Source organism: Colossoma macropomum, unplaced genomic scaffold, assembly GCF_904425465.1.
Source record: "Colossoma macropomum unplaced genomic scaffold, Colossoma_macropomum, whole genome shotgun sequence".
Classification (NCBI taxonomy): domain Eukaryota; kingdom Metazoa; phylum Chordata; class Actinopteri; order Characiformes; family Serrasalmidae; genus Colossoma; species Colossoma macropomum.
The window spans coordinates 22,756,522-23,333,237 of NW_023494793.1; the positions used below are offsets into that span (position 1 = coordinate 22,756,522).

Below are 576,716 nucleotides of genomic sequence, written 5' to 3' on the forward strand. Positions count from 1 at the left end.
AAGAAAGGAAGCTGTAACAAAGGCAAAGGGTGGACTTACTAAATAAAAAAAAAAAAAAAACTTTATTCCAAAAACACTGTCCCACATTTTCAAATCATTACCGAAACATAAAGAGTTTTAGTCCATAGGCGGAGTCTTATGTTAGCCACACCCCTCCATTTTAGAGCAGGAAGTGAGACTGCATCCCTGTTCTTCATGGCCACATGGTGAGCAGTTAGATCCCATTGTTTTGAAGTAAATGTGTCTCAAAGCCTCAACATTGATGAGTAACAGCAAGAATTATCACTACTGAAACATTTTCTGCAATTAATTAAACTTTTTTATGTTTTAATTAAAAGTAGTATGATTTCATGTGTGTACAGCTGTTCAATGCAATGTTTGCTCATCATGTCCTGGCTAGTGTTTTTGAGTTACGCTCACAATTAGCTCAAATTGTCACAACCGAAACCATCACTAACGAAACATTTGGTAAAGTTTCAGTAGTGTTCAGCCATTTGGTTCAATAAAATAAACAGAGTTCATTCAAAGCAAAAGGATTTCAGTCAAAGCATGAAATGTGTTTTGCAACTCTGACTTTGTACCAGTTCGGTAGAATGATCCATATTTGTACTAAAGGCTGAGTGTGTGCATGAAGACAGAGGTTGTAGAGATGTGTGTGTGAGACAGAGGAGGAAAGAGACACATGTGCAAATCTGTGTGTCAGTTTCTCTGTTGTCCCCAGCCGCTGAGTGATGTGCTCAGACTGAGTGCAGCCACCTGTGTGTCTGTGTAGGATGTGTGTTTGGCGGAAGAGCACTGAAGTGCTGTGAATACTGTGATATAGCGAGGGTCAGATATCCCCACAGGGACCGCACGGCTTTGGCAGTGAAGACTGACACATACTGGCTTACGTTTCTTCAGGGCCATCCATCCATTCTGCACAGCAGCTCCCGCTCTGTCTTCACAAAGAGGCAGGTTAGCACATTCTTTTGATGTGGAGTCACCTTAATGTCTGCCTTTCCTTACATTAAGAATAAATCACTGGTGATGCACTTATCAGCAGTGATAACCAAAACATAGTGCCATTTGATTATCTCAGGATGATTTCTCACCCCAATCTATTTGAAACAAGTAGAGAAGTTCTGCCAAAAATATAGCTTCTAAACGTTAATTCATACACATACCACATTTGTGAGTAGAAGAGGGGGCATTTTATTATGATTTGAATTTGATGAAACGTCATTTTTGTGCACGCAACAGTTCTTTGTTTCTTTGATGGTGGCAGGGAAAAATCTTTACATTTTGGCCATATTTTGGTTAAGGTGTGATACTGAAACAAAGTTGAGGGGCGGAACCTATTATTACAGAATATGAGTGAAATGTAAATTTACTTTATTCCAACAATAACTATGTAAAGATGTAACAGGAAAGTGTTTCTTTCTGTTATTGTATTGCTGAATTTGTACCAATATAACTATGTAATTTTGTCATTACTTTTAAACATTAAAGAAATTGATGGTTAAAAACTCCAAACTTCAGTTAAATATATATTTTTGAAATAGATACTAATAATTATACCACTACAATGTCCACAACACTGTTTTTTGAGTAAACACTTGCTTATTTTTGTTAAAAGAAAACTGTCATTCATCTCTTTTTTAGCAGCTTGCCAAGAATCTGTTTTCTCTTTAACTAATTCTTACAGCAATGGGTGAGGTTGGGGGGAAAAAGCAATTCCTCTGTGCGGCTCATTTGCAAAAGTCCGTCCATATCTTGATAAAGGAACGTCTTTTTTTTAATCCCTCGTTGGAGAGGGTGGCCCCCTGAGATACGCCGGCAGGATGAAAGTGCAAACAGGATTAGAATGTAATCCCTGCAGATTGTTTGTGTCTCTCTCTCACTCTCTCACTCTCTCTCCGTGCTCTCCTCTGCCGGCTTGTTGTGGTCTCGTCACGCTCTTTAGGGTTGGAAGGAGATGGAGAGAGGTAGGCAATGAGAGAGAGAGAAAGAGAGAGAGAGAGAGCGAAAGAGAGAGAGAGGGGAGAGAGAGAAAGAGAGAGAGAGAGTTAGAGAGAGAGAGAGATAGTGTGCACATACACTGAGAGAAAGATAAAGAGAGTGAGGAGTAAGAAAAGAGAAAGATAAAGTAAGTGCCAGTGTGTGTGTGTGTGTATGTGTGTGTGTGTGTGTGTGTGCACATGCTTTGCTTCCACATACTGTGTGTATGTTGGCCTCTGTCGGTTAATGAGAGCCTGCAATGAAGCGGATACATTCATGGACAACTGAAGCCTGCAATTAAGGAGAGAGGTAGCTGCAGTCAGCCACTTTGAATCTTTTAAATGTAAATATCTCCGTCCTGCTCAAAGAGCTTTCTGAGTTGCTTTAAATGAAGACTCTTCTCTTCTTAATGAGAGCACTGTGATCCACTGAAACCAATACCCAGCTTTTTCTCTTCTCCATATTCTTTTACAGCCTAGTGCCAGATTCCAATTGCGTCTGTATTTGACTTTGTTTTCCAGCACTGTGAACCACACTGACTGTCCCAGAATATCCTGTCTTTGTGGAATCACTTTCCTGATCTTCCTTTTCCTTGAATTTATGAGAATTTCCAGTATTACTGACTTATATAGGTATGTGATTTTGTGCAATTCAAATCATAGTGACAGGTAGAAAGCTTCCACAGCCATAGTTATAACCGGTAGAACCACTCAAAGCACCACTTGAAAGCACAGTTAAATGGTTCTTCTCTATGATTGAAAAGCTGTTGTTGGTCCTTTAAGGACCTTTTTAAAAATGTGAGAGTTGTCAAATTAAGTGCATTAGTAGCATGTCAACATGATAAATGATTAATGCCCCTGATTTTTTTCACTGAACACATTTTCCTAGTTTTACCCCTCAAACCATCCATATAAGTTCCAGTATCAACTGTCTCCTTCTAGCAGATTCACTTTTTGATTTGTTTCTTGGTGACATTTTTGATGGTTTCAGAGACAGAATGAGGTGGAGTGGGCCTAATGGGCCTAAAAAGCCTCAAATCAAACTGCAAACGGAGCACTCTTACCCTTAGAAGCTGCACTTCTCACCACATTTGTGTTTTGCGGTAAGAAAAACCATCCTTCATATTTTTGCCACGTTTTGTCATTTCTTGAAATCAAAACAAACAGAATAAGTACACACTCAAACCTGCACTTATAAAGAATGTACCTTGAAATTTCCAAGAATTCCCAGTGTCACTGATTTATAAAGGTATGAGCTCTTGTGTAATTTGTGCAATTCAATTGTTCTTACAGGTAAAATACACACCATCCACATCCACAGTGATACACATAACTGTAACCCCTCAAAGAACCATTTGAATGCATAAATGGTTATTTGCATGGTTTAATAGTTCTTTTCTACAAAGGAAAACATTTTTTATATGTAAGGATTGTCAAAGCTAATGTGTCAGTAGCATTTAATGCATTTTTTCCCAGTTTAACCCTTCTAATAATCCATAGTTCCAGGCTGAAGCCCAGCTGCTAGTTCACTGTATGTTGTATCTTCACTATCCCTTTTTAATGGCAGTGTAGGCTCAGCCTTTACCTAGTTTGAAGTTTGCACTGTGCAGCGCCGCTGACGAACCAGTTCGAGCGTTGCTCCGCACTCATATTAAGGATCTGATTAACCACTCTGTTCATGTCACTATGTAATAAACAACTTGCCTCCGAGCGTTGTTGCTTTTGTTTGTTTATGGAAAGCAGACGCTTGCTCTGCATTATCCTGCCGCATTGTTCTAAACAAACATGGAAAGTGTAAGAGCACAGACTAATGAATAAACATGAGCTCTCTCTTGTGTCAGGACTCAAGGTTGGATATTTTCTGTTCGGAACAGCCAATTTCCCCCCTCCACTCACAAAGGTTTGGTTAATGAGTGTCAACTGTCTCTTTCAAGCACTTAATTTCTTGTTGTTTGCTTCTTGCTTTGTTCTTTGTTGCCACTTTTGCCCCGATGGCTTCAATAACATTAGGTGAGTAGGAAAGTCCAGGTGACCTCTGAGAAGCGGGCCTAAACAAATTCCAAATCAAAACGCAATGGGAACAGTGTCACTTAACTGCTTTCAGTTATCTCCAGTGGAAACAAAAGCTAAGGAGTAATTTGATGTTATTACTGATAGATCACTGAAGCAAGCGGAGGAAAATCCAGTCAAAAATGTGAAAATTTAAATCAAACAAATTCCACAGTCTTGTTTATTCTTTATATTTTTCCATATTTTGTCATTTGATGCAGGGACACAGGAAGGTGTTTTAAGGCGGGGGTGCACAAATTTTAAGCAGTATATACATGATGTGACTGATGGAATTATGCTAAATGATTTGCCTTTTTCATTTGATAATTTTTGATAATTTACATCAAACAGAACATGTCATTACATTCTATATTTAGGCGAGTGACAACTATATATACATATACACTTTGCTCTCTTCTTCTGGATGAACTTTATGCACCAACCAACTAGATTGTTCATATGTGGGGCAGTAACTCAATGTGTCAAGCCCAGAGTCACACATTGAGAGTTAACATTATAAGGCAAACTGAGACGCTATACTTTACTTACTACACTAATGAGTGTACATCTAATGGAATCACACTGCTTTTTACATACTATTTAGTGTGCTAGTCTGTGGTTTGGGACGCAGCAGCAAATATATTGGTTAATATGATTTAAAATGTACTTTTACAATTGAAAGCTAATAAAAGTTGATCACAAAAACAATGTACTTTTACAACAAGTACTCTCCCTGAAAAACATGTTTTACTGCCTGGATCGATTTTGGCTTTATTATCTCATAAGAAAGAATTGGAATATTGTGAATAACTCTGCATACTCTTTCCCTCTTTGCACCTCAACCTGCTTGTTTTTAGTGACATGCCTCCAAAGAGCCCAACAGTTGTTGATAGAAGTGACTCAACTTGCTGTAATCAAAATATAGTATTAACTTGCACAGTCTTCTGCAGGTTTTGTACATATATAAATAAAATAGAAAAATACAAACTCCACTTTTAAACTAGTACAGTCTTTACTGCATTTAAATTATAATAAAGTTTAGAACTTGACATCAAAACAAACTGAAAAAGTGAAAAAGAAACAAGGAAAAAGGGTGGACTCAGACCTATACTAATACAGAATATAAAAGTAATCTAAATGTAATTCTTTGTAACTTACCATGTAATTAAATATGTAATTGCGTAATTAGATTTAAACACTATCAGAATAAAAGGTATCATGCAGGTACATCATTTTAGCTCATCAAGATACAATGAAAATGTACCCTCAAACATACAATAATTTTAAGGTCCAGCTTTGTCCTTTACATACGTTTTTCCCAGGAGAAAGGTACATATTTGTTTCTTGTCATTTTTCAAGACGAAAAAATTAAAACACTGGAGACAAGGCAGGACGTGTGGAGTCAATACAACTTCAATACAATGTATATCATTTCAATGGAACGTGGTACAATTACCCTTAAGGGGACCACCCCAGTGACAGGAGGGGTACCGCCCCGAGTGATACTTTCATACCTTTTTTTCTGAGAGTGTGTAGCAATATATGAATGCTATGACAAAAGGACAGTCATAACTCTTGACTTCTAAGAGTTAATTTCCTTGAACTGCAAGCTAATCATTGAAATTCAAATTAAAACGAATTCTTATCATTGAAATTCACATAGAAATCTTATATTTTACAAACTACTATAATCATTCAGTGACTACTGTGAAACTAATATACAATTTGTGTAGTTATGAGAAGGAGGAGAGTGTGGGCATCACCTACACACAGTCTAAAAGGTTAAGTTGGCCTCACATTCCATGAGTTACTTTCTACAGTCACAAACTGTTCTTCTTCTCTAACACAGGATGTGAGAAATGTGCATCGAGTGTATGTGATCGAACATCCAGAAGAGGGTTAATCTGCTAGTCCATGCCGTAATCCTGCCGAGGCCGCTCTGTCTCCCTCGCATGGTTCAAACCTTTAATCCCAGCACCTCCATGGCTTTCTGACTGATGCAAGCGCAGCATGGCTCTGTGTAACGCTGCTCTCCAGAGTCTGAGAGAAGAACAGAGCATGGTACTGTGTGTGTGTGTGTGTGTGTGTGTGTGTGTGTGTGTGTATGCTGCAATTTAAACAGCAACAGCAGAAGAAGGTGTAAGCAGGCATCTTTGGTTTGTTTGTCTGTAGCATTTTGTTCGACACAATGGCTGCAATGGCTGTGTGGTCTTGTCAGTGTAGGACAGCCTGCTTCACTAATTATTACATACTGAATTGAAAGATTATATTAAAATTAGAGCTGGCAAAGTCAACAAGTTTTTGATGGCATTAGTGCATTTTCCTAGTTTGACCCTCTGAACCAACTACAGTAGTGCAAGTTCAAGCCCAGCTGCTTGCACGCTGTATGCTGCCATGATATAAGCTGTGTCCCAATTCAGGGGCTTCAGAGGCTGCATTTGAAGGCTGATTGCGTCACAGTGGTGTGACTAGGCTGTCCCATTTTGAAGGCTCCTTCATATGTGGCTGAGAAATGTGTCCTTCTTTTCCATGGCAACAAAGGATCCAACAGGTGTATCCTTTGCCAGCCAACATATAATGAGGTTCATTGAATTCAAGATTCAAGAACATGGCGGCGCCAGCAGAGGAGCGAACAGAGGCTGAGGAGTACACTTTTAAATTAAAGTAGTGGGTTTAAACTGAGGCGAATAGCTACCAATACAAATGTTAATAAAAAGCCAATGTGGTCTGAAGCAAAATGTATGCTAATGTTTCGTTTCGTTTAGGGAGCAAGGGAGAGAGATCTCCAGCTCTAATAAATGAAAAAATAAAAAACAAAAAGTTTCCTTGACAATAGCAGCGATTTGTGATGCAACGGTAGGGGCGGGAACAGCGGTGCTGTGACGCAAACAGGAAATCCGCTGTAGGGCAGATCGTCCCATTTCGGTTCAGCCTTTGTGGGTCTACGCAGCCTTCGAAGGACATGCTTTTGTTGACCACATCCTTCGAAGGATGCAGCTCCTGAATTGGGACACATCTATAATTTGTGATTGCAGCCCTCTCGTTCAGTTACAAGTTTTAAATGTCCTTCAATGCAATATCTCCAGCAGGATACACTGGTCAGTGCTTGAGGAGAATTATGGATCATTTAAATTTGTCAGAAAACTAATAAAAGCAACAGCAAAGTGGAAAGTTTCCCTCAACAGCCTTCACTGTAACAAATGACAAGTTTTGTAGATTTTTTACATGAAAGTTAACCCATCCTCTACATAGAACACACAGTTACTGTTTATTCGCTGAATTTAACATATCAGATGAAAAAATGAAGCATAAAATGTGGCCTGTGCAAAAGCTACAGCACATTTTCTATTTTATTAAGCTCACACAGGGGAAAACGTCATATTTAAGTTTGTTCAATGTATTGACTTGTTTTCAGATAGAAAATTAACAAAACATGTCATTTGACTAGGGGTGTTCAAACAATTTGCATATGTTTCATGATGTAAATAAGGTTAATGAATTATTGAAAGTCAAAAATACACTCTGATGAAGCTTATTGTGTCACTCATAAAGTCATAACAGCATGCATAGCTTTTAAATGGAAAAAAAAGTATTGGAGCAAATGAAACAAATGCAAAAATTCACAGTTAACTAGATACAATAATGTGATTAATCATGAATAACTACACAGAATAATGCACTTAATTGTGATTAGCTATTATATCTTTTGCTAGTAAAATCATGTCACACTTGATGGCACTGTTTTATAATAAAAAAATGAGACAAAGTGATCTTTTGAATAGAAACAAGAAGAAAATTCTACATATGTATAAATTGAGCACATATTCATCAAGTTCCTCAGTGAAGTAGTGACTCATTTCTGATTTAGCTTACTGATTTAAAAGGGAAAAAAAGATTCTGTCTTCTATCCAGCATCCATTATGGCTTAAACACTTGTTCTTTCTTGAACATTCTGGTCCACAGGTGGTTGTTCCACCATCTGCAGGGCAGGTCACAAAATCCTGGGCCCCAACAGGGCAAGCAGCTTAGCCTCAGCCACCGCCGCCCTAATGCTAACCGACATGCAGCAGTTGTTGGCTCCCACCAGGTCAGCCTGTGGACTCTACCGGTGACCTTCTGCTGTCGGCCCTTGTGTGGTGTGCAGTGAAGGGGGTGTATATATACGCGCGGGAGTGTGTGCGGGTGAGCTGGCAAACGGCGTGCACTTGTCTGACCCCTAAAGGGCAGGGTGTCTGCCCGGCGTTTTTGTGGCATGATGGGCTATTTGTGTGCGCCCGATTCTCGCGGCTGCTTTGAAGGAATGCTGCCGGCCTGCCCGCTCCCATCTGATGGGCAGTGGAGCGAGGAGGGGTATCAAAGTGCAGCCGGAGAAGGAGGGAGGGGGGGGTGCTCTCAGCCCCACGGGGGGTGCAGGGTCCTGGCCACATCACATGGTCTATTTAGTGCCCCACTAGGGGAGGGGAGTGTTTAGCTCGCCGCCCCTCCAGAGTCCAGCCAGGCCTACGAGTCTGGCAGAACCACCTCTGTATTGTATTCTGTTCACTTTAAACTCTATGTCAAGAGTACTTACAACGAGATATACTATTCACATCAAATAATAACGTATCAGTTACATATACCTATACAAGCTTAAATCTATATTTGTTTTAAATGTCAAGAAATCACAAAAGCATGGCAAAATGTCACACTCTGGACAGAATTTCTCCACTTCTTTAAATGAGTGAGAAATAATTAAGATTGAATTACACCTTTCTTTTTTTATCGGCAGCGATAGCATCTTCTAAGTACAGATTACTCTTGTCTGTTTATAATGTGATATCTGAATGCTGCTATTGCAATGATTTGATATGAAAAGTACATAAATTCTGTATTTTTTATTACCATTTTGAACAAGAAAGCATATGAATGGGAATATACACTGATCAACCAACATTAAAACCGCCTCCTTGCTTTTACACTTTTTGTCCATTTTATCAGCTCCACTTACCATACAGGTGTACACAGTAGTTCTACAATTACGCACAGTAGTCCATCTATTTTATAATAAATAATATAATAAAACATGGTCAGGCCTACTTCTCTGGTGCATAAACATTAAGACAGGGACACAAGTGTGCATGTACTAGTAGGACGATGGACAGTAGGCATACATAAAATGAGTATGTTGGAAATAACATAAAGTTGTGTGATGCCATCATTTGCAATTGGCTGCTGTCGAAATACAAAACCTTCTATCTCCATTTTTGTTGTTTGTTATTTTTTGGAATAATTTGAACATGCTAGCTGTCATTTATATTGTTCCAAACATTTCAGGATAAACAGACCAATAGAAATGGTTCAAATTGACTTGGCAATAAAAATTTGTCATATCGACTTACATTGAAAGCAATGAATTACTAAAGTGCTAGTTAGGATAGCTGAGGAAGAGGAAAACTGCTGCTAAAGTGTCTCATTTTGGAGATTGACCTCACCCCCCCCACCCAAACAACCACACCTCTATCTCACCACCCACACAAAAAAACTTTTATTTTGATTTTTTTGGTAAGTGACAAGAAGTAGAATATTTTGTTCCTGCTAGTAAAGTTCCGGGTGGCTAACAGGCCATGCTAAGTACGAATGATTTGCACTCATGTGTTTAAACGCAGTTTCAAGAAAAACACTCATTTTGAAATAAAAGGGTGGTTTGATGCTGCAGAGTTTCAGACAGAGCTTATCAACAGTGCTCTGCGGTTTGTTATGCTAGTCCCCAAAGGGGAGTTTTGCTGAAGTTTGGAAAGTCTGTCTCCAATGTAAGTATGTTTTCAACTGTGGAAATTCTAAGAAAATAATACGCTGTTCCCTCACCATCTGTTTAATGGGTTGGAGCATTATTGTGTGTTTGGGTTTGGAAAGAATACTTCACAGAGCACGTCACCATCTTTAGAAAAGAGCCATTTTGTCATGCACTTACCCGCACATGTCTTATTACATAATGCACAGCACTGATTCATTTAGAGGTAAAAAAAAAAACAAAACAAAATTTCTGCTCCATCCTCTCTTAGAAATAAACATCTCTTCTCTTCAAGCATGTTGCTCTCGTCCATCTCCTGCCTTTCCTCCTTTATGCTGCACTCGTCTGAGCAATATCTTCGTGCGTCCCTTTTTTTTCCTTTTATTCTTTTCCATTGCTGTCCAGTGCTCTTCCTCTCCGACTCTTACTAGTGTCTCAGCATCGTTACAATGGAAAAAAAGGAAAAAAATACAGGGCCTGCTCTTTTCAGAAGCATGGTCTGATGTATGCTCCCCAAGTCCCTTCAGACATGCTTTAGATTAAAGTGAGGGCTAGAAAGTGCTTCCTTCCTGGCAAAGAGCAAGCTCGTCAATACAATGAGGCAGGCCTCTCAAGGTCTTTCACCGCCTCTTACAAATATAACAACAGCAGATTCCTGTCGATATCATTGAGATGTGGTGCATAAACGTAGCCTCCTTTCCCATTTCTTTTAACCTGTTAATGTGTATTGATTCGGGCCCTCTGTGTAAGTCCAAATGCGCTACATGCTTTAGGGCTCTTCTGTTCGACTGGCCAAGTCGACTCCCGAGCTTTCAAGATACACTGTTTCTGTCTGTCTTTTTTTTTTTAACCAAAGCTTAGGGGCTTAGTATGTGGGGGGGTGTTTAGTGAAAAGGTTGTTTTTGATTTTTTCCTTTTTTTGTGCTACCCTGTGCAGCTACAAAGGAATTGGTTTTCTTAGTATGTAGCTTATGACAAGAAGGAGTTCTTAGTATACAGCAAAAGACAGAGATCACCCTTTCATTTCTTTTACCCCTTAAAATCCCAGGCTTATTTACATACTAAGACTTATTATACAGTAACTACAGGGACTTCAGTGCAAATTGGTTGAACTCTTTTCAGGTTATAGAAGTGTGTAATAAAACTTTGGGCCTTTGGGTTTATGTATAGTCAAAATGACCATTATGTACCAGCTATTCATTTGTCAGTGTCAGGAGAAAAACAGAAAACATATATTAAGACATCTCTCTGCTTTTGGAACAAAACCTTGTAGCCATTTTTGTCATTTTTACGTTTTTGACATAAATTAAAGTTGCCTTTTACATTCAAGGTAAATTTTATGATGAATTAACCAAGAGAAATGACCCAAAATTACTTGGAAAAAGTCCAAGTCACAATCCAAGTAATCCCAATTAGAAATTAAGACTTATCAGTCCATAAACCCTTACTCCACATCTCAGATGTCCAATTTAGGTGTTGCTGCATATTCTTCTTTTTTGTCTACATCATTTTCTCAGTAGCATTGTATTGACATCTACGCATCCTTTCAGACCCACAGAGTTTTGTTGATGAATAGAAACACCTGTGGATTTTTCCAGATCTGAAGCAAGACTTCCTCTCAGTTTTTCTCTGAGGGAGATTCTCCCAAACATCTAAAGTTCAATCTTAGAAGTTGGTTGAATTTTCTACTCCTCTCAATTCAAGTAATCCTAAACACCTGTGGATTTTTCAAAATCTGAAGCAAGAGTGGAGCTTGATGCTCTCCTACCTCTCAAGGATGAAGTTGTATGTAAGGGAGTGCAAGTAACAACCTAACACAGGGCTCAATTTAACATGGACTTTTTATGTTGTTATACAAGGTTAAGCAGCACCTTACAACATGTAATTATACTGAGCTGAGCTTCTGGCAACATTGCCACATTTCCTAGCCATGGTCTTTTGTGACAATTTGGGGTGACAGCATTATAAAGAGATCTTTGCCAAAGAGCGGTTTCAGGGCATGTAAGTGATTTTTTTCCAACATGTTTTTTTTTCCGGTTACTGAGCTGTTTGTGTAAATCACAAAATCCAACCCTATATTATTTTAATCACCATCTTATTGCCTACAACATAGCACCATTTAATAGCATGTGACAAGCTTACAGCACAAAATAAGTACAACCTCCATACTGTGGAGTTGTACACATCGTTATAACTAAGCCACCTTTAGTAAACAAAGACAAAATAAATGCTGTCTTTTTGTTCCAAATGTGTTCACAGATTTTAAAATGACAGAGACAACACTTGAAAATAGGGTGCTCCATATTTGACTGATGTGTGATGTTTATTATTTGCTGACTGTACAAAAAAGAAATTTGTCATTGTTTGAAACACAGTCTTATGTCAGTTTTTATATATAACTTGATGTCTATCAATTGATTTGTCTGTCTTATACATAGATAATATATAATGCAATATTACAACATGCATTAAAATAACTTTATTTACACTAATTTTTCTGACTTTTCTGGCAAGTGGTACAACTAACTCTCTGTCTGTGACAATTAACCCCACCCATGAGGTAAACTGTAACATTGCACTTCATTTACAGTGGAATTGTAGATGAATGGTAGGTGCTAGAAACAAAGTTTAAATGTTTGTTTGTAGCAGAGATGTACATGTCGCTTGCAAAAATACTTGATTATCCCAGCTTAAATATTGTAAACATTATTTCGCAAAACCAAAATGTGTTAGGTTGTGCCCCCTCTCTCCTACTGTTTTCTGATGGTGACAGTTGTGGTGGTATACCAGGTATTGCACCATTTGTTAGGAGTCAAATTTTCTGTAGATCTTTTAATCATATTAATCAATGAACAGTTTGGAAATTCCTGTTTTTTCAGTCTTTCAACTTCCCCCTTCTTTATGCAAGTGGATTTTATATCAATGAATAACTTGTACTTAATGGCCAGTTTGACTTGAAATTTTAAAAATGAAGGGTGGTCTCTGATTTTCGCACAGAGCTTTATGTTCTACAAGGGTTGGCAAACTGACTTTGCATCTAAATAAATTTTACTAAAACGTCTAATCTCAGTTCTCAGGAGTGATAGGTGTCCTGTAGCAATGACAAAACAGTAGGAATGTACAGCGTTTTTGGTTTTCACCAGTGTTACATGAAGAACATAAAGCCTAAAAAAACCCAAAATCTGAAAAGGTTTTAAAAACAGTTGAGTGTTAACTGTGTAGACATGATCTCAGTGGGGAGTCTTGTACTGAGCCATTATCTAAATCTCTACAATAAAAGTGCATTACATTACCCAGCATAAGAAGTAAACCACCTCTCCCCTGACAGCGCAAACCCCTCTCTTCCCCCCACAACAAAATACCTGTCCATCCTAACAGCATATGCTTCACGTTTGCTGCCTGTTCTGGTGCTGATGGAAGAAAACATTCTCTTTTCCTCTGTTTCCTGTCAGCATGCGGACCTCTCATCCACACCGCTACTATCTGAGATTCCTGTCTCGTATCCTGTTGGACATGAAAGTAAGCTGGGATGGAAAGAGAAAGAGAGAGAGAGAGAGGGAAGAATTCCCGCGAGTCCCGCGGCAGATGGAACGGGAGCGCCTGGAAGGATGGGAAAGTCGCCAGAGCGGTGCTAAAAAAGCGATCACTCTCTCCAGATGAAACAAAAGCACTGTTCCCCGTGAGGTGCGAGTCTGATAGAAGGGGGAAGAGTGATCTTTCACAAGGAACAGTCACATCACATCACATGCGACAGGATGGATGTCATATGTCTAAGCTCAAAGCATTTGCAAAAGAAGTCCACTGCATTGACTTGGAGAATTGTCTATTCAAGGTGCGTTTGAAGAAGCAGATAAATTATATATTATTGGTTTGGAATGGTAAAGCGCAGCACTGAGGCAACATTTATTTTAGACAAATCCTAATCCCCCTCATACCTGCACCCCAGGGTGCTTTATGGACAGAACTTCCAGCGAAGCGTAAACACACAACACAATAACAACCTAACATGACAGAAATGGGGAGTGAATAAAAATATACATAATCATTTTTTGTTTGAATGCTTGTGTGTCAGTGTTTGTAATCAAAATGTGAACAGAAACCTGGGCTTGTATTCTTGAAACTTCTCAGGTTAGGAGTGTTGATCTGTGTTCCTATCAGTAAGACAAATGTAAAAAAGACAGCACTCCTACCTGCATAAGGGTAATGCTTTAGTCCAGTGATTCTATTTATAGCCTACACAAAACACTGAGAGACAATTACAGGCACAACACCATAAAACAATGTCACTGCATATTAGTGTCTAGAAATATGTGTAGAAATCAATAATGGTTTTGTATGTTCACTGCTGTATGTTAGCGGCAAGTTAGCAGAGTTAGCTTGGTGCTATCTCAGATTTTGATGTCACCTATATTTTAAATACAGATATTTTAAGTTCGTAAGAATCTGTCTCAGTTTTTAAGTAACTGCTTCTTTCAAGGCTTAAACTTCAAGTCTGTCTTTTAGTATTGCAGCTTTAGCCTGTTAGCTAGTTAGCTTTCTGTTTACCTGCTTAGCCTTCTCTACTGAGGGCAGAATACAGGCAGTTATAAAGAGAATTTAAAGTATAAACCAGTTAAAGAGAGTCTGTTGGCAGCAACCAGTGATGTTAAACTGGCAGTTGATCATCTGGCTGCATTTTGTGGGCACAAATTTCAATGCTAAAAACTTTTTCAAGCAGTCACTATGAAGCCACATTCACATGTTGGCTAAAACTCTGAGTTTCTTATGCTCGCAATATTGCTGTTTTTGCCATACTTTCATCTTCACTCGGCTGAAGTGGCAGCCACAAACTGCATGTTGTCCCTGAACATCTTAGAGACATTTAATGGGATAAAACAATGACTTTGACTTCACTAAAAACAGTGATGAACAACACCTTCCGCTCCCTAACCAGATATTTTAGCCATAATCTTGGAACAAAGTGATCATGTGAAAAACAATAACAATAATAATAAGCCTTTCGCATCATCTGTCTGCAATTCTTCCACAATACAGTGTTCACAGGAAAAATTCCACATCCCAAGGGCTAAAGATGCTAGAAAACATGGATGACCATGTGCCATTAGCTGGCCCTTAAGCCATGTCCTTCCAGTGATAAGCTCGGTGACTTATTGTCCCTTCTCCACTTTCCCTCACCTGTCACTCAAGTTGTGTTTCTGGCAGTGACCACCCCCTCCCCACCATCCCTCCTCCCTCCCTTGACATCCGCCCCCCTCCGCTGTTACCTTTCCCACCTTCCCTGTCACCCTGTACATGTCGAGCGGTCTCATTTTCAAGTGTAAGGGCCACCCGCGGGCCCGACATCTCTCTGTCTGCATGTCTCATTAGAAGCAGCTTGGCTGTAGGGATGACAGTGCTAATCGAGCTAGCTCGACAGGAACTGGCCAGTCGCTGGCCCCTGCTCATAGACTGGCCATTAGCTGCATGACTGGCCGGAAGGGCCAGTGGTACACCATTTAGTTGCAGTAGACTGTAGAAACTCTAAATGTATCAGCATATTAACAAATTAATGCACTGCTAATTTTTTTTAAATGCATAAACATTTTAAATTGCATAATTCAGTTGTAAAGATGTAAACAAAGTCATTCAGAGGTGTTTGATGCAAAATGGTTAATTGCAGAGAAACTTACCTACTCAGAATTCTTTGCAGTGATGCAGGGGTCATAATATCTCTAACACAAATATGACCATTTTACTTACTATCCAAAACAAAAGTGAACATACATTCTCTGAGTTTTTACCTCCAAAATAGTGGTAAATCTGAAAAAAAGATTTCTTTAGATACTATTTTGCCTTAAAATGCCCCTCCGCCATGAAACATATTTTTTAGGCCAGAATCTCTAAACTATTGTAAAACAATATCTCAGGCTTCAGGCAACATATTTGTAAGCATTTCATGTAATAATTTTCTGAGGGAGCTTTTAGAGGCATTAAACAATTCAGACGTCTGGTTCCTATCACTACCATTGACTCAGTAAGCTTCTTCACAACATAGCATTTCACATCAAACCATTCTGACTGATGGTGTTTACATCTTAACAATTTAATTAGGCAGAAATATGGAAAAATCTGTAGAATTCCTCTATAAAACCCTCCGAGTTGGCCTTGAAACAGTTGGACCTTGAATGAAGAACCTTAGTTCTAGCTCACGATTCATTAAAGAGGAAGTGAAGCGCTATTGTTGGCACCAGCGCACGACTGCATCAAGCCTCGCCAGCTAATCCCGAATGGAAAAGTACTTTTAGGAGCCTTAAAAAGGGATGGAACACGCTCCATTTTCTGCAGTTAAACAGAAAAGGAGGCCAAAGTGAGAAGCCTGTAGCTGCATGGATTAGCTGACATTAGCGTGCTAAGCTCTAGAGAATAGGAAAGCACCCATTGTTCTCGGCGAAACATCAGATGGCCTTGTACTGCTTAGAAACAAAGAAACAGAGCTAAAACATCACACCCTTGCGCACGCTTTGTTTGTCCTTGAATGTTCATCATTAAGCCAGTGAGCGAGATCTCTTCTGCGAGGCGATGTTTGATGTCTGTAATAAATGACCTGAATTTGGGAGGCTATTCATTATTTTATTTTTCTTCTTTCCACACAATCGTTGTTGTTGTTCTTTCATAATTCGCATGCAGTGCAGCTCTACTCACAGGACAAGAAAGAGCCCCGCGACTGCCGCGGATACGGCGCAAGCTGCGAAAAATTCCATCATGACTATTCATGAGGACGCGTGACCCGGGGCAGGATGTAGACCGAGTGCTACCCCAGAGTTCCCTGCTGGGAGGAAGTCGATCAGCTCATCTTCCTCCATCTTGTTGACTCCATTCGGTGTCCTTGGGTGATATGGTGAATCATCTCTAATGGAGCTTTTCTTTCTTTTTCTCTCCCCGCCAGCCAAGCGGATATGAAGCAGGAAAGGTTCAGAGCTCCTCTCTTTTGGCCCAGCATTCATCTTTGTTGCTCCTTCTGTTGGAAGCGCACCATACAGCAGCACTTGCTTCAGGTTAAAACCCCTCCACAAGTGCTGCATTCATTTTGGGGGTCAATATCAGCGCCACCATTTTAATTAATGTGACCTTGTGTCGGAGATTTTCAATCGCCACTCACCTTCCCTCACGTTCAGATGACAACCCATTCTACCAACTTTAGTCTCTCGAAGCTTTGAACGAAGCTGCTGCTCAGGTAGTTATACAGCCATACTCCATGTAGATCATTTCAGTGATAACTATATCTCCCCCCTTTACCTCCTTCCTGAGTGACTGACTGGGGTATGTGCAAATGCAGTGGGGAAACTATTATCTTTAGCCATTGTGTGAGCCCGGCTCGCTCTTGAGAGTCGCTCCAGTGTGCTGGCTTCATTTTCCCAGTCAGCAGGTGTCCTTGCAGGGTTATAATAGGCTTTACATGTGTAATTAACACATGGCAAGGCTGCCAGGACCTGTCGCACAGGCTGAAATTGGGCATACGGACACCAGGAGCGAGCACCCTTTCTTTCTCTCGCTCTCTCTCTTTCTTTCTCACACACGCCGGATCTCTCTCTCCTTACCTTGCTCTCCGTCGTTCGTTCTCCTCCAACACAAACACACTTACAAATGTCTCCCTCTCACTTCCTCTCTCCCTCTCTTTCTCCGTCTCTCACTCGCTCACATTCTCCTTCACCCGCTTTCTTTTCTTCCCCCCTCTCGCTCCCTACATCACTTTCACTCCCTTTTCTCCCACCTTTCAGTCTGGCGTTAGCGCTCTCACTTTTCGCCAGGCTTTTTCTCTCTCCGCTCCCCTCATTCTCTCCCTGGCCCTCTCTCTCTCGTATTGATGTGTTTCTCTTGTCATCTCACTCTTGATCTCTTGTTCGCAGCCTCTCTTTCCCCCTCTTTCCATCAAAGTGCTGTAAAATGGTATCTGGCCACTCTTCTTAAGAGCCGCAGAAGACAATGAAGACACTCTTAAGAGAGGGAAGGAGGACCGGGAGGAGAGAGAGAGAGCGCGCCCGCGCTGCGGCGGGGAATCAAAATATAGATGGCGGAAACAGGAAACGTCTGCTCGCAGTATGTAAATAATGTAAACAAGTCGTTGGGCCCCCCGCTGAGTAAACTGGCTAATGCCTGGCAAAGCCCCTCTCGAGGAACCTGTAATTAACCAGCGATTCGTTAATTAAGAGTTAACGTGGAGAGAAAAGCCGTGGACTAATTGAGGCTGACATGGGTTGTAATTAGAGCTATAGTCACACATTGTGATTTTATGAATGAGTGACTTTGCCAGGTTTTGACGCCTCCTCGTTCTCGTCCACCAGCCACTAGCTGTGTGCATGTGAAGGAGACAATATGTTGCCGGTCATTTTTTTTTCAATCCAAACAGCAGATTTTTACTCCAGGCCTTTTCTGACTCTCCCTGTTGTTAATTGGGGTGTCCGATGCATGGGGGAGGGGGGGTGGGGAGGTGGAGGGTTGGAATCCAATTATTTCTCCTTTTTTTTTTTTTTGCCCCAAACCTTTTTTCACCCGAGTGGTGCTGACTGGAGGACAGAGAGGTGGATATGGTTGTGGAAGAATATTTGCGAGTTTGGTTCAGTGAAACAGCTGGGAGGTGATCAAGGACAGCGCTGGCTCCAATTGAATATTTTAGGTTTTTCGGCAAAGATGCTACCAATATAGAGAGAATTAGGAACCTTGGATTTATATCTTATCATGGTCCTCATGCTAGCATCTCCACAGCACATGTGTGCACTAGAGGTTTCATAGACTAGTTAACTATGTGTCATACGCGTGTTCCAGTGAAAGTACGCTGCCACAATATGGCTCCTGCTTTACATTGGTTTAGTTTGTTTTGTTTGTGTAATGTTTTGTATTGGTAGTGTGTATGTTTTCATGCTTCCCTACTTGCCAAGGATGCAGGTAGCTATGCTATGCTGCAGCTATGCTACACCGCAGCTATGAGGCCTCCCAGGCCTTCCACTCTCACTTCCTAGGTCAGCCACTTGGGTGATGCTTCACCACAGTAACAAAGGCCTAGGCTGACCTCTAGGCTGATGCTACACCACAGCTACAAGGCCCACTGGAGGGACTAGTCCCCATTACCAAATACTCTTTCTGGGCTATGAGGTTTCCCTGGCCACTTGAGCTATGCTACACTGCAGTACAAAGCTGTCTTGGCTGGCTGCTGGACCTACAATACGCTGCAGCTACAAAGCTGCTCTGACTGGCTGCAGGACCTGTGCTGAACCACAGCTACAAGGCCTCCTAGGCTGAGACGGACGTCTTCCCATGGCTAAAGAATCTTTCTGGGCTACAAGGCTTCCTGAAATGGCCACTTCAGCTCAGATACCAAGCTGCCTAGACTGGCCACTTGTATGATGCTTACACCACAGCTATGAGTCCTCCTGGGCTGAGAGAGTTGTTTCCCCATGGCTAAGGGATCTACCTGGACTACAAGACTTCCTGGTCCAGCCACTTGATCTGTGCTACACTGCAGCTATGAAGCCTCCTGGGCTCAGAGGGACCTCCTCCTGTGACTAAAGACTCTCTCTGGGCTATAAGGCTTCTCAGGCCAGTCACTTGGGCCACACTACACCACATCTATGAAGCTGCCTGAATTAAACATATTATTATTATTATTATTATTATTATTATTATTATAGCAGTTGACTAATCAAGAACAGTGTGTAAAACATGGCCATGATAAATGAACAAGCAGGGGGAGAGTGCAGAGACATTATTGTCTGCTGAACACAAAGCCAAAAGTACTCTATTTTTTCTTAAATTACTTCACAAGCTGAAACCACTGCAAGCTGCGTAAAGCTTATAATACCAGTGATTTTAGCATGCAATTTACTTCTAATCAATGTACTACTGAAAGCAAAGTGCCTGAGACAGAAACTTACTGAAAAACAACACCGACAAAACACTCTTCTACAATGCACATCACACCTGCACAATGCAAGTCTGCCCTTGCTGCCTTTGCCGCTATTAGCAAGCTATTAACAAAATACTTTTAAATGATATCTGAAATCCTTTTGGTAACACTTTCTATGAATGTCACCTTTGTAAGCATCTATAAACACATTCATAACATGTTATAATGCATTCATAAGGCATTATAAACATGGCTATAAATATTTATAAAAATGCATTACACGTTATAGCCATGCTTATTATGCATTATGAATTGTTAACATAATACATTATAAGTACTGATCATAACAAATTATAAGAGCTCATAAGTTGTATTTGTCCGCTCTAAGTAAAGTGAAGCGTACAGTACTAAAGCCTCCTCCAGTGTTAAGAGTGAGGCTTCAAGTTGAAGTATTTACTGAAGAATTTACTGAAACACTAAAACATACATAATAAAGCACATTACAGGCTTCAAATGTCAGAGTTTAAACTAGTGCTGCCATCAGTGTTTTACCCAATGTGGGAAAGATAATGTACACCAGCGTTAGCTTGGTATTTGTTTTTATTTTGCAGTCTCCAAGCTGGGACTAACTTCTTTGGCACTGACATTATAACATGTTATCAACACTACTTATAATGCATTATATTAACAATTCATAATGTATAATAAACATGGCTACAAAGAGTAATTCATTTTTATAAATATTCATAACCATGTTTATAATGCCGTATGAAGGCATTATAACATGTTATAAATGTGTTTATAGATGCTTATAAACGTGACATTCATAGAAAGTGTTACCATACTTTTTTTAGATATAGTAATCACGACTAATCGATTAGTCACCTGCTTTTTTGAATGACTTGTTAACTAGTAAAAATTAGCAGTTGTGCAACCCCTATTGTACACACAGCTAATTTTGAAACAATGTCCCTAATGGATAGAAACCCCTCCTGTGCATACAAAAACACACACACTATGTGTAAAGAACACTTTAACCCCTAAAATTCCACGCTTACTACATGACGTCTTATTATTTAGTATCTACAGGGGCTTCAATGCAAACTGATTGAGCTATTCTTTGGTTATAATAATTTGTTTCCAGCACCCATCGTTTTTTGTGAAAACTGCAGCCGACGATTGCAACAGAAGGTTGTAGCAGTCACTAGAAAGTCTGGTAAATCAGTGCAAACACAATTAATTCTATACGGTTCAATGTTGTTTGAACCAGACAAGCTTTTCAACCCAAAAGCATAAGAATATAGCATCAAAATAAATATGAATAGTGAAAAGACAGGGAGTGTATGCAAACATGGTAATTTTAAGACAAAATTATTTTGACCATAAAGTAGAAGCACAAATATCGGCATGATAAAATTCAAACATCAATACTATGTTTTTGATGAATCTGTGTCAAAAAAGCTTTCACAAAATAAAGCTTGAATGCAAATGTGGAGATACAGACTTCTCTCATTATTCTATCTTAGCTGTAACAATGAGTGCATTTATATGCACTGAATAACCTGATAATAAACTGCCAAAAATCAGATCAGTAATCTGTAATTTGTTCAACGCATTTACGTGCACTTGTGTAATTATGAAGTTTCACTTTAAACATGTTTTGTTTCTTTTTTGTGGGTGCTGCTTACTGCTTACTGTTTCCAGGACAGTGCTCAGTTTTCGCATATGTGCAGATTGAGAAAAATGAGACAAATCAGAGTATGGGTATACATGCACCGAAAAGGACAATTCCTGGCCTAAAATCCAGGTCTCTCTTTCAACTGGATAATGATTGTATTATTGGTGTGCATGTACATACACTCACTGTGTTAAAACTAACTCCAACATGTGGAGTCTACTTTAGCTTGGATAGCTGTCACTGTGAGTTCTTTAGATGATTCAAAATGCCACTATATTACGAGAAGTAATCTAGGAGTGACTTCTGTGATTGACAGGTAGCAATCAAAAAAACACGTTTTACAATTTTAAATTACAAAAACTTCAGGGTGAAACTTCAGCAATATCTGCCTGACTGCTGTCAAAATTTGCATTTGCATTGCTATGTGGATAAGAGAAGATGAACAAAAGCATATTTTCCTTGGACAAGTTTAACTACAGCAAATATCTATGTTACATATTACCTTTCAACCCTTTAATTCAATTTCATTTTGTATAATGCTTTTTACAACAGATATTATAACAAAGCAGCTTTGCTCTGAATGAGTGAGCTGAGGGTATCTCTAGCAAGAAAAAACATTTATTACTAATCATGAGGAGCACAGAGACAAACCAAAACTCAAAAAGAAAAATCCATCCTTCCTAGGCTGCACTGGATAGTGGAATTACACTGCAAGTGGTCCAAGTATAAAAGTGAGATTAAGCACACACATTCATGGCAATTAAGATGGTTTGGAAAGACACAGATGTAATTAGCTAAATACAGATGTATAGCTAACGTATAGCTACATACAGATGTGCATAGACAACTATGAGGAGCTTGTTAGTGCTGGCACTATGATCCATACTGCTGGAGCCTTTGGACTCGCAAATTTAACAAAACGCAGAAATCTAACAAATTGAAAGCATGAGGAGAGCTCCCATGTGAGTGAACAAGTTCTTAGATCCATTTCAGGCAGTGAAAGAGAAGATGAGTGTGTCTTTCGCACCTCTCCCACGTCTGGGAGGTCAGCGGTCCCTGCATTGTGATTTATGAGGGCCTTCTTCTGTCCGGAAGTCCAGTAGCTGTTGCTGACGCTCCTCTACCCTCTCTTGGCCTCCTCTGCCTCTCATCACCTCGTTTATCACTCCCCCTGCCTCATTCTTCCATCCTTGTCTTAAAGGCCCACTTCAAAGGCGTTGGGACAGATCATGTTTAGCCTGTATCCCTCTACCTGTCCGCAGCAGGAGTAATGGTCTCCAGTAAAGACTATAATCAGAAGCACCTTGCTCCATTGATCTCCAGGGGCTTGGCAGTAGCCTCAGTGGCCAGGCCGTGCGTTGTGCTCATAAACCTGTACACCCATCCCGGAGGCTCCAGAGAGCTGACTCAGGCATTACACTTCCCCTTACTGTGGCCTCTCTCCATGCTAGGAGAAAAGCTCAGCTGGAGGTCCCTGGTGGAGTGATGCCCCCCTAGGTCTTCTGGATCTGTTGATTTTCTCTGTGCTGTGTTTTTTCCGTTTCTAGCAACAATTTACAGAATTTGTGTCTTTCATGTGGTTTTGGCTTTGGTACCTCTAACTTAAAAGTTGAGCTATTACTTATGGTTTTCTATGCTAATCAAATGTTCTTACAGGATTTCAGTGTTTAATTACATTGTAATAGGCCTGCAAAAAACATTTAATTCTTTAATTGATGGATCGAGATAATTGATGGACCATAATTTGATTAATCAAGAACAGAAAAAGCACAGCTATTAGTCTATTAATAACTAAACATTTAATGTTATTCACAGTGTCATTCGACATGTTAAAACACAAGGATTATTGTTCATTTTGTGCAATGTGCAAATATAAAACATACCTTCTTTGAAGTGACATTTAGTGAAACAAAAGGATTTTCTGCATTGCTCATGAAAATGTGAAGCTGCAGAAATAATAAAGAAACACCACATTAAAAAATCTGACTTTGCAGTACTATTATCAAGATATGTATTGTGGTTATTTCTATTCTAATGATCAAGGAAAGAACATGTAAATAGTTTGTGTGGTTATTAACATCATGTAAACAAATCTGATATTACTGAGCACACAGAGACAACCTGGTCATCAGCTGCATTAGACACGCAGTGTCCTAAAGCATAATTATCACCTGTGAAACAGCAATAATCATGCATGTGATGTCAGTGTTTTCAAAAACATACGTCCACATGATAAGCACAGAAAATGTGTTAAGAGATTTAAAAAATCCCCTGAAGAGTGTTTTCCAAAAGCTCTGTTTTCAGTGATCTCTTTTAGCCAAGTGATGTAAACGGGGGCACAAATGTCAAGAATTATTGCCAAAATTTTTTTGTTGTTGACAAAGAATTATTACTCTTTTCCGACCTACATTACAAGTTACATAGTGAATTACACTTATATTCCATTTGAGTCTGTACTTTCTATTTGTTTCAGTATGAAGAAAACCATGACAAAAACAACCGTGATGTTATTTGCAGTAACACACAACCTCCAGTGTTCCATTACTTTTGTATAAGTTCTGCAAAATAAGGAAAAAAGTTGAGCAAAGAGGCCCTGAACATTGTATCTGAGCCCATTCAACAAAAACACATATACTAACTTTCCACCCTTTTATGGATTTTCACTTATTTTGTTTTCTATTTTATTTTGCACAACCTTTAACATTAAAAAGCCAAAATATGCTTTCTTTATGTTTTAGTGACTCCCTTTATTTTAAATATAGGGCATCAAACAATACTATACCATGTTTATATCATTTTTACACATAATGTCACTTATACTGTTTTTCATTGCAAGAGCTCAAATGTGCTTTAACATCAACAATTCCACGAAATGTATTAGCTATTTGGGTTATGGATAGAGCCAAAAATCATAGCAGTATCAGGTTCAGTGCAGCTTTTCAGTGCTCGCCAGATTAACCTGATGTCATTTTATTTCCAGACAGTCTATAAAGCCCATCTTGTTTGCTGAATTCTATTCTGTTGTCCAATGTATTTAATGTACCCAATGGTTACCTGCCACATAAAGCAAGGAGTTACATAGCAGCCAGTGCTCAGTGGGATGATACAGTTATTGTGAAAAAATTAACGGGTAAAACACTCCTCAGCCAATCAGATTGTGTTGTCGGACCTGATTGTTACATAATTGATATTGAATTGCAGCATGCAGTGATAGCTGTGATTTCTATGAGTTAATTCACTGTTGTATAGTAGTCTTTGTTGCAGCATCTCAAACTAAATCTTATCATCAGTTTGAAATGTTTGGGTTGCCACCACTCAGGTTTAGAGACCGAGGTCTAGGTCGAGGTTGTCTTTATGTCACAGTGGGTCTTTCTGAATTTCCATAAGCAGAGTTACAGTAAGATATGCTGACAGCACACATTCACCTGTAGTAAAGGTTTCAGGTCAGAGAGAAAGTTGAGTTGTGCTGAGTTCACGTATTAAGGGAGCAAGAGTCCAATCAAGCCCTGAGGGAGGAGATTCACAGGGTCAAAGGTCACCGTCCTCTGCCTCTCACTGCCTAGTCATCAAGCTGAGAGTTCCACTGAGACGCTGTCTCTCTCTTTATTTTTCTCGCTCACTCACTCAACCTCACTCTCTCTCTCACACTCACACACATGAACACATATAGCATATAAGCGCACACACACTTACTGAATACTGGTTTAACTCTTAGAAATTGTACTTATCACAATCACAGTGTAGTTCAAGATTAATCATTTGAAACATGTTGAAATCAGCTGAAATGTGCAGAAAGTCATTCGTAAGTGCAGACTGTAAACATTCAGTCCTTATCACATTTGCATTTGTAAGTAGAAGAGATCATTTGAATTTGATGAGAAGTTATGGTGTGCACACAGTATTGTTTTGTCATTTTTCGTCATTTCTTGACATTGAAAAAAAGGAAAATAATCCAAAGTGCAGAGCTGAAACTGAACTTCAGAAATAAGTGTAATTCATTGTGTAACGTATTAGATCATTAACTATGCAATGGCACAATTACTAGGACAGTCAAATGATTTTTGAAAATGTCATTATGGTATTGTTATAATTTGCTCAAATTTGACTCTAAAGAGTTTTTTCTATTTCAAAAACAGTGCATTTTGTTATAGCTGTATGTGCAGATGAAATAAGCTTCATCAGAATGTAAATATTCCTTTAAATAACTCAATGTGAAACTGAAATCAAATTAAATCATGTGAAATCAGGTTGAAAGCAGAGTGAAAGCAGGTTCAAATTTTCATCACCAACATCCAGTGAGAGCAACAGCGGCTTCACGTTCCAACTTACCTGCCACTGTAGCCCCTCTCTCTCATTTTGCTACGTTACATCCCCTTGACCCAGGGGGAACTGCTTTACACTTTACTATTGTTGTTTGTTGGTTTATCCACAGTTCTCCAGTGAGCACTGTTGAGTGTAGTCTGCTGTAGGCATCCTCCAGTGCTAACATTACTGATATTACTGATGCTGCTGCATTAGCACGTTTGGCTTGTAAAGGACTTGATGTACTACTGAGATAAACAAATTCATAGCATTGCAAAAGCTGGCAATACCCTTGTTTTATCAGTTGGAAACCTGGTTTTATCAAGAGAGCTATTAATGCAACTTGCCGTTTTAAAGCTGTAAATGAAGGAAAGTCAAAGCAACAGAGCGCAAGCTGTGAGGCTTTAGGGTGAAACTATGGATGGTTTGAAGGAAAAGTGTTAACAGCAGTTAAAAAATGGCATTAATAACATATTATTAACGTGTTATTAAAATGTTAACTTTACATACATTTGTAAAATATACACTTTCAAAAAAAAAGTTCCTAAAATACCACTGGGGATGGTATCCCTCATATCACTCAGGAGGTACCCTCAAGTCACATTATTTAGGGAACATAATTGTACCATATTCTCTTGCAATTATATATTTATGGTGCTTTGACTCCATATTCCTTGTCCTTGTCTTGTATGAAAATGCACAAATATATACATTTAACCTGGGAAAGTGAATGAACTTTAAAATCTCATTTAAGGTACACATCTGGACCTTAAGACCGTGTTGTACCTTTGAGGGTACGTTTACATTGTTTGATGAACAAAAATGTACATATATGGTTTTTCTTACAGTGCAGAAACACAAAACCCTGGTAACCCTAGTAACCCTGGACATCTAAGGCCACTATAGCAACACAAAGCCATGCACTAAGAAAACAGCATTCATAATCCTTAATGCCCTGATCTCTGTCTTTTAGACCTTCACTCCAAGATCAGTGTTTAAGGCCCTGAACTCGCACCAGCCACAGCAAACACACAAGCGCAGGACCACTCCAAAAGGACTCGCTGCCTCTCAGCCTGTGGCATTCAACACAAAATGGACCTCAGTACTTCCCAATTTCCCCCCCACCATTTTGTTTGTCCATCCCAAGGCCACCTCTGCCTCTAATAGCTCTGCTTATTTTCCCATGACCACTTTCACACGGTCAACACCCCCCATCAGCCCTCTTTTAAGATTCCATTAGGACTTTCATCTTCAGACACAATTTGTTGGAGATACACACCTTATTTAGACTCACTGTGTGGCTTTCCCTTTTGCCTGGGCTTGTGTACTCAATGTGTGTGTGTGTGTGTATATGTATGTGTGTCCCATAAAGGCATTGTACCCTGTAGCCTTCAGAAAGACCTGGACGCTGGCTGCAGAAGGACCTTCAGGTTTAGGTGCACATTTTTGCCTTTCGCCTCAGAGGTAGCCTCTTAATTATCAGATCAAAGCTCCAGAGAGGGCGCTAAGTGTTGGGCAGCCAGTCTAGCCAGCCTTGCCCTTTGATCAATCAGATGCAATGTTACAGAGCTGGTATATGAAGCATTCCCTAAATTGAAATGGACGGTGGGCTTTTTTTTTTGAATGTCTTTGAGTTTGTTTTGGCCCGTATACAATGCATTGTGCATTTCATCCATTCACATTGTGCTTGAGTAAGTGCAAGAGAAAGGAACTGTTTGAAGTTACTAGAGATGTGTATAATATCTGTTGACTTTCCACTGCAATACCCTCTAGCGTACTCACTCATAAAAAGGCCCCCTTACCACCCAAGGACAGCAGAAAGAGGATCCTAATCTCGTCTGAAAGAAAACACATTTGAGTTGATTATTTGAAGTGGACCAGGGTCAGGCTCTGTCAGATATGGTTTATGCCTGGGATTTTTCAAGTGAGCTCATTTTTTGTGTGTGGGTGTGTGTGTGTGCGTGGGTGTGTGTGTGTGTGTATGCGTGTGTATTATTCTGTGCTATTACAGTGAAAGCCTTTACCAAGCACCTTGAAACAGGGCATGACAGTTTTTGTGTGTCTGATTATCTCAAATGTACTCTCAGTGTAGCTCACGACTGCAAGAGAAGCTGCAATGCTTTTTTCCTTTCCACACTAACCCACATGCACCACACGTTTGTGTGCTTTTGTTGGTATGTGCGCGTAAGGCGTGCAGCCATCAGCACAGGCCTGGCCATAGACTTTAATGGTGGAAGCCAGAGAGCTGCAGACATACAGTCCTGTGCAAAAGTCAGAGACCACGCTTCATTTATTAAATTTGTGGTCAAAAGGACCATAATGTAAGTTATTCAAGTTTCAGAAAACAAATATATAATAATTCAATAGCCTCAATAGCTAAATATGTCTGCCCTAAGCATCCACCCTTTCCCTTTATTACAGCTTTTCCAGAGACTTGCTTTCACTTCTTCAAAGAAATCCACACCTTCAAAGTTCAGTCTTAGAAGTTGGTTTAATTTGGAAATGTTCTTCTTTTTTGGTCTGTTTCCTTTTCTCAATAACAGCTTGTTGACAGTTACACATCCTTTCAGACCCAAAGTGCTGAGTTGTCCTCTCACATTGGAAGGATTGACAGGACCTCTTCTCAAAGATGAAAGCTTGAAGTACTGTTTATTTGATGATGACAGTTTTGGCTGTCTACCAGGTCTTGCACAGTTGTTAGTCCCATTTTCTCTGTTTCATTCAATAATTTTTTTGGAACTTTTTTCAATTATTTTCCTTTGATATGAATTCCTTTATATGAATGATCTAATCTGCCCGAATCACCCAAAAAATGAACAACGTATTGTTTTGACTGAATATTAAACAAAAGATCAAAAGTGGTCTCTGACGTTTGCACAAAACTATAGACACGGGCACATGTGTTACTAAAGCATTTCAGTGCAGGAGAAAGGGATGTAGTAAAATCCTAATTTTAGGCAACAATAGGTAAATGCACAGTATTTGTCATAAACACTGGCATTGGCCTAAGGCAGCACCAGTGTCATTGCATGCCTGTGCCTCATGGCTGCCTGCTGGCACTAAGACTGATAACAATGCCTATTCTTCTAGTTTTCTGGCTGTTGGTGCCAAAGGCACAACTGAGGATGATGCTGGGGCTGATATCAGCACTTATGTCAGTGCCTATAGCAACGGTTGCCTAGCTATGCCTATGGCTTTCTACCCACTGGCACCAAGGCCAATAATGGCAATCCCAGTACCAATGTCTATGATTCACCTATGACTAACATGTATTCAGAATTCAAAGTATGGAATAGTAATGTTTCCTAATGTCAGAATACTGTGGGTAAGCTATAATGACATAAATATGTGCCAGATAAACAGTATATATTTATGTCAATGTAGCTACCAACCCAACATTTTGTCTGTTGTATTTTCTGACGTTGCCTGAAAGCTAGTCATTGCAGGTCATACCAAAACCGCAGAACATGATATTTACCATCATGACTGGGTCATCAAGGTCGCATGAAGGGACTATAACCAACTCACAGTTAGTATTCTGGCAGCAAGTCTGTCTGCACTGTCCACATATGGGATGGATAAAGAGTGTGCTTATTGCATTGCGCTGTGATGTTGACACCTCCAATGTCCACCGGTGCAAAGTTGCCACTGAAGGTTGATCTTCGCACGCTTTCATCCCTCTGGGTTTTCTCCTTCTCCTTCTCCTCCTCTACAGGTCTGCTTTTCCTTCTGTTCACTGAGGCCCCCTGTGGAGGAGCTGCATAACTGAGCTTCCATACAGCTCTGACCCAACCAGCCTGCACATGGGCTCGTTTCTGCTCTCAACCACAGCTTTATTATGCATGCATCTCAGGAAGGAGACTTTCGGTGAATGCTGATCAGCATTGCGGGACTTCTGAGAGTACAGTCGGAGTAACTTCTACTGTTACCAAAATATAACATTGCCCAGTTGAACTCTGAAACAACAAAAATATCAAGATGTCTTTCTAATCTTTATGAAAGATTAGGATCCTTTTACTGAAAGCAGTGCTAACCAGAGTCAATACAATAAAAAATGTGAACAGTTTAGTTCCTAATTTTCTAAATAGAGTTGGTTAATGTATTTGTAGTTTTTTTCTAATATAAAGCTTGTATGTGATCTATTGTGAACCCAAAGCTATCTAAGAACCCTCAGTTTTGCTACATTTTGTAGTACAACATGTAAATGTAGGTATAGGTCCCAAACTACCTAGTGCTTGAACCTTCATGCATACTACTAAACAGTTAAATAGCTAAGGAAACAATCAAGCTATTTTTCACAGTCTCGTCATGAACTGCACAGCCCATTACAACAGTTACAGGCTCTTACGCCAGCTATTAAGACTACAAAGATGACAGGAATCAAATATCTATTAATTATATCATTACAGAATGAGGTTTGTTACACACTTGTATAACCTAAAAATAGCTCAATCAGTTTGTGTTGAAGTCCCATGTAGTTACTGAATAATTAGCCTTAGTATGTAATAAGCAGGGATTTCAAGGGGTTCACTGAAATACCATCATGATTTGAATACCAAAACATGTACATACATTGAAACATATCTTTGGGGTAGAAATATGCTGATACAAAAATACCTGTGGACTGAATAACTGTAGATGAATAACTAGATGCAAATTAACCAAAAATGCACAAAATGCTGGACAGCTCCGCCCCCTGCAGTACAATATTCAGAGACAGCCTGCTTAAGACTGCAAGAAATACCAGTCACTTTCCCATCATGCCTTGCAAATAACAGCTAATAACTGTAAAATTCTAAATTTTAGAATCTTTGATGAGAGCCTTGACCTGTTTCTCCCAGAATGCACCATTTTTTACAGCAAGCTTCTGTATCTAAGGAATACAGTACATTACTGCAAGATTTCTGCTGTCATCAGAAATGGCAATCTAGCCTGAAATGAATTAGTATAACAACAAGCAAGAACAATTTAATTGAAGTCATAAAGTGAGTTTTATTTTATCAATTAGAACATTTAAACTATATCACATCAGCTCAAGCGTAAAGACTTCTCAGCTGTACTCATTAACTACAAAAGATACAAAGTCAGTTGTTACAAAAAGAGGAAAGGGGCCAAAGTAAAGGTCAAGACAGGACGGTGTTCTGGAAAATCTGGGTAACTATAGCAAAATCACACATTATTCCTTTACTCTGTTCTAAAGTGTGTGCATGAAGTGAAGTGTCTGTTTACCACACCTTAAGTTCAATGTAGAAACTGTTCAGCCAATAGAAAGTCATGCTGCATCAGAGTCTGCCCACCCAGTCTCCATGGTAATGGTTGTCAGGATGCTTTATGTTTGGAACATGAAAGCAGTCAAGAATCTTGTGTTTTGCTTACTAATTTTCTTCATACCTTGTTGGCATCTGTTTAGATATGTAGTCTACTCAACTGCATTATTATTTGAATTATCATTTATTGCCATAGTATCTAAATATAAACATATCTAATGTAAAAGTAATTGGACACATTAACAGTCTAGATCAAATAATGAAAGTGTTAGTTTAGGATTTCTGATGCAAAAGTGGTTGCTTTGACAAGTGTTTGATGATTTTCTTTGTAGTCTCTGCCTTGTTGGAAAGGTTTTTTTTAGATTCCTGTGTGTTATGTTGCTAGTTAATGGTAGTTTCAAAGAAAAAACAGTCAAGCATTCATGTCTTGAAATGTCATATTATTTTCAATGCAGGAAATGCATGAGATTTAAACATTTACTGTTTGACTATAAAAATCCAATGTGATAGACTGACAACCTGTCCAGGGTGTTTCCTGCCTTCCGCCCAATGACCATGAAATAAATGAATAGAAAGGCTATTTTTAAGGTGTATTCCAATGTGAAAATGCACCAGAAACAGGCATTTTTGGACACCTGTATGCAAAAAAAAACAAAGCAAAAATAAACGTAGGGATCCTCCTGACCATTTCCAACCATGGTTATAATATGCTACGTTATTTCACCCTAAAAGTGTCATCAGCGTACCTGACAGAGATGTTTTATTTATTTGACATCAAAGCTGACAAAAGCAGCTTTAATGCCAGGCAACGCCTACTGGAATAAGCCCTTATACATGTTTATGTAGGGTTATATCAGTTGCCATGACAAGCTAATGCAGGTGTCAGCCTTATGACTTGGCCATACAGTGAAGTTCCAAGCAAACCAATATGGTTTCATGACTGTATATTGAGTATAGGGGCTGGTTTAGCGGTTGTAGTTTTTCTTATGAATACATTTGTACTTCAATTAAATTGTTCTTGCTTGTTGTTATACTAATTCATTTCAGGCTAGTGACTGGGATTTTCCTATAGTTACCCAGATTTTCCAGAACACCGTCCTGTCTGGACTTTGGCCTCTTTCCTCTTTTTATAACAACTGACTTTGTACCTTTTGTAGCCGATGAGTACAGCTGAGAAGTCTTTACGCTTGAGCTGATGATGTGATATAGTTTAAATGTTCTAAATGACAGGGCCACAGAAATGTTAAACCAGCCTGACTTGGCAAGCTATGTTATATGGTTAGTTTGGGCTACAGTCTGCATAATTTCTCCCCAGGAAGTGTCATGACACAATCTAATGTCAGAAAAGAACAGTGTCACCTGAGATATATGTTATATCAACCAGACATAAAAGCTAGTGGTAACACTTCCTATGAATCCTGTGTCCATAATGCATTATAAATGCATTTATAAGGTGTTTTATGGCACACAAAACACCTTATAACACCAGGCATAAGCTTTTATAATACCTTTTAAGAACTTATATTATAATCACATGCACAGCCTGTGACCAGGCATAACATTATGACCACCTCCTTGTTTCTATGCTCATTGTCCATTTTATCAGGTCCACTTACTGTATAGGTGCACTTTGTAGTTCTACAATTACAGACTGTAGTCCATCTGTTTCTCTGCATACTTTGTTAGCCCCCTTTTACCCTGTTCTTCAGTGGGCAGGACCCCCATGGACCTCACAGAGCAGGTACTATGTCCACTCACTGTCCACTCTATTAGACACTCCTACCTTGTCAGTCCACCTTGTAGATGTAAAGTCAGAGACAATAGCTCATCTCTGCTGTACAGTATGTGTTGGTCATCCTCTAGTCTTTCATCAGTGGTCACAGGACGCTGCCCACAGGACGCTGTTGGCTGGATATTTTTGGTTGGTGGACTATTCTCAGTCCAGCGGTGACACTGAGGTGTTTAAAAAGTCCAGCAGCACTGCTGTGTCTGATCTACTCAGACCAGCACAACACACACTAACACACCACCACCACGTCAGTGTTACTGCAGTGCTGAGAATGATCCACCACCCAAATAGTACCTGCTCTGTGAGGGTCCATGGGGGTCCTGACCACTGAAGAACAGGGTAAACGGGGCTAACAAAGTATGCAGAGAAACAGATTGTAGAACTACAAAGTGCGCGTATATAAAGTGGAGCTGATAAAATGGACAATGAGTGTAGAAACAAGGACATAATGTTATGCCTGATCGGTGTATATTGTAAGACACTATAATGCTTTATAGCAGGCCAGAGCTTTACCAGGCCATTACAGGTTTTAAATGGAGGTTTTTTGAATGTATTTTAAATATTAAAGAATTTTCCCTTCACTTCACTTTATAGAGCATTATAAGTGCTTTTTACATGTCAAAAGTCAGATAATTAATTATAAATCTAACTGGTAATAAATAACATACAACTGTATGTTGTAAAACAAAAAAACAAGCGGTGTCTCACATTTTTAGGGGTATATCTTACAAACTGAGCATCAGAGGTGGATATTTTGCTCTGCTTCATCTGCCAATGCAGGAACTGTGTAAAGCTTAAATTAGCAAAAGCAAGCTTAAAGTCTTTTCTAATGTGAGTTACATTCCCATCTAAAAGGTTGGTTATTTTTTAAAATCTTTTTTAAAATAATTTGAAGCAGGTCCACCAAAAATCCACCATTATTCTCTCACTCCATACAGAATCTTGTCCCATGTCTCCTATAGTTGTTTGGGGCTGAAGTGATCATACCCAATACATGTTTACCTGGATGTATGCCTGGGTCTGCAGAACATATACTAGAAACTTTTTGCAATACAACATTTGTGTTTACAATTTTCTTATAAACAAATATTGTAATGTGTTATGAAAGATGACATAAACTTGTCTACTCTTGTTTAACAAAGTGTTATTCAAGTAACTATAACTTTATTAAAGCAATAAGTCATGAGAGGCCTTATGTTACTGCGATTTTATCACAGGAAGGGTGTTCTTTAATTTTAGTGATAAAATCGCAGTAACACACAGCCTTAAGTGGCTTATTGTTTTTATGAAATGGCAGCCAACATAAAATATTATAAAATACACAACTTTTCAGAAAATAATTTATTATTAATAATAAACAACATAAACAAATATTCCGCCAAGAAATGTAGCTCCTTTAAAGCATCTTGCCAAGCAATCATGGACCACTGAATGAGGAGAATGTTCCATTGCCCATTGCTGTATACTGCATTTCATTTCATGATTTTAAAAGTTTTTGTCATATAAGAATGAACGTATGATTTTGTAGCACTGTTTAATGCAAAAACCTTCGCTTTATAAGTTTTTTTGGTCACCAAATTACCACCGCGAGTCTTATTTAGCATCAATCCAGTGCTGGGGTTGAATCTCAAATGGCTCCCTGCTCCCTACATAGTGCACTATGTAGGAATTTAAATACTGGATCCTGTAATGGTGCAAAATATAGCTAAGAACTAGTCATTTGGGACTCAGCCACATCCATACTCAATAAATGATGCACTACTTGGCTGTAGATGCTAGAATGTTTAAACATCCATAGCTAGCACACTATTTAGGGAGTATGGAGCCGTTTGGGATTCAGCCTGCGTTTGAGGGTACTTCTGACTGAAACATGAACTTTTTAAGCACATAATCCATTCAAATGACATTTTTTAGACTTTTATACTGCCATTTTACAAATAATCATATTGCATCTTTTAGCTTGTTAGCTAGCTGACCACCCTAGTTCTAGTTAAGAATGTAAGTCTACAGCCTCAGTTTAAACAAAAAAACAGGTTCTTACTTAATCAGTACCCTTGGTGGTCCATGTGAACAGCATTAGATTACTCCATTAACAGCGTAAGGTTTTTTTTTTTCACCCTGTGGCGCAGTAATACACAGTTCAGTTTTTGTGAGGCAGTCCTAGGTGTGGTATATTGTGGATTTTAAAATGGCTTCAAACGCGGCTCAGCCAATCAAATTTTAGGACCCAAACTATACGTTTTATAAACAAACTTATGTCATGCATATGTCACCAAGTTGGCAAATGACAAAAAATGGCTATTGGAATAGGTATTTATAAACTTGTATGTGGATCTATGTCAACTGTCATGATGAGCTTAGATGTCATGTTGATTTATGAACAATGCCCTACAATAAAGCGTTTTGCCTTCTCAGCCAAAGTAATTAAGGATTGATTAGCTGTAATCATTGCTATGAGGTGTCCACACTTGGTTTAGGTTGTGTATAGAAAACAGGAATGTTTAAAACAGAAATAGCAGATATCAGTAAGAAAAGACACTCTCAGTTTGGAAAATAATGGAAAGGAGGGCAGTGCAAAAGGGTAACGTAACAGATGCTCAAAAAAGACACCAGATATCATTGTCACGTCTTTCTAAGCCGTACCCCAAAGAAAAATTATGATAAGCTTTCTCTTTCCTTAGGAACAACTTCATTCTTTCTGTAAGCTAAATCAAAAAGTGGCATTATTTGTTATTCAGATATGCATCCATATGCTATCTGAAGCACAGCCACCTTCCCTCAGATTTACATATTTCTGGGGAGGCCATTGGAACTGGCTGCCAGAGGGTCAATGGAGGGCCCCTTAAGCTTAGCACCCTAACCCACAGGGGAAGGCTCGGTAAGACATATACTCTTTAGGGGGTTTTGCAAGGAGACAATGGACAACATTTATGATAACAATGGTCAGTCTGTCACTGCTGTCACCCTTTTCAACCCGAGCCAGGTTTCAGATCAGGACTCACCCACATAAGCTTTATTAGGTCAGCTCAGTAGTCATACAATATATCAGGCATGTAGACCTAAAAGTCTTTCAGAGTTCTTGTGCAGTTTTCCAGCTTTTTCCTCTCGTTTCCCTCTCCATATGTCATCTGTTCATTTTCTCTTTTTCTTTTTCTTCTTTTTTTCAATGTCTCTTGGCCTTTGCTCTGTGGTCTCTCTCCCTCTCTTTTCTCTCTTTCCTTCTCTCTCTGGTCCATGTGACGGAGCAGTGGAGTGGGTCGGTGGTGCTGGCCTATTCACGCGTGAGTGCCCAGAGCGCTCGTGGTCATTATCTGACCCCAGCCTCTCCTGCTGCTGCACCAATTAGTTTTGACCCAGAAGGAATTTCAGGAGACGGGGAGATAGGCATGCTTCCATCCAGTGCTATACAGGGATGATCAGCGTGCAGCCACACAAACAGGGAAAGGAACGACACTCGCGCACACGCATATGCATGCACAAGCATGACTGCCTTTAAATCCCATCAAAATATCCCCAAGAGAATCCAACCTTAGTCAACAGAGAACGATGCAACTGTTTCACCCATCGGATTTACTGCGGAAGTCACTTTTGGCAAAACATTCCAGAAGCACAGAACACAGGCCAACTCCGATACGATCCAATATTTATATCGACTTTATAGATATGCTAATACGCAATGTATAGCTGTATGCTAGTCACTTAAAGCTGTACTTTTTCATTGACCTATTATAGTGTTACAACACTCCAATAAATGTGTAATAACTGGGCTAGTATTACGGCTGGAGCCCAGCACTCTGGAGCATTTAAGGGCTCTTGGCTTACTCCCAGTCCAGGTAATGAGGTTGAGTCCCAGGCCAAGAGCCTGGCGTCTGACTGCTGCACTGGTAATGCTCTAATCTGCAGCCATTAGGGAGCAGCGGGATAAGGCAGTTTCATATGTGGCCAGGTGGACAGGCAGACCGTGTCCTCAATTAAGCAGCTACGACAAGGCATTAATGAGGCAGCTTTGAAAACAGGTACTCCCGCACGGCGCTGGTGGCAGTGCGTGTGTGTGTGGAGGAAAACAGGCAAAAGTTGTTTGCTTTGATCTTTTTTTTCCGCAAGTCGCTTCGTTTTTTTCATTTGTTGTTGTTCTTTGTCGTTGTTATTGTTTCTAGGCACATTGAAGGTGATGCAATAGATTACACTTATTTAAGTGTAGTTAAGACACTTGAACACAGATTTGTGCACATAAGTGTTCCACTTCCACGGGTCTGAAACATACACTTCAGGTTAAAAGTATGAAAACAAGTTATGATATTTTCAGGACTTCAAAGAATATTGTGCAATTAAATCAATTTGCCAGCCATCAACACAGCGGATTTATTGATAGGCCTGTCATAATTATTAGCAGTATTCCATATTACATATAGGCTGAGTGCTGTGAGTTCCACAGTTAGCTTTCACAGACATATTGTCATCGTACAGCAAAATCTTGTATGTAACATTACTGGTATAAAAAAAAAACACATTATTAACTTTAAATGGTAGTTAATTAAGCAAGACATTTTCAAGTAATTTTGGTGCAATTCTATTGATCCATTCATCATGAAATTTTAACATAATGTAAAGATCAGCCTGCATTCAGCAAAAAGAATAACAAACAGGAATAAGATGTTTACAATGTAATGAACAGGCACAAAATGTGAATTAGGTGCATTTTCATCAGGCAAATTGAGGCAAATACATGTAAATAAAATAGCAAAAAACATTTATTAAAACACGTCATGGGTCTTATGTAGACAACAAAAGCTCTAACTTCAGCAATGTTTGTTTATTTGAGTTTGAACGGTTTGTCTACTATGCACGGACAGCTAGGAAACGAGAAACCTAATCAGCAAATTAGACCACTTTGGTCTTGTACTTCAATAGTTGAAACTAATTAATAAAAAATGTTCATTTTGACTATTTGTCTGTCAGCTAAAATTTCATGTTCATGACAGTCCTATTCATCAATATCTATTTTAACCAAAGGTGCTTTTTTCCCAAATTTTCCACTGTTCTAGCTTATATATAGGAAAAGCCTTCATCTTTGATGATAACAGTGCTTTACATTGACCAGATTTTAATTACTTACCTACTCAGAATATAGCACATCGGGTTCAAATAATCAAGCCTTCAAGATCTTCTGAATGTGAGAATCACATTATCAGTTATCAGTTATCAGTTATAATTAGAATGATTAGGATATCAGTTAAACTGTAGGTTAATCACAAATTAAGAATCTGTTGTCTTGTAGTTGATATGCAAAGAGTTTTATTAATAATATGCAAAGTTAAATATGGCATTTTTCTGCAAATTTTGGTGCCCAATTTCAATTTCTTTAACTTAAAAAACTATAAAATGCATTATAACTTTTGAACAGACCACATTTTGTTTTGTTTTTACCAATATGTGAAATTCAGCAAATAAACAGTAAATGTTCATTAAAATGTAGAAAGTCTTAACTCATCACATTAGTCAAACCATTTGGTTCTATTCGTGTTATATCTTAAAAAACAAACATTTCAAGTCTATTTTTTTTTATAAACTTTGGGTCTACAATGACATGTAAGCAAGCAAATGGTGAAAAACAGTTCATTCGTATGTTAATGTGCTCATGCACACACAGAGGCCGTTTTTGAAGAGGCCTTGCAATGTTCTTTGACAGTGATGCTTGAGAGAGCGTAATGAAGAAATGATGCGTTGCCATGTCCCATCATGCTCTCCATCCGTACTGGCCGTCTAAAGCACACTCCCACATCAGTATCAAACGTCTCAGCGTTTCACAAGAGATCTTAGCCTGGGACTGAACGCATAGAGCAGCCTGAGCCAGCAGTTGTCTGAGGCTGACCCAGTCAAGTCCTAAATTCCATTTGGTGTGAGCGTGTCACCTCGTGTTTGCGGCTCTGCGTTTAAGTTGAAACACTAGTGCCGTTTTTCCAGCTTGGAAGAATTTTTCAACAATTCTCCACATGCCAGCGCTTTCAGAACTCACTTAATGTTTGGCGAAATCTGTGAAAATGGTGTCAGAACCTCATTGTGCGTCATGTGGGAAGGAAAAGGACACATGTAGTGACAAATTATCGAAACATATACATAATATCTGTGGGTGTGTGCGAGGAGGAATCAGTAGTGGTGGAAATTCTGGCATATGAGACATATCATCTATTACCATAACAGATGTGACATGAATATTCAGATGACTGTTTTAAATATGTCAAATTAATGTGTCCTTGCTGTCATTCCCATTTACTTACTGTATGTTTCTATATCTGCTGTGATACCAACGAATAATAAGAGATCCTCATTTAAATTTCATGGATCCGTGGCATAGATGGCCGTGTCATTCATTATCTGATCTGATCTGAATATTCAGATAAATGTGGTAATTGAAGGAAAACCTCAGCCAAAACTGACTTGCATTACTGCTGCATCATAGAGTGTCTACAGAATGAGCATATGCATCTCCTAGATAGTAACTGTACAAGATAGTACAGAACACAGCAAAAACATTCTTAGCTTTTAATGTAAGTTAATGTAAAAATATTGTATTCCAAGTCATTTTGGAGCATTTCTCTTGGTCCATTCAAAATGAAATTTTCACACAATGTAAAAGACTGCTGCTGTGTGTAGGTAATGTAGATACATGTAAATCTAAAAAAAACGGACCTACATGTGCTACAGTTGCAACAGTGGTGCATGTTGGAGTGTGTGTCTGGATATAAATCTGTGTGTGTGTGTGCATGCATGTGTGTGTGCGCGAGTGTGCGTTTTGTGCCCGCAGGCTCTGTCCTGCAGCTGACCGGCCCATCTGATCACGCCTGAGTGCCCCGCTCTGCCCTAGCCCAGAATGACTTGGCCCTCTTGCTGCCGGTTGTTTTTGATGCCCTCAGGGGGTGCTATGGCGCTGGGGCAAATGCCTCATCAGAGGTGCCGCAAGAGGAGAAGAGAGACGATTGGTGCAAAATCTACAATTCCCAAGTGATCCAATGACTGCTCAAAACCATAACAAGATTTGCAATCACTGTTCAAATGTTCAGAATCCACACTTTCACTAAAGCTAAATTATATAAAGGTAATTTTGTTGCAGAAGTACATGCATGAGATGTATAGTACTGTGTAAGTCAGAAACGACCCTCAGCGACCAATTTCCAGTCAAAACATACATTGCTTTTCCTTTTCAGAAAAGCTATATTAAACAGAAAGTGATAAAACCTTTAATTTTTCAGTATTTAGTGTTTCCACCATTTGCCTTTATTACAGCTTCCATTCTTTTCAGGAGACTTGCTTTCAGTTTTTCAGAGAAATCTGCTTATTGACAGCTACAGATCCTTGAGCACTGAGTTGTCTTCTTGCTCTGAATTTTTCAGATCTGAAGCAAGAGGGGACCTTCCTTAAAATCTCTCAAAGATGAAAGCTTTAAGCACTATTTATCTGATGGAGACAGTGTTGGTGATCTACCAGGTTTTGTCTGGTTCTTAGGAGTCCCATTTTCTCTACAGCTTTTGATCATTTTTGTTAACTCCAGTTTTCTCAGAAATATCTCCCCAAAAATTAAAATCAAAATAAAAACTGAAAATTAAACACGGTGGTGACCTTATGGTGTCTGACCTTTGCACAGCACTATATAAATTATGTATAAAGTATAAATTAATTCTGATGTGACGTTAGCATGATTCACCTTCACAGGTTTCAAACATTAGAAGGAAGCTGTAAAAAGTGAAAGAAAATTAGATTGACACAAATTCTGTATCCCATTGCAGTTATAGCCAATAAATATCAATAAAGCATGTGCAGTATAAAAAGTATGTTGCTTCGTATTTGTAAGGCCCCATGATTTCTGCGATACAGAGAACATGGACAGACGCACAGAATTTTAAAAAGTTGCACAAAATGCAGGAAAATGCATGGAATTCCGAAATGTAGAGGAGATTAACACATATCTGCATTTTGCATATCCAACAGCTATGGTCACATTTATTGTTTATAGAAAATCCTATTTTTGTGTACCTCACAGCCTGCATGCCACTAAAGACATGTCGGTTGACTGTGGAAATTACCCGGTAATATTAAAACAAGCCCATGTAGAAACACCACTGCTCCTTTTTTGCCTTTCTTCAGCAAAGCTATCATACTTTAGATCAAGCAAACACTTCTCGTATCAATAAATAATTGCTGTTATATTGTAACAACAGCAGCATCAAGTGTACTGTACTACTATTTTGCTTACTAGCGTAGGACGTGTTTAATGTTTTTTTCTTCACACACTTCCAAAATTAAACTGACTAAGAACAGGTGCAGTCATGAGATCCTGCTGTGTGGACAATGATGTAAACAAAAAATGTTTGATTGCAAATAGCACTCCCTTGTGGAGAATCTTCAGCCTGCTAAACCTGAGTGTGTGAGTTATAAATGAATGCCTTGCATAGAGGCCCATGCTTTGGGGGGGTCTGTGAATCACCTCAGCTTCTACTGTGATCAATGCGTAATCATCTTTGCTTCTTCAATGTAATTTCTTTGAGCGAAATGGAACATCATGTTTTTCATTTCAGAGTCCATGTTATTGGGTTAAAGAATTTACGCAGGCTGCAAGAACAGCAACGGGATATAGAATTGGTGTCAATCTAATTTTTTCCCAAAATTTAGTGAAGTAAACTTTGAAAAAAGATGAAAACAAAACAAAAACCTGAATGTCAAAACATGACTTCCATAATTCATGCCTGTTATTACACAAAAAATACTAGTACATTTCATGCAACAGGCTTGAAACAGTTGCCCAATCACAAGTCACAAAACTGCCAAAGGTAAACAAATGCAGCACGCTTGGTTACAGAACTTGGTTACCAGCAGTGATGAAACACTTGCTTACAGTAAAAATTAATCACAATCGAAAAATTTTAACTAAAAACAGAAATGTAAAAAATAAAGCAGAATTTAAAAAAAAAAAAAGATTTTATAAAGCCGTTTTTTAAATGTGCTGATTAAATCTGATGCAGGTATCATCATAAAAACTGTGGTAAGTAATTACAGTATATTATTTATCATTTAATAACTTTGGTATTACCAAAATACTTGAAGTAGAAAATATGAAAACATGTAAAAATGCATTAATTTTTTTAATTATTTCAAATCTATGTAAAAAATTGTGGCAAGTGATTCTAAGCTTTGACCCTGTGGTGTACATCTACAGCCATATGCTGTGATTTCACCTAAACAATAGAGTTCCAACACCACCATTCCTAAATATTCAGTCCTTCCAATTAAACACATCTTTATTCACCTTGTCAGTCCGGCTGTGTGGTGGGTGTGTAAACCTCCACCGCTGCGACTGGAGTGTTTGGGGTTTGAGAGGAACAGGAGAGTGCGCATAGAAAGCCAGACACCAGGATGCCCTCTGCTCTCACCCAACACTCCTCACCCACCTCACGGATCACCCGCTCTCCATCCCTATTAATTGGCTGTCAAAATGTGCCGAATTAACGGATTAAAAACCCCCAGATTTTGAATCCTGAAGTTTGGATGGAGGTTTTTCCTTCTGCACCACCTCCTGCCCCCCCCATTCTCTCTCTGTCACACACACACACACACACACACACACACACACACACACGGATATACACACCCCTCCCTTGCCTCTTCGTGCAGTGTTGCCACAGATCTGTATCCAGGACATTTGAGGAGATTGCGTTTCATTAGTTTGATTTGAGCGGACAGCACTAAGCTGCTGAGGGGCTCTGCGCTGACAGCTAATTACAGGAATCTGCCTCGTCCACTGATAGAGAACAATGGGCCGAGATGAGCCCTCCTCGCCAGGGGGGACCGGCTGCATGGCTCTATACGTTTATACCAAATCTGAATATGTAAAATACAGTCAAATGCATCAGACTGATATGGTAACAGATACATTTATGAAGAAAAAAAAATCGGCAGTGACGGAAACTTTTGTAGTAATTTTTAAGGTTTTTGACGTATCAATCTCTGCGCATCCACTAAATAAGCAACGGAGCACAAACAAAAACAACATAAAAGCATAACGAAGGCTTGCAGTGTCACACAAGGAGTCTCTCAGTTTCTGTTGACGGTTGCTTCGCTATGACAAGCGCATAGGGACTGGCCTAGCCATTTAACCAGCCGAAACGCTCCTTCAGTAAAAATTTTAGTAATGCCTGATTTGATGCTGCCAAATGCACATTTAGAGGAGCAGCCTTGGTGGGAGGCAGCGAGGCTTGAGGAAGTCATGTGGAGCATGCAGAGCATCCCTCCAGACTGAAACCTGAAGATACGGCCCTTAAGGAGCTACAGCAGAGTGGACAGGGCCTCGCTCTGTCCGTCTGCGCGTCTCTGCCCGTCTTTAGCTAATCAACATTAAACCGTCCCGCTCCGCTCATGTGGACGCTTTCCCCCTTAAAAGAAAATTAAATGGATTAGCGTAAACGTCAGTAAATCAGGCGATGCATTACGCTCGCTACATTTGAAATGGCTAGCGCTAGCACGTCAGAACAGTCTGATTTGCTGAGTTTCGGGACTCGGCAAACACTTTTTGCTGTGTTTTCTCTAAGTTTGCTGTTCCGTGCTGTATTTTCTTTTTTTTTCCCCCACTCCATCCCTGATGGCACCAACTAAAACCTTTTCGTGGTGACATGTTTGCTTATGGGTTTCACCATTGTAGCGCCGCTGTCATCCGCTATGCAATCATGCTAATTTTACAAGCTGTCCCTGACTCCCACACTCTCGCCCATACTTTTACCCGCCGCTTTGTCTTCGGTGCCCAGGTGGCACAGCAGGCCTCATTTCTCAAATGCCACCTCATCTCCTGCATGCCCTGACACTCTGTCACTGAAATGAAAACCACCTCTCCAAGATGGAAACATTTCAGCGTTTTCCGGACGCCGTTCATGCCAGCCCTTGCGTTCTGCTGCCACCTCCTCTTCGCCTCTCCATTTTTCTAAGGTTTCATCACTGACTCCGCCTGATTGAAAGGCCCTTTTCCTTTCTCTCCCCTACACCCCCCCACGCCAGTGCCGTCGTTAATGCCATTCTCTGTCAGGATAACCCGGCACGGTCCGAGCGCAGGCTCTGCCAGCCCCTCGTCCAGGGGGTCAGCGGTGCCGCAGCGATGGCTTTGAGTGACAGGCGGCATGGAGGGGTTGTTAGTGAGATTTCTCGGCATGGGGACGCCCTGTCAGGGCCAGAGCGGTGCTGCCCGTGTCAGCCGGCCCTGCGGCGGCCTCGTTGGGACATTGGCTGACAGGTGAGCTGCGCTGTGGCTCCCTGGCCTCTTAATTGCAGCCCCTGGTCCTATATCCTGTGGGGGACCGGTGATAGGGAGGCCTGGCCTGCTCCTGCCCTCTTCTGCCCGGCTCCTGTGGCTTGAGCCAGGGATTGGAGTGGTGGGCGCCCGCCTCCCCTGGAGCTAAGTCTGGACATGGGACGATAATCAGACATGAGGACCCGTCTGAAACACGGCAGGTGGATGTGATGGACAAGCAGGCTCTGTGGCACACACATGCGGACACACAAATTTGTGTGTATGTCAAATTTACTGCTCTGCGCTGTTTACATTCTGCTCCATGCAATATGAATGTCAAAGCAGCACATACCTATTAGCCATTATAAAAATAGCCAGAAACATGCACTTCTGCAAAAGTTCAGCTCCACACCAGAAAAGGAACAGTGGAAGAACCAGGCAGCAAAAACACCCCGCAATGTTAACATGCTTAAAGAAGAAATATAAAGCTGTACACACAAAAAAATTATGTCTATGCATTTTACCTTTTTTTTCCAAAAATTAGGACCCACATGACATTGTTTCTTATAGTTGATCTATTATCAAAGTACAAGCTGTAGTATATCTGCCTGTTTCAGAAGCAAAATGTCTCTCTAAGACTAGGTCAGGTGGATATATATTCTACAGTGAATACAAAAAACTCCCATTGAAAAGATCTGAGTAATTGTCAGTAGAATTCATTAATGAATTCCCTGATGCATTTGTGCATTTACATTAAAATTTATGAATATGTATGTTTCGGAGGGACCAAAGATATGAGGAAAATGACAGTATAATATCTGTCACTGGAACAGCTTAATGGCTTAGTTCATCTTAGGAACACCATACTTGTGATACTGAATAACTCTATTTTGCTAATGTTTAGCACTTGAACTTTTTGTGCTGGCTCCACCACGTCTTCTTATTCTTTTGTTTTTTATTATCCAGGCATGACTGCACTTGGATATTGTGATGTGTTCACCAATCTAAATTACTGAAGCTTTTACAAAGTGGGTGTAACTAGGGTCCACAATTGGGGTCCTACTGATATTAGATTTACAAATATCTGTATAAGTAAAGGTAAAAGACATTTAAACATAGCTTAAGTGTCCTTCATGACAATCTATGTGCATATTTCAGATAAATAACTCTATACCATAAAATATAATCACCACAACACGTCAACAATCTTATTATGTTTGCATTAATGTGTGAATCCATTTAATATCTCATGCTTTAAACATCTTTATTTGTGAGTTATCCTTTACAAGTTATACAAAATGTACATTTTATTTGTATCCAACAACGGTCACTGTTTCCTGAACACATTTACCCCTATGAAATATCTGGAATACTGTAATTAGAAGAAGAATTTGCATCATCCAGATTTCTGGGTGATGTCTGAGGGCCCTGAGGATCAGCTCGGGTCTTTAAGATCTCATTCTTTTTTCTTCATTTTCAAAGATATTATAATATTGACTGATGAGGGCACTTTCAAACTTACCCAAATTATAGAATGAAAGTAAAATATTCATTTAGAATTTACACAAATATGTACTTTTCACCTGGGAAAAATTTATTTAAGGTTCACGATTGGACCTTAAAACCACTGAGGGAACATTTATATTGTTTGTACCTTGATGAACGAAAAATGTACGTGCACAGAATGTTTATCCATCCAATCCATTCTGTGCTAAAAAATATACAGTATACAAGTGTGTACTCATTTAAGCTACTGCCAGCAAAAAACCTGAAAAAACATAAAATCATAAAATGGATTGACACTTTATGACCGGCTAAATGCATACTGTCTTAGATTAAATGCTGATGAGTGATTTTTAAATGTCCATTTACAAATGGCACCCCAACTGTGGACATACTTATTTCACATTTCTCAAGTAACGCTATCCCACTATCCAGAGCGCCTAACCATTCAAAGACATACATCCTGCGTGTGTGTGTGTGTTACACAGGGTGTTATTTCCTGGCACTTCTCAGTGGCAGCTGTGTTGGGATGGTGCTGGTTCCTGGGGGCAGAAGCCTGCAGTGATCTCAGCTCTGTTCCAGCATCAGCCTCAGTTACACATCCCTGAGAGATATCGCGCACGCACACACACACACGCACACACACACACACACACACACACGTTTGTCCAAGTTTGTATTCCTATCTGCATGGGGTCCTATGATTCTCATCATCATCCTTCCATTCTATTTCCTATCTTTGTTGACTTCTGTATTCCTGTAAATAATGCTAACTAAAGCAAAATGAAATCCATTGACTTATTTTTACAAATAAAAGCTGCATTTTTGTTAATAAGAATTTTCCAGCCAAATGTCTCAGCATCAAAATGATATTTTCCATCATTCAGGAGACATGGGTACTTGGGCACATAGAGACTGTTTAAACCAGTGGTGAACCATGACTATTACAGCTAAGCAATCAAAAAAGAGGAAGAAAAACACAATAACAAGAACAGATAACACTGATTAGTATATTAGCGCTAAGAAAACGGCAAATAATATTAATCTTCTGGTCCTCAGGTCTGGATTCTATTTACATTTTTCACTAAAATGTGTCCACGCTGCGGCAAATGTACTTTTACTTTTGTTTACTCTTGTCCCTTTATGATACAGCTAGACAAGCTCACCTGGACACTTTCATCAGCCTGGAGTGCTTGAAGGCCCTTGGTTTGGAGCTAATTTCAGTCTCACGTATCCTCTATTTTTTGTTTAGCTGTTTGTTCCCACACCTGGTAGTCATAGCTCGGCAGACACATAATTCTCCAAAACATTTTCCATTTACACTTGTGTTAAATGCTTTCAAGATATGTTTCCGACCACCTCTGAATGTGGTTTGAGTGATCAAATTGTAATCCGATCACAAGGTGCCCTGGGTTTGTTTTCACCTGGCTTTATATGTTGTCAAGCAAAATCCAAACATGATTCGAATGATCACCAAAAACGCATGTTGAGGCAAGATTTAAATAGGCCCAATCTGTCCTGTTAAAACTGAATGCAATCCAATCAATAAAAAACGCATGTTGATGCAAGGTGTAAACAGCCTCATAAACACATAGGGCCTGTTTACTCCTTGCATAAACATGCATTTTTGTTGATCGGATGAAGTTCGGATTTCACTTGACCACATGAAAATCCAGGTGTAAACACCCCCAAGACGCACTGTGAGCAGATGACGACCAGATCACTCAAACCACATTTGGAGGTGGCCCACATTTAACACAAGTGTAAACGGGATGTGTTTTTGTTATCCGTATACAGTTGCATGAGTGGAAATGCGTCTGCTGAGCGCTGACTAGCAGGTGAGAAGAAGAGACAATGAAACCAAAGATGAGACTTAAGTTAGCCAAGGCCCTTCATGCACACCAGCCCGATGAAAGGGTCCAGACCAAGCTTATCTGCTTTATAAGCTGGAAAAGTTAAATCAGATCTTATTTGGTCACACTGGGGATGCATTTTAGTGAAAAGCGAAAATATAGTCTGGCCAAAATTTATCCAGATATGATCCAGACTCAAAACACATAGTAATGAAAGGTGTAAACAGGTTCATAGAGAGAGCAGTACACAAAAACTTAGGCCACATAAATAAATTTTAGCCTACTGCAAGTGTAATTCACTGAATTCACTGCCACACACTTTCAAGAGTGCTTAAGCACACACAAACACTTCACACTCACTCACTCACACACACACACTCACGCACACACACGCTGTGCTTCAGGAGTTTTAATTAGGGAGCCTGGAAACACACAGCGTCACCACAGCGCTTCCTCCTCCCAGCTCAGCTCATCCAGCGACCAGCCACTTGCTAACTCTCTCTGAGGGAAAATGGCGAAGCCAACTCAGAAGAAAAAAAAAAACTAAAATAATAATAACCAGTACCTGGAGGAAGGATATAGAGATCCTTAGCTGGCGGGAAGGTGGCCAAAGGTACAAAGAGTGGAGAAAGAAACGATTTTCTCTCTTTTACTGCTTTTTAAAGCTCCTGTGGTTTTTTTTTTTCAACAAGCGTTGCTGACACCACACTGCCATCCAGCGGCTGTTAACGGCAGTGCAACTAATTTGCCGTCATGAAATCCAGGCCCAATGAAGAGTCAAGGATGCTATGAATTAATCATGTGTGTTCTCTCAGCATTAGCATACGTTTTACATAATATAGCAAGAGAGAGCCCAATCAAAAGATTTGCTTTGTCACCTGCTTCTCCATACCTCATTCAAATGAAGTGATCCCTCGCTGGTGACAGACTGAGGCGCTGTCAGAGTCACGAGCTGCTGTCTTTTTGCGTTCTGTTCCTCCTCTTTGCTTCGCCTGTGAGTGTAAATACACTGGAACATTTAACAGGCTAATTAAAGATTACATTACTTGTTGTTCTGTTAGTGTTTGCAAAAATGACCTCGACAAAGTGTCCAAGAGCAGCAGATGCTGCTGAAGAGAAATACTTGGCCGCGACTCATTAAAAGGAGTAAATAAAAAAAATCGCCACCAAGAACAAAACAAAAGGACTGAAAATAGAGGAACTCACTTTTGTCACTAAAGTAAAACTCCACCAATATTTTTTAAAAATTCTGAATAATTCAGCCCCTGAGATGTAAACTGAGACATTCACAGTGGTCTGATGTGAGGTGATTCATTATAGAGAAACAGACTTATTTATTAGATTTATTTACAGTGATGGTGATAGGAACCAGGGGTCACAATGTCTACTATAACGCAGATGTCACCATTTTATTTAAAATCCAAAACTACCAGTGAACCTACACGTGTCTTCTGAGCTTTCATATGTAATGATGATGGTAAAAAAGTCGAAAATCTGAAAAAAGAAGTTTTCTTTTTGCCTTACAGCACCCTGCATGCACCCCTCTGCCATGAATTCATTAAAATAAATAGATAAAAATACATCTTAAGGCCAAAACTTTATCACAAAACTATCATAAAACAAATTCGACTCAGCAAGTGTCTCAAGAAGGAAGCATTTACGAAGGAAGCATTATGTTTACATCTTACATCTTTAACTTTTTGTGAAAGTTAAAGTTTTTGTGAGTCTTCAAAGAACCACACACACACACACACACACACACACACACACATATATAAATAAATAGCATATATAATATATATATACACATATTTATACATATATATATATATATATATATATATATATATATATATATATATATATATATATACATATATATATATATGTGTGTGTGTGTGTGTGTGTGTGTGTGTATGCAAAAGTTTGGGCACCACTGGTCAAATGACAGATAAGAAAACATTAAAAATGTGGTCTGTGCAAAAGTAATGGCAAGTTTTTTATTTTATGTTTTATTTTTCCCAACATGATAAACTCAGCAAATAAATAGAAATTGTGAATTGTGCACTAAAATGTGCAGAAAACTGCCATAATTAAGATTGTTCCCTTTAAGCAAAACCTGTAATTTGACTTGGGGAATTCAAGCTTTTGCATAGTATAAAAATATATTGTCAAATCACCACTTAGGAACCTTATTTGTGAAGAGTGCAGATTGATGTATGTGCTGTAGCTCTGCTCAGACATCAGAGTAGTTGAGGATGGGAAGATTGACAGAGCACTCCCATGGCAGCTATTCGGCCACGTGTGTGATGCTGAGAGGAGTGAGGGCTGAGAGGAGAGAGGAGATGAAGAGAGAGAAGGAGAGATAGTGATTTTCGATAGGTCTTACCCACAGCTTCGCATGGCCCGTGGCCTCTCCCCTCCCAAAACCGATCAATCAGCCAAACCTGCTGCCAGCAAGCTCCCACAACACACTCATACTGAAGAGTCCTGCTTCTGTGTGTATGTGGGTGTGTTTGGTGTGTGTGTGTGTGTGAGAGAGAGAGAGAGAGAAAGAGAGAGACAGAAGGAGAGAGCAAGAGAGAGAGGGTGTCTGTGACTGCTTGAGTGTGTGTGTGTGTGTGTGTGTGTGTGTGTGTGAGCATATGCTTGTGCATTCAATTGTCTGTTCTCTATCAAACTGCCAGCAAAGTTGTATTATGTTGTTTCCCAGTTTTATCCTTGTAATTGAATTCGGTTTATCTGTAACAGCTTATTAACATCTTCATCACTATAGAAGTTACAGTTACAGCATGTTAGAATTGAAGGATTTAATTCCAAAATACATTATAAACTACTTTAAAGATTTAGTTTTTTTAATGATCTACATTGTTGGAGCAGGTTTCACACGTGCAAGAAATATCAGTGCTATATTATGATTAACTCCACGTTTATGAGAGTAATAAAAATGTGCTCTCTATTATACACCTGCTGTTATTCTTTTGCTGTTAAGTCTTTCAATTTGATATGAATTGTTTCTCTCTCATAGCTCATTGAAACAAATGGAAAGATTGGTGAAAGTGTGGATTCTGAACTTTCACAGTTGAAACTACATCTGTGTAAGTAGGAGATCTTTATTAGGATTTAAATCTGAAGAAAGTTATTTTTTATTTTTGTCATTTCTTGAGATCAAAACAAAGTCAGAAGTGCGGACCGAAAGCAGATGGTACAGAATGTCAATTGAATGTAAAAATAATTCTTTACATTATTAAAACTTGAATTTATTATCATTGCATAATTACATTTGAATATTACAGCAAAATCACAGTAATAACTTGGTTCTAACGGTTACAGACTTGGCTTATTACTCAGTTATTAACCTTGAAAGCCTGTTATCGATTATGTATTATTCAATTAGTATTGTAAAACTAATGATTAAGGTACATAGAAGCTTAGAGCTTAAGGCATTGGTGAGTTGTTCTGCTTTGAGATTAGACTGGAAACCATTGCTGTAATGTAACTAGTACACTTCAAAAGTTTGTCATTAGTGTTTAAAAGTTTGGAATTAATGTTTTCAACAGAATAAATCTAACTTGTTCACAGACAAATGCGTAAAGTGATACCAAAATCTAATATTCTGTACAACTATCATATAATTTATAGGCAACCAATAATGTGGAAAAATTTTAAAAACTAAACTTTAGATAATAACAGAATAAGTTAATTGCATTATATTGTTTATCATTTGTTGTTTCTCCACAAATTCTTAAAAAATTGAGAACAAATCTAAAAATGCTTTTTTTAGAATATTTACATTTAAATTTTGTATGTTGTTATTGAATGTAAAATAACTGGGATTATTTGGATTCTGAGAAGCAGAAGATTCAACCAACTTCAACAACTGAACTTTGGAGGTTGGATCTACTGCAGAAGAAGGTATCTAGTACAGGAGAATTATACTTGGGTATATTAACTTGTACACAGTTGTATGCGTAAGTTTGGGTGCCCCTGGTCAAATTACATGTCTTGGTGATTTTCTTGAAAATAAAAGTTAACATATCCTCTACAGAGAATTATATCTGTAGAATTTAATGTTTGATTACGGTGTATTTGCTAAATTTAACATATTTGAAAAAATATAAAATATAAAATGTGGCCTGTTCAAAAGTTATGTCGTATGTATGTTCTATTTTTTCCAATGTGTTAAACTCAACAAATAAATTGAAACTCTGCACCAAAATCCACAAAGGGCCAGAATGGCTGCAGGTTTCATTCCAGCAAAGCAGGAGTTCACATGATCAGCAGTTTGAAGACAGAAGCTAGATTAAACAAGTAGAATCAGGTGGGCCCCAGCTTGTTTTGAGTGAAAACCTGCAGCCACACCAGCTCTCTGAGGATAAGATTGGACACCGCTGCTGTAATGTATGTTACTTATTTTAACCTAGAAAATCAACATCAACAAAACATATAACTTGACTGGGGTGTTCAAACTTTTGCGCACAAATGTATCTTGCTACATTAATACCTTAATCTACATTCTGTAAATTGTTACTGAATATAACAAAAGGGATTAACATGACAAGTGATTCCAAACTTTTGAACAGCACTGTACATGCATGCAGTATCTTAGATGATCACATCGGCCTCATCGTGTGAACTAAACGACGTGTCCCTCCCTGCACAGCGTATGTTCTCAGGCACAGCGAGGAGGCCTCGTGGGATTGGACCCGGTGGCCCCCGTGGCTCCAGCAGGAGCTCAGATGTACAGCGGCCTGTGCCGGGGGTCCGTGCGGCCGGTGGCTGTGATTATGCAGCTTCATCATTAGTGCACATGCAAGAACAGCTGATCCCTGCACCACTCCCCCTCCCCCCTTTACACCTAATTAGCCTCATTAACAGGCTCACCTGAACTCAGCACGCAGAACGGCCACCTGGGAGTGCAGACAGGTAAAAAATACCTCACACAGGTACCGCCCACGCCTATTATTACACCAGCTGCCCACTGACGCCGTCACGCACACACGGCCACACACAATAGACACACACACTCGCGCACTCTCGAGCTCTGTCTGTCTCTACACACACACACAAAGATGATTCTGTCCCACTCTACAAAGAGATAAAAAGAGCACACTGTCACTGTCCTATCAGAACCTTGTAACTTTGTGTTTGAAAACATCACATTGTGCAAACACTTCATGACAAATGTATGTACAGAAATGATCCGAATTTGCACAGTACTGCAATTTTTGGCCATTTCTGTATGTACATTTTTCATGAAATGTTCACACAATGTGGATATCAGGAGATATTTAGGAGATTAGATATAAGAAAATCCACTTGCATAAGAATAAAGCCAAAGGGAACAACTGGAACTCCTCACAACTGTGAGAGATCTGGCAGACCACCAAAACTGTCACCATCAGATAAACAGCTCTTCATCTTTGAGAGAGAGGAGAAAATAAAGCTCCACTCTTACTTCAGATCTGAAAATATCCACAGGTGTTTCTGTCCATCCTTCCACTGTGAGAAGACAACTCAGTGCTATGGGTCTGAAAGGATGTGTTGCTGTCAAGAAGCCATTACTGAGAAAAGAAAATAACCAAAAAAGTTTATAATTAAATTTGCACTAGAACACCGAAACTGGGCTTCTGAGCTGTAGACTAATGTTTTAATGGACTAATGAGTCTGAATGTATAATCTGAATTAGGTGGATTATGAGAAGCAGATAATACATCCAACTTCTAGGACTGAACTTTGGAGGTATCCCTGCAGGCTTCCTCTTTTGTCTAAAAATAATGCTGTAATGAAGGCAAATGGTGGACATATTAACCAAAGAATAATAATATTATATTTAGTTATAATAGTTTACATATATCTCTATATATTAACTCACATAAAAGCTTAAAGATTTTATTACAACAGTGACAATACACATGCACTTCTTTTACTGATGATGCACAGATGTGGTGAAGTTGTCATGTAGAGTTAGTAAAGTGTGCATGGACAGTGATGTGGAAGTACGGACATGCTGAAGAAATATATGAACGCATGTATACATTAACCTGTATATGCTACCATGGATACACTGACATGGATACGTAGAATCCCTTGGCTGCTGGAGAGACAGGGACTAACAGTGTGTGTGTGTGTGTGTGTGTGTGTGTGTGTATACAGTAGGCCCAGCTGCTTGGTGTCTCACACTGTTAGTGTGCTGATATCCCCTGTGGGCCTGCAACACCAAGCGCTCCTCGCCGTTCTGTCACCACGACAACCAGCGCCAGATGAGCCTGCGGTGTGTGTGTGTGTCGGTGGCTGAGCAAGCATGTCAGTCGTGCTGGCTGACTCTTGTCAGCTCCGCGTTGGGTGCTTAACGGTAATATGTCAATCTCCCTAAATATTATTAAGTCCATAAGAAGCAGAAAGAGCACTGAAAAACCTCCACTCATACAGAAGTGCTGCCACTTTAGCACACAGCACTGTGCAGCTGAGAAAATGATAATAAATACCAATAAACAATGCAGTGAATTTATATGTGTGTTAACCATATTCTTCTAAACAAAACATTTTACTGGCAAATTTTTAGGCACATTTGCTACAAGATACACAGTTTTAAACAATTTTCTTGCTCACAGTACTATATCTGTATAGGCCAAACACATATATATTACTGAAAATATCCTTTCTTTCAGTACAAGCATCCATTTCTATTCAAGTTCTATTCAACTTGCTTTCAGTTTTTAAAGAAATCTGCAGGGATATTTTTCCACACCTCTTAGAAGTTGGTTGCATTTTCTGCTTCTCACAATTTAAATAATCCCAAACACATTCTGTAATGTTGAGGTCTGGACTCTGGTGCAGTCAGTCCATTGTTGCGAGTGAGATCATCAGCATTAGCTTTATTTGATGTGCAAATGTTCTTCTTTTCTGTCTGTTTCCTTTTTTCAGTAAAGACTTTCTGACAGCTACACATCCTTTCACACCCATAGTGTTGAATTGTCTCATGTACAGAAAAACCTGTGGATTTTTTCAGATCTAAAGCAAGAGTGGAGCTTGATTTTCTACTATCTCTCAAAGATGAAAGTACTGTTTATCGATGGTGGTCTACCAGGTCTTGCACCAGGTCTTGTGAAGGAGTCCCATTTTCTTTATATATTTTAATAAACTCCAGTTTTGGAAACTCACTTATTTTTTCTTTGACTTCACCTTCCTTATACAAGTGGATTATCTTATATCTAATCTGTAACATGATTAACTTGTACTTAATGGCCATTTAAACTGGAAATTTTAAAGTAAATTGGTCTAAATTGGCCTAAAAATATAAGCTCATTCTGAATGTAGACATAAAGTGTTTACAAAGTTAAAAGTGTAATTAAGTAATTTCACATGAAAACCTTATATATATATTTTTTTTTTTTATTTTTCTTTTTACTTTTTTGCATAATTTGAAAGCTCTAGCTACAATTTACAGTGTTTAACATTTCATGATGAAAGTGCCAAAGATACTGCTCTAAAATAACTTAGGAAAAAAAAATCTCGCCTTAATTGTAAATTAAAAAGATTTTTTTCCTTCTTCTGCAAAATTATCATTTTGGAATTACAAGGTTTTGTTTCAACAGTGACTATACTTATATATACATGTATTATAGAATACCTTTATTTATATTTAACTTACATAGTTACAAATTAGATCTTAGATATCTAATTCAATATCATAAGGGAAGGGGAAGTCAAAGGAAAATAAGTGAAAAAACAGGAGTTTCCAAAACTGTGGTTTAAAAAAGTAGAGAAAATGGGATTCCTAGTATGTGTTCGTGTGTGTATGTGTGTGTGTGTGTGTGTGTGTGTGTGTGTGTGTGAGAGAGAGAGAGAGAGAGAGAGAGATATTACTTAAGTACACTCTCACCATGCTAAGCAATTGCAGCTTTGTAAAAAACTCACTGTCTACATTTAGAATGAGCGTACTTGAATAATTATTAGGATCATTCCTTTTAACTCTACTGTACTACTTCACAGCACAGCAAAGTCAACACAGATATAAAGAGCAGAACGTTTTTGTCAAACTTATCCAGACGTGAAAGTGTTCTTTCAAACATTTAAATAATGAGGATTAAAAGAGTAAATAACGTAAATACTTGCAGTCTGTTCATGTACACCACTGATTAATAGATGGACAAAGATAGAAGTGGAGAATAAACACACACGACTTTCTCTCCCACCTAATGCTAAGAACAAAGGTGCTAAAACCGCATGATTGTTGTCATGACAATCTCTCTCTCTCTCATTCTTTTCTCTCTAACCACACACATACACACACACACGCATGCATGCACACACACAGCATCTCTCCCTTCCTCCTTTCCTCTCTCCAGTCCCATCTCCCTTGATGACGTCTGGAGTTTAATTAAACAGAGTCTCAGTCATCTCACCTGTCAGCTCTGTCTCTTTCTGCCAGCGCTTGCAGGCTGCTGGGTGTCTGGCCCCCTGGGTGAGCGCCTCACTGAGCCTCTCTCTCCCTCTCCCACCGCAGGAGAAGAAGCCCCCTCAGCCTCTCTTGCCTCTCCTCAACCCACACACCCAGCGGGGGTGTACAGCTACGCTTTGGTTTTATGTTTTTTTTATTTTTTTGGTTTGGGTTTTTTTTTTTTTTTGCTTCTCCCATTGTGGTAATCATCACTAGCCACACTAGCATGGTAGCGTACAGCGGCGCAGTGACGGCCGCTATCATTATCACACTCTGTCTTTACTGTAGCAACAGGGCCTGTCAGCTTCATCTCTCTTACTCTACCGCTCTCTTTCCCCTGTCTCTCTCTCTCTCTGCTACTCTCATATCTATCACTCTATAATCCACCCCCTTTCTTCCTCTATCTCTTTCTATTCCCTTTCTTTCTTTCTCTGTCCTCTCTGTCTCTTCTCACTCTCTTGCCCTTCACTTTCTCTCTCCGTTCTCTTTCTCTCCCTCCTTCACTTTCTATTTTCTCTTTATTTCTCTGTTCTCTATCACTCTCTCATTCCCTTCTCTCTCATCTCTATCTCTTTCCTTCTCCCTCACCATTTCTTTTATCTCTCTCACCCCTCTCTCTCATCTCTTCTTTTCTGTTGCATCTCTCTCGATCCTTCCTCTTACCTCAGTCTCTTTCCTTCTCTTTCTCTATCTGTTTTCTTTCTCTTCTTCTATCCTTTCTTTCATTGCCTTCTTCTAACTTTCTTCTCTTTTTCTCTGTTCTCTGTACTTTCTGTCTCTTTTTCTCTTTCTCTATTTGTTCTCTCTCTCTCTCTCTCTCTCTCTTTCTCTCTCTCTCTCTCTCTCTCACTTCCTCTGCTGTCATGGAAAGTGTTGTCTCCTCCACTCATCTACGTGCAGTCGTCTCTCTCAGTCCTTTGTTCTTTGCGTTCCTGCTTTTCAGGAGGCCTGTGTGTGTGCTTTGTGTGTGTGTGTGGTGGGGGGTCAGTCAGGCAGCAGTGGAGGAGACAGGAGTCCCCGGCGAGGAGAAGCTTCTCTTTCCGCCTTAATTGAGACATACTGTCACAGTGACAAACACATTTGCATGGCGAGTGTGTTGTGGGCTTTTTCTTTCTTTTTTTTTCTCTTTGGGTTTTGGCGGGGGCGGCGGAGGACTACGCACTGTTAATCAGCCGCTCCGTCTCAGCGTACAACTGAGAGGCTGTCCCGTACTGCCTCATCTCCCCAAGCCATGACAGTTAGAATGCTGGGGGGGGTTGGGTGGCTGGGGAGGTGGTGAATATGCCTCTGGGTCCTTCTCTTCTCTTTTCTCTCCATCTTTTCCACGTCCAAGACTGTGCTCAACTCTCAGACATGGCCATCAACTTCTCTTTCCCCTGTCTTCTCCTTCTCTTCTTCAGCTCAGGAAGCGTGTGATGTTTTTTCCCCCGTCCTCCTCCTTCAAACGCTCACTCAAAGGCTCTGTTGTAAATATCTGTCCACTGTATGTGAAGCCTCTCAGATGTCCTTCTGCCTTTTGTCATCATGCGATGCAATGTGCACCTGTCAAACAGTTTGTTTTAAAGCATGCAACGATTTTAATAGTCCACCATTACAGAAAAAGGTAAACAAATTGATTTATCGTTTATTATAGTGTGCTAAAATAAAGGCAGTCTATAATGCTGAGTCATGTTTATATGATACAAGAGGTCATTCAGACAGATTGCAATACACTACAGGAAGTGATGGGGCGATATGGCATTTTGTCTCTACCCAATCTGTGCCCCTGCCCGATTTGCACCATGCATGTGCACTGGGTCACTCGTGTATACTGCTTTACTTTTTAAGACACTGACAAATCTGAACCCCACATACACGCATCTATATACAACATCATCTTAGTAGAGTAGCTTAAGGTGTTTATAAGCAGTCTCATTTTCTTTGCTAGTTTAATGCTACTTAGAATTAAGTTTCTTTCTATGGGTAAAAACATTCAGGTTCAAGCACAGGAAAGAGTATTATCACTTTGGTTTAGCATGAGAGGATGCCTGTGACTGAATCTCAAATGGCTCCCTACTTCCTATATCAGGGGTCAGCAACCCAAATGTAAAGAAGAGCCATTTTGTCCTTTCAATAAAATTCGAGCCACAACATTTTATGTCCATTTTACCATCTTGGCTGTGAGTATGTCTCAGTATGTGCTAATGCTAGTATAGGCTAAAAAAAATAATATAAACAAAAATACAGACTTACTTGCTCTCAGCTATAGCACAGCAATAGCTGCTTTTCTCACATCTCCAGCAGGAAAATTTTCCTCAAAAGTAGAATAGATTCTTGTAAAATGTCTCTCAACGTTTGAGTTTTTACGAGGCTGAAATCAGCTTTGCATTCGCCGGTTTCTTGTTCTAATTTTCCTGTTCCACCTTAAATGGTGCCTGAGGTGTCGGAATTTAACTCCTGCACCATTTAAGGTGGAACGGAAAATTTGAACGAGAAGCTGACCTCAGCTTTGTGACTTTATAGTGTTTAACTGTTTTTCGTCGCAGATTAAATGTATCAGGAAACCAGCTGGAGTGCTTATATATGCAAATAAGTCCAACCTTCAGGATTAAAGGGTGAATTAGCAGTTATACATTATACAACTCCAGCGTTTAAAACTGTTTATTGTTAAAACTGTGTTAGAACAAGCCACAGACCTTTATTTTACTGCCAAGGAGGATTATTTTATTTTTACTTAAATATCTAATTCTGCTGAGGAGCCGCAACAGGGGGGCTTTGGAGACACACACTGCACCCCTGCCCTATATGGTGCGCAGCAAACGTGCGGGTCTGAACTTCTAATAATTTGATACAATGATCTGAAGCGCTTCTATCAACAACTGTTGGGCTCTTTAGGAGCATCTCACTAGAAGCCAGTACAGAGTAGAGATAGAGGCAAGTTCTGAACCCCAAAGCAGCCTAATGCTGTTTTTAAACTTTAAAGAATGAGAGAGCGGAGCGAGGATGTGCCTCAGTGGTCTGATGTGTAATTTATATATTGTCATGTCTCGCCTCATTATAGTGCAGTATGACACATTCTGTTGTAAATTATTTAGAAATTCTAATGGAAAAAAAGCAAGTAATTTTGCATGATGTCATCGTACACATCATGTATATGCTCCTTAAAATTTCAGCATCCCCAACTTAAAATACCATGTGCAGTATGCAGTACAGATCTGGTAATGCCAGTAAAAGTGATGTTCTCTACGCATGTGCGAAAGTGGTGTGCATGCGTGGTGCAAATTGGGCAGAGGACACATGAAATTTTTCTTACAGTCTTATTAATGACCATATTCTGCGGTATCACAATAAAAGAAAATGGTGGCCAATTAAAAGAACTGAATTGTTAAGAAAACTTAAAGTTCTGAAAATAGAGTAAATAAAAATAGCTGATTTTGATATATATGCAGATATATAATACCCTCCACAAATATTGGCATCCCTGGTAAACATGAGCAAAATAGGCTGTAAAAACATTTTTTTCGGTTATTCTTTTGGTTTATGCGAAATATTAACACAAATCTAACCTTTATTGAAAGACAATGATTGAAGAAAAAACAAAATCTCATCATGAAAAAATATTTTCCCAAATTTATGCATGCCACAACTGTTGGCACCCCTAGAACTTCATAAGAGTGAAATCTAAATGAAGTATATTCCCATCCATATTTTATGTTTTAAAGCTCAAGTGAACTTACGCAAAATATGGGTGGGAATATATTAGATATTAGATTTCACTCTTAAGAAGTTTACTTTGCAATAAGGAACACTTACAAAGTCACCACATTTTTATACCCCAGTGAAACAGGAACTCATGGCTTCCTAAGTGTTTCTAATCAAGTGAACTTCTTCCTGTTTCACTGGGGTATAAATATGAGATGACACACAGACCAACTTGTGTCTATGAGAAAGACCAGAGAATACAGAAATGATGTGCAACAAAAGGTTGTTGAGCTAAACAAAACAATAATGGCTTCAAGAAACTAACTCAACAGTTGAAAATACCTATTTCCACTCCCAGGGAAATAATTAAGAAGTTTAAAGCTGCTGGAGATGTCTGTATTGACCCCATACACAGAGGATGGTTCGAGTAGACAAAGAATCTCCAAGGATCACAGACGGACAATTGGAGACATTAGCTGTGGCTTAGAGTCAGAACATCTCCCAAACTACAATCAGACTCCACCTACACAACCAAAAGTTGTTTGGAAGGATTGTCAGAAGGAGGCCTCTGTGAGGATCTATGATATTGTGTGTGAAGCAATGTTTCTACCAAAGGCCTTGAACATGTTGTTCAGATACATAGTGCCATGGACTCCATTAAGTACCAGCAGACATTAAATCAAAATCTGACTGCCTGGGCCATTGTTGACTCTTCCAGCAAGACAATGATCCAAAGCACACCTCAAAATCAACACGAAAATGGTTCACTGACCACAAAATCAAGGTTTTGCCATTACCACCCAGTCCCCTGACCTAAACCCTATACAAAACCTGTGAGATGAGCTAAGGAGGAGAATCTTCAGAATCTAAAGGATTTAAAGAGATTATGTACGGAGGAATGGTCTCAGATCCTTTGCCGTGTGACTCTTTGAATCTTGGCAAAGGGAAACTGCACAAAGTATTAAATGCCATCAACTAGTGCACACAGATTTGAGAAAAAATATTAATTGTATGATATGATTTTGGGTATTTTTTCCTTTGATTTATTGTACTTCAAATAAAAGCTAGATTTTTGTTATAATAGTATTATAATATGTTGAATGAAAGATCAAAAGGATAAGCAGTAAACAGTGTTTTTCACATCATATTTTTTGCTCATGTTTACCAGGATGCCAATATTTGTGGAGGACACTACATAATTTTATGCGAAAATAAGTTAACACATCCATTATGGGGAACAAAGTTAAATATGGTATTTTTCTGCAAATTTTAATTTCCATTTTTGTGGGGTTTTTTTTCTGAGTTTAACATATTAGAAAAAATAAAACATACATTTTAAAATATGCCATAATGTATGCATACACCATATTTATTTATTGAAATATGTTAAATTCAGCAAATAAGAGTAATTGTGCATTGAAGCATGCAGAAGTGTGTTCTCTGTACAGGATGCACACTTATTTTCATTAAGAAAACCAACAAAATTGTCATTTAACAAGGGGCACCCAGACTTTTGCATACTGTGATCTGCTATAGAAATAATCATTTTTCTAGTTTGCTAGCAGGCCTGAGGTGATTCTACATCAACCACAAGCAACACTAACCTTTGACAGAGGCGAGAGGTTCTATCTTAGGAATTAATCACGTCCAACTTTGTAACTTTTAGTTCAAGATCTCAGAGTTAGATTGTCGTCAGGCCCAACAGTCACAAAGGCCGGGTCATAGCACAGTGCTTGATCACACACTGGCAGAAATAAGAAGGCCTAATTGCACCAATGCAAAGATTCAAAGCGGGAGGGGGGGACACCCTGCCGTTTAAATGCATTAGCTTTAGCCCACACTTTCAATAAAAAAATAAGGGAGAAAAAAAATGGATCCAAGACAGATCTGTACCTATTCCCATTGGCAGAGGGTCTGAGGGAGAGCGGTCCCCAAGGGGGCCTCGACTCCTCTGCCATAAGCAGCCTGAATATGCATTAATGAATTCCATTGAAATGCAAAGTCTAGTAGCAGCCATTTGTTCCAAAAAGCTCTTAGGGAAATATGGATTAGAAAGGGGAGCGATACATTATGTGTTTTAAATAGCTTTGAGACATATTTTTTTCACCCCTTCTCTTGCTCTCACTCACTGCTCTCTCTCTTGACTGAGAAAACCTGCTGTGGTTTCAATATGCATGAACCCCTTTTCATGTTGGGCACTCGCTCCTCTTTGTCTGGCCCTGCAGGTGGCACGGAGAGGTCAGTCCACTGGCTGGCACAGAGCGCAGCGCAGCTTCCACATGTTTAAGGAGCCCCTAACAAAGCCTGGCGCTGAGTGAAGCCCACTGCAGACATGTCACGCATATTTACCACGCCAGGGAAGGCCTGGATTAGTTAACGGCAATCCAGGGTGACGTTCTGAACAAGCACAAGCGCATCCAGGAGCGTGGCTCAAAAAAATACTGCAAATGGACCTGATTAAGAGTTCAGAGCAGTTCACTCTTAGTAGTTTAAAAAACATGATGCTAGGCTATAATGATAGAGCAGGACTAGGACATTTCAAAAAGCCCCAAAATTGCCAGGGCCTGTTACTTCTCATTCTTACAACTACAAGCCTTACATATTAATTCCATAGTGGTTACTGAATAATTTCTTGGAGAACTGCATAGTAAGTCTTACGATTAATAACAGAATAATAATGTCTGCAGTTTAACAAGCTGGCAATAATGAAAGTATGGTGTAATTAAGCAATAGAACATGTGCATGTACATGGGAGTGCGTTATTGCAAATAACATCGGTGTGGTTTGGTCGCAGGCATCAGCTGAAGGCAGGAACCGTACATCATCACAGCTATTAAGTTATTTGCAATCATTTTTTTGTAAAATTAAGTAAAAATGAAAGCAAAGAAGCCCTAAATGTATCTAATGTGCTTTAATATTGGCAGGTAGAAGCATATACAGATAGAGTCATAAAACCATCACAATTTCAAAACAAATTTTTAAATATTTGACAGTTTAACCTAAATGTTTGTTTTAAACAGTAAAGTGTTTCGTAGCCTATTGTGTTTGCCGAATTTTTGGCTAACTCTAGTTTGTTTATTTGTTTTGTCAACTGAAAAGCTCACATAGTAACAATGACACGTTCAGAATTTTTTATACTTTTATATTTCTCGGTTTTCTCCCCCCAATTTAGTCATGTTTAGTTCTACTCACTAACTAGGTCTCCTCAATCACATGAAATCAAAATTCAAGCTTCCTCCAAGTCACATGAAGCCAGCCAGCACATCTTTCTGAACTGCCACTAACACAACGGCATTGGACAGCTCATCAGGTTTGGGGGAGAACGCTAACTGCCAATTCTGTTACATCAGCTAGCATAAGCTTTTGTTAGGTAGCATCAGGCTGAGCACTCGGGGGAGAGGGAGGATGATCCTCCCCACCCACAGAGAGCAAAGCCAATTATACTCTTTTGGACCCCCTTCCATGTATGGCTGTGGCAGCACTGGGAATCAAATTTGTGATCTCATGATGATCCGTTGCTATATTTGGCCTTGTAAAGCTGTAGCATAAAGTCAAACGTTATTTAGCAGCCAAAGCTTAGCGGGATGATACTGTTATTGTGAACAAAATATTGAATACTTCTCAACCAATTAGGCTGCATTGTTGATATTAATTTGATATTGTGATATTAATTATTTTTCACTTGCAGCTAATTGAAATAAGCAGAGAACTGCTATCCATCTACTATACTTTAACAATTCTCTGCATATCTAACTATTGTTACTGACCACAGTCAGTAAACGCTCTGTAGCCAAAAAGTTTTGGACACTGCTTTTATCATGACCGTACACCATACACAACAGTCAGTAAACACTATGTGGCCAAAAGTGTTTGGACACTGCTCCACAGCCTTGCAACACCTTAGGGACCACCTGGGATACCATAGCAACCACCTACTATACCATAGCAACCACCCAACAACACCTTAGTAACCACCTGGAACACCATAGCACCCACCTAGCAACACTTTAGCAACCATCCCATCTATCCATCTATCTGTCTACAACTCTCTGTTTTTCTATCTTAAATATTTTTCTAATCTTTAACTTTTTTTTATTTCACATTTTTTATTTTTTGCTTTGTAATCAGAAAAATCAGGAAATGCATAACTAGTTACACATGAATATCAGAGCAACATGAAAGTAATGACTGACTGGTAAAGATTAAGAGGTTAAAAGCTTTGCACTGTTAATAAAACTGTTTAGACAATAATATTTGTTGTGCAATCCCCCTAAACCAGTGCACTTGGATTCACACTGACCTGCCTCCACAGTCATGTGAGCAGAATTCCCTGTCACAAGCGTTTATGCGTTCTCTGTTGTGATTAATGATGGTGTTGCTCTTACAGCTGTGTACAAAGACACACTCACTCAGGTGAACACATACTCCATACATACATGTTAAGCAGCTAAGTCTCTTTAAGGAGGGAGTGGCCAGGATAGTCATTCACACTGGAGAAGGCCGGTTGTGTGACAGGAGATGCTGTGTTAAAGCCTGCAGCACAAGCTTAATTAAACAGCATTCTCTCTCTCTCTCTCTCTCTCTCTCTCTCTCTCTCACTACCCCCTCTGTTATGGGGGGTCCTTAATGAAGCAGTCTCCTCCATCGATCCCGCTGATGGTGGGGTCTCTCTCCTCTGCTGGGCTGGCTGGCAGCCATTTGGCTTCGCTCCGTCAGCTCCGCGCGCCTAATTAGCTCTGTTGTTCTTTTGCCTCCCTGAGATTTCCTCCCTGTTTCAAGTTCAGGAGGGAAAAAAAAGAGACCAAGGCTGCTTTAAGTCAAGCTCCACCAGATGACGCACCCCATTGCTGCCACTCTTGAAGTGAGGGACGTGTTTGACCCAAGGTTGACCCCAGATTTGCCCTCTCAGTTAACCTCTTGGTTGAAGTAGTGACCTACAGGTTTCGCTGAACTGCTCTCGGAGTGTTTCACCTCAATCTACAGTTATGCTTGAGTTTAGATGCCTCTGTATGTATCATTTGGGCCAATGCAGGAAAACATCATCAGTTTACAAACAGTTCATATGATGCCTCTTACATACGTTAACGTAATTGGTTTCATCATAGATGTGCTTGTGTGCATACATTTGTTATTTCAGAGGTTAGAAGTTTGGTCGGTATACTTTTTTTGTAGGGGTGGCAAAAACAATCTATTCTAAGATGCATCATGATTCTGAATCATCATATTTGGATTTTTATATAGGTTCTGCATTGCTACTGTAAAACAAACTCCCGCACACAGAGACATGATAAGGTAGGATACTTTGGCAAAGGCTGGTTTGGAGGGAGAACAATCTCACTAGTGCACACATGAGTCAGAGATTGGGCACAGTTTTGTGTGCATGAAATAAAAACCACAGTAAATACACAAGGGTTCCTTGCATGATGCCATTTCTGGTTCCCTAAATAATGTTTCAGTGGTAAAGAACCTTTACATTATGTTTACATTATCTTTAAAATGTTGTTTACATGCGCAAATCACTTTGTCAAATGTGATTCTTTAGGAAAACAAAAGGGTCTTCTATAGCATCCCTAAAGAACCTGTTGTGGCACCTTTTTTTTTAAAGAGTATACACAGTTTGGCCTTGCTGAACAGCTACCTCTACAAATTGCTAGCAAGCTATCAGGCTAATCTAGTAATATTCAGAGTTTGGTTTTAAGTTCAAACATTTACTGAAACTGTAAAACTGCAGCATACAAAGTGAAAAAGTCTCACAATCTTCAAATGTTAACATTTAGGGTAGATCTGCTATTGCTACTATTAAAACTAAACAGGTAAGTCAAAGAACAACAGTGTTAGCTTGATGCTAACATACCATTGAAAACCATGTTAAAACATTAATGCTAGTTAGCAATAGCATAGCAGTGCTTCTTATAAAGCAAGAGTTTCTGTCACACTTTATCTGGACAGTCCCCTATAGATGCTCTATAGATACTTAAATCATTAACAAATCTGGTGATGTTCGGTTAATTATTAACAACATTATGGTTAGGGTTAGGAATAGATGTTGGTTTTACGTTGAGGTTAAGGTTAGGGTTAGAGTTAGGATTAGGGTTAGGGATAGATTTAATAAACATTTTCACACTGAACTAGAAGTTCATTGCATTTAATGGATATTTAGTTGAATGTCACTTATAGACAGACTGGGCATTTACAAAGCATCTACAGTGGACCATCCAAATAAAGTGTTACCGGAGTTAAACACTGCTATTTATGCATATTTCTAAAATGTCTAATATCCTATAGTTCGCTTAAAGTTTAGACATCTTTTAGTGTGTTTGCAGTGTTCTACACAGCAGGGGTTTTCAACTCTTTCTTATGAAATATTTTATCTACACTTCACATTTCTGATAAAAAAAATAAACTCTTAGTAGTATAAAATATATGGCACAAAGTTTTTTTTAAGATTTTAGTTTAAATATATGGTGTAACAGACCTATAGACTAAATAAGTGCGCAAAGTGCAGACAACATTCAAATTCACCTAAGGTCACAAAATATGGGGGGATAATCTTAATGTAGGTTAAAGAAAACAAAAATGGAGATGCAACAAGCATAGTTTTTGGTATAGTCATCATAGTCCAAGCATAGTCATCTTGTGCCTGTGAGTCAAAACGGAAGGTGCCTATAGAGATTCACATCTGTAGTATTTAGTCATATAAAGTTTGAACACCTCCAGTCAAATTATCATTTTTGATGATTACATGTATGTTGATTAACACATCGTCTACAGGAAATGGACTTAAATTTTTTAAACATTTTTCAGCAAAATTTAGTGCACAATTTCAATTTATTTGCCGACTTTAACATATTTAAAATCTAAAATGTTCCGTAAGTTTTGCACAGGCCACAGTTAATTCCATTTTATTTTTTTTCCCCAATATGTTAAATTCAGCAAATTAATTGTAATTATACATTTAAAATTTGCATAAGTGAGTTATCTGTAGAGGATGTACATTTAGTTTACTTAGACAATCAACAAACCTTTGCATATGACTGTTTTGTGCATCCATGTGTGTTGGCAAGCATGTGTATCTAGACCAAAAGCCTAAGCCTTCTACTTCTTTGAGCTTCATTTAATTACTTGTGTGTGTGTGTGTGTGTGTGTGTGTGTGTGTGTGTGTGTGTGTGTGTGTGTGTGTGAAGATTCTTGATTACACCTCTTCCAATGAATCCAGCACTGCCTCAGGCTGGGGAGGACCCTGCTCAAATAACCCCACTGAGAATCCCACCTTAAATCATCACTCAAAATTAAAACAATGACAGATTAATTAAGAGAGTAATTGCAGAAGCCTCTCGAAACAGATTTGTATTTCTAAACTCCAGCTTAAGCGAACACTTGAAGCCCTGAAGCTAAACGACTGAGTTAAGCAGACAGTCTTCCACTGTGGATGTTTCAGCAGTTATTTTTTCCCTCCCAATAACCAGTCTGAGACAGAAACGGTGACGAGAAAATATGCAGGGTTACCTCAGATCAGACAAATTGCAGCCGAGCTGTCCTCGGAGCTTCGTTCACACCCACCGAGCCAATTTAGCATCTGGAGAGCAGCCTAATAGCCAGATATACAATTATACGCTGGACTGAGTGCAAACCAATAGAGTCGAATGGTGTGCTATGTATGTATTCAAATTCGTAGCGAGATATCTCCATATGTGGGCAAAATGAGAGGCGGACTGGCTGTGGAAGGATAAACAGGCGGCCAGGAGTCTGGCGCTCCAGGATACATAGCGAGCTACGCTAAGGCCGTGGCTTTATTCAACTTAATTTTAGCAAGATGTAACTCTGAATATTTTACTTTCATTGGCGGAGCTATTCTTTTTTTTAACCTTGTCAGTGTCACAGACCGCTCTGGAAAAAAAGCGCGACTCAGAGAAATCTTCGTTAAATAAGCGTGAGGCTGTAAGACGAGAAGCATCGAGATTCCAGTCAAGGCCGCGTAACAAACGAAGCAGAGGCTTCACTTTTTTGGCCAGCAGGCTTAATAATTCTGACAGAAATGCCATGTGTCCTACAAAAGAAAGCTATCTTAATTCTAAAGTTGGCCACTGGAGGTGAGTGACTCATTTTTGAGAGTTGTTTTTTGAAATGGTCTCTCAACTCATTAATTAGCCTTCAAGGCATGCTAAAAATATTAGCCCAAAGCAGATCTCTGGTCTGTGTGTGTGTGTGTGTGTGTGTGGTGACTTTTGCCTCAGAATTTCATCTGTCGCTACAGTTAAAGACGTTACATTCAGATAAAATAATCATCTTTTGTTCTGTCTATAAATAATTTAACCTTCACTGGTTCGTTTTTTTTTTCCTTTTTTCACTTGCGCCTGTGAGAATAGATGATTTTGTCTTCAGCGAGGCTGTAGACTGCACTGATGAGCTATCGCTGCCCTCTCCCGGTGGAGGCCGTGTACTGCACTAATGACCTGTCCTTGCAGGCCTCGGCCTCGTCTGGCTCACTGTAGCCTGCTGGCTAGAAATGACATAGTAGTTTGAATACGGAATACATTACACTAAAATATGATTTAAAATGATATTCGCCCTGTTTCTAAACCCAGTTTCTTCAGAAGAACGGGTCTATGCCTTCTTAATGAACCCACCCAGTGATCTTTCACGTCCGTCAACAGAAAAACAGGCCTCTGTTTTACCTCAAACAACATCCTTATATGGATGGGTCATGTCTATACGTTTACAAAATCACTCAATCATCTTCATGTCCGCCTCAGTGTGAGCGCGGAGTGCCGTTTCAGTGCGCCTGTCAGCGCTGACAGTCCGATAGAAAGCCGCCTCTAATCATAGCAGGGTGTCTCAACACAGCGCCACGCTAACACTCAGAGAATGACAACCTGTGCCAACATTTCACATTCTCCCGCCTTATCCCGACATCTCTCTCTCTCTCTCTCCTTCTCTCGCTCTCTCTCTCCAGCGCTTTCCAACCCTAAAATCCTCCTCTCGCTCTCTTGCTCTCCCTTGCATTGTTTTTTCTTCTTTCTTTCCTTCTCTCCACGCTTGTCTCCTGGCAGCAGGAGCGTTTCTGTCTCTTAGTGTCAATTAAAAGAGTGAACTATCTGCATTTGTCAACATATCATCTCCGGGCCCGCGTGACGCGCCGCTGATTTGTCGGCGATTCCTGACACGGCGGTCTCCCTCATTAGAGAGAGAGCGCGAGCCATCATGGCTGACATGATACTTACCAGCCGAAAGCCCCCCCAACACACACACATACACACATACCCCTCCCACCCCCAGGCTGTCAAGCATGTCACACGCCACAGTGTAACTCCGCATCGGCAGACACACACACACACACACACACACACACACACACACACACACAGTTCAGGGTAACAATAAGGCACCGCAGACACTGCAGAGGCAGCCCTCAGATTAACCTGAGCGCATACACACTGAAACAAGTCTGATTATTTCCAGTACAGAATTACATTCAGAATAATCACCTCAGTTTTTGGCAGCCCTGCTGCAAAAAATCATACAAACCATTAAAACTTGCTGTTTGTTTCTGGTGGTGTCCAGTAGTCAGTAATGGTAGTTGTGTTTTCCTGATGGGCTGACATCACAGTATAAATGATTATGATGATGTAACAGGTGTTCTGGGACTGATTCCAGATGCATTTGATGGTTTCCTAATGGGATCTAAAGGTGTCCTACAGGAAAGTAGTGGCCTCTAATGGTAATCAATAAGCCAATTTCCATTAGAAAGCAAAACCATCAGGTTTTAATCCTAGTGGTTCTTATGGTCTTTTTTCAGCAGGAAGTTTGGCCAGTAGAGTGTATATTAGCAGGTTTGCTTGGTGATGTGATTTAAAGGGGCATTCTGTACCAGTGTTTCTGCAGTTTTTTCTCTATGGACCAGTCACACCAGCATTTTTCTGCAAATTTTCGTAAGTGAAATTTTTGACATAGCTTAGATCTAGAGTTGCTAAAATGGGCATAACACCAACTACAGAATGATGAACGACTTCAGAGGTCTATAGCACGTGTTGTGTGGTCCTTCATATAGCAGCACCAGACCTCCAAAATAAAGGAAATGCTGATTGAAGCAGTTTTAAGCCGAAACTTCAAACATTTTTTCTCCTCATGAAAGCCAGACAGCATGATTCGCAGTTCGTTCAGGGGACTGTATTATCTTTATTTTTGTGGTTTTACTGTTTATTGTATACTGCAGTGCTAGCTCCCTGACTAACCATCACTGTACAAAACTCTCGTCAACCCCACCTGTTATAAACATGCATTTTCTGATAAGCTTTAAAAAAACAGTTTTGTTTGGGCTCTGTTCAGCTGGCTACTGGCACTTGCTGCACAGTCAGCTGATGTTGGGATGCAGGGTAAATGGATGATGCAAGACTTACACAGACAGAGACTATGTCACCTTTTGTCCTATTGACTTGAATAGGCATGCCTGCATGTCTTGGTTTACCTCGCGTTCCTGTATCCTTTCCCACAATAATTTTATATTTTTAAACAAAGGGTTAACCAAATCAATAAATGTTTTAGCGACTCGACAGTAACGTGGCAGGTTTTCACCTCTAATAAGGAGCTTGAAAGCTGTCTCTTCAGATGACACTAAAGCTGACACTAAAGCTAACAACTGAACAAATGCAGATAGATGCATATAGTTTAATCCAAAACTTTTTCACCTTTGGTAATGAAGTAAAAACAACACCTCCCTCCAGATGGTCAGGATAGCTTGTGTTTTAATTAAATTTTCCTCACCAACTCCTCTTCACCATGTGGGTTTTTTACTTGTTTTTGTTTTTGTTTTGTTTGTTTCTGACTAATTTACTGCCACTGCTATTCTCAGTGCAGGTTTCTTCTGAGGAGTTTTAGCAAAGTTTTTCCATTGTTTGACAGAGGAAGCATTGTGTGTATATTCTGATTGGCTGAAAGGTGTGTCAATCACTATTTTGCAAAAGGTAAATTTTTTTTACAATGGTGGTGATAGAAACCAGACATCTGAAGAGCTTAATGCATCTAAATGCTGCCTCACAGAAAGTGATTACATTAAGTGGTTCTGAATAAGTTGCCTGATGTCTGAGACAATGTTTAATGATAGTATTGCAAAAAGCCTTTGGTCTAAACCATCATTCCACCATTCATGGTGGAGAGGTACATGCAGGGCATTGTAAGGTAAAATAGTACCCAAGGAAAATGTATTTTTTCAGATTTGATCAGTATTTTATCATTATTTATTTTATCAACATTACATATAAAAACTCAGATGACATGTATATTCGCTGGACATTCTAGACAGTAAATGAAATGGCTATATTTAAGTAGACATTGTGACCCCTGGTTCCTATCACCACCACCGTGAAGAAATCTGAGTTGGTATGTTTCTCTACAATGTATGATTTCAAATAGAACCATCAAACCACTCGGAATGAGTCGAAATGCTGCATCTCAGTGATTGAATTATGCAGAAAATGTAAAAAATCAGTGGAATTCCTCTTTAAGAATTAAGTGAGTGCATATGCATGCATGTGTCCATCTGTCTGTTATGCGTGTTATGTGTGCCCATGCGTGGGCCGGAACGTCACCCTAAAGCCCTGGAATTCCTGCCCTCAGAGGGAGAAAGACAGAGCTGTCAGAGGGAAAAATTCCAAAATTTTCACTCAGTTCCGACCACAAATCCCATTCATTAAGGAAAAGGTGGCTGTCCAGTCCTGAAGGGCACACAGACAAAGGAATGCAAAAATCCATCAGAACGTCCAGAGAGAGAGAGAGAGAGAGAGAGGTTGGGGGGAGGCAGGGTCTAAATGGATTAAGATTTTCTGCCCACAATGGCAAAATTCTGGCTGCGTCATCACTTATTCTAATGTTTGTTCTCATAATCTGTGTCAGCATCACCTTTTTAATGTGAGCATGATTTATTGTTATGCCTAAATTAAGTGCCTACATCAGTAGTCAATGTGGAGCAGCCTTCATTTTTTATTGCTGAGGCTTTAAAAAGTATACAGGTCTGCCTGTCACTATTCTCTGTTGACATTGTTAAAAAAAATCTGAAGACCTACAAAAAACTTAAGTGCTTACCTGCTTACATCTGATCATAATCAGCACTTTCAGTAAAAATAAAAAAGAAAATACAAATGAAAGAACAATAGCAGGTGTAAAGCAGCATGAGGGTCAAGAGCTCTTTAAGGATGACTGTTGAAATGAGCTTTGGCTTCACTTCATCATCAAAGGCCATGAAAATTGCAGTGGTGTAGAGGAGAACCAGAACCGGTGGAATGTTTTTCCAAAGAAACATTTTATTTTCATTTTTTTATTATTTTATTTTTATTTCTTTTTAAATATCTCACATAGGCTTCCATAGGGCGTAGACCAAGACAATTTGTCTTAGAAATTTGAATATGCTGCTCAATTAGTGATGTAAAAAGCTTCAACACTTGAGCTATTAAGAACAGAGAGTGTGTAATTTTATAATTACATGATTTAAAATCCATATTTAAAATAATTACTGGGACTATTTTATTGCTCTATACTTGTTTCAGTGTTGTGGGCAGTAATGCGTGTGCTCCCTCTCAGGTGTAGGTATACATGTAACTGTACACTAGCTGTCAAGCTAAAAGGTAAAGTGTGGTTGGTTGAAATTTTTTTGTTGGTGATTTTATTAATACACTATTTCATAACTCACAATATCCCAAGGATGACATAATTGAAATACAGCCCCATTGCACAACTTTTAAATGATTTGCACATCAATGCATTTTGTTTTTATTTACCTCACAAAATGTAAATAAAAACAAAATGCAATGATGTGCAAATCATTTAAACCCTATATTTCATTGACAATAGTACAGAGAAAACAAATGAAATGTTGAAACTGAGAAATTTTATTATTTTTTGAAAAATATATGTCCATTTTGAATTTGATGCCAACAACACGTTCCAAAAAAGTTGGGACGAGGGCATGTTTACCACTGTGTTTCATCACCTCTTCTTTTAACAACACTCTGTAAGTGTTTGGGAACTGAGGAGTCCAGTTGCTGTGGTTTTGAAAGTCATATGTTTTCCCGTTCTTGCTTAACATAGGACTTCAGCTGCTCAACAGTTCAGGGTCTCCTTTGTTGTATTTTTCAATTCATAATGCACCAAATTTTTTCAGTGGTGACAGGTCTGGACTGCAGGCAGGCCAGTTTAGAACCTGGACTCTTTTAATATGGAGCAAAGCTGTTGTAATACATGCAGAATGTGGTTTTACATTGTCTTGCAGAAATAAGCAAAGCCTTCCCTGAAAAAGACGTTGTCTGGATGGCAGCATATGTTGCCAGAACATGTATATATCGTTCAGCATTAGTGGTGCCTTCACAGATGTGCATGTCACCCATGCCATGTGCACTAATGTGCCCCTATACCATCATGAATATTGGCTTTTGAATTGTGCACTGATAACAAGCCAGGTGGTCTTTAGCCTGGAGGACGCAGTGTCCATGATTTCCAAAAAGAATTTCAAATGTTGATTTGTCTGACCACAGGATACTTCTTTACTTCACCTCAGTCAATTTTAAATGAGCTTTGGCCCAGAGAAGGTGGCAGCATTCCTGGATCCTGTTTATATATGGTTTCTTCTTTGCATTTTAGAGTTTTAACTTGCATTTCTGTGGATGCAGGCACTGACTGTTTTTACAGACAGTGGTTTCAGAAGTGTTTCTGAGCCCATGCAGTGATTTCCACTACAGAATCATGTCTGTTTTTAATGCAGTGCCCAAAGAGGGCTCAAAGATCATGGCCAGCAAATACTGGTTTTTGGCCTTGTCGCTTGCAGACAGAGATTTCTCCAGATTCTCTGAATCTTTTAATGTTATCATGTAACATAGATGATGAAAAGCAAAAGTTATTTGCTATTTTACGTTGAGAAACGTTATTCTTGAATGGTTGCAGTATTTGCTCAGGCAGTCTATCACAGAGTGGTGAACCCCTCCCCATCTTTACTTCTGAAAGACTCAGCATTTCCGGGATGCTCTTTTTATACCCAATCATGTTACTGGCCTGTTGCCAATTAATGTTCAGGTGTTTTGTTTTTAGCATTTCACAACTTTACCAGCCTTTTGTTGCTCCCGTCCCAGCTTTTTCGGAATGTGTTCTTTAATGTTTCAAAAAACATTTTTAAAATAAAACAAAATAAAATTTCTGAGTTTCAACATTTGATATGTTGTCCTTGTATTATTTTCAATTAAATATAGGGTTTAAATGATTTGCACGTCATTGCACTTATATATAAAACATATATATATATATATATATATATATATAGACAAAGAGTCCAGAACAAGCTGCAGGTGAGTGTGATAATTAGTGGGCAGAAGTAGAGGTGCAGCTGAAGCTGTGAGCCAATACAGAGCAGGAAAAGCATTGAACTATTCCTTTTAAGTAGCCCTAATTTTACCCTCTTAATCCACATCCTGAAATGAACATATTGACTGATTGTCTCTGTTGATTTCACAACATCATTTAGAATTTTCCATCCGTTCCATGACATATGTCTGTGTATCAGGAGGGTCTGTGAGCTAGCTGAGGGTTCTAAGGTGGGGATGGTGGGAGGTAAAAGTGAATCATGATATTATTGGTTAATGCTATTTTTTCCTACCTGCTGGTCTAGACTGATGTAATCAAAAGTCAAAGATCCTCCAGTAAAGATTACTGGAAAACAAGAATTTTAGGTGACACTTTATTTTAGGGGGTCCTTTTTAAATGAAACAAACACACAATGGAGTCTCAGTAACATGTCAGAACATATGAGGGTTAGAATGAGGTTTTGGGTTGAGGTTAAGGTTAGGGTTAGGATTAGGGCCAGGCTGAGGGTTAGGTTTTGGGTAAAGTTGGGTAAGGTCAGGTTTTACGTAATGGAAGTAACTTATTAACAATACATCTACTTAATGTAAGAAATGTATCAATTGTACATCCTGAAGATATTTACTTCAGTGTATTCAGATGCTTCATTACTGCTGCTTCACTGATGTTGTTGATGTGTTACTGATAATCTTTTACGAGTTTATTAATAATCTACAAAGGATCACTCCAAATAAAGTGTTACCAAATTGTGTGTTTTAAATGATATGATGAATAATGCTTAATATGAAAATGGACATGAACAAAGAAAGTAGAATAAGTCCATTCTGATTTCAGGTTGACTTTAAAAGCTGTAACACTACCATCTGCCTTTTAAGATTCCTTCTTTAAGAGCGTATAAAGTAAAAGCCCCTCTTATGTTCTGATGGGGCGAGTTCCAGTGTGTCAGGTTTCTCTGTTCCTGCAGCTAATCTCTTCCCAGAGGTTTTTCCACCAATCTGAGGTGTCCTGCACTATTTTAAGTGTAGTGTTCTGACATGGGAGGCTCTCTCTGAACTGTGTGGAATGTGCTGTATCACACTCCCTTTTAAAGTCAGGTCACTGCGGCTCTATAGTTAGCGAGGTGTGAAGACTGGAGGATGTAAGAAAAAGGTTTTGTTTTGTGAGGGAAAAATAGATGTTCTCACAATGCGGGGTTGACTAATAATGACAAGATACAATAATAAGATACATTATTTGCCTTTTTGGTTGTACTTGAAAGGTAAATATTATGTTACATTACTAATTCTTGTTGTTGTTTTTAATGACTATCTCAACATCCATCAAACATATTCAGTTTAATTAAAGCTGACAGTAAATAAAAGACGACAATCATGTTGTTTACATGTGAGTAGCTTAAGGGTTTCAGATGAGGGCTAATTGCAGCTCGTCTTGAGTCTTTAATCAACTCCAATCAAAGGAGATTTTCTCTAAAGTAAACTGTGCTTAAGCTTTTGGACGTACCAGTGTTGATGGCCAAGCTGGTCACCTGGCTTGTCAGGGAAGACGCAAGCCACGTCTACATTTAGATCTAATGTCATGAGCAATAAGGATTGGAGCTCCATAGGAACATCTAATCTGCAGATCTCGTAGAAAGAGGAGTGAAAATTCACATTCAAGGATTTTTCAGGGACATGAGATGAAGCAAAAACAATCTCATCGATGAAACACTAAAATGAAGAGAATTTCATACCGCTTTTGATTTTTTTATTAATATTTTGATTTTCTGTTCAACTGACAAGAATAATAGTGCAGATTATGTGTAACATTTACAATAATAACATTTTAAAGATATAAATCTATAACCCATTCTAACCAAAATCAAATTTTAAAAATGTACACCAGGTAGGAAAATATGGTAAAAACATACAAAAAATATACAGCTATCATCATATGTCACATTATAAATCATGATAGGTAAAGAATCATATACAGAATGTTTCAGTGTATCAACCTGTCCAGCAAATATCACATATCACATTATATAACATAAAAAAGTCCAGTGTTAATCAGGTAATATTTACAGTGTCTACAGACCAAACCAGTAAGAAAAATAACCACTTCATTATGTAAGCGGCTTTATCCAGTGACCGTCACTATATGGATGATACATGAGCTTGAATATGTAGCCATAAACAAATGTTAATCTGTTATGATACTCTGTTAAATTTCATACCATAAGCAGACTTTATGAACAATCTTGCTGAAGGAAAACAAAAGCAGGAACGTAAAATTACACTGTAAAAGCACGAAAGATGAATTCCACTGATTCCTCAAAACCTCTGCATAATTACACTATCAAGGTAAACAAAGTCAATCAGAGAGATTAATGTGAGAAGCTTACTGGTGTTGATAGGAACCAGATGTCTGAAGTGTTAAATTCCTCTAAAAACTCCCTCACAAAAAATTATTACATTAAATGCTTTAGAAATACTCTGCCTGATGCCTGAGAAGAAATATTTTTTAAAAACATTTATAGCAAGAGGTTCATGCATGGTGTTCTAAGGCAAAGTAGTCCCCAAAGAAAACTTCAGTTTTCAGTTACCATTACATGTAAATAAATTACCATTAAACCACTTTGAATGACTTTGTTTACATATCAACCAATAAGTTAGGCAGAAAGTATGAAAAAAACGCTTTAAAAGTATTTAAGTAAAAGTCATGTGAAAATTTCCAAAAAACCCAGAAGCCAATTGAAATACAGTAAATAAATACAGTTACTTTGTTGTTGATATTCACTTAATATTAATTAATATTATTTTTCTTTACAAATCATCACAATTTAATTAAACCCTCTCATCAAATAACATGCCTTGATCACATAATGTATCAACATTCAGCAAAGATGCATAACATTCTTAATAGGAGCTTACAGACCAGGTTCTTAATTCAAAATACTCTGCTATAGTATTATTTAAACCAGCTGGACCCAAACATTTTGGCACAAAGCGTTGACATCCAGAAAGTGGCAGGTCAAGGGCCACAAAATACCAAGAATGAAAAAAAGACTGTGACTCACTTGTCAATGATACACTGATGAATGACTAACAGACTTTGTCAGTTTTGGTATTTAGTAATGACTTGCCCCGTGCCACAGCTGACACAGGTGTCATCTGGTGGGCCAAACAAGATCACAGTAAGGTGACAGTGCTGTTTGGGCCAGTCATGTCTGAGGTTGATAATGTATTCAGCATTTCAGACTACTGTACATAGTCCAAATAGTGGTTATAGGCAGGTAGGATTGCAAGATACAGTACTGTCCAAAAGTCAGAGGCCGCCTTTCATTTATTTATTTTACAGCCAAAATGGTCATTGAGTACAAGCTGCTTTCAGACTGCAAGGATTTTTTTCCACACCTCCAAAGTTCAGTCTTAGAAGTTGGTTGCATTTCTGCCTCTCATGGTTCAGGTAAACCCAAACACATTCAGTGATGTTGAGGTCTGGGCTCTGGAGCAGTCAGTCCATTCTTCTGAGAACAGCAGCAGCTTCTTTGTTTAATTTGCAATTTTTTTTTTCTTGGTAACAACTTCTTGACAGCTACACATCCTTTCAGACCCACAGTGTTAAGTCTTTTATCACAGCGGAAGGATGGACAGAAACACCTGTAGATTTTTTCCGAGTGAGAGTGGAGCATGATTTTCTCCTATATTTCAAAGATGAAAGTTGTACTGTTTATGTGAGGCCGACAGTATACCAGGTCTTGCATGGTTGTTAGGAGTTCCACTTTCTCTCTATCTTTTAAGAATATTTTGAACTCCAGTATTGGAAACTCCTGTTTTTTTTTCCCTTACTTTCCTTCTCCCTTCCTTATACAAATATATTACCTTATATCTAGTATCCTCAAAAATATCTCCTGAAAAATTAATAATGTGTCTTTAATGGTCTTTTGATTGGACATTAAACAAAAGGATGCTCTCTGACTTTTGCACAGTACAGTGTGCACACAGTGTAAACTACTATTCACAGATTAAACTACAGCACCATGGACTGAACCATAATAAGGCCAAAGAAATGACCTGGTTCTTTAAATGAATGGCACTGGAAAAGAGGTAAAGAACAACAGTGTGTTTGTAAGTTTTGCCAACTGACTCATTAAGACATTATTAGCTGATTTAGTTAAATATCCAAAACTACATTTTAAACCCACAAAATACTATAAAACACAATGAGTATACAAAACAAGTAAGCCTGGAAGAGGAAGGGAAGTAAAAATCAGTATTTTACACAGCATATGTACATCCAGCTTCAGTGGGTATTCCATAGTTCTTTGTTATGTAAATATACATAAAAGGAAATGTAAACCATTGTTTTTTCAACCATGCCAGTTGAAGTCTTATGATTTCAGTCAATTATATCCTATGATTTCTGTCACTTAAACATACATCTTATTCTATTTAGGACCGAGACTGCTTGTTCCATTACACCTCACCAACCATATTTGGTGGCTTTGTCACAAGTCTAGTCACTTGCACTAACAGTCCAGAATACTGTTTGGTGTCAAGGAAACCACACACAGGGTATCTACATTCATAACTTTTTTGAGTCCTTCAAAAGTCAGATGTTAAAGGTCTTACATCAAATCAGTCTCTCCTCAGGAGGCACTTTGAGCACACTGCCCATCTCCAGACGAGCTCCTGCCACCTCCTGCTGGCTGGGGCTGTACGTACCCTCAGACTGCCGTTTTTTTCGGGCTGTTAGCACCATGCAAACCAGCCCCACAATTGCCAGAAGTGCACCTAGACACATCAGTGGGATCGCCACCACCAACCAGGGAATGCGCTCCCTATGAGGCTGCCTCTGTAAGATAAGAAAGGATAGATAAGTTGAGAGAAGGGAAGTGAAATTTGCTTTTTTTTCCACATGAACATTACATTTACATTGTTCATACACCCAAGGCAATGCTCACATCACTGGGTTTAAGTGGTAGAAATTTATGGCTTAATGTGACACAGATCTGATTTTGTTAGAGGTGTGTGAAAACAGAAATGTGTTTTTTTTTTTTTTCAAATCAGATTTGAGACGCTTTATGTAAATAAAGAATATGTGCGATATAAGTAAACATCCAGTATGTGGCTTTGCGACTGCAGATCGGAATTCATTTTCGTTTACATCGTACTTCACTGCACATGTGCATATCTCTATCCTTATCATCCAGTGTCAACAGTATGTCAACAGCAGCTTACTTAATAAAAAATGTGGGCATATGGGTTCTCTCAGGGCATCTGTTCTGTCAAGTACTGTCTGACCGATATGAATATTTTGTGCCCGATATCAAAAATGATTTTAAGGGGCAAATAATATTGGCTCCAAGTATTAAGGGCTGATAGAAGTTCATATTCATTTTATATTTATAATTTAGATTTTAATATTACATTCCAATAGTTTTACTTAGACAGTGATTCACTGACTGATATGATTGTCAGTTCTCAATTAGGATACTTCTTCACTCAGTTAAACAACAGAAGCTGTCCAAATAACAAAACTCTAAAAGTATATATTGTAGCTCTGAGGGTGGAGCTACCCTCTTATTTTTCTTATTTTTAATAGGTTTCTTCAAACAATTCATTTTCAGGTTTGGATGCATTTTTTAAGTCTTTGTAACACATCCCATGATCCCAAGTATTTTGTGTTCGGATTCACTAGTTCAACCTATATTGATGTCATATAGTTAAACAGAGTGTATTTCATACTGTGCTGACCAGTGGCATAACTGCCTAAGGTTTTGCCCTTGGGAGCAGTGTGTGAAATACTCCCTGCTATTCGGGAATTCCATGTTCACTGGCTGCTAACTCACTCACTATAGTGGTACTGATGCTGCAATGGCAACAAAATGTTTGGTTAAGAATTCCGCTTCTGGAAATGCTCTATTCCAGTTTGGTAATGTGCTCTTCCACATATTAACTGAGATCCTACACATCTCTGTGGGTAATCTGCTACAGCACCACCAATGCTGCATCTCTAGTTAGTTAATACTATTAAAGACAGAAGCTCACTGATTGTGGGTGAAGCAGCTTAACAATGACCTTTGCCTGAGTTTGTATTCGCGCATCTATTTTTCCCAAATGAACAGCATAAACCCAGAAATTTGATTTTGAGACATTCAGATGGTTCAAAAGGTTAAATAGTGGGGTCCCGCCCCCCAGGACCCACTGTAGTTCGCACACTGATTGTGAGATCTTTGAATTTGAATCCCAGCAATGCCTTTTCAGTCAATCAATACATTAAGGCAGAAAGATCAGATGTGAGAAAAGGATCAGAATTAAGCAAAAAGCCTTGTAATGTGAATATAAACAAAGAGTCCATCATTGCAATGATTCTCAATCCAAAGGGTATCATGAAAGAAAGCTGACTGGACTAAATGAAGCAAAGAAGGGCTGGTACTCACAGTAGCCTCGCAGTTGTCTCCACTAAAGCCTGGCAAGCAGTCACACAGGTAATGATTCTGTCTGTCCATGCAGGTGGCTCCATTGAGACAGGGGTTAGACTCACACTCGTCAATATCCACCTCACATCTAAAAAAAAGAGTGAGTAAAAAAAAGGAAAGTGAGCAAGGTGCCTATCATTTTAAAATATCACTCTAGAGTTAAATGATCTGTCCAAGTGTTTGGAGACTGGTAGGTCTGCAGAAAAGTTTTGGTGACAGACATCATATTTAAATAATGTTATACTAACTTTTCTCCAATGTACCCAGGTTTGCAGGTGCAGTTGGCCCCCCAGAGTCCATCCATACAGACCCCTCCATTCGTACACTGCACATCCACTTCACACTGCAGAGGAGGATAACTCCACCTGTTGGCCACACAGACACAGACAAGGTTATAAAAGCTTCCAGTACACTGACCAATGTCATGCTTTATTACAAAGACAGCACAGTTAGTCTGGTTAATTGGATTGCAGTGCAGTGCACGTTAAACGTTAAATGAAACTGATTTGTACAAAAATTTGACAGTATTTTACCACTACCACATCTTTACATCCATCACCTCACTTAATATGTTTACCGGTTGCTTCTCTACCGTATCAGTGCAAATAGCAGCAAAAACAACAGCAGCAGCAAGGTGTTCACGTGAGTTTGGGTCAGCTCAGCAACAATTTAAGTTATGTAGTGTGGGATAATATTTCAGTCACCCAATACAATCTACAGAAACCAAACCATCAATATTGTGAGAAATTAGTCTTTTTATAATCTGTCAAGACCTTAAAAGTCATGTAGTGTATTCAAGGCTTTACTCACTGACAGCGTGGGCCCCTGTAGTCTGGCGGACAGGTGCAGTTGTATCCACCCACTGTGTTCATGCAAGAGCCTCCATGCTCACACGGCTGCTCCTGGCATTCATCTACGTCCTCGTCACAGTGTGGGCCTTGATAGCCCCGGGCACACTCGCAATGGAATTTCCCCAGCAGGTCCCTGCAGGTCCCGTGAATACAAGGCCCTGAGACGCATTCGTCGATGTCATCTTGGCAGTGTTCACCTCCCCAGCCTGGAGCACAGTCACAGCTGTAATGGTTGAAGAGGTCCAGACACACACCATCGTTCAAACATGGCTGTGAAAGACACAAGGGGGTGCCACTGCAGCCCAGCGTGGGCTCTGTCACGCCACCATAGCGGGTAAATTGCGGGCCCTGAGGCCCTTCCACCTGAAGGCCTTCCACCAGTGGCAGATACACTCCCCCAACCCTCACCTCACCAAGACATCCAGTGAAGTTCTCTGCCAACCACACAGTGGAGTAGTTGAAGAAGTCAAGATTGCCAGCAACCACTCTGCTAAAGCCAGCCGCACGGCCGTCCACGATGAGATGCCAACGTGATGCCAAGTGGCGCGCGCTCTTTCTGATTTCCACCCGGTGCCACGCTCCATCAGAAACCTCAACATCACTAGTGAAGGCCTGCACATCCAGGCTATTGCCGCTGCGGATCTTGACCAACAAGGAGGAGTTCAGGAGTCCCATGCAGAAGAAGTCCAGGCCATTGGAGGCACGTAGAAGGGTCCCGCTCTCCTCACGAGTCCTCAGGTCCACAGAAACCGTTGTCACAGAGACAGATAAAGAGCCATTAGCTGCGTACTTCAAAGCGTTGTTCTCAAATGTGGCATTGGCCAAGCCTATGGCAAAAGGGCAGAGAGCAGATTGAAGAAAGTGATTAGGTTTAGAGCTTAACAAATGGGGATTTGTAAAAACCAATAAGGTTAAGAACTTCACTCTTCCAAGGTTACAAAAATTCTCTTGGTAAAATTTATGTTACAACACCTGCGCACTACAGTTATATGATATAGGATACAGCCCAGTACACTGTGGACAAAACAGTCTGTTGTGAAAAAGATTCACTCAGCATACTTTTCAAATAAGATGTGCATCTTTTCAAATAAGCAGCAGTCTTCAACTGTTTTCAGACATTGATGTGCTTTTTATAACATTTTAAGCCTTTTATATACACACAAACTGGCTCAGTGTATCTAAGCTATAAAACTATTAGCAATGTACTCACATTCATATCCATCAGGCAGATCCACACATTGACTTCCCATGACACATGGGTCGCTAACACACCACACCCGAGTATCGCATGTCTTCCCAGTGTAGTTCAGGGGACAGGAACACATAAAGTCATTCCATTTGACCAGGCATTCTCCTCCATTCATGCAAGGGTTCATCTACAGAGTGAGCAGAGCAGAACACAAGGGTAAAAGGCATAGTTCTCAAAGTCAAAACATCATGTGACACTTTAGTGTTTATCCTACTCCAACAATACTGATTCAGCTTGACATTTAGCAGAGTAGATTTAGATGCACTAGAACATGGTAACCACTAAACTACATGGTGAACACGTCCTCCACGTTCGATAATCCTAGCAGAGGGTAAGTTTAATACTACACATGTAGGAACTGCAGATTACCTTGGAGATTCACAACTAAGCCAAGTACTCTGCAAAAGTCAAAGACCACCCTTTATTTACTTACGTTCCAGTCAAAACAGCTATTAATGACTGTTTGTTTGTCATTTTTCAGGAGTTATTTCTGAGGAGATTAGATATAAGATAATTCACTTGCACAAGGAAAAGAAAAGTCAAATGAAAATACGTGAAAAAAACAGGGGTTTCATAACTTAAAAAAAATTACTAAAGGTTGTAGAGACAATGTGGCTTCTTATAACCGTCCAAGACCTGGTAAACCACCAAAACTGTTCACCATCAGATAAACACGACTTCAAGCTTTCACCTTTGAAAGATGAAAATCAAGCTTCACACCAAAATGCTGAAATAGGACGTCTGATGTGTGAAGTAAGGTTTTATGGACTAATGAGTTTAAATTTGTAATTGGGATTATTTTGATCGGAAGAAATACAACCAACTTTGAAAGTGTGGAAAAATGTAGATTTCTTTGAAAAACTGAAAGCAAGTCTCCTGAAAAGAATGGAAGCTGGAATAAAAGGAAAGCTTTTGTGAAATTTTCTTTCAAAAGCTGAAAAATCTAAGATCTTGACCTTTTATGATTGGAAATTAAATAAATGTAACAAAATGAACTTGATGTATAGCTATCTGACATTCTTGTTAACTGCCAGTCACTTAGATTTACACCGATCAGGCGTAACATTATGACCACCTCCTTGTTTCTACGCTCATTGTCCATTTTATCAGCTCCACTTACCATATAGGTACACTTTGTAGTTCTACAGTTACAGACTGTGGTCCATCTGTTTCTCTGCATACTTTGTTAGCCCCCTTCTACCATGTTCTTCAGTGGTCAGGACCCCCATGGACCCTCACAGAGCAGGTACTATTTGGGTGGTGGATCATTCTCAGCACTGCAGTAACACTGAAGTGGTGGTGGTGTGTTAGTGTGTGTTGCGCTGGTCTGAGCAGATCAGACACAGCAGTGCTGCTGGACTTTTTAAACACCTCAGTGTCACCGCTGGACTGAGAATAGTCCACCAACCAAAAATATCCAGCCAACAGCGTCTTGTGGGCAGCATCCTGTGACCACTGATGAAGGATTAGAGGATGACCAACACAAACTGTGCCGCAGCAGATGAGCTATCGACTCTGACTTTACATCTACAAGGTGGACTGACAAGGTAGGAATGTCTAATAGAGTGGACACTGTGTTTAAAAAACTCCAGCAGCACTGCTGTGTCTGATCCACTCATACCAGCGCAACACACTAACACACCACCACCACGTAAGTACTGTAGTACTGCAGTGCTGAGAATGATCCACCACCAAAATAATACCTGCTCTGTGAGGGTCCATGGGGGTCCTGACCACTGAAGAACATGGTAGAAGGGGGCTAACAAAGTATGCAGAGAAACAGATGAACTACAGTCTGTAGAACTGTTGTAGAACTGTAAAGTGCACCTATACAGTAAGTGGAGCTTATAAAATGGACAATGAGCATAGAAACAAGGAGGTGGTCATAATGATATGCCTGATCGGTGTATTTCTGAACAAAATATAATACTTACCCTACATGCTTGGTCACTGATGCAGTTCTCCAGTAAATTATGTGAAATACTTTGTAAGTAGCTGGAATGTTCCGTTTTTTGGACGATTTTGTTCATGTACATGTAGAGCTGTGTGTCATCCAACCGCACATCCTGTAGGCACCCTTTGAAGTGGCCACCCCACGGCGTAGTATCGTCTACTTCAGGAAGTCCTCCAAGATATGCCACATCTCCTGCCTCCACTTCAAATCCCGTAAAATTGCCAGGACTAAAGAGTAATTCTGTGTTGTTGAAGTACAAATACCTTTCCTGTATGGCAATAGTAACCATGACCTTCTCCCCATCTGTGATGAATGTGGAACTCCCTCTAATGGAGGAATATACAGCAACATGTACTGTGCCTCTTTTCAGGAACACAGTGAAGTATGCCCGATTCCCTCGTTTTAGTTGCAAAACTAGCCCATCGTATTTCAGCGACCGCAAGAAAAACGATATAGTGATGTTGTTGCCATGGCTCTTAATAATTGGAAATGCAGCAAAGCTTCTGTTACGCTCATGGTTGAATGTCCATGAAGAGTACTCTGATAAGGAAAGAGTTTTTATAAATTCAGTTAAAAGTCTGTTAATTCAACAATGTATATCAATTAAAATTTTTAATCAACTGTAGTTTAAAGACTTACCATGGGCACAGATGTTTCCATAAAAGGGCCTGTAACAGTCACACCTGTACTCTGTCCAAAGGTCTACACAGTGGCCTTGCTGGGAGCAAGAATCTGGATGGCACCATTCAGTCTTTTCACAGCCCAGCTGGATGTCCATGGCCTGCTCTGGGGGGATGTCCTGAGGCAAAATTGGCTGGGCATCAATTAGCAGGTCCTCCAAGCAACCAATGAATCCCTTTCTAGTCTTTGTTATGTCCAGATATTCTTGTGGAACCCCACCAATATACACTTTCTCCAGACCATGTGGGGGGAATAAGAGGAGCTGATTGTGACCTCCATCCTCAACGATGTCCTCTTTATCCTCTAAAATTAGAACCAGCTTCTCGTCCACAAAAACAGAAACGCTGTGCCAGAGGCCATTGTTAAAATATCCAGGGACCTGAACCATCAATTTTGAGTCCTTAAATTCTGCCATGGCTAAAAGACTTCCACCATTCATCTCCAGTGAGAAGAAATGCTCTGCGTTTCCCCTAAAGAACAGAACTACATCTGGTAAAGTTGTCCTGAACCTCAACTTCACACTAGGCACCTGAGGTCGTACTTCCCTGCGTGTCCTGTTATGAGGACCCTCCACAAGCACATAGCCTTCTTTGGAGAAGGAGAACGTGGTGGGGATGCTGCAGTGTTCACCATAGAAACCAGGAGGGCACATGCAGCTGAACTTATGTTGGTCTCCATGAAGTGAAGGCAAACAGGTGGCTCCATTTTGGCAAGGATGATCCACACAGCCAGTCAGAGCAATGTCACAGTCATGGCCACCCCAAGGCAGCTGATCAGGTACAGGGGCCGGGCAGTGACAGCTGTACTCATTAATGCCATCCTTACATGTGGCACCATTGTGACATGGCTCATTTTCGCATTCGTCAATGTTCATCTCACATAGTACACCTGGAATAGAAATCGAGAGGACAAAAGTCATCAGCGAATACAGTAAATACAGTTTCATGCCATGTAATCCAGAGAAATGATAATTCCCTGTACTTTCCAGTCATTAATATTTTACTGAACACATTTAAATGTGCATTATTTGTAGATTTTGTGCTGCAAAGATATAGTTGTAATTTTAATCTGGAATGCAAACTTTAATTTTATTCTTTACATTTTTATTTAACATTTGGTCTTGAATCTGACTGATTTTTGTTTTTTAATGTAGTTTTGTTAATCTAACAATGCAATGATTCTGTGCAAAATTTTAAAATATTTACAATATTTACAGTCACATCATTTACCACACTCAGTATTAGTGACCTCAAGAGTTTCTTAGATAGAGTCTTAGATCTGTTTAGGGTTTTAAGGATTTTCTTTTTTAAATCCTGAGAAAAGCACAAGAAATGTCGGCAGTGCCTTTCTGACAGAACCCTCGCTCTGCAACTCCTACTCTTAAACACTGCGCTTAGCTACGAGATTGGTCTCTAAGCCATAGCTATAAGTGGAACTGAAAAGTTGCATAATGTATGGAACACACTGTTATCCCCATGACAAAAGTAGCAATCAGTGCTATAATTTGAAGTCTTGCCTTATCTAGTAACACTGTTTTTACATAAGAGATCACTTTGCTCTACCCAACATTTGGGAATTCTTCTGTTTCAGCAGTTCAGTAAATTTGCATAAAAAGCAGAACATACATGTGCTGTATACTTTAAGCATCATTTTCAGTATAGAGACAACAAATTGTACAAATGTTGAGTTTTACAAGTTTAAAAGTAAGTGATCAACTTCTATAACTATTAATAAAGTAGTCTTTAGAGTTAATTGCATAGTACTGTAATAATAGCAACCTGTACCAGTGCAAAGAAGAGCAATCTAAATGTAACTTTTAGCACTGATTAAAAGAACACTGACCTATACAGAATATATTCCTTGTCAAATTTCAACAATGCACCATACATCTGTTGAACATACTGTATCGGTATTTAAAGCCTGAATCTCTGCAGGATCTTTTCCAGACATGAGGAGAAGGAGCACTCTGTGCCCTGCTAAGTCCTCCGCCCTTTGCTAATGCAGGCAGGCTGTGCCAGGAGCGCCGCAGAAAGCACAGAGCTGCTTTACCTGTCAGCAAAATCAGCCCACACCAAATCAGTGCCACTGTTAGTCCTCTCATCCTGCCAAACGTCCGAGCGACAGTGATGTTCCTCAACACGGCGAGCTGCAGCGGACACTGACAGAAAAGTGACAGGTCCTGAGGCAGCTGTCCACCAACTCTCCCTCTCTCGCTCTCTCTCTCTCTCTCTCCTTCTCACTCTCTATATCACCCTCTTCCCTCTCTCCCTCTCTTTCTCTCTCACATGTCTTAACACAATTACACAAACATACCCCCACACACACATACACACACCCACAGGGGGATGAGTCCGTTACCACTCCCCCATCGCCGAGCTGCCCTGCCTGGGCTAATAATCCACCATGCCTCCCTCTCTCTCTCTCTCTACCTCACTCGCCCTCCCTCCCTCCCTCCTTCCCTCTCTCCCATCCCAGCTGGTTCCTGTCAATGCTGACAACAGGAATGCCTGTCTGCCCAGGCCAGCAGCAGTGATGGCTAGCAATATCAGCCTGTGGCAGACTCATTACCAAGAATGTGATTTTAGCCAGGAGATGAGGCAGAGAGAGAATGCCATAAGCGTTGAGTGAGAGAGAGGAACTGACTCTGCTCATGTAATTGATTAAGCCTGTTTTAGTGCTGCAAGACGGTGTAGGAAGAAGCTCGGTTGTATCCTGTTACAGTGCATGACTTGGACTTCCTTGCACTCTACACAATGCTAGTCTCATCAAACTATAGTGCAATTGCAAAATTATAAATGACACGCCTCTCAGCCAATCACAATCATTTCTAAACGTTCTTTCCTCCATCAAGTGAAAAACTTTCCCTAACCAAATCTGCAGTAATAACAGCCGTAAATTAGTCTGAATTTTCAGACCACGAAATAGTGGAAAGGTGTTACTGAGGAACGTGTCATGCACAACACATGCTATCCTGATCATCTGGAGGGTGCTGTTGCTTTTATTTTATTCCTAGAGCTGAATAGGTTTTGGATTAAATTCTGTGGAAGCCCATAGCTGCATCTATCAACAGGAAGTCTCAGTTGGCTCTAAGGTAAGCTAAACATTATCTGATTTATGGTATTGGCTAAAAATGATTTTAATCTGATTAACATTTAAAAATGTTAGTTATCTTTTCTTAACATAGCTGCTAGTTTGATAAAACAGTCAGATTACACAGGATTGTACAGTACTCACACATGTGATAAAAACATTGTGTAAAGGTCTGACTAAATTTCACTGCTTTGATTCATGTAAACACAGTTTTCAGAATCCATTTTGTTCAATTTAAATTAGCCTACATTCATATTTTGTCGGTTTATAAACCTTTGCACTGAAAACCTTATATATTTGGGTGAAAATGTTTGTTATACTCCTCTGGGTGCTTCTAAATTTTCCTTCGCACTACTGAAGATTTTAGTCTGTTAGCACAAGTGTTGTGGATGCTACCAGGCAGCCTGTACTAAAAGCTTGATGGATGTACTATGGGAGGGAGGCAAGATTTTCTTAGAATTTTGCAAGTGGTCAATTAAGATACATGCCCAAAAACCCGGAAACCTCTGAGCACCCTTTGTACAATATAAAGCTAGCCAACAGTTTGCATATGCGACAATACACACTATAATCCAGTGCATTCCCAAGGTGTTTGATGGGGTTCAGCTTAGGTCTCTGTGCAGGCCACTGCAGTTTCTCCACACCAAACTTGTCAAACCATGTCTGTGTGGACCTCACTTTGTGCACAGGGGCACAGTCATGCTGGAACAGGAAAGAGCCTTTCCCAAACGGTTGCCACAAAGTTGGAAGCATATAAATATCTAAGATGTCTTTATATGCTGTAGGATTAACATTACTTTTCACTGGAATTCAGGGGCCAAGCCCAAACCCTGAAAAACAGCCCCAGACCATTATCCCTCCTCCACTAAACTTTACTGTTGGCATTATGCATTCTGGTTAGAAGCCTTCTCCTAGCATGGACCAAACCCAGATTCGTCCATCAGACTGCTAAATAGTGAAGTGTGATTCATCACTCCAGAGAACACATTTCCACTGCTCCAGAGTCCATAAGATAACAACAGTTTGGAAGGTCTTCTCAAACGACACAGCAACTGAGAAATATGCCTACAAAACAAGAACCCTCTGAAACCTCTTTGTGCAAAGGAGGGCTAGGCAGTTTTGCTAACAGTTAGCATTTCCTCCAGTCTGCATACACATTTGTTTTGCTTTAGTGCTGATCAGGCCTAAGGAGCTTTCTTTCTAATCTCCTCCACTGCTAAACTTCAAATACACATGCAGTCTAGGGCAAACACTGAAGAAGCCAGCATATGGCACCTGCAGCTGCTTTATCTTCCCTCTGCTTTGTCCTGCTACTGTTTGTCTTTATGTTCGACATCCTTGAGACTGTTTTTCCATCCACGTTACAAGTGCACTAGCTGTAGTTATTTCTTCAAGCATGTTTCTAATGTCATTGTAAAAGAGTTATTTCACATTTGCTCGCGTGTAGACAGAGGGAAAACCACAGCTAATTCTACGGCCCCTGACCAAGACGGCAGGAAGAATGAGAGGTAAGATTAGGATTAGAGGGCTCAGTGTGAATCAGGAGATAAGGGTTACGCTAGCAGACATGCTGGGATCATGGATAGAGCTGTCCTAAAGTATGTCTTTCAGCTCCACTATTCAGCCATTCAGTCACAGTGTCTGCATGAAAGAAAGTTCATGGCAACGTGACTTCCAGAAACCCAAAGGTTCATTGTCATCTTGTGCAAAACTAATCATTGAAGTGAGAACTGCTGAAGCCCTGTTGAGAGCATAAACACAGACACATTTCACTGACAGATCTCACCTGTAAACCCTGGTGGGCAAATGCACTGATACGCATTGATCAGGTCCTCACAGCTTCCACCATTTTCACATGGCATGGATTCACACTCGTCTATGTTCACTGAGCAGTTTTCTCCTACAGGATACAATGAAGAGCATTACTGTCAGTGGCCACTTCAAAGACCTGTCTCAACAGGTTATAACAACTTACAAAGTAAGCTGTGGCAGGTAAATGAGATCTTGGAGCTGTAGTAAAGCTTTAGTAAAGCTCACCTGTAAAGCCAGACTGGCAGTGGCACAAGAAGCCTGCAGCGTGTTCGTAGCTAAAGTCCACATCCAGCTGGGGCAGGACGCCGTAGTGGCTCTGGTCTGATCGCTGGAAACATTCTCCGCCGTTCTCACAAGGCTGAACTACACACTCGTCCACGTCCACCTCACAGTTCTCCCCCTCATATCCTAAAGTAAAAGAGAACCATCAGGACGATTTCAGACAACGTGGCACAAGATCAGTGCATTAAGAAAACCTCAGTAAAACTATATACCCATATCTTCTGTGGGGATTTTGTTGTTGTTGTCACAGGTCTGCTAAAGTTTAAGCTTAGGTTTTTTAAAACTGTACTGAATATAGTTTTTACTTGGATATTAAAGACGCTGGAACCCATTTAGGCACCTTTTTTTTTTTTTACATTTTTTGTGGAATAGTGCTTTTAAACTATAGTGTACAGACAGCACAGTAAAATTACAATAAAGCCTGGGCTCTAGATGCTGTCCCAAGTTCTGCTTTGAATGAGTGCCCCTGCTCGCCTGCCCTTTAGACAGGTTCAACCACCATGGAGACTCCTGCAAGGCCATTCACCCTCCTAATGATGCGGATGCCTCCACAGACTCGAATTACAACTATTCTACATTACACATTGTTCACCTGCCTCTCACTATACTTCTTATATTTATGCAAACGTATTGCCATGACAGGATTCCAACAAGGGTCGTTGGTGTTCATAGATTTAACCCCTTAACATTCCAGGCTTATTACATGCAAAGGTTTATTATTCAGTAACTACAGGGACTTCAGTTCAAACTAATGGAGCTTTTCTAATGGAGCAGTGTGTAATAAAACTTGGGCCTGCTGCCAGAGGAGGACGGGTTCTCCTTTCAAGTCTTGGTTCTTCTCAAGCTTTCTTTTTTTTGCTCTTGGGGAGTTTTTCCTCAAAACTCATCCCAAAACTTCTCTCAACACACTCAAACCTCATCCAGCTATTAACCCCTTACCCTTACCAATAAAACCGTGGCCATATTTTATTACACACTTCTATAACTTAAGAATAGCTCAACCAGTTTGCTCGAAGTCCCTGTAGTTACTGAATAATAAATCTTAGCATGTAATAAGCCTGAGGTTTTAAGGAGTTAAAGAAGTTTGCAGACTTCTCAGTGAGGTTTAGAACACAGTACGACTTACTGTGAGCTAAAAAAATTAACTTCACTGTGTAACTGAACGCTGCAGGACAACAGATGTTGTACAGAATTCTCCCAAGAATCCAGCTCCCTGATGTGTTTTTATTTGTAAACATATATTCTCAGTCTGAAAATTCAAGATTAACAGTCATTTATAAAAAAAATACAAATAGTCAGAGTAATCTGCATCCACACGTCTGTGTGATGTGTGTGCATGTGAAGGGGAGCCAGGAGTCAGCACAACACTTGTTGTCTAAAGTAGCGTTCAGCCACACTGTAAAGTTCTTCTGTAAATGTTCTTTTTTATAGTTTACAGTAAGCCATACTGTGTCCTAAACCACATCAACAAGTCTGTGCAATCTTAACCTTTTGAGCGAGTTAAGAGACATTTTTTACAGAAAAGATTTGGGTGACTATTGAATTCTAGTGTTTATTAACAAAGTTAGCCACGTAGCTTCAGCATTGAACTAAAAAAAGCAAAATATGGACACCAGACACGGCTGACTGAATACATCTGTAATAATAGGAAAACTGTGTTAATTCAATTTGCCAAATCATTCCTTTAATGTAATATAAAAATAACATATCTGCATGCAAAAATGTGCTTGTATCACATAGGGATGCACAATACATTGTTCCTTAATCATTACTGCAGCATCATCTGTGCAATACTGTATTCACAGATGTGTGCAGTATGTACATATGATATCAAAAAATTAATTGTTATTTTAACTTAAATTTTAAGAATCTGCATATAAAGTTCTGTCAACTCATTATTTAAAGTTCAATTAACTCAAAATTTTGAGGCAGTTTGGTAATTTTTTTATAAGAACTGTTTCTTTACAGTGTATTATAATATTTTAAAACATAAGATATCGAAAAGTGACTTTCCCCAGCACAGTTCAGCCCTTGTGTTAAGCTATTTGTAAAGCATATACAGTCGTATAAAAGTTTGAACACCCCACCAGGTCGTATTATATGTTTTGTTGATTTTCTAAATTAAAATATGTTAACACATCCTCTACAAAAAACACACTTAAATGTGCTGTTTTTCTACAAATTTAAATGCACAATTGATATTTATTAGCAAAATTCAATATATTCAAAATTAAAAACATAAAATTTTAATTTTAAATTTTAACTTTCGCAAAGGCCACATTTTATGTTTTATGTTTTCAATATGCCAAATTCATATGATGAACACTAATTGTGCATTAAAATGTGCAGAATTTATCTTAATTTAGAAAATCAACAAAGCATGTCATTTGACCAGGGGCGTGCAAACCTTTGCATACAACTGTACATGTGATCTGATACATGTACTGAGTCTTATACTGTAGTTTCAGTATCTGTCTCAGACCACAAGCACTACACTTCACTCATTTCCATGCTTGTGAATTAAAGCTTTTTGTGTAATGAAAATGTGTACTCTATGTGAAAACTTTAATAAATGGAGCATAATTAAATCAAATTAAATTGAACTTATCAAGATGACCTTTTTAATTTCCATCTAGCCAGAAGGCTCTAATGAGCAAAGTATACTTTAATTGGTTTAATTAATTCTTCATTCCAAATGGAAACAGGTTCAGTAATTGAGTAGAGGTAAAAGCACAGGGGAATCAGTCTGTATGGAGCAGGATTACAGCTTTAACAGATGGACCTCTGGAGAGGACAATACTGCACCAGCTCAGACGTGGCTTGATATGATCTATATCCACAGCTGCGTTGTTTACTGTCATAAAAAACTTTAAATCCATGCCACATCATGTTGTATATCACACAGTAATGTGTTGATTTTCCAACAAACTGTTAATAATGTTTTACTTAAAGTTACAGTCTGCTATGAAAGTAGAAAATACTAATTTCAAATATTCAACTTGCCTTATTTTTTATGTTTTACTGATGTTTGTACATACAGACTTATGAAGGTCAAATGACATGTTTTGATGATTTTGTGAAATGGCACATCCTCTACAGAGAACACACTTTAATGCATGATTACTTTTTATTGGCTGAATTTAACATATTAGAAAAATAAAGCATAAAATGTGGCCTGTGCAAAAGTTATGCACATTATATATCTTTATGTTAAACTCACCAAACAAACATATAGATAGATAGATAGCTAGATAGCTAGATAGATAGATGTTCCTTACTATTATTTTATTCAGGCGAATTATGTCACCAGTCTAGACACAGATTTTGATGTTCTTGTTGTAAAGGTAAAGTAGGCAGGTATACTTTTATGTATATGACAGTAAGTTTGTGGAACCAGGGCCACAAAGGAAACAAGCCATACCATCTCGCACTGTTTCTCTTTTTATATTAATATGAAATGGTCTAATTAACTCAATCAAACACAGAAATAATTAATCAACCAAATCAGGTGTGAGGAAAAGGTCAAAGCACTAAACTGTGCATGTGTGTCCCAGGACAGAGGTTATGAACTACTGGTTAAATATGCAACTGCATGTCCCGGCCTCTAGAGGACAGTGTTTGGTCAAATTTGGTCAAATAAGAGGCACAGGAGTCTGGTACCTCACCAATCAGTGGCTTCATAAATAGAGAATCTCAAACAAAACCAAAACCCAGCAATGTGAACATTTACCATTCTGTCATGAAATAAGCCATGCTGTCATGTCATGATGGTTTTGGTCATTAGATTACCTGGCCAACAGAGACAGGTGTACTGGTTAACTCCTTCCTGACAGGTAGCACCATGCTGGCAGGGGTTAGACGCACACTCAGGAATGTCCTCCTCACAGAAGTCCCCAGTAAACCCAGTTCCGCTGCACTCACACTCATAGCTGAAATTTACACAGAAAAGTCAGGTTACATATTGTTACAATATAAAAAAAATGGCCCATGACAGCAAACCTGATAATTATGGGAATAATGGTCGTATCTGTCACCAACCAAGACATTACAACTATTATGTTTTTGGACTTTACAGCTTTCTTGGTTGAGAAATTCTGCATAGAATTCATACCGATTCAGACAAAAGTTCAGGTGCTCCTTGTCAAATTACAAAATTGCTAATTGCTAATTTTAAATGAAATGAATAGAAGCAAACACAACATCTGCATGGAGCAAATGTGACAAATTGTAATGCATAATTGCCATTTATTTGCTGAATATTTTATATATTGAAAAAAATAAACTAAAATAAAATGAGGTGTGTGCAAACGTTTGGGCTCCCATTCAGTAGACCCACTTTTGTTTTGTTTTGTTTTTTATTTTTGCTAAGGACTCAGAGCTCCTTTGACTTACAATGCCTTAATCCAAGTGAGGTGCAGGGAATTACAAAGCATAGTAAACTATCATAGGGGACAGCAGAAGTGAAAATCATTTGCTCAGGTGAGCTAGCTGAGGTTCAACCATGGGTATTTCTGTCAGTGAACAACCATATTTGATATTGTCTTCATTGGCTTTTACATGTAAACACTTCCTTACGGTGGGAAAGGTGGTATAGTCCAGTTGCACAGTGAGTTAAATCTAATTAAATCTAGTTAAAAGCCAATTTCATTGTTTGTTTGTAACAAAAGGCATTAAAGAATCAAAAAGTAGGTGATGCAGGATGTTCGACAAAACTTTTATTATACTATAATAAACATTTCATTTTTAAGAATCATTTAAAGAGATTTGTGTATGTGAGCTTTTTCATATGCAAAAAATGTTTTAAAAGCAAAAATTTGCCCCAGATAAACTCTGTTGTGATCAGTAGACTCAAGTCCACTCAACTGCACTCAACAGCCATGGGCTCATACAAGCAGCTGACTGAGGACCTAAAACTGAAGATAAGTGCTTCTTATGAAGCAAGAGAAGACTATAAAACATATATAAACACGTTCTGCTTGTAAGTCAGTGAAGAAAGTAAAGAAAAAAAGGTTGGATATTACCTAAGACCTAAAACATATATCAAAATCAACCTTGAACAACTTAAAGAAACAAAATATTAAGGTTTTGAAATGGCCTTCACTGTCACCAGATTTGAATACTGTTGAAAATCTGTGATTAGATATCAAACAGGATGTCATTGCAAAGCCAACCTAAGAATATTTCTAAATTAGATTTCTTCTGCATAGAAAAGTGGGGGGGGGGATCTAAATCAAGAATGCAAAGCTGGCTACAACATATGGAGGCTATAATCTTAGCCAAACGGGGTCTGAAGGGACTGAAGGGAGTGCCTAAATTTATGCACATGCCACATTTTATGTTTTATTGTTTTCCAATATGTTTCCAATAATTCAGACTGGAAGGAAAGACCTGCTTTCCTTCTTATAAGAAGGAAAGCAGGTCTTTCCTTCCAGTCTGAATTATTTTGAGTGGTTCTAGACATACGGAGAGTAGAAAGTAGAGGTGGGCCACTTAAAGATGAATGAAGATCTAACAAACTAAAACATGACTTCCCACAGCCTAAAACAGCCATTTATATAATAATTGTATAATATAATTAAAGGTTCAGTTATCAGTTAGATGTGTGTTCAGTGGCGTGCTAATGAATGAAGCTGATCTCCTGGTAGACAGATTAGTGAAAGTGAGTCATGTTCATAAACAATGGGCTAAGGGTGACAAATGAGTCACTCTCAAAGACATCCTGCATAATCTCATGAATCATAACTAATGCAGAATCAACAGCCCCATAAAGCACAGAGCTAAAGATGTTAAGCTTTTGCTCTAATTATACATAACAAAGGGAGAACAAATCACATACTTGATTATTTGCCTGATTCCAAAGGCACAATATACCTTTTAGTAAAAGAATATTTTACAGTACTGTAAGAACAATGAAAAATGGGGAATGGTTGATGCTAAAGGATGATGTAAAGCTCAAAACTGCCAATGTTTAGGATGTGTAAGGGCATCATTAAAACCCCAATATGTTGCTGGTTATTTTGCGTGTCAGTCAAACATGCATTTCCTGCCAAAATAGACGGGTCTTGCCCTTGTTAAGGTAGAACTCTTGCTTGCGAGTGTGAAGCTGTGGATAACGGGTCAAAGTTGTCCACATATATATAACAACAAACATTTCAGTTAAAGATTGGGCTAAGAGGTATACTTCAAACAAATCAAATAAATATCAGATTCACAATCTTCACAATTTTTTACATTGCAACTACCTCAAGACAACTTATGATCACTTTTAAGCACGGTATGAAATGAGTTCTGTTCTAATTGGCTGACCAGTTTTGTTCCTCATTCAGACAACAATCTAAGCTGAAACACTCCTTATAACTTCCGTGTGAATGGGCGGAGCTAAACTGTTATAGGCTCAATAGGTGAATATATGCAAATATGTTTCCATAACATCACAGAAAGAGAAGATTAAAAACAGACTGTTTTACTGGTTTAATTTCTATATATGGACTTTATGGACTGGGGTGTGAACAGTACATTTTAAAGCTTTAGCATTTACATTTTTACATACTACATAACTCCTTTATGTCAAGAACGTGAGGAAAATTCAATGGATTATCCATAATAACAATGATAATGACATGGTCCCTTTATCAAATATTTCATGTTTACGTTTAACACATCAATTCAGCTTTTCATATTTTTCAAAGGATACTGGGGATTTTTAAAAGGAAGTTGTTTACCATATATAGCTATTGTTGGGCATTTCTTTATGTAAACAAGCCTAACCATATACAAGCAGGGCAGTGTAGGATTCACCATCATTCATTGCATTCAGCTGTACATACACATTTGATAAAGACTAACATTCTAGTCTGTACTGGCAGTTTTTACACACAGATATAGAACATGTTCCACACATGCTTTGATAAAGGAAACTGTAAAACTGCAATCACTCTGTTTTGTTTTGTATGGTAGTACATGTCATCACTAGAACTTGGCCTTACATGCCAGGACATCTTGCCAGGACAGTTTGTAAATAAAAAATACATTTACTGTTAAATCTTTTGAGTACCATGAAGGAATTCCAACCTTTGATCTTGTAATTTTGGATGTGAGGCAATCTATCACTGAGCCTCAGGCACAGCTCATTCCAGGGCTTCCAAAATTCTTTAAAATATTATTTTCATCAATGTTAAGAATGCTAAGAACCCTGAGAAGCAATTTAAGAAACCCTACCAAGCAGAACACTACCAAGAACAATCTGAGATTGTGTAAGCTTGTATCAATTTAAATTAGAAAACTTTATTTAAAGAATACACCCACTGGCCACTTCATTAAGTACATCTCCTTGTATCAACACTCATTGTAGTTCTACAATTGTAGACTGTGGTCCATCTGTTTCTCTGCATACTTTGCCACCCTGTTCTTCAATGGTCAGGACCACCACAGAGCACTGACAATGACATGATGGTGGTGTGTTAGTGTGTGTTGTGCTGGTATAAATGGATCAGACACAGCAGTACTGCTGTAGATACAAAGAGGTGAACTTACCCCTTAAAATCCCAGGCTTATCACATACTAAGGTTTATTATTCAGCAACTACAGGGACTTCAACGCAAACTGGTTAAGCTGTTCTCAGGTTATTCTCAGAAGTGTGTAATAAAACTTTGTGCCTGTCACAGTCCCTGGCCACATAAGAGTTTAATGAAGTGGCCCGTCAGTGTATAATGCATTGTGCATCTTCTGTAGAAAACAAATCTGAGCTATGCTCACTTGTTGTACATGACCCGTTTTTCTTCATGGCTAAAACAGATAGATGTCTGTTTAATGACTCTTACCTGTTCACCATATCGATACATGTGCCGTTGTTGAGGCAAGGCACAGTTGCACATTCATCAATGTCCACCTCACAGTTGATGCCCTCAAACCCAGACAAACACTCACAGATGTACAGCCCCACGTAGTCATGACAGGTAGCACCATTCTGACATGGAGCCATCTCACATTCATCTATCTCCACCTCACAGTTCACTCCTGCAAGCATAATATCAGCAAGTATCTATTACTTTCCTCTATGAGTTAAACTGTTATCATGAAGTTCAATGTTAGAGTATATGTAGTGGTGTGTGATGTCTGGATAGGTGGGTAAACTGTGCCATCTAAGGAACCTACCCCCTGAAGAAGATTTGCCCAGAAAATCAGTCTAAAAAACTGTTCTAAAAGTCTTATTTAAAAACACATCAATATAAACTTAATATAATATGGTTCCCGTACACTGGATGTTACAGTGCCTTACTCCATAACTTGCATTTTCTCTGTATTATATATAACACAAAACCAGTTCCAAAAAAGTTGGGATAGTATGTGAACAGAAAGCTGTGATTGGTATATTCTGTCTAACCTATATTAAAACATTTTGACATTAAGAACATTGTTTTTTCTAATTTACTCTTATTTCAAATATTTAAAATTTGATGCCTGCAACACTTTCCAAAAAAGTTGGGACAGAGGCATGTTTATCCCAGTGTTACATCACCTTTAATTTTAACCACAGTGAATAAATGTTTGAGGAATGACACAAACTGATCCAGTTTAGAAATTTTTTTGCCATCCTTCTGTTATACATGATCTTACATGACCTTCATTATCATGTTTTGAATTTGATACTGCGACACATTTGCAATGGGAGACAGTTCTGGACTGCAGGCAGGCCAGTGTAGCACCCGCACTCTCTAAATATGTAGTCATGTTATTATAACATGGGCAGAATGTGGCTTGGTGCTGTCATGTGGAAATAAGCAAGGATGTGTTTTTTAAAGTGAATAAAAGGCAGCATATGTTGCTCCAAAATGTTTTCAGCATTAACGGTGCCTTTGCAGAAGTGTAAGTTACCCACTAATGCCCCTCATGTCATGACAGACCCCTGCTTTTAAACTTAACACTGACCTTGAGAACACAAAGTCCATTATTTCCATAAGCAAACTGAATGGTCGACTCAGTCCATTTCAGATAGGCTTGAGCCCAGAGAAGTCGGCAGCATTTCTGGATGTTGTTGACATATGACTTCCACTCGGCATAGTGCAGTCTTAACTTGCAATTGTTAATTTGAAACTCTTGTACTTTTTGCTGATGGATTTTTGGTAATAAAGGATTAAGCCTTTCCTGGATGCTCCTTTTATATCCAAGCATGCTTACATCATGATTTCATCACCTGTTTAAGATTTTAAACATTTCACAATGATTCTAGTCTTAAACTGTCCCATCACAATTTTTTTTTAAAGTGTTGCAGACATCAGTTTCAGACTGAATGTATATTTACATTTACATTGAAAAGGTAAAACACATACCTTGTCTTTGTACTGTTTTAATTCAAATACAGGTCAAAGTAGATTTATAAATGACTGTTTCTGTTTTTCTTTGTATTTTACCTACTGTCTCACATTTTTTGGAATTGGGTTTGTATTTTATAGGTGGATATATAGCAAATCATTCTTTTCAGAGATGAGCATATACTTGCGGATATGCACCACTACATTATTAGGTATATAAAAGGAAGAAAAATGGCTGTGTGGTGAAATCAAATGTACACAATTACCCCAGATGTAGTTAGTCAGTCAAGACTTGTTTGGTGTCTGAAATTTGCTTGTTTTTGTTTTACACTGGAGGTTTGAAGCTGCACAGCTAACAACACATGGAATCTTATATATATATCTACTCGCAGTGTACAAAATGAACACCTAAATCATCAAAGAATTCTCTTTACTGAGTAATCTTAAACAGACTTGACTATGTGGTTTCTGACACTGTATTATATGCTGTTATCTATAAACATGGACAAAAGTGCAGTGTACAGCTAACAACAACAGTAGCAGCCACCTTGAATCCTGATTTTTTCTGTATTTTTATCCATTAGCATGTAGCATGTACAATGGTAGTAGAAGTAGTAGCACTGGAGCCGTAAAAAGGGCCATGGATTTGCATGTTTTTTTCACTCAAAATTTCTGTCATAGGTTATTTTTATCTATTTTTTTTTTTAAGATCTTGAGTTATGAGCATCATCACAGCACAACGAATGTAGTTTTCTCTAGGCCTCAAGATATTTTTTTCATTATCACAACATAATGAATGTTATCTCAACAAAAACAATGTCCATTAAGTCGTGATAATGTTATAAATAGCTTGAGATAATGAGAAAATAGTATTTATTTTAAGGGATATATGTTTTTTTATTAGTTTATAGTTACCTTAGCCTTAGCTCCAGATTAAAAATAAAGAAGTAAGCTTCGGTCACCAATTCCTAAGGAGAGTAATGATAGTTTCAGCCAATGATTGGATTTGATTCATGATCCTGGGTTCATGACTGGGTATTCTCACATTAGTTTCAACAAAATGAAGAAAATGATTACTATAATCATGTTATTGCACAGCTTAGTAATGACACTAGAGTGAGTGAGTTGCTGATTGCTGCTGGTCATTTACAAACATTGGTGCCTAAACAATGCAGTTGTATTAGATGGCATAATTAACAGATTGTCCATTACCACAATGCATTGTCACTCCTCCACAATGCCCACTGTCACAGTTTTTCATCACAATTTCACAGCTCATTGCTACATCCTTACCAAACATGTCTTTGCTAATCGACTACATTTGGGGTGTAATGGCAAAATTGTGTAAATTAATTTGGGAGTCAAAATATTCCAACAAATCCAACAGCATTCTTACCTGTGAACCCTATCAGACACTTGCAGGTGTAGCGGTCCTTTCCATTTATACATGTCCCGTTGTTCTCGCAGGGCTGTGACGCGCACTCATTAATGTCTATCTCACAGTGATAACCTTGAAACCCAGGCACGCAGAAGCACTGGTAGACGTCAATGCCATCTTGGCAGATGGCACCATTCTGACAAGGCTGGGACAGGCACTCATCAATATCCTGTTCACAGTGGCTCCCCTGGAAGCCCCGGGCACAGTGGCATTCATAGCCGCTCAGTGCCCATATGCAGGTGGCGTTGTTAAAGCATGGATCGTCCGAACAGTCCCTCACACGCGTCTGGCAGTTATCGCCGCTGTAGCCGCTGGGACAGTAACAGGAATATCCATTTACTCCATCCACACAGTGGCTCTTAATGCCCATACAGGGGTTACTCTCACACTCATTAATGTTCTGCATACAGTCAGGGCCTCCAAAGCCCTCAGTGCAGGAGCAGGTGTAGTTTGCTGTACCCGGGATACTAATGCAGTTTGGGCAGCTGACATGGACACAGGCATCATATAGCTCACAGTCTTTACCCACATAGATAAGTGGATCATCTGGGCAGTTGCACACATAGTCTGTCCCTGTGTCTATACATGTGCCTCCGTTTTGACACGGTGAGGACAGACATCTGTCCGCCGTCGCTGTGCAGAATATTCCTATGGAGAAAAAAAAAGATTTTTAAAATCATTTTAGATGACTGCTGTCAAACTAACCCACTTTATTAACAGCACCTACTTGTTTTTTAACCCTGACAAGTCACAGCTATTAATTAAATAACAAAAGCATGGTGTAATTCTACACTTACAGTCAATGGCACATTTCCATAGGTAGGAGATCTTTTATTGTGACTTAAATTGGATGAAAGAATATTGTGCGCTCAACAGTTTTGCATAAATTAAAAAAAAATCCTTTGCACAAGGGTGGATCATGTCACTATCATGTCACTACAGCATGTAAATTGAATGTAAACGTAAGTTATTAAGTAACTTAGTAATTAGTGTATAAATTAGTTATATAATTACATTTACAACCCATTTCCAAGAAGTTGGGACGTTGTGCAAAATGTAAATAAAAACAAAATGCAATGATGTGCAAATCATTTAAACCCTATATTTCATTGAAAATAGTATAAAAGACAACATATCAAATGTTGAAACTGAGAAATTGAGATTGTTTTTTGAAAAATATATGCCCATTTTGAATTTGATGCCAACAACACATTCCAAAAAAGTTGGGACAGGGCAACAAAAGGCTGGTAAAGTTGTGTTATGCAACCCTGCTAAAACCGGTTAATTGGCAACTAGTCCGTAACATGATTGGGTATAAAAGAGCATCCCAGAAATGCTGAGTCTTTCAGAAGTAAAGATGAGGAGGGGTTCACCACTCTGTGATAGACTGCACAAGCAAATAGTGCAACAATTCAAGAATAACATTTCTCATCATAAAATAGCAAAGAACTTTTGTTTTTCATCATCTACAGTACATATTCATCATTAAAAGATTCAGAGAATCTGGAGACATCTCTGTATGCAAGGGACAAGGCCAAAAAACAGCATTTGCTGGCCATGATCTTTGGGCCCTCAGGCGGCACTGCATTAAGACAGACATAATTCTGTAGTGGAAATCACTGCATGGACTCAGCCACACTTCTGAAAATCACTGTCTGTGAACACAGTTCATCGTTGCATCCACAAATGCAAGTTAAAACTCTAAAACGCAAAGAAGAAACTATATATACTTGATTATTATTAGCTCACATTTTGAGAGGTGAAAACAACCTCTTCTAGTGTTAAAGTTGAATTCCACAGATTCTTCTATCATTAAGATGTAAATAAAGTCATTCAGGGTGGTTTGATGTGAAATAGTTCATTGTGGAGAAATTTAACAACCTGGATTTCTTTACAGTGGTTGTGATAGAAACCAGGGAGTTGCGATGTCTACAGCTTAACTCCGAACAAAAAAACACATGCAATAACACATCAAATAAGAACACGTGTAGCATGTAAAACTCAAACACTGTCCTACGACCTCTGCTACAGTTTACACTGAAACTTGTCTATAAACAAAACTCTTGAAAAACTTTTTATTCAGACACTCTTCATTCATGCAGTGACCTTGCCCGCCTCTAAGACACAAACACAGTTTACTATCTCAATGGGTTAACGGGCTTTGCCCCCCCCGCTGCTACCTTAAACAAGCAGGTGGCTATGCCGTATTATCCTCAGTGACTTAATCACTTCTACTACATGTCCCATCACTGGAAAGCGCTCTGAGCACCTTCTTCATTAACACAGATCCTCAACACGTGCCTCCTGTCAGCGACCCTATCATTCACAAGGCTAAGCAGCATTAAGTAACATTATTTAATGGGTCAACTTTTCTAAGGACAGCAGTAAAAGTAGATCAGTGGAACATCATGGACCGGTTTGCTGAACATGCAATGTTCAGTTTGGGCTTAGACTTAATCTGCATCTGGGAAACTGTACCTATCTGATTCTTTCAGACAGCTTCTTTACTACAGTCATTTATAAGAAAGACATTTAAAAACAGAAAAGACTGTAAAATAAGATACTGTTAAATGCACGCTCAATATAGCATTTTTTCAGACTGTTCTATGCTCTTTCACTATTATAGTCATTGCCTCCCTTTCTTTAGTTTTGGGGGGCCAACGACCCCATGACTCTACCATGCCAACACAGAATACTTTTTAGTTTAGCATTGGGTTTAAACTGGTACTGGGAAACTCAACCCAACTGATTCTTTCAGTTTCTTTACTATAGTCATTTACAAGAGAGGCATTCAAAAACAGAAAATACTATGAAATACTGCAGCTGAAACTGGTCAGTAAACAGCTGCCAGTCTGTCACTTTCCAAAGTTAGAAGGACCAACCGTGTCAACTGTGACATGAGGTCAGTTAATAACTAGGGTGGCACATCCGTTAATCTAGACTTATCTGCTTTACTGGTTGTTTGTGTTGTGTGTCTGTTAGAGGTGGCACTGATCTGATAATCAGTGTCTGCCAATGGCAACAGAAAATAAAAACAAACAAAACAAAATAAAAAAGGCATCATCAGATATCAGAGAGATTATGAAACAAATCTAGCTTGAAATACTAGACAGTTGTTTGTAGGGTGATGGTCACATTGTAACAGCCACGTTACTTGATGTTAACAACGGGTAGTTATTATATAACGAGTCACTAAGTATTCTACTAGAATTACAATTCCTTTATCTTTTTAAATTAAAGAATGAGCAGTTTGAGCATGATAATGTCTACTTCCACTAATCAAGTCATCACAGGTAAGATATAAATTCTATAAACATTTTTTATGCCCACAATGGCAATATGCTTCTGCTTAGGATGCTTGATGATTTAGGTTTTTAAATTGCTGGTGATGTTTTCCTCAACTTTTCTGTGTAACTTACATCTCAGCTGTCTGAGTTGAACTTATTAATGTGGTCTTCACTGGTCTTTGGCCAGTTCCATACTGATTTTAACAAGCCCTCATTCACTTGGCCTTGTCATTTCTCCTTGAGGGAATCCCTGGCGCCATCTTAAGGGCAGTTCCATTACTTTACTAGCTCAAGTGAAGGGTGTTAGATGAGCCCTCGGAGGGACAAGGGATTGAGTGTTAAATTTAGCAGGAGAATGTGGCCAGAAATCATTGCGGTGTTATGCATTTCCCTTTTCAAATCTGAATAGAATGGCAGAAAAATCTGTTTATTAGCTATTTATAGTACTACTTTAACCCCTAAAATCCTAGGTTTATTACATTCTAAGGCTTTTTATTTAGTAACTACAGGGACTTCAATACAAACTGGTTGAGTAATTCTTAGGTTATAGAAGCATTTAATAAAACTTTGGCCCCTGGCAGGCCCTGGCATTTAAGGGCTTAAAAACCTTAAAAATAATTTAAAATACTTAACGTTTCAATACTATAGCGTTTAATTTGCTGGGATTTAGGTTGCGAAGTAGTCAGTCTTTTATACATGATTGCTGAATAGCATTCTGCAGGCTACATGGCTAACAAGAGCAACAACAAAGGCACTGCACCATGGCCCTACGCCAAGTTTCTAGACAGACAAAACAATTATTCCCAACTTTTATGTACGTTATGCATAAATGTCTCGTAAAAAATGTTTTGTATTGCAAAGTTAGCATGGCTAGCCGTTTAGCTCACTGAAGCTAACCTGCTGAGGACACTTAATCTGTGGCTTGATTTTTTACAAAATTCAGCAGACAGGTAGCTGTGTTCACAATGCAGTCTAAGGTAGATAGATCTCAGTTCAACTACAGAACCTAATCTCCTCAGTTATCATGTCAAAGTGCCTAAAAACACAGCAAACTGGGGTTCGACTTTCTGCTCAGGCAAGTATCAATCAATAAGATTGATGCTTGCCTTGATGCTTGCCTTGGGTAAGACTCCTAATGCTACTTTCACCTACATGTGTAACATGAGTAAACTGTAAGTCTCTCTGGATAAGAGCCTCTGCCAAAATCTTGAACAGGTGGTAACCCTAGTTTATGTGAAGCCTGCTTTCTCGTTGATGTGTACAGAGTCGTTACTGTATTGTCTAAAATGTATTCCCTTTTTTTTTGTTTTGTTTTTTTTTGTTTTTGTCTTCTGGTACATGCCAGTTTTCATTACCTCCATTTTCCCTTAAAGTAAGATGATACTGAAAAGCCTTAGTGTGCAGCATCATAACAGATTGATCTCAGCCCCCCAAAGAGTGGAGTGGTATGCTGAAGCCTCCAGGACAGGAGCTGTACCCCATCCTGAGAGTGCTCCTCCACTGAGAGTGAGTCTGACTTCTGAGAAACGCACCACAGACCTGTTAGTGTGAGCGGAGAGAATATAAACATTGCAAAGTAAGCCATGTTTCTTAATGAATTAGTGGCATGTATAGTAATGAATGGTTGGTATGATATTGGATCAATCAAGTAATGTATTGAGATCAGTTACAATAACAGTCAAAATCAGTTTATATTCAGCTCCATCTTGACCTTCTCTGAACTCCGCTCACTTCTCTGAAAGTGACTGCTTTTGTTTTCTCATTTTCTGCCCATTTTCTACAAAATAGTGATTTTCACCATGGCAACCAAATTCCAACAGAGAACCTCATAGAGTATTAATGAGGGGGTTTCCTTAGGGACCCCTGAGTATTAATCTTGGTATGACCTGCCCTGCCACAAATCAAAAGGTCCAATGGCAATGTACTACTGTGAGAATTTACTTAGCCATACATTGAAAACAACAAAAACAACCAAGACCTCAGGTTACCACAAAATCCTGTTTTGATTAAAAGTCTAAAGCTGTCCTTGATGAACTGAAAGGTACAGTGAGGCATCTTGCTTAAAGGCATTTAATATACAGCTTTTTTTTTGCTCAGTAGGAAATCTATTGCACATTCCGCCACTGCTCCTGCACTGATGAGCCACACTTGGGCCACTGCTCACTGGCTGCATCTCTATTCTTATTAAAACCTTTTATTTCTGCCTTAATCCTGGTCAAGAGTGAGAACTAAACATCATTAGATCAGTTATGATATTAAAGGGGAACTTCTAGAGAAACTTACTGAGTCAAAATCATTTATAGTGGTGGTGATGTGAACCAGATGTCTGAAGATTTTAATGCCTCTAAAAGCTACATCACATAAAGCTATTACATGAAATGGTTATAAAAAGCTAGCCGATGCCAGCTAAAGCTTTACAATAGTTCTTAGATTAGGTTCTGGCCTAAAATGTTTTTGGTTGGCAGATATTGTTAGGAAAAATAGTGCCCAAACAAAACTTATTTTTTCAGATTTTCTACTATTTTGCCATTATCAACATTACATATAAAACACAGACATGGTCATTTTGGATACTAAATAAAATGACTGTTTTTGTGTTGTAGGCATCGCAACTGCTGGTTCCCATCACTACCAATGTAAAGTCCAAGTTATAAAATTTCTCAACAACAAATTTCTCAGCAATGCACCATTTTACATCCTACCCTGAATGACTTTGTTTACATCTCAGTCACTGAATAATGAATGAATTCTAATTTTCTCTTTACCTTCATCTTTGAAGTGCAACATAGTCATATAACTCGGTACAGCTGTTTACTCACAGTAGATCAGACTGACTGAGCTGTGCGCTTTTCGAAAACAGCCAGTGTAGACATAATATTTTATTATACATCCCATTATGACTGAAACCTGAAATTCACTTTTTAGTTTTTCCTGATTCTTCTGTGCTTCCGATCCATAACAAGAACCTTTTAACACATTTACATTTAAAAGAACCAATTACATCTACTTTCAGCACTTTGCTTTTGAGCTACTTTCTATTCCTCCACTGTCAGTTGCTGTATTGTCTTCAGTGTGATTCGTTAACAAAGCGCTAACACCTCTGCTCAAACCCCAAGACAGTCTGGAGTCTTCACACTCTTCCCAAGAATACAATGCATACTGGAGCTTTTGAGTTCATAACATCATTCTTCAAACCACATCTCTGTATACAATTTCACATGTGATTAGTAATTGTTATTGTAATCTTAGTCTTAACAATACTGATGTAACAGTATGCAATAGTAGACACTATGCAAATGAGGCTCTAATCAATCAGTGAATTTACTGTATTGCTGTGGCCAATATAGAAATTCTGGGCCAATGCCAATATTTTTTCATGCACTTATCTGTCGATGCTGATGCTAATGTCAATTAATAAACATTTATTGCATGTATAATTGGGACTAGATCTACCTGGATTAGATTGATTAGCATTACAAAGTAATATAATACCTACAGTCATATGGAAAAGGTTGGGGTCCCCACAAATCATGATTTTGGGAGCATCAAATCTTGTTTTTGTTGAGTTTTTCTTGAGTTGAAGTGAAAATAAGTTAATACATCCTCTACAGAGAACACATTTCTGCACATTATAATACACAATTACTGATTATTTGCTGAATTTAATATATTGAGAAAAAATACAACATAAAATGTGGCCTGTGCACATTTGATATGTTATATTTTTTCATTTTTTCCAATATGTTAAATTCAGCAAATAAATAGGCATTATGCTCTAACATTAGAATAAAAAAATGTCAGTTTTAAGTTTGTTTGCTGTAGAGAATTTCCACTTAGAAAATCAACAAAACATGTAATTTTACTGGGGTATCCAAACTTTTGCACACATGTATATTTATGGAGGGTTACAAATGCAGTAAAATGAATAAAAACCAAACATTTTATCACAGTAGCCAAACGTCAAGTAAACATTCTGCTCTTCCAGTACACAGTAAATATGTCAACAAATATCCCTCAGAAATACTGCTCACATCTAATTAACTGTCCAATGGAGAACATTTCTAATAATTATCTGCTGATACTGATATGATTCCAATACCATTGTGCATTCCTAGCTTTGGTGTCATCCAACCTCCCACATAAACATGCAGTCCATGATAGACTCTTAAAAATAAAGGTGCTAAAAAAGGATGTTTGGAGCGAAATCAAGAGGCTGGTAGTTTCTCTAAAGCACATCTTAAGTTTAAACCCTTTACATTTCAAGTAGTGCAATGGTAACATGAACCAGTCACAGTTTTTTCCTAGAGCCATGCGTGCAAACCAAGTATCATTTATTTTAAGTAACCACCTTTATTTTTAAGAGGGTAGCAAAACAGACCCAATACCCACCTTTTTGTGGCAGTGATCCTGCCTCCACCTCCTATTGTTTTAATTCAAGCAAAGGGTCAGAGTGGTCTTTAACTCACAAATGCTTTCCCTGCTTTAATCTGCACAACTTGGATAAAACTCAGATGGCCTTTGGCCCCCTGTGATCCCTCAGACAGAGTGCAGAGTGCAGCATCTGAGCCATTGTGTGAGAATGAGCATGCAGCATGATCATTGTGGAACCCTCGGTGCCTTCAATGCCCTCAGAGAAGGTCTAATATATTGCTGGGAACTAAGAGTTACACGTCTGTCTCTACATTAACATTTTGCATTATTTTGACATGATTGTGAAAGCTAACAACTGTGAAAAAATTATTAGTCTACTTAAATAACTACGATCATCTGAAATAACTGCAATCATGCCAAATCAATGAGGTTAGGTGATTATGTAGTAATTGCAACAGTCCTGCTCCAGGCCTTCTGGAAGTTCTAGATACATCACTGACTGAAAAAAAGATAAAAAATAAATCCTGCAGCTGCTAGCGAAAAGTGGCATCATCATAGCAGTGTTTTTCTTCTCTCACTTTTTGACCAAGTTTTGACATTTATGGCCCAAACAGAAGGTCGAGCTCTAATAGTCATGGTTCACCACTGAGCATGATATATGAATGATTCAGAACTGAAAACGTCACTAGCTGGTACAGAGAGGCTCTAACATAAGAGAGGCACTTCCAGAGAGAATCAGAGTAAAGAGGAGGAAGCACACCACAGAAGACATCTGATGTTACATGCGTACTTATATAACATCATTATTTGCACACTTTCCAATAAAAATCAAATTTCTACACTGTTGCAAATGGGTACCAACTCTGTAATTAACATAATGTGTGGGTGGAATGCAGCTATGGTAATATTATAACTACACAGGCAGCTGCGTTCATACTCACAACTCTTAACTGGACCTGTCAGTGATACTGAAAGCATTCCTGTGGTGATGGCCCAGCCTCCATTGCTGTAGCACTTCATATATCAGCAACATCCACTGATCTCTGTCCGGCTATGCTATCACAAGAGCCATAAATTGAGGCCAAGAGAAGAAGCTAGATATCTAAACCACTCCTGTTGTACTGTTTTACTCATAAAAGCCCCGCTGTGAGTTTACTATGGGAGCCTAAATGAAATCATTATAAAAATAACATTAAATTTCGTAGTTTCAACCTCATCTCTATCTGCTGCATCTGGAGCATACAGTTGTCAGTTAACACAGATGCTAATTTGGATGCCTTTCCTTGAACAGGAAAAAAAAAATCTTTAATTTCAAATTCACTTATAATAGAAGCCAGTGGGCAGGTGCTTCAGAATTGTTATATAAGTTTGAGTCAGGTTTTCTGCACAAAAGTCACTGTTCCTAGTATCATCAACAGTAGGCTACAGATGCAGCAGGTGAAGCAGGACTGTACATAAATATTTTGAGCATGTAGCACTGGTTGCTGTAGTGTCGTAGCACAAATTAATTGAAATTATTGATATCAAGGTTAAAATCATATAATATGTTTCTCAGTGAGTGGAACAATTTTTCATTTTAACTGTGAAAAAATAAACAGATTTTTTTTTGTTATAACATTTTATCTGCATCAGCCAATTAGTATTGCTGATGAATGTGGGATACCCAGTCAAAATGTATGTTTTACCCATGTTCCCAAGCTCAACAATAAGTGGTTTACAGGCTTTAGTAGCTTGGCTATGAAGCCTAGTTAGACAAACCTTTAGACTTTTTAAACGATTTAGTTAGCAAAGGCTAAGTTGAAAGGGTAGTAACACTGCCAAGTGAACAACTCATTTAAAATATAACTGTTTCTCAAGTTAGAAGCAGTTATGTACTTTGCAATTACCAACGTTTGGTAGCCAGCTTGGTAGCCAACTAGCTAAATTTCCATCTCCACAAAACAGGGAACTATCTAACTAAAAGTTCACAGATCAATCATTGCTATCATAAGCCGCTAATATGAACATATTTAGAGGTATCAGTCGCTAGGATATTAAGTATTAGTTAGCTAACTTCTAGCCGGTGTTAGTTAGCCAGCTAGCTAACTAGTAAACAGCTTAATTAGCTAATTGTCCTAACCTGCAAAGCAGCAAGTTACCTACTAGAACAGCCAGATACATTATAGATAGTAAAAATAATGTCAAAACAGTACATTTTAAACATTTAACTTTAGATATACTGAGGAGAACTGCAGTGAGGGCAGTGAAGCAGTGGCAGCAGAGAGCACACAGCTACACAGAGAAAATATTTGTAATGTTAATGTACTATAATAAATACATATTAAGATTTAACATGTCGGAGCCTCTTTTTTTCATGCTGCTTTTTTCCCCTTAAATTAAGCACAATGTATTCATCCTATCGACATACTGCCTTTTCTCATATACATGTAGTGTACATTGTACAATACTCATCCCCAAAGTGTGAAATTCTCAAACTGATGTTGCACAAAAGATTTATACTAAGACATTCACCTGTTCTGATGCTCACTTCCTGATGTATCGTCATGATTCTCACCCGAATTTATATTAATCGACTTGAACTTTTTGTGACTTTTAAGCCACAGTACATAGTTGTTATTTACTGTTAATGTGGTGTATTAAATTACAGTGAAAGTAATACACCTAGTAGCCAGTAATTCACTGTAATTTTACAGTAAAATCAGCCTTACTGAATGAATTCTGTTCAGCTGGTCAAACTGGACTTAAATGAACACTGTGTAGTAGTTAATTCAGCTCTGGGGACTTGCATGTTTCTTCAAACAGCCGCCACAGATAAAGAAAACACAGAGTGATTCCACCTTATCAGAATAGTGCAACAACAGTGCCGAAGGATACAATGCAGTGCGCTCTGGCACAGAACCCCTTGAAAAAGCTCTCCAGTCACCATTCAACCTAAAGACAAAAGAACGGCGTGGCAAGAGTCTTGCTGGTTACCATGGAGAAGCTCAACTATGGCCCCCTCGTGGAGCGAGCGCTGCCTGCCTGCCTGGAACTCCCCACACTTCAGCCTTCCCACAAATGCAGCAATGAGCAAAGAAATAGGTCACTGCCTCATTAAGGAGGAGCCCACCAAATGACTGTTCCCCCAAACACTTATCCCCCACCAGAGACACTGAGAATTATTCCCTCAGCACGGCCTCAGATGGAAAAAACCTGCTGACATACAAGAGTTTTTCAGAAAGTAATGATGAACTCAAACAACTAGTTGTCATACTGAAAGTAGGGGTGGGCCATTTGTAGGGGTGGGCTATTTGTATGGGTGGGCAACATGTTGATATCATGTGCTTTTCTGAGCATATCGTCAGTACTTAAAGAACATTTTCATTACAAAGAGAGCATAATCAGTCCTGGTTAAGTGGATTTAGTGCAGCACATTATGTGAAACATTGAATAAAAATAACTGTATTCATAGTTTTTATAGTATTTTTAAATGGAGTACTACTGTTCCTTTTTTGTCTGTTCCACATTATCAAAGCTCAGAATACATATTCCATACCATGGTGCATATTGTGTACCATGAAAATGTCTTGAAGCATTGTGATGGTGCAGTCGTAGGCAAACGTTTTGGCACCCCGGTCAGATTACTTTGACTTCTGTTGATTTTCTTTGCGAAAATAAGTTAATACATCTTCACAGACAACACATTTTTAATGCACAATTACTCTTTATTTGCTGAATTTAGCATACTGGGAAAAAAACTAAAACATAAATTATATGGCCTGTGCCATATAATTAGTTATGACACATTTTATACTGTATGTTGTATTTTTTTCCAAAACGTTCATCTATTAAATTTGTAGAAAGATACCTTATTAAAGTTCTCAGTAGAGGATGTGTTAACTTATCTTCTCTTAGAAAATCAACAAAACATGTCATCTGACCAAACTTTTTCATATGACTGTTGATTTTTGTCATATAAGCCACCCCTAGCGATATGGGAAAAAATTATAACATCCTAAACTTTTCTGTATTTTCACGATACACAATGTGTCACGATATTTAGTTTTGATAGGTTTGCGAACAAGTTGTAACACATAAAATGCCCCAGCAAAACAGTAGTCACATTTTGTTTTTTGTTCTTTTGTTTTTTAAAAGTTAATATAAAGTATTAAAAAAAATAAAAAGTAAAACATCAAGGTAAACATCAAAGAAAAATCATGGGTAAATGGTTATTTAAAAATAGTTAAAAACAAATTGATAAAATAAGATAATGCCATCTAATCTCAGCTACTTGTTACATGAACCTGTCACTAAAGACTGGTTGTTGTTGTTTATTGGCTCTTTAACTGGTCTAAATCTGTCTTTTTTATGATAGGTGAAGTTGTGTAACTAAAATTACTGACGCTGTCCATGACATACCCATGAAAAAAGTCCATATGTATAAATTAAATAAAAAAATACAGAGTGGAGAGTGGTTTCCATCCGTATGAAAAAAGTAAACTATTTTCAGTGAACATTCACTGACTGAGTGGCCCACATTTCAAACAGTTAAATGCTATTAGATTTGGGTTTGATAAAGCTAGTTTAAGATTTACGCAGCTCTCTGTGTAATAAAACTGGCAGCTCTGTCTGTCCAGTAAGTGAAGCTGAGGAGCTGATGCTCATTGACTGAGTGCGGTGTGCAGGATGTGCTGTATGGGCAGAGTGTGTATCTCTCACAGCGGGGGAGCTTTTCAGATTATCGCCCATTCTAAACAACCTGACTGCCAGCTGGCTCCACTTGTGCTCCATCATGTGGCTAATTCCCAATTACTGCACCACACCTCTCCTCTACTTTAACATACAGTGCTGCCTAATTCTGCCTACAAATAAACTACAACCCCCCCCCCTCAACATTCATTCATTCATTATTATGTCTCTCTTCAACATCTTCCTTTTCTCACTTCATCGCTACAGCCCATTCACTCTGCATCTCTGCATTATGTCTCAAAACATACACACACACACACACACACACATACCTGACAAACACAGCTGGCCATTCACAAAAATAAATATGTATGAAGAGAAAACTGTCAGTCACTAAAGCGCTATTCAAACAGTCATATTACGCTTATATCAGACATGCAATCAAACAAACAATCTACATTCAGCTAAAATATGAATGAAAATATATTATCAAACTCAAAACATTGATTTCTCACTCTTAAAGGGCCTATATCATAGGACACTGAATCTCCCTTCATTTTTGAAATAAGAGCTGGATGTAAACACTGTAAACATTTCAAAAAGCAGCATTTACTCCCCAGTCCGTACAGCCCCTATATGGAAACTAACCCTGTTAAATGTATTGTTTTTGTGATGTCACACATGCTGCAGTTTAGCGTTGCCTGTAGTTTTGGTACAAAAAAAAACAACCAAACATCACAAATAGGGGGGAAATAAAAGAAATGCAGGGTATGTAAATTAATTAACTCAATAATGATTTAAAAACTGAATAATATACAAGAGTTGGACATGGGCCCTTTGAAACACTTCAGTGTCTAATGACAGAAAAACAACCATAAAGATCTGTAGAAACTCGTCTGTCACATCTCTTCATGCTAACTATAAGAACACGTTTATCCAGATGCTAACGGCTCTACAGCTCTATCAGTCAGTCAGTCGGTCCGTTCTTCACTCAGACAGTGGCGCTTAACTTTACCCCATCTGAACATCATCATCACGGTCAGCAGCGCGGTGGTCCTGTGGGGTCTTAAACGCTCTCTGCAGAACTCCATATCCTCAGACGGCTCTTCACCTCCAGTCCTAAAAGTGAGAACTCTCACAGTGTTTCCTCAGCATCCTTCATTGAGGAGAAGTTGTGGGTGTGTAAGTGTGTGAGTGAGTGTGTGTGAGTGTGTGTGGTGAGGCGATGGTATTTACTCCGCGAGGGCTCGACACAAAACACGGACTGGAATATTCTGGAACTGCCGTTGAAGGGAGCTGGAGTGGTTTTTGGCTCTCTAAGCGCCCCATCCGTCAGCAGCAGCTATCATTTCTCTTTTTTTCTCTTTGTCTTCAAAACATATTCCGCCTTTTTCACTCGCTGTCTGATTCATACTATAGTTTTCTTTATATACTCTGCTTTCAGAGACCTTCTCTGTGTAAATTAGCCTCTCTGTCACTCCACCCCCCACTCACACTTTTTCTCTTTGTCACTGCTAGGACCACCAGATTCTCTCTCTCTCTCTCTCTCTCTCTCTCTTCTCTCTCTCTCTCTCTCTCTCTCTCTCTCTCTCTCTCCTTCTCTCTCTCTCACCACTAGGACAACCAGATTCTCTGTGTCTTCTCTCTCTCTCCCTCTGTCTCTCTCTTACTCTATTTCTCTCTCCACTAGGACAACTAGATTTTCTCTCTCTCTTTCTCTCTCACCACTAGGACAACCAGATTCTCTCTCTTTCTCTGTTCTTCCTCCCTCCCTCCCTCTCTCTCTCTCTCTCTCTCTCTCTCTCTCTCTCATTTTTTTCTCTGACTACTACTATAACCAGATGGGTACATTCTGACCCCTTTTAAATGATCATCTCTACAAACCAGAGTCAGCTGTACTGTCACAGGAATCTGATAGGAGTAAAACCACAAGTCTTAATCATTATCCATGTGCTGAAGTGTTTATTTAGCTTGGTTTACGTAGAAAAGTCTCTCTTTCATATTACTATTATTAGTAGACAGCACACCAGGCTCCTACAGGCACTAAACAGCATTCCTTTAGTTGTAACATTTGTGTTTTTATTTGTTATTTTGTAAAAGAGACTGTGAGGCCACTCCACCTCCCCCACATTAGGCCTCAGAGCAGTCCAGGCCAGATTTGGCGTTTGTGTGGTGAGTCACAGTCTGACTGGCTGAGTCTATTGTAAACTCGGGGCTTATCCCCCATTGCCCTGTCGCCTTGTCACTCGTCCTGCCACTGGGCCTCTGCTGGACCGTGCCAGGCCAAAGCCGCAGCATGCTAGGACAGGAGTGACCACAGTTTAATTAAGCCACCAGGCACGGGCCAGCTGCATAAAGATAGATATCCTCCATTCAGTCAGCAGCCCTTGTGGGCTCACAGGCCTAAAGGGGCCAGGCTTCACTCTGCATTCCTGAGTGGCAGTTTGTTAAAGACTCCAGTGGGGTGGTTCTCTTTTCAGAGGGTTCTTAATGGACATGAGGAGCGCCAGACATTTTATTCAAATTAGAGAAGTATGAGAGGTTGAAAACATGTTCATGAATGTGCACCAGATGTTTTAGATGAAAAGACCATTATGGCATACATTATGATGTGACTGTACATATTTTTAGACCCGCATAACAGCTACAACTATGATTGTTAGTGATTTTATCCATTGGTAGGTTTCTCATAGTCAGTCGTTTTGTTTAGTACAAAATATACTGTAGCTTAAAATATGCAGTTACATCTTCTGTAGGTTCAGTCTGTGCTGTCGCAGAGAGAAGCAGGATAACACTCACCAGGCCAGCACTCACTGCTTATCCTGAAGGCCAACCTTGTCAGCTGTGAACCCCTGTGGTGTGTAATAACGATGTTAGGAGATGACAGACAGAGTTGTGGAGGCACCCCCACATCAACCACCCAAAAAACACTGACCCAGACTAACCCTATTCATGATTAGGGTTACCAGGATTTTGACTTTGATACTGTTACCATGTATAATACACTCACAATGATACCCGAACTCTGGCAAAAAAAGCCAATATCTACTGGATTGAACAAAAAGAAAAAAATATTCAAGTTGTTGTCACAGCTGTCACATAGCTGTTGCTGATACTCAATTTCAGTACAAAAAATCAAATATTACTAAATGACTCAAGCATGGCCTCATTCAGTGTGTTCTGAAAGCAAGATCAACAGTGAGGACATACAGTTTAATTGTTTTATGAGCATAGGGTCACACATGTTAGTGTATAAAATAAAATGCTTCACCAGTATGGTTTAGATATTGACACTGTTTCCCAAATGGTAACTTTTCAGGAGAAGACAAAAAACATTCTTAACTTCTAATGTAAGTTAATGTAAAGAGATTTTATTCCAAGTCATGTTGGTGCACTTCTGGTGGTCCATTTATCATCAAATTTTCATACAATGAGAAAGGCAGACTCTGTGTTCAAATGATGTAGAAAAATTAAAATAAAAACAGGAGTTGTCTAAAATAAAAAGATGAGTGTCTTAGCATGTGCAGTTTGATCTGCCTATAGGCAGAAAATAACATCATCAGAGCAGTAATCTATTTAAATATTGAATAAAAGTATTAAAGGTTATGGTATTGAATTGTTTGCCACATTTATTGAAAAAGCATTATACTTTCATTACATTATGCAACACACCTCCCAATACAGGGTAGCAAACACAAAACTCAACAGAAACAATAAAGTCACAGCTTATTTTAAGCTTAGATCACTGTGGCCAAGCAAACTTTTATGTGCAGTTGTTGATAGCGCTGTGATGAAAGAGCTCAGTGACATGTGGCACTGTGGCACTGTCATAGGATGGCACCTTTGTGTTGGTTCATGAAATTTCTGCCCTGCTAGATCTGACACAATACGAGGAGAACGCTACTTACCAGAATGTATAGTGTCAACAGTAAAGTTTGGTGGTGGAGGGATAATGGTCTGGGGCTATTTTCCAGGGTTTAGGCTCAGCTGCTTATTTCCAGTGAAGGGCAAGGTTAATGCTACAGCATTCAAAGACACTTTAGACAATTATATGCTTCCAACTTTGTGGCAGCAGTTTGGTGAAGGTCCTTTCCTGTTCTAGCATGACTGTGCCCCTGTGCACAAAGTGAGATTGATAAACACATGATTTGACAAGTTTGGTGTGAAGGATCTCCAGTGGCCTGCACAGAGCCCTGACCTCAACCCCACTGAACACTTTTGGGATAAACTGGGAATTAGATTGTGCACCAGACCTTCTCATGCAACATCAGTGCCTGACCTCACAAATGTTCTTTTGACTGAATGGGCACAAAATTCCCAAAGACACATCAAATCTTGTGGAACGTCTTCCCAGAAGAGTGGAGGCTCTTATAGATACAAGGTGGGGGGGGGGTCAACTCCAAATGAATGTCTAACAAACCTATGTACATAACAAACTTATGTAGGTGTGATGGTCAGGTTTCCACATACTTTTGACTATATAGTGCCCATGTGTCACACACAGTCAGGCAACACAGTCCTATTCGACCCGTAACACAGTCCTATTCGTCCTGCAAAATTATTTTAATTTTCTATTCTTATTAGCCCGTTTTGCCCTGAGATGCACTACAGTCCCCAGCATGCACTGCAATATTGTGTGCGTTCCGGCCCCCTTCCCCCAGCAAACAATCTCTGGGCCAGCAGCTACACAAAAAGAGAAGATGCCTGTTGTCTAGTTCAAGCAAACAGGCAGTTTTAAAAAATCTACAACAATTTATTTTTATTTAGAATTATTTTTGAATAAGTATTTAATACTTATTTTGCTGCTGCAGTTTTGGCATATTTTGAATCAGGTTAAAGCAAAATGTTAAGTAAAAATTAAATAAAAACACAGCTGACCCACAGATTTGCTGAGATTTTTTAATATGGCACTTCAAGTGATTGAGTTCTCCACCTCTAACTTTCGGGCATGCTTCATGGATTGCTCTTGGCTGATGTAAATCCTACTGTGCAAAATGAAACAAAAGCCTGTTGAATAATGCTGGAGTAGCATCCAGGAAATAATGAAAGCCTGATCATTAATCCACTAGATAAAAGTATACTGGAAGTTCACTGCAATTTGGCTGTGACTTCAGAGAACTCAGTGATGCGGCTGCATGACTTGACCAGGTCACCAAAAACTGATTACATTGTGGCTATTCATGGGCATGCTAGTGAGTAATTTCTGTCTTTTTGAGCTTTCAGTGTGTTAATGCTTCATGCCTCAGCCCACTTTCCTCAACTCCTAAACATCTGACTGATTTATGGGGTTCTGCACGGAAGGGTCAATGGCTAGTGCTTCATCTCTGGGTCTGCAGAGGTAGAGGCATTCGTTATGTGTGGGCTAAAGGTGAGCAGAACAGTTCTCAGTGTCACACGCAGACACACACTCATGCACACAGGTTTTTCATTATACAGTGCTAGGATGTGGACTGCACATGTTGCATATATTTTTATACATATTTTGTTGGTCCTCACATTGTATACAATAAACAGCATACAATAAACACACAGTATTGAGCAAAGTCAGAAACTGCTCTTTCTACACAGAAGCCTCAACAACAAAATATAAATAAAACACATTTTTTTTATTTTCCATCCTTTGCATTTATTATATCTTTTCAATAGACCCGTTATCAGTTGTTCCACACCTCCAAAGTTCAGTCTTAGACGTTGGTTGCATTTTCTGCTGCTCAAGTAACCCAGACACATTCAGTGATGTTGAGGTCTGGGCTCTGATGTGGACAGTCCAGTTTTCTGAGAACACCAGCATCTATGTTTGATAGATCTTCTCAACAGTGATTGGGTTTTAATTAATGTCTTCCCCATTTAATTACATAATTACATGATGTAAAAAAATATGTTTGTTTGCTTTTCAGCATTAATGGTGTCAATCAAAAACAAATCACCAGCTCCAGATGTTGTTACACATCTACAAACTTGCTTGACTGATGGTTGTAGATATGGTCTGAAGAATCTTTCATTGCATCGATAGTGTATATTCTGCCTTCTGTTACTTCCAAAGATCTTTGATTTAGACTCATCAGTCCCTGAAACCTCAACATCTCATGTTTATCTGGTGGCGACAGTTTTTGTGCTCTACCAGGTCTCGCACAGTTGTCCCATTTTTTCTATAGCTTTCAATAATATTTTCAACTTTAGTTTGGGAAGTTCCCGTTTTGTTTTTTTTTTTTACATATTTTCATTTGACTTTCCCCTTCTTTATGCAAGTGGATTACCCAGTCTATTGAATCTTCTCAGAAATATCTCATCACATGGGGACTCTTTTAGATGCATATGAGAAAGAAATCTGCAAGCCAGCTGAGGTGTGTCTGGGTAGCCGCTTGTATGAATGGTAGTGTCTCTTTGGAGGGGAACAGGAAGTCAGTGACACCTTTGGAAACAACTTTTCTTGCAAGGACACAACTGTAACTTGTTAGTTTTACTGTTGGTAAGATGGAACAGTTAAAAGTGGCAGTAGGGTGCACAAAAGTAAACAGTTAAAATCTAAAGACAAATTAAATGCTGATAGATTTGGTATTATACTTATATGTATTACATACTTAAATATATACTGAAATATAACTTTGCTGTCTGAACAAAACCTTGTATCTCTATTTTTGTCATTTTTGTTTTGTTTTTACACAATTTGAATTTGCCAGCTGATGTTTATACTGTGTCAAAATGTAATGGTGAATAGATCAAAAGAAATGGTCTAAACTGTCATAGAATGAAATCTTGTTCCACTGACTTACATTGAAAATTAGGAAAGTTAAGAAAATATGTAACTTGTACATAATGGCTGTTTTAACTGGAATTAAATTGTGAATCCAATTATTTGTATTCAAAATGTCACATATTGTGCTGTTCTAAATACAATTAAATATGATATTATGCTCTTTTTGTATTTGAGTATGCAGTTCAGATGCATGTTGCATGCAATTTAACAAAATAACCATAAATACTGTCATATTGCCCAGTCCTATATATTATCCTGTTTTTCTGTGGCTTTGCTACAAAGTTAAGACATACATGTCCCAAAAATGTATGAAAACAAACTCATTCACACATGTATGCAATCATGTTCCTTAGTCATCTTACCAGACAAAGCAGAAAAAAGAAAACATTACAGAAGGCCCCCAAGTCCAAACTCAACCTTATCTATATGGCCCCTCCCTATTTCTGTCAGCTTTATAGTGCCCCTTAAGCCCTGCCAACTCAACTAAAACCAATAATTTCATCCCACACATATACCTCATTCAGCAAGAATGCCACTATATTGGCTTAGAATGATTCATGGGCAGATTTTGGGGGGGAGTTTGACTCAACTGATAGCGCTCTAGCTGACTTCAATTCGTTTTAGATAGATTCCTTCCAAAGACACAAGACCTGGTGATAATATGGAGCAGGGAGTAAAAGATGAAATCATTTAGATCAGATCTTACCAAAATGTTTACAATACTGTATTACAAATAGGTCACCTCCATTTGCAGAACTCGGTGAAAACCATAAATCTGCACGATTGCCCAACAAGGCTCGCATCATTGTTATCTCAAACAGGTCAGAAGAACGGGAAAAACGTGGGAAGACAAAATTGTGCCAAGCAGAGTGATTTGTAATGAGGCTGCTGACTGAAGCTGTCCTGGGTGCAGTTGTTGTGGTGAAGTCACCAAAGAGAGATATAACGAGCTTAATCTGATTAGCCAAAACACAGACAAGATTTAGGACAGAACCCCCTTTCCTTTAAACAAAGAGTCCTGTAGCTCCCCCCTTTCAGCTCTAGTGATGAACAAGGGCTCCATACATGAGAGACAGCATGAATGTAAATGTTAGTGCAAAGTGAACATCAGCTGTTATTAAATACAAACCACCCTGTTTCATCAAGTGAAATCACAAATGGAAATATGGAAATCTAATATATATATATATATATATATATATATATATATATATATATATATATATATATATATATATATACACACACAACAATATGCTGTTTTTAAATCATGATTTCATTTATTGAAGGAAAAATGCTGTTCAGTCCTACCTGGTCCTATGTGAAAAAGTAACTGTCCCCTTGGCTGCTAAATCAATCAGTTAACCAAATTCAATTGACTCTTGGGCTCAGTTTCACTAGCCACACCCAGGTATGATTACTGCCAGACCTGCTTAACATCATTTAAACAGAACCAGTCTGGCAATGTGAAGCAGGCTGCATGATGTCACTTTCTGAAGAGGTTTAAATACAGATGTGAAGTTTACCAGTCTGGAAAGGGTTACAAACCCATTGCTAAGGCTCTGGGATTTCAGCAAACCACAGTGAGAGCCATTATCCATCATATTCTGTAGTACTGATGAGTCAAAAATGGAACCTTTTGGAAGACATGGGTCCCTTTACATCTGCTGTAAAGCCAATACCGCATTCCACCATAAGAACATCATACCAACAGTCACCAACATGGTGGTGGTAGTGTGATGGTCTGGGGCTGCTTTGCTTCTGCAGGACCCGGAACATTTGTCATAATTGATGGAACCATGAATTCTGCTCTCTATCAGAAAATCCTGAAAGAGAGTGTCCGCCCCTCAGTTTGTAGCTTAAGCGCAGTTGGGACATGCAGCAGGACAATGATCCAAATACACAAACAAATCCACCCCTGAATGGCTCAAAAGAAACAAAAATAAGTTTTTGTAGTGGCCAAGTCAAAGTCCTGACTTGAATCCCTTTAAGATGCTGTGGCAAGACCTTAAACAGGCAGTTTATGCTCAAAAACCTTCCAATGTAGCTAAATTAAAAGAATTCTGCAAAGAAAAGTGGGCCAAAGTGGGTTTAGGGGGCAATCACTTTTTCAGATGGGTGATCTAAGTTTTGAATAAATCTTTTTCTTCAGTAAATGGAATGATCATTTAAATGAAAAATAAGTTGCATGATCTGAAACATTTAAATGTGACAAATTAGCAAAAATAGAAGAAAACAGGAAGGGGCAAATTTTTTTTTCACAGCACTGTACATATATTTTAAAAAACATGCCTCACCCTTCATGATGTCTATATATGACCATATGGGTGTCCTGCTTTCTAAATGAAACTTAGTCATAAGTACATTTTTAAAGCTACTGATGCTAATGAGTCATAACGTGATAGTGTCAAAAGTTTGCTCCTTACGTTTTGTAATGGAGCTATGAGGCTATTGTAGCTTACAAATAATGGAAGCTTATAACTGCTAGAACTGCACAAACTGCATGCCTAAATCATCTCATACTCACCTCAAAACATGTTGTTAAAAAATCTCTTATATACTAGATTTTGTGATTTTCCTAAACTTTATGACTTTCTGCTATCTATAAAAATAGATGCCAAATGGTAAGAAGTCAGCTTTCATTACTTGTTAGCTACATTAGCCTCTTAGCTGCAGTGCAAAACTAATTAAGCAAAATTCAGGCACCTGGCTTTGTGGTAAGGGGGGCATTGTGTAAATTTGATCACTTGAACTTTGTCAGCTTTGAATAATTTGCAGTAGCCAGGAAATTTTATGAAATCATTCAATGTTTTTGAGGTGCTTCAAGACACCCAGCACCTCATTGTCTCCTGAAAGACATATGGCACGATAGAAGACACTGACTTTGCCCACAGTGCAAAAACACTGCAAAGCAGATTAAAGGGGCATTTCTAGAAGATTTGCACAGAGACCTGATAGATTCAGTAATCGCCTTCTGAAGCAGCTCAGTCTCTTGAGCCAGACAGACTCATGTATCACTGAATCTTAATTCTAAATCACTGAGCAGCCCTTATTGTTTGTTGTTGTGTTTCATTGTTTGAAATAAAATTATAGAGCTTTTATTAAACAAGAGAGTAGAGTACCTGTCACATAAAGTCAAGTTCAGTTTTCCCTTAACCTTTGAAACACTCCAGTTAAAGCAATTGGTATATCATTGCTATCCAAAGAAAAAAATCTCTAAAATAAATTTACCAGAGTATCAGATAACTTTACCAGAGAGGGCAAAAACTTTCTTAATTTTTAATGTAACTTAATGCAACATCATTTTATTCCTAGCAATTTTTAAGCATTTCTGTTGGTCTAATTATCATGAAATTTGCATACAATGTAAAGAGCAGCTGCTGAGTTCAAAGTATATAACTAAAAATCCCAAAAAATGAAGATACATTTTTTGACATCAAAGATATATTATTTTAATCTTTACATGATTAAATCAGAGGCATAGCCAGAGGGGTGGCAAATAACGCAAAAGTGAGTTTTGCAAAACTGCAACATGGTTGTAATGTTTTCTGTAAAAGAGAGCAGGTATTCTGTGTTTCTCCCAGTAACATTCTCAATTACTTGGCTATTCAACTAAAACACTGTCTTTACCAACATGTCCAATGGCTTCATGTTTAGATCTCAAATGCAAAATCAACATTATACTGATGAAGATATGACAATAGTATATAATTCACTTACATCCTCGGATAAGATATTCTTCACCAAGTAAGTTATGACAAAGTTCTCTTTGAATGCCCTTTCAACATACTCACAATCAATAGATTCATCCCCTCAGGGGAGGGGACCAAATCGCAACCAACCAATTACACATTTCTACCAGAGAGTTTTTCCAAATCCCCAAAACTCACATAGTTGAGCTTTAAGTGCTGTCAAATTTGTTTTGAATCCTGGCAACCAAATGGATAGCATTTCTCCAGAATGTCCTGTCTTTTGTTTGGGTCTTTAGACTTTTTAATGGCTTGTTTGTAATATCTCCGATTGTGTCCATCCATCTTGTTGATGATCGTCCTATTCCTCTTTTAGCTTCAACTCTGGGAATGGTCCACTACCCAAAAAAATATCTGATTAGTGGTGGTCCTAGGGTGGTCCCTTTCCATTGATGGAAAGGAGTAGAGGGGGCTGATTTTGTGATAATTTTTCTCTGATAATTGTGCATCAACAGAAGGGCCACAGTCAGTAACTGTAAACCTACATTGTCAACATACCTAAGAAAATGACCAATGAGTATGAATATTTCATGTGGTGTTTCTATTATTTTGTACACTTTCATATTAAAACATTATAATTTCATTTGTTTTGGGGGTGAAGTGGGAAATACAGCAACTGCCCTTTACATTGTGTCAACATTTTGGGATTAATGGACCACAGAAAATGGTAAAAAAAAAATAAATAAATAAATAAAGTTACATGGAACAGAATCTTATTACATTACTTTACATACACTAAATGGCCAAAAGTATGTGGACACCTGACCATCACACTTATTTGAGCTTGTTGGACATCCCTCTCCAAAACTATACGCATTAATATGGAGTTAGCAAGCTGTTAGCAATCAGTGTGGCTGAAACACCTAAACTCTAATTAAGACAGGTTTCCACATACTTTTGGCCATATAATGTAAATGTATACTTTTCTTTTCTAATATCCAAATTACTTACTTTGTCAAAAATTTAGCATCAAGTATGTGACAAACTGTAATTGTTTGGAGAGATACAACAAGATACATATAACCAACACAGCAACCACTGCTAGTATTCACCCTGCTCTCTCTGGCTGGACAAACATTTAGCAAATAAGCTCAGCGTCAACCAATCTGATTGTTGATCTGGAGCTAGAAATACTTGCGTCATGCCTATAGTCAAGAAACACGCACACATTTAATTAGGGCACGGAACTAGCCTACAACTCCTACTTGTGTTTTACCAAGTAGTCAAAGCGACAAGTTACATGGCCAAAGCTCTATAAAGCAGTGTTAACTTTAATAGTATGTGGCTACTGCAGATTTTAAACATGAATAAATAAAACAAAATAAAAATGCATACTCCACCCTACAAAAAGTACACATGGGTCTTTACTATGCTCTAAACATTTTTAAGTTCTCATGCATCCCTGTGCTTCACTACTACAAAATGTGAAGAATGTGTCTCACACTCTATTTTAGCACATTTAGCATAATGTATCCACATGCAGGTTCAGTTCTACCCAGTGTCACCCCTCTCTCTCTGAGTTGTAAGCAGACTGAGCAGTTCTGATTGAGCAGACCTCCCAGTCTGCAGTAATCTGAGTGAGAAGGCTAATTGAGGTCGTTAGTAAACCTCAGCTCTTTCCCAGACCCCCAACGCCATTAAATAGCTCAAAGTGAAAGTGTTTTTCAGAGGGTATCTTTGAGTCACTCCTTGGGGACCAATATACAGTCAACACTTTTGTTCTGCTGCAGGTGATTGAGGGCTATAAAGTCTTGATTGCTCAGCTCTAGTGGGGAACTGGGTTGAAGACCTAGGCCTCAGAATAGAAACTAGTTTTGAGAGAAGATTAGAATGAAAATGGGTTTTGATTAAAGCCTATACTATAAATTTTAACCCTTTAAACAGCCATTTGCATTGTTGGCCATGTAGTTACTGAACAATAAGCCTTCCCATGTAATAAATCTGGGATTTAGGGGGTAAAAACAGTCACACCAACTCTAGCTCTGAGATTCCTCAAGGAATAGTAAACAGCAAAATTAGAATTATATTCAGTGTGGTCTGAAAGCCTCTATTACTAAAGGGCAACGTCGTTGATTTTTCAATATTTCTGCATAATTCAATCCATGAGCTGTAACCAAAAAGTCACCAGAGTGTTTTGATGTAAAATGGCTCGATATCACAAAAACACAAACACAGCCTTTTTATTTACTATTCAAAATAATGAGTGAACGTACTTGCATTTAAATCTGAAAAAAAAGGTTTTCTTTGGACATTATTTGGTATTAGAATGTCCTACATAAAACTCTCCACCAAGAAGAGGGTTTAAAAAATAAGTTTTAGGACAAAATTATGTCTCAAAACAATAATAAAATAATCTCTCATGCATCAGGCAGCATATATTTGTTTGCATTTCATGTGATAGTTTTCTGTGAAGGAGCTTTTACAGGCATTAAGCGCTTCAGACATCTGGTTCCTTTCACTACCACTGAGAACAATCTTGCTTGTTTCTCTAGAACAGAGCATTTCACATCAAATCACTCTGAGTCACTTATTTAATTACAAAGAAATTTGGAAAAATCTGTGGAATTCACCTTGAAAGCATCAGCAAATGTCCTGCTTGGCCAGTCTTGACTGAGGCTTTATGGTAGTTGTTCCTGTTTTTCGACTAACCTCAAAAACATCAGTCACTCCTTAAAAAAGCTACTTACCCTCTTTTTACCCTTTCCTTACTCGTGCATAGCTAGAGCGTGACCTATTCCAGCTCAGCAATAACAAAAGTATCTGGCCAGGCAGTGGGGGATCAGTCAGAGTCAGCAGTGTAATACTTTGAAGGGCTGACTAATGGGGGAATATTGCATTCTTAGCTTTTAAGATCTTTGTCTGCCTGTTAGCTTATGCTTGAGACATCACAGAACCCTCACTGAGGTAAACCTTGAGACATACTGCAATTTCTCTATCAGGCTCAGCAGATGGAAGAGTGCTGTAGAAGTGTAGGAGGAAAATAGACAGAAAATGGTGATGTGAGAGTTTAAAGACACATAAAGGCAGCATATATTTTCTGCATGATTATAAGGTTATTTTTTAATAATCCCTTATATCCAACTGTAGAAGAAGAATGTATTAAATTAAGTAAAGTGAACTTTTAAGACAAGTGAACCGTGTCTCCCCCTGTTGGTCGCTGTTGTGAACTGTAACATCAAAATATACACTGTCAACTATTTCATCAATCTGCAATTATCCATCCATCCATCCATCAACTAAACCGCTTATCCTTCTGGGTCACGGTGGGGTGCTGGAGCCTATCCCAGCTGTCAGGATACACCCTGGACAGGTCGCCAGTCCATCACAGGGCAGACATACACATTAACACACTCACTCACACCTAGGGGCAATTTTAGCATGTCCAATTGGCCTGACTGCATGTTTTTGGACTGTGGGAGGAAACCGGAGTACCCGGAGGAAACCCACGCAGACACGGGGAGAACAGGCAAACTCCACACAGAAATGACCCTGGCCGGGAATCGAACCCAGGCCATTCTTGCTGTGAGACGACAGCGCTACCTACTGTGCCACCGTGCCGCCCTTAATATAATATAATTAGTGCAATGTATGAAATCTGACATAACACTAAATAATGTCATTCCAAAAAGAAGATTAGTGTAAAAAACTATTTTAAACCTTCAAAGGTCATTTTATGTACTTTAAAGTGCACAGCATTCAAAAGTTTGGAATCATCAGTCATATGAATTATTGTTAAACAATAATAACTCATACTGTGTAGATTGAAAGGTTATAAACTAGACAAAAAAATGCAAACAAACGGTTTGTTCACAATAGTAACAGTAAATGCTGTTAACAAACTGCAATTATATAATTATAAGAATTTATTGGTAACTTTTTTAAATGAAAGTCACAAACAAAAAATAAATGAAAAGCTTGATGCAATTTTGTAACATTCTGAGAGTTGAGGTACTAAGCACTAACCTGTGAGTGCTGTGAGTTATCTGAGCAATGACGCTGGACCCAACCACAGAATAAAAGAACTTAAGTAAAAGACAAGAGAAAGGTTTACTTGGAAAAAGGAAAAACAAAGCAAGGGTTACAAACAGGATTTATAATAAGTAGTAATAAGTTCTAGAGTAGGTGTGTACAACTCCAGTCATGAAGGGCCGGTGTCTAGCACAATTTGGTAACTTTTTTGTTCAAACACACCTATTTCAACAAATCCTTTCATTGTCAGGTTTAGCTGGTGTGTTTGAGTAGAGAAACTGCCAAAATATGCTGGACACCAGCCCTCCAGGACTGGAGTTTTGCACTCTTGTTGTAGAGCAGTGTTTCTCAACCCTGATCCTGGAGGCCCACTGCTCTGCACATTTTTGTGATTTTTCTGCTCCCAACACACCTGATCCAACTAATCAGGTCATTAACAAGCCCTTACTAAGTTGAGGTGGCAGTACTGAAGCATGGAAAACACTAACGTGCAGGGCAGTGGGCTTCCAGGACCAAGGTTGAGAAATACTGTTCTAGAAGAAGTGGACAAACAGCGTCGCCCTCTAGTGGCAACCAAGCAGTACAGCACTCCTTACAGTAGTTGAGTATTAAAGGGACATTGTAGTCTAAAACAAGAGTTTAAAATGTTATTTGTCACATTATATGACATTCTATATTCCTTGTATCTCTTAGCTTCAACTGTCTGACATAATTCATGAATTTGTATTGTTTTTGTGTTCTCGCTTATCAATGTTTTCTGACTACGGTACCCAGCATGCATTATGCAAATACTTCATACTTCATACACTGCTAAAACTTGATAAGAAGTCTTGCTTGCTAGCATAGCCACTGATATAGAGGCTGATGAATACAGACATGATTTTCAGCTTCCTAGCAGTTCTGCATTCACCAGCTAGTGAAAATTCACCCCCAACATCCACCCCAAAGCAGCAGCTTCAAACGTTCCTCCCACCTTCAAGATACATCATCAGGAAGAGGTTTTCCTCATCTTTATACCAGAGACTCTCACTCAAGAGGCAAGTAATCATGTTTATAATAGCAATAGTCAGTTTTTTTATTTAACAAGGGCTACTGTAACATACATCAACTCAAGTAAAGAGGGGTGTATGCACATGAATGATTCTATAGAAGAGTGAGACGATAGAACAAAATATCATTCAATGTTTATTTTTGACATACAGCTACAGGCATTTTGTCCAAATTCAATGGACACTCAAATGGAAGATTTCAAATCCATCCATTATGGAGATTAAGTGAATGTTGGTTTAAGGGAATCTGCTGTGACTAAATGATGTTTCTCCTTCATCCTCTTCATGTACCAAACTAATATAGACTGAAATAATGTTTGTCTTAACAACTTACTGTCCAGACCTTCCTTTCTTCTGTCACAGGTGAGCATGTTTCTACGCACACCCATAGATTAGATTCATAACTGATAAACTGTGCTTGTTTCCTCAAGCCCACAAAAAATTGAACGATGCTCTCACTCTGACGCACATGCACATGTGAAACCCATGCTCACATATTCTACAGATTCAAAACAGCTTTTAACTGTATTTAATTACTCAGCATAAAACATTAACTGACCAACACGTGAAAGGTAGGCTCATAAACTCACACACATGGACAGGCACATGCACACGTTCTCTCTCACACACATACAAACACACACACACACACACACACACACACACACACACACACACACACACACACACACACACAGCCCAGCACACAAACACACACACACACAGTCCAGCACACAAACACAGAGCCCTAGTTTGTCAATTATTAATTGAACATGATACTGTGTGGAGAGAGGCCACACTAACTGTGGCCATTTTACAGAGAGACGTGAGAGTTCCTCATGATTCCTGATCGGATATTCACCTTCTGCATGTCACTCTTTTCCTGATGTCCAGTTAACCTCTGACCTGCACTGGACCCTTCCTAATGGACCCAGGTAAAGCTACAGGGCTCTATAAGCTGTCTAGGTCTGATGTTACGATGTGGAATCTATTGTTTACCTCTCAATGCCATGACAGGGGATACCTTGGTTTGAAAGTTGAAAGGAATCTGATCTCAGACCAGTTGTTCCTTTCATGGTAACAGTCAGGTTCGCCTGAAGAGTTCTGCCTTTTTTTTTAGCTAACCTGGATGTCGACAGCTTAAAGAAAAACAGAAATAGCAAAAACATGGAAAAATTCAACAAGCAAACCTAGAAAGAATATATCAAAATGCAAATGGTCTGTGATCCACTCCACTCCACTGTAACTTTCAGTGTTGATATCAGTCAGGACAACTTTGGAACCATAAGTATGTAAGTGTAATGACTTTATAGAAGAATGTCATTTTGATGTCATAATAGGCCATAAGAAATACCAACTCAAAACTTTTTAAACCAAACCGGCCATCACTTGGATTACTACACCGTAGAGATTGTGTTTACTTAAAGAAAGTACAAATTCCGATTTCTTCACAATGGTGGTCATGGGAACCAGGGGTCACTATGGCTACAGAACAAAAACATTTTATTTACATTCCAAAATGACCAGTGAACCTATACATGTCTTCTGTGTTTTATATGTAATGTTGATCATGGTAAAATAGAGGTAAAAAAATAGTTTTTCTTTGGGGATTATTTTGCCTTAGAATGCCCTGTATGTCCCTCTGCACTATGAGTTTATTTAAAAAATACATTTTAGGCCAAAAGTTTATCTCAAAACTATTGTGAAACAACAGCATTAGGCAGCATATTCATACTATTTCAACGACTTTCTGTGCGGGAGCTTTTAGAGGCATTAAATGCTTTGATGTCTGGTTCCTATCACCACCACTGTGAACAATTCTGGCTGAATAAGTTTTTCTAGAAGAGAGCATTTCACATCAAAACACATCTTGTTGACTTTGTTTATGTCTTATGCCATCAGTTTAATTATGTAGAAAATTGGTGGAATTCCCTTTTAAGTCTACAAAGTGATTTTATTTAAAGTAAACATAAAGTCTAAAGTTGAAGAAGTTAATATTCCCAAGTAGCATTTGTGAGAAACTTGCTATTTAATAAACATGCTTAAAACTTGGTAGTAAAGTATACTATTATTTACACTGTACAGCCAATGCTATACAGTACTATACAGTACTGAAAAATATACATACATATGTATACATATACATATTTTTCCTTCACAGGAGCTGTATGCTTGTGTGGGTTGTGTATGTGTGTGTTCACTTTTGATATGCGTCACAGTGGAGGGTAGGAAACTCAATGAGCCGTGCAGGCTAAAGGAGAGCGCCTCAGACTTGCCACCTGAATTAATTAGTCCTGGGTCTCTCCTTCTCTACAGAATGGAAAAAGTGGGTCAGTCACCTGCTAAATAAAGGATGAAGGATAGCTGCTTTAATATTGACCACTAAGGCCACTTTCACTGGCCACAGCAGGCTTATTTTCATATTTCTGGAGTTTCTGGGCTGTGCTTAAGTCAGCCATAGTGCTAAACAGGAATAAAAAAAAACATTCGCAGTGGAAACCATTTAAGCTTTACGTTAACCTGAAGGCTTATTATTGAGTAACTACTAGGAATTATTCAGTAACCACTATGTAAAGTATGTGTAGAGAAGCAGGAAGGGAAGTTTAGACCTGCCAAAGTGGTTACAGTGAGGTTAAGGTTAAAAATTAAAAAAATCAAAATTTCCCCTTACTTTACATAGGCGATGAGCAAAGACATATTGGTGTCTATTTTAAACAGAATTACATACAGAATTTGGCACTGGATTGGCTGCTACTGCTGTTTTTAGCAACACAACATATCTTTGCGCAGTTTTGTTGATTTTCTAAGCGAAAATAAGTTAACACTTCCGGGCAGAGAAAACACTTATCCACATTTTAATGCACAATTACTGTTCATTTACTGAATTTAACCTCTTGGGAAAAACAAATTAAACATAAAATGTGGCAGGTACAAAGGTTATGTATGGACGCCCTGGATGGGCCATGGATTCACATGGTTTATTTCTAAGTTTTTCTATGATAGTGAGTCATTTTTGTTTTCTCAAGATCTTGTTATATTTATGTCATTATCATTGCAAAAATAATGTTGTTTTCTTGAGATCTAGAGTTATTTATACCATTATCACAAGATGATGGACATTGTTTTGTCAAGATAACTTTTGTTATGTTGCGATAATGACATAGTATCTTGAGATCTTGAGACAACAACATTCACTGTCATGATATTGATATAAATATCTTGAGATCTTGAGAAAATAACTCATCATGGAAAAACATGCAAATTTATGGCCTTTTAGGGCTTCCATAGTTGTGACGCCTTTAATATGTTTTATGTTTTATGTTTTTGGGGGTTTTTAGATTACTTAACAACTCCATGCACTTTGAAGCAAGTGTTACACATGAAGTTTGCACAGTACTAATTCGTAGAGTATACGCTTCCATCACTTGTTAGATACATTAGCCTGTAGTTCCAGTGCAAAACTAAAGAAGCAAACCTCAGACACCAAACGTCTCTTGGTGAGCATCTTCATTTAGGGTAAAACTAAACCGAGTAATTGTGTAAAATTGATTTTTTTGCCAAACCATGGCTTTAAATGTCAAATTTTTCCAATTCTAGCCCAATTTTCATCAAATTACCGACTGCACTCATTACCTTGCTTCTGTTTTTCTCCAGTCAGTCCACCAAACATCCCAGATGATTCAGAAATGCATGCAGCAGGACCCCCAGGAGTTCAGGAACCTCCTCAGCAGCCAGCACACAGAGCCCCTCCAGCCCGTCCTGGTCCGCCAGCATACGACTCAATCAGCATCCTGACCACAGGGCCCGCCAATGACACAGACAGCATTCACACTGGCCATCCAGCGACTGATGGCGACAGCATTCAGACCGCTCATCCAGCGTATGACACAGACAGCACACAAACAGCTCACCTCACTTACGATACAGACAGCAACAGGACCCTAAACCCAGCCTATGACACGGACAGTACCCGTGCCCTGCACCCCGCCTACGTCCTGGACCAGATGACAGCAGAGGGTGCAGCAGGGCCAACTGGGGCAGAAGCTACTGGCAGTGGTAATATGGTCAACCCCTCTGAAGACCCTCCGCCCTACAGCCCTCCAGATCCCAAACTGGCCTACCTAATCTACCCCCCACCATTGCCCCACTACCCCAACCAGCCGGTCATAGCCTGCCAGCCTGGAGCCAATACACCCGCCTTCTACCAGCCTTCTTTTCTGCCACCCTCCACCTACCCGTCATACGCTATAGTAAGAGCCATCACTGCTATGACACCGTTTCACCAACAAACATTAAAACAGTCATGATGAAGACCGTCTCACTGTGGGCACATGCACTGCCAGTTTATTAGTTACATCTAGCTTCTACCTACATACACTGGCCATTTTATCTGAAACATCTAATATGTGGGTGCACTTTGTAGCTTTACAATTAAAACTTTAGCCAATTTCTTGCTGCATAATCTCTTTCCCACCCTCTACTTATCCGTCTGTGGAGACCACCAAAGGACCACCACTGGCCGGATATTATTTGATGGGGTGGACCATTCTAAATCCAGCATTGTTGTGGTGTCAATAACCAGTGAGTGCAGATCCATGTACCTTATAAACCAGCACTGAGTACATACCTCAGCTTTGCTGCAATGTACATTTCTGATCATTGAAGTGATGTCTTACTCAGGTCCGCCTGTCTACCCCACGTAACCTTGTTGCCACATTTTGAGTTCATGGAACTTCTAATATGAGATTAACAGTACAATAAATTGTGTTTTGCATTCTGTTAACTTATTATTCTGTTTACTTTCTATTTAAAGTTAAATAAACTGAAATTTTTAAGGCAACTAGGTTACAAACTTTTTTAAGTTAAAACATAAGTATATATCCGACATTTCTTTAAAATGCAATCACGTTCTTATGCATACAAAGAAAAACAGTGAATACATAATACATTTTGATCTGGAAAAAAATAAACTCTCTGGGACTCACTGGGCTTTTTCTACAAACAATATTGAATCGGACAAATAAATAGAAACCGTGCACTAAAATTAGAAGAATAATGCCATTTTTAAGTGTGTTCTTTTTAGAGCACGTGTTAATTTATTTTCACTTAGAAAGTCAACATGTCGTTTGACTAGGGGTGTGCAAACTTATATATAACTGTATTACTGGATTTATTGTGTGTGTGTGTGTGTGTGTTTCAGTACATGAATGGTCCACCACTTGGTGAGGAACAGACACCTTTACCTAAAGACTACCTAGTGGAGTCTCTACTAGTGACCATCTTCTGTTGTCTAATGAGCGGCCTGGTTGCACTCATGTACTCTTATGAAGTAAGTCATCCAGCATATTGTCTGTACTGTTACATGCTGTGTATTACATTACAAACATCATCACCTGCAGACTCTGTTGTTGCAGACTCGTGCAGCTCTGGCCCGGGGTGACATTCGTGAGGGCGAGAAGGCATCGCAGAAAGCCCGTCTTCTGGTGATGTTCAGTCTAATGTTTGGCGTCTTTGTGTTTGTGGGATGGATCATATATGTGGTTATAGCTGTCTGTGCTTAGTCAAACAAACACAAGAGATGCAGTTCCTCTGATTTTAAGGGCTTTCATAAATTTCAAAACAGTCAACAATCACATTTGCACAGAAAACAAGCAAAGAGATTTAAAAACCCATTGCCTGTATAGCTTGATTGTAAAGACTTTGAGCATGTAGAATAATGCTCTTATGCCACCTCCTTAGGATCTCCACTGAATTTACAAAATATCTGCTTAATTTAGACACTGAGATGTAAAAAGTCATTCAGAGTGGTTTGATATGAAATGGTTTACTGTAGAGAGACTTATCAACTGAGGTTCTTTGCAGTGGTGGTAACAGGAAGCAGATGTTGCGATGTACAGTCATGTGGAAAAGTTGGGAACATTCATTTATACTGTTAAAGTTCAGATTCTGATGCTTACTGATCTTAATCCATCAGTCAGCATTAAACTGCCGGCTTCATCACGCATTCATGTTCATCAGATGTATGAGCTCACCTTTTTATAAAAGTTATAACTGCTTATAAATGATTTATAGAGTGTTTCTGATCTAAGTAATAACCATTAATAAACACATTTTAAACCATTCATGAACCCTTTATAAGGGTAGTCTTATTAAAGTGGTACCCATTCATTTTCAACACTCTGCATGTACTTCTCCACTATAAACAGTTTTTATAATATATATTTTAGGCCAAAAACTTATCTTAAAACTACCGTAAAACACCATAAAACAATGTCTCAGGCATGAGGAAACATATTCATTTCATATAATAGCTGTCTGTGAGTTAGCTTTTAGGGGCACTGATAGCTTCCGATGTCTGGTTCCTATTACCACCATTGTGAACAATTCTGACTTGGAAAGCTTCTCTAAAATGGAGCATTTCACATCAAGCCACTCTGAATGACTTTGTTTACATCTTAACCATTTCATTATGCAGAAATTTTGAGAAATAAGTGGAATTCCCCTTCAGGTATGGTGGCACTTTCTTACTGTTGTATGATATAATAAGAGGAGAAGAGGTCTAACGTGATCTAAACAAGCAGCACTGTGTCTGAACTGTGAATACATATTGTATCTATTGGCGTTTGCTGCCTTGAAAATGTGTCTGTAATTTATAATTGTTCTAAAGCACTGTAGATACAGAGATTACAGTTAGATTTTTTTCACTAAAATGGAGCAAATATTTCTGGATGATTTCATTTCATGAAGTAAAAATGCCAGTATTTTTCTATGGATATTCTTTCAACTACTTTATCAATGCTAAGTACGTAACTATGTATACTGTTGCTATCAGTCAAATACAGATGTCTGCTGGAGATGCACCTTTATTTCAGCAATGTGTTAGAGCAAAATGTGTACAGTGTCTGTGTATGAATAAATATTAAAGCATATTAACCAAATTAGGTTTTCAATACAGATTATTTTTATTACATTCCTTTAAGCTTTTTTCCTCTCCACATGGCATAAGGAGCAGGCAATAAATACAAGTGGAGAGAAAGGCAATAGGGTAAAGATAAAGAAAAAGAAAAGAAACAACAGTTGACCAATAGAGGGAGTGAGTTAGCAGCACAGCAGACAGGCACCATTGGCTCTCTTAGTAACCTAACATGGTCTTCTTCCATCCAATATTTCTTACACACTATACAAACATATCTGAGTTACACAAAAGCAGCTGCAAAGGCATTATTACATAAGAATAAAGGCAATGAAGAGTTTCTTGTTCATTTGAATCTTTGGCCACAAAACAAAAGCATTAAAAGTGGCAACAAATACAATAAAACACAATAATGCAAACTAAATGACAATAATGCTAATTATAAATAGCATGATACTGTACTTATTAAAAGAAATCTCCTAAAATGTACAGTACTGTGCAAAAATCAGAGACCGCTCTTTATTTATTTCATTTGTAGTCATAATGGCCTATTAAGTACGAATTATTTATTTTTCAGTGCCAAGAAAAAAAGCAGAGAATATATTTTTTAACAGAAGCCTCAACAACTAAATATAATTTAAACTTCTTCAGTATTTAGTGTGTCCACTCTTTGCCTTTATTACAACTCCCACTCTTTTCAGAAGGCTTTCCTTTTTTAAGAAATCTGCAAGAATATTTTTCCATTAAGTTCAGTTCAGTCTTATTAAGTTCAGTCTTAGAAGTTGGATGCATTTCCTGCTTCTCATGATCCACGTAATCCTAAACATATTCAGTGATGTTGAGGTCTGGACTCCGGAGTGGTCAGTCCATTGTTCGGAGCACATAAACAGTTTATTTGCCAGATTTGCATTTTTTTTGTCTGTTTTCTTAGTAATGGCATCTTGACAGTTATAGATCCTTCCAAACCCATAGCGTTGAGTTGTCTTCTCACAGTAGAAGGATGAACAGAAAAACCTGTAGATTTTTCAGATTTGAAGAAAGAATGGAGCTTGATTTTCTCCTATAACTCAAAGATGAAAGCTTTAAGTGATGTTTGACCTAATGGTCAAACGTTTTGGTGGTCTACTAAGAATTGTGTGGCTAGTAGAAGTCTTATTTACTCTATAGCTTTTAATCATTTTTTTGAGCTCTTTTGGAAACTCCTGTTTTTCCACTTCTTTTGATTTTCCCCATCATTATGATTATCTTTAACTGGAAACTAAGAAAAATAGTCTCTGACTGTAACACAGTACTGCATGTCTTTTCCTTAACATACCCAATACACGTCATCTGACAATACATAACTTCATGCTAAAGCCATCCAGCCTTAACAGTAACAGCTTAAAAATAACTTTAAAGCAGAGTCTTTGTCCATCAGGGAGTGAATTTTCGCAACAAACATCATGACCAGCAAGAACTTATATATCCATCAGCCAGAAAATGGCCACCTGTCTCAAGAAATACACTGTATAATGTAAAATGTACAATTTTCTAGTTCATAGCTACAGAAGCATCTGCTGGACAAAAACTCCTGTGAGGTGCTTCAAATAAAAATAACATGGAGAGACACTGATATCGGCGCTAACTGATATCAGACTACTACAACTGACACTGCTTTCAAATTAGTCTACTTCAATCGCAGACAAGAGAGAATCATCTGCAATAGCTGCCTGTTGCTGCTATAGGGACATTTTTTTGCACAAAAACAAACACGATGTAAAATGGAATGTGGCAACATACAAAACAATGCAAAACAATCTGAACCACAACACATTAATATTCTGTGAGTACGTAAAAATGATTCATAAGGATTCCTTAACAGTAAGTTAGTTACAGGCAGCATGCTGACACTGAGCATAACATTTGACATCTTTACTGATGGTTACTTGGCATCTTTGCTGAAGGCTATTTCTATGCTTGATTTTGTACCTTGTTTGAAAATTCATCATTATGTCAAAAATGTCTCACTTCAAACCTTTAACAAGTTTTCAAAATCCTTCTCTAGGTATGGACCACCAAAGCACTTCAATGGAAAATCTCTAGAAACAAGTTTAGTCCATAACTAGACCTCGTCACAAAGCAGTCTAATAACAACCAAGCAAATTTCAACAACCACACGTTTCAAAAATTTCAAACTACACACACTCTGACACTCTGTATTCTGCTTTCTAACAGTAGTTTTAAAAGGCATTTGAAATCAACAGAATGTCATCTGGTTTTCATTACATAGTTAAAAGGTTATTAAATGTGTATTTACCCTGCTGATAAAATTTGTTTGCTTGGTTATGCCTTAGCCAGTTAGCCATGCTAACAATTGTAAGCTTGTTATTATTACAAGCTTGTAGCTAGTCAAGTGTGGAGATGTAATCTGGTTGTTTTGCGTTCAACTTTAGCACGTCTTTTTGTTTGATTTTAATGCAACGTTGTTTTAAAAGAATATTACATTTACACCATCTGTGTGTTAGCAGCAGTTCGAAAAGATGGCTGGCTTCACACCTTTACCTCCGTCTTGGAGGCAGCATGTATTAGCTTTCACACTCTCAGCTTGGTAGCATTGTGTTATTGGGGAAGGCCTAGCTAGCAACCTCACTTTGGAAATGGGGAGAAAACTTGCTAAAAAATCAGGACGAGAAGCCGAAAAAAACAGAATCTTTCCGCTAACTTAATTGATCAGCCAAGACATACTTGCCAAGACAAAAAACAGATGTACGGGCAAATTTCAGACTTCAAGATGGGGCAATGAATGCTTTTAGCTTTGGAACATACCTGTGTCCATTTGTAAAGACACAGTGTCAGATACCACATAATGCTTGTCTTGGCTGACTGATTACATTTGGGTTAAGGGAGAAACTGAGCAAATTTGAGTTTTCCCCAGACTATTCCTTTAAGCCTTGTTAAGTCTTCCACCAAAATGCTCTCTGTAACAGGTACTGATGTATTTATGAACATCTAAAGCATGTTTTACAGCAATGGTTTAAAGCTACTTTAGAAATTTCCTTCTTGTTTGTTGCTTACTTCTGATTGTGTCTACATATACTCTTCTGCCGCTACCTGATCTGCGTCCCCAGCCAGATTTGCACCACATATGTGCACCACTGTCACTTGTGTAAACTGCACTATGTTTTGCGATGCTGCCTGATCTGTTTCCTGTATGCAGATTAGCTTGTAGTGTTTAATGCTGAAACCACTACTTAGCAGTCTCATTCTCTTTCCTAGGTTAACACTATGTAGTATTATGTTTTTTTCTATGACTGAAAACATTTAGTTTAGAGCAAAGGAAGAGGTGAGGGATGTGGACAAAAACCTGCTCAATGTTACTATCATTTTAGTTTAGCATGAGAGCATGTCTGACTGAATCTCAAATGGCTCCTTATTCCCTATATAGTGCGCTGCAGAGGTCATGAAGCTTCAACACCCAAATGTTGCACTAAATGTTGGACTGGATGTTTTGCAGCTGCAACTGAACATAAATGGCTTTTTGTTAAGACACATAATGCACTTTTTGTGTGCAGAAGCAGTTATATAATAACCTATGTAATGTGTACTACATATGGAATATGAAGCCTTGCTACGATGTTGAGCCTATATTTTGCCCAGCTTTGTTCATGCTATTGTTATTGTAGCACCTATACAGGCTAAGAATGCTGCAATACACAAAGCAAGACCACTCAGGTTGATAAACACATCTTATAGCTCTGTGTTTTCACTAATAAACATGTAGAATAGCTTGCCAACTGAGCAAGTGCAAAATGCATAGGTAATTACTACTGAAGAATAAGGTCATTTTGTTACGGCTCAACTACAATTCTAAACTGCCATGCTTACACATTTGCAGTACAGATCAGGTACTGTCAGCTGGGGCTAAAAAAAGTAATGCTCCCTGTGGGTCCGTGACAATGGTGCACATGCGTGGTGCAAATTAGGCAAGGGACGCAGATTGTGTAGCAATACCTTACTAATAGCTTCCAGCACAACATCTCTCTCTCACAGCAATCCTGCTCATTATGAGTGGAAGCATTAATGGCCATCTTAGTCTAAAGCTGGATTATTTTTACCAGAGAAGGTCCAGTAATGTAATTTGTGTGTGATTGGATTCATACAGCATAAAGGATCTGTGAAATTTCTGCAAATTACCACAAATAGGCCAGATTGATATATCAATGCTGAATGTTTACATCAGTATTATGCAACAGGCTCCACACTTCTGAACAATGACAACACATTCTGTGGCTAAATGGCATATAGACTAGCATTAGGCTAGTAAATAGGACTACCATTACTGAGCTCTGCGTTAAGCAAATTACTATTATTATTATTACTATTATTATTATTATTATTATTATTATTCACACTGAATTTAAAAAATCACAGATCTTGTTAGTAATACAGCACCTCCCCAGGTAAAACAAATCCAGCTTAAATAGGACTTACTTGAATGCTTAAAAGAATATGGCCCCAACTTCATTTCCAAGTAAGGAGACAAAATTCATAAGAGAAATCATGAATATCATAAGGGATAGCACTCAACATCTGAAGAAAACTTATCAAATTTCAGAAAATTATCTGGGATTGCCAATGTAAACAATGTTTGCATTTAGACTTGACCTATAACCACTTGAGTGTCTGTTTAGTTGAAGAAGTTCAGAGTGGATTAAACTGTGAAGGAAGAAGTGAAGGTATGGACTGGACTGGATGGACTAATAGGTCCAGTATTTTCTAGTACAGAAATTCACTGGCAGGCATATATCTACATAAAGGTCTGGAGATTTCAAATTCAAGCACTTGGCGTGAGATAATTGTTGGCTTCCATATTTTGGCTGTGATGATCCTGACTGAAATGGTCTTGTTGGAATGTTAGTTGCAATGCTGAAATCTATCAGAGATAACCCATTAGTGCACAAGTCAGCTTTTTTGGTCTGAATGGTTTAGCAAAAGTGTGTTTGGTAGGAAAAGCCCTGAATGGCTTGTGATGTCACTGTATCATGATCATGGGATAAAATGTTTTAACCTAGTTCCAGAACTGTGTAATCATTGCTGCTGAGAGCCAGTAAACTAAGCTTAACATCAAAACAGATCAAACCCTCAACAAAAAAGTTCTTAGTCAGAAGTATGAAATTGAGTCCATGTCTGGATCTATTTCTAACTATGTTAGTGCATGTAATTATGTATAGATGTATTTGCATCCTTTTTAGCTTCTTTAGCTCAAAAGCTCCAGGTATGTGACAGGCACCTTCCCTTTCTGATTTCCTCGTTCTCCAATCAGCCAATCAGAGTCCATGCCTGGCACTGTGTACACTGTAATGAGCTGGAAACATCAAAACAGAGAAAAAAAGACAAATTATAGGAAGTTAAACTTTTGCAGAATCTTGATATGTAGATTTATTGAATGCTCATCATTTCCACATGGATAAAATGAGGAACCTTCGGGGGCCTCTAGGCCTTCTCTGATTTCTGAGAACAATCAATTATGCTTTGATTTGCAATTGGCGGGACCAATTTTGCGAGGGAAAAGAAGGTCACTCTGGAAATCCTAGATACAGCACTGACAGTAGTCTAACCAGGTTTCTGTAAGGTTTTAGAAATGAAAAACAGCAACATAGGAGGCAAAACATATGCTAATGTCTGTTACAAGCTTTAAATATCTGTGTGTAATTTAAAATGGCCAAAAACTGTTAGTGCCCAAGCATTAGCTTAGTTATTTAGTCAATTACTGTTTGCATAATAAAGCATGCTTTCAAATGTACTCCTATGTGTGCTACATCATTTCTTTTTGTTCAACTGAACTTTTTAGCCTTATAGCAGCAGTGCTAGCAAGTAATACACTCTCAGAAATAAGGGTACGAAACGGGGGCAGTACCCCTCTTGTCACTGGGGTGGTACCTTTAGTCAGGGAACATAACTGTACCATAATCTACTGAAATGATATTTTCTAAGTTTTATTGACTCCACACACTCTGTCTCGTCTCCAAGCTTTTTATTTTATTGTTCTGTTTCAAAACATAAGGTTATGAAAAGGTACAAATGCTTACTTTTCACCTGAAAAACTTACTTAAGGTACACAACTGGACCTGAAAAGCACTGTTGTACCTATGAGGGTACATTGTTTGTAGAGGTAGCTTTTCTGCTTGTTTTTCACTGAGTTTTGATATTTATGGCCCTAATTAAAGACCTAGCTTTAGTGGACATGGCTTGTCACTGATGAAATATATGACATCAGCACAATTATTGCCAATAGTAAGTACACTGAAAGACAAACCTGTACTGATGTAATATATTTTATTCATGTGGAACTTAAGTACACATTTTAATCAAGTAAATTTTTTCAGTGTAGCAAATTAGATGTAAAAAAAAATATGTATGCTTTATTTTATTCAGTATTTACTTACACTTTTGATTATTGCTTCTTAGTAACTCAATTTGAAAAACTACCCTTACCTCATCTGCCAAGAGCGAGAGTTCACTGGTGTCGGCAGCGTCATAGTCGTACAGGACTTTAGCTTTGCGTGTACCGCTGGCAGGCGGCTGCACCTCCTCAATCTGAAGGGGCTCCGTGTCTGGGCTTAAAGAGTTTATGGGCAAAGCAGAGGAGGGGTCAGCAGAGGGGCTTCTGACAGATCTAGGGTTCACCACGAATGAATTTGGATACCTTCTGAAAGACAGAAAGACAAAACAAAGTTATAAATCAGATATCATTCCCACTGAGCACACTTACAAGATTAAACTGTTAGTTTGGGAAAGTAACTCCATTTTCAAGGTGTACTCACACATCTCCGTTAGCACTGTGAGCGCAAGGGAAAAGTAAGAAAGCCATAAATTACACACCAAGAGGTCTTTACAAACAGCACATCCATCTCTAGTTCTCTGTCTGTTCAATGTCTTGGTTTGAGAGTAAAACCTGTAGAATTCCCACCTGGACAGTTCTTTCTGTAGTTCCTGCATAAAGTGGTGACACTGGCTGTAATAAGTGGCCTGGGCTTCAACAAACTCATGTAGACATCGCAAGTGATTCACCTAAGTAGACAAACGGTGGAAAGTTACCACTGTGTTTACTGTGCAATGTGGAAAATACTTTTAGAGAGATGGTCACACCACTTTAATAATAATAAAAAGCCTAAAGAAATTTTTCACCAAAGTTAATTAACTGAAAATAAATATTTGACTTGGCCTGAGCTTCTGTTTTATGTTTTATATTTACTATGCCTACAACTAACCAACAGACCAGCCAATTTCTTAGAATAACAGAAAAAAGGAATATACATCCGTAATGGATTAAGCAGGAGCATTTTTGGATCATTCTAGCTAATTGGTTCAAAGTTAAAATTGAAAAGAAATACTGAAAACAGTATACCGTGATGAAGACATATAACAATACTGCTTTTCAGTTTTATATTTTCATTTTTTTACACATTTTTTTTTTACAATATTTTTATTTGGTAAATAATGGACATTATCTTCATGATAAGTGGTCCCTTTTGCCAAGCAAAGCCATTCTAATCTATTCTATAGTATTCTATTTTGTGTATTTTACAGATATCTAGGGCCTACCAGTTAACTGCAATGTATGTAATCTACTTGGTGCTTCAGATAGTTTTGAAAGAACAGTTTAAAATCCATACAAATTAAATAAAACAGTAGTTTGCCTTTCTGAACATGTGATTTCTGTCTGGTTAGCAATATTGTGTAAGATTCTTTTAGAAAGAAAAAAAATAAAACAGGCCAATAAAAACAAGCTATGTCAGGTTTGTAAGGCATTCTGGCAGAAGCACTGCGAAGTTAATGCTAACTTATTAATTTTGTTGATGTTAACTTAAATATCATCTGATACCAGGAGATATTTGCACAATATCACGATATTGAATTTTATCAATACTGCCAAGCCCTAGTAAAAATTCCAACAACTTGCACGAAAGCAGTGGCAGCTGACATTTTGAAAAAACAGGTTCTACGACCTCAGTATTCCATGCACAAATCCACTTTTTTTGGTGAATTCATTAATGATCACAGAATCATGGAAACCCAAACATTCTAACTGTTGACTGTGTGGCCAAAAGGGAAAGAGGTTTACAGGTTCACTATTTGGCCCAGCCGTGGCTTTAGCTACACCTGTTATGGGTGTATCATGAGGGTGGAAAAATGCAGGATGTAAACATGACTCACATGTGTGCTACTAATGCCCTCCAGCAGCAGCCTTGTGACCTCAGCTTGTCGGTCAAATTCTGTCTGAGCCACCCTCAACTCCTGCTCTGCCTGCCGAGAAACACACAAACAAAAACAGAAAAATAAACACATCTGTAATTAAAACATACACAGAGGTGCAGAATAGGAGGGAAATCAAGAGATACTTGATCAAGATAAAATTAACATTATGGTTAAAAAAGTGGTCATACAGAACAATGTAACTACACATTACCTACGGCTGTATGAAGAGCAGTTACACTGTTATAAATATGGAAATGATGCCTTAAAATGATGTGTGAAAGTACATGTCTAAATCAGTCAACTTATTTTTATTTATTTATTTATTTATTTATTTGTTTATATTTACAAAGTAAAAGGAATGCAGTCTGTCTGCTGTAACTTTCAGATTGACTCTGCAGATCTCAAGGGCAATTTTCTAGGGATCACATCTTTTGAAATTTACCAGGGGTTAGATTCAGAAAGGCAACAACTTTTGAAAATTATTGCAATTAGCTCAAATAATTGTTAATGGTGATTAATAATTGTGACAGTCAGGATTTGCAGCCATATTTTTTTAACATTTAGCACCTGTAGTCAAATGTTTGGACACCTCTGGTCAAATGACATGTTTTCTTGGTTTAAAGTAAAAATATCTTAACACATAATTGCTGTGTATTTGCTGAATGTAACACATTGGGGGAAAAACATAAAATTTGCAAAAGTGAAACTGTGAAACAAAAATTAGCAGAAAAATGTCATAATTAAGTGAGTTCTCTTTTTTCACCTAAAATACCAACAAATTGTGTTTTGACACTATAATTAAAACTGTTATTATATGTAATTATTAATCACCTTATAACAATTATTTGAGCTGATTGCAATTATTTTCAACAGCTGTTACCTTTCACAATCATGTGTTTACATCACAACAAACAGAATGTGAAATAAATGCGTTTCAACAGTTGGACTAATGCAATGCACACATGTAAATAAAAGAAAGTAGACAATGTATTTATTGGGATAAAACAACGAAAACAACCAAAGTTCTATCTTATGGCTGGTGCTCCACCTTTAGAGAGTAATGTGATGTTTGTTTATCTGAGCTTAAGCTGTTTTTGTCATCAGTAAGGATCTACTAAGTATCAACAGTAATACAGCTAACAAGCTTATTCTTTAATAACTACTCACAATTAACAAGAAAAGACAACGAATCTGCGAATTGCTATATTTTTATGGTAATTCCCTGTCAGCTAAAATGTCATGATTGCGACAGTCCTACTGTATTAAGAGCACTGTGAAATAAAATGTTCTGATACTTACTTTCTCCACCTCCTCGCTCCAGAGCTGATCAGCAAACATGGAAAAGAAAAACACAAAGATCAATGTTATCAAACAGGAGCTGACATTTAAACACAGAGGCGTTGACAACAGCTCTGTTTAAGCACACACTGCCTCACCCCGATTAAGAAAGTGAAGCCACTGGTTAGTGGGGTAGATGTCACAGTGCAAAGGACGACACAATCTCTGATGCCACAAATGTCAGAGGAAGACTATGACCGACACCAGACCCACAAGAACCACCCACAAGCCTACAAACCTATTTGTACATTAACATTTGTACAATTTCCATTTATTTGCTCAGTTGAATGTATTGGAAAAAAATAAAACATGAAATATAAAAGGTGCCACATTTGCACAGGCCACATTTTACACTTCAATTTGTTTCCAAAATGTAAAACTGAGCAAATATGGGCTGGAGGTTAGGGAACCAGCCCTGTGACAGGAAGGTCGCTGGTTCAATCCCTGAGCTGACAGTACGTGACTGAAGTGCCCTTGAGCAAGGCACCTAACCCCAACTGCTCCCCAGGTGCAGCAGATAGGGCTGCCCACTGCTCCGGGCAAGTGTGCTCCCTGCCCCCTAGTGTGTGTGCATTCACTGGAGTGTATGTGGTGTTTCACTGCACGGATGGGTTAAATGCGGAGGTGAAATTTCCCCATTGTGGGACTGATAAGGGCCCCTTAATCTTAATTAATTGTGTGTTGAAATGTGTAGAAGTGTGCTCTCTGTAAAGGATGTGTAACTTGTTTTCACTTAGAAAATTAACAAAACATGTAATGTGATCAGGGGTGCCTAAACTTGTGCATACGCTTGCAATATCTGAGTCACACACGAGTCATATTAAGAGACTGACTGACACTTGACTTCTGTTCTCAGCAGACCATATTAAAAACAGAATTTAAACAGATTAAAAACAGAATCACATCTAGAACCAAATCAATTCTGTCCTGTGGGGCAGTGGTGTTGGAGTAGTTTGAACATGGCAGACTACTTTTAGATGAACTACTGAGTTATTGAACTATATGAACTAAGTAGATATTTTTAAAGTTTAGTAGTTTTTGAAGAAGAAATATTGGACCTTTTTCGGTATCAGTCGATCCACAAAATTTCAGTACTGGTATCAGTATCAAAAAGGAAAATGTGGTATCCTAACTTTGCAAATCTACATCTAGGGTATGCTGAAAAGTAAAAAATTCAAAGCCATTGATCAATTTTTTAAACACTTGTTAATTCACAAAAGGTACAGATGATATTTTATACTGTACCAAGGGGATTTGACATTATTACAGGGGTTTCATGAGTTTTTGAATTCTAGCACTGGACATTTAGAATTTACTTAGTATAAAGAGTAAATTGTTTTTACTGAAACTTTAGCCTCTGTGTGTGCTTGGACCACTAGATGTGGCAGATGAGTAAATGAGATTGCTCCTCTAATCAGTGCCACTTGTTTTTGATTTGACAGCTTTTAAAAATAGTCTGCTTTAGTGTTGTCTTCTACATCTGACGAAGGCCTCACATGTGGGCTGAAACATTATGTTATTCTTTAACTAAATAAAGTTACCCTTTCACTGTGTGTAGAGTGAAGGCTGAATCTTTTTACTGATTAGGATAGAAAAACTCAAATATCTCAATTCTTTTACGTACATCATTTGACTCCATTTCTTGCCCCCTAAATAGCACACAGGCCTAAAACTAATGTCAAATTAGTACATGGTATATTCCTGTAGTCACCAAATAAGTGTGCTGCTCCCTCTGCCTAACCCAGACCTGTCATGGGACCAAGCATGAAGAACTGATACAAGTACTAAATACTGTGCAGCAGCGCCTGAATGAATCAGCAACTCCCATCTGTTCAGTGCTTTCATCAGCTATGGAAGAAAATCCAGCTATGGAAGAAAATCTAATTTGGCTGTGAAATCTCCCCATTTACTGTAAACACTTCTAAATTATGACCTTAAGTTTCAAAAACCACAGCTTGACAGATGCAAAGCTATTCACGTACTACAGTACAGTCTGCAGTGGATGCAGTGTGAAAAAAATAAAAGCTGTACTGGCATTGAAAAACGCATGCTAGTTGGCAAACCCTGTTATCAATGACTGTTTTATTGTAGGTGGTTCAGATTTTAAAAAGCACTGTGTGGTTTTAAAATAACACACCATCAGGTTCAAGGCCAAAACATACATAAAACACTGGACTACCTTTCTGACCTCTTTTTTTGAAACCGATCTCTGTAATATGTATTATTGTGCAGAGCATGTGTAAGAGGGCAGTGTGAGTTAGAGTCACTCACGGCTGAGGCGCTGGCAGACAGCACATAATTACGTGGTCTGGTCTCCTGGAAGTCTGGCACCGCCTAGAACAAGAGAGGAACACAGCTTTGTAAAAAAAAGGCAAAAGGCAACAAGGCAAGACAATCAAGCAAGTTATCTGAAACACATGCCCAGTATCAAAAATTATCCTTGTGATCACCCAAGGAATGCTTTGCCATTTAGAGAATCTACAATTTAAACACACGAGCTGTTGAATATTAACCCTTAGAAGTTGAGTTATTACTTTCGTTTTGCTATAGACTACTATTCAAATCAGCTGTAGGCACAGTCTATAGTAAAATAAGCTCCATTTAAGGCAGTTCCATTATGATTGGCTATCCGTACGCTCATGTGAATGAACATCTGTGCAGCAGGCTTCATTAGTCTGACAGAAAACACTACAACTACATTTACATGCACACCAAAGGACTGATATTAGTCTAAGACTTACAGTCTTAGACTTACAAGACTTACAGTCTTAACTAGGTTACAATACGTGGCCAAAACTGTCTTTATATACTGTAGCATGAACATTACCCTTCACTGGAACTAAATGGCCAAGCCCAAACCCTGAAAAGCAGCCCCAGACCATTATCTCTCCTCCACCAAACTTTACTATTGGCACTATGCATTCCAGTAGGTAGCATTCTCCTGGCATCTGCCAAACCCAGATTTATTGATCATTGTGCTGGATAGTGAAGCACAATTCATCACTCCAGAGAACATGTGGCAACATGCTCCAGCTGATGCTTGCCATTGCACATAATGATCTGATTGATTTTTTCATGCTACACGCTTCAGCAATCAGAGGCCCCACTCTGTAAGTTTGCATGGCCTGGACTTTACGTGGTCTGCTCTGTTTGAGTTGTTGCTCCTAAACACTTCCATTTTGCAATAATAGCACATACAGTTGACCAGGGCAAACTTAGTAAGGCACAAATTTCACAAACTGACTTGTGGCACAGTAAACAATTACACAGTAAATTACATTTACATTCAATTTACATTCTCTGTCAACAGACAGACAGGCTAACAACTGTTTTCACCTGAATATCAAGAAATGACAAATGACAGTGTCGAGAAACAACAGTGCCTTTTCATCAACTTCAAATCATAATAAAATATCTCCTTATAAACACCTATTTAGAATATTTTAAAAGTTTAGAATTTCAGCTTGTTTCAGGGAGCTACGAGTGAGAAATAATTAATAGCAAAATACACCATGCTTTTGTCAGTGGGGGATAACTGCAATTTCTAAGGATTAATACAGATGTTCATTAATATTTCAGTGAATATTCAGGTATGAAGATAAGTATGCATGCCTTTAAGATTGAGTGTAAGAATATTTGGATGATAATCTTGACTGTAAAGTATGCATTCACATAAGAACATGTGAATGTGAAATGCCATGCATCTGTGAACCATGCCTCAAAAAGCTCAAAGATCAGAGTGTCATTTAAGATGTATGTTCCCTTATCGGAAAGTAATTAATGGTTTAATTGAACCGAAATTTACAATTACGACAAGCTCCCTTTTCTCACATCTGACCTTTAAACTTTATGAGCCAAAAAAAATAAATAAAAATTAACCCATGTAAACATGCTCCCTGCAGTCTCTCTTCAATATTTCATGTAATTCACATTAACCTGTAGTGGAACCCTCATGTCTTTTTAGGCCTCCAGAGAAAAAAAAAAATGTATAATTTTTAGAATTTTTTCTTTAATCTGATCATAATGCTTGCTGTTTTACAACTCTGCAAGTATTTTAGTCACACTCTCATTTCTTTTATTTCCATTATACTCCATATATCCTCCATATACACTCTATGTAACCAAACATGAATTTTTTCCCAGTGGTTTATAAGTAGATACAGCCAATAAGATCCTCCATAGGTTGGGCCTACAGGACATGTTAGATTAGTCATAAACATTATTACATACTGAGAAGGTAATAAACCAGTCACGTTTTGATGTACAGGTGGGACCAATTTTGGGACAAAAATGCCACTACACACCTCTTGAAAAACCTAAATACGTCAATGACTGTGAATACAAGCTGTATTTTAACCAGGTTTTAGTCCCAATAGGAAATGAAAATCAGCAGTAGCTCTATGCCAGAGTCACTGTAAAACTGCAACATACAAACCAAAATGTATGGTAATGTTACAAGCTTCAAATAACAATGCAGTCTTTTACAGGCTTTAAATGGAAATTTACTCTACAAAGGCTAAAAAGTTCATGTGCATTAGCTTAGAGCTAACGTAATATTACACATCCTATTCTGTGCTAGCAGAAATTATTGTAGAGTTGTGGAGTCTCATTTTTTTAACCTAGTTTAGACATTTACGGCACTAACTAAAGGCCTAGCTCTAATAGTCACACTGTGGCAATGATATATACAGTACACTGCATAGTCTACAATTTCACATACGTATGAGTAAATATTCATTGGTTATCGCGTGATTGAATTAGTGTCATCAATCTTCAGCTTTAGTTGTGTAGTCACTCAGACTGCTCTGCTGATTTAATTGATGTGCAGCTCCTGGCCACTGGAGACATACAAGTGGAATAATTAGACTGAGTTTGTCTTAGCAACCATTTACCTGGCATCTGTGTTAAGACAACCTTGTGGCTGAAGCACAAACACTGCAGCCTGAGATTACTGTTAAATGCCTACAAAACTGAAAGCAATCATTCTGTGTATTTCACTAAAATTGAATCGACTGCATCAATTATTCTCACATAGAAAATGGAAAATCCATCTACGTATTGAATTCCCATCAAAAAAAAAAGCAAGTAGGATGCAGGAAAAATCAATATAACAGAATAGGATTAGGTATTAAAATGAATAAAGAAAGAGAGAGATGCTGACTCAAAAGGAAAATTCACCCCAATACTCACTTCTCCCTCACACTGCAAGAGTTGGAACAAAGACAGAAGGTTAGAGCAGAATTAATAGCGGTCAGTGGAACAGAGAGAGAAAAGAGCAGACTGAAGAACTGAGGGAAGAAGCAAAATACAGGAAAACAAAGGAGCTTACAGCTGCTTTAGCTTCTGCTGCTTTGGCCTTCTTTAGCCTGGCTTTACAGGCATCTAAATCTAGTCGCCGGTTCTCCAGGAGCCGCCTCTCTTTCTGTAAGGAGGAGACGAGAGAGAGCAAGAGAGAGAGAGACAGAGAGAGAGAGAGCACACACAACGATAACATTGTTCACTTGCTCTTTACCCAAGGCTCACACTTTGCAGGCTAAACAAAGTCACTGATATGAAACAAAGCCTCCTGACATTTTTGGTAAGACAGAGCCACAGTAGAGGTGGGCCATATTCCAAATATATCCATTATATTCATATCACAGTGCCAGACAATAGTTCGCTACATTTTATGGGCATTATATCAGTATCATATCATGATAATTTATATATAGTTTCTATTTATTTCCTGAATTTAACATATTGAAAAAAAATACAAGAAAAAATGTGGCATGTGCAAAAGTTATTGCACCTATTATTATTTAAATATGTTGAATTCAGCAAAAAAGTAGAAACTGTGTACAAAAAAATCTGTGCAAAAATAACACTGTTCAAAAGTCAGAGATCACACTTTATTTATTAAATATTCCAGTCAAGAAATGACCATTAAAGGATTAGATACAACTCAATGCTATGGGTCTAATAGGACATGTAGCTGACAGGAATGTTTTCTGCTTTTTCCTGATGCTGAAAGATAAATGAAGGATGGTCTCTGACTTTTGTCCAGTACTGTACAAATATGTAATAAAAAAATCACAATGCATCACTTGACATAATCAAATATGTCACTAAAACATTGCTAAAACTATATCAAGGTATTTCAATATCACAGCATTAAGCAACAATATTTAAATACAGCATGTGTACTTGGCTGACACACTATTTCCATCATCACAAAATCGGTTACAACAGAAAAAAATAAGACAACTGCTCGTGCGTTAGGAGTGAATAACGACTGATTATGATCGTGCACCCCTAATTATAACCAATAAAACTGAAATATACAAAACCATTACTTCACTCATCTAAGGTAAGAAGACCCCCAGACTTACTGTTATGGTCCTCCAGTCCCCCTCCAGAAAGTTCCGCAGTGGTGTGAGGAAGCTAATGGACGACGTCTGCAGAAACTCTCGTTCTGCTCCTCCCAGTCTCCTCTGGCAATCGCCCACCTGAATCAAGGTACTTCCTACAGAGATAAGACAAGGAATTAACAACAACCAACGTGTCTTTCTTAATTGGTAAATGCTCAGCCTTTACACTGTGAACTGATGTTTTCTACCAGATCTTTGTATTGAACTGTGATGGTACTTCTGTAAAAAGACCTAGACATGCACTAGGCATTTCCTCTTTCGTTCACACTGACTCATTGGATTATGAATAATTTTGAGACTAAATTCTCATTCTCCAGACCCATTTTAAGAAGGAAAGTGTATTCAGCTTCAAAGCTCAAATATTGTTTTTAAAAGTAGGATTATGGTCATATATATATACACACACACATATACTTTGCATAGCACATAATACCCCACTAATAATCTGAGATAAAGTATTGTCGTTTGAGTTACAGTTGATGCTAATTACAGTTATAGTCTGTGCCAATTGTGCAATGTGCAAGCCTTCACCTTCCAGCTTGCTAGATAGCATTGTGTGATGGAGACAATGACTAAAGTGTGGAGAAAACTCGTCTTAACAGTACACATTAAACAATGGTCAGTGTGTTGTGAGTATAAACTATAAAACGAAAGCAGCCAGTGGCCATAGAAGTAATAAAAGCCCTGTCATGCATACAGTGCAAGCAAAATGCAAAATGCTCCTTCTTTTTTAAAAAACGTGACCAGAATTTTGATTTAGGATCACCTGAATAGCCTACCATTTGATAATGCGTGATCCATGCCACTGGTCTCGAATTGCTACTATATTTGCATTATGAGAAAATTAGCCTACTGGCTCATTGTGCATATCACAAGAAGCCTAACAAACTTTCTAAATAACTAAACTGCACAGATGTCAAGTCTAACGGTTTAGAACTAGTAAGGTAAGAACAGTTGCAACATCTATAATCTTTTTTGTCTTTGCGTAGGTTGACCTGGTCAACACACTACTAACAAGGTGTGGGCTGTGAAGCAATATTCAGTGACAGGCTTTAAGTTTAAAAAGGCTTTAAGTTTAAAGCAGTTACTTTAAACTATAACACCTAGTTTACACCTAGGTTACCTGTTACAAGCCTCTACTCTCCATGTTTAAACAGTAATATATGAATATGCACCGACTTTCTTGTCACACATTCATGAACCCCCACGTCCTGAATGATGAAAAAAAAAAACATGAAATGCAATTTGACCAGTCACATAGCCATAAACGCGATCTGAATCCAATTCAAAATCACCTACAAAGTGGGCTTAAATCTATTTGGTAAAAGTCAGTTATTTATCTATTTCCTTGCAAGACTGCCAATAGTTTACAGTATAAGTGCATCTTTTCCTGGACAGTGCCTTTCAATTTAATTGGCTTTCAGCACACTGAGTTTACATAAGCACAGCACTATGCATGACTATCTAACAACACAATACCCACATTTTCAAGAAAAAAGCTTGATCACTTACACTACCTTAGCCATGGAAACAACTACAAGCTGAGACTAGGTTGGAGTCTCATATCCACATCTTCACATTCTAAAGAGTTATCTGTGAGGCACACCAAAGGATGGACTACATTTCCATTGACAGACACCAGAGACCAAAATAAAACAACCACTCAGCCACAAATCATTAATGAGCCATTTACTACTGCTAAGTGCACTTCAGCTTGAGAGAACAGGCAAACTAAATCAGCACTGTAGACTATTTTGTCTTTGTCTGTCATCATTTAGGTCATTTTGAATATGATAATACAATTATCTGTAAGTGTAACATGTTTCCAGTTGATATGATGAAGAAAAGCAATATATTGGTTTTTTCCTGACAATTCTCATTAGTGCAACGAATGGCAATGTTGTCCCTTTAAGCATGCAGGATTATGTATACAGTGTAACAGAAACCTCTGTCCTATTTTGTTTTCTACTACATGTCAAGCAGATACGTTCTAGAATTTTATGCATAAACCAGGATAATAAGGACATTTCAAATTCCTTATATGATTCCATATATGATAACAGCACTTTTTTACCGTGCATGTAATATGCTCCCAAGTAACAACTAAGTAATAACAAGGTAAAAACCAAGTAAGGTCGGTCTACTCTAAGCAGCTGGAATTACTTTTTTGGCATAAGTGATACCAATATTAAAAACATTTAAAAGAAACGAGAGATGTGTCATTGTGAATAACATCACGATATGATTTGGTCACAAGCATAAGCTGAAGAGTAAATACCAACACAGCCTATAACAAGCAAAAATATACTGATGACTTTTGACTTTCTAAAAAGTGACTGGTCACTGTCTAATCAGTGCTGCCAGAGGCCTGGCTGGATAATGCTGGCAAGTGCAAGGCAGCAGAATTGAATTGGCATGTGACCTCTGAATAAAGCACTATTGATCCATCAGGCAGCGGAGAGAAAGAGCAGGCAATGAGAGCTACTGCTCCGACTGCATTCTGACTGCCTGGAGGAAAGAACAGAGCAACAAAGACACACAAATCAATCTGATCACATTCACAAAATCCCACACGCTCTGCTTTCACTATGTGTAGAAACACTGGACCTTACAGAAGCGCACAGCTGTATCAGTGACAGCCAGTGTGGTCCTATCTTACCATTTTTGTCCTCATTTAATTTCTAATCTCTAGGTACTTAAGTACTGTATTCATTTTTCATGCTTCCATGTACATATTAATCACACTGGAAACAGTAAATGAGCCGCTCCAGGCTAACAGAAAGCACTGATTATCTTTGTTCAATCACCAAACATCATATCCGCATTCTAAAGATCACTGTCATTGCAACATTTCTTTTGCAAAATACTCATATTGCAAAGGTGGGCAATATGCTAATGAGTTGCTGACCAGGGGTGTAACTATATTTTCGGTAAAGATTCTATTTGATTTTCAATATTTTATGCATTAAACTAAACAGACTTGTTTGGCTCTTACAGGCCTGCATATCTGCGAAATTGTTTTAAATTTTCAGTTGTGCAATACTTTATTGAAATTGGTACCCGTACAATCATATCTGATCGTAAAATGAGACATTTTTTATTCCGTTATTCATCAATTTTTGCCACATCTGTACGATCAAATTCACATGTGGTGGTAGTGTGCGTAAATTTGAGCAAACAGCATCCAAATATCTTATCAATATCATCTATGTAATACTAATAATAAGATGCACTCATTTATCATGCACACTGGTACAAACAAATGCTGCAACTATTCCATGTTCCACTTAAAAACATTTTACACTGTGATTTTGTTTTATACTACTGACACCACCCAAAAAATAAACAGTACAAAACACAGCTACCGCAGACGCATCTCGTCGCTGCAATAAAACAGCGTTTAATATGCTATTATAGGAAAATAATGACACTACACAATCATATCATTCTACTGTTCGTCAAAAAAAGAAATTTTGTTAATTTCACACTTTAATCTATCCAGTTATTGTAATTTTGACACTATAAAGTTTAGTCAGCAGGTGCAGCAGTACACTAACAGTACAATCTCAAACTGTGCCAACAAGCACAGCCATTGGCTCATGAATAACTGAGCTAATGAATGCTGTTGTTTTATTGGTTCCCTACCAAAACATCTGCAAGAATTAGGGCTTTGTTTAAATTACATGTAAATAAGTGGGCTGATGCCTGAACCTAGGCTCATTCACTCAAATGTCTGCCTGTTTTCACATCGTACGAAAGTTGTTATGTCATTAAAGGTGATTTTTTCACACAACTTTCATGAATAAAGGCCGGTATGTAGCACTATAAGTGTATTTAATGTTTTCCACATCATGTCGCTAACCAAAAAACTTATTTAAGTAAAATCCACATGCTGACGCAAGGTGCAAACAGGCCCTCAGATTAAGATAGCCTGATCTCCCCCTAAGTGGTTATAAAATTATCCATACAGTCTGATTTTTGCACTTTGAATAAATAAAAACATCCAATACTTTGTAATGTGAGGGAATATTGCTTACTAAATTTGCAAAAGCTAAAAAAAATTGCAAAAAGTAAAACAAATTGGTAGAGAAACAAAGCAAAAAAAAGCATTGAAAACAATAAAAAAAAATCACTCAAGTGACGACTGCATTCTGTATACCACAATGTGATCAAATGATTCAGAAAAACAGTTCTAGTGTCCGCATCTGACTCTCATTAGCCTATTTTTAGCTCAGTTTGTCGACTCTTACCATAGGGTGTTCCTGGTCCAAACTCTTTGGCTGCCTCAAGCATATACTGCCCCAGTATTTCTCCATTGGTGGCTCGATATGGGACTTTCCGATCAAGTTTTTCATAAAGGAATTCCTCAATTCTGGCACCTAGTAGAAAAACATAAAGTTAAAACCCATTAGGGAAAAGAAAGGAGCCATAATTTAAAATATACAGGCATACCTTGTAATTCAACTAAAGACATTTAAAAAAAATCCTCTTCTCTCAAGACACAGAGCTGCTTCAAGTACTTCATGTGCTCTTAAATGAACTCAAAAGGTACCACATACATACATTTGTGATACTACAGTTTGTTCAGACATGACTGTAGTAACTGTAACTATAGTACTTGCTATAGTAGCAAAAGTCATTTACGTTCAGTCAAAACGACCAGGAAAAAAAGAAAAAACATATATGTAACAGGAAATTAAACAAAATCCCCAACAACTACACAGTCAGATAAAAGATTCTGTTCATGTACATTTTTGTTTCAGAGACTTGCTTTCAGTTTTCCAAGAAATCTGCAGGGATATTTTTCTATACCTCCAAAGTTCAGTCTTAGAAGTTGAATTTTCTATTTCTCATGATTCAGTTAATCCCAAACACATTCAAAGGTGTTGAGCTGTGAACTCTGGGTGGTCAGTCCATTGATCTGAGAACATCAGTAGCTTCTTTGTTTGATTTTCTTCTTTTTATGTATTTTCTTTTCTCAGTAATGGCTTCTTGACAGCTACACATCCTTTCAGATCCACACAGTAGATGGATGGACAGAAATACCTGTAGGTTGTTTCAGATCTGAAGCGAGAGTGGAGCTTGACTTTCTCCTCTCTCTCAGCAATCAAAGCTTTAAGTGGTATCCAATGGTGACAGTTTTAGTGGTCTACCAGGTCTTGCGTGGTTGTTAGGAGTCCCATATTCTCTATATCTTTTATTAATTTTTTGAACTCCAGTTTTGGAAACGCTTTCCTTCACTGTGCACATGGTTTATCTTATATCTAATCTCTTCAAAAATATCTCCTGAAATAAAAGAAGGGTGGTCCTTGACTTTTGCACAGCACTGTATAAAAATAATAAAACAGAACCATACTTCTTGCTTCTTATGTATAAAATCACTTAATGCCAGACAGATAATTATCTGAAATCATCTGCTTGAGATTAATAAGATAACAAGTTCCCTCAATATAACCGCAGTAACCGATCTCTCATTTAAAACTTACCTCTTACTCATTTTTTTCTCAAACCACGTAAGTACAGAACTACAGTTCTATGAAAAAGTATTTCGTTAACTCCATTTTTGAATGTTCATCACACTTAACACTTACTTTCAGGTCTTCAAACAAAATTTTATATAAGATAAAGACAAACTGTGTAAGCACAAAATACAGTTTTTAAACAATCATTTCATTTACTGAAGGAGCAAAAGTTATCCAACACCCACTGGCCCTGTGTGAAAAAGTAATTGTCTTTGGTTACGCAATCAACCAATTAACCAGATGTAGCCGATGATCAATTCAATTGGGGTCAATTACACTAGACACACGGCTTGATTACTGCCAGCCCTGTTGAATGTGAAGTAGGCTAAAGGGCCTCAACAAGCAGCACACTAAGCCGTGACTAAAAGAAAATCTGTAAGAGAAAAAAACCTAATGAAAAATATTAGTCTAGAAAGGACTACAAGCCATTTCTAATGTTCTGGGACTCACAGTGAACCACAGTGAGGGCCATTATCTCCAATGAAGAAAAGCTGGCACAGTGGTGAATCTTCCCAGTACTGTCCAGCCTACTAAAATTCCTCTGAAAACACAGCAATGACTCATCCAGGAAGTTACAAAACAAGCCAAATGAAACATCTAAGAAACGGCAAGCCTCACTCGCCTCAGATAAAGTCAGCATTCATTATTCCACCCTTAGAAAGAGACTGGGCAAAACTGGTATCCATGGTAGAGCTGCAAGGAAAAAATAACAAACGACTAACAAAAAGGAACATAAAGGCTGGCCTCACATTTGCCAAAAAGTTATTTGATGACCCCCAAGCCTTTTGGATTAATGTTCTGTGGACTGTTGAGTTGAAAGTTTTTGGAAGACTGGGATCCTGTTACATCTGGCATAAAGCTAACACAGCATTCAACAACAAGAACATGATACCAACAGTGCAGCATGGTGGTGGAAGTATGATGACGAGGAGAAGTGACCTGCCATAATTGACGCAAACCATGAATTCTGTTCTCCATCATAAAATCCTGCAGAAAAATGTCCAGTCATAAATCTGTGATCTAAAGATCAAGAGTAATTGCAGCAAGACAATGATCTGAAGCATGAGCAAGACAAAGTGATAGAAACTTAAACGTGCAGTTCACGTCCAAAAGCCCTCCAATGTGGCTGAATAAAAGCAATTCTGCAAAGGAGAGTGGGCTAAAATTCCTCCCCAGCAATGTGAAAGACTGATCTCCAGTTATAATCAGGAACCTGGTGGCAGTTTGGTTGGAGCTATTGCTGCTAAAGGTGGCACAACTAGTAATTAAGTTAAGGGAGAATTTTTTTTCATACAGGTGATATAGGTGTTGCAAACTTTTTCACTTCAGTAAATGAAAAGATCATTCAAAACATTTTGTGTTTTCTCATTTTCTCATTGTCATATTTTATATTTTGTATGAAGATCTGAAACCATTAAGTAAGTATAACAAATATTCAAAAATAGAGGAAATCAGGAAGGGGAACTACTTTTTCACAGAACTGTATGTGAACCTCTTCTGGCATCATGATGTTGCTAACTCTAAGGCGCAGCTTGATTCAATCACAACACAAAAAGCCCTCAACTAATTAACTAAATAACTACAAACACAAAAATATTCATCCAAAAGGATAAATCAAATCTAGATGTCAAGATACAAACATTTGGACTCGGATCAAGCAATGACAGTCTGAGTGATGATATCATGCTAAAACATGTCATACACATATATAGGGCCTGATTCACTACAGCTTTAGCATATCCAAAAGTATTCAGAAACAAGACTAGATCAGCCCAATCAGGTCCAGTGAACCACTCTAACATCGCCGTCCAAAACATGTATCTCCAAAATGGTAACTTTACATATGTTGCACTTTTAATGTAAGTTAATGTAAAGAAGTTGTATTCAGAACGATTTTGGATCATTTCTGTTGGTCTATTCATCATATAATTTTCACACAATGCAAGGACAGGCACCATGTTTAAATGTTGTAAAAAAAATAATAAAATTTGAAGAAAAATTAAGACTTTTTTTGGACAACGACAATATACTTGTGCTTTGATTAACTATGTGCTTTTCATATCTAACAGCACCAGTAAATCCGGCCCAAAGATGGAACAATGTGTCCCAACAAAGTGAATGTGAATCAGAAGATCGGAGAGTCTGATGCTGAGCTTTCATTTTGAAAAAGCATCAATTCAATTTCAATAATATGGACTAGAGCTGTCACTATTGATTGTATCAGTAATCAAGTAATCTACTCACTACTTTGACGAGTTTTCAGAGTAGATCAGTTCAATCGACAATAAAAAACCATGCAAAGTCTTTTTAAAGGCTCCAGAATACCTTACTGGTAAACATACATTAGGAAATACCAGATTTTTATAAATGCAATATAAATATATACTGCATATAAATGGCTACAAATATACAATGCATGTACATGGCTGTGTTTACCATGTTCTGTTTTTACTGTAAAAGAGAGCAGTAGGAGAATTTAAGATATGCCTTTTCATCATGCAAACTGAGAAGGTACATTTTAACCAATAATTGTTTAAACTAAGTTTAACTGATTAATTGTGACAGTCCTAATATGGACTTATGACATGACCAGACAGACATTGCTGAGAGGAATGCTGTAGATGTCTGGACAACACAATGCGACGACTGAGTGCTCACTAGCCCTCAGACAAACACATGGTGCAGGGTTCTAATTCACTCCAATAAAGTTTTTGATGAAAATCCTCCAGGACCTCATAACAAAGTACTAATGGGCCACTGATCTTCAATAAAAATGTAGTATGTCATCCTCAGGACAGCATGGATGAAGAGACAGCCCACAGTTTAGTTGGGGCTCTGTTAAAAAGCGGGTATACTTACCGGTGTGGTCAACTGTGGCATGGGAAGGGTTAGAAAGTAAGAAGTTACAAAAATGTCACTGCCCCTCTCATACATCCTATTACAGACATGAAATAGAGGACAGCAGGGTGCAACTTAACACATTTTGTTTTGTGTTAAATAATTTTCAAAAAAATATAAACAAGATATAATAGTTTTTTTTTTATTCAGCTAAATTGACCCCATAGCGTTCACTGTAAAAGGCTGAAGGACTAGACATAAAATTGACTAGAATTAACACAAAATGTATAAATATGCATCAAAATGAATCTGATTAGTGAAAGGTTAAACATAAATAATGAAAACAGCAAATAATGATAAAACTTAAATGTATTTACATGACATCTATAGAAAGTTTTTGATGAATCTGTGAATAAAAGGTTTTTATCACTTAAAAGGCCAGGGCCCACCAGCAGGCCCAAAGTTTTATTACACTCTTCTGTAACCTAAGAACAGCTCAACTGGTTTACACTGAACTCCCTGTAGTTACCGGACAACAAGCCTTAGTATGTAATAAGCTAGTGATAGCTTAGTTGTAACACTATGTTAAAACTAACCCCACCATGTGGAGGTTATATGTTAGCATGGCTAGCTCTCACTGTGAGTTAGTTACATGCCTTAAAATGTCCCTATATTACAACCAAATAGAAAGTAATTAAAATAGTTACAGTGTATATCTGATGACTTCTACATCAGATACACAACCCAGTAATTAAAAAGACTTGAAATGGTCTTTATTGTGAATACAATATAAAATAAATATTAAATATAAATATTTGTCCAATTGCAGTGCACCTTTTCAGATGATGTTGCTATGAGAATACAATAAGATGATCAACAGAACAGATTGACTCCTTAAAATCTCAGGCTTATCACATACTAAGGCTTATTATTCAGTAACTTCAATGCAAACTGGTTGAGCTATTTTTAGGTTACATTACTGTGTAATAAAGCTCAGGCCTTTTAAGGGGTTAACTACATTAAAAATCTGTGTTACATTTTACTCTGCATTAGGTTGCGCCCCACGTCCCTCTACTCTTATGAAAGGGAAAAATCACTTTATATTGAAAACTATAAACCTGGCATCCAAACCACTACAAGTTAGTGGGACTGCCTGCAGTGTGAGGAAGATAGGAGAAGGCACATAAAAATGACTTGGGCAGCCTCCTCTGCTATATAGAAGTTTACTTCTGGATTCCAAATGTAAACTCCCAAAGACAAAACTAATCCTAATCCACACTTTTGATTGCACACATTGATCAAAACTAAATGCACAGTAAGAGCAAATTTAGTTACTTACTTGGGTTTGGCTGTAGCAGAACTTCTGTCTGTCTGTAGATTTTCTCAGTCCAGTTTTTGGTGCAATCAGCTCGGGCAAGTAAACTCTCAAAATGAGCATCCAACTCAGTCTTCTCTGCCTGACCCAGTTTCTCTTCGGTATACTAGAGAGAAGACATACAGGGTCAGATTATGGAACAACAGTTTCACTTTCACCGCAAACATGATAAACAACATTAGCATGTCAGCTCTAAAATCCCTGCTAAAGAAGTTATGGGTAAATCGATACAAAAGTATTAATACTTCAAATCCTCATGTTTTTGAGAATCAATCCTAACACAAAAATACAGATACTAAACAGTAAATATCTACATTTTTTAAACATATTGTGTATATTACACTGCAAAAGTAAAAATGCAATGGTATCAAATAAATATGCACAATAGAAGCTACTTTTTCTTTCAGCCTTTGCTTCTCCTAGGGTTGACCCGAGTACCTTTGTAACAGCAGGACAGTTGTAAAACATTATATTATCTTCTCTCTGAGTGCAGGAAGCTTCAACTACATGCACATCTCCACAACAAAGACACTAGCAAAAACCTACTTTGGGAAGGGAGGCATGTTTTTAACCGCCTTACATTGCTTTTGGTTTCGACCGATCCCTGTGCACACTTAACTATGAAAAGATATACTGCTGTGATCGTTGATCTGTCTACTAAAAAGTGATATATTCTGATATATGCCAGGATGCATATTTCAGAATATATCATTCTGCCAACCACCCTATACTGCAGGGCAATCGGCGGGGACAGTTGTATTTCCGAAATGAATTAACTCCAAAGTAGTTTTACTAAGTTTAGGTGAATACAAAACATTCAGCATCATTCAATTTCCAATGACTTATATTTGTTGTTATTACTGTTTTATTATTTAATCATATGTTGGTTGTTACTGCTTTATTGTGTTTAATGTTTATACTATTCATCTTATGAATTAACAATGCAATTATTAAAAAAATGAAACAAAACGACAGAAATCTAGACTATTTCCCATAATGTGTAGAGTAATAAATGAAGCTTAAAGATTCAGTAACTCATAAAAACTTACGGAGCATCAGTTTTGTTTGAAACTCACAGAAATCTTACTTCAAAAGGAATATGTGGCTTTAGATAGGAAGAAGATCAAATTTCAAAAATACCGGTATTTTACTTGTTATTATTCTACTCCTGGTTTACAGTATAATAGTATATGAACTACATACATACGTTTTTTAATCTGAATTTGATAGTACACAGATAAACGAAACACAGATGATTTCGAAGACATTTTCACTGTTTTTCACTGCAGAAACACATGACCAAGGTGGCTTTCACAAGTGTCGTTATCAGTACTGCTATGTGGGTATTAGCTTTGGTATTACTTGGCCCAAAATCGAGAATAAAATCAACAGAATCGCCCATCCCATAAATGAAACTGCTCCGATTCTGCGTCCATCACTACGAAGTTATTATAACCTCTGGCACAGTTGCTCTCGTGATGCAGCAAATGTTGACATCCGCTAACATCGAGGTTACGTTTTCATAATCTCTTCATAACCGTAGGCAGATATTGCCACAATTACAAAGCACTAATTTGATGCACAACATAGTGTAGAAAGCTAATTGACAATTTAACGACATAATAACATCGTTATCACGTCGAGCTAATACAGCAGTCTTCATAAGAACAAACCCAGAAGAGAAGGGTCCGTTTTTAAGAGATAAAAGCGGTGAGAGTGGTGTTGTGGAGAGCTAGCGAGCTAACGTTACAGCAGCGCTCCAACTGCTGCATTCAGCCCGTAACGGACGGAAGACTGAGGAGCAGCAGAATCAACAGAGCGACGTTACCTGCACGGCCCGAGAGAAGAACACTCCGGCATCAGAGGCCAGCTTCTTCACACTAAAATCCATCGTGTCTGCGAACAAACATCAATAAACGAAGCTTCAGAAGATCCTCAGAGGCCAGCATGAAATAACAGGCAGAGTCCTCAGTCCCTCTGTATCTGTGTACAGAGTGAATCTAACTGTGTCATCGGTGCTCTCGAGAATCTACTAGTCTGCCTGATTTAAAGGGGAACGGCACTATTTTGAGCTCAACAGTCAGTAGGCCACAAACACGTCATAATCTGAGGGGAATATATTTAAAAACCCAAACAATACATTTATAGACATGTAAACATCTGCCTGCTTCGTTGAGCAGCTGAATGGTATAAATAATTATATATGATTATTCAGCCTGGACTGCTTTTAGAATGAGGCAGCCTATCAGAACAGAGGCTATTTACATGCTGCTCTGATTTAGATTGTCATAGTTGGAGTAATTTCTCTGCAGATTTTCATCCAAAGTGCCCCGATACACTTCTGAGCGCATGATCCCGTCAATGAACACAAACTCACCAACGACACTGTAACAAAAATAACCACAGACTTTGACCTTTCACCTCTGTGCTACACAGTACACAGGTTCGAATTCTTCTCAGGCTTTTTCCACATCTTCTCAGTCTATCATCTGTTTGATGTTGTGCTAAAAGTGCTCTACTCTGAAGCAAATGTCATTTTTTTAAACATTTACTGTATGTCTTGCCATAATATAAAGAAAACAGCACGTGGCTCAGTCCTCATCATTCTAACCATATGTAGTCATTACACACGCTGATTCAATCACTACAGTATTTAAAGATTGGTCCAGCACCACCAGGCAGAAGGAGATGGCCATGCTCCTGTAGTTTCTGTATGCAGTGGAAGCATAACTAGAGTGCTTTGATTTTCTTTAAAGCAATGCAAAATACAGATTTTGAGTTTACTTTGCAAGTTTACTTCCGTTCCTGTAACACTTCCTATCTTGGAGCAGTGCCACACTGGAAACTGTGCTTGCCCTTTGAACATGGTGAACTGTGCAGTTAAGGAAGTATGTCTCATATTACTGACATGAAATCCCATTAAAACTTTGAGGGCTGCACTTTTCCTTCACAAAAGTGTCTGACTTACTCAGCTGTGTGATCTTTGCTGAGCTTTGTGTAATCAAGCAGTGTAGCACATAAATACATCCAAATGGGATGCCATGTAAAATGTAAATAAAAGAGAATACAATGATGTGCAAATCATTTAGACCTTGTATTTAATTGAAAATTGTACAAAGACAACATATCAAATGTTGAAACTTAGAAAGTTTATTGTTTTTTGAAAAATATTTGCCCATTTTAAATTTCATCCTAGCAACATGTTTTTAAAAAGTTGTGACAGGGGCGACAAAGGCAAATTCATGTAATGCTAAAAAAACACCTGGTGGAACATCTCACAAATAATTAAGTTAATTGGCAACAGGTCAGTATCATGACTGGGTATAAAAAGAGTGTCTCAGAGAGTCTGATTTTTTCAGAAAAAAAGATGTGGAGGGGTTCACCACTCTATGAAAGACTGCACAGGCAAATAGTGCAACAATTCAAACATTTCAACAATTCAAATCTTTCTCAATGTAAAACAACAAAGAACTTGGGGATTTCATCATCTACAGTACATGACATCATTAAAACATTCAGAGAATCTGGAGAAATCTCTGTATGCAAGAGACAAGGCCAAAAACCAATACTGGCTGGCCATGATCTTCAGGCCTCGCTTAAAACAGACACAGTTCTGTAGTGGAAATCACTGCAGGGGCTTAGGAACATGTCAGGAAAACTACTGTGAACACAGTTCGTCACTGCATCCACAAATGCAAGTTAAAACTCTACCATGCAAAGAAGAAACTACATTTAAACAGGATCCAGAAATGCCGTCGCCTTCTCTGGGCCCGAGCTCATTTAAGATGGACTGAGACGAAGTGAAAAAGTGTCCTGTGGTCTGACAAATGAAAATTTGAAATTCTTTTTGGAAATCATGGACACTGCATCCTGCATAAAAAGAAGAGGAACCATCTGGCTTGTTATCAGCTCACAGTTCAAAAGCCAACATCCGTGATGGTGTAAGGTGCATTAGTGGACATGGGCATGGGTAACTTGCACATCTGTGAAGGCACCATTAATGCTGAACGATATATACAGGTTTTTTCTAGCAGCTCCTGCTGCCATCCAGATGACATCTTTTTCAGGGAAGGCCTTGTTTATTTCAGCAAGACAATGCCAAACCACATTCTGCTCATATACAGCATGGCACATTAGTGAAAGAGTCCAGGTGCTAAACTGGCCTGTCTGCACTCCAGACCTGTCACTCATTGAGAACCTTTGGCAAATTATGAAACAAAAAATACGACAAAGGAGAGCCTGAACTCTGAGCTGATGAAATCCTATATCAAGCAAGAATGGTAAAACATTAAACTTTAAAACACTACAGCAGTTGAGGCGGTGATGCCACACGGTGGTAAACATGCCCCTGTCCTAAAAAACAATAAAATCTCCCAATTTCAACATTTGATATGCTGTCTTTGTACTATTTCCAATCTAATATAGGGTTTACATTATTTGCACATCATTGCATTCTTTTCTTATTCACGTTTTCGGTCCCAACTTTTTTGGAAATGTGTTTGTGAATTGTATGTATCCCCTGGTTCTGGTTTATATTCAGATCAGATATGAGTGGTATGGGGGTTCAGAACATTGGGTTTACTTTAAAGGGCCCATATCTTCCATTTGTCTTGTATTTTATGTTTTCTTTTCCCTATGAGGTCCATGTGATACATTCTACATGACCATTTTCCAACCTCTCTTTATTCCTTACAAGTAAACAGATTGTTTTTGTTACTGTGCCTTTGAGACTCATACTCATATTTCAGACTCATACATTCCACTGAATTAGATCAAATTGCAGTCCCAGCACCAATAAATAAATAAATGAATGAATAAATAAACAATTAAGTACCCAGACCATAGACATTTGCAAGGATCTATTTAAACCGAAGGCATTAATTGAGTTAGTAATAAGCTAAATTTTATAAAATCATCATTTATAGGGTACTTTCTACTGGGAGGTGACCCACCCCTGCATATTAGAGCAGAAAGTGAGACTGCATTTCTGTCCCTCATGGCCACACGGTGAGCAGTTAGATCTCATTGCTTTGAAGTAAATCTGAAAATCAGTGTTTAACATTAAGAATCGTCACTACCAAAACACATATTTTCTGCAGTTTGGTAAATTTTTATGTGTGTTAATGAAAAAAAAAATGATAGTAATTTGATATGTCTTCAAAGCGGGTTTGCTAGTCTTGTACTGGCTTGTGTTTTTGAGTTATACTCAAAATTAGCTAAAATTGTCACTACAGAAACAGTCACCACCAAAACATTTAGTAAAGATTCACTGGCATTTTTATTGTTTGGTTAGAGACAAATTGGAATGTGTAAATTGTTATTTTATTAACATAAACGTAATTAGGGTATAAGATCATTCAAAGCAAAATTATTTTAGTGTAAAGTCTGTTAAGATAAAATCAGTTGAAAGTCCAAGATGTATTTTCAAATCTGACTTTAAGCCAATTCAGTAGAATAATCCATGTGTATAAATGATACTTGTCCCAAATGACTGCCTTTTATTGTATTTCATTAAGCTATACTGTGTAGACTGAAGAGTTAATGGCATGATATGAATTGTGTTCACATTGCGTCAGACTCTTCTATATTAGCAAATGGCTGTTTATAAATAATAATAAATAATAAAAATGTAAGGATCAAGTCTATGTCAAGTCTACACTGTAACTCCAAACAGTGAACCTAGAGAGGGCTCCCCAGTGAAAATACTATTCCACATTGCAATATCTAATACCAGTCTATAAGTTAGGTCCCCTAACTATGACCTGTATGCCCTCACCTCAGAATAACACAGTCATAACTTGTGTCACTCATGACTACGTTCCTCTCTTCATGCTTTCTCCTTCTCCGCTGCTGCTGAAGGACTCTACTGACCAATTTAAGCTGGGGTCTGTGCGGCCCCAAGAGATTCCGTCACCATGCTCTCAGCCAACTGAACAAACAAGAACGCAAAGGTTTATTTTCCATTTCTCCCTGAGGAGAGCTGGCTGTGGATTGGTCAGCTTGGCCAGCCAGCACTTTCCCCTCATAAAAAGAGGTATGGCAACAGACACGCAAAAAAAAAAAAAGAAAGAAAAATGAAACTTGTAAACTTAAAAAAGTAAGTAACTGGGTTAACTTTAAATGTTGAGTACATTTAAATTTCACTTATTTGAATTTCAACTAAGTTAACAAATGTAAAACACACATTATTCTTCTGTTAACGTAATACTGCAAGTGCAATGAACTCAAAATTTCAAGTTAATATGGTTACTTACTTTTTTAAGATCAAAAGCTGCTTAATTTGTTACAGTCTGGCTCACTATACTGCTGACCATGACGATTAAGAATGTCCTGCAGCTACCGGCCAAGAGAGGGCAGCTTAGAGAACACAGGTGCTGCTGTTTGTGTTTCAAGCTAGAAACTTTGACTAAAGTTAATAGGGCCCACATCCTGCTGTATAAAATGGCACGTCAGATCTGCCTAAAAAATTACTTCATGTGGTAACAAACAATTGAGCTAGTTTTATTAAACTCAAAAAATTGCATTGATTGAAAGAATCGTTCATTTAAAGTATTTATTTAGGCCGAACAAAACTAGTTAATTTACTTGTTACAACATGAAGTCATTTTTTAGGGTGATCTGATAAGCCATTTTTTACAGTGTACACTATTCTTGTATGTAATTTTTTTCCAGTGGACCATTTCCATTCAATCCTTTAGAAATTAAGCAAGCTGTTTTTGTTAAACTGGTCTGTTCTGATTAGTTGCCCTATATTGTGGCTCATTCAAAAACCAGTCCAGGCTGAAACACTCTCCCTACCCTTGTGAATGGGTAGGGCTGAACTGCTGTAGACTGAATAGACTAATTAATGTAAATGTGATGTATTTTGTGACATCAGAAAAACAAAAAATTCCTAACATATTTTTTATGCAGCTGACTTTCCATTTATGGACTGTACAGACTGGGGAATGAATAGCATGTTTTCAAACTTTTACAAAGCTTACATACTACGTCAAACGCTTTTATTTTTAAAAAGTGAAGAAAATTGAGCTTTCCATGATATGGGTCATGTAAGTATTTTGATTCTTGTTCATATTACAAAGTAAAGTTTTGCAAGTTCAGAAACACTATCGTCTATTAGTGTGAGTTGCTAATAACTTTAAGGGCATTTGTTATCTTTGGCATTAATCTACCCAAAATGTACTTGATATTATATTCAGTCATCACCATTTAGTCCAAAAGTATGTATGATTACTTAAGTAACCTCATCAGGAAAGAGCATCAATAGCAAAAATTTGGAATAATGATGTACAAATGTATCCAGGCACGCCTCCTAACTAGTACATACAGCTTCTATAATGTGCGCTTAATGCTGACACAGTAGCATGCACAGAGGTTCTCCATAGAAAAGCATTGCCAATAGAATGGGACACTCTGGAGCAGTGCAGTGCTGTGAGGCAGTAGAACTTAGTGATGGAGCTCCATGCAATACCTTTGGGATGAGTTGGAGTGACGTTTGTGGTCTAGAACTGATCATCCAACATCTGTACCTGACTCACCAATGTTCTTGTGGCTGAAGACAATCAAATCCTCACAGCAATGTTCCAACATCTAGTGTAAAGCCAAAAGAGTGGAGGCTGTTACTGCAGCAAATGGGGGCAAATTTCTTATTAATACCTCTGATTTCAGAATAAACGTTGGATGAACAGGTGTCTACAAACTTACACATGTACAATACACATAGTGCAACATAAAACAACATACAACTATATGTACCTGTAACTATATGTACTATAGTTGTACTACACTAGACGATTTCATTGACAAGCTTGCTGATGTTAGAACAGTAAAATACATATCTTTATAATATGACTTTTAGGTGTTGAGATAGGCCTAACAATTGGTGCAGTGTGGACTGGTTAACGGCCAGATTACCGGAGGTTGATTGATCTTAGTCTTGGACTAAGATTAACTCTAATTTAGGTTTAGAGTTAATCTGGGTCTGAGAAACTGGGCCTAAGTGTAATAAATACAAACCTGTTTTTTGCTGAATATGGGACTGCACACAATCGTATGTATAATTTCTGCACATTTTAATGCACAATTGATGTTTATTTGCTGAATTAAAAAAAAGAATAAAATAAAACATAAAAAGTAGCCTGTGCAAAAGTTATGACACCTTATATATTGTGTGTCTTTTTCCAATACGTTAATTAAGCAGTAGAACACGAGAGGGAGTGTGTTATCATGAAATAACATCACGGCTGTGATTTGGTCGCAGGTGCGTGATGTTATTCGCAAAAAGGAGATCACTAGCTCCGGTTCCATTTACTCAAGTACAATGTTCATGGATTTGTACTTTTCTGATTATTTTAAAGTAATTTAACTTAACTTTAGTTATTAACTTTTACTTCTTGATTCCTTTTTTGGTGTTTAATTTCATTATGTTTCATTTGTGACTGTACACATACTGCTCACACCTCTGACTTTTGATGTTCATCATTTTATTTTAGACCAAAAGGGATCCCAAAAAAGAGAAGAACGCAGCATGACAAACTTGAGTTGGCATGTGTTAAGATGTTCAATTGCAGTTCAGTAAGTTAGTCAGTGGTTAAGTAGTTTTTGCTTGATACTTGCACTTTGACCTGATACTTAGTACTTCTACTCAAGGTGGTTTTAGGAAAGGTCTTTTTACTTGAGTCACAGAAGTAGCAGTTCTGTTACTTGAGTATGAGATTAGGCCACTCTGCCCATCTATGAGAAGATGTATTAATTTATCAATAAAACATCATTCAAACAGGAGTATTCAAACTTTTGCATACGTTTCTACATTCATCGACAAAAGTATGCCAACATATCTATTGATTTATTCCTGTGTAACCTCATGACTTCAGTTAATTTGATCTGACCTAGTTGGAGTGGACTATAGGAATGTGACAGCTGGACCGCTCCGGCATTCTCGAGGTTGGTTTGCAGCTCTCACTGCACTGCAAATTCAATTCCATCTCATCTATGGCAAGCCGACTCTTCTAGGCAGCAGTCCGCCATGGGACATCCTATAACTCTGCTCACTTTTACCATGTTTTTGGGACAAGGCATGGTGGCAGTTCTGGCTCAGTCATCTTCTGTGTCACTGGTGTCTGTGAGGAAGAAGAGTGGCTGTATTAAAGTAAGCCACTGTAAGTGCATTCTGGGGGACGGCAGCGGACTTATCGATCTTGAGTCACTGGCAGATGTGCAGGGCTTCCTGGTGCACTCCAAGCACGTCCCGTTTGAGGACACACCGCAGGACACCGAAGTGCTTCTCTCCTTCAGCCCATGCCTTCCTTTCTCCCAGCCGGAGTTCACTGTCACAGACTGCACTGATGTGGCTGCCTGCTTGATTTTAAGGTGGGTTTGAGGTTTAAGGTGGACTCATAGACTTTAACAGTATACAGTTGTATGCCAAGGTTTGTGCGACTAAGTTAACATATCCTCTACAGAGAGCACACTTTGGCAAATTTTAATTTTAATACTGTTTATTTGCTGAATTGAACGCATTGGAAAAAATAAAACCTAAAATATGGCCTGTGCAAAAGTTACAGCACCTTTCATATTTTATGTTTATTTCTTTCCAAAATGTTCAATTCAGCAAATAAATAGAAATTGTGCACTAAAATGTCATTTGACCATGGGGTTCAAACTTGCGCACATGACTGTACTACTGTAAATGCAGTTACAGTGAAAACTCTTTTTCTTTTTTTACAGTCCTTGATTTGCATTGTTAAAGCACAATACTATTTAACTTTGTCATAAATAATGTAAACAATTTCTCAGACTTTAGATCTGATGAAATTTCTCAGATGAAATACCACATAATACACCACATGATAATCATTTTCACATTTATACTTAATTACTGTTGATTTTTTAAAATACTGGATTATTGCTAAATAATTACAAAAATATCGAAGCAAGATTAAGAATTGTTTGTTTGTTTGCCTGTTTGTTTGTTTTACAAATAGCACATACATCACTGTAACATAAAAAAGTGTAAACCTTTTTATAGTGCCTACCATATGTGAACAATTTAGGGAAATTCAACAGGTGGGGATAACTGTAATAGACTAAGGGGCTAGTTGTAACAACTTATGTGCTAAGCTTTCTTAACACATAAATATGTGCATCAAAATAAATATAGTCAGTAAAAAGAAGCTGTATCAAACACTGAGAAAATGTTTTTTGAATATAGAAGTATAGAATATCAGCATGACAAAATGAAAATATATTTTTTTATCATCTGATATTTAGTATGTCTTTAATGAATCTGTAAATAACAAAAGAAGAAAGACATTAACTGTAAAACGTACATCGGGAGGTATTGGCTTCTGTCATTGTTAATTTAGGGAGACTCAGTTGTAACATAATGTAAAACTAACCCCACCATGTGGAGGCTGCACTTTAGCCTGGCTAGCTCTCACTGTGAGTTTATATGCTTCAAAACGGTGATTTCACAGCCACTATGAGAGTTATACAAATCATATAAGTGTGAATTCTGTGACTTATACACATGGCTCAGCAATCAAAAAAAGCACAAAATCAAAAATCAGTAAAAAATTAAATAGGTGGTTTCATGTACAAAAACAGTGTTCATGGTCAATCATGAGAAGTATCTGCTCAACTGGTGTGAAAATTCACAGATGACTTTGCTGTGGGGTCTGAGCCTCAGTGAGTAGGTCAAGGGTGATAGTGGCAAAGAAAAAAAACTCCTTAAGAACAAGAGGAAAAAACTTAAAGAGGAACCAAGACTCAAAAAGGGAACCCATCCTCCACTGGTCGAGACCACATATCAGAAAAATAACATAAGAAGAGCAAAATGAATAGAGAATAAGGACAGTTACACTTAATAGACTATATACATTACATTGTGCCTTGTATGCCTTTACATTTTGCTATTTTAATATGTGTCATTTTATTAAAACATATTCAGACATTAAGAAGTTATATCCTTTTTTTAGACTGGGTTAACTAGTGAGAAGTGATGTTTGTTTTTGTAGGAATAGAAGGTACACTGATCGCTATGTGAACTATGGAAGACATGAGGATAATAAATTCCATTACAATGAAACAACAAAGACTCTCTCAGTCTCCTATTCAGGTAGGTGAACTGTGCACTGTGGGCCTGTAATGGAATGGCATAATGACTTTATATATTGTCATATTATGTGTTGATGCATACATGATCAAACTTAGACATAGATATCATTGTTGCACAGCACAGAAGTTATTACACACATTTACAGTCATTAACAGTGTTCCAAAGTTTGGGCGCCCCCCGGTCAAATTACATGTTTTGTTGACTGAAGTGAAAAGAAGCTAATACATCCTCTACAGAGAACACAATCTTAATTTTACATAGTTAGGAAAAAGTAAAACATAAAATGTGGCCTGTGCAAAAGTTACAGCACATTTTTTATTTGATGTTATATTGTTTTCCACTATGGTAAATGCAAATACATAGAAATTGAGCACCAAAATTAGCATATTTAAGTCTGTTCTCTGTAAAGGACGTGTGAACTTAATGGAAATAAAACCGGTAATTTGACCGGGGGTATTTTCATTTAGAAAATCCACAAAACATGTAATTTGACCAGAGGTGCCCAAACTTTTTGTAAGTTGTATAAATGAATAGTGTGCACTGCCCAGCCACTTCATTAAATACACCTCCTTGCATGTACATGATTTGACAAGTTTATCACTCCACTTACCAATTATAGACTGTAGTCCATCTGTTTCTCTGCATACTTTGTTAGCCTCCTTTGACCCTGTTTCTCAATGGTCAGGACCCCCACATGACCACCACAGAATATGTATTATTTGGGTGGTGTATCATTCTTAGCACTGCAATAACACTGATGTGATGGTGGCGTGTTAGTGCGTGTTGCGCTGATATGAAAGGATCAGACACAGCAGTGCCGCTGGAATTTTTAAAACACCTCAGTGTCACTGCTGGACTGAGAATAATCCACCAACCGAAAATATCCAGCAAACAGCATCCTGTGGGCAGCGCCCTGTGACCACTGATGAAGGACTAGAGGATGACCAGCACGAAACTGTACACCAACAGATAAGCTACTGTCTCTGACTTTACATCTATAAGGTGAACCACAAGGTAGGTGTGTCTAATAGAGTGTACAGTGAATGGACATGGTGTTTAAAAACTCCAGCAGCACTCCTGTGTCTGATCCACTCATACCAGTGCAACATGCTGACACACTCCTTAGATATATACTTAGTGAAGTAGCCAGTTGGTGTATTATGACAAAATGATGAAAGATATAATGAATGATGATGTGTTTAGCCTCTGTGCCTCTACCTCTTCTAGCGTCCTCTTACTCTGAGGCCCAGACTGTGGTGCACTATCGCTGTAGCCCAAACCGGTCCATCTCCTACAACTTGAGGCTCCGTCACAGTGAGGCACCCCTGCAGATTTGGGTGGAAAGTCCCTGCGCTTGCCCCAATGCCTGTGCTGTGGTGGACGTGGGGCCTGGCACCATCTTCCTCATCATCCTCTGCCTCAGCATCACAGCTTACTTCATCTTAGGTGAATCTACAGCCTGTTTGAACACCTGTTAGAACTTCCAAAGTCTTGGAAAAATTCACTGTACAAACCTCATCTGTCCTGCAGGTTCTTGTGCATTAAGGCCCTTCAGGAGCAGCAGCGGAGTCCAGATTGCCCCAGAGGACAGCGTATGGTGTATGCTCTGCTACAAGTTCACTGACCAGCCCAGCAGCAAACGCAAGAGACACTGTTCACTGAGGGAGGACACGCTGTAATCTGTCCCAGACCAGATATTAGACTGTGGCATAGTGGAGGGTGATGTTTTAGACACTTTTCCTAAGTATCTCCTATGTAGATGATCTGCTTTTAGTATTTTTAGCTTGTTCTATTAGACTTAATATCAGTAATACAATTTATTTATTACAAGTGTAGACTTATTGTTGCTAAGCTATACAATCAATTCACTATATACACATGACATACACATGACAATGACATTTACATTCAATTTTGATTTATATTATTATAAATGGGCTTTTTTAATTTTAATTTTAAGAGAACACTAATTGCCCATTCTGTGACATTAGCTAACAAAAGCCCACACTAATTAGCACTGTGCTGAGTTATAGGGGAGAGAGAGGACCATTCTACCCACCCAGAGAGAGCGAGGCCAATTATGCTCTATTAGACTCCAGGCCATGGATGGATGTGGCATAGCTGGGTATTGAATCATTTGCTTCAATATCAAGAACTTACAAACAAATGGCAAACATGCAAAAATGCAATGGATGTTTTTCCTTCCACATCAAATTAAAATCAAATCATAATAACATATCCCCTCCTCCTATACACATAAATATGGTATTGTTTGAAAGTTTAGAACCATGGGCCTCATTCACCAACCATTGTTACAAAGAAGTTTCTTTGTAAAACCCACTGGTTCTGACATTCACCAAGGTTTTCTTACTTGGGATTTATTCTTAAGAACAAAATCTACACCCTTAGGAGCACAAAGGTGCGAACAGGTGGTTTAAGAAGACGTCATGAAATTGACATAGATTTTTCTTAGGACCTTTCTCAAGAACAAATTTAATAATAAACTTAGGAAGATATCGGTGAATGAGGCCCCATGTTTGCAGCATTTCTCCACTTGCGACAATAAACTACAATTACACCAAATGTATACGGTGTATACTGCATGGGCAACCAAAGATGGCTATAAACACATACAGTATATCCCAGTCTATGCAAACATTTGAACAACCCCAGTCAAATGACATATTTAGTTGATTTTGTAAGAGAAAAGAAATAAATACCTCCTCTACATCCTCTTAAATTCACCAGATAAACAGTAATAATGCATTAAAATGTGCACAAGTGTGTTCTCTGTAGGGGATGCGTTAATTTTCTTTCAGTTAGAAAATCAACAAAGCGTAATTTAATGAGGGGTGCCCAAAGTTTTGCATATTACTGTATATAGCTTGAGAATAAAGCTATAATTTAACACACACTTTTCTCTACAAAAATGGAAATCCAAAAACATAAAGCATGCTTTGAAATTGATTTCACTTTATTGATTAAAAATATTTGAGAGATTCACAAAAATAGCTATACAGAAATACAAGTGAATTCCATTAAAACCGTAGAAATCTTTTCTTTAAGTTATGCATCTATCATTAGCACAGCTTGAGAAAATGTTAGCTTATGTGTTTGAGGCATGGCTTGTGCATGGCTCTAAACCCTTTAAGGAGTTAAATTAAAGCAAAGTCTAAAGAGCTCAGTGCATGGTGCCACATAAACGAATGTCATTACACCTGAAGAGTTCAGAGAATAACCAATCACGGTTAAGGAGTTTACCAGAAACACTAAGCCTTGTGTAGGACTAAATAATGCTGTAAATGGAGCTCTAGTACTAGGCTTAACGTCTAGAAAAAAAGTTTTCTAAGATAGAAAGTGGCTACTGCGAAAGACATGCATCATCCATGCATTTTAAATGCGGAACTCCAACATTTCTCAATAATTCAATGGTTAAGATGTAAACAAAGTCATTCAGAGTGGTTTAATGAGCAATGTGCCATTCTAAAGAAAATTCTAAATTTAGATTTACAGTGGTGATAGGAACCTGATATCTAAAGAGTCTAAAACGGAGTTATTACATGAAATTGTTATCAATACACTGCCCGATGGCTGATTACATGCAGGACACTGTAAGGCAAAATAAAACTAATTTCTTCAGATTTTCAACTATTTTATCATTATCAACATTACACATACATACTCAGAAGACACATGGATCCCAAATGAAATGGCTATATTTGAGTTGTAGACATGGTGACCCCTGGTTCCTATCATCGCCACTATAAAGATTCTTCATGATGCACTATTTCAATCTGCTCTGAAAGACTGCTTACATCTTAATGATTAAATTAAGAAGAACTTTTATAATTCCCCTTTAACTGATGACAAGATGGACAAAATAAGATCAGTAATTGTGACTGAGTGACTGAATTATATGGAAGATGCATGCCTAAAAAGAAACCGTAGTATGAACAAAGCGGTCAAGACTCCACAAGCACTCAATCCGTACCAAAAGCACCATACACTAAGAGAAGCAAGTCACAGTATCAAAAAACAAACTTCTTGAGCAAATGCACTAGACCTTAAATCGCCTACATAAATTTGACAAACTATTGTTAAAATTGAGGTCGAACGCAAAAATGTCTTTTTAGTGTCTGTTTTATAGGGAAACTGACCAGCCAGCTGGTTTAAAAGGATAAAAGAAAGAAAAATAAATTTAAGTCTTAAAAAGTCAGATGTTAAAATTATGCAATTTCACATAAAACACTAGGATTTTTTATCCAAAGTGCTGCACCACGTGTCGATCTGAGTAAATTATACTCCTCTGTAGAAATTAAAAGTAAAATTTGAATACTTTCAAATAATAGTGCTGTAACAACAGTCAGACTAGACCAGCCACTGACTTCAATGTTTAAAGTAACTTTGAAGAAATACTGCAGTGTTTTTTTAAACCTATTTTGTATTGAAAATGCAAGACCTTTGTGGAGAATAAGTTGGATCTAAAGTGCGGTTTATGTGGGGAGAGAGAGTAGTGTTACACAACAAGACCCTGACAATTTGGGAGATAAAATGAGTATGGCACACTTTAGTTAAAATGATGACCAAAAACAGCTGATGTGCTATAGATACTATGGCATACCCAGACATCGCTGATGTCAAGACATAACACTGGTGTTTCTCTATATATGCAAATCTAGAACCCACAACAGAAGATGCATGGGTGCTGATCTGAGATCAGACAGAACCTTTACTGATTCTTGATATTAATCCTCTCACAGTACTCAGGCCAGCTGGTACTCCAGGAATACTGTACAAAACATACTTATTCATTATTATTTAGTGTTGACCAGGCAGGCATTGGCAAATAGTGTACAGCATGGTCATCACTTCTGGTCCTGGGTGCAGCACAGTTTTGTAATTTCCCTGTTTTAGGCCAGATTTAGTTGGTAAATCTAAACAGGGAAATCACCAAACTGTGCTAGATTCTGACCCTCCAGGACCGGGTTATTTACCATTGGTGTCGGGGGGATTTACTGAGTGGAGGGGATGTTACCCTATGGCGACTCGGGGAAAAAAAAAACAAATGTTTACAATACAATTTCAAAATACACTGCTGGACATTTACAACAAGGAACATACTCAGAAACCCTACACTCTTATAAATAAAGGTGCTAAAATGTTCTTTGGAGCGACACAGAACACAGAAGAACCACTTTTGATACCCTACAGAAACTTTCAATGGGTGGGTTCTTTAGAAACCATTTGAAACCACACAATTGAACTTAAGGGAACCAAAAGTGGTTCTGCCATGGCATTGCTCCAAGGAACCCTTTTTGGCACCTTTTATTTTTATGAGTGTACCACAATTACAGACCCTGCAACCACATACAGTACAAAAACAAGACACACATACACATACACAAAATGACAGCGCCACAGGCAGTGAACGTCATTGGCGATAGTGGTTCATGTGTTTAAAGCACAATTTGGTTTAAACAGTACAGTGACAGGGTCGATTTCACAGCCCTAATCAAAATATTCCTTCGAAAATGGAGGTGGAGACCTTAACCAAGTAGGTGGCATACAAACTAAAGCAGTGGTTGGGTGTGTCTGGGCTCTGTAAAGGTCTCGTAAAGGCACATATCCTCCAATGGTGTAGACAAACAACCAAAAAAATGAGTGAGGCGTCCAAATCCTCCGCAGTAGTGACGAAGAATGGCCTCTTTTAATGGCTTTCAATCACCACGGGTTCATACACTCCAGCAGTGACCCTAGTATAAAATACAATATAATTAATCTATATGTAATTGTAACTTAATTATAACTACAGTACTGGGCAAAACTCAGACATCACCCTTCAGTTATTTGATTTCCAGTCAAAACAGCCATCAAGTAGAAGTTATTTATTAAAAGCAAAAATGGGCTGGGGGTTAGGGAACAAGCCTTGTGATCGGAAGGTTGCCGGTTCGATGGCCTTAGCCAACAGTTTGTGACTGAAGCGCCCTTAAGCAAAGCACCTAACCCCCAACTGCTCCCTAGTGTGTGTGCATTCACTAGTGTATGTGGTGTTTCACTGCATGGATGGGGTAAAATGCAGAGGTGAAATTTCCCTGTTGTGGGACTAATAAGGGTCACTTAACTTAAAAGATATACTTAACATAAAATTACACAGAAGCCTCCACAACTAAATTTTTTGTATTTAGTGTGTCCACCCATTGCATTCAATACAGCTTCCATTCTTGCTTCCAGTTTTTCAAAGAAAGCTGCAGGGATATTCTTCCAAAGTTCAGTCTTAGAAGTTGGTTGCATTTTCAATGATGTTGGCGCCTGGGCTCTGGGGTGGTCACTCCATTGTTCTGAGACCAACAGCTTGCTGCTTCTTTGTTTGATTTAGAAATTTGCTTCTTTTTGTCTGTTTCCTTTTCTCAGTAAGGACTTCTTGACAGCTATACATCCTTTCAGACCCATAGCACTGAGTTATCTTCTCATAGTAGAAGGATAACAGAAAACATCTGTGGATTTTTTCAGATCTCAAGCAAGAGTGGAGCTTGATAATCTCCTTTCTCTCAAAGATGAAAGCTATAAGTGCTGTTTATTTGATTATTTGACAATTTTAGTGGTCTTCCAGGTTTTGCATGGTTGTTAGGAGTCCCATCTGTCAAAATTTTTTTAAACTCTACTTATTTTTCTTTTACCCTCCTTATGCAGTTATCTTAAGTGGATTATCTTATATCTAGCCTCCTCAGAATAACCAGTAATGCCCCTGTTGACTGGGAATTAAATTAAGGGTGATATCTGACTTCTGCACATTACTGTATATTAATACAGTGTGGAATAACTGGCTTACCGGTTTCCCAGCTGAATTCCACTTAAGGCAGTAGTCCCATCTCTACTGACAAACAGTCTCAGGTTGCTGTCTAAAAGCAGAAGAGGTGAAAAAGAAGATGAAAAATGCAATAAAGAGTGATCATCAGAGAAAGAAGAGTAATGATGGCTGATACAGTGCAAAGAAAGATAAGGTCTGGATCATCAGGATACTCTTAAAATGGTCATATTTAAAACCACACTACTGCTTTTTTGTTGCCTACCTTCATTGTTACTGTTGTCAGCAAAGTCCTGACTCTGAACTATCTTCTCTACGATGTCGTCTGCATCAATACGGGTGTCATTAACCCAGGTGGGGTGATTCTCCACAGAATCCTGCTTCCTCCTGGAAAGAGAAGTAAAAAAAAGTGTCACTGAAATCTGTAAATTTATAGTGAGGATCTGTAGTATATTTGTAACAGTGACCTGCATGATATTTTTACAGTGGGGACAGTTTTGTCCTTATTTTAGTTTTGTCCTTATTTTGCAAACATGACTTCATCATGATCGTTAACTGATATTGTCTTTTATAGACTTTAATCTTTTAGCTTAGACTATTTTCACATTTTAAAGTGTTTGTCAGATGTTTTCAGGTTTTCAGACATTATCATTGCATATATCAATTGTTTAAAGCCTACATTACCTACTCGGGGTGCGGGAAAAAATCGATTCTTAGATGCATCGCGATGCGGACGTGAACGATTCTGAATCGATTCACAAATTTCAAAAATCGATTCTCTAAATATTTAATTTATAACGTAATGTTGACAGAACACAAAAGGCGGAACTTGGAAGTGCGGAAGTGCAGCGCCCGGACAATCTGTGGCGGCACATAACAAAAACACAAGTGGAAATCCGACCGGCTCCCTCTGCATTAAAGCCAGGTTAGGTCAGGAGGCACAACCCAAATGTTAACATTTTGTCCTTTCAACAAAAATCAAACCACCTTGGGAGCCGCAAAATTTAATGTCCAGTATGTCTCAGTATGTGCTGATGTCCTAGTATAGGCTAAACAATATAAACGAAAACGCAGATTTACTTCGCTGTGCTTTAAGCTGTAGCTCAGCTACAGCTGCTTTCCTCCCATCTCCGCCAGAAAACTTTTCCTCAGAAGTAGATCAGTTTCTTGTAAAATGTCTCTCAACGACTGTTTTACGAGGCTGAAGTCGCTTCTTATTCTCCAGCTTCTTGTTCGAATTTACCTGTTCCACCTTCAAATTCTAACTGAGGCGCTGAATGTAAATGTGGCACCATTTAAGATGGAACGGGAGAATTCGAAAGAGAAGCTGACTTCAGCTTCGCCACTTTTTAGTGTTTGACAGTCTCTCGTTGCAGATTTAATGTACCAGGAAACCAACTGCGCTGCTTATAAATGCGAATAACGCAGCACTGCTATGTGACCTGCAGTCTGTACGCCGGTTCTCAGTCCTTGCGAAACAACGCTTTTGCGCAATGTTGCACACGTCCCGTCTCAGGGATACTTTACTGGCACAGCAATCCCCCCCGTCTCTACAACGAGACCAAAACTGAAGTTATAAAATCACTAAAGAAAACAGGTAGAATAGCTGTAACATGTGCTGCGCGGACGTCCATCACCACTGGATCTTATTTCACCGTAACTGCGCATTTTATCGCAGATGAGTAGCAGCAGCTTCTCGTGCTCCAAACAAGAGCACTGAATGAGAGCCCTCTAGTTCACTTGCAACATCACTTCCATTTGTTTTATTAATAAAAGATATTGGAAGTAAATTCATTATGGATTACAAATACTTTGCTTTAAAAGTAACAAGTCACTTTAAATAACAACACTGAGTCACTTAGTCACTTTAAAATGTATATTGTCTCTATATTCTGTGTATATTTTGTGTATATTTAATATATTTCAGTTGGTTTTTCTTGTATTTTTATTTTCACTTTATTTACTTTCTGTAGAGTGATTAGCTGAGCCTCACCACAAGCATTTCAATGCATAAATGTCCTGACATGTTGTGCAAATGAAAAATAAACTTGAAACTTGAACGCGAAACTTGAGCTCACACAGTGAGAAAATATAAATGCTATATAGAAAAAAAAAGATGCATCGAGATGCAGCGATAATCGTTTCATAATCGCATCGCAGCCCTCTGAATTGTAATCGAATTGAATCGTGAGGTGCCTAGAGATTCCCACCCCTATTACCTACAGTAATGTAAATTATCTACAGTACCAAGAAAAATAATATTATGGTGCAAAATAAACCTTCTCCTTTCATGCATGTAATGTTGCTTTTACTTACCACTAACCAAGATAACTAGGCTTACATAGGATGTTTTCTAGCTAAAGTTTCAGTACAAAAGCTCTTAAGTAGAGAGAATACTAAGTGGAATGGGATACCTCAGGGGTCTGTTAGAGGGCAGTACAGGCCGAGGGGGGCGCTGGGGTCTCTCATGGCGACTGTCACTTTCTGAGGGGGGGTCGGCACTCACACTGCTGCCTGTGGATGTGTTCCTGCGGTGGGTCAGATCCGAAAGGCTGGATGAGCATGAGTGCTCCGTGCTGTAGCCTGCATCCACAAACACACACATACATACTGTAAATAGCCGTTGTGACCAACCCCCCTCCTGCAGACTGCATGCTGCCCCCCCAACACAAAAGCTATGTTAACACTACATACGATGCTCCATCCTAGTTTATTGCTGAAATCTGATTTTTTGTATTTGTATTTTCTGTATTCAACTATGCTCCACCACAAAAACAAACACACACACACATTACTTCGAACACAGGCAGTTATGATATATAACATATATATGATATATAAGTTGATAAGTTGAATAGAAGCATCACTCTGTCTTACTGCTTGCAAGGTCACATCTTACTGTCCACTCAAATTAAAAAATTGAAAATGTCAGATTAAGGGTACATTTACATTGGTAGTACTGTTGCACTGTTGCAGACTGACATATTTGACATCAAACCAACACGTAAAGAAAGGTCATAGGTAAAACCTGACAACCGATAACACAGATTTTATCCATTTGGTAATAAAAACAATAATATCCAACAAACTTCTTTAACCACATTAAACTCTAACTAATTTTGGTCTAAATGAGTTTGATGATTTTATGTACATTTTGTTTTATCTATGTACAGTTATATGCAAAAGTTTGAACAACACAGTCAGATGACAAGTTTGGTTGATTTTCTTAGTGAAAACAGTTAACACATCCTCCACAGAGAAACATTTATTGTGTTATGTATTTTTCTGCAAATTGTAGCACTCCATTTCTGTTTGTTTGTTGAGTTTAACATATCAGAAAAAATAAAACATTTTTACTTCAACAAAACATGTAATTTGTCTGAGGCATCCAAACTACTGCATACATTTCTACACCTTGTGATATTCTAAAGCAAGGTGCCACGAGAGGCTATAAAGTGCAGTAAAATCACTACAAAAACTTCTGGCCTCAAGTGACTGACTGCTTTCATGAAACGCTGTTCACTTGGCACATTAATACTAATGTGTGTAGTGATATGCATGTATATCGAGATTTTAAAATTGTGTCAAACATGGCTTAGCCTCATTTTAAAACAAACTATTCATTCTAGAATTATTAGGAGCAGGTCATATGCAGGTCACTATGCATGTCAAAGTAATGTCAGAAATTAATCTTTTGCATGCACCATAGAAGGTCTGTAGAAAGAAGATGAATGTTTGTTCTGTGTTTGGTTCGTAGTGCGTTCATATTTCAAACGAACCGCACCAGAGTGAGTTCGGAAGCAGACTGAGACTAGCCTGCTCAGGTGTCTCGCTCCACTTATTTTGGTATGAACCAGAGTTCACAAAGCAGCGTTCTCATTTGTTCTAACAATTTGCACTAACAGGGAGACCGCATCAGGGTATGTTTTTTCCTGTTCACACTTTGACTAAAAAACCTGTTTCACATATGAAAAAAAATAAGATTTGGGCCACTTTTATCTGCAGTCCAAACACAGTGTAATCGCCTGATCCAACCAAACACAAACTTAATCCATTATACTGGAACAGGTGTGTAGACTAACAAATAGATACAAACAAACTGAAGTTCACAGCACTATCCACCCAAAAACAAACACAGCGACTGCTACTGAAGTGTCAGTGTGCCATGTTAAACAAACTTTCCCACAGTCACATACAATAGCAGCACCTCAGAGAGAGGGAGACTTTAAAGGGCAGACAAAAAGAGGAAGCTATAGCACTTCTTCCTGAATCTGAAACCAGGGTAACACGGCATGGGCACATGAGGAATTCATTCTAGCTCCACTCCATATATAACAACACGAGATGTAAACAGACTCACTCTGGGAATGTTTGTGCAACAAACTATGAAAAACACATGATGATATAATACACACCTGACAGCTTGCTTTGTTGGCTAGCGTAGCTGGAGTTACGGGAGTGACCGGTGTGGAAGGTCTCATCTGTGCTGGAGCGACTCAGATCACCCTCCTCAGGCAGACCTAAACAATACAGATGAAGTAAAGCGCATTAAAAAAAAAGATAGCAACTGAAATTCCTAAGATTGGCTGCATTAAGTCCATTTAAACAAGACTAATTAGGCTTTATTTCTAATGAAACATGCAGTTTATCATTGTTCTTAAAGTACTAACGATATCCACAACATGCTTAGGAAAGCATATTGTGATGTGATTTAATATAGTTTATCATGATGACGATGAATACTGTCATACTGTTCACCCCTACTGTGCACTGGACACACCTGAGCTGAGGATAGAGGGTCTGGGTTTGGTCAGCCGAGGCACTGGCCCCACAGCCGTGCCCTCTCCTTTACGGTCCAGCTGTAGAGAGGGCTCTCGGCCTGGCACGGAGATAGACTTGGCAGTACTAGGAGGACTGAGGGTAGAGGAAAGAAAAAAATAGAAAATGAATGGACCACAAATAATTCAAATAATGCAAGCAGCAGTTCAACTAGAAAGAAAGAAAGAAAGAAATAATATTAAATAAAATAAACAAAACACAAAATAGTAAAGAAAGAAGTATAGAAAAATTACACACAGTGCACTTTAACTATTCACCAAAAGAGGGCATCACTCACGTTTTAAAACATGGGTCTGCAGATAAAAGGGTCATCCCAATGGTCACCTTAAGAAGAAAAATATCAGTCAGATTGAAGTGAAAACAGTTCAATGTAAACTGATGTTTAAGCCAGAAAAAAAAACTGTTTATATATTCTATTGATTTCTTTACCACTTATCACACACTGTCACGCTGTAAAAAATTGTTGAGAGAACTCAAAATATCAAAATATGAGTTTTTTGAGCTTTTGCAGTCATCCTTACTAAGGTTGTCATTTAACCAGCATAGATTTGTTTGTTCATCCATCGACAGGTTGTCAATAAAATATGACATTTTTTTAAAGGGGGAAATTCAGCACAGATTACATTTGCAGGATTTGGCGGACACACTTATCTAGAACGATTTTAAGTTAAATCATGTTACAGGGGAGTCTTTCGCATGAGCATGGTGTGCTTGCCTGAGTGGGAATTCAAACCCCAGTCTGTGTTTACCACTACACCACACAAACCATGACCTGAAGTCCAGAAGATTAATGTTATCATTGATAATCAATTAAACACTTACATTTATTAAATAGTGACATTTTTTAATTATTTGCAATGCTGGGAGGTCTAATGAAAAGCACACACACAAACAAGTTTCTAGAAGTTATCTAAATTCTCCAATGATTTTTTAATACCTGTTGAGACATGGCGTGTGTTTTTAATATAAAAGAATGTATAATATATCATATGTCAAGAATCACCTTATTTCTTCCAAAGTAACTGTGAAGCTGGGCCTACACCACACAACTACACAATCACGATGTTGCTCCAGTGGGATCGGTGCCCTTCTGATATTTTCAAGCATTTTCAAGGCACAGAGTCACTCTCTTTACAATTTCAAGTTAAAACTAAGCTAAAACATCTCTCCAGCTCTCACTCTATCTGCGTTTCTCAACCACATGTTCATTCCCAGTTCATGTTTTCACTACGTTTCTTGTGTGTGCATAAAAGCACAAGAAGATCTGGTCCATTTAAGCTTTGTTTATTTTGGAGATTCAGGGTTTTGAGTACTTTTTCATAGCCTGATTTATCTAAATAGTCTTATACCCTCTTTTTGCCTTGTCGTAAGAAATTCTGTAAAACACTGACAGGAAGTTTGTGTTACTATCCATTTTAGAAATCTGTTAGGACTTTAAGAGTAGCGAACTGTACACCCAGCTTAACTCAAACCTAAGGGGAGTTACTTTCATGTGTATTTTTTGGTGCTGGATATGTGTAGATTGGTAACTTCACCTTTCATGTCTTAAGATTACAGTTGGTGTAGTGGGTTACACTGCTGCCCTCTACCCAACAGACTGGGATTTGAGTCCCTGCTTAGGCAAGAACCAAGAGTCCTTGGGCAAGACTCCTAATGCTGCTTTAATTACCTCTGTAAGTTGATAAGACTGTAAGTAATTCTGCATAAGAATGTCTGTCAAATACCATAAATGTAATGTAGGCTGTTTTTTTTTAATATTTTATTTGCAGCTTAACAATGGATGAATAAGCACCTCTAAGTTGGTTGAACAAATTAACCTTAGCAAGGATGACTACAAAAGCAGGTGTTGAGAAAACTTTAAAAATCTCAATGCATCATGTTGTCTTGATATTTTCAGTTACTTTTACAATATACACCAAGCAAAGTGTGGGTAGTGTGTAGAGTGAGGTAGTGTGAACTAAAGTGATTTCTAACCTTTAAGATGGAGTTGTCCTGTCGGGTGTTCTTAGTGTTGTAGCCTTCGAGCAGACAGCAGCGCACAGTGGAGCCTGAGCCAGCAAACTCCGCCATGTTCAGATCAGCAAAGCCCAGCTGAGAGGAGCTCACAGTCAGTAATGAGTTTAATACACGGCTTCTTTTAAAACCCATCATTTTCAACAATCCACAGCAAATGCCAGAAGTGTATCGAGTACACAACCATACTGCCCATTACAAGAATATCATGATTTTTTTTTCTCATGTTTTTAGTCCCTTCCCTGTGCTTTGGCTTTATTCCTCTTTCTCACTGTTTATCCACCTCTCATTCTCTCAGCCTGAGCAGGCAGATCAGCAGCAGATACACCAAACTGACTTAGAGGAGATTTAGCATGTTCTGTATTCAGTCTGCTGAGGACTATGCTGACTAAACGGAACCCATTCTTCTTCCCGGATACTATGACTGATAACTGGGTTTCCAAAAACTACATCCGCTCATTTTCACTGCCAGGATGTTCGCACTGTCAGTTTCCTGTTTTACTGCACGTTATGAACTCTGCTATGGTGTGAAGCGTTAGGGGTTGGGAAACTGTTTGCAAACATTAGATTAGTCTTTGTTAATGTTATTTATTTAATAACATAAAAATAAAATCATGGCAGGTCAAAACAATGCATTTTGTTTTTGTATAAATATGTTTATTTAACATGATTACATTTGTCATTTATAACATACTGAGTTACACAGGATAATAATCTAATTTTATTTAATGATCTTATGTGTAATTATGAATGGCCTTATATAGCTGTGTTACCATTTAGTGAGAGCCTTCTTACCAGGGTTAATGCTTTGTTCTCTTTTGTTTACATTTTCTTCTGTATTCATAAGAGCTTGCTGCTTGGAAAAAGTCCTCAAGTCTGAGGCATTTCCCTCTTCAGATTGAATTTACAAAGTATTTACACATTTAATGAGTGAACAATAAATGAAGAGTTCCATTCCAAAATGCTTCATATCCATTTCTACAACATTGAATACACTTGTTTTTTTGAAAGAATAACAGCTAACCTTTCTAATGTCTAATTAAGGTGGTATTAATCATAATTTAGCATTAATATCTCCTGTGTGCATAAATCTCACTCTCAACAACATATATTATGAAATAAAAGAAAATTCTCATAAGTGGTCTATAATGTGTTTTGGAACAAAGCCTTTCATATCATTAACAACCCTTTCACACATAATCCTCCCATTTCCCAGCACAGACACTTGGCCATCAGGTTAAGACATAACAGACTCCAGATGTAAATGTCTAGAACCATGAAACTAACCATGCAATGACACTGAAACGTCTGATTACTTATGGCCCCTGACACAGGGGACTATGTATAAAAAGATCTGGACCATTCTACTGAATTAGTCCAAACTGCAGCCCCACCGTAAAATTACTACTGAAAAAACAATTACATATTCAGACATGAGATATTTACAAGGACTTTGTTATAATCTATTTAAACCCAAAGCTAACCAAGATAGTAAGAAGCTAAATATACCCAAAATCATTTCTAAAGTACTTGCTGTTTGGAGGTGGCTGCTTCAAACTCCAACCCCTAAATTTCAACTTGTGAAAATAATACTTTTTTTGGTTTATTTTAAAGTGAAGTTGAAAGAAGTATGAATATTTTACAAGCTAAGTGCCCAAGTCAGCACCTTTGTCAGTAATGGATGCACCTGAAAGTAGCTGGATTCACAAATTAGAAGAGGAAGGTGGATAATTTTAGACATATAGTCTGTATCTTTACCTTGTTTTGCAGTACAATTTTTTCTTTCGCAATACGACTGAACAAGGGAATTTATGAACCAATGTACAAACAAGAAAGGGAGTGTACGACTATGATTCTAGTCTGTTGAGAAGCGTAATGTTTTCCAGACGGTCATCCACTGCCAAAGCTCTTTGGCGGCTCTCCTAAAGCAGGAGACCTTTCTTCAATAAGCCTCCAAAACTTTCTTCATTTCCCGTTTCTCTAACAGGCTCCTTCACAGCGCTGCTTTAAGTCACTTTAAGTGAAAGCTAATTGAAAACTTGCTATTTCATTAAGACAAGGACAAATACAGTGTGATAGCATGCTTTCTATCCTACGCTCAAATTTTCAGGTCATTAGAATTTAATGGGAGTATTTTCTGGTATAACGTTTGGCCATATATCCTGTTGACTTATAGAAAGTTCTTGAAACTGGCAGCCCCCCAGGGCACTTTCTGCCTTCAGACGCACTTATTTAAAGAGGCCTTCTCCTGAGGAGCTGGGGTATATTTAGCTCAGGAAAATCCAAACTTAGCCTGAGAGTTGGGAAACAAAAGGAAGGCTCCATTCACTACTTACGAACGCAAATTTCCCCACCTTTGTGTCCTTCAGGGAACATCTGTGACTAACATTAGGTCTAGACTAGATTGGAATGCTACTTTTTTCCAAGGAAACCACTGATGTACACTTATACAAAGGGACCATCAGCTGTTTTAGGACTCTGATCAGGTGACCACAGCTTTGCAATGCTGGTGGAAATCTTGTGACACATCCACACCCTGACCCAAACATGTTTACAAGGTAGAATATTTACACCTACAGACAACAACTACTCTCAAGTTTACTTTCACAGTTGCAACTTCAGTGTCAATTAGGTAGCAGCACACAACTGCGTAAGACCAACACTCTACATGTGTTAAGTACAATTTTATCTCCTATTACATGTTAAATGTGCAGAGGAGGATGTCAATGTTAGCTGTTACGTATAGCATATGGGTAGCAGGGTGTGGAAGATTTCTCTCACCTTTGAATATGCTTTTCCTCCTTTGAGTTCCTGTAATGAAAACAGGATAAGTCTTGAATTTAGTGACTGGGAAGTACAGGCAGAGTAGCATAAATGTTTACTTCACCCCACTTCCATTTAAACATGCCTCCAAATTCCCTTCAAATCAGATAACCTTGGTTTATTTAAAACTAACTGCAAGCAGCTTTTCTTGAACTTAGATTAAGTCTAGTCTTAGTCTAAATTGTAATGTTGATGCTAATTCACCACTGATAAATCTGTTTAGTCCTGGCACATTAGTGTTTTTCAACCTAATCAGATTAACCCAATTAACCCAATCTCTATCCCAGTCCTGATCCTGCATCTGTAACATATGACAGATTACCACAGGCGATTTCAGAAAACTGAAAACCCATTGACACAAAAGACACTCACAATAGAAGCCAATGGCGAAGTGTTTCATCAGGTTCTATTTGCTTGTCTTCTATTTTTAGTGCTTCTAGTCAAAAGATTTTTATTTTTTTTTACTAAGGACAGGGAAATGAGTAGAGCCACGCCGAATAACTGGAATACTCAAGCATTTGTTTGTTATGTTGGTATTCAATTCTCTAATTAGTATTCCGAGGCTGTGTCTTTTTTAAGCCTGAAACAGTTAGCCTTTAGAAAGTACAGTTATTGTTAATATATGCAAAATGTCATCATAATGATATAAGAATAAAAAATAATAATAATAATAATATGCAAATTGACATCATAATTCCATGCCAAGCATCCACGCTCATTCACCTTACAGTGCAAAAAGCTGCAGTGCTTCAAACATGGCAACTGAAGCTAAAAGAGCAGAGATTACTCACAGAAATCACATGTGTGTGAGCACTTTTAATTTTTGGATGATGAGGTGCGACAAGTTTGAGAAATCCTCTCAAATACATATGTATAGCAATCCTCATCTGAGTAGCGCCAAACATCCAATCCACAGTGTGTCCGACTCTGCTCCGTCACAAAACAACTTCAGATAGGAATATTAGCTCTTCCACAGAAAGTGGTAACGTGACTGGATTGTGATGGAGTTTACATTTCATTTGTACAAGTGGATAAAAAAAAGACCCTGAAATTATAATTTTTACAGGACTTATTTGGAAATACAAACAAGTATTCCAAACCTGTAAAATGCTGTCAAAGCCAGGCCTAGAATTTGTCAAAATCATCCTCTGTGGTAATTAACCACATGCTACAGATGCAACAGATACAAATTAGGTTGAAAAAGTTTGAGTACTCTTTTAAGTTCTTAATCTCGGTCTAGGAGACCAGGGGTAAATTAAAATACAGAGCTAAGCTCTAATACTTTGTTAAGATCTAATCTGAATGCACATGTGAAGTTCAAATCCAAGTATGGCCATTTAGCTGGGGTGTGGTGGGCCTTACCTTTCTCACAGAGACTCTGCAAATGCAGGGGTCCAACACACCAGTGTTGGGGTTGGCACTCATTTTACACACAAAGGAGAACCTCTTCTTCCAACGGACAGAGTTCTCCCGAACCTCCTCTCTACGGGAGAATGGTGGAAAATGTTGTTTTAAAGAGATGTGTCATTTAGTTACAAAGAAAAAAACACAGTATGTTAGGGCCAGTGTGCTGCTTTTGGCTACTAACCATGTGCATTTCTAATGTTTCAAGCTGTGCTGATATTTATTATGGCTAGCAACTTAATAGAAGCCAACTGTATTTTTTTAAATTGGCTATAGAGATTAGAAGTTTGCAGGAAGGAGGGATCTATGGTCGAGCAGTTTCTGAGACATTTAATAACCTTTTCAGTACAGGGCATTTTGCTCAGCACGTCACATTATGCAATGCTGCACACGATGCACATTTGTCAACTGTTCTTTGGTACAATACCACCCCCACCTCATCTCAGACTGCTGAAGAAGCCAAACAAAGAGGTGACATCCCAAAAAATGGCTTATCTTTTCAATGTGATTCAGTCACAGTTTTCCATTAAGACATACGTATACTTACTATACAAATACAGCATAGACAGAGGAGGCTTAACATATCCACACAAGTCTAACCACAAAACACACACAAACTTGGCAACCATGAAAAATAAAGAGAGAACTATGAGGGAGCTTTCAATAAAGATGCCAAAATACTGAATATGCATGAGGCTCTGGCCATCTGCTATGCAAATAAACAGCTATTAATACTACAGAACAGACTGCTCTGTGGAAGCATTCTACCAGGACAAACCTACAAAGCAGCCAAACTTCAAAAATCTAAGGCAGAAATACAAAAAAGTAAAATAAAATTTCCACTCCATGTAGTTCCCACAGTATAGCCTGCAATAAACAGTGTTCTCAGTGATTACAAGCCATAGCTTCATTGTTAGAAACAAGGAAAGTCACTGTGGATTTAATTCATGGTATGCTATACCAGGCTTGGGAAAACCATTCTAAGCTATAGAGAACAGCTTGGCCAGGTGTTTGCTATAAAACCACAAAATTTGAACAAGCGGCTGGGGCTATATAAAAGTGGCTTACAGATGTGAACTGTGTCATCAGTGTGACAGAGTATGTATGGTCACAGTGGTGCTCTATAACTAGCCCTCTAGAGAGAACCTGTAGGGACGCATAATATAGGCTCGGTCTATGAGGGGGTTTAATAATACTTTGAGATGGCTTTTTGCCAAAGAGGGCATCTGTTCCTGATTCCTCTCCACATTTGGAGACACACACTGAGAACTGTGGCACAAGACCATTCAGCTGCATATCCCTGAGGGCCAAATGGAAGAGATGAGGCACTTTTCTGCTGAAACAGCATTTCAAATTTTTACTCCACTCAAACGCATGCTAGAGAGAGATGGCGCCAATCTGATATTCTATATTCTATATTTTATACTTTGCTACTCTGAAATGTGAATGCCTGAATGTGAGCACATTGCCAGGGACGTTAAGAATGTGACTGAGAGGGCAGAGACAGTGTGGCTGTATCACTAAGTAGGCTGTATCTACTCTGAAGTTAGCTAGATCCAGAAACAGTGAAAACATCTTTCTTTGACAAAATGTTGGCACATAATCTACTAAGGACAAAATACCTTGTTTAGATAATGAAGAGTACTCACAAGCATCCTACATGACACTTGTTAGCTCTGCTGGCTCATTAGCTCATCTGAAGAGGCAACATTAAAAATAAAGTAGGCTTTTTCCTTCTTTTGTAAAGTCACCATTTTGGACATACATACATACATACATACATACACATATATATATAGGATAAGTATTGGTATCAGACTAAGGATTCATTTTCAGTATTGGTACCAGAAAAGTTGCACTATGCCATTTCTAGTGGATATACCCAGAAGACCACACCATCAAATTCTGATTTGGCTGTACGGTTCACCTGCATGTCTGCAGCTGCAGTCAGGCAGGTGTTGGCATTTCTTTCACAGATGATAGCTAATGCCTGGCACCACTCTCACAGCCTCTGCTATCAGAGCCAGAAAGATCTAATCATTCACCTCCTTCAGCCTGTCACCCCCTCCACGCACACTCACATTCCTCACTCACATTCCAGGGGCCAAACACACTTTGTTGTATCGCCCTAGTAACTACAAACGCCTAGTGTCCGCGGCAACCCTGACCAGGGAGAGTGAGGAGTGGGAGAGAGTGTAAGAGAGAGGGAGGGGAAGGACACAGAGAGCTAATTATTCTGTCAGACAACAATAACACTTTTAAAGTTCACATGTTTAAACTGTCTATACAGTACCACACTCTTAAAAGTAAAGATTACTAAATTATTCTTGGCTTGAATGTAAGGTTCTGGAGAATAAACCTTAATTGTTATTTACCCTTTAAACTTTAAAAAAATCCTTCTACACAGTTGTACATCACATTTGCAAAATAGTTCTTCCACTGAAAGGTTCTTTAGGGAACCAAAATAGTTATATTGCATTGCTCCTTTTAACTCTTTTCAGAACATCCTTTTAGTGACTGAATTTAAAACCTGACCCAAAGAAGCTTTAGGGAAAGGAGAGCTTAAAAAAAACAAGTTGCCAAACTGCCCTACAAAAAGAAATGTCTGCCCTAAATATCAACACAGAGCTTTTTTCATCCTCCAGCTTCTCGCTCTCCCATGGCGGCCAAAAGCAAACCTGATCATGCACTCTTGAATGGGCTGATTGTCGGGAGCCTTGGGACAATTTACTTGTATACAAAAGATCCCTAAGCAAGCTTGACACACTATCTTGACACACTACTAAATATGCTTTGAGAGTGCATGCAGCTTGATAATTAGAGTGCATCCAGCTTGAAGCTTATTCTGCAGTCCAAAGCCAGGAGAAGACATTTCAGTGCAACATGAACAAAACAGACATCTAGGTCTTCCAAGCCCTAACTCAGAGGGCATGCAATGTGCACAAGATTATTGTTTCAAGTTTGCTTAATAATCTAAATTCTGCACAAAAACATATAAAAGTACTACAGTCCCAAAGACACTGAATGCAGCCATGGACTTAAGGGTGGGCAATATGTCAATATGTTTTCATGATAAATTACTCACAATATGCTTTTTTTGAGCATATTGAGGATATCTTCAGATATCTTCATCTTTACATAAAAAAAAAAAATACTAAAAATCATCTTACCCAGTTTTCCTTTTTTTAATGTGGTATTATTTTGCTGGTGCATTCTGTCCATTCCAACTTGTTCATAAACCTAAAAAAACTAAATGTCATGATATAATTAATTTTGCTCTTTCTGCTCCTGCAGAGTACTATAAAAATATCACTGCTGAATGTTACCATCATCACTTTCATTTTTTTTCCACATCATTTGCACACAGCAGCCGTCCTTTACATAGAGTGAACATTTCATGATAAACGGATCAACAGAAATGGTCCAAAATCACTTGGAACAAAACCTTACATTTACATTTACATACAACCCCAAGTCATTAAAAAGGCCTGAGGACATCATGTACTGAAGCACTTCAGGTGTAATTTTGTCCCATTTCTCCTGTGTGCAACCGTATGTGGTTCTCATTGTCGCGTTTTGCGTTTTAAAATGTAACACACATTCTCTGTTGGGGACAGGTTAGGACTTCAGGATGATAAAGGATCTTGATGCAGTGCCATCTGAGGGATTAGAGAACACAGTTATTCAGCATAGGTTTGTGCTCTTAGCCTTCATGTACTGAAAGATTCTCTGAATCTTTAAATCATGGTATGCACCATAGAGAGTGAAATATCCAAATTCCTTCCTATCTTCTTTTGAGGACCATTGTTTTAAAACATTTCAATAATTTTTGTCACACATTTGTTGGTAAACTGCTGATCCTCGGCCCAACTTTGCATGCTGCTTCTGTACCAAATCATGATTACAATCACATGTTGGTATCACCTGTTTCAAAGCACATCATTATTTAATTTTTGCCCCACTACTAGCCCTCAAATTGCCACCGTTTCAACTTTTTTTGGACTGTGTTGCAGGCCTGAATGGCAGGAATGAATGTATATTTACAATTGAAATGAATTTGACCAGACAAAACACAAAATATCTTGTGTTCATACTTTCTGCAAATAAATACAAGTCAAAGTAAATTTAAGAAATCACCACTTTCTTTTTTATTTGCATTTTCCATACTGTCCTATTAGAGGTTGTACATTTAACTTTCTCATTCTAAAATCAGAATTGGGGGCCACATGGTTTTGTTATTTGTAAATGTCCATTTTTGCATTGTTAGAGCATTAGAAGTACCACCTGGTCCATTCAGACTGTGCTGTATAATGCCCTTGCACTGTATAATGCTAGTCATGATAGCATTATATATATATATATATATATATATATATATATATATATATATATATATATATACATATATATATATATATATATATATATATTATTGTTTTTATTTACACTCTATTGGAAATGTCATTGTTGCAGTTTTGTATTATCACCCCAAGCTTTAATTGTGCTGTACAGCATGATAAATTCTTTTTTTACAAAGAGATCCTCTTAAAAATGGTCCTAAGCAATTGGGCCTTCATTTTTTGGAAAAAGACCTAGGGAGTTAGAAGTGAGTGACCCAGTACTTCAGTTTGTGTCAAGAATAAGAACACTGTGACCACAAAAGTCAGATAATACAAACAGAGAGCAGTTTTACATGAATCAGTACCAGCTACTACGATAAAGCCACAGTAAAGTCAACTCTAAGCTATCAGACCCAGTGAGTTTATTTGTAGTTTTGAGACCATACCGAAGAAAAGGCTTCGAAAAGATCAATGGTTTTATACACATAGCTATGCAAAAACTATCCCCACATGCACCAGCAAACAAAGGTCAGCTGAAACAGCTTGTGACATTTGGCTAGTGAAAAAATATCCAGCTCTGTGTGTCTAATCAGGTTGCGTAAGGCCTACAGCTCTGGGACCACTCTTGTGTACCCTGTTTTGCAGATGACTCAATCTGACGGTAATGAACTAAACTGAAATTGGATGCTCTTCAGCTAGCCTTTAGCACAGTGCTGTGTTGGAGCCATGCTCCCCAGCAGGCCTGTGTCACACTCTGACAGTGCATAGATAAACATCCCCTAAGAGGTGGCCTCCAAACAGGCCACATGACGTCAGCCCAGACCTTCCTATCCAACCTCCTCCCCGACCCAGGGGTGAATAACTTTCCGCTTGTGTTGTAGTGTCTAGCTGCAAGAGAGAACAGCGAAAGGCTTTGTTCTTAAAATTCAGTTCTGTAACAACTATTATGGTCATGCTGTCATATACACCAAACAGCAGAAGATATTTACAGATACGCAAGCATTACGAAATTGCCCAAACTTTTAACAATTGACGCCCTGCTTGAATGAGATACTGACATTAAAATGTGGCAAGTTTGCTTCTTTTTTTTTGTTTTTATGTGATAGGTGCTAAATATTTGTCCAGTTAACATCACTCTGTTTTCAAATGTAGAGATGAACTAATTTCAAATCCCAAGTGGAACACTGATCCAACCATTTGTATAGCAGTGCATGGTGGAGGTGAGCTGGTTTGTGCTGGAGGAGCAGCATCTAGCTCTAGCATCTGTCACAGCAGGCTTTACAATCACAATTTCTGTGTCCTTAGAAATGTTCTGTAAATATTATGCAACCTTAAATATTAGTTTGGGGTAGCTTTACAGAAACATGATGTTGTACCTCTAGATAAAGGATGATAAAAGATGTGAAACTCAAGTGTGTTGATTTCTGCGACATCTAGCTGGAGCCCCTTGCTTCTGGATGGCTGCATATCAACTTCCTATAGCTTTCTTCAAGTCCAAATAATTAAAGACAGATCTTTTTGGGATTTCCTATAGACTTGGCAATCAAAATAGTGATTAGTGATAATGAAAGGAACACTATTTTAATACATTTCTATAGAAATACAAGCAAATCATTCTTTGGCCCATGATGAAATGTAGAGCATTCAGTCACACATCTTCTAATCTTAAAAAAAAAACTCCTAATACATCATATATGCACTTCTAGAATACAAATGTGCAGAAAACATATGTGATGTGTTAAAATGTAAAGTGTACTTTTTAAAAGTAATTCTGCATGATGCTATTACTCTGCATGCGTTTGATGACACTATGCATGCACAACACTGGTTGTAACGTAACAACTTGTCTCAAACCACATCAAGTTGCTACCTAATGTCAAATAGTCTTGCTTACATGGTTTCTGACACTGTGTGGTATATGCTATCTATAGTAAAAGACAAAGGTGAATTACATGCCTAAAAACAGTTACAACAACTCGGGCTGTTGTGATGGCAAACTTTCACCACCATGCTTTTTTGGTAACTCACAACTGCAATATTAGAAACCCTGAAGGAGATATTTGTTTTAATACTTACTTTAATGTTGTGAATACAGCAATATTAGTAAAAGAGTGTGCTTATCTTTCCCTTAGGCTTACATTTGTTTTTATGTGGCAATCACAAGCAAAGAACTTTGCTGTGCGCTATTCACAACAAGCAGTAAAAATAGCACACTCTGCTATACTATGCCTGACCTACTATACTAATGAATGCACTACTAATGGTGGTGAACTATTTTGACAAACTATTTAGTATAGTGTAGCATGTGGTTTCAGACACAGCCATAGGCTCCAGCCAATAACAGCATTAGTAGCTTGTCTTTTGTCACTTTTCATAGAAAACTGTGTGGAATACAGTGACAGGAAACACAGGACATAATAGGCAAGTTTAACATCATGAACTTTACACATTGCTAAACTGGTGGATATAAGCTTCCCTTTCTTGTTAGCTACATTAGTTTCATACCTCAAGTGAAAAAATAATGAAGAAAACTTCAGACAACAAACATGTCTTTTCTGATCAAGGACAGAACAAATCTTCAAAGCTTCAAACTATAAATATGCATTTCACTTGATTATAAGAGGGCCCTTTTCACACTTTCCAAAAGGCAATTAGAGAAAGCAATTGAGGCCAATCTTCAACACTTAGTACTGTGCTGAACTCTCACTTTCTGCTCTTCTTTCTGCCAGCCAGAATCCTCTTGCCTCCAAGGAGCATGGAAAAGGCCAGCTGTATGCAGGCGTCCAAGCAGAATGCCGGAACATTCTGCACTGTGCCTGAGTCACAGGGCTCACAGCCCACAGCAGCGCCAGGGCCAAATCTGATCGTGGACAGGAAGTAGGCCTAATCAGACCCCACGGTCTACATCAAACACACAGTGTGCCAAATCATCCCAGCTTTTCGCTCCAGCAGTTAAGCAAACACATGGGAGTGTCTGAACACTGAAGCATGCTGGGAGCTTGCTCACATGCCTTTAATGTATGACTGTATGTTAATGCGGTGAAATAAATCATAGTTATATTTATGAAAATGAGCAAAACAGATAAATATACTCAAAGTGAAAGCGTAAGATAGAGAGCATTAACAAGCTTAACCAGTTTCTCAATATGATTGCTAGGAATACACAATCAGAAGATTTTTGCTCTAACCCCGTTTTGGATCTGCGTTGTAACTTTAATGACATATATGGCATCAGGCAGGTGCACTTGCACTGTATCTGGTTGCTGCTGCTACAGATACAACAAAACGTTGTAGTAGAGGTGGACAATATGATGATATCTTTTCATAACTGTGATAAACGTTACGTAACAAACAATATACTTCTCTTTGCATATCATGGATATTGCCAGTGTAAAAGTGTGAAGGTGTAATTTTTTGTTTTATTAATAAGGATATGCTGCACAAAAAAACAAAAGTTTTATTCAAGAAATGTATATAAATTAATACAATTTAAGAGTAGATAATTGTTCCAAAAATTCCAAGCTGCTGTCTGTTCAAAACTGTGTGGGCATGTCAGAAATGATTGACAGCTGCATTTTCTAGACAATGTAAGCAGCCTAGCTCCAGTGGCAGTAGTGAGTGACAACACCAATCGGTGTGGTTCAGCCCTACACGTTTGAGCCGGCCCTGCAGGAAAATAGACCACTTAAATCTTTTTGGCCTGTCTGTGAAAGGCCAGTAAAGACTGTAAAATAGGGAACAAGCTGTCTAATGGTCATTTTAGACATCTAATTACATCTTGCTGCTGATGTTGCTGAACTCAGGCTTTTATCTTATGACAGGTTTTTCACTGATATTTGAACGCTCAGCAGCACTAATGTTGTATCTGTAACCTAGCTAGGTAGCTAGCTAACTGCTAGGCCATGCACCCGAAACTGAGGTCACACAAGAGGGTTAGCATGGTCATTTTTGCTGACAGGGAGGAGAAAATTGTGCACCACACCTGTGAAGTACAATTGCAGGGAAACTGTAGCTGCGTTTTAAAGCCTAGGCTACAGCCGACGTAGGCTGCATTTCTGGGCCGCTACATCATAGAAGGTCTTTCCAAAGTAAAAGATTCTTTGTACACAGCCTAGAAATGCAGCGTATGTTCTGATTAATTTCGAGGACGCATCAGATGTATCCTTCCAGGCCTCCGGTTACCCACAGTTCTCTGCACACGAACGACGTGAAGAGCACCACAAAAATGATGGAAAACAAAGCCGATGGAGCAGAGCTTGTTTTAAAAACAAAGCATTCGTCCATACATCATATTTTATTTAGAAGTATTCGTATATATGTAGTTTATCGAACTACATAAGAACATCTCCATTTCCGTGAAGAAATGAAAAAGCAACAAACACAATGCAATGGTCTCTCACCAGTTTCACGCCGTAATGGCAATAATCTACTTGCTGGGAATTTTGGCTGGGACTCAGTGCAGTGGGAGAGCAGTCACTTCATGCGATGGAGAGGAATGCGAGTAGCTGATGTAGAAATATTGCTAATTCTGATTGGTACTTTGGCAGATCTGACATCACCTGTGCCAAATTTAATTCTACCCAACTGAAATCGAACAGAAGAAAACAGCAGAAAAAGTCATTTAAAAAGACCAACATCATTCTTCTGCCAGTTCATTGCAAAAACATCACAAAAAAAAACTATAGATAAAAGTTAAAAGAAAATCATTAAAGTAAGCAAGCACTTTAAAGAACACTGGCCAACTGTATGTTTCATTAAAAATAGAACAATTATTCCTGTTTAATTGGATTTAGTTTGATTGTATATAAAATTTTTATAGTTTTTGATGGCTGTTTTTAAATTTGTTATTTTTTTTTGTTTTTGTTTTTTTGTTACAATTATGCATAACCAATGGTGCTAAACAGCCAATTGCCTTTTATTTTGACTGTATTTTAATAGGCAACTGATTTTTTGTTTCAAAATTTTAAATGTCAGTTTGGTTCATTAAACAGGTTTTTCATATTACAACCTTTACTGCAATACAGTATGTGAAATGTTTAGTAAAAATAATTGTACCCAGAGATCTTTCCACAAGGTTTTAAATGTGGCACCGTTGTGCAATGTGTCTGTGTCAAAATATGTGAATGATCATGAAAATGCCTTTAAATATCAGGATATTACATTTTGACATATCGTACACCCCGAACTACAACTACTACAGTTATTTGTTTAGTCTTTGCACAATTATTTTTCTGTTTTCTCTGTTTTTTTTTTCAGAAAACAAATTTGGACAGCTCTTTTGCTGACAAAAAAAAATGGATTTCCGACACAACATAGAACAATCTTGGCAAAAACTGTGGCAAATTAGCCATAACTAGTTTTGCTGTGGAATAATGATAAAATATCTAATAAGCAGAGTGGCAAGCATTTTACTTGAATTTAAAAACACAAGTTATAGATTTCAAGGTGTGCAAAACTTTCAAGATGCACTGATATGGGAAGTTTAGGTTAATGTCCATGTCAGATATTTTTGATTTATACAACATTTAGTTCCGGCCACACAAGCTGATTGGTTGAGAGGTGTTCTAACCATGCTGATATTTCGCCATAACATCACAGGTTTTTCACAAACACTGTATCACTCCGCTGACAGCCCGTTGCTAAGCAACGAGTTTGACAGCTGTAGAAGACGCTCAAGCCATTTGAACGTTTTTACTTCTTACTTTGCGCACAAACAGAAAATGGATATTTTAAGATTACATTTGACCTACAGCCGATTTGGTCAGACTCTGAAGATGAGACTACACTAAATTCCCAAACTGTCATCACCACTGAGCAAGCTTTTCAGTCGGCAGCTGTGACAGAAGAAAACCTAAACAACCTGGAATTAGGCAGACATGAACCGAATACCATTTGCCAAACCTGTAGTCTCATCTTCAGAGTCTGACGAAATCGGCTCGTGCCTGCGACCAAATCACAGCCGTGAAGTTATTTTGCGATAACACCCTCCCTCTCGTGTTCTATTGCTTAAGTACATAACGATAACAATGCGGTTACAACTTTTTCAAGCATCCTTACATTTTAAAGACTTTAAAATGTGTAATGTATACAGAGCTTACAGGTCAAGACACTGTTCTACTTGGAGAGATTTTTGTCAGATTGGACTGTGCATATGAACCCAGTTACGCAACTGCAAAATCTGTCCCCAAAACAGGGATTCCAGCAGGACGCTTTACTGTACCCTTGTTCTCAGCAATCTGAACTGATATCTACTGGACAGTGACGTCCATAGTGCAAGCCATTGGTCCTTAAGGAATGTGTTGCATAAGTCATCAAAGCTCTCCAAGAGTGCACAAAGGCATCCCGATGGCCAAACCAGGGAAAAGGGCAATAGCTGACCCTTTGAACTGTCCATGCTCTTTCCCCATAAAAGATGGCATCTCTTCGATTATGAAAGCAAGCAAAACACGAGCCTTGAAAAACTAAAGATAAGGCTATCATGACTGGTTGGTTGGCTTGAACTGTTGAAAAAGGACATACACAAGCTGGACCACTGCGTGACATGCAGATCACACAGCGGGGAGGTTTAATCAAGCTTGATTACATCAAGGGAGTGCCGAGTGTGAAGAAGAGCCAAACCCTCTTCCAACTTTTACTCTTCTTAGGTTGATTTTAAGCCTTGGTTTGATCTTACTGGTAAAGAGCATAAGCAATCAGATGAGAGGCACTGGAGGAACATGCTGTGGACAGTGTGCCTGAGGGACACAAGAGTTTGTCAGAAAACTGGCTCGAAAGAGAAGAATGTTCCCACGGTTAGAGTTTCCACAAAATCCTCACACAAAACCCCCAGCATGGAACATACAGTATATGTGGATTACTGCACAGGGCACAGGGTACAGAGAGAAAACCATATGAATGAGCTGACACATACAGCACCACCATGAAAAGATCATCATGATCCTTCATGTAACGATATGCCACTTGGGAGGCAGAATGCACAGCACTGTATGGAAGAAAAAGTGCACGGCACATGTCAATTATGGTCTAAAAGGCCCAGTTCCAGATGTATGATAGTTCAGTCTAAACTCAGCTGTGTTTTGTGTGAATGAAAAAAAAGCTGTTCATATGGTCATTCTGTACACACTGACCATTTAACCCTTGGTAAACTTCCATGAAGTTCTTTACAGTTGCATTATTTAAGTTTTTTGAAAGAAGTAGCGTTACTAAGTCAGTAAAGAAAAACATATAAAATGGTGCACATGCACACTCATGCGAGTCAGACTGCAAAGGCTGAAATGATAATTTAAAAGTTAGAGATGACAGGTTGTATTTCACAGGAGTATGACACATATGCATGTACTAACATCACACTCAAAAAGAAGGCCCTTTTTCACGTTCAGGTCAAAATCAACGTTATACTGATTGAGGAAATGACGACAATAGTACAACGCCGTTTTCCAAAGAAGTTGGGGCGCTGTGCAAAATGTAAATAAAAACAGATTGCAATGAAGTGCAAATCGTACAAAGACAATATATCAAATGTTGAAACTGAAAAATGTTATTGTTTTTCTAAATATATACAGCCATTTTAATTCTATGTCCTGTCCATGCACCTGGTGGAAAATCTCACAACTAATAAGGTTAATTGGCAACAGGTCAGTAACATGATTGAGTATAAAAAGAGCATCTCAGAGAGGTTGAGTCATTCAGAAGTAAAGATGGGGAGGGGTTCATGTGGGCAAATAAGACAACAATTTAACAATTATGTTTCTCTTGGGATTTCATCATGTACCATGCATAATATCATTAAAAGATTCAAAGAATCCAGAAAAATCTTCGCACGCAAAGGGCAGGGCCGAAAACCAATACTGGCTGGCCATGATGTTTGGGCTCTCATATAGCACTGCATTAAAAACATAATACATAATTCTGTAGTGGAAATCACTGCAAGGGCTCAGGAACACTCCTGAAAACCACTGCCTATGAACACAGTTTGGTGCTGCATCCACAAATGCAAGTTAAAACTCTAACATGCAAAGAAGAAACTATATATAAACAGGTTCCAGAAATGCCACCACCTTCTCTGGGCCCAAGCTCATTTAGGATGGACAGAGGCAAAGTGGAAAAGTGGCTATAGTCTGATGAATCAAACTTTGAATTTCTTTTTGTAAATCATGGATGCCGCATCCTCCGGACTACAGAGGAGAGCGACCATCTGGCTTGTTATCAGAACAGAGTTCAAAAGCCAGCATCCATGATGGTATGGAGGTGCATTAGCGCACATGGCATGAGTGACTTGCAGTGAAGTGAAGGCACATATACTACATATACAAATTTTGGAGCAACATGCTGCCATTCAGACGGAGGGCCTAGCTTATTTCAGCAAGACCACATTCTGCACATATTGCAACGGCATGGCTCCGTAGTAAAAGAGTCTGGGTGCTAAACTGGCCTGTCTGCAGTCCAGACCTGCCACTCATTATGAACATTATGAAACAAAATATATGACAAAGGAGACCCCAAAACTGTTGAGCAGCTGAAATCCTATATTGAGCAAGAATGGGAAAACATTTCACTTTCAAAGCTACAGCAATTGGTCTCCTCAGTTTCCAAATGCTTACAGAGTGTTGTTACAAGTAGAGATGATGCAGCACAGTGGTAAACATGCCCCTGTTCCAACTTTTTTGAAACGTGTTGCTGGCATCAAATTCAAAATGGACATATATTTTTCAAAAAATGGTAAAGTTTCTCAGTTTCAACATTCAATATGTTGTCTTTATATTATTTTCAATAGATAATAGGGTTTAAATGATTTGCACATCATTGCATTTTGGTTTTATTTACATTTCGCACAGGGTGCAAACTTGTTTGGAAACGGGTCTGTGGATAGTTCACTTACATCCTCAGAAGACATGTCATTCACAAAATTTTGACTGAGTTGTCTTTGGGTACTTTTTCAACGCACTTGCACATGTTAGATTCAAGGGGTCAGAAGAACAACCGACATTACAAACTGATGTTCCACAGTGTTTGAGATAAAAAAAAAAAACCAACATCAAATTGATGGCACAACATCAAATTGATGGAGGACTCTTTGTGTCTAGTCTACATACACAGCTAACATCTAAACACATTAGAGGTTTTGCCTCAATGCACCCAATTCATATTCTTTGTTGCAGAAATATTACAACTGTGGAGAATTATTGTAGTCAGTCTAAATAACCATGGTCAACAATTATAATTAGGTGATTGTATAATAAATGTGACAGCCCTAACTGTGATTTGATATTTTTGCTATATTGTCCACCCCTAGTACAAAGTCTACATTTTGGACACAAACCTGCAGAATTCTGCAAAGATAATGTAGATAAAATGAATGCCATTTGGTTTGACATTTTCTTTCCTAGCACAAAGAACTTAATACATTTTTGATGAGTATGGCAAAAATGTCCAAATATTTTCTGGGGCCACTGTAAAATAAACCTGCATTCTCTCATGTTTTCATTTTTTGATGTGAAGGTTGTAGTTTAAAGAAAGAAAATGCAGTTTTCAGAATGCTATGTGGCCAAGGATCAAAGTCCTTCAAATCTTTCATCTCTGAGACATGCTTTAATCAAAAGCACACTGAGCTCCTAGCAAGGAAAAAAACAAGATTTTGGCTGGGGCCTCACGTGCCAGCTCTGTAAAGTGGTTACAGATTAAACGGCACTATTTCTGGCCTGACCCCGAAGGCCCTCAAAACCTACGATTACCAGAACATACTAGTTAGAAACCTGTGCACATGACCAAGTCTGGTACTGAAGAAGTATGTGCCTATTTTATCGCTGTGGAAGTTTGGGTGTGGAAAAAAAATTCACTGCACATTCATTTTTGGATTTTATGTGTGCTTAAGAATTCAATGTTCCTTTCTTATATCAGCGTGATGTTTAAATACAAAGATGGACAAAGAGCCTGGTAAAAGTTTATACAGTCTACAAGTTAAGGCAGCCTAGGAAACACCTCTCATTCCAGGAACATATTCATTCATTCTGATAATCCTGTATTTGTAATGAGATAATTGGGACAAGCCATATTTTCCTTCCTGGCAATCTCTAGTCCTGTAAAGCAAAATTCCCCTGATTTTCCCCTGATGTAAAAGTCATTCAGAGAGGATATGAATGACTGATATGAAATGGTGCACTGTGCACTTACTGACTCAGATTTTCTTAACAGTGGTGGAGATAGGAACAAGGAGTCACGATATCTATGACACAAATATAGCCATTTTATTTGCTATCAAAAACAACCACTGAGGAGTCAACATGTCTTTTGAGGTTTTATAAATAATGTTGATAATAGTAAAATAGTGGTAAATAGGGAAAAAAAGGTTTGCCTTTGCACATCTGGTTCCTATCACCATTGCTAAACAATTCTGATTAGGACAGTTTCTCTAGAATGGAGCATTTTAAATAAAAACACTCTAAATGATGTTGTTTATATCTTAATGATTGAATTATGGAGAAATTTTGGAAAGAAAAATAAAAATTCCCTGTTAAGCCTCTCAAAGCTGGCAGATTAAATTCTTAAAAGCCCCACAAACGATTAGAATCAACACTTTCATCAATTCCATAAGCATCTTCAGAACAGCAGCTCAGCCTCTTTATCTGCAGTCCTTACACATGCAAGAATGATCAGAACTCTGAGTAACTCCATAAATTCTTGAATGACTGGAATACATTAATGTACAACTTAGTGATGATAAATTATGCAAGTACAAACAGGGAATAACACTCCATATAGGACTCTTTTAGCTTGTTACAAGCAATAAATACTTAGGTTAAAGCCTCTAAGCCCACACCCTCCTACCACACACAAGGGAGAATGTAGGGTTAGCTTGTTTGCGCTGGTTCTGAGGCTTCTATTTTCAGCTCTGCATACCAAAACTTCCAGACTTTGGGTTAACAAGGGTTTATGCATACTGTTTATTTCAACTACTAGCTTCTACTTCTGAACATCTCAAAGGTAATTCGATGAATAAGAACCAAAACGTACTAAATTACAGCAAATAAGATATTTAAGGGCTGCAAAACTATAACATCACAATAGTTTTCACAGTGAATGATACGTTTCACAATATTTCACTTTTCCGAGGTTTGTGAAGAATTTGAAATGGACAACAAACAAAAAAAAGATAATGACATAACTGGCCAACATCCAATCCGCTACTTGTTACTATGTATTTTATGCAGTTACTAGGCACTGGTGGTTGTTTACAAGCTCTCTATAATCACTCAAAGTCTTGTTATGGTATTTGCACTTGTTGACTGTTCTTGAAGCACTGATGATACTTGATATACTCAGAAAAGCATATTATGACATAATTTATCATAATAACAATAACATATTGTTATATAACCCAGCCTTGAGGACATTCTAGCCTGAAGATGTTCCCACAGATGTTCTAGTCAAACTCATAAGATGTTCTTTAGGAAACCCTGAAAACAAATGAGGCTTCATTCTCCTTCCTGCAGTACGGTAATGGTGTGATGTGGAGAAAGCAACATAAGGGCTGCCTCTCCAATCTCGTGAGCTAGTAATGACACCTTGCTCTTCTCACCTACTCCAGCAGCGCCAAGTCAGACACCCTGCACAAGTCTTCCTCTACTCCAAAACTGCTACCCAGCGTCACATTTCATACCGCCCCCTACTCTTTCATCTCACTTATTCTAATTAAAATGTTGTCCTGCATCTTACAATGGCCAAAAGCAGGAAGTAAGAACATATTACTGTGTCATACAATGTAAAAAAAAAAGAGAAATTTAACATTTTAAGCTGAGCTGTCTTTCATTTTTAACAGTGTAAAAGTTGTATCTTCCTAGCTATCTTCCTCATTGCTTTCATGCCAGAAAATCAAAGGCCTAAACTATGTTGGCTAGATTTTATTAGCTTGTGCAGCAATTATATCAATGCAAATATAGTCCAGTCGAGCAAAATTTTCATAACCATTGTGTTTAATAACTTTCTGTGAGGTAGTATTTAACTACATTAAAGGCTTCAAATGTCTGGTTCCCATCACTACCGCTAGGAACAAATCTGACTCTGCAAGTTTCTCTGGAATCATACATCTCACAACAAACCACTCTGAACAACTATGTTAATAAGTTAACAACTGAATTATGTAGAAGTTTTGAAAAATCTGAGAAATTTCCCTTTAATGCCGGAGTCATACATGCAGGGCATTGTAAGGCAAAATAGCACCCAGTGAAAACTTTCTTCCCCAGATTTACCACTATTTTACCATTATCAATATTACATATAAAACTCAGAAGACACATGTAGGTTCACTGGTCATTTTAGATAGTAAATACAATGTCTACATTTGCATAGTAAACATTGCAATCCCTGGTTCCTGTCACCACCACTGTAAAGAAATCAGTCAGTAAGTTTCTCCATAATGCACAGGGTAACATCAAAGCACTCTGAGTGAGTTTCTTTACGTCTCAACCACTGAATTTAGACAAACTAACAAAAGACTAACAAAAATAATAACATATATTCTCTAGCCTCCAAAATTCATGCAAATTTTAACTAGTTGACTTTTCAATTATTCCTCCACTCTATTCATCCACACTGCAAGCTCTATTTCCCATTCTTTCAGCACAAAGTGGATGTGCATTTGTGCTCTTGTGTGTGGGAAAGCAGGGGTGAAGACAGGAGAGCATGTGGTGTGTGTGACTTGCATGAGAACGTCAGATGGAAGAGGGAAAATGAGACCTAAACAATTGACTGTGTTCCAAGTCCCAAACCTCTCTCCTTGCCAGGCCTAGTTCACATACTGACTCTGTATAACTTTGCTGGCTGTGGTATTATGGAGCCCATATGACTCAGTGCCCTATTAAATGGGAATTCCACCAATGTTTCGAAATTTCTGCATAAATAAATCATTAAGAGTGGTCAGAGTGGTTTGATGTGAAAACCGTTCTAAAGAAACCTACCTTGTCAGTCTAAATTCTTCACAGTGGCAGTAATAGGAGCCAGACGTCTGATGTATTTAATGCCTCTAAAACCTTCCTCACACAACAGTATAACACAAAATGGCTATGAATATGCTGCATAATGTACAAGACATTGTTTTCTGATAGTTCTGAGAGCAGATCTTGGCCTAAAACAGTTTTTTATCCATTCATGGTGGAAAGGTACATGCAGGGTGTTTTAAGGCAAAATAGTACCCAAAGAAAATTTATTTTTTCAGATTTACCACTATTTTGTCATTATTAACATAATATATAAAAGCTCGAAAGACATGTAGCATCAACTGTTGTGTGGGATAGTAAATAAAATTATATTTGCGTCATAGACATTATGACCTCTGAGTCAGTAAGTTTCTCTACAATTAAAAACTTCATATCAAAGTATTCCTGAATGACTTTGTTTACATTTCAGCCATGTACACAGAAATTGGAATTCCCCTTTAACATGCTCGCTTATTATCATTGTGATGAATTCAGTTACAATATGCTTTTTTGAGTATATTATGGGTTTCATCTAAGGGTGCAATTTGTCCACACAAGTGGGGGGGGGGCACACCTCACAAGGGTACAGCCTACATAGAGCAATGTAAACAGAATACTAGATGTTAGACTACGTGCCTTAAAAGCGGATTCACATTAACTGTTTTTAGCCAAAACTTAGTGTGAGTGTGGCAGGTGTCTTTAGATTGTTTTAACTTGTTCGGGAAACTCTCTGACGATTCTCGCCAGCGGTATCGTCAGTACTCCTAGAGCCATGAACAGCTACATGTATCATAAAAAATCTGATTTAGACCAACTACAGAGAGTCTGTAAACAACAACCAGTGAATATTAACTACATAAACTACAAGTGGCTGAGTGGGTGTGCTTATCTTTTAAAATGTTTATTTTTGATTATTCATTCCTTAACAGTAGGATAGTTTCTCCTGTTTCTTCTTAAAAAGAAATTTCTAATTTCAATATGTTTGATTAAATAAAAAACATTGTATTCATAGCCTTTTTTTAAACAAATGTGGCATTACTGTTACAACTTCGAAAATACTATCAAACTTACTGTATATCATAAAAATGCCTTCAAATATTGTGATGCTGTACTTTTGCCATACCACCTTTAGTCCTAGTTAGTAAATGCTTTTTTTCCATTGTGTGAGAATATGTACGGGTAAAGGGCTCATGAGCTCAGTGGGCTCGGCTGAGAGAGATGATGGATGGGGGAAAGGTGAAAGCTATGTAGAATCACTGATGATGTGGACAGTGTACCCTCTCCTTCCTGTTATTCACTGTGTGTGTGTGGGTATGTGCAGAGGGCTGGGAAACGAGACAGAGACGGGACAATCTGCCAAAACAACTGCCTACCTCTGAACCAGCCAAAGTGTCTGCTTTACAAACAGACGAGAGGGCTGACTGTAATTTGATCCCAATGTTGCTGTGTGCTTTGATTCAATCTGGAGGGTGTCTAAACGTTTCCTATGATATACAGCTCATACTACATAGCATATCCACAAGACAGTATTTATCTTGAACCCAGAATCTATCCTGCGGTTTCTGTCCTTTAATTAAACAAGCAGAAGAAAACATTCCAAGCTTAAGAGTGCAGTCAGGAAAACTACCTATACTATAGATCACAGGGGCATACATCCAAAAGTGGACTGTTCTTTTCATAGTCCAGTTTGGAGACTTCTAATTGCCATCATATCAATAATGACCACAAATCTCTCTCATTTTACTGCTGCTAGGCAAGCAGGGCATGGCAAGCAATTACTAACAAGAGCCTAAAACTATCAGACTCTATTCAGAGTGAATGTAAAAGCACTTTCAATAAGCTATATTTAAGCATATGCACAATCACTTGCGGATTCCCATCTCACATGCTATTTCCTCGCTCCCTTAACAGGTATTCTACTAGATTGCTGATAGATCATTCAGACAAATAATTTGTGGTAATTTTATTATCATTTGTGGTAATTTAAAGCAAATGTATGTTCACATTACTGTATTAGGTCACTATGTTGCAGAATTGATGAAGAGAATGATGCAGAATGATGACAGGAATATACATACAGTGGCTCCAAAAAGACATTTCATACATTTAACACGTGGCTTTAAAGAAGTTCTTGAGGTTACCTCATAAAATGCTTAACAAAGTGATATTTTTTCAGAAACAAACATGTTTGGCATAATATCAAACTGATAGCAGACTCTTCTGTGTGGAAAACACCTGAAAAAGATTTACAACCTGACTGCACTAAAGGTAGTGTAAAGAACAGAGGTGTGAACGTTAAAGTCTGGGCTTCTTACAGTGCTTTTGGTGAGCTTGTGTACATTGATGAGCTCATGAACTCAAAAGTGTACAAAGTGTACATTTTGGATGGAAACCTGCAAAAACCTGCAAAGAAACTGCTCAAATGATAATAATCTGGAACTCGCCTTTAGAAAGAACACTTTCCAAAAAATAAAAAGCAGTCCTAGAATGGTCTATTATGAATAAAAGCCACTTCATTTGACAGTTTGTTTTTGAACACAATGACATTAACGCATCTGTGAGTATGGCATAAATGTCCAAATACTTTTGGAGGCCATTGTACATTGCAGCCTGTGAAAAAAGCACTCTAAAAGAGTGGAAACTATAAGCCTACATTACTCATAAAATTGATCATGAGTTAATCGTCAGCGACAAAAGTGTGTAAATGCTTATAACAGCCTAACTATGTGCACAGCTGCAATAAACAGTCTCTAGTCAGTCCAGTTTATATTAAAAAAAGAAGTGTTACCTGGAGGATGATGTGGCAAAGTCTCCTCCATCCAGCAATCTGATCTTGCAGAAGAGCACTCCATTCACAAAAGGCACAGCTGTCAGTTCCTCCAGTGTAAAGTGCGTCTGAAATTTGAACTTCTTTTTCTTGACTAAAAACGCCATCGACCAACAAGCCTGCACAAAAAATACTAATCTCCTGAGTCTGAGGACGAAGTGCTTGACAAAATCTAACCGTTAATAAAAACTAAATGTCAGGGTAAACCCATTATTTATTGTGATAAAGAAACCATTTGTTTCATTTGGAGGTTATAAGCTCTTCTTTTTCGTTTTCAAAAAGCATCTAACGTTAGCTAGTCAGGGAAGTTCAGCGGTTTATTTACCTGTGGAGAAAGAAAGAAAGAGCACATTCAGAGTAAACACTAGCATCGCTCTTCGCTAGCAAAGAAACCTCCACAGCAAAACTCTACACATTTAAATGTTATACAAATATTAAAGAACATTTTTTCGAAACTCCTCCGTACTTACTCTGGGTTTGTCCAGCAGTTCGCCCCGTCAGAGAAAACAGACAAAAAAGGGACAGAAATTCAGTTGCTGTGCTCTTTCTTTCTTTTTCGCCGCACCTCATAAAACCGTTAAACCGTGCTTCTAGCAGATCCTACCGAGCCTCACTGGTTTAGACTACCGGACACAGCACGTACTGACAGACTGTTCGCCTAAACTACATCGTTTACAGTGTCTGAGGGGTGATATTGTACAGAAATCACACAAATCTCTGAGTGTCCAGCTTTAGAGTCTCCACTTCTCCTCGTCCACAATGACGAGGCTAAGCGCCGCCCTCGGGGAGGACTTTCCCGGCCACACAGGACACTGTCCTGAGAGCCGGAACAACACATAACCTACGTTGGTGGCTTAGAGGAATAATACTCAGTTTAACAAACTTTATAAACTGCCCATGCGGACATCTGATATATTGCCATATATACACAGATATATTTATATATATATGTATATATATATATATATATACATATATATATATATATATATATATATATATATATACACATACATATGTATATATATATATACATACATATGTGTGTGTGTGTGTGTGTGTGTGTGTGTGAATGAAACCAGCATATAGGAACATTGTTTTTTAATCATACATTCAATGACTATATGTCATATATTTGAAGTCCATTTATTGCTATATATATGATTTCCAAATGGGTGGATTTCACTGATTTAGTTCATGTTTCCCCTTGAACGTTGTTTGGGTTACCAGTCAATCTAAAAACATAGTCTGACTGTGGAGGAACAGACGCGCAAAGCAAAATGTCCTGATCATGAAATTGACATTCGTATTAAAACCTGGTCATAACGGAGCAAGACCGCTATGTCTCCCTCTGGCGGTTCAGAGAGAACCGTTAAAATGACCAAAAAAAAATTTTGGCGTCTATTACAATATCTAATATTTTCCGAATGTGAACGTTCAGCTAATGTCTTACGAAATTTGTCATGTTTGTACTCTAAAATCTTATGTAATTATGTTAATTTCTCCTGTAAAGCTCCAAGTTCTAAAGAAAACTGCTTTCTGTTAACACAAAAACAGTCCAAATCCACACTCAAGAAAAGCTATTATTACTTCAGTGAAATAATGACTTGAGTAAAAATAACCTACAAACTATTTAGAGGGGGATCCACCAATTTTTTTTTTATGTTCTGCGTAACTCAATTGTTGACATGTAAAGTCAGAATGTTTTCTTTTGAAATGGTTCGTCAAAGAGACACTGACCAACTCAGATATCTGTACAGTGGTAGTAATAGGAACCAGGGGTCACAATGTCTTCAAATTAATTATAGCCAATGTATTTGCTATCCAAAAATGACACTGAATCTACACAAGTCATTATATGTAATGTTGGTTATTGTGAAATAGTGGTAAATCTGAAAAAAAAGTTTTTGTCATATAACGCTCTATATGTACATCTCTGTAAATGTATTAAAAAATACTTTTAGGCCAAAATTATTTCTCAAAACTATCATAAAACAACGGTTCAGGCATCAGGCAGCACATTCATAAGCATGTTATGTAATTTCCTGCAGTTTCACACATCTGGCTCCTTTTGCTATCATTGTGAAAAATTCTGGCTTGTGACTTCATATCAAACCACACTGAATGACTTACATCTTACCTTAATGATTTAATTATGTAGTGGCATTTAAAAAAAAAAAAATCAGTGGAATTCCCTTTAAGTACTTAATGCAGTGGAACCAACATCCAGCCTCAACCAACATAAGAATTTAAGTCTGTTGGGCACTAACCTCCTCTTTTTGGTGTCCTTTCAATGTGTAATCAAACAATAAACCTTAACGGTCAAAAGTGTGACCAACTGCAAAGTGGTACAGATGCCATCACCAACATTACAATGAAATTAAACCTAAAAAGGAACTTTAACAGTTCTTTTCCTCACACATTACCATTCAAAAATACTCAGTAATTACTTAAGTATGAATTAACTTAAGAATTCATTAAAATTGTACCTACTGTATTTGCCACAAAGGCTAGGCTAGCACCGGACAGGGGTTGAGTAGTTTCAACCAGACTCAAGTAAACATGTTGTTACATCTGTTTATACCAACTTAAGTAAAAGTAAAACAAGCTACAAAAAAAAAAAAAACTTGAGGTGGCATAAAAACAGCAAAATTCTTATTATATCCAGGCAACAGAGCAGAATTAAACACAGCAAATGAATTTCTCAATCCGAATGGCTAAAAGGAAAGTCAGCTGATTAATTTCTTCATAAATATATGAGTAAAAGTAATATAATTTGAAAATATTTAAGATTTATGATGATATTTGTATGAGGGTACATGTAATTATACAACCTTATGTCCTAATTATACTAAACTATAGCACCCACTTCTGGCAACCAGGCATACAATACTTAGGATGTTAGGTTTTTAAAGCCTTAAAAAAAGAACAATTTACGTCACCAATTTATTTCTTAGCTTATTTTTCAACATGTGAACATGTGCCTTGTAGTATCAGAGGGCATTTTGAACTAGATGTAACATATTCTGTCCAACAAAAGAAACTGAGTTTTTAACCACAATGTAGACTAAAGTAAACTATCATGCTTCAAATAAAAAATAATAATGCAATACAGAATGCTTACCTGTACAGAATTTCAAGTAAAAGTATGTTGGCCACTTGTGTAAAATTATAATAAAAGCCACAAATGACTAAAGTCATTACATTTCAACACTCACATCTCCACACATAAGCACAGACAAACACAAAGGGTTTGAGGCACTATGTACTTGCATATCATACAGCATCCTCTTAGGACCAGTATAACTTACAACATCAAGCATACTTCAACACAAGCGCACTCCATTCACTGTTCTTTGAGCTGATAACATGTCCCATTATTGCCCATCTTCAGTTTGCTGTGACATGTTCCCCACTCCCTCCCCAGTCTCAATGCCAGCCCCTGAGCCTGCACTGTTAGCGTTTTGCAGGAACTTCCTCAAGTCCTTCAGTGCAGGCCTGAACATTTGGATGAGTGCTAGCAGGGCTGCCTGTGTGCCCTCTAGGGCTTGGGCTTGTCTCTCTTGGGCGCAGGCCTGAGCCTCCTGTGAACGGCGGATCATCTGGAGCAGGTCGTTCTGGTTCTCCAGGTGCTGGGCGATCTCACGGACGTGCAGGTTGGTGACGCGCTGCTCCTGCAGCAGCTTGGCTGAGTTGAGGGCGATACGGCTCTTCAGCTCCTGGGGCTTCACTGAGCTTTCTGCCTGCGCAGCCAACATCTCCACAGGAGCTTCTGTGGTGACTGTGACGGGGGTCTCTGTGGTGCAGTATTCCACCATGCCCTCCTCAAGCGTGTGGAACGTGGTCTCAGCTGCTGTACTCCACACAAAATCAACCACATTAACCATTTAAGTGGAACAGTTCAATGAGAATTCCACAGATTTTTCAAAATTCCTAAATAATCAAATTGTTCAGATGTAAACAGTCAAAAAAGTAATTCAGAGTGTATATGTAGACATTGCGATCCCTGGTTCCCATCACCACCACTGTAAAGAAATCTAAATTGTTAATCTCCTCTACAATAGACTTTTTCACATTGAACCACTCTGAATGATTTTGTTTACATCTCAACCACTGAATTATGGAGAAATTTTGAAAAATTGGTGGCATTGCCCTTTAATCTATATTAGGTTTCAGAAATCTAGTCAAGTTTGTCAGCTAACTTACAGCTATGATTTGTTGTGTCCAGAAAACAGTGCATAAAAAGGTTTACCTTCAAGTGTTTTTATTTCACAAGCTGCACCAGGTGCTGGTTGAATACCTGTTTGGAACAAATAAAAAAGCATTGGACTACTGCAGCTACTGCATGATCTTTATTTCTGCCAGTAAGGTATGTTGCACCCTTACTGGATCAGTAAAATGACATTTTTTGTAGTTTTTGTAGGTTTACAAGCAGCCTTATTTGTTCAAGTGTCCATTTAATCAGGCAAATTTTCTTTGCTGTTTTTTTTTTTTTAATAAAGAGTTTGATTTAATATGAAAACATTGACTTCTCAACTCATGCAGCCTATTTTATGGAAATTAAGCTGCAAACAGCCCATTTTAAATTCGCTGTCTGCGTGATTTATATATACAGTCATACAGTCAAACTACATGTTCTGTTGATTTTCTGAGAACACACTTCTGCACATTTTAATGTTTACTACTGTTTATTTGCTGAATTTAACATCCTGAAAAAAAAATCATAAAATGTGGCCTGTGCAAAAGATACATATTTTTTTTATATATTTTTGGTTTGCTGTTTGCCAACATGAATAAATAGAAACGGTGCATGAAAATTGCAGAAATCAGGAAAAACAGAGTTGACAGCGTGACTTTTTTTTTTCATAAACCCACACAAACAACACAGGTGGACATCTGACGGGAAAAATACACTAAAAATAGGATATTGCCCCTTTAAGAATGCACGTTTTATTAGTAGTTTTTTTTATGTTTTGGTGGTAAATAAAGACCACATCGCGCTACGGTAACACTGGCACAAGGCTAGTTAAGCTGAAGGCTGGAGCTCAATGCGTTTTTTTCCGCACTGGGCTAAATCGCGCTACGGTAACGCCATTGACTTACTTTGCGTTAGTGTAACCGTGGTAGCCGAGCTAATAGGCACAGGCACCGTAATCTCTGCGGTAGCCTCTCCAGCCTCCCCAGCAGGCAGGCTGATGATGGTGGCTTCTCCCAGCAGATTACAGATCCGCTGCTGCATGGCAGTGAGAATGACTGGGACTGTGGTGCAGTCGCCGGTGCCTTCCATCGCTGCCCGAGCCTGGGCCACTTTCCGGCGGACCTCCGTCTTTAAATCGGACCATTTCTTTTTCACCTCCGCCAGTTCGCGCTGGCAGTTGGTGACCGCGTTAACGCGCTTCAGTATCTCCATCCAGGCGTTATTTTTAGTGATGTGAGTAACGCCAGCGTTGAAGTGGTTAACCAAAATGTGCTTTTGCTTTTCCATCTCCTCCACGATTATTTCAACCTCTCTTTCCGAAAAATTCATTTTTCTCTTCTTTGCCTGCGATGCCATAATGTTTTAAATAAGACTTGGGAAAAGTAAAAAAGTGCGTAGAATACGTAAAAATAGTAAGTTTTTCTTGATTGAACTGCGCAACGTAATGGCTTCTTGAATCGACTTCTTCTTCCAACAACAACGCTTGCGTCCGTAATGGCTGAAACCCCGCCCACTTTTGTAAGCTGGATTCTTATTCGCTGTAACGTTTGGCAAACGTGACCATCTTCTCTCTTATTGGCTGAACCAGCAGTCACTCTAAACAGACTTTGGCGGTTAAAGGGTCTGGGGAAAGCACTTGCTACTCTCTTATTGCGCCACAAGAGGGCGCACCATAATAATAAACAAACTATCTAGCTCTGATGCAGCGTGCATGAGGTCTCACACATGGACGCTATTGTTTTATTTTTTTTTAACATTCATGCCTAAATATTAAAATGTAATGTTTTGTTTGTTTGGTGGAACATAATTTTTAGTGCAGATTTAACGCTTTATAGTTCTGTATGTTTTCAGTTGGTTCTGACATGAACTGATATGAAACTGATATTGGCAGAAAATAGAATGTTTTTGGTCAATTCTGGCTTTCCTATGTGAGTGTTGGTTGACTACCAGGTAGATGTTAGGCATATCCTGGACAGCTTTATTCTGTTTTGCCTTGTGTATACATTTGTGGGACAATTCTGGCATGAATATTGTGGACCATCAATGTAGTTGGGCCAGATTGGGACCAGATTTGGGCCATATCCTTTAGTTCTACTCACTTTACAGTGTGTGGGCCAGATCTGGGCCAAGGACCCAGCAGTATGCTGGGCCAGAACATACCAAGGATGTGGCCCACAAGTGAGCCAGGCAAATTTTGTCAACTGGGTACTTATGAAATAAAAAATACAGTTAGGTCGCTTTTAACATACAGTGACTATTTTATTCGTTTCAGATGTAAAGACAAGTGCGTTGAAATTCAGGTACCTTAAATTTAACTGTCAGTGAAAAACTATTAGTATTTGACAATAAAGTGGATGAGATTTTTGCTTGGCAACTATTATGGGGATAATTTGGCAAAAATCTAATTTACACAGTTTTTCACTTACCCTCAGATGTAGTAGAGAAGTCAAGACATTTCGGATGTCCAAATTTTGCTTTTTTAATTTAGTGCTGGAGGTACAAAGCTAACATTGCTAAGAAACACTAGAAGTCAATGGTCACCCAAATCTTTTTTAAAACATAACCCCCCCCCCCTTTAATACATTAAATACATGGTTTCGTCAGTGAAACCATATACAGGTCTTTATCAAGGCAGCACGGACTTGCCAGTGTGATTTTAAATGCAGTTTGATTTTCTGTGAGCTATAAAAATGAACAAAACTTCACTGTATAGTTGAACGCTGCAGGCAGACATTCTAAACAACAGGTGTTGTGTCAAATTCTGACTCATCTTGACATCACACAGGCATATGAATATAGGTAACATTCTCAATTTCTTTTGTTTCTATTTATAAATAACTGTTAATCCTAAATTTCCAAGATGAAGATACATGTTTGTAAAAACAAACAACAGAAATAACAAACATAATCTGTCCATATATGTCTATATACTTGCATGCCAGATTCAGCACAACAACTGTGGTCTGAAATGGCTGCCTGCTGCATTCAGCAATATTGTGAAGTTTTGCTCATTTCTGTAGCTCACAGTAAGTGACACTATTTGCTAAACCACATGAACAAGTCTGCGTGACCTCAGTGAAGACCTGGGTGGGGTTTGAACACGTTAAGAGAACTTTTTAGTACTTGGAAAATATTTGAAATCAATCAAAACTATTGACTGCTAGTGTTAGCAACCTTAGCCTTGTAGCTCCAGTGCTAAACTAAAGAAGCAAACTTTGGACACCAGACATGTCCAGCACATCAACTACATCTGGGTAAGTGGAAGATCTTACATGAGCTTCTCTCTGTACATTTGGGCAAGAAACCTTCTAACAAGAGAGATCAAAGCAGCCAAAAAGAGCTACTCCAGCAAACTGAGTAGTATGCTGTCAGCCAAAGACCCAACGACTGTGTGGAAAAGCCCGCAAAACAGGGGGTTGTTGGATGGCTAATGAGTTAAATATTTACTACTGCAGGTTTGAATAGCCCAGCATTGCACACTCCTCCAGCACCAATTCACACCTCATATAAATCACAGCACAAACATCAGCACCCCTTCCCCCAAGTTTGACAGCTATTCAGCTCAGCCTGCACTGAAGAGCTGTGAAGAGGATGTCCGCCAACTTTTCTAGAGGTCACTGAGGCACTAGGTCCACAGTGCCTTGGTGTTTAACCATCTGCTTTGACCAACCTGCACTGGTCTTCATGCAGATCCTCAGCAGATCATTGGAGCTGTGTGAAATGCCTGCATGCTTCAAACACTCTATGATAATACCCATCCCCCAAAAAGCTACTGAACAAGTCTGAATGACTGCAGACCCATCACCCTGACTTCTGTAGTCATGGCCAGTGTTGGCACACATGAAGCATATCACGACCCTTGCTGTTGGACCCTTGGCAGATTGTATATTGGAACAATAGGTCAGTGCATAGGGTCAGTTTCATTCAATGAAACTCTAAAACTAACCCTAGTTAACATTAGCGAATAATTGTTCATTTTGACATTCTCTCTAATCGTAATTACAACTAAAACAGTTGTATACTCTGTGTTCTACATAAAGGCTCTATATGTGTTTTGAGTAACATTACTCTAAATTTAAATCTAATCATGAACACAACTCCTAGCACTTAAGTTCACATGTCTTAAGGTTTAGACTGGGCAGTTAGGTTTCATAAAATTCTTCAGAGCTGAACTTTTATAGATGAAATGCTGTGAATATCACACTTTTTTCAATCCAGAGACTATATCTTGCTCCGAAAGGCTTGCTGCTTGCAAAAAGTTTCCCATTGGACTGATAAAAACATTTGCATGGAAGTGCAAACTCATGGACAAGCTGAGCCATCATGAATGTAATTGACAAATTTGTGATAGCTGTAGCCATCTTAGTGTACAATAAATATCACACAGTCAGTATACCACTGAAGCTGAGACTACAATCTCACAGCCAATGGCCTGAATTTATCTAGCGTCTCAAAGTAAGAAGACTGATCTAAGACTCTATGTAATCTTATTAATCCTATGGAAAATGCATTACCTGATTCCAGATCAGCTAGTCACATGTTCTGTGAACTTGTCAAAAGCTCAAAGACTGGATGTCACAAACAGTATAACACCAAAGGCAAATCGTACAGTGTTCTTGCATGTCTCCTTAAGGAAGTCACTGCTAAAATTATGTGTACCCTGTGATAGCCCTCCCACATGCATGTGATAAGCAGGAATAGCAACCACGTAATATTTAAGTGAGTAACCTCAATACACCAGGATCTGTTGGAGGCACAGGAACTGAGCACTGCAGAGGACTGTACTGTTTTAGAAAACAAATCTACCAAAGCTTCCACATGCCTGAGCGAAATCATTTAAAACCACTTCTGACTGTGACTACTGCTCCCTAGGGGGAGCCAGTGACTCAACAGTGAGTCCTCTCCATTATTGTTCAGGTCCGATGAGGGCTTCAGACAAAGTGATGAGGTGCTTAACTCAGCAGGTGGTGTGTAATGTGAAAGGATTGTGATCACTATGTTCAGTAAATGTGAGAATGTGAAGCACATTAACTAACGTGAAAGGAGAATCTCTCAGATCATTGAGGGATGTGTTGAGGCCATCATGGAACATTCCTGTGCACCCCAGGTGGGCTGCAATTTCATAGCTTCTGATCAGGTTCTGCATTCAGTGCTCAGGCTGCTTAGGTTAGAGCAATGTTTCCACCAGTTTAATGGTGCCCAGAAAGAACTGAGGATAAGTTGGACGTAGTATCTGCTGAATGCAAGAGCTATGTGGAGAAGTGTGAGGCAGAGGAAGCTAACTTCTGCAGGACTGTTTCAGAAGAAAGCCGTAAAAAGAATCTGTTGCATCTGTTAATAGAAAGTCATGGGGAAGTGGTTTTTCATAGTGACACAGTAGTCATGAAACAGTTACTACCTGATTGTATTATGACAATTGAGGACCTTATTTGGTTCTTATTTCTGTTTATAAATTGGGTATTGAAAACTGCTAATAGTCAATAATAAATTAAAGGTTAGGGTTACTAAAACCAAGAGCTTTGCCCTTTGTAATTGATTTCATCATAAACAGTGTTTGCCAGAACACTTTGAAAAAGTAGTGATGGCTGAATACTGGAGATTGTCCTAAATGTATTCAGTAATGTATTCAGATTTCATTTAGAATACATTTAGAATATGTATTGATAAAACACATGAGCAAAATTGCAATTGCTGTACTTATTTAATTCACACCGTTCTTCACTGTTACTGTTGGCAATTTTCTTCATGTAATTCTTCTAACATTAGAAATGAACTTATTTAAATGAAATTCTCAACATTATTTTGGCTTTCGTTACCTGCTTCAGTCCACTGCTGCTCCCAGAATCCCACTGCCGTCTAAGTGAACAATTCACCATATCCCAAAATGAAACGCAAATTTGACTTTAAAGTGAGTAGTTATGCGATTTTTATTTAATGACATGTATTTAACTTGCCACAAAACACATGCACGTGTACAATACTAAGGCTAAGTTTATCACTTGTGAACATGTCCACCACTGAGGAGACTACTCAGTTCAATCATCCCAAAAGAGAGCTTAGTAAAACTGAGATTAATAACTGGTCATCATATTGATCTATCAATCTACTCAGACTTTAGTAGGAATTTTTGGGCCATCTCTCTGTTATGCTAATTCCAGCATACAGGTCACTGCTAACCAGAGGCAAGCCATCTGTGAAGCAGATAAGGACCTGGCCAGAGGGAGCAGTTTCAGTACTTCGAGACTGTTTTAAATGCACTGACTGGAATGTGTTCCGAGAGGCTGCCACTGTCAAACAGCACATCAGTCTGGGGGAGTATACTGAGTCTGTGACAGGATTCATATTCAAGTGTGTGGAAGACGTGACCGTAATCAAGAATATCACCATGCATGCCAACCAGAAACCCTGGCTCACCAGAGAGGCACATGCTGAGCACGTAATGCTGCCTTCAAGTCTGGGAACAAAGACGCTCTTTGATCTGCTAGAGTCAACTTGAACCAGAGCATGAGAACAGCAAAGCGTGCTCATGGTCAGAAAATCCAGAGTCACTTTACTGACTCAATAGACCCCAGGCGATTGTGGCAAGGTATCCAGTCCATCACAGACTACAGGTCCCCCTGACCACCCAAACCCTGCGATGACAACACTGACCTCCACATTTGAGGAAAAGAACATTACCACAGTAACGAAAGCCTCTCTCAGTCTGGACGATGAAGTACTCTGTCTCAACCCAGCTGAGCCCTCTGTAGTTCACCCTGATGACTTATGACTGTTGTGCCAAGTACAACTTAAACCACATTATTTCGCAGTTCGCAGACGATCACCTCCCTTGTCAAGATGGCACAGCAGCGTCTTTACTTCCTATGATGGATGAGAAGAGCAAACAGCAGTCTCCCAGTCTGGTACAGTCTGAGCACATATATTCAGAACACATATCTTCCTCCACAGATCATCAGACTACTCAACCCCCTTTAACAATACACAACATGCTGGCCTATCAGGACTGCTGAACTCCTGAACATACACACAGACTGTCTGAACACATTTGTTGGAACTTATATCTCCTATTTTCTGTGCAATATTTTCAATGTTCTCATCACTTGAGCATTTTATCACTATTCACCTGAGGTGTGGCCTCGAGTCATATGACTTGGACTCAAGTCACAAATTTGATGACTTGAGACTTGACTTGACAAAATCAAAAAAGGAGGGCCATGTAGCCCTAACACTTCACCCCTACCCCTCTTTCTCAACAAAAATCAGGACACCCTAACCCTAGACGTGAATGCGCAAAACAGAGGGCTAGGGGCTAAGTGGTAGGGGCAAGGGGTGAAATGGGATTGGGCCTTAGACTTGAGCATCATTACTCAGGAAGACTTGAGACCCAAAGTGGAAGAAACATAGAGAGTCTGACTGCAGACGGGACTCTACACAATCAATTGCTTTTCATGTGAATGGATTCGTTTTCTGTTGTAAATCTGATATACAGCAATGTTGTAAGATGTCTCTCATGGTGCTTATGCTCTTTTTATTTTATTTTGGAAGACCAGTGAAGCTCTTAGAGCACTTAGAGATCTAGTTCACCAGCCAAAAACACGCAAAGCATTAATAGTATCAGTAAACTCTCGCTCAGCACTTAACCTTTTACTTGAGAAACTCACCACTTGGGACTTGAATCGAGACTTGACTGTCTTGACTCGGGACTTGAGTGTCAAGACTTGAGACTTACTTGTTACTTGCAACTTAGTTACTTAAGGAGGAGGTCATTTTTTTCTTAATTTGTCACATTTAAATAAGATAAATAAGACAAAGACAACAAGAGTAAGCACAAAATGCAGCTTTTAAATGATCATTCCATTTATTGAAGATAAAGATTTATTCTAAACCTATATCACCCATGTGAAAAGTAATTGCCCAAGACTTGACTGTCTTGACTCGGGACTTGAGTGTCAAGACTTGAGACTTACTTGTCACTTGCAACTTAGTTACTTGTTCCCACCTCTGCTATTTACAAGTTTCAGTATGACAATAAAGTTCACTTTGACTTTGAAACTTCAGTGTGCGTGCAGTAGCTGTTTTTGAATTCTTTTTTAGAGTCTGTCTTTACATACCATGCACTGAATTTAAAATATTCAATAAATAAGAATTGATGGTCTTTTAAAGATGGTAAATATAATTTTTTACAGATACTTAATTTCTATATTCTGAATACATATTCTCAATATTTGTATTCCACTATATCCCAAACCTGATTACAGATAATTAATCAACAATTGTGCTAGATTTATGTTTTCATTAGTTCTAACCACAACAGTAATCCTAATTCAGCCATAAATATTATCACCTCTACCTTGTATGTGTATAATAGAAATAATTATTCAAGATGGCCTAATTGCAGTGCTAGTGTTTTTTATAAACCTAACCCGACCCTAACACTAAAATCAGTGAGCTCTGATTTCACTTTAAAACCTGTTGGTTAAGGTTCTGCTGTAGTGCATCTTAAAGGGGAATTCCACAGATTTTTCCACTCATTTCTGTGTATAGTTCAACTGTTGAGATGTAAACAAAGTCAGAATGGTTTGATGTTAGTGTATTCTAGGGAAACCTACTGACTCATTTTTGCCTTACAGTGGTGGTGATAGGAACAAGGAGTCGTGATGTCTACAACACAAATATAGCCATTTTATTTACTGTCCAGAATGACTAGTGAACCTACATGTCTTTTTAGTTTTTATGTTGTTGCAATCAAAATATATATATATATATAATATATATATATATATATATATTCATTTTTCAACATCATTTAAGCTCAGCAGCTGCACTTTGCACTGATGAATGGACCAACTTTGCCTGAAATAAAATATCTTTATATTAACTTACATAAAAAGTAAAGAGCATTTTTGCCCTCCCTTGTAAATTTGCTATTTTGGAAATTGTTTTTCTTTGGACAACGACAATACATTTTCTTTGGGTACTATTTTACCTTATAACACCTCTCCATCTTGAATAGAATATATCATAAAACAACTTCTCAGACACTGAACACTGTTTATATAAACCCTGTTTATATATATATATATGAACCCTGTTCTCAGACCAGCGCAACACACGCTAACACACCACCACCACGTCAGTGTTAGTGCAGTGCTGAGAATGATCCACCACCCAAATAGTACCTGCTCTATGAGGGTCCATGGGGGTCCTGACCACTGAAGAACAGGGTAAAAGGGGGATAACAAAGTATGCAGAGAAACAGATGAACTACAGTCTGTAATTGTAGAACTACAAAGTGCACCTATATAGTAAGTGGAGCTGATAAAATGGACAATGAGCATAGAAACAAGGAGGTGGTCATAATGTTATGCCTGATCAGTGTATATACATTTTTTTTCTTCATTTGTCACATTTAAATAAGATAAATAAGACAAAGACAACAAGAGTAAGCACAAAATGCAGCTTTTAAATGATCATTCCATTTATTGAAGATAAAGATTTATTCTAAACCTATATCACCCATGTGAAAAGTAATCCCCTAAACCTAATAACTAGTTGTGCCACCCTTGGCAGTAACAACTGCAATCAAATATTTGCGATAACTTTTACATAGTCTTTTACATCACTGTGGAGGAATTTTCTCTTCTTTGCAAAATTGTTGTAATTTGGCTACATCGGCTGCATCTCAATAGAATTCAAGTTAGGACTTTGACCCAGCTACTCCAAAACCTGAATTTTGTTTCTTTTGAGCAGTTCAGATGAGGACTTGCTTATGTGCTTCACATCATTGTCCTGCTGCATAACTCAACTGCCCTTGAGGTTTAGGTTATGAACCAACGGGTGGACATTCTTCTTCGAGATTTCCTGATAGAGAGCAGACATCATGGTTCCATCAATTATGACAAGTTGTCCAGGATGTCATTTTTGCCCAGTGTCTTTCTTATTTTGGAATTGTGTACATTGACCTTAACTGAGGCAAGTTAGGCCTGCAGTTCTTTAGATGTTCATCTGGATTCATTTGTGCCTGTCAATGTGCTCTTGGTGAAAATTTGGTGGGCCGACCACTCCTGGGAAGGTTCACTACTGCTACAAGTTTTCTTCATTTGAGAATAATGGCTCTCACTGTGTTTCACTGGAGACCCAGAGCCTAGGCAATGGCTTTGTAACCCTTTACAGACTGGTAGAGTTCAAAGACGCATCTATATTTGAACCTTTTTAGAGCGTGGCATCATTTGAGACCTTCTAGTCAACAGCATTTTGTGTTCACTTGGGTTATCTTTGTCTAATATTAAAAGTAGTTGGGTGATCTGAAACATTCAAGGGGCAAATACTTTTTACAGCACTATATATATATATATATATATATATGTATGTGTGTGTGTGTGTGTGTGTGTGTGTATAGTATTGACCTAGCTCTTTGTTTTGTAGAGTAAATCTCAAACACAGGTATTCACGTGTGCTTGCGACTAACCGCATCAGATTCTCAGTTGGTACACAGCCTGTGTTCCTGGACAAATGTCACTTTAAACTGTAAACTATAAAACAACCTTTATACCCTAATGCCTCCATGCTGCTGCCACACACAAGAGCACCTGTTATTCTGTGCCAGCGTTGTGAAGTGTCACATGCTTGGATAAAGAGCGTGGACTGCCCTTTGCTGGCAGATTGAGATGAATCCATAAGTATGTAGGTTTTGAGCCTCCAGTCTATTTATATCACTGGGCTTTCACTGCTATCCAGAGAGATGGCAGGACTACCTGTTACAAACTTTTTATTGATGCAGAGGCCTGGTATTGCAATAGAACACTATTTGGCAAGCCCTTGTCATGCAGTAATGAAGACCACATTGAAAGCACATCACGCTAATTCATGTATGATAGAACAGAATGATGATATAACATGTACAAACTTTTGTTGTACAACCATTTGTTCTGTACTCGTGCCAGAATAGTTTTGTGTTGATATTTGTATAAAATGATTTGCATACTATGTAATAACTTTGAGATTTTTAAAGTTTTAGTATTTTTTCCCCCAATCCATGCCATCCAACCCCACACTGTGTAAACAATTTAAGGTGAATTGGCCAAAAGATTATGAGAAAAAAGTATGATTCCAAATTGGAAAAAATACCTTACGATACTGTTCATTTTTTAATTTTCCAGCCAAAATGGCCAGTAAGTATGTGTTTTTCATTTTTCATTGTCAGGAAAGAAAGCAGAGAACACATTTTTTTCATAATATCCCAATAATCCCAAACATATTCAGTGATGTTGAGTTCTGGACTCTGGGGTGGTTAGTCTGTTGTTCTGAGAACAGCAGCAGTTTGATTGTTTGATTTTCAAATATTCTACTTTGTCTATTACCTTTTCTCAGTAACATCTTCTTAACAGCTACACATCCTTTCAGACTCATAGTGAGTTGTCTTTACACAGTGGAAGGATCAACAGAAATACCGGTGGGTTCTTTCAGATTTGAAGCAAGAGTGGAGCTTGTTTTTTTTCTCAAAGATGAAAGCTTTACATTTTGTTTGTCTGATGGTGACAGTCTTTTTAGGTGTACCAGGTCCTGCATGGTTGTTGGGAGTCCCAATTTCTCTATAAGTTTTAAACTCTTGTTTTTTCACTTACTTACTTTGACTTTCCCCTTCCTCATGCAAGTGGATTGTCTTATATATAATCCTTCCAGATATATCTACAGAAAGATTAATAGTTTGCTTAAAGGCTGTTTTCACTGAAAGTTAAATAAAGAGATACATGGTGTTGTTAGGACAGTGATAATGTGCTAACTCTGCTCTTCTATGGTTAAATGTAAATGTATGGCATAATTAATTAAAGCTCATGCAATATTTTTGTTTTGCTTAATGTGAGCATTAATCCAACTAATGATGTCACCAATCAATGCCACTTAGCACTTATAAGACAGAATTGTTCCCTTATGAGGAGAACAGTGTTGCCAAAGGGCGGTAAAATGGACGTAAACTAGTTTCTAGTGTTCTATTAATGAAGTCATTGTTGCTGACAGCACTTTACTAGCAATACACTGTAAAACAGGAGAGAGAGGAGATAGCGTACATCCTGTTTTTCACTGCCAAATGAACCCCAGTAAGGGTTATCAGAGCACTTGCTCTCAGACGTAATTCACAATAGATCAAAACAAGCCCCCTAAGTTAGTGATGCAGGTGATCCTGGAACATGACCTTTTGACAAGAGTGCTGTGAGATATGCACGTAGCTTGCATACAGTGGATCAATATGTTTCAAATGAGAGACTGAACATGAGAAGAACATGTTCTAAATGCACGGTTTATGTCTTGGAGCTAAAGATGTTCCTTCCTTGCTGTCCTGTTATAAGATGAATGATTAATGAGGGGAGCAATGACTGCATTCAGGAGTGACAGTCCTGGACAACGTGTGAAAAGATAAGAGTTTAAATTAGGGGTGTCCCAATTAATCCTTAAAAAAAACATATAACACAATTAAAATTTACCACCTTAATGAATTAAAAATGGTTAGTCGGCAATTGGCATGAAGATAACACATATTTTTAATTCTCCTACTGTTCTATCTAATAGTGATAAACATCCTAAAGGACACTGAACAATAACATAGTGTTCCAACATAGGATTTTAATATGTTTTTTAGAATATACTCTTTTTTGAAGGTTTTCTAGTTTTATCTTTTTCCATTAACATCTTTTTGCAGGCCCCTTAGTGACTATTCCACTGAGAGAATGTAAATTGACTCTGATTTTATATTTATGCGGTCCATGTATCTTTGTTATCAGATTAACTAGGATATCATTAGCTGTCCGTGTGCGAAATGTTATAACTGTGTGTTGACCTGCTAGCGAGCAATGAGGCTTAAAAGAGGAGTGAGAACCCCCTGCTGTGAAAACAGTACCCTCTTCTCCACAAAGATGACTGTCCAGAGATAAAAACAGACAGCACAACCACAGCTTTCATCATATCAAAACATTTGTATACAACTGGCACAGTAAAAAAGTATTTAAAGACAATATCTACAGTTTTATAAATGCTGACTTGCTCGCTCACCATTCCATCAGCGTTATTGAAGAAAAAAGTTCATGTGGCAAAAACTGAAGGACCTCCAAAACAGACAGAAACTGTGTTTTATGGTGAAAAAGGGTTAGTATTGTGGAATTTTGGAATCTTTTAGTTTTTTTTTTGTATTTTAGTTTTTAATTGTATGTATTCATTAAAAAAAAACAAGAAGCTCTGATGACTCAATAATTTTTTCAAAATAATCAATAATTACTATAGTAATCCATAGTGACAGCCCCTGTTTAAATAACACCAGCGCATATTTACTCACTACATTTCATTGCATTTGGCAAATACGGTCATTACAGTAGAAAAGATATTCCTAATGCAAAAAAGTAAAGGTCTGTGGAATGTTCTGTTCACCACATTATTCAAGAACATGATAAACTGGCTTCTAATTTAACTGGGGTGAATGAGAAGGCACTCATCATCCAGAGATGAGGTACAGCCAGAAGTCATATTTAGGAGTCCTTTTTGATGGTATAAATAGCCAGTTAAGAATCTTCTGAAGCAGGTTGGGTTGTCATTTGTTCAGGTGCTGTAACACATGGCCCACAACCGAATGACGCTGCTCCAGGATGACACTGCTTGATGTAATAAGAGCAACCAAACGACTTTCCAAACCTCCTGCTAGAGCTCATTACAGTCATGTGGCCGGTTATCCTAAGTGTGATATTTGGCTATACTTAGTTTCAGGAGATCTCGGGGCTCAAATGTCAGTCATCTGCTTTTGCAAGCTTGCGCTTGTATCATTGCAATAGTTTGCAGAGAGTGAGTCGTGTAGAATTTTGTTGCTATTTCCAAAGATAAATCAAGCAGGATAAAAAGATAAGATGGTGTTGTTGCAATCATGGACTGGAATTTGCTGCTCTGATGTTTAGAAAGTAACAAGGTCCAGAACTGAATCTTTGTCCTCTCAATTGCAATACCAGTATATGTGACAAATAACAGATCAACTGAAACAATTACTAATCCACTCAGTATAGACTGGGATAATTCACTTTAAACGGCCCGCATCCTGCATTTTCCATGTATTTTATTTTGTTTGACCACTTGTCTGGTTTTATGTACCAATAACAGTAATAATTCATTTTTACATGATCAGTTTCCAACCTCTTTTTATCCATTAGAAATAAACAGGCTGTATTTGCTACTGTACCTTTAAGATATATGTATATATCTTATGATATATGTAAATGAACTCTGCTCTGATTGGCTGCCCTGTATTGTGCTTCAGTCAAAGAACAATCCGGGCTGAAACATTCTTTATAACTTCAGTGCTGGGGCAGAGCTAAACTTCTGTAGATAGTTGAATACATTACAAAAAACAATGAATTTAAAACAGCCTGTTTTTGCAGCCTAGTTTCCATATATGGACTGCATCAACTGAGAAGGAAATGGTGTCTTTTTAATAGTGCTTACAAACTCTTTTAATAAAAAAAAAGGAAAATTTGTTTTTTCCATGATATAGGCCCTTTAAGTTTTAAACATGATTTCAAAAGAAATGGTATTCACATTAATTACCAGAAGTTCAACTATTTAGAATGTGCTTTAAATCTTTGAGAGCCAGTTTTGACATGAGCACCTATTCTCCTTTACCCTCTTTTATAATTATACCTCTATAACTGACTGGTTTGCATTAAGATGAAGTATTACAAAGCCACCAACAATAATTTCAGAAATATTTACATTTTTTCATCCTATTTATTTAAAAAAATGAGTACTTCATTAATTTGTGCATACCAATAATCTGTACAGTTTGCTACTGTCTTATTTTCAGAGCTAAAACTGTAATTATGTATTTAAAATGAATTGTATTTGGAGAAGAAGAATCATTGTGCGAATCTAGGGAAAATAACTGGTATAATGGAAAATCATGTTTTAGCACCAAATATATAGAAGCTAGTGATATTGTAGCATCTGCCATGGGCTCCGCGCTGCATACATCACAGCTGGACAGCGGCCACCACCATGATGCAGGTGTGTATGGAACTGGGGCAAAAAGCACTACAGGTGCTTTGGATCTACCCCTGAAACAATATGATGACCTAGCCGCGCTGACCGGCAGGACCACATCGTGTGCATTTTGTGCTTTGCATTATCTAGTGGACTCATTCACCAATTAACAGGCTCCCCATGTCCCTAGGAGGAAAAAACATATTTTTACGCCTTACATTTTCATTTATGCCTTTAAAGTGTGTGTTACAAGTATTAAAGAGCAGGAGAATTCTCTTTGTCTTTTGCCAACCAGATGAATTCCCATGCATTTTAATTTGTTGTTTGTTTTTTTTATTAAAATTGTTTTCTTAAAATATGTTGCCAAATTCATATCAGTGTAAACAGAAACTGCCCACAACTGTGTTAATTTGCCTTTGTGCAAGGAACACACCCTTTAACGAGATTCTTTGGTAAAGACAATGGACACACATTACCAATTTAACCAATTTAACAATTACCAATTTAAATGCTGAAGTAGTTCTCTGTATAATTAAATGGCTCTTCACCATGATTTAGTGTTTGCTGTATATAGTTAAAGAACCTTTTGAAAAATGATATTATGTAGTACCAAAAGGGTTCCACTATTGGTACAAGTCACAGAACCTTTTTGGTACTATAACCTGTAGAACACTTTGAGCTTTTGAGTGAACTTCCACTTTTAACTGATTCAGATTTTTTGTATGAGACACTCACTGTACAGTTTCGCTGTACTTTTTCCACCCCTGCCCGTGTGCTGAGTCGAGTCAGACGTGCTTGAGGAAGGCTGAACTGTACCGAGCGCAGTGGGGACACAGCACTCACTTTGGATTCTGATTTCAGGGAAAGGGCGGGGCTAAGCGCACATTTACGCACGAGCCTTTTCTCTGTTCAATGGAACGGCGCTCTGATTGGTCAGATGCCTTGTGACGGACGCCTTGGCCGCGGCAGCCAATGAAATCTCTCTATTTCGAAAATGCGTAACGTAGGAGTGGTCTGGGTCTTTTTTAGCGTTGTGCAACTTCCTCACCGGCATTTCAGCGTTTCACCGCCGAGAGGCGAAAACTCTTTTGAATTATTTATTTATTGTATACGTTTTATTTCTCTGACACAATGCTGTGCCTGTGCCTGTACGTACCCGTCCCCAACTCCGACCCGGTCGAAGTGGAGTATTTCGAGTCAAACGGATTACCTTCCGAGCTGAAGTCGCTCTTCAAGCTGAGTGTCCTTCTGCCTTCACAGGAATTCTCAACCTACCGAAAATGGAGAAAGGTAGGAACCAGAAACGCTCAGTGTTACATCTGTGTTCAAACAGTGTTACACACAAACGTGCTTTAATCCAGCTTCAACGTTTTTAAAGTTCTTTAAAGTGAGTGACGTAACGTGAATAGTTGTGTGAAATAACGTTACTCATTTTTTAGTCACGAGGCAGTGATGGCTTTCCTGCTCTACTTCCTGCGCGCGCGCTTCTGTAGTGTCCATATAAGGATTTGCACATCCTGAAAAAGGCGGTTTTGCTCGAGCTGTCACTCTCGATTGGTTTTTATTTAGTCTTAATGTGTAAAATGTGTTGAGAAATGTTCTAACCGAGCACTTCCGTATAAAAGTGTGATCCCTGATCAGTTTGACACAAGTATTCATTCGTTTATGGTGCTCATATTTGGACTCGGCCTGCTTGTAGATACGCAAGCAAAGTGCTGCGTCTGGTGGGAGGAGAGATACTAGCATGACTTTGAGACTCTACTGTGTCCTGAACATAATCAGCCTTGTCCCAATTTAACAAAATGTGGGTTATCATAACCCTGCTGAAAACAAATCATAGAAACCATTAAAAGTTTCTGTTGGTTAATGGTGGTGTCCAGTAGTCACTAATGGTATTGGATTTCCTGCTGGTGATTTAAAATTACTGTTGAGGTTCATTAAAGGAAATAATGTGTACATTTCTTAAGTTTGAAGAGCAGTGAAAATGCTGAAAAAAGTCCTATCACGTGGTTTCAGATCAATTTTAGTTATGTTTGCTTTCATTAAAATAAGTTGGACTAGAGTTTGTCCTAGAAAGCCAAGTCTATACTATTAAACTGCTTGATTTCCAACCTGAAATGTCTGTACTTTTTCATAAGTTAGCTCATACAGTCCTCCCAAGGTCTTTATTCATGTGACCCAATGTTTTGATAAAACTGTAGAATAGCCTGATGTCTTAACAGTTTGTGTAATGTGTTGTCTTTGACAGAAAATGGCAAAAACAGAAAAACAAGACTTGAATGGGCAACTGGACTTTGAAGAATTTGTTCACTACTTGCAGGACCACGAAAAAGATCTGAAACTGGTCTTTAAAAGTCTGGATAAGAAGAATGCTGGTATGATTTCACTCTTATTTACAAAGAGAAACCTTTGGTAATGTGTCAAAACAGGTCTGTTTTTCTGTGTAGCACATGTGAATGTGTCACTTTTGTCCCTTTTTGGTCCATCTGTAGGTAAAGCCAGTGCACATGAGATTGTGGAGTCACTGCGAGAGCTTGGTGTTCATATGTCCCTTCAGCAGGCTGAAAGAGTTCTTAAAAGGTGAGTGTAAAAGATGGTTAAATTCTAGCCACCAAAAAACGTTTTCATTCGTTCCAGGTATTGAGAAGAATGCAGCCTTATAGTCTAAGGCTTGGCCCAGTTAGCATGAAAATGACCTTGGTTCCTCACACTGTAATCTTGATGGTTGTGCCAAGTTTGGTTCCGCCAGGGCCTTGCTAAAGGCGTAACTGTCTGCGTTTGTGAGCTGTCTGTTCCTTGTCCTTTGGAATGTGTTGTGCTTAAAGATGTTCAGCCACTATTTCCTGTTTCTGTGTAAGCATAGAGTGACCTGTCCTTTCTTACCAAAATAAATATATAATATATATATATATATATATATATATATAATATTCCCTGAAGTACTCTCTTGACCATTGTGCTCAAAATGTGAAAAGCCCTGTGGTAAAAAAAATTCTATATATAAATATACCAAACAAATAGAAAATACCAAACACAACTGGGTTCTGGGCCTTTACAACCTTTTTTGTTGCCAAGCTCAAGATTATTTACCAGTGTGCTCTGTACATTTCTTGAATTGCCTCTCTTTTGCCCCATAGCATGGACAAAAATGGAACAATGACCATTGACTGGAATGAATGGAAGAGGTACCCCTCACAGCAGCCTACAGAGAACATTCCAGAAATCATCCTCTACTGGAAGCACTCCACAGTAAGATAGACCCTCCTGTCTGTTCAGTAATGATGTGCAACTCCTCAAATGCTATTGCTCTTGATGTGACTGTGTAATATGATGGCTAGCTTTTTAAATATAATATGAGATTGCATTGGAAACGCCTAGAAATCTAATGAGAATAATTTTATAGACATAACCTCGGTCCTTGTTTGGACTGTGAGAATTATTCATGTCTATTGTTTTTCCAGTTTAAGAAACTATAAAACTTGGTGCAGTTGGACATTTACAGTCTGATTTATAGCAGAGCATCTAAAAATAGCATGTTCTGCAGTCGTTTGGGACATCCTGATCTAGGACTACCGAGTCCAGCTTAAAAGGTGTAGAATAACAGCCACTGAATCTTAGCCAGTCTGAGTGCCTGTTCTGCCACATAACCTGCCAAGCTGGAGCTTTCTGCTATTTATACATTAAATACAGTCTCAGTGCTGCCAAGCACACATGCCAAGCAACTGTCAAGGGGCAATGTACTCAGTGCCTTCTGTACCCCAACTAAACATGAGACCAGGTTACACAAGCAGTCTGCATGTAATGCCTCCTATCTCAGTGTATGCTTGACAGACTAGACATTGCCCTAGACATATATTCATTGAAATCTATCTGAGAAAGAATGCTTACTGAGGGTCAATTTTTGTCACACAAACCTGTCTTCTAGGGGGACCAGATTTTCTTTTTCTTTTTTTTTTTTAAATCTGTGCTTTCATTCATAGAAGCTCGATAAGTGGTCTCTGTGTATAAAATGAATTTTATAGCTGGATCTGCTTCTGATCCTTGTTACTTTATAGCCATGTTAACCTACTCATTGACCTATATAGGTTCTTATGCAATTTGCCTTTTTATTAGAACGATGAACTGTTGCCTTTGCCCTTCGGGCAAATACAGAACAAACTCGGACTACAAAGCAGAGGTCTTGCACAGTTTTGTAATCTGTTACGAAATCCAGCAAGGTTTTTCTGGCCAAGCTGCCCTACTATGTCACAGATAAATCTGGTGTCCCTGATATTTTAGCTGACATGATATTTGCAATCCTAAAAGGTCTCGAGGTTCAGGTCATGCGAGCAGAACCCCCTTTGATGCACATTCAGCAGTGGCCAAAACTGTCCGTCATTACACTTCAGTTGATTTTTTGGCCACACTGTATCATAAATTCAAATTGTGATTTTTAATATTTAGTTTTAGATTATTTGATTTAATCTTTGGTTTTAGTCTGGGCCATGAAGTAGCCAACACAATGTAAGCCTTGTTGTTAAGTTGCAGTCTTTTCTGTCTATAGATCTTTGATGTGGGTGAGAACCTGATGGTGCCAGATGAGTTCACCACAGAGGAACACTTGACTGGCATGTGGTGGAGGCACCTGGTGGCAGGTGGAGGTGCTGGAGCCGTATCCCGGACATGCACTGCCCCACTGGATCGCCTCAAAGTGCTAATGCAGGTAAGGACCAATATAGTGACTTATAACTTGTTGAGGGGCTTCAGCTCAGCTCAGTTCAGGCACTAGTTGCCTTTCCAATGCTCTTTGTACTGGTTGTACTGAAAGCACTCAAGTAGCGGCCTAAACTGACATACATATGTACATTTTTTTTGTTTTAATGTTGTGGTTCTTTGGGTCAAACAAGTCATTACTCATTTTACTTTTTCATGAGACAACAGAGCTTGTAACCACATTCTTAGATCTGGAAACTTGTCACCATATTTACCCCACAACAGACTGAAAGAATGTCCTTTATTTGTACTAGCAGCAAATTCTTTCATCTGTGGAAAAAAGTGGGTTGATTGTGTAACTCTAGGGAGTTAAAGTTCAGGGAAATGTGACTAATGCTTCACCTGTGGCAAGATTTAGTGAACATTACCCAAGAGTCATAAACTGTTTAACCTCTACATAAATGACTGTGTACCAGGGAAAAAGGGCATATGCTCATGAGATATTTTGCCTTCCCAGGCGCATAGCCAGTCATAATGGAGAGCAGCTAACACACCCTCCCTGCTGTGCTCTGATTGGTTCTTTATTTGAATATCTTGTGAAGATGGCATTGCAACAGATTGAACAGCTGATAAAAATCTATAAGTAAATGACATTTTACGTCAGAGGTGTTGTTTGATCAGGACACTCTGGTCATTGAGTGTTAGCGTTGAGTTGGACTATAAACTTTAACCTATTTATTGCTGTGTGCATTTAGAAAAACGCTTGACTTTGTTCCCTCTTGCCAAATATTCATGTGTGGGGAAACACTCTGTTACTGACTGCTCAAATTAAGACAGCCTTGACCAGTATTTAACAAAATGAACAATTTAATGAGACACCAGAGGCTGAAGTACAATAACTACATGAATATGAAGTATTTTACCTAATCTTGTTGTTCTTTACACATTGCTGTGAATCTGGAGGGGGGGGATAAAATAAATAATAATAGTAATAATAATAATAATAGTAATTAAATCTTGGCTTGTTTATTTCAGGTGCATGGTTCTCGTAGCAACAACATGTGTATCATGAATGGGCTTACCCAGATGATCAAGGAGGGAGGTGTGAGGTCATTGTGGAGAGGAAACGGCATTAATGTCCTCAAAATTGCCCCTGAGTCTGCCCTCAAGTTCATGGCTTATGAGCAGGTACTTTACCAGTAGACAACCCAACTAACCATTTATTTCAGTGGTCATATTTCAGTAACACTCTGGCTTGTTGAATCTGTACTAACTTCAGTTTCTTTTTTTTGATAGATCAAGCGTCTAATGGGCAGTAGTAATGAGACTTTGGGGATCACAGAGCGCTTTGTGGCTGGCTCTCTGGCAGGGGTCATTGCCCAGAGCACCATCTACCCCATGGAGGTGAGCTTCTGTTAGTCACCCTTTCAAGGCAAACTCTGTGCTTATAACTAATCTAGCAGTCTTAACATCTGTTGTCTCTTTATCTCTTCCCCCTGTAGGTTCTCAAAACCCGCCTAGCTTTGAGAAAGAGTGGGCAGTATTCAGGCATCTCAGACTGTGCCAGGCAGATCCTGAAGAAGGAGGGAGTGGCAGCCTTTTACAAAGGCTATGTACCTAACATGTTAGGCATCGTCCCTTATGCTGGCATCGATTTGGCAGTTTATGAGGTGAGTTGGAAGATGTGAATTTGAAAATTTGGTCTGTCTATTGAAGGATGATGTCTATAAGATGACTTATCCAAAAATAGTATTTAAAAAAAATTAAGTTCATCTTGTCATACAATGTTTTATTATTTATTAATAAATAAATAAATCCCCTAATCCCCCACACACCCCCACCCCCTTTCCCAGACTCTGAAGAACACCTGGTTGCAGCGGTACGGTAGAGACAGTGCAGATCCTGGTGTTTTTGTTCTTCTGGCTTGTGGTACACTCTCCAGCACATGTGGCCAGCTAGCCAGCTACCCCCTGGCTCTAGTACGAACACGCATGCAAGCACAAGGTATTTTTTGTTTGTTTAAAATGAATTTGGATTCATTTGATTGAATACATCTCAGTTCTGTGCATTATTCATTATTTTCTGCAGGGAAATTGTGTTTTGAATTGATCCTTACTCTTATCTTCTCTCTTTGGCAATGCAGCTACAGTGGAGGGCACTCCACAGGTCACCATGTCCGGGCTTTTCAAACAGATTGTGAAGACTGAAGGTCCTTCAGGCCTCTACAGGGGCATGACTCCTAATTTCATGAAGGTCATCCCTGCTGTAAGCATCAGCTATGTGGTGTACGAACACATTAAATCCACACTGGGTGTACAGTCAAGATAAAATGAAAGGACTATGCTTTGGAATAAGGTTAAAACCATAAGTAATAATGCCTTCACAAGGAGAAGAAGAGGCTGTGAGCTGGAACAGTTAGTGGGCAGAAATCTCAGGGCTGTGAACCTGAGACTGTGAAGAAGCTATCTCATTCTGTGAATGTGACAAGGGCTACAAGCTGTGTTTGCAGACGGAAGACACCCAAGGTGGATAAAATGAACTGTTATGTTATTTAAAATGCTTTGATAAGTTTGATAGATCACTTAAGTAAATGTTGTCCAAATCTGAAATCAGGGACCAGGTTTTTGGCTGCTTGCTGGATGAAAGCTATTGCAGAGATAATGGGCTGAGTGCCTTTTACAAAGTGCCACTGGAGTAATGAGGGGGGATTATGCTCACCTTTATCATAAACAATTGTATGTCAGTATGATTCAAAGCAAAGCAGACTGTGATATTCACTATTATATTACCCTTTTTTGCAGTATAGTGTCCAAAGGACAGTGAAGGATAATTTATTTGTCACACAACACTACAAGACATCCTGTTTTTTTGTTTTTTGTTTGCTTTTTTAAGTTAATAGCAGGTTGAATTAATATTGCATGTACTCCTAATGCTGCTAATTAATGACTAAAGTAATGTCGTGATGTATTTATGTACGTAGATGAACCATTTATTTATGTTTGTGGTGCTTGACTGGAATTATGCTATTCAGAGTCCAGATTCAGAATAAGTTCAGTGTGCTTATTTTCAGCATTCCCATTTATGGGTTTTAATGGTAACTGGATACAGCTGTACCAATTATGCATTAGTCTTAGCTTTTGCATAAGCCTATGTGATGTGCAAAGAAAACCTCCCTTAATTTCTGGCTCTATCTATGTACCCTGTCTTGTAAGTTTGATTGGAAAATGAATGCACTTTAATTGCTTGTCACTTTTGAATGAATGTGTTCATGAAGAATGGCAATTCACTAATCACTTGGTATCAGGGTTTTAAAAAATTGTTAGGGACCATTTTTGTTCAAAAACACTCAGTATTGCATTAATGGTGGGGTTCTGTGCATGACAGTTGACCAGTATTAAAAAGGTTAGCACAAAATTAGCCTATACACCAGTCAGGTAGTTGTGGTGGTTGCTTTTGAAAGTTAATTGGTTTGTTCTCATTTCTTGGATGTGAACATGAGAGGGAATCAGCATGTGCTTCATTGGAGTAGCACATGAGTAACACTGATTGAAGGCACTACAACATGTTCAGTGGTTTTCTTTTTATTTTTATAAAGGTCTGAAGTTTAATTCAGTAAACACTTGTCTATTTATGTTTCCCACTTTTATACTCTCACTCTACCTGCTGAAGAAGTCATGAGTACGATTCAGGCCTTTTTGACATTAACAATGAGACTGGGTAAACTTAGATTTTGTGAAAAGTGAGTGTGAATGTGTAAAATGTCAGTGAGAATGCCTGTTAAATACTTGAACAACCAATAAAATGTTTCTATTTTGTAACCTGAGCATTTTGTGTCTTTTTGTCCAGCTTTTTAGGCTGAGAATTTTTTTTAATTAACATGGATGATTGCTCATGTCAAAACATTAATATTTATAATGTAAGGCTAATCCTGGTCCAGTACACATGACAAGATTTGTCTTCAAAAAGGTTATCTAATTGTGTTGAAGGGAATGGGCTGCTATGCATTTCTACCAAAATGTTCTCACACTTAGTAAATAGGTCGTTTATTACAAATGTCTGTTGCGATGAATATGTTATTACACAGCGCCTCCTACAGTTCACTCAGCTGAAATGCATAGAACAGCCAGATACTTTAGCTAGCTACTTTATAATCAGCCGAGGCTAAAAACAGCACATATTATTTAAAAGTGGATGGCAGCTTCTCTACCGTTCCTGAAATTTTAAATCGTCAGCACCGCAAATCCAAACCCTTATTCTGTCTCCTATTACAGTGCATGCGTAAATATGTAGTTTAGTCAACTTTTATTTTGAAATTCAAGGGCGATCCCGGAAACGCCAATCTTTCAAAACCAATGACAGCCATTGTTCAAAACAAAACGATCAGTCTCGAAGAAGTACAAGTGCTCAGGATAATGTGGGAGGAAAAAAGTATTGTTATTAAATAATTTTTGTAATAAAACTTTACTCATGTCTGAAGGCGTAATATTGGGAGATGCATTTCATTTGCGCCTCTGTTGTGTTTACACGGTTAAAATTGAGTTCGTGAAACGTTATGGTCGTTGTTGTTAGTGTTAAGGCTGACTGAAGTCCACCGTGCTCCGTTATTTTATATACACCTTAACTTACTGGCTTTGTCGACATGCGACTGGTCAGGTCTGGCTGTTTAGTGCGAACAACTCACATTATCCTCACCTGGCTCACAACTTTGATTCTCTTTCTTCATAATACAGGTAATGTACAGAGCCTAACTAGAGTACTATTGATTAATAGAGACTAATAGTGATCGGTGGGCTTTCTAACTCGTTAAAATAAAAAAGTCATTCTCCGTTTTGACAGACCTTCGAAAATGTGAAGAAAGAGGAGAGCTTCTGCAGCCAGTACTGTTTGGCTCGGTTGTCCTTCTTTCAGTGATGATGTATTTCACGGTATCACTCATGGATCCAGGTTTTGTTCTCTCTGACAGTAACGCTCAGGTAATTTGAGAAAAATATCACATTTACAAAAAAAAATAAAAATAAAAATCTTCCCAACTTTATTGTGCTGAGTAATGTATGCTTTCGTGTCTTGCAGTCTACTATAGAGGATGATGGAGAATTGGAGAAAATGATACCACACAGGGAGAGCTCCCAGGGCCGGAGACGCTGTGGTTACTGTTTTTTAATGGTATTCAACAGATTTATCTGCTTTGTCTAATTGTCTGCTTGTAGAGTAACCTTCACCATTTGTTTATTAATGTATAGTTACAAAACATATCCAAAAGTTTGTAGACACCTGCCTATATATAGTATTAATAGGAAGTTTCTGGATCACAAAAACTACTCTAACTCATCCCAAAGGTATTAGATGGAGCTCCATCACTCCACAGAACAGTTTCGCTGCTCCACAGCCAAATGCTGGGGGTCTTTATACCCCTCTAGCTAATGGTTGGCATTGGGCACAATGAACTTAGGCTCATGTGTGGCTGCTGCAGAGCATCCTGTTCTGTTGTCAGTGCTTTTCTATGGATATTATTTAAGCAGCTGAGCTCCTGTGTCAGCGATGAGTGCACTTTACGTTACTAAATTCACCATTTGGAAGGGGTTTCTACAAACCTTTAGTCAAGTAGTGTATCATGAAATCAATTTGATGAGATCGTTTTTACAATTGTTTCCTTATCTCAAACAGCAACCAATGAGGGCGAGACACTGCAAGGAATGTAAGCGGTGTGTCAGACGCTACGATCATCACTGCCCGTGGATAGAGAACTGTGTTGGAGAGAGGAATCACAGATGGTTCTTGCTCTATTTGTGCGTTCAATTACTAGCTGTGTCCTGGGGACTTCAAATTGCTTGGTGAGTATTTAATTCAGTTTTGTTGTATGTGTATAAATGCTGTTTTATTCTATACAAATACCCCTAATGAGAAAGGCGAATGTGATGGTGGCAGGAAAAAGTCCCTGAGAGTCTGGGGAAGAAACATTGAGAAGGAACCAAGACTCAAACCCAAACAGAGAGAGGAATTGAGATGCAACTCATAGGAACTGTCATATTGAACAGAGGAATGCAGATCATACAGAGGAGAGATCCATGAAATCAGACAGTGAACAATTTTCAGGACATTTTCAGAGAAAAAGATCTGATGGATGGATGTGGATTTGTGAATGACATTTTATTGAGTTTTACATGAATGCATATTTACACATGCACACATACACATACATATGTAGACTATTGCCACTATTGTCAGAGGGTGTTAGATATGAGAACATGGTAGGTTAGGGATTCAATATGAGTGTGGATTAGATATTCAAGGAACAGGTTAAGTGTTCATCTGAGGGCTGACACTCATGAAGCTAATTGCAAATCATGGCAGATGTTTGAGAGGAATTAAATGATCGATTATTCATTAAATTTATAGGAGCATCCAAGTGAGGCTTTTCATTACAGTAGGAGTTTAAATGCCACACACAAATGCAAGTATGTAATTTATAGGAGTGCAATTATATAGAAATTCTGGGCAGATTACAATAACTGATAAGTAACACCTTGTTGTGGCCCAGTATGAATACCAGTAACTGATAATTCTACGTTTTTAAACAAGTTTACAGTACAGTCTATATATATGAGGTTCAGTGGCCCATATTTATTGAAGTTCTCAGAGTATGAATACTGATCTGGATCAGTTAATGCCTTTTACAGTGCATTCTAGATAGACTGATAATACCTGACTTTAGATCAGTATTTTTACTCTGAGATGCTTGACAAATATGGGCCACTGAGTGTAAAGGCCGTTAAAAACAGGGTGCAGTGTTTGGTCAATAAATGAGTACGCACAAATGTATAATGGATTATATTCTACACAGCAAACTTGATTATTTAGCCTTTATTTGATTTTTGCAAACTTTCACAACCAACATGAGCTCACTAACCAATCGCTGTGGTCTTTAGGGTTGGCATGGCAACAACCAAGATGGCAGATTTGCTGTGTCCCAGCAACTAGAACTTTTCACAAACTTTTCGTCAAAGAAGATTAGTTTGCCTTTGTCACGGATGGTGTTTGCTTTGTCACAGATGATGTTAGCATCCCTAAAACCAGCTCAAATGGGATTTAGACTATGCTATGGACACCTGAGTTATATGTGAAAACTCTCATACAATTCCAGTTCCTGATTGAGGTGTTGAAACTCTCTGTGCTTCTTTTCCTTTTCAAAATGGATAGTAGTGTACCCAGTGTCAGTGCTTGCTTGCTTTGTGACTAGCAAAATATGTATTTTTGCACTTGAACACATCCTGCCCATTTATTCATTTTCAACGCAATGCAAACAACACAAAAAAACACATTACTTCAGATATGAGGTGTGTATAATTTGATGAATATATTTTTGAGTTATCTACATAGCCATGGCATAGCTAAATAAGACATTGCTAAATCATTATTGAAAATATTTAAATAATTTATGTAATTAATTGACATTATTTAGTGGTAGGTGAACACAACATTAGAAGTCTTGCACAAAGGCATTGTTTCAACAATGTTGTTCCTGCCTGGACCAGGAATCAAACCTTTGTTGTACTGTGCGTGGCCATGATGTTGTCCACTATGCTACCCATTTCCGTGAGTTAAAAAGAATGTAAATGTTCACTAGGAGCTACAAAGTGGAATTCCACTGGTTTTGAAATTTCTGTGTAACTCTATCATTGATATATAAACAAAAGATTTAAGAGTGGTTTGATGTGAGATGGTACATTAGGAAGAAAGTTACAGACTGAGGTTTCCTTACGGTGGTGGTGAATTGAACCACACAAATCCAGCCATTTTATTTACTATGCAATATATATATATATATATGAAGGGTTTGGCTGCAAAAACACATTATAGATCTTCTTGGCAAAATTTCATTTTTTAATGATATGTATTGTTGGAAATGATATATAAGTTCTATCAGTGCTATATTGATTAATATTAACTTTATTAGAGACAAACATTTGTATTTCATTTACATCAACTGTTATTTTTTCTATAACTATATTGAATATTCTGTATTCAAAATGATTACAAGTTATTGCAAGAATTTTAAATTGCTATAGCATTTAGGAATGTAGGCCAAAACCTTATCGTAAACCTCTCATACAACAATGTATTAGGCATTAGGTCATGTTTTTGTAACCATTTCATGTAATAGCTTACTGTGAAGTGACTTTTAGCTTGTAGCTTCAGACGTCTGGTTCCTATTTATGCAGAATTAATTATGCAGAAATTTAGAAAAATCGGTGGAATTCCCCATTACTGTGTGTGCAAGCTAAAAACAGGGCACTTTATTGTCAGCTGTATGTTTTTAGCTGTAATTCCAATATTGACTAATAATTCCTAAATTTTCCCTTTTATCCACTGATATATTGGTCACAGATACATTGTGCAATCCCTAAGTATATTTTTCTACTAATAATAAATACTGTTTTTTATTTTCTGAAGTTAAGCCTGTTAAGCTGATGATTTCTTTATTTTTACCTCTCAGGTCTGGCATCACCTTTGCACCCACCTGGCAGCAGTGGTTCATTCAGAATGGTTTCCTGCTTGGAGCCCTTGCTGTGACGGGAATATTTTCTGTGGTTGTGCTGCTGCTGCTGTGCATACACCTTTACCTAGCAGCCATTAACACTACCACCTGGGAGTTTATGTCACGCCACCGTATCTCCTACCTCAAAACCTGCGACTCTGAAGAGAACCCCTTTGATAGAGGCGTGATCTGCAACCTGTGGGACTTTTTCTGTGTCTGTCGGACTGTGGCGTGGGAGAGAGTGCACTCGAAAAGGAGTAACGGTGCCGTGTGACAAAGATGCAGGACTCTTTAAAATAGCAGTTTGATGTACTATTCCTATTATCCTATGGCCATCAGTGCTTCACGTTATGCAGACCCCTCAATCAAATCAGTACATGCCACTGAATCGCTCAGCAAAGGAGAGTGAGCTTCCAGTTGTATCCGACTAATGAGCCACTCAGAAGCCAGGAACGATATAGTACACCATTGCAAGATGCACCCTGATCTGATTCTTTGAAATTGTACTGTAAATTGACATTATTGGCCTTATTTTTAGGCTTCACCAAATAAAATATGTTTACACTTTTACAAAAGTGTCCTACTATTCCTACATTACAGCCCATACGCTGCCTTTAGCTGCCTTTTTACAGCCAAATGGACTGTGAGTCCAGTTTACCACACCTAAGCCCTGGTTTCAAATACATTTAAGTGGAATTTTTCTTTGAGAAATTGATGAATGAGAATAAAATGTCAGTCTTTTGCCAATAGGGAGGCTAGACCAGTGAATATTAGGATGGAGCTGCAAGTTATCCAAAGATTTTACACTTGCTGACTTAGTGAGTCACCACACTTTGGTGACTGGCTTGATACCAATCTGATAAGAAAAGTCAGATTGTTCATGAAGTTCCCACCGTTCGTAAAGCCATGAAACCTCTATAAACAAAATGGCTTCCACGCAATAACTTGTGTTCATTTAAATTCCATAATATTACAATAACAGGAGTATTTCCCAAAATAGGGTTTCTCAGTTAACCACATACATGAAGTTCAAAGGTAAATCTGTCCATTAGGAGAAGAGGTAAGAGATATTCCTATTGGACAATCTTCACTTAGAGATTAAATTTTCCCTTTAACTGAGAAATCTTGCTTTGTGAAATACCCCAAGATCCCATAATCATGTTAACATTAGGAGTGAAGACCATATGACAGTTTGTTTAAAATCTGGTTCAAGGGGTATTTCACCAAGCAAGATTTCTCAATTAGCCAGAGAGCTTAAGCCCAAAGTCAAGCATATGCAATAACATAAGGACTGAGGGACATTCATATTGGACAATCCTGAACTTTGGGCTTAAGTTATCTGGATAAAGAAAACTTGCCCTGTGAAATAGCCCCCAGGGCTGCTTAAGTGTGGCCCACAGGAAGCCCCCCCAATTCAACGAGAGAACACTTTTTGATACTATATTTAATTTATTAAAATCTTTTTTCCTTTAAGAATTGTCATGTTTGACATGTTCTACTAACAAAATATAGTATAATGTTATAAAATATGTCTACATTTTAAAAAACTCGATTTAAAACACCTTCATTTTTATGTTTTGTTGTCTTTTTGGCCCTCGGCCCACTACAAACACTGCACTGTTTTGCAGTGATGAAAAGTTTGGACACCACTGATCCAGACAAATGATGTAATTAAATTATTTTCATCCTTATATAAAAAAGTTGTTTGTCACCGCTGTGTAAAATAAACTCGGACATTAAAATGTTCTCGTTCCCGTCGAATCCCGCCCTTTTCGTGGGAGTTCCACACAGCTGTCAATCCGTGGCGCGCGCCAATCAGGCTGCAGAGACGAAGCGCGAGCGCCGATTTCCGTAGGTTGTTCTGGAAAGGGGCGGGGCTTATGTTCGGCTTGTGTGCGGGGCGCGTTCTCTCCGAAAGAGAGCGCGTGAGTGTAGTCGCTTAGTGTGTCTGCTGCTACAATTGTGTGCGCGCGCTTGCGTGTGTGTGTGTGTGAGTGTGTATTCGCGTTTCCTCGCTGTAAGTTGTGCGGAGGAGCGCAGCACATTTCGGCGCGCTACTTTCCCCGTTAAAAGGAGGCTTTCTCTACCTCATAGAAGTTTTGGTGAGTCTTCGCCGAAAGTACTTTTGGTGAGACAGCGGCATCATGTCTGCCTCGGCGGCCAAAGTGAGTAAAAAGGAGCTGAACTCGAACCACGACGGAGCGGACGAGACCTCTGGTAAGGAGCGAGGGCCTCGCTCAGCATCGCCATTTTTCACTTTCTCTTTCTACTTTCCCGAAGGTTTGTGCGCCCGCTCGCTCACACACGCAGGGCCGCGGACTGTGTGTGATTTTTACCCCGCTCGCCGCGTGCTGTATGAGGTTATGATTGGCTGCAGTCGCCGCCTGGTTGGATGCTGTGAGCGCTCCTGAGCGGAGGAAGGCACCGGCGGCGGAGGCCATGTTGGCTAGCCGCTACAAGCTAACGGCGCCGCTACAATGGTGATGTGTGTCCTGTGCATGACTTGTTAATTTCGATTTGCACGACTCTCTGGCGCTGCAGGGACCGCGGCCCGTCGTGTTGTGGTTCCACCGCGCTGTTCGGCCAGAGGCCGGAGCTAAAGAAAGGCGCGCTGTGCTGAATGAATCATCGAGGCGCTGCGCTACTTTATTGTTGTTGTGGGCTAGCGCCGTCTCCGCCATGATGTACACAGCTTAGCTAGCTTTGCGTGCTAATTGTCGTTTATGCGCTTAGATGAGGGAGGGAATAATCCTCAGTCCGCTCTAAAACAGCCCCGACTTCTGTCGGTGTATTCTGGTGGTCGTGTGTGAGCGGGTGGGGGACCGGGCCTGCGGAACATTGTTCTGAAAAGCCGCTGAAGAGAGTACAGGGGCAGGAGAGCTGAGTGAGGCTCCGCACATTTAAACCACGCGGCCTGAGGAGCAGGAAGCGGCGTCTCAGCTCCGCACTCAGCTCTCCTCACAGAGCGGACAGACAGCAGGACAGCTGTTTTCAGTCGAGAACATCCTTAACGAGTCATATTCGTTAGTTTGTTAGCCTGTTTGTGCCCAGAGAAACGCAGTGAAGGCCAAAATTGCGAAAAAAGTCTTTGTGACCGTGACTGCGGGATGCGAGTTAGTAAGTTAACCTCTCTTTGCAACTTTAACGTTAACTTTGACTGCTTGTAGTGTAGCTGCTGACAATCGTTGTGGAAATGTATATTGGTTTAGATGAATAAACATGAAGAATTATTATTATTATCATTATTATTATTATTGTTGTTGTTATGAGGTAACTGAAGGAAAGATAATCTCAATCTGTACTTTTCCTTTTGTTATAACTTTGTTCATCTCTTTTTGCATCTTTAGAAAAAGAGCAACAGGAAGCCATCGAGCACATTGATGAAGTACAGAATGAAATTGACAGGCAAGTCACGTTTATTTGATGTGTAAATGTTACACACTGTGTATGTAAAACGCCTGTTTTGCTAACATTTAAATTGCCCATTGTAGACTGAATGAACAGGCCAGCGAGGAGATCCTCAAAGTTGAGCAGAAATACAACAAGCTTCGCCAGCCGTTCTTTCAGAAGAGGTCAGAACTCATTGCCAAAATTCCCAACTTTTGGGTTACTACATTTGTGAACCATCCACAAGGTAAGCAAGCAATAATCATAGACCTTAAAGGCTATAATGTCCATGTAATGTAATGTCCTGTAATATTCGTACGTACCTCAAGCTGAAGTTGATTAATCATAGAAACAAAATCTCAACTTTCTGCCCTCTGTCACTAGTCTCTGCTCTGCTTGGTGAGGAAGATGAAGAGGCACTTCACTATCTGACCAGGGTGGAAGTAACAGAGTTTGAAGACATAAAATCAGGCTACAGAATAGATTTTGTAAGTATTACACATCTGTCAAAGTGTAGTTTTTGATAATTCAGTCTAGTTTCCTGTTTAATTTTGGCTTTGGATCTAATGAATCTGAATGACCATTCCTTAATCTTAATTTGCTGTTTATTGCTTTTGTTTTGCAGTACTTTGACGAAAACATGTATTTTGAAAACAAAGTCCTTTCCAAAGAAATTCACCTGAATGAAAGTGGAGACCCAACCCCAAAGTCAACAGAGATCAAATGGAAACCAGGAAAGGTGCGAGTGGCGTTTATTGCCATAGCCATAGTTTAAAGCTGTTTTACCTTACTTACTCTCAAATACTACATATGTGGTGTTAAGAATATAATTCCTTGTTCCCCTGAAGGACCTCACAAATCGCCCCAGCCAAACTCAGAGTAAAGCAGGCAAGAAGAGGCAACATGAAGAGCCAGAGAGCTTTTTCACTTGGTTTACCGACCACTCTGATTCAGGAGCAGATGAACTGGGTGAGGTTATAAAGGACGACATCTGGCCCAACCCCCTGCAGTACTACCTGGTGAGCGTTGCTAGTTTTGCTACTATTCATGTTCTGAGTCTGTAGGTTTGTTAATTTTGTGTAAAAATAAGCGAGACGGTTCTTGTCAACTGAATGAGAAAACACTATCTTACTTTGCCTGCAGGTCCCAGACATGGAAGATGAAGAAGGTGAGGGGGAAGATGAGGACGAGGATGAGGAGGGTCTGGAGGACATAGATGAAGAGGGGGAGGAAGATGGAGAGGAGGAGGACGATGATGGGGAGGTAATTTTAGATTGGACTGAGATTTTCATTTATCTGTAATACTGTTTTAAAGCTGTGAAGCACTGACCCTGAAATCCTGCACTTAATAGCTATGTGGTGTAATTTGTAATCTGAATTTTATAAATTATGCTTTTGAAAAGGGTTATGGTACTTTAAAATCTTAATGCCCTTCACCTCATTGCAGGATGATGATGGAGAGGATGACTGAAGAGGAAAACATTGAGCATAATCCATCTTTACCTGGCCCTGTCCCCCCACAACCCACCTGCTTCTTTGGCGAATTTTTTGGGAGCAAGATGATAATTTTTTTTCCCTTCCCCTCCTCAGTTGTTTATTTTGTGCTCCATCTCCTGTCCTTTATCCTGACAGTGCCATGTTGACATCCCCCTACCCCCAAGAACAGACTCTCACAATAAACTGACTGCAAAATACTGCCAATGTGGCATTTAACATCTCAATTCCCAAGTACATTTCGAGGTAAAAAAAAAACAAAACACACTGTAGTATCAGCAGCACGCTGTCTGGAAGTAGACTTGCAAATAGCAATTTCTTTTTTTTTTTATATATATATAAATGTATATGCATAATTCTTCCTGTTTGTGTGGTTAAATGAACAAAAGCCATGGTGCGTAGTGATGTGCTAGTTCTAGCATCCTCCTTCACGGCTTTGTTACTTTACTCATGGCGTTACAACCTGTTAATGATTAATTTTATTTTATTACTCTCTTTTTGTTTTGTTTTTCCTCTGGGTTGTGGTTTCAGCAACAGATTAATCACAAGCTCATTCCTGTCCCCTCTGTAACCTTTGTCAGTTCAGGAGGGCTAAGTCTCAGTGAGGGCTGAGGGAGGAAAGAGGGTACTTGGACACCATTTGGAGTCCTTTTTTTAAATTTTGTCTTGTTTTACAGACATTCATCAGATTTGAAATGACATTTTTGATAAAGAAAAAAAATAAAATCCAAAAAAAAAAAACCCTAAAAAAATTATCATGCTTGTAAATTTTGGCCCCCCACTGCCTTGGTTAAGTTTTGTGTGGTGTATGTTCTACTAACCTTATACTTCTCACAGGAGAAAATTAGCTGTTGAGTTTGCTTTGTTTAAAATAAAACTTAATGTGAACACCATGTTTGAGACTTTTCCAACTGTAATAGCTAAGGTGAAAAAAAAGCAACACTTTGTACAGAAAAAAGACTTATCTTTTGTTTTTTTGTTTTTTGAGGGGGGGTCCAGTCTGACCCTGTTCAGAGTGCATTTTCTGCCTTCCTGTCAAATTGACTTTTTAAGCTTTTCTATTTTCATTAAGCCCTTTGGTCAGAAAGAGTAACATTGTTCAAGATTAAAACTTTGAAAGTTTGATTAGTCAACTTCTGAAAGAGTTTGGAGTCATCAGGAGGCTGGATGCAAACTGTTCCTGCAGTAATCTCTGAACAATGAGTGCTACAAAAGTTTGATCTGAGTTCTCAAAGTCTTGTCTCGTCACTGTCTGAGGCCAGTCGCTCGGTTGAAACGCCCAGCCTGAAAAGACACAAAGATGGTTTTAGAACAAATAAATCATACAGGACTTTTCTCAGTTACATTACATGCATTTCGATAATGGAGTTCCTAGAAAGCTATACTTGAATATGGTTTTCCCCTTTTTTTTCCCCAGATGTAACAAAGCATGTGTGATGCTATACTGTAAAAATTATTATTCAAGTGTTCTTTAGTAAAGGGAATAGATCTATATACAACCATTTCATGCTTAAATAGTTCTTTGCATGGTGAAATGGTTCCTCAGATAGATGGAGAATGTAATATATGGTTCTATATAGAACCTTTTAAAAAATTGTTCTATTTAGCAATGGAAGAGTTCTAACAACAAAATAACATTATACAACACCATTATACAACATCATTCTCCATCAATCTGAAGAACCATTTCACCATGCAAAGGGCTATTTAAGCATGAAATGGAACTCATGGTTCTAAATAGGACTGTTCCCTTTAATAAAGAACCATTTTGTTTAAGAGTGTAGAATGTGCCACTCAGCATACAATATGTAAATAAATACATTCAAAGAGTCATCAGTTTAATAACCCGTTAATGTTTCAATACTCAGCCCACCTAGGTGTGTTTTGCATCGCGGACAGGTGGCTACAGTCCAGGAAAAACCTGGAAACCAGGTGAAGTGTTTATCCGCCGGCCAGTGCTTCAACACGTCTGCCTTTTTAAACGTGATCACCTCGAACTGAAATCCTTGAGGGTTTTCGAAGAGCTGCACGGTGATCCTCCGCTCTCCGATCACGGGTGTTGTTCCGGTGAGAGAGCGCCAGGCGACTCGGGACGAAACTCAGGTCTTTCTCCAAAGCCACCTCATGACCGCAGGACCTGCACAGGAGCAAACCCTCCGAGCTGGAGCAGCCTCGGCAAAAACCCGCCTTCTGAGACAACACTGCGGCTAGCGGGACGATCCAGAGCGCCGCGTGCAACTTTATTAAGTGGTCTGCTGTGAATGGTCTCCTCACTGAGAGCATGTCTTTAGACGGTCGCTGAAGTCGGTCGACTCAGACCGTGTGGTGGCAGAGTGTCCGCGCTTTGTTTACCAGGAAACTGCAGAGAAAGAGAGAGGGGGCGTCTCTGAGCCACCAGACAAAGAGTTTCATTAAACCTCTGTGAAAATTAATGAAATACAGGAAACAGATACGAACTGATTCGCATAAGAAATGAGAACAGAAACGGTGGTCGTGTAGCGCCACCCGGCCCAAACTGCCGGACAGTTAAGAGCAAGGAAAAAAAACTCGAATGAAATATTGCCGCCTAAAGGTGGGAGGACTTTATTCTCGCTCTCCCGAGTTTAATATCCCGATACTGACACTGATACTTTAAGACTTTTTTTGAAAAGAGAGAATGGGATTCTTTATGATTTCTACAGTGAAACACAGAAAAAATGTAATACACACACACACACATATATATATATATATGGTCCTGACCGTTTAAGAACAGGGTAAAAGGGGCTAAGTACACTATGCAGAGAAACAGATGGACTACAGTCTGTAATTGTAGAACTACAAAGTGCACCTATATGGTAAGTGAAGCTGATAAAACGGACAATGAGTCAAGATACAAGGTGGTTTTAATGTTATGGATGATCGGTGTATAGCACCTTTCTGCTACACAAAGAAAATATGAAAAATGTGATTAAAGCGCGCTGACTGCGTCTCGTATGCCTGTCTGTGCCAGTATGCGTGGGCAGGAGAGGGCGGAAGGAAAAGTAGTCCCTGTTCTACACATTGTCACTTTTTTCAAAGACACATTTGTACCATAAGTTTAATAAAAATATATTAACTTTACTGCTTACAGAAAACATCTAGTATCAATATTTTCACGTGAGGATTGATTCTCAAAAAAGAAAAAAAAACTGTCAGGATCAGAAGCATCAATATTTCAATATTAATCCGCCCGCCCCTACTTTGTGTGTCTTTGCAACCAAAGTTTAGCATTAAAGGGCACACATCCTACATTTCAACCGTACTTTTTCCACTGAGGCCCACTTATGAGATTTGTGTGGGTTTATGTACCAAAAACGGCCATAATTACTTTTTATATTACTATTTTGCAACCTATATCCTTCAGTTTTTGTTACTGTGACTTTAAAGGAGAATTCCACGATTTTTTTTTTCAAAATTTCTACATAATTTAGTTGTTGAAACGTTAACTAAGTATGATATACAATAATGCATTGTAGAGAAACTTTCTGATTTGGATTTATTTTCAGTTGTGGTGAATGGTAAAATAGTGGTAAATCTGAGAACCGTTTTCTTTGGGGACTATTTTGCCTTACAATGATGATGTATCCATCTCACATGAATATGTATAAAAAGGCATTTTAGGCCAAACCTCATCACAAAGTTATCGAAAAACAATGTCTCAGGCATCAGGCAGAGTACTCAATTATTTCATGTAACTTTCAGTGAGGTACCTTTTAGAGGTATTATTCAGACATCTGGTTCCCATCACCACCACTGTGAGCAATTCTTCACTAGAATGGGGCATTTCACGTTAAAACACTCAATGACTTTTCTTGTAAACTTTTCAGAACACAGAATACATAAAAAAAATCAAAAATACTACATCAAACTCTTATTAAAACAATTCACAGAAACATTTGCTTTTGCACGATATGTGCCCTTTAAATTTCTCCAAACATCACAACAGATATTGTTCCCTTACAGCCCCCCCTCCTTGGTTACATCTGCATAAAACAAGAGTGACACAATAGAATAAAGTTTGTCCTCTTTGTACACGTTTAATCACTATAGATATACACATGGATGTACAATTAATTTCTCCATGAGCGCATACAAAGAGGCTCCACATTCCATCAGCGACAACATCCTACAGTGAGGCTCACACCATGATTCATAATTACATGAGCACATTCGGTGTCCACAAACTAAAAACTTTGTCAGATCAGATTAGTTTAAAAACTGATGGCTTCCTCCAAACATAACAGCAATTAAAGGGCCCTGGCTCTGAATAAAAAAAAATAAAAATAAAAGCAAACTCAGACAGAAATAATTTAAAAAAGCTTTCATATACAAAACAAAATGAAAAAATAAAACTGATCTAGAATATGCCTATCAAGGGGCAAGATCCATAATTTGATCCTGCTACCAAATATGCCTAAACAGAGCTTCATTTTTCAAGCCATGCCTTATTTTATGTAAATCATACATAGGATGAAGGCTGAATGTGAACAGCATGTACAGATTCATCATGTTCCATGAAGTATAGTGTTGGGACTAAATATAGTCAAGTCCAACCATCAGGATCTCCAGAAAGCTGAGGTCAGTTGTCCTTTGGGTGGATCTATCTGCTTGTTTCGTAAAGCGTTCTAACCCAGAAAGAAAGGGAAACATTAGTATGGTACATGTTCCATAAAGCCAGACACCTTGTGAACAACAGTATATTAGTAAAAAGGCACAGAACAGTTTAACCCTTGTAATCAAATTTACATCTTTATAGTACAGATTTTTTTTTAAGAATATATTCATCTGGCTCTGTGTCTCTGTGAGGCCTGTGCTATGTTTACGTGGTGTTTCTTCTCTTCACAGTCATCATGGTGCTTGGAAGGTGACTGTTCCTTGTAATATGAGATAAGGACTTGCCTACTCACATCTCTAGGCTATCTTATCAGATGTGACAGTGTGACCTATAGAAGTCGAACTCGTTACTTCCATCACTGTAAAACTGGATGAAAGCTGAATTTGTTGAAATTACTCAAGGCAATAGGCCTGACTGAAGAGTGACTGTTGCAGATGTTGTTAGGATATATATGATGAAAACTAAATTTGTGGACAGAACGTAACCAATGACATTATCTATGTAATGTACGCAGGTGTGTATAATATACCTACGTACTGTACGGTCATTGCTGCTTTTCTCCTTACCTGTCACTTTTTTTCACTTGCCAATTCATGGACAATTTTTGTTCTTCATGATACTTTATAGTTACAGACACTGCTATACATACACTGTCACTGCTTATCCTGCATGTAAATGTTTTAACGCATATTTATATTGTAATGCTATTTGGAGATAGTCCTCTCTCTTTGCACTACAATAGTTATGTCAGCTTCAGACCTATACATTTGTCCCCACATTTGTCTTCATTATTAGCCAGATTAGTAGTTGATTAAGTTGTATTTATGTATGTATAGTTTTTTATAAATTGTTTTATTCTCCTCTGTATAAATTGTGTTGTCTGAGTGTCATCTGAAGCATTTTAATGTACAGATTTCCTTGGCATATTGTACATGTGATTAATAAAACTTTGACTTTCTGTTTATTTATGGTTAAATGCAAAAGTCTAGGCACCTGAATACCATCCCCTATGGAACACACTTCTGCACATTTTACTGCACAATTACTGTTTATTTGCATACATTCTTTACATTCATATACTGTGTTGAGTTACTTACTTCTACCTTGCATCTCTCTTGCGCACAAGCTCTCGTCTGCTGATTTCTTTTTTTATACTATTTTTAAACTTTTTTTAAGCTTTTAAAAGGGGCACTCTGGCCAAAATGCTACACATAAAATGGCCTACTCACCTCTTACAGCAGTTTCGCAATAGTCTATAGAATGAGAATCCCTGGTAAGGGCTAGAAAAAACCCATTCTGATGATTTACCTTGACAGAGGGGGGATCTTCTGAAACACTACAAGTGCTTTAGTGCTGATACTTGAGTTCAGGGTGTTTACAATTTATTTATTTTTTTTTAAACAGAAGCCAGAAAGCTAATGTTTCTGCTAGAAAGTCAAATATCACAGCTGTATTAGCCTCTACAATACAGGGATGCAGTGCTGCACTACAGCACTACAGAACACTTAGCATTACATGACAAAACACTGAATATTAGTTTTAGGCCACAATGCACCTCCACGTGTAAAGTTATGTTTATGTAAACTTGTTGACCTGCTGAGATGATTAAATTTTACAATCCTTCTATTTGATTTCTGACTCTGGTTTTCTTTTTAATACTTTATAGGGTATATCAAATCAAAGAAATTATGAATTTCTAAATGTTTAATCTTAGTTTAATCTTACCCAGCATGTAGTAGCATTCTGTGGTGAAAGTATAAATGAGCCACTCCCAGTATTGAATTTAAGACAAAGAGAGTGGTGTCATAAAGGTTTCTTACCTCCAGAAACTGCTTAAGTCTAGTTACTGAGCCCATTTGACCAGTGCTGGTGACCACTTCAATCCTGAAAGAAATGGAAGAGGCGGATCAAGACCAAGCTTAGTACCATCATTGTTTCGAAAAAGTTTAATGTAGTATAAGACTGGGAGCATCAAATTTGTCTATGAATTTTAAAGTTCTTCATGTTCAGCATGTGGAACTGCACCAAAGTCAACAGTACGGTCTTTGTAGCGCAGCAGCAAATGCTGAACATCAAGAAACTTTTAAATCACTTAATGTAATTAGTCCACCCATTTTGAAATATGAGTTTCCCAGTAAATATAAAATATTAAGTGGGAAACTAAAGGCTCCAAGCATAAATAAGTACTGACTGAATGCATTATGTTCCTGAGGAACAGTTTCTCCACATTCTTAGCAAAGGAAGTTGATTTGTTTTCATTTGAACATCTGTTCATTTCTGTCACTATAAAATTAGTAATGATAGTCAAGGAATATACATGGTAATGGATGTACCTGGGAAAGTATTCGTCTTTGATGAGCAGCATAAGTTTCCAGAATTGCCCTTGATATTGTTTCAAAAGAGCATTTCCACAAACCTGTATATGCCAAAACAGAGATGGCAAGAAAGCATCATCACCACAGGGGATAAATATGGGGAGTACATGAATTTCAGTGTTTTCTGAAGTGACTTTTTTACCTCCAGAAAGTCAAACAGAAGAGTTGCAGTAACATCAGCAAGAGGCTCCATGTTCAGCATCTGTGCCAACCAGCGCCAGCCGTGATTGAGTCCATGAACATCAGGCTGTAAAGGCATGTTACACAGAGAAAGATCAGCCCACATCAAAATGAAATGAGTATTTTTATACATAATATAATGTAAGCAAATATTACCACTTGTTTGTTGCTATGAGGCCATCTCATCTGTATTATAGCAGCATACAGTCGGATCATCCCAGACATCCTCTTCAAAAAGCTGTCCTGTCCCTCCACACCTGAGTCATCCACACGATATCCTAGAATCCTACAAGGCAAGACACATTTCATCTGAGTAAAGGATTTAAAATGCAAACTGTTTTGCACCAACACACCCCGGATCAATTTTAGAGGCAAAAACGAAATACGTTCTGGTACTTAAAGCCTGTTTCAGGTATGCTACTTCTTTGTGACATAAGTAATACAGCACATCTTGCTTTTCATTTCGGTACAAATGCTATTAGATTATAAAGTTCATACAGGTTGAGTGATCAGAGAGGCAGCGGGCCACAGATATAGCAAAGAAGCAGTGTGGTATTCGGAAAACAGGCGTTGAGCCTTTTTTCCCCCCACACGCAGCAAAATAAAGTGAAATAAACTACAAAAAAAATTAAAACAGAACAGAACCCAAGCAAGAATATAAAAAACACAAATTCTACAATTCATGACAGTTTTCAAATTAAATACTAGCCAAACATTTCGTGTTGCATACAAATCTCTCGGTAGGTAAACTATATGGCCAAAAGTTTGTGAGGTCAGGCACTGATGTTGAACAAGAAGGCCTTGCAATCGACATTCCAATTCATCCCAAAAGTGTTCAGTGGGGTTGAGGTCAGGGCTCTCTGCAGGCCACTAGAGTTTCTCCACACCAAACTCATCAAACCATGTCTTTATAGAGCTCACTTTTTGCACAGGGGCTCAGTCATGCTGGAACAGAAAAGGGCCTTCTCTGAACTGTTGCCACAAAGTTGGATGCACGTAATTGTCTGAAATGTCGTTGGATGCTGTAGCATTAACATTACCTTCAGTTGGAACTATGGAGCTGAGCCAAAACCCTAAAAAACAGCCCCAAACCATCTTGCCTCCAAAAAACTTTACCTAAGCACTGCCATGAAACTCATCTTCATGCAGCTCCCAACTCACAGTTACTGCACTGATGTTTCCAGAGGCAGTTCAGAACTCTGTAGTGAGTGATGCAACAGAGGATTTGAAATTTTAAAGCGTTAAGCTTGTCAGCACTTGGTGTAAGTTTGTGTGGTCTACTACAATGTTGCTAAACTGTTGTTGCTCCTAGATGTATCCATTTCACATTAACAGGACTTACATTTGATCATTGCAGATATAGCAGGGCGAACACTTCACAAAATGACCAAAGTAACCGATTTGACTATTTATTCCTTTAGAAAATGGATGTCTGTAGAACTTGCTGTACAGCTCTGCCAAGCAAACAACGCTTATGAAAATACCTAAATTTGATGAAATCACAGTTTTGTGATATATCCTTACTTCTGATACTCTTCCATAGTGGTGCCATCCTTCATAGGCGGGTAGTGGGGAACAGCATAAGGACACTTCTTGTGAAGGTGGGCTAAGATGAGGTCTCCAACTTTAGGATGCAGCTCCCAAACTCCTGAGGCCACCACCGCTATAGGGAATGCTGCCTCATGATGAGACGCCACCTCTTCCTCTCCTTGTTTCTATGTACATTTTCATTCAAGATACTGTAATTTGTGTACAAACTCATTTTCCTCTTTCAGTCAAACGTCAGGTAAATAATACAAACTAAAAACACCAAATAAGTTAACAAAAGACACCAACTTACCACAAACTTTTCTGCTAATTTATAGCTAACAAATTCCAGCCCATGGGGATGCTGAGACGTGGACACTGACTTCCCACTAGACACGATTTGCCGCCCTGATAACAATTTGTCAATCTTGTCGAAGATTTCCTTCAACTGAGAACCTAAATGTCAGGCAAGGTTAAAGAAAAAGACCTGTTAAGACAGGGATGTGATGACTGGTGATCTAAGGGTTTTAAAGAAGTATTTCCTCTTATTTCTGTAATGAGGCAGAGATGGCAGAAAATAGCATGGCCTAAACCTCATGGGTTTTTGAATAAGAAGGAGTAAACTCACCTGAAATGCTGGAGATCTGGCTCACAGGAATTGTTGCAGCCTTCTGGAGTTCCATTTTCAATTTCTTTGTCTGCACAAATGCACAAAATTTAAATCCTTGTACATAATTACTATTATTTTAATATGTTCAATAATTCTGTAAGATTACATAGATACAGATTTACATAGCAGCATTAATCCATTAAATTAAAGGCAGAAAGTTGACCTGCATATCTTTTGAGTTATTCAGATCTTCAAATGCCTGAGCGCACTGGCTGGCCATGTCCTGTAGCTCTTTGTACCATTTCAAGGTGCTGTCTTCAGCTCTAGTCTGCAGACCTGGCAAGTAGAAATTGTAAGTAATGTTATTTAGAAGGCAGTTAGAGAACGTGCTATTTGGTGACAATGGTGCATGTGTGCCTTCTATGATTTTAGAGAGAAATGGCATTTTATTCCGATATATATAAATTATACTGAAGAATGACAAAGACCACTTGAATTGACTAGACTATTATAAAATGTTTCCGTCATGCTACCTTGCTTTCTAGCTTTCTCCTTAGCAGACAATGCTGCACTCTTCTTCTGCTCCTCTTGTAGAGCTTTTAAGTCTGCCTGCTTCTTTCTCTCCTCTTCTTCCTCCTGCTCCTTCTTCTTCCTCTCTTGAGCTTGAGCCATCTCCTCCTGCATGGCTCTGAGCAGTGCTCTCATTTCCTGTAGTGCCCGCTCTGCCACAGTCATGTCCTCCACACTTGGAAACTGACCCTGCACAGTACATACAGTTTCAAGGGGAGTTCCTTTGATTTTTCAAAATTTCTGGTCATTCAGAGTGTTTTGCTGTAAAATGCCCTGTTCTAAAGAAACTTTCTGAGTTAGAATTGTTCACAGCGGTGGGGGTAGTTACCAGATGTCTGAAGATTAATGCCTTTAAATGCTACATCACAAAGTTATTACATGAAATGAAATTGGTTGTTTGGATAGTAAATAAATTGGCTATATTTGCATTACAGACATTACAATATGTACCTACACCCATATGTATATACACACATGTGTGTGTAGTAATGAAACCTTGTATATCTGAAAATGTCACATCATAGTAAACTCTTAGAAGAAGAAGATTTTACTCAGTGATTTTGGATAATTTCAACTGGTCCATTCATCATTCAAACAGACCTCTAAAGAGCAGACAGTGTTTTCAAGTAAAGAAAAATGAATCCAAACGGGAAAAAATTTAAACGACTCTGGTCATAGCACTACAACTACAGATGTAAACTGAACTGTTTGTAAAGAAAATTAAAAGATAAATTAAAGAACATATATTTATTCAATTTTTTATATTTGATTTTAACTTAATTTATGAATGCACTGCCCATTAACAGCAATACTTCATTTTGGGAGCAGGGACAGTGAAAATGCTGCTAGAGCATTTAAGTGAAAATTGTTATCACTGAGCAGAAGAATATGACAACTCACTTCTGCCGTGGTGCGCACCACCTCTGAGACTTGTGAACACAGCTGGTTGCCACGGGTGATATAGGACGTGTGATCGAGGGTGAGGCCCGTTTGTGTGGCAGATGCGGGTTCCAGGAGCTGATTCAGTTGAAGCACTTCCTCTTGGATGGCATTGAGTGCTCTTAGCCTCTCTCTGCCCTCCACCTGTCTCTGCTTTTCAAGCTCTGCCTCCCGCAGACGCTGCTGCTCCGCTTCCCGCAGACGCAGGTTCAGGATCTGACAAAGCAAAGTCAAATATCAGGGGCATTGATCCGAAGGTGGCAATTCAACTGCATTGATTCTGGCATGTCAGAACAGATTATAGTTGATGTCATACTATTCAGGAAGTTTGCAATTATTTTTAAAAGAGGAACAACAAAACTGTCTTTTTTTTTAACATAAAAGCAATGTATATACATTTTTTAAATATATCTCCACTACTTTTAATGAGTTCCTCTGATCACATGTGTATTCGCTCATTTTTTAAAAATGTACCATGTCATACCAAAATTATTTAATTAAACTACAGTGGATTCTGAAATTTAATGTTGCACCAGATAGTTCCGAAATTATTTTAATTAAGTAAAATTGTTGTGAAGTTAAAGATCTACACTCCTACTAAACATAATCTCAGCACTAACGTAATTTTTCGACATCATTAAAAAAAGATCACAAATATCTGTGCTTCTTGGTCCTTAAGAGAGTGAAGATAAAACAGCAAGCAGTTACTTCTAATACTAGAATACATTTAAATGTAATTATTTGACACTTGAGCTGACACTCAATTTGAGTCAAACTTCTGCTGCGTATAATTATGAGCCTTTACTTTGACTTTTTTGATTCTTTTGTTATTTTAGTGCAAATTTCAACTGGATTTTTGGATGCCGAATTTTCACCAGATGAACTTGTATCATTGTAGTTAATATTACATCAAGTTATTTATAGATATGCAATAACTGTACCAATGAAGTATGCTAACAATTACAATACCGAATCTTCCACCATCGTGTCTGTGTCACTGTGCTCCTGTTCAAATGTTAGCAATCTGGAGGCCTATATGTCAGTAATGATCAAAGAAACTTCTCAAAACTTGCCATTGCCTTGTCATAGTTAACAGGTTTGCTATTTTCATCATAGCTCTAGACTGGCTTTGAATTAGAAAAAACAATTAAGGATAAGGGACAAATTATGCTAAAACGAAGAGAATCCTTACTTTCATTCTGTGTCTGTGCTCTTCTTTCAGCTTCTCCTGCCGTCCAAGGCTTTCCTGCGTCCTTTTAAAAACGAGACAACAAAATTTAAGCTATGTAAAAAATACATTGGAAATGACCACACTCCAGAGTGAAGTGAGAAACAGTACAGAGAGCACATACTCCTTTTCCATCATGTCCCTCATGCTTTGATACTCCTGCCTCTGCTTCAGCTCCATGAACTCTTCAAAGCGTTTAAGTTGTTCCAACTCTCGACTGGCTACGGTAGCCACGAGTCGCTCCTGCAACTCTTGCCTCAGGCTTAGTTCTGCCTGTGAGAAGAGAAAGTCACATGATTCAATCAATCATCATCATCATCATCATCAGGTATTGTATAATGTATAATTTAAATGTTTAGTAATTTAACATGCAATGTGGTTTTGTGGTATAGGGGAACGCAGGGCACAAACTAAGACAAGCGCAACATCAATTTTTTACACTGTAAAACAGGTCCACTCGTGTCTTTGGTAATGTTTTTGTATTACCATTGCAACATCATCTGCAGATTTTCACAGCAAAAAGGGGCATTTCCGGAGATTCATCATGAGGTTTGTTTTTGGACAATGAAAGTAACTTTTTTCATTATTAATTTTGTTCGACTACACAGAACCCACAACTACATTACTTCAGTCACCATTTTGGTGGCTGTAATCTAGCACCATTTTGAAGCATACAGCCTAGTCACAGTAACAGCTAGCCAGGCTAAAATAACAGGGTTAGTACTATAACAAAGCCACCCAATAGAAATGCTAAGAGAATTTTTTAATTTTACACAGATTGATCAAAATTGTATTATAGATGTCTTGTAATTTAAATCTACTTCAATTTTATTGTGGTGATATTTGCTGTTCTATGTTGTGGTCAAAAATAAATTTACCAGTGTCTGACACAGCTCCTTTTCATTAATTTATCACTATTTTTTCTAATGTGCGTCTTTATTATGTAGTTTGGTCGGAAAGCTTGTCTGGTTCAATCAACAAAGAACTGTATCTGTCTTTGCATCATTTTTTTGCGACAAACAGAACATCCATCTGTTATAATTCATTTTAATCTGTTACAATTAAGTTTTAATGCTTGGATTTGGCTGTTACCCAAAATGGTACTCAAAACAAAAGTTTATGTTTTCATTTGTAGCAGAGGAGTGTATGTTGCTTATATAAAAAATTACCTCTCTTGCTCAAATGTTTTAAAAATTATTTAGCAAACACTAAAATGTGTTAGGTTGTGTCCTGAAACCCCTAGAGCCAACTTCTATTCTTTGTTGTCTTCAACAGTATTCACCTACAATACAAAGCATATGTAAATATACAAAGGGAATTTTCTCACACACTGGATTTGAAATGACACAATGACTACAAGACAAATGTGCAGAGAACTGATGATGGCCTGCATAGTCTACAAAGCAGTACCAAATGATAAGTATATTATTATTATTATTATTAATATTATTGTTATTATTACTACTATTATTATTATTATTAATATCATTATAATCATCATCGTAATTATTATTATTATTATTATTATTTTCTACCATTTTCAGTTCCTTCTTGGTTTTTAGTGTTCAGCTGACTTGACCTGGGCAATCACTTTTTGGCTCAGAAAAACTTCACAGTGGATTTAACATGTTGTCCACTCTTGCCAAGTTATCCAATTAATTTTTATTTCTTAAAGGTCTTTAACCGATTTATTCTGATTTACAAGTTTAATGACACTTTTCTTCATTGGCATCACCACATCAAACTTGTGCATGCACTAATGATGCAATAAAACATAGGTCGCCAATAAACAACTAAGCTGCAGACTGTCTGATTACTTTTGTCCCACTAAACTGGGATTATTATGTGTAAAATGTAACTGAAACAAGTGTAATTCCTACAACTAATAATTAAGGCTCATATTAAGGCTGACAGTTTGGAATTAAACCTATCGGTCACAGTTTTACTTCAAACACAGTGCATTAGAGTACATAGCCAAAAGAACAAATATCTGTCACTGTCCAGTTATTTACAATCTTACAATCTGTGTATGTAATTTTGTGAAAGTGCTCTACCTTGGCTTTAGCCCGATGTGTTTCTTCACAAATGCAGATGCAGCCCGCCGTCTGAGTGGCCCTGGGTGAAAGGAGGGAGATGGCTGGCGGTGGAGTGCTGCTGGGAGCAGGGCTGAGATCCACCGTGGAGTGTGAATTCTCCAGTTTGTCATCATTTACCTACATAATACAACATAATGATAGAAAATTAAAGAACAACAAATGGAATCAAAATAAACTGAAATAGCTAAAGGACTTTACCCTGTCCTCATTGTCAGTAGTGGCAGGTGGAAGAGAGGTGGACTGGGAGATCGGACTGGTGAGTGTATGGTGTGGACTGATGGGAACTGAACTAGAGATAGGAACATCTTCAGACGTGCCAAGGCTTGTATCACGGATAGGAGAACCCAAAGAGCAGTTTTTGAGCCGATGTCGAGGACTCAGTCTCTTCAGAATAGCCCCCGAGAGAGGTGATAGGCTGGTAACTTCTTTACAGCCAGCAAGAATATCCTGAAGATTGAGGAGAAATATAGTTATTTACAAAAAACTTGTCAAGACAACAGTAATAAGACATTACATCAATTTAATATTGAGGAAACAACAGTATCGTTATGGAGGCCATGTAACTTACATTACTGCATCTAACCCAAGTGCTTCAAAACAAATGCGTGAGATAACTAAGCAACACATCATTCTTTTCTGTGTATGTACCTAGCATACGTGGGCAATGTAACAAAAATAACATAATACATGAAGAGATTTCCACAATAGGTGATGCAGATCACAATATTTTGTTTTTCTGAGGTTTGATAAATAAGAACAGTCACAGTGCATTAGTGGTAGCACATTATAAAAACTGCAATAAAACCTATGAGTATGATTATCTTTATTCAATACTTGCACGATGTTCTCAGTGCTCTAAATTCAACTAATTATGCTTTCTTTTAAATCCTGCATACATTTGTTGGATCACACTTTATTTTGAGAGTCCCCTATAAATTATCTATACATGCTTTCATTGTTACACTATTTGGTAAGGGTTAGGTTAAGGATTAAGTTTAGTCTTGGAGTTGAAGTTAAGGTTAAGTTTTTCTAGATTTACTAGAACCTATTATATTCATTCAGCTTAATGTTCAGTTTAATAGATATTTAGTCGAATGTTAACCTAGTTGAAGGCAAGAGCTACACATCATCAGTGGACTCGCAAGTTGAAGTATTATCCATCAGTGTTCTAGAACGTTTTTCTACGTGCTAAGAAAAGCACGCAATTTGTAAACATAAAATATCGTCATGTTGCCCATCTCGAGCGCCCAGCTCTGAATAAAAGATAAGGTAAGCTTTCTAACACTGCTAGCTAGTTACACATGTGAACATCCATTTCAGTCCACAAACGTTAGGTAGCTAGCTTCCACTTCAAAACTCTGAAAACTACATACAAACTCCGCTTGAAAACTGACCGATAAATTAGCTGAAAAGCTAGGTAACGTTAGCATGTTCAAAAGTGCTGTGAACAAGTGTTAAGTTCAGTTACCTCCCCCTTTTCAACCCAGTCTGGGCTGTATTTGAGTTTTCCCTTTGGAGAGTTTTTCAAAGCCTCTAGTGTCTCCCATCTCAGACTTTCTGTTGCCATTTTAGTGTAACATTAATCACTGAATGATCCCCCCCATAAACCAACACACCGGTTAGCTTTGGAATTTGTCTTTTAGGCACAACAAGGTTTCCGCTTCCTACAAGCTACAAAATAAAAGTCTCTCACAGTAAGTAGAATATATTGCAAAACTGTTAGAATTTTCTCCTTATCGTCAACGTTTACCGACCATGTTTGTTTGATTTTAATTATTTATTTTCTGTATCGTAATCAATGACTAATTAGATAATGGTGAAACATTGATGTAGGCAGTAGGGGGCAGTGTGGATGACTCGTTCTTTTGCAGTCCAAGAACAAGTGAGTGCAATGGCAGGATCAACGTTACCGTGGAGGGTATGTGCGTGATAGTTGTTTTTTGTTTTAATGTAACCAGTGTTTTTTGTGTCTGCTTCTTTAAATATGTGGAAGATATTGCTTGTTACATAAGTTTGTCCCTAACACGGACGAACAACTTTCTAGCTTCAACGTGTCTTTCCTTTTCCATTAGCCTAAAGCTAACTTCAGTTTCTAATGGGCTGTATCGACCGGGCAGATAGAAACACTTGAGTGAAATCAAGAAAGCGTGTAGCGTCACATTTAAGTCGGTCATTTTCTCAAGCACACTGATTCCTAACTACATTAAAATATCGGATAAATAACAAGAATTTTGCCCGATAATTAAAGCAAAAAGTCAACCCTGTTATAGGAGAAGTCCTCAGTCAGGGCTTAAGTTGTCCAGCTCTCTGAGAAATTGTACTTTTGAAACATCTGAAGAACCTGCACTGCGCCGTTTTGTGATTTCCCTGCAGCCCTTTATTCGCTACTTTTTAAGCTGAATCAGGTTTGCTAGAGCAGGAAGAGCACAGGTCTGTGTAGTGCAGGTGGGCTACAGCAGTGATTCTCAAGCGGTCCTCAGGGACCTTCAGACGGTCCACATTTTACTCCAACCCAACTCGCACCACTTATGGTTTGAGCAAAAATGTGGACCATCTAGGGGTCTCAGACGACCGGTTTGAGAACCACTGGGCATCAGGAATGTAGTTGGGAAACACAGTACATTCCAGTTGTCCTAATAGTTCCCTGAATAGTGAACTACACAAGGTATAAAAGGAGAAGAGAGGAACTTTTATTCATCAATAATTGCTAAGTTTTGTTTTAACAATCAACATCCCATTGTTAGTTTCTAGGACAGTGGTCACTAACTCTGGTCCTGGAGACCTACCTTCCTGCAGAGTCTAGTTTCACCCACACTTTCTCCAGCTAATTAACATCTTTGAGTGGCTGGATCAGAATCAGTAGTGTTAGGGCAACATGTTAGATGCAGGTTGGAACTAAATTCTGCAGGAAAGTGGATTTCTAGGAGGAGGGTTGGTGACCTTTGGTCTGCATACTGGAATATACAGACCCTGTGAAATTGAATGCAGAGGATACAGTGTTTTTGTGTGTGAAATACTGTTCTAGCTGGATTATTTCCCGATCCTGCCAGAGGGCACGTATGAGTACCCCTTTGAGCAGTACAATGAGAAATGGGGCACCCTACAGCCTCACAGGAAAAAGCAAATGAGTACACCAGTTTTAGAATCTTTTCTGCAACACACCTTAACTCATTAAGGGTTTCATTGTCAGTTGAAAAGCTGAATCATCTATTGAGCCAGAGAATAGCTGAAACTGTGAAGACCACTGGGTCTGTCCTGTCTCAATTGGCGCTCTTGCAGTCCTCATTTGTGCTTGTGTGCGAGGACCTTGAGGTTGTAAGGTGGATTCAGAAGTGGCAATCTTACCCAAAATTACTTGAGATACAGGCTAGTGGATAGGTTTGTTTAGCCTATTTATTTCATATAATTCATTTGCTGTTGAGAATTCTAAAGAAGTGAAACCTTAGTAGGGTTTAGGCCGAGAAACTTGAACAGTGAATCTCCCTCTCGCTCTCTTGTTCAAAAACACTTTTCTATATGATTTTGACAAAACAAAAGTGAGGAAAAAAAACTTTTTTTTTTTTTTTTCAAATTTCAGCTGTTATGTTTTTATTCAATTTCCCAGGCTGTGCTTTTGCCTGATTAAAAGCAAGGTTTGTAATTGTCCAAGTAAAAAAGCAAGTAACAGCCCTGCTTTGCCTCACAGTTCAATAATAGACAAGCCATACTATTCCCATGTGAGTAGTGATGAATTTGCTTTTATTGCGTAGCCTTTAGTGCTGCAGTGAAAGCTTTTGAATAAATTGGTGCCCTATTAAAACCTACCAAATGTCTATCATGCCTCCTGTTTATAAACTTGGAGTTAATCAGAAGCATTATCACTGGTTCTCTTTCTGAATTTCCGGATGTTTTTGATTTCAGCCGCCTCGGGAGTGTGATGCCTACTGGAGTGAATTCAGACATTGCAAGAGTTTACGGCACCGCTTCCATCACTACTACACTTATGGAATGTCACCTTTGTGTGAGCAGTGGAAAGAAGACTATGATGCATGCAAGGAGTGGGAGAGGACCCAGAGTACACATGCCAAGGTCAGTCTCCACTGGGGAGAATGTCGTGAGACTTGTAGTGCAGATTCTCAAACCTGGTTCTGCATACCCCCTGCCCTGCATATTTTAGTGCTTTCCCTACTCCCAGTGCACCCACTTCGTCATGTAGGGCTTGTTAAGGAGATGATTAGTTGGATCACTTCTGTTGGGAGCAGGGGAAACGCTAAATTGTGCAGGATAGGGGTTACTCCAGGACCAGGGCTGGGAACTACTGCTGTGGTGCAAGGGTCAATGTGTCTGGCTCTAGAAGAAGTGATTTCCTTGCTGGCACACATAATTCCTGACCCATATTGAAGTGCTTCTAACCCACCTGATGTTTTTCTTTGTCATCATATCAGTATTAGAGGTCTGCACAGGCATGAAATTGAAGCTTAAATCTAAACTGTACCCACAAATTGGAGACCTGATCCTTTAACTTAATTTAATTTACTTCGTATTACATTCACTCTTATCAAGAGTGACAGTGTAATCAAGTTTCAGATAAAACCAATCATAGTGTTAATAGTTTTTCATATGCTAACATTCCTATCTGTGCGCGGATTTGAACATCAGTCACTCACATGAAAAACTATGACGTTACTCACGATGCTTTTTAATCTATACATAGTAGATATTTATAACTGTGTTTAAGAATTCCACAGAATCTCATATAGATACCTGTTTTTACAATAATAAAAAAAAAACTTGGTTGGTTGACGTTCAAAATAACCATAGGAGATGCTGTCTTAAAGAGATTATCAGTGTTTTATTGGTGGGATTTCCAGTGCTGTGGTGATGCATGCATTTGTGAACGGTCAGAGTTACTGAGTAAAAATCTCCACAGATGGGCTGTACTGCAACAGCGATCCTTCCACCAACCCAACACATCCCGCTCGTTATCCATGTTGCGAGTGACACTTCATCCAGAGACATGTTCATACTCTTTCTCACTCTCTATAGAGAGAATGCACAAATTGACATATGCACACTCCTTCAAATAAAAAACAAATCTATAAAAAATGTCACTCATAAGACATCAGATCTGAGCCCGACCCAAGCCTGGTGCCTTACACAAGAAAACAGCCCAAACCGGGCCTAAAATAGGGTATTTTATCAGGCCCCGCCTGCTTGGATCAGGTAGCAGACCTCTAATCTGTGTATACTTTTGTCTTTCTTTATTGTTGTTTCTCTCTTGCATATATCCCCTTATCTGGTTCTTCAGGAATGTCTCCAGAAAAGTGAGAGGAATCGAGTGTCCGACCAGAGGAAATTCACTCCAGTTTGGGAGCTGAGACAAAGCCCACCACCGGACTGGCACATGCCTCTTAATCAGGACAGACCACAGGACTCTTGAGGGTACACAGACCATCATTTTATCCATCATATTCATTCAACTTACAAAGACTGCCTTACTTTCCCAGAACTACTCAGTCCACAAATACCCAATGGCTATGGCTGAAATGGATCCCTATTTGTGTTTCAGGGCAATATTGACAACATTTGAGTACCTTTTTCTCTTAGAGACCAATTTGTAATTTAAGGGCACTACGATGTCCCACAGTGCACTTACAATTTACCCACAGGTACTGCTGAGCCAAAGAAAATTGAACTTGCCAGACTCTCATGGCTCTCTGCTAACTACAGGTTACTGTAGTCATGGATCAATAGTGAAATGTCTCTTTTTACTTTTCCCTCATTCCCTGCACTTTTCAGAAACATTACACCCCTGTCCAAGAATAAGCTTCAGCCGTGCAAGCAACTAATGTTTGTTTGTTTATGCGACTGGTAAGTAGTGACGCAGGCTGATGATGAGCAAGAATATGAATTTATTCATGCATAGATAAATAGTTCTTCCCTGTATAGTGTGGTACTAACAAGTGAGTAGGGATCCATTTCAGTCAGTGTCTAGATTTTGTGTCCAGTATGACTGTTTTTGTGAACATTCTTCAATGTGTATCAGCACTCGTACTCTACAAATTGTAAAACTCTGAAGATCTTTACAAATACAGCCACACAGGTGCTCTCTGGGAAGAAGACATAAGGTCAAGAAGAAAAACAGGTTTTTTATTATTATTTTTAATTTACTTTTGCCAACTGTTTCAGTGCCACTGCTGAAGGGTTGTTTATGGTACTGTTACTTTGAAAATCTTTAGATTATGTCTATGCATGCACGTTTTTACATCTTCAACAGGTGTTTGGCCTTTCATGTTTCATGTCTTGATGTAAAGACCGTACTGAAAATATCCATATCAATAAAATGCAATTATAAGTCCTGTTATGAGTAACAAAGTTTATCAAAGAACTTGTTATGTGTTTCTGTTGTGTAAAGACTTATTCATGTTTTGTGTGGTCAGTGATGGAATGTGCTAGTTTAAAAGTAGACAGTGAGTTATTATAATGTACTGTATGAATGTAATAAATGAGACATTCATCGACTGTTTTGTTTTTATTTACAAAAATCTAGTGTGAATTTCGGTTCAGTGTTGGGACACAGTCATGTACTCCATGTTTTTTGATTAATTCTTGAGGCTTTGGTGTGAGAAATACTGAGTCGTTTAGCTTTCATCGCAATGGGGGAAAATCTAATTGACAGCTTTTAGATTCTGATACAACCAAATAGTATTTCTGTACGCCTGATATACAATGATTAATATTTCATTATGAAAACCCTATATTGCAAAAACAGTACATTTGTTGGTGAAGTCCAAAAACCATTGTTAACTTAAATGTATGATGATGCAACAAGATTTTATTCTAAGTTGTTGTGGACCATCTCTATTGGTACATTTAAAGGTTCACACAATTTAAAGGGCAGCTGGGTGATTTCAATTTTTTTTAAGAAATAAAGTAGGGAGGCACAGTGATGTTGTAATCATACTGGTATTGGTTGCTTAAAGGAAAAGTATCATCAGACAAATGTTTCCATTTCAAACTGATCTGTGATATTTATAGTACTCCAGAAGTGCAGAATGGTTATGTGATGCTGGCCTACAGTGCAAAAATGTCTCCAATTTATTTAGTTTACTGCATTTGTAACCCTACAGAATGAAATGTTATTTTTTCTTTAACCCAAGTGGATGTTTTCCCCATTTTCTACATTTTATTAATGTTTATGAATGAACACGCACAGATATTACAATAAAAAAATATCGACATCTGTCCACAATTCCCGTATCGGTATCCCTTAACCCCCCAAAAACATTATGTTATAAGGATTGTTTTGTGTGACAGTGACAGTTTTCATTTGGCTGAGCATAATTCATCAGATTAAGAATCTCCCTTTACACCGTCTCTACAGAAGTTAAATTAACACTGTCGGGAACCTCATAGGTGAGCAGCAGCACTACTGCTCCATGTCAGGATCATCTATCAAGATGACTCCAACAATTTCAAAGCACTGGATACGCTGTGGTAACTAGATGCACAGTTCCATCACACGTTTCATGTGTAATTGCAGCAGTCTCTGGACTCCATCACTGCGTGTACACTCGTGTAATGTCATTGTATTTGCCATCAGGGGCCTCGTGGTTTGGAATGGGTGGTGTATAACAGGGACCTTGGCGCTGGAAGGGGAAGAGGCTATCATCAGGGCTGAGTGCTGCTTTGTAGAGCTCCTCTGATTCCAGTTTCAGCTCCTCCAATGCTTGTGTCTGAGCCTTTAGGGCCTCTTCAATTGCTGCCTTCTCAGCCTGGTGCTGGGAGTGTTTGTATCTGGACCATTCCTTAAGCAACAGTGCCCTCCTCTCACTCTCCTCAAAGGACAGCTTAGGAGCACTACGGACTCTGCAAAACAGATTACCAAAATTGCTTGATATGATAAAGAGGTCAGCACAGATGTTCAAATGTTCAATTTCATTCAAGAGTACCACTACAAAGATACATTATATGTTTAAAAGTTTGTAGACACCTGCTCAATCAGTGTTTCTCCCGAAATCAAAGGTATTAATAAAGAGTTTCTTCACCATTCGCTGCAGTACCAGCCTCTACCCTTCTGGGAAAGCTTTACATGAGATGTTGGGACATTGCTGCTGAAGTGTGACTCATTCTATTGGCAATATTTTTCTATAGAGATTATACAAGCTGTGTGTTGCAACTGAATGCCTGTGTCAGCAATGAGTGCCCTTTAAGTAGCTGAATACACTCAATAGAATTGGTGTTTGGATACTTTTGGAAAATTCACATTTGGCCCATCTTTGAGTAAACGTGTGTATATTGGATCTACCTGGTCTCATCAAAGCACTTGGCTGGGGTTATGAAGTCTTCAATAGGGATGAGCTCAGGTGGGATTTTCTCCAGCTTCTTCAACTTTTTCTTCAGTCGTTCTTTCGCTATAAGCTCCCGGCGAGGGTCAACCTTCTTCTTTTTCTTTGGCTCTGCTCTGTTTGGGACAAAAGTGATCACAAATCGAGATGGATGTCGATACCGCATCCAATGACACAAAAACCTCTGCATAAAAAAAAAAGTCTGCATAACTAAATCAGTGAGATGTAAACAAAGCCATTTAGATTAGTCTGATGTGAAATGGTTCATTATAGATAAATTTACAGCCTTCCCTACAGTGCTGGTGATAAGAACTGGCCATTTTGTTTACTATTCAAAATGACCAGTGGGCCCACATGTGTCTTCTGAGTTTTTATATGTAATGCTTATAATGATAAAATATTGTAAAATCTAAAAATAAGCTTTCTGGGGACTACAGTGCCTCACAACGCCCTGCATGTACGCCTCCACCACACACACAAAAATATGTTTTATGCCTAAACATTATCTCAAAACTTTTTATAAAAAAACATATAACATTCATTACAACTTAAATAGGTAAACACTTTAGATGTCTGGTTCCCATTAACACCACTGCGAATACTTATGACTTTATAAGTTTCTCTAGAACATAACATCTCGCATTAAACCAATCTGAATGACTGTGTACATCTTAACAATTTAATTACAGAGAAATCTGAAAAATCGCTGGAATTCCCCTTTAACTGACCTTAACGGCACTGATGTCTTTAGTGAAAGCACTGATGCAAACCAGTGACTGTGTCTGACGCAGCTAACGCTACCGACAGCAGACCTGCAGCTGGAAAAGAGATGGAGAAAATATGTAGTTAAACAAAATTATCAGCATCCTAAAAAACCACAAAAATGACATTATTCGCTAACCTAGCTATGCCAAGTTAGTTCTACAAGCTACACTGGTTAGCGGACGTGCTAACTGGGTAATTCTTCGTCGAATAAACATAAACAAGACAAATTTTCATACCCAAAAGTTAAAGTCGGTCCTGATATCAGCTGCATTGCGCTGCGATATAAAACCCCCGACATTTTTAATTTTATAAACGAAGGGACAGTCAATAAAGCGGGCAGTAGATAAGTATGCTACCGCATTAGCCACCTTGGCTGCCAGCATGCATGTGCAGTGAATGACAAGGGCATATACAGTATTTTTCTAACAGACGCAGTTTCCATATTTCGTTTTTTTCGACAGCAAGTTTCGTTCAGTGTACGTATGTAATACTATTAATTTATTTGAATTAATTTAGCTTAAAGAACACAATTCTTTCGCAACTGTTTAAGAAAAAAATATATGACGAATGTTACGTCCTACATAAACAATGCGTTGTTCTTTGTAGGTGAAAGGTTACAATTTTATGTGACTGGCGCTCACAAGTGACAGGCTCTCTTGACTGGTGGCCAGAGGATCCTGACCTTCGTGCATTTATCATAAAAATCACCGTTATGTCGCTCTTAAGAGGTAAAAAACGTTGGTCTTGTCATATATTAACAAGACGTTCAATCTGCTTTTAGACGCAGCGTTCACGTCTACCTGTTTGCCTTGTAGTTGTGCTATTAATGTTAGCTAGCAATCCTTTTTTGTTGCTGTATAAGATTATTGCGGTTAGCTGGCTGTAAGATTTCTACGTATGTTAATGAAGTCTTTGTTTCAGAGTTGTACAAAAGTGGGCAGTTGTTTATTTCAGTATAGTTATAACAGTTGCTGTTGCAGTGTTTGCACTAACGTTGTTTAATCTTGTAGCTAGATGGCATAGTGTTCAACAGGAATGGGTAGGGGGAAAGTAGAGGAAAGGTGACCAGAAATGAAGGTCTGTGATGCTGTGTCTGTGGAGCTCACTCAGTGGGTCAATTCCTCACTTACCTATGGGGCAGTTGTCAAATCCTGTCCCGCGGTATATCCTAGAACAGTGATTTTCTGTTCCATTCCTGGGGACACACTGCTAGGTATTCTTTGCCCTCAACAAAATGATTCAGTTCATAAAGAGTTTAATAATTACCTGATAAGCTGGATCAGGTGTGTTGGGACTGGCAATTACTGAAAGTGTGCAGTGCTGTGGGTCACCAGGACCAGGACTGATGGTGGCAACCACTGGCCTAGACTTCGCACTTTAATGTTTTTCATTGTCTGCAATGCCTGATTTAACTCAGCAGTTGTCCAGTACTGACCTCTGCTCCACAGAAACGGCTCAGATAACCATATTTTAATTCTGTTCGAAAAGCATTTTAGGACAAATCACTGATGCTTTCCAAATATTTATGCCCATGTATCATCCATTCTCCCACATTTTTTTGTGTAGGTGTGTTCATTGTTTCAGCTAAGAGGACTCCCTTTGGCACATACGGCGGTGTTCTGAAAGACCACAGTGCCACAGATTTGGCTGAGCATGCTGCCAAAGCTGCACTTGCTGCTGGGAATGTTGCTCCAGAGCTAGTTAATAGTGTCATCGTAGGAAATGTCATGCAGGTTAGTGTCTACTTTGAACAGCCAATACCAGAGTAAGCATCCCACATATCTTCCTGCATTATTCTCATGATTCATAATGGAACCCAATGTAAGAGCCTTTACAAGTGCAATGTTGAACTCATGGAAGGTAGTTATGCTCATGTATAGTTAAATATGTATGGTCTTGCTCTTTCTTCTGCAGAGCTCTGCAGATGCTGCCTATATTGCACGTCATGTGGGCCTGAGGTGTGGAGTGCCGATACCAGTACCTGCGTTGACTGTGAACCGTCTCTGTGGGTCAGGCTTCCAGTCCATCATCAACGGAGCTCATGTAAGAGTACACCTAAAATGATCAGACCATCACACCAAAGCTTTGTAAGCAGATCAGAAAGTGCAAGTTTTCTTTAACTGATATCATTGTGTTATGCTGTAGTGATGCAGAACTCCAAGACTGGAGTGCAATTATCTGCCTGTTTGTGATGGTGATATGTTTCTGTTGGGGTTCTGCTGAATGTGCTTGTGTGTTTTATGTAGGAGATCTGTCTCAAAGAATCAGAGGTCGTACTTTGTGGAGGGACAGAGAGTATGAGCCAGGCCCCTTATGCTGTACGCAACATCCGCTTCGGTACCAAGTTTGGAGTTGATTTAAAGGTATGCTTACAAGCACCTCACATACAAAACATGGAACACTGTTATAACAAAACTTTGTAACTTTGAAATAGTCATTTTTAGAAGAAGGAAAACAACACTTTTGACTTTTAAAGGGGCATTCAGTTAACTGTCATGTAATGCAATAATCTGTAGTGTAGCATTGCATCCCTCTGTCTAATTGGTTTTACAGAATTCAGTTTTGTACCCTTTTGTGTTTTCATCCATCATTGATCTCTCACTACAATACCCAGCATGCCTTATGCACATACATTATGCAACCACTGGGGAAGAAAAGAGTCTTAACTGTTATTTATGTGTATGCACTAGCTTGAGGACACTCTGTGGGCAGGACTCAGTGACCTACACATAAAGACACCTATGGGCGTCACAGCCGAAAACCTGGCTGAAAAGTACCAGATCACACGAGAGGATTGTGACAAGTACGCCTACCAGACACAGCAGAGATGGAAAGCAGGTCAGTTTACTCTACTAATACTGGTGCACCAGCCTAACAACCTCTTTCATTCTGGGTCATTCTGAAACAATTTAGCTTTCTTCCTGCAGCTCATGAGGCTGGCTGCTACAATGCTGAAATTGCGCCTATCGAAGTAAAGGCCAAGAAAGGCAAGGTGGCTATGACGTTTGATGAACACCCTCGTCCACAAACTACACTGGAACAGATGGCCAAGCTGCCACCCGTCTTTAAGAAAGGAGGCACGGTCACTGCTGCCAATGCTTCGGTGGGTACCACAGTGCCCTGCCTATAATAAACACATTTCACTATTTATTGTTTACATACCTCATGATTACTAGCTATGACAGAGTGAAAGAGACAGTGATTTTAAAGGTCAGTTTCCCAGGCCCTGTTTAACCTAAAATGGTAAAAACACTATTAGCATTGCTGTTTAGTCCAAGATTAGGCCTAATCTATGGCCATAAAACCAGCCTAAGATGTTTTTAATCAGACTTAATTTCAGAGGAAATTATATATAAAGGTTTATAGTGGACAAAAAATAGCACAATTTTTCAATGAGTTTCCATGTAATGACCATTATGCATAAGTACCACCTCCATTATTTAATGTTGCTAATATTCAGGCTTGAATCACAAGCTACCTAGTATTGTCTGAAGCACTAAATATTCAGTAGCACAATGGAAAATTGAGAAGCATAAAAAGCAGTACATTTTAAAATGTTGTATTATTAAAAAAATATTTGGCTTTAAAGCATCTTCATTGTTTGACAACTGAAAAGCAAATGTTTACAAAAAGATTCTGGATGTACAAATATATGCACTAATCAAAACAGGGAAATATTTTACCTAACTGGTGTTAAAGCGGTTAGTTTGATGTCTAACCCCGTGTTCACACTGGCAGTGATTACTTGTTGGCCAAATTGGTGGCCGCTCATCGCCTCTGTGCATTTCTGAACTGAGTTGGTTGCCCTGGTTTCACTGATGCCAATCAAATGCCATGACAGCATGCTATACGTAACCAGCTAGTGGCTACAGAGTGTGTACAAAATCAGTTTAACCGCAAATCGGATACCTTCCCAAGCAGTTCTTGCCACAAATCAGAGCATTTATGCTAAAAATTAAAATCATGGAGAGAAATCAACTGTCTATAAATGTAATCCCGGTGTAGGGTATCACTGTCTGTGCAGTCAGTATGTATTAATGTTTACCTTTTCACAGAGTGGTTTAATCACAAGTGTGAGGTCTATAGTCTTGTTTAACCTGAATGATTTATCAGCTAAATTAAGAAAAGCTAGCTAACTGATCTTAACGTTATTCTGTTATGTTATTTATTGTTGGACATGATATTGAAATGGGTGTTTGTAAATACAGTAGTATAGATAAGGTTTAACTTGCCTAACTTAACATAAGTCTGCCTGTCTTAGTTTTGACATTGAACTGCAGGTGTGGTCTTCCATAGTTTAATCCGGAACCTCTTTAGCTTCAGTAAATAAATAAAAAACAACTTATGTTAGCCTTATAATTCAGATTAATTTACTCCATCATCATTCTCTCTGCAAAGTGTGTTCTGAGGAGATTTGTCAAAGTTTTTTCCCTCGGCTTGACGGTGGAAGTAGCAGTTGAAATGTACATAATCATCACTATCATTTCATTTAATTCTCATTTCTTAAAGCCATCTATATCAGAGTTAGCTGTGTTTTTCAAACATTAAAGTTCATAACATTAACATTTTATGTCCTTCTCATGAGTGTAAAGTGTAAATATTGGTCCAGTTTTGGTTTCTGTGTAGTCATTGCTGCACAGTTGGGCCTGCATCTATTCTCTCTGTATAACTCAGTTTGTTTCCAGTTAATTTCTCACTTCTGTTTACCAAATGTGTCTCCCACAGGGTGTGTCAGATGGTGCTGCAGCTGTGGTGATAGCCAGTGAGGAAGCTGTTAAGGAGCACAAACTCACCCCATTGGCTAGACTTGTTGCCTATCACATCTCAGGCTGTGATCCAAGTATAATGGGCATTGGTGAGTTATGCATCAATCTGTCCACACATTTACAGCTGTGGAAAAATGTTTGTCTTCTCGCTCTAAAAACCATTTCATGTCTCCTCGCTGCAGGTCCTGTGCCTGCTATAACAGAAGCTCTGAAGAAGGCAGGACTCACACTGAAAGACATGGATCTAGTAGAGGTATGTGCATCACTAGATGTTACCACTTATACAGTCGTTGTTTCATCCAGCAAATGAAAAACAGTGAACACATTTTAGATATTTATGCTATGGTCTCATTTTGTCTTCAGGTGAATGAAGCATTCGCTCCCCAGTATTTGGCAGTTGCTAAGGCTTTAGGACTAGACCCAGAGAAGACTAACGTAAATGGCGGAGCCATTGCACTTGGCCATCCACTAGGAGCCTCTGGAGGCAGAATCACTGCGCACTTAGTGCACGAGCTCAGGTAAACACCCACACTCTGTATGTAACAGATGTGTTGTGCTGTAGTTGGGTGCTTTTAAATGATCTTCTGCATTTGTTTTCTTAATTGTTGTAATGTTTTTTCTGTTTATAGACGGCGAGGGGGCAAGTATGCAGTGGGCTCAGCCTGTATTGGTGGTGGGCAGGGCATTGCCGTAATCCTGGAAAACACTCAGTGAGCAGAAAGAGGAACACAACAGACAAAAAAGTCACCACAATTCAAGAACACCCCTCAGAGCCTTTAACAACCTATTTTGGCCAAGCTATTCTAATAAAATGAAAAATAGATTTCAAACACACATACATACTTAAACAAACAGTCAAAACAGAGAAATTGATCTTTGAAAAATGCCTCAGGGATCAGGAAGCTACAGTCAGGAAATTAAAAAACCTTTTTTGCATAGAAACCATTTTATGCCATGTAGTCAGAGTGTTACTCATACAGAGTTTTGCTTTAAAAACAGTTTGGCATCCTCACTTGTGATGGTAAGGACTATTCTCCAGCAGACTTAGATTGTATTTTCTGTTACTTCATTCAGCTGAGTGTGAGACCGCAGAAGAACCCTGGTGGAAAGTGTTGGAGTGTATTGAATGTGGTGAATAAAGTGCCTGCCATTTTCTTACTTTGTGAAGGAAGATCACTCTATTGTTAGGCATGTGTTGTAATAAATGTTCTGACTGGGAATGTTTGAAACCTGTTGGTAGTTGTGGAGTCATCTTATCAAAGATTGTTAGACCTGTGTACACTGCATATCACTTTAAGCAACTAAACCACTGCTTAATAATATATAATGGAAAAAACTATCAAAATAAACTTATTAAATAACTAATTCATTCATATTCCACTGTATTTCTCTATAAATAATATGTTTCTGTTCAAATTTGTATTAAGCACACTGCCTTTGTAATTAAATGGAGGAGATTGATTAAGTGAGTTGTCATTTCTGTGTAGTGCATTTGAAGAATTTGTTTGGACTGTTGACCAGCTTTTTTTTAAACACTGCTTAACAATTTTAAGTCAATTTACCACTTGCAAAATAATGATAGATGCAACTATCGACTAGTCACTGTTTAACAACAGTTTCTAAGCACTGATTTTTCCCTAAAGCAAAAAAAAAGCCTCTGAGCAAACCAGCAGTGAGAACTGAATTATTAACCTAAGAGATGCTGAAAAGGTGTTAAACAAAATGTGCATTTTTGTATTGAATAAAAGTAGAATTGCTGTTTATAATTTTGTGTGTGGACTGAGGTAGTTACTAATGCTAGCCTCATTGTGTTTATTAGCGTCAGTCATCAATGGTTGACACCACAGAGATTCTGATGTTTGCATGATGCATTTGCATTATGCATGCTGGGTATTGTAGTGAGAAAACACTGATAAACAAAACCATGAGGCTGAGGGATACTGCACTACAGAAAATCTGGGTTGTAAACTGTCATATGTGCATATTTTTTCAGTTCTCAGATATGTGTGTCTGCATTTTTTTAAATCTAAATCATATTAGAATAACAAAATATTTATAATTGTGCTCTCACTGTGCTTCTAAATCTTTTTGCTACTGAACTAAACTCTACTCTAAACTCTGAACTCTAAAAATGCATGCTCATGCATTTTTCCCCTATATGAGTAGGTACATCCTCTTCAGAGAACACACTTTTAGGCACATTTTAAGTTTGCTGAATTTAACATACTGGAGGGGAAATAAAACATAAAATGTCCTGTGCAAAAGTTATGGTACATTTAATGTTTTCCTTTTTCCCGTGTGTTAAACAGAAAAGCACAGAAAATGGCATGTTTAACTTTATTTCCTGTAGACGATGTATACTTATTTTCAAAAGACATGCTACTTGACCGGGGGTGTTCAAACTTTCTTATACGACTTTGCGTTTGATCGACGCAGTCCTGGTTATAAAACCCGCGTGTCAGTGTTGGGCGGTAGGTGGTAGTCTGACGGTCGTTTATGGCGCACGAGCCTTCAGAATGCAGCCGAAGAAAAAGGAGCGTAACACGTCACGACTATAAATACGTCAAATGCCCGGATGTCGGTCTTTTTTTCTAGCTAAAGGTAATTGTGCCTTCCATGTCGATGTTCTCGAAATGTAATCTGGTATCATCTGTATAAACGAGACAGTATATAAACTCCAGAGCGTGTCTCAGTGTATTGTGGTACTATTAACACTATTATCTGTGACCATTTTGCTTCTTAAGTGTGTTTTTGTTGCTCTTATTCTGCCTTCTGAAGCTGGGCCCGAAGCCCGGGTTGACCGCTGTACGATTGTAGACCTTTCTGCTAGCAGCACGTTTTCCTTCATGTTAAAACCCCGGGATTAATTAGGACGCTGGATGTTGCTTGTGCGACCGGAAAGTTCATATTATAGTATTGTTAAATTGCGTTGAGTTGTTAGACGTTACTGTAATGCAATAGGGTGTAGTAAGTGCCGGGAGTGTTGTGGCTAGTGAGTTAGCGCTGCTGAAGTAAGTCACGTTTGTTAGCCGGAGAGTTAAAACTGCACATATTTTTTATTGTATTCGCGTATAATTTCCCTCAAAGAAGGGAATGTTGTTGAATTTGCCTGTTGGTTATTTCGGTCCTTTTTCCTGTCATTCATCTTAAAATTGGGTTAGCGTTTCTCTGTTATAGCTAACTAGCGTGGTAGCTTTGCTGTTTTTTGGAACCAAGTCAGTAATACGACGTGGGTCAGGTCAACAGTTCTGAGCTTGTTGGTGCACCATGGTGTTATTTAGCTGATGTAGCTAGTGTTTCAGATGACGTTCGACGCTTAGCCTCAGCTCTTAAGTATAGCGTCTTATTTTGACATGTAGTGGTTATCCGTCCCAGAAAAGGAAGACTGCTGTACATTCTGGGTTTGCTTGGTATAGTCTTACCTGGCTGTATTGGAAGATTGATCTGAAAATGACGGATCCATAAACTTGTATTTCAGATGGCTGAAGGGGATAAAAAGAAGGTTGCCCGCAAGCGGCACTGCAGCCGCAACCCTGTCTTGGCCAGGGGTATCGGCCGCTTCTCCCGCTCTGCTATGTTTGCCCGGCGGGCCATGTACAAGAGGAAGACCAAGGCACCTGAAACTAAGGTGAGTATATGTCATGAGAGGTTGCACAGACCAGACACAGTGCTTCTGTCACTATGATCTTCAAGATGCGAGGTCTCGTTGAATGTACTGTGAATGAGTAAGTTCTGTGAATGGAATTGGAGTGTCATTTATATTAAACTGTTAGTCAGATTAATACATGTCAAAATAATTTGCTTTCTAGGTTGAGAAGAAGCAAAAGGTGAAGACCCCTACCACAGTTGTCAAAACTGTTGGCGGAGACAAGAATGGAGGCACTCGTGTTGTCAAACTACGCAAAATGGTAAGATTTTTATATTATTTTTGTGCCTTTGTATTACTGTTATGCATTTCTCTCTTTACTGAATGATGCCTTTCATTACCTCTGAAATCGCATTCTTTCAAATGTAATGCTAAAATGGTTTGTCTTCTGTTTTACCCTATGTTGATCCCTTTGTCCTATTTTTCCAGCCCCGTTACTACCCCACAGAGGATGTTGCGCGTAAGCTGCGGAGTCATGGGATCAAGCCCTTCAGCCAGCACAGGAGGAAGCTGCGTTCCTCCATCACCCCTGGAACTGTACTTATCATGCTCACTGGGCGCCACCGTGGCAAGGTACACAATGTCACACGTATTAGTGTTGCTTTGAGTGCACTTTGTTCACTTAACTTTTTATGTAGCTTTTGAATGAATTTGTACAACCATGTACCATGCTGCTCATGCAATGTATGTTGAAATTTGGCACAAATTGATATTTATAAGCAGTGTACTGAAATGCACTTCTAAAATGTCAAAAAGAACTGAAATTTGTTTCCCACAGTCCCTTGAATGTAGGCATCTGAATTTATGATCTTTAAGAAATCACACGAGTCAGCTTTCACGAGGCAGTTCAGTTTTTATTTCCCTGGAGAGAAAGGTTACCTCTTATTACATGGGTCCATAACTAATTTGCTGGGGAAATGGCGAAACAGAACTGTTGCACGGTCACTGTACTGACATACTTAAAGTATAGCACATTAATTCCCCTGTATGGCACTTAGCCCTTTTATTAGATTTTACAATGTCACTTGGTCACTGGTTGCCACGGTTCCAGTTTAATACTCCTACACTAAAACTCTCTTGTACTCTTGACCACCCTTATTCCTTGTCCTGTGCAAAAAGGTTTGCCCTTGTCCTGAATTGCACATGAATGGAGAACAGTTTCAAGTATAAAGCTGTAGGATTGCCCATTTGGTCACGCAGTAAGCGTCTGTGCTGTTGTCTAGTAAGACAAACCTAAAGCTTTTTCTTTTCTTATTACAGCGTGTGGTCTTCCTCAAGCAGCTGGCCAGTGGTCTCCTCCTTGTCACTGGTATGTCTTATGTTTGCATTTTAAGGTGTTACATTTTAATGTTGCTTGGTAAAAACACAACTTCTATTGAGATGCTTGACAGTGTGCATGGGTGTACCTGGCTTAGTGTTTTTAGAATTAGGGTCCTAAACACCGAAGGTATATATACTGGTGAAATTAATGTGACTTCCTGCTTTTTCTGTAGGTCCCCTGGCAATCAACAGAGTTCCCCTGCGCAGAGCTCATCAGAAGTTCTGCATCGCCACATCCACCAAGGTGGACATTTCCAGTGTCAAGATCCCCAAGACCCTGACTGATGCTTATTTCAAGAAGAAGAAGCTCAGGAAACCCAAACACCAGGAGGGAGAGATCTTTGACACAGAGAAAGAGGTGACCGCTTCATTTTCATAAACGTTCTGCATAGGATGCTGAACAACAAGTAAAATATGTGGCTGTGGAGAAGATGCCCGTTCCTATTGGAGCATGATTGATTTACTGAAAAAGTGATTGAAGAAATGAATTTCAAAGGCATGTCAAACTCTTGTATTCAAAGTTTCAGGGAGTTATTACATGGGTATGTGAATTCTCAAATTGGAACATGTAATATGAATGATTATGATTTTTTTTTCTCTCTTGATATGCCTGGGGCCCATCCAGTTGCTAAAGTGAGTTGTTTCAGTTTCCCACATCTTCTGAAATTTAACTGTTTTTTGCATCTTCATTGTAGAAGTACCAGCTGACAGAGCAGCGTAAGGAAGACCAGAAAGCAGTGGATTCACAGCTGTTGCCCCTCATTAAGAAGGTTCCTCAGCTGAAGGGATACCTGCGCTCCCAGTTCTTCCTGTCCAATGGAGTGTACCCTCACAAACTGGTTTTCTAAAAAAATTAATAAACGGTGGCTCCAACCCATTAACCCAAGCTGTGTGTTGTGCCAAGGCTTTATTGTTTATTTAAAATAAAAAAAAGCCATCTTCAGTTGTGTTAGCATGATGACTTGTTGGGATAATTCATGAGTGGAATAATTTGGAATAATCTTTGAGATTTAGGAAGTTTGGTTTTAACCATAACCTAGTATCCAACAACTGTGCCTTTAAGTGTTTAAGAGCTAAATCTGCAGGGAGGTAGATCTTCCTGTAAACCGCGTATTGCAGGCGAGAGAGCATAACAGTGGACAGTGTTAACACCACTTGGCTAAATATGGAGGATTATGTTGTGAAAAACAACTCAGGATTGGAAAATCTCATTGTTAAACTAGAGCTGCAGTACTGGTGGATACATGCTTCAAGTAGTCTGTATTGGACAGATTTGACTTTCATATGGATATTAGGCAGATTGTAGTATAGAAGAATATGTTTGTGTCTTTGGGCTATTTACTGTGCTGTAATGTCAGTATTTTATTCTTTTTACTACATTCACAACACTACAAAAATCCTATAGTAGTCAATAGGACTAATCCCAGTAGCAGTAATACTTTTCCATTCTATTCATGACATGATATTTGTATTAAGATAGAACACCTAATCACACTTCAGAATCACAATCTTTAGGGGAATGGCTTGGCTTAGTTGCACAACCAAACATTTGCACATAGTGTACAATAATTGGTACTTATTCCATGTGCCTCCCCTCTGGAGTTCCTTGCAGCTTGCACAATATTAGATTCTGGATTCAGACACTAGGAAACATCAAATGGTTTAATGTGAAATTGGTTACTGTAGAGAAATTCAGTGACTCATTTATGATCCAAAATTACCAGTGATGCTACATGTATTCTGAATTTTCATATGTGATGATAATGGTAAAAGTGGTAAAGCTGGAAAACATTCCCTACATGTACGTCACTGACCTGTCATTTAAACAATGTTTTGGCCATCAGGCAACATCATAACCACTTCATGCAGTAGCTTTCTGTGCAGCAGCTCGTAGAATAGAATTCTGATGTCTAGTTCCTGTCACCACTGCTATGAACAGTTCTGGTTTGGCAAGTTTCTGAACAGAACATATTGCATGAATTCACTAAATGACTTTGTTTACATCATAATGCCTGAGTTATTAAGATTTAGTAAATTTAATGGGTGCCAAATTCTGTCACTACTATCCTGCAGAGTTCAGATTCAACACACCTTCCTCTAAGTTACAGATGTTCCTAAAGGTCTTCATTCCCTGGATCAGGTGTGTTTGAGTAGGGCTGGAGCAAAGTTGTGCAGGGTGGTAGCTTACCAGGACCAGGATTGGGCACCCCTGCTCTTGAAGGTCTGAACCATATTTACTAACCTCTCCTAGCAGTGATTTGTGAAGAAGTACCGAAGTCCGTCTCTTAACATTTTGCCCAGTTACCCAGCTTTGTGCAAGTATAAAAATAATCGTAAAGACAATACACATTCCTGACAAAGCATTCCATGATGACTTGAACCAAATCAAACAACAGCAAATGGTGAAGCCACATTAATGTTTATTTAAGAGACACACTAGAGGTCTATGTAGAACAGTAAGGCCAACATACTCATACCAACAGTAATATAACCAACCCTGAGTGTGTGTCTCTATTGAAGCCTTCCACCTTCCAATCATTTACCAATTCATCTTGAATTTCTCAAGATCTTGGTTCACAGGTAGCATTTTCAGGTTTAAAGCACCCCCTCTTAGTGTCCAAACAAATCCTTGCATCCACCCACAGAGCAAAACCAATTTGCTTTAATTAAAAAAATTAAAAGTGACATAAAATGTTCAACCTGTGTTTATAGAAACAAAAATAAATACACGTTTTTTACTCATCTTTTCCCCCCTTACACAACCATTTTCTTAAAACAAGGAACAAAAGGAGAAGCAGCCAAAAGAAGGCTAGTCCCAGAACAGGAATGATCAGCCTTTCTGTACAGTCAGTATTTAATGGTTAGCTGATGGTGATGCTCAGCCAGACTTGAAGAGCAGAATTGCCACCTGGCCCAGGTAGAAGTAGATGAAGTGCTTGGTCTCATGGGTTACATAGCTGCCGAAATTCCTGCCCACTATGCAGTGCCAGGTGGGGTTGTACTTTTTGTCAAACTCCTTGTGGGAGAGAGAAAGAGAAATAGGTTTAACAAGCAGTCTACTTGAGTCTCGGTAGAGCTTTTAAGTTCTCACTGACAACACAAAGCATTTTGGATCATACGACGTCAAGTCTATTTTCTGCCACCATTCAAGTACACAGATGGTTGCATTCCAAGCTGTTCTACCTGGATGTCGGGCAGCCTTGGTTACTCTGAAGGCTTACCTTTTTGATGTAGGCAGCAATATCCTTCTCGATGTTGTACTTCTCCAGAGCCTGGGTGGCACATTCAACAGCGTCCTGCTGCATCTCCTCGGACATGTCCGCATTTTTAATCACTGCCTTCCTGTCAGACATGGCTGCTCTGCAACAATGAAAATATATATTTCTTTAGATTTACAAGGTATTTTCTGCTGGAGAAGGTTACCCCCAAACGCCCCCCATTGCTCTTTTTTGGCTCATGGGAGTCATTTTGGGACATGGAGAACACACTTTTAGGTACCTCAGCTCCTCCTACCTCAGCTTTTCGGAATGGCCGTGAAATGGCTTGCTGCTCGCATTCACACTACAGAGAATGCGATTACTGGAGCATCTTCTGTCACCGTGTGCGCTCCCAGAAGCAGCTGAGAAAGTCGAGGCCGGTCTAGTGCAGCTTCACTGCGTTGTGCAACGATAGCACGGAGCCAAATAGCACAGCAGATTTCCACACCTAACACGCAAATGCGAAAAGCAACGTCTGTATTAAACGTATCCCCTCCCAGTGCAATTTAACGCTGAACGAGGCTCTTGCAGAGCACATCACAGCTTCGCTAGCCCGAGGAGGTTACATAATATCAGCACATGGGTTGTTGGAGAGCCTTTTCTTCCATCGTTATTGCATAACAATCTCATCAGCACTAAGTCCACACTATTCGCGCTGTCGTTGCTATGGCCACCTTGTCGAGATTCTGCTGCTGACCTACTCCCTCGTGTATCAGACAGACACAGCATTGCTTCGGATGCTGATAAATTGGTTATTAATGCCGCTAAATCTGGACACTGTTGGACATTCAACAGGACATTCAACCCTAACGAATATAGGTTATTATTGTTTATCATTATATGGTCCTAATTTACATTATAGAAGTAACTAGTTAGCTAACATTATAACTGACTGTTCATCTAGAAAATATATTACAGAATGATAGTTACCAGGCAACATTACTGAACCATTCAGTAAAATGAACCATTACTGTATACTGTTTTTGAATGACCACGACAAGATTATCGCTATCTGACTAAACAATGACTGGCCGTGAGCTAACGCACTTCACTTCTGCGTTAAAATAAGCAAAAACCTTTCGTTCAAAGTGGAGCTGAACCAAGTCCCTCTGATTAAAGCAGGACACTCTAGGCTTCACACCAACAAAACATAGATGCCCTTCACAATTCAAAGCATTTATTTACCTGATATTTCCAAGTCCGTTCAACGAGAAGAGTAATGAATTGCTTCAACCGCCTCTGCTGAACTCCCGCTAAGTGGTTGACTGAAAGTAATGTGGGTGTGTTACCGACTACTCGTTGTACTCGGTCTTGTGTCTCATTGGCTATCGCTTACCGCCGCAGTCTTGCGATTGGTCAGATTCTCAGCGTTCTCCCCACACTTTACTCCCGCATTTTATTTCAAACCGTCATGCTTTGCGATTTAGACGCTGTACTCGTATCCATAGCAACGAACGCGCGCATCAACCTTGTGTTAAATCTGGATGAAGCCTCAACTTTCTTAAACCAAAATTAGAAAGAGCCGAATCACTTAGCAGTAAACAAACCAATGATTTCCTTGTTTATTTTTTGTATAAACGAAGGAAGGTTTCGTTTTAGCCGCTTTCCAATCGCAGTTTACAAATTTCATCAGCGTCCTCTGCATTAGCCTGCAACACTGAACAGCAGTCACAAGTCAGCTGAACAGGGGTTAACTGCGATTATGTTAGTCTGACGGCGTCTGTATTCACAAACCACCCCAGGAGTATGAGTGCTGATCTCGAATCAGTTTTTGTGACCATGCCCGTCACAAATACGGAAGAATCTGATCTGAGATCAGCCCTCTGATTTAGGACTGCTTTGTGAAGCCAAGGGCTGGGCGGAGGTTTTTGTTGCACCCATCGAGCGGGTTATTGTGTTTTGCTGATAATTCAGCCTTACTTCACGTATTCATCCTGACATAGTTTTATATTACTACTTACCTTCTGAAAAGGTGAATTAGGCTGTCAGGATAACCTATGGGTTACTGGGATACTGATGGGTCTTTGCACTATGCAAAGATAGGCAGCCGCTTAGGCCACCATGAGCCCAGGGCAACATGACAATACAAGTTAGATATGCTGTACGTGTTGATGTTAAATAACCTATTCCGTAACATATATACATTTTAAACATCTATGTCATTATATGTTATTTTCGATTGCGACGATTATTTTTAGTAATATCAATGCAGCCCCACCTCCCAGTCATGGGTATGATAGTTCTCGTGTAGTTGACAAAACCGCGTAAAGACATGCTGTTATGAAAAAGTGATAATCTACATTATGGAGAGGAGCTTCTTCGGTGAGATTTTTTTGGGGGGAAAAACAAGCCATCCAAGTACAGTAGATAAACACAATAATAGAGAGAAAAGCAAAAAGTCTGTTTCTATTTTTTAGTCAGAACAGAGCGCTGCATCAGCAGACTGTACATAATGCTAGTATTAATGTTTGTGTAGATAATTTCAGTTTTGGAAGATGACTCAAAAATAATCCAAAGTAATTTCAAAATTAATGGGATTATGTTATCTATTAAAGTAATCTCATTACGCATTGCTTTACATCTATGTTGTTCTGTACCAGATTATTTCACTATATTGGCAGGTAATTTTGCTCAAGTATTATAAAACAAGCAAAATTATCTGCCAGTACAGTGAAATAGTTTCCCTTAATAAAACGACTTAGTAAAAATGTCTAGAAATATGTTAAATAATCTTATAATTTCCTTCTCCGAATGAGAAATAATAGACATATTGACGAGATTTAGGATGATTTCACTTGCCAAGATATCATTTTTGTGTAGTGGGAGCCCAGAGCCTCAACTAATTTAGAAATGTTTGTCCAGGGGGCTCCATTCCTGTCTTTCTGATAAGGTGATATAGGGTATCAAAATATCTTACCTATGGAAGGAAGTTACCTATAAATATGCGCTATGGTAGGACATTTCGACAGAACACCACCCCAGCGTGAAGCATGTCCAACCTTCTGACTATCCCAGCTATGCAAAGTGAAACAGTCACCACCTACCCTGCGTGAACGATTACGCTTTAAAGTCTGATGATGCTTATTTCACTGTGACAGGCTACTCTGCCGAGCAAACGGGTGAGTGAAAGCCGGTCAAAACCTTAATGCTTGTTCTTTTTATTAAAAGAAGCAGCTTTTAACATCTCAGCATGACCCCAACATCCACCATAGACTGATTCTTTTTGTACAGTTTACAGCTGACAATGTTCCTCCAGTCCTATGCTGCTTTGACGCCTTTTCAAATATATATGATGCTCATACACCCGTTTCTTTCTGCAACTACAGGCACTTTTAGGTCCTGGCAGTGCATTTTTTAAAATATATATTAACATTTTGAGCATAATGCATACAGAACGGTTTAGGAGTACAGTATATTTAGGGTCTGTTTATGGCAAAATGTGACATAGTTCACTTTACCTTCAGAAAAAAATGTTTGGTTTCAAGAAAAGTCACACCTAAGCAGAAAAGCTTTCAATGTAAATGAATAAGAAGGTTAGTAAATCTTGAGCACTATAAAAAAAATCACTTCTTGTGGAGTCCCACAAGGTTAAATTTTAGGGTCTTTGCTTTTCTTTTTGTACTTACCTCTGGGTAATGTTGTCAAGAAATATGATATTAATTTTCATAGCTATGCTGATGACATGCAATTATGCATTTAGAAATGATACATCTCTGCATTAAGCACATTTTGAGTCAAATAGTTTGTCATTGCATAAAAAGAAGTTATTACTGAATTACAAAATGACACCATTTAGACTGAAACAGCGCTGTATACATTTTAAATTAAAATATTATTAAATACTGTTGATCAGTCATTAATGTATTTTTTTCTCTAAACATGCATGTCCCACATTTATATGTCCTTACCGCAACACTATCCAAATGATCTAAAATATAGTTTTTTTTTCCAAAGCCAAACATACCTACTATTGATGGAAACTTAAAAAATTCACACATAAACAAAATGTGCAAAACCTACTTTAAGTGTCTGGATTCACAGAAACACAGGACATGCTATTTATCAGTTATATTCAAAACAGTAAAAGGAGTCTTTACCAGGACATCCTTACCACAACACTCTGTTATGGTAAGGACACATTGTGGAAACATTTTCACTCTTTTTCTAGTAATTTGGAAAGCCAAAAGTGCCCATGATTGTAGAAACACTCATATATTGTTGTCTTGTTTTCCTCTCTAGTCAGTGTTGTGTGTTTGTTGTATATTCTGCATTCATTTAACACTGTCGTGCATCTGCACTCTACATAGTCCTGTGTAATGTGCGGCTTTTGCATGTTGCTCCATGAGGTCTGAAGTACAACACTTTGTTGTCTGGTGTGGTGGCTTCTTTTCATTCATTCATTCATTAAAAAAGCACAATGTAAAAAACAGAGACCCGATCAGCTGTTTGCAGACTGAGAGCAAAACAGATGGGCTACAATCTGTAATTGTTGAACTACAAAGTGCAACCATAAGGTAAGTGGACGTGATAAAAATGAACTGTAAATGTAGATAGAAGGCAGGTGTTCCTAGTAAAGTGGCCAGTGAGCGCATAACATCCAGTTTATAGCAGCATGAAACATTCTGATCATCTACTTCAATTTTCAGTTACATTTTACTATGTTCGTATCTGACAATCATGTTTACAAAAATAATAACCAAAAATATTTTCCAAGGAAAGACACTGTGATGCATTATGGTTGTGTTTAGTCATTTTTTCATCACTGCAAATCCAAACCACTCACAATCCATTCTCATGAATAACAAAAATTAGCTCATCTAAACCCAAAAACAATAAAATGAGTTTAACACTACTTCAGATCTGCATGTGAATAGAAAACAGAGTGTTTCGCTTCCATTTGTCACAGCTTGGTGGGCAATTTTTCCACACGATAAAGCACCTTAATAAAAATGACAAACATTTTAAATAACATAATATTACCTCCCCATGAAATATATCCACCCCCTTAAAAAAGGTCATGTATACAAAATACTGAGTTCATGAAAACAAATAAAAGCATTTACTACAGAAACATGTAAATGAGACCAGCTTATTGCCAGCACTGTCTAGCTCTTTCATTCAGTCTGATGGTTTTTCTGTCGTTCAGACTCACTATCCGCATGATATTATGTATAATTCTCCCAGCCTATAAAATCAAGACTCTTAGCTATTTCTTTATAGCTGATATATTCACTCAAAACACATATCACCCTACTCTACATCCTAAATGGCTTCTCTTGCTTATTAAAAAAAAAGACTGTGACCTATCACTGAGCTACCCACTCACACACACATGCAAACAGCTTGAGGTGGTATGTTTTGGGATTTTGTCTCTGACGATGAAGAGACTAAGCACCTCCAAGTTCACTCTTTATTGAAGTCTCTCCGGCTCAATCTTTTTTCACTCGCTGCGATCCTTTGGTTCTCTGTATTTCATATGGATGTAGTCAAATATGTCCTTCTCACTGTCCACCAGCAATGGCTCTCCAGGTACACCTAAGACAGAGAAAAGGGTTACTGTTTTTCACCTGCCAATGCCAAATATTTTTCCAACAGTACTCTTAAAATAAGTAGGGACCTTCAGAAAAAAGGTTTGGCCCCATCAGAACTTTGCAAAAAAGCTTGCAGTGTAAATGCTGCCTCTGTTTGCACGCGCATGACGTAATTATATTTTCCATTTTTTACTCTATTTTCTAAGTAAGATATTTTATGAAATATTAAGCACTAAAAAGATGTTATCAGATTTCAAAATTTTCTACCACTACATCAAGAGTGAAATAGTGCTCCTTGGTATTAAAATTCAGAGAACTCTGCTTTGTGGGAATCTACGTTCTCTCACATAATATACCAAATGTGAAGTATGGAACTTGGTTGTAATCTTATGTTTTAATGTTAAAAAGGGATTTAAAAATATATCTCTGTAGTTGCTATGAGCAGAACAAAGACCAACTATACAACTAATATGGAAAATGCCAACATTAGAGGATTACACTTTGGCAGCATTAGGAAGGTTTAGCTTAATAGCACAGGGACAATTTTTTTTCCATTTTAAATGATGTACCTTAACATATCTAAATGTATACCTAAATCTATCCTTCTTACCAGTGACCCCTAGTGGACGGATAGTGTACTCATTCAGGGTAAAGCCTTTCTCCAGGGCGAGAGTCCTCATATTCTTATTGAATATGTCACTTCCAGTGAAGTACAGCACACCACAGTAATACTGATCTTTAGGAATGAGCCTGAAGAGACAAAGACAGCGAGAAGCATAAATGGATTTGTAAAAGCAGCAGATCTGGTTCAAAAATTTAACTGGCCAAACCATGTTCAAAGCCATTGTAAAATACATATTATGAGCAGTTTAAGATAAACCATTGTGCAGTTCATGCAATATTCTTTGCCTATATGGTTGTATTTGAACATTACAATATTTAATAATCTTGTGTTTTGCTGTTATTTTATGAAAGCAATTTTATATAGGATTTCTACAGTGTATTTTAAAGCAGCAGTGGTAAAAATTATTGTAATGCATGGCCTCAAGTAGCTCCCAATGTGATCATATATAAAACTATTTGTATTTTGCAGAAGAAGGGCGTGAGCAGTAGCTGGATGTAAAGACATTAAAGAGTCTCTGTGATTAATGTGCACCTGATATCAATACGCCGGTGATCATAATCATTCTCATCCTCCTCCTGCCTCTGCAGCTGACATACGCCCTGAAAAAAGAGAAGTGAAATCATAACATGAAAGACAGCAAAAGAGAGCAAGAAAAAGAAAGAGAATCAAAAGAGCTCTCACCATAAACTTAGTGTCTCCTTTGGATAGGGTATCAGTAACAAAGCCAATAGACTCCAGGTGCTCCACCACTGCATGAAGCAGTTTGGGCTGGAAGAGAAGAGAATAAGAAAAAGGTGAAAACAGAAAACAAAACAAAACTTGCACCAACCTGTTTTCTTGGATCTGTGAGAAGACGGGAAATATCTGAGCAAGACACATTGCATGGGCAAGTGTAATACCTAGGCAAAAAAGCAGATACATTTTAATCTACTCTTTTAATACCATGATTTCTCAATGCTGTTATTGCATTTATTAGGATACGTGAAGAACATGATCCAATAGAGAGCCAACTGAAAGGAGAATTCCACCAATTATTTAGTCATTAAGATTTAAACAAAGTCATTTAGAGTGGTTTGATGGGAAACTTGCAGACTCAGATTTTTTTTTATAGTGGTGCTAAGGGTTTTATGTAATGTTGATAATTACAAAATAGTTGTAAATCTGGTAAAATTAGATTTTCTTTTGGGACTATGTTGCATTACACTTTATCTTAAAAGTGTATCTCTCAACACATGTAAAAACACTTTGTTACATCTTTCTGGGAGACTTTTGATGCATTAAACGCTACAGACACCTGGTCCCTTTCACAACCATTACGAATAATTCTGATCTGATGAGTTTCGTTAGAACTCATGATTTCATATCAAACCACTCTGAATGACTTTGTTTACATGTTAAGGATTTAATCATATAGAAATTTAGAAAAACCGGTGAACTTTTCCTTAAAGCGTCCACCAAACAGATGTTAGGTAAGACAGGGTTGAGTAAAAAAACAAGGCAAATAGTCTAAATAAAATGTTTATTGTATTAAGTGCTTACTTGTTTCTCAGACTCGGAAGTGAAGTCTGGGTGGGTTAGCAGGATATCAATATCACCACTCGACTCTGCTCCTGAATGTTAGATAAAGATTCAGTGCATTACATATGCTTAACATCACATTCTTTCTGATGAAATGTTCTTTATACTGTTGTCCAGCTAAGAGCTATTATGGAGCATATTAATGATTCATAGATCACTTATAACTACATTAATTGTTACTACACAAACCTCGTCTGTAGCTGCCACAAATGGTGCCAATGTACTCCGGGTCCAACTTCTCTAGCTCTTGTATGATCAGAGCCTGAAAACGGCATGTAAATACATTACTACAATTATTCTGTCAGGCTTTGTAATGCAACTGACAGCACTAATAACGAAAAGTCTCCCACCTCCATTTTCTGCATCTCAGAACGGGGAATTCTCTTCTCAAATTCTTCAAAGTATCTTTAGGAAAAGTGAGACAAATGACATACAACATCTAAACCATTTACAGAAATATTACAAGTATTACACTGACACTAGTTTCAGACTTCTATTTATCCATTATATCTCAATAATATAAAGAAAAACTAGGCAATTTTAGTGTGTGATTAAATATTGTATTACATTTACATCAAAAACTACTCATGTTCACTTTGAACTTGAATAGTGAAATTACTATCTGTTATGTTTCATCATGGGAAAATGGAAAACAAATATACAGGTTACCAATTAAATGAAATGCCAATTTTATGTTTTAACATGAAAATAAACATGTAATTCATGTAAAATAACATGAATTTACTTGTATTTATGAGAAATTAAGCGTTTTTCTACTTTGTAACATGAGTGCCTTAAGCACTTTTGCTAAGGACGTGTTGTTAAGGATGTGACTGAGAAGTCAGAAGTCAGCTTTTCATGCAGTCAAGTGAAATTAGAACATGATCCGATCACCAAAAACTCATGTTGATGCAATATTTATGCAACACAATTATCAACATACAAACGATTATCCTTTCATTAACCCTTATGGATACTGAAACATAAATTATCAACACACAATATGCACACTCACTTTAGGCCAATCTGCTGATGGTGGTTCAGCTTGTGCTCAATCTTTTTCAGATCTGAAGGAGAAATCAATGAAAAAGACCCGCGTTGGATGTTGAAGGCTGAAGGCTGACTCGAACAAACACAACAGAAAAGGGTGTAGAGAACAGGGGGGGAACAAACCTTCCAAGGTCTTGACTCCTTCATCATAAAACTTCCTTGCAGCGGCCGGGCTAATAAGAAAGAAGCAGCGAGAGATAAATACAACTACAAGACAGTACACAGAAATAATGTTCAGTAAAGCTAAATGATTCCTACCCGATTCCAGTCACTCTAGTTAAAAAGTTGATAGATGAGCTGGTGTCATCACTGCGAATCTGCAGAGGACAAACATGAGGTCACATCCAAATTGTGTATTTAGAGTGTATAGTGTTCTTTTCCATTCTACTTGTATAACAGCCGCAAAGACGCATGTTTGTATGACAACAGCCTTTTCTTAAATTCTTGTCCTCTCCTTTACAATTTACACCAATATTTCAGAAGACTCAATTACCTTTTCCAGTTTACGAAGTTTCCCTGTAGATAAAAACTCATCTATTTTCTCAGCAATCTTGGCACCAACTCCATCCTGAAGGAAGAGTGGTAGGATAAAATAATTTTTGTCATTTTACAAATACAAGATGCATATATTATATATAAACACCAATATGCCACTATATGAATGGAGGGAAATACTGTTTATTTACCAGCTTCTTTGCTTCAGTGCCACTTTTGATTTTGTTTGGGTATTTAGCAATCACAGATGCAGCTTTCCTAGGCATTAAAATGTGAATCACAAATACAAAGCTACACCACTGCTACTTCAAACTGCACCAAGTGGATTTGTAGTTAAAGTAATCTCACTGGTTTACCTGTAGGCATTGTATTTATGGATGGCCCTGTTGACATTTCTTTCATAATTGGCCAATTCTAAGAAAAAAAGATGATGATAAAGTAGTAGGTTAGAAAAGTAGATCCGGCAAATGTGGAGTAACATTCAAGAAAAGAACTTAATAAAAAGAGGAATCAAACATGTCGAATCTGCTGAACAGGGCTGAATGGAAGGGGATTTAAATGTACCCAAGAATCGTGCTGACTTGAAATGGCTTTATAAATGCTTTCGAGAAATGAATACTGCTCATCATTCTGCTCGTGTAACCTTAAGTCTGTTTTGAACATTCTGAAAGGTTCTGTAAACATTTTAGTAAACATTTCTACATTAATAACAAACGTTAGCTAGCTAGCTAAATAGCTGCGTCAGGCAGGCTAAGGTTACCATTAACTGAATCCAGCTGCTGCTCAGCACGAAGCATGCAGGGGTAACTGTTTAACAGTGGTTTAGAGATATATTTAATCTATCAGTTTAATATGTGCAAGTCAGTAGTGCCGACAAGGACAAACCACAGCCAGGTCAATTATGTTAGCTAACATTACACATCTCGCTAATATTCGGGCTAGCTAAGCTAACACTACCTAACTAACCTAACCTACGTGAGTAACGTTAGCTCACTGTCAGGGCAACGCAGAGCTTACCAATGAGAAAATCTGTGATCCCCTCGTTTAAGGTCTCTTGTGGCGCTTTCCGTTTACTCATAGTTATCTCTGATAAACGTCTGACTAATGGGTATCACCGGCGTGGTTTTATATTCACTTAATTTCAGTATAAATCAGTCTGTTGGTGCTGTAAGGCTGGAGACAAAGCACTGTCCGGAGGACGCAGAGCTCGTCACTGCTACGTCACTGCTGTCGTGGACATGTCGGCTGAGACAAAGCAAAAGGCTTTTAAATGAAAAAAAGAAAAAAGCTTTTAAAGGATCTGGATGATTTTTATGAAATTGTTTTTTAAAGAAAAGTATCACTTAAATCTAAAATGCTCCAAATTCTACATACATAAGCGTAAATAAAAAATATGGTAATACTCTTGTACACTGTGCTGCTTCAAAGCTGGTGTAACATAACTGTGGTAACTATTTAGCCGTCATGTTCAATAAAGCATCTTCATTTACTTAATCAATCTAAAATATTTATTTAACAACTCTAACAGATCACGTATTGATTCAAAGGCAGTAATGGTGTACTATGATACCAACATAAATGAATGAGCACCATCACAAACAGCAAATACTAATACTACTACTACTACTACTACTACTACTACTACTAATAATAATAATAATAATAATAATAAATAAGAATAAGAATAATAATATGTGGTTGCTATTATTATCATCATCATCAGTATTACGATTAATATTATTGTTACAGAGCAATTATTATTACCAGTGTAGTGTTATTCACAACTCAACACATCCACATCACTACTGCTTTCATAACAAAAGGCACAGTGATTCTGGACAAAGGCAGCGCCTCATTAAATTGAAACACCTGTGATAAATGCTGAAGGCTTAGCTACTTAATGTGACAACACACAAAAGATCCACATACTGCACATTGTCAACACTTAAGAAAATAACCATGCATACTTCAAAATGACTTTTTTGAATAATGATATGCACAAAAGTCTTCGATAATTAACACATTGTATCACAAAATACAATTTTTTTTCCAGTGTTCACTAACAGTGAAGTTTCGACTTTTTCTGTGATTACAATCTCACACATGAGCTTTTGTCTCCACTGCTAATTTTTTCATTTTTAAATTTAGTTTTTTATTTACACTTATTTTAGGAACCTAATTCATGTACCCAAATGAATGTGACTGGTCGAATAAAACATCTTAAGTATTTATCTTTAGTTTAAAGCTTATGGTAGTTGCACATTTAAATTAAAATTTTGCAACTGTCAAAAATGTAAGTGCTAAAACGTACAACTATAGTCTAAAACACAATTTACAATTACACTGTAAAAAATTCTAACAGTAAGACAACAGAACAACAGTGTTTTTCATTCCTTATTATTTGAAATTCAATGAAATGGGAATTTTAAGGCAACCAGGTTACTAACTTTTTAAGGATAAAACATTGAATCGTTATGATTTTTTTTAACAGTTTAGTTTTACCTTCTATAAAAGAGATTTTATGCAGCTTACATAAGGTCAAAATAACTTAAGATGTTTTACATAAGTGACCACTGATCTTTAGTGTTTATAGTAAATAAGTATGTAAGTATGTGTGATGGGTACAGAACTGTAAAACCAAACATGCAGCCTGCTTGAGGGACGTGATGGGTAATCAATTAACACTGAATGTGTTATTTAGATTGATGATGGTTCATGAGTCATTTTTCACATAGACTTTATCACGGGAGAATATCTTGATGGCCTCCTCAACTTCAGAGAGGCGTCGGTCGAGCTCTGCACGGCGGGAGCGCACGCTTACTGTGTCAGCTCTGACTGGGAGAGAGAGCAGCTCGCTCACCAGAGATCTGTGCGCTACATAGAGAGGGAGAGAGAGAGAGAGAGAGACGTAGAGAGAGATATTTGTCAACATTCAAGTGTTGTCAAGTGTTTGTTATGTGCTAGATCATGCATTGTGACTAGAGCTGTAACTATTGATTATATTAGTATTCCTCATGATAAAATGAGTAGTAAGACTGCGTTAGGAGGACCAAATAATAAAAATGGACTGAACAATAGCAAAACATGTAGAACTTTTCAGAGATGTCAAAATACTTTATTAAATAAAGTTCCAATAGGAAACCTTCAAAATGTGTCAAAAAAGGAATGTCTATTGGGCTCTGTTTCTTACTATGTAAGAGACCAGTAAGAGAATTTTAAATATGCATTCTCATCATGCAAATTGCTAATCACTGCTGAGTCATGAAAAACGTACATTTTAATAAATGTTTTTTATCGAGTTTAAAGCTACACTATGTAAGGTTTGGAGACATCTCTGGTGGAAATGTGTTATTGCAAGTAATATGCAGAACATTCTGTAACAATGGTTGTGCTGCATACCCCTGCCCTGAGCAGATGAATTTGACGTGTGTGAGCACATTGAAAGAGTAACAAAAGAGAACTCAGTCAAAACTTTGTCTTTAAATGATGAAAGAAAATTATCGTCATCAAATCTTCATCACTATAATGTTGCTGTTGCATTGGTTGTGACATTTATACAATATCTGCCTCGACAGTTCTGATTTTTAAATGATTGTTTCGCAGCAGTGCACACCACCGACTTCAAAATAGGAGTAACAGAAGACACACTTTCTTTGAGCGACTTCAGAGTTTCCTGCCTCTCTCTATCTGACATCTGAGTGTGCCCAGCAGGTACAGAAGGGTCAGGTGTGTTCCTCGTCCTCTCCTCCGCCTCTTTTCGCCACAGCTCCTTTCTGTCCTCCAGACTTTGATGTGGGAAAAGAGGTGGAAAGGAAAGACATACAATGACCAGTTACTGGCACACATATGGGCAGAATTTGTATTACCATAAGTAATACCATAAACTGCAGATGCAGATCACATACATTACAAAATGTAAGCTTGATTCTAAAAATTAGGATGTGCATTTCTCTAGTGACTATGTTGTTCTGTTAAAGGTTAATATAATCACTCACTATTGTGGCACACGACCCTTCACTGCGCTTGGAGGCTGCTTGTTTTGCAGGTTCTGTAGGGACTGAGAGCGTCTCATCGCCGTCTTTGCTGCTGCACGTGCGTTATGCCTCACAAAGTCCACAAAGTGTCCTCTTACCTGGATCTACAAAAGCACAAATCACAATACCACTACATTTTGATGGCAATATGATCACAAACAGAAATATCACTACATTTACATACCCTAATTTCATAGTTATTCAAAAGCTTCATCTCCGACATATTTGTCAAAGGTGAAAGTCATGTTAGGTTGGCGTGTGTGTGTGTCTCAATTAGAGCATGTTTTATCAACCAGAAAAATGCTTAATTTGAGATTAAATCATCCAAATCATCACAATATCAGTAAAATCAGCAATTCAGCTTGAATGTTGTCAATTATGAATTGGAATTTGCATACTTGAATCTTGATTAGATCATTAGATCTTTAATTGAGTAGTAATTGCAAACAGACAAACAATTGAGGATCAGGCACACAATCAGATTTAAGTATTCTGTGACTGGGCCAATTTTATCACGGAGGACAAACAACGGTTCATGAGTCTGCTGAACATTTCCTGTTTTTTGGCTCATACCTGGATGACTTGAGAGCGTATATCATTAAAATTGTATGTATATGATGGTAAATTCTGGGATATGATTTACAAACGATATGTTAAGAAGAGGTTAGTGGCCGTTTTTTTTCCCACAGTGGAAACTGATTCACTGCTTGTAAATTCACACGTTTTGCACTTGTTTCAATGTAACACCAATAACGTCAATAACATACCACTACACATGAATCACACTGTGTGTATAATCACTAGTCACAGTTACTTTGCACAGTATACAAAGAGCAAAGTAACTATTACAGTTTGGGTATTCAATGCCATCTAGTAACATATAAACCTGAAAACATACGTGTATACAAATATGTTTCACTATCACTATCAGCTGCTTTCTATCAACAGTATTTACAATAATTACAAGTGTGAGTGTGAGGGACTGTGCGAGTGTACCTCTGAATCTGAGTCTGATGTCTGAGGGTTTGGGTTGTTTTCAGAAGGGGAAGTTGGTGCTGAAAGAGGCCGACGAGGCTGAGGTCGACCACCTGCACCGCAGACAGAGTGGGCTCTTAGGAAGTTCTGACATTCTGGCCTCTTTGGAGGTGTTTTCTCCTTCAGAGAGAATAACAGTAGGAGAGATCAGAAACATAAGTACACACTAGGGCCTGATCAACATGAACATTTTATGGCTGATATTAATGTGAATTTTATGTTTTTATTTTAGATCCTAATTTTATACTCCAATAGTTATAGTTAAACAGTGCTTTAAGACAGATGTGATTGTCAGTTCTCAGTTGTCACACTTCTTTAACTCAAATAAACAGCAGAAACTCACAGCCTTAAATAATATAAATATTGCAGTGATGGAGTGGAGCCACCCAGAATTCTTTGAGGTTTGGGTTTCTGGTAATTACTTCTTATTGTTATTGTTTTTCATTAATTCCCTTAATTAAAAAGTTTTTTGTGCATTTGTACCATGTTATTCCCATGCTAAAAGTGGGGCTTGAGTGCATTTTATATGTCTTTGTAATTCTTACCAATTCTCATAATTCTTCTGTTCCGATTCAGTTCTACCTGTATTATTATTATATGGTTAAATAGAGAATGTCTCATATTAAGTTTCTCAGTGGTATAACGATCTATAGTTTTGCTTGAGTCAAAACTATAGATCTTTCTGTTGATGCCACAATAAAAATTGGTGCTAATTTACAGCATGCTCTCAGTGAAATTATTGGCCCATACCAATAATAGCATGGGCAGATATATCAGTCAGGCCTTAGTATACACATAGTTATGTCAGGCTAGTGGCCAAATGTGATACATTTATGAAACTTCAGCCAACTCCTATCTATAATCTATTTTGTGCATAAGCATTAAACACTTACTTGTAACTGGGCCATGACCCTCGAGGAGATGTCCTGGTATTTGGGAGAGCTCCACAGAGCTTTAACAGGAACTGGCTTTGCATGTTCTTTCTGTGCCTCCTGCTCACGGAACCGTCTCTGGATCTCCCGCAGCCTGCGGACGTTCTCTTTGCCATAATCACGCACTGCAGGTTCTGAGGAAAAGGAAAGAATAGAGGATAACAAGTGATATAACAGCAGCATAAATAACCATATAGGAGAATATTAGAAATGTGCATGTGTGCACCAGTAAGAGGAGAGGTAATTCACTTGAAGTCATTTTCTAAAAGACTGGTTAGCTAAAAGCAGGCTAAACCATTATCTACATCAAGAACTTAAATTTAACATAAGGTTGTCAATAACAGTTGTTGTAATCTTACTGTGTTTTACGGGGTTGGGAATCAGGGAGACACCCTCCAGTCTAAGGATGGCCCCCACTTCTCCTTTCTGGCTTCTTTCCAGGATGTGTGTGGCATTGGGGCCAATGCGAGGAGGACGAGGAGCACGGGCACTGTAGTAGCTTGGGTACAACGCAGGGTCTGGAGCTAAGGGCCCATTCAGTAGGGCTAAAGATCCACTCTGAGAATTCCCTTCCAGACGACCCCGAGCTTCAAAATGGACAAAAAAGAACGGAAGAGAATATATGAGATATGTGCAAAAAATTATCTCAATCTCACATCCGTATGAAGGCCTTCTCCTTACCGGAGGCTGGTCGTTTGTAGTATTCGGGGAAAAGGGAGGGGTCTGGTGGAATGGGCCCAGAGATCATAGAAGGTCCCTCACACATGATGGCAGTGAATGCTCTGTGGATTTCTTACAGTAACTGCACAAAGTGTTCCTTATGCTGCTTATAGCAGTCACCTAGATGGAAAAAACATAGATTTATTAGGTTATTTGATTCAATTTGGATCAATTGGGTCTAGACACCTAATGACCAAGCCAAGGGTGAAAACTGATGAAAAAGCCTGAGAAAGAGAGGAATTATAATACAAACAAATTTATAAGTGAGATTAAACAGAGGCGCTTGGCTCCTACATAGTAAAGATCCATGGGATAATCCAGTGACTGATGTTAAAAATCTGTCAAATATCTAGCAGGTTATGATGTACAGATATGCTGATATACAGATATGAGAACATAGTAGGAAAAGAGTCCAGGGTGAATAAGACAGGGCAGCCTTGAAGCTAATAAAAAATAGTTATAAAGGCTAGAAATCTGTCTGTTATGTCCAGTAGATTGTCTGTTGGGTTTTTGTCTATTTTATAGTATTTGTCTATTTTCAGAGTTTTTTTTTTTTTCAGTTCTAAAGTGAAAACGTGAATTTCTGATGGACTATATGCTTTAGATAAATATCACAGCCTGTTTAATGCCACTCAAATACATGCTGTTGCCGCTGCTGGAAACAGGATTCCTGAGGCAGCAATGAGTCACGATACACAGGAAATACTCGACGATGTATCATTTAAAAACGTCTTTTTAATATAAAGAACAGCCAACGGTCTAAGAGTGTATATACATATACCAAAGTAATTAATGACTAATTAACTAACATCCTTACCATCCGTTTGAATGCGTTTTGAATGAAGTTGATTTTTTTCCGTTCAACTCTCCGGCCCTCGTAAACACGCCGACTGATGACGCATAGACAAGCCGAATGCTTCTCCATGGCAACGGCTTAAAGACACAGTAGAAGCGACGCTGTGTGGTCGAGAGAGAGAGAGAGAGAGAAAGAGAGAGAGAGAGAGAGAGAGAGCAGTGTAAACCTTGCTATGAATCAAATCAACAGCATTTTTCACACAGCATCTTCTATAGCTCACCTTCAAAGAAAAAAAGGAACACAAGTAAAAAAATTGGACTAAGAAAAATGGTTTGATTTCGAATGCCAATCAATTAGAAAAGAACTAAGAAATTTTTCAAATCTAAAACACAGACAACCTGACAATCAAAATCTGAGACAAAAATACTGTGAAACTCTTAAACATTATAAAAGTACAATCCAAATCAAAAAACAAAATCACATGAACAAAACTCTCAGAGAAATAGAAGATTCTGTTAAACAAAATCAGTTCTGGGAGATGTGGAATAACTTGAGCACAACAAAACCACAAGACATACCTATACAAAACAGCCACATTTGGAAAAAACATTTTGAAAATCTTTACAAAGAAATCTCTCAAAAAGATGTAAATTCCAATCACAATCTGGTCATGCAAAAATTACAATCACTTGAATACACAATCAAAGACAACCAAAACCCACTCGATTATCCAATAACTCAAGAAGAATTGGCTCAAAAACTCAAATCATTAAAACCTAAAAAGGCTTGTGGCCCTGACAGCATCAGAAATGAAATGCTGAAAAACAGCACTCCTGAGCTGCAGAGGGCAGTGCTCAAATTATTCAACCTCATCCTGAGTTCAGGCTGTTTTCCTGACATCTGGAGCCAAGGACTTCTAACCCCGATCCATAAGAGTGGAGATAAATTGGACCCTAACAATTTCAGAGGCATCTGTGTGAGCAGTAATCTGGGGAAAGTGTTTAATAGCATTTTAAATAACAGAATTCTAACTTTCCTTAACGAACACAATGTCCTGAGCAAGAATCAGATTGGCTTCGTTCCAAATCACAGAACTACCGACCACATTTACACGCTACACACCCTAATTAATCAACACGTACACCAAACAAAAAATGGAAAATTTTTTGCCTGTTTTGTAGATTTCAAGAAGGCATTTGATTCTATTTGGCATGAAGGGCTTTGCTATAAACTTCTACAGAGCGGTGTAGGGGGTAAAGCTTACGATATAATCAAATCGATGTATTCGGAAAACAAATGTGCGATAAGAATTGGAGACAAACATACAGAATTCTTCACTCAGAAAAGAGGAGTGAGGCAGGGCTGCAGCCTGAGTCCAACACTGTTCAACATCTACATTAATGAGTTAGCGGTGCAGCTGGAACAGTCTGTAGCTCCTGGACTCGCTCTACAGGATGAGGAGGTGAAGTTCCTGCTCTACGCAGACGACCTGGTGCTGCTGTCTCCGAGTGCAGAGGGGCTACAGCAGCACCTGGACCTGCTGGAGCAGTACTGCCAGAACTGGGCCCTGGCAGTAAACCTGAAGAAGACAAAAGTTATGATCTTCCAGAAAAGGCCCAGGTGTCAGGAACACAGGTACCAGTTGACTTTGGGCAGCACCGCCCTGGAGCACACGATGCAGTACACTTACCTCGGCCTCATCGTTACTGCATCTGGGAGTTTCAGTCCGGCAGTGAATGCACTAAAGGAAAAAGCTCGCAGAGCGCTGTACGCAATCAGGAGGAGACTCTACAGTATTGACATTCCCATCTCAATCTGGTGTAAAGTGTTTGATAGTGTGATCCAGCCCATTGCGCTGTATGGGAGTGAGGTGTGGGGTCCACTCAGTGAGCACGGCTACACTAGATGGGACAAGCATCCAACAGAAGCCCTGCATGCAGAATTCTGCAGAACGATCCTGAAAGTCCAAAGAAAAACACCAACCAACGCATGCAGGGCAGAATTAGGCCGATTTCCTCTGTTAATAAACATTCAAAAAAGATCTCTAAATTTCTGGATGCACCTGAAAACGAGTCCCAGAGAAACGCTGCAGTTTAAGGCGCTACAGACCCAAGAACTGAACCCTGAGAAGAGCTCCCTCAGTCAGCTGGTTCTGAGGCTTATTAACCCACTAACAGATCCTAACACACAGCAGCCTCGCTCCAGCACTGCTTTACAGCCCAAACTAAACATCAATCATGCCATCAAAAACAGTAAGAATGATTATCTGGAACATTGGAGTAAAGAAATTAACACTCAGAGTAAATTAAAATGCTATCAGGCCCTAAAAACAGAATATGAATTGGAAGAGTATCTCCTGACTATCAGAGATACAAAGCAGAGACAGATCCTGACCAAGTACAGACTCAGTGACCACAGCCTGGCCATAGAACGGGGCAGGTATAAAAAGTCCTGGCTGCCCAGAGAGGAGAGGCGGTGTGGTCACTGTCTGACAGGTGAGGTCGAGACAGAGATGCACTTTCTTCTTCACTGTGAAAAATACAAACAAACAAGGGAAATTTACACAAACAAATTCAACAAATTAATCCCAAATTTTGAAAAATGTACAGAATTGGAGAAATTACGAATATTCCTTGGAGAGGGGCCCACAGCCCCCCTGGCTGCTAAATATGTAACAACATGTCACCGCCTGAGAGACAGCAGGTAGTAACCTCCCCATACCCCCCACCCTCCATACCCCCACTCCACTGACCCCCAACATTGCAAATGTCATTAGTTTACTAATGTATGGTTATAATTATAAACAGTGATAATAATAATAATACTCTAATATTGTGATTATAATAATATGGTTATTATTTATGTTGGTTCTTTTATCTTGTTCTGTTTTTTTAATTGTTTTATTTATTTTTTTTTACTGTTTTTGTTGTTCACTTCTACTGTTGTGATGCTTTAGCAATACTGTACTTCACAGTCATGCTAATAAAGCTATTTTGAACTTGAACTTGAACTTGAGAGAGAGAGAGAGAGAGAGAGAGAGAGAGAGAGAGAATGTCTTGTAAGTGTCCAGAATATGAAGCAAAGACGGATCCTCACCAAATACAGGCTCAGTGACCACAGCCTGGTCATTGAGAAAGGAGGAGGTATAGAAGAAACAGAGAAAGAGCTGCTGTTCCTACTTAACTGTCCAAAATATGAATTTATTTGACCACTAAATCATGAGAAAACTGGGATTCCCTTCTAATGTCTAACCAACCTTCTACATTATAAATTGATAAATTGCCTCTACATTGGTACCTAAGACAATAACAAAGATAATCATAACTGAAACTTAAACTAAGATGTGAACCATTCTGCTGAATTAGTTTAAACTGTGGTCCCACAGTAAAAAAAAAAAAACTATTTAAAAAAATATTTTAAAAAGTGTTTAACTATTCAGATCTACAAATGTTATGTTATGATCTATTTAAACCCAACACATTAATTGAGGTAGTAATTCAATTCAACTTTCAATTTTATTGTCATTATACTGAAACAGGGTTGTACAGTACAATGAAACACTTTTAGGCTAGATCTCCAGTGCAATTACAGACAACATAGTGCAGGACAGGACATAGTGCAGGGACATTGAACAATAAATACAGAAAATAAATACAAGTATATACACTGCAGTAGGTGTGCTGGTACTTTAACACTGTTAATATAACAGTAGGTGCAATAGGGTATGTAGAGGGCAGGGAGCAACAAACTATGGGTTAAAGTGCATGGTGCATACAGTCTCTGAGCTGATGGCGATCTGAGGGATAGTAGGGGGAGGACAGAGGTCAGTCTGTTAATCAGGTTGAGGTTGGTGTGAAGTAGTGTGAACAGAGGTCAGTCTGTATGAGTTCAGGTTGAGGGTAGTGTAGCTGGTGACACCAGTTTAACAGCACGGGGGAAAAAGCTGTTTCTGAGTCTGGTGGTTCTGGCTCTGATGTTCCTGTACCTCCTTCCAGAAGGCAGAGGCTGGAACAGCGGGTGGCTGGGGTGTGTGGGGTCGGAGGAGATGCAGAGGGCCTTCCTCAGACATCTCTTGCTGTAAAGGTCCTGCATGGGTGGGAGGGCAGCCGCGGTGATGCGCTGGGCAGTTTTCACCACTCTCTGCAGGGCCTTGTGTTCAGCAGCAGTGGCACTGCCGTACCAGACTGTGATGCAGCTGCTCAGAATGCTCTCCACAGTGGATCTGTAGAAGTTGCAGAGAAGCTGTTGTGGCAGGTTGACTCTCTTCAGCCGTCGGAGGAAGTGGAGCCGTTGCTGTGCTTTCCTGATGATGTGGGATGTGTTCAGTGACCAGGTGAGATCCTCAGAAATGTGGACCCCGAGGAACTTGAAGCTGCTCACTCTCTCCACCGTCGTCCCCTCGATGCTCAGCGGTGCATGCACTCTGCTCCCCCGCCTGAAGTCAACAATCAGCTCCTTGGTTTTGCTGACGTTGAGGGAGAGGTTGTTGGCAGTGCACCATTCAGCGAGGAGCTTCACTTCTTCCCTGTATGCTCCCTCATCATCGTTGGTGATGTTGCCGATGACTGTAGTGTCGTCAGCAAACTTGATGATGGTGTTGGTGCTGTGCTTGGCAGAGCAGTCTTGGGTGTACAGGGTGAAGAGCAGGGGTGAGAGTACGCAGCCTTGTGGGCATCCGGTGCTGAGTGTGAGGGTGGGGGAGGTGTGGTCACCCATTCTGACAGACTGTGGTCTGCCAGTGAGGAAGTCCATGATCCAGTTGCAGAGGGAGTTAGTTATTCCAAGGATGTTGAGCTTGGAGACCAGTCTGGATGGGATGATGGTGTTGAAAGTGGAGCTGAAGTCAACAAACAGCATTCTGACGTATGTGTTTGTTCCCTCCAGATGGTTGAGTGCGGTGTGCATTGCCAAGGTGACAGCATCGTCCGTAGATCTGTTTGCCCGGTATGCAAACTGGTGTGGGTCCAGGGTGCTCGGGAGGCTGTTCTTTATGTGATGGAGGATCAGCCTCTCAAAACACTTCATCACTATGGGTGTGAGAGCGATGGGACGGTAGTCATTCAGGCAGGAGATGTTGGTTTTCTTTGGAATGGGGACAATGGTTGTTGTTTTAAAGCAGGCAGGGACGATGGACTGCGCCAGTGAGACATTATAAATGTCTGTGAAGGGTGTCGCGAGTTGGTTGGCACACGCTTTTATTACTCTGCCTGGGATACCGTCTGGACCAGCTGCCTTCCGGGTAGGAACCCGCGACAGTGCTCTCCACACCTCTTCTGTAGCCAGGGTTAGTGGCTCATCTGTGGTGGTGGAGGGCAGGGCAATGGTGGTTGGATGCTCCAAAGCAGTGTCCTCAAAGTGGCCAAAAAAGGTGTTGAGTTCAGCGGGAAGGGATGCGTCTGTGCATGGAGAGCTGTTAGTTTGACTCTTGTAGTCAGTAACAGCTAATGAGCTAAATATACAGGAAATCATCATTTATAGAGTACTTTCTATTGGGAGGTGGCTGTCCTGAACTCCAACCCCTAAATTTCAACTACAAGTTTTTGTATTTTTTTAATTGATATCTTTTAAAGTGAGGTTAAAAGATTTAGATTTATCATGAGTTAAAGTTGTCATGTCACTACTGAAACACAAAGAGTTTTAGTCCATAGGGGGAGCCTTATTTTAGTCACACCCCATTTTAGAGCAGGAAGTGAGACTGCATTCCTGTCCTTTATGGCCACATGGTGAGCAGTTAGATCCCCTTGTTTTGAAGTAATTGAGTCCCAAAGTGTTTTGGTAGCGACAGAATGGAATGTTCAATCATTTGTTTTATTAAAATAAACATAATTAAAATGTATGATCACTCAAAGCAAAAGGATTTTAGTCTAAAATCCAAGTCAGTCAAAAGCCCCACGCATTTTGAACTCTGATTTTGAACTAGTTTGGTAAAATGATCCGTATAACAATGTTCATGCTAATAACGTGTCAGTATAGAATAATAAAACTTTACAGCAACGATACAGAGTACTATAAAATATCTTTCTTAATGAAGCAGACAAATGTAGACCAGTCTTAACTTAATTCTTAACAGATTTTATTCTTAACAGAATTTATTGTGTTCAGAGTAGAAGAGTAGAAGAACCCTAAGCTAGAATGAGTCATCCAGCAGAACACTCTACATTTGTCTGTTTGTATTTGTGTAAATGGGCACATTTTGATTTATTAGAATTCATGAACATATGCACCCATAAGCTGTATCTATACTGCCTCCTCTGACCATGGGTAAAACTTTGTCCAACCAGTCTAACAAAATAGGTTCGACTGTATTGATACAAAAGATGTTTAGCCTTTCACTGCTGTTAGCCACAGCTAGCTAACTGTGAAAGTATCACCTAATAAACTAATTTTACTATTCAACAGTTTCAGGGCAGAGAGGACTCTTTGGGGTTCAGCTTTCAAGCTGAATTCCTGAGACAAACCACAGCTCTGCCTCAAATTCTTTTGTTGTTGTTTCACTGCAGACTAGTTTTCTGTTCACATGAGTTTTTTGTCTCCTTATACCACTTTAGAGTACTCTGGAATACAACCTTCAAGCCACATCAAATCAATGAGACATGCAAATGTTTCCCCTGTTTTTTTAGCAAAAGATTAGGATCCTCAGGTCTTGTATGTTTTACAAGGATGTGAAATTGGTATCGAGTCATATTGCATAGTCTGAGAAAGCAGCCCATATATTTAGATGATGTTTAGTTATTTAATTGAGATTGAGATTATAATTATGCTACATTGAGGAGATTAGGGATTAAGGTTTGATTAAGGAAATACTCCCCAAGTGTTTTATTTTGTACGCAAGAATGGAAAACAGTTCTTTACAATATCTATCTGCACACAATGCTACTCCAAAAGAAATGGGTCTGACAGACATGTTTAACAATAGCAGCTCAATGTTCAGACAAACAGTTCACTTTCCCCCACCAAGCACAGGAGAAAGAAAATCACGTCTCATTTTTTTCTTTTTCTCAGTTTCTGGCACCAGTCAAATTATGTCTCAGTATCTCAATATCATGACTTATATTTTCAAGATTTTGACTTACTATGTCGAAATAATCATTAGTTTTCTTAAAATTTTATTGTTCCCAAAATAATTGCTCACTTTTTGTTGTTTAAGTGTCTTAATAAGAAGATAATAACAAGATCCCAGGATAAGTCAAAGTTTTGAGAAAATAAGCTAATATTTCTAGAAACTGTTTCAAGAAAATAAGTAATTATTTCAAGATACTAAATGTAAAATTATTTTAAAGGAAAATAAGTCATTATTTTGAGATGCCATGACCAAATGTCAAGAAAACAAGTCATTGTTACATCAGTTTGAGAAACATAAAAAAGTAATTATTTCTGTATACTAAATATTACTTAATGCTTCAGGAAACAAGTAATTAAAGATAAATCACCAGAAACAGAAAAAGGGGGAAATAGTCCTTTGTCTAGCAGAAATGGGCTTCCATACCATACCAGCCATTTATTTATTTATTTATTTATTTATTTAACCATACCAGCCTTTCTTTTTATTTATTTATTTTACCATACCGGGCTTTCTTTTATTATTATGCTTATGATTATGATTATGATTATTTACCATACCAGCCTTTCCCAGAGTCGTTCTGACAGAAGCTGGAGACATCGACAGTGCGCATGCGCGCTGCGCGTCCTGGCCTCTCCGCCTGTTTCTCCTTCAGTGTGTCCTCCTCTCTCAGAGCCGGAGTCCAGCCAGGAGCCTCGGAGCCCAGTAAACGGTAGGAGCCTGCGGAGCAGCAGCCCTGCTGGTCAGCCGTGCATGTGGAAAGATCGCGTTTGACTTCGAATTTAACATGCAGGCGTGCAGAGAGAGAGAGAAGGAGAGAGAGTCAGGGACGGACAGAGAGAGAGAGAGAGACAGGGAGCGAGGGAGCTCGCACTGAGGCCGCAGCTCTAACGGCTCTGTGGCACACTTAAACTCTGCACCCTCTGTTGTAAAAGGCCTTATTTTTTTAACCACGGTCGTGCTGTTGGAGCGCCTGTGCCTGTTCACCAGGCCTGTTTTGTGATATTATTGTTGCGGTTTTGCAGGAAAATCGGACGCTAGTATGAAGCAGAAGATTGGCGTATGGGCCTATACAGTGAAGCTTATCCCATAACTGCAGTCTAAAATTTGAACTCTTGTACATTTGAGGCTGTTTCCACAAAGACAGAGGCTGTAAGACTCCGAAACGGACGGGGGATGTTGAGAATATTGGTCAGTGTGCAGACACCGCTATCATTTTTTTCTGACGCACGTTGACTCTGATGTAACGGAGAGCAATTAAATAACCCCCCCCCCCGCCTCCCGCCCATTAGCCTCTTTTGTATGTGCAGAACTGACCGTTATTGCACTGCTGCGCTCGTGATAGTAATGGTAAATTGTAAAATGACACTTTCACTGCTGTAAGCGGGCATTTCTTTTATCAAGCAGGCTTAAACTGGGCGTAGTGTGAGCTCTGTGTGTTTGTGTGTGTCATGCGCAGTGCAGTGGGCTGTCACAGAAGGACACCAGGGCTTCTTTGTTGTATTGTTTGTGGAATATGTAGAACTGACCTGACATATGAAGTAGTGTCAAAAGCAGAAAAATGAGGCCCTGCTTATATTTACCCTGATAAATATAAGTACTTTATCAGGCTCCAGCCAATATGTGAATTTTGACAGTAAATGTTGCAGGTTAAAGATTCAGACGATGCTAATTTGTGTGATGCTCTTGCACCTACGATGAATTTTAAAATTAGCTTTATTTGTCTCCAATTCTTTGACTCTGTTCTGAAGGCATGCCATTTAAACAGAAGAGGTAAATACCGTAGTGGGCTTTGTTTATGTATTGTTTAAAATTGACCACTGTTATAGTGGTTTAAAACTGATAACAGAATTGGTCTTCCATAGCATGTCATACATATACAGCGAACCAGGTCATATTTCTCACCCAGCACAATAGAATTCTGCATAGTGAAAACAGGTAGCCGTAGTAGTCATCATGTTTGGAGACCTAGATTAGTAATACCTCCGTGGTTAGTGGTGGTAAGCTGTGTGTGCTATGTTAAGTTTGAGAGTTGATTAATAAGGTCTGTAGACCGTTTTTTATGTGTGTTTGATAGTAGAAGACGGCTTATAGTGCTAAATGAGAATGCTTTATGTCTGTCTAACCCTTAGCTAGCACTTTGACATTATCTCCCCTGTCACATACCACAGTGACACTACACTAAACAGACGTGTCGAATGATGTTAGACGTAAACTTTTCAGTTCATCTTAAGACCACTTAATACAAAGTACTGTTGTAGATGCAACAGATGCACCTTTACTTGTTTTTTTAACAGCCAGGCATTACTCAACAGTACCTGCTTCATCTAAGCACACTGCTTCCAGAGTCCAGCAGTTGTAGATACTGATGTGTCAGCAGCTGACATGCCTCATTCTCCCCCCTCCCTCTGTTTCTCTGCCTCTGTCAATCTCTCAGTCCAGCTCCTTTGCTCTCCTGAAGTCAGGATTTATTTTCTAGAGACAGCACTGATTAAATACAGAGTATCAGTATTGGGCCAAATACCAGCAAGAACATGTTGATGAGGAAAAAAAGAATGACTCCCATCTAATTTAAAAGCAGATCTAGCCAAAAATACCATAGATTTGCCTGTAATCCAGCTTTACATGAAGTGTGGTAAAGTGGGTCATGTGATTAGTTAGTAAGTCAGCAGTTAGTTAACTATGTATTATACTAGTATTACAATTCCTTTATTTTAAATAGCCTAATTTTACACACATTTGCTCAAATTAGATATTGCTCATTCAATTTTTTTTTTAATTATTTAACTGCACAAAGAAAATGTTGTGGTTTTGTATAAGTTAAGCTGCTAGCTTTGTATTTTTTTACCATAGGGAACTAGCATGGTTCAGCAATTTGAACCTGGTGCTTTCAGATGACCGTCTTAGGTGAAGTGCTTTAGTTTAAATAGCTTGATGTTAGTTTAGTATATTTGCTTGGTGGTGGTATTCAGTATTGGTATCAGAAAGAAAAGTGGTGTTGTGTCATCTCTTGTCAGCTGTGTTCTCTTCTGAAGAGACCCTAAGGGTTAATAATGGCTTGTCCTTAACATAAAGAATTATTTTTATAAGAGTTATAGGAACAGCCAAAGGGTTCACAAATGGACCCTGTCTTGATGGTTTTACTTCAGGACCAGATGCTATTTTCCACTCCTGTTTTCTCTTATTGGTGGCTCTCTGTCACATTTGCACTGAGATGTTGTTGTGTGTTTTTGGCATCAGAGGGGTTTCATATGTGGGAGGGGGAGGGGTGGCTAAGGATATCGATGTTTCTAGAGGTTGAGTTGAGGGCGGATCTTTATGAGGGGGATACGTGAATGGCAGAATTCAGGAAAGCATTTCCCGTTTTGTAAACCCTCCCTCCTGTCACATGGAGGACCAGTGTCAGTTTTACCCCCACTATTTATAGAATGTGCGTCTTGGGACATGGGAGTGCTGTGTGTGACACAAGCCTGAAAAGCCATGGTCTCCTGAAGGCTGAAGGTCAGCCCTTTGGACCAGACCCCTACCCATGGGCAGGTGTCAGTGAGGGGGTTGCCATGGTGATTCTGGGGGGAGGAGCAGAAGGCACTCCTCACTTTTCCCTAGGGTTCCATATGGCATCTGTTACCAGAAGTGTGCCACAAAGCAAGCCACAGATGTAATGTAGAGCTACGTCATGGAATTGACTGGGATGAAAAGTGGGTAAAGCAAGCAGGGGAAGAGGGAGCTATTCTGTGGGCCTTGCTCATGACTATAATCATGTGACACGATACTCCTAGTGGTCCTCTGAAAATAAGGTCTTTTACAAGGGTGGGCAATGTAGCAAAAGGATAACATCACTGTTCTTGAAGAGATTTTCTAGACATGTTTTATAGGCAGTATTTGTTTTTTTTAGGTTTACAAACAACATAAGAATAGCTTTAAGAACAGGTGAAATGTGCCAGCAAGATAGTAGTGCTGTATTAAAAAACAGCTGTTAAAAACATGAGAACAATTAAGAAATAACAGATATTCTCTTTTATTTGGTAAAAATAAATAAATAAAATAAGACATTGGTATAATGGGCTGATATCTAAATAGCTTTTCATTACTATACAATATGCACATACTATACACTGATTGCTGGGTACAGCTGACAGCTAATTGTATTATGTTAACTAGCAGACACTTGTGTTAGCATTTTCCTCAGTGTTGGGGGAGAGCCAGGACAATTATGCACTCTTGGACTTCTGGCCATGGATGGCTATGGCATCGCCAGGAATTACCTAGTCATTTCATGCGTCTTGAGTATCAGGATTATATCTGGATAGAGATTATCTACATAAAAATACAGGTGTAAATGCAAAAAGGACTTATTTAAATCATGTTTAAAACCGATTCCTTAAACCACTTCAGGGGAATATCTGAGACCCATTTTAGTCGGATGTTATGCCAGTGTAAATACCAGTAAAAACCTACTTAAAATGGAGTGCCAGTTTGGTTTATCTTGTTGTTATTCATCTTGCTACAAAACATTAAATTTTTTTAAACGCACATGGTCCCTGACTGCAACGACTGTTACAAGAGGCAAATTATTCTATTCAGTTATCTTGTAGACGTCATTGTGAAGCCAGTGTAAGGAAATGCATATCACAAACAAGAGACAACAAAGGCTGTTGTTGTATATAAGTTGATTTGCATATAATGGGCTATACAGAAATTGAATATAAATCCATCTAACCGGTGACGCATCTGATTACCAAATGCAAATGCATGTGAGTCACAATCCAACAAGTCACATGAAATGACCAGTTGTAAACCACATTTTTCTAACTGTGCCACTCTGGAGCCCTAAATCAGGTTTATATGCATCTTGTATATGTAAATAATCAATACCTGAATATAATTCTGATCCTAAAGATGCATGAAACAATCAGGTGTAGATACAATTTATAATTGTTAAATCTGTCTTTTTTATGACTCGCGCATTGGTTTAGAATTCCAAAAGTACTGATGCTACCCACAATACACACAAAAAATCAGGGCTGAAATGTAGTTTCATTGTCATAACAAAGCAGTTTCTGACACGTGCATGTGTGGCAGTAGACTGAACTTAACAGTATTGACAGTGTGAGTTGACAAGCAGCTGTTAAAATGGGCATGGCAAAATCTGTAATAACAGTATTATTATAAATAAAAATCGGTTAATGTATAAATAAAAACACACATACATATATCTTTCAAGCTTGATATGTTTTATTAGTGACAATGAACACAGCTTTTACCAAAAATAAAATCCTTAAAACGTGGAACTGTGTAAATATGAGGACCTATAAGCTAGTTAGATTAAATAGACTTAGTATATGTATTGGTTCTCTGTATCAGCCGATACTCAAGTATCAGGTATTGGTATCGGAAATGAAAAAGTGAGATTGGTGCATCCTTACAAAAAAAGCACATAATTTTTCATATCATATTGTTGTATTGCCCATCTCTGGTCTTTAATCTATATATATAGCATAACTGCTTAAAAAACATTTACCCAAGCAGTGCACAAGATAGAATGTAACAGTGGTAAGGTTCAAACAGGATGTCTGTCTTAATGGATTACAGACTCCACAAAACCTTATTAATATATAACCAGTCAGCTTGTTCATATCTAATGGTGTGCGTTTACCCGCTCCAACCCCCTTAAAGAACGATACCTGAGAAAAGAGCAAAGCAGGGTTTAAAGATGGACAGAGAGGAGGACAAGAAGAAAGGGAAGGAGACAGAGACACAGATGAAAGAGAGTAAGCCCTGCTCTCACTGCAAGACGAAGAAATGCGGTGAGTGAAGGAGAAGGGGAGTAGCTGAGAGACACTAATGTCATCAGAGCCACTAGATGTATAAGGAAGAGAAAATTTAACATGAGGAGAATTAAAAAGTATATTTAAAGCATAAAGTTTGTCAAATGAATATTCAGATATGGCTCTGATGTCATTGCAGTTATGCCCTGTATGAGTGCTTGTGTGAATAGTATCCAAGCTCAGTACAGTAGTATTTTGTGTATTGGCATGCTTATTAGTAGCACTTGCCCACCAGAGGCAAAGAGAAGTGGGATAGATCATAAAAGCTGGGCTGCCCAAACTATGCTGCTACATTTGGTGATTTTTGAAACCTTGGTTTGACCTTAGGGTCTGACCGATATTAAAGCGGAATTAAATTAAAAAAAGTGCATAATACAATTATTAAGATGCAAATAAAGTCATTCAGTTGTTTGATGTGAGAAAGAAAGGAATCTCAGTTTCACACAAAATGATTATGACTGTTTTTAGATGGCTGATACATTGTTTTAGGATTGGCTTGAAGGCAGGCTTTAGCCTAAAATTTATGTATTACAATACATTAACAGCAAAGTGGGACAGCCAGTGTTGTAAAGCAAAATAGTACCAAAAATTGCACCCAAAGAAAACTTATTTTTTCAGATTGACCACTATTTTACCATTATCGATGTTACATATAAAAACTCAGAAGAACCATGTAGTCCACTGGTGGTTTTGGATAGTTAATTATATGGTTGTGCACACCATTTCACAGTAAACTACTCTGAATGACGTTTACATCTCAAAGCTTGAATCGTGTTGAAATTTTGAAAAATTGAAATTCATGTTTGAGGTTCCACATATATTTTAGCATCATTGGACATCTTGCCGATAAGGCAACGTCTCTTTAAATGTTCTGTAAGAACTACATTCAGGAATGTAATGCTATTTTGAACGGTAACCACATACACTGATATATGCGGCAGGAGCTACTGTCTGGTAAACATTGTTTATGTTATTTACCTGTTTTAAAGTTAATAACAAGGTTATTTATAAATGTATTAATTTTTATTATTATTATTATTATAATTTTTATTATTGTTACTATTATAATTTAGACATTGAGCTTCCGCTGTTTGTTTGAGTTTTAAAAATTTTGCACAGTCATTTTGGACAAATTAGAGGTGGCGTATCAAATATGTGTGATGTCAGTAAAGCCCTTAACTTTTAAATCAGTAAACCAGTAAACCGTTTGCATCTTTGACCACACAAAATTGTATCAACTGCTATTATTGGTTATCGAAATTTTTAGATCCATAAAATTAGTGTCGTATTAATGACGAAAGTTTCATATTGTTGGTGCTTATTTCATACTGTAGTAGGTATGATAATAGACATAGAGGTCAAAGCGTTTGGCTGGGCCAAACCCCAGAATATGGAGCCCAATAGGTTCCTATTTTGATCCCAAGGAGGGAACTAGGAATGTTGATCAAGAAAGGTCAGCTCACTTGCTCAACTGTGGAAAGTACAGACAAATTGCACATAGGCTGTTGTGCTATTTTGAGGTTCCAGGTCAGACCACATTTCAACCCAAAATGTTTGGGCACTCCTGCTTTAAAGGTTTTGTTTTTTCTTTTCACTTGCAGTTTCAGTTGAACACCAAGCCATGGGATTGAGCAATAAATTCATTTAAACACTTGGCTATAGTTTAAAGATATGTGTGGGACTAATATAGTAGATGAAAGCATTGTTGTTCTTCCTGTAGCTTTAGCAAACCCTAACTCACTAAGGCTCAACACATCTGGGGTCTGAGTAGGTAAAACCTCTGAGTGTTGGTGCTTGCAGGGTGTCTGTAGTCCAGTTATTTATGTGTCCTGTCTCATTACCTCTTTCTCTCTTCAGGTAGCATGGCCGTCCCTCCTGCATACTCTGATCTTGGCAAATCTGCCAAAGATATCTTCAGCAAGGGCTATGGTGAGTGCCCACAGCCGCACAAACATACACATATCAATAAAGGCTGAAGCGAGTTGTCTTTGTCTATAAGTGAACTTGGCCAGAGTTTTAGATTTCCCTTTAAGTTAGTACAGGCAAGTTGCTGCTCTTTGTAACAGTAATACCCTGCTTACTCAGTAGGATCAGTGCTGCTTATCTAACTGATGAGATAAATGGGCTGGTTTATACAGCACTGGGTTATCTCTGTGGAAGAGCGCTGCTGATGAGGCCTGTGCTACATCTTTAAATGGAAGTTCTATAATCCAGGGTCTGAGTTTAGGCTTGTCATAATCAGTAAATTTTAGATGATGATTAAATGCCATATAAGTAATATAGATTATCAGTCCTTTTTGTTTTTGTTCACTGTATGTAGGTATTAATGAGCAAGCTTACAGAGGCCAAAATATCTGATTGACTGTCTTGCATTTTAGCTGTTGATGTTTAGTAGCTTCAGGCCATCCTACCCACCCAGAGAGCGAGGCCAGTTGTGCTCTCTAGGACTCCCGGCCACGGATGGCTGTAGCATCACCAGGGATCGGACTCGCGATCTCCTTATGATAGGGCCAATGCTTAAACAGTTGCGCCACTCGGGAGCCCATGAATGACTTTTAAAAATACATTTTAGATCACTTTATGCATCTTGAGCTTTAGGATTATATCTGGATAAGACAAAGCCACATAAATTGCAAATGTCAACGCACCCAAGACGCGTTTAAACAAACCTGATTGCTCAAACCACTTTAGGAGGTGGTGTGAGATGCATTTGAGCTGCACGTTACAGCAGTGTAAATGCATCCAAGACACCTTCGGCAACCATAACCCCTCCTCATGCAGTATGTCACTGGGTACGTGATAAATGTCTGAGAGGAAGATAATCATGGAGGATGCACATGGTTGGGCACAGGAAAAAGCAAAACGCTTAATAGCAATATGGACAGACACTACTGTGCAAAACAAACTGCAGATGACTTAATAAATAATTGGTAGCCGGTTGCCACGTAACGAGCAGATTTGCATATTCTGTCCTCCATAGCAATTGAATTACAGTTCGACTAATTAGAGACGCATGTTACTACCAAGTGTAAATGCATGTTGCTAAAGTCTTTTCAGGATACAATCCAGTTTCTAATCACATGAAGTGACCAGGTGTAAAAGTGGTCTAAGACTACAGAATTTAGTCTAAGAATTCAGACATCTGGATCATATCAACAATCAACTGTGAACAATTCTGATTCTAGAACACATTGAACATGTCAACAATTTAATTACGCAGAATGGGTGGAATTTCCCTTGTGATGTATGTTTGAGGCCCGCCAGAGCCTGTGTATCCTTTCTCATAACCTCACTGGGATTATAACATCCTGTGAACAAACACAACCAGCTGGCTTGTGGATATTGACTGTAACCATATCTTCGCAGCTTGTATATGAAGAATTTTATTCTCTTCCCTACTGTATAATTATGCAACATCCTTTTTCTCTTTCTATGTCCTTCAGCCTTTGGAACAGTTAAACTGGACCTCAAGACAAAGTCCCAGAGTGGAGTTGTGAGTCACTTTCTCTCCTACTCTCTTCCATTTTGTTCAATTTTTTTCATCAGATTTTGGTAAAGGGCAAATACTTGCTGCACTACCACGTGAGAAATGTTTTCCATTCATGCAGTGCTGTTCTAGACATATATTGAGTTTATTTTGAGGAGCATTCGATGACTCATCCACATTAGCTTGCGGCCTGGGCTGGGAGGGTGTAAGAATGTGTGTGAGTGTGTGTATGAGCACATGGTGTAGCCTGGCCTAACCACAGTTCTTGCCTATTCTTGTTTGCACCACTGCTTTCTCTCTGAATATCTGGATCAATATTATTCCCATGTTTTTCACTCTTTGATTGTGTGTGGGAGAAAGTGTGAATTTGAATCTGGTCATGTGTGTCTTTATGTACCTATTTCCACTAACCATCTCTGTTTCTCTCTGCCTTCCTCTCGCTTGCTTTTTCTTGGACTTGGTCAGATGGTAAGAGTGTGTTTGCTTACTGCTGTTTGTGTGTTTAAGCAAGGCCAAGTGTGAGAAAATTGTTTGTTTGTATAAAAGGATGTGTGGGTTGGTCTCTGAGGCCTTCTCTTCACAGTCTCCTGTTCTGTTGTCATCCAGCTGGCCCAGTACTGATCTGATGTTATTTTGGAGCTCAAGTGTTGTTATTAAAGGGTCGATTTTTTGTTCTGGCAGCATTAGAGCAATGCTTTTTGAGTTTAGTCTCCATTAGTCAACTCATTAATTCAGTGATTCCCAACGATGGTCCTGGAGACTAAAAACATGAAAATGTGCAGGGCAGGGTTGGCAGCCTATGCATTAGTTAATCAGTTGATGGTTAACTTTTACCATTAGTGCCCCTTAAGTTAAGAACAAATCTAAACAGTGGTGAACCGTAACTATTAGAATTAGACATTTGATTTAAGCCATAAATGTCCAAACTCGGTCAAAATTGAGAAAAAAACACTTCTACAATAATGCTAACTTCCATTTTTAGGCCATTCTAGATTAGACCTGGACATTCAAGCCTTGTAAAAGACATATTAACATATATTTTTTTGCCTTGAAGCAGTTTTACAGTGACTCCTTCAGTACAGAGATCTAGCATAGAGCTGCTGCTGCTGTTCTGTATTTCTAACATCTGACTGAAGTGTATTAGTTAGGCAAACACTTGCACTCCAGAAGGCCTAGAGTGACGTTTTTGTCACAAAATTGGTCCCACACATTGGCATCAAAACGTGACTGGTTGATTCCACTGTCAGTTCCTAATTATGTTAGTGTATAATCTGACACATTAGGCCTTCTGTTCAGTTTCTGAAGTCCAAACCAATCAAAGAGACAACTTTGATGTTCCAACCAAAAGTGATCAAACAAATAACAATATTACTACAGAAATAGCAGAGTTTAAATACAAATAACATTAGCATTATGTTAAATAAAAATGAACAAAAATTACATAATTTTTAGTTCATAGAAATCATCAAGCCTTTTCTGAAGGCCTAGAAGACCCTGAAGGTTCCTCACTGAGTTCAAAAGCTCTAACTACCACTACTCTGTTATCCATCTCCCTCCCGTTTTTATTGCTCATTTCAATACTGTTAACTGCCTAACCACAGAAATGTCAGAGCTCTAACCTTAAGAGACAGGCCAAGACTTGTTTACATGACATTGTGACTTTTCTTTTATGTTTTTCCCTTTCCTCTTTTCTTGCAACTCATTCTCTTTTCCTCTTTGTGATTTCTTGTTCTCTTCTCCCTTCTTTCTCTATGTCAAACTGGCCTTCGTTATTCCATAATCTTTCGTCATCTACCTCTCTGTCTCATGCATGTAGGAGTTCTCTACCGGCGGATCCAGTAACACAGACACAGGGAAAGCATCTGGTAATCTAGAGACTAAGTACAAAGTGAAGGAGCTGGGTCTGACCTTCAACCAGAAATGGAACACTGACAACACTCTGACTACTGAGGTCACCATGGAGGACCAGGTAAATGACTCGCAGTGATTATTACAACCCATCTCTAGCATGTGTAGAAATACTTACATTAGACATGGTGTGTGTTATTGTTTCTTGTCTCTGAGCAGCTGGCTAAGGGGCTGAAGCTGGGTCTGGACACGTCCTTTGTGCCCAACACTGGGTGAGCTGGCCTGTTTTTTTTTTTTATCAGTCTAATTAAATTATTACTAGAAATCCACTTTACCCTGTTTACCACTGATTATCTCTGTAACCTGTCTATGTATCTCAAACTGCACTACTGTACTAGAGATACATAACCAGTACAACACAATTCCCCACCCCAAACAAAATCGCAATCTTTCTCTCTCTCTCTCTTTCTCTCTCTCTCTCTCTCTTTCTTTCTCTTTCATCAGGAAGAAGAGTGCTAAGCTGAAGACAGGCTATAAGCGTGACTACATGAATGTGGGCTGTGATATAGATTTTGACCTAGCTGGGCCCACAGTGCACGCTGCAGCAGTGCTAGGCTACGAGGGCTGGCTGGCCGGCTACCAGATGGCCTTCGACACTGCCAAGTCCAAACTGGCTCAGAATAACTTCGCTCTGGGCTACAAGGCTGGTGATTTCCAGCTGCACACCAATGTGTGAGGAAATACACCATAGATCTTTCCAGATTTTAACCCTGACATCAGAAACCAGTCTAATTTTCAAATTGAACAACTCAACATTTTGGCAATTAGAATGTAGTTTTAGTTAATAAAACATCTACAAATCTAGGTCTCACTTTATTTGGGTAATCCCATATAGTCCTGTATAGATTGTCTACAGATGTTCAAGTTGTTAACTAACTCTCTGTTGAAACTCTACAATCTGTTGATTCTAAACAGTGGTGGGGTTAGGATTAGAATTTGGACCACGGCCACGGTTAGTGCTAGGACCAGGGTGAGGGTTGGGTTGAAGTTTTGGGTTGAAGTTAAATTTAGGGTTAGGATTAGAGCCAGGTTTAGAGTTAAAGAAAATTATGGCCAATTTAGTAGATATGTAGTTGAGTGTAACATGAACATTAAGTATCTACAAAGCATCTAAAGTGGACTATCCAAATAAAATGCTTCCAAAACCTAAAATTGGGTAAGACTCACAGAAGGTGATAATGTCTATACCTAATGTATATAATTGTGTATGTTGTTTGCTTTGCAGTAACGATGGCACAGAGTTTGGTGGCTCCATTTACCAGAAGGTGAATGACCAATTGGAAACGGCGGTGAATCTGGCCTGGACGGCTGGCAGCAACAACACACGCTTTGGCATTGCTGCTAAATACCAGCTGGACAAGGATGCTTCTATCTCTGTACGTCCTAAAAAACACTCTCAGTTGTCTTGCCAAATACTGCATTCATTCATTCTAAAACTTCCGTAACAGCATAGCCTTCAACCTTTAGCCCCCTCAAGACCATAAACACCTCTACCATGCGACGTCCTGAACTGCATATCAGTAATACTGCCACCCAGAACCTTATCTTTATAACCTTGTGGAAGAGCTCATTGGCTGTTAATGTAATTAGACCTATGCTCTTCTGCAGGCCAAAGTAAACAACGCCAGTCTGGTTGGAGTGGGATACACACAGGCTCTGCGGCCAGGTAAACACACTGTCATGCTATTGTGTATGCTTGTACATCAACTTGATAGGACTACTGTGACATCCATCCATCCATCATCTAAACCGCTTATCCTTCTGGGTCGCGGTGGGGTGCTGGAGCGTATCCCAGCTGTCATTGGGCAGAAGGCAGGATACACCCTGGACAGGTCGCCAGTCCATCGCAGGGTGGACAGACAGACATACACATTCACACACAGGGGCAATTGTAGCATGTCCAATTGGCCTGACTGCATGATTTTGGACCGTGGGAGGAAACCCACGCAGACACGGGGAGAACATGCAAACTCCACACAGAAACGACCCTGGCCGTGCGGCCGGGAATCGAACCCAGGCCATTCTTGCTGTGAGGCGACAGCGCTACCCACTGCGCCACCGTGCCGCCCTACTACTGAGACATGCATATTCAATTTAATTTTTCTTCGCTCAAATGATAATATGCACTATAAATCAAATACTTTTTTAGGCTATTAGTAATATTTGTATCATCATACTGACATTATTCTTTCCACTGTCCTATTAAGTGGAAGTTTTGCATATATTTTACAAAATTTCTGCACGATTAAGTCACTGAGATTGACTTCACAAATGGCACATTATAGAGAAACTCTATACTCTTAACTTTGATTTTTTGGTGGTGATAAGAATCAGGAATTATTTACTGATTATTTACTAATATTTACTAATTACTTACTATCTAAATAAGCAATGACCCTACACATGTTCTGAGTTTTTATATGTAAAGTCGATCATGGTAAAATGTGGAAAATCTGAAAAAATAAGTTTTCTTTAGGAACTATTTTGCCTTACAACATCCTGCATGTATTCCTCTGCCATAAATGTGTTTAAAAAATATGTTTTAGGCCAAAACCTGACTACAAAACCTTATTGGTAAACAACGTCTCAGGCATCAGGCAGCATATTTGTCACCATTTGATCTAATTGCTTTCTGTGAGGTAGATTTTAGAGCTTTTTAACAGTCACTGCTGCTGTGAACAGTTCTGACTTGCTAAGCTTCTGTAGAACAGCATTTCACATAAAACAACTCTGTATGACTTACATTTTTATGTATTTACATTTCAACAATTTAATTATGCAGCAAGTTTGACAAGATTGGTGGAATTATCCTTTTAAAAACACCCAATGATATTGCTACGAAAGACAACCACTGAAAGTAATGAAAAAACCACAATTTACAGTACATGTGTAATCAAATGTATTATTGTTCTATGAACATTATTTGTGATAAGCTTTATGATTAAAGCTTGACTGATGACTGATGTATCTGTCAATTCTGTGTCTCAGTTCATTCATTCCATTACATTATTCTCTCTCTCTCTGTCCCTGTAGGTGTGAAACTCACTCTTTCTGCTCTCATTGATGCAAAGAACTTCAACGCTGGTGGACACAAGGTGGGCATGGGCTTCGAGCTGGAGGTGTAAAGATGGAGAGAGCAGCAGCAAGAGGCACAGATGGAAACCGAGACATAACTGACCATATAACTCCCAATGCCTGCAAAAATACATGGACCCGTTCTCCACAACCAGTCATTTGCAAACTCATGTTTCAAATGCAACTTTAGGTCTTGCTCCTTTGCAACCTCCAGTCCCATAACAAACAGGATTGCCTGTCATGTGACCAGTGCTGTTCCGGGCTACACCACTCATCACACTGTCACCATAGCCACAGCACGTTCTGTAGACAGGGTCCACTCAAACGTCCCTTTTAATCTGTTCACGCTCTTCCTTAAGGTTCCTATGAGCACCTTTAGAACTGCGGTGGCTGTACTTTGTTTTTTTTCTTTCAGTGCACTGAGTTATTGAGACACAGAAGGTATTTGTTGTATGTGGTACACCTTTAGTGTCTGTTTTGATTGAAAGCTTCAGGCTGGTTTGCTCTTTCTGCAGTTTAAGCTCTGTGATTTAAGTCTGCAGATCTGATTTTCTTTTCTTAGGGACAAAAAGGTGGTCACACAAAGTTTACTGGCAGCATCAGACAAGAGCATGTCTGGTGTAAATCGTCATCTCCATGTTGTGTTGGGCAGAAAGTTAAAGAGAATAGAGAAGCCTCTGTAAATGTCAAATCCCTTTCCACTCGCGTTTGTAAAAATCACTTTGATTCTTTGTCATTTTCATTGCCAAACATATCATTTAATATTTAATCCTTTGATTTTCTTGTCTGTGTTTTGGTAGGAGTTAGCGACAAAGGGAGCATTTCCTCTTTGTGTTCTTGTCTTTTCTTCTTTCAAAACTCATACCTGTTTTATTCTGACTGTGCTGTGGTGGATGACTAAATTGAGAAACTGATATTGTGGAACCCAATAAAGTGGAATGATGGCTCAATTGAAAATGTATGTCTTCTCATTTTAATAATTGTTATTTCACCTATTGTTATAACATATAAAACTTGACACAGTCTGAAAGCGTTAAAAATATATTTATAGAATAAATTCAGAAAAAAAACTGTTTTGCATACTAAAAACATTACCATGTGCAAAACCAACACGTCAGTTCATTCACTGTGAGGATGACACAGTATTCACATTCATACATGCAGACAAAAGTAAACTGACCAAGTGGGATGTAAAGAGGAGAGAAAATTCTGTTGTTGCCTGCAATGTGTCAGTTTGTCCAGCAGGGGGCAGGAGAGCTCTGCAGACTACATACACTGGGTGTTCAATTCTGGGTCTGGAGGGTCTGTGTCCAACAGTTTGGTGATTTTTGTATATGTGTTTGAGCAGGAAAATAACCTATGCTGGGGACTGGCCCTCCAGGACCAGACATGAACAGCCCTGACGTACACTCTCCTTTCACTATACTCACATTCATATACGCAAAGGAGACTGGATGTAATATTAAACATCAGGAGAGATCCTGGCTTCCACTCAGCCAGGTCCATTCCTGCAGCATCTGAAAGAGGAAAACAGATAAAGTGAAGAATCTGACAGTCACAGATGGAAATGAGGGAACCTTGAAAATGAATACACATTCAGCTTTTACTATAGACTTGTGTATGTACAGCATGGTCAGAAACCACTCCTCATATATTTAATTTCCAGTTAAAATAGCTATTAAAGTACAAGTTACTTTTCAGGACATATTTCTGAGGAGATTAGATATACAATGATTCACATAAGAAAGGGGAAAGTAAAAGAAAACAAGTGAATAAACAGGAGTTTCTCAAATTGGAGTTTAAAAACATTATTAAAAGATATAGGGGAAATTGGGGCTCCTAATAACCGCACAAGACCTGGTAGACCAACAATAATGTCCCCTTCAGATAAACACTACTTAAAGCTTTCAACTTTCAGAGAGAGGAGAAAATCAAGCTCCACTCTTGCTTCAGATATGAAACAATCCACAGGTATTTCTGTCCATCCATCTACTATGAGAAGACAACTTAATGAGTCTGAAAGGATGTGTTGCTGTCAAGAAGCTGTTACTGAGAAAAGTAAGAGCCCAGAACTCAACATCACTGATTTTGTTAATGGATTATGAAAAGCTGAAAATGCAACGAAGTTCTAAGACTGAACTTCTGGAAAAGCACCCCTGTAGACTTCTTTTCACAGGCAAACAGTGAACACACTAAATACTTATAAAAATATATTTTGATAGAGACCTTTCTCTTTTATATATATGTGTGATCTGTTTTCTCCTTGAAGCTTAAAAATAATTGACTCTTAACTGGAAATTAAATAAATGAAGGGTGGTCTCTAACTTTTGCACAGTACAAAGTTTGTGTACCTCCATGCTGTTTTCTGTCTCCTGAATTGTTTCCTGTAGCAGACTCTGCAACCTGCTCTCAAATGTCTTGCTTTCTTCTATCACAACAAAGGACTCTTCCCTGCATACATATACAAACACACAAATACAAAAACAGTACAAATACACTCAGTGAGTAGCAAAGATGACATGGATCCAAAACTGGGTATCAGTTTCGGGCTGATATAGACAGTAAATGCTAGAATGGATATTAGAGGGGAATAAAGAATGAAACTGATCCAGTTCAATGATGCAATTTGATAATTAATTATATAGTTACATAATGAATTAGCCTACATTTACATTTGATTTACACCCTGTATCGACAGGTTCATCTTCGAACTACAGATGACATCAGTATTATAGGTATCTGGCCGATATAAGCAGCGTGTGGTGTACAGTACAGCAGTGTGCTGTTGTTAGCTGTGTATTTCTTCCTGTGGGGTAGTAGTTTGAGCATGATAGCCTACTTAGATGCTCATCTTATGTCAGGGGAGCTGGAGCTCACCTGACTCTACTTGTTAAAATCAGTTAAAGCAGTGAAGAGCTTCAAATAAACAGCTCAAAGCTTACTAGTTTTTACAGAAAAAATGTCAGATTGGTATCAGCCAACACTCAGGGCTTTAATATCATTATCAGTATCTCAAAACAAAAAATGGTACAGTCACCAGTTATGATTAGTTGATCTACTCTGTCCCTGTATTTAATAAGCTGCCCTGTCACACACAGGCAACTATAAGCTAGAGTGAAGGGACTGCCCAGTAGAGATACAAAATTAAACTTGGCAGGAGTGGGTTGTGCATTTTCTGATGAAAAAAATTTTAATTTTTGAGTAAACACATTTCTTTAACACAGTAATGGTAGAATCCTGTGTGTAGCACTGCAGCATGGACAGAAATTGACCAGTGCTGGGAGTCACATCGACTGGTGTGCATAATAGACATTCTGGCACCACTGGTGTGCTTGGAATAGAAGTCACCAGAAGTCACGCTGATAAACTGTAACTTACAGTGATAAAGTGGTCGTTGTTTTTCTTTCTTCTTCCTAAAGCTACTGGAAACTACACCTAGTCTGTACATACATACACAGTTTGTACTCACGGTTGGTGGAGAATAGGCAGACTAATAGGATGAGCAGGTCGATGCTGCAGCGGTGGCGGGCCGGTAGAGGGTGGGGTCCGTCCTCCGTCTGGACTTCCACTAACTGGACTCCGAACTTTACTCTGGAAACCACACACAGCTATCAATGCTTTGGAATTATTTGTATTTCTTTGGGAAGGCTTCTAAAATGTAATCTGATCTTCATTCGTCATAATAAATAAAGACTCACAACAGCACATGAAACATTTAACATCTTTAGCATGTTCAAACAATCAAGAACACTGCAGAAGCAACACATGAATCCTTACATTTAACAACTAGTTTACTAGCAATAATCTCAATCTACCATTTTTATAGGTGCCAATCAGACTTGCCCAGTTGTTGGCCCATTTCTCCTTTCCATTAATACTTCTGTCTATATTTATTATCTGAGATATATTGTTTAAACTGTCTGCTTCAGATCATTAGACTGAGGGAAGCAATCTGACATGGATAATCGAAAACATGGAATTTTTTCAGATGGATCCATCATGTTGTTGATTTACTTTTTTGCATCACATACTGCGTGACGGACAACTAAACATTCTGACATCTGATCCCTCAATGACTGCAATCTATCCATGCAGCAAAGCAGCTCATGGCATTATATTCCCTCTACCATGCTTCTAGTCTAAAGCCCTCCCAAAAGAGTAGAGATTGATGCTGCAGGAAAGAGGGGAAAAACCCCCTATCAATACCCTTTATTTCAGAAGAAGTGTTGACTAAGAAGGTGCCTACAAACTTTTTGGACATATAGTGTAGTTCAAGTAGTGCTGTAGAACAGGTTGTTAGCAAACCTGAAACATGTACAATGTATTTTTTAGAGAGCAATATTTTCCTCCAGACCTGACTGGAACACTGAACTCCAATTACCCTGTTTTCAAACAGGTCCTAAAGGTTCACATACTTTTCCATCAAAGATCTTTATTGTTTAAACCATTTATTCAATAAAGATACAGCACTGTAAAACGTGTTTGTCAAAACCATATTTGTTAACTATGACTTGGACAAAGATTAGGTTACACTTTAGGAGCCACTCATGCAGAAATCCATATAATTGTAAATGGCTCACAGCAGGAAAATATGTTGTGTACAAATATGCATTTGTATTGGTACACTTGAGATGACCAAATAAGTTTTTGATGATCTTCTCGTGCTCTTATTTTCCAGAATTATTTCTTTGTTAGCCACTTTGTCAAAGTTATCATTAAAACTTATGGTTAGGGTTATTTTGGTATCACTGGATTTAGCATAAGAGCTCACAAATACCGTAATATAACACTATGTTTGTGAGTGTGAGTGACTCACACAGGCCACTTTGAGCAGGTTCCACAGCTCCTTCTGTCTCTTCTCCTGCATACGGAGCAGGTCCTGTTCACACTGAGCCATACTGCTCACCACGCCCTCCACCCGTGGAAGCAACTCCATCACCCTCTGCCTGCACACCACCGTCTTACTGCAGGTACACACATATAAATGTAGACAACAGGTAATCAACATTTTAAAATTTCACAGAATGCAAAAGTAAGGCATGTCATTAAACATGTAAATTGCTCACACTGGTTATAATTACAAACACCAAGACATAAACACACAAACAAACCTGAGGTGTGTGTAGAACTCCCGAAGCTTCTTCTCATAGAACTGAATTGCCTGCACTACCAGCTTCACCACCTCTTGACAGTCGCCCAAACACCTTTGATCTGAACAGTTATATGGCATGGTCGGGGTGCTGAAACTGTTTAAGTTACGTTGTACATATACCGACAGGCCACTTCAATAAATACACCTCCTTATTTCTACACTAATCTATTTTATTACCTCCACTTAACATATTGATGCACTTTGTGGTTCTATAATTACAGACTATAGTCCATTTGTTTTTCTGCATACTTTGTAAATGCACCCTGTTCTTCAAGGGTCAGGACCCCCACAGGACCATGACAGAGCAGGTATTATTTGGGTGGTGGATCATTCTCAGCACTGCACTGACACTGACATAGTGGTGGCATATTAGTGTGTGTTGTGGTGGTACAAGCAGATCAGCACAGCAGTGCTGCTGGAGTTTTTAAACACTTCAGTGTCACTGCTGGACTGAGTATAGTCCATTAACACGAGACATCCAGCCAAAGACATAGTGTCCTCTGGGCAATGTCCTGTGACCACTGATGAAGAACTAGAGGATGACTAACACAACACTTCATGAGCTATTGTCTCCGACTTTATATCTACAAGGTGGACCAACAAGGTAGGTGAGTCTCATAGAGTGGACAATGAGAGGACACAGTGTTTAAAAACTCCAGCAGCACTGCTGTGTCTGATCCACTCATACCAGCATAACACACACTAACACACCACCACCACATCAGCGTGACTGCAGTGATAAGAATGATCCACCACCCAAATAATACTTGCTCCGTGGTGGTCCTGTGGGGGTTCTTACTAGAGGTCTGCCTGGGTCTGTTTTTTTTTCAGTCCCAATTCCCACCCATTCCCGCAAGATTTAATCCCGCCCCCACCCACTTTTGCAGAAAATTAGTCATGCACCATAAGATGTTATGGTGGGTCCTGTAGGTCCAGTGGGAATTCTGTAGAAGTGCAGACTAATCCTTAGCACTGAAGAACTAGGTGAAAGGAAAATAACAAAGCATACAGAGAAAAAAGACTACAGTCTGTAATTGTAGAACTACAGAGTGCAATCACATAGTAAGTGGATAATGAGTCAAGATACAAGGAGGTGTACTGAATGAAGTGGCTTGTTGGTGAATATACAGCAGAGTCAGACCTATTCAGTATACTTAATCAAAAAATAGGTACACAAAATCCACCCAAAACATGAATGTACTGTAAATACTGTACATCATAAATACCACATTTACATACTGTAAATACCACATTTTGCTCATTTAGAAATAAAATGATGTCATATTACAGCTGGCACAATCATCCTTAACTTCACCCAAACACCTAAAATCATGGCAGCTCAAGTGTCAGGAAATATTACAACAACTGCCTTATGTGGTTGAACCTTGTATGTTGCTATTATTTGTGCAGCTCTTATCTCTGACCTTCAAATGCAACATATTACCTGGACTTGCCAATGTAAAATGTTAGCTGATGGTCCACTGCAATTCCTACACAATTGCCAGGTACTGTGCTAATGTCATGTAGAGCTTGTAAGAGACTTACCTCTGGGTTTCTCTCTGAGCTTGCGAAACAACTCCATTGCCTTCACCTCTCTAAGAAAACACAATCAATATGTAAGAATAAAGACGGGTTAAACGTGTGTGTGTGTGTGTGTGTGTGTGCGCGTGTGGGTGTGCATCTTCAGGACAAACATGTCCAAACTTTGTAGGAAAAAACAACAGGGCTCATAAAATAGACTAGGTATGCTGCTGATGAATAAATATAAATTTAACAAATCTACGCAAAGGCTTGAATGCAGCAAGACATCAGGAACCAAATCTCTGTTCTTCTATATTCTTTTAACATAAAAAACTTTTAGGCACCTAAGAAAATCATATTTGAAAAGCTAATTGTCAGGTCGGTAGGGATTTATTTGCTCAGAAAAACACTAATATTAGAATAAATACAAATAATTTTAATACAGTAGTATTAATTCAAACTTTAAACTTTTAAGACCCCAAATTCAAACTTTAAACTTTTCGTTCTTCATTCTTTTCATTCAGTAACATTGACAGTTTTTTAAATTACAAAATTGGCCATGTTAGAAATATTATTTATTGTTTAATTTTCAGCAAGTCTTAGCCTAGATACTAATTAACAAAACAATGCATTATATTATAAACACTACTTCAATAAATGTGAAACTATTAAGACATTACAGTAAGAAATGGCTGTCTGGCCAACAGGCTTGCAGGTCAAACTTATAAGAACTGCGAGCACAAAGACATACCTTGTGTTAATTAGGACATGTTAAAAAAGACCTGATGAAGTTCATATTAAGTCTGTATTCTGTATGCTTCTGTGTGCTCCTGTTTATCTCAAATCAGGCCCACCAGTGTAGAGGTCTGCACACACCACAATATCTTGCAGTGTTGGACTAATAGCAGCATAATAGTTGGCATATTTAAATATCAGCAAATAGCAAAAAATAAAAAGTAATGACCTCATTCTAAACAGAAGAAAAACAAACAGCCAACCAGGAAAATCATGTAAATTGCTTTCTTGTAGGCTAAAGAAATGGTAAAGCCAGTCAGATGGCCACAGCTGTGGAAAGTGTCCTTTATAAAGGCAAATACACGAAGAAATAAAGCAGAATAAAGGCAACTCTGACCTATGGCAGTCATTTTCAATCGTGACTAATGCAGTTGGAAACCAGTTAAACAGGACTGCGGGTGGGAGCAGGACAAACAGTGCAGGTTTTCTGCAGGACAGGGATGAAATCTTGTGGGATAAAAAAATCTGTCTTGCAGAGACTTCTACACCAGTGCTTCTTCAAAATTTCAAAAAGCTTATAATAGAACAATGTTTGTGTAGTTTTCATTTAAATATACACTGTCTGCTGTTTTCAATAGCAGAACTAAAGGACTTGTACTTAATGGGCATTCTGAATGGAAATGTGGTCTCTGACTTTTGCACACTACTGTATATAATGTACATGGGCCCACATGCTGACACTGTACTAAAACAAACCTGTGTGTATGTGTGTAGGTGCATATGTGCGTGTGTTTGTGCTCACAGTGACTCCAGAGCTTCACCACTTCTCCACGGATGTCTCTGTAGATCCACTATATCAGTCTGCAGTTTCATCATCTCCTCCTCCAACTTATTCACATCCTCTGCCTGCACAAAGACACACACACAACAACCACATATACGTCATTAACAATATCTGCCAGGGCAGGCTGCACTGCTATTGGCACACTCTCGTACCTGGCCGCGGTTAAGGGCAGTTTGCTCCATCTCTCTCCATACACTCAGTAACTTCTCTGAAGCTGTAAGAACAAAATGAACACCACAACACTGTCATATAGTTTTATGAACATGTTGAGCGTAAGTCTTTTGAGAGTTCATGAAGGTTCTGTGTGAGAGTTTGTGAGTGTGAGCAACCTATGCCGGTTGCTCTCTGCTCCTGGTATTTGTCCATGTCGATGTGCAGGCTGGTAGTAAAGAATTCGAGCGTAGCCTTTAGTCTCTGGTGCACAGACACCATTTCATTCTTCTGTTTGGACAGCGAACCATTATGCCTCAGCAGACTCATACTGATAGAGATGGAGAGAATTGGTGTGTGTGAGAGACAAAGAAAAAGAGAAAAAGAGTGAAAGACGATGAAAGAGAAACAAAATCTTAATAAATTCTAATTAAAGATGCAGTAACCCATGATACTGATACCAGTGTTTGTTTTGAGTTGTCACAATTATTTGCTTGAACTAAAAAAAAACTCAAATTAAGTTTGAATGACTGTAATGTATATTTTGGATCCTCTTTATCCACCTCTTTATGGAAGCCTTTTTGGATCCTCTTTATCCACCCATTTATATGCAAACCTGAACTCCAAAAAAGCCAGTTTTGAAATGAAAATGAACAGAAAAGACTGATTACTACATTTACTTTGACTTATTTAAACAAAAACATTACAAACACAAGATGACTGACAGTTTTACCTTAATAGCTTCATGGTTTTGTCAACATATCCTCATTCTAAAAATGATGCCTGCAACACTTTCCCAAAAAGCTGGGACAAGAACAGTTTAAGACTAAGAACATTGTGAAATTGTGAAAAAAAAACATCTCAAACAGGAGATGCAATCATGCCTGGGTATAAAAGGAGCATCCTGGACATGCCTAGTCCTTTATGAGCAAGGAAGCGTTGAGGCTTGCAACTTTGCCAAAAAACACATCAACAAATAAACTGTTTGAGAACAATGTTCCTCCACAAGCAATGTTTTTTGCCTTCCACAGTAATATTATTGAAAGATTCAAGGAATCCGGAGAAATCTGCGTAAAAAAGAAAGGCCAAAAACCACAACTGAAGGCCCATAATCTTCCACCCCTTACATGCCACTGCATCTAAACACTGGCATGCTTCTGTGATGGATATCTCCAACTGGAGCTTGGGAATACTTTGACAAACTGCTGTCAGTAAACACTGTTCATCACTGCTTTGACAAATGTAAGACTGTACTATAAACAGTGGAAGACATATGTTAATAACGTCCAGAAACCCATGTTAAATAAGACATTATGTCCAGAAGAAAGGTTCGAAAGCCAGAGTCTATAATGTTATGGGGAAGTATTAGTAGGTAACTAGCACACCTGTGAAGGCACCATCAACACTGAAAGATATATACACATTTTGGAACAGCAAGTGTTACCTTTTAAGTTACGTCTTTTTCAGGGATGTCCACCAACAAAGACCCTGTATGGCTAGTCAGATGAAGATTTGTATAATGGAAGAATGTGAAAATGTCTGCTTTCAAAACTGTATCAATTGGTGTCCTCAGTCCCCAAACGATTATTAAGTGATGATAAAAGAAAAGGTGATGTAACACAGAGGTAAACATGCTTGTATCCCAACCTTAATGGAACGTGTTGCAGACACCTTATTTGAAATTAGCACATATTTAGATAAGGTAAAACATCAACTATTGATTTTATACTATTTTCAATTGAATACAGATCAAACAGAACTTAATAATCACTATTGCTGTTTTTATTAGCATGTCACACACTGGGTCTTAGAATTAGGGTTTCTAAATTTTCATCATATTGTCACTGTCCAAAAAATACTGACATCTCCAAAGTGGCAACTTTGCAACAGAAGGCAAAAATGTTCTTTAATTTTAATGCACATTAAAGTAAAGAAATTTTATTTCAAGCTATTTTTGAGCATATCCAGTGGTCCATTCACCATGAACTTTTTACATAATGTCAAGGACAGCTGTTGTGCTTAAATGATACATTAAAAATAAAATTAAAAACATCTGTTTTATTTTTACAGTGACGTGTTTCTTTGTATTTTTTAATGGAGTTTTCTTGAAGGCCTCCTGGTTTCATCTTTTTTTTCCATTTTAAGTATTCTGAAATCTTTAAAAAGACTATGCATGATTTGCTGTTGCTCAGTTATGTACATTTTTATTTTTTGGCCTTTTTTCACACCTAGGATTTCTTCACTAATCATTATTGATTATGATGAAGACAATAATAAACCAAAGCATAAAATATCCATGCATATAATGGCACCCATGCGCACCCCTATTTTCAATTTGTGTGACATTACTGATACAGAATAATGTTCCGTAATGTGCATGACTGGTCTTGCTTCTGTCTGGAGTCAATTTTTTTTTTATGCATGGATTACATCAGTGTCTTACATGGCTGCCTTCTGGCCCTGCTGCAGCTTCTGCCAGTCCTCCTTCAGTGCTCTTATGGTGTGCCAGGCTTGTCCACATGTTCGTCTTTGAGAACTGTAGGGCAACATGCGCTTAGGCTCCGTCTCTAACATAACATGATGAACAAACACTAGCTTAAGAGTTGAGCAATTACGTGTCCCACATTGCACAAAATAAAAAAAACAAACAAGAAATGTTTTGCTAGGTGAATAGTGACTCACGGACGAATCTGATGTTTTCAGGAAGGATTCGTGGGCTGAACTGGGGTTCGTAGTTGCAGCAGGAGCGGTCAAACAAGAAGACCAGTGGCACATCTGCCCGACGACCGTCAACCATCTAATAAAAACATGTGCAGGAGATAATTTATAACTAGGCAACATAAAACGGCAAGAATTCATTAAAGAGCAAGTGCCCATTACTTCCAGTTTTTTAACACTCAAAAGTTTTTTTTAGTTTGCTTCACTATTGAAATGTAATTACATATTCAAGTCAGCTATTCCTTTACTTTTAAATTAAAACTGTTAACTGAGCCATTGCAAAAAAAAAAGTGTATGTAAAATTTTTTGTAAAAATCATATAAACATGGTTTGACATTGTTTGATGTCCAGTATTACAGAGTAAACATAAATAAAACATAGTTTGGCTTTTTAAGATTGTACAAAATAAAATAGAAAACAAAATAACTGATAATGCAAAAAAATCTGGAATGGTTAATATATTTTTTTACAGGTAAATACTGTATTCATCATTTTATTGTAAAATTTACTCATCGTAAAATATTTTTTGTAATAATTCCTGTGAGGTTGGCATTGAGCTGTACCACACAGCACTATGTGCAGTGATCTGACAGCCATGCATAGACATTTTAACAAAACAAATGTTTTTTATTCTGATAAATCAGACTTTTGAAGTTTTAGGCTGTTTTTTTGTTGATTGTGTAAGTGCTGGAACAAATTTGACACTGACCAAAATGTTACTGTGTATTGGTATTGCTAGCTGTCAGTTTTTGGCCATGTTTGTGCAAATTATAAGCAAATTTATTTGAAATGTCTAAAAAAAATGTGTATTTGCATTTTAAAAATGCAAATTTGAATTCCCTGCATATACAGTTGAGATTTTTTTTTCAGTTTGCTTCACTATTGACATGTAATTACATATGTAAAACAGATTAAATAAATATGTTACCTGATTTTTTTTAAATTTGCAAATGCATAGGTCTGGTGAAATAATGTATATATTTACTTTTACAGAAGTTATGTTAAAACACAGGTGATTACTGTATTGTGATTACAGCTTATTTTTTGTTATTTACTGTTAATATAGAGAGATAAATTACTGTAAAAGTAATGCAACTAGGTAACCAGTAACACTGTAATTTTACAGTGACTTTTTACAGTAAAGTTTTTATCAAATTCAAACCATAATAAAATATTCCCCCCGTCCATATGAACACTAATGTGAGATCGACTGAAAGTTTAGAATCTGCACTTTCAGCACAATTCTTCTGTTTGTTTCAATGAAATACGTGTGGGAAATAGTTCATATAAAATTACAACATGCTTTCTTGGACCCTTCACTCACAGTGTAATCAACAGCACACTGCATGACATCATTGTGTGGCTCTAGGGCAAGTCCCGCTTCCAACAGCAGCTCCTGATTGGCTGAGGGAATGTGTGTGTCTTGAGCAATTCGCTCCTGCAGTGATGCCACAGTCTCTCCAGGCTGCACTGAGTAAGTACAAATCTCTGCTGAGGTCATATTCAGTACATGGACCAGCTAGAGAGATGGAGGGGAAAAAAACATTAAGCCTCTTTAGTCATCAGGCTTCACATTAACTCAGCTACAGATTTCTTGTCTTAGTCATGCCCTTGACGATAACCGCACCTTCAGCTCTAGGATTCGCTCTAGTTGTTCAAAGCAGCTACCGGATCCACTTTGGTTATCTTTCCCTCCTTCCTTGGATTTCTTGCTCTTTTCTTCGGAATCGTCATCATCCAGGCTGTCTTTTGAGCTCTGCTTAGTGTCTTTACCTCTTTCCTGAGGTGACCACCTCAACATCAACTGCAGCCAGCGTTCCAGACTGCCAGCTAACAGCCTGAACATAAAAACCAAAAACATATGACAGATAAATCATAATGATAAAAGTAATGTGGAAAGACCCTGTGAAGGGTTGCACAGTGATTAAGGCACCACTGAACCTAAACAAAACATTGCTGGTTCAAGTCTGGAGGAGGGTATAAAAAAAATCTCTAAAATACCATAGTCTGCCAGCTGTGGACCTTCCAATGAAAGCAGTAAGCCACGTTATGTAAGAAAAAGCTAAAGTGTGTGAACCACTATGGGTCATTTTTGTAGGAACTCCCTAGCAACAACACTTAAAAATAAGTGCATATGATTAAAATATGCTGAGGGCATATAATATTTACATTTGAGTCAACAAAGAAACTCAAATTAAATGAAAAAGGGTGTAAAATAAAAAACATCTTGATTTGAATATCCAAATGTAGAATGCTGACTCTTTAACGTTCCTTATTAAAGGGGAATTGCACTGATTTTGCAAAATTATATTGCATAATTAATTTGTCAAGATTTAAATAAAGTCCTTCAGAATGGTTCAATGTGAAGTTCTCTGTTCTAGAGAGACTTACATAATCAGAGCTGTTCACAGTGGTGCTGATAGGAACCAGATGTCTAAAACAATGCCTCTAAAAGCTACATCACAAAAAGTTCTAACAGAAAATGGTTATAAATGTATGCTGCCTGGTAACTGAGACATTGTTCTACAATAGTTTTGAAGCCATATTTTCAAATAGGGTTAAAATATAAATATGTTTTTTTCTGTGCATGGTGGAGAAGTACATTCAGGGCATTGTAAGGCAAAACAGCACCCTAAAAATTTTTTGTCAGATTTACTACTATTGCACCTTTAGCCACACTGCATATAAAAAAAATTAAAAACAACCTATAAAGATGTGTATGTTAACTGTTTGCTTTGGAGAGTAAGTAAAATGCCTAATAAACAAAATGATAAAATAAATAGTAAATAAATGATTGCAAATAATAAGCCCAAAGTCAAATAGTAAAAGTGGGACATTCCTATTGCATAATCTTCAACTTTAGGTTTAGATTATCTGGTTAACTGAGAAATTCTGCTTTGTGGAATACCTCCCAGGTTCTTATCACCACCACTGTAAAGAAATCAATAATAGGTTAATACATCCAATACAAGCAACACACTTAAATATGACATGCTTTATTTTTATTGCCAATATTTTATTGCCAATATGTTATGTCTGACCTAGACCGTGGCCGACACATGATAGCCGATAATATTAGTTGATATTGCTGATCTGCAGATCTTATTTCTAATCTCCTCAGAAATATCATCTATAAAATGATTAAGTTAAACTTGTTTGAACTGAAAATGAAAGGGTAATCTCTGACTTTTACACAGTATTGTAAGTACTGTATATAATGTGAATTAGAATCAACACTGTTACATGGGGCCAATGTTGAAAGCTGGGTTGAGAATAATTAACACACTTTATTGCACCATAAGTTGGTTGATTAGGTATTAACCTCATTAACTTCACAATAAAAGCTATATTTCCAATAGCACAACTGTCTTTCCTCTGGGAAGCACTCACTTGTTGAGGTTGTGGGGCTGAGGCAGGTGTTTGGAGAAGTGCACCTCTCCGGTCAAATCCTCATAGACCACAATATCATCTTCATGCTTCTGCTTCAGCTTGTTATGCCTGGACACAGAAAGATTTTGCAAATATGTGAAGATTTATTTTAGCTGGAGTCTACAAGATATACACATAGGTGCCAGTATTGATCTTCCAGGCGTATAGAGGGGCTGTGGTTTTAATTTCATGTGTTAAAAAGTACTGGAATACAGCCAATTATATTAAAGCAATCATAGAAATAATAAACATCACAAAAGCAGGATTTCCAAAGAACAGTTTCTTAGCTCAATATCAAGAAAAACAGGATGGAAAAACAATTGAAGGCCATAGGGATTTATATTTTCCCTATTTTATAACGCAAGGCTTGAAACAAAACCTCACTTTTGTTACCATCTGTGTTTTTTTTCCTGTCTGTCTGATATGTGTGATAAGTGACTGATATGTGCAAAGAAATTTCAAGTGACCTCAGGACCTCTGTAACACAATCAAGGTCCTAAAAGCACACTTTACAGTTCAAAGACGTTGTAGGCCCTTCTGAGACAAACTTGCAACAGCAATCTGAAAACATGATCATGATGGCATTCATGGCATCATGATGGGAGTAAACAGTACCAGGGCACAGGCTGCCAGGTGGGCAGAAAGGGTCTGAAGCCAGTGATGCACTCAAACACCAGGGTGCCAAAACTCCAGTAATCCACCGTCACTGTGTACTTCTGCTGCTCCAACAACTCTGGAGCCTGAGTTAGAGAAAGAGAGAGAGGGAGAGAGAGAGAGTGAGAGAGAGAAAGAGAGAAACAGAGAATAGGGAGAGAGCAAGAGGGAGAGAGGGGTGAGGGATAGAGAAGAAGGAAAAGATAGGGGGGATAAAAAGAGGGAGGGAGATTGAGAGAGATTGAGCGAGGGAGAGAGGAAGAGAGAGAAAGAGGGAGGGAGGGAGAGAGAGGTAGAGTTCCTGTTTACTTTTGATTGGTGTGTTCAGCACTGGACAGCAAAACGTACAGCTGTTTACATGCTTTCCATTTCTCAAATGCATCTCCAGTTTCCACATGTGATCAGATTTCGCAAATGGAAAGGTTCCACGTACATTTACCACGTCAGTCTTTTGCTGCGTTTGGAGTCAAACCGAAAAGTCCCATGAATTCTTGTTTGTGTAAATATACGGACTGTTACAAAACTTTTACACCGCAGGAATTACTAACACAACATATAAACAAACCTGAGAGCAGATGAAGAAAGAAGTTACGTGGCTGTGTTCCTCCCTGCTGTGATGACATGGTTGATAAGGCGTTCTTTTGTTGTTGGGACGCAGCAGTGCTTTGGAATGTTGAAAGTACAAATGCTATGTGGTCGCCGTATGCGTCCGTAACCAACTCTGCAAGTGGAACAGTGATCCGACCACAGTGCGGAGATGCATTGACCCATGTTCATACTTCACTGTAACCGAACTAGTTTCACTCAACTAAATTACTCTGAAAGAAGGAGCTCATTAAAGTAATTATTTAAGTTGAAAAATAGCTGATTTACTTGTTACCACATGAAGTAAATATTTTAGATTGAACTGACAAACTACATTTTACAGTGTTATACTTAGAACTGTGGTTTTAATGACTTATACAGAGTGGATCAGAACAGAATAGAATTCAACTAATGTATGATGTCATATACATTCATGTGCAAAGGTTTGGGCACTTTTGGTCAAACACCATGTTTGGTTGATTTACTATGTGAAAATAATTGAACACATCCTTTACAGAGAACACACTTCTGTGCATTTCAGTGCACAATTACTGTGCCTGCGAAATGTTGCGGCACATTTTATATTTTGTAATTTTTTAAATTCAGCAAATACATAGAAAATTGCGCACTACAATTTACAGAAAAAAGCCATCTTTAAGTGCGGTAACTTATTTTCACCTAGAAAACCAATACAACCTGATTTGACCAGGAGTGTTCAAACTTTTGCATCTGTTCTGAAATTTGAATTTGGCTTTGCATGTGGCTAAGCTGATGAGATTTTATAAACAATGTCTGAGACAAGAACTCACCAGATATTGCAAGGTCCCTACAAAAGATGTGCATAAACTGCTCTGGTCCAGCTCCTTCGCATAGCCCAAGTCGATGATCTTATGAATCAACTGGAAGAGAGATGAGTTGAAGGTATGCAGTAAACTTTGAGCTATCTAGATCTGAGAAATAAACACATCTACATCAGAATTAGCATCTATACATGCACTGATATGGGAATTATTTTTAATGTACATATCTGTAGATGCAGATGGTGATATATGAACGTTTATAAAATGCAGAAACTGGGGCAGCAGAAAAATGAATGCAATGCAGATTTTTTAGTGCAGTAGCCCAGCGTTTGATATACTGGTCAGATCTAAACATCTGCACTATGACGATAATATCTGCCGATACTGGAAGTGTAACAGTCCAACATATCGTATGTTTGCTAAATACAAACCTTTAAATTTAATATTCACAGCTATTGAACAATATAGTGAACAGACTGGAGCAAATGAAGTACTTATTTTTTATTATTCTTCATGCAGTGTAATCAGTATTAAACTATACTTCATTTGTTCCCTCCTCTGAAAATATCTGAACATATTCTGTTTACCTAAAAATTGACAACAGAGAGGAAAATCACATTTCTCATAAGCTTATATCAGGTGAGATCTATTACATATTACATATTGTAAAAAAACATATTAGCTTGTGGCTGCCATATTATTACACACTACTGAATGTTTGGAATGTAGAATGACCTAATAATATGAGGCACTCCTTATTTTTTCCATATCAAATAAGTTTAGTATTTTTTAATTGACTGTGAATTGTTACGGTCTTAGCCAATACCGATATGAATCCAATATTGTCTTGCATCTCTAATTCTAATACATATAGATACAGTCGTATGTGAGAGTTTGGGCACCCATGGTTAAATGATGTTTTTGTTGATTTTGGATTTTGGATTTTGTTCATTTGCTGATTACATTTTAGATTTTCCATTTTATTACTTCCAATATGTTAAATGCAGCAAATAAATAGAAGCAGCACTCCAAATTTTTTATATTTATTTGTTTAAATATTTAATATTTAAATGTTAAAGTTTTTTGCTTAGAAAATCAACAAAACATGTCATTTGACTAGGAGTGTTCATACTTTTGCACATGACTGTAGATGAACTTGTGCACACATACACCCCCCTTATAACTAACCCTTTTTTCTCCCTGTTGGAGCACAATGTTCTCTGGCTTGAGGTCTCTGTGAATTATCCTCTTCTTATGGAGGTACGTGAGTGCCGAGGCTGAAACGAGATACCAGGCAGGTCATTTAATCATCAGCCCACACATGTACTCACCTATAAACATCTCTGAACAGAATGTTTATTAAACTTCTTTATAAACTCCCATTAAGACAGAAATCTCATTTTCAAGGTTGACATTTAAATGTTTATTGAAGTGTTCATTCTCTTAATATCTTCCGCCTGGTTACGAAAGCATATGAGGTCACTAGTGCTGTCACGCGTAAAGGCAAGCCAACTTAAAAGGCTTTTACGTGGTACTAAAGACAAAGCCGATACTGAATCTGATTAAAGAGTAAAAACTTGTTTTCTCAGTCAAAGTAGCTTTTTTTATAGAAGCAGCATCATTTACAGTATATTGAGAAACAAACACGGCAGCAAGAAAACATTATATTAGTTGGAATCAGACCATGTTACTGGAATACAAAGAAATACCCAGGAATAATCCTTTTCAATATAGGAGGAAGTGGGTTATGATGAGCTCATCCTCACATTCATATTGTAATAGTGATGTCAGCGTGGTGCGGTATTGGTACAACGTGCAACGCAGTGTTGTACAGAATGCGACCTTCCTTAAAACTACTACTACTGAAAATTAACAGTGCCCACAAGTATGAGGTCATACTCATAATGGCTAACTCATTTCAGGCCATGTGAAGATGTGTATGTGAGCAAGTCTCTACAGTGACTAATGCCAGTGGGTTAATGATCATCTGAAATGAGGGAGTGTATGTGTGAGAGTTTGGCATTGGCAAGGTCATCTATTGTGTGTCACATGTCACACCCGTAACCTGCATCCTTTAGGAAGTAAATCATTTCTGCAGGATGCACATTCCCCAAGGGGAAGCCAGATATATCCCACCATGATGTGCATCGGGGTGAGGCTAGCCCGTCTACAATTTCCATTTATTTGCTTTTGTAATGTTATCTGGCCTCCTGGTCAAAACCCTTAGTAGGTTACAGTATATACAGAATGTCACTGCTAGAATCACCTCACATATTCTAAGAAGACTGACCAAATCACCCCCATCGTTCATAGTCTTCACGGAATACCTTATTACACACCGTGTTCAGTACAAGATTCTTCTTATTATATACAAAGCTCTGCACAGCCTGGCTCCTGATTACCTGTCTGAGTTTCTCCATTTATATATCCCATCATGTATTATGTTATCAAGTATATTAGCACCTCTTCATGTTTCTAAACTCAATGTGACTTCTAATGCTGGTCAATCATCTAGTGTAGTAGCTCCCATGTTATGGAATACTCTCCCCAGGATAATCTATCCTCATTCAAAGCTCTCTTTACCACTTGAGTGTTTTCAAACTGCTATAAATGTTACTCTTGTCTTTAAATGTAATGTCTACAAGTGTTTGATAGTCTTGCCTGAGTTTAACTTACTGAAAATATAAACATATAAAACGGGCCATTACTTTTGCACAGGTCCCAATTTATGTTTTACCTTTTTCCCATATGATCAGCAAATTAATTGTGCATTAAAGTGTGCTCTCTTTAGATAAAGCATACTTATTTTCACTAAGGAAATCAGCTATTTGACTAAGGGCGCTCACACTTTTGCATACAACTGTAAGTAAGTGTCTCATTTGAGAGTGAATCATGCCTGCCATTTTTGTCCACTCGTTGTAGGAACAAAAGTGCGTCAAATACGTAAACTCTCACAGAGTATGGCATACAGTCAGATTCTTTTCCCAGTAAAAATTATGACTGCACTAACCTGCGCATTACTGTGGGTTATTACAAACTCTTGGGTCATTCCTACTGTATTTCTTCAGTTCCAGTGTGTATTTGTTTTGCACGGTTTTGTACTTTTTCTGGACCAGGAGCCAGGATCTAGCCGCATGTTTTATTTTTTAAAACTGAAAGAGTAAAACCTTTTCTTTTTGGTTACTGAGATAAAGATTAGGGTTAGGGTTAGAAAATAAAAATACACAGGGACTTCATAACACATGCTTAAGCATTGAATAAGGTCTTTATAAAACAATATGAAAGTGTTTATGAACAGCTGGCATTAATAACAAGACAACATTTTATGAAGTAAATTACAATCTATTTAGACTTGGGGCATTAATAACTCACAGTACTTTTACTTTTAATGCTTAAGCACATTTAAATCCATCAACATTAAAAACTTTTGTACTTTTGCATTCAAGTAGAAATACAGGATAGTTCTACTTTTAAGTACAGGACTTTCGTATGTATCTGTACAAAATAAGTTCATCAGAATCTTCCACTGAACTGATATACATTTGTTTGCAAAAGTTTGGACACCCCCAGTCAAATGACATGTATTGTTGATTTTCTAAGTGATTATAGGTTAACATCCTTCACAGAGAACAATTTTCTGCTAATTCTACTGCACAATTTCTATTTATTTGTTGAGCCATGCCCAAACTTTTGCATATGACTATATGTTCTTAACTGAGCTTCTGCTTTATACGTGCCATTACTTGAAAATGACGCTTCATAAGAGTGTTATAAATAGAATAAATATCTGTCACTTGACAGTACAAATTAGAAAAATCCACTAGTTCAAGGCCCCTTACATCAGAATGTCATTTTTTTCTTGCAGTTAATGGCAAAAAAAATCATAAATTATCATACATTCATAAATAATTTATTTCTTTCATTATTGCTTTCCAAGTCCCTTTGTAGACGGCTTGATACTGTGTTACTGAAAACTCTTATAGTTGATGTCGGGACAAAACCTCACACCTACAAAATGGTAACTTTACAGGGCGAGGAGTGAACATTCCTAACTTTGTATGAAAGTTAATGGAAAATATTTTTGTTCAGGGTCATTTGGAGAATTGGTCCATTCATCATGAAATTTTAACACAATGTAAAGGGAAGTTGAAACTTTCAAATTCTGTAAAAAAGAAAGAGAATGACAAACTAAAGATAGAAGGTTTTGTTCCAACAGCAACGATATATATAAAGCATATAGAGAATACATGACCCCATATGATATTATATAAAAACAAACTTGAGTGTGTGTGTGTGTGTGTGTGTGTTTATATGATGTGTCTGTACTCACATATGTCTCGCAGCAGGATCAGAATGGAGCCTTCTCTCATTCCACAGCAGTTCTCCAGCAGATTGAGATACTAAACATGTAGAAAAAAAGAGGTTTTGTCTGCTTAGTTTTAAACAAGTCATCACAGATTTATCACACAAACATACGTTACATCACTGCACCTTGCGGAGGTCTCCTCCTTGGCAGTACTCCATGGCCAGCAGTGGCAGGTCATTAGTGGATAATCTCTGCAACTCCTCCGGCACCTCTCTCGCTGCCACCACGTTCACTTGATTCAACCTGAGAGAGGGAATATGTCAATTAACTGTTACAAGTCACTTTTATCACGATCAGCATAATAAAAGTATACTACTCACATGTGGACTAATTAAATAGAAGCAGCACAAACTTTCAATCCATACCACATTGGTGCTTGCAAGTAGAAAAGCAGATATTTTATTATGATCTGAATTTGGTAAAAATGTATTCATGTGCTTACAGGCATGTTTTGCTGTAAAGATGAATTATCTAAGGCTGGCACTAATAATTAAGTTGGTATTCATTTAGCTACTTAAGTGTTTGTCTTTCTTAACCCCTTACAATCTTAGGCTTATTACATACTAAGGCTTATTATGACGATTGATTCAGTACATTGAATTTAAATGCAATATTGTTAAAAATATAGGTTTCATGCTGGTGTGTTGTGATTGGACTTTGATGGTCGTAATTCTTAGACACTCCCTAATCAGCTCTCAGCAGCTTCAGTCCACAGAAATCACTCAAGTTTAAACAGGCATTAAAATAGGCATTAGGTGGGAGCTTATCATCTTAGTATATTAATTAACATTTTGAATCCATTATTTCAAAACTACTGAAGAAAGAAATCATACAAGTAAAAACGTAACTAACTTTGCTGTTCCCGAGACTTAATTTACTGTCTTTTCACATTTCAGACTGTTAGTTAATCAGGTTCAGTTAATCAAAAGTTTAATTTATACTCAAACTGCAGAATTTTATGTAGCAAATGAGAATAAAGATTTACTGTCAGATCAGATCTGATCAGATCAGTCTGCTGCTGTAGAATCTTGTGATGTGGACATCCAGAGTTTCACTGAAAACTGTGCCTGATTCAAATATCTTCATGAAAACGCTGCAGATCTCAGCTCTGCCATTAAAAATAAAATAATCAAAATTCTATAGATTAGCTGAATAAAACACTGTGAACTGCTGCTGGGTGGGGAAGTTTTCAGAAATCTCTTCTGGCAGCAGCATGGCCTTTCACCTCTCCCAAATTAAAAACTCAAATCTACATGACTCATGTGACACATTTCTCATTAAAATGGCCAATTTCGATGAAAGATGATCAGTCTGTACCTGTAATCTGATTACTGACTTTTTTACTGTAATTGTGACAGATTACAGTTGACTGGTTCTATGTAGACTTTAGTGGATGCTTTACATTTTTACGTTTGTGACACTGGAACAAGTGTGAAAAAACTGGAAGACTTCAGCCTGTGGACACAGAATCTAAATCAAATATAACTGTATTTCACTACGCAATTACATAATGACATTTGCACAATATAGCAAAGCAATTATAACTCTAAAGGTTAAAGGGTAAATTGGATTTTAGGTAATAATCTCACACAGAAACAAGCACACATACAAGCATACAAGCACACACACATGCCCCAAACAAGAAACATAAAAAAGCAGTCTAGCTGGTGTGCACACGTTTGTCCCAAACCCTCCCTCAGAGAACAAACCTGGGTTGCACAACTTTTTATTAAATATGAGCTTTAATACACCACTAGCTCACCCCGCCTTAGAATAACATCCAATAAAACAGATAGGACAAATGCAAAGACCAGACCAACCTGTAATGAAAAAAAGACAGCAAAAACAAGTCCTAACAGAGTTCTCATCTGTAAAAATAAAAGGCTCATATGATTTGACCAAGGGAACACCTCTGAAATGATTGTTGGAATAACAAAAGTTGGGCGTCAACTTATGTACATCAGCCAGTCTATTCTTTTTTCTTTCGTTTTTGAGGGGGAATTCCACCAATTTTTCAAAATTGCATAATTTGATGGTTGAGATGTAAACAAAGGCATTCAGAGTGATTAGATCATAAACGTAACATCACTGACTCTGATTTTCCTTCCAGTGGTGGTGATAGGAACCAGGGGTTGTGGTTTCTTCACCCAAACAAAAAAAAAACAGCCATTTTATTTACCATCCATATAAACACATGAACCTACATGTCCTCTGAGTTTTTATATGTGATTTCTTGATGATAAAATGGTGGAAATCTACAAAATGTTTTCTTCAGGAACTATTTGCCTTACAATGTCCTGTGTAAAAAATTGTAACGATTGTAAAAAATCATTTTAGTGAGGGCTGAAGTATTTGTGGAGAATATTATTTGCAATGTTTGTGACCAAAATTGTGATTGCAATTCAAATGCAGTATTTTTTATAAATTAAGCTCCAGTGGCTGTATTACAGAAACTTTGTATCTTTTGTCCTAAGTTAAGATCTGACAAAATCAAGATAATATTTTTCACAAATTCATATTGCAGAAGCAGATCTTAAAATAATTCTATATTACAGTATCTTATCTTAAGTTAGGAAATTCTAAACTACCCATTTAACGTCGTTAATCAATTGTTATGTCTGTTACTAAGCAACTGACAATACTTTTACAATATTTTATCATTATCATGATAAACTGTCACAATACGCTTTTCTCAGTATATGGTGTATATCGTCAGTACTTAAAGAACAATTACTAATTACATGTTTTATTTCAAAGTGAGCAAAGTTAGGCCTGTTTAACTTGATCTAGTGCAGTGCAGTTTGTAAAACATTGCATATAAAATCACTCTAGTTGTAGGTGTATTATTATTGTTATAGTATTTTAATACCTGATACATATTGTGTATTGTGAACATGTCTTGAAGTATCATCATATAATATTTTTGCTATATCGATCATCCCTATCCTAAAGAGCAGTATGTTGGAAATTTTGCCTGCTAAAAATTCCTCCATAATACCATTTTCTTCTCTGGATTTAGGAAAAGATGATGAATTTAACAACTGCTATTCTGAAACTGAATCCTAACTGAGGTTGTCATGGTGACTTATCAGATAAGATTTCATAGTTAGGATGTTCTTGTAATATGGTCCCAAGATTTTTTTTTGCCCTGAAGACCAGCACATCCATTTCTTCAAGCTTAAGGTTTTAACGCTGAAATGTAGTGTGCCAGGCTGCCAAATCATCAGCTCTGCATTGCTAGGTTAAATTTCTAAATTTTTAACTCGATTAGAAAACTGCACTCTCTCAAATTGCGATTTCAATATAAAAATTATCAATCGCTCAGCCCTGGGCCAAAACCTTACTGCAAAACTATTTTAAAACAATGTCTCAGGCATCAGGCAGCGTATTCGTAACCATTTCATGTAAAACCTTCCTGCGAGGTTGCTTTTAGAAGCTTTGGACATCTGTTTCCTATCACTACCACAGTGAACAATTCTCTAGCATTTTAGATGGATTGCCCTTTTTAGTCTCACCAAAATCTGACCTCTTTGGCCTGGCTATGTGTGCAGCTCCTGGTAGTGGCTGGATTCACCATGGTAACACAATCTCTAATATTACAGGTTTTCTTTTTTTATCAACATTTGTGAAATGATTGTGCGTTTGAGGTTATCATGAAATGACTCCCTTAGGAAAACCACTGACGCAGAGCTGTGTTATTACTGTTTAACTGTCTAACACTCTACTGTTTCTGAAGGGTCTACATGCGTCACATCATGGCTCCATGCTATCTGTAACATGCTCTTACGATTGGTCATTTCTTCATTCGAACTATTACTATTAAAGAAAATAGATGCTGATGTTTAAATAAACTTAGTTCGAGGTCGTGGTAAGATCACCAGGAAGCCCTAGTATTTTAATAACAGCTGGAATGTTAATCAATTTTTCCAAAAAGATTCCTGATCTGTTTTGGAAATCTGAATGTCTCAGCTCAGGTGCGTTTTGCTGAGTGGCTCAGCTTTTTTTGGATAAACTGGCCACTTTGGTTATGCACTTAAGAAAATGCTTATGTCTACAGTGTGTGTGTTTGTGTGGAATAACTCTGGTTGGACTCAAAGTACTGTGTGTGTCTGTGTGTGTGTTTGGTGGTTTGGCTCTATGTGTTATGTTCTGAGAGTGGGTGTGGGCTTTAGGTCTGTGGCTTAAACCAAGTCTGGGGGCAGACAGCTATAAATTTTTACCTAAACACCCCTTACCCAACAGCTGTCCCTTCACCACACGTTTTAACACCCACTTAAAAGTTTTAATGGCCCACTTTGCTGTATTACAACTGTAAAAACAGAATATGCATGTGCACACATATATGCATATTCATAGTTAATTTTAAGGTCCCAAGTTTCTTGCATTTTATGTTTTTTACCAAAACAGTAATTATTCATTTTTATATGACCAGCAGGGTGTTTTTGTTACTGTGCCTTTAAGGCAGATATATGTAAATAACCTCTGTTCTGACTGGCTGCCCTGTACTGTGCCTCATTCAGAAAGCAGTAAAGGGTGCAACACTTCTTATAACTTCAGTGTGACTGAGGAGGGCTACACCGCTGAAGGCTTAACAGGTAAATGTATGTAATTGTGCAGCTTTTGGTGACATCACAAAAACAGTGAATTCAAAACAGCCTGTTTTTGCAGCTTAGTTTCCACATACAGATTGGTGAGTGAAAGGTATGTTTTGATTTTTATTTCACAAAAGTGAGGGAAATTCAGTTTTACTGAGATATGGGCCCTTTAATACCCATTACCCTACCCATTATTATAAACATATGATCACTTTTTTGTGATCTTCACTGCTGAGCCTTCACAGACATTTGTTATTTCGGTTTTGTAATAAATTGTAAGCTTACTATTCAGGATGTACAGTCAGAATTGGCCAAGGTCAGAACCAGTGGATTTTTGCTCAAAACAAACAATTGGTCTATTTGTTATTATTATTTTGCACAATGTGTACTGTAGTTTTATATTAAAGTAAAGTATTATATTATATAATATTTAATTATATTAAATTAATTAGTCAAGCAGGTATGGTCATTCACGCTATATGTTATTGCTGCTACAACATGAAGCAAAATTATGCATTACTCATTTATTTGACGTTATTTAAATAGGCAATATTCGGCCTATTAAAAACCAAATAATGTTATTTACATCACTGCTTTGGCTACCCGTGCTGGAAATATGCTAGTGAGTTTCATGCATTCATTTAGCTTACCTATATGAACTTCCATGTGGGCTAAATGCCATAATTGCCATAAAAAATCATGATTAATGCACCCCTACTTCCTAATTTTTCAAAATGCCCCCAAACCAACTCGTCAACACTAAAACAACAAAAGCCTGTACTGGTATTCTCCTCCTTGCTTTACTTCACAACACAAAATTCCAGGAATAGTTTTAAACGAACAAGCTACCTGAATGAAGGACTAAATACTTGATCAGTTTTCTTCATAATAAGGTTTCAAATGAACTGACATATGTCATAACATTATATAAAATGGCCTTATATCAAAGGGAACAAAAGCCCTTTTTGTAACCTCAATTAGCCCTCAGAATTTGAGAAGTATTGCTTTCCTTTTCTATACTTTCAAAAGTAATTATGTAATTACATGCTTAATTACTTTTCTATACTCATTCAATGTTGGTCTGTTTATGCAGCTGATGAGTACTGACGCAACCTGATAAGTGTCTGAATTTACTGATTCATGAATTTTTACTGCTATTTAATAAACTAAATAGCACCCCCCCCACTCATATCTCATAAATTTTCATCATCTTCAGAAGTTGTTTTCATACAATTAAATGTGTAATATCAAAAAAGTTATATGAGAAGTTTTAATCAAACAAAATTAACATTTCTTGTGGAGTACCACTAGGTTCAGTTTAGGGCCTTTCTCTTTGTAGATGTTACCTCTAGGTGACGTCATTAGGAAACATAATATAAATTTTCATAGCTATGCTGATGACCCACGATTATGAATTTCCATTCCTTCTGATAATCAAGCCTCTTCAGACAGGCTTACCAGCTGAGTGTCAGATATTTCTCAATGGATGTCACAAGACACCGGCTGTCTCTTTCAGGATAGATTTTAAAATTCTGATCCTAGTTTTTAAGGCTCTAAATGACCTTAAAGCACCCACTTACATCAATGAATGTCTGTTCATGTTCCAACATGTGATCTTACATTTGCATATACTGGCCTTCTCCAAACACCTTCCATAAAATACAGAAAATGTGGAGAGGCCTCTTTTGGTTATTATGCTTCTAAACTGTGGAACTTTATTCCACTTTTTATTAGACAGTCAAAGTCAGTGCTCACTTTTTATGAACATTTAAAAATGTATCTCTTAATAATAACTTGTGTGTAAAGTGTTTAATTAAAACTCTACATCTCTTGGTATTTATCTTTTTAATCTGATCTGTGTCATTTTCTTATATGATTATAAATTAGTTTGAATAATTTTGCGTATTGCTGTCAAGCTTTATTATCTGTTTGTAAAGCACTTTGAGCGGCCACCAGCATGAAAAGTGCTGTATAAAGATTATTATTATTATTAATTATAATAATAATAGTAATAAAAATAATATAAATATTAAATAATAATATAATATATATATTATAAATATTAAAAATTAATAAATGATGAAATAGAGGCAAGAATTGAGGGTTCTTCCTTTCTGCAAAACAAGATTACACAACAATTTTCCTGTTCAATTTGTAATACAATATCTCTTCTAGAATTGTTTAGAATCTGTAGTTCTGACTGATTTTTGGGCTTGTTTCAATAAGCTATAATTGAGATATATTTTATCATATTAATTAATATAATTCATTATCATATTGCACTATTTTTGCTACTGTCTGCGATAACTGCAACCTCTAAAGGTAAATGATGCATGACATGTAAAGCCACCAATGTGTAGAAAACATTATTTTTACCAGCACTGCCCGAACTGCACCACATATTCGTAAGCATTTTTCGGTAGTTTAAAACTGTAGTAGAGATGCAACAAAATTACCATTTTCTTCTGTAATAATAATGTGTGTATTTTTCAGTCTTCTATGCTCAGTTACCAAGCTACCCCACTTGTTTAAAACAAGTGAAACCAGAGTTTTAAGGTGTGATTATCTACTTGAGACATTTTGCTTCATGGAAAATGGTGATGTTAGCCTGTAGCATGAACAAAGCTGGGCAAAATATAGGCCCAATCTCAAATCAAAATCAGAATCAGAATCAAGCTTTATTGGCCAAGTATGCTTACAAATACAAGGAATTTGGTTTTGGTTACCACATTCCTTGTATGTGTAAGCATACCTGGCCAATAAAGCTTGATTCTGGCTTCCTACTCCTTATGTAGCTCACTAATTAGGTCATTATATAACAGCTTCTACACACAAGCAATGCATTACATTTCTAAATAGAAGCCATTCTTATTCAGTCACAGCTGCACAACATCCTGTCTAACATTTAGTGCACTATTTGGGCGTAGATGCCATGATTTCATGACCTACGCATGCACTACATAGAAAGCTAAAATGACAGTAACATTGAGCAGGTTTTTGCCCACATCCCTCTCATCTCCAACCTCTTGTCTGCTCTAACCTGAATGTTTTCACCCATAGAAAAATATCTAATACTATGTAGTATTAAACTAAGAAAGAAAATGAGACTGTGATGTCACAAAAAGATGCGTTCATGTGGATACAGACAGGGCAGCTTTGTAAAATGTAAATCAGTGTACGCACGTGTGTGACAGTGGTGCACATGCATGGTGCAAATCGGGCAGGGGATAGACTGGGTAGCGACAGACACAAATGCATGCGGTTTCACCCCTACAACTTACGCAGAAATACATTTGCTTTGAAAGCCGCATTTGCCAGACGAAGCTGTGATGGAACTAAGAAGATAGTGGGAGTGTTTTCCAACCAAGATTTGTTGCGGCAGTTTTTACTATGTTATAAATCTGCTCCTCTTTGTTTTTTCCCCTCAGCCTCCGCTCCCAAAACATGTATAAATAGCCGAATAACAACGGAAGATTTAGCTTAGGCTCAGTGGAATTTGTATAACTGTAGTAAACACAGAAAGGATTTGAAGATTTTGGAATTAAGTGGGCGAGGGATGGAAACGGAGCAACACTGACCATGACACCAAACGTCTGCACGCTATATTGTCACAGTTTCTTCCACAGGCATTCATTCACTCCATGTTTATGCAGTGGCAAAACAAGCCCTGAGAAATCTGCCCACAAAATGGACATTTGAAGTCCTGAATTACTATGCAGGAACAGTATGCGTCGATGGAACGAATACACGTTTGCGAAACTAATAGGAAGTGCGAGATATTATCACCGACCTGATGCACTGTTGTAAGACTAGTGACAAGTGTATTTAAAAGGCGATATAATGGCATGTGATTTCAGCATATTGTTGTGTCTGAAGTGTAACCACATTGGTTACGTCTGGGGATTGAGGAACAGGCTGACTTCAGGAAGAGCAGACAACAGTTCTGACCTCTTCATGATCTGGATCTCCAAACACCATCGCTCCTTATTCTTGGAACTCAGTTCTTGTCGGCACTGCTTGATAGCAATTTGTTCGCTGGTGTCCTGCACACACAAATAGAGGCAAAGAGAAATGAAAAGAGATATTTGTCACAAAATACAAGCACCATATAAAAGGTTTATAGCTGAGGAAAGTGTCTGAGCAGAATAATAAGTGCACAGTTACATAAGTAAGTATTATTGTTACAGCTGTTTTAGAGGCCTTGACCTAGAAGACTTAAGCTACATCCATTAGCGACTCAGAAAACACATTTATGAGTGGGCATGTTACCAGGTATCATAAGTTTCATTATTTATTCCATACCAAAGTTGCTGTGGACTGAAGGTCTGCCTACTCATATTCGACAGCCCTGCTATTTTTATTCACTTTATGATCTTTTAGCCCCTATTTGTTGCTTGGCCATTTTCTGTGTTAAGCCCTTAGATTGAGGGCTTATTATTCAGTTGTAAATCTTAAGACTTATTATTACTATGAATAACAATTTTATATATATATATTATATATATTTTATATATATATGATTCAGTAACTGCTGTGAACCTAATATGTAAGTTATGTAGTTGGGAGGGTAAGGAATTGAAGTGCCTATATACAGGTCCTTTGGTCCTTTGGGATTAAGGCAGAGCTGCCCAAAGTGCTGTCCACAGGCCAAAGCTGGTCCACAAGAATGTTTGATATGGCGTACCAGAAGGTTGGTCTAACTCCCTCACCCCCAATGAGAGAACAAACTTTTTTAAATAACTTCTTATTTTTCTTTTGGGATGTAATGTTTGCAAACCCTATGACCCTTAACGCCACAACACATACACCAATCACCCATAACATTAAAACCACCTCCTTGTATCTATACTCATTGTCCATTTCATAAGCTCCACTTACTGGTTCACTTTGCAGTTCTACAATTACAGACTGTAGTCCATCTGTTTCTCTGGATTCTTTGTTAGTATTATTTGGTGGATCATACTCAGCACTGCAATTACACAGATGTGGTGGTGGCATGTTAGGGTGTGTTGCATGTTGTGCTGGTATGAGTGGATTAGACACAGCAGTGCCGCTGGAGTTTTCAACACTATGTCCTCTTGCTGTCCACTCTATTAGACACTCTACCTTGCTGGTTCACCTTGTAAAGTCGGAGATGAAAGCTCTTCTGTTGCTGCACAGTTTGTGTCGGTCACCTTCTAGTGCTTCATCAGTGGTCACAGGACGCAGTTGGCTGGATATTTTTGGTTGACGGACTATTCTCCACCAGCATTGACAATGAGGTGTTTAAAAACTCCAGCAGCACTGCTGTGTCTGATCCACTCGTACCAGCGCAACACACACTAACAACACCACCACATCAGCATCACTGCAGTGATGAGAATGATCAACCACCAATATAACTCCTGCTCTGTGGTGGTCCTGTGGGGGTCCTAACCATTGAAGAACAGGTTGAAAGTGGCTGACAAAGTATGCAGACAAACAGATAGACTACAATCTGTAACTGTAAAACTACAAAGTGCAGCTATATGGTAAGTGGAGTTGATAAAATGGACAATGAGTATAGATAAAAGGAGGTGGTTTCCATGTTATGGCTAATTAGTGTATGTAGATAGAGTTAATGACAGAAATGGACAATGTTCATAACAGGGACCATTTTAGGGACAAATGAACCACTGAACCGGGGATCACTGATTTAAGGACCACTGAAGTGAATATTATCTTTTCAGGGAATTTGAAGACAAAACAATATGCTTTATATTTAAGGACACCATCTTTTACTTCATGAATACAGCATTCATCAACATTTAGGAAGTACACATGCTCCATATTTTTCCATATGTACTGATGATTTGCAAAAGCATAAGGCTAACAGGCTAGCTAGCTGTTTTGTCTTTTTGGTCCCTGGCCTACCACAAACTTTTTAGACAGAACATTTGGGCACCCCTGGTGTAAGGGGTAAAACAACTAAGAACATAGTTCAGAACTAACTTATTTTATCCATTTATCCATTTTATCCCTGGGAGGTCCGGGCCATCTCACTCGAAAGTCAGGCCAGATTTCTGATTAAAAAAAAATTCATCTGACATCAAAGAAATGTTACAAAATTGGTAATGGTCTTGCACTCTTATAATACAGGATCACCCCCAAGGCATGCTTGTGCTTTTTTCTACCTTAAACAAATAAAAGCAAATGCCAATGCTTTCCTTTGATTATCACAAATTTATCGTGCCCACTACCACCACGGCAAGGTTTACATGGCACAATGCACATACCATTGCAGTTTTAAACCAATTCTGAGACAAATAGAACAATTCTGAGACAAATAAAGAACCAATACAAAAGGTAGGTTTCTGGTTATTTAGCCATTACCCGCTGTGCTGTGCTGTCAGCTGTTACAGTAACTATGCAGATAGGTCATATGTGTCATATTCAAAATGACATTTTTTCTTTCTGCTCATGGTAGCTACACTGAAACAGGCTAGGTGTCTATAAATAATGTTTCCTAGCTGGCTACCTCAACCTATAACCAGGCCAACTTAACCCCTTAAAATCCCAGTCTTCTTACATACTAAGGCTTATTGTTCAGAAACTACAAGGACTTCAGTGCAAACTGGTTGAGCTATTCTTAGGTTATGGAAGTGTCTAATAAAACTTTGGGCCCGTTGGCTCGCCCTGGTCCCCTTTAAAGGGATTCGAATGAAAATATGGCTACGCCACTGGAAAAATGGTTTGTGTACAAGTTTTGCATCAGGGTATATTGTATTGTACCCTGACTACATTGTGTGTGGCCTTAAAACAAGTTTGAAAGGAAGAAGTCTGAAAGGAACTTGGCGATAGTGTTACATTTTTCCATGCCAAAACCATGTTTCCATGTCAAAACAACAAATTAAAAGAAATATCAAAAGGAAATCAAATGGGGGCCCTAGTTTAGTGAACTTCACACTAACTGTTAACATCTTTATTTAGTACCTTTTCCATGTAATTTCCTAAACACTGTTTCCTGTAGAACGGAAAGAGATGGAGGTAAGTTGAGAGAATTGGTCATTGTGCCAAATAAGTAAGAATAATACATGGTGTTTGACAGTGTATGAGAGAGGGTGAGCACTCATACAGTAATAATGACGCCAAATCTAAGGCTCAGTGAGGTCAGTGCTTTGAGTGACAGGACATAGCTTACACTATCAAAGGTAATTCAGTGTTGATTTAACACTAAAGCACTTACTAATTTCCTTTTGCTGGTATTGCCTGCAATGTTCTTGGCCAACACCCCAAATTACGACCATACTACACTCTGAACGGACATGATATCATTACTCTGTGACAGGCTGGAGAGTGAGTGTGCCACAGTTTGTTTCTTTATACATCCTGTGCTGCTAAGGAGATACTTCTGTGCCTAAAACTTTTGCTACTACTGTATATTAATGTTAACATGTTGTAAACCAAGTACACAGCTTACATTCATGCGCAATGGGGTCATAATGATGCATGTATTTTCTGGTTTGATAAGATTTTCGATTCTGAGGTCAATTTTAAAGCTTTAAATACACTGTTTCAAATTTAGTTTTGCTGTATATCATCACTGTCATACAAAACCTTGTAAATGCAGTGAAACAACAGAAATGGTTCAGAACTACTTGCAATAAAACCTCATTCGAAGTTAAGAACTTTTTTCATTCTCAAGAAACCATTTTGGACAGACAAAGTTTTGCTATGACATCACGTTATGTATCAAATAATTGCTTTTAACGGTTCATCATCATGGATCTTTTTGTATGAAAAGATTTGCAAAACCTCTGTTCTAGACCTTACCCTTAGAACGGGGCGCTATTGGGTTTATAGTGGTCGAGTGTGTGTGTGTGTGTGTGCAGCTGTCAGACTGAGGAAGGCAATGACTTGTTATGAGGTCACTCAAAAGAGGATGCTCATATAGGATACTCTGGGCAAATAAATGAAGAAGCAGGTCTCATATTTCCTGCCACCTTAAGCAGCTTATTGTTAAGGAAGGTGTGCTGTGAGGAATCAATAGTGGGAATCTGAAGTGGCTCTTTTAATCTTTTCAATTTTTGATGTAGAAGGGTGGGGATGGGGCTGACTCAGCAGGCTGGTCCATTTACAATAAATAAGGCTACAAAATTGAAATTAAAGGTTGGGCAGATGACTAGTAGACCCAGCAACTGCTTCACAACTGCGGAGGTCATACACCAAGATGGGCATTTGTCACTATACACTTGCACATACACTGTGGAAATCACTGGCATTCATAATAAATAGAGAAGATACTTAAATGTGCTAAATGTTAAAACTTTTTTGCTGCTCCTGTAACTTCGCTGTCTCCTTTAATAAAACATTCAATCAATCAATCAATCAATCAATCAATAAATCTGGCAGCAAAATCTGTCTTTTCTGTATTTGATTTGCTGGGACAAAATAAGCAATCACAGGCAAGTCAAGCACATGCTGAACAATCACAAGCTATTACATGCATTTACATGTAGTACGCATGTTATTACATAAGGTGCCACAGTTTGTGAGCAAAAAACAATCACAGACTAACCAATCACAGACTAATTAATCATAGGCTAACAAATCAAAGGGCAAGTAATCGCAGGTTAAACAATCACAGACTAACCATTCACAAACTAATCAATAACAGGCTAACCAATTCTAGGATATTACATGTGTTTACATTATTACAGTGGCCATGTTATAACATGAGATATCACAGTTTCTGTGTTAAAATCAATCACAGACTAACCAATCACAGGCTAACCCGATCACAGACTAACCAATCAGAGGATAACCAATCACAGGCTAACTAATTACAGGCAAACCAATCACAGACTAACCAATCACAGATTAACTAATTACAGGCAAACCAATCACAGGCACACCAATCACAAACTACCCCATTACAGGATGACTAATTACAGGCAAACCAATTACAGACTGCCCAATCACAGGATAACTAATTACAGACAAACCAATTACAGACTACCCAATCACAGGATAACTAATTACAAGCTAACCAATCACAGTCTAACCAATGACAGGCTAACCAATCACAGTCTATCGAGTGACAGGCTAACCAATCACAGGTTATTGCATATAAACAGGTGCTTACATTTAGTGTGTAGGGTTGGGCAATGTCTACCTAACTGGCATATGACAATGTGTACAGGGAAACAACATGATGGACAGTGACATCAGGGGAGATCAGAGTGGGAGCAGGGTGATGTGATTTTTGCAAGTCAGACATTATACAGAGTCAGTGTTATGTTAAAAACATATGAATTTGTTCAGCCTCGGCTGTTTTCTAGATTGGATCATTGCTTCAAGCCTAAACATTGCGAAAAAAAGCCTGTGTAGCACAGAATGTTTAACTAATTTAAACTAATTTAATAATGGCCATGCATTATATGATTGACAGTCAAGACATAAATATATATCATAAGAATTATCATACGGAGTGGACACGGGATTTCTCTACTATGTAAGCAAGAAGCGAGAAACAGAAAACCCAAAGTGGAGTTGGAGCAGAGTGATTACAGAAATGCTTTGAATGAGGAGCGCAGGAGTGAGATTTTCACAGTTTCTGTGTAAAAATCAATCACGGACTAATCAATTACAGATAAACCAATTATGGGCAAACCAATCACAGACTAACCAAGCGCAGACTGAACAATCACAGTCTAACTAATTACAGACTAACCAATCACAATCTAACCAATCACAGTCTAACCTATCATTTACATGTAGTGTCCATGTTATTACGTGAGGCGCTACAGCAACTGTGTCTTTCTCTGTGTGAAAGAAAGCCAGTGTTTTATACCTTGTTCTGCCATCGAGTAACATTGCCAAATCCTCCAGTTCCGAGTCTTTCCTTCAGTTCCCAGGGGCCACAGTTCTGTGGCTGCATCGGGGGAGCTCGGCTCATGCTGACCCCTCACCTTCAGGTCCAGAACTCACCAGAGTCTTGAAGGGAAGTGGATAGAAACATAATACAGTGTCACTAATTACGAATGTGACACTTCATATGAATAGAATTTTACAGTAACAGATGTATTTCACTTTGCTTCTTTCTTGATGTAACACATTTATTACTGACTTTAATAACACAATCAAAGCACAATTTCTTCAGTAAAGCAAACTGATTATGTAGTAAGGCCTCGCAAAATGTTTCAAACACTGAAGGGAACACCACTGTCCTCAAATCTCTATGCTGAACACTAAAGCTTTCAACTTTGTTGTTTTTGTTTTTTCTCACTCATCTAGCAGAGTAAGCTTTCATTTCCGTTTGGGGACTTTGTTTTAGGCTTATGAAGAGAACACGGGAAACTGAAAATTAAGTGAAAATGAAGCTGAGAGATCCACAGGATCTCACCTGAACGTTCTTTTCAATTTGTCAATGAACCTATATAATATTTTCTATTAATGTTAAAAACAGAAAGCTTGGGCTTCATCACCATCGTTCAAGATACCTGGGGATGTTTTAGCTAGCTTAGCTGTGGTAGGAAGACCTGATATGCAAATAGCGACAAAACAAATTAAGACACCAATAGAGTATTTACTGATTTCTGCCTTTGTAGTGAAATACCATTTGACAGTTGATGTTAACGTACTTCCTGAAATACAGACAAAGCAGTAAAGTGGACACTTTACCTTAAACGTTACCAAATGAATCGCTTCCCTTCAAAGGAATTGGAGGTTTTTACTCGCCTACGAATAGAATAGTTTTTTAGACGTTACACCCTCTCCAGTGTGTCTTATTTTTTCTTTTATCAGCATAACACTGAGGAAAAATTGATAAGTTTTAACAAAGCAACATGACAACTCCTCGCCCTCGCTCTACTTCCTGAAACAGTGAAAAGTGAAAAAGTGACTTCCCGTAAATCTTGAGAAACGCTTTTTTTTTACCCACCCGTATTCCGATAAACCCCGCCTCTCCTGGGCGGTCTAGTCAATCCTAGTACGAGATCCGGGCTACTTATAGCCAATCCTGGCACAGGAGGCGGACTTCGTCAGAATATGAGCGGGAGGAAAAGCGAAGCCTGTCGTAGCTTAATGGACGCTATTCTGCAGTACTCTCAGCCAGAGTGTTCACAGCGAATATAGTGATGATATATTCGTGAATCTTTGTAATAAAACGGAGAAGGTGTGTGTAGGGGAGGGGGGTCGGTGGTTTAGGTGACAAGCTTCTGTCTCTTGTTTTTAAGGGTTCTGCAGAGAAAAAAAGACGACACGTAAAAGCCAACCTATGATTGGTTAGTCTGTGAATAGTAAGTCTATGACTGGCTAACCTGTGGTTGGTTTTGCTGTTGTTGGTTAGCCTGTGATTAGGAACAAACGCGTTTAATTTCTGTCAGGTGGAGTCCGCAAACCTAGTTACGGATTAAATGCACAAAAAAGAACAAGACTTTAAAACATTTTGGACATTATCAATAATACTACTAGCCTATTACTAATACTACTACCACTAATAAGGGTAATACATTTTATTCATACAGCACAGCTAACACGTTTACAAAGTGCTCCACAAGAAAGAACAATAGTTAGATTGCAATTAAAAAAACACAAAGAAGAAAGACTGAAAGATAAAAAGACTGAATTTAAAATTAAAATTAAAATCTAGCAAAAAATAAAAGACAATAAAATGTAACTTAAGTGTGAAGTACTAAATTACACCAAAAAGCTAGGCAAAGTTACAACACCATTATAAAGCTGAACACTCAAAGTGTTAAATATATCCTTTAGTTTTTATTATTAGTTTTAGATATTAGTTATTTAGTTTTTATTATTAGACATTTTAGTTTATCATTATTTTCCTTTTTTAGTTTTTATGCAGTGATTATTATCAAATATGTAATATACAAATCATTACAATGTAATGAATAATATGAGATAAGAGGAGAAAAAGCACTTAAATGTGAATTTGTGGCTCTACCTGCTCTACTGAACACTCACTAAACCTCCTTTTTGCCTCTTTTCTCCATCACTCAGCACACACTGCTGCGCCCGTGTGTTCATTTCCTAGTGTAATAAGCTAGTGCATGTATCCTGTGGTACCTCCCTGTGTGGACGGATATACACAAGTCTAAAACTGACCTTTCATGCTCGAGTTTCCTTTGCAGCTTTTTCTCACTTCTTTTTTTCTTCACTGGAAGATCATCTGACTGAGTGTTGATTCCTGCTGTTCAGTTCCAGGCAGAAACGTAAATGTATGATTTATGATTAATCTAGGATTGGACTGGAATGATTAATAATAGAAATTCAGATTAGATGAGATTGGCTTTTGACTCTACAGCACAGTCTGACATGGGCTAAAATAGGGCTTCTTGATTTACCCTACTCCACTTGGCAAATTTAGAGTCTTTCTGTAGAAGCAATTTAGGTCGTTTTAAACCTCAAAGACTCTAATGCGATAATAGTTGATATGGATCATTAACATTGGTTGATGATGATAGCTAATTATGGCCATATATTACTTTCTTTGAATTATGTCTACATGCTTATAACATTGGACTGTAGGTTAACCGCTTTGAATTCCCCAGTTGGTGTGTGGATAATTATTAGTAAACAAATTATTCTTACATAAGCCCATGATCTTCTAGATACACAACACAAATCAGTTTAGCCTTTCCCACATTACCACAACTAAAAAATGTATTTGATCACTTGTGTTTGTGACGAATAGGAAAAACAATCCAGTGATGATGCTGGTCACTCTGGTTGTTGACTGATCCTGAGAATGACGCTGGTCTTGAAGTGGTGTCCTGCTTAAATGCCCCCAACTTCTCCCACTGTGTTTATGCAGTCGTTTCCTGTTAGCATGAGTACTGGAAAGTGATACAGAGTGATAACATTTGTGATACATAGTCCAAAATGTAAACATGCCTGAGTCACTTAAAATGGACAAAGTCATTTCAAACAGGTTGTCCTTTAAGACTATATTCATATGAAATCATACAAAAAATATAACATGTAGACTTCCCATAGCAATTAATGTACACTTTATATACATACATTTTAGACACCTTCTCATTCAATCTTCTGAAATCAAGGCTATTAATAAGGAGTTTATCCTCCTTTGCTGCAGCAACAACCTCTACTCTTCTGGGAAGACTTTACACTAGATTTTAGAACATTGTTATGAGGATTTGACTGCATTCAGACACCACAGCATTAGTGAGGTCAGGTACTGATGTTGAATGATCAGTTCTGGATTACAAACAGCACTCCAGGTCATCCCAAATGTATTGCATGGAGCTTCACCACTCCGAGGAACACAGTTTCACTGTTTCACAGACCAACGTTGGGGCTTTATACCCTTATAGTCAACATTCAGCATTGGGCATGGTGACCTTAGCCTTGTGTGCAGCTCCTCTAAAGGGTTCTGTTCTATCAACAATGCATTTTATGGAAATTATACAAGCTGCCTGTGTGCAATTGAAAACCTGTGTCAGCCCTGAGTGCGCCTATCACTAATAACACAATAAATATGTACACATAACTTAAACTAACATCTATTAACACAAACAACACGACAAGTCCCTTTGTTGGAGGGCGCATGCTTCCATGAGCCTTCCATCTGCCTGGCCACACCTCCAGAGTCTCTTGGTGCCAGCGCCAGGCAGCAGCAGGACGCTACGATGTATATAATTATTAGGTGATACAATGGCCTGGTACATGGTGGCAAATCCACCAGAAAAATTAAGACATGTTTATAGAATTAGAAGAAGCATTCTACTTCTGATAGAGACTGGATAACACTTACAGCACACAGGACATTAGCTGTCATGAAGAATGATTCCAGATGTGTACAGTAAGAAGGTATAAATGTTGATTAGCATATATAAAAGGTATGAAATTGTGAAAACAGCTTAATAAATCTCAAGAGGCTTAAAGCATTCCAGTAAAGTGAGGAATTCCCTCCAACAGGCCTTGTAGCATGTTCAGGCCACTTTAGTGCATCTGTGTCATCCATATAGTGATACTGCCAAAGAATCTGCAGACAATAAGTCAATGTGTCAAAAACAAGCTTCCAGCATCTGGGATTAATTAGCAATGATTTAACAGTTCAACTTGGGCAGGGACGTCACTTTGGGCCAACAATACACTATATGTCCAGAAGTTTGTAGACACCTGCTCATCTAGCATTTCTTCTGAAATCAAGGGTACTGATAGGCAGTCTGCACCCCCCTTTTGCTGCAGTGACAGCCTCTACTTTTCTGTGAGGGCTTAACACAAAATGTTGGAACACTGCTGTGATGATTTGATTCTGATCAGGATTGATACTGATATTGGATGATTAGTTCCATTGTGACTATTAGGCCTTTAGTCTGGGCCATAAATATCCAAACCCGGTCAAAACTGAGGCATATCTGGAGGCCTAGAGTGATGTTTTTTCTCACAAAATTGGTTCAACCTACTGGAAATTAAAATATGATTGGTTGATTCTTCTGTCACTTCATAGATATGCTGATGGTTAATCTAACGCATTAGCAGAGGTGAAAAACAGTTCCTGTTTGGCCAATTTTCTAGAAGGGTCTAACTGCAGAGCCATAGAACTGCACTCTCAGACCTGGGACTTTACATAGTGGTCTAGAGGCTATGTAGCTATCATACTATGCATTTTATTACATAGAGGGCATGTAATGTTTTTAGAAACTCCTAAATGCTATGGCTGATTCTCAAGCGACTCTCTAGTGCATTGCATAAGTCAGAAAACTATGGTCTTTACATGTTGATAGTTCACCTACCATTCTACTGTCCTTTTATCTCCTACCTTACATGCACACAAGACTTTGTATTCAACATGTAATGCATGTAATTTGGGGGTAGAAGCTGTTATTTTATGACCTATAATGCACTAGATAGGGTGTAGGAATTTGAGATTCAGTCTATGTGATCATGAAAAAAAAAAAATCTGTCTGCGGTGTGGTCGAGTGTTGGCTGAAAGATATAGAGATTGGCCGTAAGATCAGAAATGATTTAGAGTAGATTTTTGAGTAGATTTAGATCTTGTGACATGCTGAGTTTTTTAGTAGAAGTGAGAACTGCATTTTGCTTATATTAACTTCATAGATGTGAAACAATGTAACACAATTGTTAAAGGTAACTAAACTGAAAGACAGCAACGGTGTTTATGCAGGGTATTTAATTTGTCAGTAATCTCCATTTCAGTTTACTCGATTCAAAGCACTGTTTTTCTATGTACCCTGGTCTTTTCTGTCCATGTTAACCCCTTAAACCCTAAGGGTCTGTATGTGGGCCCACATTTATTGCTTCACTTGTAATCACTGGTAATAACTGATTAATAAGTCTTAAGAACTGAAGTGCCTGAAGTTTTTGCTTTGGGGGCAAAGTCCAGTGTTTGGGTTGGCTTAGGGACAAAAAGAAAAAACAATGCATAAATAAACAAGGTAGGAAAGCTTCAAATTCAAACTTGTGCTAAACGTTTTTCATAGCATTACACTATATGTTGGAGCTAAAACTTCAAAATAAATTTAAAAGGAAAATAAACATTTTAATTATATATGTTTAAAAATATGTTTGTCCTCTCACTGGATGAAGGGGAGTTGTTAGGGTAACGTTCAAATGCCCTCATGGGCCACACTTTGGGCAGCTCAGCTCAGTTTCAGGGCCTCGGCTACCATCAAGTTTGTTAATATGCCGTGTGTGTCCATCAGCGCTCAGGACGAACACAGTGAAGCCATTGCGGGGTTTTGGAGGTCCACAGCCTGCTAGTAGGTGCTCTTGGTTGTTTCAGAATGCTCTTATATCTTATTACACATTCTTTTATTCAATTCCTTGTAATCCGCTTGGCACAAAACGTCATTACCCCTTATAGATTACATCACTGACAGGGTATTACTCACTGACCACACACATCCTAATCTGACCTGCGTTAATTCAGTGCTATGTTGAGGGAAGTCTGACCCCAACACACGCACATACCACATACCCACCCAGGACAGGTCCGCGAAAAACTCCGCCCAGGACGCAGCATCATCATTGCCACCATCATCGCAAACATCAGCCCCGCCCCTTCCCAAGCGGTACTGGAGGATAAATGTTCGAGAGTGGACGGTAGAAACAAACGCAAGCTCAGAGCTGGAGTCCTGAGGATTAGAGAGTAGAAATTTCACCCACTGTTAGTGAAAAGTCTTCACTTCGAGTGAAAAAGTCTTAAGGTAAGACCACTTTGGAACTTTTAACTCTCATTGAGGTGATGATCGTGTCTTTTTAATTCACTGTAATACAGAACGCATTCCACCGTCACTCTGCTGTTCACAGCGGTTGAAAGTGACAGTGTTTAATACGCAGTTCGGCAGCGTTGGAGTTTTTATCGTGGCTGGCTGATGGGGGTTTGGTGCTGTCTGAGTGTTCCTGATAGCGCACTGCAGCCGAGTGTACTGAACCTGCAGGAACGCTGAAGACTGAGCTTGAGCTGGAGTGAGGAGCAGCAGAGGAGGAAGAGCTTGTGGTGCTAACAAACACGATTCAGGAGCTAAAATGAGTCTAAACTGGATGATAGGCAAGATTACTGAGCTCAGGAAAACAAGGGTAGACGTAGGTTTTATTAGTCTGTATTAACTTATTTTCACTGAGCCTTTGGTGTTTTGAGCGGTTTATTGGGGTCTTGTTGGATGTTTTTTCCCTGTTTCTCTGCCCACTGTTTGTCTCTTTCACTCTTTCTCTCTGTATCTCTCATCTGATGTAGTCCCTTGCTTTCTCTTTCTCTGTCTCTTCACTGTCTTATTCTCTCTCTCTCTCTCTCTCTCTCTCTCTCTCTCTCTCTCTCTCTCTCTCTCTTCCGCTGTCCACTGCTTTCTGTCTTTTGCTTCTCTCTCTCCTCTCTCTCAGCTCATAATTGCACTGTGAGTTCCGTTCTGAGCCTGGTTATCACAGAAGAGACCCGCTATCAGCACTGTTCTTATCTGTGGGAGGGCATGCCAGAAACATTACTGTCCAGAATTCAGGAATGTCTCTGCTGCAGGCTAATGATCCCCACAGACAGTTCTCATAAACTGAACGCCCTGGTTGTTACTGTGAGGTGCAATGACGCGTTCAGGTTTATCAGCCACAAGGCTGGTAGGAATTTACTATAGTGTGCTCAAAACCCAACACAGAACAATTAAAACATCCATCCATCAGTCCAAACAAGGCTAATATGGTTAAAGAAACATCTGAAGAAGAGCAAAATCAAATTAGAAAGTCAAAATACTGATTGAAGTTTAATTAAAGTGTCAAGTGCACTGAGAGACTTGAGCTAACTAAAATGTTGTGACTCATTTAGTTGCATAGGCATTGTTACTGAACCTGGAGGTTCTGGTTTGGAGTAGGGTCCAACTGCTGAATATTTTGTGATTAAATCTGAGACTAATTTTAATTACCTAAAAATTCTGATAACCAATAAAATTGGGTGGATATAGTTTTAATATGACAAAACGTGAAGACGCCATTAGTTTTTCTTTAGCTTACCACAGTACTGACTAATATAAATTTCTGCTGTAAATGGTCAAATACGATTGCCAGTACAGATACAACCACATACAAAAATATGGCCAGTGATACTGCCAAACCGGACTAATAATGAAAGTATGGATTCAGTAACAGCCGACAGACCTGCAGCTCACATTTTCATTACTGGAGGTTGGCTCTCTTATTCAGACATCTGACTCAATTTCCTTGTTCAGTTTTCTTAGGTACATCTCAGTGCTGGCATGAACATCAAAGTGTGTGTTCATCTGCATGTATGTGTGTGTATCGGTGTGTTATAGAAGTGTCTTTGCTGGTGTCCCTTAGTCAGCACGTTTACAGCATGCTCTAACACACTGGCTTTGTCTGTGGTTGATAGACCCCCTTCTGTGTGGGCTTACTTATTGTGCGCCGGGGGTTAGCTGTTCTCTTTATAAGTCACATTCCCAGTAGGCTTGAGTGTAGTAATGCAGGTTGTCTTGAGAATGTCTGGATGAGAATTTATGTACCAAGAGGCCTATAGGGCCCTCACCAGAACGGCAAAATTCCCAAAATACCAGTCTTTTTCGCTGGTCTTCTAAGCTTTGCATGGATGTAGAGGTTAATTTGAAATGTTTCGGAGATTTGAACTGACAAAAAACATTGTTTTTGTTCACCTGAACTGTTTGCTTTGCTTTACTTTAATCATAGAATTTATGACACTTGAACAAAAGTTAAACTGCTTGTCACCACAATAAAGTGTGTCTCCAGTGCAGATTTAAGGTTTAATTTTGTTGCAGTATCACTGGAGTCAGTGTACGTCTTGTAAGATGATACTCTGTGCTGCGTATGTGTCATCATTTTCTTTCATTTGGCAGAGTGACTCAGCTGTCCTCCTTTACACGTGTTCCTGCTCCCTCATCACTATTCACTGCAGTTTTTCTCTTTTCTTTTTTCCCCTTTTGATCCCTCTCTCCCCCTTGCACAAAGTATACAATGCAGTCACTGTTCTGTGTTTGGGGCCTTAGAAAGGATCAGATGTGATACACAGACATGCACACATACGCCCTCATATACATTCACAAAAGCAGCAGAACATGAGAAGCAGTGTGTTTTCGCGAATACGTCATGGCTGTGGTTCTATTGCAGGCACCAGCCAAAAGCAAGTAGCATAGATCTTCATAGCTGTCATGTTATTGTGAATAACATCACAGCCGTGTAAAGCAAAATAACCCTGAATATTGAAGCAATGTGCTATAATGCTGGCAGTTTATTCTGCCAAAAAAGTGGTCAGCTTTAGCTGTACAGATAGATGTGTAAAACTGTCACGAAATATATAATCCCTTTATTTCCACTCAGTCTGTAAAGCATTGCGTAGCCTATTTTGTTTGCCAGATTGTATTCCTTTAATTTGTGTGTGTCTCATTCCAGTTTCAGATTGAGAATGTGGCCGAGCTGGCTTCTCATCAAATAAGATCCTATATGAGTTATCTGTCCATTTTCTGTTTTTGTATGTGCTGTGGCATAAATTGAGTCGTTAAGATGAACAGCAGAATGATACAGTTACAGCTGTATTTCTGTGAAAAATTTGTTTTAATAGCACATGTAGAACACTTCTCAACCAATCAGGACTGGTCTTCCCAAAAGCATCTTAGCACAAAGATAATTCTTAAATGGTAGAATGAGCATCACACTGAACATCATTAGTTTAGATGATCTCAGCATGCAGATTGTGCCATCTGAACTAACTGTTATACTATATCTTATATATAGTGGTGTAAGACATCTTTATCTAACTGAAGCTGTACTTCAGTTGAAATATATGTAATGCATGCCTACATATTTTGTATGTGCTGCATGTTCTTCAGAAAGTCACTGTAGAAATGCACAGAACAGTTTCGTCTCTGCATTTAGAATGTAGAGAATAACTCATGACTTTCATGTAATTCACACACACCTTACACACAGGGACAGAAACACAGTCTAAAACTTGGTAAGTCAGCTTGATTTTTGTTCCTGAACTGTGGCTTTCCGCATGCATGTGTCTGTCTTTTTGTCCAGCCGTCTGTGAGTAAGACAGAAAAAGTGAGCGAGAGAGCAAAAACAGAGAGGAAAAAGTAGGCTAAAAGTGTGAGCGGTTATGGTCTTTGTCTCGGGGGATTCCAAGAAAACATCTGTGCAGGAAGAGACCTCACTGCATTGTTCGGATGAGTTTATTGTGTATATAGCTATTCTATTCTATTCTATTCTATTCTATTCTATAGTAGTCTAGTCTATTCTATGCTATTCTGTTCTGACATTTTCTCCAAAAGTTTGAACGTCATGCGTCTAATGTACAATAATCACACTTTCTGTGTGTGTGGGTGTGTGTCTACTCCCATGTCAGTTGTGACCATATGTTTCCTGCAGTGAGATCCATGCTGCCCGTGTCCCACATCCTTTGTATTTATATAGTGTTAACCAACCGCGGGACTATAGTTTGTGGCCATGTAGTGTGCGTATGAGTGTATGTTCCAACCCTGTCTCAATTAACTGTCTGGGATGTATGTTTTTCCTGAACATATACCCACAAGCAAATGCCACACTGTGCACTGTTCTTGTTTCTGAGTGTAGATGCATATGCACGTGCAAAACACATATGAAGACTTTGTATTGCTGTCTTATTAATGTTTATTAACTATTGCACACTGATCATGATTTTTTATGGTCAATTCCAGTTTATTTACAGTCTGATGGCTGATTATTAGTCTTTTTTTACCTGAAGCTCACATTCTAGGGGCTAAATGAGCACATGAAACACTAGCGAATTTGCATTTTTTGCAGTATTATCAGTAGCCACCTGATCATTGTTCATATGTTATTGTTAGGCTACAAATAATTAGTGCTGTTATCACGTAACCTGCTTGATTTAATTTTATGTTATGTTGCATTATAAGCAAGTCTGTGATATTACATGCTAGATGTGTTACAAAATTTAATCGAATTTTCCCTCCTTTTCCTGTTTGTAAGGCTTTGACATGACACAGCAAGCTTCTTTATCACATCACTCCAGATACTGCCTCATGATTTCTGATCGAAGAGTTTATTAGGTGCAAGTACATGGTGGCAAAATCACCAGAGAAAAATAATGAAATCATGAAAGAGGAACAGTTTTATTTCTGATAGATTTGTGGCTAACACTTAGAGCACACAGGATGTTAGGTGTCACGGAGAATAATCCCAGGTGCACACAGTTTGAGACATGTTGATAAGCATAGCTAAAGATTGTATAATGGTGAAAAGAATGTGAAGGATCCTTCAATTTTAGATTGAAATTACTTCTGCTGTGCTACATGCCTTAACTTGGCTGGTTGGAGGATCTCATTCCATTCTGCAAAGTCATCCTTTGAGTTTCCAATCGTTAGCCCTGAGGAAGAAAGCACTCTAGTGGTTAATATCAGGCCTGACAGCTGTTGCTTTCTTAGTGTTTTGAGAGAGAGTCAAACTTTAAAGAGCATAACTGAGTGCCTGAATGCATAAGTGATTGTTAGTGTGTTGCTGACAATCACTGAAAATGTGTCTGCTGATATGCCGGAACTGATCTGTTGGAATAGAGTCACGATTACTTGACTAAAGTTGATCACTGGATTCAAAAATGTTAGCAGTTAAAACTGATCTTCTTGCATCTATGATGAATAGTGTGATTACATGTGATGATAATGCATGTTTTAAATGATTCTGTTGGTCTCTCTTATAGTAAGAAACAGCTTGAAAGACACAACAACCTACACAATACATTTTTTAAAAGAAGTCTTTTTAATCTCTTCTCACAATAGCTTTTCCTCCTTTTTTGAGGAGGTCCTTCAGTTGAACTATGCATGTGTATGATTTAAAATATGATTTACCAAACTGGAGATAGACTGGCTGTTCGTCTTCATAAGTGAGCGAGCAAGTCAACATTTATAAAAGTGTTCTTTATTCTTAAGTGTTCTCTGTCTATAATATATTACATTTTTGCTTATTATTTTATTAAGAGGTATGAAATATTTTCACAGCAGTTCTTATCCCCCTTTCACTCCTCATTGCTCATTAGCTGTGCAACATTTCACACACAGAGAGCTAACAGTGTCCTAGTTCATCTGCTAACAGAGTTATGGTGAAAAATATTTAATTTGATTATATTTAAAATAGTCAATTTCCATTTTGCTGGGGGAATGGCTTCTGTGGCTCTGCAGAAAAAGGCTTTCTAGTCTAGCTGTTCCAGTTAAGTATGGAAGCAATTTAAATGTATGGAGCCATTGAAAAGCTCTGCATGGCATTCTTCAGTTAAGCACGTTTCTCTTTCTAATCAGTTAATCATCAAAATAATTATTAGATTACTAATTTAATTTGTAGTAACCTTAGTTTAAATAGCTGTTCTGCACACACACTCTGCAGAGCTTTCCACTGCTGCTGAGTTGGAACTGGACAATGAGTCAAACCCGCAGAGCTGCATATTGTCAAACATGCAGCACTTACATCAGCCTGATGCACACGCACACACACATATTCACTATGAGACATGGGTCATGTTTTTATAACCCCATCCTTACCGTAAAAAGGAGCTGCAAAATGCACCACAAGTTTGGAGTAACATGTGAGTGTGTTTACACACTTATGTGTGTGTGTCTTCCAGACGATCATTCAACTCCAGTGGTTACCGCTTACATTCTCTCTCTTTTTGTTTCCTGCTGACTCACTTTGCTGACCTGATTTGCTGTCCCAGGCTGCTTCATCTATCCAGCTATTTATGACTTCAAATGTACTAGAATGTTTAGGGATGTACAGTAATGTGTAATTTTAAGAAATTCCGTGGATCTGCTTAGGGTACGGGCCAAGATAGATTTTGAGATGAGTGTGCATTTGCATTTTGCGTGAGTAGGTATGGTTTTGAGGAAAGCAAAGGGTTTAAGAGGGTCTCTTCCTGTTTGTGTTTTTCAGTATCTTATATCAACACAGCTGTGTTAGAGCACATATTAAAATACCAGCGGAACATCGGGTGTATTACAGTTAGGCCAGTTTCGGCCATGAATTTTAAATCTTGGGAAAAAAAGAAAACACATCTTCAGTATTGATAATTTCTGCTATCCTGATTATGGGATTATGAATAGCATGTTAGCACTAAACTAATGCTGGTTTTATTTGAAGCTTATAACACATTAACATATATTGCATGTAGCAGTTTTACGGTGACTCTTGTAGTAATGAGCTAGAACAAGTACTGCTGTTTTCCATTTCTGAAAAATGACTGAAACCTACTTAGTCTGCCACTGGTGTCCATAATCGGTGACATATCTAGGACCTGCAGAAGACCTAGAGTGACATTTTTGCATGAAAATCATCACAATGTAGTGAATTTCTTCAAAATTTAGTGAAGTGAATGCCTATGGTTTCAACCGAAATCAAAGTCAGATATAGAGGAATTGCTCTTAGTAGCTGAAGTGTGCATACAGGATGGACACAAGGCAGAAATAAAGAGTGGGAAGGAGGCAGTTGTGTGTCAGTATGTGGGGTGTATGTGTGTGTTTGTGTGTGTGCCCACGATGAGGTGTTATCCGAGTATTGTTCTGCATAATATGATGCTGTAGCTGTATTGTTTTATTTCCTCATTGGTTTAAATCTGTGGTCCTTTGAAGTCTGAAGTCTGTTGAGGAGAAAGCTGACAGCTGTGTGTCTGCTGAGTGACTGAGAGTGTGTGCGTGAGCAATGAGTCAACGTTAACTTAAACAAATTAATTGCTTAGTGGTGATTCAGCAAGTCTGGAAACTCCCCGCAAAGTCTCTCTCTCACACAAAATACTTGCCTTTATCCAGAAAGTCCCTTCTTTAATGATGTTTTTGTGTCTTTCATTATCAGTTCACCTGGAGGCCTGACCCACATCATGAGTGCAACAATGAAACTGCTGCTGCTGCTGCCTGTGCTCTACTGCACTTTAGCTAACACGGTAAACCTGAATGGCCATGATTAAGACTATAATTACGTGACTTTGGTTCTTAAATGTTAAAATAAACCATTTTTCTCTCTCTTGTTCTCAGGAGCAGCTTCACAGAGAGAGGAGAGGAACACGCAGCTTCAGAGGTGAGTTACGTCTTTGACTGCTTGATGTCTGAACCCTAACACTTTTTACTAACAGAGCGAAGTGGCAAAGCATCAACATCTACTGTTCATTACACTGACCTGTAACACATTACGCTAACAAGACTGGATGCCCACTGCATTGTTGGTAATACAAATGGCCTTTATTTATACTAACTATGGCCATGCCCCTGACCTCAAAAAAGGCAAAAATAAAGTTATGAAAAAAAGGGCATTATAAATTAGATTTTGTCTATTTTAGTCCTTGAGGGCTAACGATCTGATGCAGGTGCAGGGAAAACACAAAACATAGAATGTAAAACATACAATAAAAAACAATCATATAACTAACAAAAATAAAGGAATATTTCAATTCATGTTAAAAACAAAAACAATAGAATTATCTAGACCAAATAAACCAAATAGAACAAAAAATGTAACAATAGTTGAGCAGCAGTTGGGAAAAAAATTATGGACGCTGTTGAATGAATGGACCCCCCCATATTAAAATGACTTTCAGTGGATAAACAATGACAATGTAATTTGCTTTTTAATAACTGTACCTATGTCTCAATCAAGTAATGTAGGCTAACAATTAAAGAATATTGTAATCATATCTGGCAATGACTAATGGGCGTAAAACTGTATAAGTAACATAAAGACATTAGGAGTTCAATGAAGACGAAGTCCCATGTGCTACATGACCCAGTATGTTTGACCCTCATTAACTGCAGCCAGTTACACCACTGCTGTCAATGATAGGGTGTCCAATTTGGGCCTTACTGGTGTAGACAGCTCTGTGGACACTAGAGGGAGCCAGACTATCCAATCCACACATACTCTGATACGCACAGTAAAGAGCAGCAACGTCTCCAGCTGTGTCTGGTGTGGACAGTGGGTGGTGCCTGACCAGCCTGCATTTCCACAATTAACAATCCTCACATTCATCCAGCTTAGTGCCTTTTCTTTTTTTATATTTTTTTCATATTGCCTCCTCTTTCTGTCTCTCTTTGTGCTCTTTTTCATTCTGTCTCTTTCTTTTTTCCCATCCATAAATGACTGTTACTACCATAGTCTTTGTTGCTGGACAGAAAAGTCATTGTCATAGATGTAGTCTGATTGCAGTGGTTTTGTCTGTTTGACCGTCTCTGTCTTGCATGTGTGGCTGTCTGTCTATCCGTCTGTGTTGTGTGTGTGTGTGTGTGTGTGTGTGTTAGACCGCTGTGTGGATTCGGACTCGGCTGCGGTCAGAGATTTAGGGGAAACGTGGCTGAGATGGAGAGGTCAGAGAGTGGAGTACTGCCGCTGTGCCCTGAGAGGAAGAACACGCTGTCACTACATACCTATAACTAGTGAGTCTCACACTCTTCCACATGTGCACACAAACACACTTGAGGAAGACATTTTTTATTGATCTTGACTGATTACACGGTCCAGTCCAGCCAACAACTAATACTGTCCATATCAAAACTTTGCAGCATTAAGTTAATGGTTCTTAAGGTGAAGAACCTGCATGATCCATTCAGCTTGTTCATGTTTTAAGAGATCATGGTAGGGCCTGGCTGATATATCAGTCGGCTAACAACATCAGCCAGTGTTGACAACCTGTGTTTGATCTGTATCAGCAAATGTGCTGATAATTAACAACTAATTTTTAGTCATGGCATTGCTGGGATTCACCGTCATGGTTAAAATAACATTTAAAATTATTAAATGTATCCAAACCTGACATTTAGCATAAGAATAACATCTTATGTCACAAAATCATGTTTTATGAAGAGAACTACTGAAAAAAGAGGTAATAAATAGAAACCAGAACTGCAAAGAATTCTGGATAGCTTCACTCCTAACAATACAATATTTATGTTATTTAAGATTGTGAGTTTAAGAGTGCGACAACTGAAAGCCGACAGTATATCAGTCAGTAAAGCACCGTTTAACCACAACTGTTCACATACAAAATTAAAATCTGAAAGACAGACATGAAATACACAAATTACATTTTAGGTTTTTGTCATTTTCAGCCCCCTAAAACTGGTATCAGTTTTGGTATCTATGCAGTTTGTATTTTTACCAGTTTACTCCCCAATTTAGCAGTGCCCAGTTTCCACTGCTAACTGCCAATTCTGTTACATCAGCTAACAGATGCTTGTGTTAGCTAGTATTTTGCATTGAGAGGGAGGGCCATCCTACCCACCCAGAGAGAGCGAGACCAATTATGCTATCTTGGATGCCTAGCCTCTCACAAAAGTGGCTGTGGCCAGATTAGTATTTTGTACTGTAAATGCATGGTTTTTGTATGTTTAATGTAGTGCTGTTGATGGTGTTACTCCCTGTGTGTGTGTGTGTCTGTGTGTGCTCATCACAGTGGGTGTATGTTTTGAGTGAGACAGAAGGAAATTTTAGAACTCCACCTATTTTATGACAGAGTAATTTGGCACATATGTGTCACAAACTAATGTGAAACATACTGTCTTGTGGTTTAACCTCAGTGTGTGCTTGAAAAGGTTGATAATGAAAGTGTTGCATTAATTCAGAGTAATATGAATATGAATGTAGAATGATTATATATTATGTGTCTTATGTCTGCAATTTGTAATGCCATTGTTATTTAATGTATGCCTTTTGGCAGCTACATAACTGCAGTAAATACAGCCTGCATATATGGAGTCAGAATGTGCAGTGTGAGTAAATGCAGTGTTTTATAAAGCTATCTCTCTTTTTTCCTTGCAGCATGTTATGTGTCAAGATGTTATAATGGAGGGACGTGTAAGGAGGCGGTGTACTCGACTGACTTCATCTGCCAGTGTCCACCAGGCTTTACTGGAGATCAGTGCGAGATCAGTGAGTGCACACACAACATATACACAATGTGTAAAAATACAATGAAACCAGTCTGGCTGCAAAAGAGTATACTTCTATAAAAGCAATTGCAATGAACATCCTTACAGTTATATTTGTATTTATTTGGATTCTTTCAAGCAAAGTAACTGTATTACCCTTATTTAAACGTTATTTATTGTGACTACGGAAGAAATCCATATTGTCATGTGATGCAATTGTTTTTGTCCTCCATAGTTTTAGTATAACATTGCTCTTACAAAAAAAAAAAATAATCCACATATTTTGATTACTTGCAATAACATTTTTTCATACACAATGTTAATAATGACCTTTGAACTCATATATTTAAGCTTGAGAAACATTTTTTGTTGTACATAGCGTTAAATGTTATAGATATAAACGGCTTTCGTTTTGTGGAATGATTCGTGTTTCTCATATTCAGAGAGCTACTCTTGTATTTAATAATGTTAACAGATAAATGACACAAGTCAAGTAGCTTTGTTTTTACAGTGCAGCTGCATTATCCTTTTTTTCTCTTAGATTTGAATGAGAAGTGTGCGACTGGGTTGGGGACGAGTTATCGTGGCACATGGAGCATCTCCAGCTCTGGCGCTGAGTGCATAAACTGGAACTCCACATCACTCAGAGGCAAAAAATTCACTGCCAGGAAACCAGAGGCTGTCATGATGGGGCTGGGCAATCACAACTACTGCAGGTATACACACACAAAGTCACAAAAAAAGATGTACAGTTCTGATTCTGCTGTTGATGTAAATGATCATTTATCATTTACAGTCAAATCAGTATACAGACAGTTTGAAATAATACAGTAGAATACTGTAAACAGGAATGGTATGAATGCTGCAGTAAACAAAAGAAAAACATGTTTGTTCAGGAATCCAGATGGGGACTCCAAGCTGTGGTGCTACGTGGTTAAAAAGTCCCAGGTCACATGGGAGTTCTGTTCTGTGCCAAACTGTACAACAGGTGAGACACACACGCGCACACACACACACATACACACACAAAAAATAAACTCACTTTCTTACTGTCTCTCTCTGCGTGAAAAGCAGCTGCTCACAATATGTTCACAACTATAAAATGCTAATGCTAATTAATGCCAAAACATATTGCCGTGCGGCATACAGTCGTATGCAAAAGTTTGGGCATCCCTGGTCATATTGCATTACATAATTGTTGATTTTCTAAGTGAAAATAAGTACACATCATCTATAGAGAACACACTTAAGCATATTTTAATGTACAACTACTGTTTATTTAAATGTGTTCACTGTAGAGGATGTTAACCTATTTTCACTTAGAAAAGCAACAAAAAATTTAATTTGACTAGGGGCTCCCAAACTTTTACCCAAGACTGTATCTGGCATAAAACTGGAATACCAGTGTTAGCGTCTTGCAACAATAAAGATTTTTAGCTGTAATGTTTAACTTATTTAAGTTATATAGACATACAGATGTGTATTCACTCTGTCACATGCACCTGTAATGCAGTGCTGTCTGTGTGTTAGCTCCTGCAGAGTGTCGGAAGGGGTCAGGGCAGTCATACAGAGGGATGCAGGCAGTCACTAAGAGCGGAGCGAAGTGTCTGCCCTGGGACTCCCCTGCCATTTCCCGCAAGATTTACACAGCCTGGAGGCCAGACGCAGGAGAGCTGGGCCTGGGCAGCCACAACTTCTGCAGGTAAACGCACAATGTATTGTTTATTTGCAATTATTCTAATGTTAGTGTTAGTTTGTTATTCAACCAAATAAACACTTTTTGCTCAGATAAATAGTTTTACATATTGCTTTCTCAGATTTGCACAGTACTGTGTATACACACCCTCATGTTACATAATACAGTACTCCTGCTTGAACATTGACTCCAATGATGCAGTAACAAAATCACCCTCGTCATAAACCTTAGAGGAAAAACAAACTGTTATTAGATACACACTCAGTGTGACCTCTTTAACCCTTCAGGAACCCGGATGGTGACCTCAGTCCATGGTGTCACGTTTATAAAGGCTCCCAGCTGACGTGGGAACTGTGTGATATCACAAAATGCCGTAAGTCCACCCCATAAGTCCAATTTCCATAGTGACATTACATTGTGGTCCATTGGTCAGTCTGCTTCTTGTGACAGTAGAGGTAATCATCACCAACATAGAGGCAAATTACGCACTTCCTTATATAATGACAGAATGTGAGAACAGCTCATCTGTGTAATGAGCAAGAACAACTGTTACATGTTCAGTCTGTGAGCAGTTTAGTAACACCACAGAGGCATACATCAAGTTATACAATACTGTATGTGTCAAGGTGTTTGTTACTGTATCTAACAACTCACAACTTCACGACCAACGTTTCATCCGATACTCTCGTGTTTTATTTGGCTTATGACCAGAAATGAAATTGAGCGCTTTCTTGCACTCTGAATCATCTGTTTGACAAAGTGAACACAGATGAGGTCTTATTTTCTTGTGCGAGGGGTTTAATTTATGACAGATGTTTTTTTGAGCCTTTTATGAGAAAGGTTGGGTGTGTATGTGTTTCTGATCACATCTGCCCTTTTTTCCACAGCGAGGAGACCCTCCACCATCACCACCCTTGGGCCGAGAGCCCCTGCGACAACAAACAACCGAGGTGAGGAGACAAGAACGAGAGAAAAAAATAGAACATCTGGTATTTCTCTTGCTTTGCAGACACTCACTGAGGGGAATTTCTATGATTTTTCAATCTACAAAACAAAGTAATCCAGAGTCATTTGATGTGAAATGCTCTGTTCTAGAGAAACTTCAGAATTGTTCAAAGTGGTAGTGATAGAAACCAGATGTCTGAAGAGTTTAATGCCTCTAAAAGCAACTTCACAGAAAAGTTTTAAGTGGTTATAAAGGCACTGCCTGGTGCCTAAAACATTGTTTTACAATAGTTTTAAAATAAGGTTTTGACCTAAAATGTATTTTTGAAGTATATGCAGGGCGCTGAGAAGAAAAGTAGAACCCAAGGAACACTTTTCCAGATTTTTTCAAATTGATTTCACCATTATCGACCTCGCATATAAAAACTCAGAATATACGTGTAGGTTCACTGGTCATGGATAGCAAGTCTGTGGCTGTATTTGCATTACAACTGAAAAAAAATTAAACATTTCCATATTTTTAGGTTTTCAGTCAAACAATTGCGATGGTTAAATTTTTGGCACTTTGTATCATTGCAGTTTTGTAATGATATTGATCTTAATGCTAACCGTGAACTGTTTCTGTTTCTTTCTTTCTTTCTTTCTTCATTTCTTTTTACTTCTTTTACTTCTCTCTCTTAGGCTCCTGTGGTCAGCGTGTTACAAAGCCCTCCAATTCTCTTCCTGAATTCAGGATACGAGGCGGTCAGGCCAGTGACATCAAAGATCAGCCGTGGCAGGCAGCCATCACTGTGTATCGTCCGCGCTCACGATCGCACAGCTTTCTGTGCGGAGGCGTCCTGATCGACTCCTGCTGGGTCCTCTCTGCAGCCCACTGCTTCCATGAGAGGTGAGTCTGTTCCCTTTCCCATGTGAGCCAAACTACAGTTTAATTCTTAGGATTTCTATGTGTAAATTCAGACCAACTTCCTTATTGGAATCTTTCTGTAAATAAGGAAATTGTTCTAAATTTATGTACAGAAGGTCTAAGAAAAAAAAACAAATTAAAACCATACTTCCACTATTAAAAACTGGACATTGTGTACATTTTCAAAGAAAATAACCTCAAACTGCTTTTTTTGAGCTTTCTGTCTTAGTGGGTGATACACTAATGGCATCTCTATGTGTGTGAAATTAGATTTACCGCAGATCGTGTGCATGTCACCCTTGGCCGAACTTTCAGGCAGAAGAACGAGAGCAGTGAACAGATCTTTGATGTGGAGAACTACTGGCTTCATGAAAAATACAATGAGGAGACCTATGACAACGATATAGGTGAGAATGAGTTAAGGTGTATCACAGTATATTACTCATAACTTCATTTTTTATTGTCTTTGTTTTTTACTTTCCATATGACAGCCAGCTGCCCATTTTATTACAAAAGGACCAATAAAAATGGTCCAAAATTAGTAAGAAAGAGTGCTACCTTATAACAGGTTATTAAGACATAACTATTCAGCATGATACAGGATACGTTCACTCTTTATATTTGGAAACAACATGAATACATTACAAGCTCTCATCCCTGTCCCCATCACTTGTTACACTCATGAAATATTTCCACTTCTAACCTTCAATGCCCCATTTTCCCCACAGTTCTTCTAAAGCTGAAGAGTGAACATGGCATCTGTGCCATCAATTCTCAGGAAGTGCTGCCTGTCTGTTTACCAGAACCCAATCTGGTTTTACAAGACTGGATGGAGTGTGAGATTTCTGGTTATGGCAAGGAAGAAGAGTGTAAGAAAACACTGCTTTTGTTCTGAAACTTCCCACAAAACTTTACATATGTTGAAGATTAAAGGAGATTTTACTGGCGATCAGTGTATCTCAATAAACAACTAATGATGTCTCTCTGTCTCAGTCTCTCCATTCTATTCAGAACAAGTGAAGCGGGGTCATGTGCGTTTGTGGCCTCAGGAGCGCTGTGTGCCGGAGAAACTCTCTGGGCGTTTGGTCACCTCTAACATGCTGTGTGCTGGAGATACACGTGGCCTGGATGATGCCTGCAAGGTAACGGCCCTGAACTCTCCTAAATGTACAAGGGCATAAACATACAAAAAAAGCTGACATTAAGTTAGGTAGTTTAGACATTCACTAAGACACGGGTTGGCAACATGCGGATCTGGAGCTACTTGTGTCTCTTTTACTGAATCAGAATTCGATTTTTGGTAAATAATGAAATAAAACAATCCTCCTTTGCAGTAAAATAAAGGTCTGCTGATTGTTCTAACACCATTTTAACAATAAATGATCTTAAACGCTGAAGTTAACGTATAACTGCTAATTCACCAACCTTTAACCCTGAGGATCGGCATGCAGACTGTTGGTCACACAGCAATGCAGATAACAATCTTGCCTAGCTAGTAGCTAACCAAAAGGCAAAGAGAAATACTGTGCACTTATCTGCATTTATAAGCACTCCAGCTGGTTTCCTGATACGTTTAATTTGCAATGAGAAACTGTCAAACACTAAAAAGTCACAAAGCTGAAGTCAGATTCTCATTCGCCAGATTCTCGTCCTCTTAAAAAATCGAACGTTGAGAAACATTTTACAAGAATCTATTCTACTTTTGGAAAAGTTTCCAGCCAGAGATGCAAGAAAAGCAGCTGTAGCGGTGCTAAAGCTTAAAGTCTTGTGTTTTTGTTTATAAAATTTGTTAGCTTATACTAACACATTAGCACATACTGAGACTTATTTACAACCAAGATGGTAAAATGGACATAAAATGTTGTGGCTCCCAAGGTGGTTTGATTTTTGCTGAAAGGACAAAATGGCTATTCTTAACGTTTTGATTGCCGACCCCTGCACTAGAATATTAGTTTCTCTTTATTACTGACACGATTTTACTTACAAAAATATAGCAACATTTCTTGCCATGGATGTTAGGTAGCTGCCTTTTGCTATAGGAGCTGCACTGCAAAAATATAAGCGTAGCTTACCCACAAAATCAAGCTCTGTACAGCAATAACTAATATTAATGCTAACACCTGCTAGCATCAGCTAACTAAATAATTCCAGTTTACAAAATAGAGGTTTATAAAAAAGCAAACAAATTGAATTATACTTTCATCAAATCACTTACATCTATTTTCTTCATTTCTGTTTGATAGTTTTGAATATTTCAAACTAATATATTTGCTTTTTCATGTTCACTGTAACAGCATTCAGCCAGTACTAATGCGTGTCTTCTCAAAATTCCTTACTTTTAATTTTATCAATATCATTTTTCCCCAGCATATGAAAGTGGGTCTGGAGTGACAATTCTGCCTATGCAGTCATCATAACAGTTGTGACTACTTGTAATGGTTGTCAAAACCACTGTGCACACTCAGGTACTGTTGTGTCTTTTTAATAACAAAGTGACTCTCTCTCTCTCATTTTAGGGGGACTCAGGTGGTCCTCTGGTGTGTGAAAAAGACGGCAGGATGACCCTCACAGGTTTGATCAGCTGGGGTGATGGATGTGGAAAGAAAGACACGCCAGGCGTTTACACACGTGTCACAAAGTACACTGCCTGGATTGCAGACAAGATGAGTTCCAACCGATAAATGAACAAACAGATCCAGAGGCTAAACATTCACTCCATTACACTGACATTACTACTGCTGAATCGATGAGTAGCTTTCAAAAATGCAACAAAGTCTGGACTCTAAAAAAGAGCCCATATGAGTGTAAAATGATTGCTGGTGGAGAGTCAACCATATATAGGCACATGGAATTTGAATTTGTCGACAAGTGTTGTCAGTTTAGCACTTAAAATGTCATGAGAAGAAGGTGGGAAGAAAATGGAGTAACATAGAATACAGAGACCACGTTTCACTTGCACATTATAGTTTACAACACCCAAGTGACGTTTTTTATCCCTAATGGACTGAACATCTGTGGCCTTTAATCATGACCTCTGACCTCACCACACCAGCTTAGTGCCTTCGAGGAGGATTCGGAATGGATGTATATTGGCACTGGTGCTTTCTCATACAGGCAGTTATTTGTTACTGGAAGTGCTGAGTTCGGCACTAAGGACTAGATTAATATGATTGTAGCATGATGGGTACACAACCAGAAAGGAAATGCTACACAGGTCTTTTTATGTCCATCTTTATTTTTTTACGGCAATAAATGTAAAGGAAATCCTTTAGAATTTTCCTGTAAAATGGAAAATGCTATTAAATATGCAAATATACTGTACATGTGACTCAATAGCTTTAGCATTTTAAGTTACTTGCCTTACATAAGCACTTCTTTTTCATCTTTCACATTCATTTTGTTAGATTTTTTAAAAACACTAAGCATCTGCTGGGTCAGAGACAGTCAAAGGAAATCACAAATCAAGGTCTCAATTAGTGAACAGTGGGTTGATCAGAGTTATATTCACAAGATATAAATACACATTTATTGTACTCAAAGATGTATGTGCAACTTCATTGTGTTCTTTGTTCAGTTGAATTTAGCTTGCATCAGTTGAAAGTGGTGATATTCATCAGACTTTGACAAAATATTCTTAGTCATATTTTAAGTTCATATTTAACTATTTATCATGTATATTGAATTTTTATTATATAGCAGATACTAAATTATTGTTTCATATTTCCATATGTTTGTGCTTGTTGATGCTGTTTTTTATTGCATTTAATTTTTTTTAAATAAATGTACACCAAAAATAAAAGGAGCATTTTCTGTCTGTATTTAATATGCATAGAAGTTTGGGGATAAATATATCCCTAGCCCTAACACTAACCCTGCATCAGTTGAGCACAGCAGCTGTCTTTTACACTGGGTGAAAATTTCACGATGTTTGGACCAATAGAAATGCTCTAAAATTGTGTGGAATAAAATTTCTTTACATTAACTTATATTGCGAGTAAAGGTCATTTTGACCATAAAGTTACGTTTTAGAGATACTCGTTTTTCTTTGGGCAGCAACGATATACTGTTTTATTTAAAGATGCCAAAGAGTCCTCAGCTGCAGCGAATGAAGTGCATGTATCTGTGCAAGGAAAGGGGTGTCAAAAGGGTGAGGATATAATGGATAATCCTCATTTTTAACAAGATGATAACTGTTTTTATACAAGATCATTATTTTCAGATATTGACCTGTCCAAGTAATACACTGTAAACTGTAACATGCCGAATACTTTACGTTGGGAAACTTATTGCCTCACTTTTTCTAAGAAAAATAAACAAATTAATTTCAAATTTATAAATTTATTTTCACTTAAGTAAATTGTTCACTCTGAAGTATTACTTTAGATAGATTATGAAGTTTGTGGAGGTAATATTTTACCATTTTTTGAACTGTATGTACAGTACTTTGAGCATTCAAGTAAACCATTACTGCATGTAATTTTCACATCATGGTTTTTATTACATTACTGGCAACTTTAAATTACTCACACCCAGTGGTGTAGCAGCATCTGGATAGATGGGTATAGCTGCTTTGTAATGGATTGGTTGGATTACCTTGCTGAATGTTCTCCAGCATCTTCTACTGTGGATTTTCTTGTTTATCCTAAAGACAACAGCGCATTGTTCTAACATGTAATCTCGGTAACACTTTATTTGGAGTGGTCCTTTGTAGACGATTAATAAACTCTTTTTGTGAAAAATACACTGAAGTAAATATCCTGAAGATGTACTGTTGATACATTACTTACATTAAGTAGATATATTGTTAATATGTTATTTCCATTACCCAAAACCTAACCCTAACCCTGGCCCTAATCCTAACCCTAACCTTAACCTCAACCTAAAACCTAATCCTAACCCTCATACATTATATTGCCAAAAGTATTCACTCACCCATCCAAATCGTTGAATTCAGGTGTTCCAATCACTTCCATGGCCACAGGTGTATAAAACCAAGCACCATGCAGACTGCTTCTACAAACATTTGTGAAAGAATGGGTCGCTCTCAGGAGCTCAGTGAATTCCAGCGTGGTACCCTGAAAGGATGCCACCTGTGCAACAAGTCCAGTTGTGAAATTTCCTCACTACTAAATATTCCACAGTCAACTGTCAGTGGTATTATAACAAAGTGGAAGCGATTGGGAACGACAGCAACTCAGCCACAAAGTGGTAGCCCACGTAAAAAATGACAGAGCGGGGTCAGCGGATGCTGAGGCGCATACTGCGCAGAGGTCGCCAACTTTCTGCAGAGTCAATCGCTACAGACCTCCAAACTTCATGTTGGCCTTCAGATTAGCATAGGAACAGCGCGCAGAGAGCTTCTTGGAATGGGTTTCTATGGCCGAGCAGCTGCATCCAAGCCTTGTGGTGTAAAACACGCAGCCACTGGACTCAGGGGAGCAGGGGAGACGTGTTCTCTGGAGTGATGAATCACGCTTCTCCGTCTGGCAATCCAATGGACGAGTCTGGGTTTGGTGATTGCCAGGAGAACGGTACTTGTCTGATTGCATTGTGCCAAGTGTAAAGTTTGGTGGAGGGGGGATTATGGTGTGGAGTTGTTTTTCAGGAGTTGGGCTCGGCCCCTTAGTTCCAGTTAAAGGAACTCTTAATGCTTCAGCAGGCCAAGAGATTTTGGACAATTTCATGCTCCCAACTTTGTGGGAACAGTTTGGGAATGGCCCCTTCCTGTTCCAACATGACTGCGCACCAGTGCACAAAGCAAGGTCCATAAAGACATGGATGAGTGAGTTTGGTGTGGAACAACTTGACTGGCCTGCACAGAGTCCTGACCTCAACACGATAGAACCTTTGGGATGAATTAGAGCGGAGACTGGAGCCAGGCCTTCTCATCCAACATCAGTGTCTGACCTCACAAATGCGCTTCTGGAACAATGGTCAAAAATTCCCATAAACACACTCCTAAACCTTGTAGAAAGCCTTCCTAGAAGAGTTGAAGCTGTTATAGCTGCAAAGGGTGGTCCGACATCATATTAAACCCTATGGATTAAGAATGGGATGTCACTCAAGTTCATATGTGTGTGTTTTTCAGATGTTACTGAGAGTGTTTGTTTCATCTAAAAGGACCACTCAAAATAAAGTGTTACTGTAATCTTTTAATCCACTCTCAGTTCAACTGTTGTGTTACATCATATGTTGTAATTAAGCAATGGGCAAAACCCTAAAAAGACATCTAACATGAAAAAACAACAAAATGCCTCAGCAGAACAAAATATGATCCAAGACAATCTGGAATTCGATGTAGGCCTGCTGTCACGCTCTCCTTCCAAATCAGACCAAACAGGCTGCAGATCAAATATTATCTTAGAGATGTTATTGTACACATTTTCTGCTTTTGTTCTGTGCTGAAACAGAAACTTATACATAGCAGACGCAAGATAAAGCGAATTGTTACTGACTGTTGCTCAGTGGAATGATACAGTTAAAAAACCGGCTGCTGTCACAAATTCAGCACGGCTACTACCAACAGGCACTTTAGACTCTTTAGAACCGTCCTGCACTGTGAGTCCCTAAACTTCTTAAGTTCTTTATAAAGTCCAGAGGTAAACCAGAAACACCCATACACAAATCTAATATATGGCCATATATGCACACATATCATAAAGGAGCAAGCATATATTTCTAAATATATGTACGTAATTGGTATGTACATATTGGGCATATATGCATGCTATATGGACCACACGCATAAGTCTGACAGAAGGGTGAACTCTAACATGTATAATACATGGATTACATATATACTGTGTCTGATATATATCTGCTACTAACACCAAAAGACTGATTTAGATTTAGATAAAAAATCTAAATGAAAAACACCAGGAACATGCGTGCAATAAAAACGTATAAAACCTGAAGCTAGCATGAGTAATACATCCCATCCACAATTGTTAAATGCTACACGTTTATACATGTTGATATAAGACTGAAATTTATGTCCCATATTTGAAAATTATTTTAGTCATGTATGTCCATATGTGACTAATATAAGTTGGATTTAAGGGAAATCCATATATGCTAATATATGTCATGTCAACAGATATGTCAACAGACCAAATATTAAAGCAGATAAAGTGATGAGAAAGTACGAGATAGTAATTACAGTATTTTACCATTTAATAACTTCTTATTTAAATACATTACCTGAAAACAGAATAAAACCTGTAACTTGTCATATTGTCAATTACATAAATCAATTATTAAAGATTCAATCAAGAGCTACAAAACTCTACCAAACTTTATTTTATCTCACTTTTGGTCAAGTGCATCCCCAGCAGACTGGGGTTGTCTGTTTTTAATCTAATACAAAAACCTCAAAAACTTTCAAAATAAGTGACATTCCACAAAATAGCTTCAAGCTTCAGTCAGAAAGAAAAGATTCAGCCTCATTAAAACTCAGTCAGTGCAGATGCGTTTGTATTATATCTACAGTACAGGAAAGAGTATAGGCTGTAATATGTTTGTAGTGTAGAGTATGAAGCAGTTTCACCATGTGAACTCAGCCCCAGCCCGGGCAGCGTGGATTTAGAGTGATTCGATTAGAATGGACAACAAACAGTGGTGTAGTGGTGTCTGGATAGGTGGGTGTAATTACTGTGCGAAAAAGCATTAAACTCAGGTAAACTCATTTAAACACACTATAGCATAAAGTTTTTGCTCTCTGTGGTCATGGTCAAAATAAGCACAAAATCACAAATCCAACTGTATCTTGTCATTTGTAGGTAAGTGTAAGAAATGGTCTCCTTTGTCCCTGTCTGATCCCACCTTGACCTCTCTCATCTGGTTGTTCTCCATCTGAGCTCCGGGAGTGCGCAAGCAACAAAGACACACACACACGTGCATCAAAGTTCCGAGACACACTCATTTATTTTGGAACGGAAGGGCCTTTTTATATACTTAGAAGCAGACATGGCCGGCAGTTGGTCAGAACAGAGACAAACAAGATTTCAAAGAACAATATGCAGATGAGGTGTGAAAGAAACAGGAAACCACAGCTGAACAAGACGTGATTGCGTCTGTACTTGCAGGTCAAGACGTTCTGTCCTGACAGACATACGACTGTTTTGATTAGCTTGTAGAACAGCTTTGTACAAAAAGATTCTCCTTTTAGGAAAATCCACTGAATTTCCTTTCATTCCCACTCTTAAAAAGGAGTGTCCACCACCAGGGCTGGGTGAAAAACCTACAACAAGGCCCAATTAGTACAGGAATAGTCCCAGCCTACCCAAATTTCTTTTTGGCGTAGGATATTCACACTCCCAGGTGGATTTGAGCATGCTCAGGCATTTATTCCACAAGTCAACTAACTTGTGACTAGTGAAAACCACGTCAGCATGCAGCACACAAAATAAAATAAAATAATGTTACAATATTAATGGTGTCCATCTAGAGTAATTCACCCCTCTTAGTAACCAGAAAGAGCTGCACATCAGCTCCTGAGAAACTGACAGTGAGAGAAGAAGAGAAAAACAACAAAAGGGACACATAACCAAATATTTACAACTCAATCTATCTGGGCCCCCCCTTTTTTCTACTAGCATGTATCCATTGCAGTTGTGCATTAGTCAAAACAGCTGTTCTGGTTACTGCAATGACAGTGCATGGTGGTCCGTGGAGTGCTTCGCCAACTTTCCTGGAAAGCAAACGTTTAATTATGACCCTTTCGCCTGGTTTAAACGGGTGTGTTGGTTGATCTGTGAGGAGAGGGAGAGAAACAGCAACATTAGCTTGTATGCTGGTTAACTTGTCAATAAGAGTGGCTGTATAATCTGACACATTTGTGTCCATGTCACCACTGTTTGTTTGACCAGGTTTACCTTGCACCCACGGTGTTGGGAACACTCGTCCAATCAAAACCTCAAAAGGAGACAGTGGTTCTGTGCACATATCGGGCATGCATCTACAATCAATTTTGTTGTTTTTGTCACTTCTGGAATACAGTATCTTCTGCTAATATTTTAAATTTTTGTCACTTCTGAAATATAGTATCTTCTGCTAATATTTTCAAACAGCCCTCTTCATGCAACATGTGAAATGCCATGAAAATGTTGCACGAGGAAAGGCAAACAAGGTTTTAGCAGTGCTATGCAACCCTCAGGGCAGGTCAAAATCAACAGAACACTCACTACCATTGTGTGAGGACCAGTAGTCCTTATCTACTTGTGAGGCATTTTCTTGTATTATGACAATGTCAGTGAGGCTAGGATCAGTAGGCAATGGATGAGAGAAAACTTAGAAAGAACACTTTTGTTGCCTAATGTATTGGCATGGTGGACCATTTTTGTAGCATGTTTCGCAACAGCATCTTCTAGAAAATTACCAGCTGCTTCCTCTTCCCAACTAGGGGACTCATGGCCCTCAACTTTGACAATAGCCAGTCTTTGCTTACTACATATATTATCTTACATTCGCTTATTTTAAAATAATTTATTTCTCATACTATCTAATACTAACTAATGTCTTACATTAGCTTACAGAAGCTTACACAAACTGACTTCTTATACTATCTTGCACTTATACTAATTTACTACTTATAATATCTTGCACTAGCTTATCTTGTACTATCTTACATCTTATACTACCTTATACTAGCTTATTTTATACTAACCTACTTCTTATACTATGTTACATTGTCTTATACCAACTTATACTATCTTGAACAAGCTTCTACTATCTTGTCTTACTTCTTATACTACTTTATATTAGCTTATCTTAAATGAACTTATTTCTTGCAGTAGCTTATCTTATACTAACTTACTTCTTATACTGTCTTATACTAACTCATGTCTTATTCTACCTTACAGTAGCTTATCGCTGTTGTCGGAACAAAACCTCGTATCTCCGAAATGATTACTTGACAAGAGAAGGAAAAAACATACTTTATTTTTAATGTAAGTCAATGTAACCAGACTTTTTTCCAAGTCATTTTGGGCCATTTCTTTCGGTCCATTCATCATTAAACTTATACGCAATGTAAAGGGGCACAGTTTTTTTCAAATTATGTCAAAAACTGAAAAACGTATGTTGTCTTACAATACCTTATTTTAAACTAACTTTGTTCTTATATTATCTAATACAAACTAACATCTCATACTACCTTACAGTAGCTTATACTGATTTACTTCTTATACTATGTTACACTGCCTTATACTAACTTAAAACTTATACTATCTTACACTAGCGCCACCTATGCTAACTTATTTCTTACACTATATAATCTTAGACTGACTTCTTACACTGGCTTATCTTATAATAACTGTCTACTCATATTATCTTACACTAGCTTATTTTAAACTAATTTACTTCTTATACTATCTTATACTAACTAATGTCTTATACTACCTTACAGTATCTTACACAAATTGACTTTTTATACCATCTTACACTATCCTGCTAACATACTGCTTACATCTTACACTAGCTTATCTTATACTATGTGAGGCCCTTTAGGTCAATATTCAAACTTGACTCTCACACACACCATCAAACTCTCTCACACCCACCAAGAATCCTTTCACACACATTGTCATACTCTCTCACACTATCAAACCTCTCACATACAGTCATACACTCTCACACACACCATCATACTCTCTCACACTATCAACCTCTCACACTTACTAAGATTTCTCTTGCACACGGTCATACTCTCTCACACACCATCATACTCTCCAGAAACAACTTAACCAGAAACAAACTTGCAGAGCATGCATTTCTCAGAAACTCAGAAATCACAGAAATCAGGCCTGTTTGTCCTTGGGGTTGTGCAGAATCCTGACTCCCCTTCACATGTGGACACTACAGACTACACTCGCGATTTCGGTTGTCTCTGTTTGTAAATAATGGTTAATCCTCACTTGTCCTTCACAACAAACAGCACAATAGGACCTAAAGCCCAACACAGAGTCTTGCAGTGAGAGTTTAGTTTAATGTACTGAAGGCGCTGGGTGTTGTGCAGCACTTCGTGGAATGAATGGCTTTCAGTTGTAATGGTAAGTGTCTCGGTGAAGAAGGAGACACGACAGAGGCTACAGAATAACACAAATAACACATACATACATTTTAGACTAACAGAACAACAACATTAACGACATTAAACCACAACAGTGTGCCTTAATAAGCTTAACTTATACTAACTTACTACATATACAATCCTACACCAGCTTATCTTATATTAATTTATAGTACTTACTTAGTATAAGATAAACTAGTGTAAAATAGTATAAGAGGTAAGTCAGTAAAAGATAAGCTAGTGTAAGGTAGTATAAACAGTGAGTTAGTATAAGTCAAGCTAGTGAAAGATAGTATCTGTAGTAAGTTACAAGATTAGCTAGTGTAAGGTAGTATAGGAAGTAAGTTAGTATATGTATACTAGCTTACATTAGCTTAACTTATACTAATTTACAACTCATACTATCTTACAATAGGTTAACTTAATGTCCTCAGCACTGCAGTAACACTGACATGGTGGTGGTGTGTTAGTGTGTGTTGCGCTGGTTTGAGTTGATCAGACACAGCAGTGCTGCTGGAGCTTTAAAACACCTCAGTGTCACCGCTGGACTGAGAATAGTCCACCAACCAAAAATATCCAGCCAACTGCGTCCTGTGGGCAGCGTCCTGTGACCACTGATGAAGGACTAGAGGATGACCAACACAAACTGTGCAGCAACAGATGAGCTATCGTCTCTAAATTTACATCTATAAGGTGGTCTGACAAGGTAGGAGTGTCTAATAGAGTGAACAGTGAGTGGACATAATGTTTAAAAACTCCTGCAGCACTGCTGTGTCTGATCCATTCGTACCAACGCAACACACGCTAACACACCACCACCACGTCAGTGTTACTGCAGTGCTGAGATTGATCCACCACCCAAATAGTACCTGCTCTGTGAGGGTCCATGGGGGTCCTGACCACTGAAGAACAGGGTAAAAGGGGGCTAACAAAGTATGCAGAGAAATAGATGGACTACAGTCTGTAATTGTAGAACTACAAAGTGCACTTATATAGTAAGCGGAGCTGATAAAATGGACAATGAGCGTAGAAAAAAGGAGGTGGTCATAATGCCTGATCGGTGTATACTTATGCACTTTGTATACTATCTTTTACTAACTTACGTATACATTACACTAGCTTATACTAACTTAGTTCACTAGCCCATCTTATACTGGATTACCACTTACAGTAACTTACACTAGCTTAATTTATACCAATTTACTTCTGTTACTATGTTATAATGTTAATATTTATACTATCTTACACTAAAATATCTTATACTTACTACTTAAATTAACTTACACTAGCTTATACTAACTTACTATGTATACTATCTTACACTAGCTTATCTAATACAAACTTACTACTTATACTATCTTACACTACTACTTACTACTTGTACTAACTTATTACTTTTACTAACTTACACTTATACTAACTTACACTAGCTTATCATATACTAACTTACTTCTTATACTAACTTAACACTTATACTGTCTTACACTAGCTTATCTAATACCAACTTACTACTTATACTATCTTACACTAGCTTATACTAAATTACTACTTATACTATCTTCTTCTTCATCATCGTCATCATCTTTAACCATTTAGTCCAAATAGGGTTGCAGTTGGGAGAGCAGAGAATCCCACACGAACCTGTTCCCCGCAACTTCCTCCAGTTCATTCCTGGGGATCCCGAGCCACTCTCAGGTCAACTTGGAGATATAATACTCCCAGCGGGGGTCTCGTTCCAGTAGGCCATGACTGGTAAACCCCCACCGGGAGACATCCTCTGAGAGCTGCCTGATGTGAAACAGGAGACTCTCCCACACAACAACAGCCAGAGGCCCATGCAGATACACACACCCCTCCAGTGAAAAGATGGCATCCAGGAAGAGCATCATCTCATCCTGTGAAATGAAACAGAGAAAAGTAATCACCGAAACAGAAAAACTGATAATTATTTAAGTTTGAACTGTGTGTTGTCCGATTAATACACTGATGCATTATAAACAAGTAATTGACCTTGTTTACTTTTGTTTCCAAGAAGTAGCTCAGCTGAGACTGTGAGTTTGGTGGGTTGTTTTGTTTATTTTTTTTTCAGTGTGTGTACCGCTGAAGTTAATCCTTTGCCCCTCTAGCTAAATAAACACTGAGTTGAGTGAACCCATCAATGACTGATTATCATTCTGTATTCCTTCAAACTATAACCAAGTTATTATATCATGATCACATGGACTGAATCTCAAATTGCTCTCTATGCCCTATCTAGTGCACTATGTAGGCCATAAAACAATAGCTTCTGCACCCAATTAGTGCTTTATGTGCAAAAAAGCTGTTTATATTTAGACATTAGCTACATGACTCCCTATTTAACATTTACAGCACTACTGTGCGCAGAACATATAGTTTCCTATGCGATGCGCAATGTGGCCTTCAGACATAGTATACTGGGTTTCTTAAAACTTTATGCATTACTTTCCGTGACCTCTATGTAACAAAACGCAAGGTACAATAGCTCCTTAGCCTCTTATCTACTAAATTAACAATTGACTTTTTTAAAAAAAAGAAAAGTATATGTCAAAAAAAAAGTTTGAGCCTAATGTATGTAATGTGTGTGAGTAATTGTTAAGTCTGGCCAGACCAGACTTTTATCTCTCTGAATGGGCAGAGACCAAAATACTCAAAACTAAAGGCCAAATGACCACTTCAAAAACATATTTGAAATCACTGGCAAAATATGACAAAAACTTAATGAATAGTTGTTGGTGTTTGACTCAAATGGCACACAATAAATGTGCTTTTTTCTGGATGGTTTTGGCTAATGAACTTGCACAGATGTTGATCCTGAGGGGCCCTTTCCCCATTTGCAGCTTTACCAGCAGGACTATTTCTTCTTTTTATTGAAGGGCAGGACTTTTTCTTTAAACATACGCCATGTTTAGTGCTTTCCTATTCATATTTCAACCAATGACTAGTCTCTTCCTTTATAACATCTCTGGTAAAACCATGGTTCCACCAGAGGAAAGTGATAAAAAGTTGTACATGACAGCAGTCATGTATAACAGATGGAGCTATTTGTAACATAAATCCCAGCAAATCAAATGCTATGGTTTTGAAATATTAAGCATTTTAAAGTACACACTTACAAAAGATGTTTCTTCAAGGGTTCTTTAGTAAAGAAAATTGGTGTATACGGAACACTCAAGGAACGCTTTGCATGGTTAAAGGGTTCTTTGTATTGTGAAAAGGTTCTTCAGGTTGATGGAGAATGTGCTGTAGATGGTTCTGTATATAACCTTTGAAAAGGCTACATGTTCATGGTTCTAAAAAAAATGAAGTAACGGACATATGCTGAGTCCACCTTCCTGCGTGCTGCAGTCGTAGTTGTCAGTTTAGGCCTGTCTGGTGTTTACTCTATGTGGACACTAGAGGGAGCCATACTACCTTAATCCACCCCGACAGCGCACAGTAACGAGCAGCACTGTTGCCTCCTACTGTGTCCAGTGTGGACAAAGCTTGGTGACAACACTGCCTGACCAGCCTGCATCTCCACAAATAACAATCTTCACATTCATCCAGCTCAGACCCAACAGCTCTGTTTTTTTATGTTGCATCCCCTTTGTGTCTTTCTTTTTCTCCCTCTTTTAAACTCTGTCTCTTTTTCTCCCGTCTACAGACAACTGTCACTACTGTTGTCTTTGATGCTGGACAGAAAAGTCATTGTCATATATGTAGTTCAACTGCAGTGGTTTTGTCTGTTTGGCCATCTTTGTTTTCGTTGTGCGTATTTATGTGTGTCACACTGCTGTGTGTGGATTCACTGCAGTCAGAAAGATAGGAGAAAAGTGGCTGAGATGGAGAGGTCAGAGAGGTGAGTTCTGCCACTGAGTATGAGTCTCACACTCTTCCACACAGGCACACAGTCATGCCTCAGGTAGACCTGATTTGATTGATTGTGACTGATGACATGAAGCAAGATGGTTGAATGAAATCCACAGTTTTCCACTTACCCCAGCCGAGACAAGCTTGGCGTTCAGATTTTGTTTGTTTAATTAAGTGCTGGAGGTCTGAGGCTAATGTTGCTAACAAACACCAAAAGTCAACAATCACCGAAATCGTTTCTGTAAATATATCCCCAAAAGTCAACCTGCTCAAAGGGCTTCCAGGTCTTCAATAAGCTCACACAGACTTGTCAATGTTGTCAGTTAGGACACAGTATGACTTACTGTGAATAATAAAATAAACAAAACATCACAGTGTAGTGAAGTTGGTGTAAATAACTCTTAATCTTGAATTTGTAAACTGAAGGTATATGTTTATAAACAGAAATAACAGAAATTGCAAATGTAAGCTCAAGTCCATATGTCTGTGTTGTGTGTGAACATAAAGGGGAGTCAGAATTTGGCCTGAACATAAAGAAGAGTAGGAACACCAGTGATCTAAAATGGGTGTCCGCAGCATTCATCTAGAATAAGAAAGACATGTTAAATGTATTCAAACATTACCTTTAGCATCAGAACAACATGATCTAACACAAAAGGAAACTTCATGATGATAACTAATTCATAAATAATTCATGAAATGACACATAAAATGAACATATTTGCTCTTTATATCATTTAAAAAAAACAGAAATCTGTTTTTATAGGTGGAAAAAGTGAGTACACCCCTACATGCACCGATCAGGCATAACATTATGCCATTTTAAAAACTCCTGCAGCACTGCTGTGTCTGATCCACTCAGACCAGCAGTCTGAGTGGATCAGACACAGCAGTAGTTTGTAGAACTACAAAGTGCAAAGTACAAAGTGGAGCTGATAAAATGGACAATGAGCGTAGAAACAAGGAGGTGGTCATAATGTTATGCCTGATCTGTGTATATCACTGTTTCAGATGTGGCACGTCACTGTTGATGTCAAAGTGCATGCATCTACCAAAGAGATGCTCAAATTTGACCTGCATGAGAGGTGCACCTGGAGGTTTTTCCTGTCTAAAAGGAACTGAAAGCAAGACTGAAATTTGCTGATGAATAGGGCTGAACTAGGACTTCTGGAACAATGTGCTATGGATAGATGAGTCAAAGACAGAGTTGTTTGGCCACAGTAACAGAAGCCATATTTGGTGACAACCCAAAAACCAAAAGACAGCATTTGAGCAGATGAACCTCATACCAACTGTAAAGCAAGGTGATGGAAATGTCATGAATTGGGCTTCCTTTGCTGCCTCAGGGCCTGGCCAAATTGCAATCATAGTGTCAAGTATGAATTCTGTTTCATACCATAGAATGCTTGAAGAGAATATGAGGCCATCTGTCACAAATTTAATGCAGAGGAATGGACCTTCCACCAGGATAATGATCCCAAACATACAAGTAAATCTCCTACTAGATGTCAGAAACTTGTAGACAGTTATAGGAAATGCCTACATCAAGCTGGAGCAATGTCATTTCCTGAGGTCAAAGATGTACTTATTTTTTTAATAGAAAAAATGTGTTTTTTTAAAATAAATGATTGCAAAGTCAAATTCATGTGTTTTTGTTTTATTACATGACATTGATCGTTTCATATTGATTAACTGAAGATCAAATACTAACATACCAATATGTCAAAAAACAAGCATTTCATGAGGCTTTTTTCACATGACTGTATATAAGCAGTAATAAACAGAAACCAAAACCGCAAAGAATTCTGAGTAGCTCCGTCCCCTGGGCTACAATACATATTAAAGACAGTGAGTTGTGCGACAACTGAGAACTGACATATACCAGTAAAATACTATTTAACCAAAAGTATGGGCAGGATTATGAAATTAAAATCTGAAATGTAACTATAAAATTATTTTTTTGGTTATCTGAAATTTTAGCCCTCAAAAAAATAAAATAAGGAAAATAAGTTGGCTCTAGTTCTAGTTTGTGTACAGCTGTTAAGGTGGCATTCAGAACATCAATCAACCTAAAGCCTCAAAAAATTTAATAGCAACCCAGAAAGCATTGTAACCAGTGTATTTGTTGTTTACCACTGACGTTACACTGAAAACATGAGTGAAAGTAACTTCTTAGTGATTCATTCCATTGACTTTTTTTTATTAAGACCATGTACTGAAGTATAAATACAGTCTGAGCTGCACATATATAGGATTAAAACATGTTTTTATCATGTTTTTGGTTAGATTTGTGTTCAAATGTTAATTTAATGCTAATGCTAATTATTTAAATTACACAATTAAACTGGACGGTTCAGTCCAATCCGTACAGGAAATACAAAGCAAGGCCTCAGGAGGAATGAGCAAAATATGGGTTTTAGAATGTCTCTGAGATAAACCCTATCAATAAACCCAAAGTCAGGCTATTTACACCTACTGAAAAATTGTATGTCTCATTACATGTACCTGCAGGTTTCAGTACACTCTCAGAAAAAAAAAGTGTGAAACTGTCACTGGGGCGGTACCCTCTTGTCGCTGGGGTGGTACCCTCAAGGGTATATCTCAGTACCTTTAGTCAGGGAACATAATTATACCATAATCCATTGAAATTATATTTTCTAAGTTGTATTGACTCCACACATATCCACACTCAAGGCTTTTTATTTTATTGTTCTGTTTTAAAGCATTAGGTTATGGAAAGGTACAAATACACACTTTTCACCAGGGAAAAAGTTATTTAAAGTACTGCTGTGTCTGATCCACTCATACCAGCACAGCACACACTAACACACCACTACCACCCAAATAATACCTGCTTTTTATTGGCTCCCTATCGAAACATCTGCATGAATTAGGGTGTGCTTCATGTAATTGATGTATGAATGAGGTACTGCTAGGCTGGAACTTGATTTCACGCACTGAAATCATCATTTGCACTGCTTCTTTCCACATTATATGAAAGCTCCAGCACTGAGCGTGTCAACACCACATTTCCACATTGTATGAAAGTCTCCTGATTTAGACTAGTTCACGTCATTAAAGGTGGTCAAATCCAGTAATTAAGGGCCACCATGTCTACAGCTATTTAAGTAATAGAACACTCAATGTTAACTGTTTACTGTCATCATGGCATCAGACAGTAAATTTTGTGTTGTGTGATTCGCAATTCCGTTCTTTCTTACTAGATTAATTACAGTTTCATGGCCAAATTCATTATGATAATTTACTACAACCACAAATTTTACTGAACATTGCTATTATAATGTTCTTTTATTTCACAAAGATTAAGCTTACACATTATCACTGTGTTGGCTCCTGCATCTGCTTTAGAGTTGCAAACTGTCTCAAATCAAAAGTTTTACCCTTAGAACTCAGCTTAACCATTTACCATGGCTGTTTTTCACATGGTTACCTAAATAAGGGGATTCAGTTACAGGAACAGGCCTAGTTTACAGTACAATGCTTAAAAGGGAAAAATATAGCAGGTGAAGCACTTGTACATAAAGCGCTCATACATAAACACATGCACTCATATTTTTGCTTACACTTACAGTTACAGTACACACTCATACACAGGTACTTTCTAACATATTCACAATATATGGAATCAAATAGAAGGAAAATACATCCAGTCACAAATATATGCCTACTTTTACATGCATTTACAAAGAATTCACACCTACATATATAAGAACTTTTACATTCAGTTACATGCAAAACTGAATACAAGGAATGAAAGCACACCTCCACAAACTCATGCTTACACTCAGTGTTTCCTCTTTAAGTCTTCAGCAATTGAATGGTGAGCTCAGTCTGTGGTGTCACATTTATAAAGCCTCCTAGTGGGAACTGTTTGACATCAACAAATGCCATAAGTCCACCCCATTACCATAGTGACATAAAGTTGTGGTCCATTGGTCAGTCTGCTTCATGCAACAGTGGAGCTAATCACCAACAGCATAGAGGCAAATTGCGCACTTCCTTTTATGATGACGATATGTGAGAACAGCTCATCTGTGTAATGAGCTAGAACATCTGTTAAATGTTCAGTCTGTGAGCAGTTTAGTGACACCACTACATTAAGTTATACAATACTGTATGTGTCAAGGTGTTTGTTACTGTATCTAACAACTATCACACCCAACGTTTCATCTGATACTCTCATGTTTTATTTGGCTAATGACCAGAAATAAAATTGAGTGCTTTCATGCACTCTGAATCATCTAAATGAACACAGAAGAGGTCTTATTTTCTCGTGTGAGGGGTCTAATTCATAACAGAAGATGTTTTTGAGCCTCCTATGAGAAAGGGTGGGTGTGTATGTGTTTCTGATCACGTCTGCCTTTTTGTCCACAGCGAGGAGGCGCTCCACTATCACCACTCTTGGGCCAAGAGCCCCTGCAATGACGAACAACTGAGATGTTTGAACCTTAATTTCATTGATATATCAGAATATTCTGTGCAATTAAATCATTAAGATGTAAACAAAGTCACTCAGAGTGATTTGGTGTGAAATGCTCTGTTCTAAAGAAACTTGCGAAGTCAGAATTGTTCACTGTGGGGGTGACAGGAAGCAGACTTTTAAAGAATTCATAGAACACCATCTGCTGTCACTCCTAAATACTCATTAAATGTGCTATGTTATTTTTAATTGAGTTTAGAATTTGCTAAAGATTTGCCAAAAGTGGCCCAGTTTACCTGACTTCTCACTACAATTTTTTTGCTTAGTCCTGCCATTCTGATCAAAAGTCTAGAATCTCAACCAGGTGAAAGCCAAGCATCATGGAGTAAGTTCTATGTGAAAGGCCTTCTAGTCTTTATCATGCATGTAGTCTTTATCATGCATCACGTCTGTACAGTGGATCACCCTGAATTACAACATTCTCACAGTTTTGATGTAAGAGCCATAACCGTCAACAAATTGCAAAAGGCTCAAGGCAAGATCTCTTGAAGGATCATGTTAGTCTATAGTTTGGGCAGATGATGACTTACAATCTTATTATATAAGAAACAAAAAATATCTTTTATGTTGAACAACACCTGAACTTCACACAGTGGCATTTCTTATACTAGACTTGTTGTATGTTGTTCACTAGCAGTAAATGTGGTGAAGACAGTATCATAGCTTATCATTAATCAGCAACTGATTATCAGACAAGAACAAGACAGCTGTTTCAGTGAAGTGCTGTGAATGTGACTAATGTGGTCTGCTAGACATGTTGACTACTACACTGAAACAGCTTCTAATTCTAATCTGCTGCACAACTGCTGCACAATTCCTACTCAGTGTTGCAGTTTAATATGAATGTATACATATATGTTTCTCAGTTTAATGTGTATCACAGTTAAAATATTCATCATCTGAATGAAACCTCACATCATATTCTGTAGCAATTAACATGCAGACAAAGAGGATGATATCTGATAATACTCTTTTTCCATTGCTGAGATTATTGTTTTGTTAATGACAATCAGAACAATCATAAGCTATAAGTTAACTGACTTCAACAAGTTGTTCTACCTTGTCTTGTACGATCTTAATTTAATTCTCACTTTGGCTGCTGCATAAATACAGATTGGTGATAATTATGCATGCCGAAAAAGACAACTGGCATGAAAAAAAGGCACCATGATGGAATGAAAAACAACAAGATATGTTTTCTTGCTGCTGTCAGACTTCCTTGTATTTTCTTGATCTATCAATCAGAGCCGCCAGAAATGTAAAACAAGGAAGCTTTCTCATCTAGATAAGGCCTGAAAATACTCATAGTCCTCATAGTTTTAATCTTCAGCATTAAAAAAATTACAGTAACAGCATCTTATTTAAATTCAGAAATATGCTATTGATTAAGTATAAGAAATATTAGCAGGTTTCTGAATTATTGTATTTCCTGTATGTCCTGGGCTTTCTGTGATATGTCTAGACTAGCCCTGAGTTAAACTCTGACGACAGAGTGGAAACCTACAAAAGCCAATACATTTTTGTTTAATTTTTGTTTTCTGAGCTGTTTAAAAGATCCCTGCACATTCTTCTCTGCTTAACTAAGGATTCTAATTTTGAAATTTGCTAATATTTATAATGAGCCACTGTCAGTACACACAGGTAGAGGTTACTCATCTAATTGGGTGGCAGGTTAAATTAATACTGTACAAAATCTTTATACCAGTTTGCTAGAATGCATAAGCATTGGCTTGAGTATCTTAGCCCCCCTAAAAATGAAGTTTTTTCAAAATCCATTAATTTCCTCAGATTGTATAACCTCTGCATGAAAGTGGACAAAGTGGACAAGTACCATTTCTGTCACTTGTTATAATAATTCTAAACCTTTTCACGACAAGTCATTATGTGGTTATGAGATGTAAGTCATGAATCGTATGACACATTACCTCATAATTATGGTATAGTAAATAAAATAAAGAGTATCTCATAATTACAATTTAAAAATGGCATACTTTTACCAAATGTTTTGTTAGTGACAATATTGGCTAATTTTAAGTAGAACTCAAAAATGCTACCTAGTACATGACTCAAAAGTAACAATTATGACAGCACTGTTTTTTTAATCTCTGAGTGGAAGTATGGAGCCAAAAAAGGTCAAAAAGTCCACTAAAACTTACTAATGTATATAAAAAAGTAAAAAAGAAATTGTTGTCTTAAAACAGTCATTTTTTTACGTTATTGTAACTAAAATGTAGATCTGACATGATCTGATCAGACTAGTGACTCTGTCTTAAACCTTTTCATTCAACTTTTAAATGCTCTTAAAATTGAAGACACCTAGTTATACACCTGTGATAAGGATAAAAATTCCTTGTGTACATAGTTTCTCGCATCAAGGGTCTAGACTCTGCCTGACTAGCTAGTCTGCTAAGCAATCATTCATAAGAAAAATATTTGGCTAGAAATAGTGGTAGGGAACATGAGCGCAATGAGGGCTGGATTCCTGCTCAAACGCACCTGATTCAACTCATGTCCAGGTTTAGTGGGTTGTGTAAGTGCAGAGACATCAGCAGACTGAGCTGGACTCTGCCCCTCCGTTGCCCACCCTGAAGGTGGTGTGTGGTGCGGAGGCTATTGGGCAGCACTGTTCCTTGCAAGAAAAAAAGTTAGCACAGAGGTTAATTTTTACCCGATTTTCTCCCCAATTTAGTCGTCTCCAATTCCACCCGCTAGTTAGGACTCCCCCAATCACACGATGCTATCAACGCTAGGAGGGTGAAGGCTAACACAGGCTTCCTCCGAGACCTGTGAAGCCAACCACCGCTTCTTTTCGAGCTGCCGCTCACGCAACGTCATTGGACAGCCGAAGCGCCAACCGCCAGATCTGTTACGTCAGCTAACAGACGCCTGCGCTGAGTGATGGGGGGAGAAGGAGGGGCCATCCTAGCCACCCAGAGAGAGCGAGGCCAATTGTGCTCTCTCGGACTCCCGGCTATGGATGGCTGTAGCATCACCAGGGATCGAACTCGCGATCTCCTGATGATAGGGCTAACGCTTAGACGGTTGCGCCACTAGCACAGAGGTTTAATTTAGCATTTGAGGACAACAAGGTCTTCGTAATAATATAAAGTGTAAAAATTATGTTTTTTCTACTTGGAAATGTAGTTTAGTAAAAGTTGAAGTGTTTAATTTTAATGATACATGAAGTAAAGTATGAACCTTAATACTTTAGTAATGGCACAAACACTTGAATATTTTCCGACTCTGCCAGGTAGACAGATCAGAATGGCAGAATGGCTAAAATATCAAGAGGAGGCGTCTGTGAAGTTGTATTGCACACATTTGATCTTCAGTTTCTTTTGTTTCTGCTGTACTTTTTAGGAAGGCATGAATAGGAAAGTCAACATGACCTCAAAGCATATTTTATGTCTGTGAGGTATTTCCAAGTCAAGCACTTGTTATCAGGAAGGGTCTCTTTAGCTGAGTGCTCGTGGTTGTGTGGGTAAAAAAAGAGATCTCTTTAACATCTCCACAATGAAATCAGATGGAAAGACAAAGGAGATCTGAATCAAGTCACATACTGTGCTTTTGTTTGCCAAGGTACTAAGGATCATGTTTATCTGCAACCAAACTAACAACAGGAACTCTTTCTCATCCAAGATCAAGAGTCTTACCAGTTTTACTGCAGTGAGTTACTATTATAATTTTTGTCTCCCACAAAATCAAGAAAAAAAAGTGTCCAAAAAAAATCAGTAAGGTAAGTTGTGTCTTGGTAAGTGAAGCTTTCTAATATCTAGTCAATATGTCTAATATTTCTCATTTTGAGATTTTTGCAAGCATATTTTAAGATTATTTCACTTATTTTTTACTTGCTTTAGGTAATTTTGTTGAATAAATTTATCTCACTATATGGGCAGATATTATGGGCAGACAAGTCACAATAATCTCAAAATGAGATATATTAGATATATTAGCTAGATTTAAGATCATTTCATTTTTGCAGTGTTGAATCATCAATCTAGTAGTACAAAAAGGATAAACTCAAATTTCAAGTCAATGTAATCGAGGGAAATTCAAAAAAGAAAAACAAAACAAACTGTCATTACTGTCATTTTCACTGAAACTGCTCAACAAATGGTTGATTAGAAGTTGGAACACCTGTTAGTGACCTGTTTTGGTGAGCTCACCTTGTCTCATGTCTTCAACTGCATCAGAATAGGAAGAAGTGCTTCTCTCTCTCCCTCAGTGACTTCTGGAACTAACAGTGTGTGTTTTGCAGGTTAGCTGCTGGGTTGAGGCTGAACTTCACTGGGTTATGATCACAGAAACACTGTCTGTTACATTAACTATTGCTAGCTATAGTGAATCAAATCCTGCTTCTTTATCAGCATTTGCCTGTTATAAATGACTGCATACTAGCTAGTCGCTAGTTAGCAAGCTATCTTACAACATATTTACTGTTTGGCACTTTAGGCTCACCTGTTTTCTGAAAGAAACTCATTAGCAGTTGTCTGCTTCTTGCAAAATTCTGACGGTTCTGGTTTCACCACAGAATCAGAGGATCAGACCACTTTCACTTTTGAGGTGGGAGAGCGGGAGAAGGAGGTGGGGGCAGAAAGCAGGTAGATACGCAGATAAAGGAAACAACAGGCAGACAAGCAGTACTTATCACGGTAGTATTTATTTCTATAAAAATACAAACTATTAAAATTAGCAAAATTAGAAACTCCAGTCAATTTATTTGCCAGGCTTTTGGAGGGCCTGACTTACCAGGACAGGGCACGTCCACCATAACCCACGGTCTGATGGCCCTGCATCAAAGAGCAACATTTGAGCAATAAAATGTGCACCTACTGGTGCACAGTGAGGTAAACAAAACTCAGAAGATGTTTTAGCGATGGGCTAAAAGTCATTACATTTCAATGCAAGTTTTTGTGAAAACACAAAATTTGCCATTTAAATGTTATGGTATGACAAATCATGCTTAATACAAATAGAGACATCAAAAAAGGAAAATTAAAAAGGACCACCTTGATTTTAAGTTGGCTTTCTGTGACTGCCTTTTGCCTACAGCTTTGGATATATTTCTGCACTGTCAGAAAAAAGATACTGTGCAGGAACATTTTTGTTCATAAAGGCACAAACAATGAAACCTTAAAGGTACAACAGTGGTCTTATCATCATGTACCTTGAGGATGTTTTAGGATGACAGGATGCATGGAGACAGAGGAATTAAAAAATAGAATTGCAATGGCTTTTGGTACAATTGTGCCCCTGTCTTATCTTTTTGAAAAGCAGGTCTAACAGGGACGATGGGATTTTATGTAGTCTGAATAACCTGATGTCCTTCAGATGGTATCTCTTCTCAAGTAGGACTGAACTCAAAATTTAAACTTGCTTTTACTATTTAGCCAGATAACAAAGATAGAAAGACCAGATGGGCAGAATCTGCTTCTAAGCCACTTATCATTCTGGGCTGCGGGGGGAGCCGGAGCCATCCCAGCGGTCTTTGGGTGGAAGGCAGGAAACACCCTGGACAGGTTAAACAATCTATATTTTAAATAAAACTTAAAAAAACTTATGATAGTTATGATAAAACCTCAACTCCCTGTTATTTATAATTTTCTCTCTGAACTCTCTGTTTTGAAGAGTGTTACTTGGACAACATATGGTCTGGTCCCTTCAGTTCAGAAACCATAAAGCCCTTTTTGAGAGCTCCCCACTGACAATGTTTAAGTAGTCAGAAACTGAAATTGGGTTCAGTAGTCTATATTCAGCAATTTCTATGTAGTTTGTTAATTGCAAATTAAAACAGCATAAAACAGTGCTCTAATCTCATTTTCAGGTAAAACAGGTCCAACTTGACGTAGAGGATTAATTTTACTATTTTAGCCACATTATTGTTATATGATTATATTTTGCCTGATTAATGATAATATTTTTTATAATAATTTGTTATGTGTTATAAGCACCATGAGAGCTAAGTCACTTGAGATAGAGCTCAAGAGAGAGTCAGTTCAGCTTTAGTTTGTGTGCTCATTTCAGCATTTCGCCTGATTTTCCAAGTAGAGAACTGTGATTAAGGTCTAGTGATTTTGCCGGTCGGTTAAGGAGTCCCAGTGTTCCATCATGTCTGTTGAGTCAGTCACATTCAGATTTCATCCTGGAATGTGGGATTGTCAGTGTTGTGTTCTGCTTGGCAGGAAGCACAATGATTGTGGTAAGAATAGGCTAAAATGGATAGGAACTCTTAAGAAATTGGTGTAATCTTTCCCTGACAGGATGTAAAAAAAAGTATTAGAGAAAAAAACGTTGCATGCAAATAATTTTTTGCCCAGACAATTTAGTTACTAGGAGTGTGCATCTCAGACACAATGATCTGACTAACACTCTCAGAAATAAAGGTATGAAACTGTCACTGGATCAGTACTCCTCTTGTCACTGTGTGTGTGTGTGGTCCTCTCAAGGGTACATCTCAGTACCTTCACTCAGGGAACTAACTGTCCCACAATCCACACACTCCGTCAGCTTTTTTTGTTCTGTTTTAAAACAATAGGTTATGAAAAGGTATGAAAACATAATTTTCACCTGGAAAAACTTATTTAAGGTACACAGTTGGACCTTAAAACCACTGTTGTACCTTTGAGGTACACTTACATTGTTTGTACTTTAATGAACGTAAAATGTACCTGCACAGAACCTTTATTTCTAACAGTGCAGTTATGATTTCTGAGACAGTGATAGGCATAGTGAGATCTTAAATTTCACCATTTGATTCTTTCAGTGCAGTTTGTCTTTTTTTAAGAAAATACACTGGAAACACAAAACTAAGATATTCACACAGTAGTGGCATATAGACAATAACAACAATACACCAAGCTTTTTCATTTTTTCCTTTTACAACATTACAACGTTACAACATTGATGTAAACATTGTCACAAAACAGCATTGCAGAGCCATGGACGTAGATACCTAATGAGCAAGCCAGGAGTAACAGTGACAAGTTTGTGGTGTCAAGTGAAAAATATCACAGTTCAGCAGAGAAAACATATCATACTACCTTTATATCAGGAATATAAAGCAATTATTACTCCAATAAGTACTAACATGGTGCATGTGGGTGGCAACAGTATTGCTTTTTATCATTATAAAGGCATTACTTTCTGCATATTTATGTAGTATGATTCCTTTTCCCTCTTTGTAAACTAAGTTCTTTGACTTCTGCTAATATTTTAGGCTTCATTCACCAACGATTCTTAAGAAGAAGTTTGTTCTTTAAACTCACTCATGCAGTTTTCACAACATTCACCAGCATTTTTTTATTTGCGCTTTGTTCCTAGGTAAGAACAGAATCTACACACACTCAAGAGTGTTCAAGAAAAACTAATTCAGATTCATGTGTTCATGATGTGTTCCTAAACTGCAGAATTGTTCAGATTTTTGTGCTCTTGAGTGTGTTTAGATTTTGTTTTTACCTAAGAAAATGTTGGTGAATATCAGAATCTTCGTGAAAACTGTGTAAGTGGTTTTTAAGAACAAATTTGTTTCCAAGAATGGTTGGTGCATGAGGCCCAATGTTCTTTGTGAGACAGGCCTCTGGTCACATTCCAGTTTCCTGTTTGTGTTTAGGTACAAAGCGAAGTTTCAGACAACAAGATACAGTGACAATTCCATGCCCAAATACTTCCCGGTTCTACATTTAATTATATAATTGCTCTGCATTTCAGTAAACTTTATCAAATCTGATACCAGGCATCACCTGCACTTCTGAATTTAAGAGGAATTCCACCAATTCTTCAAAATTTCTGCAAAATTTAATTGCTAAGATGCAAACAGTCATTCAAAATGGCTTAATATGAAATAGTGCATTGTAATGAAGCATACTGACTTACTTTATTTGCAGTGGTTGTGATAGAAACCGGGGGGTGTGATAAAACAAAGCCATTCTATTTACTATCCAAAACAACCAGTGAACCTCCATGTGTATTTTGAGTTATTAAATGTAATGTTGATGACGGCACAAAAAGTGGTCTTTGAAAACTATTTTGACTTATAATACCTGGCATGTACCTCTCTGCCAAGAATGTGTTTTTAAAAATACATTATAGGCCGAAACCTTACCTCTGAACTATATTAACACAGTGGGCAGTGTATTTATAATGATTTCATGTAATAGCCTCCTGTGAAGTACGTTTTAAAGGCATTCAACACTTCAGACTTCTGGTTTATACCTTAATGATTTCATTATGCAGAATTTTGCGGTGGAATTCATCTTTAAAGTTAAGTGAGTGTGGGTCTTAACACAGGGATGACCAGAATGCTCAGTTACAGATGTAGATTAAATGGTTGGCCACCAATTTATTGGACAGAAAAGATCACTTAAATTGCAAGTCAACACAGTCAACCTCTAAGCTTGTTCTTAGGACATGAAACACCAAACAGGTAGATGTAATTACTGTTCATTACATTTGCTAAGTTTATAGTGATTTGATATATGTGATGTAATAAACATTCTAGTGTTTTTTTATTGTACCACTAACTTAATCACTTTCTGTGAGAGCTTAAGCAACTGTACTCCTCTTCTATGTGTGTGATGTCAAAAGAGAAGATGTCATCATAGGTACTTGTTAAGTAGTTTCTCAACCGACAGGCAGCCTGAATAGGAGATAAATGAAGAAATAGATCATTGATAAACAAATAATCAAACCATTTATATAATCAAAATAACATTAGAGAGGCTGAAAAGTCTAATGGCAATGTTTTTACTTAAAGGAAACTTTTATTAATGACATTCAGTACTCACTTCATACAGCGCACGCTGTCGTTCCTCTTCTGTTGAATCTTCTGGGGCAAGAAGCTCCACCTCCAGGTTACTTATTACTGTGAAAACATCTAAAGAGAGAAGGATTACATCATATCAGTATGATACGTGGATAACTGGCGTACGTACACATGCACACAAACTCATACTGTACCTTTATGTGAGGGAGGAGTAGTAGCACTGTGATTGGATGCAGTAGAGAAAGTCACTGGATTCGGAGGAGCTGTGGCATTGAATGGAGTGGGCTTTGTTGCATTGGGCTGAGGTGCAGCAGTGTTATTCAATAAAAACGGAGGGGCTGTGGCGTTGGTAAAAATGGGCTGAGGTATAGCAGTTCCATTCTGTGCAATTACTCCTGTGGATGAATATAGATCATTATGAGTTTTTGGAGTAAATAATGAGAACTGGATTGCAGTGAGGTTCTGTAAAAAACTGTAGTTCTAAAAATACCCATAAATTAATATTGTCCAGTGCTGCATGTGATTTGGAAATCTCATGCAGGTCGCTGATGTCCAAAGAAAAACATGTACCTCCATTTTTGTTGATCTTTATTTTTGTACATTATGTGAACCCAGCAGTTGTTTTTTACATTGTGTCAAATTTTCATAAAGAATCGACCAATAGAAATGCTCCCAAATCACTAGGAATAAAACCTCTTTGGATTGAGTTACATTGACAGTTAAAAATGTTTTGCCTTCTCCTGTAAAGTTACTATTTTAGAGAGACTTCTTTCTTTGGACGGCAACGAAATTATAGATTTTTTTCAGAAATACTGGTAGATCGATATTGTTACGAAAAATGAAAAAAAAAAAGATTGCTAAATAAAATTAAAAGAGAACTGGCTAGCTGAAGTAGGAAGCCTTGAAGGTCTTAAAAGAAACACTCTAGAAAATTTCAACCTAACCTCTGTAAGTCACATCTGTAGCACATGGTTGATGACCACATCCAATAATTTCCCTGTACTTAGTAAAATGACAGAAAACCCATTGACTCCAAATACACTTACAATAGTAGCCAACTGAAGCTTTGTTATGTGCTGCTGCCTTCGGTTCCTGTTGCCACATCTGACAGGCTTTTGAGCCCATAAGGTCAACTATAGTGTTTTCAGTGGCAGCGATAGATGATTGACTCCATTAAATTCACATTAAAAAAATCTTTTATGAAACAATTTGCATTCCGGAATGTTTTTGAGCCACTGTTTTTGCTATTCATTATTGGACTTGCTCTCTTTTCACAACAAAAGTACTCAATATTACATGTCTAAGCTTTTTTTCCTCAATTTGGTAACAATCACATGCCAGTGACTGGAATTTCAGAAAAATCACATGAAGCAATGATGTTTTCATGTTATAAGATTGCTTGGGCTACTGTAAATTCTGGATGTTGAAAAAAGGTAAATATTTTTATAAAAACACATGCATCTTTTAGTATGAACTTAAAACCTGTTAGGCTATTTACATGCACTGTAAGACAGAACTTTCATATATGTTCATATATATGTTCATTTTTATTACTCTGCATCATCTGCTACCCGTTATGCAGAACACATATGCTTTTTATCTTGTGTCATGTTTTTGGTATTATTGTACAACAAAAGACATTTCAGTGACTACAAAACTGCTTAAATGTATAAAATACAGCATGCTTTCTTTTAACCAAATACAAAGTTTTCTTTTTAGCTCAAATCAACTGCGTAGAACACAGAATAATACATTAATATAGAAATGTAAAGTATACAAAAAACACCACACTCTCTTAACAAACTATAATGTTTTCTTATAGTTTAAAAAGCAATAGATTTACATCAGTTAAAACCTTAATTACATTTCAAATCAACTTTTTGATTTGACTGTTTACAGTGTAAAGCTAGTCTTAGTGTGACTGAATTGCTGCTTTTGTTATTGATGATTGACAATAAAAGTTCATGAAATCCAACAGTTAAGTGTTGATTTTTCTGAAATTGTTTCCAGCTTATCACATGACAAAAGCACACTTACCTGTGTTACTAGTGGGTGTTGCAGTGGCAGCTGTATTGGATGGAAAAGTGGCAATTGTGCTTCCTTGAATAGGTGTACTACTGACTAGAAGAAAGGTAATTAGAGATAATAAAAAGATTTCCAACCTTCAATATTTATTGTTAAACTGATGTACTGTAAGATAAATAACTTTTACAAAATGCATATGTGTTATTGTTTACCCTGCATCATATGCAACTCAGTATGCAGGACACACTTTTTACCTTGTGTCTTGTTTTTGGTATTACTATGCAAAAAAGACATTTCAGTATCTGCAAATATACAACTGCTAAAATATACAAAAAGCACCACACCCTGTTTTAACAAACTGCTCTGTAATTTTTTTTTTTTTGGTTCATTCTATATAATTGATTTCATGTGATAATAAGTCATTTAACTGGTTAAAAGCAACATTTGAGTTTAAGTGAACAAAAGCAATATTTTGCTTCATTTTAAAGCTCAGACACTTCGCATCATTGACTGTTTCACTGCTTACAGTGTAAAGCTAATCTTAGTATAACTGATTTGCGGCTTTTGCTATTGATAATTGACACTAAAAGTTCTTAAAATTCCAAAGTTAACTGTTTGTTTTTCTGAAATTGTGTCCAGCTTGATAATTATCACATGACTAAAGCAACTTACCTGTGTTGGTAGTGGGTGTTGCAGTGGAAGCTGTGATGGGTGCCGAAGTGGCAATTGTGCTTCCTTGCATCAGTGTAGTAGTGACTGGAATTCCAGAAAGATTGTGTAGAATTAAAAATAACAATAATCAATGCAATGAAAAGTAAAGACAATGACATCATTAGAATCAAAATAGTATATTATTACAGAAATGTATGAGAAATAGAAAACTCTACATGCAGGTTTCATAATGATGTATTGTTATAAGTCTAGTTGGGCTACTGTTTGGTCTGGATGTTAGGAGAAAAATAATTAGAGTTTATAAAAAGATTTCCAGTGCAGCCTTCAATATTTATTGTTAAACTGATGTACTGTAAGATAAATAACTTTCACAAAATGCATATATTTTTTTTTTAGCCTGCATCATGTGCAACTCAGTATGCAGGACACACTTTTCACCTTGTGTCTTGTTTTTGGTATTGCTGTACAAAAAAAGACATTTCAGTATCTGCAAATGCACAACTGCTAAAATATACAAAATGCACCACACTCTCTTTTAACAAACAGCTCTGTAAACATTTTTATTTCAATTCAGTCTACAACAATTCAGCCTACAATAATGTTTAACCAATATAATTGATTTAATGTGATAATTAGAAATTAACTGGTTAAAGTCAAATAAATACTTCCAATGAAACAAAGCCAAGTAACATTTTAGTTTAAGTGAATAAAAGCAATATTTTACTTCAATTCAAAGCTCAGACACTTCAAATCAACTTCTGTTTCATGATTTAAGTTTAAAGCTAGTTCTAGTGTGACTGAATTGCTGCTTTTGTGTTTGTTTTTCTGAAATTGTGTCCAGTTTGTTAATTATCACATGACAAAAGCACACTTACCTGTGTTACTGGTGGGTGTTGCAGTGGCAGCTGTGCTGGATGTCGAAGTGGCAATTGTGTTTCCTTGAGTCTGTGTAGTAGTGACTGGAATTCCAGATAGATTGCATGTAATTAAACAAATAACAATCAATAGAATAAAATATGAAAGCAATGACATCATTAGTATAAGAATAGTACATTATTACATAAACGTATGAGAAATAGAAAACTCTACATGCAGGTTTCACATTGATTGATTCATATTGTTTTGTTGTAAGTCTGGTTGGGCTACTGTTTGGTCTGAATGTCAGGAGAAAAAATAAAATAGTCTTAGTGTATCTGATTTGTGGCTTTTGTTATTGATAATCACAATAAAACTTCATTAAATCCCACAGTTACGTGTTCGTTTTTCTGAAATTGTGTCCAGCTTGTTAATTATCAGATGACAAAAGCACACTTACCTGTGTTGCTGGTTGGTGTTGCACTGGATGCCAAAGTGGCAACTGTGCTTCCTTGAGTCGGTGTAGTAGTGACTGGAATTCCAGAAAGATCGTGTGAAATTAAAAATAACAATAATCAATGCAATGAAATGTGAAGACAATGACATCATTAGTATAAGAATAATACATTAGTTCAGAAATGTGTGAGAAATAGAAAACTCTACATGCAGGTTTCATATTGATGTATTGTTATAAGTCTAGCTGGACTACCGTTTGGTCTGGATGTTAGGAAAAAGGTAATTAGAGATAATAAGAAGATTTCCAGTGCAGCCTTCAATATGTATTGTTAAACTGATGTACTGTAAGATAAATAACTTTAACAAAATGCATTTGTATTATTTTTTTAAACCTAGCATCATGTGCAACTCAGTATGCAGGACACACTTTTCACCTTGTGTCTTGTTTTTGGTATTACTGTACACAAAAAGACATTTCAGTATCTACAAATCTACAATTGCTAAAATATACAAAAAGCACCACACTCTGTTTTAACAGTCTACAAAGTTTTCTTTTCTGTTTAACAAGCAATAGTTTTACATAAATTCAAAGCTCACACACTTCATATCAACTTCATGACTGTTTCACTGTTTGCAGTGTAAAGCTAGTCCTAGTGTGACTGAATTGCTGCTTTTGTTATTGATAATTGACAATAAAAGTTAAATTAAATTCTACAGTTAAGTGTCTGTTTTTCTGAAATTGTGTCCAGTTTGTTAATTATCACACGACAAAAGTACACTTACCTGTGTTACTAGTGGGTGTTGCAGTGGAAGCTGTGATGGGTGCCGAAGTGGCAACTGTGCTTCCTTGAGTCGGTGTAGTAGTGACTGGAATTCCAGAAAGATTGTGAAAAAAAAAATAACAATAATCAATGCAATGAAATGTGAAGACAATGACATCATTAGTATAAGAATAGTACTTTAGTACAGAAATGTATGAGAAATAGAAAACTCTACATGCAGGTTTCACATTGATTGATTCATTTTGTTAAAAGTCTAGTTGGGCTATTCTAAGGTCTGGATGTTGTGAGAAAGGTTAGCCCTTAAACTGATGTACTCTAAGATAAATAAATACAAAATGCATTTATGTTATTTTTTTACCCTGCATCATATGCAATTCAGTATGCAGGACACACTTTTTACCTTGTGCCTTGTTTTGACTGAACAACAACAGATATTTTCAATGACTACAAATCTACAACTGTTAAAAGCACAAAATGCACTACATCTTTTAACAAACTAAGAGCTACACCCTTAAAAATTTGGTTATATAACCTTTGGTTATTCAAAGGTTCCTATGTAAAGGCAATGCATAAAAAGTGAAATGGTATTTTCTATGATGTAAAACCTGTTGTATATGATACTTTAAATAACCTTTTAAAAATGGCTCTACAGTCCTAGTGTGAGTCATTTATTTGTTATTCCTAATTGGTGGTAAAAGTTAACAAACTCCATCAGACAAGCTTTATTTCTATGTAAAATTTAGTTCTAAATTTGTTAATAATCACATGACAAAAGAGACACTTACCGGCAGTTTCCACAGTTGAAATTGAAGTGTTAAAACCTAAAAAAAAACAATAGAATAAACAAAAAAGCTAATGACTACATTACTACAAAAATTACTGTATAATAGGGTACAATATTTCACTGTTTCATGTTTCTAAATTTGGACTAAAGTGAATTGGATTTTCTACAAAGCAGTTACTTTTGCTGTTTTAATTGCCCTGTTTCTACATGTTCTCTATAGCTGATGCAGTAAACAGCAATGTATTTAAATGCAAACTTGCAAAGCTGAGTTTACTGAAGTAACTGTGTAACACCGTAAAATATACACAGCATCAATTTACAGTAATTTAGACTTGTGGCATTTCACTGCTGAATGTGCCAATTTCTTTTCACTCTTAAATTCTGAGTTTTTCGACTTTTACCTCCACAGATCTCTTAACATGAACAAAATATTTCCTATAATAAACACTTCGTATGATCCTCTGGATATTAAGCATGCTTAGAAAGGTAAGTTCATTCAATTATAGTTGCCTGAACTTTATGAAACTTTAATTCTACAAGGCCTGAATAAATAGTATAGTGCTTGATTTGAGCACAAGTTGGACTAGAGAGTAAACTTGCCAGCAGCTTTGAGAGTAAAGTTATACAAAGTAAGTGAATGTTTAACATTTGATCTCATAAATCTAATTTTTCTGATGTATCATTTAGTGATTTTAGCTTTGCATATTTGTTTCAATATAGTGACAAGCAAACGTGTACAGCAATTATGTAATAGAAATATATTTATGGCAGTATTTTAAAATATAACTTAAAGACAAAAAACAATAGAAAAGACAAACATTGTCATTTGTTTTCTGATAAATTTGGTAATACTGTACACATGTAAAGTCTAACTGCTGTAAGACTACAAACTACAAAACTGACTATTGGTGTAGAACTGTGAGTAAATATTAACAACTACTTAGAGATTTATAGACATTGCGGCAGATGCCGGTGTTCAGTGTCTACACAGGATATACATATCTGCCAATGCCCATATATGAATGTTTAGCAAATGTAGAAACTAGAACTAGATCCACTTGAACTAGCATTACAGAGGAATGTACCACTTATTTATAGAGGGTTACAAATGCAGAACATGAATAAAATGCTGACGTATTTTGCATTCCTAAAACCAATATTGAAAGAAATAAACCATAGGTGTGCATCTTAAAAGGTAACTGTAATTGGATACTGTGGAGAACATTTTGTGGAACTAAAAGTAAAATATTTCATTTTGCAGTGTTATCAAAAAAGCACAACCATTAAGAACTACACTATTGGAAATGTGTAAATATCTTGTTAAATATCTTTGTTCCTCTTGTGTGGAATCAGCTGAATCTCTCTGTCAGCTCCAGCTGTTACGAGCTTTCAGAATGGACATCATCATTCAACAGATCTCAGAATGAAACACCCAGCAATCCAGTTTAAAGATGGAAATTTCTAGTTTTAAGATGTGAAAAAGGTGTATTGAGATGGTACCTTACCTGTTATATTCTGGCCATTTACTGTGGCAAGCAGCAGACCAATGAGAACAATGGAAGAACCCATACTGGCGAAGACAGTGAGCAAGTGCTTCAGACACCGACTCAGTTATCCTGACAGCACTCTGCCTCTCAATGGCTCAAACACTGTTAGATACAGAAACTCAATTTTGCTTTTTTTTTTTGCTTACTCCTCCCACATCTTACCATCTGAGATCCTTATAAAGAAATAAGGAATGCATCATAGCATGATTTCCTTTACCAAAAAGATATTTTCTTCCTAGATACCAGCCTTTATCATTCATCACTGTCTAATGTAGATCACCCTGACCTACCACATTCTGAGAGGCAGCAAGAGAGTGCTAAATCACTGTAATAGTGGCCTCCACAAAAAACATGACCATTAAATGATTCGGTAACCAATTTGGCAGAATCTGTTTACAAAAGGACTCCCTTTTAGCATCATTTTAGTCTATAGGCTGAAAAGCAGGCCTGGATCTTATAGGAGGCCCCTGTGCACAAGTGTTTGAAGGGCCCCTAACTGGCTACAATTTTTGGTATTAGGGAATTTTATGATTTCACAGCAGATCACAGGTTATCTTGGTTTTGGGCATGTCACCACTGCACATGCAGACAACGACACATTAACTATTTTTAACTCAGGCTGACAATTTTTATTTATTTTTGGCTTTGGAAATAAGCTCTACTCTGTTGAGGTATCAGGTCTGGGTTTTACAGATCCCCCAGGCACCGCTTCTAAATATTTTGAGTGATATGATAAATTATGTCAAAATTTGCTTTTCTGAGAACATTTTGGATTATATCAGCATTTAAAGAACACTGACTTACTATGTTTTAATTACAAAGTGAGCAGAATTAGGCCTGTTTAACTGGATATAATTTGTAAAACATTAATACAAATTCTTGTATCTGTAGGTGTATTATTATTTTTATAACACTTTTTATACATGGCACTACAGATTCTATTTTGTCTGCTCCAAATTATTAAATCTCACCAATAGATTTAACTAAATAGTGTGAAATTTATGCCAGGCTGTTAAATTTAGTAAGAACTCATTAACATAGAACAAGCCTACTGTATGATTGGGGGCTTGAAGGTGCCTAGATCTGGACCTTTAATTTAGTGTACCTGGGTGACCAGGATAAATACTGACAAATAATCTAGGCTACTAGGCATAATGAATACATTTATTCAGTAAATGTTTTTATGAAACAGCAGAAAGGATTTTAGATTTACTTGCATGACTGTGGAAATTGGCAGATTGACTAGAGGAGGACGTAACACTCAAATTGCTTATATTTATATGAATCAAAGGTGCATTCCAGCCCAATTTCACCACTGGGAATACATCCAGATCTGCTATGGCTTAGATGCCAGTTTGGGGATTGGTAATATTTTCTGTTTGAGAAGTGTTAAACTTTTTCCACTGTTGTGGTTTCCGAACACTCCACTCAGACTCTTGGGCATCTCTAGAGGCAGGCCCCCTGAAAGCTTTCGTATTATTTAATACGAAAATGTTTAAGCATTTATAAACTATGGTTTTGCTCAAATGCTCAATCTCAACCCACTCATTTTGGACTTGCTCGGGAGCGCCCTCTAGCGCTTGAGATTATGGCGCTGTAATTCTCCTCTCTACAAGTTCTCTGGTAATGACAACAGTTAAAACTCGGGGGGTGAGAACCTCTGGTGGTGAGCTTGGGTATGACTTGAGACACTTAATGCCATATCCAAAATGCCATCCATTTTTAAATATTTAAGGGAGATTAGGCATCCTGGACAAGTATTTCACATCATAGTCATAATTATTATAACACATTTACTATATTAAATACATTCAATTAAGCCCAGAAATAAGAGAATCTAATGAGATTATAAATAAAATTTAGTTTTAAACTATAAAAAACCTAATAATGTTTTTTTTTTATAGTTAAAAAAAAATAAATGATGCTCTGAATCTTACATAAAGGATAGAAGAAGAACAACGTGTAAACAAGTCTCAATCTGTGTTGTGCTGCACTTTTGATCACCTTCTTACTGTTAACATCCTGCACTGGACTGCACTGGGCTGCACTGGGCTGCACTGGACTGCACTGGACTCTTCTTGATGCTTAAGAAATTCTGATACAATAAGAAATGGAAAGTTTAATCCTGTTTGAGTCCATGGTCTTAGCCCGGAAAAGGATGGCATGCCCACTCCAGGTAGGGGGAAAGGACTTGCCCCAGGTGGAGGAGTTTAAGTATCTCGGGGTCTTGTTCACGAGTGATGGGAAGAAGGATTGTGAGATCGACCGCAGGCTGGGACAGGCGGCAGCAGTAATGCGGTCGCTGTACCGGACTGTAGTGGTGAAGAGGGAGCTGAGCCTCTCTGTTTACCGGTCGGTCTACATCCCGACCCTCACCTATGGTCATTAGCTATGGGTAATGACCGAAAGAATGAGATCGCGAATACAAGCGGCAGAAATGAGCTTTCTTCGCAGGGTGGCGGGCTACACTCTATCTGATAGGGTGAGGAGCTCGGCCATCCGGGAGGAGCTCGGAGTAGAGCCGCTACTCCTCCGCATTGAGAGGAGCCAGCTGAGGTGGTTCGGGCATCTGATCCGGATGCCCCCTGGACGCCTCCCGGTTATATTATAAAGGTATGCAAAAATAAAGTTTATAAAACAATTGTATTGTATTGTATTATTTACAGTGGGGCCCTGTAAGACGTACAATTTAGTAAACAAAAACAAAAGAATATTTCAGTTAACATCAGCAGCGTGTTTAAAATCACTATAAAATATTCAGAGTAACAAACAAATAAAACATTAAAACAAATAAATCAATGAATAAAAAGGCAGCAGGTGGGTGCAACTACAATATTGTACAAAAGGAATATGAAAATGACCCTCAATCGATAAAATAAATGATAATGTAATTTTCTATCTAATCTATATCAAATTGGTGCTCTAAGATAGGCTAATGGTTTAAGTATACTGTAGTGTTACCTTATGTAGTGATCAATGACTAATGGCCATAAAACTGTATAAGGAGTGACATGAGGAGTCCAATAAAGACCCTCTGCACTAGGAATCCCCCATGTTTGCTCCACATGCACTGCTGCCTGTTACACTGCTGCAGTTAATATTCTATTCAGTGTAGGTCTTTCTGGGGTAAGTGGCTCTGTGGGCACTAGAGGGAGCCACACTACTTTAATCCACACCGAAAGCACATGAAGTGCAGCGCTGTTGTCTCCAACTGTGTCTAGTGTGGACGGCAGTTGTTGACCACACTGGCTGACCAGCCTGCATCTCCACAACTAATAATACACACATTCATCCAGCTCAGACCCACCAGCTCTGTGCTTAACTGTTTTGGGCCTTCCTTTTGTGTCTCTCTCTCTCTCGCCCTTTTTAACTCTGTCTCTTGCTTTTTCTACCGTCCACAGACAGTCTATTGTCTTTGTTGCTAAAAAAAAAACTCATTGTCATAGATGTAGTCTGAGTTTTACCATTTTTGTCTTCTGTGTCCGTGTGATTTTGCTCTGTAGACATGTTTAGTGTGTGGGTGCAGGTTTTCGTTCCAGACAAGAAGAGCACACCTGATTTCACTCGTTTAATCAGTCAGTTTCAGTCTTTAGATAAATTATCATGTGAGCTCCTGCTTTGTTGCAATGAAAACCTTAGTAAAGGAATAACATTTCTACAAATTCAGTGTTCATTTTAACTGAAAGCTTCAACAATTCTCACTCACGTTCTTCTTGATCCATCAGACCTGCTTCTTCAGCTCTGTCCGTCTCCTTGAGCTTCTGTCTCTCCCTCTCCTTGCCTGTGAATAGTATCACTAATTCTTTTATTAAACTCAGATTACAAGAACTCAGTTATTTTTTTGAACTGGCAGAAATCTTCCACTAGGCACTAACTGAGATACTAACAAGCTAAACATATACAAATGCATCAGGTGACTGTCACAAACTCTCAACCCTAAATTTCAACTTGTGAAAATAATACTTGCATATTTTTTCAGTGTTGGTCTCAAAATGATCTTTTTGATTTTCTTTAAGATGAACTTGAAAGATTTAGATTCATCATGAATTTAATTTTTAAAATAAAAAATTGTTTTCATGTCACTACTGGAAGAGTTTTAAACCAAAAGCAGAGCCTTATTTGAGCCACACCCCTGCATTTTAGCAGGGAGTGAGACTGCATTCTTGTCCCTCATGTCTTCATGGTGAGTGGTTAGATCCCACTGTTTTGAAAGAAATGAGTCTCAAAGTCTGGAAAAATCAGTGTGTATCCTAAAAAGTTGTTACTACTGAAACACATATTTTTCTAAGTAAACATTTTTGTGTTTATTAAAAAATATTGTGATTTTACACAGTTTTACACAGTTGTGTTTACTAAAAATATACTGGCTAGCATTTTTGAGTTATGCTCAAAATGGCTAAAATTGTCACTGTTGAGAACTGACAAAGCACCGTATAACCAAAATTACTAGAGTATAAATTTAAAATATTAATTATGAATATAAAATTCTATTTTTGGTCATGTGATTTTTAGCCAAAAATCAATGTTGGTATCTGAATATTAAAATTAGCATGTCGGTTGGCTTGAGTTCATGTTTGTGTACAGCTGTTAAGGTGGCATTGAGAACATAGATCAGCCTCGAAAATGTAATTAGAAACCAGAAAGAACTGTAACTAGTGGCTTTGTTGTTTACCAGTGATCTCACACTGAACATCAGAGAGAGAGTAACTTCTTCTTGATTCATTCCATTGACCTTTTTATTTGAAGATCATGTACTGAAGTATAAATACACTATGGACTGCATGCATATAGGATTAACATTGTTCTATCAGCAGCAATGTTTTTAATTGTGTTTTGGTTTGGATTTGTAAGTTAAAATACTAATGTAATGCTAATGCTAATTATTTAAATTACACTTCTAAATGTTTTTCTGGACATTTCACCAAACTGTCCAAATCCCAGTGCTCAACATACTTATTTTAGTGCTTTTCCTTCCAGCAACTCGCCTGACTAACAATCCATGTAAAAGGTTGAAATGGACTCACAGGCAGACATGTTCTTAAGAGTACAGTTTCTCACATACTTGAAAACTCATGAGGGAGGAGGAAGTATGGTTTTAGTTAATGTCTGTGAGATAAACCAAGATAATCTCCCCTACGAAACGATGAAAAATGTTAGAACAAGTTGCGTGTCTGCTGTATCAGTAAGGCTACTGTTATCCTGCTCAAGAGGAAGCTTGCTACTTTAAATCTGACACCCATAACAAAAAATGTAAACACTATTTTTTTTTTTTTTTACTAGGACAAAATTGAAGTGTTGGAATTGTTTAACACCACTAACTCCTACCAGAATTGTTAACACTTGGTAAAGAAGTGCAAAGGCTTTAAGAGTAAAGGCTTTAAAAAAACATTGATGTTACACTAAAAATGTAAGAGTCTGTGGGAATTTTTACCCATTTATCCAGAAAAGCATTTGTTAGGTCAGACACTAATGTTGGACGAGAGGGCCTGGCTCGCAATCTCCATTTTAGTTCATCCCAAAGGTATTTGATGGGGTTGAGGTCAGGGCTCTGTGAGGGCCAGGCAAGTTCTTCCACACCAAACTCACCCAGCCATGCCTTTTTGGAAAAACAACCCCTTGGCATTATTCCTCCTCCACCAAACTTTACAGTTAACACAATGCAGTCAGGCAGGTAACATTCTCCTGACATTCGCCAAACCCAGATTAGTCTATCAGACTGCCAGATAGAGAAGCGTGATTTATCACTCTACAGAATATGTGTCCACTGCTTCAGAGTCCAGAGGTGGCGTACTTTACATCACTCCATTTGACACCTGGCATTGTGCTTGGTGATGTAAGGCCTGCATGCAGCTGCTCGGCCATAGGAACCCATGCCATGAAGCTCCTGGCGCACAGTTTTTGTGCTAATGTTAATGCCAGAGGAGGTTACTGAGTCAGCAGAGCGTTGGTGACTTTTATGCACTTCATGGCTGAGTTGCTGTGGTTCCTAAATGCTTCCACTTTTCAATAATACCACTCAAAGTTGATTGTGAAATATCTTGGGGGGAAGAAATTTTGTGAACTGACAATGGTGTCCTATTACAGTAGTGCACTCGAATTCAGTGAGCTCTTTAGAATGACCGATTCTTTTACAAATGTTTGTAAAAGCAAACCGCATGGGTAGGTCCTTGATTTTGTACACCTGTGGCAATAAGACTGAATGAGACATCTGAATTCAATGATTAAGGGGTGTGTCCTAATAATTTCATCCATCTAGTGTACGTCTGTTACATCTGCACTTGTCATTCTCTTGTGATTTAATGGATCCTATTTGGCAGCTACATAACCGCAGAAAATACAGTGTTAAAAGAATCAGAGTCAGGGTGTGTCTTGAGGGTGAGTCTTAGTCTTATATTGTATGTTTTATAAAACTACCTCTCTCTTTTTTCTCTGCAGCATATTGTATGTTGAGATGTTATAGTAGAGGCATGTGTAAGAAGGCGGTGTGCTCGACTGACTTTATCTGTCACTGTCCACCAGGCGCACACTTCATCCTGCATGGTCCCCTCAGGTCTACAGGTTCCTCCATTGCTTACTATGTACTAGTATTGATGGTTGTATTGATTCTTAACTTTCATCTGGGATTCTTGCATTCTCCAGATTTATTTTCCCCAGATCTTCTTTTTGTGCATGTGATGTTAATGTGTAAAGATGTATGATGGTCCAAAAACACTCCAGCAAAATCCAGCCTGATGCCTCTGATGCCTCAGGCTTCACAGGGAGACCCGCAGCAGTGCACGCACACCATATTTTAGTGTGTGTTTTTTTTCTTGTGACTCAGTGATGCTACTTAATCTAAACAAAAAAGTTACATAGTGCTGCTTTAAACAATAAAAAAATTAAATGATTTCAAAATACCAAAATACTTAAAAGTATTTGTAAAAAGGAAGCCTTCCACGGGAAGAGAAGAAAGTCTCTATTAATAAAATATTAAAACATTATGTAGCAAAACAAGCATTTAAATGACTGTGTATATCAGGCTTAGTTTTACTGCAAGAGAAACTGGAAGTAGAATTATTAAATAATGTAAGAAATATTGCATTACTTCATTACTCATCTTTGTTGTGATGTGTGCTGTACCTATGCATCATATTTATTTAGTGGGAAGAACTGTCTTTTATGCATTCAGCCTTCTATTGATTGATCCACTGATTTGACATATCAGATAATCCGCTGCATGCAGCACACCTACGTCCTTAGTTTAATCTGTCTGTAAGAGCGTCTTGATGAAAGAATTACCTTAATGACTATTAGATCTGTCTCATGATAATTTATTACACCAGCAATGTGCTCTAAGAGCGATGATTCAGCTACATGAACTCAAATTAACCAACATTAGCATTGATTCCAGTATTGAGTAATACATTTAAAATATGTGGGCTAACCTACTAAGCCTTACTGCCAGGACAGATACTGTGGAATCGAGAGCTGACATAGGCCACTACAAGCCGCAGTTGTCACTGATGAAACATGCTAGCTGGGTTAGCTTGATTAGATTAGTAGTCCCAATCTGTTTCTCAGGGACCCCAGATGGTCCACATCATGGCAGACTGCACTTTCAAAAAGATTTAATGAAATTTTGGTATGTAGACTAAGTCAAGCATTTCATAAAGTGGTGGAGATGTTTTCCCAGTGTGTCTAGCATAAACAACAACTATTACTTTTTGACAGTTAATGAAAGTATAAAATCGTTTTTTAATAAATAAATGATTTCAAATTTCAAGGATACTGGCTTCCAGACAGTAAAACTCAGATTCAATAAAATAATGAAAATGAAATTAACTCTTATAGAGATGCATAAGGTGACTCCAGATCTGTGACTGTGAAGGAGCAATAATAACCTTTTATTAAATAAAAGTAAAGATGAAGTGGGTTTAAAATAGGTCATATGGAAGAAATAAAACATAAATAAGAAGTTCCTCCTTTTTTCTGGTGATAAAGTCTCACTCCTCTCCTCGCTGAGCCTCTGCCATTCTTTGTCGTTAGCTTTTCATCATACATCATACAGAACATCAGTTCCATCTGGTTGCTCAGGCCTGATCCATATCTAGCTCTAGAATCTTTCTCAACCAGGTGACATGCATCAAAGCGTAATAAGTTCTATGTTTTTTTCTTCTTGATGAAAGAATTACCTTAATGACTATTAGATCTGGCTCATGATAATCTATTACACCAGCAATGTGCTCTAAGAGCGATGATTCAGCTACATGAACTCAAATTAACCAACATTAGCACTGATTCCTGTATTGAGTAAATACATTTAAAATGTATTCATCATACAGAACATCACACAGTTCCATCTGGTTGCTCAGGCCTGATCCAGATCTAGCTCTAGAATCTTTCTCAACCAGGTGACATGCATCAAAGCGTAATAAGTTCTATGTTTTTTCCCAAAAGACCAGGAATGCCTCTGCATGCCACAATTATCATTCATCGTTTCCTTACGTACAGTAGATCACCCTGAAATACTACATTCTGAAGTATACCAGGAAATTCATCATTTTGTCTTAGTAAAAAGCCAGTATATTAACAATTAAAAATCAGTTTACAACATAAAATATAAGTCTTTGCATAGCGGTATTTCTTATTTTTTTGATACATTTGATGCAGCAGCAAAAACTGTCTTGGGGAGACTATCACAGCTATTAATGTTAATTGGCAACTGATCATCAGATAAAAACAAGATAGCAGTTTCATTTAAAGTGCTGTCACCATGACTAAACTCTTCTAACATCAGATATGATGACAACTGATATGTGTAGACTGAAAAAGCTTTTAACATTCCATGAGTTCTAAGTGCTTCTACACACTTACTACTTACGTTATGTATAACTCTGTTTGCCAAAACAGAGTTATACACAACGCAGGACAAAATGTAAATAAAAACAGAATGCATTGATGGGCAAATCATTTAAACTCTATATTGATTTGAAAATAGTACAAATACAATATATTACATGTTGAAACTGAAAAATGTTATTGTTTTTTGAAAAATATTTGCCCATTTTGAATTTGTTGCCTGCAACACGTTTCAGAAAAGTTGGGACAGGAGCAACAAAAGACTGTTAAAGTTGTGTAATGCTAAAGAAATGCCTGGTGGAATATCTGACAACTAATTAGGTTCATTGGCAACAGGTCAGTAACATGATTGGGTATAAAAAGAACATCTCAGAGAGCCTTTCAGAAGTAAAGATGAGGAGGGTTCACCACTCTGTGACAGACTGCATGGGCAAATAGTGCAACATTTCAGTAATAATGTTTCTCAATGTAAAATAGCAAAGAACTTAGAGATTTCATGGTATGTAATATCATTAAAAGGTTCCCCAATGTTCCAAGTTCTCTCCATTTGTGGAAAATGGCTCTCACTGTGGTTTGCTGGGGTCTCAGAACCTTAGCAATGGCTTTGTAACCTACTGAAGACTGGTAGATTTCATTGACTTTGTTTTGCATCTGTATTTAAACCTCTTCAGAATGTGGCACCATGTGCTGCTTTTTGAGACCTTCTAGCCCGCTTCACATTGCCGGACAGGTTCTATTTAAGTGATGTTTAGATTCAACAGGTCTGGCAGTAACCGTTCCTGGGTGTGGCTACAAAACTTGAACCCAGTAGTCAACTGAATTTGGTTTACTGGTTAATTCAGTAGCTAAGAGGACAATTACTTTTTTCACACAGGGCCAGGTATTGTATTTTTCCTTCAATAAATGTAATCATCATTTAAAACCAGCATTTTGTGTTTACTTGGGTTACATTTGTCTAATATTAAAAGTGGTTTCACCCCCAAAAAGGGTTCTTCTATTGTTATGATGTCAAGCTTGTAACAATAGAAGAACCCGTTTTGGTGCTACATAGAACCCTTTTCAAAAAGGCTCTATATAGAACCATCTAAAATACATTCTCCTTCTGAAGAATCTAAAGAACGCTTTCATGATGCAAAGAACCCTTTAATCATGCAAAGGGTTCTTTGAGTGTTTATGATTCTACATAGTTTACTAAGAAACCCTTAAAGAACCATCTTTTTTATGGTAACTCAGATAACCACTGTGTACAATTCTGGTGAGCAGAAAAGCATCTTTGGCACAGGCCATAGTGTATACTATACCAACTACACCCAATATCACAATAGTTGAAATGTTGATATACCAACATTGTAGGTATACAGACAACCTAATGTCATAGTAGTATTGAAATTACCACCCAATATAACAAGAATAATGACAAGATTTCAACTTGATGTTAATGTTTAGACAATATTGGCTGCCTGTTGGGGTTTTGTCTTCATACTATCATGTGTATGACAAGTGATATATTTATCTACAAGAGTCTGGAGTTCAGAACTCTGCAACAATTGCTAGTATAATTCCATTGTGTATTTTCATATTTTCTCTGTTTTATTTGAAATGAATCCTGCTTTTCTGTTATGTAATATGCAGACAGACGACATGAGGATGTTTGATAATACTCTCCCATCAGTGAGACTTCATTCTAAAGACTACAACAAGTTAATCTTAATCGTCTCTCCCTTTTCTGCTGAACAACACAGCTGACGAAAAAAAAAAAAACACTACAATGTAATGAAAAACATGATATCTCCTTTTTGGCTCACAGATTTCCTTACAGGCTTTTTGTTTTGTTTATGTTTTTTGTTTGTTTGTTGTTTTTTTTTTTAGGGGTTTTTCCCATTTGTCTTGGTAGCCAATCAGAACTGCTAGAAATGTAAAACAAGGAAGCTTTCTCGATGTCTTTCATCAAGGCCTGAAAATACTTCCTCATAGTTTAAATCCTTAGCATTTAAAAAGAAAAAAAGATGTAGCATCTTACTTTGATTATCAGAGTTTTCATTATTTAAAATATTTAAAATTATTTTGCATTATTAGTAATTGCATAAGTGATTTTTTATTCTTATTTTTTCCTGAATCTCAAATATTCAAAAAGAATAAGGAAAGCTCAAGATCTGTTTCACTTTAATGATTAAAAGATTTTTTTAATCATGTTGTTTTTCTTCTTCTTCTTCTTTTTCTTCTTCTTCTTCTTCTTCTTCTTCTTCTTCTTCTTATTATTATTATTATTTTTATTATTATTATTATTTAGTAATTACTGTTATATTTTGTTACTTTTGTAGTGTTGGAATAATACAAGGTGACGGAATACTACCAGGCAAGGGAAAAACATCAGTAACAAGCAATTATTATCATAGCAAGTAACATAAAATGCTATATGCCCTGCATCATGCCCAACTCTGACCAGGTTGCTGAGACTGTTTCAGTGTGTCAGTCTCTGTGACAGCAAACCAGAGATTTTTTTCAGCCACATTGTCATAAATCCTGAAAACAGCTTTTTGGTCAACTTAGCTTAGTGCGTGAGGGGTGACCCTAGTGCACACAACTAGAGGCCACTCATCGAACTGGGGGGGCAGATTAAGGTGTTGTTGTATAATTTAATTTATAGCAGTTTACAAGAGTGTATAAGCATTTTAGACTCTGTTTAGTGAGGCTTTAATCTTTTAATCTTTTTAATGGATGTCAATTTCTGTCGCTTGGAAAAACAGTATGTAGTAATATTTAGTAAGTCATAATAATGAGACGTTTTCTCATTATAGGTCATAATATTGAAACAGTATATTGTAATTATGAGAGACTAATAAGTGACTAGTTATTGTGACGTACCACATGTTAGGGATGCATCCATTTTTTTCAGACCAATTACTGAAGTAACTGTTAGCGTAGTTGTCACTGTAAATGAGTGCAATGTACTTTAACTGTTAAAATCTAGCTGATTTTAAATGAAGTGCTTTAGCTAGTTCCAAGTAGTGTTGCAGTGGAGAAGAGTGGATTTTGTAAACATCAGAAAAGCTCTTCTGTATCGCTGTAAGTAAAGTAGTTTTCATAGTTTTGATCTCTGCTCCTAATCCATGTCTTCTAACAACAGTCTCTGTAGCACAGTGACAGCAGGAATCACAACCGAGGCTGATCTGAGGATTTTTAATGTCTTGTTGGAGTCTTTTGAATGGCTGGTTATATTGTAGTTGAATATCCTTTAAAGCCAGACATGCACTGTGCAATTTTAGAAATCTTGTTCTTTGGTCAGATACACTGTACATATGAATAGACCATTGTGTACAGACATAGCCAATGATTTGTATTCTCGCACTGTGTAAAAATGCTCTGTGCACACATTGGTGCTCATACTGCATGTGAAAAGCAGCCTCTAAGGACAGCTCTGACTGTGCACAATTTCCAGTACAGATGTTTTAATCAAAACAAACTGCTGTGCACCCGATTACTGAGCAAAATGTTGAGAAACTGCGCTACAGCAGCTGTGCTGACCTGTGCTAGCTAAAAGCAGGCAGTGATGTATATGGGTAGGGCTCTGTCTACAGTCAAACTGAAGGCCTTCTTGCCAGATCAGGCCAGTAACACAAGCCTATCCAGCCTGTGAAATTATTTACATTTTTTATTTATATTAGCCCATTTCAGAATGCACTGCGCTACAATCCCCAGCATGCACTGCAATGTAATATGTAGTCCCACAATCTAGGGGATAGGGGTTACACTACAATTCCTCCACATCAGTCATATCACCAAACTCAATAGCTGCGTTTCAGCTGCAGTTCAACCAATATAAACACTATAAACACTATAAACACTTTGCAGCTCAGAAACTGATCACAAGAGTGAATGAATTTCAGCAAAGTTCAGGTTATAGCAAAATGTTATTTAAAATTGAATTAAAAACATAGGTGTTCTCTGGCCCTCTAATTTGTTGAGATTCTTTAATATGGCAGCAGCGTATGCTAAGCTTATATCACCTTCTCTCCTAATGAGAAAATACAGAGTTTAATTTTAAAAAAGTAAATTAAAGGAAAATGGAAATTAATTAACAAGATTAAAACGTGTTTAAAACTCAAATTACAAATGAAATTAGAATTCAATTAAAAACAAATAACCATTAATAAAATTATATATTAAAATAAAATACATTAATAAATACAAATAAAAACATTAAAAATGCAAAAATTAAAAAATGTAAAATTAAAAAATTTAAAATGTTTAAAAATTAAACATGTAATCAGAGTACTAAATAAATAAAACTTGTTTTTTTCTTCAAGTGACAAAAACAGGCCTCCATATACAATAGTGCTGTGTTGGAACAAAACCTCATTTCTCCAAAATGGTAACTTTACAGGAGAAGAAAAAATCCTTCTTTACTTTTAATGTAAGTCAAAGGAACCAGACATTTTATTAAACTGTACTTTCAAAATCTTACTCAATTGTGAGTGGAAATCTAGAGCTAAAAATATACTTGAGTGGAAACAAAAAATTTTAAAAACCTACTTAAAACCTAGTTATGTGCATAAAAGTAAAAAGTTAATGTTATAAAATTAAGAGTTAGGATTTAAATGTTAAATGTATTGTAAAAAGTATTATTTATTTATTTATTTACATAAAGTAATACTGTTGGGCATGACTTTATGGTAGTTGCATCAGCGATTACTATCAGTCTGCCTACCGACAGGTCTGACGACTGGCAGAGTGGTGTGCTGATAATGATCTGACTCACCCAGAAGACTAAGGAGCTCATTGTGGACGACCAGCAAACCAAACAAAATGCTCACACCTTCATTAATGAAGTGGAATGTTTACTACTTAACCTCTTAAATGGTTAAGAAGACTAAGGAGCTCACACCCTTACCTTCACTAAAGGGAAAAGGAGTGTGTGTCCACAAATCCGAGGACCTTACATGGACCCTCAGTTCCTCCACCTTGATTAAGGAAGTACAGCAATGTCTTTACTTCTTAAAGAGACTGAGGAAAGCTCACCTATCTATGTGTGCATGTTGCAGAAGTTATTACATTTTGATGGAGGATTATGTGAGAATAAGAATTTCGTTATAGTATGCTATGGTAGTTTATTTTACATTTCACTGTGGATGTATTTCTATTTCCTTATTTTTTTCTCATCTCACATTCTCATCGGGGTCTGAGCCCCCTTAAGGGTCAAATCCTAGAATTGACCCTGATAGAGTAGAAGGGTCTAACTACTTATGCAGTGGCCATATTTCAGGGTTTAGTGTAGAAGTCCATTGTATTTTATCTTTTTGTATGAAAGCCTTGCATTTTAGCATGAGGTTTGAATAAAATGTCTATAAAATGTACATGATTCTGAAGCTGGTGAAAGTTACATCGCATTATTTATTCACTTATTATTACTTATTCATTATATGTGTACTTACAGTGAAGTATTATCTTTTTAGTAGTCCATACTGGTTATGGTGTTAATCAATATATTCAAAATAAACATGATCAGACTCTATCATTATATTAACCCTAACTCTTGTAGGAATGTGCACACATCTATTCCTTTATTCAACACTTATATTCTCTGTGTTTTTGTCTCAGTGAGGCCTGGGGTATGCATTACATGTCTCTTTTCTTTCTGTTGTTTTCGAGAACATGACTCTTGCTCTATTTTCCCCACTCATGAATGGCTCCAAACTCTTTCTTTGCCATTTAATACGTGTTTGTCCAGGCAAACCATCGACACCAATGTCAGAATGTCAGCAGCATAGCAGAATGTGATCATTTTCCTGCGTCATTGGCCTACTACCAATCACCAAGCATGACTTTATGCTGGTCGGTCAGATCAGCGATGACTAGCAGTCTGCCTACTGAGTTCCACTGGCAGAGTGGTGTGCTGATAATGATCTGACTCTGATCATGATAATGACCCAGAAGACTAAGGAGCTCATTATGGACGACCAGTGAACCAAGCAAAAACATGCTCGCACTTTCATTGATGAGGTCTTTATCGTACAATCTGACTGTGAGCATGTGTGGGCATTACTGATTTGGCCCAGATTTTTGTGTAGAGCGACATGCACTAAATGTATAAGATTCCTTCTTTCTTTACTAAAGCCTGCTATAACGCTATTTACTAGTTAAGCTATTCTGTTAATGTAATGCATTCATGCACACCTGCTGACATGCTGACTTGGTGAGTAAAAGTAAAAAAAAATAAAAATAAAAAACTGCATAAGACCTACTTATGTACATAAAAGTAGAGTGTTATAAAATAAAGATTACAACATTTTTTATTCATTTTTAAAATTGTTTTGTATTTTTATTTATTTATTTATTTTTTACATTTTGTAATTAAAAAAGTTTTCAAGTACTAATGTTGGGCATGACATTACTAGCACTAGCAGTCTGTCTGCAGAGGTCCAACGACTGGCAGAGTGGTGTGCTGATAATGATCTGACTCAGCCAGAGGACTAAGGAGCTCATTGTGGACGACCAGCAAACCAAGCAAAGACACGCTCACACCATCATTAATGAAGCGGAATGTTATTTACTACTTAACCTCTTAAATGGCCTGTTTTATTACACACTTTTTAAAGTTTTATTACACACTGCTATAACCTAAGAATAACTTAAACAGTTTGCTTTGAAATCCCTGTAGTTACTATATAATAAGCTGTAATTTGTAATAAGCCTCAGAATTTATGGGGCTAAGCTATTTTATTAATATACCGTGTTCATGCACACCTACTGATATGCCGAGTTGGTTTTCTACTTTACTATTGCTATCGTTGTCCTTCATTACCATTACTCATTACCAGTTTTATTTCTCATATTGTACTCAATATATCAAAAATCAAGATAAAAAAATCAGTAAATCAAAATATTCACTCATATTGCTCTCAAAATTTCTCTTGACTGCATTTGCACAAATTTTAACAATGTTGTGAATGAATAAACCAAAATAGAAAATGAATATGTTAGGTATATTAGGTAAGTTCTGATAGTTGATGATAGATCGAACCATCAAGACATTCAGATTTCCATTTACATTCAGAGATATTTATGTAATTCATTTCATTATTAATTTACTTTAAAAATCCTAGGCTATATATATTCATAAAAGGCAGCAAACATCTTTATAAAACAAGTGAAATAGGTGCAACTTAACACAGGAGTTTCAGTTTGTGGAAATTTACACTCTGAGGTGCTTCCTTCATTTTGTATACAAAAATGTTTAAAATTAAGTCACACAATGCAATTTTCTATATTAGCCACATTATTATTGCATGATTACATTTTACACAAATAATAATGCGTCTTGCTTGGCAATGATAGTTTTAAACTTTACTAGGATGCGCATCTCAAACCTCAAAATGATTTCATTGTATTATGATATTTTAGAAAATGGTGACTTGAGAACTTACACAATAGTGGAATATAATACAAGCAATACACCAAGCTTTTTTAATTTGTACTTTAATTTTATTTTGGACAAATGAGCATATATTATAAGCTTTTCCAATCAGTCGTAACATCATTGTATACATTGTGACAAATCAGCTTTACAGAGTCATGGATCCAGATCCCTAATTATTAAGCCAAGAGTAGCAGTGGCAAGGAAAACATGAAGACATCTCGAGAATCAATTGTTCACACAGAGACACAGACAGGGAGCTGACAGAATGTTAAACAGATTTGATTTTGAAATCAAAGTACATCATCTGGTGTCAAGTTGTTGATTTATCATTCTATTAGTGAGGGACACAAGAGATGTGGAAAAACTACCCAGAAGAATCTGTCTTAGAAACTATAAATACATCACTTGTGGCTACAAATGGACTGGCATATAGAATGTCTTAACATATAGAATCCCTACCGAAGCCTATAGACCTCTGTGTAACATTGTATAGTGAATGAAAACAGACTTTTTATGATGTCTTATTTTTGTAGGTTTAAATTTGAATTGATGACTAGACTGCATGTCATGCTTAAGGAAAGACTGAATTGACCACACGCATTATGATGACTGCAATTTGTGAATGTAATTACCAAATGGACTTATTGGATGTATATAATGACAGATGTTCAAGAGAAAGACCATGACCCCACTTGTCTCTCTAAGGGCCTGCTTACACCTGCCATCAACATGCGTTTTGGTGATGGGATTACATTCGGATTTCACTTGAATGCATGAGAAGCCAGGTGTAAACATACCCAGGATGCATTGTGAGCAGATTACAATCAGATCACTCAAACCAAATTCAGAGATGGTTGGAGACAGATCTTGACCACCTTTAACTCAAGTGTAAATGTGTTTTCATTATTATATCCGTATACAATTACACATACACAAACACTCACACGGGAGGTGCTGGAACCTATCCCAGCACTCATTGAGTGGAAGGCAGGAGACACCCTGGACAGGTTCGTATACAATTATATGAGAAAACACTCCTAATGCAATTGGTCATCATCTTTGCCACACTTTCATGCACGAGGATTAATCATAACTTGAGTATCTAAGCCAGGGTTAACACAGAAAGCTGTTAACCAGTGCTATAAAATCTGTTAGCTTATATAACCTACTACATTTAGTAGGTTATATAAACCTGAAAATTAGTCAGGAACTCTTAAAGGCCACCTGAAGTCAAAATAGAACTTGAAACCGTGAAAACTTGTGTTTTTTGTGTTATTTGAGTGAAGAGCTACAAACTATTTATGCTGTTTTTGTCAGATTTAATCAGTGATATCAAATATGTTTTAAAACATGTGACTTCATTATGGCTTTTGGTTTTATTTTATAGGTCTCACCCTATTCAAAGAGATGAAGGCTGGTCTTGTATGACTGGAAATAAAGATGGGCGTCAAGTGGACTGACATTGCACACACACACACACACACACACACACACACACACACACACACACACACACACAGTTCCACTCTTGCTCACACACGTTAGGTAGTTTTACTCATTGACAGATTTATTTTATTGGTAACCTGACATTTTTTCTTTTTGTTATGCTTTTGTGTAAGCATAGGCAATGTGGATCCTTAAAGGGTGTCCTGCTAACCAGTTCAAATCAAGCTTTTAACAAATAACGAATCATGTTTTAGAAACTACAGAAAATATACATCAAAATCTCGTTATACTTCATTTGTGTCCATTTTTTTGTATTATTTTTTTCTCTCTAGCTTTTCTGCGAAAAAAGATTCTGCTAACCGTCAGAGAGTCCTAGTGCTAAAGAGGTCACAAAAACAAAGCGAAAAGACAGGTGCTCCTGGGGCATGGGTGCAGCAAACTCAAAATAATGGTTCTATGCTGGGAAGGGCAAAAACCAAAAAAATCCAGTCCATGCAATCGTTCTGTGTCCTGATGAAGGCCTGAGAGGGAAAATACATATTGCCATGTTTCAATAAAGGCTTTTTATACTTTTCTTAAGATGGTGTGCCTGGGAATTTCTTTGTTGTGGGATTTATTTAGCACATGCTTTGTGGATGAGGATGGATTTTCTTGGTTTTTGCCTCTCCCAGCATGGAACCATTGTTATCATAAAACCATGTCTCAGGCACCAGGCCGCGTGTTTGTGAGCAGAATGGGCCCTAACACCGGGACTACTAGGATTCTCAACTGTAAACTTAGATCAAATGGTGGGCTACCAGTCCGTTGGACAGAAACGAACAGATTAAGTTGCAAATCTACACTTAGGAGTCTTAGCACATGAAACATCAAACAGGTAGACATAATTACAGTTCATAAATTCTTAAATCTCTATTGTGATTTGATACCGTTAATAAAAAAAATTCCATTCTGATTGGAAATGGTCCACTAACTTAATCACTTTCTGTGAGAGGCTAAGCAACTGTACTCCTCTTCTATGTGTGTGATCTCAAAAGAGTAGATGTCATCATAGGTACTTGTTAAGTAGTTTCTCAGTCGACAGGCAGCCTAAATAGGAGATAAATGAAGAAAGAGATCAGTAATAAACAAAAGAATTAAATTGTTTATATAACAGTACTAAGAATAGAGTGTGATGGTAATGTTCTTAGCTGAAGGAAACTTTTATTAATGACATTCAGTACTCACTTCATACAGCGCAAGCCGGCGATCCTCTTCTGTTGAATCTTCTGGGGCAAGAAGCTCCACCTCCAGGTTACTTATTACTGTGAAAACATCTACAGAGAGAAGGTACATCATATCAGTATGATACTTGGATAACTGGCGTACGTACACATTCACACAAACTCGTACTGTACCTTTACGTGAGGGAGGAGTAGTAGCACTGTGAGTGGTTGAAGATGCAGTAGGGAAAGTCACTGGATTCGGAGGAGCTGTAGTACTGAATGGAATAGGGCTTGGATGCACTGGGCTGAGGTTTTGTAGTTTCTTTCACTGTAATGGGAAGTGTGTATGTATCCAGCTGTGGAGTGGTGGAGCTAAAGAGTAGTGATACTGACACACCTGTACTGCCTGGAGTTCCTGTTGTGACATTAGGAAATGAAAAAGCTGTTTGTGGGATGAGACCAAGTTCCAAACATCAGTGCATGATAATAGTTCCCATAACTTAAAAAATACCCATAAATGAATATTTTCCAGCGCTGAATTTCAATGGCAATGGAAAGCAATGTACTCCATAAATTCATAGCTTTTGTAAAGTATTACATCTGAAATTTCACTATGGTACATACATAGAGCAGCATAGTTTATGTACTGCATGGTAGCTCACATGCATTATTAAATTGCAATAACTCAGTTTTGGCCAATTGTTCACTTTATCACACAACCAGTGACTTATTTAAACTTATTTAAATTTAAATAAATATTTTCCAGCACAAGTTTCTCCTTAATTTAATCACTGAAAGAATTCAATTATTCAATCATAATATTTTATTTTTCAACTTTATGCCTGTTCTACTGTTTACAGTGTGAGAGCTGGTCCTAGTTTGACAGAGTCACTGCTTTTGATATTGGCAATTGGCAATAAAACGTTCATAACATCCAACAGTCAAGCCTTTTCTGAAACTATGTCCCATTTGTTAAGAATCACATGACAATCAATGTATGGGCTACTGTACAGTCTCAGTCTTAGCAGAAAGGAAAACAGACTTTTTAAAAAGGCTTTAGGTTCAGCTTTTCATGTGCACCTAACATGCTAGGTTATTTACATTCACTGTAAGATAAAGAACTTCTAAATTACTGCATTTGTCATACTGCTTCATATAACTGTATAATCATACTGCTTCATAAGCAACACAGTCTGCACATTACTTGTATATTTTATGTGATGGACCACCTGTTGTATATGGCTATTTAAATAACATTTTAAAATGGCTCCTCTGTTGTTTCACATCTTAAAAGCTTTCTTGGCCCCATATAGAATCTTTTTGATAAGAATGTAGTCCTGGTGTGACTGAATCACTGTTTTGTTAGTGCTAGTTGGCAATAAAAGTTAACTTCATCAGAGAAGAATTCATTTTTGTGAAACTGAGTCTGAAATTTGTTAAAAATCACATGACAAAAATATCAGTCCTGATGCTGTTGGTGGATTCAGCAGTTGAAGGTAAAGTGCTTTCCAGAGCAGGAGCATTGCCTAGAGTTCCAGATTTACTGCATGGTCTGGATGTTCAGAAAAAAGCTGCATATGCTTCATAAAAATACTTTGAGGGAAGGTTTTAATAGAAAACCTACAACTGCTAAAATGTACAAAATGCACAAAATGCACTCTCTTTTAACCTACATAATTAATCCCATGTGATAATAAGTAATTTCACTTGTTATATTCAACTCAAATAAATAACAGAATGAAACAAAGCAAAACTAATTTTTTGTTTAAGTGAACAAAAGCAACATTTTACATCAATTACCACACCAAAGACACCACCCTCTTACCTTCAAATTACCTTCTTACACACTAAAATCTAGTGCTAGTGTGACTCAGTCATTGCTTTTGTTATTGATAACTGGCAATAAAAATCAGGTGTTCTTTTTTCTGAAATTGTGTTACTATCCCATGCCAAAAGTACACTTACCTGCAGTGCTGGGGGGTTCTGAAGTAAAAGCTGTGGTAGGTCGGAAAGCCACGGATTCTGTAGTGAAAGCTGTGGTGGGTTTTTCTCGGGAAACTGTGGATTCTGCAGTAAAAGCTGTGTTAGGATCTCCTGGAAAAGCTGTGGAGGGTCCTGCTGTGAAAGCTGTGGATTCTGTAGTGAAAGCTGTTGGGGGTCCTGTTGTGAAAGCTGTGGATTCTGTAGTGAAAACTGTAGTGGGATCTTCTGGGAAAGCTGTGGTGGGTCCTGCTGTGAAAGCTGTGGTGGGTCGGAAAGCTGTGGATTCTGTAGTGAAAGCTGTGGTGGGTTCTTCTCGGGAAACTGTGTATTCTGCAGTAAAAGCTGTGTTAGGATCTCCTGGAAAAGCTGTGGAGGGTCCTGCTGTGAAAGCTGTGGATTCTGTAGTGAAAGCTGTTGGGGGTCCTGTTGTGAAAGCTGTGGATTCTGTAGTGAAAACTGTGGTGGGATCTACTGAGAAAGCTGTGGATTCTGTAGTGAAAGCTGCGGTGGAATCTTCTGGGAAAGTTGTAGTGGATTCTGTAGGGACAGCTGTGGCGGATTCTGCAAGGACAGCTATGGTAGATTCTGCAGGGACAGCTGTGGTGGATTCTGCAAGGACAGCTATGGTGGATTCTGCAGGGACAGCTGTGGCAGATTCTGCAGGGACAGCTGTGGTGGATGTTGCAGGGACAGCTGTGGCGGATTCTGAGGTAATGGCTTCTGCGCTTTCTTGAATCGGTGGAGTGGTGGCTGGAATTCCAGATAGATAGATTATGCAGCAAATAAAGATAACAATAAATTAAATAAAATGTAAAGACAGCAGCATCAGTAGTATAACAATAACACATTTCTAAAATAGAAAATAGAAAACTCAACTCAAAGAAATACTTTGATTAAAACAAAGAAAAGCAACATTTTAGTTTAAGTAAACAAATTTTACATCAATTCAAACCTCAAAGACACAAAGTAACTTCTTGGCTGTTTCACTGTTGATAGTGTAAAGCTAGTCTTCGTGTGACTGAATTGCTGCTTTTGTTATTGATAATTGGCAATAAAAGTTCAAAAAATCCCACAGTTATGTGTTCATTTTACAGAAATTCTGTCCAGCTTGTTAGTAATCACATGACAGAAGCACACTTACTTGTGTTGGTGGTGGATTCCACAGTGGAAATTGTGGTGGATTCTGTAAAAGCTTCTGTGCTTCCTTGAATCGGTGTAGTAGTGACTGGAATTCCAGATAGATTGTGTGTAATTAAAAATAACAATTAATGGAATGAAATATGAAGACACTGACATTATTATAAGAATAGTGCATTATTACAGAAATATATAAGAAATAAAAAACTCTACATGCAGGTTTCATATTGATGTTTGGTTTTAAGTCTACTTGGGTTCTTCAAAGGTTCTTTAGAAAAGAAAAATAACCTTTTAAAAGTGGTTCTATAGTCCTAGTGTGAATTACTTTTTCATTCTTACCTGGGGGTAAAACTTAACTCCATTGACCAGCTTTATTTTTCTGTGGAATCTAGTTCTAAATTTGTTAAGAATCACTTGACAAAAGAAACACTAACTTGTGTTGTTGGTGGATTCCACAGTTGAAAGTGAAGTGTTAAATGCTTAAATAAAAAATCAATAAACAATAACAGAAAAAACCTCATGACTACATCACTACATTATAAGAATTACTCTAAAATTATAGTAAACTGTAACTGTATACTATATTACCAGCATTCTACAATATTTCACTGTTTAATGTTCCTTAATTTGGACTGAATTGGATTGAGTAATCTATAAAGCACTCCCCTTTGTGCTGTTTTATTCAACCTGTCTCTTTTATTATTATTGTAGTTATTTCATCAGCTGTTATTGTTCAGACTATAGCACACCATGTGCTACCCTGGGAGGAAGAAGGGCACTGGATGCAGACGTGATGACAAACATTTCAGTTTATTTTACACACAAATCAAAACCAGAACTTCCCACTTTTCAGTCTTTTATCAAAAAGGTGTTTTTCAGCTCTTCTTAGTCCTCTCTCTCTCTTTCTCTGTTTCTCTTTATCTCTCTCTCTCTCTCTTGTCTCCACTCCTTTTAAAGGCATAAATTTGTTAATATAGAGCAGTTGAGCAAAATCATAGTTTGTAAATGCTTAAACATTTTATATAGAGAAATGCATTCATTTCCTAAACACAGAACAGTATACATTTTAACATGTTATATTATTATTATAATAATTACATTTTTGAGCACTTTTGAACTGCAGTTTGAAATGGGCTTCATGTATGTTCATGACCTCAGTGAGCACGAACCTTCACTACTCCTCTTGCAGTCAGCACAGTTGCAGTAATGCTATCCAATGCAGTAATGCTATCCAATCAGCACTCAGTAGCTGTAATGCTATCCACTAAGCACTCAGTAGCAGTAATAATATCCGATCAGCACTCAGTAGCAGTAATGCTATCTGGTCAGCACTCAGCAGCAGTAATGCTATTTGATCAGCACTCAGTAGCAGTAATGTTATCCCATCAGCACTCAGTAGCAGTAATGCCAACCAATCAGCACTCAGTAGCAGTAATGTTATACAGTCAGCATTCAATATCAGTGATGCTATCTAATCAGCACTCATTAGCAGTAATATTACCCAATCAGCCCTCCGTAGCAGTAATGCTATCCAATCAGCCCTCAGTCGCAGTAATGCTATCCAATCAGCACTCAGTAGCAGTAATGCCAAGCAATCAGCACTCAGTAGCAGTCATGTCAATCAATCAGCACTCAGTAGCAGTAATGCTGGTGTCCTGGTGCCCTTATTGCTTTTTTAGTGAAATACATTCTTATACTTTCCAAAATTAAAGGAAGGTCCTGGACAAATCGTCTCCTTAGAATTATAAGATTCCATCTGCGTTCTGAGCAATTTTAAGATATTGAGCTTCAAAGATTTTGCATTCCAAATAGCAAAACTGATATGTGAACATGTCTCATTCACACATTAAGATTTCAGGAATCCTAAATTTATTCTAAATGTACAATAAATATGAAAATCCCATCAAATTTGTCAGTGAGTGTTTTTTTTCCCGCAGTCACTGAGCAGTGTGCCAACATGACAAAGAAGCAGAAGCTGATTGGTCCTTGTGTGTGTTCGAAGTGCCGATTGCCTTACAAATAGAACCTTAAAGAACTAAGTTAGAGCTTGACTTTGAAGATAGAAGCTTTTTTTCTGGAAAAAGAGTCCATAAATACATACAGCTTAATTTATCAGATAGAAGAATCTGATAAATAATGATAAGTTACCTGCTATTTCTTACTCATTTTGCACAAATGCTATAATTGAAAAACGTCGTATTTGACAGCAGGTGAAACTTGTCTCTGCTTATGTCCTATTAATCTAGCAAAAAATTGCCATTTTCAATTAAATTATTGTGAGCATGGGTCCTGTACTGCTGAAGTGTATTTGTTTTCTTTTGGCACGTTTAAGCATACAATCTGGAGTCCACCATTTTGCTATATTTCTGCATAATTAAACCATTAAGATGTAAACAAAGTCACTTAGGGTGGTTTGAAGTGAAATGCTCCATTTGGAGAAACTTAGTCAGAATTGTTCACAGTGGTGATAGGAACCAAAGGCTGGCTCCACGAAAGCTTTCTGCAGGGAAAACTTTTTAAGACACTTCTTGAAAGTTCTCAAATATCCTCTCAAGATAATAATTTTCCCTTAAGCTTTTCCTAAGAAAGTCTTAATTGTTTTCTTATGCAGACTACATTGCATTTTACCACGTAACATAGATGACATGAAATACATTCTGAATTTTAATTAACTGTCATTTCTGTCATTTAGTTTAATCCACTCAGAGCATAGCAAAATAGAAACCAAGCATTTAAGAACTTTAAGTGATGATGGAAGAAATAGCCAAAAGGAAAAAACATTGATATGATATGATGAAAAACACTGAAATGATAATTGTGGGGTGACGGATGAGGATGGGCAGGAGAAGCAGAAGCAGTGTCCATGATGAATTTAGATGCTTTCCTTGTCAACTCTTACAGCCTAAGACAAGTGTGAGGCTGTCATAAGGTTAAGAAAACACTTATGATCATAATATTTTTAAGAATACCACTAGTTCTTAGGATCATTCTTAAGAAAACAGTTAAGAAAAGAAAATAAGAGAATTCTTGAGAAGTTATTTGAAGACTAACAATTTCTCGTAACTTTTTCCTTAAGAATGAAGTTAATAAAAACACACACGTAGAAAGATTTTCTTTCTTCAGACACTTCGGTTTGACACTGCCAATCTGGTCCCTGGTCTCTATTTCTACTATTATAGAGGAAAGAGGAGGATTTCACATCAAATCACTCTGAATGACTTTGATTACATCTCAGCTACTGGTTTTTGCAGATATTTTGAAAAATTAGTGGAATTCCCCTTTATGTACCTGTATGGCTACAGTTAACAGTAAACAGCAATGTATTTAAATGTAAATTTGCAAAGCTGAGTTTAGTGAATTTACTGTATAGCATATAGTTCACTGTAAAATATACACAGAATCAATTTACAATAATTGATTTTGAATAATTGAATAATTGAGTTATGGCATTTCACTGCTGCTGAATTACGTAATCTAAAAATTTTAAGCACATTATAAAATATGTGACAATTCTGAATCATTCTACTTTCACCCACTTAGACCTTTTGATGTACAAACATTTTCTTTAATGAACATTTCACATAATCCTCTGGATAGTAAACATGCTTAGAAAGATACATTCATTCAATTATAACTGCCTGAACTTATTTTATAAGACTTTATATATTAGGTAATTATATAAGGCCTGAATATATAATATAGTGTTTGATTTGAGCAGAAGTTGGTGTAAGAGTAAACTTGCTAACAGCTTTGAGAGAGAAGTTGTATGAATTAAATCAATGTTTAAGTCTCTGATACAATTTCATGACTCTAAACTTTTTGATGTGTCATTTAATGATTTCACTAAACATTTTGCTCTTTCAGAATACAATAAATACATCATCAAATATTGTTCGAAATGTTGGCCAATTCTAAAAATCTGTTTAATGGTAATATGTTGTTTCTTAGCTAAATATCTGCCAATACTGATATGATTCTGATTTGATTGTGCACCCCTATAACCATTATTAGAAAAAAATAAGCCATTAAGGGTGCCTCTTAAAAGTTAACTGAATTGGAAACACTGAAGAACATCTTGTGGAACTGAAAGTGAACAATAAACACTCAAAGAACCCTTAGAATGCATAGTGGTATTTGCATGGTTAAATGATGCTTCTCTATGACGTAAACCCTGTTGTATATGACTTCTTCTTCTGACATTTGTCTCAAATAGATCCTAATTTGTAGAGGGTTACAAATGCAGGACAAAGGTAATTAAATGTAGACATTTTAGCACTTTAGCCCTGATTCATCTAAACTTTGTTCTTTCAGAGTACAATAACTTCATCATCAAATATCTGTTTAAAATATCAGAAAAATCTTAAGATCTATCTGATGGTAAAATGTTGTTGGTGATACGTTGCTAGTGCTGATATGCTTCACAAATTATTGTGCATCTCAAGTTAAATACTTGGCATTGTTATCAAAAAAAACAATGGAAAATGTGTTATAAATGGTTCCGCATAGAAGCTTTTTGAAAAGTATTCTATATAGCACCAAAAAGTGTTGTTGTTGTTACAATGTTAAGCCTGTAACAATAGAAGAACCCTTTTTGGTGCTATATAGAACCATTTTCTCCATCAATCTGTAGAACCATTTTACCATGCAAAGAATGATATAGGCATAGAATGATTCCAAAAAGAAGTCATCATTCTGTATAAACCCATTCCCTCTTCTAAAGGACCCCTGAAGGACCACCGTTTTAAGAGTATAGACTACGGAAAATGTGTAAATCTCTTGTTAAATATCTTTGTTCCTCTTGTGTGTAATCAGCTGAATCTCTGTTGACTCCAGCAGTTACGAGCTTTCATCATCGTTCAACAGATTTCAGAATGAAACACCCAGCAATCCAGTTTAAAGACTGAAATTTCTAGTTTTAAGATGTGAAGAAGGTGTGTTGAGATGGTACCTTACCTGTTATATTCTGGCCAGTTACTGTGGCAAGCAGCAGACCAATGAGAAGGACGGAGGAACCCATACTGGTGAAGACGGTGAGCAAGTGCTTCAGACAGTGAGTCCACTGACTCAGAGTTATCCTGACAGCACTCTGCCGCTCATTGGCTCAAACACTGTTAGACACAGAAACCCAATTCTGCTTTTTTGTTTACTCCTCCTCATTCTGGTCAAAGGTCCCACAACTTACCGTATGAGATCCTTACAAAGATGTAAAGAAATGCACGAAAAGGTATTTTCTTCCTTAATGCCAGAAAAGCACACAGCCTTTATCATTCATCACTGTCTAATGTAGAACTACCACATTCTGAGAGGCAGGGAAAGAAGCAAGGAAATGCTAAATCATTTTGATAGTGGCCTCCACAAAAAAACATGACCATTAATTGATTTGGTTAAGAATTTGGCAAAAGGACAGTTTCTCTTTTAGCATCATTTTAGCCTGTAGGCTGAGCAGATAATAACGTAGGCTCTCTTTAATGACAACATGTTATTTCACAGTACTTGAACTTCCTCTTTGCAAAGTACCACTTTGCAGTGACTGATCATTTTAGACAACCAAGACAGCTTTTGCAGCACCTTTTAAAATGTTGTGACTGTGACTAATATCTTCTGTCAGATATTGACTCTTGACTAATATGCATGGACTGTAACACAGCTTTTAATGTTCCATAGGCTTGTAGAAACACTGCACAATTGCTACTTAAATCACATCCACCTTGTAGGTCTTTTTCCATGTTCCAGTTTGTGTTAGTCATCCTCCAAGCATTGATCAGTGGTTAACACAGTTCCACTGTTAGCTGGATGTTTTTTGGTTTATTTTCTCAACCCAACAGTGACAGTTAAAGCCCTTGTCAACATGGTTTCAAATGTTTCAATCGTAAAAAAAAAGTAAATAGAAAATGTAAATAAAAATCGTCAACGTCATTTCTCCTCTGCCAGTTCATAGTGAAATCTTCACTAAAATAAAAGATAATAGAAGAAAATCATGAAAATGAGCAGACTGGGGCTTTAAGGTGTTTTAAAAACCCAGTAATGCTGTTGAGCATGATACACTTACACCAGCACAACACATAACATAGGCCGTATTCAGAGTTGAAGACATGTGTTGGCAGATTAAAAGTTACTTCAATGGATATAAGGGAGAAGTCATCTGTGTTAAAGCAATAAGCCATGAGAGGCCATGAGTTACTGCGATTTTATCACGGGGAAAAAGGGTGTTCTTTGACACGATGCCAAGTGGAGTGCCTAAAACCCCCTTCCCTGTGATAAAATCTCAGTAACGCGCTGCCTCGAGTGGCTTATTGCTTTTATAAAATGGCGGCCATCATAAGATATATTAAAATACACAATGTTTTTGATAATTATTTAAGTTACTATTAATAATAATCTACATAAACGAGTATTCCGCCAAGAAGTGTAGCTAGTTTCTATAGCTAAGTAACCACTGACCGCTGAATGAGGAGAAGAACGTTCAGTTGCAAATCACTGTATACTGCAGACATTTCAAAAACTTTTTTTCATATAACAGTTAATGCGTGTAACATAAACCTGTTTAATGCAAATACTTTTAGTTTACAAGTACTTTTCGGTCACCAAATTACCACCGCATGTCTTCTGCTAGTCTAATGACGCCACTTCTCTCATGCTGAGGCTGAATCTCAAACGGCTCCCTGCTCCCTGCACTACGTAGGAATTTAAATACTCCTGCACCCCAACAATGCAAAATATCCCTAAAAATGGTCATTTGGGATCCATCCACATTTATACTCGACAAGCAGTGCAGTATGTAATGTTATGTCACACAGCACACTATTTAGCTAGGGAATATGGAGCCGTTTGGGATTCAGCCTGGGTTTGATGCTACTTCTGACTGAAATATGAACATTTCAAACGTGAAAGCCATCCAAGTGACATATACTAGACATTTAAACTGCCGTTTTACAGTTAATCATACTGTAAGTACTTTAATTCAAGCCTGTAATATTAATGTTGGAGTTATTTAGCTAGGCTGTTGGCTATCTTTTAGCTTGTTAGCTGGCTGACCAGCCTAATTCTAGTTAAAAACATAAGTTGCCAGCCCCTCAGTTTAAACAAAAAATGGGTTCTCACTTCATCAATATACTTGACTAAGACTGGCGCTATGCGGGTGATTCAGTTGGTTTTATAGGTATCACATTCAGACTTTTGAAGAACTAAATTTTGTAAATTAAGTCAAATGAAATGGGTAGTTCAGAAAGACATGGCTGGAACCCTAAGAAATCCCGTTGGCTGGATCTCCCCTCTTTTTAAAGACACAAGGTGAAGATCTAGGCACCCCCAACCTCACATAGTGCATTGCCACCCTTTTGGCCACCCTGGTTGCAGAAAGTGAGACAGTCAGCCATCAACAGTAGAGCATCAGTTACACTTAATGGTGAAATTCTGCCATCAGGGTAGATCAGTTATGAGAATCTAATGATGCTGCATTTCATGACTAGCATATCTAGCTGCGATAGGCTAATGTGGCCCTGGTGCAAACCCCCCCATGAAAATGGCAAGTAATGCATTCAAAAATGACAATGTATTTTTTCCGTTACCGTTCTATGTCTCAGTCAAGTTGATGTTCTAATGTAGACTAATAATTTAAGTATATAGTGTTATCATAGAGGCCAATGACTAATGGGTGTAAAACTACATAAGTAGTGACCTAATCAAGACATTAGTGGTCCACAGGCCCCCGTGCTACAGGCCCCAGTATGTTTACCCCTCTTGCACTGTTGCCAGCTACACCACTGCCATTAATAATAATACCGTTCCGTTTGGTCCTTTCTGGTTTAGACATATCTGTGGGCACTAGATGGAGCCATACTACTTTAATCCACACTGAAAGCATGCAATAATGAGCAGCACTGTTGTCTCTAACTGTGTCCAGTACACAGTGCCTGTGTCCTGTGACCACACTGCCTGACCAGCCTGCATCTTCACAATTAACACTCTGCACATTCATTCGGCTCAGACCCACCACCACTGTGCTTAACTGTTTTTCATGTTGCCTCCCCTTTATGTCTTCTTTTGTCTCCCACTTTTTAACTCTTTTATTTTTCGTCACTTTTTTGTCTCTTTCTTTTTCTCTCATCCACAGACGACTGTCACAATTACTCTATACCTGCCTAATCACAATTATTTAAGATGATCACAATTACTTAAGCTGACTGCCATCTTTTTTCCACAGCCAGTAGATTTAATATAGTGCCACAACAAGCAAAATGATGCATTAGGTTGAGGCAGATCAATGAAAGTTCAATAAAGCCCATCATGCAAAAAAAATGTCTTATAGTATTAAGATAATCTAATATTCTAAGACTTCAAATAATTTAAATCTAGTCGATAAATCAAATGCTTCTCATTTTGAAATGGTTGGTTAAGATTTTTGAACTAATTTTAGACATTTTTTACTGTTTAAGTAATTTTATTAAATGAAATGATCTCAATCAATGAGTAATGAGTTTTGAGATTCCTTTTTTTTTTTCAAAAAGTAATAAGCAAATAAGTAATAAGTAACTTGTAATGGATTACTTTTTTTGAGCAGTTTCCCCAACACTGTAGCTATCTATACTAACATTAATGCTAGCATTATGTACTGCTGAGCCTGGGCAGCACTCTTTTAGGACTGAGAAAAAATGAAGTTAACTGTGGGAGTGAAGTGACAAACGTTTTGCTTTCCTCCCTCTTTTTGCATTTCTTTGCTGCACTTGGATGACTTTATTTTCCCTCTTAACCCTCAAAAAACCTCCTCTGCATTATGTAGATTATCAGTTAATTGCATTGTTTATCCTGGTCTGTCTATGAAGTTGTGTCATCACGTAACAACGTGGAATAGTCCATTTTAACCATGACTGATGGGTGCGGCTGCACAGAAATTACAGAAATCATCACTATAATCAGAAATTAAAGTTATTTTACAATGCATATGTATTTCAGAATTGGTTATTTAACATAAACATAGTCCACTTTTAGAAATAAAGGTTCTTTGCAGGTACATTTTTCTTTCATCAAGGTGCAAACAATGTAAATGTTCCCTCAAAGGTACAACAGTGGTTTTAAGGTCCAATTGTGAACCTTAAATAAGTTTTTCCAGGTGAAAAGTACATTTGTACCTTTTCACAATCTAATGTTTTAAAACAGAACAATAAAATAAAAAGCCTGTAGATGAAACGGGGTGTGTGGAGTCAGTACAACTTACAGTGCCCTCAACAATTATTGGCACCCCTCATTAAGACGTGTTAAAAGCCTTAAAAAAAATTACATTTTTATTTCAGAAGCATAATCTCACACTGAAAATTGTAGAAAAATGTAACCTTTAACTCAAGTGAATTTAAAAAAAAAATCCCTGACTAAGAAATCACTATTTTTCATAAAATCACCTGTTCCACAATTATTGGCACCCCTAACAATTCCTAGAAAATAAATGTAATTGAAGCATTTCCACTGTAGTTTATAAAGTTGATCAGAGTATCTAGGAACCTTTAATTAGTAATTCATCACTTCCTGTTTCCCTGGGGTATAAATATGACATGACACAGAGGCCTAATTCTCTTATCCACTCTTCAACATGGGAAAGACAAGAGAACACACCATTCAAGTAAGGCAGATGTGTGTCGACCTTCATAAGTCAGGCAATGGCTACAAGAAAATAGCCACTCGCCTACACCTGCCCATATCTACAGTCAGAGGAATCATCAAGAAATTTAAAACAACTGGAACCGTGGCAAACAAGCCTGGACGAGGGCGCAAGTTTATCTTGCCACCATGCACAGTGAGGAGGATGGTAAAAGAAGTAAAAAGTTCTCCAAAGCTCACTGTTGAGAATTGCATCAAAGAGTAGCATCCTGGGGTCACAAAGTCTCCATAACAACCATCAGGCACTATCTACATGCCAACAAGCTGTTTGGAAGGCATGCACAGAAAAAGCCTTTTCTCACTTACAAGCATAAACGTAAACGCTTGGAGTTCGCTAAGCAGTACTGGGACTTTAACTGGGACCGTGTGCTTTGGTCAGATGAGACCAAGATAGAGCTTTTTGGCAACAAACACTCTCTAAGTGGGTCTGGCGTAACACAAAACATGAGTATACGGGAAAGCACCTCATGCCCACTGTGAAGTATGGTGGAGGATCGGTGATGCTGTGGGCCTGTTTCTCTTCCAAAGGCCCCGGGAACCTTGTTAGGGTGCATGGCATCATGAACTCTTTGAAATACCAGGACATTTTAAATCAAAATCTGGTGGCCTCTGCCCGAAAGCTGAAGATGGGTCGTCACTGGGTCTTTCAGCAAGATAATGACCCTAAACATGTTGCCAAATCTACAGAAAAATGATTCACCAGACACAAAATCAAGCTCCTCCCATGGCCATCTCAGTCCCCAGACCTCAAACCAATTGAAAACCTGTGGGGTGAGCTGAAGAGGAGAGTGCATAGGAGAGGACCCAGGACTCTGGACGATTTAGAGAGATTGTGCAAAGAGGAATAGTCCAAGATCCCTCTCTCTGTTTTCTCCCATCTTGTGAAATGTTATAGGAGAAGATTAAGTGCTGTCTTGTTGGCAAAAGGGGGTTGTACAAAGTATTAACATCAGGGGTGCCAATAATTGTGTCACAGATGATTTCATGTTAAAGAATTATTTCTTAATGTGGGATTTTTTTCCCACTGAATAAATGCACTTGAATTAAAGGTTGGATTTTTCTCTTTTTTTGCATTTTTTAAAAAAAATAATTTATTAGAAGCCTAAGAACACATCTTAACGAGGGGTGCCAATAATTGTTGAGGGTGCTGTATATAATTTCAATGGATTATGGCACAGTTATGTTCCCTGTTTAAATGTACTAAGATGTACCCTTGAGGGTCTCACTCCAGTGACAAGGGGGGTACTGCCCCAGTGACAGTTTCATACCTTTATTTCTGAGAGTGTATGTGTATGCAGTGTGCACAGGACTAATTGGGCTATAAGCTTCCATTATTTGAGCATCGTGGCCCTGGGGGAGGGTTGTTGTTTTTAAACTGAATGCCAGGGCAATGTGCTGCGTGCCCAAAGGCGAAGAGATCAATGAGCATGTGCCAGAACCGGACCAAAATCTCCTCTATGACTTGTCAACACTCCATTGCCTTCAGACCACCCTTCGACATTAGATCTGTCCCTCGATTCAGCTGGCCTTGGACGTGCATGGCATCAGAGAGCGTAAATGTCTGCACACCCAGAGGTGAATCCATGATGCCACTTGGTGCAAGGCTAGCGAGCAAGCGCTGCTTTGGCAATTGATAAAGGCTACCGTGTCTTTGCGAACCAGAACATGGTGTTCTGCAATCCAGCAGGTGAAATATATCAGAGAGAGGTGAACTGTTTCTACCTTAGCACATTTATGTGTCACGCTACGTGTTCCCCATTAGCGAAAGTTCAATTGACAGATGCTATAGAGGTCCCAGCAACAGTCAACAAAGGGTCTGAACAACTAATCTTTTTACCAGAGCAGTTTTGAATACTAAACATTACATGTGCTGACATAGTCTGGGCAGCAGTCCTTGTAGCCACACAGGCTTCATCACAAAAGCAGCCTCTAAAGCAGTTGAGGTTAGATCCAGCACAGCATAGAGCAGGTTCAGCCATGCAGCGCCCTACAACAATCAGAAAACATGTATATATCAGCACTGCAGTGACACTGAGGAGGTGGTGGTGTGTTAGTGTGTGTTGCGCTGGTACGAGTGGAACAGACACAGCCATGTTAATGGAGTTTTTAACACCTTAGTGTCACTGCTGGACTGGATTGAATGGATTAAAATATTAATATTAGAATTAACAAATTAATTTGGGCAGCTTGTACATTAGTGTTTAAAATAGGTCATGTATATCCCTGATTCTACAGAGTGTGTTTTTCAATTTTCTGCACGTCTTAAGAGAATGGCCAAAAGCAATATGAGCCTGGACTGTTTTGTAGTACCTGTGATGCAGGTGGAATTAAAGTTGGGACAGCAGTCGTCAAGTCTCAGACAAGCCACGTCACAGTAACAGCCATTCCTGTTGCGTGAGTTGTTTTGGGCAGGACAGCACTGGGTAGGGTGTGCACAGCTTCTAAAGGCTAGAAGAAATTCATAATTAACATAAGAAAACCACCATGATGCTCTCTTACTGACATGGAGAAAAAATCAAAATGCAAACATAGCCATTTTTTACTCTCCAACCAGTGTTTTTCACCAACAACCAGTGAACCTACACACGTGTTCTGAGTTTTTATATTAAATATGATAAAGGGTAAAAAATAAAACTCTTCAGATATTTATGGGAAATTTAAAACTCAAAACTCCTTGCTTCACACTGATATTTTTCAAAAGACCACTGTACAGTTTGGATAGGCTGGGTGATAGGGGGAGGATGACAATTTGATATCTGACCTATTGATAAAACTTAACAGGACACATAGTATCATGTGTGGCAGTTTGTTTGTAGATAAAACCTTATTTAAGCCAAAAAGGTTACAAAATACCCTTACATTGGCATTCAACATTAAAAAAAAAATAAACTAAAAAATTATATACTATATTACTGCATTTTAAAAATTGCTGTGAAATTACAGAAACACATTCAGTCATTTGTTTTCTGATAAATTTGGTGTCATACACATTTCAATTACAACTGCTGGGATACTACAACCTGCAAAACTGACTCTAAATCTAGAGCGAGTGAATATTAATAACCAGTCAGAGATGCAGTGATATGGGAATTGTGGACGATGCTTGTAATCAGTATCTAGACTAGATGTACGTATGTGCAGATGCTAATACCCAAATGTTTAGAAACTATAGAAACTGGGACTACATCCATTTGGATTACCAATAACAGAGAAATATAACATTTATTTGTAGAAGGGTGAAAATGCAGAAAAATAATGAAATTATGACATTTAAGCACTTTATACATGTGTCATCACAATAAATACATTGATTATGGGTTTGGAATATATCAGCCAAATGGGTGTCTCTATAAGGTTAACTGTAATTGGACACACTGAAGAACATTTTGTGGAACTGAAAGTAAAATATTTAATTTTGCATGGTTTTAAAAAACAGTATTACCATTGAAAACTAGACTATGGGAAATGTGTAAATCTTGTTAAATATATTTTATTCTACTTGTGTGGAATCAGCTGAATATCTGGCGGCATCAGCTGTTACGAGCTTTCAGAATGAACCATCATTCAACAGGTGTCTGAATTAAACATCCAGCAATCAAGCTTAAAAACTGAAATATCTAGTTTTTAAGATGTGAAGAAGGTGTGTTGAGATGGTATTTTACCTGTAATCTGGCCATTTACTGTGGTAAGCAGCAGACGAATGAGACCAAGGGAAGAACCCATAGTGCTGAAAACAATGAGAAAGTGCTTCAGACAGAGTCCACTGACTCAGAGTTATCCTAACAGCACTCTGCCTCTCACTGACTCAAACACTGTTAGATATGGAAGCCTAATTATACTTTTTTTTTGCTTACTCCTCCTCATTCTCAGAATAATTCTCAGAAGTAAAGAATGCATCATAGCATAATTTGCTTTGCCAAAAAGATGTTTTCTTCCTAGATGCCAGAAAAGCCTTTGCACTCAGCCTTTATTATTAATTACAGCCTAAAATAAATCACCCTGAAATACCACATTCTGAGAGGCAGCAAGGAAATTCTAAATCATTTTCATAGTGGCCTCAACAAATGAACTTCTTCTTCGCACAGTGCCTCTTATAAAACAGATTTGTTGATGCATTTGAGTCAGAACTAACACATTTCATGAGAAGACTAACAGACCTGCTGTTGCTATGACTGTTGCTATGAACATATTTCAGTGACTGATCATTAACAAGAGCAAGATAGCTGTTGCAGCTGATATTAGACTGTGACTAATATCTTCTGTCAGATATGCTGATGAACTATAGACTGAGACACAGCTTCTAAAATTCTGTGTGCTTATACAACTGTTGCACTACTCCACTTACGTAAAAATATATTGCTGGTTGCACCAGAACCACATCAGTATTGCTATCAGCACCAGTACTGGCACCTAATGCAGTATTGCTATCAGTAACGGTGATACTAATACCACAAAGCCCCATCTGCAATGCACCTAAGCTTCATCAGACAGTGGTGTGGTCTCATGGCCTGATGCTCCAATCAATCAGCTTGATAAAACTGCTACTGACAACGTGAATGACAGTCATATTTACTAAACTTAAACAGAGTTTGACACTCGTAGATGTAAGCACGAGTCTACATACTCACCAAAGTACAAATAGTGTAAATATTCCCTCAAAGGTACAACTGTGGTTTTAAGGCACCTATTGTACACCTTAAATAAGTTTTTCCCAGTGGAAAAGTACATATTTGTATCTTTTTATAACCTAATGTTTTAAAACAGAACAATAAAATAAAAAGCCTGGAGATGAGACGGAGTTTGTGGAGTCAATACAACTTAGAAAATATAATTTCAGTGGATTATGGTACAATTATTTTCCCTAACTAAAGTTACTGAGATGTACCTTTGAGGGTACCACCCCAGTGACAAGAGGGGTACTGCCCCGGTGACAGTTTACTACCTTAATTTCTGAGGGTGGTACACTCAAGTATGTCTTCAGTTAAAGAAAATATAAAATAATTGCACCGTATTTCACTGGAATTCGGGTTTTTGGAATTGTATTGTACTTTATACACCCTGCCTTATTTCTAGGCTTTTTATTTTGTTGTTTGTTTTAAAATATTGGGTTATGAAAAGGAATGTAGCTTAATAAGCGTAATAAAAAAATAAAAGCGTAATAAGGTACACAGATGGTCCTTAAAACCACTGTTGTAACTTCGAGGGTGCGTTTGTTTGTAGCTACTTTTAATTCTTTTATTTACAAAGCACAATCCATACCTGATTAATGTGTTATAACCAAAGCAGACTGATTCATACTTTTTCTAAAAAAAGGTTTTAAAGGTTTTACTCCTGCGTTTTAATGAAAACCTGCAACCACACCACTCGGTGAGAAGAAGAGAAGAAGAGGAGTCTAACTTTTATTTACTGAAGTGGCATTTACTCAAAAGTGCAGCTGAATTCAGCTATATGTTGTGTTGTTTGGGTTAGTTAGCCAAACTAACCCAAACAATGCAGCTTTTCATGCCGGTGGCAGCTCAAAGTGCTTTACAGACAGGTGATAAAGTTAAACACCAGTAGAAGAAATTATAAGTATTAATTTAGAATCAAATAATACAGCTCTGTGGTGGTAAGTGGAGCTGATAAAATGGACAATGAGTATAGAAACAAGGTGGTGATTTTAATGTTATGGCTGATCAGTGTTTGAACTCAAGCTGAAGTTCTTCTCAAGTTCGGTGCAAATTTCAAAGCTTGACCCACTATGGCTTTTAGAGGTTTGGTTATGGGTTTAAGTTTGGTAAGGCTGAAACTGCCACCTTAAATGGCAGCTTCATTTAAGTATGTGCAGTAATTGAAAGATGATGAACTGCAGTTCTGGAAGTCGCTGACTGGCAGCGGTGTGAGCACCTTCATTAAAAATAAAGGTTTTGATTTTTTGGACGCTGTGTGTAACTAGACCCATAGGGCCCACGACCACCTCAGTAATCTAACACTGCTTTTTTAAACAGAAGGAAGAATCATCACAGCAAGGACACTAGAATCTTCAAAAGGAAAGGAAGTATTCTTTAAAGCAGAGAAACTGAGAAATAAATGTATAATGTACATGTGTACGTGTGTTCAGTTATTTTAGTGTTTATTGCATGTTCCTTCATTTTAGGATCTTCATTCATTTTCAACTGTCCTGATCTCAAGATCAGTCATCAATCTTAATCCAAATATTTGTGTATTTCTAAATGACATTGTTTATGATATTGCTGTTAAAACTATTTGGCTAAACCAGTTTACATATGATAAAGAAAATAAAATAACATAATAAATAACATTGCAAGTAGAAGCCAGGATATCAAAACTTACAGCACACTATTTAAGGAGTATGGTGCCGTTTGAGATTCAACCTAGGTTTAATGCTACCTCAGGCAGATCTGACTGACACACAGACATCTGAAGCATGTAAGCAATTCAAGCGACATTCTTTAGACGTTTATATTGCTGTTTTGCAGTGTATCATATTGTAAGTACTTTATTCAAGCCTGTGATATTAATGATGGAGTTGCTTAGCATGTTTGTTATCTTTTAGCCTGTTTAGCTTGAGTTAAATAAATACGTTGTCAGCTATGGAGTTAATTTTGTGCCAAAAGTTTCAAATAAAATTATAAATTCCACATGCAAAATACTGAGTATCATTCGGGTATAAATTTATTACTCATTTTGCCAGTTTTTGCTTTTATTTTTTTCCGATTTGCGAATTTTGCTGATACATTTTATGCAAACTCGAAAGATAATACAGCTTTGTTCAACAGCTAAGTTATCCTCAATACTTAGGTTTCCATGACAAACATTGTTCAAGTCAGCGCAGTCCTCTCTGTAGAAAGTGCTCCGCCATGTTTGAGGAACATCACAGATCTCTGAGTGGGCGCGGCTACATGTTCTGAAGACCTGTCACTCAAATCAGTTGACCAATAGAAAGTGCAGGTGAACACCCTCTTTTAAGACCCGCCCCCTGTGAAAAAGTGCCTAAAGTCAAAAGCAAAAAAACATTTCCGAAGCAAGGAATATGTTAGCAGAATCAGCAAAACAGAAAATGAAAGCAAAACACATCTTTTTTTTGAAAAACTGAGTTTGATTTAACACTCATTATTTGTATTTGCAACATATTTTGTATACGTAACATTTTGCTTCTGGATTTGATCATTTTTTTTAAAACAAAATTAACTCCACAGTCAGCCCCTCAGTTTAAACAGAAACGGGTTCGTACTTCATCAGTACATTCGGTGGTCCATGCGAGCTGCATTAGAGTCAAAGATTATTCCATTAACAGCACACGTTTTTCGTGACGTGGCGTAGTAATACAGAGTTCAGTTGTGAGGTGGTCACAGGTGTCGTATATCGTGGATTTTACAATGGCTTTAAACACGGCTCAGTCAATCTGATTTTAGGACCGGAACTTTTTGTTCTATCTAAAACGGTCCTGCACAGTGCCAAAGAACTTTAATCCCCGAGAGCTATTTAGGAGGTCTCTATTTAGATTTTTCCTTCTATGAATGAATTAGTATGAACTAATACTCGTCAGAAAACACAAATAGCACAACTCAGGGAAATTCTCTACAGGGAGAGTTAATTGTTTTAAATAAGGTGACAGTATTCGGCAAAATGTTCTTTATTTAATTTATTTTGTCATAACAAATTCAAGGCCTATTTGTTTATCTAATTTTCACATCTACAGCGGACCATCCCCAGGCTCTGAACCACCTCAAGCATCATGATATGAATGGCAGTCAGAGGCCCCTGGCCGGTGGCCTGGTCAGTAGTCCATCTCTGATTCACCACTCCTCGTAACACTCCAGTTCTAAAACCTGTATGTTTTGAAACAGATGAGCGCAATCACTGTGTGTGTAGGCCTATACTGCCATCAGCTGGCCATACATGTGAACACCAGTTACTAGAGTATTCCTTTAATTTTGTCCGTAGGCTGTTCCAAACAGGCCTCACACGTCTCCAACAGCTCCACTCGATCAGGTTTTCTCACAGTCGATGAAAGGAAAAAAGTCCATGTCCAAATCCACAGCTGAGCAGTGATAATGAGTTGAAAATACAAGATAGACTACCAGTACAACAAGAAAGTTTAATCCTACCTGTAATTTTTGTTAGGGAATATCTTTGGAAGACTGCTTAGTTCATTTCCTCTTGTGCATCTATCACATCTGTCCCTTTCTGTTCAATAGACTAAAACTAGCCAGCCATCATTTTTACATAACAATAGCTCTGGATTTTATTCTAGAAATGTATTTCCTTACATAATAATGTTATGAAAAATGGTTTAAGGAATCAGTTTAAATATTATACCATCTTGAGCAAATAGCAAAAAGCCATCATTTTTGTGTTCAGTATAGCTTTGAATTGAGTAGCAATGGTTTCCAGCCATGACCTCAGACTCCAGTAATCATGCAGTACTGTATAATTACAATAAAAAGTGAGCTGATGTTTGTCAAAGGATAACTGGAGATGTATTACATCTCCTAGTGATAATCTTGCTGTAGCCTAACTTCTCCAGAATTCATATCTGTATGATTAAATGATAATTAATTATTAACAGAAAAGAATGACCATCATTTGAAAAGGTTTCCAGAGAAAATTATAATAGCACATTAATATTTATACCAGAGCCTATTTAAGGGGAGCCTGGTCACTTTCTATTCTTATCATTGTACTAAAAACATTACCTAGAGGGTGTGCGTAAGCAAGGTTTGACAATATACTTTGAAAAGGTTGTGATGGCTGAATACTGAATACACTGAATGCAGGTTTCTGCACTGTTAAAAAATGAGAGGTCAGCTCAACTCAAAATGATATAGTAACTGATTACATGGCTGTCCTGGCCTTGACTCAACTTGAGGACACAAAAGTTCACACAAACCAAACTTCTTAGTTTAGTCAAAAGTTCTCTTAATTTTTCAGTTCTGCATCTCAGTTAGGTAAATAAAATGAACTTGTTTTTTATACTCAACTTCCCCACTAGCCAGGACTCTTTCCATTACACAACCTGCTAGACATTTTTCCTCTTGGGCTATGGCATTGCTGGGGCTCAACTCACAACCTCCTGTTGAGGTGACGGCTTTGTCCACTGAACCACTCAGGAAGACATGAAGCAACTCAGATTTTGTGTCTACAAATGTTTAATACACTGTGGAAATATTTCTTGTTTTAACTTTAAAGTATATATGGCATAGTCTCATGTGGTGCAACTGTCTAATAATTAATCCCAGCATCAGGAAATTGTGAGTTTGAATCTCAGCAGTGCCATAGCTGTCCATATCCAGAAGCCCAAGATATGCCAGATAGGTCTGTGTGATAGAAGGAGTGCCAGGTAAAAGAGAAACTGAGTGAAAAAATGCTCATTCAATTTTGTTTATGTAACTGAGATGCAGACCTAGAAACAGTGGCTGCCAGAATTTTTGACTCAACTAAGAAGTTTGAGTTGGGTAAACTCTGGTGTCCTCAAGTTGAGTCAACTCAAGAAAAGCCATGTAATCAGTAAATGTATTATTTTAAGCAGAGCAGACTTCTAATTACTTCTAAGACTTCTCTTTTTACACCAAACTCATCAAACCTTTATGGGCCTTGCTTTGTGCGCTGGGGCACAGTCCTGTTAGAAAAGGAAAGGGTCTTCCCCAAACTGTTGCCACAAAGTTGGAACTATATAATTATCAAATATGTCTCTGTATGCTATAGCAATAAGATTACAATTCACTGGAACTAAGGGGCTGAGCCCAAACCCTAGAACAGCCCCAGACCATCATCCCTCCTCCACCAAAACTTCACTATTGGATGTTTACGTGCTATGTGCTTGAGCGCTCACCGGGCCCTCAACCCTGTTTTGTGAGTTCACTTGGTCCTCTGCTTTGTGGATTAGCTGTTGTTGCTCCTAGACATTTCCATTTTACAATAACAACTCTTTCAGTTGACTGGGGCAGATCTAGGGGCAAAGCTGCAATTTCATGAACATACTTGTGGTAAAGGTGGCATCTTACAATAGTGGTTTAAAGTCAAAGGGCTCTTCAGTTTGACCCATTCTGCTGCCACTTTTTGTCTATGGAGATAAACATATGCAAACATATGAACAACATATCTATACAACTGGAACGATAGTGACTGAAATACCCAAACTAAATAATTAGGAGAGTTGCCTTTTGGCCATGTGGTATATTTGAGAGCTAACAGTGCCCCCTTGTTAAAAATCTTAAACCTGATTATGGAGAGTGGGAATCTGCTTTATGCAGGCAGGACCACAGTCCTCCCCCTTGCAGAAACATTTGGGTCATTGTATTTCCCACAACTTTAAAGCTATGAAAATGAGCTCAAAATAAAAATAAACCACAGAAAGCTGATGTCTGAGTATTATATGTTCTATTCCTAAATTATCCAACAGAAAGAGATGGTGATTCTTCTTTGTGAATTTTTATTTTAGTGATTTTTAGCCATGTAGTGCATGAAAAACACTACATCAAAGCAGTGCTTCTGCAAATGCTAAAGTATTATTATTATGTGAAGCAACAATTTTGATGCTGGTTTTCAGTTTAAATTGTAGAAGTTCATTAAAATTTGTTATATTGCCCCAATGTTACAAAAAGGTTTTTTATTTATTTTGATAATAAATGTTGTCCCTAGAATTTTTTTTGTGTCTCTGGTGTTGAAGAAACATTAAAAAAGGTCTTTTTGAACTGTTTTTTTTAATATAGATATCTCAAAGGTAAAAAGACTAACTTTGAGAAGTCCTCTTTTGATATTTCTGACAAATTTGGCTAAAATATTGACAGCTTCATGTGTCACAAAAAAGACTGTCAGTGGTGTTACTAACGCTGCATGTTGTTATACATAGCATATATATATATATATATATATATATATATATATATATATATATATATATATATATACTGGCAATGGATAATGTGGATAATATTAGAAAGGCTCAGATTTCAGTAATGTCATGATGTTCAATAAAATAGTTTCAAACTTTCAAAGTTTAAAATCAACATTCATACATTCACAGCTTCCAAACTGTACAAATTCACTCGTATCGCACGTTTCTACCATTAAAATCATTAGCAACAACAGCACGATTTTGCTTTTGTGAACTGTGGGGCCATTACCTAGGTTTCCATTCATTTCCTGGAGAACTTTAACCAGAACTACTACTAGCTACTACTACTACTACCCTTACCTTAGCTTTAATCTTACCCCTTACCCTCACCTTAAAATTTACGTTGATTTACGTTGTGGGGATCAGCTTGTGGTAACCACAAGGAAGAAAGGTCCCTACAACGTGAGTGTATGTACAGGTTCCCACAATGTGGCATAAACCACACACACACACACACACGCACACACACACACACACACACACACACACACACGCACAAACTGCCCTATTTATAATTTTTGCTAACTATTGCTATTCTTTTTATGCAATTTTTTTTTTTAATCGAATGAAATGGAGAGCTCTTACACTCTTTAATGTTCTTAATGTTCCTTTTTTCTTGTTCCCTCTTTCTTGATGACGCTTTGGCAGTGCTGTAACTGGATATGGTCAAGTTTACTGAACTGAATTGAATTGAGAGACAGTCAAGTGGCGAAAAACAAATCTGAACGCGACAGAATTAATATCTGTTGTCCAAAGTTTACGGATAAAACCATATTTGACTAGTTTCCCCAGCCTTATACGACCGTGTACCTGTGTCGGTTTACACCTGTGTTGCAGTAGCCTACAGTAACTGCCCGAAACTGTAAGATTCTTAAAGTCATATAAATTTCATATGAAAGTGCATTTGTTTTTCATTAGAGCCGTAATGAGTGCGTTTTCCTGATTCTTCACCTGGTCAACACTGCTGGTGTGCTGTAATCTGTGGTCTTTACCTCAGAGCCAGGCAAGGCTAACAGCGCTAATGTGACCATGAGAGGAAACAAAAAGCTTTTGTCTGTCGCGCGGCTCTCTCGCCTCTATCGTTCCCAGCGATAACCGACCTGACACGCAAACGGCAGCTCACACAGCAGCCATGCAAATAGGCAGAGCATGGCAGAGAGCAGAGTCCTGCCACACACACTCCCACCACACACACTCCCGTCGTACACTCGTGGATTTGCATCCGAGCCTCGCACAAGTTCCTGATGAGCCGAAGAGGACCATGGTAATGTACAATTCTTTAATATAACACTAGCTGTCGAAATTAACACATCACCTTTATACATAGCTTCAGGTTTTCATTTGGAAGTTACTGGTAAAACTGGAAGCTGTTCTTGGGGTTTAATGTAGGTTACATGATTAGCTGTTGTGTTAACATCACTGTGCTTCTCTTATGAGACTCCAATGTAACGGGCTTGTTGAATTCTGCACCGTTTCACTCTGATCTTATGGGTACACCGCTTCGGGATTACTGTTCGGATTTAAGCTTCTTAGATGGTTGGGATTGAAGAGTTAGGTAGAAACGGACAACAAATGTGCTGTATGATGAGACATTGCTGGTTTTAGTGTACTTTTTGGTCTAGAAATTGCCTTCACACGTCTTATTTTACTGATAAGCGTTTTATTTTGTTATTTATTTGTTATTTATTTTGACTACTAACACACAATTCTCTTTTTCTTCACCTGTCTCTTAGCTGCACCTAATCCCCCTGATCTGATAAAGCAGGAAAGTGCAAGTGTAGACACTTCCCTTTCCTATAAAAATCTGATAGGCATCACATGGACTCCTTAGTGATACTTTAGCTTCTCTCATTGTCATTTCTCCTTTCTGAATAATTCAGATGCACCTACCACTTTGCCTTGGCATCAGATGCCAGTGTGTGTTCCTTAAAATAGTCTAAAAATGCTTTAGAAAGTAACAAGATGTGACACATCACTTCTCCTTTGTCATAGCCTGAATACCGTAGGTGTTTGCTTTGGCTTTCGGTTGGTAAGGTGTTAAGAGATAACAGAATGGCTGGATCATGTTTTCCATTGACTTGATTGATGGCCAGGGTGCAAAAACATGAGGTCATTTATTTAAACTGTAGAGTGTGGGAGACCAGTCTTGGGACAGTGAGACAGTGGGATGGCGCTGCTGGCGTTTTGCACGAGGCCTTGTATGATAAAATGTCTGACTTCACCAGAATTAGATACTTAATTATACACAGTCAGATGCTCCATTACCCAGTATCGGTTCTGTTCTTCCTGCTCAGGACTCCTTTGCATAATCTCTGACCCCTTGGACCAGGAAGCATTGCTATGGGAACAAGCCTGGGTTAAAAGGGAATGCAGTTCTTCTCTAGTCACCTGCTTCACCACCTTCTAGGCCTAACATGTACATAGCATGTGTGCTGTTAAGTCTGAGTAAGGATGAGTGATATGGCAAAATATATAGCAGCGTAATACTGAGGCATTTTCACGATACACTAAATTTCGTTTTTTGAGGTTTTTGAGGAGTGGACCAAATGCACCAGCAAGACAGCAGTGGCACGTTTGAGGAAAGGCTGTTAGACACCTTCCCATAGGAAAATTGTATTGCTCAAATGTTGCTCTTTGATAGCTCAGGGGACTTAATAGTGATCCTCCTAAAAGTCCTTAGGAGAAATAGCATTAGACAAAAAAGCAGACATGAGATACAGGAAAGTTAAAGGAGAGATTGAATGGTTTAGTTTAGATAGAGATGAGTGTTAAGTGTTACTGAGGTCATTTGCTCAGGAGAAACAGCAGGAGTTTTAGCAAAAGTGTCCTTTGTCTTTTCATGTGATCTCATTAATCGTTCAGCCCTAATGAAAGGAAAGATCAAACAACTGGCAAATAAAGTTAATAAAATAAGATAATGACATAATTGATTGACACTTTTTCTTTTCTGATACTGATATTATTGAAACCATGAGTATCACCTGAGACTATCCAATAGTTTTCTTTAAGTAGTAAACTAGCATGGTAAAGTACTTTTCTAAAAGTAGTTTACCATGCTGAAACTACTCAATCACTCTACTGCCCCACAGGAGGAAACACACAGCAAATAATGCACGATGTGAGTGTAATTTCAGGATAGATTTGTTACAGGATTTAATCAGATTCATTCTTTTTTATTCCTCAGATATTCGATCCATCATTTTCTCCTGTTATTGGCCTGATACCCATCAATACTGATAATAGGCCTAAATGTGTCTTTTATAATACATGTAGGCGTTCAGTATTGCTAAGGAAGTATTGCCAATACTTATGCACTCAGAAAAGTGTATTATAAAGTAATTTATCATAATCAATAACATATCGTTATCTTGCCCACCCCTATGTCTGAGATATGTGTATGTGTGACTACACTACATGTCCAGAAGTTTGTAGACACTAGGCCTGAGTAGTATTTTCTAGTTAAAAAAAATCACCCCCACCAGGCTGATATTCCAAAGCAAGTCGGCATTTCTTTTGATCCCATTCACATCAAGTAAATTAAGGGTAACCTGTATGTGCATTACAGTGCAAAGCAGAGATAAATAACACAGGCAGTTTCATAACAAACCTCTCTGTCTGTCTGTCTCTCTCTTTCTCTCTCTTCTCTCTCTCTATGTTAAACTGACTGCTGGTGTGTGAGTTTGCACACTTCTTAAACGTGAACCCCAATTTCCCAATGTTTTTTTCAAGCTGTTTAATGGTAAATCAGCCCAGGTCATTGCTGACACAGACATTCAGTTGCTCACACACTGCTTGTATAATCTCCATAGAAAAGCATAGTCAACAGAATGGGACATTCTGGAGCAGCCTGAGCTTAAGATTACTATGCCCAATGCCAAGTGTCAACTAGATATAAAGCCCCCCAGCATTGGGCTGTGAAGCAGTGGAACTGTCTTCTCTGGAGTGATGGCGCTCCATCCAATAACTTTTGTATAAGTTTCAGTGGCTTTTATCATCCAGAACTGATCATCCAACATCAGTACCTGACCTGAAGAAATGTTGGATGAGCAGGTGTCTACAAACCTTTGGACATGCATGTGTGAATATGTATATTGTGTGTGTATGCACTTTGTTCACATGTATCTCATCTGTTTTTTTCAGAGTTTCTTTGAGAAGCTGAAAAACTTGTAAGTATTGCCTTGTTTATTTTAGACGCTACCTGGTCCATATTCATTATATCACTCCTTCTGCATGTTTTTCTTACTCTGAACTCTTTCTTCTCACACAGACACAGTGGTCCCCCGGCCCCACCCAAGAGGATAGGTAATTAGTTCTTTCCATCAGTAATCAGTGTTTTTTTTAATGGTAAAATGAATTCCACATACTGTGCAGAAGTGACCCATCATAGTTACAAACAATACTGACCACATTTACAAATGATATTGCATTTACGCAACCAGAGAAGAAAGAATCTCTTGTAATGGAAGTGATGCAGGTGCTTCAGAAAGTCAGACTAGGTTACGTAATGTTCTTGAAATTTGCTTATTGTCAATGTAGTACGAACCTGTTAGCCTGATTAAGATAACCTTTTATGACGAATTAGTGGCATGGTGCATTAGTTTTCTTTTTTCCTTATGTGCATTTGTCAGTCAAATCAGGAGCGTTTTGCAGCGGGGTTTATGTTTAACAAATACAAATGCTCGGGCAGGAAATTAGTAAAACATCAAAGACCTTTTTGCTGGACCGCTCAGCAGGTTGGCCAAGAATGGTTAATGGCCATATCTCACTGACTGTTCGTTGCTGAAACACGCATGTCCCTGGGCTGTAGCTCTGTGTGGGTGGCGTCATTTTAGGGACTGGCAGTGTTCAACAGTTTGTTTGCTGCAACAACGACTGAAGAGAGAATGAAATGGACTAATAATTCAGCGCAGCAATAAAGAATTTGCTGGCATAAAGGGGGACCACTGGTTAGCTATACATATGGATTATATCCAAGATTGAAGCTGCCTGTTAAGTAGCTAGCATTGACAGCTTGATGTGATTAGCAGAGCTTGCAAGCTAGCAGGAAAGGCCGAGGCACTGCAGATGAACTGCAGAGTCTTCGTTCATTACTTGTTTCCAGTGTACACATTCCTCCCATTACACTCCAGTATCTTTTGCCATTGGAGTGAAAGCTGAATACATCCCCTCAGCCACAGCCACGTTTTTTTTCCCCAATTATCTGTCGTCATCTTGATGTTCTCAATCCAGAATCCTTTCAAGGTATCTGATCGGCAGGAAGTGAGAAACATGATTATTAATCCATCCTGATAAAGTTAACCTAAGAGGCATTTCAGGCATTAGCAAGGGCGTAGATTTGGCCTCAACATTGGTAGGAACACAACAACCTACTTCCTATGCCCCCCCCCCCAACCACCACCCCCCCCAGCTGGGGCTGGATTCATTATAAGTCTGTTGCAAAACCAATAATAATAAAAGCATATGTTTAATGTGCAGAATCATTAGTAGACCTAACCTGAGGCCCTAAATGTCTAGCTGCTTCTCCCTCAACCTGCAATTATGGCATGTTAGATAGCGAGAAGGTTTTCATTTTAAATCAACGTGGTTACTAGCTGTTTAATTTACTACCTAATACTTACTCTCTGGGTGGTGAAAAAGCTCCTGATGTCCCTCCTCTTTTTTGGTGACATGATACCTACAAAATACTAAACGTGTATGCTTGAGGTATGGACTGACAGCCTTGATAACGTACCAATGGCAGCACACTGATCAGCTCTTGCCTCCGTGACTGGCAGTGAGTATGAGATATTTGCACATTGTGACATGAGCCTACAGTTAGCCCCCTCCCTTCCAGCCAATCAAATGCTAACATGCCAAAATTGGTCGTCTTGGAGACATAGCCTCTGGGCGGGCACTTCGGAATATGACTTTTCTTCGAAGATAATGCAAATGAGTTTGCTTAAATATTGTTAGGGACAATTCTGTCCTCCCAAAATATTGCTGACATCTGCCTACCATCCATATGCCAACCTATGCCCATGGGCATTATTAGAGTCCTGCCAAACAATTTAGATCTGTTTTTATGTAGAATTAAATGTGCACCATGTAAGAAAGCATTTGTAAGTTTCTAGAAACGTCTTTCTTTATATCTCAGTACTGTATTTGAAGTATGTTCCACTTTCAGTGCAGGATTTCTAAGATTCAAAACTAGGGCTAGCAGTCATGTCTGTTAAATTGTGCCTTTACTGGGCCCTTGTGGATAACCTACTTGTGGTACTCAAACATGATTATGACTACATATCAGATGATAAATCATCTTTGTTAACCTTTTTTCTACATTTTTTATTGTTTTCTTTAGTTTATTACACCATCTTTACACCACATTACTTAAAATAAAAGATTATTGCATAAATGTACTTTAAAAGTTTAGAATGTTTTTCTTTCTCCTATAAAGTGGCTATTTCTAAGATATGATGTTTTGTTGTAATAGTGATGATATGAAACAGTGCTGAAGTGCTGTTGTGTGTGTGTGTGCGTATCTGTATTACTGTGTTGTTGGCACTCACTCTTTGTTTGTTCATGTTTTAGATACCAATACTGCATATGGTTGGTCAGAGGATGAATTTGTAAGTGTAGCGGTTACACACACAGTTGTTGTGTTCACTTGTTGTCATACTATGTTCTCAGCACTAGCTGTCCTTTTAAATATGTTTGGCTTGTACTCTTGAGCACTCTTCCTCAGGGATTTCAATTAATCAGTTAAATATGCCAGTAGAGTCACATAGACAAACACTAGAGGTGCAAAATTATGATCGATACAGATTTCTTTACGGACAGAATAACCACTGGCTGATTTTTTTAAACTTAAAGCTCGCATTGTTTGGACGAAATGAACCCATGAACCACAAGAGCACTTTTCCAGAAATTTCTTTTAGCAAAAGTGGCAGTATAAAAAAACATTTTTGCTATTTTTAATAAACTGCCAAACTGACATTTTAGGCTGGCTTTACACAGTAAAACTTTCAGGCGACTAGTTGCATGCAACAAAATTTCCATGCAACTTCACATTTCACACGAAGCAGTTGATTACTCCACTAGTTAACTAAATTAACAGCTCATACGTTTTAGAATACCATATCATTCTCACTATATAAAGTCATCATTATATTTATATAATTGCAGCATTTTTATAGCCTTTGTATAACATAAATTTTTCCAGCTGTCATTGCCATTTTAGTTTTTTTTTTTTTATTTAGTTTTAGTTTAATCTGCTCTGTGTAGGTTAAGCCTTTGAAAATGAATGTTCTTCTTGATGCCTCACTTCTCCTGTTCTAGAAGCTCTATGAGCTCATCGTGGAGTAAATCTTAGTATCCCCCTCTGCAATAACTTTCATTCTTTGGATTCCAGGGGAATCGGAGCTCAATGTTGAAATAGGAGACCATTAAGAAAAGAGAAAATGTATAATCTATGTAATGTATACCATTTAAAAAGGTGTAAACTGTTGAGTTTCATTTGAGTTGCAGGATGCTTTACATTATGCAACTCAAGTGCAGTTCAGGTTCCTATTGGTTTTAAGCTGCTAAGGTTGCTCTGAAGTTTCATCGTGTAAAGCGTACATTGAAATTAAGAGGCAGTCGGCTAATAAGTGGCTATTTTGTCCAGTGAATCATGCATAATTATGCTACGACATTAAGTGTAGCAGCAGCATTAATACAACAAGAATGCACTTACCTGCTTCATGTTATTTACATCATCAAATTGCAACACCAGTTGGCTAATATAAATGATTAAAATGGCCGATTGCTGATTTCCTTTGTAGAGCAACAATTGGGTGATTTCAATTCTGCGTCCCTGATCAACTCATTGGTTACAATGCATTCTTGGAAGAAAATGAACAAAAGTTTATACTTCACAAGTATGTAGAGGATCTGTGCCTTAAAAATGTGTTCATCCAAAATGCTAATGCTTCTTATAATGACTGAAAGACAGTAGATGCTAATTAGCATTGTTCACATGAGATGTTAACTAATCCTTGCTTTTTTATTCATTGCAAGCCATGTTCACATTTTTAGGTGACATGTTCTTTGAACAAAAACTAGAAGTAAGTTGAACACAGAATATTTCTTACTATTTTTAGATTGACAGATTGACAGATTCTTATAAGACTATGTAACTTATTTCTATTTTAAGTCAAATGATCTCACTATATTTGCAGATAATTTTGCTTGTTGTAGGAAATATGCCTAAAGCAAGATGTTATCCAATATAGTGAGATAATTTGACTTACTAAAATCACTTAAAACAAGTAAAATTGTCAAGAAAAAAGTCTTATAATAAGCTTACAACAATCTCAAAATGAGAAATGTTACATATATCGACTATATTTAAGATAATTTCACTTGACAAGATAGCACTTTTTGCAGTGTAGGATAGAATGTGATTTTGGCTACAGTCAAGAATCCACAGTACAAGTGTGAAAAGGAAAGTGTTTATCTCGCTTCCTGTTTGTGACAAAAGGCGTTCAGTGCCGCCACCTCTCACTTCCCTCCCAAACCTGTAATTGAATGACACGATTAGTTCCAAATGCTTCTGCGATGTTTCCATGACTTTAGTTTCATCGCCACCCAACAGCTGAACTCCCCCGCAGTTAGTTGGTTTAAGAGGGTTCAAATTGCCATGTTAATGTGATAAAATGAAGTGCTTATTTCTGTTGACAAAGACATATTATGATCATTACTGGCATTGTGGATGTGTTTGTGTGTTTGTGTAGGGTGAAGAAGAAGGTGATACGTATGAAGCTCCCCCCTGTGAGCGTCCCACCATCAAAGTCCAGCGTCAGCCTGTAGAGGAGAATGTTTACCTCGGTATCTAAACCTCCCTGACCAGCCCTCAGAAACCCAAGCATTGATGATAAATTTGTATTTTTTTCCATTTAAACTGTTTTTTTTTGGAATCCACTGACCATAAACTGTGATATTTATACATATTTTGCTTGGGAAAATGTTACAAGCACAGGTTTTAAGGATTACTGAATTTTCTCATTGTAATTTTAACAAAGTTATATACTAGAAATGTAATAAGGAAACCTGAAGGAAACCATACAGTTTAATGTGTTCTCTGCCCCAAAACACCTGATATAGCTCCTAAAGGGCTTGACAATTTTTTTCCACTAGCTGGATCAGATGTGTTGGGGTGGGGAATAATTGAAAATGTTATGTTTTTGCAACATTCACAAAAATTAACAAACATATATGTATGTACATCTTCTATTTACTCATTAATTCTTTTAACCGAACATGTTAAGAATGAAGGAAAGAAAAATCACAGGTCAAGTACTTACTTGGAAGATTTGCCACAAAATACAGAGCATATATGAGGATGAATAGAACTTTGGCATGCTGTGAAATTCATGATTTTTTTATTTGGTATAGTTTAGAGTGGTGGATCCCAACACAGTCCTCAGTGCCCCCCAGATAGTCCACAATTCTGCTCAAATCTGGTTTGCAACACTGGTTTATTGAGTGGACTGTTGGGATATGCAGTTTTAAACACATTTAATCAGAACTATTAAACTTGCCAATCAAACATTTTAAACAGCCTTTCTGAAGCTCTTTCTCTTCCCTTGCAAAAGTGAATGTAGTAGCCTAAACCCATTGAAAGTAAAAGTAAACATGTCATTACTTCATTGACTTAAGCAGAAGTAAAAGTAGCCTGGAATAAAAGAGTTTGAATGGGTGAGTAGGAGTACAAATATAGCACTTTTTTCTTTCTGTGGAACTTCAGTGGAACTTCTTACTGCATCCAACATCTACCAGCTTAGAAACTGATGTTTGATCTTCTCTGTTTGCTTTTCTCTGTCAGGAAGCAATTAGTAGCTGAACGTTATGGCTATAGTAGAGCTGAGTAAAAATTTGATTACTTTCATCATTTGCAAAAGTCTATTTGAATTTTGTTTATTTAACTGAGTAAACTAAGTAAACAAGTTACTACCCAGCTCTGTTCTTTTGGTAGTCATTTCCAGTACGTCCTGTCTGCAGTTGTATGCATTCAAATTTTGGGCGCCCTGGTCAAATGACACGTTTTGTTGATTTTCTAGATGAAAATAAGTTAACACAACCTCTACAGAGACCTGTCCAGGGTGTATCCTGCCTTCCACCCAAAGAATGCTGGGATAGGCTCCAGCTCCCAGAAGGATAAACGGCTTAGAAGATCCTCTACAGAGAAAATACTTCTGACCATTTTAGTGCACAATTACTGTTTATGTGTTGAATTTAACATATTGGAGAAAAAATATAAAACATAATGAGGCCTGTGCAAAGGTTTTGGCACATTTTATATTTATATATATATATTTTGTATATTTTGTGTTTTATTATCTTTACCTGTATGTTAAACTTGGAAAATGAATACAAATTGTGCATTAAAAAGAGCAGAAAATGTCATATTTTCACATAATGTTGCTGTCCAAAAAACACCAAAAACAAATATCTCAGTTTTGTCCGATTTTTATTTTTCTACTTTATTTCAGTACAGCAACTTCCCTTTACATTCTAAAAATTTAATGATGAATGGACCAATAGAAATACTCCAGAATTGCTTGGAATAAAGTCCCTTTATATTAACTTACATTAAAAGTAAAGGATGTTTTTCTCTTCTTCTTTAAAGTTACAATTTTGGAGATACATATTTTGTTTTTGAGGCAACAATATGACTGTAAATGCCAGTTACTCATTTTTCATTTCATTGTTCGATGAATTTATGAAGTGTGTTAAGCATGTTGTGTTGTTTATTGTTGTCTGGTGTCGTATCTGTGTAAAGGCTATCCTGAGAGACCCCATCCTGTTATTCCCCAAAGACAGGCAGCACCTCCACCACGACCAGCAAAGATCACACCTAAAATGGTAATTGGTAATGCTAAACACATAAAAATGAAGCTGCTTCTTTAAAAGCTGCTTTTTCTCTCTTCGCTGTGCATCATCCTATATGAGTAATCCGAGTATTTTCTTTAGAGACCACCTGAGCCACCAACTGACCAAGAAGAGTTCTACATTGACCCCAACAACAGAAAATGTGAGTGTCCACTTTGTCCTACGCCTGACAGAACTCACTATCCAGGTTTTTTTCAGCTGTACTGCTTGTGCACATTGGAAAGCAGTTGTAACAAACTAGGAAATGATTGTAAAGTCAAGTGACATTACAGCACTCAGTGCCAGTATTCATTAACTAACATACTTTAGAGAAGGCCAAATTAACATCCTTCCACTTTAATGCAGTCAAATATTTGGAAAACAGTTCCAAATTGTTCCATCAGTAAATCTCATCCAAAGGGCCATCCACAGTTCATGGTCTTATCCAGCCAAGAGTAGAAGTAGATTAATAACATGGAGGAAAGTCATTACTGTAATTTATTGCATTTCTGTAATTGCAATGATGCCTTAATGTCTGTTTTATTGGTACCACCAGCCAGTAGCAGATTGGCAGCTTTCTTTTATGCATATGGAGCGTGCTGTTAAACCTCATACATTCCTCAGTGGAGTTATTATTTCCACAATGCTATTCAAATGTCATTCAAAATTACATACTTATTTACATGTTGAGTTATTTAAAAATTATATTTACATTCAATTTAAATTTTGTACTGGAAACTTTAAGTCTGAGCTTCTGGCTTTTTTCCGTTTATTTCAGTATTAAGAAATGATAAAAACGAAGCAAGAATGTGAAGACTGGACACACAACAATAACCTTCATCAAACACAAATCATAATAAAATATCTCCTGCCAATGAACACAATTATATCAATTTAATACTCAAAATCTGTACAACAGAATTTCTCCCCTTGCTTTGGTGAGCTACAAGTGCGAAATAATTCATATGCATTAACACCATGCTTTTTTTCCTGAGCGATAACCACAACTTATAGTGGTAAGTACTTGGGATTTTACAAGGGAATTCCGCTGATTTTTCAAAGTGTCTGCATAATTCAGTTGAGATGTATCATCAATTAAATTGTCAAGTAATCAATTAAATCCTATGTTTACTTGGAAATTGTACAGAGACAACATGTCGATTTTTAAACTGAGAATGTTTCTTATTTTTTGAAAAATAAATGTCCATTTTGAATTTGCTGCCAGCAATACATTTTAAAAAAATTGGGACAGGAGCAACAGAAGGCTGGTAAAGTTGTGTAATGCTAAAAGCACACCGGGTAAAATATCTGACAACTAATTAGGTTAATTGGTAACAGGTCAGTTGGGTATAAAAAGAGCATCTCAGAGAGTCTTTCAGAAGTAAAGATGGGGAGGGGTTCACCACTCTATGAAAGACTACGTGAGCAAATAGTGCAGCAATTCAAGGATAATGTTTCTCTATGTAAAAGAGAAAAGAACTCTGGGATTTCATCATCTACAGTACATAATATCATTAAAAGATTCAGAGAATACAGAGAATTTTCTGTATGCAAAGGACAAGGCCGAAAACCAGTATTGGCTGGCCTTGGTTTTCGGGCTCTTAGGCACTACATTAAAGGCACTGTATTTTTGGGCTCTTAGGCACTGCATTAAGGACAGACATGATTCTATAGTGCCGATCACTGCATGGGCTCAGGAACATGTCAGGAAAATCATCGTCTGTGAACACAATTCATCATTGCATCCACAAATGCAAGTTTGCAAGTACTGTGCAAAGAAGATACCATGTATAAGCATGATCCAGAAACGAAACCCATCTTTGGACCTGTGCTCATTTAATATGGACTGAGACAAAGTGGAAAAGTGTCCTGTGGGCTGACAAATCAAAATTTAAAATTTTTTTGGAAATCATGGACACTGCATCCTCCGGGCTCAAGGAGGATCCAGCTTGTTATCAGCGCATAGTTTAACCTCTAAAATGACCAGGGGCTGCCAGCAGGCCCAAAGGTTTATTACACACTTCTATAACCAAAGAATAGTTCAAGTCCCTGTAGTTACTGAATAATAAGCCTTAGTATGTAATAAACCTGGAATTCTAAGGGGTTAAATGCCAGCATCTGTGATTGTATGGGGTGAATTAGTGCACATGGCATGGGTGACTTGCACATCTGTGAAGGCACCGTAATTGCTGAATGATATATACAGCTTTTGGAGCAACATGTGCTGCCATCCAGATGACGTCTTTTTCAGGGAAGGCCTTGCTTATTTCAGCTAAGCAATGCTAAATCACATTCTGCACATATTACAACAGCATGGTTCTATAATAAAAGAGTCCAGGTACTAAACTGGCCTCGCTGCAGTCCAGACCTGTCACCCACTGAAAACATTTGGCACATTATGAAATGAAAAATAGGAGACCCCAAACTGTTGAGCAGTTTAAATCCTATATCAATAAGTCAGACATGGGAAAAGGGACAGGAAAACATTTTGCTACAACTACAACTATTGGTCTTCTCAGTTCCCAAATGCTTACAGAGTGTTGTTAAAAGAAGAGGTGATGCAGCACAGTGGTAAAAATACCCCTGTCCCAACTTTTTTGGAACATGTTGCTGGCATCAAATTCAAAATGTGCATATATTTCCAAAAAACAGCAAAATTTCTGTTTCAACGTTACATCTGTTGTCTTTGTACTGTTTTCAATTAAATATGGGGCTTAAATGATTTGTACATAATTGCATTCTGTTTTTGTTTACATTTTGCACAGCATCCCAATGTTTTTGGAAAAGGGGTTGTACCTCTCTGCCTTGAATGGCTCCTAAGAACTAAATTTCAGGCCAAAACCTCATATTAACAGTATCAAAAAACAATGTTTCAGGCAACATGCAACATATTCATAACCATTTCATGTAAAAACTTTCTGTGAGGTAGCTTTTAAAGTCATTTAGGTCTGGTTCGGCACCAGCAATGTGAACAATTCTGACTGAAATATTGTGAAAAGAGCATTTCACATCAAACCACTCTGAATGAATTTGTTTACGCTTTAACCGTTTAATCATGTAGGTAGTTTGAAAAATAGATGTAATTCCCCTTTGAGCAAATGCAACATATTAACTCTCTCTCTCTTTCATGTTCTTTTTTGGAAGTCCCTGAAGTCAACCGTAAAGATAAAAAGGGGCCCCTTAGGAAGAGTCCTCCAGCAATACCCGCTCCTAATCTTGAAGAAGGTCTCTCCCTCTCTCTCTCTCTCTCTATCTCTGTCTCTCTGTCCCTCTGTCTATCTCTCACTCTCTCTCTCACCCATTTCCTCTCTCTGAATTTCACTTTCTTTTACTTCACCCATCTATTCTATTCTATTCTCATCTGCTTATCTGGTCTTTCGCACTGTTAATCTCCTTGGTTTGGGATGAGAGGTAAGGCTGTAGGGCCTTGTGAATGGCTGGCTATGGACAATTCTCATTGAGTGATAGTACATGCTTTCAAGCATCTTTACATGCGTTCTTCACTACTTGCATTTTGTATGTTGATGATGCAGAGCTGATACCTGTACTTGTGCATGGTAACTCAAAGCTCAACTTTCTTTCAGATGTTTACTTGGACCCAAATGAAGGCCAGGTGAGCATCATTGTTGAACCATTCAAATAGGGTTAGGTGATGTAAACAAAATTTACGTGGTGTGGCTTATATTTTATCAGATATTGAGACAGTGATATATTTTGAAAATATAATATAGATTTTTTTCAAAACCATCAAAAGCAAAACACTGGATATTAGGTGGAAATTCTGGGGGAAAAGTCACATTGTGATATTTTTGCAATCAATATTTGAAAAACAAAAAGGAGTCAAAAATGTACCCAACTTGATTGCTCCCAAATGGAGGCCTGGCAGGCCTGCATTATTTTATCAGAAATTATTTACATTTTTTGAATGGCATATGTGCCTCTACTTCAAAATGCAAAGGAGTCATTGCAGAAGTATGCATATTGCAGTCAACAATATTACAAAGGCCAATATTGCAATAATGATTAACTATAACAAGATTGTGCAGCCCTACTGACTAAACTAATGTTTGATATTATACTTATAGGTCATGACAGTTCCATAAGCAGGCCTGTAGAACATGCAATGCATCATCTGCTGGTGCAGTTTTGTGCTGACAGTGTATTTGATTTGTTTCAGAGTGGGAGAGAGCCTCCACATGATGTATACTTGGAACCCACACCAGGTAATTATTGTTTGAATTTATTTCAGCTTTATTGGATAGCACTGTTCTGTTGGCTTAACAAAATTACTTTAACAAAACTGTCACCTTTAAAGATTAAACATAAATATTGGCATCAATAGAGGTTTTGTTTGATTGCTTGACTGTTTGCATTTCAGCACGCCCACCCATACCCCGTGGTGGTGTACGCATGGTTCTTCCTCCCAAGACCATAGGGCGAGATCCTCCTCCACCCATGTAAGTTTGTACAGTCATAGGCAAAGGTTTAAACACCCCTGATCAAATGAAACGGTTTGTTGATTTTCTCAGTGAAAATAAGTTAGTGAGAACAACCTGAAACTTGGTATTTTTATGCAAATTTCAGAGCACCATTTCTTTTTATCTGCTGAGTTGGAAAAATAAAACATAAAATATAAAATGTGTATAACTTTTGCAATCGCCACATTTTGCATATAGGTAGTTTCTTCCAATGTGTTAAAGTCAACAAATAAGCAGGAACTGTGCATTAAAATGTGCGTAGGAGTGGAGGTTGTGTTAACTTATTTCCACCCATGTGATTTGACTGTGAGTGTTCAAACTTTTGCATACAACTGGATGTGTAAAAGAGGATGTATACCTGTAGTGTTATATTTGTTAGAGCCAAATGTTCTCACAGGTACAGTGAAATATGAGAATAAACATACTTGTGAGGTTTTTACTTAGCTTCATAACGTTGAACACCTTTACTTTTGTAGATGATAAACATTTTTTTTGGAAAACATGAAAGAGCTAGCAGATTTGTATTTCATGTCAGTGGGTAAAGTAATGGTAAGATGTAGGACTTTGTCATATTATCGGTTCAGTCGACGTAAGACCTTGCAAAAATATGAATACAGAATTCTGTATGTGCATGTATGTGTATTTTTGTGTATTTTTCATATTTGTCAGAAGACGCATAGTTCTTTTGCCAGTGGTTCTCAATTGACCTGGACAAGCTTTAGAAAATGTTGGCAAACATTCCATTTAACCTACAAGTATTTATTTAGAGTTGCTAGATAACAATGAGTTTCCACTTTAACATGCTGTAATCTGAACTATATGGGTTGGAAGTGACAGCATCAAATTTGTCACTATGCCAGTGTTAGCTTGATTACACAGGAAAAAGTAGTGATGCACAATAATATTGGCTTCATCTCGGCATCAGCAGATATTTGCATAAAGGAGTACTATGTAAGTTGTATTTATTAAAACTGAAAGAAGTGGTGTTATTGAGTCCGTTTTTCAGGCCACGTCATTTGTCTTTACATGTGACGGGCAAAAAGAAGATCTGGCTCAATGTTTAGGTCTCAAATCAACATTATACAGGTTATATGCAGCTTTGATAAAACAAAGGAAACAGACAGATTTTTAGATTTCACCAATATTTCCAACCTTTATTTGATTGTTTGATTGATGTATTTATTGTACTTCAGAAGAGCAGTATTTTTAGGCGATGTTAAAATATCTGCATTTTATTTATATTACTTCAGTTGTAGCCCTGTACACGTAAATGTTAGATCTCTGTAATGCTAATTCATGACTCCAAATTTTTATGTTTTATAAATGTATCGACATCAGCAGATATGTTCATGAAAAATATTTGATATCGGCACACAATTCCCATACATAGAGAGAAAATAAAATAAAATAGAGAAATAAGTAAATAAACAGAAACTCATCTGGCACTAATGGTTACTCCTCTATTCAAACTTTAGTACGCAATCGCAATGCAGTACGTACTACAGGAACTAAAAGGAATAAATACTTGAAGTTAGTTGAAGTTTATAAGCCAACGAATTGCATTTTAACAAAGTTGGATAGAAATTTTAGAATGGCACTACTGAATGTAAGAGCACTAACTAACAAAACCAGCACTGTTAATGATCTTATTTCTGAACAGAAACTGGATTTTATGATATTTACTGAAACCTGGCTTAGTTCAGATGGGGCAGTTTCCTTGAATGAAACTGCTCCACAGAATTATGATTTTATCAATACTGTATGGGAAGGTAAGAAGGGAGGTGGTCTAGCTGTTGCTTTGTCCAGTATTTTTAATTGCAAAAACATTTCATTTGGAACGGTTTGTTCTTTTGAATATCTTGGCATTCTACTTAAAGGTCAGGAGCCAGTCTTGCTGGTGGTTATTTATTGTCCACCCAAATACGCACCCTCCTTCTTACTAGAATTGTCTGGGCTACTGTCTGTCTGTGTAACTAATCATGATAGGATTCTTCTGACTGGTGATTTTAATTTTCATGTTCATGAAGCCTCAGACAAAAAAGCTTCTGAATTCATGCAACTTTTAAACACGTTTGATTTTACTCAGCACATAAGTAGTTCAACACATAGTCATGGTCACACTTCAGATTTAGTCTTGTCATAAGGTTTATTTATTAACTTAAATGAAATCCTTGATATCGCTATCTCTGATCACTACTGTGTGTTTTTTAGTATGTCGGCTTCTGTTGGCACAAAAGATAGAGTAACATAAATGAAGAAAAAGCCGTATTTTAACACATCAACAGCAGCTGCTTTTAGTAATGCTCTACATTGCAAACCTCCTCTACTTATTAGCTCAACAGTGCATGACATGGTCAACAATTTCAACTGTACACTAAGATCTGTTCTAGATAGTGTTGCATGAGATAAAAACTAAAAAGAAATCCTTGACCACAAAAATGCCATGGAAAAAAGAACAGATAAACCAATTGAAAAGGGACTGCTGCAGAGCAGAACGGAAATGGAGAAAAAAACTAAATTAACTATTCACTATGAAATTCTTAAAAATTGTATTAATATTTATAACAATGCAGTACGAACAGTGAGACAGAAATACTACACAAAACTTATTAATGACAACGGACACAACCCAAGAGTTTTATTTTCAATAACTGATTGCCTGTTAATTCCTAAATTAACCTGTTATTATTTTACTGAGGCTTCAACATCAAAATGATTTTGCATTATTTTTTAATACAAAAATCACTAACATTCGGTCACATTTTATACCTCCCAAACAACCAATAGTACACTATTTTTATTCAACAGCAAAACACCATGAATAGTTTTAACAAGATTACTGAGACAGAACTTCAAAAAGTTGTCATGCAGTTAAATTCCTATACCTGTGTTTTAGATCCTATTCCAACAGCATTTAAAGAAGTATTTGACACCCTTTGTCCAAGTGTGTTGGACATTGTAAATCATTCTTTGGAAGCACTTTTTCAGACATACTCAAAACAGCAGTTGTAAGGCCACTATTGAAGAAACATAACCTTGACCCTCAGTTCTTAGCAATTACAGACGAATCTCTAACCTTCCATTTTTAAGTAAAATAATTGAAAAAATAGTTTTCTCACAGCTTAATGAATTCTTAAATGAACACAATATTCATTAAAAATTCCAGTCTGGCTTCAGAGCAGATCACAGCACTGAAACTGCTTTAGTGAAGGTTGTGAATAACAATAATAAGAAGAATAATAATAAATGCTGATGCGGGTCATGTTTTGGTACGTATGCTTCTGGATTTAACTGCTGCATTTGATGCTATAGACCACAGAATACTTCTAAATCGGCTTGAGAAATCGGTTGGTCTTAATGGAACTGTGTTAAACTGGTTCTCTACATATTTAACTGGAAGGCAGTATTTTTTAAACATGGGTGAACGTATGTCAGATAAGCATGATATTCTCTGTGGTGTACCACAAGGCTCTGTACTAGGTCCACTTCTGTTTTCTTTGTATATGCTGCCACTGGGTCAGAGTATTAGGAAGCATGGCATCAGTTTTCATAGTTATGCAGATGATACACAGCTGTATATGTCTGTGGCTCAATGTTAATTCAGCAGACAAGCTTGCTACATGTCTGTTCAGCATAGTTAGCTGGATGAATAGCAATTTTCTAAAGCCTGATGAAGGAAAGAAAGAAATAATTATAATTGGTAGTGAAACAAAGAGGAAAAAGGTGTATGAAAGACTTGGAAATTTGGCTCTACAAATAAAAACTGAAGTTAGGAATCTTGGTGTAACTCTAGACTCTGATTTAACTTTTAAAGCACATATTAATAATATTACCAAAACTGCTTTTTATCATTTAAGGAATATAGCATGAGTTCGACCTTATCTCTGTCTGCAAGATGCTAAGAAATTGATCCATGCTTTTGTGTTTTCTCGACTTGACTACTGTAATGCTTTGTTCATAGGACTTCCTGCAAGTACAACCAACAAACTACAACTTGTGCAAAATGCAGCAGCAAGAATATTAACAAGGACTAGAAAACAGGATCATATTAGACCAGTTTTAGCTTCACTCCACTGGCTGCCTGTCTCTTTTAGAATTAACTATAAAATTTTACTACTGGTTTTTGAATCTCTTAATGGTTTAGCACCTTCATACATTTCTGAGTGCATTTCTGACTGTGTTCCTAATTGAGCTTTAAGATCATCTAGTGCAAGCCTGTTCCAAATTCCATGTATGAAACAGAAAAAGAGCAGAGAGGCAGCATTTTGTTATTATGCACCAAAGATCTGGAACGCATTACCAATAAACTTCCATCAGGCTCCATCTGTCAGTGTTTTTAAAAAACAGTTAAAAACGTATTTCTTTACTTTAGCATTTAACGTTTTTAGCGTTTAAGGTTTTTTATTGTTTCCTTTGTTTTAACTGGAATATTACTATTACTTTTATGTTTTTGTTGTTTATTGTTTATTGTCTTTTTTTCTTTTTATTTATACTTTTATCTTGTGCTTTTAATTGCATGTATTAATATATCAATTTTCTGCTATTTATTATTTGTTTATTGTACTTTGTTTTGGTTTTTGATTATCTTTTGTCTCTTCTTCCTCTGTTGTTTTTACTTTGTATTGTGAAGCACTTTGAGCTGCATTTTTAATGTATGAAAGGTGCTATAAAAATAAACGTTATTGATTGAGAATAATTGGATTAAACAGTTTGATACTACTTTCTCTTTTTTCCCTTCCAGTATTAAGCCACCTGTTCCTAGAGCCAAATCTGTAAGTAGTGTTTGCATGCACACGCACATGTACACTTCTGCAGTCTCACATATAAATATTCAAAAGACTATTTGTTATCGTTTTCCTTAGAACTCTCTTATCAGCAGTGACTCAGTAAAGCCAGGTCAGTGTGCTTGTCCCTTCTCCTCTTTCACTTTTGGTGTGCTGCACATATTACGCAAAATATACATCATATCGTTGTTTCTAATCACAACCACTGGTCTAGCGGTTTGAGTTTGTGTTTGGGATTACTTTAAGTTTAAATCTTGCTTTTAAACTCAAAAGAAACAGAACAACAGAAACAGAAAAGTGGTCTTACAATGTTATGATAGTTTTAATGTTGATATTATAAATCAATATTATTTAGCAATAAAGATTTAGCAATATTTAGCTACATTGTATTCACATTTTTGTTTAGTTTTACTTAGTTTTTAGGGCTGAGTTTTAAGATTAAACAGGTTTTCATTTTTAAGCTATCATAACTTTATACATAACCAGGTCCATACATATTTGGACATTAACAAAGTTATTGGTATTTTAACTCTCTACCACAGCATATTGGAGCTGAGATTATATAATGAATATAAGCATAAAGGGCAGACTTTCACCTTTGATTTGAGAATATTTATATCCAAATCAGGTGAACGGTGTAGGATTACAACCATTTTTATATATGTACCCCTCCCCCATTTGTAGGAGCTAGGTAATTGGATTATTTGCTGTTCAGCTGTTCCAAGTATGCAATATTGCCTTATTATTTCACTAACAAGTAAGCAGATAAAAGGTCTAGAGTTGATTTGAAGTGTGGAATTTGCATTTGGAATCTGTTGCTGTTAATTCTCTATACAATACTGCCAGTGAAGCAAACCATCATTAGGCTGAAAAATCAATACAAACCCATCAGAGAGATAGCACAGACAATAGGTGTGGCCAAATCATCTATCTGATACATTCTTAACAGGAAAGAACGCACTGGTGAGCTCAGCACACACACAAAAAGACTCAAAAGACCGTGGAAAACAATGGTGGTGGATGGCAGAAGAATTTTATTCCTGATGAAAAAAAAACCCTTCACAATAGAGCTCATATTCATATTCATATTAAGTTCATATTCATTATTTTTATTTAACTCCAGCATACTATGGTAGGTGGCTGAATAACTCTTTGTCAACGTTCAAATATTTATGGAGCTGACTGTATTTTGTTAGTTTCTACCCAGTCTCATAGCCAGTGATATTTATGGTTTGCCACCTATTAGTTTTTATGGGCTGAAAGACTCTTTTCTTAATACAACTAAAACAAAATGCCACCACACACATTAAAAACATATATATTCTACCTTTTTTTACACAATTTCCATTGTGTGTAATGACAGTTCTTTTGTGTTTCATTTCAGAATTTGATCCAATTTGTGCTGTTCAATGTTTTTATTTATATTGTTTTAATGTTTTTATTTACATACTTTTCATTTTTTGTTTTTTTGGGTTAGTTTAATCTAAAATAGAAATCTATTTCTCTGTGTTTTGATTGTAGTTCCGCCCCCAGAAATGAGGAGCCTCACCTTTCCTACCAAAGCACCGCCGCCCACACCAAACAACAAACCTCCTCTACCCATCGGCCTGAAAGAACCCAAACCCAGGTAAAACACATACACACACACACCAGCAGGGTTGGATGGATTACCTTAGAAAGTTACCCAGTACTCCAAATTCCAATACAGATTACTGATAACCTGTTAGAAATTTCTAACCTAATCCAAAGGATTACAATATTAAAGGAATGTATTGTGATTACTATTCCTGACTTTTTGAGAAACTTGTCTTTTTAACGTCATATAAATAATATAAACAAAAAACAGCAAGACAAATAATAAATAAAGGTACACATAAATGCATCAAAGCAATATAAGTGACGCATAATTGTGCTTTATATTCACGGTGTGTGCATCCAATTGAGAACCTCATTAAGTGTTTTGGTGAAGGTGAAGCAACACTATGTAAGTTTTGAAGATTTGCAGGCCTCACTGGTGGAAATATGTAATTGCACACAGTGTGCAGAACGTATTGTACCATTGGTTGTGTTTGAATGCAGAGTTGAAGGCAAGTCTGATGAAACACAGGTGAGCCCCCATCCCCCCACTATTCTGGTGGCCCCTGACCAAAGGAAATTATGCTAATGTAAAAATGGCTTTTTATATCGTCTCAGGATCAGATGCTACCAAATATGTACAATTTCCAGTTTGGTACACAGATAATGAGAGACTTAATGCAAATAATATTACAACATTTTTGAGGTTTGATGTGAAATTGCTATTGTTTATCTAAAATGCCTTGCACTGTTTCATTTAAGTTAGCTGCTTCTTACCTCATGAAGCATGAAGTGCCAACAAGTCGTTTCCGACTCCTGGCGATCATGTGGATAGAGTTTCTCCAGAATATCCTGTTTGGGTCTTCAGTTCTGAATGTCTGGTTAACGATTCCTATAATTGTGCCCATCCATCTTGTTGCTGGCCGTCCTTTTCCCATTACCGTCAACTCTTCCAAGCATAATGGTCTTTTCCAATGTATTGGTTCTTCTCAGAATGTGTCCAAAATAAGATAGAAATAGACTCAGACTCTCCAGGACAAGCATTAAATAACCCTGTTCTAAACCAACAACTAAACTGCAAAGTAAAGCCATTGCTCTTTTCATAATTTGTCCATATTAACAATTAAGTTTGCCGAGTGTTCATTTATATTTTGGTTTATCTTTGGTTTAAAATTAGAAGTGGAAAAAAATAACTATACTTAAGTGACAGTATGAGTACTGTGTCAAACTTTTACTCAAGTAAAATTGGAGGAGTGGAGCAAAAAATATAGTTGAGTGAACATAAAAAAGTATCGGCAGTTTATATGTGTTATATGTTTTGTTAATTTAATAAGTGAAAGTAAGTTAATACGTCCTCTTTAGAGAACAGACTTCTGCACATTTCAATGCACAATTGCTGTTTATTTGCTAGATTTAACATATTGAGGTAAAGAAAAAAAACATAAAATGTGGCCTATTCAAAAGTTATGGAACATGTTATATTTTATGTTGTATTTTTCCTGAATATGTTAAACTCAGCAAATAAATAGAAATTGCAAACTAAATTTAGCAGAAAATGTCATTTTTTCTGTAGTGACAAAGTCAATTAGCTGGAGCAGGTTGTGGTTGGAACTTAACTCTGCAGAAAGGTAGATCTTGAGGACCAGGGTTGGTTCTCTAGAAAAATCAACAAAACATGTAATTTGATCATTGGTATTCAAACTTATGCATATGACTATGTGTTTCATTGAACAACATCTCTGGTGTATACTCACGTGTGGACACCAATCTGTCTGTGCTTCTCTTTCAGTCCTCCTCCTCCTCCATCAGTAGACAGCACTGGTGAGATTATATTTGCTCATTTCTCTTTTTTGCCTCTGTGCTTTTTTTCTGACTTTGCCTTGAATCTGCTCAGTGCAGCAGTACATTCATTGATCTGTCATTTCTAACATTGCTCCCCCTTTCACTCTCTCACAGTGCCAGTGATGCCACCTGGAGGACAGGTAAAAATCTGCTACTCAGCAAGGGCTGCATACAGATAAAGATGCGTACTCTAGTTTCACTAAGAAACCCAACCTTTTAAGGGGAATTCCACAGACTTTTTTATATTTCTGCATAATTTGATGGTTGAAGTGTAAAGTAATTCAGAGTGTTTTGATCCAAAATGGTGCATTGCAAACCAACTGATTTCTTTACAATGGTGATGACAGGAACCAGCAGCTGCAATGTTTACAACGCAAATATAGCAATTTTATTTACTATTCAAAACAACCAGTGAACCTATGCATATCTCCTGAGTTTCATATGTAATGTTGTAATGATAAAACAGTGCTAAATCAGAGAAAATGTGTTTTCTTTGAGGACTATTTTGCCTTTTCGAAACAGCCTGCATGTACCCCTTTGCCAGGGCAGGATCTTAAAAAATATGTTTTAGGCCAAAACCCTAACTCAAAACTATGGTAAAACGATGTCTCAGACATCAGTAGTAATAGTGTATTCAGAAACATGCCATGTAATAACTTTTTGTAAAGTAGCTTTTAGAAGCATTAAATGCTTTGTATGTCTGGTTCTTATCACCGCCACTCTGAATGACTTCTTTTTTTATGATTAACAATTTTTATTGTTTTTTTTTATCCTAGATTTATACAAAGACATTTGCGCTTGCCTAACTATCCCTTAGCCCTAACCCATCCCACTCATGTCAGTGTTGTATTTAGGACATGACCTATTCATATAATGTACTAAGCCCCATATCGGAAAGAAAAGATAAAACATAATAATACCAGTAAAAATAAACATAAAGAATAATATAAAGCTTAAATATTTACCCTACTTGCTCCTGTACACATCTAAATGTCTAAACTGTTTAAATGACAGCTTCTCGTACGCTGCCACAATGCTCATCTCTGCAACCCATTTTTGAATTTGACTACCTAATACTTCACATTCTTGACTTCTAGGGCAGTGGCACACAGCATGAATTAAATCCGCTTCCTCAGACTCACATCACCAACTCTGAGCTGTGTCTTTTAAACCAAGCCTGTACAATCTGGTAGAACCTTGCTACGTTCCTCTACCAAGAGAAAAATCATCAAGTTTGTCCATTGGCTTGCACACCTGCTTCTGGTCAATGCCTAACTATCAGCTGCTGACCACATGATGTTAATAAAAATAATATTATCTGTGGAACGCTGGCCTCGAGTGAAGCCTGCCTGATCACATGTGCAAGAGATTTGTCCAATAGGTTTGCTAAAATTTTAGAAAGTATTTTAACATCTAGTGGAATTAAAGGAATTGGGCGGTAACATTCACAGGGATCTTTTCAGGAATCTTTGTCTTTGTCAAAGCAAGGGCTAATTCACCCCTCTCCAAGGCCTCTGTGTACATGTCAAGTAAGAATGGGGTCAGTTCTGAAGTATAGTATTTGAAAACTCCAGTAAAGCTGTCCAACCCTTTAGCCTTCCCAGCAGGCAAGACATTTGGTGGGTCCCCTTTAATGAAAATGATATCTTAGTGCTGAAATCAGGTTTTGTGATGCATAGTTGAAAAGTTGAAATAAACAGTGTACTGCAGGTTGCCTGGCTTCTGACTGAGAATCTAACAAATCTCCGACATCACAAGTTCAGTGATTCATGAAATCATACTTTTTATCTTGATTCAACTAAATTTCATTATTTTGGCATAGTTCAGCATCATTTTTAAAAACACACTCACCACACATGGAGTTACTGAACTATTTTCACAGTACCTATTTGCTACTTACAGGTTCTCAGTAACTTTAAAGAGGTACCATAAAAACAATAAGAAATGGGTCTGACCCCTTGGTTAGTAACTGTGCTTTAAACAATGGTTAATTGTAGGATATTAATGTGTCCTAGGAGGCAGGGCTGCAGAACAGAGAATGGTTTGCTGGAATATGTGGCCGCAAGACCGCAGAAGACGCCTTACTCAAAGTGAAGAAGGTAAGCAGCAGAACACTGTGTAGTGTTACTGAAACTTAATTTTTTGCTAAAACTTGTTAAAGAAGAAGTTTCATACTTACAAATGTTGGAAACGATGTGTGAGGTACTGGGATCACACAAAAGCACATACAGTCATATGCAAAGATTTGACATGTTTGACTGTTAGTTTGTATATAACGATTCAGTAAATGTAGCCGTATGCAAAATTTATATTTATGTATCTCTGGTAAAATTGCATGTCTCGTTGATTTTCTGAATGAGAATAATTTAACATATCCTCTACAGAGAACACACCTCTGCACATTTAATGCACAATTATTCTTTATTTGCTGAATGTAACATATTGGAGAAAATAAACAAATGTTATGCCACATTTTATTTTTTATGTTTTATTTTTTTGCTAAATATGTTAAATATTAAACTTAAGCACAGAATATGCACTACATTTGGCAGAAAGATAACATATTTATACAGTTGTTCTCTGTAGAGGAAGTATTAACATATTTTCTCTTAGAAAATCAACAACACATGTAATATGTCCAGGGGATGTTCAAACTTTTGCAAATGGCTGTATATAACCAGAATGCTGTTTATGTTGTTATAAGTCCAAACTATCAGAAATCTTGAGCAACACTGTCATAAAGGTAATATAATTTTCTGTTTAATCTCTATTTTGTGCGAGCATTTTTAACAGTTTCCATATTTGTCTCTCAGAATTTTGAAAAATGTTTCTTTCTAGGCTTTTGTGGTGACGAGTTCAGGACAGTGCCTCTACAACACATCTTACAAGTGCCTACAAACACATCTGCACTGAAATGCACAGGCATACACATCTCAAGCTAAAATAATTATATTGCCTTACAATTAACAGTAGCAGAAAAAGAAAATGTGTGTTAATGTGTGCCATTTTCATACATTTTAGTGCAGATGTGTTTGTAGGGTACATGGGCTTATTTGTGGCTTCTCTCCTATATACTGAATAATATTACGTTGCTGTATTACTGTTGTATATCCATTGATTGAACCGTGTAATACTGTAATACTGCTACACCGAAACCTAACCTTAACCCCCAAAACCAAAAGGAATTCTTTTGGCTCTTTTAGTATTTAAAGTGAAAGCTGCAGAAGTATTTTTCTTAATGGAGACCAATGAAACATCCTCAGAATTTTAGAATATTACATTTTATATCACATTATTGTGGCCACATTTGGTCCCCACAATCTTAAAAGTGTCTCAACCATGTTACTAAGCATATGGTGTATATATTGAATGTGCTTTTTTCTGGTTCCTATTCAGGACGGTTCCTTCTTGGTTAGATGCAGCACTGCTCAGAATGCACAGCAGCCCTATACGCTAGTCGTGCTGTTCAACCAAAAAGTGTACAACATTCCTGTGCGCTTCCTCAAAGATTCGAGCAGCTACGCCCTGGGCAAGGAAGGCAAGAAAAATGAAGAGGTACAGTTGCAAAATGAGACGTAGTGCCATCATTTTAATCAAATGCATTTGGTTTTGAAAATTATGATTACATTTATAACTGCATTAATAAAAATAAAGATCTAATTTCACATTAACTGATTGGAAAAATTGATGGTTGATTACATAGATATACAAGTGCCTTGCAAAAGTATTCAGCCTACTTAAAAGTGAGCAGGCTTGTATGGATTGAAAATGGCACACAGATTGTCCAGCCAGTGCTTTAATTACAAACCAGTATGCCCTTAAAGAAAATTCACAAAATGCTGCTTGCATGAGTATACAACCATTTTAGACTAGTACTTCAGAGAACCACCTTTTGCTACAGTAATAGCTTTAAGTTTTCTTTTAACTTGAACTTCTTTGGAGACATTTTCACCCATTCCATTTAGCAGAATTGGTTCAGGTTGTTTAGGTTGGTTTGATTACGCTTGTGAACTGCAACTTTCAAATCGTGCCACAGATTCTCAATGGAATTGAGGTCTGAATTTTGACCTGGTCATTGTAGAACATTCACCTGTTTGTTTTTCTTCCTGTGTTGCTTTGTGCTTGGGATCACTGTCCTACTGAAAGATGCATTTTCTCCCAAGCTTTAGTTGATAGCAAACTGAAGCAGGTTGTCTTGCAGTATCTCCCTGCATCTGTTAACAAGATGCTCAGTTCCTGCTGAGGAAAAGCATCACCACAACATGTTGCTGCCACCCCCATACTTCACTGTTGGGATGGTGTTTGTTGAGGAATGGGCAGTGTTAGGTTTGTGCCACATGCGTTTTGAATTTTGGCCAAAAAGCTAAATTCTTGTTTCATCTTACCACAAAATCTTATCCCACATTTTAGCTGGGTCACTCTGATGATTTCTGGCAGAATCTAGACATGCTTTGATGTGTTTTTTTATTCAGTAATTGTTCTTTATAGCTATCCTCCCATATAGGCCAGGTGTCTGCTGAGCTCTTTATATTGTTGACTGGTGTACCTTCAATTCAGTCTCATCCACTGAACCCTATCACTTCTTTAAAGCCTCTGACTTTAAGGGTGTTAAATACTTTTGCAAGGCACTGTACTTCGGAGACCAATGTAGCAGAGGAGTGACCTCTTCATTTGCGCTATATGTGCATTTCTGTGAATATGTTTACATTTATGTTCATCACTGCTGTCAGAACAAACCTTATATCTCCAAAAGGGTAACTTTACAGGACAAGGAAAAATGTTCTTAACTTTTAACGGAAGTAAAGGGATGGATTAATTTTTGGACAATTTTTGTTGGTCCTTTCATCGAGAAATGTACTGTTAAAAGGATGTGGAAACCCTTTCTCATTGGTGGGCTCTACTGTTTCAGCTGCACTCATTGCTTACATTGATTACATGATATCAAGCATTCAGTCAAGCCATCTCCACAGAGTGACACTGGCGATAAAGTAGGACGCACTAAATAGCTCTGTGATTTTAAATGTGGCAAAGTCATAGAATGTCACATTTTCAGCAGCTCACTTTGTCATATTTCTGCCCTGCTGCCAGGGGTGGGTTGAGTAGCCTAATCCCACACTCAAGTAAACGTATTGTCACTTCACTGAAATATAGAATTCTGTCTTCTTAGTACATTCAGCACCGTTCAGACCTGAAATGCTAACTTCAAGCCAGGCCTTATTGCCAAACATCAGTGCCCAACCTCACAACTTCTCTTGAGGCTAAATGGATGTGAATTTCAAGTCAAGTCAAGTCAAGAGGCTTTTATTGTCGTTCCATCTATGTACAAGTACACAGTGGAGTGAAATTACGTTCCTCCAGGAACAAGGTGCAACAAGGAACAAAAGTACAAAAGTACAAAATTACAAAGTGCGAACGTGCAGACAGTGTGCAAACAAAAATTAAGTTAGAAACAATACAATAAATACGATAAATTAAACAGACATTAGACACAGTAAACAGACAGGACAGTGTAGCACCGACACAGCATAGATTTCCGCAGCTATATTCCAAAATCAAGTGGAAAGCTCTCCAAGTGGAAGAGGGTAGGCTGTTGTAACAACAGAAGGGGACCAACTCCATATTAATGCCCATGGGTTTAAAATGAGATGTGGAAAACAAGCACATATGGATATGATGTTCGGGTGTCCACATACTTTGGCGTATGTAGTATAGATGATGAATGAATAATTAGGCCTATAGGTAGTAACTCTGGAATGCTACGAAATTATTAAACATCTCTCTCACTCTGTCACTGCATATCTCTCTTTCCCACTCTCAGCTCTTCAGCAGTCTGCAGGAGATGATCTCTCATCATAAGGATAATCCCCTCCTTCTGATTGACAGCAAGAGTCAAGCCAAAAACACCACTTACCTCACACACCCTGTACATCCCTAAAACACAAAAGCACACACACAAAAATACTGTTGCAAAACTAACAATGTCTCATATCCCCGAAATGGTAACTTTACAGTAGAAGGAAAAAACATACTAATTTGTAACAGAAGTTAATGCAAAACATTAGAGCTTTTACGTTATGTAAAAAAAGTAAAAAAAAATTGGAGATACCCGTTTTGCGCAACATTGACAATTTGTATATACAATATACACATGTAGATGTGCACCCACACATAACCAGCACTGCCCTAACTCACTCTGTTTCTGTTTCTCTCTTTCAAAACCCTCCTCTCTGTCTCTCTCCAGCTATGACACTTCTCACACAAAACTATTTCACAAACCTACACCACCACCACATAACAACAACAACAAACAGGTGGCTATACACCAACCAGAGTGAAACACTCATACACAGATCTACTGCTGTTTAGTTTTTAATTCAGTTTTCTCTGTACCAAAATGTGTGATTTTGTGATTGTTTATTGGATTTTAACAGCAGTATATAAAGTATCTTATGTAATTGTTTGAATAAACTAAATGGAACCGTGCAGTGTGACTTCTTTAGTGAATATGCCACATTGATCAAAGTGCACTCACCATCAAAAGTTTGGGTTCAGATCATTATTCAGGCAAAACATAATCTTCACACAAGGGAAGGCACTTCAGTTAATATGAAGTATTTAGAAAAATACCCAAAGTGATAGATAATAGCTGTTTTATAGATGGATTGATTAAACCTTTCTAAATTTTTTCTCTAATTAATTGAGGTAATTATGATAATCAAAGAAAGAAAGAAGGCAAGGTTTTTACAAGCAAGGTTTATATAATGATTATTTTTTTGTAATAATTATAAATATATAGTAATTATACATTAAATGTTTTTTAATATATTATTACTATTTTTATTGTTATTATTATTATTAGTAGTAGCAGTAGTAGCAGTAGTGGTAGTAGTAGAACTAGAAGTAATAGAACTAGTTGTTGTTTTCGTTGTGGTAGTTCTTGGTGCCTTCTCTGCTAGTCCAGTGCTAAGAAATAGGAGTGGTGGGGAGTCTGTCACGTGCTCCTTTCTGGGTGAAGGGGGCAGCGGAGGGGTACACGATTCCTACTCTAGGATCACACGCAGCCTAAAATTTGCTTTTAGCCGCGAGCTTTAAAGAAGATACATCATTTCTGTGTGAATGTCAACTGTTATTGCCTTATAGAACATGACAGACGTCGCCCCCTCCCCCCCTTTCTTAATTTGTCCTACTCGGGTCTACTTTCTCCAGCGGAGGCGTTAGGTGCTAATGTTCCAGTGGTCGGTGCGCCGAGTGAATGAGTCGGATAAAATAGCGGAGTAGCGGAACGGGTCGGTCAGAGTTCCTCAAAGGCGCTCGTTTTTCCTTCATCCGACGGGCCTGCGGCTGAAACAAAACAGAGAGGGCGACTGTTTTTCGGTGTCCCCTTCCCCTCCTCCTTTATCTCTTTTCATTTCGACTGTTTCCAGCGGCGGAAGAATGGCGCAGATATTGCCCATCCGTTTTCAGGAACATCTGCAGGTAAGGCGCCTTTAAACGTTGAGCGAGATTTTTGGTTTTCGCGCTGCTGAGCTCGAGACCGCATAGCGAAGTCCTGCGTCATTGCTGTAGCAGCGGCACGGTAACAACTCTCCGAGCTCTCCCCTCGCCAAAGGCCCCGGCGACTTACAGAGAGTGTGAACTCGTAAATACGAGTGCTTTCTGGAAGTGAGACATCGCTAATGTGGAGCTGGAGAAGGCTGGTCTGTGACCAGGGGAGGTTTTCGCTGGTAGTGGCGGATTAGGAGCCCGGCGGCTCTGACGCAGCGAGCTGTTGAAGTGGCAGCACAGTTATTATTATGTGTATGACTCTCCATAACGCAATGTTTGCTAGCGTATCCTGTAAGGAGGCGAACAGGGCAGCAGAACGGGGCAATTCGGGAGTGTCAGTTGGTCACCGAGCCGCCCTTGATAGAAAGAAGCGAGATAAGTTTGTGGTGATTGGAGTATTTTTTGTTGACACCCACAAGACGCTCTGTTTTTTCCGAGCCTGAAGTACTTTGTTCCTCCGTGTGTCTTGAAGCACTGCGTCGTTCACACTGTGAAAACCTGTTTGAGCACACTTGTAAGTTAACTAGTACAGTTAACATAATTTATTTTTCACAACCGTTTTAAGCGTTCTGGCCTGTCAATAAAAGCCTGCTGGTTTCATTTGCCTTTATTTTTCAGTTCTTGTTGAGAAGTCCACCTGAAATCTGTCAGCAGGGCCCTGTGTTGGCTTTTACCATGACATACATTAGAATAAAACTAATAAAACGAACAACTAAATAAAACTAAACGGGAAGAAGACACGTATGTTGTGAAACTAATGTTAATCATTTCACTCACTCGCCTTCCAGCTTCCCAAATCCCTTCCCTGTGGATTTGCCAAATGCCCTTGTGTTTGGAATTATGTGAGTTGGGAAGTCATGGGTGCGAATTGGTGTTGAAGGGAAAATCCACTGATGTTTAGAATTTTCTGCAGAGTTCAGAAGTCGTAAACAAAATAATTCAGAACACTTTAATATGAAATGTTCGTTCCAGAGAAATTTACTGAGTCGGAATCGTTCACAGCAGTGATAAGAGGGAAGCATATGTCAGAAGTGTTGAATGCATCTAAATGCTACCTCACAACGCTATTACATGAAGTGGTTACGAATACACTGCCTGATGCACGAGACATTGTTTTACAATAGTTTAAATGTAAGATTTTGCCCCTAAATATTTTTTAAGTACATTCATGACAGAGAGGCACATGCAAGGCACAGTGAGGCAAAATATTACCCAAAGAAATTTTTCCAGATTTACTGTGATCAACACTACATTATAAAAACGCAGAAAAAAATCTCTGGTGGTTTTGGTGGAAAATAAAATGGCTGTGTAGTGGTTGTAGACATCACAACCCTGGTTCCTATTACCACTATTGTAAAGGAATCCAGGGCTATATACAGTGTACCGTTTTACATCAAACCACTCTGAATGACTTTGTTTACATATCACAGACCGAATTATGCGGGGAATTTGAAAAGTCAGTGGAATTCCCCTTTAACTACTGCTTTGCAAAGAGATTGGAATATATATTTGCTGTGTAGTGGTGAGTCTACCTCTTCTGTACAGTTAAGGTTTACATTGAAGTTGGATACCCTCTGTTCATAGGAAAAAATAACAGAAAAAATGTGTCTCCTATCAGATTTTGCTGACTAGCAGTGTTGCTAAAATTTGAGGAACCAGGTCGTTTTTCTGTTTGATTAGAATATGGGGAGAATAAACTTGTCTTATTTACGTATAACGCCATGTCATGGCTGTGCTTGCAGACCTGTTTAAGGACAAAAGCAGTCTGAAGTGTTCTATTATCTGCTCTCTTTGTAAGCTGTAACAGATGTAGATCTTCAGGCTGATAAATGCAGGACCGGCAGAGAATGCCAGAACATGTCAGACACATATTTGGAACTGTGACTCACGTTTCCAGCAGGCCAAGATTTTGGCTGATTTTCACACAACACACGCACAGTAATGGCAGATGCTCAAATCACCCACTGTGCTGCATTCTTATCTTCTCCTTCTTCTCCTGTATTAGAGTTAGTTCTTCTGCTCAGTGATGTATTTTGGGAGGGGGCTGCCTTAGACAATGCGTCAATGTTTTGTGCTCAGTATTTTTTCATGGCTTTGAGAGCGGAGGGCAGGGTGAGGGGCCACCAGTGTGCTCCTGTTTGATGCCAAATGCTAATGAAGTTGGAGCTGCAATCAGGGGTGCACAGTATAGTGCTGCCGGATACGTTTTACACTGAAAAATGAGAAAATGTGATGATTATAGGTCCAGTGTTTGAATTACAGTGATTATTACAACCAGTGCCACATTTTTGCTTGCGCATACACTGACTCATGCGTAATCACTAGTGGTGGGCATTTCCTTACTTTGCAAAGATTCAGTAACAAATCATTCAGTGAAATGGACAGCATAGTGGATACCACAGCAATCTAAGCAGGAACACCACTGCTTCCTGCACTATAGTAGATCACTCTTGATGAGAGCATCTGTTAATAATGTGTACACTAACTGTCTTGTCTCACTTGGCTAAGTAAAATTGATCAGTGATCCATCTTAACAGTTTAACTGGTCTTATGATTGCACTTTATGTAGTTATTGGTTGTTGGTCTAATTCCATATCGGTCCATCCCTGTCTACAGCCTGTAGAGATTTCGCTTTGGCCCCGACTTATCTTGTCCCATCCTCGAATTGGGAATTTTTTTGGTCCACGCCCTGTGTTATTTGGTGTTACATTGTTCACAGTGTGCACTGAAAGTCTTAGAACACTTAATATTTTATGGTATGTGGTAGAGACATCTGGAATTCGCTTCAAGCCGAGCTAATTGAGGCCAGATGCCATCAGCCTCAATGAAACAGATAGTTAAATGAGTTCCTGTGGAATGGATTTGAATTTCTTTTATGAAATGTGGTAATGTATTTTGTAATTTGAATCGTAGAGAGCTGAACATGTAGAAAATTCTCTCCCATCTCATCTTCTTTCCTCTCCTACTCTCAGACACTCAGCTAGTGTATTTAGGTGAAGGAATGCAAGGAATCTGCAGATGGCAGGACTCTGGACTAGTGCTGCTTAGCCTTTTCGTTGAAAATGTATTTTTCTGCTTTCGACAAAGCTGTTCAGCTTAATACTAACAACTCTGTCTATGTGTGTGTGTGCATGTGTTCACTTCTGGTTTGTGATGGGGTTCGTAAAGTGTTTACAACGTATGTGTGTGTCTACATCAAAGTAGAGGTGGTATTTTGGTTAATATTCTACATACTGTATGTAAAAAAGTACCTAATCAAGACAGACTTCTAAATATTTTCCTTAATCTTCTTGGTATGGATTTTTTGTAACCAAATATTGTCAGCAACTGTAATTTTTTAGGGCTGGGAATCAGAATTTAGTACTTTGATAGTATAGTAATTACTTTGGCCAGACCAGTATTACCGAAAAAACTCAGTAATCTAATACCGTATTACCAAATACCTAAGGTAGTCAGTCTGATCAGGATCATTTAGCCAGTAAGCACGTTTGCTTCAAAATCTACACTTGGTTGTTAAATTACATGCTGTAAGCATGTTATTAATGTAAGCATTTTTAAAATCCTGGTTCTCCTTTGATTACTCTGCAATTGCTTAATTTTTGATTAATCTGTTGAAATCAGTAAATATACTTAACTATATATTTTGCATGTTTTGCATGTAAATACAAATTATTCAGACTTATTAATTTTTATTATGATTATTGTAATTTACAAATACAGATAGCAATGTCTCTGAGCAGCACTGCTTCAAAATGTGTCTTCAAAATGTGAGATTTCTGTATGTGATGTGGTGACTGGAGCAGATTTTTTTGTAACTGATTTAAGTGTGTGAAATACAAAGAAGCCAAAAAAAGAAGAGACAGTTTAGGCCTTGATGGTGACTGATAGTATTATTGTATAGGCAAACACTGGGTTGTATGATCTTATACAGTTACTGTTCTGTTATTCAGTGTGCTCTGGGTTATTTTCGTCATAATGTAGGCTATTAGGCTATTTTTTCTGCACTCTGATGGACAGATGATCCAGAGCAGTCCTTTTTAAACTTAATAGAAGCTCACCTAATGTGATTATGAGCAGGAAGAGGAAACAATAGTACACCAACATTCGCGCAAACCAGATCAACTCAGTTAACCTCCCAAACAAGACAAAATAGTTATTTATATCATTGTAGTCTTATCTCTCATCCCACACACACATACACTTAACCCAAACTGCATTTCTGCATTTTTTTGCATGCATGTTTATTCTAACATGTAATATCATGTGTAATAAGTGCATGTCTTGAATGAAGGTGAACCACCTGATCCAAACCACCTCTGGCAGACTATATCTGGATATTTTTGTTGTTCACTGAAGCTCATTTTCCAAATGACAGATTAGCAGCCCTACAGCAGTGCTACTGTAGCGGAGCACACTACTTTTTCATGTCCTCTATCCAGGGCCAGTTTCATACTGTTTGTGCAAACGATATGCTTTTGTTTGTCACTGGCTCTCATTTGGGTGATTGGGGCTGTTTTGAGTCAGCAGCTGCTCTACTGCAGGAGGCTGCAGAGGAAGTCGACAGAGCACAGCCTCTGTGCTCTCTAGGTTCCAAACTGCAAAGCTTCCAATTTAAGTAGCAGAAGTCTTAAGAAGTTGTTCTCCTTTCCAATAGAGCTGTTTTGACCTAAATACCCACCAGAAGCTTGAATATACAAAAAAATGGAAATGTTGGTGAATATTTGCTTTTATAGCAGGTTTTCTGATGCAGTGAGTTGCATAACAGTGTTTCCCCACACAGGCTATAATTGGGTGGCCCCGTTAGTATATTGACAGCCAGCCAAGTATATTTGTCCCATTTTAACTATTTCTATTTACAATTTTGTGCCATTAAAGACATTATAAACAAGCGCCTTAATTTCATAACAGGATGCAATATCAGCTGCTTGTGTTTCAACATTTCTTTCAGTGATGCATGCTGTGATGTAAAAAACTAACATTAAAATTTTACAAGATAATGCACAACTTCTTTCTACTGTGGAGCAGTGAGTAGGCCACCTAGGTGGATTTTTTTCAGGATAAATTTCCAAACAAGTCCTGCAATGATGTCACAACATCAGCCTGTTGCTGGTAGCAGTGCGGTCATCATGCTAACTACATAAAACAATGTTTCTACCCTCTGGTGATATAAAACAGTAGCAAGACTGTGTATAGATCGTACAGAATGCAGAAACAGCCTTCACAAAAAACGAATCTGCTCATAACAAGCAGAACTTTTGCCCAATGATGATGACAAATCAGACAGCTGGTATGTGCAAAGACGAGGAAAAACAACACAGCAACAAAAAAGCTAAACTGCCAAGCAACGTAGCCTAAATCATATTGCCATGTTTGACATGAAAAATATTTATATGCCATTTGGGTCTCAACTTAAACTAAATGATGCATTGACATACACATTTGCTTTGACATTTTGACAGAGCCTGTTTCAAGATTTGTAGCAAGGGGCACTGTAAGTACCAAATTTGCAGACCTTAAACAACAATGATGTTTGTTTTGGTTTTGGAAGAAGGTAAAAAAAACAACATTCTCTTATCAGGGACGGGATCTTGCTTTTACAGGTCCCTCAGGTCTTTTGAACACACGCTGGAGCTTTAAGTTTAAACCATGATAAAGAACTGAAGGCTTAAGGCAGTGGTTGCTAAGCAGTGATTGGATTGCTAGCGAAAAAGGCAGGGGTTGGGTGGGATTGGTCGATTGGACTATACCCTGCACATTCAGGAATGATACAGAGAATGTAATGATTTTAGTTGGCCATAGAACAATAACATCCCTCATCGAAAACAGTGCAGCTTAATAAATATTCTTTCCCCTTTTAATTGGACAGGTTGGTGATCAGTCTACCCACAGCTGTGTCTGATTTGAATAAAATACCCAATTAAGTAAAAGAATACTGAGATGAGTTAGGGTATCTGCACAGATTAGAAAAAACCCTCCAAAGCTGAAGCAACAGTCTTTTTTACGTTCATTGTTATTATGACATCCCGAAAACGAACAGATTCCCATATATCTGTCTGCAAACAGCTTACAGCAGTTTAGCCCTGCCCATTCATATTGACGGTGTAAGGAGTGTTTTAGGTGTGACTGCTTTTTGAATTCGGGGAAGTCAATCAAAACAGAGATCGTTTACAGATATCTGTCTTACAGGCATTGTAATGAGGAGGTGGGCAGTATGACAATATGTATCATTATTGTGATAAATTACGTCACAGTATAGTTTTCTAAGCATATAATAGATATCATCAGTGCTTTAAGAACATGTATATACTGCATGTTTCATTACAACGAGAGCCTAAGTAGTTCTGTTGAATTGTTTTTCGCTTGTAAATAAACATATTTGTGATAGTATGTTTTAATTTGGCACTTCTGGTGCATTCTGCCTGTTCCAATGTATGAAGCCTAAGAAAATTGTAATATTGTGATGTGTTTCAAGAAAATATCTTGAAGTATTATAATATTTTTTGCCATATCACCCACTTCTATGAGTAACAGAAGTAGCTTGTTTAAATCTGCGATATTAAGAGAGGTTTGAAAATGACCATGCAAAAATAAACTGTTTGCAGTACATAAACCACATAAACGTCAAAAGTGGGACATGGAAAAGTAAAGTACAAGAAAAATGGAGGAAATGGCCCAATTAAATCAGTATTTCTTAATCCTACTCATGGGGATCCACCACCCTGAGCAGTTTCAAATATTTTCTGCCTCAATACACCTGATCTACCTCATCAACTGCTTGTCAGGTCCTTCATGAGCTGTATCAGGTATGTTGAGGCAGAGAATATCAAACTGTACAGAACTGTGAATCCCCAGGAGCAGAATAAAGAAACTGCTTTAAGGTCAACTTATTTTAATCATAAGGCAATCTTCCCCTGCACCATGACGTATTTGCGAGTGAAACATGTTGTCAGGGAGTGTCTCTGGTCTAGTTGTCCCTTGATGATAGGTGGGGGTAGTGGGATGCGGAGAAGAAAACATAATATTGTTGAATACAAGAATTGTGTGGTTGAAATGAGATGATATGAACAGTTGATCTTAATGTCACCAGGGACTTGACCTGTCAAGGTAAAAAAATTCAATTTAGATTTCAGGTTGACTTAAAAATTTGTTGATGTAAAAACAGTTATGACAGAAGCCAGTGGACAAGTCCTCAGGATTTTCTGATCTTTCTAAATGTAGAGAAATGTGACAAAATTATTCTTTAGTAAAGAAAATGGACCTTGAACACTCTTTGATTAAAGAGTTCTTTGCATCCTGAAAAGGTTTTTCAAATTGATGGAGAATGTGCTGTAGATTTTTAAAAAGGGTTCTATATAGCACCAAAAAGGGTTCTGCTGTTGTTACGATGTCAAATTTGTACCAGTAGAAGAACACTGTCTGGTGCTATATAAAACCATTTTCAAAAAGGTTTTATAAAGTTCTTGAGGTTAGGTTAAAAAACACTGTAGAATTTCTTTAATTTGTTTAATCTGAGGGTGGAAATTTCATAGGACTAGATATGTTTGTTTGCTGAGGATCTTTCTCATGTTTCCACATTTAGCAAGATGATGCTCATGATGATGATGATGGATGATGATGATAACGTTTAATGAGTTGCACACTGTTCCCGGACATGAAGGCGCTGTTGCTTATCTGCCTGTGCTCCAAAATGTAATGTTATTAGTGATTGTTGGGATGAGGAAGCAGGTCAGCCTTGCAGTGAGAAACCGTTTTAACTCAGAGAGAGAATTTTGCTATCCTTTCTGCTCAGTGTGCCTCTCTTGTCTCATCCATCAATCCTCCTCCAGGCCTGCTGGACAGTGCAGGACAATGGGCACCAGGTCACCATGACGATGGAGTCTTTAGAGACTAGACTTAACACCATTGCGGCCCTTCAGGAAATGAGTTTAAATTCTTTTATTTTCAGAAGAGCTCCTCTGCTTTTTTGTCTCGCTTACTTTGATGTCTTCTACATTGCTTCTGTATTCAGCCTCTGTACATCTTTTGCCTTTTTGTATTTTTATTTTTTTATTTTCTGTTAACTCTGTACAACATTAGAATAAATACAAAGAAGCACAGTAAAACACAAAAAGTAAAGGTAGCAATAATTCTTGTTTTCAAAAATGGTTAGTATCTTATGAGCTGGTTAAAAGAACAAAGGTTTGGTTTGGGACTTTGCCTCAATACTTCCAGCTGTCATATAGATTTGTTCAACTCCATCATAAGCACATTTTCTTTAATCTAATGATGGCATGATTAGCCAAAGGACTATTGGTTACTATTGGTTAAACTATTAAATATACAATATTTGATGTTTTTCATACATATATCTGCCGATGACAATACATAAACAATCATTAAATGTAGAACTTATGACTAATTCACATATGTGTGTGTGGCCTGTGCAAAATTTTTAAATTGTATATTGCGTGTTTATTTTTTGTCAAATAAGTTAAACTCTGTAAATAAATAGAAAGTGTGTTCTGGAGGTTTGTGGATGAAACTAATAGAATAAGGAGTTGTGAGATGGACAGAAGGTGGGAGGAGTGTGGGTGTCACTTCATTTCTCTGAGTCAGGTTTTAAGTGTGTGTGTGTGTGTGTGTGTGTGTGTGTGTGTGTGTGTGTCTGTTGTCAGCCACCCCCACCCCCTCTGGAGCTCCCCTTACGCAAGCAGTATATTCCAGGAACACCAGCAGTGCTGCATTAGGTCTCCGTCTCTGAGGAAATGAGCAGTGATTCACTACAGTGTTAAACCTCCATCAACATCAGCTTTTCTCTCGTACTGACCTCTGAGACCAGTCAAACTCTACAAATAAAAAATGAAATTTGCTTAGTTTAAATATTTTGTTAACACACATCTCAAATATAGTATTTAACATGCATTTGATCTGTGAGATTTATTTTATGACCCTGGTAAAAATTTGCACTAAAGATTTTGAAAAAAAAGTTTTGCCCTTCAAGAATCACAAAGATTCAAAAGTATCAGTTCACTACAGTGCATACCACAGATGTGCAAACACTTAAAAATATTACTTGATGTTTTCATGATGGCATGATATATATTATACCCAGCTAAAAATATACAGATTCCAAAATCTCCAAAACCCTACAAGATATTGACACTGTACATTGTTGTGGTGGACAACGTCTGCGAAATGTCGATGTTGCAGGGGAACTGAGAAACCATTGACAGTTTTGACCCTTGACATTTTTAGCTCATGCAGCTGTAGAATTCCTGATGGACTCTGGCTAATGCAGCTGTATCATCTGTGCAGTTGTGATGACCCTCTAGTTTGGTTCCGATGTGCCTGTTTGCTCCATTTTTTGGAGTGTTTGATCCCTTGAAATGCATTTAAACCTTGGTCCAAACCAATTCTGTTACATACTAAAGGCCACACACTGTATACCAGGCACTCTAACCCGCTAGCTCTGTGTGTAAAAGTTTTGCCTGCTGAAAGCAAGCTAGTGAACCAGCATCATTTCCCACATACATCTCACCAACTGTTCCCTGAAAATGCACTGTGTATGCACTGTTAAACACAAATGTGTTCTTTAGATGTAAATGTATTCTGCACTCCAGGGAATCACACCAGGGATTTATGTGAAATAATAAACAGTTTATAGGTTATAATCATGATGTTATCCAAAATAATATCCATGGTAATATTTTGTATCAATTAAATGTTTTTACTTAATTTCAATTCAGTGGATTTATTACATTAAATTATCCAACCCTGTTTCTAACTGCTTACATAGTATTGCCAATTAACTGCTGAAGTGTACTTTCAGTTTCTCACTTTTTAACCCTATCGAACCGAGCATCTCAATAATGATCCATTCTGAGAATTTGGCAGTGGACCCTTCAGCTTGTTTAAGTCTGTTGCCAGAGGAGTTACAACATGTGCATGCCCACACTAGCTGCAGTGAAATGTATCGGCATGTAAAACTGGCGGTTATTATGTGCTACTGTGTTGCACTAGGCTTCCTTTGCTGTTGGATGCACTGTGCTTTTTTCAGAGTGAGTGAACAAGCTCATACAGAGCACAATTCAGAGCGGTAAGCTCTTATTACTGTATTGTACAATAAGGGTAATGATAAAACATTGCTGATATGTGACTTGAATTTCTTTTCATTTTTTTTGTTCGAAAAGGTAGTTTGTGAGAAAACTACATACAAATATTTCTACTTAGCTAGACCACATTCTTCATATATCAAAAAAATGTAACAACAGCATTGAGAAATAATGATTTATGGCAGAAATAGCCATGTTTTCCACTGGCCTTCAAAGGTTAAACGACACTCCTTTTTTTAACATAATCATTAAAAAAGAACGGAACATCTGTTAACTCGAAACACATATAATAGAAGCCAATGAGGTGTAGCTTCAGCACCTGCCCATTGGCTTCTATTGTAATTGTTTTTGAGTTTTCTCTTTTTTGTTAAAGCTGCACAATGTGTTTTTTGTCAAAATTGAAAAGGGTGGCATTATGCGCTAAAATATTGTGTGTGCGCTGCTGCTAGTCACCCTGTAAAGCCTAAAATAATGGAAAAGTCAAAGATGCTGGGTTGGATTTTGTAATTCGTCTTTACGTACTAACATCATACATGCAGACTCAAAAAGAAACGGTTAGGTCATAAATGCAAATTCAACATTATCCTGAAGAAGATATGATGACAATAGCAGATAAATAATTTACATTCTTGAGGACATGTTCTTCAAAAGTTTTGACTGTTGACACATTTATACATCATATACTATATTTTGAAGCCATATCTCTAAGTCCAACTATAAAAATATAAAATATAAAAATTTTGGTCTGTAGTTATTGACTGAATGCTACAGATGCAGTAGAGAAGAGCTGAGCTTGAAATATTGCTGTAGTATTCCTTCAAATCTTAACTAATTTTTTGGGGTCTTGTTCTCTTTGTCTCCTGTAGCTGCAGACTCTGGGGGTGAACCCAGCCAATATTGGCTTCAGCTGTTTGACTATGGAGTCGGACCGATTCATCTGCATACGGGAGAAAGTGGGCGAGCAGAACCAGGTGGTGATCATCGACCTCAGTGACCCCTCAAACCCCATCCGCCGGCCAATCACGGCAGACAGTGCCATCATGAACCCTGCCAGCAAGGTCATCGCTCTTAAAGGTGCCACTCTAACACCTCTCAAGACTTTTTCTAATGCTGTTTGAATTATGATATACAGATGTGGTGTATTAAAAATTAAATAGCAAGTAATAGAACTGCAGTGTCTCTAAAAGGTATTTCAGTCATTCATACACTGCATACATTCATTCATTCATCTTCTCAAACCACTTGATCCAGTTAGGTTTGCGGTAGCAATAGGGAAAGCAGAGAGTCCTAAACGACCCGGTCACCCGCAACTTCCTCCAGCTCATTCTGGAGGATCCTGAGCTGCTCCCAGGCCAACTTGGGGGTATAATTGCACCAGCGGCTTCTAGGATGACCTCGATCTTGTTCCAGTTGGCTGTGCCTGGACCTGCAATGGGAGGCAGCCGGGGGGCATCCTGATCATATGCCCGAACCACCTCAACTGGCTCCTCTCAGTGTGGAGCAATAGCGGCTCTGAGCTCCTCACCCTATCGAGTACAGTGTAGCCCACCACCCTGCGAACAAAGCTCATTTCCGCTGCTTGTATCTGCAATCTCTTTCTTTCGGTCATTACTCAAAGATCATAACCATAAATGAGGGTTTGGATGTAGACTGACCGTTAAACAGAGAGCTTTGCCTTATGGCTCAGCTCCCTCTTCACCGCTATAGTCCGGTACACCAACCGCATTACTGCTGTTGCCTTTCCCAGCCTGCAGCCAATCTCACAATCCTTCTTTCCGTCACTCGTGAACAAGACCCCAAGATACTTAAACTCCTCCACTTGGTGCAGGTCCTCTTCCCTTACCTGGAGTGGCCGAAAAGGATGTCTTATAGTGTGCCTATATAGGCAGTGGGAGACGGCAGGGAGGACCTTGGCGGCATGGACACCTGTGGCGGAAACTGGCTCTTGGCCTGTGGACCGTAACTTCACTAAGGAAAAGAGGAGCCACAGCTTGTGCAGGAAGTTAAGTACCAACAAGATATAGTGAAAGCGAACTTCTTAATAGGGATTGGTCCCTTACATCTTCAGGAGTTACACAGGGTGACTGGACGGGTGTGGGGATACTCAAAAGCCTCTGGCTGGCTGCCGTGCAGTTGGAGTTTGTCCCTGTGGACGAGAGGGTCGCCTTAAAGCGAATAAAAATTGCAGGGAGGAAAATTCAGAGTGTTGTGTGTGCCATTGCCCAAACAACAGTTCGAAGTATTCAGCCTTCTAGGACCGAGTGGGTGGGGTTCTGGAAAGGGCTCCACCTACAGATAGTCTTGCTGGGAGATTTCAGTGCTCGTGTTCAGTGCTCATGTTGGTATACCGCATACACTGTTTCAAAATATAAATGAGTTTGTTACTTGAATTATTTTTTTTCAAAAGCTCTGTATGTTTCCTAAATCTCTGTTCTCTGTCTCTATCAAACTGCTTTTCAATGCGTTGTGTTCTCTCTAAAAGATGGTGAGTTCTGTCTATTTCCTGCTTTACTTTCTGTTTCTCCTTTCCCTCACTCTCTTGCGCTCTCTTTCTCTGTCCTCTCCTATTTTTTCGTCTGTCTCCTCTATCTCTCCACCCACTTGCTTTTCTCTCTGAGTTTCCATATGACTTTGTCTTGTTAACCAGTTATCATCAATCCGTGTGTTATGTCACTAAACCAAGAACATAAATTCATTGATGTGTGTGAATATCACAGTTCTTAGCTCTTTAACTTCAAATTGCAATAAGGTTTTGTCACAACATGAGAATTAAAGGTGTTATTAATTTCAAGTGGTATTTATTTTGTATGCATGTCAAAGGTTTTGGTTTCAGTTTTGATGTGCAGTCAAGGTAACGCAAAAAATTCTTTTCCAATCTGCATAATTAAGATTTAATACAACAACACAGTCCTGCTCAATAAAAGAACTCAAGATTATATAACGAGTCTAAATAAAGACCACCAAAATTTCTCATTTAGTTGAATGAGATTTTTGCCAGCTTGTCTGTAATGCTTGTCATGACAGTTTCTAGGAAAGAATGCATTTGTGGGAGGAGCGTGGATAGGTCTGTTACATACAGTCATGTGCAAAAATAAAAAAAAACCCAGTCAAATTGCATGTTTTTTTTAGATTATTATTTTCTAAGTGAAAATAAGTTAACGCATCCTCCACTGGGAACAAACTTAAATGTGGTATTTGTCAGCAAATTTGTGTGCACCATTTCTAATAATGTAACATATTGTAAAACAGTAAAACACAAAGTATAATATAAGCCATAACTTTTGCCCAGGACACAACTGAGGCTGTTGAATTTAGCAAATGAACAGTAGCCCCATTTTGAAAATCACCTGCCACCCTCTGCACAGAAAAACAACAGTCTGTGGTGTGTCATTTTGCATGTCAGGAGGGTGTCTTTTCCTGTCAAAGTGGGCAAAAAAAAACACACACGATAGACTCTTTGCCAGTAAGTATGTCTTTTGATCAATTGTTGTCTGTGTAGCAGACAGCAGCACTGCTGTACAAATAGGTTTAATTTGAGTCTTTAAGAGCAGTTATACCCATTTGAACTGGCTCAAAAACTGTGATGTAATGCCTTTGTATTTCCCATGTCGTCTTTGGTGTTCATTACTCATTTTTCTAGCAGAGAAACATTATTGTTAGTGCTCCATCTTGTTTATGATTGCATTTGTAACATGGAGAAAGATGTGTAGATGTGGACCATATATGGTCATCTGCCTAAAGTAGAGACTGCTGATCTATGATCAGGGCCACTGTATCCATGTGGTAATATTCGTTAGGATATTAGAAACAGATACTACATCATGCAGTATAGTTACTCTGATGACAACAAAACAAGACTCTAGCATTCAATTTTGGAGATCTTTGAAGATTCTTCTCATTCATGGGATATAGATCTATGATTTTGAATCTAATGTTAAACTTTTATTGTAATCTTAAATATTAAGTTGACAATTACTTGCTTCTTTGGTATTTAGATTATACACCAGTCAGGTATAACATTATGACCACCTCTTTGTTTCTATGCTCATTGTCCATTTTATCAGCTCCGCTTATTGTATAGGTGCACTTTGTAGTTCTACAATTACAGGCTGTAGTCCATCTGTTTCTCTGCATACTTTGTTAGCCACCTTTTACCCTATTCTTCAGTGGTCAGGACCCCCATGGACCCTCACAGAGCAGGTACTGTTTGGGTAGTGGATCATTCTCAGCACTGCAATAACACTGACGTGGTGATGGTCTGTTAGTGTGTGCTGGGACGACTGGATCAGACACAGCAGTGCTGCAGGAGTTTTTAAACACTATGTCCACTCACTGTCCACTCTATTAGACACTACCTTGTCAGTCCACCTTGTAGATGTCAGAGAAGATAGCTCATCTACTGCTGCACAGTTTGTGTTGGTCATCCTCTAGTCCTTCATTAGTGGTCACAGGACGCTGCCTACAGGATGCTGTTGGCTGGATATTTTTGGTTGGTGGACTATTCTCAGTCCAACAGTGACACTGCAGTGCTGCTGTGTCTGATCCACTCAGACCAGCGCAACACACACTAATACACCACCACCACGTCAGTGTTACTGCAGTGCTGAGAATGATCCACTACCCAAATAGTACCTGCTCTGTGAGGGTCCACGGGGGGTCCTGACCACTGAAGAACAGGGTAAAAGGGGGCTAACAAAGTATGCAGAGAGACAGATAGACTACAGTCTGTAATTGTAGAACTACAAAGTGCACCTATATAGTAAGTGGAGCTGATAAAATGGACAATGAGCGTAGAACAAGGAGGTGGTCATAATGATATGCCTGATAGGTGTATATAAAAGCAAATAAGCAGCTCTTTTGTCTTGCTCCTTAGCTGCAAGGACACTGCAAATCTTTAACATGGAGATGAAGAGCAAGGTGAAGGCCCACACCATGACTGATGAAGTCATGTTCTGGAAGTGGATCTCCATCAACACTATCGCCCTGGTTACTGACACAGCTGTCTACCATTGGAGCATGGAGGGAGACTCTCAGCCAATCAAGATGTTTGACCGGCATGCTAGTCTTGCAGGCTGCCAGATCATCAACTATAGAACAGATGAACCCCAGAAATGGCTTCTGCTTATAGGCATATCAGCACAGGTAAGTCTGAGTGCATGTGTGAAAACCTGCATTTCCTTATGAGAATAACTATACTTTGATTTGTATGATTGTACAGACGGGTGACAGCTTAAAGAAAAAACATGAATAAATGAGTGCAGAAATGAGTGCAGATGCATTCCAGACAAGTGAACTGGAATGATGCAATTAGGCATAAGCAGTTAACATGCTACCATGCTCTGTGGCATGTATAAAAAACGGAGCAGGCCCTGTTGCCTTTGATTTTGGGTTAAGATGGTTAGAGGAAGAGATGTAAGTGACTTTGAAAAATGGTTCTTCACTGGGACATGGACTGTGCAACTGGCTAGCGTTTCAATAAGAACAATGTCTAAGTGATGTCTGCATTTAGATCTGTGGGAAGTACTATGGGATCCGTCAGTAAATAGCTTGAAAATTGTTGAAAGCACATGTTCAGAGACTGTGATACTTATACATCAGTGTGATATGTAAGGAAAAACAGAAGAGTAGCTGTTCCTCAAGTGACTGAAAATGTCAGTGCAGGATGTGATCAGCCTGTGTCAGCAAGAACTGTTTATATTGTCACTGTCCAAAAAAAAAAAAACAACAACAATAAAACAAGTATCTCCACTTTTTCTGATTTTGCTTTTTCTGCGTCATTGTTCTCCAATCCTAGTCCTGGAGAGCTACCTTTGGTTCCAACTTGTATCTAATAAGCTGCCCTGCCCTGACTTAACTCTTAAGACATCTGATTCAACCAATCAGGTAAAAGTTTGATTAGCTGCAGCAGGTGTGGTAAATTGTGGTTGGAACTAGGCTCTGCAGGAAATAGCCCTCCATAATCATGGTTAAAGACCACTGTTCTACACCATTTGAACACAGCCGCTGCCCTTTACACTGTGTGAAAATTTCATGATGAATGGACCAATAGAAATGCTCCAAAATTGTGTGAAATAAAATGTATTTACGTTAACTTACATTGAAAGTAAGGAATGTTTTGCCTTCTGCTGTAAAGTTCTGCTGTAAAGAACAGTGACAATATATACCTTCATAGAAAGGGATATTGTAGTAGGATTGCAGTGCATAAACATCTCATTACAAAGACAAATGTATTTTTGAGAGTTCAGTGACTCCACAGAGATGTGGAAAAAAGTGATACAAAGAAGATGAGTCATACTTCACTCTATTCGGCACAAGAGGGTGAGCGTGTGTGCTGAGTACGCTAGGAGAATGGTACAATCCTGAACGCTTGACCCCAATCATGAGGCAGTCCAGTGGCTCTGTTATGCTGTGGTGGGAATTTTTACTGGCCTGGTTTGGGTCAACTTGTCTTCTTAGAGGGAAGGTCACTGCAAATCAATACAAAGTTATTCCAGCTGGTTATCTTGATTCTGTGATGAAGCATTTCTATCCTGATGGAGTGGCCTTTTCCAGGATGGCAGTGCCTCCACCCACAGAGCATGAGAGGTCACTGAATGGTTTGATAAGTATGACAGTGTTGTAAATCATATGCTATGGCCTTCGCCGTCACCAGATCTCAACCCATTTGAGCATGTATGGAAGATTTTGGACTGATGTAGTAAACAGCGCTCTCTACCCGTCATCAAAATGGCAGTTGAGGGAATATTCTCTGGACGTTTTCCATCCCTCCAGTACCTTTACAGAGACTTGCAGAATCTATGCCAAGGTGTGCTGAAGCTGTTCTGGCTGCTTGTGGTGGTCCAGCAACTCACTAAGTTACTTTATGTAGGTTTGCCACCCGTCTTTGTATTTGTTTATATATATATATGTGTAAGTGATTGTAACACATTCTCTGTCTCTGGGCCCTGTAGCAAAACCGTGTGGTCGGCGCCATGCAGTTATACTCTGTAGACAGAAAGGTGTCTCAGCCCATAGAGGGCCATGCAGCAGCGTTTGTACAATACAAATTGGAGGGAAATCCAAACCCCTCCACACTTTTCTGCTTCGCTGTCAGGAGTCAGGCTGGGGGAAAGGTGAGAAATCTGTATTTTTTCCCTGTTCTTTTGCTTTTTCTCAATGTCTCTGCTTCAGTCTTTCTCTCTGTCTCTCTGTCTCACACACACTGGCATAAAGCACTTAGTAGTGGTTGATGGTTTTGGTATATGTTATGGTGTGTGTGTATATATATATATATATTCTTTTAAGTACCTTCTGGAATGTCACTTCAACATTGATAAGAACCATTTTTAACCACCTAAGCAAATTTAAAACATTTTTATTGTGTTAACAATGTAAAGATAAACGTATGTCAAATGTCGATATTGTTTTCTACCACTATTCCCATGGGCCTGGCAAAAACACTAAATGTTGTGTCTTAGTTTCTACAAGTTGGAAGTTGGTTTCTTATTTGCCAGCTTTTTGTTCAGATGTTCTGTTCCACCTTAAATGTACAGGTGCCTGAATGTAATTGCTGCACTGTTCAAGGTGTAAGAGGAATTAAGAATAAGAAGAATAAGAAAAAGAAGCCAGCTTCAACATTTGTCTCGTACATGCATCCCATACGCTTGTGTCTCCAACTGTCAGACACTGTTAGAATTTTGAAAATGTTACAGTCATTCACACTGGTCAAGCTGGTCCATGGCTCAGCATAACTGATAAACAAAACATACTGAAAAGACTGTGTATGGATTTTAAAAAGTCTTAACAGTGTTTACAGTCTTAAAGTAGATAACCATCTTTTTTCAACCAGTAGGTTTGAACAAAATAGATATTTAATATGTGTCATATGTATTGAGTGTGCTGTTATGTGGTGAAAGTGGTAATATTTTTGTTATGCTTGTTATTAGGTCTTAAAAAGGAAAATTAAAAATAATTTAATTTGATTTTTAAAATTTTTCAGCCACCCTAGGTATGATTTACTTTATCAGTCATGATCTGGAGTTGGGCGTGTTTATTAATATGAACTGTCTCTAATCAAAATGTATTATAAATCTGCCAGTGTGTGAACAACTTGTTTTCTCTCTTTGTTTTAGCTACACATAATTGAGGTGGGTCAGCCTGCACCGGGCAACCAGCCATTTGCCAAGAAAGCTGTAGATGTGTTCTTCCCCCCAGAGGCCCAGACTGACTTCCCTGTGGCCATGCAGGTATCTACACAAGGAAGAGTCGTATGACCCCGGGTCAAGGGAACAGAACCTACCCCTTAGGCTTTTCATATGAGTAGAGCAGTTATATTTTACCTTAATGACCTTCATGATGACTCTCTCTCTTTTTCACTGTCTCTCTTTTTCTGTCTTTTTGTGTCTTTGCCTTTTCTCTCTGTCTTTCTCTCTCTCTTTCTCTCTCAGATTGGTGCAAAGCATGGTGTGATCTACCTCATCACTAAGTATGGCTACATTCACATGTATGATCTGGAGTCAGGCGTGTGTATTTATATGAACCGCATCAGCGCAGAAACAATCTTTGTCACAGCTGCTCATGAAAGTACCTCTGGAATCATAGGAGTAAATAAGAAGGGACAGGTTTGTTAGACACAAACAAACACACATTTTCACAGCCACATAAACCCTTTAGGCCTCTTTGTTCAACAAATGCAAAATTATGGCTACTCGAGTACCTGGTTAACAATTTGAGGTGCCATTATTTGAATATTAGAATCTTTTCGAGAATGTGTTATGCTTCCTCATGGGAAGACAGTGAAAATATACAGGCTATCAACAGGGAAATGCCTATTTTATGTTTTAACAATCTGACAGTTTTACAAGTACGTATATTACAGTTTGCTGCTACAAAACACAAGTGTCTTAATGTGGACGTGTTGCCAACGACATGTTGTGAAGGAAGTGACTGAGAAGGCAGAGGTAGCGTGGCCAGCTCATCAAGGCTAACTACCCTAGCTGATTTTACAGTGACAATGTATATCTCTGACAGACTGACATGTTAACGTATTGTTAACTGAGAAGATAAGACCATATGTAGATAATGAGTCCTCAGTGTAGTACTGTTTAGCTCTGTTAGCTCTAGCTGTTAGAATGTATACTGGGTCGTAAAAAAATCTCATGAGGGGCTTGTCAAGGATGTGTAAGTTACTAAACAGGGCATAAACAGCCTTGTTTCTTGATGAATTTCAGTTAAATGTGAAGAGTCATTCCTTTATTATCCAGTTGTATGCTAACATTTTGTTGCTTTTCTACATGAAAAGAAGTTAACCCCACCTCTGCATGGAGCACACACAAATATGACACATTTCTACATATCTCAGTTTGCAATTATTAGTTAAATTAACCTATTGTTTAAAAAAAAAAACAGAAAATGTAACATGCATAAGTTTGAACACCCTTTCAGTCCGTACCTAGTAAGACCCTCTTTGGCTTACTCACACATTCAAATGTTTTTTGTAGCCAGCTAACATTCTTTCTGATTTCTTGATTGAGGTGTTCTTTTCATCAAATTATGCCCCTTTTTTCTCCAAACATACCTTTGGTGATTGTAGCCAAAGAGTTCATTTTTGTTTCATCAGACCACAGCACTTGATTCCAAAATGCCTCTGGCTACATGTTTTGCATACTTCAGACATTGTCTTTTGTGATGAGATCACAGCTAGGGTTAGCTTCTGGTGACCCTTCCAATTAGATGATGTTTGTCCAAAACACTGTACAGTGGGTCAGTTCATCACTATTCTCATGTCAGCCAAATTCTTAGCATTTGGTCCTTGGCAGTGATGTATGGGTTTTGCGATGCATACCTTACCAATCTATAAGCAGTGTTTTCAGAGATTTTTCTCTGTCTTCCAGCTCTAGTTTTATCGGTTCTCCTTAACTACCATTTCTTAATGACATTTCAGACAGTGGAAGTCATAAGCAGGAAGTGTTCAGATATATTTTGTAGTCTTCTTTCTCTTTGTAGGAGAGAATTATCTTTACTTTCAGATCCCCAGTCAGCCACTTAGTTGAGTCCATGTCTGAGAGCCCTTTATGCTCTGTAATTGTCTGTACAGAGTGGGATTAAGGCCTAATAAGTCAAATAAGCTCTGAGACCTTAAAAAATAAACACCATTGAATAAAACATTCTATGTTTTATTTTTTTTTCCAAAAATGATAAATTCAGCTAGTGAATAATAATTTTACGTTACTATTTGAAGAAATGTATCATGTTTAAGTTTGTTCTGTGAAGAGGTGGTACTAATTTCTTTTCACTTAGAAAATCAACATATTGTATAATTTGACCAGGAGTGTGCACGTTTGCATACAACTGCGTACAAATGCCACTTAAGGTACAAACAGCATCTACTGAAATGTACAGGTAAGAACAGTATGAAATTATGTTGTCCAAAAGCAAGGAGAATGTACTTCCCTTAAGGTGGTTACTTGGCCTTTACATACGTCAGCCTGACGCATAGGTGAATTATGATTCATAGGAGCTAATGAAATAGATCATTTGGATGCCTCGTTGAAATTGCACTCTAGTGCAAGTTATGGAAGTACATGATAGATCTTCATGACTGTTTTGTTTCATTACTTTGGCTACTTGTGCATTTATTTTAGGGTGCTTATATAACCTGTTTATGTATTTGCACTGCAATGTGGAATTTATATCGGAACTGAAACTGTTATTCACAGCAGTCTCTTGGCTCTGTGGTACTTTGTCATATCAGTATTTTGCCAGTAGGAAAACCACATGCAAGTTAGTCTTAAAAACAACACAAAATGAAGTTATGATTAAATCTGTGAGCAGATGCATTTCGATGAGGTCTGTTGTCATTTTGGTTGGTATCTATTGTCTTTTCATTTCATTTGCAGTGTGTAAAGGTACTGTCAGTGTGCGTGTTGTGTGTGTGCCCACAGGTCCTTTCTGTGTGTGTTGAAGAAGAGAACATAGTGAACTATACCACTAATGTGCTGCAGAATCCAGAACTGGGCCTACGGATGGCAGTACGCAGTGATCTACCTGGAGCAGAGGAACTCTTCACACGCAAGTTCAACACACTTTTCACACAGGGCAACTACGCAGAGGCTGCAAAAGTTGCTGCTTCGGCACCTAAGGTAAAGAACATGGACATACATGCATTTGCTCCCCCGCAGTATACAGAATACTGATATTTTTTGATACTTCTTGATACGGAAATTTCTTGAGGTTTTTAGGGAGATGTACAATAGTTGATACTTTTAGAGTGGTCCATGTTAAAAGGTTAAATAAATATAGTGTTAAAAAATGTACCAATACCATATCACTGTTAATATCAGGCTGATGTTGCTGAAATACTAATATTGTGACATGAAGTTGGTAAAAACATGCTACTCTTTGTGAGCTGCTCACAGTTATAACTTTTAGCAATATTATGTAAATGCTATTTACATAAGTGCTATAAGTAATGTTATATTTTAGGGCTGTAACTAACGATTATTTCAATAGGCAATTAATCAGTCCTTTATTATTTCGATTAATCAGGAAATCAAAAGTGCAGTTATTAGTTATATCAGTAATTAACATTAAAGGCTAATCAACAGCTAATATGAAAGTGTCAAACACATCAATAGAATGAAGGATGACTTCCTAACCTGTGGTTATCAATATTAAAAAAGTCAGTTTACAAAAATTAGCTCAAAAATAAAGCGTAAAAGATTGTTGCTTTACCCTGCATGATCATACACTTCAGAGTTTATCATGTATGATGTAGATGGTGGACTGCAAATCAACATGGGCCTCAGCAGGCTGTGTACTGGCTCGTTATCTCTAAATAATAAAGATAACAATAGATCAGTAATGTATTTCTTTAATAAATTAGCTCTGCTTAGAAGTCGTTCATAAATATCACTCTAAATCACCCTTTTTTACATACAGATATAAAGATAACCTTTTACTAAATACAGATATAAGACACCAGTGCAAAAAGAAGTTATGAATAGTGAGTGATCGCGTGATAACTTCATTTGTACTGTGCTTTACACCGTAGCTAACAGGAGTGGACTTGTGGGAGCACATATTTTATAGCTCACAAATGCCACTTGTAAGTCTAATACCGTTACATGTTTAGATACCTAGTTTGAACAGCGTTAAAAGCGTTATTTAATTGATGATTAATCTTCAGTGGGCTGGGATGCTTGATGACTAAATGGGAACATAAATGTCTATTGCATTGAAACAAAGGTTAGTGCTAAAAATGTATCATTTATGGCAGATAATCTTGGCATAAATATGAACTAGTTTTAAAACATACCTCAGTTCATTAACCAAGTCTCTCCTCTGATGAGGTTAAAGTAAATATACAGTGATCACCTCCCACCCGTTTTGAGATGAGTGCGACGTTTTTCTGTGACGTTTTGTATCATATCAAATTGTAGCTTAAGCTGTCAGCTTCAGAAGACAGCTTTCAGATTTAAAATGATGAACGGTAGGCTTATGATTGGATATGAGGGTGTAAGTCATAGAAATTAAAAGTCTGATTTGTTGACCTTTGTATTATTAGAGTTTACTTTCACCCCATTCATTACTGATCATTTATCGTCTTCGTGAAATTCAAAGATAAATTAAGAATCTTAAGAACTGATACTGGCGATTTTGATATCAGTCATAGTAGTCTGCTATCATACCAGTCGTCACTGTTGTCCATGATTGTTGTTGTATTTTCATCAGACCTTTCTGTCAAATTTCATTATTTTTTTCCCATTTTAAAGCCAAACAAACACAATTTTCAGCTTAACTCACATTCACATATTTTCAGTAGAAAAAAATGATAAAATCTTCAAGGAGGTCTATTAGCTGTTGTTTTGGCTTTAAATAGCAACATTATACAAAGTGTTGAAAATGAAAGACGGTCCAGAAACAATAAAGGAACATATAAACAAATCATACTTAGGATTTCAGGTATTTTTGTGGAGATACTACAAGAACTTAGCACAGTAAGCAAGCTTGATATTACTGACTGTATTGAAACCTGCTCATCAGCCATGTTAGGCACACAGTCCTTAAGCTCAGCACAGCAAAACAGCAGTGACCAGATGCATTATGCGTTTTCCAAAAGATGGCTTTTGCCTGTCCACACAAAAATACAGAACACAGGGTTTAAAAATCTCCATCCTGGACAGCATTTTCCAAAAGCTTTTCAGTTACCTAAAGCTCTGTTTTTAGGTGGATGAGAGGCCAAAACCCAGGGGAAAAGACATAACCCTATCAACAGAATAGTGTAATTTAACCATGCAGTTAAAACAAACAATTTAAAAGTTCACCCTCCTCTCTGTATCCAAAGTCATTTGTTTTTCTATTTACTAAATTAAAACAGTGCTAGCTACAGAGCAGACAGTGACATGCTATATTTTACTTTTGACTGCAGTTTTATTGTCTTAGTTACTGACCATGCTGGGCTTCTGCTGTTGGTTCAGATGTGCACAATGCAACAGTTGTAATGTCATGCCAAGAGCAAGATTGGTTGCCAGCTATTTTTGTTGTCAAATAAATAATATTTTAGATGAAGAAGGATGTAAAATAGTAATGCATCCGTGTGGAGTGCTTGTGTATGAATGCCCAGTTGAACTAGATTCTTTATTTTGCCCAGTCTGCCATTGATTGTATGTTCGGAGATTTTGGTTTTGTCCCCTTAAATTTGTTCAAACCTGTCCTCAGAGTAGTTGGTATGTGTTTATATCCACGTCAGGCACAGTAAAATATATCAGCATGTGGTATAGAAGCTTTCTCTTATTCCACACAGTTTGGTACCAGTACTCGATATCAGTATGTAAAAACTAGTTAGAATCTCTTTCTCTCTCTTTCTGTCTCTCTCTCTCTCACTTTCTTTCTCTTTCTTTCTTTTTTTCTCTCTCTCACCCCCTCTCTCTCAGGGCGTTTTGCGAACGGCAGAGACTATTCGTAAGTTCCAGTCTGCGCCAGCTCAGGGGGGCCAAGCCTCTCCGTTGCTGCAGTATTTTGGTGTGCTGTTGGACCGAGGTCAGCTTAATAGAATGGAGTCTGTGGAACTGTGCAGGCCAGTGCTGCAGCAGGGACGCATGCAGCTCCTGGAGAAATGGCTGAAGGGAGAGAAGGTACTGTAGCTTTGCATGACATCACAAGTTAACTCTGAGACAGTAGCCTTAAGCTAAATAACGTATTGCTGTATATGAAAATGAATGTGTCAGTTAAGATTTTCTGAACATACCTATTTCTGTTTGTGAACTATTAGAAGAATTTGACATTTACTAAGAGTGTTTTCATGTTTTACACTAAAAAAGTGACTGAATGTATTTGATGATTCAATTGTATACATAATTTCCTCCTAAAGATTGTATACACAATTTTGTCTTTCAGTCTACTTACTTTTGCCACTAATTTGCCAGAAATACACCTAAGCTAATTTTTTTTCTTTAGGTGGATGTAATGTACACATCTGAATCAGTTAAATTCTCTGCATGATTTTCAGAGCAAATCAAAATCAATTTCCCATGTTACATTGCAGTTGGAGTGCTCTGAGGAGTTGGGGGACCTGGTGAAAGCTGCGGATCCCACACTGGCACTTAGTGTCTACCTCCGAGCCAACGTTCCAGCAAAGGTCATCCAATGCTTTGCAGAGACCGGACAATACCAGAAAATAGTGCTGTATGCTAAAAAGGTATTAGGGTCTCTCTCTCCATGTGTACGAACTTACTGTGTATTTAGTCTGATACACTCCATTGTATGTTCTTTGTTAGATTTTGGTTAGCTCGCTGAACTTGGTTTCAGTGTAATCACTCTGCTTTGTGTAGATGGGGTACTCTCCTGATTGGATAATGTTGTTGAGGAGTGTGATGCGCTCTGGACCAGATCAGGGGCTTCAGTTTGCACAGATGCTTGTTCAAGATGAGGAGCCTCTTGCCAACATTAACCAGGTAAACATAAGCAGTTGACGTTGTGTCATCTCCTCTTGTTACTACCTTAGCTATCTCACACATATAGCTGTCTCTTTCATTCTCTCAGTCTAGGTCTCTCTCTCTCTCTCTCTCTCTCTCTCTCTCTCTCTCTCTCTCTCTCTCTCTCTTTCTCTTGTAGTTTAATTTTTTCCTCCCATTCCTACCATAGCTGTCCCTTCTGTCAAAACAGAACATGCAGTACTACTTAATTTGCGTGTGTGTGTGTGTTTGTATTTTTAGGTGGTGGATGTCTTTATGGAGGGTAATTTGGTGCAGCAGTGCACTTCTTTTCTATTGGATGTTCTAAAGAACAACAAACCAGAGGAAGGGCATCTGCAGACACGCCTCCTGGAGATGAATCTCATTCATGCCCCCCAGGTTTGCAACAATGTTATTAATCTTAACATTAACCTTATTATAAGTAATATACTTACTTTTTATTTTATTTTTTTTTCTAAGGTTTACTTATGACATGAATGGTTTTATGTACCTAAGACAGGCATAATTCATTTTTACATGACTATTTTCTAGCCAGTATTTGCCCCGTAAAATTAAACATTTGTTACTGTGCTATTTAGACTGACATAAGGAAATAAGTTCTGTTCTGATTACTCTATTAATTACTGTTCTGTCCTGTATTATGCCGCATTAAAAATGTCCAGGCAGAAACACTCTTTATAACTTTAAAATCAGTGAGTGGGGCTTAATTAGTTTAGGCCTAACGGGTAGATGAATGTGTATAAGCGATGAATAGACAACCGGCTGTTTTTTGCATTTTAGTTTCCATATATGGACTGTTTACAGACGTTATCAGTGTTCATACTATATCAAACATATTTCTGAAGGCTTTTAAATTAAATATGACATCAAATTTCACTTACCCTTACAGTTCTATTTAATACCCTTTTTGTACAGGTTATTGTACTGCTTTTTACTCTGTGTGTATGTGTGTTTCAGGTAGCAGATGCTATTTTGGGTAATCAGATGTTCACCCACTATGACCGTGCTCACATTGCTCAGTTGTGTGAGAAGGCAGGCTTACTGCAGAGAGCTTTGGAGCACTTCACTGACCTCTATGACATCAAACGAGCCATCGTACACACGCACCTGCTCAACCCTGAGGTGTGTGTGTCTTTCTCATATGGCCAAACTCAACAAACCTTTGTGAATTAAAGCACATTCACTGTACATTTTGAATAACATATAGCTACAGTAATTGAGAACAGAGAAATAATTTCTAAAAATCCTCTGGCCCTGTGTGTCTCCTCCTCTTTGTCTTAGTGGTTGGTGAACTTCTTTGGCTCTTTATCAGTCGGGGACTCGATGGAGTGTTTAAGGGCCATGTTAGCAGCTAACCTCAGACAGAACCTGCAGCTGACCGTCCAGGTGGCTTCCAAATACCATGAACAGCTGGGCACTGCTACACTGGTGGAGCTGTTTGAGTCATTCAAGAGCTATGAGGGTATAACCATGGTGTAATGATAACACATGCAGACAGTGTTCTCTTAACATTTATGTTCTTAGAAGCCCATTTAATTTAACCCTATCTTGCCTTACCAGTAAAACATTCTGATTCTGCTGCATGCTCAGTTGACATCATATATGTTTGTGTCCATGTTGGGCATAGTGATCAGCATGTGCTACTGTATCTATCACTGTACGAAAGAACCATCATGCTGCTTTTATAACTGGTTGCACTGCAAAAGTTTATGAGCAAACATATAAACACATTTAAGACAGAATTCAGCTGAAATTATATTGTTGCTGTTGTGCAACAACCTTGTATTTCTTTTTTTGTTTGTTTTTACATTTTTGCACAATTTAAAAACTTGTTACCTTTTGTGTTGTGTTAAAATGATCCAAAATTACTTTTTAATTCTAAAATTACTGTAATTTTTACTTCTTCTGTAAAGTTACCTTTTTGGAGATGATATGTTTGCTTGCTCAAAATGATTTTGATAAGGGGTTAATCTCTTTCTCTTTTCTTTCTTTTCTTGCTCATTCGCACATTTACTTACATGCACGCAGGTCTGTTCTACTTCCTGGGCTCCATTGTGAACTTCAGTCAGGAGCCTGAAGTGCACTTTAAGTATATCCAGGCAGCATGCAAGACTGGACAGATTAAAGAGGTGGAGCGAATCTGCAGAGAGAGTAGCTGCTACGATCCTGAGCGTGTCAAAAACTTTCTTAAGGTGAGAGAAAGTGGAATGTTGGGGACGTCATTCTGGATTAGTGAAGTTATATCTTGTTAATGAATTTTTGTTGTTTTTCTCACTGACAGGAGGCCAAGTTGACAGATCAGTTGCCTTTGATCATAGTATGTGACCGCTTTGATTTTGTCCATGACCTTGTGCTATACCTGTATCGTAACAACCTGCAGAAATACATAGAGATTTATGTCCAAAAGGTTTGCCTTTTCACTACTCACAGCTCACTTGTTTGTGCTAAGAAAACTCCAGTATTTTGTAAGGTCACTAAACTACTGATTGTACTAGTCTGTTGGTCACTGGTACTACAGTGCAAGATTTTGCGTCTGTGTATTTGCAGGTGAACCCCAGTCGATTGCCCATAGTTGTAGGAGGTCTGTTGGATGTTGACTGTTCAGAAGATGTGATCAAGAGCCTGATCATAGCAGTGCGGGGAGAATTTAGCACTGACCTTCTTGTGGAGGAGGTGGAGAAGAGAAACAGGTAGCCCAGCTCAAAAGTAGCTTATCTCTTCACTCTGCTCTTTACTCCACAATTAAAAATGCACTTAATTCTGGAGCTCAGAGGTGTTAACATACTCAGAGCCAGATGAATTAAGATTTATTGGCCAAGAAATTTGGTTCCAGCCGGTGGTGTCTCTTTAGTATTACATGTAATATACAAACAATGTACAAATAATTTACAGACAAAACACAATATACAACATACACAGCATACACAGTATACAAGCAATATGCAGACTATATATGAACAATATATAACAAAATGATATACAATGTACATATTATTTACAGACAATACACAATATACAAGCAACATACAGAATATGTAGGGGCAAACAATATACATAAGTGTGTGTGTTAGTGCAGACAACAGTAATCTACATTGTGAATGGAAATTGTGGTGCACACTGATATGAGTCTGAAGCAAGGTGTAATAACTGTAAATCTGGAGAAAAAACAGGAATAGCTATGGCCCAGCAGATGATATTACTGGTCAGCTGTTTATGAGGGTGATGACTTGAGGAAAGAAGCAGCTCCTGTGTCTGGCAGTCTTAGTATATAGGGATCTGTCACACCTGTAGGAGGGGAGGAGTTAAAAAAGATTGCGCCCTGGGTGCAAGGAATCTGTAATGATTTTCCTTGCCTGTTTCCTGGTTTTTGAAGAGTACAAGTCCTAGAAGGTAGGCAGGGGAGCACCAGGGATTTTTTTCAGCTGACTTCACTGTTCGTTGCAGTCGGTTCCTATCCTGTTTTGTGGCTGCTCCAAAGCAGACTGTGATGGATGCGCACAGGACGGATTCAATGACTGTGGTGCAGAACTAGCTCAACAGCTCCTGTGGAAGACCCAACTTTCTCATCGGCCGCAGAAAGTACATCCTCTGCTGGGCCTTTCTGAGGATGGAGTTGATGCTGCTCTCCCACTTTAGGTTTTGGGAAATGGTAGTTCAGAAACTTGAAGATCTCCATGGTTGACACTGGGCTGTTGGATATTGTGAGGGGGAGAAGTGCTGAAGCTTGTCTCCTAACATGTTCATCTTCAAGTTGTTGTGACTGCACCAGAACACCAGCTGTTCAATCTCCCACCGATATGCAGACTCGTCACCATCCTGTTCCGTTACCATAGTGTTGTCTGCAAACTTCAGGATAAGTCTGTATACTATGTCTGTATACCAGAAGTGACTTCCCCTAGCCGCACCTGCTGTTTCCTGTCTGTCAGGATGCTGGTGATCTAGCATGGCCAGGGATCCAGTGAGCTGGGAGAGTTTGGAGGACAGGATTTCTGGGATGATAGTATTGAACGCCGTGCCCCAAACCAGACCCACAAATAAGATCCTTTCACACGTCCGTGGAGTGACACAGGGGTGTGAATTTGTCCTCTCAAACCTGCAATAGAAGTCATTCGGGTTGTGAACCAGGTCTTTGTTTACTTTGACCAGGGGAGGCGGGTTGCTACACCGATGCAGGGTTGTTGGCTGAAAATCTGTTTTTCAGCTTTCCATGTAGTTTCTTGTAGCCACTCCTTTATCAGTGATTCAGTAGATGCATTGCGCTGTCAGGGATGAATTCGCAGAGCCAGGTCTCAGCAAAGAAAAGGGCAGCAGAGCGTGCAAAGTTTTCATTCATCCCATTGAGAAACATTTCATCCATTTTATTGGGCAAGGAGCGGAGCACAGTTCAAAAATGCCGCTGTCAGAGATTCAAATTCCAGTGCACTTCCCCCATCTGCATCTCCTAATTGTCTCTCAGAGGGCTGCTGTTCCTCCAAGAAAGAAACCTCCAAGTTCCTCCAAGAAAGAAACTTACTGAGTTCTTGAAAACTGTCGAAAAACTGTCAAGCATACAATGCCTTATGTTAAGCAGTTCGTCCCTGGTCTAACTAATTGGGTGAGAATTGCACTTCTCTCCCTCAAGTGTATCCTCAACATTGGAACAGAACCTTGCATCTCCATATTTGTTGTTTTTTTATTTGTCAACATAATTTGAAAAGCAAGCTGCTATTTACACTGTGTCAAAATTTCATGATAAATGGACCAATAGAAATAGTAATCTTTACATTCACCTATATTGAAAATTATTAAGATTGTTTTTTCCTTTTCCTGTAAAAGTTTTTCTTTGGAGATAAGAGATTATTTTTCAACAACAACAAAATGCTTTCTAGGAAGTGAGGAAGGATTATGTAAAAACAAGAAGCTTACATATTCTGAGGTTTTTACTATTTTACTGAGGTTTGAACAAATATCAGAGAACAGTTTTGCATTTAATTCTTTTGCCTTTTAGAATCAAAATTGTGTAAAATTGTGGTGATGTCTCAGGTGTGCTGTTGTGAGACAGTGGAAGCAGACATTGGCCCATATTCTTAAGGCTTCTCAGATTAAGAGTGCTTCTCACATTAGAAGTGCTGATTTAGGATCTGTTTCTGTCAGTAACATCATCGTAAATACAACATGAATCTGATTCTAAATCAGCACTCCTGCTTTGTAAATATTGGCCATTGTTGCTACACGGAGGCACAAGCCTTGAACAAGTGCTGAAAGACAGAATTTCACTGTTAGCTAGGCCTCTAGTGTAACCTTTTAGCCTCCTCACTTGAGACTACATTGCATCTGTATTCATTTACTGACAGCTCATCTTGCTTGGGTTGTCTCCTCACTTTTCATCTTCCGGTGGTGTCTCTGCAGGCTAAAGCTGTTGTCTTCTTGGCTGGAGGCTCGCACACAGGAGGGCAGTGAGGAGCCCGCTACCCATAATGCTCTGGCTAAAATATACATTGACAGTAACAACAGCCCAGAGCGCTTCCTGCGGGAAAACGCTTACTATGACAGTGCCACCGTGGGCCGCTACTGCGAGAAGAGAGACCCGCACTTGGCCTTTGTGGCCTATGAGAGGGGGCAATGTGACATGGAGCTCATCAAGGTAAGAGACCAGTCTTAACCTGAACTTGAGCTTTATGCTGGGCAAATGTCTATGCTACTGAAATTAACCCTTAAAAGCCTAGAGACATACTAAATTTCCTATACTTTTAAAATGATAGTTACATAAATATATAGGTTGTTCTAAAATGAATTACATTTATACTAAAACTGAATTACGTTTATATTTAATTTATATTTAAATTTTATTGTTGCTATCTGTTTGATTTAGCCTCAAGAAATGACCAAAAATGACAAACTGGAATGGATCGTTTGTCTTTCTTTTTGTCAAATTCAAATCGTACTAAAATGTCTTGGGCCAGATACATAAAACTTAGCAGTAACCGTGATACACCAAACAAAATGTGTGGCATGATAATTAAGTACTATTCATAAAGCCAGCTTGGTGGTGATCAGACCACCAGTGTCCTTTTTACCTCTGTACTATTTTTATGCATCATGAGAAAAAGCCAAGCAAATGTTAATGAGTTATGGAATATGAATTACCATTTAGAGTCTATTTGGTTGACTACAGGGACAAAAAAAATTGAGTTAAGGATTCTAAGAAAAGAAGTAGCCTACTCTTTGGTAAAATTGCAACAATAAAAAGATAAATAATTGTGGTCTCAAATATAGCAAGGACTTCTGTCCACAGTAGGGTTGGGTGGTATCCTTATGTTTGTATTTCAGGGTCAGCCATTATTCAATAAATGTCAAATCAGTATCTAACTGTTGCTAAATTTTAAAAAGTGCCGCCATCTAGCGAAAAGGAGCTGGAACATTAACCTAGCTAGCAGTATGGAAGCTCTGCTCACTACAGAACATGTTTGATTTTGGCTAATCTAAAGCACCGATACAATATTTAGATGATAATAATTCAAATCTGAGGGAGCTAATCATGCTTAGGTTTTCTCATGTTCGTCCCCTCTGTCTATCAGTGAGCTCCCATGGTAGGCATGGGAGATATCTAAAAATAATAAGCGTAATACTTGAAAGTTAAAAATTCATGATTATCAATTATATCTCCCCTCCACCCCCACCCCGAGCCCCCAAAAGCAAATACATGTGGTCCGCTGCAGCTTTGACCTACTGTTTATTTTTGGTCTGTATACTTTTTTAACATGAACTGTTTTAGTGTAAATCTTTATTAAAACCACATGTTAAATAATCTATGTCATAATTTTGAAATACCACCATTTTTAAATACGATGGAGTACCTTATTACGGTAATACTGCACGTGGGGTGCTTGCCATGATAATCAGTCCAGATCAGAACTTGCCTTTTAAATATTTGGTTAATTATATTTGCTATTTGTTGATGACGTCCATGTGTGACTAAGCTTTTTTGAAAACAAAGGATAATTAAATTTGCATTCTAATGGGGAAATTTATCGAATCGGTAACAGCACATGCAGTGAGTGCCACACATATCACACAAACAGTAAAATACGACACTATTGCTTGTATGAATGAGCAGATATGTTACCACAATGTAATTAGCTGTTAACGTCAGTTTTCCTTTATAGTTGTGGCCTCTTTTACTCTTTTATTTGAAAGCACAAATGCATCACTTGAAAGTTTAGAGTCTGGCCTTTCTACAGAAAGTTTCCAGCTTGTTTTGATGAGTCATGAGTGAAAATTATGAAATATCAAATTACAACATGCATTTATCATTGCAATAACTGCCTTCTATAAGTTAAGATCCAATGATTTAGTGTTACAGAACCTGTGTTGATCCTGACTTTAGCCGTCTTAAACATGAGTAAACATTTAAAGAGGTTGTCCATTTTTTTTAGGTGTGCAATGAGAACTCCTTGTTTAAAAGCGAAGCACGTTATCTGGTCCGGCGGAAAGATCCAGATCTGTGGGCTGTGGTGCTGGAGGAGAATAATCCCTACAGACGAGCGCTTATTGACCAGGTCAGATTCACTCGCCAGTGTTTTAGTGATGCCAATTCTACGTTTTCATTATGTAATCTACATATTTGTACTGTTATGTTTTGTTTTGAAAAACAGGATTGCAAGATTATATTATTTTATATATATATATATATATATATATATATATATATATATTATATTATAAGATATATATTTCTTGTCTTCTTGGTATGTGTAGGTGGTCCAAACTGCACTGTCTGAAACACAGGACCCTGAGGAAGTGTCTGTAACAGTTAAAGCTTTCATGACTGCAGACCTGCCCAATGAGCTCATTGAACTTCTGGAGAAAATAGTGCTGGAAAACTCCATATTCAGTGAGCACAGGTCTGTTGTGTAGAACCACAGTGCAATGTAATTAATGAGCTATGACTAATTATTTAATAATTTTAATAATAATAATAATAATAATAATAATAATAATAATAATAATTATTATTATTATTATTATTATTATTGAAATTATTATCAAAATATTTTTGCTTTATTTACATTATATTGGCCAGTGTGTATGTTTGCTTATGTGTCCATATATGCCTATGTAAAACAGAAACCTGCAGAACCTGTTGATTCTAACAGCCATTAAAGCAGACCGCACACGAGTGATGGAGTATATCAACCGCCTAGACAACTATGATGCTCCAGACATTGCTAACATTGCTATTAGCAATGAACTCTATGAGGAGGCTTTCTCAATCTTTAAGAAGTTTGATGTCAACGCCTCCGCTATCCAGGTACAAATACGCACACCTCAGGTCTACATTTTCCTAATTAAAAACTCAAATTCAGTTTGCTTTTGGGAGCAATGGGTCACAGAGGAGTGTGAAAAGTACAGAAAGCCACTATAACATTTCCTCTGTGTGTTCCTCTTGTCTGTTCTTGATTTTACCCTTTTGTATGTTTTCCTTGCTTTTTTGCCTCCTATGTTGTCCTCCTGTGTTTGTCTAACTTTCCTAGCTGTGTGCTTTTGTTTTGGTTTTTCTGCTCCAATCTAGCTCTGCCCACCTGTCATACAATTCACCAACTGATCAGTTGTCCCAGCTGTTCTCTGTTTCTGTTAGTGTATATGATTCAAGCAAATAAGTTCAAACTGTGGACCCACAGTAAAAAAAAACTGTTTAAAAATATTTACAAGGATTAAGTAATGACTTAAACCTCAAGGCATCAACTGAGATAGTAATAAGCTAAATTTATGCAAAGATATATACAAAGTCATTATTTATAGGGTATTTTCTATTGGGAGATGACTGTTTCAAACTCTGAACCCTAAATTTCAACACTTAATCTTTTTGGTATTTTTGCTGTGTTTTTTTAAAGGATTTTTTTTCTTTTAAAGTGAGTAAATGTTTGAAGTAAATGAAGTAAAAATGTAATGAAGTAAAAAATATATTGCTAATAAAATTATTTTAAAAATGCTGTCCCATGTTTTAATGTCACAACCAAAACACAAGGAGTTTTAGTCCATAGGTAGAGCCTTATTTTAGCCACACCCCTGCATTTTAGAGCAGGAAGTGAGACTGCATCCTTGTCACTCATGGGCACACAGTGAACAGTTAGATCCCATTGTATTAAATTAAATGTGTCCCGAAGTCTGAAAATCAGTGTGTGACCTTAAGAAACGTCCATACTGAAACACATATTCACTGCAATTAAGTTTTTTTTTTGTGTGTTTTAATGAAAATATCATGATTTTATGTGTGTACAAGTGTTTAAAGCTGGATTTGCGAGTGATATACTGGTTAGTGTTTTTGAGTTTGTGGTAGTGACAAAATGGAATATTCAATGGTTTATGTATGAAAATAAGCATAATTGAGTTATTTTGTCATTCAAACCAAAAGTCAACTCTTGGCACTCTGGCACACACACACTCACACACACATTTTGGTCTCCTTGTGTGTTTACTTGGGCCAGTGTTTGTTCTTCATGTTTCCTGGATTTACCTCCCTGGTCTGGTACAATATTCTATAATAGTTCCTGTGTTTATTTTGTCAGTGTTACTCCGTTCCTCTGTTTGTAGTTTTCCAGTTTGCATTTTCTAGTCATTCTCATCATTTTTTCTCCTGTTTCACCTTACTTGATGTCTATCACTCGCACTTGCATCCTGCCTCAACACGTCTAACTTCATCATAGTTATGAAATAGCAGTAATATGTGGCAGTAATATGCAGTTTTATACGTGTCTGTTATATTTAGGTTTTGATTGAGCACATTGGCAATCTGGACCGGGCATATGAGTTTGCGGAACGCTGTGGGGAGGGGCCGGTGTGGAGTCAGCTGGCCAGAGCTCAGCTCCAGAAGAACCTGGTTAAGGAGGCCATCGACTCGTACATCAGAGCAGACGAGCCCTCAGCTTACATGGAAGTGGTGGATGCTGCCAGCAGAAACAGTATGACTGTCAGCTTTTGTACCTCCTCCCAAAGACACTAATTAGGGACCTGAATGAGGTCTCTCAGTGAAGAGGTTCTTGATCTGGTTCTTCATCCAGAATTTTCCAGTTTTAATTCAAAATATTACATTTCTTAGCATGTCTGAACCATGTAATCTGTGAATTGTATAGCCTGTGCTTGCCTGGCTCAGGTGTGCTTAGAGATGGAACGAATCAAAATGTTTATTGAGAACCTCATCGTTAATGTGTTTTATTGCTGTTTATTAGCTGGTTGTATGTGATATTAGTTGTCACTCAGCATTTGCTTGTTGTCAGGTGAATATGTGAACATCATGTGTGTGTTTGTGTTTCATTAGATAATTGGGAGGATCTGGTAAAGTTTCTGCAGATGGCACGGAAGAAGGCCAGAGAGTCGTATGTGGAAACAGAACTCCTCTTTGCTCTAGCTAAAACCAATCGCCTCTCTGAGTTAGAGGAATTTGTCAATGGCCCTAACAATGCTCATATACAACAGGTATAAAAGCCACTTTAGTCGACTATAAACAAGTCATGTTTATATTCTAATATGTTGTTGCTGTCATGTGAAACCTCATACATTTTTCTGGCTGGCTCTGTGTGAACATATAATGATGAATGAAAAGGTCCAAAACTACCTGTTACTATGCATTGAAGTTTTTCCTTTCACCTGTAAAGTTATCATTTTGGAGATACTAGGTTTTCTTATGACAGTGATGATTATATCAGAAAGCAAAGAGCACTATTTAAAGCTCTAATCCTTCTGATCACAGGGGTCGAACCAGGCTAAAAGTGTACATCTGTCTACTTTTGTACATCTGTCATTCTCTTTACTATTGCTTATCTCTTTCCTGTGTCTGTTCTCTATTTTTTCCATTAGGTTGGTGACCGCTGTTATGAGGAGGGCATGTTCGAAGCAGCAAGACTGCTCTTCAATAATGTGTCTAATTTTGCACGTCTGGCATCCACACTTGTCTACCTTGGAGAGTATCAGGCAGCAGTGGACAGTGCTCGCAAAGCCAACTCCACACGCACATGGAAAGAGGTGTGAGATTATTTAATAGAAACACAAATGGCTTCAATATGCATGATTGTAGGTGGTATTTACAGCTATTCATTTAATCTCGCAATTTCTCCTCACTTTACAGGTGTGTTTTGCATGTGTAGATGGAGAAGAGTTCAGGTTGGCTCAGATTTGTGGCCTGCACATCGTAATTCATGCCGATGAGCTAGAAGAACTTATCAGTTACTATCAGGTACGACATCAACATACTGTTTAGCAATTATAACTCTATAGCAACTGACCAGAAATCTGCTTAGTACTAGACTGTAAGCAGCTATGTTTAGAATTATAATTATTCTCTTTGTGTGTGTGTGTGTGTGTGATCTCAGGAACGGGGTTATTTTGAGGAGTTGATCATGCTGCTGGAGGCCGCGTTAGGTCTGGAGCGTGCTCATATGGGCATGTTCACTGAGCTGGCCATTCTCTACTCCAAATACAAACCACAGAAGATGAGAGAACACCTTGAGCTCTTCTGGTCCAGAGTCAACATCCCTAAGGTAAGACCCTCAATATTTTAGCATCTGGGGCACAGTATATAGGGAATACCCTAATTTATAAAGAGGCCCAGAGCTAAATAAGGACCCTGGAATATGCTAGATATTATATGTGCCAGTTTAAACTATTATTATCCATTATATAAGCTTTTCTGAAAGAGGAAACATTTTTTTATTGGTTAATGCTATTTCCCCTGCCCGCTGATGCACGGTGATGAAACTCAGTTTTTGACATGGTGGTGTAAGTGGTATGATATAGATTGTACCTACTGTGACCAGACACAAGAAAAAACAAGGTTCGAAAGGTTTATTTTGATTTCATGTTGACTGCTATCTTACGTATAAGGCATTATGTCTAGCTCTTGTAGGCCCAGCCAATGGGAGAGTTTGCTTGGCTATATACAGATATCAAAGGAAAAAATAGAAATTGGACGTAATTTTTTTATGGGCCGTGTCAAGATCAAAGCCATTTGTTTGCAGCCGATACTTAATGACATGAAAGTGTTACTACAATACTTGCAGTGTTTAAATAAAACAAGCACAATGATTTTTTATCAGGTACTACGTGCAGCCGAACAGGCCCACCTATGGGCAGAGCTTGTGTTCCTGTATGATAAATATGAAGAGTATGACAACGCCATAATCACCATGATTGCACACCCCACCGACGCATGGAGAGATGCTTCCTTTAAAGAGATTATCAGCAAGGTAACACATACTTCCTTACTCACTATTATGTTGTTTAACGGAGGAATGCTCTTTCACAGTACTCAGTTTCTCTCTCTTTTTATCTCTGGCTCCTTTGATTCCTTTGATTCCTTTGATTCATGTCTGTTTTTCTGTCTGCCTCTTTTTTCCCTGCTCCACTACAGGTGGCGAATGTGGAGTTATATTACAAGTCATTGCAGTTCTATTTAGAGTACAAACCAATGCTGCTCAATGACCTGCTGACTGTGCTAGCACCTAGACTGGACCACACAAGAGCAGTTAACTTCTTTACTAAGGTACATATATATGCACACACACATACAGAGACCAGATTCCCTTCAAGATAAAGAGCCATTACTTAATTTTTACTGGGCAAATTTATGGATAAACAAACTCCTAGTGATTTAGTTCTACCCTTAGTGTGCTTGTTATTAATAATCATTATTAATGGTAATGACTACTGACATATTTTTGTTTTTACTCCTGAAAACTCTTTGGCAAACTGAAAAATGTACCACGAAATTAGAAGCGTAATTTAAATGAATGGTTTGGCGGCAAATGAAATTTACACATCCTCTTATCCCAAAGTACTTGTTCAGCCAAGGCATGTTTGGTGTCTAAATTTGGCTTATTTAGTTTACAGCTGGAGCTATGAGGCTAACATTGCTGACAACCTCTAGAAGTCAGTGTTTTTCTGCTTCTATTTCAGGCAACAGATGTTGTGCTGAATTCCAAGTCCTTTATGTGCACATATGTCACGCATGCATTATGGATGACACAGATTTTGCGATTTCTTTTGCTTCTTTTTGTAAAAAAAAAATGGCCAAACTTGAATTTTTAAAGTGAAGATATATGTTTATAAATATAAGCAACAAAACTGCAAACAGAAACTATTGTCCATATGTCCAAATGGCGCATGTGAATATGAAGGGGTGTCAGATCAAAATTCGGAAATTCAGACATCTGACAGTTGCGTTTAGCTACACGGTCAAGTTGTATTAATTTTTTGTAGTTCAATGAAAGTCATACTGTGGCCTAAACCACATTGACAAGTCTACACAACCTTAATTAAGACATAGTTAAGAGAGCTTTTGGGCATATAATCATGCAAAAAGTAACTATTGACTTCTAGTGTTTGTTAGCAGCGTTAGCCTCAGAGCTTTAAACTAAAGGAGCAAAATTTGGACACCAGACACGTCTTGGCTGATTGGCTGAATATGGAGTAAGTGGAAAATCATGTGATTTACATGATTTTTTTGCAGAACCAGAAATGACTGTGTTTCATTTTTCCAGAAGAAAGTGAAAATGAATTAGAACAATGATGGAAAACGCATAGAGATTTTGAGATTAATCCTCCTGTAATTTTTGCTCCTGTAGGTAAATCAGTTGAGGTTGGTGAAGCCATATCTGAGATCAGTTCAAAGCCACAACAACAGAGCTGTGAATGAGGCCTTAAACAGCCTCCTGACAGAAGAGGAAGACTTCCAGGTACACATGCACATACACACAAGGTTTCACTAACCATTTGATCTTCCGAATAAGGTAAGAACGTAGGTATGTTTAGGAAAATGTCTAGTGTTTTAGCCATTTCCCTTACTTGACCTCATCTCTGTTCTTTGCTCTTCAGGGTCTGCGTGCCTCCATAGATGCCTATGACAACTTTGACTCCATCAGTCTCGCTCAGAAACTGGAGCAGCATGAACTGATTGAGTTTAGACGCATTGCTGCTTATCTCTACAAAATTAACCAGCGCTGGGCACAAAGCATCCAACTTTGCAAGAAAGACAATCTGTATAAGGTAAGAACAGTTTATTTTGCTTTAGTCCTGAAATTAAATTGACATTAAAATACTTAAAATGAGGCTAAAATGCTTCCGTGGTAAAGTGCCATCCACTTAGTTAGGTCTGAGTAGTTAAGATGCTTCAGTACTGGCGGAGTTCATCTTTCTGCTGCCAGTGGTGGTCACATCATCTTTAATAAAGACAGGTCAGCCAGTTCCACTGGCAGCCATACATACCAGCATGTATCACACAGTGAGGTGATATGCTTTTGATCATGAGCAGTTCTTTTTATTTTCGATTTCGATTTCGATTTTTCCTATTTTATCACTCTTGTATGGGTAAAATTAAAATTCCCATTAAATATCTTCTAACACATTCTGGTACAAAGTGATCAAGTGTGATTAACCTGTGATTAACCTGACTGAAGGCAGGTTTATAATTATTTACACAATAATTGTCATGATAATGTTGTCATGGATGCAAATCGTGAAAGAATTCTATGGCTGTGAGTTAAAATCTGTGGTCTTTGTATAATGTGACATGCTCAACAGCAACATATTTACTCCTTCTGTGACCAATGACAACCTATGATAAAGTTCTGGCAGTGTCCAAAAATTTGGCCCAAAATCTCACAGTGTTACAACAGCGGTCTAAAAACAACTAAAACTCTGTGTGTCTACAAGAGAGAGGGAGAGAGAGATGCTAAATTAAGGTTAAAACTTTATTACTCAAGTTTAAGATTATTACCATATGTTATTAGTCTGGCTCAGCCTGAGATCACATAAAGAGTGACCTGCCTGTGTATTGTATGGTGGACAGAAAAATTTGCCTACTGATGTCAAGTTCACTTTGGAGAATGAGCATTCCATTTAGCGCTTTTTCCCTAGCCAAGACATCCTTTCTCAATTCAGTCACATAAAATCCAGCAGATGGATGACAAACTAAAGTAAAACCAGAATAAATGAGTGAAGAAACATTATTAAAGTAGATGTATCCAGACAAGACAGTTGTACAGTTAACTTTGTACTATGCTGTGTTGTACAAAAATGCCGAGCAGGCCCATTTGACATTGTTTTTGGATAATCCTTCACCATATTCTCCAAGTGTGAGTGCATGTGTGAGGAGTGCATATGTGGAGAACAGTACAAGGCTGAAAGCTTGACCCCTACAGTTAAGGGATCTGGTGGCTCTGTTATGCTGTGGGATTTAATATACTAGCCTGGTTGGAGTTATTCTGACTGATCACCTTCATCCTGTGGTGAAACATTTCTCTGGGTCACTAAATTGTTTGATAAGTATGAAAAGAATCTGATAAATCTTATACAATGGTCCTCACAGTCACCAGATCTCAACCCAAGTGACTATCTGTGGGAGATTTGGACTGATATGTTAGACACTGTCCACCACCAACATGGAAACACCATCAGAGGGTTGGATCTTATGGAAGAATAGTGCTCCATGCCTCCAGTGCAGGTTCAGAGACTTGTAGAATCCTTGCCAAGGCGTGTTGAAGCTGTTCTGGCTACTTGTAGTTGTCCAACACCCTACTAAGACACTTTGTTGGATTTTCCTTGAATTTTTTGCCCATCTCTATGTGCTCGATAATATCATCAGAAAGATCAGGTGACTTATGTTTCCTTGCTCAGAATAAAACGTTACTTCTCTGCTCTTAGCTATGCCTGTTCTTGTTCTGGCCTTTTTTTATATGAGGGCATGGCTACATCTTAGTCGTTCGGAGTCTTGTTGGCAGATTTGGTCATGATTTTTGTTCGTAAAATGATCTCTGCCCACATCATGACCCATCAACCCTGTTTGTCCTGACAGTGTTCCTTGCTGACTGATTCAAACAAAAAACACTTTACAGAAAAGAAATGAGCGCAAGAAATGAAAAGAAAGGCCTCGATTTCAGGGCTGCACAATCTATTGTTTGTTAAATCTTATCGTGATAACTACATTCACAATACTGATGGGAGGATGCAATGTACAAATAAACCCTTTAACCAATCACTGAATGTTTTATTGTATGGTCTGAGCATCTTTGGCAATTACCAATGTTTCGGTGGATGGTATTCACGTGATCCAGCCTCCAGTAGAGTTCAGTCTCTCATGATCTCAGATGCAGGCCAGAGTTCACCAATGTGTTTTTACTATATTGCAGTGCATATCATAATTGCAGTATGTAGTATATTTTGTCCATATCATGGAACCCATTTTGATGTCCTCTGTCTGTGTATCGCAGGACGCAATGCAGTACGCTGCAGAGTCAAAGGAAAGTGAGCATGCTGAGGCTCTCCTTCGCTGGTTTCTGGAGGAGGGCCGGAGGGAGTGCTTTGCTGCCTGTCTCTTCTCCTCCTATGACCTGCTGGCTCCTGATGTGGTGCTGGAGCTGGCCTGGAGACATGGCCTCATTGACTTTGCCATGCCTTACTTCACACAGGTTATGAGAGAATACCTTACCAAGGTGGGTCACACAAACTAGTGCTGTCAATATCAGTTATTGTTCAGAGGATTAATTGAGTAATCAGTTTAATAAGCATGAGCTGAATGATAACAATGATTATTAAGTGTTTCATACAGCCCTAAAACACACACACACATGCTCAACAGTCTTTCTTAAAGGGCTCATGTCCTACATTTTTCTTATATTTTGTTTTTTCCTTTGAGGTCCACTCATAACATTGGTGTGGTTTTATGTACCAAAAGTGGTCATTTTTACATGATAATTTTCCAACCTCTCTTTCTCCCTTAGAATCAAATAGGCTGTTGTCGTTACTGTGCCATTAAGACTGAGATAAGATAAATGAGCTCTGTTCTCATAGGCTGTCCTGTATTGTGCCTCATTTAAAAAGCACTCAGAACTAGGGTTGGGTATCGTTTGGATTTTATCAATTCCAGGTCTGATTCTAATTCTGCCTATCGGTTCCAGTTCTTGTTTATTCCAAGTTTCGATTCCAATATGGTGAAAAAAAGAAAAATGTTTATATATATATATTTATTGCCATATCTGTGGTTGCAGCATTATCAACAGTGACAGCAGCTATTTTATCCATTAAGCAAAAATCTTGCAAAATGTCATGAACTACTTTTGTTTTTAGTACTTTCTGTCTCATTTTTGCCTCACTGACAAAGTGCGCTGTCACTGTCAGGTAATGATCTTGAGAAATGATTGTCCAGCTGTCTCTGGTCAAGGCAACTGGTCAAGGCAAGTTTGCTAACAGTAATGAGCTCTGGTATTATGTTTGACTTTTCTGCCAAGCAGGGGTCAGCTGGTTAGTCAAAATTTATTTTGGGTTTAGTATCTGGCAGGTCCTGGCTTCCTTACAGCCGTATTTTTGCAGTGATTGTGGCCATGTATTTGAAGCATACACAAACAAAAATGCGTTGGTAGAAACCGATAAGCGAAAATTTAATTTTTTTAACAAGTATCAGATTCTTCGGATTTTGGAACTGGTGTCCGAACCAGAAATGGGTTTTGATACCTGACCCTACTCAGAAGTGAAACTCTCTTTATCACTTCTGTGTGAATGTGCAGAGCTAAACTCCTGTAGGCTGAATAGGTGGAGGAGGATGTGAGTAAATAAGTTGGTTCTTGTGAAATCACAGAAACAGTGAATTCAGAACACGCTGTTTTTTCAGCATGGTTTACATACATGTACTGTATAGACTAGATAGTGAAATGAAAGTTTTGTAACTTGTGTTGCCAGTGTTTACATATTACTGTATATACATCTAACTCCTTTGCTGGGGAAAAGTTGTTGGTTTTTAAAGTAAAAAAAATCTAATTTGTAAAATCTGTAATCTATAAAAAATCTAATTTCCATTTACCTAGACGTACTCAATCACCAAAGACATGTCTGATGTCCAAATTTTGCGTGTTTAGTTTAGCGCTGGGCCTACGAGGTTAACGTTGCTAATAAAAAGTAAACGTCAATAGCCACCCAGATTTTTTTTCATAAATCTATCTTAAAACCTCCCTTAATCTGCTTAAACTCCATCCAGGTCTTTATTAAGGTCACATAGAGTTGTTGATGGAGTTTAGACCACAGTGGGCCAGTTTCCCAGATTCAGATTAACCCTAAACCTAGACTGAAAAGTATTTCCAAAAGTTGTTCATTATTGTAACTGCAGTTTAGTCCAAGACTAAACTTAATCCTTGTCTGGGAAAGTAGCCCAGTATGTTAGATCAGGGCTGCCTGATTCTGGAGATCACCCATCCTGCAGAGTTTAGATCGAATCTTAATCTGACACTTGATCAAAGTAACAGAAGCCTTCAGGGGCATCTGAATATCAGAACCAGGTCAGTTGGATCTGAACTCTCCCTGGTGGTAGATCTCCAGGATCAGGATTGGGCACCCCTGCTTTAGACAAGAGGTGTTGTGAGGCCTGTTACGGGAGCTGGAGTTTGTGTTTTAGCAGGTTGAGAGATGTGGAAAGTTGTATAAATTTGATTTTTTTTGCTGAATCATTCATGTAATGAGGGATAGCCTTTTACTCTCTGTTCTCATGCTTTACAAAATCATAGTTCCATAACTGTCTCCCCTCTTCTACAGGTGGATGAGTTAGCTGGACAGGTGAAGGTCTCTGACCCTTTATCTTCTTTTTTTCTTTCGCTGTCTTTCGTTCCCTCTCACTCTGTCGCTCTCTTTCTCTCTCTCTCTCTCTCAGTTATAGCATGTAGAGAGTTCACCAACTCACCCCCCACTTCACCTAACAGGTCTCACTGTAGTCTGCTTGATCAACTGTAATACATCCGTAACACGACTTGGAGAGCACTATATGAGAGAAACTGCAATTTACAAAACTAAGCCAGATGTTGAGTGACAGACTTATTTGCTTGTGCTGCAGTCTGTTTAACCTACTCTAATTAGAATCTGTTGCACATCCACTGTTTGTGTCTCACCCTGCCTTGGTCAAGTTTGTAGCAATAGAGTAGAGTAGATTCTGTGTCCATGTGAAACTAAAGAGAGCTCAGGAGCTGGCTGTGGTTGTTTCCATGACAACCTCTTTGAACTGACATTAGTAGCATTAACTATAGCTATTACAACAAATCATTCTTCAGTAATAGCTGTTGTTGTTTTGAATCATATGTGCGAGCACACTGTAAGACTCGGTCTTCTGTTTGAAAGGTTAAACTACTTGGGTGGTGTAATGGTGGCTTTTATGCTGCAATGCTCTAAATTTGCCTGAAGATGGCACTAGACCTGTGTTTAACTGTCAGAATGTACTGTAGTATGAATTTTCATTTTGCTGGGAACAGATCAGTAGATGTGAGTTGAGAGGTAAAGTGTTTTGTGTGGGTTTAATTTTGTAGTAAAAGTTTTAAATAAAAGAATACAATCCAAAAGCAAAATATTAAGAAGCAAAATGTAAGAAATATACACTGACTGGTGTATATTATACCAGTGATCAAAGGACACTGCCCACAAGATGCTGGATTTTTGGTTGGTGGACTATTCTCAGTCTAGCGGTGACACCGAGGTGTTTAAAAACTCCAGCAGCACTGCTGTGTCTGATACACTTGTACCAGCACAACATAGAGTAACATGCCACCACATCATTGTCACTGCAGTGCTGAGAATGATCCACCACTCAAATAATACTTGCTCTGTGGTGGTCCTGTGGGGGTCCTGACCGTTGGGAAAGGTAAAAGGGAGCTACCAAAGTATGCAGAGAAACAGATGGACTACAGTCTGTAACTGTAAAACTACAAAGTGCGCCTCTATGGTAAGTGGAGCTAATAAAATGGACAGTAAACAATGACGTGTACTTAAGGAAGTGGCCAGTCTCTGTGTTGCAAGTACAAATAAGGATTGAATTAAAAGATAGACTGATTTTAACTAGCATGCAATACTGCACTTGGTATGTGGTGTGTAGAGTGGATGTGCCTATTGGTCAGAAGACCTTTCAGTCCAAATCAGTTATCCAACAGACAAATTGGCCTTCTGCTAAGACCTGCTCACCTGTAAAAAAAAAGGGTCAAAATGCAAACCAAAAGAAAGACTAGAATCTTAAGGGGTTCCAGGAACAAACATATGCCAGGAAAAGAAAAACAAAAACATAAAGCAGAGATTGTCTAAATGCTGGTGACAACGAGTAGCAGAAGTCCAAATATCTTTTGGAAAATAAAGTTTGTTGTAATTATTGTATTGAATTGTATTATTTCAAACTTTTGCCACAAGATTCACTCTAAATTAACTATAGTTTTGGCATGAAGTGTGTAATGTACAGTTTGATTGCATGGAGTGAATTCATACAAAAACGTGTCCCTCTGTCAAATATGGTGAAAATTCTAACAGAAACATTAACAGTAGTCAGGACTTCTTAGGCCATAAACACCACTCCCGACAAGAATAGATGGAGCTGTGCTTGTAGGCGGACTTTGAGGTCAGGCAATGTGTGCACTGCTAACCATACTGACCACATTTCATAGTGTTAAAGTACAAAAGAATGTGAAGTAAACAAATGTAAAATGTGAAGAGTGTGAAATAAACAAAACATCTTTTTTTTTTAAGATCGTAGAATAGTGTGATTATATAGTGTGATTATTTTCCTGTATATTATATTTAAACGCAATGTTAGTGTAAACGCAATGTTAGTGTAGTGTATGGGATGCTTCTGCAGTAGCTGTGTTTTGTACTGTTTATTTTTGAGTGGTGTCAATAGTATAGAACAAAACCACAATGTAGTATGAATAGTTGCAGCATTTTGCAGCATGTAAAATAAGTACATCCACTTTTGTACTGTATTGCTGTGTGCACAGATAATTAGTATTATTGTTATTTTCTATTTTTAAATGTGTTATTGGTATTATAGGAGATATTGATAAAGGTTTGTTAGTTAACCAAATATTAAGCATTTTTCAGGTTGTTAATGTGCTCAGATTTATATACACTCCTACCAGACATAAGTTTGATCGTAAAGATGCTCTTCATAGCATTGTACAGGAGCACATTTAGACAGCGGGACACACTTCCCCATGATTGAAGTGTTTAAATCATGTTGATCTCACTGTTTGTTTAAGGTGGATAAACTAGAAGAGGCTGAGAGTAAAAGAAGTACTGAAGAAGGGAGTGAACCCACCTCAATAGTGTATGGTACGTAAGCAGCGCAAGTGCAATTTAATATACTAAAGAACAATACAAGTACACAAATTGCAAACCCAGGCCCAAAACACGACAGTAAGTAAAGTACAGTAAATGTGTAGGACCAATTTGTTTGAGGCAGACATATTGTATGAAAATGTAGATGTGTAAGGAGTGCAGTCCTGAGTAGATTGGCCATGCAAATGATATGTAAACTGTAAAAGCAGCATAGCATTGTGCATGTGGAAGGTGGCCAATTACAGATAGCAGCATAATTATGTATTACAACAGGAACCTAATGAACTATGTTTGAGTGGTAGATGTTGAGTCTAGAGAATGAGGGTGTCATTAAAGAAGAATTCCATTAATTTTTCAAAATGTCTTCATAATTCAATTGTGGAGATGTAAACAAAAGTCATTCAGAGTGTTTTGATGTGAAATGGTGCAACAGTAAAGCCTAAAGTTTAGGTTTAAAGTATGCCACCACACTGTAAAACCCAATTAAAATCTAATATTTGAAAGTTGCAATGTGTTTGATTATTATTATTATTTTTTTTTAATTGAAGCAATACTGAGACAGGAGAAATGATGACAATCATAGATAGATCCACTTACTCTGAGATACGTCCTTTACCATGTTTTACCATGTTTTGACTTCTTTTCTCTTTTGATACTCTTTCAACGTGCTTGCCAAAATCTGATTTATCTGCTCAGGAAAGTGGTCCAAAGCACAACAAAAAATATTCTTTTGCAGGTTGTGTGCAATTACACATTTCTACCAGAGAGGTCTCCAAATCCACATAATTGAAGTAGTGTAGCTTGAAGTTTTTTCTTTGTTCCATAATGTCATCTATTTTTAAATGTGTTCAGAGATGATTTTCAAAATAAAGGTAGATATTCCCAGATATTCCCAGTTGGTCTCCCTTCCAAGTTATAACCAGGCCCACCCCTGCATAGCATCTAAGATCAGACAAAGACGCTCAGAGCCATTTAGCCATTAGTGAAGGATGCCCAACCGTAAGGCCTATTTAAAGTGTAAGTCTATCACTGCAGTATATAACCCAACTATTCACTGTAAAAAACTGCCGATATAAGCTATGATCATGATGTCTAATAATGATAATGATAATGATAAAACAGTGATCATTTTTCTTTGGAGACTATTGTACTTTAACAGCATGTATGTGCCTCTCTGCCATAAATATATTCAAAAATATGTTTTAGGCCAAAGCCTAATGTCAAAGCTATCATAAAACAATGTCTCAGGCATCAGTGTATGTGTTACCAGCTTCATTTAACACTTCAGATATCTTGTTACTGTCACCACCATTGTGAACAATTCTGATTCACTGAGTTTCTCTTAAATGTGCCGTTTTACACCAAAAGTGGTGTGCCTAGATACATAATTGGTTGTGTGTGTGTCTCTGTACGCAGGTCAGCAGCTGATGTTGACCACTGGTCAGACCCCAGTAGCACCCCAGGCTGGATACCCCGGTTACGGCTACACTGCTCCTGGATATGCCCCGCCGGCCTACGGGTTCAACCTTCAGCCTTAATACCCTGTTCCCCTACTGACATTTAACCTCCCTCACCACTCGAAGAACCCTCGGAAACGTATGCCTGCGAGACGGAGGCTCAACTTTGCACTCAGTCCAGCATGATGGAGACACTGAAATCAACGAAATGCAAAGCAGACAAATGAACAAACAAGCAAAACGCCATGCTGAATGCTCTTTAATCACATACGTAATCTAGTCACTCACTCTTCACTAACGTGGCATAGCTATAATTGTGTAAAAATTTATATTTTTAATTAGTTTTATAAAGATGTAGCATTGATGGTGAGATGGAAGGAGAGATATAGGTACACTAAAACACCTCAGAATTCTTAGCACTGTAGAAGCCAGATTGACTACCTGAATGAATGTTTTGGTGAACACGAGGTGTCCTCAAGCAGAGAACACTAGTGATCTGTGTCAAGTATGAGGTCCTCTTTTTGTCCTTCTCTGCCATTTTCCTCAGTTTATTCTGCAGTATTACTTTGCGTTTACATAACATAGTACTAGATTTCATCCCTGGAGTTTGTGAGGACGAGTGAACATGTGCCACCGGTACGGCTCCGCTGAGCACAACTGGAGGAAGGCTGTTTGCGAAAAGTATCCTAACTACTGGACAGTGTGTTAAGTGTCATAACTGGTCTAACAACTTGATCTTTGTTCTGTGATGCCTGTGATCTTCTAGGTCTTACTAGTTATGACTTATGCATAATTTATAATGCTGCTCTTCTTAAGTGATTTACGTTCAGTGTTACTGCAAGCCATAAGCAATGTCTGTAGTGTAACGTTGTTGTCGATGGAGACGTTAATTTTTTAAGGAAAAGATAAAATCCAAAAACAAGAGGTCTGGCAGCAGCTGTGTCTGGTTGCTAGGATACACAGGTGGGGCAGTGTCTATGGAGCCTGTTGGGAGGAAAATGGCTGTGTGCTTGTGATGGCTGTTCAATTGGGCGGCCAAGCACACAGATTGGAAAAAATAAAGTTTACACACTAGCTACAGTATGGCGTGTTTCGAGCTTGGTCTCATAAGTCCTGCGTTTGTTTCCTGTCTTTCTCGATCACACGTATATCTGTCTTCTGCTCTTCTTTTTTGCACTTACAGACTCGTACACATCTCTCTCTATCTCTGTAAACAACCTCGTGAAAACGTGTCTGTGACACTTTCAGTTTTCTTGCGAAATGTAACCAACGACAGAGCAAACTGTGGCCCTTAACGGTCCTCCTGTGTATTTTGGTTCATTTTTAAACAGTGTAATAACCTGATAATTAATAAGAGGGCAAACTGGTTAACAGGCAATCTGTCAGAAAAGAAAAACGACAACTTGGCCTTCCAGATGTGAGCACCGTTTGGGGAATTCAGCACTGCTTCCTGTTGACTGCAGTTACTACAGCCTGCTTACACTTTAAAGGATAATTCCACCTGTTTTGCAAAATGTCCGTATAATAAGGTAGTTACAGTCAAAACATAGTCAGTTAGAGTGGTTTGATATAAAATGCTCCATTCATGAGAAACTGAAATTGTTTACAGTGGTGTCGACAGGAACCAGACGTTTAATGCCTCGAAAAGCTACCTTACAGAAATCGATTGCATGGTTACCAATATGTCTGCGGCATTGTTTCGCGAAAAGGTTTTGATCTAAAACGTACTTTTAAAATTATATGCAAAGTGGAGAGATACATACAGGGCATGAGGCAAAATGGAACCCAAAGTAACCTTTTGTTTAGTTTTACCGCTATTTTATCCTAATGAACGTTACACACAGACAACGCATAGATTCACTGGTCATTTTTGGATAGCGAATAAAATAACTGGAAACATTTGGACTGTGAACCCCTGGTTCCTATCATTTCCATTGTACAGCCATTCGGAGTCAGCAAGTTTCGCAACAAACCACTCCTATTGCTAAAAAGAGAAAATATCTCTACGCTCACATAATAATGAGAGTTGTAGTGTATTGCGATGCAGTGTAAAACTCCTTTGAAGACATTTGGTTTCATTTTTGATCTAACAAAAAATTTAACTCTTCTGTTTACATCTGGCGATAAACACGATTCCTTTTAAACGCCCGCCTCTTTAAACATACAAAACCCTCTCGCTTTTCCACACTTTCGATAGCTGCCATGAACGTGTTGAGGGACTGAGTTTCGACCTTAAGACGAGTTTCTTCACCAGGATGCGAGTGCTCTCTGGGTGTGTACGCAGACAGAAACAACCAGAGCCTGGAAAGGCGGGGGCGGGGCCGAATCTCGTTCTCTTCGTCGCGATTGGCTGAGCCGCTCTCTCCTCTTCACAGTCCGATCCTCGGCCGTGCGCGCCGTGGGCGGAGCTTCAGACTCAGTGAACTGAGAGAAGAGCGCTACGTAAAAACTACCGAGTCACTCAGCGCTGAACGCTACACTCTTTCGCAAGTTGTTGCTCCACGAAGCGGCCACTTCGGAAAGCCTTTTGAAACAACTCCCACATCAGTTCGAGTTTTTGTCTTTCAGTGTTTGACAGAAAATGTCTGAGCGTGTCGCTCCCTTTCACAGTAACCGCTGCTTAGCTGCAGCAGCGCCCGCTGGAAAAGCCAAACTAACCCATCCTGGCAAGGCGATTCTAGCAGGTAAGTTGTACTCTTCTGTGATAGTTGTGAAAGGTTTAGAGTACGCAGGCGCACTGCCCTGAGAATTGTTTCCTAAACTTGTACTGGAGTGCTAGCTTCAGTGAAGTCACTTTGGCTAAGTGAGTTGGAGAATGAATGGATGGATGAATGAATGAATGAACGCTTTCAGAAAGTTACAGTCAGTAGTAAGATTAGCTCCTGCTGCGCTGACAGCGTGATCACTTCTCTGCACAGGTCTGTCAAGCCTCTGTAAGTAAACATATTGTAACCTGTGCGTTCTAAATGTGGATACAATAGGAAAGTGAGGACAGTTACGCCCTGTGTTTGAACTGTAATGACAGTATACTTTTCTTCAGCTCGTATCCCATTTTCTTAAGGAATCCCAACCAAACCAAAACATTTGGTAGGTTTATCTGTCCAAGAACCTTTCGTATAGTGGTGCCCAGTCCTGGTCCTGGAGATCTACTGCCCTGGACAGTTCAGATCCAACACACCTGGCTCTAATGTTCAGATGCCCCTGCAGGCCATCCAGGTAATAGAGGTAATGAGTTAAACTCTGCAGAGTGGTAGATCCCCAGGACTATGATTGGGCAACCCTGTAGATCCCGATCCAGTATGAAGGACACAGAGTGATAATTTCCCTCAAGTATCGGCCATTAATATTCTTATCTTGTAAGAACATACTCACGCTTGCAGTCTGAACTGATGTAAAACACAACATCAAATGGAGAAACTTTCTTTGCTTTTTTCTAAGAAGATTTGATGTAATATGTCAAAATTGATTGTTTTAAAACAAACAAGTCCCACATGAGGGCAGCTATTAGAAGCTTTTAGAAGCTGTTTTGAATGAATTGTTGTTTTGAAAATGAAAAAAATGTATTTGCATATATCCATCTATTTAGCCTAAAGCAGTTTAGCCCCGCCCAGACATGTTGAGGTCAGAACGGAGGTCATTTACATGCACCAATCTAGGCTGTTTAATTCTAAGGGTTAAAGAGAGGTTGGGAAATGTGCAAAAATGAATGAAATGTCATGCAAAAATAAATTTTGACTGTTTTTTGGTAAAACATAACATAAACCCGCATACATACATGGAAAGTGGAGCCACCTTGAGGTCTTATTTAATAGATAAGCTTCATTTTTTTAATCTTTTAAGCATCTTTAATATGACTAAACGAGATGACTTTGGCTGCTAGATCTCACTCTCTCGCTCTCTCGCTCTCTCTCTCTCTCTCTCTCTCTCTCTCTCTCTCTCTCTCTCTCTCTCTCTCTCTCTCTCTCTCTCAGTCTCAGTCTCAGTCTCATATGAGCTGTAAGAGGGTTCCAGACAGTTAGCTGCAGTCTGGAAACTGGTCAGCTGAAATAATGACAGGTTTTTATGTCTGCAGTGTTCTTTCTGCAGAAAGGCCTCATTCCTTTGTTATATCCTTAATTATCTCTTCTCCACCCTTCCATAATTACACACAACTGTTCTTAAATGATGGTGTTGCTTCAAATTGGAAATGTCAGTTTATTTTTCACTACACAGAAGGAGTAGAAAGGACTACACTCATCTTTACCAGAGAAGCTGTTCCAGGAATATTTGGTCTGTCAGGGCCCATTCTTTTAAACATTTGTCTTCACTCTCTCACTCTTTCTTTTACTGTGGAAAGCAACCAGGGACTACACTAATCTGTAAATTGCCATGGTCAGCAGTCAGATATGATGTAGTCATTATATTGCAGCAGCATGATCAGCTAAGTGCATTTATGTAATGATATTACTGTCTAACTGCTGGATGACCATGACAGAGGAATCTGTAAGAGATAGCGTACCGTTCAGAAACTCAGGCTTTGTATCAGTATACACTGAAAATAGTAATGCATTGAATTTATTCAAATGTGTACATCATTGTCACATGAGTAAAAATATTACATTAGCACAGTTACTGCCAAAAGTCATTAAATTTCTGTTGATAACACTTTAACATCTTGTTGTGGCTGATACCAATAACTGATAATCATTTTACTTAGCCATGACTTAACTAAATGAAAAATGGGTCTGCAAAACATCTAACTGACACAATTTTCCATTTACCCCAGATGTAGTTGTTCAGCAAAGACATTTTTAATGTTCAGATTTGCTTCTTTAGTTTTAACCTGGAGATGTGAGGCTAATGTTGCTAACAAACACTAGATGTCAATAGTCACCCAAACCTTTTTCTGTTATTTTTGCTGTTGTCTTAAATGGCTTCCTACAGCATCCAGCTACAGGATGTTTATTTTTATAGTTCACAGTAAGTCATAAGTAATGTTCTAAACCACTTTGACACACCTGCGTGACTTTAGTAAAGAGCTGGATGTGGTTTAAGCTGACTAAAAGACGTTTTAGGGATGTATTAACAGTAAGGAATTTACAGAAACTAAACCTATGAGCCCATAATTAGTGTTATCCACTATGCTGTCCATTTAAGCAAGCTGAACTACACCTGCATCAGCGTGTACCCAAGCTAAAAATGCTACATTATTTGTTGTAATTATCAGCCGTAATTCCAAGGTAGGACAGATGATAATGAAATTTTCCAATTTATAAGCAGATAATATACTGGCCACCAGTATTTTGGGCACGCCTAGTGTGGATGTAATATATTTCATTTGTGTGGAAATCATATTCTACATTAGAAGCAAGCAAACCCAATGCAGTGTAGACACAGAGACACCATTGTTTTAAAAAATAACTACTATATTGGCCTTGAAGACAGTGAAGTTAGCGAAGATGGGTGAAAGAATCGATGTGTGATGTGGTGTACATGCATGAATCAGTGGTAATGAATGGGACAAAAGCTTGGTATGAGTGGGTAACCCTTCTAGTGTGTGTTGTGCCTGCCTGTCTAGGACACAGTTGCTTGTAGAGTGGCTCAGTCTGATATTATCCCCCCACCCTCAGTGACCTGGAAATGTTACATTGCATACAGGCACACGCTGCATTCCAGGGCTATTTGTTATAGTCACATGTGTGGTATAGATTAGAAGAGACTGAGGAACTGAGTGTGGCTGCTAGAGTGTATCAAAAATGTACCTTTACTGCCGGTGCTGGAAGATCACTGCTGTGCCTTGACCCAGTAAGATAACTCAGGCACTGATATGCAGTGTTTTTAGCTGTGTCTATTATCTCCTGCCACAGTTGAGACCTCTGTATTGCACTGTATTGACTCTAAAGTAGGAGTGACGTCATATAAAGACATCATATTAACTTTTATCAGGACAAATATCATTAATAAAAGAAAAGAAAACTCATTGACTCAATATACACTTCTAAATAGAGGCTGGTGGGCAGGTGCTGCACCTTCTGTTGTCTTCTATTATAGTCTGAGTTTCCTGTCCTTCATTACCAAGAACAGAACTCATATGTTTAAAACACTGGAATATTTCTCTGATTGGTTGTATCGATGCACAGATTTTGTTTCATTGATTTTTTTTTTTAACATACCCTCGGCAACTTCAGCTCACCAAAGTGCGTCAGCCCTACACACTCGCCCTCAGTTAGGTTAGCCATACAGTTAGCCTCAGTGAGCCAAACAGCTAGCCATGCAAATTTTGTAATGCAAAACATTTTTCTTTCTTATGTTTAAACATAAACATAAAATTTGTGAATATTTAGTTTGTCTGGTTATAAGCCGTTTAGAACTGTGGTGTATTGCCTTTCTTTTTGTTGTTTTTAGTCATGTAGCATTAGCTTGCAAACTAGCAGAGTAAAGTGATGAGGTTTTATGGGCAGTCATGTATAACAAATGGAGTTGTGGCAACCTAAATCCTGAAGTATTTATAAACAGCTTTGTCCATTTTTCTAAGTTTGTAAAGGGAAGTGTGTCAAATCACAATGATTTCTAGGCAAGTTCTGGTGTCAAAGTAGACTCTTTTGTTCACTCAACCCCTGACCCCTTTGACAGCTCCTCTAACAAATTTAATTTGAACAATAAAGAAATGCAGTAATAATAATGAAAAAATGCTAAAGTATTGTAACTGAAAGGAAATCGTGAGGCCCAGAGGATGAAGGCGCATTAAAAATGGCAAACAGGCGGACAGTATGTGCAACAATGAAAAAAATCAGTGTGTGTGTGTGTGTGTGTGTGAGACAGTATGGTTCCTCATCAGTCTAGGAGACTCCAGCTCCAGCCTGATTAACCAGCTATACTGCTCTAACCTGCAGCCCACTGGAGAAACCAGCTCAGAGCTGCTCCTGCTCAGTTAGTCCTACAGGCTGCTCGCTAGTGATGAGTCATTCACGAACAAGTCAACTCTTAGAGTCGGCTCTTAAAGGTGAGCGTTGGGAGCCGCCTCGCATTAAAGAGACTGTTTTTTTTCTCTTTTTTGCACCTTAAGACAAAATAATTAGGTAAATTTTATGGCACTGTTGCTGCAAATCACACGACCCCACCCACCTGGATCTCCTTGGTTCCAGTCCTCCGCTGTTTCCACCTAATTCCTAACCATGTTTTCAAGTGTGCCTTGTTCTTCTGATTTTTTACCTTTACTTGCCTTAGTTTTTTGATGACAGGTTAATTAATTAGCTGCCATTTTGCCCATCTTGCCCATCTGCTTATCTTGTGAGCCTCTCAAAATTCGTCCAATAAACCTACCAATCAATATCTGACTTAAATGATTTTATTTGTTAACAAACATAATGCAGTTTTTGTTTATTAGTTAATTAGAAGGTAAATTAAATGATGGATCATATCGCTACTCATACGTGCCATCTACAGGGGGGCATTGGGTCGTTCACCCCACCAACTAAAGAAGGGGTTGGCAGTGCCCTACCAAGCCTCGCATAAAGCTTGAGAAAAGCTGCAGTAGTGAAACTGCTTAGAACAATCTGAAAACAGTTGCTATATTGAAACTGCATTTAGCAATAGAGGTTTTAAGCTGCAGGGTCGCTACGGCAACCAGAAATACTGTGTGTTTACATGTGTTTTGCTCTCAGGTTATTTTTCCGTCGCACAGTGTTGCCAGATTCAGTTTTCCCAACAAATCCAAATAGTTTGAGAGTGCAGTGCATGTGGATATTATATAGTCACAGAGAACGTTTTGATTTGGACTAATTTGTAAATGTACTGCAGCCACGGAAAAAGGTTTGAAAATAAAAACGAATCGTCTTATGAATGTATATTAATCCTAGAGTTGAACAGCTGGACACATTCAGGAGAAAATCGACAGCTGATCCACATTTACAGCGAATCGCCAGCCATCTAGTACACATAAAGTTCAGTTTCACGTTGTCTTTTACTGCCTTCCACTGTTGAAGCATGTATAAAAAAGACAGGGTTTAGAGAGATTTGTGGGGCATTGCCCCATTAAATGATTTCCTGACCCAAGGCCTGGTGTGTGGACATCTAAGCCAGAAACACTTCCATTCACACAAGTGAGATTAATTATTCCTTTTACCCTTTAGTTTATTAATATGCCAGACAGAAAGTCCATGGAGCCAAGAAGAGAGGTTGGAAAATAAGAAATAAAAACAGTCTGCTGGATGAAGCATAGTAGATGCTGCTGTCTGTTTTTCATTCATTTTATGTTGGATCACATAATTTTTGGTGTTCAGCCCACATTGGCACAGAGGACATGATGGGAAATATAGTTCATCCAACAGCTAAGGGTTTATACAAAGTCAGGTTTTTTTGTCCTGTTGTCCTGGGACAGTTTCCTCTTTTTCTGATAGTAATGTTGTGTTTAAGTGATGTATGAATCTGACGCTGTTGTCCCAAGTAGTTCATTTGCCTGCAGGGAGACTTCTCTAATGGAGTGCAGTCACTCAGTTGCTATTATATTTTCCTTTACACATGAGGGCTTGTACTGTATTAGGAGCGCACGTGCTCATAATTGTGTGTGATGCTTGTGTGGACTGCCAGTCCTTTCATCTCTCGTTTTTGTTCCCTCTCTCTGTCTCTCTCACTCTCTCTCTCTACATCTCCTTCTTGCTGGGAGGCTGCAATTAAGTTTAGTGAGTGCTTGTCTCCTCTAGGCAGCAGAGGTCTTGTCACTAAAAGCCCCAGCTCCACTTAGCTTTACCCTAACACACACTGTTCACCTATAACACACAGTGTCTCACACCAACACACTGTGCTCTCCTCTGCTGCACTTCTGCCTTCAGGCCCACCACACGCACACAAACTCTCTCCAATTCTTCAGTTTCTCGGTCAGTACATTGTCTGTGACATTGGTTATTTTGAGGTTTTCTCTCTCCTTACCCAGCTTCTCTGTTCCTTTTTGTTGTCTGGGTAGATTTGCTTAAACCCAAACTAACAGGATTGTTTCTCAGGTAGAAGTGAAAGCAGCTTAGCGAAAACTAACCTATGTAAAAACCAAAGTATCAGTGTCAAAATGCTGAGTTCTCCTATAGAACTGCAGTGGAACATCATGTGTCTATCAGCATGCTGTTAGGCGCTACTGTCAAACTGTAATTGTAAACGGCCCAGTCCCATTTCTTTTTTTTTTACCCCTACCCCTTGTTTTCGAGTGTCACCCTAACCCCTTGGAACTGAGTTACAAGGGGTAGTGGTTGAAATCTTGCCCTACGAAATGGGACAACCCTCAAATTAAAAAAACAAAACAAAACATTGCTTCATTAACAGCCTACTAGTGGTGCTCTGTAGGCAACCTGGCCCGTCTTCAGTGACAGCAGAGAAGGGTATAAGACAATTATTTATCATCACCCACCGCTAATTCTTTGGTGATAGGTAGCTGAAGTCAGACATTTGCCAGCTTCTTGTTCAAATTTTCCCATTCCACCTCGGATGCGGGTGGTGCAGCAGTTACATTCTGGCTACATTTACAGTTTAGTGACCCCTTTTTTAAATACAGGGCATCAAACAATGCCATACCATGCTTATATGATTTTTACAAAAAACGTCACATATACTGTTTTTCGTGGCAAGGCTCAAGTAATGGAAGGTTATAGCTCAATTAGCCCTGTGCACAGTGCATACACATACCAGGATGTTATCACACTTGGCTAAGCAAATAAAGCTATTTTATATAGACATAACAGCTATATTGGCTAACCATTGTTCCCCCTGGTTCCTGTCACCACTATTAGAAAGAAATCGAGTTGGTAAGTTTCTCTACAGTGCATCATTTCATATCAAACCAGTCTGAATGACTGTTTATCTTAAATAGTGAATTATGCAGAAAGCTTGACAAATTGGCAGATTTTTTCTGTCTGTTTTTTGAGTTAACAGTATGAAGCAAACTTTAACCTGCAAACTTTACACATTAAACTATGTCTTGGTAGGCTGACTACATTTGATGTAATGGAGAATTTGTGTAAATTTAATTTTTAGTAGAACCATGGCTTTCACTGTGCTCCTCTTACTCCAGCTGGCACACTGAGGGGAATTGTTTGGTTTCATAAGAAATAAAAGAGGACCAGAATAGAAGGTTGTTTGTTTCATTTGGGTGTTTAAGGTTGGAATAATGACCATCAGTGCTATTTTGATGCATAAAATACAGACGTCGTATAATATGGCACTCTGTAATCCTTAAGCCGTTTCTCGGACTGCAGTGAAAGCCGCAATTATTTCAAGCTATGGATGCCACAACACTAACACGCCCCTTATTGGTCAGTGTAGCTGTCCATCACTATAGCACCCCGCCTCTAGATGGAGGTCTTTGCTGGAGGCTGTTCAGAAGATCAAACATGATGTATTAATAGAACTTTAAAGTTTCCTTCCTGAGAAAGATGAAAGGAATTATTCATCTGTTGCCTGAACTGATGTGTCTTTACTTTTTTCCCCCTTCGGAACGTCGTACTCCTGAACACACATTCAGCATTTAATGGTGACTGTGGACTTTTTTCAGAATTTTACATCCCTTTATGAAGCTGTAACTCATCAGAATGACCAAACACGGCTCCACCCTGGCATTATGTTTCTTGTGAAGTGCATTGATTCTGTGCCCAATTTAACCATAGTGGTTGGATGTGCTTACTTGTCTGTGTAACAGAAATAGAGCTATTTGCTTCAGTGTACTTAAAGTACTTTAGCCGCAAATTTGTAGTTATAGTATGTTGTCATCTTTAATTTCGCCATTAAACTGTACTTAATATAGTAAGACATAATGGAATTGCAAAAGTCTTGTTTTTCCTGATGTCTAATTGTACGAGAGCTGAGACCTGAAGCCATTTTGTCTGATATCTGAAGCCTGACACTGCGGATGTCCTAGCACGAACACCCTAATATTGGCAGCTTTTTGTCCAGGAATGATTTCTGCTGGCCTCAGTGGCACAGCTAGGTTTTTAGAACAGTCTCATCTAGGCTAGGCACAATGAATGTGGTGTGAAAGATCTCATATCCTACATTTTATCTTTTCCCTTAAGGTCCAGATACTACATTTGTGGGGCTTTATGCACCGAAAACAGTCATCATTCATTTTTACATGACCGTTTCCTTACCTCTCTTCATCTCTTAGAATTAAACAGGCTGTTTTTGTTCCTGTACCTTTAAGACTGATGTACATAAGTGAACTCTGTTCTGATTGGCTGACCTGGTTTGGGCTTGATTCCAACAGCATGCTGGGCTGAAACACACCTTGTAACTTAAGCGTTAATGAGTGGGCCTGTACTGCTGCAGGCTAAATGGGTGGATTATATGTGAATAAATTTCCTTGTGATATCAAGAAAACAGTTAAATCAACAATTTTTGTTAAGCTTAGCTTTCATATGGGGATTAAATGGTACATTTTGAAACATTACCATACAATGTTTACATGCTGCATAAAACTTTTTTTATTTTGAAAAAAGTAGGAAAAGTCAGTTTTTTGTGATTTGGGTCCTTGGCTCGCTCAATATGCATAACATTTTTTGTTACACACTTCTATAACCTAAGAATAGTTTGCATTGAAGTCCCTGTGGTCCCTGTTACTGAATAATGAGCCTTAGTATGTAATAAGCTTTTAAGGGATTTATAGTTAAGTTATGTTTGTGTGTAGTAGGGGTGCGGGAAAAATCGATTCTTAGATGCATCGCGATGCAGACGTAGACGATTCTGAATCGATTCATAAATGTCAAAAATCGATTTTCTAAATTTTTAATTTATAACGTAACGTTGACGGAACGCAAAGGGCGGAACTTGGAAGTGGGTAAGTGCGGCGCCCGGACAGTCTGTGGCAGCACATAACAAAAACACAACTTGATGAGCGAGAAATCCGACAGGCTCCCTCTGCATTAAAGCCAGGTTAGATCAGGAGTCACAACACAAATGATAAGAAGAGACATTTTGTCCTTTCAACAAAAATCAAACCACCTTGGGAGCCACAACATTTATGTCCAGTATGTGATAATGTGCTAGTTTAGGCTAAAAAATATAAACGAAAACACAGATTTACTCTGCTCTGCTTTAAGCTTTATCTATAGCCGCTTTTCTTCCAACTCCGCCACAAAACTTTTCCTCAAAGATTGAATAGTTTCTTGTAAAATGTCTCTCAGCTTTCCGCTGTTTTACGAGGCTGAAGTCGCTTCTCATTCGCCAGCTTCTTGCTGAACTTTCTGGTTCCACCTTAAATTCTGACTGAGGCGCCGAATGTAAAAGCGGCACCATCTTCGCAGCTTCGCATCTTTTAGTTAGTGTTTGACAGTCTCTCGTTGCAGATTTAACGTACCAGGAAACCAACTGCGCTGCTTATAAATGCAAATAAGTCCATTCGTCTCCAAATGTTCGTCTGTCTTTCTCTTTTCCTTTTTCGTTCGCTACTAGCTCGGCGAAACCTCGTTGCTAGGTGACCTGCAGTCTTTCGCGCCCCCCCCCATCACGAAACCAAAACCGAAGTTATGAAATCCCTGAAGAATATATAATGTGCTCCGTGGACATCCATAACCACTTAGGTTATCTTATTTAACCGTAACAGCGCATATCACAGATGAGTGGCAGCAGCGTCTCCAAACAAGAGCAGTGAATAAGAGCCTGCCAGTTCACTTGCCACATCACTTCCATTTGTTTTATTAATAAAATATATTGGATGTAAATGCATTGTGGATCATTACAAATACTTTGTTTTAAAACTACCAAGTCCTCAGACAGTAAGAAAATTGAAATCATGTATAGAAAAAAAAGATGCATCGAGATGCATCGATAATCGTTTTATAATCGCATCGCAGCCCTCTGAATCGTAATCGAATCGTGAGGTGCCTAGAGATTCCCACCCCTAGTGTGTAGGAATATTAGTGCCTTGGTATAGTTTGCATTAAATGAATCAGTAAAAGAGCATTTTTAACCGGTGGTCAGTGGGGGCGGTTAATGTGGTGAAATCTTTTGGACTGCTGAGTGTGATGCACATTGAGAAAGAGAGAGCATACATTATTTCTATTTTAATAGTAGCCAAGAAAGTATCACGTATTGCAGTAAGAACCTTTCTGACCTTTTTCAGTTCCTTTTTATGATAACGTCTTTTCCTCATCGGCTGATAAGTCACGTTTAAATGGAAGTGTATCAGGTGTTGTGCTGCTTCAGTAAATTTTTGTTGTGTACACGCACACATAGACTGCTGTGTGCCAACAAATTTGTCAAAGGCTCTAGGTCTGATTTATAGATGTGCTGGGCAAATGGGCCAGAAGGCATTTTCCTGTACAGCAACGCACAGCCTGATAGATTGGACACTTAGGGTGTGTGTGTGTGTGTTTGTGTGTGAAGGGAAGGGATAGTAAATTTGGACACTCTTACAACTAACATTTATCTAATTCAGAGCTAAGATTTATTCTTTTTATTTATTGGTTTAAATAAGAATGTAGCTAGAGACTAAAAGGTAACATTTAGTGAAAGCCCATAGATCCAAGAAGAGAGATTGAAGGATGAAGAAAAGAAGCAGAAATAGAGTACTTTGATTGATGTAGCATATTTCTGTGAATGAGCAATAGACATACTGCTGCTGGATCACAAGAAAAACAAGGTTTTGTGTGTGTGTGTGTGTGTGTGTGTGTGTGTGTGTTTGTGAATGTTTGTTTTTATATATTTTCTAGGCAAAATGTCCTGAATTTACAGGAAAACAAGAGTTAACAATGTGAGGTGTGAGGACCAACAAAATGGACGTTGAATTTGTTTTTTTTTTTTTTTAAAACAAAAACTATGTTCCATTGGTTAAAACTGAATGGGCAGAACCTTTTCTTTTACTGAAGTTAAAGTAAGGTTTAGATTTAGGGCTAGGTTTACAAAATTACATATAGATTTTACATATAGACATAAAAAACTGATATTAGAATAAATGCAAATAATATTGATACAATAAATAGTGATTGTGTGTACAGTGGGTTCCAAAAATCTAAGCCCATATTGCAAATCTGTTTTTTATTTCACTTAAACCTGGAAATAAACAACACAAAGTTATAGTATCTTGAAAAAATTTACTTTTTCATTAGTCTTGTTTCTTCCATTGAAGGAATTTCTTCCATGTTCAGAGGACTCTGAGGTGGATTTAATATACTGACTAGAGGCTTTTGCACAAACTTACAGAGTCCATGCCAGCTTGAGCGCACGCTGTGATTAAAGTAATAGGAGGACATACCAAATACCAAAAGAAATTCTGAAATTCATGTGAACATTCAAAGATTCTACCTTTCACTCAAATAGTTATACTGATAATATCATTTGTAATGAAAAACTTTGTATTAAATTTGAAAAGAATGCAAAATAGAAGCATTTTCACCTCTGGGCTCAGATATATGGACCCCACTGTATGTTAATGTGTTCATTTAACCATTTCCACACCGCTCCTCAAGGTAGCCCAGTGTAATTTGTAGTTATCATCCAATACCTGGTTTGGCTTAGCAGCGCTGCATTAAATTAAATCAGGTATACAAACCTGTGTTTGTGATACATGAGGTGTTGCAGTACTGTGCAAAGCTATTCCAGCCCATGTCATTCATGTACCTAGCAAAGTTATCATCATTTTTCGTCTGTGTTATGGTCAGATTTCCTGACTGGTTTCCATCTCTTCTCTCTTATGAGCTCTGTTGCGTGACTCCACACAATCTATTAAAGACAGTGAAACAGGACCTGGGGGAATTTAAGCTAGCCCTGTGGAAGCACTTTTCCAAGGAGTCTGTGTTTGTGTGTGTGTGTGTGTGTGCGTGCTAATGATTCATGCCGTGCATCAAGACTGCAGAAATAGCCATATGAGCTAATGAGACTACACTGAAAAAAGTAATGCATTAAAGTTATTAGAAGTGTGTCATCGCCATTTGAATAAAATGTATTACACAATATTGCCAAAAGACTTTGTGCTGAAGATATTTCATTGTGCAAAGTATCAAGTATTTTGTATTCTTAAGCATCAATTAAGCATATTAAGCAAACAAATAATTCAGACCATTTGTATTTGAGTGTACACTTTTTTTATAACTCTGAAAGCATAACAAAGTTATGAGAAAACAATTTGTTATTATCCAATCCGCATAATTTTGATTAGCTACAACAGCACAGTCCAGCTCAATAACAATTTAAACTGGACACTCAACTACTTATATACTACAAAGATCACTGCAATTTCTCTTTAGGCTGTATAGGATTTTCTCTCCATGTTCTGTAAAATATCTAATCTAGCAACAGTAGCTATGAGAAAATGTGTTTGTGCGCATGGCATGGATAGGTCAATTATAACTCGTTATTTTACTGAGACTAGTAGGGCTGCATGGTATGCACTTAAAATCCAGTGTTAATTGGAGTTATTGTGAAGATCATATGATAAGTGGTAAAATGTGTGTGTGTGTCTCTGGCTGGGTGTGCAACAAGTTTAAACCTGTGTTTAAGCAAAAAATGCAAAATTACAAAAGCGCCATATACTGTACACTACTACAGGGTTATCATTGCTCTGAAATCATAAAGAAGCTGTTGCTGATGTTTTTCTGCTGCTCTGTTTGTAGGTGGAATTGCAGGTGGCATCGAAATCTGCATCACTTTCCCCACAGAGTATGTGAAGACTCAACTTCAGCTGGATGAAAAAGCCAACCCTCCACGCTACAGAGGCATCGGTGAGTATACACATGTGAGCCTGAGCAAACACACACACACACACATACACACACACAGGATGGAGATTCCTCCTCGGAGTTAATTAGTAGAACTCTGTGGTCCATAACAGATTCTAGCCTGCTGCCACTCTCTCCCGCACAGTAAACAAACTTATCACCTCTCTCATGATCTCTTCTCACTCTCGTTCACTTCCCTAATTTCTTCTTGGCTGAAGCTCTGAGCACATTTTTAATAAGCCTTCTGTTGGGCTTACCAGACAGCTGCCATTGCACTTTATTAAACCTTAAATATGGGGTTGTTATACACTGATTATAAATCACATTTGCTGCATGTTAAACCCTTAGAAGTCACAGTTATCACAGGCATGGATTAATTTTATATGAATTTCTCATTTTGCTAACTGAAATGAGCAGAGAAATTCTGTCTGAAGAGCAGATTCTAAACTTTTACTCAATACCATAATTTTTGTTTGTACATAGAAAAGGAAATATGTCATTAGAATATGAAGTTTTCTGGTCTTGTTTAGCGCAAAAGAAAAACATTTTCTTTATATTTTTGCCAATTTGTTTTGCAGTTTCTTAACATTGAAAAAATGGAAAAAGTGAATACTTGAAGCTGTTCATACGAAAAGTAAATTTAATGTAAATGTAGCTATTTGTGTAACTGTATATTTAGCTTCTAGTCTAATGACTAAAAATATTTAATTGTGATTAATTGTATTATTTTACTTGATCATGATTAATCACATTTATCGTATTCATCAAATAAGATAAATGTTTTTTCCATTTAATAAACAGAATATATTTACTACTTTTAGTTACTTTCAGTACACTAATTCAGTAATGTTATTTTCTTAGTGTGAATTCAGAGTTCAACCTGAACATGAAAATCATGTGATTACTATAGAGTGAATGCATCCCAGTTAGAGCAACAGTGGCAGCATGTTCCAACTAAAGAGAGTATGTATCATATACAGTCATATGCAAATATATGTGTTGGTGATTTCCTAAGTAAAAAAAACTTTACACATCCTATACAGAGAACACACTACTGCACGTTTAACACACAAGTACTGTTTATTTGCTGAATTTAGCTTATTGGGGGAAAAAAATGAAACATAAAATGTGCCCTGTGCAAAGATACGGGCACATTTTACATTTTATTTTTACCCAATATGTTAAACTCAGCAAATGAATAGAAATTAGGCACTAAAATGTGCAAGAAAATGCATATTTACTACAATCTCAGATATATCTGTCATATCAGCATACAGCATCTGGACAGCCTACACTGTTATTGACGGTTCAAAGGGTCAAACTAGAGAAATTCATTAATGGTTTTAAAAAACAAAAAAAGCTCATTTGTTATGTTTATGCGTTATTAACTTGGTTAATTGAATATGTATTAAATGTGAAATTAGGTAAAATAACTTTTGAATAAGCAAAACAAAGTAAGTAATAACTCTTAATGAATTTTAATTAACAACAGTATGTTGCTGCAATCAGTGTTGAGTTGTGGCTTTGTAGGTCTTGTACATGTTCCTCTAATGTTTTAATGTTTTATCTACAGGGGACTGTGTTACACAGACGGTTCGAGGCCATGGAGTAAAGGGCTTATACAGAGGCCTCAGCTCGCTACTGTATGGATCTATACCCAAATCAGCAGTCAGGTGTGTACACCACACTCACACACACACAAACATACACACACTAAACAGACGTAAATATTTTCTTTTTCATAGTGGCTGCTTTAATGATTTTTCTATTTTGGAGACTTGACATTTATTATGCAGCTTGTTTTTGTTCATGGAACAAAGACCTAAGCATACTCAAACACACACACACACACACACACACACACACACACACACAAATACAAGCGCACAGAAAATCTTTATTATGCCAAAGCCCTTTTCAAATTTATGACAGGCTTGGACAATCAGTCCTCCAAAGATCTGAGTGTGTGTGTGTGTGTGTGTGTGTGTGTGTTTGTGTGTGTGTGTCAGATGAATAGACAGGTCCAGCAGTGCGTGTCCTTTGTTGACAGTCAGAGCAGTGCTCTCTGCTACTCTGAGGCTTCAGTGACACCTAAAGAGACAGCAGTTCTGACCTCACACACACACACACACAACCACGCACTCTCACACACACACACACACACACATACATGCCTTCCTGATGCACTGTGTGTGAATTAGACAGTTATGACATGTAGACGGTATACTAGCCGTTGGTCTTAGGTTCTAACTGACCTTTCTATTTACATTCTGTTCAACATGAGAAACACTTAGAGTGCATTCTTAATTTCAAATGATATTTGTTTTGCACGTGAAAGATCTAACTGTTAGAATAGAGCTAATATTGGTGGCACATTTGTTGTTGCTATTTTCACACTACCTAATTTCAATTAAACCTGCTTAACACATGTTCATTCTCCAAAGTGAATCTGGGGTCAGTAGGCTAATTTTTCAGTCCACTATATGATAACTAGCTGTGCAGGTCACTCTGTATGTGAACTGAGACTGAACCAGACAAATAATGTAAGCTTATGTTCTGAAACTTGTGAGTAACAAAGGTTTTTATCTTAATTTATCATCTCTCTGTCCTTCTCTCTCTCTCTTGCGTTGGATCAAAACATACATTTGCATACGACTGTTTTTGATATATACTCTCATTAGCTGGAACATGCAGCAACTGTTACTCTCACTGGGATGCGTGATCAGAATCGACCGCCATCAGCTCCAAACATGCAATCAGCCAGTTTATTATTTTATTTTTTAGCTGATCTATGTTGCAGTTTTATGGCATAACTCACATTAGTGAGGTGAGCTTACTCGCGTCATATGTAAAAGCATCCATGCTTTTTAAAAAGCCAATATGACTCTAAAGAATTCAAAATAGGTCATAAAAATTCATGAACGGTTCCCAACTCCATAACATTTTAAATTGGAAACATTATTTACTGACTCTAAACAAAGATCACTGCAGCTGTTCATTAGGTTGAGATTTTTTTTTTCAACCTAGCAGCAGTAGCTATGAATGAATGCATTTGTATATGGAACATGGTTAGGGCAATCAAACTGTAGTTCATCATTATTTTTTCTAAGACCACCAAGACTACTGTGTAAGGTTGGCATACTATGTCAGATTTATAAGACACTCTTTTACTATAGAGCCTCGTCGCTCAGGAAGCTTGAGTTCATTTTATCAACTTTATCAGTGCACCCTGAAATATCACCTGATACTGTGATACTGTGATTCAGTACCAGTCAAAAGTTTGGACACATAGCATTAGAAGAATTATTCTTATTTGCTATTATTTTCCACATTATAAAAATATCTTTAAAATATTTTGATGCAGTTTTAGACGCTCTTGAACATTCTGTTAAGCTTGTTCCTTAGAAACCACCTGAATTGCTTTTCCAACAGGACTGAAGAAGACAAGCATATGTTGCATATGTTGCCAATACCCATCTATTTTTTAGAGATGCACTAATATGGAATTCTGCCAGTATCTGATATTTTTCATGTACGTGGCTGCAGATGTCAATGCAAAAACATTTATAAATGTGAAAATTAGGAATATATCTAGCAATATCAATACATCAATAGCACTTATTTGTAGAGAAAATAGTAGTTCCCCAGAAATTTCTTTGACCTGGATGAATTTAGGTGAACTGATTGTTTCTCTACTGTCATATTCTGTGTCTTCAGCCATACTGTCTCTAACCGTCCCCTCTTTCTGATTACTCTGATTGATTGTCCCCCAGCGTCCCTTCCTCCTTCGCTCTGTCTCTCCCCCACTTTTCATTAGCTGATTGGGTTTGTGCTGGGATGGACAGAGAGAGATAGAAAAAAATAGAAGGGGGGGAGGGAAAGAGAGGAAGAAGGATTGACCTTGCAGCAACCCCTCTAATGGAGTCAGTGTCGTTAGGTACTTGCTGTGACGATAAATACGAGTGTGACTCATCTAAGAGCAGGTGGCTCCGGGCCCACATCCTGTCCCACTGTCGTTTATTCTGGCCCACCCTTTAATTCTTTTTCATTTTTTCTCAAGTGATGTTTGTGAATGACCATGTCATTCTAAAAAAGGCTCACACTGTCATTTAGTGTTCATAAGAAACGTGTTTTCAAGGTTTGTTAAGGATGTAAAGGCAGAGCGAGAGACGCCAAGAGAAAGAGAATATGCATTGGAAGTATGAGTGGTGCCTTGTCCTGCCAAAGAGCTGCTCAGATCTAATAAAGAGAAAGATAAATGGCCAGAGAGAGAAAGAGAGAGAGAAAGGGAGAGAGAGGGAGAAACGGAATAACAGAGGTAGAGAGACAGTATAAGAGAGAGATGGTATAACAGAGAGAAATGTGTGAGAGAGAGAGAGGTAAATGGTGAGACAGGCAGAGGTGGAGAGAGAGATAAAGGTAGTGAGAGAAGCAGAGGGAGAGAGATGTTGAAATAGCCGAGATAGAGAGAAAAAGAAAGAAAGAGAGAGAGAACAGTAGAGAGAGATGGAGTGATTCAAGATGTGTGTGGGCGCTCAGGTGGAGAGATGTCAGAGATGTTCATCAGACAGACGGCAGCATGTGTGTTTGCATCTCGAGCGTTTCTTTTTTTGAGCCAATAACTCAATTCTGAGCTGTAAATAGCTCTCCGTCTCCACCCGGCCATACTAAAGCCTTGTCTTTTCACCGATAAGGGGAGGAAAAAAACAGGTAAACAAAAAAATCTCCCTCCTTAAGTTCCTGGATCTGGCTACTGGTCCCCTGTGCTCTCTTGCCAGCGGTTGCCCGGGTTACTGCCGACGCCAGCTGATTAAGGAGGAAGCCTGTGTCGTCTTGGCAGGTGGTAAATATTCTGCAGGGCTGATGGAGCGAGTCTGTCTGGCAGCCAGGGAAGGATGTGTCGCCAGAGCTGGTGGTTGGAGTGTGTGTCAGCGTTAGTGACTGAGTAAGAAGTGAGATGATATTCCAGTGGAAATACATCCCTTTTCTTCCTGTATTCTGTGAGACTTGGGAGAGTCCAGAGTGTCTAAGGCTGTTTTTACATCTAATTCGCTTTCTGAAATTTGGCTGGTATACAAGCTATCTGTACTTGTACTGTACTATGTTGGAAGCCAAAAAAATCTTGTAACTTTCACCAGCCCATCTCTGTATAAAATCCAGATCTATAACTTATATATATTCTTGATTTAAATATATTGCCCTATAACACTGTTTTTAAAATAGAGACAATTAACATATATGAATCACAATCAAAGCAGTAATAATAAACCTTACTTGATCTCTGCTTCTTTATGATTGATTTGTCAGTTTAAATTTAACCAATCAGGTCACTGATGCTCGGCCAAAAACATGCTCTGCAGTCCATGTGCCAAAAACGAATGCATTCCTTCATTGTTATTTTATTACTCGTCTGCTGTTATTAGCAGCAGCTTGTGCTGTAAAAACAATATGAGTGTCTACCAAGAGTCAAATATTAAAACAGCAGATTATGGAAACGTACAGAGCTGATGTGCTGTTAGAAGTACAGGAAAGCATGCTCCAATGTTGAATTCCCTCGTTTGGAGCAGATCATTTTAAAAATGCCTTCCCACCAGCAGCGAACTGAGGGTTCACTTTTATGGCGAACCAAAACACATACTGTTTGGCGGACCACAGTTCCCTTGTTTAGTGCACACTTGAGTATGTGTGGAGTGTTCACACCCGTTAAAATGGACCAAACTAAAGACAAAGTACAAATCTGTCTGCACCAAACAAGCTAGTTGTGAAATTGCTCTTAAACTAAAACTCCCTGGACAACAAATTAGCATTCACCATTTCTTCTCTAAAACCTGGTTAATCATCCAATTGCCTTAATGACAGTGCTAATCTTGTCAGGTAAGGACTACTCCAGTCTCTTGAGAGTCTCCTGTCCATAGTAGCCTACTCTTCCATTAACCTTGTGCTTCACATCTGAGGAGAACACAACATTGACATTCCCACATTGCAGAGTGACAATTGTAGGATGGCTCATTCAGCAGGCACAGTGGAAAGCTGGAACACTTTGGCTGACCAGCAAAATCACCAGACCTCAATCTCAGTTCTCAGTTTGTAACAGCAGATGAAAAGCTGAAGTGTGTACCCAGTTTGTGGTAGAGAGGACTAGAATGGACTGGAAATTTTAAGAGCCTGCTGTAATCCTTACTTGACTAGACTGGTGATGTTATTAAGGCCCCAATGAACCTAAATATGTGTTTTCTTTAATCTTGACCATTGCTTAATAATGTTCATATACAGTATACAAAGTATTTACACTGAATAATTGTCCACTAAATGGCTGATGTATTTTGTCCACGTTCCCTCTCTTGACTGGGACTGGGCAGTACTAATCTTGGGTAGGGCATACTTAATTAATATCCTCACCAATCAGGCTGATGTTGCTCCTCCTGCCTGCACAGCTTTAACATAACTGTTACCCAGTGGTCACTTTCTGTCTATTCAAGTCATAGAAACATAGCTAGCAGTAACATCCATTCTTTTATAACACCACCTGTATATGTAGAGCCCCTTTTACTCATGCATCCTTGGTAGTGCTGTTGTATTTCATGGCTACCTTTTTTGGGTGGTCAGGGATTTTTTTTATATATTACAGCAGGTTACACAAGGCCTGTGCAGCACCATGCTGGCAGCATATGAACCGCAGTATAAGCACTGCTATAAGTCCACCAATATAAACCACTGAGACAAAAATAATAGCAAGATTACTTGCAAGTTTAACATAAACCCAACAACCAATGCAACTCTTCACTATAAGGCATGCATCCACTCTTCACACATTAACACATTTACCCTGATGAAAATAACATCAGTTGAAATCACACAGCTGAAATGTACATACAGATGGAAAAACTTAAAAATCCAAAGCATCAAGCATTCTGTGCCACAACATTCATTTATATCTTACCTCTGATGACAGTTTGCAGATCACTGCTGACAGAGATGGTGCAACTTTTTTCTTTAACTTGTCATTTTATATTTGGCTTGAATAAGTGTCCTCTACTCTGTCAAAGTATTAGGTCTTGCTTTTACAGATCCATCATGGCACATCTTCTGAAGCTTCAAATTTAGTACATTCTCACCAGCTCACTTCTGTAAAACCTGAAACTTTGACTGAGGTAAAGGTGGATAGTGGAGAGGTTACTAAGCAGGGATTGGAGGAGAAAATGAAGCGAACATTTAGGAAAGACATGGAAAGCATCAGGATTACAATCGGCTGTAACATGACAGATGAGTTACTTTTTTCACTGTGCAGCTAGAAAAATTTCCACCGTAAGTCAAAATAGCTGTTTAGATTTTTTCATGATTGCTAGCTGGGGCCCCTGGGCCTATACCCATAAAACCCATTGGATGATCTTGGCCTGGATGTGAAGTTACCATTTAGAAAATATGAGGTTTTGTTCTGACAGTGATATAAGCAGTAGCATAACTGGGATCTTATGGGCCTCAGAAAAGTGTTTGCTAGACTCCCTCTTTAAGATTTGAAAATAATGTATATATATATATATCCTGTTGCAAGTTGTGAAGGTCTGTATAGTGTTGATGATAAGTGGTGAGATATGTTATGAATTTGGATCTTTCTGTAAGCCATAGGTGTACAATTGTGTCTATACTGTATCTATGTGGATCTATATAATAATAAACATTTACGGGGCCTGGTCACCATGGGCCCACCTGCGCCATGGGCCACAGTGCAATTGCACTACCACCCCAACCCCTCTCCGCCTGTTGTTTGGTAAGCCTAAAGTTTCCACTTAGGGGGAATGCAGGTGTTTCTAATTAATGGATGATTCTATATTTATAATTTGAAACTCTTCACTCTCTCTCTGTCTCTCTCTCTCTCGTAGGTTTGGTGTGTTTGAGATTTTGAGTAATCAGATGCGTGATGAGGCTGGGAGATTGGACAGCACGCGTGGTTTAGTCTGTGGCCTGGGAGCGGGGGTCATGGAGGCAGTGCTGGTTGTCTGTCCTATGGAAACAGTCAAGGTAAATGATGTTTCAAAGCTCTGTCAGCAACACTTAACAGTTGTACAAGGATTTCTTTATCATCCGTCACCCGAAACATTTTACATACAGTTGTGTGCAAAAGCTTGAAGCTGGTTTATTTAAATATGTAAAAAAATGTATGTAAATATGATGTAAAGTTTCCTGCAAATTTGAGTGCACAATTTCTATTTATTTGTCAGGTTTACATATTGGAAAAAATAAAACATAGAATAAAACCTGTTCCTTTTGCACAGGCCACATTTTATGTTTTTATTTCCCAATATGACACAGTACTTTTCTTGTTTTAAAAGTAATTTAACTGGGCTTTTCAAGCTGTTATATACAGATATTTTCTTAAATATCTTTCTGTAATATAAAGTAGCCTAAACAGGGAACAGCATATCAGCAGGAACTGATTGCTGATTACAAGTCACCTAGCCTTGATTTTCAGATTACTGTTTTCTTTGAAAAATAGAAACAGTTCAAGTTGTTTTCTTCTAATAATTGATGACACATAGCAAAGCAGAGTAGTAGTCAGTTTTTTTTTCTTGGTGTGAACAGCCATACCTTCATGGCTGACTCAACTGAATCCTTCCCAGACGTCATTGTGTAACTCATGGTGACTAGATCCAAAACTAAACACACTTCTGTAATAAAAAAGGATTGTTATCTATTTATTTCAGCAGCTGTACTGTCTGATCTACAGTCAGATCTACTTTTCTATTCTTCTTTACCAGGTTAAATTCATCCATGACCAGACCTCAGCCAATCCCAAATATCGGGGCTTCTTTCATGGAGTGCGAGAGATCGTTAGAACTCAAGGTACTGAAGGCTGTGTTCTTATGATTTTATAACGGCAGTGCTCCCTGCTGTTTAGCAGAGGTAGTGCAGAGCTGTCCACTGTTGTATTGTTCAGTAGTACACTAAATGGCCAAAAATATGTGGACCGTTCTAATTATTGAGCTCAGGTGCTTTAGCCATTGCTAACAAGCGTATAAAATCAAGCTCATAGCCATGCAATCTTCATAGACAAATGTTGGCAGCAGAATAAGTCATGCTGAAAAGGTCAGTGACTTTAAATGTGCCATTGTCATTGGATGCCACTTTTACCAGTCATTTCATTTCACCAAATTTCTGCTCTTCTAGATCTGCCATTATTCTGAAATTGATGCATCTAGGAGCAACAGCAACTTAGCCACAAAGTGGTAGACCATGCAAACTCTTAGTCTGGGGCCACCAAGCACTGGAGCATGTAGCACCTGAAAATTGTCTGTTCTCTGTTAAATGACTCACTACAGAGTTCTAACCTGCCTCTGGAAGCAACATCAGCACAAGAACTGTGCATTGGGAGCTTCATGAAATGGGTTTCCATGGCAAAGCAGCTGCACACAAACCTATAATCACTATGCACAATGCCAAGCATCAGCTGGAGTGGTATTAAGCCTGCCGGCCCTAGACTTTGGAGGAGTGGAAACGTGTTCTCTAGAGTGATCTGACAGTCCAAGGGACAAATCTGGTTTTGGTGGATGCCAGGAGAATGCTACCTACCAGAATGCATAGTGCCAACAGCAAAGTTTGGGAAGTAGGGATAATTGTCTGGATTTATTTTTAGGGTACCATCAGTTGCAGTGAAAGGAAAAGTTTACGCAACAGCATACAAAGCCAATTTAGACAGTTATATGTCAGGTTTTAAAGACATTTGATGAGTTTGGTGTGGAGGACCTTCATCTGGCCTGCACAGAGCCCTTACCTCAACCCCACTGAACACCTTTGTTCTGAATTGGAACATCAACTGTGAGCCAGGCCTTCTCCTCCAGCATCAGTGCCGGTCCTAAAAATGCTCTTTTGACTGAATGGGCACCAATTCCCACAGACATTCCAAAGTCTTGTGGAAAGCCTTCCTAGAAGAGGCTGTTATAGCCACAAAGGTGTGAGTGCAAATCCATCGTAATACCCATGGTTTTGAAATGGGATGCCCAAGAAGCTCATAAAGGTGTGATGGTCAGAAGTCCAAAGCTTATGCTGAAAGTGGACACAGATAAGGCACTTTTAAACATGCCCCTTTATTGATTAAGATCAATAAGACTAGTTCAATAGGGGTCAAGAGTTTCTCTGTTCTCTGGTAGATGACTCTCTCTCTCACTTTTGGCTGCATTCTTTTTCCCCACTTTCAGGAATTAGGGGAACATATCAGGGTCTCACAGCAACAGTGCTTAAGCAGGGCTCCAATCAGGCCATCCGATTTTTTGTCATGACTTCACTGAAGAACTGGTACAAAGGTGGGTGTATTTATGTAGCATATGTGTGAAATACTGGTAGCATTTGTAATTAAAGCTTTTATAAAAACCTGGTAAGGTGTTATTTGATGTTTTTAAAGACTGACTCATGAATAATAATAGTTTTATAGGATAAAGAGAGAATAAACTGTCACTGTCAAGATCTTATGACTTTTTTTCCTTTTTTACCAATTTGGAGCTCACCAATACTTCAGTATGCATAAAATCGCAGGGAAAAAATTGGGCACAAAGGGGTTAATGCTGTGTTGTGAGAGATGTACTGGTGGAAGTTATCATTTCATTTGGAATGCTGCCCTCTGTTGGCATGTGGTTGATAAAGCAAGTCTCATGACCTCCAAAGTAAGAATTCTTCTAACATTACAGTTCTTTCATCTGCCTTTTCCCTGCGTGATCTAGGTGACAACCCCAACAGGCCTATGAACCCTATAGTGACGGGTGTGTTTGGTGCTGTAGCTGGTGCTGCTAGTGTGTTTGGAAACACGCCTCTAGATGTGATCAAGACCAGAATGCAGGCGAGTGTTGTAGAACAGAGTGAGTGAGTGCTGTTGTGGTGTGCAAGATATTCCTAAATTTTAACCATGGTATGTGTATTTTTTTTTTGCAGGGTTTGGAGGCTCATAAGTATAAAAACACTGTAGACTGTGCTGTGCAGATCATGAAACATGAGGGACCAACTGCGTAAGTTTCTGTGTGGGTGGGTGGGTGTGTGTGTGTGTGTTGACTGTTCTCTTCTCTTAAAGGGGCACTTGGGCCAAAATGCAAAACCATCATTCATTTCTTGTAAACATGCCTACTCACCTCCTACAGGCTTGAGTGTGAGATTTTCCAGTTTCATGATTAGGAAACCTCCCTTCTGATGGTGTATCTTGAAGGTGGGATGAACTTTTGAAAAATCTTTGGGGCAGATACTTGAGGATTTTTTTTTTTTGCTAGCTGGCTAACACAGAAAGAAGACAGTGTTACTGCTAGGAAGTGGAATATTGCTTCTATTTTATTAGCATCTAAATCAGTGCATTTATTTGTCACTGCGAGGGGATTCACAATAGTTGTATGATGTATTTACACAGTGCATGCTGGGTGTTGTAGTGAGAGAACTTTGATGGATGCAAAAAAATGCGAAATTGTGAATGCTGTCTAAACGATAAGGCTAAGAGATGCAATGCTGGGCCGCACAACAAATAATGCAGCAAATAAAATCTTATATGCTGGTTTTAGGTTGGAGTGCCCCTTTAATGGTTTTTCTTTTGAAACGCTGCCCTCCAATGGCGTACGACAATTTTGGGCTTGTGTCTGTGATTTGACTGTTCTCTGTTCTTGGCTCTTAAATGTTTAAACAGATTGTTTTGCACAGTGCTATAAAACCTTTTAATAACGACTAAAGGAAGATCAAAGGTTTTTTTCTCTTATGTGGTTTGTCCCTGGCCTGTAAACAAAGATTACACAGTCAGAAGGAAAAGAGAGAATAAAAGAGAAAAAGAGCATGTGTATAAGTTATAAATTGCGAAACCATTTTTGTGGCCACTCCAGTCCACTACAAACATACTACACTGGCAAGATTGTAAGCGGTTTTAGTGTATGCGCTGCTACTCAAAAGCTTTGAGTAGTTACCACTGCACTAAAAAGTGGTCTAAATTTAAGTGTCTCTGTTTGTGTTTAGGTTCTACAAGGGCACAGTTCCTCGGCTGGGCCGCGTATGCTTGGACGTAGCCATCGTTTTTATCATCTATGAAGAGGTGGTGAAGGTTCTCAACAAAGTCTGGAAGACAGAGTGAGAGAATTGAAAGAGAAGAGAGAAGATATCCAGAGAGAGGAGAGAGATTAAGGTGGAAAATTTGAGACGCAATCACTGTGCCAAAAGATGGAGTGCTTATAGGTGTTCATTTATGTCTCTGATCACCTGGTAGCATCAGTGCATCTCCTACTGTAGCTCCTCTCTCGAAATTTGCACACAAGTGTTTTTAACAGTGGTACATCAATAGTGTAGCAATACCCGTTTACTCTGCTAATGTTGTGGCAATTTTTCTGTTTTAAAGGAAAACTCCAGCATTGTTCAGCCTAATCTCTATCCACTGTATCAGTACTGTATGCTAGATTTGCTTGAACAGCAATTTTGAAAAAGCAGCTCTGTGTACTTAAAAATGAATAGAAAACTGTTGACTCACACTTACAATAGAATCCAATGGGATTGAACGAAGCAACTGTTAGTTCCTATTATAATTGTGAGGAAAAAGAGCAGAACTCAAATCCAAACTTTCAAATATTGAAAATCATGAAAGTTTAAAAAAAGGTCAAATATTAAATTAGGAATTTTTTATTTGCAAATTAGTTTCTCTGTAACGTTACACATTCTCATATTGCAGAACAATGAGATGTCTGAACTCTGTAGTCCCCAAGAGGGAGATGAGTCTTATGTCAGTCAGTTTTTTTATCTGTTTAGTCCAAAGAAAGTAGCATACTGCAGCCCTGGATAGCAGATAGTACAGAGCGCTGCTATAGCACATAGGAAGCTTTACAGAAAAGCCCAGTAAACAAGAAGCTCAGCTTTATTTGAATACTTGTATTGAATAAAACCTTCAGCATCATTTAACGAATTAATCACATTTGGGATCAGTTAATTAACTCTGCATTAATTGTGTTGAGTTGAAAGGTGCAAGGCACAATACGATGTGACTAGTAATGTTAGCTCAGGTGAAAACAGACTAATAGCATTTGTTTGTTTATCGTAAAGATACCAGATTGGCTGCCTACCTCTGTGTAAATTTAATGCCAGTATCACTTATTGGGGATATTTGTGGCCTGGGTTTAATGTAGTAAGATGCTGAGTGGCATTATCTCAGGTGGCCTGAGTAGTAGTCCTAAATGTTTTTGTTTGTTTGTTTGTTGTTGTTGTTGTTGTTTTTTCTTTGGGGGGTGGTATTCAAAAGGTATTCACAAATTCAAATAACAAGTTTGACTGAAATGCTCATCCCCACTCAAAGGAAACTTCTAATAGAAGCTAATGGATATTTAACTGCCCATTAGCTTTAATTATTGTTAACTATTGTAAGTGTGTTTTAAGTCTACAGATTTCATTTCTAAATACAAATCAATGTGTCAAAAAATGACTCTTCGTGGTAATTGACCATGTGCTACAGACACAGCAGATATTGGTTAGATTGAAAAACGCTGGAGTATTCCTTTAACGTGCCAATCTACTGGGTAATTCAGTAGTAGTTTCATCATGGAGGACGATTAATTCTTAATTAAATTACCATCCATGCACATCTCTCTCTCTCTAACACTCACACACACCAAACGCACAGAGGAAGGGAGGGTAATATACTGGCAAAGTATGCTAATGTATTGTTTTTTAAATGTTTTATTATAAAATATGGGACCAGGAGTTTAGGATTAAAAGCAGAGCTATTTTATTTTAAAAGAGACTTTTAGCCTACAGATCATTACATAAAAGAAGGGAGAGTTTACTATTAATGAGTATTAGACAGCAGAGGCAGTGGCACTTTTAACAAAATGTATTAACTTCTGAGGCCTTTGCTATTTTACATTGATAACAATGTTTTGTTTACCTGTGGTGGGAATTTAGCTTTTTTATTATTTCTAAATGCCAGTACATTCTCTTGAATACAACTTGAGTTGCATTTTGAGTTGAACTTTGAAATGCAACTAATGGTATTCTCAGTGAAATAACAGCAATGTATGCTTTAGTATATCAGCATTTTTCCACCACTGTGATTTATTTAATCGTGGTTGTTTTGCTTTTACATTTGTAACCCGTTTGGTTAATAAATTTTTAATATATTTTGTATTTATTTTTCACTTATGTTGCACATGTGCCTTTAACCATACATTCCACTTGATTTTGAATGAATGAACACTTCTAACTTCTTTTATGAGTCATCTCCTCCTAACAGTCTGTATTATGTTGGTCTGAATCCTGTCTCCTTGTTAACTCTGCCTCTGTGCAATATTCTGCAAACTGTAGATACCTACTTCAGAAATATAAAAAACAACTTAGAACTGAATGTACTGAGAACACTGTAGCTGTGTGTTTTTTTTATTCCTGAAACAGTGAGCAGTCTTGAATTTCCTTGTTGTTAAATGTAAATGTGAAAAGCTGATATTAGGTTTATAATGAAAGGTCAGGTCTTGTTGTGATGTAATGTGACACTTATTGTGATGTAACATGTGAGGGTGTATGCCTCTCACATAACACACAAGAAAACCATTAAAGGCAACAGTTAGCTAGCTCAAATGCTCAAAAGTATTGCATAATACAGACAAAATTGAAGGCAAATACACTGAAAATATTCTAGCCATAATCTGCAAGATCTTCCTCAATGGAAATGTTTGTAAAACCCACTGAACTGTGACTGTTCCAGCTAGGCCCTCAGTTTCAGCCATAAATGTCAAAACCCGATCAAGAAATGAGAAAAATAAAATCCACTTTTATGATGACACTAATTTCAAACTTGCCCCCTTGTGGGATTTCTAATGGTTTGTCAGCACTAAGCTAACACTGATGCATATAAACATCTTTAGGCCATTCTAGCTTTGTAGACCTGAAGTTTTTCTCACAAAGGTGATCTCACCCACTCTAAATCAAATGTGATTAGATGTGTCTCAAAGTGAAGGTTGATCCTGCTAGCAAAGTCTCCTCTTCTGTGCTCATTCACACATATTTGAGATGGCCGAGGAGGCTATAATGACACTGTACAATATGTTTAAAATTTATCTTTACAGAAATTCTAGTAAAATTTACATTTCATTACAAACTCTGGAACATCATTCAGTGTTGTAATAGCTGAGAAATGCAGTCTTGGCTTTGAGACACGTCTGTTGGTTTATTATACTTCCACTTCCTAATAATGTTGGTAGTAAAGCTAAAATGTAGGGCCTTCTGTCCACCTCTTAAAGACCCAACCATTAGGAGATCTCACTTAATTGTGTCTACCTAGAAGACACCACAGAGAAAAAATGTTAATTATCTTCAATTGGCCTCGCTTCATTCGGTTTGTGATTACATCATGCTTAATAACTTATTAGTAATATTTATTATTAAACATTTAGAAATGGCAAATGAAGTTACAGAAAATACAGTAACATTTTTATGGGCATCACTTTGATCACATATAAATACATTTTGTCACTGTCAAGTTGGTGCTTTCCCTTTCCTTCATAAATGAATGTGAGGGGTTGTTTAAAAACCAACTTCATGGTTCAGACAATTAATTCTTTGACCTGGAGCTCTGAATCGCAAGCTTCTCTTTCAGCTTTCTAGAAGTTGTGACCAGCACATTGCTGAGCTAATATCACAGAGTGAGTCTTTAATTACACAATGAGTAAACATGGGTTTGCCTAAAATGCTTCATGTTTCACATGTTGGCAAATGTAATGAGCATGACACGGTGGACATGTGTTGTTTGAAATCTTGTTTGGACATGAAATTTTGAAATATCTTCACAAGTGCATTTGCCCTAGATGTGCATTTGTGCTACAGCATTGAATAGTTATTGTACTTGTAAAGTCAACTTAAAATCAACATTGACCTCTTTTAGCTTGTTAGTTTATGTCCCTGGTCACATTAAGCATGACTCATCATATTCTGAGTCTTCTGAGTTTTGATTACTTCACCACGCACCAGCAGCCAGGGAAAAATAAACTAGTAACGTATTCACCTCCCGCTCCCGTGACCCCTACATATCATCATATCAAGCAAAAACACTCAGAGACTCTGTTAGCTGTTCCTGTTACCATGTGTCACTCAAAAATATGTCAAAAGTAAAATGTGTTACAATTTCCAATTCATGTTGAATTTAAGTAGATGTATTGTGGGGTTTAAAATCAGTGCAGATATCATTGAGCTAACAGAGTTTCCATGTAGCAGCTCAGCATCAAAGAGAACTCTAATATGTGTGTGTTTGTGTGAGTGTGTCTGCCTATGTATGTGTCTGTGCATTTGTGTTGGTGCAGGTAATGTTTATTGGTGCCTTCCTGAAGTGTCGTGTACCATACCATTGTTGGTGCCATTTGTATCATAGGCTAATGATTTTGTCATCTCTTTCTGGTGGAATCATGAGTGTCTCAACACTAATATGCTAATGAAATTATTTTATTTTCCTAACTCTGTGAAATAAATCAGTCCTATGACTAGCCTTAAGTAAGTGTTTTGTCTTTTTTTAACCTTCTGTATTTCTACCATGACTTTTGTGAAGTAACCTTCCTCAGTGAAAACAGAAGTGGCCCAAGCTGAACATGCTCCTAACTGAATAAAGAGGTTATGTGTATTTGTTTTTGTCTTTCAGAATAAAAATGTCCTAATTGCCTTAAAAAACCGGTAACCTACAATGTCAGGAAAAGAGAATTCTTATTACATTTACCTTGCAAAAGTATTAAAAGTCACCAAACTTGTCTGGATTACAAATGACACTTTAATTATTTGTTCTATGACATATATTATATATTATATATTTAAAAGACTGACCCTGAAAATGAATTATAGTGAAATTGATAGTAATATATTTTATGTAAAAAATGTTCTGTGAAAAAAATACTGTGTTCTGTGAACACAACTGGCTTACAATTGGCATCTAACTATGATTCATTAAAAAGTTCAAATTTTTTGGATAAGGGGATTTGTGAGGGAAGAGCGGCCAACAGTTATTTTAAAGGACCTACATAGTTGAGTGGGTGAGATTGGAGTGAAGGTACACCAGTCAGTGACACAAAGAGCTCTGCATACAACTGTCCTGTATGGGAGGATGGCTAGAAAGAAGCCATTACTCAAGAAAAAAACACATCAAAGCACTTTTGGAGTTTTCCAGAAAGCAACAGAGTGACCAACTAAAATGTAGGATCAGATTTTGTGGTCAGATGAGACAAAAATTTAGATTTCTGGCTCAAAATTTGAAACGCTATGTGTGGTACAAACCTAACATTCCTCAACAAACACCATCCCAACACTGACGTATTGGGGTGGCAGCATCACGGTGTATGGATGGTTTTCCTCAGCAGGGAGAATGAATGGGTGGTGCGAAATACAGGGAGATACTGCAAGACAAACTGCTTCAGTTTGCTATAAAAAAAACTAAAGTTTGGGAGAAATTTCACCTTTCAGCAGGACAATCCCAAGCACAAGGAGTGGCTGAAAAACAAAAAGATGAATGCTCTACAATGGCTAAGTCAAGATTCAGACCTCATTACACTCGAGAATCTGTGGCACTATTTGAAAACTGTGATCCGTCATCAAACCAAATTGCACAACAAGGAGCAAATCTGCCAGGAAAAACGGCCAAACATCTCTCCCAAACAGAGTGCAAAGTATATATATTGTCTCACTGCTAGAACAAAACCGTGCAGATAGCAAGCTTATATCGGTCTGTTGGCTTGATATGGTCAGCACTGCCACTGCTGGTCCACCCTCAGACCACCCAGATTAGTGTCCTGCACACAAGCTCTGAGCTCTAAGATTTTAAATTCATGCAGCCTTTTATAGAAAATAAACTAAGACAAATATTACAAACAACCAAGAGGTAAAGAAGGCCTAATATAAAATGATTTTGTTGAAAATGTTGTTGCTGACACTGTGCTACATTAAAATGATTTACTGAATTTACGAAGTATAACTAAAGACAGCTAGGAAGGGAAAATAAGTAAATTGGACTGTGAGTGAAAAATGAGTGATAATAAGTGGAATTTTGTCTAATACTCTGCTTAACAACCGGTGGGCTGCCCGGAAAAAACTGAGCAAAATGCCAGTGGACTGCCAGCTTTGCGATCAGCAGGCCAACAGTGGCCCACTATCCTCTTGCTATCAGGGACGGGTATCTTTACACACACACATGCACACATTAAGCCGCTGATCCTCCTGAGTGAGTAATTGCTTTGCCTGGTTATAAATTTAGTAGAGCTGTGGTGAAATGTCCTTCTTCTTTTTCTTGTTAGCCATGTAGCCTTTAGCATGCTAATGAGCCAGCTAGCAGAAGTAAGTGATAAAGTTGTAGCAGTCATGAGTAACAGACAGAGTAATTTGTAACTTAAAGCCCAGCAAATCAAATGTTATAGTTTTGAAATGTTAAGCATTTTAAAGTAGTTTATTGCTAAACAGCTTTGTCCAACATTATTATCGGGTTTGAAGAAGGAAATCAGGTCGCAATGATTTCTGGGTCAGTTGTGCTGCTGAAATCAACAGTTGCGTTCACTCATTCCCTCACCACTCAGAGTGCTCATCTAACGCCCTTCACTTGAACCAATAAAGTAATGGAACAGCCCTTAAGATGGCACTGGGGATTCACCCAAAGAGAAGTGACAAGGTCAAGTGGACGAGGTTAAAGCCGATATTGAAATGGAGGGGGATCGGGTCAGGTGAGTGTCACTTGCTGATAAGATGGATGTGGTGGATAGCGGGAATGCGTTAAGGCTGGATTTCTCGTGAATGAGGACGGAAGGTGTGTGCGTACATCGCAACAAAGACACTTTACGCATTCTCTTAGAACTTGTAGTGAAGAGAATTACCACTCTATAATTTTTCCAGTTTCTCAAACGCTAGAGGGAGCTCCCAAGAGAGTTTGAAATGAAAAGTTTTGTTGGAGTATTTGAGCAAAATCACAGTTTTTAAATGCTTAAACACTTTAAATGTGAAAGAATACATTCATTTCCTGAACACAGAACAGCATAAAACATTTTAACACTGTTGTTATACTTTTTAGAGCTTTTAAACTCGAGTTATAGAAGTTCAAAACAGTGCCTCATGTACGTTCATGATGTCAGTGAGTGCGAACAGCCAATGAGCTGCTCCACTCGCCAACCAATCAGCACTCAGTAGCAGTAATGCTAGTGTTCTGCTGCTAGAAACCCGTTCGCTAGAAAAAAAGGAAACATACCAGTAGGTTTTTCTTTGCTTTTTTTAGTGAAATACATCCTTCTGCTTTCTAAAAGCAAAGGAAAGTTCTGGGCAAGTGATTAAGAACTAATTTAACTTTTCGTTTTTAGCTGTTTAGCTCCATTTCATTCATTGAGGGCTCGCTCTCTGGCGTTTTGCAGTCATGTTTTTGATATAATGGGGGAAATAGGAAGAGGTCAGGCTCCTAATAAACTGATTCTGGCGTCCCCTGCCGAACTGGCACCACTCATGCCCACCACTGACACGCACGCTAAAAATCCAACCTTGTTAGGCTAAATTCAGAGAAATTAATATTGAAATATTGTTTGTAAGTTTGTTAGTGGCTTTATAAGCGAGATGTCATAGTAAGTGTACCCATTAAGTTCACATAAATCTGTTAATGTATTTTACATGTATTACCTTAATTTATAAGGAAAAATATTGCTAATATTGTAACAATCACCTTGACTTAAAAGTTTAGAATTAGTCTTTTAGTTACAGTTAAATGAATTTACTATTAGAAAATTATAAAGCCACACAATTAATTAGTACCTTTTAAGCTTATGGTTGTTCCTTATGAGTTTACATCATGATTTGGTTTAAAAATAATTATTGCAAAATAGATGAATAACTGCCTCCTTTATATTTAATGTAATTAATATATTTAGCACTTCTGCACCTAAACCGTAAACATTAGTTTTAAAATGTCAAAAAAAAAAAAATCAAAAGAAAAGTTCTCTAACATGGAGGAGATTTAATCCCATATGGCTTTTGATGTTGCTTTACTAGTTTAAATTGTGTAAAACAGAAACAAAAAAATCTTTAACTTATTAAAACAATCTAAACTCAACAGCTGTCTTTCATCTATGACATCCAATGGTGCACATTACTGTTAAGATGAATATTTTTATACTCATATGTATTAATAATTTGATCACATGCATAATTCAAAGTATTAGTCTCTTAATGCCACAATATGTAGAAGTACTTGCCACAGGCCTGGCTGAAAGATGAAAGATGTTGATTTGGGCCTGAGAACACCAGAAGGTTTGATTTTCTGCTATTACTTATACTATTTTTGACTACTGTATTAATTTATTAATTACTGGATGGTATTAGTTAGCTAGCATTCTCTCAGTTATGTTTGTTTTTGCGAATAAATGATCGTCCTAGCTGTCTAGCTGTCCAAAACGATACTACACAGACTGGTAAGCATTATTAGCATTTTTATCTAAAGCTAATAACACTGTATTAGTTTTAGTGTCTAGTGACTTTGAGATATTATGTTGTCATAGTGGTTTAACATGTTAGTTTTTCTTTTTCTTTTATATATAGATAATGTACATTAGAGAAATTCTCTGTATTAATACTCATCCCTTATATTCACTGTGTAGTGAGTATGACTATAAATCTAAAAGACACTAATAGCACTTTTTTTTTTACCTCCATCTTGATCTCCACAGTGTGAGGAATTACAAAAGTGTAAAGGTGAGTAAAGAAATTGTCTAAAATAATTATGTTTCATGTAAAAAAAAAGATGTACAGTTCTCACTGTAGAGAAATTAATATAGTGTCTTCCTCTTTTTGTCTACATGTTGGACGAGTGAATTAAATGACTGTCCTCACTGATTGGTAAGCATTATTAGCATTTTTAGCTAAAGCTAATATAATGTGTTAGTTTTAGTATCTAATGACTCTAAGACAATATTCTATCATAAAGTGGTCAGACATGGTTAGTTTTTCTCCCCCTTTTATTTATATATAGATAGTATGTGCTACAGATGTGCTGTGTGCTGTATTTTAACTGATCTTCCATATTCTCTCCTAATTGACAACGTATTTTAAAGTTATAAATTTATTTTTTTTCATTTACTTATTTTTCTAAATCACTCTAACTTCCGGGCCCACACTGTGAGGAGTGATAAAACTGAAAAGGTAAAAGATTTATTTATTTATTTAGTCACTCATTCACCAAACAAGCAAAAACTGTCTCCTTGCACATATTCTCTAAATGTGGTATGACATGTGGTATGTTTCTTGATTCATTCAAGGCTCCATTAATTTCTTTCTTTATTTATAGATAATGTACATACATTTTATAGAATTATCTGTATTTTCACTGATTTTCCATATTTTCTTTGATACATATCTAAAAATCTAAATGACACTAAAATCACTCCTTACCTCCCTCTTTATCTTCCTCACTGTGAGGAGTGAGAAAATTGAAAAGGTAAGTCAATTAATTGTCTAAATAATTTTTAATCACATGAAATTATACACAGTACTTGTTGTGTGGATTAATGCAGCATCTTTTTTTCTTTTTTCCTGCATGTTGGATGATGAAAGGGCTGGTTTCCTGGAGCTCACTTCTGGTGACACGATTTGGAAGGCAAAAGCTGTGAGCCTGAAAGAAGCCCAAACTTTCACATCACTTTTCATCAAAGTACATAGCTGGGATGTGTTTGAGCGCGCATAACCTTTTTCTGATTATTACCCATCTTGGTTGTGTTGACAGAAACAAGCTGCAGTTTCACTGATTCACTGGCGCCATCTGCTGGCCATTTAGATAAAACACTACTCTGAACCTGAATGGAAAGTTTGTGTATATCTCTCATTTCTTTCGTATCTTTCTCTGCCTCCCTCTTCATCTTATTCTCAAGATGAAAGATTCCACCCCTCTTTCTGCTTCTCCTCCATTCCTTTCTCACCCCCACCCCTCAAACACACACACATGGGAACACAGTCTGTTGAGGGATTCCTCTTCTCTTTATGCCTCTATTACAATAGGTCTTTGTAAGATGGGTGGATTGGTTTCTGTTCCTTCTGTCCTCACCCTCTGTTAACTCTAACTCCAAAATATCCAGCACTGCCCTCCAAAAGTACAGAAAATGAACTTTGCCATTCAGTAGCCATACTAACATAGAGGCCTATCAAATTGCCATCTGTATGTTAGTGTCCACATGGTTTAAGAAAGTTGATTTCTCTGCCATATCTACATTCTTGGCCCTCCTTGTTGTCCCTCAATAAAGGAGCAAACTGTTTTGACTTGGCCTCTTACACACTGTAAGAAAAGGCCGCTGGGTCAGACGTGGCACAAAGAAACAATACTTGCATTGTTGTGACAGTAATGTCAGAAATAGCTGACAGGAGTCCCAGATGTGCTTTACAGTGGCCTGTGCTATTGGACACTCTGAATGCAACTGGATGGCCTAAACTGTTTATGGTTCAGGGCAGCCAGCATACACATGTACTCAGGCGAGAGTAATTTTATTGTCCCAGACACTCCTCTCAGTCTGCTGCCACTGTCTGCCAGTTTTCAGAGAGAGAGAGAGAGAGAGAGAGAGAGAGAGAGAGAGAGAGAGAGAGAGAGAGGGAGAGAGAGAGTTCTGACTTTTGTGTTAAAATATCAGTTCATTCACATTCCACTAGACCGAATCTATAATTTACAATACTACATTTGTTGACATCAGAAACTAATTTTACAATCTACAACAATGACAATACCAGTGTATGTGAATAAAATTGCTTCTTAATGCCAAATTCCCATAGTGCCTTTCTAAAAGTGGTACAGTCACATAGGGTCCTGGGGGGCCCTGCAAGCACGTCAAATATATGGTCACTATCCAAAAATACTCTAAAATGTTACAGGAGAAGGCAAAATGTTTGTTTTTTAACCTTTATGTAAGTTAATGTAAAGAGACTTTGTTTCAAGTAATTGTGGACTATTTCTATTGTTCAAATGGTGTAGAATAAAAAAGTGACATTTTTTCTTCTGTATATATATTGGCATTATTTTAACCTTTCTCCTGATCAAAAATAATTAAGTAAATAATAATGATGAGTGATTGGCGAAGGGAGGGGCTCATGTAGAATGTCGCTTAGGGCCATGAAATGTTCAGAGACCGTAACTGGTTGAAACCGAAAGTCCAGTTAAATAAAAATTTTTGCAGCATTTACCAAATGTTTATAGGCTGGAGCATTGTAAGAAAACTAGAATGCAATTTTCCACAGTGTAACCTCAAATATTATACAAGCTCTTCGTATCTGTTTTCGTCGACTGTAACGTGTGTGTGAGTCGAACCTCTTCTTGTTTATGACAGCAGCCGAGGCAGAACGCGGCGCGTGAAGTGCGCATGCGCAGCGCAAGGTGCGCGAACACGCTGAGCATCGGTGCGCTCGTGCGTTCAACTCCAGCGACTCTGCTCTCAGTCGGTAACGCTGAAGGGCCGTTATGTTTACTGAGAGAAACGAGTGTTAAAAGCAGAAAAGAACAGAGATAAAAACTTTATCACTACTTTTTAATACTCAGGCGTGCTTTATCTGAGAACACAGGAGTTCAGAAGTTTTTGGTCTAAATCTTCAAACATGGGAGACGGCTGTGAGCGGAGGCGATACCGGCTGGCTCTCTACAGCCTTCTGTTGTGTTTGTTCGCCGTGTGTTACCGGAGAGCTGAGGCCGGCTGTGCGGACCGGGAGACCCTCGCCTGCTGCACCGGCAGAAACAACGAGTGTGTGGAGTACACCAGGAGGAAGACGGTGTGTTACTGCGACACGTACTGCGAGAAAACCGGCGACTGCTGTGAGGACTACCGACAAGTGTGTCAAATCTCCGGTGAGTTTCTTTATCGAAACTTTCATCCATATGAACACCAAATATTCATATTATTCTACTTTTAACATTACCATTAACATGGTATTTTCATAACTTATGACTTCTCGCAGCAAGTAAATGTCTTCGTGAGTAGCAATCCGTGTTTTAAAACTTAAACCTTCACACTCTTTAAACACACGCTCTAGTGGGAGTAAAATGACTTTGAGAGCGTCTCTTTCGTGTGAACAGATCGGTTTATTTCATCCACTACGCACTTCCCTGCATCTGCGAAGCATTATCCCGAATTCACTAAGCAGTCACTAACTACATTCACTACGCAGTACATTACTAGTCACTTCACTGCAGCCGTGCCCTACACTACTTACACTATGTACTACATCCACTACACGCTTCACAACATCCTATGTGCCCTAAACTACATTCACTACATCCATTGAGGTGTTTTTTTTTCTTTTGTGAAGATGCATCTACATAGCATATCTTCTTCGAGACACAGAGAAGGGGTTTCTGGGTAAGCATAGCTTACAGAGGCCATGAAGCACGCTTCCAAAACCCCAAGTGCACGTTGAGTGAAATCAAGCAAACACTAACTGACTTTCTGGTAAAGTTAGGACCGAAATGAGACCTAGCAACAATGCCTAAGCCGAACCACATTTAGCAAATTATTACAGCCACAGATTATACTGTAAAATACTAATTTCTTTATTGCATCCAGTACTTCCAGTCCTCTTCTGTTTTCTACAGTGCAATGCATGATTGTGCTCTTCAGCATTCACGTTCTGTACATCCTGGTTTAAACTCTGCCCCCTGGGCACACATACATGCAACATGCAGGTGATGCTGACAGACATCTATGTGGACATATACGTACAAAGCCCACACATGTTGGCTGATGTACAGAAGTATGATGTGGCATTTACTCTCATCACTACACCTTACTACTTCCACCGCTCGCTTCCCTGCATCCATTACACTTCATTCACCATGCACAATGTTTTTATTCATATATGAACAGTTGAAGAAAGAAGGAAGGAAATGTTTGAAAATCAGTATTTGAAATATGTCAATACTGCTTTATTATTTTTTTCTTTTATTTTTTTTATTGGTTGATTGATTGCCAGTATGAAAAATGACCTCATGGTCCAGATAAGTAGACACATAAGTGGTTGTGCAAGGGAAACTTTTTTTCCCCTTAATGGTACTTCAGGCAGTGTGGAGAGTAATATTTGTTAATTTATAGCAAATAATATTAATTTATAGCAAATCTGATAATTCTCTATATAGACTAATGTGGTCTATTTTGTGTGATCTGTTTCTGCCTATGTTTGTGCTTAATTGTAATAACATATTGGCAACGGTATCAGCGCATGGAAATAGCACATCACTTACTGGCAGTAGCATGCAGATTTTAAAACTGGGCCCCACTTCTAGCCAGTAATATAGAATAGATGGAAAAACTTTAAATATCATCAGTAGATCAGACTAATCGTGCAATTAATGTGTCAGAAGATATTAAGTTTCTAAGTTAGTGGATTGTAGATGTGTAATATGTTGTAGAAAGGATATTGTCTCTGATTTGTTTGGATTGAAGGACTTTCTAAGGTTTATCTATTAGATTCTATTTGCCTTTCTGATACATTCTATAAAGTTGTTTTTCCACTGAGCAGTGCGGTTCAGTTGCTGATTTAAATCCAAAACTACTAACAAACTGTCAACAGTAAACACAAACAACAATAATGGAGGAGGTTCTGTTACTCGGCATAAGGTTTAATGGGAAGAGGCACACAGCGACTCTGGCTAGTTAATGTTTTTTTTTAGTAATGGAAGTTGTCTGACTTGAGTGACCCCATGTGCCAATTTGGTGTCGAATGTGTTTCACGACCAGTCTATGCTATTTCAAGCTCCACCCATCGTTCCAGCCTGGCATGCTTGCTTTCAGCAAGAAGGGTAAACAAATTCAGAATGGCTGCTCAGGTACAGTATGAATCACTTGGCACTGAAAATACCAAATGTAACCGTACTGTACCATACTGCACTGCCTAGTGGAAAAATGTCTTAAAGGAAGGAATTCTGATCTACTTTGGTGCTGTTCTCATTGCATGAACAGTAACATTAATGTAGCTTTTAGAGTACAGTTTAAGTTACAGATCATTCATGAGACGCTTGCAGTTGAGTATTGGTAACAGCATGAAACAGAATGGGCGTGCGCTTGGGCTTTTTCTCTCTATGTAGCCTTCTCTCCCCCCTCTTATTCTCCTATCGGCCTGTCTATTTTACACTGACACTAACACACATCACAGGTTGCTATAATGATGTGATTGTTTATGATTATAAAAAATGAATCTGTATATCTGACCATTGAAATGTCTGCTAGCATTACTCTTAAGGTTCCAGTAATTGAGAAGAAATTGAATGCTTATAATTATGTCTTGCTTTCTACAGTTCTGTTTTCTTGCTTTCTTCTTCTCTTTTTTTTTCCGTCGTTCTCTATTAATTCCCTTGCCTTTCCACTATTTAAATGTCTCCATGTTGCAATCATTTGTTACTTTGTTCTCTTGCCTTTTTGTTTCGTTATCCAGATGCTGTCAAATGAATGCACATGGCATTGCCAGTCAACAGTGCCGTTTGGTCTAATAGAACATGTCACGAAACATTTCAGCAGGATTCAAGGTTCAAAAGTCTAATATGTTTCTTATGTAGAACACAGAACATATCTGTTTGATACTCAGTCATGCCAGTAAGCTTTGATAGATTTAAACAGTAGAAGGATAGTATATCAAAGCCATGTGCGCATGGGCTTGGGCCAAAGCAGCTGCTGGTGGCTGATCTATATATGGGGAAAAAAGGAGGAATTTGTGGACTGAATCCAGAGAGCCAAAGATGTGGACAAAGGAT

The 576,716-nt window shown here is 38.1% G+C and overlaps 25 protein-coding genes across 36 annotated transcripts in view; 14 read left to right on the top strand and 11 right to left on the bottom strand.

Moving 5' to 3' along the window:
* Window positions 1-77,380: 77,380 nt before the first annotated feature.
* Window positions 77,381-114,447, bottom strand: crb2b (crumbs cell polarity complex component 2b). Its single transcript, XM_036578861.1, has 13 exons — window positions 114,270-114,447; window positions 100,887-101,576; window positions 98,000-98,195; window positions 93,969-94,108; window positions 90,123-90,305; window positions 89,872-89,985; window positions 84,954-85,883; window positions 84,295-84,854; window positions 82,322-82,487; window positions 81,071-81,938; window positions 80,509-80,625; window positions 80,222-80,348; window positions 77,381-78,633 (listed from the first exon to the last, which is right to left on the bottom strand). The coding sequence occupies exons 1-13, from the start codon at window positions 114,343-114,345 to the stop codon at window positions 78,412-78,414; spliced, it is 4,389 nt and encodes a 1,462-aa protein (XP_036434754.1). The 5' UTR covers window positions 114,346-114,447; the 3' UTR covers window positions 77,381-78,411.
* Window positions 114,448-129,534: 15,087 nt separating this feature from the next.
* LOC118813496 (proline rich transmembrane protein 1B) lies at window positions 129,535-137,442 on the top strand. Of its 2 annotated transcripts, none has more exons than XM_036578867.1 (4): window positions 129,535-129,713; window positions 132,433-133,028; window positions 133,979-134,107; window positions 134,178-137,442. In XM_036578867.1, the coding sequence occupies exons 1-4, from the start codon at window positions 129,704-129,706 to the stop codon at window positions 134,337-134,339; spliced, it is 897 nt and encodes a 298-aa protein (XP_036434760.1). In that variant the 5' UTR covers window positions 129,535-129,703; the 3' UTR covers window positions 134,340-137,442. The 2 variants fall into 2 exon arrangements, with proteins under 2 accessions (XP_036434760.1, XP_036434761.1); XM_036578868.1 differs by having other exon boundaries at window positions 134,193-137,442.
* On the bottom strand, window positions 135,717-163,487 carry sh3glb2a (SH3-domain GRB2-like endophilin B2a). 4 transcript variants are annotated; one of them, XM_036578862.1, is made up of 13 exons: window positions 163,238-163,487; window positions 161,374-161,515; window positions 155,925-156,053; window positions 151,636-151,769; window positions 150,597-150,689; window positions 150,458-150,469; window positions 147,539-147,601; window positions 145,229-145,252; window positions 143,888-143,977; window positions 142,641-142,741; window positions 142,495-142,509; window positions 142,166-142,379; window positions 135,717-141,035 (listed from the first exon to the last, which is right to left on the bottom strand). In XM_036578862.1, the coding sequence occupies exons 1-13, from the start codon at window positions 163,298-163,300 to the stop codon at window positions 140,928-140,930; spliced, it is 1,188 nt and encodes a 395-aa protein (XP_036434755.1). In that variant the 5' UTR covers window positions 163,301-163,487; the 3' UTR covers window positions 135,717-140,927. The 4 variants fall into 4 exon arrangements, with proteins under 4 accessions (XP_036434755.1, XP_036434757.1, XP_036434756.1 ...); XM_036578864.1 differs by lacking the exon at window positions 142,495-142,509 and having other exon boundaries at window positions 163,238-163,485; XM_036578863.1 differs by lacking the exon at window positions 150,458-150,469 and having other exon boundaries at window positions 163,238-163,483.
* Window positions 163,488-170,420: 6,933 nt separating this feature from the next.
* On the top strand, window positions 170,421-174,479 carry LOC118814067. Its single transcript, XM_036579731.1, has 4 exons — window positions 170,421-170,778; window positions 172,425-172,525; window positions 173,753-173,971; window positions 174,056-174,479. Exons 1-4 carry the CDS (start codon window positions 170,435-170,437, stop codon window positions 174,202-174,204), a joined length of 813 nt encoding a protein of 270 aa, XP_036435624.1. The 5' UTR covers window positions 170,421-170,434; the 3' UTR covers window positions 174,205-174,479.
* Window positions 174,480-175,481: 1,002 nt separating this feature from the next.
* Window positions 175,482-211,314, bottom strand: fam102aa (family with sequence similarity 102 member Aa). Its single transcript, XM_036578869.1, has 12 exons — window positions 211,018-211,314; window positions 210,509-210,872; window positions 190,368-190,488; window positions 188,964-188,993; window positions 186,144-186,260; window positions 184,447-184,493; window positions 184,111-184,244; window positions 183,746-183,850; window positions 181,745-181,913; window positions 179,596-179,717; window positions 179,355-179,424; window positions 175,482-178,278 (listed from the first exon to the last, which is right to left on the bottom strand). The coding sequence occupies exons 2-12, from the start codon at window positions 210,652-210,654 to the stop codon at window positions 178,233-178,235; spliced, it is 1,107 nt and encodes a 368-aa protein (XP_036434762.1). The 5' UTR covers window positions 210,655-210,872; window positions 211,018-211,314; the 3' UTR covers window positions 175,482-178,232.
* A 1,172-nt stretch (window positions 211,315-212,486) lies between these two features.
* Window positions 212,487-216,219, bottom strand: naif1 (nuclear apoptosis inducing factor 1). The gene is made up of 3 exons (XM_036578031.1): window positions 215,651-216,219; window positions 214,800-214,847; window positions 212,487-214,400 (listed from the first exon to the last, which is right to left on the bottom strand). The coding sequence occupies exons 1-3, from the start codon at window positions 216,099-216,101 to the stop codon at window positions 213,925-213,927; spliced, it is 975 nt and encodes a 324-aa protein (XP_036433924.1). The 5' UTR covers window positions 216,102-216,219; the 3' UTR covers window positions 212,487-213,924.
* Window positions 216,220-230,888: 14,669 nt separating this feature from the next.
* slc25a25a (solute carrier family 25 member 25a) lies at window positions 230,889-238,272 on the top strand. Its single transcript, XM_036578870.1, has 10 exons — window positions 230,889-231,047; window positions 232,006-232,132; window positions 232,250-232,337; window positions 232,895-233,006; window positions 234,301-234,459; window positions 235,485-235,637; window positions 235,746-235,853; window positions 235,952-236,119; window positions 236,303-236,453; window positions 236,593-238,272. Exons 1-10 carry the CDS (start codon window positions 230,889-230,891, stop codon window positions 236,775-236,777), a joined length of 1,410 nt encoding a protein of 469 aa, XP_036434763.1. The 3' UTR covers window positions 236,778-238,272.
* A 539-nt stretch (window positions 238,273-238,811) lies between these two features.
* Window positions 238,812-243,554, top strand: zdhhc12a (zinc finger DHHC-type palmitoyltransferase 12a). The gene is made up of 5 exons (XM_036578871.1): window positions 238,812-239,179; window positions 239,286-239,422; window positions 239,520-239,612; window positions 240,114-240,280; window positions 242,944-243,554. The coding sequence occupies exons 1-5, from the start codon at window positions 239,089-239,091 to the stop codon at window positions 243,257-243,259; spliced, it is 804 nt and encodes a 267-aa protein (XP_036434764.1). The 5' UTR covers window positions 238,812-239,088; the 3' UTR covers window positions 243,260-243,554.
* A 1,334-nt stretch (window positions 243,555-244,888) lies between these two features.
* seta (SET nuclear proto-oncogene a) lies at window positions 244,889-248,153 on the top strand. The gene is made up of 8 exons (XM_036578872.1): window positions 244,889-245,202; window positions 246,333-246,390; window positions 246,477-246,619; window positions 246,757-246,860; window positions 246,998-247,111; window positions 247,221-247,391; window positions 247,516-247,635; window positions 247,820-248,153. The coding sequence occupies exons 1-8, from the start codon at window positions 245,130-245,132 to the stop codon at window positions 247,841-247,843; spliced, it is 807 nt and encodes a 268-aa protein (XP_036434765.1). The 5' UTR covers window positions 244,889-245,129; the 3' UTR covers window positions 247,844-248,153.
* A 42-nt stretch (window positions 248,154-248,195) lies between these two features.
* si:ch211-51h9.7 (uncharacterized protein LOC558400 homolog) lies at window positions 248,196-250,405 on the bottom strand. The gene is given in 3 exon segments (XM_036578873.1): window positions 248,196-249,150; window positions 249,740-249,920; window positions 249,922-250,405. Coding segments are annotated over 3 exon segments (564 nt in total). The 5' UTR covers window positions 250,150-250,405; the 3' UTR covers window positions 248,196-248,995.
* Window positions 250,406-251,288: 883 nt separating this feature from the next.
* Window positions 251,289-263,680, bottom strand: gle1 (GLE1 RNA export mediator). The gene is made up of 16 exons (XM_036578874.1): window positions 263,496-263,680; window positions 262,226-262,474; window positions 261,986-262,144; window positions 260,056-260,204; window positions 259,896-259,956; window positions 258,665-258,919; window positions 257,728-257,953; window positions 257,418-257,530; window positions 257,213-257,282; window positions 256,898-257,040; window positions 256,582-256,772; window positions 255,214-255,343; window positions 255,020-255,124; window positions 254,836-254,918; window positions 254,323-254,386; window positions 251,289-252,512 (listed from the first exon to the last, which is right to left on the bottom strand). The coding sequence occupies exons 1-16, from the start codon at window positions 263,592-263,594 to the stop codon at window positions 252,444-252,446; spliced, it is 2,166 nt and encodes a 721-aa protein (XP_036434767.1). The 5' UTR covers window positions 263,595-263,680; the 3' UTR covers window positions 251,289-252,443.
* A 136-nt stretch (window positions 263,681-263,816) lies between these two features.
* On the top strand, window positions 263,817-268,528 carry cunh22orf39 (chromosome unknown C22orf39 homolog). The gene is made up of 3 exons (XM_036578879.1): window positions 263,817-263,945; window positions 265,928-266,095; window positions 267,315-268,528. The coding sequence occupies exons 1-3, from the start codon at window positions 263,880-263,882 to the stop codon at window positions 267,444-267,446; spliced, it is 366 nt and encodes a 121-aa protein (XP_036434772.1). The 5' UTR covers window positions 263,817-263,879; the 3' UTR covers window positions 267,447-268,528.
* A 553-nt stretch (window positions 268,529-269,081) lies between these two features.
* Window positions 269,082-271,533, bottom strand: mrpl40 (mitochondrial ribosomal protein L40). The gene is made up of 4 exons (XM_036578878.1): window positions 271,356-271,533; window positions 271,083-271,172; window positions 270,315-270,470; window positions 269,082-269,875 (listed from the first exon to the last, which is right to left on the bottom strand). The coding sequence occupies exons 1-4, from the start codon at window positions 271,415-271,417 to the stop codon at window positions 269,566-269,568; spliced, it is 618 nt and encodes a 205-aa protein (XP_036434771.1). The 5' UTR covers window positions 271,418-271,533; the 3' UTR covers window positions 269,082-269,565.
* Window positions 271,534-271,725: 192 nt separating this feature from the next.
* Window positions 271,726-277,350, top strand: acaa2 (acetyl-CoA acyltransferase 2). The gene is made up of 10 exons (XM_036578875.1): window positions 271,726-271,847; window positions 272,686-272,852; window positions 273,034-273,162; window positions 273,366-273,482; window positions 273,810-273,957; window positions 274,047-274,222; window positions 275,845-275,974; window positions 276,068-276,138; window positions 276,249-276,403; window positions 276,515-277,350. The coding sequence occupies exons 1-10, from the start codon at window positions 271,832-271,834 to the stop codon at window positions 276,597-276,599; spliced, it is 1,194 nt and encodes a 397-aa protein (XP_036434768.1). The 5' UTR covers window positions 271,726-271,831; the 3' UTR covers window positions 276,600-277,350.
* Window positions 277,351-278,391: 1,041 nt separating this feature from the next.
* Window positions 278,392-281,790, top strand: rpl6 (ribosomal protein L6). The gene is made up of 7 exons (XM_036578876.1): window positions 278,392-278,486; window positions 279,364-279,513; window positions 279,695-279,793; window positions 279,961-280,104; window positions 280,792-280,840; window positions 281,025-281,209; window positions 281,547-281,790. The coding sequence occupies exons 2-7, from the start codon at window positions 279,364-279,366 to the stop codon at window positions 281,697-281,699; spliced, it is 780 nt and encodes a 259-aa protein (XP_036434769.1). The 5' UTR covers window positions 278,392-278,486; the 3' UTR covers window positions 281,700-281,790.
* Window positions 281,791-283,251: 1,461 nt separating this feature from the next.
* On the bottom strand, window positions 283,252-285,415 carry dynll1 (dynein, light chain, LC8-type 1). 3 transcript variants are annotated; one of them, XM_036578881.1, is made up of 4 exons: window positions 285,294-285,372; window positions 284,365-284,556; window positions 284,073-284,211; window positions 283,252-283,867 (listed from the first exon to the last, which is right to left on the bottom strand). In XM_036578881.1, exons 3-4 carry the CDS (start codon window positions 284,202-284,204, stop codon window positions 283,730-283,732), a joined length of 270 nt encoding a protein of 89 aa, XP_036434774.1. In that variant the 5' UTR covers window positions 284,205-284,211; window positions 284,365-284,556; window positions 285,294-285,372; the 3' UTR covers window positions 283,252-283,729. The 3 variants fall into 3 exon arrangements, with proteins under 3 accessions (XP_036434774.1, XP_036434773.1, XP_036434775.1); XM_036578880.1 differs by lacking the exon at window positions 284,365-284,556 and having other exon boundaries at window positions 285,294-285,415; XM_036578882.1 differs by lacking the exon at window positions 284,365-284,556 and having other exon boundaries at window positions 284,073-284,206; window positions 285,294-285,387.
* A 3,278-nt stretch (window positions 285,416-288,693) lies between these two features.
* Window positions 288,694-294,625, bottom strand: polb (polymerase (DNA directed), beta). The gene is made up of 14 exons (XM_036578883.1): window positions 294,405-294,625; window positions 293,744-293,801; window positions 293,579-293,645; window positions 293,386-293,460; window positions 293,151-293,209; window positions 293,016-293,065; window positions 292,858-292,909; window positions 292,193-292,247; window positions 292,032-292,104; window positions 291,804-291,874; window positions 290,946-291,032; window positions 290,796-290,863; window positions 290,250-290,389; window positions 288,694-289,643 (listed from the first exon to the last, which is right to left on the bottom strand). Exons 1-14 carry the CDS (start codon window positions 294,463-294,465, stop codon window positions 289,549-289,551), a joined length of 1,011 nt encoding a protein of 336 aa, XP_036434776.1. The 5' UTR covers window positions 294,466-294,625; the 3' UTR covers window positions 288,694-289,548.
* A 1,387-nt stretch (window positions 294,626-296,012) lies between these two features.
* On the bottom strand, window positions 296,013-301,009 carry enkd1 (enkurin domain containing 1). Its single transcript, XM_036578032.1, has 8 exons — window positions 300,926-301,009; window positions 300,070-300,228; window positions 299,748-299,975; window positions 299,350-299,522; window positions 298,418-298,576; window positions 297,383-297,525; window positions 297,036-297,172; window positions 296,013-296,261 (listed from the first exon to the last, which is right to left on the bottom strand). The coding sequence occupies exons 2-8, from the start codon at window positions 300,152-300,154 to the stop codon at window positions 296,101-296,103; spliced, it is 1,086 nt and encodes a 361-aa protein (XP_036433925.1). The 5' UTR covers window positions 300,155-300,228; window positions 300,926-301,009; the 3' UTR covers window positions 296,013-296,100.
* A 7,561-nt stretch (window positions 301,010-308,570) lies between these two features.
* On the top strand, window positions 308,571-323,212 carry vdac3 (voltage-dependent anion channel 3). 2 transcript variants are annotated; one of them, XM_036578885.1, is made up of 10 exons: window positions 308,571-308,676; window positions 313,641-313,771; window positions 315,650-315,721; window positions 317,236-317,285; window positions 319,096-319,248; window positions 319,347-319,399; window positions 319,632-319,859; window positions 320,413-320,563; window positions 320,796-320,853; window positions 322,221-323,212. In XM_036578885.1, exons 1-10 carry the CDS (start codon window positions 308,576-308,578, stop codon window positions 322,310-322,312), a joined length of 1,089 nt encoding a protein of 362 aa, XP_036434778.1. In that variant the 5' UTR covers window positions 308,571-308,575; the 3' UTR covers window positions 322,313-323,212. The 2 variants fall into 2 exon arrangements, with proteins under 2 accessions (XP_036434778.1, XP_036434779.1); XM_036578886.1 differs by lacking the exon at window positions 313,641-313,771 and having other exon boundaries at window positions 308,581-308,676.
* Window positions 322,476-358,675, bottom strand: ikbkb (inhibitor of nuclear factor kappa B kinase subunit beta). Its single transcript, XM_036578884.1, has 22 exons — window positions 358,453-358,675; window positions 357,623-357,765; window positions 351,760-351,854; window positions 343,342-343,459; window positions 343,181-343,250; window positions 340,039-340,127; window positions 338,860-338,949; window positions 337,427-337,551; window positions 336,773-336,880; window positions 335,010-335,220; window positions 334,707-334,901; window positions 333,347-333,461; window positions 333,108-333,231; window positions 330,844-330,995; window positions 330,667-330,728; window positions 330,473-330,576; window positions 328,960-329,009; window positions 327,374-327,473; window positions 327,079-327,226; window positions 325,732-325,853; window positions 324,614-324,713; window positions 322,476-323,779 (listed from the first exon to the last, which is right to left on the bottom strand). The coding sequence occupies exons 2-22, from the start codon at window positions 357,725-357,727 to the stop codon at window positions 323,732-323,734; spliced, it is 2,331 nt and encodes a 776-aa protein (XP_036434777.1). The 5' UTR covers window positions 357,728-357,765; window positions 358,453-358,675; the 3' UTR covers window positions 322,476-323,731.
* A 5,175-nt stretch (window positions 358,676-363,850) lies between these two features.
* Window positions 363,851-381,536, top strand: plat (plasminogen activator, tissue). The gene is made up of 15 exons (XM_036578887.1): window positions 363,851-363,983; window positions 371,125-371,212; window positions 371,304-371,346; window positions 372,561-372,695; window positions 374,077-374,187; window positions 374,728-374,902; window positions 375,083-375,174; window positions 375,717-375,888; window positions 376,170-376,255; window positions 376,770-376,832; window positions 377,509-377,716; window positions 378,005-378,141; window positions 378,463-378,603; window positions 378,728-378,876; window positions 380,251-381,536. The coding sequence occupies exons 2-15, from the start codon at window positions 371,150-371,152 to the stop codon at window positions 380,413-380,415; spliced, it is 1,740 nt and encodes a 579-aa protein (XP_036434780.1). The 5' UTR covers window positions 363,851-363,983; window positions 371,125-371,149; the 3' UTR covers window positions 380,416-381,536.
* A 75,134-nt stretch (window positions 381,537-456,670) lies between these two features.
* Window positions 456,671-485,678, top strand: si:dkeyp-117b11.1 (SH2 domain-containing protein 6). Of its 3 annotated transcripts, none has more exons than XM_036578891.1 (19): window positions 456,671-456,893; window positions 459,770-459,795; window positions 459,897-459,931; window positions 462,197-462,234; window positions 464,380-464,473; window positions 466,428-466,510; window positions 466,619-466,679; window positions 469,661-469,741; window positions 470,101-470,129; window positions 470,694-470,739; window positions 470,895-470,973; window positions 475,736-475,766; window positions 475,857-475,890; window positions 477,300-477,405; window positions 479,143-479,174; window positions 479,310-479,335; window positions 481,211-481,294; window positions 482,592-482,750; window positions 485,014-485,678. In XM_036578891.1, the coding sequence occupies exons 1-19, from the start codon at window positions 456,762-456,764 to the stop codon at window positions 485,128-485,130; spliced, it is 1,293 nt and encodes a 430-aa protein (XP_036434784.1). In that variant the 5' UTR covers window positions 456,671-456,761; the 3' UTR covers window positions 485,131-485,678. The 3 variants fall into 3 exon arrangements, with proteins under 3 accessions (XP_036434784.1, XP_036434785.1, XP_036434786.1); XM_036578892.1 differs by having other exon boundaries at window positions 477,312-477,405; XM_036578893.1 differs by lacking the exon at window positions 469,661-469,741.
* Window positions 485,679-486,161: 483 nt separating this feature from the next.
* On the top strand, window positions 486,162-535,435 carry cltcl1 (clathrin, heavy chain-like 1). Of its 2 annotated transcripts, XM_036578888.1 has the most exons (33): window positions 486,163-486,671; window positions 497,698-497,905; window positions 501,705-501,973; window positions 503,782-503,943; window positions 504,943-505,056; window positions 505,258-505,431; window positions 507,754-507,951; window positions 510,745-510,945; window positions 511,356-511,508; window positions 511,642-511,764; window positions 512,026-512,163; window positions 512,743-512,907; window positions 513,067-513,247; window positions 513,814-513,977; window positions 514,067-514,192; window positions 514,333-514,475; window positions 517,174-517,408; window positions 519,201-519,323; window positions 519,523-519,668; window positions 519,892-520,075; window positions 521,534-521,726; window positions 522,083-522,240; window positions 522,622-522,786; window positions 522,890-522,997; window positions 523,134-523,301; window positions 523,857-524,006; window positions 524,171-524,302; window positions 525,384-525,494; window positions 525,634-525,804; window positions 528,027-528,248; window positions 530,338-530,364; window positions 532,809-532,881; window positions 534,304-535,435. In XM_036578888.1, exons 1-33 carry the CDS (start codon window positions 486,630-486,632, stop codon window positions 534,423-534,425), a joined length of 5,049 nt encoding a protein of 1,682 aa, XP_036434781.1. In that variant the 5' UTR covers window positions 486,163-486,629; the 3' UTR covers window positions 534,426-535,435. The 2 variants fall into 2 exon arrangements, with proteins under 2 accessions (XP_036434783.1, XP_036434781.1); XM_036578890.1 differs by lacking the exon at window positions 530,338-530,364 and having other exon boundaries at window positions 486,162-486,671.
* Window positions 535,436-536,741: 1,306 nt separating this feature from the next.
* Window positions 536,742-566,488, top strand: si:dkey-178e17.1 (tricarboxylate transport protein B, mitochondrial). The gene is made up of 9 exons (XM_036578894.1): window positions 536,742-537,028; window positions 549,911-550,018; window positions 551,589-551,688; window positions 557,896-558,034; window positions 558,772-558,856; window positions 560,209-560,313; window positions 560,728-560,843; window positions 560,936-561,009; window positions 561,989-566,488. Exons 1-9 carry the CDS (start codon window positions 536,926-536,928, stop codon window positions 562,101-562,103), a joined length of 945 nt encoding a protein of 314 aa, XP_036434787.1. The 5' UTR covers window positions 536,742-536,925; the 3' UTR covers window positions 562,104-566,488.
* A 6,874-nt stretch (window positions 566,489-573,362) lies between these two features.
* Window positions 573,363-576,716, top strand: part of si:dkey-178e17.3 (somatomedin-B and thrombospondin type-1 domain-containing protein) — a 24,829-nt gene continuing 21,475 nt past the window's right edge. For both annotated transcript variants that reach the window (XM_036578895.1, XM_036578896.1), the window contains exon 1: window positions 573,363-573,821. In XM_036578895.1, the coding sequence (XP_036434788.1) occupies window positions 573,575-573,821 (247 nt within the window). In that variant the 5' untranslated portion in view covers window positions 573,363-573,574. The remainder of the gene's footprint in view (window positions 573,822-576,716) is intronic.

Excerpts from the sequence above, each read along its gene's own strand:
- plat (XM_036578887.1), top strand. The coding sequence starts at position 371,150 with ATGAGTGCAACAATGAAACTGCTGCTGCTGCTGCCTGTGCTCTACTGC. Across the intron at positions 375,889-376,169 it reads GGCAGCCACAACTTCTGCAG|GAACCCGGATGGTGACCTCA; the intron begins GTAAACGCACAA and ends TTAACCCTTCAG. Across the intron at positions 376,256-376,769 it reads GTGTGATATCACAAAATGCC|CGAGGAGACCCTCCACCATC; the intron begins GTAAGTCCACCC and ends TTTTTTCCACAG.
- ikbkb (XM_036578884.1), bottom strand. The coding sequence starts at position 357,727 with ATGAGCCGAGCTCCCCCGATGCAGCCACAGAACTGTGGCCCCTGGGAA. Across the intron at positions 343,251-343,341 it reads AAGGAGGAGACCTCCGCAAG|TATCTCAATCTGCTGGAGAA; the intron begins GTGCAGTGATGT and ends CTACATGTTTAG. Across the intron at positions 327,227-327,373 it reads GAGTTCTACACACACCTCAG|TAAGACGGTGGTGTGCAGGC; the intron begins GTTTGTTTGTGT and ends GTGTACCTGCAG.
- fam102aa (XM_036578869.1), bottom strand. The coding sequence starts at position 210,654 with ATGGCGTTTTTAGTCAAGAAAAAGAAGTTCAAATTTCAGACGCACTTT. Across the intron at positions 183,851-184,110 it reads ACCCTCTATCCTCAGCTCAG|GTCTGCCTGAGGAGGGTGAT; the intron begins GTGTGTCCAGTG and ends TGTATTGTTTAG. Across the intron at positions 179,718-181,744 it reads CCCTCTAACAGACCCCTGAG|GAGGAAGCAGGATTCTGTGG; the intron begins GTATCCCATTCC and ends TTCTCTTTCCAG.
- naif1 (XM_036578031.1), bottom strand. The coding sequence starts at position 216,101 with ATGGCATCGCAGGCAAAGAAGAGAAAAATGAATTTTTCGGAAAGAGAG. Across the intron at positions 214,848-215,650 it reads CACGGTTACACTAACGCAAA|GTATTCAACCAGCACCTGGT; the intron begins GTAAGTCAATGG and ends TGTTCCAAACAG. Across the intron at positions 214,401-214,799 it reads TGAAATAAAAACACTTGAAG|CAGCTGAGACCACGTTCCAC; the intron begins GTAAACCTTTTT and ends TGTGGAGTACAG.
- vdac3 (XM_036578885.1), top strand. The coding sequence starts at position 308,576 with ATGCGCGCTGCGCGTCCTGGCCTCTCCGCCTGTTTCTCCTTCAGTGTG. Across the intron at positions 308,677-313,640 it reads GCCTCGGAGCCCAGTAAACG|AACGATACCTGAGAAAAGAG; the intron begins GTAGGAGCCTGC and ends ACCCCCTTAAAG. Across the intron at positions 320,564-320,795 it reads ACAAGGATGCTTCTATCTCT|GCCAAAGTAAACAACGCCAG; the intron begins GTACGTCCTAAA and ends GCTCTTCTGCAG.
- crb2b (XM_036578861.1), bottom strand. The coding sequence starts at position 114,345 with ATGGAGTTCTGCAGAGAGCGTTTAAGACCCCACAGGACCACCGCGCTG. Across the intron at positions 90,306-93,968 it reads CACCTGTCTCTGTTGGCCAG|GATATGAGGGGGAGAACTGT; the intron begins GTAATCTAATGA and ends CTTTTACTTTAG. Across the intron at positions 80,626-81,070 it reads TACAGGGGCCCACGCTGTCA|GTGGAGTTATCCTCCTCTGC; the intron begins GTGAGTAAAGCC and ends TGTGGCCAACAG.
- sh3glb2a (XM_036578862.1), bottom strand. The coding sequence starts at position 163,300 with ATGGATTTTAGTGTGAAGAAGCTGGCCTCTGATGCCGGAGTGTTCTTC. Across the intron at positions 151,770-155,924 it reads TGGACCAGGAACACCCTATG|GAAGTACCTTGATTCAGGTG; the intron begins GTAAGAGTCGAC and ends TTATCTCTGTAG. Across the intron at positions 142,742-143,887 it reads AGGGCATTAGTAGCACACAT|GTGAATCACTTGCGATGTCT; the intron begins GTGAGTCATGTT and ends TTGTCTACTTAG.
- acaa2 (XM_036578875.1), top strand. Across the intron at positions 273,163-273,365 it reads CCATCATCAACGGAGCTCAT|GAGATCTGTCTCAAAGAATC; the intron begins GTAAGAGTACAC and ends TGTTTTATGTAG. Across the intron at positions 273,483-273,809 it reads AGTTTGGAGTTGATTTAAAG|CTTGAGGACACTCTGTGGGC; the intron begins GTATGCTTACAA and ends TGTATGCACTAG.
- si:dkeyp-117b11.1 (XM_036578891.1), top strand. The coding sequence starts at position 456,762 with ATGCAAATAGGCAGAGCATGGCAGAGAGCAGAGTCCTGCCACACACAC. Across the intron at positions 470,130-470,693 it reads TGGACCCAAATGAAGGCCAG|AGTGGGAGAGAGCCTCCACA; the intron begins GTGAGCATCATT and ends GATTTGTTTCAG. Across the intron at positions 470,974-475,735 it reads CGAGATCCTCCTCCACCCAT|TATTAAGCCACCTGTTCCTA; the intron begins GTAAGTTTGTAC and ends TTTCCCTTCCAG.
- si:dkey-178e17.1 (XM_036578894.1), top strand. The coding sequence starts at position 536,926 with ATGTCTGAGCGTGTCGCTCCCTTTCACAGTAACCGCTGCTTAGCTGCA. Across the intron at positions 537,029-549,910 it reads TGGCAAGGCGATTCTAGCAG|GTGGAATTGCAGGTGGCATC; the intron begins GTAAGTTGTACT and ends CTCTGTTTGTAG. Across the intron at positions 551,689-557,895 it reads ATACCCAAATCAGCAGTCAG|GTTTGGTGTGTTTGAGATTT; the intron begins GTGTGTACACCA and ends TCTCTCTCGTAG.
- zdhhc12a (XM_036578871.1), top strand. The coding sequence starts at position 239,089 with ATGCGACTGGTCAGGTCTGGCTGTTTAGTGCGAACAACTCACATTATC. Across the intron at positions 239,423-239,519 it reads TCTCTGACAGTAACGCTCAG|TCTACTATAGAGGATGATGG; the intron begins GTAATTTGAGAA and ends CGTGTCTTGCAG. Across the intron at positions 240,281-242,943 it reads TGGGGACTTCAAATTGCTTG|GTCTGGCATCACCTTTGCAC; the intron begins GTGAGTATTTAA and ends TTTACCTCTCAG.
- LOC118813496 (XM_036578867.1), top strand. Across the intron at positions 133,029-133,978 it reads CCTACCCGTCATACGCTATA|TACATGAATGGTCCACCACT; the intron begins GTAAGAGCCATC and ends TGTGTGTTTCAG. Across the intron at positions 134,108-134,177 it reads CACTCATGTACTCTTATGAA|ACTCTGTTGTTGCAGACTCG; the intron begins GTAAGTCATCCA and ends CATCACCTGCAG.
- seta (XM_036578872.1), top strand. The coding sequence starts at position 245,130 with ATGTCTGCCTCGGCGGCCAAAGTGAGTAAAAAGGAGCTGAACTCGAAC. Across the intron at positions 246,620-246,756 it reads ATTTGTGAACCATCCACAAG|TCTCTGCTCTGCTTGGTGAG; the intron begins GTAAGCAAGCAA and ends CTCTGTCACTAG. Across the intron at positions 247,392-247,515 it reads ACCCCCTGCAGTACTACCTG|GTCCCAGACATGGAAGATGA; the intron begins GTGAGCGTTGCT and ends CTTTGCCTGCAG.
- slc25a25a (XM_036578870.1), top strand. The coding sequence starts at position 230,889 with ATGCTGTGCCTGTGCCTGTACGTACCCGTCCCCAACTCCGACCCGGTC. Across the intron at positions 235,854-235,951 it reads GCACCATCTACCCCATGGAG|GTTCTCAAAACCCGCCTAGC; the intron begins GTGAGCTTCTGT and ends TTCCCCCTGTAG. Across the intron at positions 236,454-236,592 it reads AACACGCATGCAAGCACAAG|CTACAGTGGAGGGCACTCCA; the intron begins GTATTTTTTGTT and ends TTGGCAATGCAG.
- polb (XM_036578883.1), bottom strand. The coding sequence starts at position 294,465 with ATGAGTAAACGGAAAGCGCCACAAGAGACCTTAAACGAGGGGATCACA. Across the intron at positions 292,248-292,857 it reads CATCAGCAGATTGGCCTAAA|ATACTTTGAAGAATTTGAGA; the intron begins GTGAGTGTGCAT and ends CTTTTCCTAAAG. Across the intron at positions 291,033-291,803 it reads CTTCCGAGTCTGAGAAACAA|CCCAAACTGCTTCATGCAGT; the intron begins GTAAGCACTTAA and ends CTTCTCTTCCAG.
- cltcl1 (XM_036578888.1), top strand. The coding sequence starts at position 486,630 with ATGGCGCAGATATTGCCCATCCGTTTTCAGGAACATCTGCAG. Across the intron at positions 505,057-505,257 it reads ACTTCCCTGTGGCCATGCAG|ATTGGTGCAAAGCATGGTGT; the intron begins GTATCTACACAA and ends TTTCTCTCTCAG. Across the intron at positions 517,409-519,200 it reads GTGACATGGAGCTCATCAAG|GTGTGCAATGAGAACTCCTT; the intron begins GTAAGAGACCAG and ends CATTTTTTTTAG.
- dynll1 (XM_036578880.1), bottom strand. The coding sequence starts at position 284,204 with ATGTCTGACAGGAAGGCAGTGATTAAAAATGCGGACATGTCCGAGGAG. Across the intron at positions 283,868-284,072 it reads TTGCTGCCTACATCAAAAAG|GAGTTTGACAAAAAGTACAA; the intron begins GTAAGCCTTCAG and ends CTCTCCCACAAG.
- mrpl40 (XM_036578878.1), bottom strand. The coding sequence starts at position 271,417 with ATGTCGGGGGTTTTATATCGCAGCGCAATGCAGCTGATATCAGGACCG. Across the intron at positions 271,173-271,355 it reads GGACCGACTTTAACTTTTGG|CTGCAGGTCTGCTGTCGGTA; the intron begins GTATGAAAATTT and ends TCTCTTTTCCAG. Across the intron at positions 269,876-270,314 it reads AAGTGCTTTGATGAGACCAG|AGTCCGTAGTGCTCCTAAGC; the intron begins GTAGATCCAATA and ends TCTGTTTTGCAG.
- cunh22orf39 (XM_036578879.1), top strand. The coding sequence starts at position 263,880 with ATGACTCGTTCTTTTGCAGTCCAAGAACAAGTGAGTGCAATGGCAGGA. Across the intron at positions 263,946-265,927 it reads GATCAACGTTACCGTGGAGG|CCGCCTCGGGAGTGTGATGC; the intron begins GTATGTGCGTGA and ends TTTTGATTTCAG. Across the intron at positions 266,096-267,314 it reads CCCAGAGTACACATGCCAAG|GAATGTCTCCAGAAAAGTGA; the intron begins GTCAGTCTCCAC and ends CTGGTTCTTCAG.
- rpl6 (XM_036578876.1), top strand. The coding sequence starts at position 279,364 with ATGGCTGAAGGGGATAAAAAGAAGGTTGCCCGCAAGCGGCACTGCAGC. Across the intron at positions 279,514-279,694 it reads CCAAGGCACCTGAAACTAAG|GTTGAGAAGAAGCAAAAGGT; the intron begins GTGAGTATATGT and ends TTTGCTTTCTAG. Across the intron at positions 280,105-280,791 it reads CTGGGCGCCACCGTGGCAAG|CGTGTGGTCTTCCTCAAGCA; the intron begins GTACACAATGTC and ends TTCTTATTACAG.
- LOC118814067 (XM_036579731.1), top strand. The coding sequence starts at position 170,435 with ATGGGACATCCTATAACTCTGCTCACTTTTACCATGTTTTTGGGACAA. Across the intron at positions 172,526-173,752 it reads TCTCTCAGTCTCCTATTCAG|CGTCCTCTTACTCTGAGGCC; the intron begins GTAGGTGAACTG and ends TACCTCTTCTAG. Across the intron at positions 173,972-174,055 it reads CACAGCTTACTTCATCTTAG|GTTCTTGTGCATTAAGGCCC; the intron begins GTGAATCTACAG and ends TCTGTCCTGCAG.
- gle1 (XM_036578874.1), bottom strand. The coding sequence starts at position 263,594 with ATGGCAACAGAAAGTCTGAGATGGGAGACACTAGAGGCTTTGAAAAAC. Across the intron at positions 257,283-257,417 it reads ATAACTCAAAAGATATGCAG|ACAAAGAAATTGAAAATGGA; the intron begins GTCAACTTTCTG and ends GCATTTGTGCAG. Across the intron at positions 254,919-255,019 it reads TTCTGTTTGACTTTCTGGAG|GTTTGTGGAAATGCTCTTTT; the intron begins GTAAAAAAGTCA and ends TGGCATATACAG.
- enkd1 (XM_036578032.1), bottom strand. The coding sequence starts at position 300,154 with ATGTGTGAGGGACCTTCTATGATCTCTGGGCCCATTCCACCAGACCCC. Across the intron at positions 297,526-298,417 it reads CATCAGACTCAGATTCAGAG|ATCCAGGTAAGAGGACACTT; the intron begins GTACACTCGCAC and ends GTGCTTTTGTAG. Across the intron at positions 296,262-297,035 it reads TCTGAAGTCGCTCAAAGAAA|CGCACAGATCTCTGGTGAGC; the intron begins GTGTGTCTTCTG and ends CTCTCTATGTAG.